This window comes from Phacochoerus africanus, chromosome 9 (genome assembly GCF_016906955.1).
Source record: "Phacochoerus africanus isolate WHEZ1 chromosome 9, ROS_Pafr_v1, whole genome shotgun sequence".
Taxonomy (NCBI): domain Eukaryota; kingdom Metazoa; phylum Chordata; class Mammalia; order Artiodactyla; family Suidae; genus Phacochoerus; species Phacochoerus africanus.
The window spans coordinates 114200650-114663920 of NC_062552.1; the positions used below are offsets into that span (position 1 = coordinate 114200650).

General features: G+C 44.6%; 3 protein-coding genes, 1 long non-coding RNA gene and 1 pseudogene across 13 annotated transcripts; 3 read left to right on the forward strand and 2 right to left on the reverse strand.

Annotated features, from left to right (window-relative positions):
* Positions 1-20037: 20037 nt before the first annotated feature.
* On the reverse strand, positions 20038-212946 carry EFCAB11 (EF-hand calcium binding domain 11). Of its 7 annotated transcripts, none has more exons than XM_047794929.1 (9): positions 212758-212946; positions 212119-212214; positions 207675-207720; positions 193339-193440; positions 191830-191920; positions 57517-57588; positions 30661-30714; positions 22071-22214; positions 20038-20422 (listed from the first exon to the last, which is right to left on the reverse strand). In XM_047794929.1, the coding sequence occupies exons 1-8, from the start codon at positions 212830-212832 to the stop codon at positions 22112-22114; spliced, it is 639 nt and encodes a 212-aa protein (XP_047650885.1). In that variant the 5' UTR covers positions 212833-212946; the 3' UTR covers positions 20038-20422; positions 22071-22111. The 7 variants fall into 7 exon arrangements, with proteins under 7 accessions (XP_047650885.1, XP_047650883.1, XP_047650884.1 ...); XM_047794927.1 differs by lacking the exon at positions 20038-20422 and adding an exon at positions 20876-21936; XM_047794928.1 differs by lacking the exon at positions 20038-20422 and adding an exon at positions 20876-21962.
* A 1200-nt stretch (positions 212947-214146) lies between these two features.
* Positions 214147-299550, forward strand: TDP1 (tyrosyl-DNA phosphodiesterase 1). 4 transcript variants are annotated; one of them, XM_047795430.1, is made up of 17 exons: positions 214147-214224; positions 216169-216273; positions 220216-220778; positions 225163-225206; positions 226791-226846; positions 232372-232468; positions 237208-237242; positions 242372-242464; positions 248025-248192; positions 248657-248735; positions 251235-251417; positions 252694-252742; positions 255336-255402; positions 257211-257318; positions 277412-277514; positions 292249-292357; positions 299171-299550. In XM_047795430.1, exons 3-17 carry the CDS (start codon positions 220223-220225, stop codon positions 299242-299244), a joined length of 1821 nt encoding a protein of 606 aa, XP_047651386.1. In that variant the 5' UTR covers positions 214147-214224; positions 216169-216273; positions 220216-220222; the 3' UTR covers positions 299245-299550. The 4 variants fall into 4 exon arrangements, 3 of the variants coding, with proteins under 3 accessions (XP_047651386.1, XP_047651389.1, XP_047651388.1); XM_047795432.1 differs by lacking the exon at positions 214147-214224 and adding an exon at positions 214235-214408; XR_007136949.1 differs by lacking the exon at positions 277412-277514.
* On the forward strand, positions 229314-230041 carry LOC125135581 (40S ribosomal protein S3a-like; annotated as a pseudogene).
* On the reverse strand, positions 264352-296702 carry LOC125135363 (uncharacterized). The gene is made up of 3 exons (XR_007136950.1): positions 296213-296702; positions 269646-270854; positions 264352-266735 (listed from the first exon to the last, which is right to left on the reverse strand). It is a non-coding gene; the product is annotated as an uncharacterized LOC125135363 (long non-coding RNA).
* Positions 299551-312382: 12832 nt separating the features above from the next.
* KCNK13 (potassium two pore domain channel subfamily K member 13) lies at positions 312383-425541 on the forward strand. Its single transcript, XM_047796823.1, has 3 exons — positions 312383-312546; positions 312969-314066; positions 423832-425541. Exons 2-3 carry the CDS (start codon positions 313727-313729, stop codon positions 424722-424724), a joined length of 1233 nt encoding a protein of 410 aa, XP_047652779.1. The 5' UTR covers positions 312383-312546; positions 312969-313726; the 3' UTR covers positions 424725-425541.
* The last annotated feature ends 37730 nt before the right edge of the window (positions 425542-463271 follow it).

Consider the following 463271-nt stretch of genomic DNA (forward strand, 5'->3'; position numbering starts at 1 on the left):
AGGCCAGGGATCAAATCTGCATCCTCACAGAGACAGCATCAGGCCCTTAACCTACTGAGCCACAAGGGGAACTCCGGAATTTCCTCATTTAAAAAAGTTTCTATGTCATGCATTTAAGGACCTTGATGTATGAAAACGTTTGGTCTGGGAAAGAGGAAACATTTGGGTCAAAAGGAGTCGTGGAACTTGTGCATATTAAAACAGTGATGGTTATTTATTTATTTATTTATTTATTTATTTTGGCTGCGCCCATGGCATATGAATCAAATCCACACCATAGCAGTGACAATGCCAGAACATTAACCCCCTGTGCCACAGCAGTGAGCTCCAGTGATGGTTACTTTTGATCCTGGGTAAAGGTTTCCTTTCATTTTTTACACGCCAAAGTTTGCAAAGATAGCCAATCACATGTCATCGTTCATCCTCCTAGAAAACAGTCCTACCTTCCCCCGTGCAACTTTGGATGCTGCCAAGGGCATTACTGATAGATTTCATTCTTCTTTCTGGATCCAACATTCTTGACCTTGTGACTCCCGGATGTTTGCCTCATTGACCCTGCCCTAAAGTCTCCCGATGAGCTACCAAGGAAGCAAAGGAAAAAATGACCTTTCTGTCCTCGGTCATGATCACTAAACTCTTCCACACTTTGTTAAAACCTATCCCTGAAACCCCACCAGCATGTTGTCCCCTTTGCTACAGGTGGGCAAGTTCACGTCCAAGACCAAGACCTCCAGTTCTTTGTTCCCTTCCTGGGCTTGGCACGGGTCCAGGGTCACAGCTGCCAAGTGCATCAATCACATGAGAAATCAAAGTCACACACTACTTCGAATCAAACCAGACAAAGGGGGTGTGTACAAGGTTCGACCAATTCATGGGTCCAGGCGACTTTGCACACTAGAGTCTCAACAGACAGCTGCAACATACTTTTCTGAGATGTAATTTCTCACACTCCTTAGTTAGACATTGCCCTTGGGTTTTCTTTCTAGTTCTCTTCTACAACTTGACCCCTTTGCCTGCCTCCCGGAGATACTCAAGTTCTCCTGAACTCAAGGACTTCAGCACTTCAGATTTCTAAGAAAGGCAGTTTATTAGGAAACCTGTGTTTACTCAAGTATGTGGCAAGTCCCATTTGGCCAGCAGGCTAAATGTGACTCCTCGGAATTCTCTTCCCAGTGTACACTCTGGGGAGCTCAGTGTAACATTTAGTCTTTAATCGGATAATTTACGTTCATTCTATCTACTTGCCTTCTCAAGAAGGGACTGGGGTTCACGCTGGTGTCCTCTAGAAAACAGAACTGCGTTCCTGCCCCGTAGAGGTGTGTTATTATTGAAAGAGCCACCAATTTCCTGCAGTGGCTTCCTCTATGCACAGTGTCTTTTCAGACGTGCTGACTCTTTATGGCTTCAGCAAGGTAACAGCACATAAATGCTGTTGACTGTTCACTGTTTGGGATTCAACTCCATGTCTGGATCTTGTTATGCCGGCATTTTCAGAGCATTACAGCTCAGCTGTGAAAGCGCTCTGGCTTAAAGTGAAAATGCAGTAGAACCTTGCTAATCTAACAACTTAATACCACTTGCTACCCCTTCACAGCAAGGACTTAATAGTAAGACTTGAAGTGGGGCTTCCTGTCCTCAGAATGCACAGGAACGCATTCTTCTGATGGCTGTGTTATCATAAATAACCTCTAACTTTGCTTATTGAAGCAAATGAGACAACATTACTTAGCCACCACGCTCTCCTTTTAATTCCGACTTCAAGGATAGCCTCAGAATATGGGAGAACTTGACCAAGGTATTCTAATGCTTTGCATTCTATCCTTTGCCACTAAGACTCCATGAAAAGGTGTTGTGATCCTGGGGCATATGCTGTCTTCAGGTGTCTGAAGACAATCTTTAGAGGAATATTCTAAACACAGAACATTTGGATATGGATGTGGAAAATCACACATATAGAATCCTAACTATTTGGCCAGAGCAGAACAGTCTATTTTCTCTCCCTTCAGGGGCGAAGAAAGCTTTCATATTCATTTGAAAGATATTTCCAGTTATCTCTAAATGATTTCTATCACGTTTACTAGTTAAATTTGGTTTCTATTTATCATTTTCCCCTTCATAAAACAATGTGTTTCCAGGAGATCCCTGATGGCTCAGCAGGTCAAGGATCTGGTGTTGTCGCTGCTGAGGCTCTGGTTCCTGCTGTGGTGTGGGTTGATCCCTGGCCCAGGAACTTCCACATGCCATGGGCACAACCAAAACAAACAAAAATAAACACCAAAGACAAAACAAACAAACAAACAAACAAAAAACAGTGCGTTTCCAAAAGAAGAGAGACTGAAAAAGTGACCTATTGTTATTTTTGAAATCTAACTGGTCTCACCTAAAATTCTACTGCCTTTAATCAGGACATTATAGTTGAAAGTTTCTCTATGAGTGTGTGTGTGTGTGTGAAATCATTATATTTTTTATATGAGGAAACTTTTTATAGATCCCAGAAGGCAGCCCTCAGTAACAAAGTTTAATGCTGATACAAGAGGGCAGATGGATGGCTTGTGTTTACAAGTTCCCAGGAAAATGACTACTGATCTATTTAGCAATATGTTTCCTATTGCGTATGGTGCTTGAATCTGAGTACAACATAAAATACTCTGTAAAAATAGATGTGGCCATTGTAAGTGACTTAAAATGGCTTGATGGAGGTGGTGTAATCCAATGTCTTGCAGGCTTCCTGTATGTGGGGCTTTAGAAGATTCAGTCTTTGGTTAATACAGAATAGGATCTAGGTATGATGGGTGTGGACTGCTTTGTGGAGACCCCTTATTTTTGGCAACAAGTTGCTCGAGTAATTGTTATTGTCTCTCGTTACTTCATCTGAATCTAGAGATGACATTTGTCAAAGATGGAAAAGACACCTCAGAGTTTGCCCTGACTTGAGTTGGTCCAAGCGCTGTCAATTTCACATCACTCCTGATAAATAAATTACTACAGACCCAATCATCATAACCAAAGTTTTTCCTTCAAGAAAAGGACATTTTTTCCATATATGTAAATGGAACCAGATATCGCTCCTGTCAAAAACTCAGCATCATTGAGTGTGGCAGGTGAAATCTCAGCAGTAATCCAGTATCCAAAGAATTCTTAGCTGATGCCTTAACCCTTGAGGGAAGGAATTCCTAGAACATCAGTGGAGAGTAATCTCTGAGGTCTGCATCTCAACTATTCCAAGAAACTTTTGGGGGTTTCATGATTAGTATGATCCTTCCAAGTGAATTCTCGGGAGTCTACAGAAAATCTGCTGTAAATTTTAAAACAAGACTTTAAAAGCATATGTGAAATTATATCCCTGCCTTGCTTAAAACACACCTCTGACTTGCCAGGACATTCAGAAGGAAATTCAGTTCCAGCCCTGCCTCCAAGTTCCCTCACAACTGGCCTCTGCCAGAACCTGTGGCTTTCTCGCCCTCCCTCACGGGCTCCTTGATAGTTCAGCCTCCAGCCTCGAAGTTGTGCCCTCACTGTGCCCCCTGCCAGAATTGCTCTTCCTCTCCACCGACGACTCACCCTCACCCATGACTTTTCCCTTATTCCGTCTCTGCCTGGATGTCTCCCCTCCTTGGACAGGTCTTCCCTGACCCCCCATTATGGGCTGAATTGTGTGCACCCTAAATTCATACGGAAGTCCTAGCCCTCAACATCTCAGAGGGGAGCTGTATTCATCGACAAGACCTTTAAAGAGGGGACTGAGTTAAAATGGTTTTGTGAGGGTGGCCCTCATTCAATATGACTGGTATCCTTTTGAGAATAAAAGATTACCATAGACGAAGAAAGACACACAGAGATACCTAAGTGAGCACGCAGTGAGATGGCCATCTGTACGCCAAGGAGACAGACCTCGGAAGAAACCCAAGGCTGCCGGCACCTTGATCTTGCACTTCTAGCCACTAGCACTGTCAAAAAATACACTCCTGTTGTTTAAGCCACCTGATCTGTGACATTTGCTATGGCAGCTAAGCTGACGAATATACCCCCTCCGTCTAGGGTCCCTTTCTTGACTGTTTATCCCGTACTGTGATTCACAGCTCTTCCTCGACCTTGGGCGTATGAACCTATTAATTTACATTTTTAATTGAGATTTAAGTAACCTGTAGTATTGTATTAGTGTCAGGTGTACCATGTAATATTCTGTATATAGTGTGAAACGGTCGCTACCAGTCTAGATAACATTCATCACTGCACTTAGTTGTGATTTTTTTTTTCTTGTGATGATAGCTTCTAAGGTCTACGCTCTTGGCAACTTTCAAATATGCACTAGAGCATTGTTAACTGTAGTCCTTGTGCTATACGTGACATCCCCAGGACTTATTTATTTTATAACGGGATATTTGTGCCTTTTGACCACCTTCACGCATGGTAGGTGTTCAGCAAATATTTGCTTAATGATTTAATAAATATATTAAATAGTGCACAGTAGCCCAGCTCTACAATAACTACACTGGGAGCTCTGAGCCACACAGAAATACATTTATTGAGGTCCTGTGTTTAAATCAAATGAACCAGCTTATTTCCTAAACGTATAGAAACTTGGGTTGAAATGATTATAATCCTGGCAGGCATCTTGAAAATGACATTGAAATGAACCTAATCATTAGAGAGGTACTAAGTGGAAGCTGTGAATGTGAAATCAAATTCAAGAACGTAAAATGGTTTTTCTTTCTGCTTTCATGGTCATTATACCATATTTGGAATAATTAGGAAAAACCGCACTGCAAAGAAGCTAATATTCAAAAAGGCAGAGACACTTGAAAGTCTTTGAACACCTCACCGGAAATAATTTAACCCAATACGATTAAAATTCCAGATCAAAGGCAGAAGAAATACAGAAGGGGAAGGAAGACAGTTGTGAGACCTCCCATTCCCACACACGTTTACCACCATGCAAGTGATGAGAGCAGACGTGGGGTTCCCATAGCAAATAACTTCCATTTCCACACCTACAAGGAATAGCAGCATTACGTCAGTGTTCTTGGAAGTATAGATGGTAGTTTCCATAACCTGTGATCGAATGGGTCGAGGAAAAGATAAATGGTAGAGAAAAAATAATAAAGCTACAGAAGGATGATTCTTTACCACCATATAATCAATCAGCAAACATGGTTTGACTACCTGAAACTGTTTGCTATTCTATCCGTGGTATCGTAGGTAAAGCCAACATTATATGCGAAAGCTTCATGTAATTTATATAGTCAGGCAAACCTACATTAAACGGCAAAAGACATTAAGGCTCTTGCTGAAGGGCCTTGATGCTGCTTCACCTCTGTTTTTCACCCAGTAAGGGCTGCATTAATATTTGTTGAATGGGAGTTCCTACTGTGGCTTAGCGGGTGAAGAGCCCAACTCATAACCATGAGGATGTGGCTTTGATCCCTGGCCTGGCTAAGTGGGTTAAGGATCTGGCATTACCATGAGCTGTGGTGTAGGTGGCAGATGTGGCTGGGATCCCACGTTGCTGTGGTTGTGGTGTAGGTGGGTCAGCAGCTACAGCTCTGATTCAACCCCTAGCCTGGGAAATTCCGTATGTCATGAGTGTGGCCCTAAAAAGACAAAAAAAAAATTGTTGAATGGATAAATGCATATCAAAATAGATGCAAAAATGGGCAATGGCTCAGTTTCTTGGGTGATGCATGAGTCATAAATTCAAAGCTGTTAGAATCTTTAAGGACTTTGAGGAGTTCTCTTGTGGCGGAGAGGCTTAAGGATCCAGTGTTGTCACTGCAGCGGCTTGTGTCGCTGCTGTGGCTTGGGGTTGATCCACGGCTGGGGAGCTTCCAAATGCTGCAGGCATGGTCAAAATATCAATAAATAAAATAAAAGGACTTTGGTTAGCAAGCTTTGTAGGGAACAAACAGGCTGCTGGACGTCCAATCCAATGACAGAGATGCCCTGTGCTCAAACTTGTGGCCAGACAGCATCCTGCATGAACCGTGGACTTGACCGCTTTCCTGGCAGTGGCAATGAACGTCTGCTATTTTTGCCTGCCCTGCATGTACTCTCTCCTCTGTATAATAACACCTCAATCTGCCTTTCCTCATTCTTTTTTTTTTTAAATGGCTGCATCTGTGCCATATGGAAGTTCCTGGGCCAGGGTTTGAATTTGACCCACACCAGATCCTTGAACTCACTGAACTGGATGAGGAAGGAACTCACGCCTCTGCAGAGACCCCAGGTGGATTCTTAACCCTCTGCACCACCGTAAGAACTCCCCCTTTCTCAATGAGTGTGTGTGTGTGTGTGTGTGTGTCTTTTTAGGGCTGAACCTGTGGCATATGGAGGTTCCCAGGCTAGGGGTGGACTCAGAGCTGTAGCCGCTGGCCTACACCACAGCCACAGCAACACCAGATCTGAGCCGCGTCTTCGACCTACGACACAGCTCACGGCAACACTGAATCTGTAACCCACTGAGCAAGGCCAGGAATCGAACCTGCATCCTCATGGATACTAGTCCGATTTGTTACTGCTGAGCCATGACGGGAACTCTGTACCTTTTTCACACTTGATTCACACAGTTTAGGTGGAACCAAACCCCTCCCCCGCAACAGACACAAAGATGGGAAGTTGGCTCAGGTCAGGCCAATCTGAGGTTTCCTTCCACTGGATCGCTGTGATTGGCTTAGGGATATTAGGTGACTCCAGACAGGCCCATAAGACTTAATGCCAAGACTCCTGCCCAGACTTCTCGGGGGAAAATCTCTGTCTTTCTACCAGATGTTAAAATTTCTGACATAGGCCTGATGCTAGTCAGTTTCACCATGTCAGCAGAGAGGTAAGCAATTCTGCAAGTGGTGAAAGTATGTGTGTGTGTGTGTGTGTGTGTGTGTGTGTGTGTGTATGTGTTTGACATATGCCTATGGTGGAGGGAGAGGGGGAGCAAGGGAGGGAGGGAGAGAGAGGGAGAGAGAGTAAGCCACCATTTGGTCACTTGGATACAGGTATGCCTGAAACTGGATACACACCACAGATAAATTTCCACGGTGCTTCAGCAAATTTGAGTTGTTTTCCTAGGCTTTCTAGCAAAATAACTTGAATAACACAGCAACAGAGGCAAGCTTCAAACTGGTCTTAGTGGAACATCCCATGGTGAGAATAGTCCTGAAGAAAAAGGAATACAGGAGTTCCACTGTGGCTCAGCAGATTAAGAACCCAACATGCATCCGTGAGGATACAGGTTCGATCCCTGGCCTTGCTCATTGGGTTAAGGATCCAGTGTTGCCACAAGCTGTAGTGTAGGCCACAGATGCTACTCAGATCTGGTGTTGCTGTGGCTGTGGTGTAGACCGGCATCTGCAGTTCTGATTGAACCCCTAGCCCAGGAACCTCCATGTGCCGCAGGTGCAGCTCTAAAAAGACAAAAGAAAAAGAAGAAACAGGAATACAAATTTGTGGACAAGCATGGAACTAGGAAAGTTACCTCTCTTCTCAGTGCCTGAGTTTCTGCATTTGTGAAGAGGGGATCATAATAAAACCTCGTGTATGACCTTATTGTGAGGATTAAATAAGTCAGTATGAAAAGTATCATATGAAAGTATCCCAAATGTGAGCCAGTATTGGTCCAGTTATTGTTAGTCCCATCCTAAAAAATAATCATATCAGAGTCTTGTTGCTTGACGTGAAGGTGCCACTTTGGGATCAGATTTGAATTGTCACCAGGTTGAATCGTTGGATAAACTGATCATGTATCCATCCATTTAGAAAGGAAAGCCACATCCATGTCTGGGACCTGGCCTGACCCCTGCATCCACAGGGAGCACCCATGGCCGGGTACAGGAGGCCCCTGGAGGACAGGGTCCTTATCTTTGCAAGAGCCTGTAAGGACCCAGGAAGCCTGCAACTCCATGTGCACCTGTGGAACCAGCCAGATTCCCTTCTCTGTGGCATCCAGTAGGGAAACGAGTATTTTTGAAAGGAACTGAGGGAAAAGGATAATGGTAGCTTTAGCTTGACTCTGAGGCTGCTGTAAGAGAAAATAACAGTGTTGGTAATTTCTCCTTCCTGTTTAAGCACTTTGGTGAAGTGCCTTCCCCGAAATTAAACTGGAAGTAAGAAAAAAAAAAAAAAAGAAAACTGGTTCTCATGCCAGCCTACAGACCCACAGGCCCACTTGGCCACAGATTTCTAGCACACAGGAGTTGTCTTAGAGGAGAACTGGGGAACAGGGCCAGACAGCAATATCACAATTTCCCTCTGCCGTGGAAAAAAAAGAAAAAGATATTCAGTCTTCTCAGTCTAAAATATATCCAGGGTTTTCTTCTCAAATCCTTTATCTTTCTCCTCCATCTTTTTTTCCTCCTTCTCTGCCTCCTCATCTCTTTGGGAAAAAAGTGGTAACTGGTACGTAATATAAAATTTACCGTATTAACAGTTTTTCAAAGTGCAGTTCAGTGGCATCGAAAGCATTCACATTGTTGTGCAACCATCATCGCTGTCCATTTCTAGAACTTTCTCATCATCCCATACTGAAACTCCCAGTAGATATCACCTTCCCATCTTCCCCTGCCCCAGCCTCCGTTAACCCCTCTTCCACTTTGCATTTCTCTGAAGGTGACGGCTCCGGGTCTCTCATATGCGTGGAATCACACAATAGTTGTCTTTTTGTGACTGGAGTGTTGCACTGAGCATGACGTCTTCATTGCTCACGTTGTAGCACGTGTCTTCGAATCCTTCCGTCTTTCTGAAGACTGGGTAGCATTCCACGGTTGTACGAACCCTTTGTTTATCCGTGTACCTGTTGATGGACCCTTAGGTTGTTTCTGCCTTTTGGCTCCCGTGAATTATGTTTCTATGAACGTGGGTATACAAATATCTGCTCAAGTCTAACAGAGTTGGACTCTCTTGGCTGTACGCCCAGAAGTGGAATTGCTAGATCATGGGGGTGATTTGATGTTTAATTATTTGAGGAAACATCACACTCTTTTCCTTAGCAATTATACCATTTCGTATTCCCACCCCCCATGCCCAATGGTTCCGTTTCTCCACATCTTCACCAGCATTTGTTGTTCTCTGTTTTTAAAAAATAATAGCCATGTTAAAGTAAGTGAAGTGGTATTTCCTTGTAGTTTTGATTTGCATTTTCCCAGTGGTTAGTAATGTTGAGCATCTTTTCATGGGTTTATTGACCATTTGCATATCTTCTTTGAACGAATGTCTGTATATCTGTTCAAATCCTTTGCTCAATTTTTAATCCCTTTGTTCATTTTTTTATTGTTGAGTTGTAAGAGTTATTTATATATTTTTAATATTAACCGCTTATCCGATATATGATTTACAGATATTTTCTCCTGTTTCATGGGTTCCCTTTTCACTCTGTTGATAGTGTCCTTTCATGCAAAGAAATTTTAAATTTTGATGTAGACCAGTTTATTTATTTTTTTCTTTGTTACCTATGCTTTAGGTGTCATAGCCACAAAATCATCTCCAAATCCAATGTCATGAAGTGTCTTTGTTTTCTTTGAAGAGTTTTATTGCTTTGATTCTTAAGTTTAGGTCTTTGATCTATTTTGAGTTAATTTTGGTATATGGTGTAAGGTGCAACTTCATTCTTTTGTATGTGAATATCCAGTTTTCCCGCCACCATTTGTTGGAAAGAAAAAACCCATAATATTTAGTTCTGAAATAATCATAAATGTGGTTTAAAATGTTTTCTCAATTCTTTCATTGTTTGCTTTGTGTATTTGAAGCTCTGTGAATAGGTGCACAACAGCTTTTGGACCGCTGTGTTTTCTTAGTGAATTGATCCTTTTATCGTTGTGAATTGTCCCTCTTTTTCTCTGGTTATATTCATTCTGAAGTTTACCTAGTCAGATATTAATATAGCCACTTCAGCTTTCTTATTATTGTTTCTATGGTGTATTTTTTCCCATTCCTTTATACCTAGATTAGATCTTTTGTAGGCAATATTCAATTGGGTCTTGCTTTCTTTTCCTTTTTCTTGGTGCGGGGGGGGGGGTGTCACACCATTGGCATCAGAAGTTTCTGGGCAAGGGACTGAACCCATGCCACAGCAGCAACCCAACCTATAGCAGTGACAATGCCAGATCCTTAACCTGATGATCTACCAGGGAACTTCAGGTTTTGCTTTCTTATCCAGTATAACATTTTTTTAAAAGCTTTTTAAGGCTGTACTGTGACAAATGGAAGTTCCCAGGCTAGAGGTCGAATCAGAGCTACAGCTGCCAGTCTACACCACAGTCACAGCGACTCCGGATCCAAGATGCCTCTGCGACCTACACCATAGTTCGTGGCAATGCCAGATTCCCCTACCTACTGAGCTTGGCCAGGGATTGAGCCTGCATCCTCATGGATACTAGTCAGATTCATTTCCACTGCACCGCAATGGGAACTCCCAGTTTAACTTTTAATGAAAGTGATTTTATTTAATGTGGTTACTGATGTGTTTGGATTTAAGTCTAATGTCTTACCATTTTGTTTTCTACTTGGCTGATTGTATTTTCTTTCCTCCTTTCGTGCTTTCTTTTGGATTGAGTATCTTTTTACTTTCTCTCTATCGGCTTATTATCAGTATCCACCTGCTTTATTTATTTATTTTTTTGATAGAGCTTAGAATTCACAATATGCAACGTTCACGTCACAGTCTACTCTCAAATCATAATATACCACATAATGTGTATCCTAAAAACCACACACTAACTATGCTTCCATTTCTTACTTGGAATCCTTTAAGCAACTGTTGCCAATCATTTTACTTCTACATATATAATAAACCCAGAATACATTGTTATTATTTTTGCCTTAAACATTCAGTTTTTTTAATCTTTATTTTTTCCATTATAGCTGGTTTACAGTGTTCTGTCAATTTTCTACTATACAGCAAAATCATCCAGTCACACGTACATGTGTACGTTCTTTTTCTCACATTGTCCTCCATCGTGCTCCTTCATAAGTGACTAGATATAGTTCCCAGTGCTGTACAGCAGGATCTCATTGCTTACCCAGTCCAAAGGCAATAGTTTGCATCTTTCAGCCCCAGATTCCCAGTTCATCCCACCCCTTCCCCCTCCCCCTGGGCAATCACAAGTCTCTTCTCCAAGTCCATGTATTTCTCTTCTGTGGAAAGATTAATTTCTGCTGTATATTAGATTCCAGATTAAACATTCAGTCTCTTAAAAACAAAATTTTGAAATGGGGAGACATATTTTTTTACACTTACACTTCACCACTTCAGCGTTTTTTCCTTTGTGGAAATCCAAAGCTTCAGCGGGCACCAGTTTCCTTCAGCCTGAAAAACTTCCTTAATAATATTTCTTAGAGTGTAAACATCAAGGTCCTGCTGTACAGCACAGGGAAAAACCCAGTCTCCTGGGATAGACCACGATGGAAAAGAATGTCAAAAAGAAGGTATGTATGTGTATAACTGAGTCCCTTTGCGGTGCAGCAGAAATTGGCACAACATGCTAAATCAACTATACTTTAATAAAAAAATTAATTAAAAAAGAAAAAGAATATATATACATACACACATATATAAATGTATAACTGAGTCACTTTGCTGTACAGTAGACATTAAACACAAGATTGTAAATTATACATAAATAAAATAATTTTAAAAACCCATTTCTTATAGTGTAGTTTTCCTGGATGAAAAGCCTTAATTTGCTTTCATTTTTGAAGTTATTTTTTCTAGATACAGAATTCTACTATGACAGTTTTTTTCCTTCCAGCGCTGTATGAATATATTTTCCTTGTCTTCTGGTTTGCATTGTTCCTGACAAGAAGTCCATGAGCCTTTTGGTCTGTTTCCTGTATGGAATGTGTCTTCTTTTCTCTGGCTCCTTTTAAGAACTTTAAAATCACTGGCTTTCAGGAGTTCCCATCCTGGCTCAGTGGTTAGCGAATCCCACTAGAATCCATGAGGACATGGGTTTGATCCCTGGCCTCACTCAGTGGGTTAAGGATCTGGCGTTGCCGTGAGCTGTGGTGTAGGTTGAAGACACAGCTCAGATCCAGCGTTGCTGTGGCTGTGGTGTAGACCAGCAGCTGCAGCTCTGACTGGACCCCTAGCCTGGGAATGTCCATATGCCGCGGGCCTGAAAAGACAAAAAGACCAAAAAGAAAAAAAGAGAAAAAAAATCACTGGCTTTCAGCAACTTACTGTGATGTGTTTTTAATCTGTATTTTTTTCTTCTTCTTGGGATTCAGTGAGCCTCTTGAATCTATACACTCAAAGTTTTCATTAAATTTGGGAAATTCGGTATTTATTTCTTCACATACCGTTTCTGTCCCCCCTTTTCTGGGACTCCCATTTTGTATACATTAGACCACTTGGTCTTATTCCACAGGTCACTAAAGCCCTTTTCATTTTTTTCAGACTTTTCCCCTCTAGGTTGCTTCCCTAGAGAGTTCCTTTTGCGATTTCCTCAAGTTCACCCAGCTTTTTTCTATAGTGTCCAATCTCCTTTTAAACTTGTCCGGTGAGTTTTTCATTTCATTTGTTTCCCTTGAAATTCCACTCATTTCCTTTTTTATAGTTTGCATTTTTCTCTTTATTATGATCATGTTATGTTTTCCTTTGATTTCTTAAACATATTAATATGAGGTATTTTAAAGTTTTTGATGATTCCATTGTTGCTGTCATTTCTCAGTCTGTTTCTATTGATTAATTTTTCTCCTCATTAGGGATTATATCTTCCTGCCTCTTTGAATGTCTAGTAACTTTTGATTGTGATGGGTTTGTTTTTGTTTGTTTTTTGTTTTTTACTTTTTTTGGGAAGGGGGGCTGTACTTGTAACATATGGAAATTGCCGGGTCAGGGATCAAACCTGCAACCACAGCAGTGACAACACCAGATCTGAGCCACCATGGAACTCCTTTTTTTTTTTTTTTTTGCCATTTTAGGGCCTCACCCACAGCATATGGAGGTTTCCAGGCTAGGGGTTGAATCAGAGCTATAGCCATTGGCCTACATCACGGCCACAGCAACGGCAGATCAGAGCTGCATCTGTGACCTACACCACAGCTCATGGCAACGCTGGATCCTTAAGCCACTGAGTGAGGCCATGGATCGAACCTGTGTCCTCATGGATCCTAGTCGGGTTCGTCAACCGCTGAGCCACAAAAGGAACTCCACCAGGGAACTCCTTGATTGTGATTTTTAACATCTCATTGTTTTGTGACTGGATTTTATTGTCTTTCTTTAAGGAGCATTGACATTTATTTTGGCAAGCTTTAATTTACTTGCGGATTAGTGTAATTCTTTTGAGTTTACTTTAAGTTTTGTTAGGTTGGATTTAAAACAGCCAATACTTTAGGGGTAATATATCTCTACTGCTCTGGTGTAACTATTCTGAGATCTCTAATACATGCTTTAGTGGTTGTAGTAAGCAGAATAATGGCCTCCCCAAATGTCCACATCCTAATTCCTGGGAACTGGGATTAGATTCAAGGCAAAAAGGAAATTAAGGCGTTAAGAATTAAGCTTTCTTATCAGATAGCTAACTTTAAAATAGGGAGATTATCCTGGATTATCCAGGTGGGCTCAAGGGTCTTTAAAAGCTGAAGCGGGAGGCAGAAGAGAGAACCACAGAGACAGAGCATGAGAAGGATTCAACTCATTGTTTTTTACATTGAAGATGGAGGAAAGGGGCCAGGAGTCAAGGAAATTGGGTGGTTTCTAGGAGGTGAAAAAAGCAAAGAAACAGATTCTTCCCCAAATTCTCCAGAAAGGAAGACATCATACCCACATTTGGATCTTATCCCATGAGATCTGTGTCAGATTTCTGATCTGTGGAACGATAAGAAAATACATTTGTGTTGTTTTGGAAGTTCCCACTGTGGCTCAGCAGTAACAAACCCAACTGGTATCCATGAGGATGCGGGTTTGAGCCCTGGCCTCACTCAGCAGGTCAAGGATCCGGTGTTGCCATGAGCCGTGGTGTAGGTCACAGACGTGGCTCCAATCTAGCATTGCCGTAGCTGTGGTATTGGCCAGCAACTATAGCTTCGATTTGATTCCTAGCCTGGGAACCTCTATGTGACATGGGCATGCCTCCCCCCAAAAAACCCCAAAAATTCATATTGTTTTAAACCACTATGTTTAGAGTGAATTGTTAGAGCCTCCATAGCCAACCAAGGCAGTTGGTCAGTGAGATTCCTTCACCTTGACTGAGTGGAGCTCTCTTGTCTCCCAGATAATTGTGACTGCGCGAATGTTTCCATTTATAGCTGCTTCACAGTTCTTACACCTTGTTTTATTTCTCTTCTCTTAGGGATTGTAGTTCTGGTGTCCAACGTCTGAAAATAATTGTATTGTATATTTTGTCCAGTTGTCTAGTTGTTTACAGCAGGAAGAAACAAATGGTACTGGTTATTCCAACATGACTAGAAGCAGAAATAATGTGTGCAGCTCTGCATATTGAGAAACACATTTATGTAGCATGACTTAAAAAAAAAAAAACTTAAGTATGGAACTGAAGACCCATCTTAGTCTTAGGCTGCCAAATTATAGCACTGCCTTCTTTTGGTTTGGGCAGCTGCTGCTGAGGATAAAGGGAATTCTAGGTCTTCTCTTTGTGTGTGTCTGTAATCTAATCTCTTCTTTTAAGAACATAAGTTATATTGGAGTGGGGTCCACCTTAGTGACCTTGTTTAACTCAATCTCCTCTTTAAAGACCTTCTCTCCAAATACAGGCACCTTTTGAGGTGCTAGGGGTTGGGGCCTCAACATGTGAATCTGGGAGGCTGTGGCCACAATTCAGTCCATGATAGTGCTTTTTCATACTTGAAGTTACTATTTCAAAAAAGATTAGAAATCTTTTCTCCCTCTGTTTTTACAGCCCATTGACTGTCTCCAGTTAATGGCAGTGGGAAATATATAATGAGGTCAAGTTGATTTGCTGAACAAAGCACCAGAATATGATCAGGATACAGTGCCTGCCCTCAAGGGGCTTTCTTCTTACAGCAGAATTAAATTTTTGAAATGTGAAAATGCTGCCTTTTTTTTTTTTTTTTTGGTCCTTAGTACCTTATTCTACAATTGACCCATAAACCAAATTCCATACACCTAATGCAAGCCTCTTTATCCTTATATACTTATAAGTGGCATGAAAATGCTGAGACTTGGACTAGTGGAGGAAAACCTTATAACCAAGAATGAGTGAAAACTCCCCAGTTAATGGATGGTGAAATCCCGAACAGGAATGAGAATGCCTGCATCCACTGATGACATTGAAAACCAGATGCCCATCCCACCACCAAGAACTTAGATGCAATTCCAGAAGAAATTAGGAAAACCCCCAAATAACTAGAATTCCTGTTCTGCTATGCCGGAAGCATGGAAACTCAAGAAAGGAATTAAATAAAATCACATTTCTTACACCCTGAAATCAACAACTATGATATTGTCCAAAGAAAGATACTTCCATAAACAGAGAAGCATTGGAACTGGCTAGTAGATAGAGAGTAATCGCGCTGTGTAGCAGACACTTTGTACAGAAGTTCATGGCCTTTGGCACCTGCAAAGGTGGAGAGGACATCATGACTGGTCGGTGACCATTTTGCAGTATTAACTGACCATATTGGTTAAGACGATGCACAGTGTCTAACAAACTGGCTGCTATGATAAACCTCAAATTTAAAAGGTTAGCCACAACAGTTTACTTCTTGTCCATGTAACAGTTTGACAGTGGTGATCCTGGTTCTGGATGACTTCCTCCACACAGTCATTCAGGGACCCAGGATGCTAGGTCTCCCCAGTGCAACGTGGACCATTTCAGTAACAATGCAGAGAATTCCTGATGAGAGGAATCATCCTAGTTTCCATTCATAAAGTCCTCCCTCAGTACCAGGTACTGTGTGGAGACTCCCTATTTCACCCTCATGACAACACTTGGTGAACAAGCCAGGGCTTGGAAAGGCTCAAGCCCAATTGCGTCCAGCCACAAGCCAGATTCTTAATCACACTACCATACACTTTATATCAGACCCTTGATTTAAGCTGATATTGCATTCCTGAGAAGTGACAGATAATCCAAAAACATGTAGAACAAAAATGAATCTTCTCACCAGGAATGAAGGGAAAGAAAAGCAAGAGAAATATTCTGGTAGACTGCAAAAGATTCCAGTCATGTAAATGTTTTTGCTATATTGCATTAATATGAACAGTAAATAAGCAGTTTATGGGGGAAATTGAATATATTAAAATTTATTCATGGAATAGCAAGAAAAAATAGCCACTGACTAATGGAGCACTGGCCAATAGAGCTTGCAAATATGAGCAGGCCAGGCTCCATTTTCTACATTATAAGAATTCTAATGTGTGAAGTCTCTCATTACATTAGCAGTGTTATGAGAGTAACTCCTGTTACTCTTGGTGGTGCTGCTTACAATTTTTCTTAGTCTTTTCATCAGAGAGAAGCGTATAGCCAAGGCCCATGGCAACACTAACTAATAATAATAATAGTCAAGAGCAAACATTTATGGAGCAGCACTATGTGCAGACACTGTACCAAACATACACATTGTTTTTCTTTTCTTTCTTTCCCTTTTATTTATTATTATTTTGTCTTTTTGTCTTTCTAGGGCCGCACCCGCGGCATATGGAGGTTCCCAGGCTAGGGGTCGAATTGGAGCTGTAGCCGCCGGCCTACGCCACAGCCACAGCAACGCCAGATCCAAGCCACATCTGCAACCTACACCACAGCTCATGGCAACACTGGATCCTTAACCCACTGATCAAGGCCAGGGATTGAACCCACAACCTCATGGTTCCTAGTCAGATTTGTTTCCACCGCACCACAATGGGAACTCCTTATTTTTCTTTTTTAAGGCTGCACCTGTGCATATGGAAGTTCCCGGGCTAGGGTCGAATCAGAGCTGCAGCTGCCAGCCTGTGTCACAGCCACAGCAATGCTTGAGCCAAGCCACATCTGCAACCTGCGACACAGCTTGTGGCAACTTTGAATCCTTAACCTCCTGAGCAAGGCCAGGGATCGAACTCACATCCTCACCGACACTACGTCGGATTCCTAATCTGCTGAGCCATAACCAGAACTCCCGGAATCCATACTCTTGATGGGAACTGTCCTCCTAGCCCTTATCAGTGCAGCCGGTGATCTCTGTTTTCATGCTCGTAGTGATAACTTTCCCCCCATTTCTTCATATTAACTGACCATACTGGTTAAGATAATGCAGATAGGCCTAAGAAGCTAGCACCATAATAAACAAACCCCCAGTTTCAGAGGCCAACCACAATAGACACTTTCTATATATGCAGCAGGCTGACAGGGGCCATCCTGGTTGCTAGGTAACCTTCCTTCACACACTCATTCAGGGACCCAGCTGCTAGAGGCTCTGCCATCTCCAACATGTAGCGTCCAAGTTCACCCCAGGGCTTGACTCCATTCCAGCCAGCCAGAAGGGGAAAGAAGCGTGGCAGATCACGCAGAATTTTTATAATCATTACATTCAAAACACTTGGCAAGCAGTTTAAGTTGTGTTATTCTGAAATTCTTTTATGTGCATGTGTGTGTGTTGCTCTTTTAGCACACATTTTAAAGAATGTTATTAAGATAACATTTCAAAGTACGTTTTAAAGTTGCTCACTTCTGGGAGTTCCCGTCTTGGCTCAGTGGTTAACAAACCCAACTAGGATCCATGAGGATGCAGGATCTGATCCCTGGCCTCGCTCAGTGGGTTAAGGATCTGGCATTGTGGTGAGTTGCGGTGTAGGTCGCAGATGTGGCTCGGAAGCCGAGTTGCTGTGGCTGTGCGGTAGGCCACTGGCTACAGGTCTAATGCCACCCCTAGCCTGGGAACCTCCATATACCGCAAGAGTGGCCCTAAAAAAAAAAAGCTGCTCACTTTTTCACACTATTTCAAACTCTTTTAATTAATAGGTTGTAAATTGAGTGGCAGGTGTATTTCTTAATGAAGCAACCAAACTGACTGGAAGGAAGGGCTCTTTTACATAGAGGATGTTAAGAGGGAAATTTAGAGGTAAATTTGGGGCAAGGTTATGGAAGGCCTTGAATGCCAGGCCAAGGGGCTTGGACTTTGTCCTTTGAGCAATCTCAAATTTTTACTCCTTCTCCTTCGATCTAAAAGTCCTATTCCTACACCTAGTGATCCCAGGCGATGCTCCTCACCATGAGTGAGTGTGAACATATTTAACTTGTCACTTCTTTGCTTCTCATTTCCCCTCCTCCCTCCTCACCCATCACTTGGATAAACTGTATGTGCCCCTCAAGGGCAAGACTATGACTTACGCTTTTCTTCACCTGCACAAGCCTAGCAGAACATCTCATATATGAAGGACCACATTCTGTTGAATTCAAGAGGTGACCCTACATCTTCAAATATCCCACAAATCGGTGAATATAACTATGCATATATTTTCCACCCACAATGCAATCTATTTTAACTGAAAAATATGAGTGATGGTTGGAGGCTTCTAATGACTTTATAAATGTCCACGTTCTGGTCGGTGATCTCACCAAAATGGCTCATCCAATTATGCTCCCTTGTTTGGGGACTGCATCCGTCAACTGTCTTCACATCATAAATCCAGACTGCCAGCACATTTGACATTCCATTTTCTTTGAAATTCCTATTATTAGGTGGGGAATCTCTTTTTTTCAGGCCTCTTAATTTTTCCTGCATTTCTATCGCTAAAGACTAGCAGTCAGCTGATATTTTTGGCTTTTTTTTTTACAAAGGAGCAAAGCATTTTTTAAAAATTACATCAAAGATTTATTGCATAAGGAATGACTAGTAGAGAACAAAATCCTGTTTGTGCTGGTGGCCAGCTAGGGTCACTCACTAGCTGAGAAACTTGCTCCCACCCACAAGCCTGGGACTCAGATTCATAGTTCAGCAAAATGACAAGTGACCATACATCATGGATGGGGGATTTGGAAATAATCAAAACCATGCATGCTGACTCTAGAGGCGGTAAGCATGTAGGACACGACAGTAAATGTGACAATGGCATTGCTACACTCATTACAAGCTGCACCACTATGTGTTTGTGTCACACTGGATACATACCTGTGTGAGTGTATCTGCATACAAATGTGAGGGCGTCCCCGTTGCTACTTAACAAGCTACCCCAAACGGTGGCTTGAAACAATAACAAACCATCATTTCTTCTCACTCAGTTCTGGAATTGACCAAGCTCAGCTGGGTGGTTCTTTCTTGGGACTGGTCCGTGGCTGCCGTCAGCTTGTGAGTGAAGCCAGAAATCATCTCAAAGACCTCTTCACACACATGTCTGGGGCTTAGACTGGGAAGACACAAAATAGCTGGAGCTAGGGCCAGAAGACAGGCGGCTTCTTGGGCATCTCTATTTCTATCTGGTCTCTCCAGGGTAGCTGGACTTTTTACATGGCAGCTCAGCATCCCAAAAAGCATAGGTCCAAGGAAAGAGAGACAGAAACTCTAGCAAGATAGGTGCTGCTCTCCTGCAAATCACATGTACAAAATCATGGGTATCCTATTACGTTTCCCACATTCCACTGATTAGGAGCTTGTCACGGGCCCCGCCCACACTTGTGGTTGGGGAATGACACAAAGGGGAGACTACCAGGAGGCAGGGATCATGGGGAGTCCCCTACAGTCTGTGTGCTATTTCATGTCATGAAATTAAGCAGTGGGTTCCAAACCACATAGCTCGGAAGAAGCACAAACAGGATTTGGCCCCAAGTGGTCTGATTCCAGAGTCCCCATTCTCAGTGATCACACTAGAGAGACATTTGGTGTGAGTGAGTATTCGTAATAGTTACAATCCTGTTTTTAAATGGGTACATTCTCCTGTGCCTTCTAAATCAGTAAGAAACTAGGAGTTCCGTGGCAGCTCATTGGGTGAAGGATCTGGCATTGTCACTGCTGTGGCTCTGGTTACATCTGTAGCTCAGGTTTGATCCCTGGCCCAGGATCTTCCATATGATATGCATGCAGCTGAAAGAGGAAGAAAGGAAGAAAGGAAGAAAGGAAGAAAGGAAGAAAGAAAGAAGGAAGGAAGGAAGGAAGGAAGGAAGGAAGGAAGGAAGGAAGGAAGGAAGGAAACGAAGTTGACAGAATGATACTTCTGAGTCTTCAAAGCTGAAGACCAGCCCCCAGGACACGATGACTTCATGCAGGTAACACCACTCCCATCAATGAGGCTTCCTTGGTAGCACCTGCTCCTTACTGTTACCTTCAGGTCACAATAACATACCTAACATATCTCTATAAACAGAGAAAGAGAGCTTGTCAAAAGACTATACATTTCCTTGGAACATCTTCGGGCCAGATGGCACACAGGCAGAAACAAATGGGTAGTATTGTGATGGAAGCGACTGGGGGAAAGTCCTGGAGATGCTGGGACTTCGCCTTGGGAAGGACTCCAGCAGCAGCTGATTCTCTACCATACAACGGGCTGAAAAAAAACACATCTCTGTAAAAATAAAGAAAAGCCTAACCAAGTGCATCTGCCATCCTCCCAATAATTAGATTCGGAGGATTATTGCTGAGATGAATGGAAGATATCATATGGTCACTGCTAGAAATATTTGCCATCTTTGTCTAACTGCACTAGCAGACACTAGACTTCTTCGTGGACCCACATATGTTTGTTTTTAATTAAAATGTGCTGAATGAACCGTTAGCTACACTGAAATAATGAAGAAAAGCAACACAAGACAAATCGGCTAATTGACAACTCCAAACACTCTATTTTATACCCTTCAGTTATGTTAATGGAGAGTTCCAATATGTTCTAGTTGAAATAATAATTACACAGCACAGTTACATAATAACCTAAGAGGTAGATAAAAATATGTTATAAATAACTGCAGCAGCAAAGCCCACAAATGGGTCAAAGGATTACAAATTCATTTGCTCCGTCTTTATTCCAACAAGTACGTATTGAGTGCTTATTGCTTATTATCTGCCAGGCTCTCGTAAGGCTAATGCTTATGATGAAATAGTCCTAGTGTTTTCAAATACACATTTTTTTTTTTGTTCAGGCACATTCAGTATCAAGGTGCTAGCAGGGTACCTCTCCAACTACATGATGAAACAAAACAGTAAGTAACTCTTTAAAGGAGAGACCATGATTGTGCGTCTTTTCCAAAGCGAGTTTAACTGAAGGCAGAGAATCTGGCCAAGATCTTGACAAATGACATTTTATTCAGTGTGCAAGAAACTCACACAGCTGCCTGAAGGAAAATGCGTCCTGGGCTTGTGTACACACAGCAAGGCCAAGGGGCAGTCACATCCCAAGTAGAGCGTAAACAGAAGGTTGATTGGAAGCCCTTCCAAAGACCGTGGCAGAATTTCAGCTGTGAGATAACAAGAATTCTGGCCAAAATGGAGAGTGATGGCAACTGTCACATATCTTTGGATACTTTGTGGAGATTAATCCCTTGGCTGGGTCGTCTCTGATGAATGAAGGAGAATAATTCAGTGAATCACTGAACACGCTTGCTCTTCACTGGAGGGGCAGGATATCAATGAGGTAAATTAACTCCAGTGCCTTTAGAGTTTATTTACAACGAAACTGCAAAGCCACCATCTCATCCATATTCAATCAGGGAAAATTGTGGCTTATCCAAGGCAAGACGTGAGCCAAATTTGGGGCGAGGCGAAGGGTGACATCATCTGAAAGGGCTGGAAATGAAGTGCAAATTTGAATATCATCTGTATATAAGTGATAATTAAAGCTGGGAGACTCAATGTGCGCCAAGAGAGAAAGTCAATAAAAATGAGGAACAACAGTGTCCCAAACCCTGTGATCCTTCTGAAATGGAGTTTTTTGGTTTTTTTTTTTTTTAATAAGATGGTGGGGACAAGGTTTTCCATTTTCTTTCCTCTTGAGTGATCTCAAGGCAAACGCAGGTCACTTTTCAGAAAGTCGCTCATCCTCTGGCAAAGAGTCACGGAGTCACTTGACTGTTAAACAAAACAGGGGCGTTTTCCTGTAAGATTTACATTCCGAGGAAATAAGCTATTTCATTTAGTTTGGAGCAAGACTTTTCTCTCTTCCCAAACAGATCGTTTGGGTAAATAATAACAATGAGACTCACCCATTTCAGCTGACATTTGATTGTCCCTTTCAAGTCTGGTGTTAAACTGGGGCAGAAAACCCAAGGTGCTTGATCTGGGTGTTCGGTGGTTGCATCCTTGCACTGAAGAGTTTTTTCCGCAGCTGTGTCTGAACACCAGCATAACTAAAGTAAAGACAATGTGAGTCAAATGAAATGGAGACTAGTTTGTAAGGAATTATTCATTACGTAAAGGGCAGCTTTTGTCCTAATCAAATGACTTACAACTTTTTTTTTTCCTCTCCTCCTCCCCCCTCCCTTCCCCCCTCCTCCCTCCCTCCCTTCCTTCCTTCTTTCCTCCCTCCCTCCCTTCCTTTTTGTTAGACTACTTGCTCTCTAGATCATGGAAGCTTCCAAACGACCTGTCCTCAGTAGCACAGGTTGAGCCCGGAGGGACACTCACCCTAGTGATGGGTGTTATGGGCTGAATTGTGTCCCCACCCAGATTCATGTATTGAAGCCTTAACCCTCAGTGCGTCAGAACATGACTGTATTTGAAGACAAGGTCTTTAAAGAGGTAATTAAGCCAAAATTAGGGTAGGGCTCTACTCCAATATCTGACTGGTGTCCTTCTAAGAAGAGGACATTTAGACATAGACACACATGGAGCGGCGACCATGTGAAGACACAGTGACAAGGCGGCTGTCTATAAGCCAAAGAAAGAGGTCTCAGAGGAAACCAGCCCTGACGACACCTTGACTTCGGACCTCCAGTCTCTAGAAGTGTGAGAAAATCGATCTCTGTTGTTTAAGGCCCCCCCCCGACTGTGGTACTTTGTTATGGCAGCTCTGGCAGACTCATAAAATGGGATAAGAATTAGGGCCACCATATGCATTTTCCATGGAAGATCCTTCCTTGGAACCTTTTCTCTCATTCTAGTAAGAGATTCATTTCATCTGTCATCTGGAGCAATGACAACAACAACATTTATTTTAGTTTTCTGAGTGTTTGTCTCCTCTTTGCAAAATTGGGATTAAAAAAAATTTAGAATCGTTGCACTGGGAGTAGATTTTCAACAAATTGACGCAAACTTGTCTGCTTTCCCTCTTCCATTCCCTGTATAATCATAAAATACAATAGCGTCCCAAATATTTTTTTTTCCTCAAAATGTCCTATTTTGGTTTAAAGTTAGCCTGGTTTAGTCACTCGCCATGTGACTTTGAATAAGTTACTGAAACTCACCTGCTTCACAAGGTTATGAAAATTAAAATTCAAGTGACAGTTATTTTAGGCTCCTAGCAGAATGCCTGGCACAGAGTAAGAATTCCACCAGCAGAGAAACGTTCATGGCATTTGATGCCGTACTCATTTTATTTATTTATTCTATTTATCCTCTTAATTCTAAAAGGATATTACAAGCCCAGAAAAATATTTCCAGGACAAATTAGTCTTCATAAGGGAAAAGTGGTGCGAGGTGACTATCTTCCTATAACAATCTCAAAATTTCAAAGGGCTGATCCCTAAAGCATCCCAGAATTGTGTCAGCACAAAGTGCATCGAGAAGGAGCAATGCTTTTCTAGGGAGGTAGAGGGGAAATGAAGTCCTACTAAGCAGCTCCCATATGGTTCGATGCCACCCTCAAATAAATGTAAAGCATCTTCAGGAATGAATGAGTTGGTCCTCCCATTTGCTTTTTCAATTCTTCCTCTCCTCCTCCCCTCCCCCCTCCTCCTCCTCTTATTTAATGGCACATGGATGTTCCCAGGCCAGGGACTGAATCCAAGCCAGAGCTGTGGCAATGCTGGATTCTTTAACCCACTGCGTTGGTCTGGGGATCGAACCCCCACCCGAGCAGCTGCAGTAGGATTCTTTATTCACTGTGCCACAGTGGGAACCCCATAACTTAAACATTTTAAATATACAAAAATTACAAAGAATATAATAACCAAACTCCCATATTCTCCTACTCAGAATTACAGACCATTCATATTTCACCATATTTGCTCCCAATATTTTTTAAAGAAATAAAGTGCTATAATTTAACCAGCCAACATAAAGGCAGCCTCCAATGCATTTGAATCGATCCCTCCAGAACACTGAAATGTTTACACATACAAAAGATATTCATGTAGGTTTGTGTGTGTGTGTGTGTTTCATGCCCACAGCGTTGAGGGGTAGCATATGGCGTGTGCCATTATGCATCCGACCCTTTCAGCTCAACATTGTTTTTCAAGTTAAAGCTGCATCGTTTCACATGTATCTCACCCTTTCCCGGAGGGGCTGCGTTATGGGAGGGATTGTGTGCCCCCAAAACTTGTGTGTTAAAGTCCTAACCCTCAGTGCCTCGGAATGTGACTATTTGGACATAAGTCTTTAAAGGGATAATTAGGTGAAAATGGGGCCACGCGTGTGGGCCCCAATCCTATGTGATTAGTGTCCTTATGGAAGAGCAGATTACGACACGGACATACACTGAAAGAAGACTACGTGAGGACACAGAGAGAACACAGCCCGAGAAAGCGGTCTCAGAAGAAATCGACCCTGTGGACCCCTTGATCTCAGACTTCCAGGCTCCAGAATTGTGAGAAAACAGACTTCCTTTGTTTAAATCACCTGATCTGTGGCAATTTGTCATGGCAGCTGAGCAGACCAATACAGGCAGCAAAGTCTTCCACAGCATACCCAGCCCGCAGGGTTTTTAGCCATTCCCCAAGTGGTGGACCTTTAGACGGAAACTAGGCACAAATATGCTTTCTCGAACACGGCGCCTTGTGCACACGTGTGCGGGAGACTCTAGGGTAACACCTAGAAATGGAATCACGGTGTTAAGCGGGCAGCATATTTCCAGATTTTTAAGATGCTGCCAAACTGCTCTCTGAAGCATCTGTGTCAGTTTCTACCCTCCGAGACAGTGAGTGAGAGGACCAGTTATTCCCCCATATCCCAGACATCTTAGCCAACATTTAACATCCTCAAGCTTAAAATGTGTGCCAATATGATTGACAAAACAGCTGATTGTCTTAATTGCACTTCCCTAATTATAGAGAAAGTTGACTGTCTTTTCATACATGCTTGTTTCTTCTTCTTCTATAAATTCTCAGTTCATATTTTTGCCTGTTTTTGCTTTGGGTTGTATGTTTTTTTTTTCCTGCCTGACTTGTGGGAATTATATCCACTTTAGCTAGTCCTCTGTCGGCTAGCTTTTTGTAAATACTTCTCCCAGGCTACCGCTTGTCTTTTAATCTCGTTCATGGTGTTATTTTGACAAAAGTTTTCTAGTAAGGTATACCTCTATTTATAGTTTGTCTTTTTTTGTCATTAAAAAAAAACAAAAAACAAAACAAAACACCATCACTTACACCTGAAATCTAATATACAGCACAAAGGAACCTGTCTGCAGAAAAGAAACAAACTCATGGACCTGGAAAACAGACTTGTGGTTGCCGAGGGGGAGGGGGAGGGAGTGGGATGGGGGGTTAATAGATGCAAACGATTGCATTCGGAGTGGATAAGCAGTGAGAGCCTGCTGTGTAGCATGGGGAACTATGTCTAGTCACTTGTGATGGAACGTGATGAAGGGTGATGTGAGCAAGAGAACATGTATATATGTATGGCTAGATCGCTTTGCTGTGCAGCAGAAATCGACAGAACATTGTAAATCAACTATAATAAAAAATTTTTTAAAAAAATAGGAGAAAATAATTTAGGCACACCTTAGTTTACCATAATTAATTAATTAATTAATTAATTAAAACCCTTTCCTCTCCAAAATTCATAATTCATGGTTTACTGTCTCACAATTCTGGTATATTCTTACATTTTCTTCAAATAGTTCTAGAGTACTTTCCCCATGTTTAGATCCTCAGTACAGTGTTTTTATTTCTCTGATGAGGATTGGTAGGACTTTCTTTTTTTTTTCATTTTTAAAAGTTTGATTGAAATGTAGTTGATTTACAACTCATTATTTCCTCTGTGAGAGTCAACTGTCCAACACCATTTATTGAAATATCAAATACTTACTCCCAAAAGAAAAAAAAAATCTCAGTACAGCACCCATAGAGTGTCTCATTTTAAGTTTGTGTAATTTCTCAATAACTCCTCCCGAATGTATTAGGAGGAAAATGTAGCCCTAAGTAAGCAGATAAGCTGACCTACATGGGCATTTGAATGTGGGCCAAGCAAATGCTAGAAGTCGTCTGCCAAAAAATGGTTTTGATGTTGGAAGGGTTGATGCTAAGCCCTTCTTCCTGACACTCACTGGATAGCAGGGCAGGTGGCTCTCGGAGGCCATTCTGAGAGCGTCATGACTAAACCATCAGTGGCGTTTACAAGGCTTGTCCTTCCACGGTCCCTGGCAAGGGGATGTGCCTGCTGCCCACCAGAGCAGGGACCCCTGCATGGAAATGTCTGGAAGGACACCCTAGAGCAGCGACAGTGTTGTCTCTGGGATGTGTGTTTGTGGGGAGATTGATTTTTCACTGAATTCCTTTTTTTTTTTTTGACCATATGCATATATTACCCATTCAGAATAAGTTTCTTTTTAAAGCCAAAAAAGAAAATAAGGCAATATGTCACTAAGACACTGTGTAAAACCAGGAGAAAATATCCCTGTACTATCGACCCTTCTTTAAAAAAGAAACATAGGTTGATGAGAACTTTGGTGGTGGCCCGGAGTTATTCCAATAGATTCACCTTAATTATTTGATTATTAGGCCGTTGGTTTTCAAATATTTCCTAGCCACAAAAAAACTTTGCTCAAACTAGACCTTTCTCAGAAGACCAACATATAAAATGGGTGAAGTGATGGCAATCTTGTTTGAAATGGGGATCCCCGATGAGAGTCTTTGGGGGGGTTCTAAAACCCCCAGGGCTCTTTAGAGTACACTGAAGAGCCTCCTTTTTTTTTTTTTTTTTTGCTTTTTTAGGGCCCCACCCACAGCACATGAAAGTTCCCAGCCTAGGGGTCAAATCGGAACTGTAGCTGCTGGCCTACACCACAGCCACAGCAATGTAGCCACATCTGCGACCTACACACCATAGTTCATGGCCACACCGGGTCCCCGACCCACTGAGGGAGGCCAGGGATCGAACCCACATCCTCATGGATACTAGTCGGATTTGCCTCTGCTGTGCCACGGTGGGAAGTCCCTGAAGATCCTCCTTTAAAATCAATGTATTGGAGAATCAGAGATAAGTTACAACTCTCTTTCTGCACTTTCTTCTTGTACTAATTCCATTTTCTTTCTGAAATTCACAGCCTCATGTGTTCATTCATTCTGCAGATATTTCTTGAGCAAACCTACTGTTTTCCAGGCCCTGGGCTAGACCCCCAGGAGGAGGAAGTGACGTGGAGATGGTGAGGCGTGAGCAAAATTTTGAAGTGTGAGGAGGAGACAGCTGAAAGATGGGGGTGGGGGGATGCATTCCAGTCCCAGGAGACTGAAGGGGAAAGCAGAGAGGAAGCAGGCTGGCAGATTAGAGGGATGGAGGCTGGGGGTGGGGGACTCAGCACACGGAGATGCACAGGGCATCTGTTGGCCGTGGCAGGTGCTGAAACTGGAGAGGCAGGGAGGAGTGAGTGATTCATGCCCGGTGGACCTTTCTAAGTTGGGACTTGGAGGGCCACGAGGAAGCAATTGAAGCGTTTTAAGCAGCGGATTGACACAGTCATATTTGTGCTCGGAATGATTGCTCTGGCCAAAGTGAGCATTGAAAGAGGCCATGATTAAGGCTGGGAGACTGATAAGAGATCACTGCAGACATCCAGCGAAGAGATGACATTGGACAGACCTGAAGCTGAGCCACAGAGATGAAGTAGAAGCTATTGACTAAGACTGAATGAATAGGATGTCAGTCAGAGGAGGAAAACAGAAGTGTCTTGGGGATTGCTGGAGTTTGGGTTTGTACAATCAAACAGGGTTGGGTAACTGGTGCCTTTGACCACAGCAAGAAACAGATGATGAGAGCCAATGGGAGCAGGTTGAGTTCGATGTACCTGAGAGACAGCAAAGTGGAGATGCCCAGAAGGCAATCGGAGGGTCCAGTCTTGGAGCTCGGGATGGAGGCCTGGGGAGGAGGGGACGTTTTGGGAGCCAGGCTCAGGGCCATGATAATGGCAGGTCAAGAAGGCAGTTAAAATCCTTGAGAGACTGGAAATAATACAGAGAGGAGTCCCCACAAAGGGACCCCACGAAGTAGACTGAGATGGCTCAGCAGAGAGGAGGAGGATCAGGGAGCCTGGGGTTCAAACACTGTGCTGAGGAGAAGAAAGGCAAGGATTGCTGGCAATGAGAGAAGTGCAAGCTACCCCGTGAACCTGCTTCATTATTCTGGGGAGCAACACGTGGGATGTCTGGGATTATCAACTCTAACTGCACAAAAGAAACACCTGAGGATTTTTTTTCAGTTAATAATAAATCCTGGAGTTCCTTGGTGGTGTAGGGGTTTAGGATTTTTTTGTCATTGTCACTGCTGTGGCTCGGGTCAGTGCTGTGGTTTGGGCTCAATTCCTGACCCAGTAACTTCAGCATGCTGTGGGCTTGGCCAAAATGAAATCAATCAGACAGTCCTGGGTCACAGATCTCATTGGTCTGACATGGAACCTGGGCCAGAAGATATTTTTAAAGCCCCACAAGAGAGCCTGAGGTGTAGCCACAGTTAGGAATCAGTTGTGCCCTATTTGGCCAACAAAGGACTAAAACAGGCTATTCTGGGTGAGGTCCAATCCATCTCACTTAGATCCACGTTGTTGGGATGCACAGGAGTGGTGAGTAGAGGAAATGGAGTCTAGCGTCTGCGTGGACCCGGTTCTTGTTGGTGGAGGCGGGTCTTGAAATTGGGGGAATACCAGTTGGGGGAATGTTCCAGTGCTGGGGAAGAGAATTTCACTGGGCTCTCCCAGAATGTAAGAGAGCTGTCCCCGAAATCAGGCCAAGTCTACACCCACCAAACCTCCTTCTGGTTAATGATTAAGCTTTACCTGGTAATTTAAAAATTACACCTATTTTTCAAAATTTGAAAGGAATACATAGGATTTTTTAAAATACTACAGAAATAACACTCTTCCCCCTCAAATCATCTCCACCCACAACCACATCCCAAAGCCAATCCCTGAACCATTTCTGTTTATGCATCTTCTGGTCGTTACCCCCAACTGTTAAATAACAGTCTCACCTTTCTCAAAATTTATCAGTACTATACATTATCTATCAATATCAATGAAAGTTCACTTACTCCACTTTTACTTCCCTTCCTCCCTTCCAATTTTTAGTAGTCTCAGTAGGCTTATTAAATTCTTCTTTGGGTTACCTTTTATAAAAGTATACTTTAATGTGCTTAAAATTCTGTTTCTCATCCCAAGGACTTGACACAATATTTCTTAACTCCTCACAGTGTGAGATGAAGATATTAGCTCCCCCGCTTTCCTCTTTCAAATTCTGTCAGTTTGATCTATGCGTTTCCATGGTTCTGATTGACAGCATTACATTCTGTTCTATAACCCTAAGTCCCTCTGCTTGGTCTGCAGGTTGATTCTGAGTTGCAAACCCAAACTGCATTTAAATTATTTTGAGTAGGTGGATATTGTTTCCTGGAGCATTGAGGACTATGTCAGCACCACATTTCCACCTTTTGGTCCAATGTCACGACTCTTGGGTGATTCAGGGAGAGGATTCCCAGTAACTAGGTCTGAGTCTCTTTTATTATATTCCATCAGTGACTTGAAATCATGGTTCATTTTAGTTTGCCTCTCTTGGGATCATGAGTTTCTTACACCTTTTTGAATTTTTCCTAGTTGTCTCTCTCTCTCTCTTTTTTTTCTCATCGAGAGAAGAAACACATTCTATCTTCACCATGTCAAACACTTCTATCATCTTATCCCATCTAATGCATTGAAGGCCTTCAATTTTTCTTTTTACAGAGAGATTTCTTGGAACCCAATTACTTCCTGTTCCAATTTGAACCTGGGAAAAGGGATGTTAGAGATAAAGAACACAAACATTTTGATCACCGTGGAAGGAGAGTCTCATTGTAAACGAATCAATTTGTTGAGTATTCATTAGTCTTGTCTGAATTTAATTAGTGTGACTTTGTCATGGAGACGCCAATTCTCTATGGACACATAAAGAAAATTTAAGTTTTGAATCTCGGGAATTAAGTATCAGACTCTGAAGGTAGTTACTCAGTCACTCCAAGAACCTCATCACAATCAGGCAAAATCCTTCAGTGTGCTGTGAGGTGTGGCCAAGACAGCCAAGGACTAAGGCACTCAGCCCCTGCCTCAGTTAGATACATCTCTGATAGAGTTCTTGCTGTGGTGCAATGGGATGGGCTGTGTCTCTGCAGCACCAGGACGCAGGTTCAATCCCCATCCTCACAGAGTGGGTCAAGGGATCAGGGATTGCCACGGTGCAGCTTGGATTTGATCCCTGGCCTGGGAACTCCATATGGTGCAGGGTGGCCAAAAAAAAAAAAAAAAAAAGATATCTCTGAAAGGCCATCCCACCCTCAGAACTCCCCATGGGATGGGCTAAGGCTTCTTTTGCAACTGTTTTGAATTTCAATTTCTTTTTCTGCCCAACCTTTCCTTCACTCTTCCAGGTGTTCTTCCCCAAAGCCCTTGGCAGGAAATACCTGTCTTGAAGTCTGTTTCCTGCAGGACTGTACCTACAGACCAAGTTTCCTCTCCTACAAAACAAACAAATAAGACAATACAAAGAATAATATAAACAGCAAATATAAACAAACCACCTAGAAGAATAAATTCTTATATGGGATATTGGATTGTTGTGGGAGAGGAACACAAAAACAAAAATTGTTGTTTTCCAGGCAGGAGATGGGATGAAGTGACAGGGATTGAGTTTCAGGGGAGGCAGGAGGGTCTGGGGTCCCGGACCTCAGGAATGGGGACAGGAACTAAGCTTAGTCAGAGACAGGAAGGAAGGACAGCGGGGTGCAGAAGATAATTACAGGGATTAGAAAGGGCAGGAAGTTGAGGAAGTGGTAAGGGTGGTTGCAACTCTGAATTTGCTTGAGGGGAAGAGCACTCTGTTTCGAACTTCAGCTTTTCCTTCTATTACACCTGCACGTAGAGACCCTGATGGGGGCAGGATGGGGATGGGGAGGTAGGGATGGGCATGAACCTGAACTGCTCTACTGTGATGGTGCCCTGTCTAGATACTGCCAATGCAGGAGTCTGGTCCCTCTCTTGGCCAGGCCCTCCTTCTCTCCACACACAAGGCAGGGCTCTCTTCTGACAAAAGAGATCCCATCCGATCCCATCCATGTCCTCTTCCAGTAGAAGAAACAACACCCGCATCCCAGCGCCAGGCCATGGGACTTTCAGTATCACTTCCTACCTGGAACCTTGCCTCATCTCCCCCCACCTCTCCATTAAGTTGCTCCAACTGCACTTGAACTTGACATGCTTATCAGCTTCCCACCAATGATGAGAGTGAGCGAAATCTTTTCCTCCCTACAAAGTCTGATTTGGTAAAAATGAAATTCTGGGGAAATTTTTTTTTCATTCAAAATGAGACCTTGAATCTCAAAGGAAAATGTGCAGCCTTTGTAGTTTAGATGACCAGCTTTGAGAAGGGTCAGCCCAAAGACCATGCACCCCAGTCTCAGTTCCACCTCTTGCCAGCTGGGTGACTTGGGCCAGTAACTTACTATCTCTTACCCTCAGTTTCCACATTTGTAAAGCTGTCATAGGGACAGTAGATACTGTGCAAAGATTATGGAAAATTAAATAAGACAACCCTGTAGACCTGCTGGGGAAAACAAGGTAAATGTTAACTATGGTTATGATTATGATTATTGATTTTTTTTTTAGGGCCACACCCACAGCATACGGAAATTCTCAGGCTTGGAGTCAGATCAGAGCTGCAGCTGCCAGCCAGAGCCACAGGAACGCCAGATCCCAGCCGCGTCTGCAACCTACACCACAGCTCATGGCAACACCAGGTCCTTAACCCACTGAGCGAGGCCAGGGATCAGACCTGTGTCCTGGATACTAGTTGGGTTCATTACCACTGAGCCACAACAGATACTCCTGAATATTGAATTTTAAATATCAGTGAATTAGCTTGTACGACGCTATTACTGAAGTCTTTGTGAGAAGTAGCTGTGCAGAGTCAGGTTTCTGTTTTATTCTGAAATGCTGTCTAACCCCCCGCTTTCTCCTTCCCCTGGGCGATTTCAGCTCTGGAGGTCTCAGTATGCCTTAAACCCCAGGAAGTGTCATGTGTGAATCAAAATCAAGTTTCCTTTGGTAAATACTTACCCTGCCCCATACAAATGCCTGTCCCCTCCATGTGGCAGATTCATCTTTGCAACCCATCAACTCAGAGACTGGTTTATCAGCCCAAGCCACGTCCATCGTGTGGATGATGCCACATCTCGGGTGGTCCTCGAGGGCCTGACCAAGTGGACTTGCCCTCCAGGAACGAGGTTGCCTTCTCCCCCACCCGGCCTTTCCTAAACGTGGATTTCTTTCTGTCATTTTTTATCTTTGTCATTTTTCGGTCTCTTTTCCTATACAGCTGTGGGTTGTTTTTTTTTTAACATATTAATTAAGTAACATATGCTCAATTTAGGAAACATAGAAAAGCAAAGAGATGAGGAGGGGGAAAGTAATCCCACTACCATTGGTATGTACCCGTCCAGAACCTCTACGCATGCACACAATTCTTTTTTAAATTATGTATTTATTTGTGTGTTTAAATGAGAGTTGCAACATTTACTTCAGGTTCTCTCTTGGTTTCCTTTATTTTTTTTTTTTCCTTCCCCTTTCTCACCACACTTGCGGCATTCCCAGGCCGGGGATCGAACCTGTACCACAGAGCAGCGACCAGAGCCACAGCTGTGAAAAAGCAGGAGCCTTAAGCTGCTAGGCCATCTGAAAACTCCCCAATTCTTTTTTTTTTTTTTTAAATGGCCTCTCCACAGTATGTGGAAGTTCCCAGGCCAGGGGTTCAATCCAAGCCGCAGTTGCATTGGTTGCAGCTGCTGGCTACGCCGGATCCTTTAACGCGATGCGCAGGACTGGGGATCAAACTGTGCCGCCACAGCGATCCAAGCTGCTGCTGTCAGATTCTTAACCCACTGTGCCACAGCAGGAACTCCCATGCCCATAATTTTTGTTTCCATGAAAATAAAACCATATAGACTAGATCAGTGGTTCTCCATTTGCCTTTGTCCCCCTCCCAGGGAACATCTGGCAACATCTGGGGACATTGGGATCGTCAAAACTGGGGCAGGCAGTGCTCCTGGCATCAAGGGGTAGAGATCAAGGATGCTGCTAGACATCCTGCAATGCCCAGGCCAGTGTCCACAGCCACTAACTGTCTAGCCCCAAACATCAAGAGGGCCAAGGTGAAGAAACTCTGGTCTGGACCAGGGTTCAGCCGATGACAGCCCCTGCTAGCCAGCTGCCTGCTTTGTTTTTCTGTTTTTTTCATGTTTTAAAGTTTTATTGAAGGCTAGTTGATTTACAAGGCTGAGATTATTTCTGCTGTACAACAAAGTGATTCAGTTACATGTATGGAGTTGCCTGTTTTTATCAATATAAATACACTTTTATTGGAACCCGGTGATGTCCACTCATTTACGTGTGGGCTCTGGCTGATTTTGCCCCACAGCGACAGCTGAGTAGTTGTAACAGACACTGTGTGGACCACAAAGCCTAAAATTAAGGTGAACCACAGATGACATTTTATGTTTTTCTGGTATCTAGTTCTTCAAAGGACAAGAACAACTCCATAGCAAAAGAAACAACTCGATTGAAAAAAATGAGCAAAGGACCCGAATAGACATTTTTCCGAAGAAGACACAGAAATGGCCAACAGGTACATGAAAATGTGCTCAACACTAAGCATCAAGGAAATGCAAATCACAATCACCATGAGATATCACCTCCTACCTGTTAGGATAGCTATAGTGACAAAGAAAAGGTAAGTGCTTGTGAGGCTATGGAGAAAGGGAACCCTCCTGCACTGTTGGTGGGCAGGAAGTTGGTGCAGCAGCTGCAGAAAACAGTATGAAGTTTCCTCAAAAAATTGAATATACAACTACCATATGATCCAGCAATCCCTCTGCTAGACATATATAAAAGGCAATGAAATCGTTGGTATTTCAAGGAGCTATCTGTACCCCTGTGTTCACTGCAGTGTTATTCACAATAGCCAAGATATGGAAACAACCCAAATGTCCATTGACAGGGGAGTGGATAAAGAAATTGTAGTATATTGGAGTTCCCGACGTGGCGCAGTGGTTAATGAATCCGACTAGGAACCATGAGGTTGCGGGTTCAGTCCCTGGCCTCGCTCAGTGGGTTAAGGATCCGGCGTTGCTGTGAGCGGTGGTGTAGGTTGCAGAAGCGACTCGGATCCCGCATTGCTGTGGCTCTGGTGTAGGCTGGCGGCTACAGCTCTGATTCGACCCCTCACCTGGGAACCTCCATATGCCGCGGGAGTGGCCCAAGAAATAGCAAAAAGACAAAAAAAAAAAGAAAAAGAAAAAAGAAACTGGACAACAGAATATTATCCAGCCATAAAAAACGAGATCTTGCCATTTGCAGCAACACGGATGACACTGGAGGACATTTTGCTAAGTGAAATAACCCAGACCTGAAAAGAAAAACATTGCATAATCTCATTTATATGTGGAACCTAAAAGAGTAAGATACATCGAAGCAGGAAGTAGAATGGTGGTTACCAGGATGGCAAGGTGGGGGAAACCGGGAGATGCTGGTGAGAGGGTGCGAAGTTGCAATTATGTTGGATGCGGGAAGTTAGAGATCCAAGCTGCAGCATGATGGCTATAGTTACTGATACTGCATAGTGTACTGGAAATTTGCGAACAGTAGATTTCAGGTACCCTGATCACTCAAAAAAAGACACTATGTGAAGAGATGGATGTGTTAATTTGCTGGACTGTAGGAATCATTTCACTATGTACATGTGTGGCTGGATATTATGTTGTCCACCTCGAACATATACAATTGCTACACCATGCTGTACAGTAGAAAAAAAAATAATAATGTATTGGGGAAATAAAATAAATAAATAAATAAACAAATAAATGTAAAGAAAAAATTAAAATGTACAAGGAGGCAGGTAAAATTAGTTTGAGTAGTATGTCCAAAATACCATCTTTTCAACATTGCAATTAATAGACAAATTCTTAGTAAGATATTTTGCATTCTTTTTTTTCCACACTAAGGCTTCACTTCCAGCACATTTTAATTCTGACTAGTCACATTTCAAGTGATTATGTGGCTGGCGTATGTGGCTAGGGGCTACAATACTGGACAAGGCAGGACCACTGTAAGCTGCAGTATTTAGTTAATATAACTAAAGGTCCTTTCAGGTCCACTGTACATTTTTTATATCATTTTTAAATGGCTCAATTTATTTAAAAGATCTCTGTTTTCTGAATATTTATATTGCTTCCTACTTTCATAAACCATGCTGTCATCAACCTTCTTGTATTAGAGTTTTATACCCCATCATTAATTAGTTCCTTAGGATAAATTTCCAGATGTAGGTAAAAGAACATACGTAAATTGTTAAGCTTTGAAACATAAATATATTGTTTAATAATAATACCTTCCTTACAATGTTGTTATGAGGATTAAGCGAGCTAGACCATGTAAACCAATTTTATTAGTTCAAGTAAAGTTAATAAGACTTCAAATAGTAGTGCCTGGCATAGAGAGGCACTCTGCAAATGTCATCTATTATTAGTAGTAGTATCACTTCTTAGTTCATCTCCAGCACTGTTACACTAACTTATACTCCAATTAACAACGTCTAAGAAGTCCCATTTGCAGCACATTCCCTCTAATACTATTATATTTAGAGCCCTTTCGAATTTCATGTGCAAAAGCAGCTTCTTGTTATTGTTGGTTTCATCTGACCATAGCTCATTTGTTCTCTTACATTCAGGATTAGTTTTCATTGGATAGATTTGTCGTAACTTCTGCCTATATCCACACGTAGAGAGAGAGTTGAGTCATTTTTCACTGAAATGTTTACAACAATCAAAGACCATTTGTATCAGTCACCTTTCCTTGGTTAGATTGTCACAACAATCCGAAAGTCTCAGTGGCTTCCAACAAATATCTATTCTCACTCACAGTCCATGTGAGAACCTGGGCTAAAAGAGCAGTGTCCATTGGTGACATGCCTTTCTCATGGATGACAGAAAAGGGCAAGTGATCAAGAATAAGAGTGAAGTCTCCAATAACTTCTACCCTCACCAATCTCTGTTCACATCTCATTTTGCTCACGACAAAGCAAGTCATGGCACAAGCCCAATATTAGTGGGGTGGAAAGTAGGTTTCCAACCATGAGGGACGCTGCATGTCACACAGCAATGGGTGGGGATTGAAAGGAGAGCAATGACTGAGAACAATAACACGATCTACTCCAGTAGTCAATCAATCCATTAAGTCAAACTGGTTATGTGGCTCCACCCGCCTGGAGTCAGGGATCTTTCTCTGGGACCCATTATAATTCTTACAGGAGTGTTATGACTCCTGCCCCCGAAGGGAGATGCTGGAGTGCTGACCTGCTTCCCAGTTGCCCTGAGGATAAATGGATCCAGAGAAACTCAGCTTAAAGTAAATACAGCTACATCTCCACTCCCTGCATGAAGGTACAAACTTGCCAATCAAAGAAAAGAACTTTGTATCTAAAGAAATCATCTCATCGTTGACCAACGAGGAAATGCTAAAGCCCTGGATGCTCTGGCAGCCACCAAACAGATGAAAGCTACCTTGATTCTCTAGGAAAGATGATGACAGTCCCCTTAGAACAGGGGAGAGAGGGTTTTATACCCTGGCTGCATCACCTGTATGATCAATAGCTGCTGCCATCATCCTCCCCATCGTGATCGTCATCACTGCTGCCACCAGCATCTTTAAGGTCAAGCCAGCTGCCATGCTCCGAACCCAGCCAACAGCACCCTGGATGGCCAAACAGACATCTCCACCCCAGAGGACTGACTCTTGTCCTAAAGAAATGAGCCACAGGCTCTGGTTGCCTGACCAACTGGAAAATCACGAAGCTATGTGAGATTGCCTAAAAATGTATTCCTACACTCCTAACACTAGAGAGTTTTTGAATTAATAAACGTGTATTAAAATCACAAGCCTATTCCACTCCGAGCCTCAAAGAAAGCATTCTAGGAACATGGAAAAACGAAAAGGAGAGATGCCTGTTTCCCACGGCAAGTCGCTTCCTATTGGCATTATTTATTTATATAACAAGTCTTTCTGGACTGGTTAAGGGAACTGCCAATTATACGCACCACCTTTCTCCAGGTTACAGAGAAGCATGACGTTTCTCCTTGTTCCACGTGGGAGCACCTGGGCTGGAAACCCTTGTCCTGACAACCGGACTCTTCCCCGGGTTTGTCTGCCTTTGGAAGGATTCAGTGCTCATTCCGAACCAACGGCAAAGGAAAGAAAAATAATATGATCCTTTTCCATCCCATGGGGCTACTGAATTTGCCTGAGCCTTTGAAATGGTCAGGAATGAAAGTACAGTATTTTCTTCTTTATCCATTTTCAGACTCTAAGAAGTCAAGGACCAGCTGAAATCCCGCCTCTGCTGTGAAACCTTTTGTCATCACGCATGATATTCCTTCCTCCGAAACCCAACGGGTATTTCCTGACTTTACTACCCCTTCGTCGGCTCTGCCTTCACTCCTGGTGATGTCAGTTAACTTCCAGAGTGGACTGCAGCAGGTAGGGATTATACAGGTTCAGGCCAACCTCCCTCTCTCAGGGTGCACAGCAATTGGTTCAGGGGTGAGCCTGCGATGCCAGCAGGACTATTCAGCATTTGCTCTGCATAATTAAAATTAAAGTTGGAAGAGAGACCCTCCCATCTTCTCTGGGTCATGAGGTATAAGGAGAGTTTAGGCCTGGAATTTCTTAAGACTCTCTTCCCTGGACTTGGGCAGAAAGCTCAGACTGAAAGATGGAGAGCCCTAATGACATGATTTGAACCCCTAGATCCAGCTATGCCTGAAGTTCTTATCCCAGACTTCCCAGTTACATGAGGGAAATATATTCCTTTTTCTGCTTCAGTGAATTTGAATTGGTTCTTGTTATCTACAACCCAAGTGACTAATGCGCTCACTCAGAATTCTTTAAGAAAAAGGATGCTTAAGGTAAGGAGGCTCTGGACCTCAAAGCCCCCAGAATCTTTGTGTCTTGCTGCTCTGCTCTTGTCATTGTGTGATTGAAGCTGACTGCCTCCCTCTTTGAATTCCAGCTGGGAACAGAGTGAGCACGTGGGGCAGTGCACGGCCAGTGTCTGAAGGCCCGGCCCTGGAGCTGGGCCAACTGCCTCCCTTGGGGTCATGTGGTCAGAAGTCAATGACGTGGCTACACCTGCAGGGGCAGCTGGGACATGTAGTCCATCCAGGCTGTTGTGTGTCCAGCCATGACTGTTCCTGAAAGAAAGATGTGGATGTACAACTGTCAGTGTCTGTAGAATAAAAACGCCAAATTCACATGAAGTGCTTGCAAAATTGGGAGTGAGGTGGGGAAAAGCTGGACCATAAGTAAAAAGAACTAGTTAGCAGTGCTCCACCTGGTCTGCTGTAGCAGTATGTTACCAGTCAACTTAGCTAAGCCGGAACGACATTCCGCAGAGCTCCTTTCCTCATGGGGCTCCACGCTGGGGTTGGCCATGAAGACTTTAACCTGAGATCGGGCAGCTGGCAGTGAAGCAGCAGCCTGAACACTTGGAGGGTCCGTGCAGGGCCCCATGCGTGGGGCAGTTTGTGGGCACTGCTGCTCTCCTGCCAGCTCACCTGCTGCATGGGGTGGCAGCCTGCAGCTTCGCCTCAAGTGCCCAGCCTCCTCTGAGATGCTCCAAGTCCTTGGCCCAGGGCAAGCCTGGCTACGTGGTAAAGGGCACCAGCAGCTTCCGTGGGTCCCCACGCATGGAGGTTGGAGGCTATGGGAGACAGACACGGGCTCCAGCTGGCCTCGCAGCTCTCAGCCTCTCTGTACCTTAACCTTGATGTCTCTCAACCTCAGGGAGTGTTGCTGTTTTAAAGCAGAAGACGTGTGGAGCTGTCCTGTGCCCTGGGGGGGTGTTGGGCGGCATGCCTGGCCTCTACATCCTGGATGCCAGTCGCAACCTTCGCCACAGTCGTGAGAACCCAAACTGTCTCCGGACATTGCTAAAGGTCTCCTGGGGAGCAGATCAGATCACTCCCGGTTGAGACCCAGTGTCTTCACATTTGAGGTTTTCTTCTCAGTTTCTGGCCTCGTGACCTATAGCAACTTCCGGCCCACCTTCGCACCAGAGGTCTGTGTCTCGGAGACTTGCTGAGACCTCGCCACCAGCTCCCACAGTCACAGAGAGCCTAAAACTCCACAATCCGTCCCTTATGTCGGGTTCCCCAGAGCTGTTCCGATCAGGGCTGTATCATGACTTCGATGGGCTCAAGTGTGCATTTGCCTTCAGGGGCCTCTTCCTCCACAAAAAATTTAAAAATGATATGTTAAAGCTATTTTGGTATAACAAATATTAATATTACATAGACTGGATTTATTATTAGACATTTGTTTATACTTTTTTTTTTTTTATGGCGGCACCCTGCAGCACATGGAAGTTCCCGGGCTAGGGACTGAATCCAAGCCTCAGCTGTGACCTACACTGCCGCTGTGGCAATGCCAGATCCTTTTAACCTGCTGCACCAAGCTGGGGATGGAATCCCTGCCTCCACCGTGACCAAAGCTACTGCAGTCAGGTTCTTAATCCACTGCACCACAGCAGGAACTATTATATGTTTTTTCATTAAAAGTAAAGCTTTTATGGCCCCCTGCAAGTAAGGTGTGCTCTAGGCATTACATATTTGAATGGAAGACTCAGCCTTCCGCCTGCTTCTTCCCCAAAGCTTGACTAAAGCTTGACTAACGGGTACCTTCAGTCGCACAATTCTCTTCTTTGTAATCAGAACAAAAACACGCCCTGCAGTGATTTGCTTCTTTCGAGACCAACCTGAGCCAGGGAAGGAACTCCAGGTACTTGAGGCTGCAGTCAGTGGAGCAGAACAAAATTGGGTGAGGGCCCTCCAGGAGTTTGCCTCTGAGCCTCCTAGCGGGCCAACAGAAATGATGGTTGCTGTTTAGGGAATTCAGGGCAAAAGATGAGCATGCAATACAACTCCCTTTTAAAAATGTCACAGAAAACAAGTGTGTCTCAAGGTGAAATTGCCGACATGTGTTTTCTATGTATTTACCATTAGATCGTTAATAATCGGATATAAATCATCCAGTGCAATCAGATGATCCAATCCCGGGGCCCCTTTCCCCACCTGGTGCCGGCTGCTTCTGATTAGCTTGGGGCCCCGCTGCCCTGACAAACAATGGGCTCCTCTCGGGTCCGTGGAGGACAGGAAATTAAGCCATCAGGCACCTTGCCTATTATTTCCATGCTATCCTCAAGCTGTAAATCCATCAACTATGAAAGGTAGAAGCATAAATGCAGGCCAAATAGGAGGAAGTTGGAGATGCAGTTTTATTTGTCACACCACCTCTCAGAAAGTTTGTCCACAAATGCTCAGTATTCACTCTGGCATTAAAATACCTGCTTCACAGCAGATGTGTTCTAGACGGACATACTGTAGATGATAAGACATCTGCAGCAAAGCACCAAATGTTTCTTTTAGCAAGAACTTTGCTTTTATCTCTGGAAGTATCAGGAAACCATTTTGAGTCGAGCCACCAAAATAAAGGCAGTGGAGTTTTGAGATAAATGTTAGGAAAATTGTGTAAAACATTATATCAAAACCCTTGGCACTGTCGAAAAGCAAGATTTCTGAATCCAATGAGTAGCTGCAGAAGAAAATTCAGTTCCATTTTTTCACTTTGTCTGCCAATTTTATAGCACTTCATTTAAAATGGAATCTCTAAAGAATCAATTCAAATTAGCTTTACAGTTTTCCCCAAAGAATCGGCTTTAAAATAAATTGAATTGGCGCATGTGACATAATAAGTGAGCATAAAATTCATGTTAACTAGTCCGAAGGAAAAACTTCTCATCATAAGGAAACAAATAATCTCACATGACTGAGCTAAAAATAGTCTTTAGATTGTCGGTTTCAAAATGGAACAAAAATAGGGAGAGTTGTTATAATAATGATATGGCACATTTCCTCCTAATGAAATGGCCTTGAATTTTTGTAATAAATTACAGAAAGAGAATCCTTTGGGCAAAAATAAGGGACCAGACATGAGTTGCTTCCATCAATAGAGTGACAGCAATGCAAATACCTTCCAGCTGGGAGTGAGCAGCCCTGGCTGGTGGCTTCATTACTGAAGACAGGGCAGAGCTGGGGGGAGCCGTGGTTAGAGTGACAACCAGCCTCCATCACCTGCTGCCCCTTGACTGCAAAACAGCTTCTGCTGCTGTGTTTGCTTTGTTTTGCTCAGCCACATTTAGCACAAACATTTATTTGAAATCTCTTTATTTGGGACTTCCCTGGTAGCTCAGGAGGTTAAAGATCCGGGGTCACCACCGCTGGGGCGAGGGTTTGACCACTAGCTCGGGAACTTCTGTATGCTGTGGGAATGGCCAAAAAAAAAAAAAAAGAGAGAAGAAGAAGAAAAAAGAAAAAAAAGAAAAACAAAAAAAAGAAAAGAAGTCTCTTGGGAGTTCCCATCTTGGCTCAGTGGTAACAAACCCAACAAGTATCCATGAGGACGCAGGTTCAATCCCTGGCCTTGCTCAGTGGGTTAAGGATCTCGTGTTGCCATGAGGTGTGGTTGCAGATTCGGCTTAGAGCCTGCGTTGCTGTGACTGTGGTGTAGGCTGGTAGCTGCAGCTCTGATTCGACCCCTAGCCTGGGAACTTCCATATGCCTCAGGTGTGGCCCTAAAAAGACAGAAAAAGAAAAAAGTTCACAGTTGTGAAATGTACAGTTATTTAATTAAGGAGGAGAGAGTTGGAGTTTATGATGATTTTCTTCCCGCTACTGAAATCAATAAACAAATACTTAGGTTTATTGCTGAAGAAGTTTCGATGGAGATTTTTAAATTTAATTTTTTTAATTTATTTTATCGAACTGTAGTTGATGTACGATGTTGTGTTAAGTTTCTGGTGTACAGCAGAGTGATTCAGTTATACATGCATAATAGGTTGCATCTGCTGATCCCAAACTCCCAGTCCATCCCTCCCTCCTGCTTCCCTACAACTACAAGTCTGTTCTCTATGTCTGTGAGTCTGTTTCATTTGAGTCATTCATAAGTTCATTTGAGTCATACATTAGATTCTGCATATCAGTGATATCCCATGGTATTTGTCCTTTGACTTATTTCATTTAGAATGATAATCTCTAGGTCCATCCATGTTGCTGCAAATTGCATATTTCATTCTTTTTTATGGCTGAGTAGTATTCTATTGGATATATATGCATATGTATATGTGTGTGTATCCATACATATCTCACATCTTTATCTAGTCATCAGTCCATGGACATTCAGGTTGTTTTCCATGTCTTGGCTATTTATGTATTGCTGCTATAAATAGCACCCACATCTGTCATCCAGTGCCACCATCTGTAACCCACTGCTCCCACTGATCTGTCAAATCTACTCATTGCTTTCTGTTCCCACCCACCGCCTGAATCCAAGCCTCTTTCATTTCTGGCTTGGATGTTGCAGCATTCTCCTGTAGCCAGCGCTCTTCCAGAATGCACTCCAGAACCACTCACGTCTGTCCTTCGCACTGCAGCCAGACTGATATTTATTTTCCAGAGGCAAATCTGGTCATGCCACCTCTGCCCTCACCGTAAAAAAGCCTTCAATGGCCTCTCATTGCTTTTGGGAAAAAGACGAAACTCCCTGCCCTGCATGGCCTGGATGCCCTCCATAATGTCAGCATCATCCTAGGCCTCATGCTCTGCCCCACAGCTCCTCAGCCACGGTGGATGGCCTCCCCTTGATCCCTGCTCCTTGCCATGCCCCTCCCACTGGGTGGCCTGGCAGCGCCCTTCCCTCTTCCGGGAATGCCCTTCTCACCACTTTGTTTAGTCATCCTTTAGATTGCAATTTAATCCTCAGCAAGCCCACCCTATGTCCCACCCTATGTCTTGGGTATCTGACTCGAGCCCATCCATACCTATCTAAACCAGCTACCTCTCTGTTATGGCTGAATTGTGTCCCTCTAAATTCATATGTTGAAGCTCTAACTTCTAGGACTCAGAACATGACTGTGGCGCTAGGCTTTGAAAGAGGTATTAAGCTACAATGAGGTTGTTGGGGGGATCCTAACCCAGGAATGACTAGTGTCCTTGTAAGAAGAGATTTGGACACAGACACGCACAGAGGAAAGACCCTGTGGGGACACCAAAAGAAGGCTGCCATCTGCAAGCCAAGGACAGAGGCCTCTAATGACACCAAATCTGCTTACACCTTGATCTTGGACTTAGAGTCTCCAGAATTGTGAGGCAATAAATTCTGCTGTTTAAGCCACCTCGTTTGCAGAATTTTGTTAGAGCAGCCCGAGCAGACTGATACGCTCTCTGTCATAGAAACAGTCATAAAAGTGTGTTGTCAACTTAGCTGCAACTTAACTTTCATTTCAGTGTTTGCTCGCTGTCTTCCTGATAAGAAGGCCAACTTTGAAAGGACAGGAACTGGGTGTGGTTTTGCTCCTCATGGTATCACCAGAGCCTGGCATGGTGCCTAGCAGGTAGTAGGCATTCTAGAAATACTTCGTGTGTGTAAACGAATGCATAGACCAGGAAAAACAGATGAGTGAAGGGATGAACACACAGGGAGAAGAAACAGTAATTACACAATGGTTTTTACCTTCGGGAAGAATCCCTTTGGGCCTGGGTTGCATCCAGGAGCAAGGGCACCTTGTATTGGCTAATATGAGCATTAACACGCATTTATGGAATTTCACTGGATACAGTGAATTCCTGGAATTTCAAGATTTTAGTCCCACAGAGAAACACTGTTCAGTGAAATTTAATCTCATGGATTTTATTGTGAAAGAGGCAAATATCTGACGAGAGAGTAAAAAAGAAAAAATAATTCTAAGAGGCATAAATCCAACATCCTTGCAAGTGGGAGAAAATATCTTGTTTGTATCAAACCCCATTGATTAATGGCACGCGCTTAATTTCCGCTTGGAAAAAGCCCTTGCTGGTTTCCACGGGGGCAACAACACAGTAAGAGCAGCATGGAGTTGCCATGAGGGAAGGAGGGTGGAACACGTGAGAATTTCTGTCGCAGTCTTAAGAGGAGTCCTCTTTTCGGAGAAACTCATTATTCACTTAATTATTCATTCTGTTTATTTACTGTATAGTTATTACACATAAATATGGTGCAAATCCCCAGAATCCTCAAACACCAGATGCCAGTTTCCCTCTGCAGTCCCAGAAGACATAGCCAAGCCATCACTGTGAGAATTAAAACAACAACAACTAAAACCCAATTAAAATTGTGCCAGCATGTTCATTTCCAAAATAAAAACCCTGCAAATGAATAAGCTTTTAGTCACTCCCCTGACTGCTTCTGCAAAAGAACAAACACAAAAAAACTTTAAACTAAAACTGGCATATAATTAGTATTTAAATCGCAGCTACAAGGAACTTCATATCCGCACAGAAAGGGCGTTGGCTAAGTCAACGTTGTATTGTTTCTCCCGTTTTCAAAATCAAATGATTGAAGAAAACGGCGTTTGGCTTTTTGGAATTTTGATGCTCCTGGCAAAGCCCAGGGATGGTACAGAAAGAAGCCAAGATGGCGACATGATGGTTGGGGTCTTCGAGTGCACAGGTTACACAGCCTCTTCTTCTTAATGATGTGTGTGTTTGGGGGAGGCGGGGGCTCATACCCAGGTGCCCCTCACCCACCTGAGCATATGACTGGGCATACCGAGGGGGTAAACGGGCAGCCCAGGCTCTTTGAACAAAGTCCAACAAAGCACAGGTGGTGCCAAGGGGGAAGGAGGCCATGTCCTTTGAGAAATTGTTGGTGCAGAGAGAACTGAGGGCAGCACAGGAACGTGCTGGGCTGGAGGACATGCGACTGTGTAGGGGGAGGGGAGGCTGGATGTGGATAAGTGTTTACATGCCATCAATCCTCTGGTCCTACTGGTTCCACCAAGAGCCAGGAGGACTTTTAGAGAAGCGTGTGACTGTGGGCGCCACCAGCAGGAGGGGTGTGATGGGAAGATCTGCCTGCCGACTACACCCAGAGAGTCTTCTCGTGGGTGGGGTCATTGTGAGAGCCGACGTGACCTTGGAGATGCAGGCAGATGAGTCCATGACTGGACCAGCCCGAGGCCTGTGGTGCCTCCTCTCAGCTGGGGCTCAGACCTGAAAGGCGCATGGTCTCTGTTCTCAGTGTCAAGGTTATGAGGACTGGATCGGGGGTCAGGCGGTCCAGATTCAAATCTCAGGCCTGCCACTGACCGTCACAGCTCTGTGCTTATTTTCCATTCTGAGAATAAGGGCAACGCCTCCGTCTTCAAGTTGCCACAAGACCTAACTGTGCTGGTGCATGTAAAGGGCTGAGAGCAGTGCCAGGCGCTGGCAGGTGGACACTCAACATGGGTTTTTCCCATCAGTGCTGGTAAGTTCCTATCTATGTGGCAACTTATCACAGGGATAAGCTTTGCAGTAACCCTGCTTTTTTCCAGGACACTTTATTTCCACAGCAGCTGATACAACTGTTTGTTTCACTCTTTTTTTTTTCTTTTTTTGCTTTTTAGGGCCACAACCATAGCATATGGATCTGAGCTGTGTCTGTGACCTACACCACAGCTCACAGCCATGCCAGATCCCCAACCCACTGAGTGAAGCCAGGGATCAAACCCTGGTCCTCATGGATACTGCATGTTGGATTAGTTTCCACTGCACCATAGCAGGAACTCCTGCCTGTTTCACCCTTGAACAACAATAATATTTTTATTCCTGGCACCTCCGATTCAAATAAGTTCATGGCCTCCTGTCCCATAATGCCTCATGGCCATTTCTGTTACCTGCTGCAAATAGTTTCTAGTCACAGAGCCCAATTTGGGGGCCTTTTTGCTGAGATGGCAAAAACATTTTCTAATCTCTTCGGCAACCACAGTGTAGCGTATCAGGTCCACCCAAACACAAAAGGTCTTCGTTCATAATAGATGGAATCGGAACGTTGTGTAATATTTCCTTATTGCTTTCTTATTAACGTAGCTTTCATAGTCTGTGGCTGCTTTAAGAATTCCTGGGCCTGAAAGCCTAATGCCTTCAGTTACGGCTCAAATTAGATCTATCAAACAGTTACACCCATGATTTCATGAAAGAAACATGATAGGACTGAGGATATCAATTTAAATGAAAATAAAATCATTCTTTGTCTTATGCTTGCATTTTCAAAGCAGCTGATCATTCAGACTCGATGTCACCTGCTCGAGGTCTGAAGGTGAGTGTGTGGCACCCCAGCCCCTTCCTTCCCGACAGGCACTTCAAGTCGAGTTGCTCCAGTGTCTTCTCCCGGGTGGAGTAGGAGGTGCAAGGGGAGGTGAGGAAGCAGGTGCAGAGGGAGTGGCAGGGCAAGGGTTTATGAGTTTGCAGTTACACCACTAGTCAAGTCAGGTAACAGGGATGGTAGAGATAACAGCGTGTTCATAAAAACATTGAACTGGGGAGTTCCCGTCGTGGCTCAGTGGTTAATGAACCATGAGGTTGAGGGTTCGATCCCTGGCCTTGCTCAGTGGGTTAAGGATCCAGCGTTGCCGAGAGCTGTGGTGTAGGTTGCAGACTCGGCTTGGATCCCCCATTGCTGTGGCTCTGGTGTAGGCTGGCGGCTGCAGCTCCAATTTGACCCCTAGCCTGGGAACCTTCATATGCTGCGGGAGCGGCCCTAGAAAAGGCAAAAAGACCAAAAAACAAAACAAAACAAACAAACAAAAAACCCATTGAACTGGGACATTCCCACTCTGGCTCAGCGGAAACAAACCCGACTAGGAACCACGAGGATGTGGGTTCGATCCCTGGCCTTGTTCAGTGGGTTAAGGAGCTGGGGTGAGCTGGGATGGAGGGTAAAGATGTGGCTTGGATCCTGCACTGCTGAGGCTGTGGTGTAAGTCAGCAGCTACAGCTCTGATTCGACCCCTAGCCTGGGAACCTCCATAGGCCACGGGTGTGGTCCTAAAAAGAAGGAAGGAAGGAGGGAAGAGAGAGGGAGGAAAGAAGGAAGAGACAGTGCCGTCCAGCAGAACTCTGTACAATGATGGAAACGTTCTCCTTGGCAGTGTGCAGCCTGGAGCCACCAACCACACGCAGCTTTTGAACACTTGAAATGCAGCTACTGGATATGGCTATTTAGGGAAGAACTGTTTTTAATTTTATTTAGTTTTGATGAGTGGAAATTAAATTTAAATAGCCACATGTGCTGGTGGCTTTAGACAGTATGGCTTTAGCCGTGATTCTGATGTAACATACAAGTTGGCTTAGACTTATGAGTTTAAGTTGAAATTTGAGTTTACAAATACTATTGAGACACTCAGGAGCATTAGGACATCTCATTACAGAATTTCATTAATTATACGTAAAACTTTAAATACGTGGGGAGATGTCCTTATTCCCTGGAGAATCGAAAGGCTTTAAAAGAGAATTGATATAAGCGTTTGAAAACATTCAAAATAAGTCCTCCGACCAACGGAATTAACTAAAAATCAATAATGAAAAGTAGAAAGCCCACAACTTTTGAAAATTTAACAAGTCATTTCTGACTAGCCCATGTGTCAAAGAAGAAATAACCACAGAAATTAGAGAATATTTTGAAAAACATATTAATGAAGACAAGACATATCAATACTAGTGAGATGCAGCCAAAGCAGGGCCTAGAGGACTTTTATAGTCTTAAATGTTAGGGTTAGAGAAGAAAAAAGGCTGAAAATCATTATACTATATGTCCTTCTGTCTGGTTTCTTTCAGTTAGCCTAATGCCCTCAAGATACATTATGTTGTCACAAATGGCAGGCTTTTCTTATCTTTTATGGCTGAATAATATTTCCTTGTATAGGTACAGATCTAGATATATATCATATTTGCTTTATCTATTCATCCATTGATGGACACATAGGTTGTTTCCATGTCTTGGATATATTAACATATGAACAGGCCCTTTAAGACTAACCACAGGGAGAATCCAGGAACCACACCTGTAGGTTTTCTCAGTGCTGTGAGGAATTATGAAGTTCAAAAGCAGTATAAAGGGGAGTTCCCACTGTGGTGCAGCAGGTTGGGGATCCAGCATTACTGCAGCTGTAGTGTGGGTAGAAGCTGCAGCTCAGATTTGATCCCTGACAGGAACTCCATAAGCTATGGGTATGGCCAAAAAAGGGGGAAAAAAAAGAAGAAGAAGAAGAAGAAGAGGTATAAAGGGCTTTCATTTCAATAGGTCCAAAGCTAAGGGATTACTTTACTTTCTTTGAAATGTATACTGCAAGCAATATAATAGGAAAGCTGAGTACTTTGTTTGTTTGTTTTTAGGGCTGCACCCACAGCATGTGGAGGTTCCCAGGTTATGGGTTGAATTGGAGCTATAGCTGTTGGCCTATGCCACAGCTCACAGCAACACCAGATCCTTAACCCACTGAGCAAGGCCAGGGATCGAACCTGCAACCTCATGGTTCCCAGTTGGATTCATTTCTGCTGAGTCACAACGGGAACTCTGAAAGCTGGGTACTTTCTGTTTGTGTGTTTTTCAAGGTTCTCCAAATGCAATTCAAATGCAGATATATGAAGTCTCTTCTTTGTCGGAAACCAACCCATATGACAGGCTGTGAACATACTTCCCTATGGCAAAAGCCTGACATTGTTGAGAGTTCAGAGTCCTATAAAGGTGCCATCGATTGGCAGTCTTTGATTTTTGGCTATTGTGCCCCATAATATGATTTTGAAAAGCTATGTACCCCCCTTTACATATTTTAATTGACATCTAGACTTTTATTATAAATTTAAATCACGTCAAGGGGTATAACTGCATATGGTAAGTGCTGAAAAAAAATTTTTTTTTTTTGTCTTTTTGCTATTTCTTTGGGCCGCTCCCACGGCATATGGAGGTTCCCAGGCTAGGGGTTGAATCGGAGCTGTAGCCACTGGCCTATGCCAGAGCCACAGCAACGCGGGATCCGAACCACGTCTGCAACCTACACCACAGCTCACGGCAACGCCGGATCCTTAACCCACTGAGCAAGGGCAGGGACCGAACCCGCAACCTCATGGTTCCTAGTCGGATTCGTTAACCACTGCGCCACGACGGGAACTCCTGAAAATTTTTTAAATAAACTTTTACTTTGGAACAGTTTTAGATTTACCAAAAAACTGAAGATAGCACAGATTCCCATACACCACACCCAGCTTCCTCTATTATTAACATCTTACGTATCATACATTTGTTATAATTAATGAAACAATATCGATACATTATTATAAGCCAAAGCTTTATTCAGTTTTCCGAGGTTTTTTGTTTGTTTGTTTGCTTTTTGTCTTTTGAGGGCCACACCCGCGGCATATGGAGGTTCCTAGGCCAGGGGTCTAATTGGAGCTGCAGCCGCCAGCCTACACCAGAGCCACAGCAACGTGGGATCCGGGCCGAGTCTGTGACCTACGCCACAACTCATGGCAACACTGGATCCTTAACCCACCGAGCAAGGCCAGGGATCGAACCCGCAACCCCATGGTTCCTAGTCGGATTCGTTAACCACTGAGTCACGACAGGAACTCCCCGAGGTTTTTAGCTAATGTCTTTTTCCTGTTCTAGGATCCCATCACCCCAGCTATCACAATACATTCAGCTGCCGTTTCCTTAGGCTCTGATTGGCGGTGGCATTTCTCAGGCATGCCTTGTTTTTGACCTTGACAGCTTTGAGAAATACTGATTGGGTCTTTTGTAAAATGTCTCTGAATTGGGATTTCTCTGCTGTTTTTCTCATGATTGGGCTGAGGTTGTGGGTTTGGGGGAAGAAAGCCAGAGAAGGTAGGTGTCATTTTCATCAGGTACAGAAGGGTACATAGTATCAACAAGATTTAACTGTTGACAGTGACCTTGATCTCCTGGTTGAGGTAGAGAGGGTCAGGGTTCTCTGCTGTTACTCCGTGGCCTCCCTTCCACACCGCACTCTTTGCAAGAACCTCACCATGTGCCGTCCACACTTGGACGGAATGGAGAGTCATGCTCTGTCTCTTTGAGGGCAGAGTACCTATATAAATTACTTGGAATTCTTCGGCAAAGCAGATGTGTCCCAACTCTTCCATTTATTTATTTATTCAATCATTTATTTGAATCAGTATACTCATGGATATTTTATACTTTGCGTTATAATCCAATACTACTTTATTTTGTTACTCAGATTGTTCCAGCATTGGCCACGGGAGCTCTTTCTGTTGTTTCTTGTGTCCCTTTGAAAAACGCCTACCAATGTACTTAGTTTTTGTTTGTTCGTTTGTTTTTTTAAAAAGTTTTGTTTTGTTTTGTTTTGTTTTGTTGTTGAGCACTTCCTCATCTTCTGGCACTATAAGATGGTCCAGGCTTCCCTGGTATATTTTGCCACACTAAAAAAAATTCCCTGTGCTTTACCTATTCAATCCTCCTTCATTAAAAACAAACAAACAGAAAACAAAAAGCAAAAACAAAAAAAATAAGATAAAAACAAAACCCTGAAAATCATTGCTTTTTTAGTCATCACTGTAATTTGGCCTTTTCTAGAAGGTCACATTAGTACCATACAGCATGTAACCTTTTCACACTGGCTTCGTGCACTTAGAAATATGCATTTAAGATGCACCCATGTCTTTTTGTGGCTTGATAGCTCATTTCTTTTTATCACTGGATCATAATTCCTTGTATGGTTGTACCACACTTTCTTTATCCTCTCATCTCCCGAAGGACATCTTGGTGGCTTCCAGTTTGGGGTGATGATGCATAAAGCTCCTCTAAACATTCTTATGCAAGTTTTTGTGTGCAGAGAAGTTTTCAATCCGTTGAATCAATGTGTAGGAGCATGATGGCTGGATCGCTTGGTAAGACTATGCTTACTTTGCTTTATAAGAAACTGTCAGACTGTCTTCTGAAGTGGCTGTGCCATTTGGCATTCCCACTAGCAATGAATGAGTAGAAATTACTGAACTGCAAGTTAAACTGAGGGAGGAGGAGAAGGAAGAGGAGAACAGAGAATGAGAGACATGTCAGATAATATCATCAGTATGACACATGTATAATTCAGTGCTTTTTAAGAATATGGTAGGAGAAGTGTTTGAGGAGATAATGGCCAAGAAGTTTCCATAGTTGATAAAATACATAAAGTATCCTGTAATTTTGGGTTCCATGTGTAGTAGGAGGGGTAATCTGTTGATACAAGTTTGGATATCCGTTAATAAGCAGGTCAGAGAGAACCTTGGGCTGCTCAATGGATATAATTCTCTTTATGGAGAAACAGGAAAGAGGGAAGGAAGGGAGGGAGGGAAAGGATAAAGGGAGAATAAAAGAAAGACAAATGCGTAAACCTCATCCTGCAAGCAGTCCCCTGTAAACAGTTAGGAGGGTAAGCTTGGTAAAGAAATTGCCTCAAGCTCTATTTCTGCCATGTTTAACCTTAAAAACATTGTTTAAAGTCAAAGCTGGCTTGTTCTTTAAAACAAAGATGACCAAACCTTGGCTTCTACTTCAGAGTGACTGCTATTATTTTATTTTTAAAATTGTTTTGCTTTTTGGGGCTGCACCTGCGGCATATGGAGGTTCCCAGGCTAGGGGTCCAATCAGAGCTGTAGCCACCAGCCTACACCAGAGCCACAGCAGTGCAGGATCCGAGCCGTGTTTGTGACCTACACCACAGCTCACCGCCATGCCAGATCCTTAACCCACTGATGGAGACCAGGGATCGAACCCACATCCTCATGGATCCTAGTAGGGTTCGTTAACCACTGAGCCATGAAGGGAACTCCCGACAATCACTGCTATTATGATAATACTTGTGATCTAGTTCTAGACCCTTGGTCAATTTTTTTTCTATAAATTCAATAATATTGAAATTGTTTCTCCTAATGCATCTACTACAGCAAACCTAACTTTTGTTTTCCTTTGAAGCCTCCCCTCCCCAAATCAGTAAACCATAAAATAGGGAATATATTTGGATTTCAGTTTATGATTTCATATAAATTACTGGTTTCTTTTTTTTAGGGCCGCACTCATGACATATGGAAGTTCCCAGGCCAGGGGTCGAATCGGAGCTGCAGCTGCCGGCCTACACCACAGCCACAGCAACGAGGGATCTGAGCCACATCTGCAACCTACACCACAGCTCACGGCAACACCGGATCCTTAACCCACTGAGCGAGGCCAGGGATCAAACCTGCAACCTCATAGTTCCTAGTTGGATTATTTTCCGCTGCGCCACGATGGGAACTCCTGATTTCATATAAATTAATCTGCACTTTCTGTAAAGTGGGAGTAATGTTCTTTTTGATTCACAATTCTGAGCATTTTGCTCATTTAGCAATCTAAGAGAAACTTGAACACTCCATGTCTTCCATGTTAAATTATTTTAAGCCACTTTTCAATCCAGGTGGCTAAGCCAATTTAAATTGTTTTGTAAGCAAGGTCACTTTGTGAGCTTCTTCTATCCCTTAATGTCATTAAATTTCCATTTGTGTGTGTTTTAACTGTCTAATTCTGCAGTTCTAAACAGAGTTCTCAAAAGTTACAAGTCAAGAAAAAAAGAAAGCAACCACCTTTTTTTATTAACCCTGAATTACAGTCTCGTAAGCGAAGGGTGAACATCGAGAAGTGTGATTGCTGAGAAGCACTGTTTAGAATTTACACGCCTAAGTGACTGATGCCCAAAGAGAGCGCAGAGCTGTTTCAAAAATGCTTCCATAGTTCAGAGCGTTTCTAGAAATCCTCTTTGAAAACTGCCTTTAGAAGTTTGCAGCACATTTTAAAAGATATTGTCTCAGGCGGCAAATCTTTGTCTTTCGGAAGTGGATTTGATTAGTAACCCAACGTAATTTGGGTTAAGCGTGGTGATGGGTAAGATGGGAATTAATATTTAATACCTAGCATGTGAGAGATGCTTGACCTAGGATGACCCCTGAATCTGGAACAACTCATTTTGGATCAAAAACAAAGTGTGACCAAAGCATGTGGACCAGTGTCTCAGATGATTTTCCCACGGGAGGTGATGCAACAGAATAGAAGTTATTGGTGTTTGGTCAGGCTGGTGGGTTTGCATCACCCATCCTCATCACTTTGCCTGAGCCAAGCTACTTCGACTCTTTGAGATGGTTTCCTCATTTACAAAAGAGGATGCTAATATCTGTCTCAGTCAATTTTCAAGCATAAAATCTTAAGAAAACACTGAGCATAATCAACCCCCCTTTCACCTTCTGAAGGTGGCAGCTGGGAAGGGAAAAATATTCATTAGGATGAAGGGGGTCCAATATAGTTTTTGAATGGAATCTTATGGTCATATTTTCCTATTATCTCATCAGATACGAATTTCAAGATTGTTTGTTACTTCTCTGTTTGAGGCAAAGATCTAGTTGTCACATTAGTGTTTTTAGGCTCTGGGACTATGTGTGTGTGAGTTACCCGTTTGTGGGATGGTATGGTAGAGGTACTTGTGAAAGATGAAGCTGAACAGACAAGAGGGGACCAGATTATAGAGCGCTTGTGTGGCCTATGAAGCATTCAGACAGACCCAACAGAAAAGGTGGCAACTAAAGCTTCTGAGCTGAGAAAATTCTCTCTGTGCTTTGAGACAATAACTGACAGGCTGGAGTAAGTTTCTTGACAGTGGGATCTGTTTCTTACTTATCAGCACATCCATTACTCATCTTTATACCAATGAATAGAAGAACATATGGCCTGATGGACGGATGGGAGTGGGAATAAGAACATGGGCCGAGAGATCATGATGGGATGGAAGAAAACGTCATGAAAGATTTTGCAGACACAGACTCAGAGGATGCAGTGATGGAGGTCAAAGTGAAGGATGATGGGGAGATTTGAAAGGAACTCCGAGGCAGCTGTTCCGCTCGGGATGGGGGATGGGGTGGATGCCAGTAACGGAAATAGAAAGCACGGAATGAGAAGCCAATTTTGGGAATTAGAGAAAACGGGGAGTCTGATTTTAGTTCAGTGAGCTTGTATTGAGGTGGAAGTGTCCAAAAGGCTAATGAAAACCCAGGTCTAGGTGAAGCGGAGAGCAAGATAAAGATTTGTTTGTGGAATCACACCCATCAAGCTGTGAGCCCACATCTTGGGAGCAGATGAAATCATCCTTGGAGAATGTGTTGATCAGGAAGATTGGCCAACTATAGGACCTTGGAGAAAACTAAGGCTTATGAGATGGCTTAGGAAAAAAAAAAAAAAACAGGAAAAGAAAGTAGGAAAAATATGGGTACAGAAATATCACAAGACAGTGGTGTCACAGAGGCTAAAGAGAGAAGGACGCAAGAGAAGGGACAAGCGTGATGAGGTCTGAGAGGAGCTGGTGGGTCTGGTCACTGGTCGATCACCGGTGATCCCCTTGAGAGATGTCACCACAGGGGAAGGCTGAGACGATCACATTGAGAGATCAGGTAGAGGCAGGGGCATCAGGGAGAGGAAATTGGCCACAGCTTCCTCTTCCATCTTCGACTACTGCTTAATCTTTTTAGGAGACTCTTGGGTTTTCGTGGTTGTTGTTGTCTTCTTAGGGCCACACCCATGGCATATGTAGGTTCCCAGGCTAGGGGTAGAATTGGAGCTGTAGCTGCAGTCTACACCACAGCCACAACCACTGGGGATCCAAGCCGTGTCTGCAACTTGAGCCACAGCTCATGGCAATGCAGGATCCTTAACCCACTGAGAAAAGCTAGGGATTGAACCCGAGTCCTCATGGATATGAGTCAGTTTCGTTACTAATGAGCCATGACGGGAACTCCCAATTTAGAAGACTCTTTTCTCTGCTGTCCCAGTAAATGTTGATGTTACCTAGGACTCTGTCCTTGGCTCTGAGCTCTTTAAGAGTTAGGATTCTCTTGGTTTCAAATAACAGTAAGCAACTCCAGCTGGCTTGAGTAGAAAGATTTATTGGAAGGATAGAGGATTACCTCATAGGACCCAAAGGGTTATGACTGGTTCTTGTGTACAAGCTTTAACCAGAAATCCAGCACTACAGGCTTTCTCTAGCTTCTTTCTTGTCCCCCTCTTGGTGTCTGTTTCATCTTCTGCTCTCATTGCAAACCAGCTGCCTTGGGTTTCCAGGCCAACAGGTGGCAAACAGGTTTGCTCTTCGCCCCACAGTCAGGCCCACTCACTCAACAGCGGAAGAGCGCTGTTACACTCCACTCACTGCTTCTTCTTTTGTCTTTTTAGAGCCGCACCTGCGGCATATGGAGGCTCCCAGGCTAGGGGTTGAATCCGAGCTGCACCTGCCTCTACTCCACAGCCACCGAAACTCGTGATCCAAGCCGCATCTTCAACTTACACCACAGCTCACGGCAACGTCAGATCCTTCACCCACTGGGCAAGGCCTGGGATCAAACCCATGTCCTCATGGATACCAGCCAGGTTCGTTCCCGCTGAGCCACAATGGGAACTCCATGCCCCACTCACTTCTGACGTCTCCCAGGAAAAAGACAGGGCACATCACCTTTCACAGATGCCCACGCTTGGACCATGCAATGGAAGGCAGACCAACAAGACCACACTGCAGGCAGCATCGTGTGGCTTGGGGATGAGGGTAGGGGTAGGGACTGAGTGAGAAGCTGCGTAAGGGATACACGATAAGGATTTGGACTGGGTTTAGGGGAAGGATAAGGAGAGGGGGTGACAGGAGCAGCTTCTCACCTCCCCTCTTTCCTGTGGTCTGGGCTCCACCCTGAGAGCTTGGGCCCTCCTACCTTTCAGCTCTTACAGAGCCTGGAGGAGCTTATGCGGCTAGTTTTCCTCCTGGAAACCAAGCTGCACCACTGCCCTCCCTGGGTTAGATTCCGTAAGCTAGCCCAGGCTATAAATACTGATGCTAGTATTTATTTAAATTCCTTTTCCATCTAAGCTAGTTCATGTAGGTTTCTGTCACTGAGACAGAAGAGAGCCTGGACCAATCCAGGGTGGAGGGAATTGACCGACAGCTGTTCCTACCCTGGCCTAACGGGAGGGAGGAAGTGACCTCTCCCTCCCTCTTGTCACATTTCCAGGGAGAAATGAGGTCCAGTGATTGCAATACAAGGTTTTGGTATTTTGGCAATTACTGAAATACAGGCATTTTGCAGGTGGCTTACTTTGATTTTTTATTTAAAAAATCTAAACTCAGTATCATTCATGTATTGAGATGAAGATCAATGACTCAATCATTCAATTAGTGATGAAAATACTTGCTGAATAAAACTCTACCCAAAGTCAGAAAGGGCTTTTCATCAGCTGGAACAATTTGTTCTAAAACACACATGATGCTCAATGATACCATTGATCCACTTTTTTCCTGAGATAATATTTCATTTGTATTTAATGATTTTCAAAGTTTCCTTCATTTTAGATAGTGTTTGGTATGCTAATTTTTGAGTAAGACTTTTTTTTTTAACACTTTTTTAAATTTTGGAATAGTTTTAGGTTTACAGAAAGATTGTGGGAGTTTCCGTTGTGACTCAGCATGTTAAGAACCTGACTAGTGGAGTTCCCGTTGTGGCACAGTGGAAACGAATCTGACTAGGAACCATGAGGTTAAGGATCTGGCGTTGCCGTGAGCTGTGGTATAGATGGCAGACGCGGCTCAGATCTGGTGTTGCTGTGGCTCTGGTGTGGGCCGGTGGCTACAGCTCGGATTAGACCCCTAGCCTGGGAACCTCCATATGCCATGGGTGCAGCCCTAAAAAAAAAAGAACCCAATTAGGATCTATGAGGTTGCAGGTTCGATCCCTGGCCTTGCTCAGTGGGTTAAGGATCCAGCATTGCCATGAGCTGTGGTGTCAGTGGAAGACGTGGCTCAGATCCCATGTTGCTGTGGCTGTGGTGTAGGCCTGCAGCCGAAGCTCCAATGTGACCCGTAGCCTGGGAACTTACATATGCTGCAAGTGCAGCCCTAAGGAAAGAAAAAAAAAAAACCCAAAAAACTGCTGAGGATCAGGACCCTGTGGGTAAGGTGGCGAGGATCAGCAAACGAGTGGACCATCGAAGCTTACAGTGTGGGGTGGAGTCAGGGGTTGAGAGTTAAGAGGAGGGGTTGGGACCACCTCCAGGGTAGTGTCAGCAGCAGCCTGACTCAGGACTGCTGGCCACATGGAGGGGACTCCCTGTTATAACCGCCTCGAGGATTCCGAGATGCAGGCAATTATCAGCACCTGAAAACCATGACGAAGTAAATGGAAGGTATGCAGCATTACATCATCGGTGGAGTGGAAGTTGATTTTTAAATACATCACAAGCCATTCTGGTCTCCCCTGAAACTGCCAAAAGTAGTGCACAATAGCTCAGCTTACTTTTGTCCATAGTTCATGGCATATTCGAAGTCTTTAAAGCTGACGTGGTCGTCTGAATCTTGATCTACTTCCCTGGAAAATGAAACAGACAGTTATTTACAGGCTAGTTTCATCTCACTTATGCATCAAGAGCACATCAGAATCTTCACTTCTTTTTGTGTCTTTGTGAGAGGCACCTATTCTATCAACTTGAAGGCTGAGGTCAATGCCTATCTTTTTTCTTACAGTGATAATACCTAAGGTGGAAAAGAAAGGAAAAGGTATTTCTTAAAACCTACAGAAATAATACAGTTAATACATTTAAAGAATGTCGCCAAATGCACAGGTTATATATATATAAAAAGGGAGCAGTGATGGTTTTTCTCGACTCCTGCAAATTCTTTCTGTGATATATCAGTAAATATACATGCATTTGTCAACCAAAAAAAAAAAGCAAGGCAAGAGGCTGAAGGCAAGAAAAGGATTTATTTGGGGTTTGAAGAACTGCAATTTGGGAGACACTGATTCAGGTAACCCCGAAAGAGTGTGCCGAGGAAGAGACAAAAAGCCACAGGGTTATTAAAAGTTGCTTGGTGAGAATTGTGTTTGATTCTGATTTGTGTCAGAAAATACTTGTCCTTGAGGAACCACAAGGGTGCTTTGGGGTAGGGGTCCAATAAGTAGACGGATTATTACAAGTTATTTATGGAAAGGGTCCAGTCAGTATCTTGAGTTTCTAGCAGGTGTCCTAGATTCATCTGGACAAAAGATTTTGACAGGAAGTCACACCTCCCGGCTTCATTTTAGAGAGCCCTCTTAGCAATACCAACGCCATTTTGATTTTCTTTTCATGCGATACACAGCAGAAGTGTAGAGTAAAGCATTAAGAGACAAGGAAAACATTTTGGGAGTTAGTTATAATGATGGGGACAGGGACTGACATCCCACCTCACACTGTCTTTCTATTGCCTGTCTCACTGACTCTGTGCACAGATGCTAGGATGGGTCTATTTGACAGACATTGAGCCTAAAGAGGTCCAGCAGTTTCCACAAGATCATGCTGCTGGTAAGTCACAGTCTTGAAACTCAAATCAGGATGGTTCGATTCCCAAACCAGGGCTCTACACTCCATTCCACGTCTCCCTGCGTAAACGGGATGTTCCAGAGAGAAGTGGTGGTGCTGCAATTCCCATGCAGCTAACTCTAGCTCTGAACGTTTTCGCTGGCTTCATTTATGGCCTCGGAAGCTTGGTTAAATCCTCACAAACACCTGATAAGCTTTTCTGACTCCTGTGAAGAGAGGTGAAGATGTGAGCCTCTGGCTGGTCCCCTGAGGGTCTGGGTGGCCTCAGCTGGCTTGTCCCTGTGTGTCCCTAGAGCCACCGAGACGGGGGCACTGCTCCTTGAACAGGGAGCAGAGAAATGGCACCCATTCCACTGGGTTAAGATAACATATGTCCGAAGGACCAAATCAAGGCATAAATAATACATTACCAGTGAAAGTGGGGTTTACTTTCAGAGTGTGTTTGAAGGATAACTGATGAGTGGTGGTTGGTCACAATTCCTCTTTGGGGGGTATTCTAAAATAATACATTACACGCCTTATATGGAGCTCCTGGATTGGTGCAAATTATATTGTGTCGAAACAACAAATGGTCTCAACCATGACATAGGGCTTTTTAAAGCAAGGACTGGTCCAATTCACAGAGCCACTAATCACTGTAATAGTTTTAAAGCAAGGCTTTTAAAATATTGAATTCTAAAATAAACCTTCTGAATATTTCATGCCAAAGTCTCTGAAGTCTATAATGGTACTGGATAGAGTGATAATAATTTTTCATTCTTTTGAAGTAGAGAAAAATCCCTACTTCTCTGCCCCAGGGCAAAACCATGTTTGCAGTATGTTAGTATAAAATGATTGCAGACTGTCGGAGCCATTATTCTTGTTATTCCTTTTGGTAAAATACACATGGTGATTTCATGCTATACAGGACCAAAAGCAGAATGTCAGATACCATCTAAGGGATTAGACATAATCAGTATCACATGTTCCTGACTACAGAGGAGAAAGCATCCCTTTTATTAAATTAGATAATTGAAGATTCTTACTATTGCCTAGGCATTTCTTCCCAAGGAATTGGACGAGATAAACGGCCTTTTTTTCTTTCCCCTCTGAACTGGTATGGTTCAACTATACATCTCATAGCATGAGTGAAGTGGACAACCCAGAAAAGTAATGTTTCAAATAAACTGTTTCTGATATATATTTGGGGGGATGTATTTATTCATTCATTGAGATGCTGGATGCTTGTAAAAAGGAAATGCCTTTGCCTGGTGTTCTCAGTAAATAAGCTTTATTGTGATTGCATTAATTTCTTATTTTTCTTGCTGTTTTTGCCAGAGCTTCCCATCATAAAATGGGCACCATATAACCAAGAGGTGTTAAAATGGAAAAGTTTATTCATAAGCCTTGGAGTGGCATTTCATTCACAGAGTGAATGAAGCAATGTCATGTTTATATTTAGAATGAGACATGGTAAAATCCTGTCTTCCAATTTTTCCTCCGCATCATCCAAGGTCGTCTCAAGGAGAATGAAGAGGAAATTCAAATTTCAGAGCTATAATTTTAAAAGAGAAAATACTGTTTTTCATTGCAGATGGAATTATTCTGAAGAAGGAAGTTTTCGCAGCGCCCACACTCAAATCACCGAGTGAGGGGAGAGCAGTTGCAGTTGGTGGGTAGAATTACTGGGGTGCCCAGGAGACAGAGAAAACGTCTTTAGGTAAAAAGTTTCATTGTTTCTCTTCGTATCTTTAACCCTAAAAGGAGTATACCCTCCTGTTGAAACTAGAGGGTGCTATTTGGGTGTCACTGACATGGCCTCAACACTAAAAGGCCCCAGCACGGCTCACTCCAATGAGAAATCAACTCTGGGAAGGCAAGAACTTTCTCTTGTGTGCGGCTGTGTGCCCACCTCTGAGTCCACGGCAGGCAGTGAATGTTTGCAGAGTGAATGAAAGTATGGAATCAATTAATCTGGGGAAACGGAAAACATTTTGAATTAGCGACTGCTTCCCAGGAGGTCTGGGGGGATGAAGGAAGAAGAGTACTAGCCAGAGAAATGATACGCGCTGAGGAAGGCACGTAGGGGCCATCACGCAGGGATCCATAAGTGAGAGTCAATTGTGGTCTCCACGCCCAACTGCATTGGGTAAACGCAGACCAGGGACAAGACAGACCAGACAAGAAATGGACTCTGAGAGAGGAGGTTGAAGAGTAGAGGGAGGGAGGGAAGGAACCCCTTGAGTGTCAGGCTGAACAATTTAGAAAGAGAAGGAGACTGGAAACCAAGGCAGAACACTGGACAGTTCTGAGTCTAACCTGCCCTGTAGCTGAAGCCCAAACGCTTGACTCCAGTTAAATAATTGCTCTTTTATCAGACATGAGCGCGCACGCGCGCACACACACACACACACACACACACACACACACACACACACACACACACAGGCTTGTATTTCAAAACTGGCTTTTCAAAGGAATGAACAAAGCTCATATAGATGGATAAGAGGGAAATAAATTGCTGTGAACAACAATAACTGCTTTCTAGACATGTAAATCCACTTAAAACGAGAGGCTTTGTGGTTTGCTTGTTTTCGAGGTGCAAAAGGGAGAGCTGGAATTGATTTGGGGAGTAGGCACTCAAGAGAGCAGAACTGCTCTGTGTCACTCAGTGTGAACAATTTAGGGCCATCTGGGTGGGAGGAGATGACAAGCAAGCTAAGGAGGATGCAGGACGAAGGGGCTAGAGAGGGCAGGGTGGAGGCTGCAAGGGGACATGGCCCCCCAAAAGTCCCAGTGGTCAAAAGTCCTTTATTATTCTTTTTTTTTTTGGTCTTTTTGCCATTTCTTGGGCCGCTCCCGCAGCATATGGAGGTTCCCAGGCTAGGGGTCCAGTCGGAGCTGTAGCTGCCAGCCTACGCCAGAGCCCCAGCAACGCGGGATCAGAGCCACGTCTGCAACCTACACCACAGCTCACGGCAACGCCGGATCCTTAACCCACTGAGCAAGGGCAGGGACCGAACCCGCAACCTCATGGTTCCTAGTCGGATTCATTAACCACTGTGCCACGATGGGAACTCCAAAAGTCCTTTAATTACCTGCTATGCTATGTGCTCTGAAGTCATTTGTGTTGTGTGTTAGAACCTCTTCCTTCTCTTCACCAAGGGGTGTGACAGGCACATGGAAAGGGGGGGATGGTGTGGCTGGGGTGTGCGTGCTGAGGTTTGGGGCTGCAGAGGCAGTTAGGAGAGGAGTTCGGTCTGAGGAGAGGGCCAGAAAAGTAAGTGGGGAATGGTGAGATGATCTGTCAACTAAATCAACGCAGAGAAATGAGAACTCAGAGCTACAGGCCTTCTAGAAATTTGTAAAAACCTTAGGAAGTGCTTTAAATTCCACAGGGTGCAGAATGGGAGTTTCAGGCAATGCTGGCTGGACTTTGAAAGGCAGAAGACCTCAGGTGACACTGGGGTACATTGAGAATTTCAGGTAAGACAAGACAGTCTGTTCAGCTGAATTCCAATAGTTTTCATGGCTATTAAAATGTTTTGACTCATCGGATAAGTGGTTATAATTACTTTTATCACCATGAGTTTTAGCATTTGTCTCTTTATATCCTGATTTTTTAAGCAAGATTCCACTCTCTCCTTTTTGTGATGCTGTGTGCATTCAGACGGCCCAGGCGAGATGTGCTCCTGTGACCCAGGGGCTAAGTGGTCCCCATCCTGAGGGAGCCAGGGTCTCATACTGTGAATTTTTTATCAAGCTAGGCTGTAGTGCCGCTCTAGTATTACATTCTGAAGAGAAATATAGGCTGTTCTTGCATTGTAAAAATATGTAAATAGCAAATGTTTCTCACAAGTAGTAAATGTTTCTTGTGCAAAAATAGTTACATCATACCAATTTCCTGTAATGTTTTGAAAATGATTTTTGTTGTATAATAATTTGAGAGTGCCCCATGGCCACCTCCAAAACCAGCTTTCAAATTGTCATTAAGAAGAAGAAAAAGAGGAGGAGGAAGAAGAAGAAGGAAAGAAACAAAGAAGGAATTGAGACAATGGAATATTTTCTATTAAAATGATAAAGGAGCTCCTGTCGTGACTCAGTGGAAACGAATCTGACTAGCGGGAGACAGGTTCGATCCCTGGCCTCGCTCAGTGCGTCGAGGATCTGGCATTGCCATGAGCTATGGTGAAAATTGCAAATGTAGCTCGGTTCTTGCATTGCTGTGGAAACCTCCATGTGCCACAGGTGCGTCCCTAAAAAAATAATAAATGATAAAGACGGATAAAAAGTGACTTTTTTTCTTTTCTTTTTTCTTTTTAGGGCCACACCTGCAGCATATGGAAGTTCCCAGGCTAGGGGTCAACTTGGAGCTATAGCTGCCAGCCTACACCACAACCGCAGCAACGCAGGATCCGAGCTGCATCTGCGACCTATGCTGCAGCTCACAGCAACACTGGATCCTTGAGCCACTGAGTGAGACCAGGGACTGAACCCTCATCATCATGGATATTAGTCTGGCTCTTAACCTGCTGAGCCACAAAGGGAGCTCCCAAAGTGACTTTTTAAATGGAAACAAGAACACGAAATGTTTATATTATAATTGCAACCTTAGAAAAACTATATATTCATGTTGGTATTAGCTGAAGATGATATGCTAAACACAGACTTGTCTTATGGGTTATTTTGGCTTAAGATATTCTTTAATATTGTTATCTTTTTCAAACGAAGGACTATTTTCTTTCTTTTTTGGTCTGAATTTTCTAAACAAGTGACCTTATTTCACAACGTATAAATCCTTGACAGCTAGAACAGGATTTCAATATCAGCACTACTGACATTTGGGGCTGGATCACCCTTGGCTGTGGGGACCGTCCCATCCACTGTCAGTTGTGAGCAGCAGCCCGGGTTTCTCTCCACGAGATGTCAATAGCTCTGCCCCCTCCCTCCCCAGCTGGGACAGCTCAAACTGTCTCCAGATATTGCCAAGGGTCCCCTGGAAGACAAAACTGTTCCCGGTTGAAAACCACTGAGCTAGAGGAGCGATTGTCTAGACTATTCCAGCTAAAGCTATACTTCCTAGAAAATTGCTTTCAAGAATCTTTTTTTTTTTTTTTTTTCCCCTAAACAAGTGATTTCGGGGCAGGCGAGACACACATGTTTCTGGGGATGGATTACGCAGATAATTGCCTCGACACCCTGCCTCGGCGACACTGAGGTTTTGAATGGAACCCAGAGAAGACCGCATTTGAGAGGCCAGCTCTCGGTGGTGATAACAGAGCCAGGGGCAGGCGTATCTGTGTTCGCAGCACATACACTGACAGGCGGCAATTATTTGGAGTTGCTGTGATAGTCACACAGGGTGTTGAAAGTTGATGATGCCACATTTGGTTCACCTGAAACATGAAGGAGGCATGCAATGGGGAGGCGATGACTGAAATGAGAAAAGTTTTCGGAGTGGAATTTGGGGGGTGGGAAAAAGACTCTCCTCGCTGCCTCTTTATGGAATAATTTAAAGGAAAGTCAAAACTGCCAGGACATTAGGGACAAAGCTGTCACACTGACTGAACAGTGGGAGGAAAACTTCCCCTCCGAGCAAGGAGCCCCCGCTGGGCTTGAGCGGACCCGCCAACTGAAGATGTGACGCTGACAGCTTCTCCGCAAGCAGCCTTCTCTGCGGGGACCCCGCTGCTTCTCCCCACGGCCGTGCTTGCCTCTCTGTTGATGAGAATCCTGCGGGGCTCAACAGCTATTCAGTTGGTAATATGTTGTTTTTAATTAATTAATTAATTTATTTATTTTGGTCTTTTTAGGGCTGCACCTGAGGCATATAGATGTTCCCAGGCCAGGGCTCGAACTGGAGCTGCAGCTGCCAGCCTACATCCACAGTCACAGCAACACCAGATCCGAGCCGCATCTGCAACCTACACCACAGCTCATGGCAATGCTGGATCCTTAATGAGGCCAGGGATCGAACCCTGGTCCTCATAGATGCCAGTTGGGTTCCTTACCACTGAGCCATGATGGGAATTCCCTATGTTTATTTTTTTTTCCATATTTATTTGTTCATTTAATTTTTCTTTTCAGGACCACACCTGTGGCATATAGAAGTTCCTAGGCCTGGGGATGAATTGGAGCTGCAGCTGCAGGCCTACACCACAGCCATAGCAATGCTGGAAATAAGCTGCATCTGAGACCTATGCTGCAGTTTGCTGCAACACCAGGTCCTTAACTCATTGAGTAAGGCTGGGGATTGAACCAGCATCCTCGCAGACCCTATGTTGAGCTCTGAACCCACTGAGCCATGACAGGAACTCCTGGTGTGTGCTTATTAATTTTACGTTTTTAAAGACATGTGTTAAGACAAGCCATTCAGATATACAGGAAAGTCAGAAGAGCCATGTAGATGGTTCCTGATCTTTGGTGGGTTCCCACATGGCTCTGACCACGTGTGTTGCCCTCCATTCATGCCCCACCTCACACATTCTCCACCCATCTTTGGCTCCAGCCACGCCTGGCCGCTTCCCACGAGGTGCACCACGTTCCTGCTACTGTTCACCTGGGACTGCACTAACACCCGGACACTCTGGAAGCACGAAAAAAAGGAGTTAATGCCCCATAGGTGACTCCTGACCCGTGAGGGACCAGGTGTCAATGGATAACCAGTTTCCTTCTGTCCCTCTGAGGTGGTTCTCTGGGCTTATGGAAGGTTCTGGTGGGATGGAGTAGCTCCGAGAAGTAACAGACGTGGCAAGAGGCCCTTATGCTGGGCTTGCCCTCATCCTCTGCCCTACTCTTGCTCACCCAGGTTGTGGCCCAAATGAGCAACCTGCAGGCAAGCCCTCCTCTAACGCTCTGCTTTCAGGAAGATTCCAGGCTGACACGGTGGAAAGTTTATTTTGAGAGATGAAGTTCTCACGGGACATTTAAATCAGCAGCAGCAATAGCATGTCACATCAGATTCTCATTCAGGTAAAATGAGAGCTCGCTATTGAAACAGATCAGACTTTCTTCTATTTGGAAAGTGATTTTTAGAGCAAATTAAATATTACCTTTAAGAAGAGCTCTGAAGTTTGAAGTTCTAGGCAATTGAAATGCCAAAGTCAACCAGAAAATGAGAGCAGCGGTCTGTTCTTCACTGTCTCATATGCATGTCTTATTTAATACTATTTAATCTGCCAACAAGAAATCGGGTTATTAGACTTTGGGCGAGGACAATATATTCCTCAATATAAGAGAGTTCTGGAGTTCCCGTTGTGGCTCAGGGGGTTAAGAACCCAACTAGTATCATGATGATGCAGGTTCGATCCCTGGCCTTGCTCAGTGGGTTAAAGATCCCGCATCGCCACGAACTGTGGGGTAGGTTGCAGATGCGGCCTGGATTTGGCATTGCTGTGGCTGTGGTGTAGGCCAGAGGCTACAGCTCTGATTAGACCCCCAGCCTGGGAATCTCCGTATGCTGCGGGTTCGGCCCTAGAAAAGGCAAAAAGACAAAAACAAAACAAACAAACAATAAAGGATGAACTGAAAAGGATCAAAGGATCACCAGGAAGAAGAAATGACCCAAGCCAGGCAAAATGCTGGCCTCATTAGGACTGGCTTAGCCTCCTAGATGGAAGGCTCAGTGGATGATGCAGGCTTCTTTCCCAGCATCCTTCCCCCCATCCTCTACGCTACTCAGTGACTGTGTGATTTGGATGGATGGATCCCCACCTCAAGCTCCAGAAGTGGGGTCGAACAGGCCTATATGAACCTTTTTCTTTTTTTCTAATCTTTTTAGGGCTGTATCTGTGGCATATTGAAGTTCCCAGGCTAGGGGTCGAATTGGAGCTGCAGCTGCTGGCCTATACCACAGACACAGAAACTCAGGATCCTAGCTATGTCTACAACCTATACCACAACTCACGGCCCCAATGGATCCTTAACCCAATGAGCAAGGCCAGGGATTGAACCTGTGTCTGCATGGACACCTGTCAGGTTCATTACTACTGAACCACTACAGGAACTCCTAAATCAACCAATTTAATCACACCCTCCTTATTAGAATGAGTAATCTAAGGAATCACTGGTTAATTAGTACATGGCATTCTTTCCCCACTGCTGATGGGTACAGAGTTGGGTCAAGCATAATGAGCCTGGGAATCTTGTTTGTGAGTTGAGAAAGGGGAAGCTTGTTTACTGGACAGCTGGGGTGCAGAGGTGAGACTTGATATGACAAATGTCCCTTTCCTAACACAAGGGCACGAACTCCACAACCTTTCTGAGCCAATGATGTTTGATCCCCAAATTTACGCCTAATTTTTTGGGTCTTTTTTTCAGGGCCGCACCCAGGGCATATGGAGGTTCCCAGGCTAGGGGTCTAATCGGAACTGCAGCTGCCGGCTGACGCCAGAGCCACAGCAACGAAGGATCCAAGTCGCATCTGCAAACTACACCACAGCTCATGGCAACGCTGGATCCTTAACCCACTGAGTGAGGCCAGGGATCGAATCTACGTCCTCTGGATCCTAGTCAGATTTGTTTCCGCTGAGACACGAGGGGAACTCCTATGCCTATGTTTTTAAATGTGAATTATCAGCCTGAAAAATGGAGCTCTACACAGTGAGGGGGAGAGTCAGAAGAATTAAAGAGTGTACTGGAGCCTAATCAACTAGGTCTGAAGCATGCCTGATTTCAACACTTGACCCAATCCATCCCCGGGATTGTTAAAGACCGTCTGAAATAGATTTCCTGGTATTTGCAAACAAAAGCATTCTTGCATACCAGCTATCCCATCTGAAGTCTTTCCTATAACTTGCAATATCTGCTTGGTAGATATAGAATGTATAAGTACACTGTCTTGGAAATAACTTCCATTTTATTTTATTTTTTTATTTTTTTATTTTTTTTGTCTTTTTCTAGGGCAGCACCTGCAGCACATGGAGATTCCCAGGCTAGGGGTCGAATCAGAGCCGTAGCTGCCGGCCTATGCCACAGCCACAGCAACTTGGGATCCGAGTCATGTCTGCGACCTACACCACAGCTCATGGCAACACCGGATCTTAACCCACTGAACAAGGCCAGGGATCGAACCCACAACCTCATGGTTCCTAGTTGGATTCGTTAACCACTGCGCCACGATGGGAACTCCATAACTCTTCCATTTTAAAGTGAACCCTAAAATAATTCGGATTTTCTCTCTAGGTGCTATCTCAAGATTATCCTCCACGGTTCTACATTCTAAAGAAGCAACGTTCTTGCTGTAATCCCACGAAAATCTTCGTGGACGGTGCCTTAGCTGTGATCATGTGTTGAAAGAGCCTATTGAGGGGACCAGTGTGGTATTTTCCCTAAAGAGTGACAGGGATGGGCTCTCTGGTCCAAGAAAATTAAAAAGAAAAGAAAAGAAAGAAAAATGGATGCGAAATGCAGTCACAGCTGGCAAAAGTGATTAACCATAAATAATGACTCATGTTTTTCCTATTTACTAGGTTTTAAAAATGAGAAGTCTTATTTAAAGCTAGAGATACTTTAAAAGGAGGAACGAATGTACTTTCGGTCTGTCTGATGATTGACTACTTGTGCACATGTGGATAAATGCAATCCGCATATAGCCCGACGTCGCATTTCTGGCAGCGTTTTCATGTTCTCTCTCTATCGAGTGTTTTAGCAGAACGGCTAATAAATAGTGACAGGATCTTTTTTTTCCCCCTCAATTTGAATCTCTGGAGGAGAGATTGTGGTGTGAAAAAATCAGCACGGAGCAGACAGCTTTAAGAAGAAAGAACAAAACCCAAAGTGAGCCTCTTTGAATTAATTGTAGAAAATCTGGTTCCTGTCCTTTTAGGTCACAAAGTCTGCCATCCTTTCCCCATGTTATAGCTGTGCAAGAGGCCCACTCTGAATATGGCAGGGAGGCAGTGGGGTCCTCCTGAAAAGGTCCAAGAAGGAGCTTTCTCTCTCTTTGGGGTGGGGTGCCCCTGGGCAGGCTTGAATTATGAGCTTCCCACTGGTCAAGCTGAATGGTTGGGCTATGATTGCTAAGATGTGATACACCTGTAAATTTTGATGACTCGATGCCGGATCTTAATGGACAACAAGTCCCCTTGCACAGAAAAGTCCAAAAAGGCAGCCCAACCCCCCGTAAGCAATTCTTAGCCTTTAAAATCTAGTTTGAGTCTTAAACCCTGTGGACAGTTGTCAGGAACCATAAACACATATAAATGTAAATGGGGAGAAAAATGATCCTGCTTCCACGGTGTGAAATACCAATGGCGGTAAAGCCATTTCTATTTCAAATATATAATCACTTCAGCGGAGCTATCTAGTATCATCTTGAACTTGATTATGAGATAAAAGAAATGGGACAGAGATGGCAATCATTTAATCTCTTAAGAACAGCTATTTTGAAGAGCTTTTCACTCTGCGTTCAATAGATTTCTAGCAGGTTATGATCTGGCTTGAAAGAAAGCATAATGATGAGGAAAATTATGTTTTCAATAACACATGCTTTTACAGTACAAGTCCTTCCACAAAGGAGGCAATAAAATGAACTCTGACCACTTTCACAGATGGCGTAATGGCTCAGTGCACAGATGTGGCCTCTCGGAAAGCAACAAGTTCATATCCCTGATTGGAGGTTTAGGAATGAGCTGAACTTTCAAGTGTAATGTAGGAAAGATGACATACTTCCCGACAAGAAAGCTGAGTATTAGTGGGTTTGGGGGGCTTGGAGAGATGGACTGAAAGAATAAAGCTTAATGAGCGTCATTGTGCTAATGCAACAAATAGAGCTGAAGTTGAAATATGAACTATAAACATCGAGCCACTTATAAATGCCCTGGTCATAACGCTGTCCGCCACTGTCAGAGGGGAAGCGTGCTTTTTAAAAAGCAGACTTCCTCAGAGTCATCAGTTGTCAGAGGAGTCTTATTTTCTCTAGTAGTAGGGTGTTTTCAAGTGGAATATAGGTTTTAATAATACATGATAGAGGGACTGCAGAGTTTTTGTTTACTTATTTGTGTTTTCCTTTTTCAGGAAATTCGATAAATAGAATCTAAAGTTTCTCTGGATACATACATATGCCAGAAGAATCTTTTTTAAAATGATGATACCAAAACAAAATGGAAAGCCTCCTTGTGATTACGGCCCAGGAATTAATGAATGAGAATGGCACACACACACACACACACACACACACACACACACACACACACACACACAGAGGAACTGAGCCACGGTCAGAAGAGGCATTTCAAGTTGGTGGGGGAGAAAGCAGATGGGTAGGAAAAGGAGCTGGGATCACTCATTATCCATGCTGGGGTGGCTTAGAGTCTGTTTCCATGGCGGAGCCTGCTGTACGTTCGACAACACTTATTTCTTTCTCTTCCTGAGCACACAGCTAAACCACATTTTCCAGCCTCCCATGCAATTAGATGCAACTGGGAGTACGGGCAACAGAATGATAATAATATAATAAAGAAACAAAGCATATCCATTGCTCCACCTAATTAAAAGCACTCACATTTCAAAGGCGTGTACAGGACCTGACAGTCACCCCAGGGACGGTGCCACGGCCAAATCCTGAAAGATACTCACACACGGTGTCAGCAGAAACCCACGAGGAATCCAAGGGATTAACTCTGTCTAGCTTGGTTATAGGAACAACATTACTTTAAAATCCTACCAAGGCAGAGTGGTGGTTGGTGTTTTATCATTAAAGGAGAATGCAGGAATGCACAAAAATGAAGATTTTTAACTGTTTCGCACAGTAGTTTTAAATAATCCAGTGGGAAAAATCAGATTTTACGTCTCAGGCCATTTCTCAATGACGCGTGCATCCCTGAGCCAATAGAAAATCTGGCCTCACTTCAGCATAATTGTAATAAATTATGTATGTTTTTGTTTATAACATGCTCCCAGCATTTAAAACCTCTGGGTCTGTGGACAACAATAAGCAACATAAAAAATGAGTAACATTTCATAATGAAACAATTCCCTCAGATTACTGGAAGTACCCTATTAATAAAGTCCAGCTATAATTCCAAAGTCACACCAAATGGAATGACCACGAGGGCTTTTTATGAGAATTTTAGTCAAAACAGATGAAGGTTCAGAGGGCATATGTCAAGTGTTTAGAAAATCATGAAGGGCAGAGACAATGAACACGGCCGAATTCATCAAATCCTGGGCTGGAAACCAAGGAACTCCAAGTGCAAGTGCAGAGAGGATACTTTAGGGCTGAGACCTGGAAGGGCTTCTTCATAGAACAGCTAGAAAATAGGCCTTTTTTTTTTTTTTTTTTTTTCCTTTGGCCACACCTGTGGCATGCGGAAGTTCCCAGGCCAGGGATCAAACCTGCAGCACAGCCGTAACCAGGGCCACAGCGCTCACGACACCAGATCCTTAACCTGCTGAGCCACCAGGGAACTCTGAAAACAGGACTTCTTTTCTATCCCTACAAGAATAATTCCCAAGGTAGGTATGGGGGTGGGGGAAGAAGAGGGGAGATACCCCGCCCTCAATGAGGCCTCACAAAGGGCATGATGCCCCCGGCCCAATCCTGACAGGCTTCTCCCCTCCCCTCCAGCACTGAGAATTACTCTCCGGGCGGGCGACACAGTGCTGGGGCTGGTGTGGCATTTGCCTTTGTGAGTGTGTGGCTGAGCTGAGGAGGGTCTTCAGAGGTTTCAGGCTGAGAACAGAAGCTGGCTCAATAGGGGGTTCACTGATGCAAAAATCACACAGGGACATTGGGGTGTGTGTATATGTGTGTGTGAGAGTGTGTGTGTGTGAGTGTGGTGGGAGGGCTCCTCCTAGCCTTGGGAAGAAACCAGGTTCTCCCATCAAGGGCCACAGTGATCCCAGTTTCAGAGATTCACCTTCCTGGCCGCATCTAGAGTGACATTTTCTGCCCGTTATCCAGTCTCCCTTGCCTCCAGGCAGGCCACATCATTGATTAAGGAGTATTTCAGCCACTAAAAGAGATTCCGATCATCATTAAAGACATTAAGTGTTGATCTGTGCTGGCTAAGTGAGTTATAAGGTTTGCGCCCTTCAAGGAACAACTCAACGAGGCCATTTCAGGATATTTATTAAATGAACTAAGTATTTACGTTATGCTCAAGCACAGAGGCACAGTGAGTGAGTGAGTGCTGAAGACGAGGAGATGAAACCAAGAGAATGTATGTTTGGGACAATGGCTTTTTAGGTTCCTAGAATCGGGTGATGAGGACCCACCGAATGTTTGGGAATGAGTTCCAGTTGGGCAGTGGGGCCCCACGTGCACACAGCTTTTTACTGGAGTTGAACGAAGGTAACCAGGGAGAGGTGATCAGACCCCAGACATTTTCCTTGTAGGGTGTGCAGTCTACGTCTTGAAAAGGGGCGATCAGGACTGGAGAGACAATTCAGGAGCCTAAACACTAAACGAAATGGGGACACGACTCCCACCATCTCCCCCCACAATTAAAATGTTCAGTGCCATAATAATGACCGCATCTAAAGATATTGTCTTTTCTTTTTCTTTCTTTTTTCTTTTGGTCTTTTTGCCTTTTGTAGGGCCGCTTCCCGCGGCATATGGAGGTTCCCAGGCCAGGGGTCTAATTGGAGCTGTAGCCACCGGCCTACGCCAGAGCCACAGCAACGCGGGATCCGAGCCGTGTCTGTGACCTACACCACAGCTCACGGCAACGCCGGATCCTTAACCACTGAGCAAGGCCAGGGATTGAACCTGCAACCTCATGGTTCCTAGTCAGATTTGTTAACCACTGAGCCACAATGGGAACTCCTAAAGATATTTTTCTTTAGCCTACGGTGCACATGATGGTAAAGGAATCCGTGTTTTCTCAATCCAGCAACAGACTGTGACTCGGACCATGTGTTGTTATACTATGATTCGTTTGCCTCCTCACTTGACTCTAAACTTTCCATAGGCAGAGACCACGTACGTGTGGTTCAGAGGGCTTCGACCTGACACAGTGCCCGGCACACTCAGGTTTGACAAACACGTGCTGTATGTGTGAGCATGTGAATAGGAAAGGTTGGAAATGGGAGGAAAGAACCACTGAACATCCCACGGGCTTAAACCAATCACTATGAGCATTGTGGCACTTTTCTTTCTTTCTGATTAATGTTCTGAAAGAGCATTCTGTATCCTGCAATTTTAAGTATACTATAAACATTTCCCGCTATTGCCCTTTTTTGTTTGTTTATTTTTATTTGTTTGCTTGTTTGCTTTTTAGGGCTGCACCCTCAGCCTATGGAGGTTCCCAGACTAGGGGTCTTATTGGAGCAACAGCCACTATGCCAGAGCCACAGCAACACCCAATCCAAGCCACGTCTTTGACTTATACCACAGCTCACAGCAACGCTGGATTCTTAACTCACTGAGCAAGGCCAGGGATCAAACCTGCAACCTCACGGTTCCTAGTCTGATTCATTTCTGCTGAGCCACGGCGGGAACTCCTCTTGCCCTTGTTATCGTCATTACTGTTTTCACTTTAATGGCTATATATGATTTTATCAAATGGATCTATAATAATTTACTTGTTTGGACTTTCAAAATGCCCTAACCTTTTTGCTTTTATAACTATGTCAATGAGCACATTCATTAAAAAATGCTTTTTCTTAGAAAGAGACTCGAGTTCATTTACTTATTTGTCAGACACACACCCAGAGCCCACTATGGACCAGGCACACTAGTTTCTGAAGATGTAGGGATGAGCAGAAAAGAAACAGAATCTGTCGAAGCTTTTAGTCCAGCCAAGGAGAGAAGGAAATAACTCTCCAAGAAAGTACGGTCACCAGTGTGCTAAGTGCCCTGGAGAAGAGACAGAAGGTGCAACAAGAGGGCAGGATAAAGGGACTGGGCGTGGAAGTCAGGGACTCGATTCCTGGGGAAGCAGGACGGGGCTGAGATCCAAGGGACAAGCCAGGAGCGCACGGGGAGGCACAGGACAGTGGAGATTTGTCCAGGCAGAGGGGACAGCATGTGCAAGGGCCGCTGGCAAGAGACAGCAAGGACATTCTGGGAGCTGGAGGAAGCTAAGTGGACAGAGTACAGAGTAGGGATGAGCATGGAGCCCACTGAGGCTGGAGGGTGAATGGAATGAAACTATTCTGGACCTGGCGGGGCGGGGGCGGGGGGGCACTTAAAGATTCTGGTTGTAATCCCAGGAGCTCTGGGAAGCCGCTAAAGTGCTTCAAGGAGAGGGCCAGCGTGCTTAGATATACATTTTGGAAGTTCGTCCTTACTGAGGGAGCAGAACACTAGCCCTCCAAAAATGTCCACATCTGAATCCCTGGAACCTACGGTTATGCTCCATGGGAAGGAAGTGAGGGTTAGGGTTGTCGGTGGAATGCAGGTCACTGAACTTAAACTGGGAGATTATCCTAGATTACCCAGCTGGGCCCCATGTAAACTCAAGGGTCTTTAAAGGCGGAGGAGGGAAGTAAAAGACTCAGTGAAAGTCAGAGAGAGATTGGAAGATGCTAAGCCGCTGGCTTTGAAAACGGAGGAAGGTGCCCTGAGCCAAGGAATGCAGGTGGCCTCCTGGAAAGGAGAGGAAACGGATTTTCCCCTGGAGCCTCCAGACGGAATGCAGCCCTGCTCACATCTTGATGTTGGCCCAGGGAGGCCCATTTTGGATTTCTGACCTCCAGAATGGAAAGCTAACAACTGTGTGTTGCTTAAGTCCCTAGGTCTGTGATAATTTGTTTTAGCAGCCATAAGAAATTAACACAAGTGGGCCCGGGGCGGGGAGAGAGCCTGATCATGAGTTCGGTTTTTACGACCTTGACACAAAGAGCATGGACATTTGGAAGGATTCATTTGGCTACTTCTAAAATAAGTCATATGACCTGTAAAGAAATTTGACTTTCCATGACCCCAGTTTTATCATACATCAAAACAAACGATATTTAAGGTCAGTTCTACTTCTAAATCTCAGATTTTATAAGCTTGAAAAGAAGCAAAGATCCTTTCCCCTTAGGATCCTGTCAGTACTTGGCAATCACTGGGGAAAAACTGATATTAAAAACAGTGAATCTAAACTAAAGGGGGAGAAGGTTCCGTTAAAAGAAGCATCCCCTATACAAAGTCATCTTGAAATACCTTAATGAGAAATGTGTTGAATTTATCAAAAGAAAACTACAAAATTCCATGGAGACGTACAAAGGGATATTTTTAAATGTGCAAGGACGTGCCATATGTGTATTCCTGGATGGGAAGACTGAACACTGTAAAGATGCCAAATTCTTCCCAATTAATTTATAGGTTGAATGCAATTTTCATCAAAACCCCAAAGGGAGGTTTTTGGAACGCCACGAAAATGATTCTACCATTCATCTGGAAAATAAACAGGCAGGACGAGCCCAGAACAGTTTGAAAACAAGAAATACCAGGTTTTAGAACATATTATAAGATCCAGGAGGAAAAGTATGTCCCTTGGTGCAAGAATGTGGCAAGAGAATAGCTCACGATCTGGAAAGAACTCCTACTATGTGAAAGAACTCAGTACAGAATTTGATCTTCAAGACAATATACAGAAGTAGGAATTATGTCGAACAAACAAGAAGCGGAAAACAGGCTAGCAATTTGGACACAAAAATGTTTAGATCACCCCCTCATGCTAAATACAAATAAATTCCAAAGCCCTGAGCAGTCTTAAAATTCAAATCAATCAAGAAAATGGAAGTGAAGGGAGGTCTCACGGTGGTGCAGTAGAAACGAGTCCGACTAGAATCCATGAGGATGGGGGTTGGATCCCTGGCCTGGTCAGTGGCTCAGGGATCTGGCATTGCCATGGACTGTGGTGAAGGTCATAGACACGGTTTGGAGCCCACGTTGCTGTGGCTGTGATGTAGGCCTGCAACTATAGCTCCGATTAGACCCCCAGCCTGGGAACTTCCATATGTCACAGGTATAGCCCTAAAAAGCAAGAAAAAAAAAAAAAGAAAAGAAAACAAACAAATGAAAAAAAAGAATAGAAAAATGTGCAAATGACATGGATAGATAATTCACAGAAGAGGGAATAAAAAGAGCTAATCAGGAGTTCCCACTGTGGTGCAGGGGGTTAAGGAGCTGGCATTGCTGCAGCTGTGGTTTTAGGTCACAACTCCGGCTTGGATTCCATCCCTGGTTTGGGAACTTTCATATGCCATGGGTGCTGCTGAATAAATAAATAAATAAATAATTAATAAAAAGAAAGAGCTCATCAACAAATGAAAATGTTCAATAGCACTAGCAATCAGTGACGGAAAAAAATCCAAAAATGAGATACTGTTTTTACCTATTAAGTTATCAAAGATTATAAATAAATAACATTCAGTCATCAGTGAGAGCACAGAGGGACAGATGCTGTAAGAGGCAAGTGTCATTTGTTAATTAAGCAGTTTGGTAAGAAGAATCAGTAGTCCTGAAAAAAAAAAAATAATAAGTTCACACTCCCTAGTATGGTCTTCCCACATCTAGGAACCTCCTCTAAAAAAGTAACTTAAAAGTGCAGAATGGGAGTTCCCGTTGTGGCTCAGCAGTTACGAACCCAACTAGTATCCCTGAGGATTGGGGTTCAATCCCTGGCCTCGCTCAGTGGGCTAAGGATCCCACGTTGCTGTGGCTGTGGTGTAGGCCAGCAGCTGCAGCTCCAATTTCACCCCAGCCTGGGAATGGAACTTCCACATGCCACGTGAGCAGCCCTAAAAACCAAAGGGGAAAAAAAAGTAACTTAAAAGTCCAGAAAAATATGTTGATTGTAGGGTTATTTATAAAGTGAAACTGGCAAAACGATAGAAAAGCGTGGGATCTAAAACTCATTTGACAACAGAAACATGGAGAGAAACAAGAAAGATGAAATAAAATATTAACAACGGATATCTCTGATGTTCTAGGCATGGGGTTGGTTGGGTTTTATTCTCTTTTCTTTAAACTTTCTCTATTTCCAAAATGTCGTACAAGGAGAATTTATTACTCTTGGAACCAGATCTCTGCCCAGCCACACACATGCACAAATGTACCTCCCCTCAACACACACACACACACACACACACACACACACACAAGCACAGAGAAAAATGTCCACCTTTTCAGCACACATACAACCACTTCTCTATTTTGTCAGCTTCCCACTGCATGCAGTTGAGAGCTAAGGAAAAATTCATGTTTGATAAAATCATCTTGCTGGTGATGGCCAACAAAGGAAAAACATTTAGCACTTCAAGGGCTTATATAATATGAGTTTATAAGAAAGGCATGAAAAGGAAGATGTAATGGATAGGACTGTTAAAGAAACAAGTCTGTTCAAATCCTCAGAGAGGAGAGCGGGTCTGGGGTACCGCTGTCTGGGCGCACATTCCTCTGTGGCAGTTTCTTTCTGTGACCGCATGGTCTGACTATTCTTCAGCAATAAATACACCTCCGTGTGGAGGTTTTTACTGAAACCCGGCTCCCAGCGGGGAGAGAAAACAAAACAGAACTCTTTTCTTCGTTTGAATCAAACCGCAGGGATCTAACGAGTCTGAACTTCCTGTTTGGTGTTCTAATCTCTGGAGCACCGATCAGAACAAACACCCCGAGATGCCAACGTTTCATGGCTTCATCTCTTCCCCGTGGCTTCTCTGCACCCCCACCCCCGCCCCCAGAAGTGGGCTGCTGTGCGGAGGACTTCAGACCCGCCAACTGCCAGTCCCATGTGCTCTGGTACCCGGCGAGGGGGCGGGGTCTAGCCTGCCCATTAGGCTTCTAAAGTGCCACCCTCTCCCCAGAGTAAGAGCCTGCAGGCTTTTTTTTTTTTTTTTTTTTTTCATTTTAGAGATTCTAGAAATCACCCAGCCTACTCTTTCCATCTTGCAGATGAGGAAAAGGAGGCCCAGAAGCATAAAGCAACTTTCCTAAAGTTACAGATTCAACTGCCAACGAAATTAGGACAAGAAAACCAGGTCTTTCGATGCATTAGCACAGTCCTGTGTGCAGCTGTTAATAATTCTGGGCTTTCTGAGCTCCTGAGTACCTTTGTCAGAAATCCACATTGGTCCCATTTTAGACAGAAAGAAAAGGCAAATTGCAAAACACCGACAGCTGAAAGCTGCACACACACACTGAACGTATCCTAAGAACAAGACTCCTGGATTCTTCATTTCCAACTGCTTGATCGTTCTCTTTATGAGGGGATATGGGATAAACTCTGGGACAGGAGTTCTGCAATAGCCAGCCTTTTCACAGCCATGCAGAATTATGGGCTGAATAAGACCTGGACCTGGAATGCCCTAGTCCATGAGACCCCATCAAGTGCCCTCCCCAGGGCTCCACAGAATAGGACAGAGAACATAAGCAGGGGCTGAGAAAAGAAAGGATAAAAACATTTCAAAATATTAGTGCTCCAAAAATAGGTAGTGATGGAGTTCCCATCGTGGCTCAGAGGAAACAAATCTGACTAGTATTCACGAGGACACAGGTTCAATCCTGGCCTGGCTCAGTGGGTTAAGGATCGGGTGTTGTGGTGACCTGCAGTGTAGGTCACAGACAGGGTTCAGATCTGGCATTGCTGTGGTGTAGGCTGGCGGCTATAGCTCCTATTCAGCCCCTAGCCTGGGAACCTCCATATGCCATGGGTGAGGCTCTAAAAAGACAAAAAAAAAAAGTAGTGGGTGTACATTTGAAGAACTTCCATTAAAGTTCTTAATTATGTTCTTCTCCCACAGATGCTGTATTTAAGAGCCCTTAGCAAAACTTGAGTTTAATAGATGAACTGGCATCAAAATGAGAGGAATTTCATTATAAAATACTTTTAAATTAATGCTGCATAGATAGCTGTAAACTTGAATTTTGAGAAATACTGAGGAATTAAACTATTAGTGGAGAGTGAGTGCTCCTGGAGGTTAGAGTTTTGACTGATTTGATAGAGTGGAAAAATAATGGAAAATGGAAAAATAAAAATCAATGAGAATCAAGGGGAAAGTTGAACCAGCAGATTAGAGATGGAGCTGAGAGCAGGGGAGAATGTGAAGTCTACAGCAGCCTAAAAAACAAGGTGAGTGAGGAGTTCCCGTCATGGCGCAGTGGTTAACGAATCCGACTAGGAACCATGAGGTTGCGGGTTCGATCCCTGCCCTTGCTCAGTGGGTTAAGGATCCAGCGTTGCCATGAGTGGTGGTGTAGGTTACAGACACGGCTCGGATCCCGCGTTGCTGTGGCCCTGGCGCAGGCTGGCAGCTACAGCTCTGATTTGATCCCTAGCCTGGGAACCTCCATAAGCCACGGGAGTGGCTCCAGAAATGGCAAAAAGACAAAAAAACAAGATGAGTGAGTGCTAAAATCTCCCAAAATTCAGAGCAAAAGATAAAAAATTTGTGAACCAAAGTGAAAGGTAGCCAAAAAAGAAATATGTTCTTTTTCTTGTGTACTTTGCTGGCACTCATAATTAGTGGTATACGAGAAAGCTCCAAAGGGAATTTTATAAAATATAGCATATACTCTTGATTTCGAATCAAGAAAGCTAAACAAAACAAATATCTTAATGATATTGTTCTTAGGGGATGTACAAGTATTAGTTTCCTAAAAGTAACATCAAAAAACAAAGATACTTTTCATCATACATGTTATTTAGTAAAGTATTAGAGGGATCTGGCCGTGGTGATAAGGCAGGAAAAACAAGTAAGAAAAATTAATAGGAAAGGAACATCACTAAACACTGAGGTCATGATGATATAACCAAGCAAACGCAAAGAAATCTAGTAAGAATTTTAGAAATAATTCAAGAATATTTACAATATAAAACACGGTCCAAAATAACAATAGCATTCCTTTTTAAGACTAACATTAATATTTTTGTTTCATAAATAGATTTCTCTTATAACAAGGACAAAATGTATCTGTGCACATTTATTGAGTACCTACTCTAAGGTGGGATATATCAATCCAACATAAAAGTACCAACTATTTTTTTTTTTGGCTGCACCTATGGTATGTGGAAGTTCCTGAGCCAGGGATTGATCCCGTACCATAGCAGCAGCCCAGGGCCACTGCAATGACAATACCAGATATTCAACCCACTGCCTCACCAGGGAATTCCCTGCAAACATTTTATAGGAGAAAAAATAAACAAAAGTATTGTACAAATGGCAATACTTCAAGCTAATTTATATATTTAATAAATTTTCAAATAACAATAGGATAATTTGTTACATAAAAATTCTAAAAACCATATCAGATCAATTTGGACAATAAAGGGGAATTTGTCTTAGGAAATAACAGATTATGTCATAAAGCAACCCACATTAAAAGTATGCAGCTGACTTCAGAAATCCATGGAACAAAGTAAAGAATTTGGGTAAAGGGCATGAGTTATATGGGAATTTAATATATGACAGTCTAAGTGCAACAGAAAAGAGAGCTGCTATGGTTATTTCTTAATAATATTAAGATATATAAACTTAGACTCTTACTGTATATTACAAACCGCAATAAAATCACGGTAAAGAAAATCTTACACAAGTTCCCAAATTTAGAAGAAAAGGGAATAATTTATTTATCCCTAGCAGCCATTTAGATTTACTATTTAGGACACAGAAGAGGAATTCTCTTGTGGTGCAGCAGCTTAATGGTCTGGTGTTGTCACTGCAGCAGCTTGGGTCACTGCTGTGGTGCAGGTTCAGTGCCTGGTCTGGGAGCTTCCACATGCTATGGACATAGCCAAAGGGGAAAAAAAAAAAAGAAAAGAAAAGAAAAGAAAGAAAGAAAAAAAAAAACAGGAAAAATTATAAATAAACGGCTGTTGGGTTGGGGGATAAAACTAAGAGGAATAATAAATATTGATGTGAAAATATTTGCAATCAATTTTGTGTGTAAGTTTTGACATCAAAATTGTAAGAGAAGCTCTTAGAAATCTGTAAGAATACCTCAAAATTTTCAGTTATACATGGCCAAAGTTACAAAAGAAAAAGTTGTGTTTTTTTTTTTTTTGGTCTTTTTGTATTTTTCTAGGGCCGCACCCGTGGCATATGGAGGTTCCCTGGATAGGGGGTCCAATTGGAGCTGTAGCCGCAGGCCTATGCCACAGCCACAGCAACATGGGATCTGAGCCAAGTCTTCGACCTACACACACCACAGCTCACAGCAAAGCCGGCTCCTTAACCCACTGAGTGAGGCCAGGGATCGAACCCTCAACCTCATGGTTCCTAGTCAGATTTGTTAACCACTGAGCCAAGACAGGAACTTCCTAAAAAGTTGTAAATATACAACTTGCCAAGTGTGTGGAGTGAAATAAAAGTGTGATGTAACACAGAATTCCCGTCGTGGTGCAGCGGAAAAGAATCCAACTAGGAACCATGAGGTTGCAGGTTCGATCCCTGGCCTTGCTCAGTGGGCTAGGGATCTGGCATTGCCATGAGCTGTGGTGTAGGTTGCAGACGTGGCTTGGAACTGATGTTGCTGTGGCTGTGGCATTGGCTGGCAGCTATAGCTCTGATTCAAACCCCTAGCCTGGGAACCTCCATATGCCATGGGTGTGGCCCTAAAAAGCAAACAACAACAACAACAACAAAAACAAACAAACAAACAAAAAAAGGGTGATGTAACACTTTATATTCACCAAAACAGCAAACAAGTACAAGCAATCATGACTGACCAGCGTTTGGCAAGCTCCCAGGAAACATACCATTATTCAACCACAATGTTTCAAGTTTTCCCAAAGCAGTCTGACAAGAGGTAACTAGAACCACACCCAGCTAAAAGATATTTTTGGCCCTTTAATCCTATTTCTGAAAATTTATCCAAAGAAAACACATTTTAAAAACTTCTGCTCTTCAAAAAGCACTGGTAGGAGACTAAAAGACAAGCCACAGACGAGAAGAAAATCATTGCAAAGCGTACACCTGATAAAGCCATGCATAAAATATTCTCAAAACTCAATAAAAAGAAAGTAAATAACATAATAAAAATGGGAAAAAGACTTGAACATACACTTCACTAAAGAGGATATACAGGTGGAAAATAAACACATGAAAAGATTTTCACCATGACTGCTCATGAGGAAAATATGACTGGAAACCACAATGCGAGAACCACTGCATCCCTTAAAGCATAGTTCAGTTGACAAAGTGCTGATAAAGATGAAGAGCAACTGGAATTCTACTCGCTGCTGGTGGGAATGAAATGTTTTGGAAAAGTCTGGCAGTTTCTTAAACAATTAAACATACACCTACCCAATAATCTAGCCATTCTACTCCTGGGTATTTACCCAAGGGAAAAAGCACATATCCATTCAAAGACTTGAAACTGAATGTGCACAGAGTTTTGTTTGCAACAGCCAAAGCCCCAAAACAACCCAAATGTCTATCAACATGTGAATGGATAAGCAAACTGTTGCACACCCATAAAATGAAATACTACACAGCACTTAAAAAGGGACGAACTATTGGTATACCCCGTGAATAGATAAACCTCAAAAGAATTAGGTTGAGTCAAAGAAGACAGACCAAAAAAAAAAAAAAAAGTACATATTGTGTGATTCCATTTATATAATATTCTAAAAGAGGGAATGAATTTGTACTGTTAGAAAACAGCTCCGGAGTTTCCTTCCTGGCTCAGTGGTTCGAACCCAACTAGGATCCATGAGGTTGTGGGTTTGATCCCCAGCCTCACTCAGTGGGTTAAGGACCTGGCATTGCCATGAGCTGTGGTGTAGACTGCAGATGCGGCTCGGATCTGGAGTTGCTGTGGCTGTGGTGTAGGCCGGCAACTGTAGCTGCAAATTGACCTGTAGCCTGGGAACTTCCATATGCCATGGGTTCAGCCCTAAAAAGCAAGAAAAAAAAGAAAAAGAAAAAAGAAAACAGCTCAGTGGCTTCCTGTAAAGAGGAAGCAGGAAGGTGGAGAAGGGTGGGAGTACAAGGCTGCAAAGGGACCCAGGGAAACTCTGGAAGGTGATGAGTATCTTCAGCATCTTGACTGCAGTGATATTTCATGAGCACATATATCTCAAACACTATTAAACTGTATCCTTTAAATAGGTGCAGTTTATTGCATGTCAATTATATTGCAATAAAAATGCTGAAAAATGCTCTAGCTAGGAAATCACGTATACCACCATCTTTTGTAATGGCAAAAACCCAGTAGGAAACCCAAGTGTCCCACAAAAGGAATATAGCTCAATAAGTTATGGCTCATCAATTTACCATAAAGCTTTTCTGTTATTAAATAATATATGTGATGCCATGTAGATATAAACTAACATTTTCTCACATTAAACTATGAAATGATATATACAACATTGCTACAACTATACAAAACTGCGATGACACATGGCTGAGGACTGAAAGAGGCCATAGAGAGACCTAACAATTGTTACCATAAAGTAAGAAATTACAGGTATAAATGTAAAGTTGTTGAAATACATTTCTTTATTTTATTTTGTTTTGTTTTGTTTTATTTTCTATTTTACTTTATTTTGGGGGGCTGCGCCTGTGGCATTCAGAATTCCTGGGCTAGGGATTGAACCTGCACCACAGCAGGAACCAGAGCCGCAGCAGTGACAGTGGAGGACCCTTAACCTTCTGTGCCAGGCCATGAGAGAACTAACTACCTCTTTCTCTTTTTGAAAAAGAATAGGATTACAGCACAAATTGACACAGCACTATAAATCAACCATACTTTAATTTAAAAAAAGCACAGTTAAAAAAAAAAAGAACATTATTATGTTTGTTTGGTTTTTAGAGTTTTGTTAACATCTTTCTAAAGCTCTCTCAAGGAGTTCCCTGGCAAAGCAGATTAAGGATCCAGGGTTGTTGCTCTAGTAGCTTGGGTTGCTGCTGTGGAATGAATTTGATCCCTGGCCTGGGAATTTCCACATGTCGTGGGCGTCATCAAAAAATCAGACAAACAAACAAAACAAACAAACAAAAAAAAACAACTCTCTAAAGTATTCAGGAAGTTCTGCAGTAAGGGGACAAAGAAATTAATTGACATTTCAGTGCTGATTTTCCAAGAAAATATTAATTGTTTGCCTCTTTCCTCTTTTTTTGCAGGCATTCTGCTCCATCTCCACTGGTCTCGTTACTGCTGTGATCTTTCTATCCCCTGGATACTGTTTTGCTTTTTTTTTTTTTAGGTCCTTGCTGGTCTTTGCCCAGCTACCATCACAATTCTGAACACCGAACTTTAGTCTCTAGATTGCCATCAAGACAGACCACAGCATCATCTATTTCCCTCATAAAGCTGTTAGAAGACCCCAGTCTGTCCTCATGGTGCAGTTCCCTCCTTAACATAAGTCTCTGCTGAGCCTTATTTCCTTATTCCCAAGCCCCAGCTTCTAATTTGTCAATGCTTAATTTCCATGCACTACCCTAGGTACTGGGGACAGAAAAATGAATAATGTTTGTGTGATGGTTAATTTTTGGTGTCACCTTGGCTAGGCGAGGGGACCTAGTTGTTTGGTCATACACTAGTCTAGATGTTGCTGGGAAGGTCAACTTTTAGATGTGATTAACCTTGAAATCAGTAGACTTTGAGTCTGGCAGATTACCCTCCATGTGGGTGGGCCTCATCCAATCAGTTGAAGGCCTTACAAGCAAAGAGTGGTTTCCCAAAGAAGTGATTCTGCCTCTGGAATGCAGTAAGTCTATAGCCTTCCCTGTGGACTTCAGACTTGCCAGCCCCGCAACCATGTGAGCCAATTCCCTAAAATAAAGCATGCTCTCTCCTTCTCTCTCTCTCCACACCACACCACACACACACACACACACACACACACGCACACACACCCTGGCTTTCTGCCTAGAGTTACCATCTGAATTGAGGTTCAGGGAAGAGAAACTCAAGCAGGGGTTGATGGTCTCACTGAACTGAGAAGACAGGGGTCAGAGTTTGGGGCACAGAGCACTGAACATACGTGACACCACGAACAAATTATTTTTTTAAACACCTTCCTCAGCATGACAAAATTACTTTCAGCAGTAATCATGTAATAATCAGCAATAATATGTATGTTCTTGATCTATTCTCTGGTTTTAAAACAAACCATTTGACAATGCAAAAAGGAGAATAAACATCATCTTGCAAAATTTTATTCAAGTTTGGTAAAATAGCTTAGGTGTACACTGAAATTTACGCTTAACAAACATAAATATGATGCCTCGCATTTCCCACTTGGTTTCACTATTTTACATTTTATTTTGCATTTTAAACACAAAACTCTTAGGTGGTCACATACAATGACAGACTTTAATAACTCACATTATTTCTCTCTCTTCCCAACCACCTCGCTAACTCTGTTAATCACAGGAGGTTCTTGTAGCATAAGAGATGGAAACACAAACTGTATTTGAAGCCAGCTCACATGATTCTGAGCTGCTAGAAATGTACTCTCAAAATAAGCACGTGCATCCGTTTAATAAAATGAGGATATAATAATATACAATTTAAATTTCACATACTACAAACATATTATTACAACTCAAAAGTAACCCCAGCAATTGTTAAGCATGTGGGCCAACAAAAAAATCCCATTCCCTACCCCTTCCCAAGTATTTTATCATTGATTTGTCAGAGTTGTAGAGACTTGATAATAAATAAAAGATAGGCTTTTAGTTATTTTCATAATTATTTTAACATTCTCTTTAGACTACATACCTCCAAATTTCCAGCACCTGGATTGGATTGTTTCCTTACTCTGAACTTGAGGGCAAGGCTGGCTTGGGCGGCTGAGGGTCTGAAATTTCTGGGGTAGAGCCATGCATGGAAAGAGCTCCAGAAATCTGCATGGGTTACCTTGAGGATATGCAGGAGGTGAGAATGCATGCAAAAACTCGGGGGAGGAATTGACAGGAATGAGCCAGCCGAACAATACTGATCTCACGCAGGGCTTGCACATGTTGAAGTGGTTCCCACTAGAAAGACTGGAGAGGCTGTGCAGAACACCTTGGCTATTGTGTAGACACCGGAAAGGCCATACGGCAGCAGTAGGGCTAAACTAACTGTAGAATAAAGGGTACTCTAAACTGTACAGTTCACCCTTAAACAATATGAGTTTGAACTGCACGGGTCTGCGTGTACACGGATTTCTTTTTTTCAATAACTATAGTACCTGCCTGTTCATTTTAAAGATCTTGAAGTGTGGGGAAAAGTTTGTGTTTGATTAGAGGTCACGATAGGTGGAATCAAAAGAACTAGGGTTGGGGGAGTTCCCTGGTGGCTTAGCAGTTAAAGATCTGGCATTGTTACTGCTGTAGTGTGGCCAAAAATAAATAAATAAATAAATAAAATCAAAAGAAATAGGGTTTGAGGCTATTTAAACTGTTTCAACTTCCTGACCTCGGGTGAGTCATCTTTCCATTCCTTGTTTTTTGAGGCACGGATAGCAGTATACACAGATTTTTCAACTGTGAGGGGGTTGTCGTCCCTGGCGTCTGCATTGTTCAAGGGTCAATTGTATAAACAAAGCTTATAAACAAGACTTAAAAATCAAGCAAGTAAATTTAAAACCTGCCAGAATAAATCTCAATACTTAAAAGAAGACATAAACATCTTGGCTTTCACCATCATTACACTCGTAATTGTGGTAGGTAGAATTTCCAGGAGTGGCCCCCAAGATGCCATACCTGCTAGTCCCCAGAACCTGTGAGTGCCATGAGAGACCATTCCCATGACTGTTATTTAATTCAGGTAAAATAATCCTAATGGTCCTTCTGGAATCACGTGAGTCCTTAAAAGCAGAAAACTTTCTCTAGCTGGAAGCAAAAAAGGAGATCAGAGAGACTCAAGTATAAGAAGAATGCGACACACCATTGCTGCTTTGAAGATGGAGAGCACTGCATGAGAAGGAACGCAGGCATCTTCAAAGAGCAGAGAGTAGACTGGCTGACAGCCAGCAGGAAAATGAGAACCTCTGACCCTCAGCCATAGGATGTAGGTTCTACCAACAACCCGGATGCACTCGGAAGCAGATTCTTCCTGTGAACTTCCAGATATGACCTCAGCCAGGCCAATACCTTGATTTTGGCCTCAGAGATCATAAGCAGAGAACTCAAGAGAGCACATCAGACTTAAAACCAACAGAACTGTGAGATGAAAACAGAGGGTGTTGTGAACTGCTAAGTTTCTGATAATGTGTCACATACAATATAAGACTACTACAGTCTAGGATCCAATAGCAACATTATTATACATGCTAAGAAGTAGGAAAATGTGATGTATAAACAGGAAGAAAATAAGTCAATAGAAGTAGAATCAGAAACAACAAAGATGACAGAATCAGTAGACGAGAACTTTTAATTATAAGTATGCTCCAGGATTAAAAACAAACGAACATGAACACAATGGAGAGAGAAATGGAAGATCAACAAAACCAAAGAACCTAATGGAATGTCTAGAAACTAAAAGTATAACAACTGAAGCAAATAATTCATGGGATGAGATGAAGACCATATTAGACATTATAGAAGAAGTGGTCTATGAAGTTGAAGAAATGGAAATAGAAACTTTCCAAACTGAATCTGAGAAAAAAAAAAAAAGGCTGAAAGAGAAAGGGAAAGAACATTCCAAAGACTTGTGGGGCAATAAAAGTGGTCTCATTAGATGTAATGGGAGTATCAGAATAGCAGAGAAGAAGAAAAAATATTTGAAAGAATGATAGCCAAACATTGTCCCAATTTGGTGACTGTTACAATGCCCTGATCACAACAAACCCTAAGCAGGATAAATAAAGAATACTATTAAAAGGAACATCTTAACCAAATTGCTGAAAACAAGTGAAACAAAATCTTAAATGCAGCCAGAGAAAAAGACACATGTGTTCAGAGAAAAAAATATATAAAAATTACCACTGATGTCTCATCAGAAACAATGGAAACCAATTAGAATGACAACTTTAAAATGATGAAAGAAAATATCCTTCAAAACTGAAAGTAAAAACATTTTCAGACAAACAGAAGCTGAGAAAATTGTCACTAGTAAACATGAATTTCTAGAAATTTAGGAAATTTTAAGAAAGTTCTTTAGATTTATGACAAATAATACAGAATGGAAAATTTGATCCATACAAAGGAAAGAAGAGCCCTAGAAATAAACATAAGAAAGGAATTTTAAAAAATGAAGGACAAAGAGAAGAAATAAAAAATAAATATGAAGATGGTAGGCTTAAACTCCACCATATTGATAATTATATTAAATGTCAATATGATAATTCTCTACTTTAAAAGCAAAGATTGTCAAAATAAATTTTAAAAAGTGACTCAACTATAAGTTATTCTTAGGAAATTCACTTAATCATAAAGAAATAGATAAATTAATAGTAAAAGAATAGAAAATAACAAGATAGAAATGGCTGTATCAATATCACTTCAGAGCAAAGAATACTGTCAAGGATAGGGATATTTCATAATGATAACAGCCTCGATCAATTAATTAACAACATAATAATCCTAAATGTATATGGGCCTAATAAGAGAACTTAAAAACACATAAAGTTGGACAGCTACACGTAAAAGAATAAAAGAAGAACATTCTCTAACACCATATACAAAAATAAACTCAAAATGGATTGAAGACCTAAATGTGAGACTGGATACTATAAAACTCCTAGAGGAAAATGTAGGCAGAGTGTTCTTTGACATAAATTGCAAAAATATTTTTTTGGGTCCATCTCCTAGAGTAATGGAAATAAAAACAAAAATAAACACAAAAGATATAAATAAACTTAAAAGGCTTTGTATAGCAAAGGAAACTGAAAAAACAAAACAAAAAGACAATCTACAGACTAGGAGAAAAATCTGTGCATATGATGCTACTGACAAGGGATTAATCTCCAAAATATATGAACAGCTCATACAACTTAATATCAAAAAAAAATCCAATCAAAAAAATAGGCAGAAGATCTAAACAGACATTTCTCCAAAGAAGACATACAGATGGCCAACAGGCATATGAAAAGATGCTCAGTATCACTAATTATTAGAGAAATGCAAATTAAAACTACAATGAGCTATCACTTCACCCCAGTCAGAGTGGCCATCATTAAAGTCTACAAATAATAAACGCTGGAGAGAATGTGGAGAAAAAGGAACCCTCCTACAGGGAGGAATGTAAATTGGTTCAGCCACTATGGCGAATGGTGGCTATATGCCACTCCTAGGCATATATCTGGAGAAAATTTGAATTTGAAAAGATACGTGCATCCCAATATTCATAGCAGCACTATTTACAACAGTCAAGACATGGAAGCAACCTAAACGTCCATTGACAGATGAATGAATAAAGAGGATGTGGTACATATATATATGGTGGAATATTACTCAGCCATAAAAAAGAATGAAATAATGCAATTTGCGGGAACATGGATGGACAAAGAGATTATCATATTCAGTGAAATAAGACAGATAAGGACAAATATCATATGATATCACTTATATGTGGAATACAAAATAATGGTACAAATAAATTTACTTAGAAAACAGAAATAGACTCACAGATGCAGAAAACAAACTTGTGGTTACCAAAGGGGGTAGTGGGCAGGGGGGGTGGAAATAAATTATGGGTATGGGATTAACGTATACGCATTACTATATATAAAACAGATAAACAACAAGAACCTACTGTATAGACCAGGAAACTATATTCAATTTCTCGTGGTAACCTATAATGGAAAAGAATCTGAAAACACACACACATACACACAAAACCTAATCTTTGCTGTACATCTGAAATTAACACAATATTGTAAATTCACTATATTTCAATTTTTTAAAAAAATGGTTTAAAAACATATGAAGCAAAAAACTGAGGGAACTCAAAGGAAAAACAGACAAATCTATTATTATAGCTGATTATTTTAATCTTCCTCTCATAGTAAGTGACAGAACACAAAGATAGAAAATCAGTAAGAATAATATGACTAAATAACACTATCAACCAACTTGACCTAATTGACATTTAGAGAGCCCCATTTCTCATGGAATATTCACCAACACAGATGCTGAGACATAAAAAAACTTAACAATAAATTTAAAAGGATCGAAATTTAAAGAATTAAATTAAAAATCAGTAGCCAAAAATTTTGGAAAATATCTAAATATTTATAAATTAATCAACATATTTCTTAATAACTTATGGTTCACAGAAGAAAATACAAGAAGAATTAGAAACTATTTGGAACTGGATGATAATGAAAACAAAATTTGTGGCATGCAGTTAAAGCAGTGCTTAGTTGAAAACATAAAATTTTTAAATGCTTACATTAGAAAAGAAGACGAAAATCAATGATGGAAGCATCTACCTGAAGAAGCCATAAAAAATCACATAAACCAAAACAATAAATATAATAGCAAAAAATCAATGAACTAGAAAATGGAAGAGTAATCAGAAAATCAATGAAACCAATGATGGTTCTTTAAAAAGATCAATAAAATTAATAAACCTCTAGCTAGACTAAGAAAGGAAAAAACCCCCACAAATTACCTATATCTGGATTGAAAGTGAGGCATATCTTACAAGCATTAAAAATATTATATGAGAATATCACGCATAATTTGTGCTAATAATTCTGAACTTAGATGAAATGGATACATTTCTTTTAAAAATGAGGATGAGAGGAAAGAAGGTACAATCAGAAACAAATACGACAAAATGTCAAAATCCGTTAAATTGGGTTGGTAGGTATCTGGGTATAATGATATTTTTTTTGCATGCTTGAAATGCCTCCTAACCAAAGTTATAAATTAATTGAGGAAAGATTATTTCTCAGGCTCATTCAATCAACAAATGTCTACTTATCATCGACTATGTGGTAGGCAAAGGAACGGGGTCCAGGGGCTACAGTAACCAATCAGACAGGCAGGTCTCTGTCCTAATGGAGAGCAGTTTGGTTTGGGGGGGGAGAACAAGGAAAGAAACAAGATATATATAGATAAGCCAGGGGAAGTGAATTCCAAAGGGAGAGCTGTAAAGGCGGGAACCCCAAAGCCGGAAAGAGCTAGAAAGGCTAGAACACTGTGAAGAAGAAAGCCGTCTGAGATGAGGTGGAAGAGGTTAGCTTTACTTTAAATGCAATAGGATGTCTTTGGAAGTTTTAAGCAGAGGAGCTGGTTTTAAGGCACTTTGGCCACTGTAGAGAAAATGGATCATCAGAAGGGAAGGCGGGAAGCTCGCCCTTCGGGGAGAAATGAGGGTGGCTGGTGTTCGGTAGGGTGGCGGCAGTGGGGACAGAGAGAGGTGAGATCATTTACCATCTGTCATCTACGGCTTGAGCTGTGTGTTTAAAGACTTGAGTTTGTCTTTTTTTCCTACCAACAAGCATCCAGGCAGAAAGAGCCACCCTGTATCCCACTCTCAGTCGCCACCATGGGTAAGAGCAGTGGCTTCAAGTTTCTTGCTCAGGTAGGTCCTCTGTCACAGTCATCCTCAGGGGGTGGTCTAATTAATCTTGATGCCACTGCATGGATAACGACGACTACTCCTTCATGCTGGCAAGCTGCTTGGCACTGCATTCAGGGCCAGACACAAGCCAACCATTGCTAGACCAGCTCGGGCCACGCCTGGTAACAGGTATTTTATTAGCCGGGATCCAGTTGGGAAATCAGAAACACGACAGTGATTTTAGAAACAATTTAATATAAGAAAGAATCAGACGGGCATGGGAGGACTAAAAAGGCAAAAGAGAAACACTGAAGTTTTTATTTTTTTTAAAAAAAGGTAGTAACTAAGACATTATCTATCGCTGTCAGAGCTGAAGAAACAGCGAAGAGGCTGAAATGATGAGGACCTAGCAGGCTGCTGGGGGGTCCTGGGAAGCCGGAGCCCAGACTCTGGAATCTGTGGCTGATGTCTGAGGTGTCCGGGGTGAGAAACATGGGAAAAGAGATGGGTGGGTTTGAGTCTGAGACACAAGAGTTTAATGACCAACACATGCTGCTTTGACTACGGTCACATCATGAAACAACTTCATTCATTCATTCATTCTTTTTTTTTTTTTGGCCACCTTGCAGCATATGGAATTCCTGGGCCAGGGATCAGATTCAAGCCACAGTTTCAACCTACACCACAGCTGCAGCAACTCTGGATCCTTAATCCACTCTGTCAGGCTGGATCTCAAACCTGTGTCTAAGCGCTGCAGAGACATTGCTGATTCCAGGGCACCACAGAGGAAACTCCAATTTCATTTATTCTTGACATGCATTTTCATATAAATGCTTTCCTTGTCACCAGAGCCACCTTTAGAGACATTAACTCTAATTTCCAGTGCGTGTCATTTTCACATCCATTAAAGTTGTCTGGAAAACTGGACTTTGTAAATTCCAGGCTTGGTACTGACACTAGAAATTTTTACCTAAAGCCACTTGGTAGCTACTTGTCTAACATTATACAACGTGAGTTTTGGGTTTTTTCCATTCAATCCGAGATATAGATTTGTAATCTCTAATGTAACCACTTATTGGATTGCTTTTAAAATGATTTTTAAAGGCTTGCTTACAGTAACAGCCAATATTTGCAACTATGAGTTTATAACATCAGGCAGACGAAGGGCATCTACGTAAAATTTCCTTCCTCATTTTTTGCCAATTTCATCAGATGACCTCTGTGAGCATCAAAATCTCACACTGACTGAGGCTGCTTCAGGCTCAACACTTTTTTTTTTTGTCTTTTTGTCTTTTTTGTTGTTGTTGTTGTTGTTGCCATTTCTTGGGCCGCTCCCGCGGCATATGGAGGTTCCCAGGCTAGGGGTTGAATCGGAGCTGTAGCCACCCGCCTATGCCAGAGCCACAGCAACGCGGGATCCGAGCCACGTCTGAGAACTACACCATAGCTCATGGCAACACCAGATCCATAACCCACTGAGCAAGGCCAGGGATCGAACCCACAACCTCATGGTTCCAAGTCGGATTCGTTAACCACTGCGCCACGACGGGAACTCCTCAGCACTCTTTTTGTGTTCAAAATAAAGTAACTGAGAACATGTTTGAGAGACTTTATTAGAGAACTAATTCTTGAAGGAAAGCCTCATTTTTTATTAAGTCTCCTAAGGCAGTGTTGCTTAAATTGTCTTTGGTAAGGGACCACTTAACATTTTTTTTTCCAATCTGTTGCAAACTGATACTTTGTAAAACAGTAAAAATGAATTACTAGAAAAATGAAATGAAAAAAAAAAGGGCATTCAAGATAAAAGCTGCAATTTTGTGTTACTAGTTCAACCAACAGGAAACTACACTGCAATAAATATTACCAAAGTAAACATAAGGAAAAAGAAAAGTATGAATATTGTACGTGTTGTTTGTTCAATGAAAGTATGCATGTAGGCAACTAATATACTCACTGTAGGCTCACTATTACGCTTGTAACTTTTTTTCATTATAAGGAAAAAAGTGAATCTCCATATTAAATATACATAGGCACCCTTTGAACGAACACAGTGTATATAAATGCTTAACCTTTTTTTTTTTTTTTTTTTGCTTTTTAGGGCCACACCCGCGGCACATGGAGGTTCCCAGGCTAGGGGTCAAAATGGAACTCTAGCTGCCAGCCTACACCACAGCCACAGCAACGCAGGATCCGAGCGTGTCTGCGACCTACACCACAGCTCACAGCAGCGCCTGATCCTGAACCCACTGAGCGAGGACAGGGATCAAACCCGCGTCCTCATGGATACTAGTAGGGTTTGTTACCGCTGAGCCAAGATGGAAACACCTTTTTATGTTTTATTTTAATAACAATAGGAAGGAAACAAGTCTCCCAGAAGGGAATGGAAGAAGAGATTTTTAGAGGAATTTCCACAAGCTCAGTTTGTTCATTTAAAAATTATATCTTGGAGTTCCCGTCATGGCGCAGTGGTTAACAAATCCGACTAGGAACCATGAGGTTGCGGGTTCGGTCCCTGCGCTTGCTCAGTGGGTTAACGATCCGGCGTTGCCGTGAGCTGTGGTGTAGGTTGCAGACGCGGCTCGGATCCCGCGTTGCTGTGGCTCTGGCGTAGGCCAGTGGCCACAGCTCAGATTCGACCCCTAGCCTGGGAACCTCCATATGCCGTGGGAGCGGCCCAAGAAATAGCAAAAAGCCAAAAAAATAAATAAATAAATAAAATAAAATAAAATAATAAAAATTATATCTACACCACAGCTCGTGGCAATGCCGGATCCTTAACCCACTGAGCAAGGCCAGGGATCGAACCTGCAACCTCATTGTTCCTAGTTGGATTCGTTTCCACTGTGCTACAATGGGAACCTGAGCTGTGGTGTAGGTTGCAGATGTGGCTCGGACCTGGCGTTGCTGTGGCTGTGGTGCAGGCCGGCAGCTACAGCTCCGATTAGAACCCCTAGCCTGGGAACCTCCATATGCTGTGGGTGTGGCCCTAAAAAGACAATAAATAAATAAATAAATCAAAATAAAATGGAGAAAGTGCTACTCTACTTTCAGAGTCCTTCAACAGAAGTCAGTTCCAACAATGCATCCTGTAAGTTATGGCTAAATTTAAGTTATGTTTTGATGAAAGAAATGGAGTCTAGATCCATGAATTTTTTAGGCACTGATCGTCTTTTGATTGAAAATAAAATTTAAAATGCCTTATCAAACTTTAAGGTGTTTTGTAACAGCTCTTCACAGATGTGCAGAGTCGAGTTCATCACCTGCATCACTGATAATTGTTAAATTATGGAACATGTGTCATGATAATCTGTAGAAACCCTGCTCTCCCAAGCTCCTAGTTTAGTTTTTGCCCTTTGATCTTATCTGCTGTTGAAAAAACACGTTGCATTTCTTCTTTGTATGGAAGTACTCAAATCATCAAAAACAGTGCAGAGAGTAGATACCTAAGCAATCCTGCTTGTCCAATTCATATCTTCAATAAGCCGGGACCAAAGTGCCTTCTGATTTTACAGAAACATTTAGGGTTGTTCTGTAAATCAAACATTCTGGAACACTTGTCCTCTTGACTATCATCACACCTCAGCGTGTAGTCACAGCTGTTCATGATCTGCTTCCAGAGTATCACGTAACAAAAGAGAATAATCCAGAAGTCAACACACCAGCCTCTACCTAACTCATGATTCTCCGTACGGCACTAAGCCCCCGGTTTAGTTCCACCCACGTTTCTTCTCGTGGCAGGACTTTCTCGTGGGAGAGACAGTCCCTCGATGTGCATTTTGGTGCAGCCCCTTAATCAGGGTGACCTCCTCGGGATGTTTTCTGCACCATCGGAACTCACTTCTACACAAAGTGAAGGCTCCAGTCCACACGTGCGGGCGATCTCATCCTTCTGATGTACAGTTCTGACTCAGCTGTTGGTCAGCAACGAAATGGAAAAAAAAAAATTCTTCCTTTCTATCACCATCGTGTGCAAATATGAGGAATACCAGTGAAAGTATTGTGCTACAATGAAAAAATATGTCGCTGGAGTTCCTCTTGTGGGGCAGCAGAAACGAATCCGACTAGTATCCATGAGGATTTGGGATGGATCCCTGGCCTCGATCAGTGGGTCAGGGATCCCGAGTTGCTGTGGCTGTGGTGTAGGCTGGCAGCTGTAGCTCCAATTCAACCCCTAGCCTGGGAACTTCCATATGCCACAGTTTTTTTTTTTTTTTTTCTGGCTTCAGTTGCTTTATGAGTTTGTCTTTTGTTCCATGAGCTGGTTCCTGAATATGCTGAACTGTGGGGGCCCTGGAATTAGTGCTTGAGCTAGGAGTCACCTAACACTTCTAAGCAAATACCTTTGAAACGATCTTTTGCTGTGGACTCACCAACTGTATATGGATTTTAGTCTTGGCAAGCTGAAATGCTACTTAGGAAGAAGGCTGTAAAGCCCTAATGTTTCTATGTGAAATACTGAACATCCATTTCAAGCAGCCTTTTAATCCAATGGTCTTTCTTTCAAAATACTCTCGTGGTTTTGAACTTAAATTTTTTTTTTGGGGGGGGGGTAGGTAATGCCATTAAAGAAACACTTTATTTTTGTGTCATTGTGGATACTGCTACCCTTTACGTTCTGGGAGTGCCATTGCTTCACAGCCAGTACATCTCTACAAATCACTAAGCATTATGCTTTCAGGAGGCCAACAGCAACGGCAGCTGTAAACTGAACCCAGTATGTGAGAGATCACGGTTTCAAGGAAAACCAATATGTACTCTTAGGTCTTTGTTTTTTCAGAATCACCTCTACTTTCACCATTTAGTTTATACTGCTGCCACATTCAGAAAAGACAAGAATTTTGGGAGTTCCCACTGTGGTGCAATGGGTTAAGAACCTGACTGAGGTGGCTTGGTTTGCTGCAGAAGGGCAGGTTTTATTCCTGGCCCAGCACAGCGGGTCAAAGGATCCAGTGTTCTGTAGGTTGCAGCTGTGGCTTGGATTCAGTCCCTGGCTTGGGAACTTCCATATGCCACAAGTGCAGCCTTTCAAAAAAGAAGAGAAAAGAAATGCGTTTTCTCACAAACAAACAAAGAAACTCCCATGAGGCTTGTTTCACCTTCTTGTAACTTGAGGGTGAAAATAACTCCCATAAACTTTATTTCCTAATGAACTGAGGATGTTAAAAAACAAAATGAAAATGTTTGATTAAAAATGAAAACTGGAGTTCCCATCGTGGCGCAGCGCAAACAAATCCGACTGGGAACCAAGAGGTTGCGGGTATCCCTGGATTTGCTCAGTGGGTTAAGGATCCAGCGTTGCCGTGAGCTGTGGCGTAGGTCGCAGATGCAGCTCGCCTCTGGCATTGCTGTGGCCATGGTGTAGGCCGGCAGCCGTAGCTCCAATTCAACACTTAGCCCAGGAACTTCCATATGCCTTGGGTGCGGCCCTAAAAAGCAAAAACAAAAACAAAAATAAAAGAAAGAAGGGAAAAAGAAAGAAAGAAGGAAAACTCATATATAAGTTATAGAAATAAATGCTTACATTGTCACAGATTTTTATACCCTTTCAGAGTATAGCTGACAAACAATCATAACCTGTCACCTACAGGTATATCACGTGGTCTTACTGCACACGATCATTACACAACTTGTATCACACATGACTCTTGCCAGGACTGAAGCGGTCTATACCCCGTTCAGTAAGATGAGTCTGCCGTTGTGAAAATGGCCACCACACAATTTCAAGCTGCTGCAAAAGCTTCTAATGCTGACTCTCAATGTCTACACCTAACTCGTCATGGACCAGCAACAACCTGCCAACCACGTTTTGACTAGCACTGTCACAGGTATTCTGGATGCCAAACCAATGGTATTGGCTGATGAATTGCATAAGGGGAGGCAAGCAAAGGGAAGGTATGGTTCAAGGAAGATCCTTGAACCATTTCTGCTTGAGTCAGTGGGTGGAGGGTGATGCCACTTGCTGACACACAAGTGGGAAACACCTGCATCCTCATGGCTGCTAGTCTGGTTTGTTACCACTGAGCCACAGCGGAACTCTCCCGATGCTTACTTATGAGGTGCATCTCTATGCAATGCTCTGTGTAGAACTGCGAACCACAGATGAGGATGTAGTCCTGGCTTATGCTCACTGTGCAATATTTAAAGTGACTCCACACTTATGATGGAGCATGACAATGTGAGAAAAAAGAATGTGTATTTGTATGTGTAACTGGGTCACCATGCTGTACAGTAGAAAAAAAATTGTATTGGGGAAATAACAATAAAAAAAATTTTAATAAAGTGACCCCAAGCCAGCGATGCACATCAGAAACACCTACCCAAAGCATTTCCCTCCTTTACTCAACTCCTCTCCTCTGCCCACCTCTGCATGTTGGAGAGCTCTGGCTTTGCTCCTGGCTTTCTTCTCCATGCATGTTTTCTCCCTATGTGATCATGTGCAGAGTTGGAACTTCTAAATGCTGGCGATTTCCAGAGTTACACCTTCAGACCAGATGGCTTCCTAAGACCCAGCCCCATCCGTACTTACCACCTCTACCTGGGTGACTCATATGCCAAACTTCACATCTGGCATTGCTGTGGCTGTGGTGTAGGCCGGCGGCTGTAGCTCCCATTGGACCCCTAGCCTGGGAACCTCCATATGCTGCAGGTGCAGCCCTAAAAAGACCAAAAATAAATAAATAAATAAATAAGCATTGGATGAATGAATGAATGAAAGACACAAGAGCCATGAATATTAGCGCATCTATTATCCTGGCACTGAAATTTTGTGGCACTTTTCATTTTATAAAAGGCCTAATGATTATCTACATGAGGAACTTCTTCAAATAAACAGCAGTACCTTCGATGAACAGAGCTCTTAACTGTCTTTGCACCGTGGACCCTTGTGGCAGTTTGATAAAGACTCTAATTTCAAATGCATAAAATGAAACCAATTACATTGAAATAGATACAAGAGCATTAAAAAACAAATTAGCAATAAGGTATTATAGGTGCGTCTTTATTAACACATTAAATAACAAGGTCTGGTAGCAGGACGAATAACTAGTGGTGGGGAAAGGAAAGGAGGGTTCGAGGGAAAGAACATCCAGTGTGATTCCAAAGCAGGGAAGATGGTGAACAAATGCAAGACAGCCACAATCACTTATTTTTTTGTTTTGTTTTGTTTTTAGGGCTGCACCCACAGCGTGTGGAGGTTCCCAGGCCAGGGGTCCAGTCGGAGCTACAGCCGCCGGCCTGCATCACAGCCACAGCAACGCAGGATCCGAGCCAAGTCTGGACCTACACGACAGCTCACAGCAACAGCAGGCAGATCCTTAACCCACTGATTGAGGCCAGGGATCGAACCCACAACCTCATGTTTCCTCGTCGGATTCGTTTCTGCTGCGCCACAAAGGGAACTCTCACTTATATTCTGACACAAAAATATCTATGACTTATGTTGGTGACCGAGTCACAGATATTGCTAAAATGATTGTGCTTTGTTGGCAACATTTCTAGTTTAAAAAAGATGCTCAATATCCACCAGAGGTCTACGTTCAGAAATCCCAGAAGAAGAATCTCTGGATGAAAAGGTCCCCTTTCCCTTGTACCCTCACTCCTACATCCAGGTTAGATTCTATTTTAAAAATACATCTTTTTTTTTTTTTTTACAAGAACAATTATATAGTTGACCAAATAGTACAACCTTTTTGGAAAGCCATTTGCAGTATCCACTACATTTAAAATATGCAAGCCCTTTGGCTCAGCAATTCCACTTCTAATAATGCACCTAGAAGGAGAGCCCCACACATGAACAGATAAATATGTACATGGATGATCAGAGCTGACACATTCACAGCATCTGTTCATTCAACAACTAACTATTGTGAGCCTACTGAGCGCCAGGCACACTTCCTGCTCTCATCGAGTTGTAGGGACAGATAATAAAATAAAAAGTAACCTCTATTGTAAAGTACATTAGTTGGTGATAAGTACTACAGAGGAGGATGGAGAAATCTGAGAAGTGTGTTCTTTATAAATACCATGGGCAGGGAGTTCCTGGCACAGCGGAAACAAATCTGACTAGGAACCATGAGGTTTCAGGTTTGATCCCTGGCCTCACTCAGTGGGTTAAGGATCTGGTGTTGCTGTGACCTGTGGTGTAGGTTGTAGACACAGCTCAGATCCCATGTTGCTGTGGCGGTGGTATAGGCTCGCAGCTGTAGCTCCGATTGGACCCCTAGCCTGGGAACCTCCATATGCCACGGGTATGGTCCTAAAAAGACAAAAAATAAATAAATAAATACCATGGGCAGGGATGACTTCCCAGCAAAGGGGACAGCTGAATACTTGAATGTGTTAGGAAGCAGGTTCACATGTATCTAGGGGAAGAGCATTGCTGACAGAAGGCAAAGCATGTGCAAAGGCCCTGAGACAGGGATGCCTGTTATAGTTGAAAAAGAGTGAGGAGGCAAGCGTGGCTAGGGCAGTACAAGCAAAGGGGAGAGTTAGGGTGAGTTTGGGTAGGGAAGACAGTGGATCATTGAAGGCCTTGATGACCAGTGTAAGGATCTTGGTTTTCATGCAAGTGAGACAAGAATCCATGGGGGACTGGGAGCAAACAAGTGGCCTGCCCTGCCGCACATGTGAAATGGATCTTTCGCATTAAGAACACACTTGAGATCAGACTGTTGGGCAAAGGCAGAAGCGTGGAGCTAGGCCGGGAGGCTGAGTTGATGGTGGGGGCTTGGACGGGGTGCAGGAGTGGAGTTGCTGAGAGGTGCTGACACAGTGGAGGTCAAGCAGAGGTAAAAAGAAAGGGGCTTGGGATGCCTGCAGGGGGTTTCGGCATCTGCAACACTAAGGGTGGGGCTACTGGGGCTTAAGGTGGGAAAAGCACCACAAACGGTGGTGTAGGTGGCAGATGGGGCTCAGATCTGGCGTTGCCATGACTGTGGTACAGGCCGGCAGCTACAGCTCCAATTTGACCCCTGGCCTGGGAACTTCCATATGCTGCAGCTGTGGCCTTAAAAATCAAAATTAAAAAAAGAAAAAATGGGCAAACTTTATGAGAAGCAGGTTTGAGGGAAGAAGATCAGTTTGGTTTTGAATGTGGAGATGGCTCGCACACACCCAGAGAGAGAGTTAGATACAGAAAAATAGCAGACAAGCTAGAAGCAATTGAAATGTCACTAATAGGGGCTAAGTAAATTATAGCAGTTACAAAGAAAGTGATATAATCATATTATTATGAAAATTCATATGTAACATATGAAAAAGCAAGATGCAGAATAGTATGTAGCATTTTAATAATATTATATTTATATACAATCCATGTTTGTAAGCATGTGTATGCATATGTTATATACTTAGAACAAATCTAGATAAATACATACCATACAGCTAATAATATTTACCTGGGGAATGGGGTTGGCAGAGGGGAGAATGAGGGAAACACATTTTACTTTATTTCTGTATTATTAGAACTTTCAAATGAAGAATATGTATTATATATGTATATGTATGTGTGTGTATGTCTGTGTGTGTATGTATATGTGTGTGTGTGTGTGTGTGTGTTTATATATATACATATTAACTAACAAGGATTGCAAAGTTTTAAAAAGTGTTTTAAATGATGCTTGGTTCATATGTAAGCAAACACTCTCAAACCCAGGTACCTCTTGTTATTCTTTGAAATGAGGTAGGAACTATGATTGTAGCTCTTGGCTGGGGCAGCAAGAATCTGAGATATGGGGTGGATGGTGGTGGGAGGTAAAAGAGTGAGGAAAGGGGAAGAGAGGAAATAAGGCGAGGGACAAGAACCCTCAAGCTGAGACAATACTGAATCTCTAGACATGTTTTTGTTTGGCTGGCACAGTGTTTTTCAATTTTCTTTTTTTGGCCACTCCTGCGGCATGCAGAAGAAGTTCCCTGGCCAGGGATCGCACCCACACCACAGTTGTAAACCAAGACACAGCAGTGTCAATGCCGGATCCTTAACCTGCTGAGCCACCAGGAAACGCCTCCATTTTTTAAACATGGTTGCCTTTAGGCAACTTGGGAGCTCTCCAGTTTGCCACAAGCCCCACCACTCCCTATGATATCCCACCCAGCCTGAGGCATACATTTGTAACTTTTACATTCCTGTACCAACATGCATTAGTTCTTACTCTGGGTTAGGCACCATATTCAGTTCTGCCTTGTGCTCTTTGGGGCACGTATGTAGGGTCAGAAGATTAAGAGCATTCAAAATGTTCCCCACGAAATCTGCATATGTCTCATCTATCTCCATCTTAGCCATATTCATTTTCTTGGACATGTCAATAAGAATTAAAGTGCTCGGAGTTCCCGTCATGGTGCAGTGGTTAACGAATCCGACTAGGAACCGTGAGGTTGCAGGTTCGGTCCCTGCCCTTGCTCATTGGGTTAATGATCTGGCGTTGCTGTGAGCTGCGGTGTAGGTCGCAGACGCAACTTGGATCCCGCGTTGCTGTGGCTCTGGCGTAGGCTGGTGGCTACAGCTCCGACTGGACCCCTAGCCTGGGAACCTCCATATGCCGCGGGAGCGGCCCAAGAAATAGCAAAAAAAAAGACAAAAAAAAGAATTAAAGTGCTCATAATATCACTGCTTTCAGTTCATACTTATGTTGTTAAAACCCCAAACTGTACAAATCAGCAGGCAATGGACCTCTATGTTCTGAGTTAATTTTGACGATTTCTTCTTTTCCTGGACTAGTAAGAGTTTTTTTCTGCTTAAGTATAGAGCAGCACAAAGATACCATAACCCAAGTCATTATTGAAATGACTGCAACAGGAACAGAGGGAATCATAACAATATGAAAACATGACTATGCAAAGTAGGTAAACACATTCTGAAGGTGGGAAAAAGAAACCATGGCAGGGAAAGGCCAAATAAAGAAAAAAATAAACGCAGCACCTCTCACATTAAATGATATCCATTCTAAGATGACTTTAAGTGGCTATTAACATAATTATTTGTGCAATGAATGATACAGGAATAAATAAATAAATGCTCTACATGTAGCTTCCTTTATCTCAATGAAAAGACAGCCCTAAATAGTTCTCTGTGGAATTCTTTTTTCAAGGTAGGTTTCAAGATCTAATCATGGCCCCTAGGCTGATGTCTGGCCCTGGAGTTCTAAGGATGGCGCTCAGACAAACTTTACGATGAGATCTGGAAGGGAAAAAGCCGTAATATTTCATCACATGTCTCTAGTGGGGAAAAATTTTTTTGAAAATGTTCTATTTCAAATAATCATGAAACATACACTGCCTTTTAGGATGTGTTTCACAGAATAGCAGAAATCATTTAGTCTCAGAGAACACAGTGTGGCTTAATTATTTACTTTTTTCTTTTCTAGATTCTCTGCCAAGAACTACAGAGTGAAATGAAATGACAATGTGAGAGACAGCTGCCAAGTAATCTCTTTGTTGTACTTCTAATAAGATAGAGACATCCTTTCTGTTGCTAACGTATAGCCATATTCTGAAATAAGCTATTATAGCTTTTTCCCCTCCGTGGACCCCCCCCTTGCAATAAATAATACATCATTTATAATTGGAAACTCCAAAAAAAGTTTACTCCTTCTTGCTTTTAAACTTTTAAAGACTTGAGTACCTTGCTTGAATTTGAACCTGCCACTTGATTTGCATACATAATTTGACATTGATGGAATACACCTTCACAGGGCAGTGCTGAGATCTTAATGAATACGAAGGCAACCAGCCCAGGGCAGAAATCCGAGGAAGACAATGCTGAAGGGAGGGCGACTCAGAGAGTTGGCCAGAGAAGCAGCAAGAGCCCGGATGTCAAGGGCATAGACCACGCCCAGAAGGCAAGCTCACTAGTGTCCAGTGCTGCAGAGAAGGACTAAAGCACCCACTGGCTTTAGCCAATAAGGTGATTGTTGAACCTGGTCAGAGAGGTTTCAGTGGAGTTACTGGGGCAGAAATAAGACCTCAGTGGACTGGAGGGGATGTGGATATGAGAGGCCGAGGGGGGACGGCAGCCTAAATGCAGAACATTAGACAGAGGAGATAACTGATGCCATTAGGTCCCCAGGAAGGAGAGAGGCAGAATCCAAACTGATGGAGGAACAATCTGCCAGAGCCTGGAGGGGGCTGTGGAAATAGCCCCTTCCCCTCTGTGACCGGGGGAGGAGGCGTGGCGCAGGTTAGGGTTAGGGGTGGAAAATGTTAGCCATTACCCTCATCCTCACTGTCATCAGTGTACAGTAAAACTGCAGAGGGGCGCAGGGAGGAAAAGACAATGTGGCTTTGCTGACTTCTGTTTTCTTAGAGAAATGGGACGTGAGGCTCTATACTGAGAATGACAGAGAGGAGGTAGGTCAGGAGCCTAAGAAAAGTGGTGAAGATTTGAAAATGCTCCCGGGGGAACTGTGAAAGAGTGGTCTGGGAGAAGACGGATGGATCTGCTGGTCCAGAGATCCAGCTGGGGTGTGTATAGTGCTTATTCTTCACACTGCAGGCACTCAGCGAGCTGAGTGGAAAGCAGGAGGATGGAGAGTCGGGTTCCCCGATGGGGGTGATGGAAGGACAAAGGGGCTAGGAAGCTGAGGGCCTTGCCAAGGGTATGATGGACCAGAGGGCCAGATCACACAGGGACGGGGAGTCTCCCAAGAGGTCCACAGTCTGAGAAAAACATAGAGAAGAGAAGGGACCAATGGTCTTGATGGAGATGAAGATCAGGTGTAATGGGACCAGCATCAGATCCAGGCCAGAGGGTCCCTGCCCTGGGCCCTGCACTTTAGAGGGCTCTGCTCTGACCTTTCTCCAGCTGCACCCCTCCCTGCAGGAGTCTGCAGGAGCAACAAGATATGTCCACCCCTCCACCCTCCATCTTTTATTTTATTTTTAATTTAAACAAAAAATTTTTTTTGTCTTTTTAGGGCGGCACCCATGGCACATGGAGGTTCCCAGGCTAGGGGTCTAATTGGAGCTATAGCTGCCGGCTTATGCCACAGCCACTGCAACTCAGGGTCTGAGCCCAGTCTGCGACCTACACCACAGCTCACGGCAACGACGGATCATTTAACCCACTGAGCAAGGCCAGGGATCAAACCTGCAACCTCACGATGCCAGTCAGATTCATTTCTGCTGAGCTGCCATGGGAACTCTCCATCTTCCACCTTTGAGAATGCATTTCAGGTTCCTGGGAGCCTACAGTCCCTACCCAAACTGCCCCAAGCCCACTTTCAGTGCCTGTGCAGGCCTCTTCCTGAGAGTCCACCCATGGGTGGCTATTTGTAGGACACGTGGATTAATAAGGTGGATGTGAAGGCTGGGTGTCCACACAAGTGCGTGAGAGGCTCCTTGTCAGGCAGAGCAGAGCCAGAAACAGGCCAGCTCTCCCCTGTGCCGGGGGTGTCCCATGAGGGTCTCTCAGGAACTGATGAGTTCTAATTCACAGCTCTGTCTTTCAGGTGTGATTAAAGTGCAGCTCCGATTCGACCACTACTCTGGGAACTTCCATATGCTGAGGGTGTGGCCCTAAAAAAAAAAAAAGAAAGAAAAAGAAAAAAAGGCAAATAAAGTATATTTGTCAAAGTAGAAAGATTGAACATATTGTGTATAACAGTTGACCTTGATCTATAATTTTCATATATACACACACACACACACACACACACACACACACACACACACACACACACACAGAGAGAGAGGGAGAGAGAGGGAGGTATACAGAACATGGGCTTCCACATGCCCTGCAAACGTTCAGGGTGTGCCCTAAGGAGAGATTCAGCTGGGTAAGAGGTTGGAGTAGGGATTGCTAGACTTCTGAGTCAACATGGCAAGGTAATTATGTGCTGACAATTCTCAGTCCACTGCAACATATAGAATTAACAGAGAAAAAAAAATTTTTTTAAATCACATAAGCATCTACTTGCATACCCCCCTAATCCATTCCATGCTTTGCTCTGTGCCCCTCTGGACCACATTACCTAGGCTCCCTTGCTGGTGCCTTCCAGCTGGATTTGGCCAACAGAATTTACCAGCAAGAAATGGGAAAGAGGAGGAGAGAGCATGGGGCATTTCTTTCCTGCTCCCTCTCTGCCTCCGTTCTTCCTTCTGGTAGTGGCTCCTGCCCTCCAAACTCAGATTCTACCCTCCTCCATTGCTCCAGCTCTCCCTGGGCTCCAATAATAACCTCCCGTTCCTTGCCCCTTCAGGACTGGCGGTGGTGACAACTGCCTAGCCTCTGGAACCTCAGATGACCTTGTTAGATTCCTTATTCCTGCCCATACTTCTGGAAAGAGTTCCTTCATTACAATCTCTTGAATTTCAGTATCTGAGTGATACTCTATTTTCTGCTGGGGCTTCTACTGATTGAAACCATTTTCAAAGACAAAATAGGGAAGGCTCTGACTCGAAAAGGATCATAAGCTCACAGGGGTTAAGTGATGACTAAGACTCTGTGACCATTGTTGAGAATGGGGTGGGGGCAGGTACCAAGAAGACTGGAGGGGCCTGAGGTTTCTCTATCTGCAAAGAGAAAGGGGCCGAATGTGCCCCCATAAATGGGGAGAGAGAGGTGAGATCAGTTCCATTTTTCTAGGCAGGGTCAAGACCCCAAATCACTTGTGGCTAGAAATGAAGATAAGACCCCTAGCCTTGACTAGCATCTGGGTCTGCATTGCTTGTGGGCACAGAATTTTTTACTTCCCTGCAGTAGGATTCCCAAGCCATGCTTCTTCTTCTTCTTTTTTTTTTTTTTTGTCTTTTTGTCCTTTTTAGGGCCGCACCCACAGCATATGGAGGTTTCCAGGCTAGGGGTCTAATCGGAGCTACAGCTGCTGGCCTACACCATAGCCACAGCAATGCCAGATCTGAGCCACATCTGCGACCTACACCACAGCTCATGGCAATGCCAGATCCTTAACCCACTGAGCAAGGCCAGGGATTGAACCTGCAACCTCATGGTTCCTAGTCAGATTCATTTCCGCTGCGCCATGAAGGGAACTCCCCAAGTCACGCTTAATTGATGACTTGTTTCAGAGCTAAGGTACTCATGGGTCTGGGATTAAGAAAACCTCAGAACTGCACCTCACAGAGAATCCCTGCAGAGCAAATCCATTGGGGAAATAAGCTCTCAAGAAAAGAAAATTGCAAAATATGCAAGGATATGAAGCATGATTAAATGCAATCTAATAAATGAGACAATTCACATCTGAGGAAACAGTTAAAATAGAACACTCTGAGAAAGATTTTAAAAATCCTCAAAGTCATCTTAGTGGCAGGATTAAGAGCCATCAAACAAGACTGTCAAATCAGAAGGGTGTAAAATAAGAAAAGGTAAACATGAAAAGAAACCAACTGAAAATCTTGGAATAAAAAATTTTAAATTAGTGAGTTTGATACAGCTTAAGAGAGAGTTCATGAACTGGAAGGCAAAACTAAGAAAATTTCCCAGGATGCAACAGAGAGAGATAAAAAAAGGTAGGAGGAAAAAATTGAAAGAGAAATTAGGGAAACAGATGGAAGGGGGAAAAATTAAGGAGAAGCTGTAAGGGAAAGCACTGACACTAAAAGAAGTTTCAGAAGGAGAGGAAAAATAGAAGAGAAAAAATATTTAATGCTCCAAATACCAGATTAAGGGAGAAAAACATGATCACTTCACACATGTGGGGAAAAAAAAAATTCAAGGAAGTCCAACATCTATTTACAATGAAAAAATTGAGCAGATATCAAATATAAAAGTTTTTTTTTTTCCCTTTCACCAAAACCCTATAGCAGTATCACAGTAAATGGTGAGACTTAGGGGCATTTTTTTTTTTTTTTTAAGGGCTGCTCCCTCACCATATGGAAGTTCCCAGGCTGGGGGTTGACTCAGAGCTGTAGCTTCTGGCCTACGCCACAGCCAGAGCAACTCGGGATCCAAGTTGTATATGTCACCTACACCACAGCTCACAGCAACACTAGGTCCTTAACTCACCGGGCAAAGTCAGGGATTGAACCTGCGTCCTCATGGATACTGGTCGGGTTCACTTCTGCTGAGCCACGAACTCTGTGGAGCATTTCCATAAAAAGCTAGAAATACCACATGGATGCCCACTACCAGCCCTATCACCCAATATTGTATCAGGGTTCCTGACTTAGGGGAACCAGATTTGAATGCAAGATCTTAGCGAAGGTGCATTTCCTGGTAATGGTCCAGACGTTACCAGGACCCAAACAGTGGTCCTACTAAGTGAGCAGTCAGCTAGAGTAATGCAGATAAAGGTCACTGAAACTAAAAAAGGGTAGGAACTGAAACTCTAAAGTTCTAGGTAGCACCTGGGATGATGTCAGGGCCTTGAGTTTGGGAAGAGGCTCCATGTGATGCAGTGACCTGGAGCTCGGTGCATGACAGGACTATGGACATAGAGGGAAAATCAGTCGGTCCACCAGTCGATCGAAAGAGATGGTCTACCTCAGGCAGGAAAGGTTGGTCTCCTAAGGGCGTTGTGCTTCGGAAGCAGTGTTCCTTTAGGAGACCAGCTGGGCAGATCTCTTGAGGAAGAGCTGAATGTCAGCTAAAGCAGGAAGGCAGGAGTTCCCATCCTGGCTCAGCAGAAACAAATCTGACTAGTATCCATAAGGACGGAGGTTTGATCCCTGGCCTCGCTCAGTGGGTTAAGGATCTGGTGTTGCCATAAACTGTGGTGTAGGTGGCAGATGCGGCTCAGATCTGGCATTGCTGTGGCTGTGGTGTAGGCCAGCGGCTAGAGCTCCAACTCAACCCCTAGTCTGGAAACCTCCATATGCCGTGGGTATAGCCCTAAAAAGACAAAAAAAAAAAATGGCAGGAAGGCAGATGCAATGTTCCACCACTAAGTTAAGGATGTAGGAAAGTTCCTTTACAAAGGAAATAAAGTTCCAGGGATGTCCTTGAAAAGTCTGAGTGAGAGGAAGAGTGGAGGCTAAGTCAGGAAAAAAAAAAAAAAAAAGAAGATTCAAGAATAGGCATGAGGGGTTCCCCTTGTGGCTCAGTGCTAACAAACTCAACTGGTATCCATGAGGACACAGGTTCAATCCCTGGTCTGGCTCAGTGGGTTGGGGATCCCACATTGCTGTGGCTGTGGTGTAGGCTGGGAGCTACAGCTCCAATTCAACCTTTAGTCCGGGAACTTCCATATGCCTCGGGTGCGGCCATAAAAAGAAGAAGAAGAAAAAGAAAGAATAGGCATGAGACAAGAAAGAGCAGTGGGGCTGGGAGCCCGACTGGAGTAGGTGACAAGGAAGACAAAGCTCTTGCCATTCGTCTGACCCAGCCTGGATACTGACAGGAGACACTACTATATGTGCGAAGAAACAGAACACACATTAAAAAAAAAAGAAAAGAAAAGCAACAACAGAACACACTTGCCTCTTGGGGGTTACAGTGGGGAGAAATAAGAAAATAAACGCTGCCCTCCAGATCAGATCCCCTAAGTATGAACCGTGGATTGCTCACTTGACAGTGCCCTTGGGCTACACTGAAGTCCACACGTACACATAGTCAACACAGGGATATTCACATTTACCAAGGTTGGAAATCTAGAGAAATTAGGATATGTCATTAAAGTATGAACTCCACAGTCTTAAACACAATATTTATTTATGAGAGGGCTACAGACTTGGAATCTACAAGTATTTTTTTAATATTCATATTTTTTCTTTTGATAGTCACACCTAGGGCATATAGAAGTTTGCAGGCTAGGGGGTCAAAACGGAGCTGTGGCTGCTGGCCAACACCAGATCCAAGCCACACATGCAACCTAGGCTGCAGCTTGGGCCAATGCCAGATCCTTAATCCACTGAGCAAGGCTTGGGATAGAACCCTTATCCTCCCAGACAATATGTCGGGTTTTCCACCTGCTGAGACACCATGGGAACTCCCAGAATCTCTAAGTATTTCGTATAAGTATTGGGGGGCTTAAACTCTATTGAAACCATTGAGATATTTTGTTTTACAGTGTCAATGAAGAAACTATTTCAGAATTAACCTCAAGAGAAATAGATTTTGGAGACCACCATCTCTGTAGATCACGTAGCTTAGCTGTCCCCCAAAAGCAACTGTCTCCATTACATCTGCCTCATCATTTCCCCCGATGCAGAACATGGCACATGCAAATCTTAGGTTGCATCCCTTTCAATAAGGAACAAGGATCAAAACAAGCGAGGATTGGCATCTGTTAGCCGATGAATCTGGACTGTTAATTATGTAAGACAAATCCACGGAATTCAAGAAAATAGTACTCAATCATCCATTTTTCTTTTTCAGAATGGTAAAGTACTACATTTAATTTGTGGTCCTCTGCATTTTAAACAGGCAACTCAATGAAGCAATAAATGTGTTCATAATGAATAGATTTGTCTACATAGGGAACTCTTAATGGCAAGAGCATAACTGAAGATTTAACCTGGTGAACATAAAAGTACACAGCAGAACACATGGGAATAACTTGAATTGGCCAGAAAATGATGTTTCGGTTAAAAAAAAAAAATCACTCTTGTTGAGGGTAATGTTTAGGTTGTGATATAAATGCACGATTGCGTCAAAAGATAAGACTGGTGTAATTAAACAGCCAATATCGACAATAAGATACAGCTGTCTATCCCGCCTGTGTGCTCATGTAACTGTTAGGCCTGGTCACTCTGGTGACCCCTCTGGCCGTCCAGTCTCCCCCATCTTCTTCCTCACTCTGCTCTGTGTTGTTGTTTTCCTTGCCTTTAATCCGAACTCCCACTGCTCTCCTCCTCTTTTTTTTTTTTTTTTTGCCATTTCTAGGGCTGCTCCTGTGGCATATGGAGGGTCCCAGGCTAGGGGTCTAATCGGAGCTACAGCTGCTGGCCTACGCCAGAGCCACAGCAATGCCAGATCCGAGCCACATCTGCAACTCGCACCACAGCTCACTGCAACGTCGGATTGTTAACCCACTGAGCAAGGGCAGGGATCGAACCGGCAACCTCATTGTTCCTAGTCAGGTTCGTTAACCACTGAGCCACAATGGGAATTCCTGCTCTCCTCCTCTTAAACCTTTCCACTGAGCCCCGAGGAACTTCCATTTCTAATTAAACTATCTTGCATCCTAACTTCTTCAGCTAATGCTCCCTCTACCCAATGCCTTAATTGAAACTTGGTTCTCTACTGGCGACACAGCTTCCCTCCAACTGTACTCTAAATCCTCTTCCCTCCTGACTCTTCTGGAAGCTCACCCTGGATTTTCCCCTTCGCTCATGTATCCTCAACCTTCTCTCTCTCCAGGCGTCGTCCCACAGAGTTACAATGATCTCAAATCTCAACATCTTTCCTTCTCTCTCTTTCTCTCCATCTGCCCCACCCCTCACCTTTTTCTATCTGCCCCCAACCCTCTCCCCTCTTTTCTTTCTCATTCTGAAAGTTATTGGTGTCTACGGCTCCAATGACATTGTTCTGGATTCAGTCAATGACTCAACAGCCACCTCCTGTTGCTAAATCTAGAAGACTCTCTTTCTCATTTCACCGACTTCTTGGTAACATGGGTCATCACTGACCCCCTCCTTCTTCCTCTGTCCCCTTGGTCTCAATGATTCTGTTCATTCTCTAGGCACTTTCCCCAGCATCTTTGCAACACTGTCCTTTCTTTGTAAATGTTGCACTAAATGTTGGAACGTCCCATGGTTTTCTCTTGGATAGGCTGCCCTTCTTTGTTTAAAAATCGCCTCTGCAAGATCTCCCTCGTCTTGTGGCATCAGTTACCGCTCATAAGCTACTAACCCTTAAATCTGTTCCTAGTCCAGATCGTCATCCTCAGCCTCAGACCCCCATACCCAGATGCTGGCTGTCTTCTCTTGGATAGCTCCGGGCTGGCTCAAATGGATTGCATCCTCCTCCTTTGTATAACCTGTACCTCCTGTGTCCTCTGTCAGGGAACGTTCTCGTTACTCCCAGGTGAAACCTAAATTCAGTCTTTTCAAAAATATTATTTTTTATTGAAATATAGTTGATGTACAATGTTGTGGTACTTTCAGGTGTACGACAAAGTGATTCCCTCTCTCACGGAGAGAGAGAGAGAGAGAGAGAGAGAGAGGGAGTTATTTCTCTTTCAGATTCTTTTCTGTTAGAGGTTATAATAAGATATCGAATATAGTTCTCTCTGCTATACAGCAGGACTTGCTGTTTCTCTATTGTATATATAATGTGTGTGTGTCTGTGTATCTGTTTATCCCAAACTCCTTATTCCCGCCCCCCACCCTTTCCCCTTTGGTAACCATAAGTTTCTCTTCTGTGTCACAGTGAGTCTATTTCTGTTTTGCGTAAATAGGTTCATTTGTCTATCACTTATACGTAGAATCTAAGAAAATGACACAAATAAACTAAACTGAGTCTTGGTCCGTATCCTTCCCTCTTTAGCCACACCCGGTCTATTGACCTAGGTCTGCCAATGTCTCCACCCCGAGCTCTTAAATAGGTCCATGTCTCTCCAAGGCCTCGGCTGTATCCCATCGTCTCTCTATTTGATTGGCATGGTGACTCCAACCAGACTGCCTGTCTCTAGACGTCCATTCTCTACAGATCTCTACAGAGGTCAGTCTAAGACGAAATCTGACATCGCTCTCCCGACCCAAACCCCTGGGATCCTCCATTTCCCGTAGGAGGAGGTCCTCATGCCTGGACTCACGAAGCCCTTCGGGACCTGGCTACCTACCGTCTTCCAGTCCAGCTTCACGTCTCACCACCCCTCCACTTTGTGCTCCCTTGTACGTGACTTCTCTTATTTCTGCAGCAAAGTCATGGTCTCTTGTATGGGGGACCTCTCTGCATGCTTTTCCGTACACCCAAAGCAATCAAGCACTCGTTGCCTGGCTAAATCTTATTCATCCTTCGAGCATCGCCTGAGACATTAATTCCTCATGCAGGTGTTCCCTACACAGGGCCAGGTGCTACCATAGCACCTTGTGCTCCTCCTATCACTGCATTTACCACTCTCTATGGGAATTTTCTATTTAACTGTAGGTGACTATGGGCTCTGCAAGGCCCGCGTCTGTCCAGTGCCCCATACTATCCCTGTACCAGCCCAGGCCCAGCACCTGGCAAGAAGGTATTCCATTTGCCCTAGACCAGTGGTTCTCAAACTTTCTGGCATCAGGATTCCTTTAAACTCTTAAAAATTGAGAATGCCAAAGGCTTCTGTTTATGTGGGTTATATCTATCAATAGTTCCCATACTGGAAGTTAAAACAAAAAAAATTAAAATACTAATCCATTTTTAAACGATTTCATTACCTTGTAATATAGTTTTTTATGAACGCTCAGTGAAACTTCCAAAACAAACAAACAAACAAATCAAATACTGATAAGAGATTTTACATTTTTCTGGTCTTTTACATTTTTTTTTTAATAGGGCCACATCGGCAGCATATGGAAGTTCCCCGGCAAGGGGTCCAATCAGAGCTACAGCTGCCAGCCTACACCACAGCCACAACAATGCAGGATACGAACCGTGTCTGTGACCTACACCACAGCTCACGGCAACGCCAGATCCTTAACCCACTGAGCGAGGCCAGGGATCGAACCTGCATCCTCATGGATACTAATCAGATTCGTTTCTGCTGCACCACAAGGGGAACTCCTGGTCTTTTACATTCTTAATAAACCATAGTTGGATCTTCATATCTGCCTCAGAATTCCCTTTGTGGCATTATGAGTGTGGCTTATAAAGAAAAAAATACAGCTTTAGTCAGATACACAGGTGAAAGGGAGGAGTATTTTAATAGTCTTTTCATATAATTGTAGATATTCTTTTTTGATATTACACTACAACTCAGTTAAGTGGTAGCTTCTTAAAGGCTAGCTGCAATGTATAATTTGAAATCATATCAATTAACTTTTCATGTTTTGCTACATTAAAATCCTTTGGTGTACTCTGTACTTTCAATGAATCTTTTACCCAACCATGATTTTGTAACATCTTGCACTGGTTATCTGAAACATATTAATTCACCGAGTTACACAGATCTTCTAAATGTTAACACATTTCATTATACAACATTTAAAAAGGCTACATTTGTTAATATCACCACTGAATTCATCAGAAAAGTCTTTAAGCACTGAGAAACTCTCAAGCTGACAGTGGTGGATACAAGTTTCCCAAATTCTAATCTTCACTTGAAAGCTCAAATGTTAACATTGGCAACAAATATTGTCACAGTTTTTTTCCTTGAAATGACAGGCCCACTCTGTTCATTTTTAAGAAAATGTCCACCAAATACAAAAGCCTGAACAACCACAGTTTGTCAGTCATTTTTTCAAATAAAAATAGTGTTCCATTAAAACTGGCCAATCTGGGAGTTCCCGTTGTGGCGCAGTGGTTGGCGAATCCGACTAGGAACCATGAGGTGGCGGGTTCGGTCCCTGCCCTTGCTCAGTGGGTTAACGATCCGGCGTTGCCGTGAGCTGTGGTGTAGGTTGCAGACGCGGCTCGGATCCCGCATTGCTGTGGCTCTGGCGTAGGCCGGTGGCTACAGCTCCGATTCGACCCCTAGCCTGGGAACCTCCATATGCCGTGGGAGCGGCCCAAGAAATAGCAACAACAACAACAAAAGACAAAACAAAAAACAAAAAAAAAAACTGGCCAATCTGGATCCCAACTTAATCTTGCAAATGCTTTTTCTGGACATAGCATCGTGCTTTGTCCTGTAACAGAAATAACAGTATGGATACCTCCCAGAATGTTAAAAAAAAAAAAAAATGTGTGTACGTGATGCTTAAGCTTTAAGAAAATAAATTTTATTGCCACTTTAAGGATTTTCCTAAGTGACACTGACTTTTCTTTTTTAACTATGAGGGTAAAGTGGTGGAGAATACAGTGGTTACCAGTACAAACAGATGAAACGATTGATGCAGTTTGACCTACCACAGATTTTGCATCATCAAGGCAAACAGTGCCTTAGCATCATGAAAACAGTTTTGACCTCACAGACCCTTTGGGGCCGGGACCACATGTACAGAACTGCTGGGCTAGATGAAGGAATACGAGGAAGGAGACTGCAAGCCAGTTTGAGCGCTGGTGACTCCGCTGCCCAGCCACTGGCCCTGCCAGTCGGAAATCCACCCTGAGCACCTCCAGCATGGCCAACTCCTCTTCTCTTTACTCTCAGACTTCTAGTTGCTTCTTTGCCCCCAACACCTGGTTTGGGTTCAACCCCTGGGTGTTGACACCTGGGCCTTCATCAAGCCCTTGTTGGAACCTGATTTCCTGGTTTCATTTTTGTTATTATTTCTGGGACCTGGCTGTGGGTATCAGCCCTCTGGCCTCAGGCTCCATGGTCAGGAGTAAGGTAAACCCTCTGTGATATTTTTCTGGACCATTCTTGGGGGGACTGTCTAGGTTCACCTTTTGCTTGCTCTATGTCTTGCACTGCACGTGTGTTGGAGGAGGCAGTGGGGCAGGGGGAGTTTAGGGTTAGGGATTTGGTACAAACTGATACTGTTGAGGAATGCTTCTAATTTTGAAAGTAAAACAAAACTGTCTTGCTGTTTTACTGCTTGCAAGATAAGGTGAACTAGTCTTATAATCTTCCAGATAGAGGTCAAATAAAAACTTTTGTCTGGTTAGTGAACATAAGCTGAAAGGAATGCCCACCCTATGGTTGTTTTAAGGAATTATGCTCATCCATTTCTCTTCCTTCAGTACCTTCTGAATATGCATCAGGAACTCATTCAAGCAAGAGACCTGGGTAAGTGCATCTTTTAAATATGAACATTGGTGTCAGGCCTGCACAGGACAAGGTATCATTTCTCGAGAATAGCTTTCAGCAAATAGAAAATTAGTTTAGAAACAAATGAGTATGATTTTAGAAACATATGAGTATGTCCTTCCTATTGAGTAACTCATTTTTATCATTACCCAAGAACTGCTTTCTTCTTCCTTGCACACCTGTTATATGACTTTTCCGAGCATTACCAAACTAAAGTTTCCACATCAGCACAACCATCTCCTTGCACTGTGAACAGCTGAGCTCTATCATGGTAATGTGCCGGTACAGAACAACCCTTTAATTATCAGAGAAATGCAAATCAAAACTCCAATGAGGTACCACCTCATACCGGTCAGATTGGCCATTATTAACAAGCCAACAAATACATGCTGGAGAGGGCGTGGAAAGAAGGGAACCCTCCTTCACTGTTGGTCGGAATATAAATTGGTACCTATGGAAAACAGCATGGAGGTACCTCAGAAAACTAAATATAGAGCTAGCATATCATCTAGCAATCCTACTCCTGGGCATACATCTGGACAAAACATTCGTTCAAAAAGATACATGCATTCCCTATGTTCAGCACTATTCACAATAGTCAAGACATGGAAACAACCTAAATGTCCATTGACAGATGAATGGATTAAGAAGATGTGGTGTATAAACACACACACACACACGAATACTACTCAGCCATAAAAAAGGACACAGTAATTCCATATGCAGCAGCATGGATGCAACTAGAGGTTCTCATACTAAGTGAAGTAAGTCAGAAAGACAGATACCAAATGGTACCACTTACATGTGGGATCTAAAAGATGGCAAAAATGATCCTATCTATGCAACAGAGACAGGTCACAGCCATGGACAGCAGACTTGTGGTTGCCAGGGCGGAGGGGGGCGGGAGTGGGACGGATGGGGAGTTTGGGATTGGTGGATGCAAACTGCTACATGAGGTCAGTGTAGGGCAATGAGGTCCTACTGTACAGCACAGGAAGCTCTATGACTGGCTCACTTTGCTGTACCACAGAAATGGGAGAAACATTGTAAATCAACTATGTTTTTAAAAAAAGCAAAACCCAAAAAACAACCCTTTAATATTTCCAAGAGTTGGTAGGAGAATGAAATGCCCTTCCTGCCATTCCTCAGTGCTGTGTGGGCTGATGGATGCTCAAAGGGAGCCTGTGCTCCAGGGAGAAGCAGATTGAAGATTCTTGGAACTGGGGCGCTGGGGAGATGTGGGCCAATCAGGAGCCTAGTCCCAATGGTGCATCTCTGGGACCCAGGGTCTTGAGGGTAGCTCCCTTCTCCTTCCATCACAAACGGGAATCACAGGCCTTGAATATGAGGCTGGCTTGGGTCTCCCCAGCCAGCGAGAAGCTGTTTTTCATCATTAAACCTTGAGTTCTGAAGGCAGATGGCCTGGGTTTGAATGTTGGCTCTGTCACTTACAAGCTGAGTGACTTGGACAAGGGCTCTCATCTTCAGATCCCTCATCTATGAAACAGAGGGAAAGTGTACCCACCTCCTGGAGGTGTTATAAGGCCGTAAAGAATTACCTACATGAAGGGATGCCAGCATGTAGCAAGTGCTTAATAAACAAGAGCTATTATTATTCTTACTATTACTATTATTATTTTGAACAACAACTCTACTCTTCTGAAAGCAAAAGCTGTGCATCCCTAAAAGGAGAAGAAGTGAATCTAGGACTTTTATATCCTTCTTCTACCAATTCCAAGAAGAAGTTCTTGAGAAAAAAGTTAACGATTTCGATCAATTTTCTCAGGCACCGATTAAAGAATATGACACCTCCCAAGAGGAGTGTTTATAACCCAACTGGGCTCTACGTGCAAGAGAGCTAGGGAATGGCAGGAAGGGCATTTCATTCTCCTACCAACTCTTGGAAATATTAAAGGGTTGTTTTTTGGGTTTTGCTTTTTTTAAAAACATAGTTGATTTACAATGTTTCTCCCATTTCTGTGGTACAGCAAAGTGAGCCAGTCATAGAGCTTCCTGTGCTGTACAGTAGGACCTCATTGCCCTACACTGACCTCATGTAGCAGTTTGCATCCACCAATCCCAAACTCCCCATCCGTCCCACTCCCGCCCCCCTCCGCCCTGGCAACCACAAGTCTGCTGTCCATGGCTGTGACCTGTCTCTGTTGCATAGATAGGATCATTTTTGCCATCTTTTAGATCCCACATGTAAGTGGTACCATTTGGTATCTGTCTTTCTGACTTACTTCACTTAGTATGAGAACCTCTAGTTGCATCCATATGGCAATGGGGAGGGACCTCTTTATTTTTTATTCATTGTATTGAAGTACAGTTGATTTACAATGTCGTGTTCATCTCTCCTGTACAGCAAAGTGACTCAGTCATGCGTATTCATTCTTTTTCAAATTCCTGCCATTATGGCTTGTCACCGCATATGGAACATAGTTCCCTGTGCTAGACAGTAGGACCTTATTGTTGATCCATCCTGTGTAGAATAGTTTGCATCTGCTAATCCCAAAGGGAGAGACCTCTTTAGACATAAACCTCTGGATTAATAACAATTATAAGAAGACATATTCTTGTTAGCTGAAGACGCAGAAGAATACTAGTGTGAGGTCTCAACCACAATTCCAGACCTAGAGTCCCTTGAGCTCATCAGTTCTGATGCTCTTCACCTCTACTCTGCTTCAAAAGCTAAACCTAATGGCAAGACCAGGGGCCTTGTCAACTCCCCGGGACTCCTCTGAAGGAACTGTTCATGGTCGAGATCCCATTCACCATGCATAGCTCACCACTCATACAGCGCTATTGCTCGTGCAGTCCCAACTTCCTTTCAACATCTTTTGAGACACCTAGGCCCCAGTCCCTGAAGGCCTGCCTGGTTTCCCTTATTCTCTACCCAGCCTAAAGTTCATGGTGCCATGTCTGGAGTTATACCGACCATTATCCTCCACTCTCTGGCTCCTTGTTCCTCTTATCACACAAAACCCAAACCCAAGATCAATCTGGTCATAATTCTCTGGCCAGGTTTGGATCCCATTCCTCCCGCCTCCACGACTGGCTTCTTCAAAGTTCCTATACCTTCACTTCTGCTCACTATTTCTTCCCGACACACATATGTTGTTAAATATTTCCCTGGACTCCAGGTTACTTCTTTAGCATTTATTCTTCAAACATCCGTTATACCAGTTCATTCTACTTGCTCATCACCAATTCACTCCTCAAGCCAAGCAACCTGGCCTTTGTCTCCATTATCTTATCCAGACCGCATCCGTCGAGATGATCAGTGTGGCTCATGCGGTCAAATCCAAGGAGTCCTTCTTAAGTCCTCTTACCTTTTGTGAATGCCCCATGCCAACTGAAACTTGTGATCATTCCTTCCTTTTCTAAACTCTGTCTCGCTTTTTACATACCAGGGTTGCCCAGGGCTTCATCCTTGTCCTCTCCTCTTCTCACTCTATAGACCCTTCTGGCGGGACCTCATTCCAACCTAGGATGGCAACCACTCGTAGGATTCATGAACGGATACCATCTGGCTTAGCTGCCTCTGCTGAGTGAAGACCCCATATGCACAGTTTAAAAATGTAGATTCTGCATTCAAACAAACTTACATCCAAGTCCTGTCTCTGCATTTACCAGCTCTTTGGCCATGAGAAAGTTACTCGTTTAAACCTCAGTCTCCTCAGATACAATGGGGTAATCATATCTCTGGTGTCTACACTTATTTTTTAAAAAATCAACGTTAATGCCCTCATTGACAGCAATTTGCCAAAAGCAGCTCAGTCAAGATCAAGTTGGCGAAAACAACAAAATGTTAAAAATAATCTGGTTGGACAGAATACCCAGCGAGAAGCTGCAGAACTTTTCTGTTTTATTTGCTAATCTCTCCTGCCTCCACTCCCCTCCGCCCTCCTCCTCCACGCTCCAGCCTGACGGTGGCTTCCCGCTCCTCACCAACAGTGCCCTTGACCTGGAACGTCCATCCTTCCAGCCATCGTCTTTCTCTAGCTGATTCTATTCTTCTTCAACTTTCACTTTAGGCATCAGCCACAGGGGATTACTCAGAAGAGAAGAGACGTCAAAGAGTGGGAGTTAAGTTGGAATAGTGCAAATGTGCAACGATTGGCAGATTGCTTAAACAAATTATACAAGTTTTCAAAACATACATGGCATGACCCTACTTCAGTAGGGAAAAAAATGCACAGAGACATAGAAAAGGATCTGAGAAGCTAGTCTCCAGGGATTTTAGCAGTCATTTTCTAAATAATGGGAGGGATTATATGCATTTTTTGGTCTGCAGTTTCTATAATAAGCATGCATTGTTTTTGCAATAATAAAAACTACTTTTGTAAGATACTTTTATTGTTAATGTCTTTGTATTCCAATTGTTCACAATTGCAGATCATTTTGGACAACTCTTCATTTGATAGAAAAAGAACCTGGACAATAATGGAAAATGGGTAATTTTTATTTTCGTTTTTATTTTTTTGTGGCCACACTTGGTGGCACGTGTTAGTTCCAGGGCCAGGGATCAAACCCAAGCCACAGCAGTGATAATGCCGAATCCTTAACCGCTAGGCCACCAGGGAACTCTGAAAACAGGTCATTTTTAATCCCATGTAATTCGTCTTATGGTACACAAAAATTATCAGAACTGAAGAAATCAGACACCAGAGAGATCCACTTTCAACTCAAGTGTGATTCTAGCAAGATGTGTTAGGTTGACAATCATATTTGACCAAATTCTACGCTATCCTAAACTCTCCCTGAGACCGCTTGTGAATCTTCACATTTTCTCTTTCCCATTCCCTTGGTTCCCAGGTTGGAAAAACAATCACATTCCCTAGGGCACCCAAAACCCACTAGGACCAGAGCTCCACCTAGTTCCTCATTTCTCCTGCCACACCCTTCCCCCTGCAAAAACACCCCCCCCCCACTGGCCAGCCATGTGACCTTGGCTCCAGTACCACAAACCCCACGTCCTTGAACCTGCCACATGGCTTCAGTTCTCTCTGTCTTTGCAGTGCTATGTGCCCTGCAAAGCCTTTAAAAGACAAATGTGTGCACACACAGCGATAGAGTATTCGTATGAATCTGCCCTGTGGATGTGACTGTGCCTTCTTCACCTTGGCATTCTGAGGGTCTCTAGAATTCGGGTACCCAAAGTGTGGTCTGTACACCAGCAGGATCAGTATTACTTGGGATTGCACGTTTCAGGCCTTTCCACAGTATCCACTGAATGGGAAATGCTGAGGATGGGGCCGGGGTTGGGGAGGGGGTTAAAAAAAAAGCCCTGAAAAGGCTGATAAACGCTGATCTAGGTTCTTGTTAACGTTGGCTGAATGAGCTGATAAGCAGTTAAAAACTAGGGATGCTCCATTACATTTAAAACAATTTTTTTCTTTTTGAGGCCTGCACCTGTGCCATATGGAACTTCCCAGGCTAGAGGTCAAACTGGAGCTACAGCTGTAGGCCTATGCCTATACACAGCAACACTGGATCCAAGCCACATCTGTGACCTACACCACAGCTCATGGCAACAATGGATCCTTAATCCACTGAGTGAGGTCAGGGATCGAACCCGCATCCTCATGGATACCAGTCGGGTTTGTTATTGCTGAGCCGTAACAGGAACTCCTAAAAAGATTTTTTTTTTTAATTTTTAAAATTTATTTATTTATTGTTCCCACAGCATGCGGAAGTTCCCAGGCCAGGGACGGAACCCACGCCACAGCAGTGACAATAAGCCACTACAATGACAACACCAAATCCATATCCACGAGGCCACCAGAGCATGCCTACATTTTTGAAAAAACCATACCTCCATTCCAAGCTTCTGCTTTTATATGTGTCAATCCAGACCTATGTATATGTATATACATAAATAAAGATAGCCAATCTTTTCGAAATGTCCAGTGAAATTTTATTGAATTATTTGATCGCTGTAGGACATTAAACTTTCTCCTTTAAAAAGAGGCAGTTAACAGAAGGCTTTTTTTTTTTTTTTTTTTTGTCATTTCTTGGGCTACTCCTGCTTCATGTGGAGGTTCCCAGGCTAGGGGTCCAATCAGAGCCATAGCTGCTGGCCTATGCCACAGCCACAGCAACACGGGATCCGAGCCGCATCTGCAACCTACACCACAGCTCATGGCAACGCTGGATCTTGACCCACTGAGCGAGGCCAGGGATCGAACCCACAACCTCATGGTTCCTAGTCGGCTTCGTTAACCACTGCGCCACGACAGGAACTCCCAGAAGGCTTCATTTATTATGAGTTGTTCAGTAGCTACCCTTACATTACACTTCGGAATTCTTTTTGGAGGACCAGAAGCCCAGGAAGTTAAACTCACAGCATCTTGCCTTGGACCACAGAGCAATTTAGCGGGAGGCCAGGTTCAGATGGAGCAGCCTCAGAATTTCCCTTTATCTCTGAATCCACTGAGTCACAACCTTGCTCTCCCTACTGCCTATCACAGTAATTAACTTGGTGTAGAGACCTTGGAAGGTTATAGCACAGACTTTGTTTTGTGGTCAGGCAATTAAATGTGTAAAGGTCCCTACCCTCTATCTGATCATTACCTAAAGGAACATTCCGGTGGGGCCCGAAGTGATTTGTTGGAGTTGTAATATAGGCAGCCTTTTTACATCTCCCTCTGTAGCTGCTGCAATCTTGGCTCGCACCCAAATGCCCCACTTGGGTTTTGTTCAGGAAAGATTTCTTCCAGCTGCTTTATTTGTTCCACGATTACATGTATGAGCTTCCAGAATGTACAAGATCACAAGTCAAATGAAAGGCTTCAGTTCCCAGTTCGCATAAAGAGATAAAATTTGAAACCAAGGAAACAACAAAACACGGCTAAACGAAGGGCTAAGCAGAAAAGGGACTGAATAGTATTCTGGCTAGAAGGTCGGCGTGTGCCAAAAGGCGAAAGGAAAATGAGACGCCGTGGGGTAATTGCGGGGTCCTCGTGCTATTTTTAGGGTCACAATCGCAAAGGGACTCAGACTCCCTCTTCTGCATTTAAACTGGGGGCAAAGCAAGTGGACAGAAACAACCACCAAAATCTGTATTGAAAATCAAAACTTGCACACTCACATTCCTAGCGGCATAATTTACAATAACCGAAAGGTGGAAACAACCTGAATGTCCGCTGACAGATGAATGGAGTAGACAAAGTGTGGTACACACGTACGATGGAATACTACTGAGCCCTTAAAGGAAAGGAGATTTGTTTTAAATGTGGATGGACCTTAGGCCATGATGCTAAATGAAATATGCCAGTCAAAAAAAAGAGAATTATTGGGGTTCCCACTGTGGTGCAGTGTGTTAAGAAATCTGAATGTGGCGGCTTGGGTCACTACGGAGGTGCCAGTTCAATCCCTGGCCTGGTGCAGGGGGTTAAAGGATCCAGGGTGGAGTTCCCGTCATGGCTCAGTGGTTAACAAATCTGACTAGGTACCACAGGGTTGCGGGTTCGATCCCTGGCCTCACTCAATGGGTTAAGGATCCAGCCTTGCCGTGAGCTGTGGTGTAGGTTGCCGACGAGGCTCGGATTCCGAGTTGCCTGTGGTGGAGGCCGGCAGCTGTAGGTCCGATTGGACCCCTAGCCTGGGAACCTCCATATGCCACGGGTGAAGCCCTAGAAAAGACAAAAAAAAAAAAAAAAAAAATCCAGGGTTGCTGCAGCTATGGCGTAGTTTGCAGCTGTGGCTCGGATCTGACCCCTCGGAAGTCCGGGAACTTCTATATGCCTAGGGTGCAGCCATTAAAAAGGGGGGGTGGCAGAATTATTAAGCTTTTACTGGTATGAATTGCCTTGACTAGTCTAATTCATAGAGAAAGAAGGGAGAATGGTGGTTGCCAGGGACTGGGGGGAGGGGAAATGGGAGATACAGTTGTGCAAGATTCGAAAGTTCTAGAGACTGGCTGCACAACGATGTGAATGTAGTTAATGCTACAGCACTGTACACTTAAAAATGGTCAAGATGGTAAAAAAAAAAAAAAACCTAACAACCACATAGACAGGACATCTGTTTTCAGAATCGGAAGAGTGTATCTACAAATGAACTTAGGCATCCTGGAGACTGGCCGTCATTCCTGTCAAGAGCTTGGGGCTCAGGATACACAGACACAGGTCTAAATGGAAAATGTAAAGCAAGGGGAACAGGAGTGCACGGCTCCTTGGGGCAGATGGACGAGTAACCGAAGAAGAACATGCAGATAAGGACCTACAGGTCATAGGGCATGAGAGGAAGATGACCTTTGGCCCCCAGTTGAGAGTCTGACCAAAAAGAAAAAAAAATCATCAGGTGCCACACAAAAAAAAAGGTCTGGAAATGTAAGAAGCAAAAATCTGAGGTTTCATGAATCTCAAAATATATACTGGAACGCACATGTCTTGCCAGGGATGGGGGGAAAGTATTTAGACGTCCATGGAGTCCCTCACATCCTGTTCACACACACCACACACATTCATGTGTTGTGATTAAGCCTCACAGTCTTGCTGTATCATAAATGGGACAACTGGTGTTTGCACAGACGATCAAGCACAGTGAGACCTTCAGAAGATTGTGTATAAACAGGAAAGACACTTTTCTCGGAAGCCATCTGGACCAGCTAATTTCTTTTTTTCTTTTTTTCTTTTTTGGCCGCCCTGAGCCATATGGAGTTCCTGGGCCAGGGATCAGATCCAAGCTGCAGGTGTGACCTACACTGCAGCTGCAGTGGCAGCTATGCTGGATCCTTAACCCACTGTGCTGTCTGGGATTGAACCTGCATTCCAGCACTCTAGAAACGCCTCAGATCCCTTTGTGCTACAGCGGGAACTCCTTAATCAGCTAATTTTAAAAAGTGTGATGAAAAGGGGAAAAGGTGCAAAAAAATGGCTACACCCAGTTGAAGCTGCTGTGGTGAACCATCAGATCCCCCACCTGGAAGTGTTACCGGCTGAGAATTGGCAGGTGAGAATCTCTTGGGCTTCACCTCCAGCCAAAGGAAGTCACCTGGCTCAAGGCGAAGTCCCCCTCCCCTGGGGGGCAGCCCACACCCCCGGTCTGGGCAATGTAAGAGGACAGTACCTCTCTTTGCCACGCCTCTCTTTGCCACGCCTCTGGAGGGGGGCGGCACCAGCATCCCCACCCTGGTGCCTAAGGCCTGAGTTTTTACTCTCCCTCTGTTGGTTCTGCTTCCCTCCTGCCCATCCAGCCTGGTTCTAAAAGCACCTCCCCAGCAAGCCTCCTGCATGCAAATCTCTGTCTTAGAGTCTGTTTCCCCGGGAGCCCAATCTACAACACAGACTTAACGTAATTATTTTAAATATATTCGTGCATTCATTCCCTGATATTTTGATCTATGCCAAAGCCTTCATCTTGGAGAACAGATCCATGGATCAGCATGCTTTGTTCTCTTTCTCGCATAAACTGTACCTAAAATGAATCACCTATGGTTTCCTATTTTGGCTTGCTGAAAGTAGGAAAACTTAAAGACCTCTGGGAATAACCTTGATGTGGAATTCCTCTGGCTCTTCAAATTCCCTGCCCACCAATCTTTAACAGTTATCTCACCCATAGTTAATGTGGTACAGTAAAAAAAAAAAAAAAAATTCATTGTAATAAAACACACATAACATAAAATTTACCATCTTAGTCCAGTCGTATTAAGTGGTAAATTCATGATGTTTCACAGCCATCACCACCATCCATCTCCAGAATGCATTTCATCTTGCAAAACTGAAACTCTGTACCATTAAATAATAACTCTCCACTCCCTCTTTCCCTTCAGCTCCTGGCAACCACTATTCTCCTTTCTGCCTCTGTGAAAATAACTACTCTAGATATCTTGGAACTTTTTTCTTTCATGTACTGAGTTACCTTTATTTTATTTGGTCTTTTTGCCATTTCTTGGGCAGCTCTCGCGGCATATGGAGGTTCCCAGGCTAGAGGTCTAATCAGAGCTGTAGCCGCCAGCCTACACCATAGCCACAGCCACAGCAACGTGGGATCCGAGCCGCATCTGCAACCTACACCTCACGGCAACGCCAGATCCTAAACCCACTGAGCAAGGCCAGGAATCGAACTCACAACCTCATGGTTCCTAGTCGGATTCATTAACCACTGCGCCACGACGGGAACTCCCTGAGTTACCTTTATTAAGTCTTTCCAAAATTTATTTCTTAAATATAAAAAGTATCTTTTTGTACTTAGATCCTATTTACTCAATATTTAACTAAATTCCCAAATTACATGTTCAACGGGCATGAACAGGTTTGAGAACAAACAACATAAAACAGGTTTGAGGACAAATACAACCCAGATGGTTGCAGTAGGAGTACATGAGGGCGCTAGAGAGAAGCCTCCACTTATAAGTGTTCACAGGAGGCGGGCATTCATCAGATGGTTGTGCACAGGGACGGGAAGCTTCTGTACGCTGCTGAGCTGGTTAAGAGAGGGTCTTCTACTGTATAAAAATAGACAGCAACAGCATTCGTTGAGCACCTATTATGTGCCAGGCACAACGCTAAGCTTGTAACTTGTATCACTGAAGGTCCACAATCTGTGAGGCACGTATTATCTTTATTTTACCTACAGGGAGTTTCTGTTGTGGTGCAGCGGAAACAAATCTGACTAGTAGCCATGAGGATGCAGCTTCGATCTCTGGCCCCGCTTAGAGGGTTAAGGATCTGGCGTTGCCATGAAATGTGGTGTAGATCGCAGACACGGCTCGGATCTGGCATCGCTATGGCTATGGTATAGGCTGGCAGCTGCAGCTCTGATTTGACCCCTAGCCTAGGAACCTCCATGTGTCACAGGGGTGGCCATAAAAAGACCAAAAAAAAAAAAAAGAAGCTTATTTTACCTATAGGAATGCACTCAAGCAATCCAAAGTTGTACCACTAAGAAGTGGCAGAGCTGAGATTTTCAATTTGGTGTGAATCCAAAGCCCATCCCCACTCTACCTGCCACACTGGCTCTTCAAATGAATAATAAATAAAAGGTGTAATGGGAATAAAAACACAGAGGTGATCCTTTGTTCTCTACTGGCATCCTACAAAATGACAAAATATGTCACATTTTTTTCTAAGACTATAATTTAACAAACAAGGGATGCACTTAAATCTTCACCAGAAAGGAGTGTATGTAGTACAATATGCAATTGTTATTTGTTTACATAGCATTGATTTCAGTTAATTAAAGAAGAAGAGTTAGGCAGTATTTATAAGGAAAGAAGTCAGACATTTTAATTATGCTATCAGATTAGCACAAAAAAAAAAAACAAGAGGAAAAGCTGGAAAGGTTATAGAATAGAATAAAAGCTAAATATGTTATGTCTCAAGATAACTCGTTGGATCGAGAAGAGAGAGAGAGCGAGCCAGCACATCTAAAATAATTCACAGAATCAGATAGTAAATGACTAATCAAAGAGGTCTCATTACAACCATCTGTATCAACATCCACATGGAAATACCAAGCTACAGTTTTATTAGAAGCATTTTCCCAAGATAAGAAAGCATGAATTTGTGGTTGTCTTTTAAAAAGAAAAATGATAACATTTCAAAACAGACGCAGACAATATTGAAAACCAACCAAAAAAAGGATGGGGGGGTAGGCATTGAATATTGCCAAATCATGAGTAGAAGCAAGCTCCATTTTGTTTGTTTGTTTTTGTTCTTTGCCTTTTTAGGGCCGCACCGAGGCATATGGAGGTTCCCAGGCTAGGGTCTGAACTGGAGCTGTAGAGGCTGGCCTATACCACAGCCACAGCAACGCTGGATCCTTAACCCACCGGTGAGGCCAGGGACCGAACCTGTGTCTTTATGGATCCTTGTCAGATTTCTTTCCGCCGAGCCACGACAGGAACTCTGCAAGCTCCATTTACCAGCCTACCAGAGACCTGAGAGAGAAGGCCCTCATTCTCCAGGACAATCTGGTAGCTCCCTGCTACATCCATGAGCAAGAGGTCCCTCGTCACTCCCCCGTTCATCCAGGATGTTAAAATATAGCAATAGCAGCAAAGACTCCCAACAGAACAGCACAGCCAACAAAGGCTGCTGGTGCTATTGGGCTCTTTCCTACAACCACCATCCATGACCCACCGACAGACACACAAGCAAGACCCAGGCTCTCCCCCAGATGCCCTGACAACTTCTCTTTCTGACCTCGACGCCAACTTCTAGATGGAACACCCTCCCCAGCTGTCCCATAGACACACCCCCAACTGACATCCCATCAACTCCACACCTGCTCCTCCTCCTGTGTTCTGGCTCACTGAAAGGAGCCACCGTTCACTCGGAGTCCCAGGCCAGGGGCCATCCTCAACTCCTCCACCCCCCTCCCCCGCACATCCTGTCACCAAGGTCCTGTGGATTTACCTATAAAACATATTTGACTGCATCTGTTCTACTCCCACTCCCTTAGTTTAGGACCTCGACTCTTGCAAGAAGCCTTCTTGGCAGTAAGCAGTTTGACCAGGGAGTCTGATACATGATCTTCCTACATACTGAGCTCCAACTTCATGTCTAAGTACCATGTTCAATTTCTTGGTATCAACCAGGATAGAATCCCTGGCAAAAATGGAAAAGAGAAAGGGGACTTCCCCTTAGCACATTAGGCCCGAGAAAATATTCGCATCCCACTCAGAGGTGGAAGAACATCAGGTAACACCAAAGATGGGTTTGTAGCCCAAATATAATAGGCCAGTTTACTGTCAATATCCTGTTATCCTATCAACAAACTGTCTCCTTCTACCAATCTCAAACCACAGTGATTCATTCTGGGTAAACACAGAGACGCCGCCTAAGGAATTCCTCCCAGGTGAGATCTATAAGGATGCCAAGTGCGTCTCCCAACACAGGTGCCTCCCAGAGTCTTCCCAAGAGCATCTGTGCTGATGAACAAAATACAGACCTGGCTTTGAATCCCTAACTCTGCCACTTACTAACAGGCTGGCCTTCAATCCAGTTACATAAAGAAAAAGAAGACAAGGGTATTTACTTGTAAATAAGGCTTGTTAAGTTCAACAACAAACAATAAAGGTCAGCCCAGGGCCAGGCATTGCCCTGAGCACCTGAGATTCAAAGATGAAGGTCACAGCTCTGCCCCTGGCACTGCCAGTCTAGTGGGACAGGCAGATAAGGACCAAGGAAGGTGATAAGAGCTAGAATCAAGATGTGAGCAAATATCATGAAGAGGGAAGACAGGGGATGATGGAGAAGAATTGAAAGAGAACTTATTTGAAATGGGATAATTATGTACACACCCGATGCCTGGCTCACTTATTAGATGCCTTTTGGTTGGCTTTTTTTAAACCGCATTTAGGTTTACAATTGTTACTGACCTAGCCTTTTTCTTGTCTTCCTGAAAATTCATATAGAAAATCACCAACACAACCCCAGATGGTCACTCTATCGCAAAGACACTCAAACAGCCTCGTGTAAACAATAGGTGCTAAATTGCCAGGTGTCTGAGGGAGTCATCTGGGCCCCCTCTGGCCCCAGTCAAGCCTTAAGATGACTGTGGTCCTGGCCAACGTCTTTTTGGGGGATCGCACCCATTGCATGTGGAAGTTCTGGAGCCAGGGATCAAACCTGAGCCACAGCAGTCACAATGCTGGATCCTTAACCTCTAGCCACCAGGTAACTCCACTAGCCAACATCTCGAGTATAACATCAAGAGAGGACAGGAGGAGCCAGAACCACTGGCTAAGCCATTCCCAGATTCCTGCCCCACAGGTATCATGTGAGATACTAAATGTCATTGCTTTAATCTGCTAGAGTCAGGGTAATGCGTTACTCAAAAATAGATAACTAAGACACAGGTCAATAGGGTATTAGTGATAAGGTTTTTGTATTCAGGATAGCATACTTTTCTTTGTTAAAAATCAATTCCTTCCATTTCTTTCCTCTGGAGCATAGAAATATGATACACATGATAGTGGGTTGTGAGACAACATGGTAGTAGATAGTGACAAGTTGTGACTTCTTAAAAAAAAACAAATTAAAACAAGGTATATGTCAAGGCAAGCAATGATGAAAGCAAATGACCTATCACAAAATTAGAAGACTTAAACCAATACAGAAAAATAGTTCTAGCTATAATTATTAGGTAACAAACCTTGAGCTCCGAATTTGTCAGAACCGGTGATATGGGCGCTCGAATAATTTATTTCATTTTTTTAAAAATAATTTTTATGGGTAGTGTAAAATCAGTATTTAAAGTTTCAAGGTGTTATATCTGCAACCAATCAAAAAAGGGATTATTTTATTCTTATTATTGATCTCAATATTTAGACACACTCATCCATCCAAAAATATTTACTGTATACCCAATTTCTACCAGGAATTACCTTAGGTTTTGGGAATGAACTGATAGAGACAAAAATCTGTGACCTCCAGGAACTCACAGAGGGTAGACCAGTGCTTCTCGCATGAACATGACCTATAGGGATGTTTTAAAACATGGACGCAAAGGCCATTTTCCAGAAACTCAAATATCGAAGTCTGGGGAGTGGGACCTGGAGTTCTCCATGGTTTGAAACTCATGTGATTGCTTCTGATGCTGAGTCTTTTGGTTCTCCCAGCAGCCCAATAATACAACACAGCCCATTTACTTGATCACCTAGTATTTACAGAGCACCTGATCTGTACCACAGATACTGGTTGCTGGGGGTGGGGAGGGGCTACTGTATACCAGAAAATAGGCAAGATGAAGTTGGAAGGATAAGAGAGTCAGCCCAATGAAGGGGTGGTGGTGTTCCACCATAATCAGAGCATCTCCAAATAGGGAATCAGACCATATGGTAGGCTTGAGGATGAAGTTACATGATAAAGTTGTATATTCATGGATTCTGAGACTTTTATTTTTTCAAAGAGATTTAATTGACTCTCTACTTACAATCCCCAGTCTCATGCAACAGAGGGAATTGAATCCAGGTCCTGTGACTCCAGTTCCACCTACTTTTTTCTTTTCTTCTCGTAATTTTTTTTAAAGTATAGTTGATTTACATGTTGTACCAACTTCTGCAGTACAGCAAAGGGACCCAGCCATATATATATATATATATATATATATATATATATATATGAATGAATATATAGATCATTCCCTTTCTTATACTGTCTTCCATCATGGTCTATCCCAAGAGATTGGATATAGTTTCCTGTGCTACACAGTAGGACTTTTTTCTTGATCGATTCCTCTTAGGAATAAAGGACATCTTCAAGAACCAGAACAAGAATAAAGTATATTTCTCAATTCTAAAAAGCCTATGTTATTACTATAGGCATATCTCAGGAGCCATCAATCTGGGGCATTTTTGAAAAGATACAATCAGTGAAGGGAAAAACAAAGTGGATGTGAAAAATGCCTTTGAAGCTATTTCAGTTGCTACTGTTGGAAAATGTTTGAATTTCAACTCTAGTAGGCATAAAATAAGCTTATAGAAAACACTGGCTTTGGAACCTGAATCAATGACCTAGAAATAAATCTCAGAGAGAGATAAGCGAAATGCTGAAAAGAGTAGAACCAAAGAAAATAAAAATGTTATTTCCAAATGGTTTGTAAAAATAATGTTTGGGGGGTTATGGTGTGGAAATAGGTACATTTTGGAGCTACAGGTATTAATGATATCCTGGCATTTTGTTACATAACAATAGTCGGGTGAGGCGTGTATTTCCTTCCAAGGGATTTATCACTGGAAACAACTGAAGGATCTTGTCTTTCGGGCTCACCCGTAATACAAACTCTTCTCCCTTTTCAGGGTCTTTGCCATCTATTCCAGTAACTTCCTGAGGTTACTCAAAAGTCAACTTTTTAAAAAAAAATTATTGAAGTATAGTTGATTTACAATGTTGTGTTAATTTCTGCTGTACGACAGATTCAGTTACACACACACAGCCATTCCCATGCAGGTTATCACAGAATACTGAGTAGACATCCCTGTGCTCTACAGTAGGTCCCCATGGATCACAGGTCAACATTTTGTCCTTCTTCGGTACAAAATCAAACTCAGACCTCTCCTTTTCTTTGATTTCTCTGTTCCCCTTGCCTTCCTGAAACACTGCCTTCCCTTTGGTCCCATGAAGCTGTAGGTTCCTGGCTCTCCTCTGACCCCTCCTTGTCTCACTTCCCTCCTAATCATGGGCTTCCTGTCGGGGCTTTGCCGGGTCTGCTTCTCTTTCTAATTCTCCGTGTATGCAGGCATGGCACTGTGACACTCCCACTCGCCCAGGTTCCCCAGCCTCCCGAGAGCTACTGTTCTTATTGCACTGCTTCCCAATATCCAATCAGCTTTTGAGGCCATCAGATTCTTTCCGTGCAACCTTCCTAAGATCTGACTTTCCTTCCACACGTCCATCTCCTCTTCTCTAGAAAAAGGACCTTATCAATTAAGTCAGTTACAATGGCTTCATTCTCTGGAACACCCTGCAGTCTGCAGACTGAGAGAAGATCCTTTTCGTCCAGTCCCTTCCTTGTCCACGAATCAGTACCTGTCCAACACCAGTGCTCCTTACCTGGAATGACTTTACCCTCTGGAAGCCAAATCTGCTACTTTCTCCAAGATCCAACATGAAATTCCTTCTCTGGTGATGCCTTCCCCACCTGATCCTCTTCTTCAGTGAATTTTAATTTCCTCAGCAATGATATCTGGATCACTCTCTCTCATGCTGGCTTGTTGCAACGAAAGGGTAAAGACCATGGTAATAGGGAACCAGCAAGGGTCTCCATGTTTGCTAAATTGAACTAAATTTACTGCAAATTTCATTAAAGCTTAATTTTTTTTAAATTTACAAATAAACTTTTCTTTTTTTTTCTTCTTTGGCTGCCCTGTGGTATATGGAGTTTCCGAGCCAGGGATCATATCTGAGCCACAGTTGCCTCCTATGCCACAGCTTAGGGCAACACCGGATCCTTAACCCACTGCGTCAGGCTGGGGATCGAACCTGTGTCCCAGGGCTCCTACGACGCTGCTAATCCCTTTGTGCCACAGCGGGAACTCCTAAACATTTTAATTGTTACTTATTATTTAGACATTCTCTTAACACTTAAATTTGTGAAATTGGGAGTTCCCGTCGTGGCCCAGTGGTTAACAAATCTGACTAGGAACCATGAGGTTGCATGTTCGATCCCTGGCCTTGCTCAGGGGGTTAAGGATCCAGCATTGCCCATGAGCTGTGGTGTAGGTCGCAGCCGCTGCTCAGATCCTGTGTTGCTGTGGCTCTGGTGAAGGCCAGTGGCTACAGTTCCGATTAGACCCCTAGCCTGGGAACTTCCATATGCCGCAGGAGCGGCCCTAGAAAAGGCAAAAAGACAAAAAGACAAAAAAAAAAAAACTTGTGAAATTAAGACCATTTAAGCGTATGTTTTTAGAGAAGTGGAAGTTTGAGTAACCCACAGAACATCTGTGATCTTTCTACAGAAGCTTCGGTTTTGTGCCAACATTCCATGTATTTGAATATGAGTTAAAACAATCCTAATTAAACCAGAGCAGATTTAAAGTAGCTGTTTGTATGCCTTCATGTTTATTTTGATAAATATTTTACCTTTTTTTGTTGTTGTTTGTTTGTTTTAGGGCTGCACCTGCAGCATATAGAGGTTCCCAGGCTAGGGGTTGAATCAGAGCTGCAGCTGCCAGCCTACGCCAGAGCCACAGCAACACCAGATCCGAGCTACAACTGCAAACTATGCCACAGCCATGGCAACTGGATCCTTAATCCCTTGAGTGGGGCCAGGGATCGAACCTGCGTGCAGACTATGTAGGGTTCTGAACCCGCTGAGCTACAATGGGAAATCCTAATTTTCATTATATAAAGACTGAACAAATATAGAAAGCATATCTTGCTTCATCTATAACAGTTATTACTTTAATTTCTTCTTTTTTTGGCCACACCCGGAGCGTGCAGAAGTTCCCGTGCTGGGATCATACCAGCACCAGCGCCACCACAGTGACCCAAACCACTGCAGCATCCATGCCAGCTCCTTAACCTAATGTGCTACAAGGGCACTCCATATTTTAATTTCTTAAACTATAATAACAGAAATAGAAACACACTACAAACATATTTTTTTCATGAGTAAAATAAATGGAAAAAAGCCCCCAAACCCTTACATATTCCTCTTAGTTATCTCTCCCCTGACATCTTGGGTGATCCTATCTTTCTGATTACGAAAGGGTCTTTTGGCATCTGAGGAGCTAAGGATTGATGACAGTGGGTAGACTCGGATATGTGAAGGATGAATTGTGTCCAAAAAACTGTGGGTCAGAGAGAGATTTTCCAAATGGGAAATGAATTCTGACAGGAAGCTGCCTGCTGGGAAATGAAGGAAGGCCTTGAAAAGCTAGTCATCATGATGAAGCTTCGGTTGTGTTGACGAGTCTGAAGTGCACAAGCGGAATCTACAGTACAGAGGCTGTTCTGAAACAAACCTAATTATGCAGAATTGGAAGCCAAAGAGCACCCCCATCGCCAAACATATTAATATGTCACAAGATAACAGGTCTGTCTTACAAAACAACTGATGATCCAGAGTTCTTCGCTAGGCTCCTAAATCTTTTTTTTTTTTTTTTTTGTCTTTTTGCCATTTCTAGGGCCGCTCCCGTGGCATATGGAGGTTCCCAGGCTAGGGGTCCAATCGGAGCTGTAGCTGCCAGCCTACGCCAGAGCCACAGCAACGCGGGATCCGAGCCGCATCTGCAACCTACACCACAACTCACGGCAACGCCAGATCCTTAACCCACTGAGCGAGGCCAGGGATCAAACCCACCACCTCATGGTTCCTAGTCGGATTCGTTAACCACTGAGCCACGACAGGAACTCCTAGGCTCCTAAATTTTATCTCCTTCATATCAAGATTAGCTCCTGGCTGGACAAAACTAGTGGGAAGTTGCTTTAATAAGACAGAGAAATGGTTTAAAAAAAAAACGTGAAAATTAAAACCATACATATGTATTTGTACCTAATCTCTGTACTATTTCTTTCTAATCACTTGTGAAATGTTTTCATTCATTCACGAAGCATTTATTGAGCACTGTCCAAAGCGCCAGGGGCTCAATGATTTCTATCCAAAGGGAACTCACGAGGCAAAGAGGGGTGCTCCCAGGCTTGGTGCACAGAAGTGGAGAGTAAAGGACAGGAAATAACTAAAAGGGAAGAAATAACACGAACTGGAAAATGTTATGTTTATTCCTAACTTATTCATTGAAGAATAATCCAGCAAATCAATGTCAAATAAAGCCAGCAAAGAAGGCTGCCAACTTGATCATAGTCAGATTCAGTTTTCTGAAATTCTCATGCCAGCAGTGGGTAACAGTCTGGAACATTTTAAGACGCTGAAAAATAGTGACCGTGTGGGTTGAACAGTCTTTAGCACCTGCAGATAAGAAACGGTCCCGACACAGGTACATACGGCACAAGGTGAGCCTATCTACAAACCAGAAACAGACACACAGACACAGAGAACAGATGTGTGGTTGCCAAGGGGGAGGGAGTGGGATGGACAGGGAGTTTGGGGTTGGTAGATGCAGACTAGTACATTTGGAATGGATGGGTGATGAGGTCCTGCTGTACAGCACAGGGGACTATATCCAGTCCCTTGAAATAGACCATGATAGAAGATATTATAAGACGGGGAGTGTGTAACAACTATGTGTGACTGGGTCACTTTGCCATGCAGTGGAAACTGGCACAATACTGTGAAGCGACTATAATTTAATGGGGGGAGGGGGAACAAAAGAAATGGTCCCTACATTTATTTCATGAGAAATATAACAGTTGATATTTTATCTTCTAGTTTGCTTGTGGCAATAGTTTCCTCATCACTATAAAAGAAACTGAGAAGTACATTGTTATATCATGATAAAACAATTCTAAAAGAATAACAGGGAATCATTACAGAAAGTTTGGAAAATACACACATGATCAGAAGTGATCCGTATGACCAAATCCCGACAATGCTACAGGAATCTGTAATACAGTAAAGAAACGCCTGGAATTAAGCGATGTGCTCCAGTAATAATTTTAGGGAACATGGAATAAAATGTAGCTGCAAAAGCAAATGTACGTGGCGGCCTGGGAGGCTCCCCTTCCGAGGAAGAGCTGCGCCTCTTCCATCCTCGGCAGGACCACCCCTCACCCCAGTCATTGCTCCCTTTTCTGAACTGCTTATTTCATCTCACTTGGTGGAACTAGCCATTGAATAACCCGATGCTATTTATTTGCCATGTTTTCACTTTATTTTTCCCAAATAGATCATCTGCTCTTTCCTGAGGACAGGAAGAGTGCCTTCAATTCTCTGCATCCCCAGCAACTAGGAAGCACCTGCACAGGATATATGTTTGTTAAGGGCACATACACTCACTTTTACTTATGTGAATATTAACAAAACAGAGTTGGTTAATATTTTGAAGAAAGGACCTGGGGTTAATTATTATTATTATTATTATTTGTCTTTTTAGGGCCACACCTGCGGCATATAGAAGTTCCCAGGCTAGGGTTCCAGAGCTGTAGCTGCTGGCCAACGCCACAGCCACAGCAACGTGTGATCCAAGCCACATCTGCCACCTACACCACAGTTCAGGGCAGAGCTGGATCCTTAACCCACTGAGCGAGGCCAGGGATAGAACCCACATCCTCATGGATAAAGGTCGGATTTGTTACAGTTAAGCCACGACAGGAACTCCAAAAAAAATTTTTAATGTTCTATATTTTGCCTTATTTGGCAGATTTCTGAAGAATTCAATATAGCCTTGTATTATTTACACAAGTAAAAAACTGTAAGAAATGAAACCACTCCCATTAAAAAAAAAAAGAAAACTCATCTATTCTGAGTTTTTTAAGTCTCTAAATTTTGATGAAATACACAGAGGACAAAAGACTGTCAAGCTTTTCACTAACTCTCTTGGCCCTTTCCCTCTGCCAAACTCCTGTTTATCAAGTCATTCTGGTACATCCAACAAGCAACATTGTTTTTTAAAAGTTTAACAGCAAATAGTTTTAAACAGTGCATGACTGTCCTACACAAACAGGACTTACACCTTTTTGAATTCCGTCTACTATGCGTACACACCAAGCCTAGTGAAAGGTCACGGACTCCCAGGATACCAATGGCTCGGGAGTGTCACAGACAAAGATCCCTGGGTAATCTGCGCTATGCTAGCAGATTAATGACTGAATCGGAACGTGTCAGATGAAGACTGCTGTGAGAACCACAAGTCTCAGGGACTCTTAGGTGGCCCCACCATCCATTCTAAAAATAATTCCTTTCCCATTTCACACTGATGCCCACATCTCTGTAACATTCTGTCAGGAGATCAAGGGCTTGAAGTATAAACATCCCTATACTGTCAGCAATGTTTGGTGCTTTCCTGGAAGTGCTTCGACCTGGCTCCCAGTGCTGGCATCCAGGATCCCGGTGATTTAGGACAAAAGGATCCCACACACTCCCACGGCTCCGGGGAGCTCAGCTGATCATCAGGGTGCCAGGCAGAACCACGGTGACTACCTCTTGGATTAGCAGACACTCCCAGCCAGCATGACACGTTCAGAGGTGTCCCAAGACCTTAGAGAGAAGCCCGGGACCTCTCGAAGTCCTTCCTCCCCGCCCTATTTTTTATTTTTATTTTTTGTCTTTTGTCATTGTTGTTGTTGTTGTTGCTATTTCTTGGGCCACTCCTGCGGCATATGGAGGTTCCCAGGCTAGGGGTTGAATCGGAGCTGTAGCCACCGGCCTACGCCAGAGCCACAGCAACGCGGGATCCGAGCCGCGTCTGCAACCTACACCACAGCTCACGGCAACGCCGGATCGTTAACCCACTGAGCAAGGGCAGGGACCGAACCCGCAACCTCATGGTTCCTAGTCGGATTCGTTAACCACTGCGCCACGACGGGAACTCCCCCGCCCTATTTTTTAAAGTTTTACTGATGTATGGTAGATTAACAATGGTGTGATAATTTCTGCCGTACAATAAAGTGATTCAGTTATACATGAACACACATTTATACTCTTTCACATGCTTTTCCCGCATAGACAGATCATCACAGATATTGGGTAGAGTTCCAGGGGCTATACAGGAGGCCCCCACTGGCCAGTCACTCCGTATACCACAGTGTGCATTATGCCAATCCCAAACCCCTAGTCCATCCCCCCTCTCCCCCCATTCACCTGTCCCCTTTGGTAGCTATAAGTTTGTTTTCAAAGTCTGGAGTCTGTTTCTGTTCTGCAAATAAGTCCATTTGTATCCTTTTCTTAGATTCCCCGCATCAGTGGTATCATACCATGTTTGTCTTTCACTGTCTGACTGGTAGAGCGGCTCTCTCAGCAGGGGCTGGGGAGGCTGTGGGCCTGAGGGCTGGAGCTACTGCAGTGGGTGTTACAACTATTAAGGACGTCAGGACAAGGTCACAGTGGCACAGGGTGAGGGCGAAGCTGCAAGAATACCAGAGATGCAGCACCAGAGCCCCAGCTTTGACTGAATTACCCCTGAGTCACCACCACCTCTCCTGGGTTCAGTTGTGAGAGCCAACACATTTTCTTTATCACTCAAAGCAATTTGAGTTACAATCAGTCACACATTTACGTCCTAGGAGAAGGCAACAGACTGATTTGAAATTGCATCGTAAAGTTCCCTGAAGTCATATCAGACAGATCCTGTCTCGAAGGCAGGTGTTGATTTAGAGACCGCCGCACAAGCCCTGGGCATCTAAGGAGCGTGGAGAGATGTCACAGAGACCCGGAAAAGGCACCCAGAAGAGGATGACTGGGGTCCGAACAACTTAAAAATGTCAACTTCTGCCCCAATTTTGCCTAAGCCTTGGTTGTTGGGGGAGCCTGAGGGTTTTATTTGTTTGTTTTTGCTGCACCTGAGTCATGTTCCTGGGCCAGGGATCAAACCTACGCTGTAGCTGTAACCAGAGCAGTGACAATGCTGGATCCTTAACCCACTGAGCCATGAGGGGACTCCAAGTCTGAGTTTTAAAAGAGATGAATTCTTCAATTACGGGGTTTGAGCCTCTGTCAGGGGTGAGTGGAGAGATATTTTGGAGTGGGGGCCTTGCTGGGCACCCCTCAAATGACAAGTTCCACAGAGGAGGCAACAGCGTGCTCCCTCGATTCTCGATTCTCTGTTCGGACCTGAAGGGCCTCGCTGATAGGTTTCCTCCCCCTAAACCTCAACCACACATACAGTCAGGGCCGCACAGGATAACCTGTTGCTCTTTCACTTCAATTCTTAAAGTCAGACCTTTGAGGTTCCAAGGCTGGCAACACCCAGGGGCAGAGCTGGCCTCTCTCTCAAGTCTCCCCGGCAATTCCTCAAAGGCACCAAGAAGCTTCCCTGTCGGGTTTCACACACCCTGTGTGGTCTGCCTGAGATGCGCTCAGAGAGGCCTAGCCCTTCCCTCCCTCCTCACTGGCCAGACCCGACGAGATCCCCATGCCCTCAGAGAAGCCACCTGACCCCCATGTGACGCGTGGCCTCGGTTAGAATTTGTCATGCCTCACCTAGCATTCCTGAGTATCTGCACACGTGCATTCTTCAAAGCAATACTATTCATGTGTTCCGGATCCATTATCCATGGTGTCCTTTGTTTTTCTAATGTAGCAGGTAGATTTGTGCTGATTGCGTTTTAGTGCAACTGTTTATCTTAGGGTCTGCTTTCCTGATGAGACGGTGCCAGGAACAAGGCTACTAGTTCATCACTGGTTTATATATAGGGCTTGAATTCGCTGAATGGTTTCTTTTCTTCCTTTTTTTCTTTTCTTTTTTTTTTTGCTTTTTAGGGCCACACCCACGTCATATGGAAGTTCCCAGGATAGGGGTTGAATCACAGCTGCAGCTGCTGGCCTGCACCACAGCCACAGCAACACAGGATCCGAGTCGCTTCTGCCACCTACACCACAGTTCACGACAACATCAGATCCTTAACTCATTAATCGAGGCCAGGGATCGAACCTGTGTCCTCATGGATATTAGTTCGGTTTGTTACCACTGAGCCATGTCGGAAACTCCTTTTACTTTTTTTTTTTTATGACTGATTTCTCAATTTCTGCTCTCTGTTTAGTGGGATTTCCCTGTCTCTGTCCTTAGGCCAGTGTTTCAGGCCTTACACCAGCTGATGCTTGAGGCTGTCAATGTCCTCGGCCAATACCTCAGCCCTCCTCAAGCCTCACCGCCACCAGTGGAACTTCTGCTGCCACCTCACTGTGTTAGCACTTTTCTAGAAGTTACAAGTTCAGAAGCATCAAGAGGAAAAATGTGCTGAAAAGGAGGCCTGGCTTAGGGGAGCCAGCCTGGGGGAACCAACTCCGTGCAGGGAAGTTCTGCCTCCGCGGTGACGCTCACCTCCCCCCCACAACTCCTCCTACTCTGCCTTAATCTCTTATGTCACTGGATTGTGTGTCCTGAATAATCTATATTTGTTTGATTGAATAAGCATTTAATAGGCATTTTCTTTTAATAATGCAAATGCCTCTGGGAGGATTAAGGAACTATCAGTTAAGGACACGTTAGTATGAATTAGTTTCATCAAAATCCTTGCCTGCTGAGATCAGCTACACCGAGGAAAGGAGCGTTTGGATGGGGGTGGGGGAGGGGAGGAAGCAGCCGTGTGATTCTGGAGCAGCGGGATACCAGGGCACTGGGGACCCCTGAGGCAGGACTGGAAGAAAGGGCGAGCCTAGAGCCCAGATAGGCAGAGGAAAGGCTCCGCCTCCTTCTCTCTCTGTATTTTAACACTAATGGGACCATGGGCATGAGGATGCAGTCACCCTCCCCAGGGATTAAAGACGCTGGTGGGTTACGCTGGGAAACCAGGCACCTTTTTTTTTTTTTTTTTGGTCTTTTTAGGGCCACACCTGAGGCATATGGAAGTTCCCAGGCTAGGGGTTGAATCAGAGTTGCAGCTGCCAGCCTACACCACAGCCACGGCAACACAGGATCCGAGCCGTGTCTGCAAACTACACCACAGCTAATGGCAATGCTGGATCCTTAATCCACTGAGCGAGGCCAGGGATTGAACTTGTGTCCTCATACATACTAGTCAGATTCATTTCCGCTGAGCCACGAAGGAACTCGCCAAGCACCATTTTATTACCCTGCTGGGACATCACATTCCAGGTTCTGCTTTATTTTTTTATTTTATTTTATTTTTGTCTTTTCTAGGGCTGCACCCTCGGCATATGGAGGTTCCCAGGCTAGGGGCCTAATCGGAGCTGTAGCCACTGGCCTATGCCACTGCCACAGCCACAGCAATGCAGGATCCAAGCCGCGTCTGCGACCTACACCACAGCTCACGGCAATGCCGGATTGTTAACCCACTAAGCAAGGCTGGGGACCGAACCCGCAACCTGGTGGTTCCTAGTCAGATTCACTAACCACTGCACCACAACAGGAACTCCATATTCCAGGTTCTAGATTCCACTTTCCCAAACTTTAGAAGCCAGTCCGTTCTTAGCTGAGGACTAGACCCTGTCACTTCCAGAGGGGAAAACTCTGTACTAAGCCCAAGTAAGTGTGCAAGGAGCCCCTGGGAACTGATGAATCAACACTGTACAATCTGATCACTGCCTCAGAGAACCTGATCCCCAAGGAGAAACTCAGAAGAACTAAAGAAAAGGAAAAGGTTCCTTTTGACCGTCTTCTAAGACCGTGATGCATGCAGTCTGTGAGAGTGGCCTGTGTTTCAAATCTTGCATTATATTTCAACTATTACTGCCTATGAGAGCGTGTGGTCCTCAGAAAGTTTATGATATGAGCTATTCCTACCACAAGGAAAGAGATTTTGGTTTGGGATCAAGCTCCACCAAAAGAAAGCACGGATAAGTACCTAACGAGATAAAAGTACCCCCCTGAGCTGAGGAATGAGTGGTCTGCTGTAAAAGGCACTCCTGGAAACCCTACAACTGGGGGTTCTCCTCCTGGGTGTCAAGCACCCAGCTCTCGCCGTCAAGATGCTGCCAGCCTGAGGCACCCCCTGCGGGGGTCCCTCCTGCTATCTTCCTCCTGCAGCTCCTTGTAGTAAGTGCTTTGTAAGTCCGATTCAAGTATTTGTTTGTTTATTTTTTCAGTAGCCAACTAAAGACAAATCTGCAAGCTCAGGATAAAGACACTTCAAACTTTGCCTTTGAAGCCCCTTTCACGTCAAGTAATTGCCTTCCCTCCAAGGGACCAATTATAGATCAGGAGGAAAATGACATTCGCAGCTTCCCCGAGAATACCAGAAACCCGATTCGCACCCTGCTTGCCTCCTCTTAGAAAAAAGGTGGGCCCGCTCATCTCCTTCCCAACGTGAAAGAAACATCATCACGTTTAGCAACAGGAAAGTCCTCTCTCATGTGTCTGTCCCTCCCCCTCATGCTTGAGGAATGTTAACTCCAGCTTATCCAAAAACATCAGCCACCCAGATAGCGGGGACAGAGTTTCGATAAGAAGGAAAAGGAGAGAATTCACTAAAAAGAGGGGTAACAGGATCTCAGCGATGCAGCCTTCCTTCCTGCCCGGGGGCCCGCAGAGCTTGTCCCCTTTCCCCTACCACGTATCTTCCGATCGCCACCACCTGGGGACATTTCGATGTCCGTCAGGTAAAAAAGATCCCGTGTGCTCACACGACAGTGGTAGAATTAAGAGGTGAGATGATATGGCTGTCGCACTGCTAAATGCACGAGCTGTAGAATCTGCAGAACAGACTTTGTGTTCTGTCCAGAACATGAAGTTACTGCACTTCCAAGTCCTGCTTTGACAGAAAACAGGGGTGATGATAACAGCCATCCTGGGCTTGCTGGAAAGAGTAAGTGAAACAAAGCATGAAAACATTTCGTCTCCAGCAGGTGATAAAAAATATTTAGCGGTAGTATGATGACAACACTGGTCCTAGGGTGACCTCACAAAGAATCTAGTGTCAACTCTCAAGGTCACCTAGACCAAAAAGTGCTATCTTCCCATGCTGCTGAGGGTTGGAGAGCTCCCAGAGGCCTCGGGTTGGGGGGGAGGGAAGCTGTCAGCAAGGACCTGCAGGCATTCTCGGGGGACACAAGAAGGACAAAATTTACCTTGGAGTTTTGTCACTTGAGAAAGGCTTGAAGGGCCCTTTCTGTCTGTCTGTCTCTTGTCCTTGGACTAGATAGAAGATAAAATTAGGAAGGGAAGGAAGACTTTTCGCCATCCCTCTTGGCCAGAGAAGTTGGTACAGACCATGTAATATTTCCCCACATTTCCCAAATGCTTCCTCAGCACTATAAATATACGAAGTGTTTACAGTCTGGTTTTAGGAATAATGAAAAAGAACAGTATCTAGAATTAGACATCAAGGTAATACAAATCTTTTTTTTTTTTTCTTTTTATGGCTGCACCTGCAGCATATGGAAGTTCCCAGGCTAGGGTTCGAATCAGAGCTGCAGGTGCCGGCCTACACCACAACCACGGCAACTCGGGATCCATGTCCCATCTGCAACCTACACTAGAACTCGCAGCAATGCCAGATCCTTAACCCACTGAGTGAGGCCTGGGATAGAATCTGAATTCTCATGGATACTAGTCACTTTTGTTTCCACTGAGTCACAGTAGGAACTGTTGGCTAATGCAACTCCTAATTGAACTTGGCTTAGGCAAATATGAGACACTTAATTGGCAACAATTTTATGATGTAACCACTATCTAAGAAAGAAACACTAAACTTCTCCAGTATTTCTCACAGGAAGGTATGTACAGCTACCATTTTCCTGCTGGACACTGTAGGGCTCTCAAGGGAAGATATTATCCTCTAGCAAAATCCAGATAGGAATCCAACAGATGCCATGTCATCCACAGCAATCCAATAAATTTCATTATAAACTAACTTTCCCTAAGCTGGTTGTAAAAATTTACTATGTAATGATTGATACACATGAAAGAATAGACATATTTTAATAAAGAGCTACATTATGAAGCATGATAATGCAACCAAAACCTGTGAGTCCACCCCCAACTAAAGAATTAGAAAATTACCAATATTATTGTAGCCACCTGCATGCTCCTTCCTGCTCTGAGCCCTGTGCCTTGCCTTCAGAAGTAGCTCTCTTAAATTTTGCACTTATCATTCCCTTGCTTTTCAAAATAATCTTTTTTGCAAATATGAATCTTCAAGTGTATATTGTTTAGTTTGGCCGAACACTGCAAAAACTTGGAGATCTTTACCTCCAAAAGGGTTAAAGTTGGAACCAGGGTGCACAGGAGGGCTTAGCTGTTGCCAGTCTTCCTTAACAGGCATTATGTGACCTGCCCCTCATCTCCCAAGAGAATCAGCCAAAGTTCTAAGGATTCTCCTGGGTTCTTCTCACAGAAATCACAAAGTTTCTTTCATTCTCAATATAGGTGTCTATCTACACAGCTCTTGTCTGAAATGGGTAGAACTTTCTGTCCCCCACCCCATAGGAAACCATGGACTAGTCCTTGCTAGTCTGCAGAGAGTGGACTTGAGGTTGGCTGCCATATTGGTGGGGAAGTCCTCCTGCCTGGAGAAGAGGTAGCACAACCCAGACATCTCTGGACGTCTGCGTATCTACAGCAACCACCTCCCACTGCTCTTCATTAATAAGTAACAAAGAAGAGGACTATTACTGCCTGGTTGACCATATCATTTGGTCAACATATTCACTGCTAATTCCCCTGGACTTCCTTCAACTCCTGTTAAGAAGCATAATCTTCTCACCATTCTTCCAGAAAGCCATGTCACGGTCAGCATCCCATCCTTGTTGATAAAGCTGTTAAGAACTGTGAAGAGCCGGAAAATTCAGTCTCCTTGCAAGCTACCAAGGTAGACCGTCAGTTTCATGGATGCTGGCAGAAGACCCAGGTCTACTGGCTCAGAGCACAGTTGTGTCACTACTCATGGCACAGCAAGTGGCATGAGCGTCACACATTTGTGTCAGTTGCCCTTACCCCCAGATTCTCCAGGCTGATGTGGATAGACTCAGACAGATGCCTGCGCACACAGAGGGTTGCATCAAAGAAGAGGGACCTTGAGCTTAGGGAGTGGCTGGTAAGCACGCCCGCTTTTTGTTCTGGAGGGAGACACTAACTCCGTTTCCAAGGCTGTTCATTATACAAACTTCCTTGAAAAGAGACTGTGGAAGAAAAGACAGTCACAGTGCTGTACTCATGAGATGTGTAGAAACAAGAGGGGTCCGTGGAGTTCTTGCGGTCTACCGTTATCTATTACACTGCAATTAAAATTTGTATTCAAATAGCTTTTAATTGCATGATTCTTTTAAACTCTATCTTGAACCCAGAAGTGACAATCATATTGACAGAGCCTTGCGGAGGAATGTGTGTCTTTCTTTGTGCAGCAAAGGGTCCCCCCAAAGGTACATGATTATTAGAGCTGACAAATAATATGGTTTAGAGATTCAGGCATTCAGAGGTTTTTGAGGGATTCTTTCTGACTCCGTTTTTCACTCAACAAGCAAGAACAATAATTTTGCTCTGTAGCAACATTAGCTTAGAATTTAATGAATAATTCTACAAGACATAAAGATCTGCTGAGATAGAACTATAAAAATACTGAGAGTTCTAGTCGCTGTCTGTATGGCCAGCAAGCATCCTTGATGTAATGTAAGCTCGTCTTTACAGCAAAACCCCTACTTTACATTATCTTACAATTTGCACCTTTTCTGGCCAAATCTGCCAGTTTTCTTGTGTTACTAATGTACTGACCTCTTCTTCATATTACTTGGTAATTTATGCCTGTTCTTTAAGCCCATCCCATTCGCTGCCTTACTAACAGACTGACCTCCCCGGTATAGTATCCTGCAATTTACACCTTTCCCCCCCCCACCGACTCCATCAGATTTTCCCATGTCACCACTAATGTACCGACATCTCACAATCTGTACCGCATTTCTTGCAATTTGTACTTATTTTTCAGAAAAGCTGGGGGAAGGCTGCCTTTTTACTGTGTGTTCAGGGCTGAGGACCAGAGACTGCTGAGCATAAGTGCTTCACTCCAGCCCCGTGGACGTGGCTCCCGGCTTAGGAAGGCATTAGGAAGTGATTAAAGATGATGAGCTGGGTCCTGAGCCATCGGCTAAGTAAGTGATGAAAAGGAAGATGTAAATTTTATAATCTGTCCTTTACGAAAGTTTCGGGGGCTCTGCAGGATGAGGAACGTCTACAACGGCCAGCTTAACTTCCACTTAACACATTCTTTTTTAGTGCATTCAAATCAAAGAGAGGCTTTCCCGCGTATTAACAGTTCTCCCTCAGTTTGTGCGATTGCTATTGGCCATATTTCCTCCTGGTCACCCTGAAGTAAGACTTCCTGTGGGATGTGCTACCTACATTGAGTCAGAAATGAGTTAGAGCTGGTGAGGCAAAGGGAGGTAGGGTTGAGAGAAAGAAAATCCCGGATACAGGACACTGCATGTGCAAAGGCACAGATGCGCTGGTCCAAAACCTTTAGGGAACTTCGAATAGTTGAGTGGTGGGAGCACAGCCTGAGTAGGAAAGTGCCCGAAGAGGATTATGAAAGATGCCATTTGAAGGAATCCAGACAATCTATATAATTGGGAGCCATTAAGAGTTTTAAGTGGGGAAAGTTACACGTTCATATTTGAAATCAGAATAATCTCTCAGACGGTGGTATATGAAGTTGTTAGAATGTATACATTCTTTTTCTCACATTATCCTCCATCACGTTCCATCACAAGTGACTAGATATAGTTCCCTGTGCTATACAGCCTTGGATGTCCAGTAAAACAATAAAAGCCTACTGTTTGGGAAAAAAAAAAATAAGATGTTAGAGTGGAGATGATGCTGGAGATAGGGGAATGACTCAGGAGAGGATACAATTAGCTGGGAAAGAGAGGACAAGGGCACACGTTATGGGCTGAATTGCATCCTCCCAAATTCCCAAGTTGAGGCCCTAACTCCTAGTACTTCGGAATGTGACTGTCTTTGGAAACAGTGTCTTTAAAAAGTTAACTAAGATAAAATGAGGTCATTAGAGTGGGTCCTAGTCCAATATGACTGGTGTCCCCATAAGAAGAAGAAATTAGGGCACAGACAGAAAGAAGACCATGGGAAGACGGCCACTGGCCTCAGAAGAAACCAACCCTGCTAACACCTTGACCTCAGACATCTAGCCTCCAGAATTGTAAGAAAATAAATTTCTGCTGTCCAAGCCATTCCACCTGTGGCATTTGTTATGGCCAGTTAATACAGCTGGGGTCAAGGTTGGTGGGGAGGAAAAGCTGAGACAGACTTGGGTGGTGAAATAAACAAAATCTGGTGACCAGTTGGTTATAAATGGTCAAGAAAGGGGTAGATTTGAAGGATCCTTGTATGGGTAACTGGGTAGATGGAACTGTCGTGAACCAAGGAAAGTAATACAAGAAAAGAGAAAGATCAGTTCTGAGGCCAAAGACAATAAAAACCATTTAGAACATGTGGAGTCTGGGGGGTCCATGGAGACGCCCAGAGAGAGGTCTCCAGTAGGAGGTGAAGATGTGAGTCTGGGATTTAGAAAACAGGACTGAGATGAAGGCAGGGAACTGGGAGTCCTCCCCATGGAAGTAGAGGCTGAGAAGGAGCCCTCCCAGAGCTGGCATATGGGGATAAAGGAGAATTCTAGAAGGAGGATGCTTCCACTGAAGGAGAAAGAAAGGGATGCATAGGTAGGATGCATCTTACAATCACTGGTCTCTTAGCACTTTATTTTTATTTATTTATTTATTTATTTATTTATTTATTTATTTATTTATTTATTATTTTTGTCTTTTTAGGGCCACACCCGAGGCATATGGGAGTTCCCGGGCTAGGGGTCCAATTGGAGCTGTAGCTGCCGGCCTACAGCCGACCAGATCTGAGCAACACCAGATCCGAGCTGTGTCTGTGACCTACTCCACAGCTCCCAGCAACGCCCGATTCTTAACCCACTGAGCAAAGCCAGGGATCAAACCTGCATTCTCATGGATACTAGTTGGGTTCATTAACCACTGACCACAACGGGAACTCCAGCACTGTGTCATAGTTTAATGGGCAGAATTCTTCTTCATGAGCAGTGCATGATGTGAGGGTGCCCTGGAATCAGTGGTGTCTCAAACTTCATGATGTGCTCTGGTACTCTAGGAAAGGGCATGACAGTTGTTTTGATCTGCGGCTGTCAGGCAAAGTACCCAGCCTTAGCAACAGATAACTTCTAAATACTATCTCAAAAAAAGAGCATCTGCAAAGGCACCCTTTCATACATTAAGTCACCGAGTAACTATTTTGAGAGCCAACTGTGCGCCTTAGTGTCTCACTCCTAAAGCAGTGAGCAGGGAAAACTAATTGGCAGAAAGCGCTGTGCTGTTATATCATAAGTAATGACATGCAGGTCCCAAAACTCACTAATAAAAAGAGCCCAATTATTACCATTTTTTGTTCAACTGTTCCTACGTTTGTAATTAAGTCTGTGCCTTCTCTCCAGCACTGTGGAATGTTGATCACTTACTACCTGAGTGGGAGGAAGAAGTCTTGAGACTCTGCCATTTCAAAAGATGGACCAAAAATTAGCCTGCAGCTGGGACATACTCTGAAGACGATTTTCAGACAGTAATCTTTGACGAGATGAGCCCTGCGGTAACTGTGGTATTTGGGGTTTGTAATGCTTTCAGTGTTTACAAGGTCAAACCTAAATTCATCCATTGGAAATATGCTCTGTTTCCACTGCTGAGTATGGGCTGAATCGATTTATTTGCTTATTTTTAAATGCATCTACTGGCCTTTAGAAGCTATTATTTACAGAAAGGTACTTTTGAACTTTACGAACATGTTGGATGCTACCTACTGTCCACAAATTTTAAATAAGGTATTAAGATATGTACCAAGCAAAAATTTATATCCAAAATAAGAAAATGAAAGGTGGAAATCACTGCTGAACGCCCTCCTAAATCATATATATATATTTTTTTCCTTTTTTGGCCACGTCTGCAGCATATGGAAATTCCCGGGCCAGGGACTGAATCCAAGCTGCAGCTGTGACCTATGCCACAGTAGTGGCACCGCAGGATCCTTAACACACTGCATTGGGCCAGGGATTAAACCCGCTCTGCCACAGAGACAATGCTGGACCCTTAACCTGCTTTGCCACAGCAGGAGCTCCCTAAAGAGCTCCCTAAGTCATACTTTTAAAATAATCACTCTCACAGATTTGTTTTTATCATACTGAATTAAAATATACTTTCTTAAAATATTAAACCATATGAATATCTAAATCTATTTTCAATGTTTTATACAGAGTATGGAGTACATTTTTGATGGCAATCAATATGTCTACATTGGGCAGTTATCTTATTTAATGGTTATTACAATCCAGTGTCTGTTTTTTAAAACTGACCTAAGGGACCAACTGACAAATATGAATATTTATCTTAACCTTCTTTAAGGTCTGAATTCACTTTTCATCTTGGCTTTTCTCATTTTCACCTTGCACCTGATTACTTTACAAGGCATATGTCTCTTTCTTCTTTTAATTGCTTTTTGTAGTTCCGTTTTCATTCTTTTTTTTTTTTTTAAATTGCTTGTTGCTAAGCAATGTGCATAACATTAGGATATACATTCATTATCCCTGAACACTGTCTACTGGTATTATTTTTCTCTATTCCTTTACCTCACTTGAATTGACCTAAACTGTGCTTTCTGCTTTCTTTTGACCTTTCTTTTTTGCCAAAACATGTTCCCCCACCTTCCTGTCCTTTGATCACCCCTCAGTAGCTATTGTATTCAATATTTAGCCCCTTTTTTTCCCTGTTCTCCATTGTTTTTGTTAAGCTCTGGTGGACAGGCTCATGCATATGACTGATTTTCTTTTTCAGTCTACTCGTCTTGGTTCTTTCATTTGTATTTAAAGACATTAGAAAGACATCTTTTGTGAAATTAGGTCACTTCCTATTATTTTGCTTCGATCACTTTCGCTGTTCCAGATTTTTTTTTTTTTTCAGTATCATAGCACCTGTTCTGCTCTCTTCATCTTATTTACTTTAGCAATTATAATACTGACATGGTATAATCCTATGAAACCACTTCACTTACTCAACTTAAATTTGTTCTGTTTTTCAATGAGGTACAATGCATTTAATTTATTTAGCTATGGTAAGCTGCCCAAGCAAAAAAGACCTCCCAGAGAACCAAGCAACAAAATGAATAAAAAAAAACACCTCAACCACTTACGTATACGTCATTTTCTTCTTCTTCTTATTTATTTATTTATTTATTTGGCTGCCCCCCTGGCAGGTGGAAGTTCCTAGGCCAGGCGCTGAACCAACGCCACAGCTGACACCTGAGCCACTGCAGTGACAATGCTAGATCCTTAACCTGCTGTGCCACAGGGAACTCCCCAGAATTTTCTTTTTCATAAATGTTTGAATAAATATTTTTGAAGAACACAAAAAGCACATTTTACTGTTACCAAGCCAAGCTAACTTGCAAGATAACTTGTACTTCTGGGATCACGTAGATTCTCATTCCTATTATTATTCTTGGAGACAATGATTTCCTATCCTTTTTCTTGGAGACCCTCACTGTTGGTGAGTATGGATATGTTTACAATATAGGATTACATGATATTCAGCTTGACTTACTTGTGTCATAATCTTATAATATCTTGCTTTTTCTAATTATATTAAAAAGTTGATGATTTTTCCCTTATTACAACACAGAGATGTTACAGTTACGGAAGTAGTTTAAGTGAGACTCATTACGGATGAGCTCTCTGGAACAAAGCTGTTCTATTGGAAATAGCTATGTGTATGGGCGCGCATGTTAATACTGGAATATCCTCTTTCGCATTTCACCTCTTAACACTTTCCAAGTTCCATATAATCTAAACTTTGCAAGCATAACCTTCTTAATATTTATTTGTATGACTTCTTTCTCTTGAATGCTGGACTGCATAGTCAGATAAAAGGGCTCAAATTAACTGACATCATAACTAGATTCTTTTTTTTACCACAAGGGAACGTCCAAAGATTCTTACCATACTTCAAACGGATCCCAAACAGAAAATTTGCTTCCACTGTTATCTTTTTAAGGTGGTTTATAATAAGTTGAAAAATAATCTTGGATACTAAACAATAAAATGGAAAAAAGTGTTAATTACTGAAAAGAAAACAAATAAAAACATGCCAGATATGTCTGTTTATAAACTCTATGGCTTACTGAAAGGTAGTCAGTGTAGTTGCAAAGAGTGTAGGCTTTGGGGTCAATAGGCTTGGTTATCTTGGCTATTTCATTAAAATGAGAACTAACAATACTTATGGGACAGTAGAACACAGGGTTTAAGAATGGAAGCTTATTAAAGACTTAAATATAAGACATGACACAATAAAACTAGAAGAGAGCATAGGCAAAACATTTTCTGACATAAAGTGTATCAATGTTTTCTTAGGTCAGTCTCCCAAGCAACAGAAATAAAAACAAAAATAAACAAATGAGACCAAATCAAACTTACACGCTTTTGTACAGCAAAGAAAACCATTAAAAAAAAATGAAAAGACAACCTATAGAATGGGAGAAAATATCTGTAAACGATGCAACTAAGAAGGGCTTAATCTCCAAAACATAAGAACAGCTCATACAACTTAACAAAAAACCCACCGGAAAAATGGACATTAGACCTAAATAGATGTTTCTCCAAGGAAGATATACGGATGGCCAGGAGGCACATGAAAAGATGTTCAACATCACTAATTATTAGAAAAATGCAAATCAAAACTACAATGAGGTACCATCACACCCTGGTCAGACTGGCTGGCTAGCATTAACAAGCCTACAAATAACAAATGCTGGAGAGGGTGTGGTGAAAAGGGAATCCTCCTACACTGTTGGTGGGAATATTAGTGCAACTGCTATGGGAAACAGTATGGAGGTTCCTCAGAAAACTAAAAATAGAATTACCATATGATCCAGCAATCCCACTCCTGGGCATATATCCAGACAAAACAATGAGTCAAAGGGATACATGCACACATATGGTCACAGCAGCACTATTCACAACAGCCAAGATTGGAAACAACCTAAATGTCTATCAACAGATGAAAGGATTAAGAAGATGTATGTTTAGACAATGGAATATCACTCAGCCATAAAAAATAGTGAAATAATGCCATTTACGGCAATATGGATACAACTAGAGATTATCATACTAAGTGAACTAAGTCAGAATGAGAAAGATAAATATTATTATATCACTTATATGTGGAATATAAAATATGGAACAAATGAACAAAACAGAAACAGACTCACAGACATAAAGGACAGACTTGTGGTTACAAAGAAAGTGAGGCGGGAGGGAGAAGGAGAGACTGGGAGTTTGCGATTAGTAGACGCAAACTCTTACATTCAGAGTGGGCAGACCACAAGGTCCTACTCTATAGCACACGGATAAATCTCCTGGGATAAACCATAAGGGAAAGGAATATAAAAAATAATGTACATATGTGTATAATTGCTTTGCTATAGAGTAATTAATGCAAAACTATAAATCAACTATATTTTAATTAAAAATATATGAACATGAAGAAAAGACTGTGAGCTTAAAAATTTTAAGGAAATGCACTGAGTTAAGGACAGTCAGGATAATTCTGAAGGAATTACAAAGATCTAGGGCTTATAGTACTAGATACTAAGACTTATTATAAAGCCACATAATTCAGAGTGTGGTATTGGTACAAGGAGAGACAAATAATAGATGAATGCAAAAAGACTCTTATCAGAGAAAAGTTGATTGTCTCTCTAGTCTGAAGTCATTCTGGAGGCAGAATTCCTTCTTACTCAAGGAATCTCATTCTTTTCCTTATGGCCTTTAAGTGATTAGAGGAGGCCCACCTACATTAGGAAGAGCAATCTGCTTTATTCAAAATCTACCCATTTATTTATATTTATTTTTTGATTTTTGTTGTTGTTGTTGCTGTTTTGGGACTGCAAGTGCAGCACATGGAAGTTCCCAGGCTAGAGGTTGAATGGGAGCTGCAGCTGCGGGCCTAACACACAGCCACAGCAATGCTAGATCCGAGCCACTTCTGCGACCTACACCCCAGCTCACAGCCAACACCGGATCCTTAACCAGATGAGTGGGGCCAGGGATAGAACCCATGTCCTCATGGATACTAGTCGGGTTTGTTACCATTGAGCCACAAGGGGAACTCCAGAATCTACTCATTTAAATGTTAATCACATCTTAAAAACATCTTCACAGCAACAGCTAGACTGGTGTCTGATGAAAAACTGGATATCATAGCCTAGCCAGGTTCACACATAATATTAACCATCACATTTGCATTAGGTAAAGATTTCTAAGATAAGATGCCCCCAAAACACGAATCATTCAAAAAAAATTGGTAAATTGGACTTCATCAAAATAAAGAACTTCTGTCTTTAATAGAAAATGGAACAGAATAGAGAACCCAGAAATAAACCCAGGCACCTTTGGTCAATTAATCTTTGACAAAGGAGGCAAGAATATAAAATGAGAAAAAGACAGTCTTTTTAGCAAGTATTGCTGGGAAACCTGGATAGCTGCATCCAAATCAATGAAACTAGAACACACCCTTATACCATGCACCAAAATAAACTCAAAATGGCTGAAAAACTTAAATATAAGACAAGACACCATCAAAGTCCTGGAAGAGAACATAGGCAAAACATTCTCTGACATCGACCTTACAAATGTTTCCTCAGGATGGTCTCCCAGAGCAACAGAAACAAAAGCAAAAATAAACCAATGGGACCCAATCAAACTGACAAGCTTTTGCACAGCAAAGGAAACCAAAAAGAAAACAAAAAGATAACTCACAGAATGGGAGAAAATAGTTTCAAATGATGCAACTGACAAGGGCTTAATCTCTAAAATATATAAACAACTTATACAACTCAACAGCAAAAAAGCTAACAACCCAATGGAAAAATAGGCAAAAGACCTGAATAGACGTTTCTCCAAGGAAGATATACAGATGGCCAACAAGCACTTGAAACAATGCTCAACATCACTGATTATTAGAGAAATGCAAATCAAAACTACCATGAGATACCACCTCACAACAGCCAGAATGGCCATCATTAATAAATCCACAAATAACAAATGCTGGAGGGGGTGTGGAGAAAAGGGAACCCTCCTGCACTGTTGGTGAGAATGTAAGCTGGTACAACTACTATGGAGAACAGTATGGAGGTACCTTAGAAAACCATACACAGAACTACCATATGACCCAGCAACCCCACTCTTGGGCATATATCCAGATAAAACTCTCCTTAAAAAAGACACATGCACCTGAATGTTCAATAGCCAAGACATGGAAACAACCCAAATGTCCATCGACAGACGATTGGATTAGGAAGATGTGGTATATATACACAACGGAATACTACTCAGCCATAAAAAAGAACAAAATAATGCCATTTGCACAACATGGATGGAACTACAGACTCTCATCCTGAGTGAAGTAAGTCAGAAAGAGAAAGACAAATACCATATGATAAAACTTATATCTGGAATATAATATAGGGCACGAAGGAAGCTTTCCACAGAAAAGAAAATCATGGACTTGGAGAATAGACTTGTGGTTGCCAAGGGGTTGGGGAGGAAATGGGAGGGACCAGGAGCTTGGGGTAAATAGATGCAGAATGTTGCCTTCAGGATGGATTAGCAATGGGATCCTGCTGTGTAGCACTGAGAACTCTGTCTAGCCACTTATGATGGAACACGTAATATGAGAAAAAAGAATGTATACATGTAAGTGTAACTGGGTCACCATGCTCTACAGTAGAAAAAATATATATATAAATAAATGATGTTTAAAAAAAGAAAATGTTAAGAGAATGAAAATGAAAGCAACAGACTTGGACCTGTATCTGGAATATGCAGAAATTTCTTACAACTCTGTAGTTTCAAAAAAATAAAAAATGTGAGCAAAAGATTTGAACATACACTTCATCAGAAGAGACGTGGACAGCAAACAAGGACAAGAAACAATTGTTTTAGTCATTAGTCATTAGGGAAGTACAATTTAAAAGCATAATGAGATATCGCTACACACTTATGAGAAATGGCTAAAAACAAAACCAAAACTAACAATTAATAAAACCTAGTGGTAGTAACAACACACAGTGACTGGCTGTCTCATAGTCTACTAGTGGGAATGCAAAACAGTGCAGTCATTTCAGAAAAAGTTTGCCAGTCCCTTTATAAAATTTAAACATACACCTACCATGTGGCTCAGAAATCACACTCATTGACTCAAAAGAAATGAGGACAAAGATCCAACTAAAAACCTGAACACAGGAGTTCCTAGCCGACTAGCATCCATGAGGACATGGGTTCGATCCCTGGCCTTGCTCGGTAGGTTAAGGATCCGATGTTGCCATGAGCTGTGATGTAGGTCACAGACGTGGCTCAGACCCTGTGTTGCTATGGCTGTGGTGTAGGCCGGCAGCTGCAGCTCTAATTCAACTCCTGGTCTGGGAACTTCCTTGTGCCACGGGTGCAGCCCTAAAAAGACAAAAAAAAAAAACAAAAGACAAAACCCCCCCTAAACCTGAACACAGATTTTTATATAGCAACATTAGTCAAAATCACTCCCACTGGAAAAAAGTCAAGGTCCATGAACTGGTGAATAAACAAATCATGATACAGCCATACAACAGAATGTGACTCAGCATTTAAAAGGAGTCAACCCCTAACACATGCACCAGTGTGGGTGAATTTCAAGCGCATTATGAGAAGGGAAAGAAGTCCAATACAAAAGATTACAAACTGTACGATGCCACTTACACCACATTCTGGAAAAGACAATAATATGGGGCAAAAAAAAATCAGCGACGGGAATAGATGGAGGGAAGGGAAAGAGAAATATTTTATATGTTGATTGAGGTGCTGATTACACAACTGTATACATTTGTCAAAACCCATATCATAATATACACCTATTATCAGATAATTCTATGATCTGTAGATTATACTTTAATGAGTCTGATTTTACAATATTGGCAGTGGAAATCGAAAAGATGAAAAAAATTACATTAGGATAAAACTTTGTGGGGGGAGCACAACTAAAACATGAGTTCAAGAAGAAGGGATGTAAAATTTCCAAGGGGGAGGGAGTGGGATGAACTGGGAGTTTGGGGGGAGTAGATGCAAACTATTATATTTAGAGTGGATGAGCAATGAGGTCCTGCTGTTTAGCGTAGGGAACTATCTACAGTCTCTTGGAATAGAACATGATGGACGATAGTACGAGAAAAAAATGTATATATATTTATGGGAAAGGCACAGCTTTTAAGAGTCTTTTTAGGAGAGTTCCCGTCGTGGCTCAGTGGTTAATGAACCCGACTACTATTCTACTGGCCTCACTCGGTGGGTTAAGGATCTGGTGTTGCTGTGAGCTGTGGTGTAGGTCGCAGACACAGCTCAGATCCCATGTTGCTGTGGCTGTGGCTGCGGCCAGCAGCTACAGCTCTGATTCAGCCCCTAGCCTGGGAACCTCCGTATGCTGCAGGTACGGCCCTAAAAAGAAAAAAGGAAAAAAAGAAAAAAAAAAAAAAAAGAATCCTTTTAGAGAAATACAAAGGTTCCTGCCCTAGAAGACAGCTTCCCCAAAACCCATCACAGACAGGTTGCAGGTGTGCAGCATACCAAGCTCCACCATCTCTGGGGCAGGCAGGCGGTTTGCCTTCGGCCAAAAGCAACTTTTCTATTTACCTAAATGCGCTCTTATAAATACTCTCACTGCCTCTGAATGCAATACGGTGGAAAACACTGTAAGACCCTGCCCTGAGAAATTCTCACATGTGTGTATAGATGGAAAGATACAAGAAAACCTACCGCATGATTAACTGAAACAGTGAGTAACTGGCAACAACTTGAATGTTCATCCACAGCCAAATGGCTAAATAAAATGGAGAATTCTCTTTCAATGAGATTTTAGGTAGCAATGGCAATGGATGAACTAGAAGAACTCCATATATCATTATGGAGGAATCTCAAAAACGTAATTGTGAATGAAAAAAAATCAAAGTCATGATTATATACAATATGATACCACATATAAAACATCTGAAAACATGTAAAACAAGATAATGTATTATTTATGAATAAATTTCTATACAGTCATATTAAAATGTGCACAAGACTGATAAATACCAAAATAGAGATTATGAGATTCTCTCTAAAGAGAAAGGGTAAAGAATCAGGGAAGGGGGCATAGGGCTTTTCAACTCCTTGTGTAGTATTTTATTTCTTAACAAACTTCAAGTAAATATGGCAAATGTTAAGGCTGAAAAAAGTTTAAGTAGCTGAAATGCAAATGTTACATTATACGCCACCTATGCTGTTCTGTTTAAGATATTTCCAATGGACACAAAAGTATGAATTATGTATTGGGTATCCTAAAATTTGGCAGGAGAGTGATAAAGATTGACTATTATATCTAACATAAATAATTTACTTTTCTACAGTCTTTTTTTTTTTTTTTTTTGCCATGCCCATGGCACGTTAAATTTCATGGGCCAGGGATCAAACCCATGCCACAGCAGGTGACTCAAGCTGCAGCAGTGACAATGGGAAGGCCTTAATCCACTGAGCCACCAGGGAACTCCCTTTGTAGTCTTTAATAAATTAATTCATTGATTCACTCAACAAGGACTAAATGACCATGGACTTTGTGTTAACTTGAACATCCAGAGATAATCAAGACAGAACAGACACATCACGGCTCTCATGGAGATTTATTGTCAAGTGTGAGAAAGAGACAGTAGGTGAACAAGAAGAAAGACCATCTCAGAGATTGGGAAGTGCCATGAATGATATAAAACTGGGTAGTATAGATTTACTGTTGGGGGAGGAGATTTGGGGTAAAGCCACTTTGGATACAGAAGGCCAAACATGATGCAAAGTTTAAATAGGGAACTGCAGTGCAAAGACCCAGAATAGAAGGTAGCAAATGTCTTGAACAACTGGATACATGAGGCTGCATCAGCATGGCAAAATAGACATAAGCTTCCTTTCTAAGTCTATAGAAATAGAAGGACATTTATCATCATGTAGTAGTTTAAAAGCTTTACAATTCTTTTCAAACAGTTAAAACCGGAAATACCTTGTTTTCTATCCAGCAGCACTTAAAGTATCATGCCTCGGTCATCCAGCTTGAATTCTTATCTGATATTTCAGGGAAAATAGTACTTTGGTATTACACTGAAATAAAATAACACCGAAAATAAAATAACAAGGAATCCTCAAGGTACTCACTGAATGACACCAGTAAAAAATCAACCTTTCTCTAACACATGTACCAATCATTTAGGAAAGACAACAAAGTGTAAATTTATTCTTGGGAACAGGTGGTACGGAATAAAGCAAGCAAGCTTAGGCAGGGATCAAAAAAGCAGGTGACTAGGAACAGTAAAATAATATTACAGTAAGACATTAAACATCTGTATCATATTTCAGCACATGTGTTAACACTCAAACTTTTCTTAACGCTATAATATATTTTCTTGGAAATGGATATAGTGAATAGTGGATCTCTTCATTTTAATCAGAAAAAAATAATCTAAAGTAGACTTACTGAGAGGCAAGCTCAATCAGCTATATTAGTTATCAGCTAAATCCCAGATGGCCATCTAGGGGCATTTAAAGACTATTACCTACGTCATTGTCTAATATACTGAGGTAGAGTATATAGCTAACACAATGAGATTACAAGGAAGGAAATAAAACAGACAACGCTCTCTTGTCTTTGTTCATAAATCGTGGTACGGTGGTACCGTCCCTGTTTGCAGCTCTAATTAGTATCTCAGAAAATACCAAAAGGAAGTATAGAAAGAACAGGGGAACGAAAATTAGTGGCCAAGGACCGGACAAGTCTTCTGTAGGAAGACGGAAAACAAAATTCAGATCCTCTAATCCAGAAACATAAAGGCTGAGAAAAGCCTATGAGATCAGGAAAGGTTTGCATATGATAATTAGAATGATTTTCCAAATCTGAAAATCAAGAGCCATGAAAAAATACTGAAGATTAAAAGAGGTTATATGGAGACAATTTCTCTGAATCACAGCTACATAAAAATGTACGAAATATCTTATCCATGAGGTGAGATAAAATGAAAATAATTTTCAAAAAATCAACAAAGTGTTTGATAAATCATGGATTCTGAAGTCTGATTTTCTACTTAATGTCTGGGCAACCTTGTACAAGTCTCTTAACCTCTCTGTGTCCCAGTTCCCTGTCTGTGCAACGGTTGTTATGAAGATGAAATAAACAAAGAACAGCGCTGGAGTTCCCGTTGTGGCGCAGCAGAAATGAATCCGACTAGGAACCATGAGGTTGCAGGTTCGATCCCTGGCCTTACTCTGTGGGTTAAGGATCCGACGTTGCCGTGAGCTGTGGTGCAGGTCGAAGATGTAGCTCGGATCTGGCGTTGCTGTGGCTGTGGCATAAGCTGGCAGCTGTAGCTGTAATTGGACCCCTAGCCTGGGAACCTCCATATGCCATGGGTGCGACCCTAAAAAGCAAATAAACACAGAAAGAAAGAACAGTGCTTGCTACACAGTAAATGCGTTAAAAACTTTAGCCATAACTCCACTTGCAGAAAAGTTAACAAGGCAGTCTCGACTGTCATCCTTACAAGGATGGCCCTTGACTGGCATCCAGGAATTTGGATTTCTGGAAGTTTCCCACCAACATTAAATCATAAGAGTGGATCACTGTGCTGAAAACTGTTTGTGCAAGACTATGGATTTTCTGAAACCCAGATTTCCTTCTGGGAGTCTGGAATTTTTGTTTCATGCCAGGCAGAGAATGCCTACACGATCATCCCACAGTAAAATCCCTGGCTTCTGAGTCTCCAACAAGTGTCCCTGGTTGGCAACATTTCACACATGATGTCACAGCTCGTTGGGGAGAATTAAGCATATCACGTGCGACTTCACCGAGAGTGGACACTTGGAGGCTTTTGTGCCTGGTCTCTCCTGGACTGAGCCCCATGTGCCTTTCCCTTTGCTAATTTTGCTTCTATCTTTTCACCATAACAAATTGTAGCTGAAAGTACAGTTACATGCTGAGTCCTTCCAGTGAACCCATCAACACACTCAGACACAGATTATTATTAGCAATTATTTTATGCTAGGAAGAAGTATAGGAAAAAAATGCATGCTAATAAATCTGGAAGTCAAGTTCAAGAAAAGCGGCTTTTTAGATATAATGCCTTGATGAAAATACAGAACACTGCATTGTTTATTTTCATAAATAATGGATGAAATGAAAAAGTTGACATTCAATGGCATATTCATTAAATTATACAACTACTGCCTGATAATATGCTTTTATGCCACATGAAAATAAATACTTAGCTGTTACTTGGCTGGTATTCAAGACAAGAACGGTAAGTGGTCAGAAATACTTGGGATTATCCTTCAAATAGCAATAGAAGATACAGCACGACTAAAATGCCAGAATCACTAAACTGTAGGAATGCATCACTAATTTTATACATTTTCATCACCGCTTACAAATAAGTGTTAGTTTTTTCCCAAACTTAATAAACCCAATCTTCTGCCCAATAAATCTAATGTTTGGTCTAATAAATCAATATCTGGAAAAGAGAATTTAGAGAGAAAAGCTGCAGAGAAAAAGGACTTAATAATTCATGTGAGTTTCTGTTTTGGGATAGTCAGATCAATTCCCCCACTGGAAAAACAAAACAAAACAAAAGTGGTTTAAAAGATACTAAAACAAAGCTGCTTTAAAGGCACTGGGTTAAAAAGATAGTGGAGACAGGCCATATTCTTGAGGCAGCACAGACTCAAAGTCAGTATCCCCAGGCCACTTTTGCCCTGAGGGTGCTGGTCCATATCTGAACCTGAGCTTTGGCTTGGTGGCTTCAAACATTGAGGCAAAAAAGAAAAAAAAAATCATAATTTAAGTACTGAAATTTAAACACTAAGCATTAAATACTATAATGTAAGAGAATTTGAAAAGTAACATAAATCTTGCAGAAATAGTGCTCAATCTCCCTAACATAAAATAGGAAAGAAAGACTAGCAGTTCAAGGATAATGTAAACACTCCAAAAGGCAGAAAATCAAGAGACCCTATGGGCATGCTCAAGTGACACTACTCACATTCTCTATATAATTTTAGACGTTGGACATGTCAAAGTCTATAAAGAGAAAGTCCTTTGATATCCCAGGTTATATAAAAAATACGGTATTAAAAAAAGGGAGTTCCCAATGTGGCTCAGCAGAAACGAATCTGACCAGCATCCATGAGGACGCAGGTTCGATCCCTGGCCTTGCTCAGGGGATTAAAGATCCAGCATAGCTGTGAGCTGTGGTGTAGGGCGGCGGCTACAGCTCTGCTTCGACCCCTGGCCTGGGAACCTCCAGATGCCACGGATGCGGCCCTAAAAAAAAGACAAAAAGAAAAGAAAAGACAAGCCACGAACAGGTGAAGATATTTTTGACTCATAAATGAGAAAGGATTAGTACCAAGAATACATAAGGAACACCTATAGATTAATATAAAAAAAGACAACTCAATATTTATATGTGGGTCAACAATATAAACAGGCAATTGACAGGATAGGAAACCCAAACGCAAGCAGATACGATGCTGAACTTTACTAGTAAACAGAGAAATTAAAATTAGAGTAAAATGCCATTTCATACCCAGCAGCTTGGCCAAACTCAAGAGGTAGATAACGAGTGTTAATGAGGAAATGGATAAAAGGAATTCTGATGCACTGAGGAGAGTAAGTGAAAGACCACTTAGGAACAAGTCAGGCTGCAGACATGCATGGCTAGGACCCTGCCATTCCACTCCTACAGAATCGCTCCCACAGGTGCACAAGGAAACACTGGCAAGAATATTGGCTGGGGCACATCAGCAGTAATGACAAATGAGTCTACCAACAGAAGAATGAATATATAAATTAAGGGATGCATATAATAGGAAAAAAAATGGTCTGGGGAAGACTCCCTTTTCCTTACCTACTCCCATGCAGAGGGACCTTTTTTGGAGTAAAAGTCTCAGCCTCTCCACCTCCTCACTCATTCCTCCTAGAGAAATGACTTACCTAATTGGTGCCCTTTCTCTTTTCCTCTACAAGAGATACTTGACTCTGGAGGGCCATACACAGCGCTCTGCCCCCCAGTGCCCTGGGGTAGACCTCACCTGGGGAGTCCCAGGCTAACTACACAGCCGGTGATTAGAGGGGTGAAATGTTTAATTCCGGCCACATTCTAGCAAGCCCAACCCTCCAATAGAGCTATCTCACAAATAAAGCTGATATTTTTTATCTACTACCCTCTAACACTTGCATCTGTTTCTCACTGTATTCTAGATGGCAAAAGAGGGTGCTAGTTACCATGTCCCCTTAAGCTTCAAGAGAATACTATACAGCATGGAAAATTGATGAAAGGTACATATATCAAACATGGCTAGGTCTTTAAAATACCATGATAAGAAGCAATTTGCATTCATGTAAGCTTGAAAGATAAACAAAACAATACTGGGTATTATTTATGATACATAAGTCTGTACCATAAAATATAAAGACACACATGAATGATTAAAAAAAAAATTCAGTTTAGTGATTATCTCTGGGGCAGAGCACGGGAAATGCAACCAGGCAGGGTTACCCAGGGGCTTCTCAACGCTGCCTGGAACGGAATGTTTTGTTTCTCAATCTGGGAGGAACATATAAGGGTTGTTTTTCTGCCTCCAATATTTCATATGTACACACAGACACACACACACTTACTTTTGCCAGAATGAAACCTAAACTATTGCCTTAAAAAATCCTTTTTATTAATTATCTCTGAAGGAAGATTCAATAACTGCTCTAAGTAGTGCCTCTCAATGTCTTGTAAAATCACTAGAAAGTTTAATTCCGTGGAAGTTTTCAGTCAGTACAAGATGACGACATACGGCGTGGAGACGCACAGAAAGGAGATAATCTGTCCAATTTCCTGGTTCCTGAGGCTAAAGCAGACACTCTGAGCCATTACCATAATAATAGAACAGTCTGCAAATGTGCACTGCTTCCTTTAAAAGAATATACATTTTTTAAACTTTCATACATTTTACTAAATTGTTCATTTTGCACGACTTTCCTGCTCCGGACGAGACGTATTCCTAAGGATGAACTCTTTCGGCCTGATGCGCTCGCAGGCCTCCAAATCTTTTCTTTCTTGTCTTGTGTCTCCAGGGAAGAGGAACAAACGAAGACTAATGTTAACATCACAAATCTCTGACATCAAGGCCAGATATTCGGTCCTTAATACCTGTTAGATTTGTAGCCTAGGGATAAAGAAGAAGTTAGAGAAGGGAGCTGACCACTGAGTCAAATAACAGACACCATCTGGGCAGGTTGCTTTCCTGGGAGAGTCTAGCGCCTGTTCTGTGCGGCATCCGTCTCTATCTGCCCGGTAGACGCCTCACTTTCTCGGGTCCCGCGTGGATTCAGAAAATATCGATTGAACTGAATTTGACGGATAATTAGAAAGAAAGATGGGAAGACAGTGAGGATCCAAGACAGGATACTACAACCCACAAGTGTCACTTTGTACACTGGGAGTGGCCCTGAAAACCTAGGACACGAACAGCTTTCTTTAACCCTTCATGTCCCTGCTTACAAGGCACAGAAACACTCCGTATTTATACGATCTGCTCAGACATGGGATGGTATGATACACTAGAGAGATTAAAATAACACAGTATCGTGGGGGCAGCCTCCATGAATAATACACCCCGTTGCCCCTTCTCTACTTTCACATTTCACCGCAGATCTTCTGGCTTCTCATTCATGGCAATCCGGCCACTCCGGTTTTCTGTTAGTTTCTCAGTCCTGCCAAGCTTATCCCCACCACCTTAGAGCCTTCTGAACGGCCTTCCCTCTCTCTGGGTGGCTCTTCTCCCAGACGGCAATCAGCTTTTCATCACCGAGGTCTTAGTCCACTGTCACCCCTCCAAAAACACTTTCCCTAACCTACCCAGCGAAAAGCTACCCCCTCGCCAGTCATTCTTTCATTTATTCTGCTTCACTTGCCCCGTGGCAAGTTATCCCCACCTGAAGTTAGTTTGTTTATGCAGGTTTTGTCAGCTTTCTTGCAATTAACCTGTGAACCCCTTAAGAAGAGGGACCCTGTTTGCTTTGTTCATGGCTCTGGCCTCGGGACCCAGGAAGATACCAGGCACGCAGTAGGTATTCAGGAGCCATTTAGTGGATGGATTAATGGATATCTACCTGCTCAATGGAGGTTCCCAGGCTAGGGGTTGAAGCGGAGCTGTAGCCGCTGGCCTACACCACAGCCACAAGCAACAGCTGATCCGAGCTGCATCTGCGACCTACACCACAGCTCATGGCCACACTGGATCCTTAACCCACTGAGAGAGGCCAGGAATCAAACCTGCATTCTCATGGATACGAGTCAGATTCGTTCCGCTGAGCCACGAAGGGAACTCCTGCCTGATCAATTAAAAATTCCTCAATTTCAAGGTTTTTTTGAATGTAAAAAGGCATCCACTATATTACCAAATTCAAAACCTTAAATATTGGGTTTACTTAAACATGGGGGAGGGCAGAAGAAAATGCAATATTTGCGATGAATGTCATCAGGAGTGCTGACTCCACTGCAAACACCACTGGAATGACTGCTATTATTTCATTTACATATTTTAATCACACAGATCTGATCCATTAGAAACTAAAAATAAATCCTTCTACTATCTTTACAGTAAGCACTAATTTAATTATATTCTGTTACTACAGCTCTTAGATTAGTCTCTATCCAAATAACCTTGTCCTTTTCTAGCAATGATGTGAGCCATCTCAATTGTTGCAGGGGTTCATGTCGTCTGAGAAATAGTAAGAGGTGAAATGCAATACGAACATATTACTGACTAAAATGCTTATAAAATGTGATTTCTTCTCTCCGCCAGAAAAGGAGACAACACATTAGGTCAATCATTAGGAGCAGAAGTCCACGAACAATGCATCGGTGTTATGCATGAGTCCGGCTCTCCTACATGTCTGCTAGAATATGAATAACTGTGTTTTACTGAATACATATGTAAAGGAGAAAGCTACCCCTTACAAAATAAATTCGAGAATCATTCAAACACAGTTTTACTGGCACGGTTTCAGAATCTAACTATCATGAGGTAGTCCAAGTTTAAATTTAAAACTCCTCATTTTTCAAGCTGACCTGCTACAACTAATAGGTTTTAAAATGATGAACGGCCACAGAACCATAAAAAAAAAAAATTCCACTTTATAAAACCAAAGATCATTCTATCTGGAATGAAGTTTCATTTTTAAAACGCCATGCATTTGAAAAAAATCATATGCTCCTGGAAGCAATGGTCATTTTCCATGAAAGAAAACGTTACTGGGATATAGCAGTAGCACAGGAGTGAAATATACACTGTCAAAGAAAAGCTGTTTTGCTATTTAGCAAATACAGAGCTTGTTCCATAGAATGGGCAGGAGAGAGGAGGAGGGGAAACTTCAGGATTATGTTCAGGAAATGAGAAGAGACAAACAGAACTATAGTATCAGAGCATGTGAATAATCACAATTCATTATCTATTTTTGACTCTTTCTATTGAAGTGCAGAACTTTAAAATGCAACAAGACTGTAGTTAAAGAAGCATCTCAAACCACCTCTCCTATTTGCACACAGTAGGACAAAAACTCAGGGGCTAATGAAGTAAAAGGTACAGCTTCTGATGGGATTCTTTGTGGGGTGTGAGGGTTCCTGAGATCACCCTCCAGTTTGATGCTTTGCTACTTTTTGCTACTTTGGTCAAAGTCAGTCACAAAGTCAACTCAAATTTAGAGCGTGAGGGAGTTCCCGCCGTGGCGCAGTGGTTAACGAATCCGACTGGGAACCATGAGGTTGCGGGTTTGGTCCCTGCCCTTGCTCAGTGGGTTAACGATCCGGCGTTGCCGTGAGCTGTGGTGTAGGTTGCAGACGCGGCTCGGATCCGGCGTTGCTGTGGCTCTGGCGTAGGCCGGTGGCTGCAGCTCCGATTGGACCCCTAGCCTGGGAACCTCCATATGCCGCAGGAGCGGCCCAAAGAAATAGCAAAAAGACAAAAAAAAAAAAAAATTAGAGAGTGAGAAATAAACTCCACCTCTTGATGGCAAGAGATCAAAAGGCTAGGACCAACAGTTGGGGTGGAAGGGAGTGGGTTTGGCCATTTTTGCAAACAACCGACCACCACAATCTGTGAATGCGTGTGATCATTTTCCAACAAAGTGGGTCTCTGAATAATAGGGTTTTGGTGGGTTAGTAAGAGATCTCTTAACTCACTGCATTTGACGTGAGAGATTTGCTATGCTAACAATAAAAATTCCTATCCTCATGCAAGCACAGGGGACAGAAGGACTTGCGCTCTGGGGCGCAGAGCGATTTCCCACGTTCTAGGGGTCTAGTCTCCGCCCCTAAGCACCTTTAAGAGAGAGGTAACACACAGGAAGAGCAACACAAGGCAGGCCGCTTGGCTTAGGGCAAAATGAGAGGTGTGGAAGCTGAGAAGATGGGATACCACTGAGGAATGGCCTGATCGGAAGGTGGGACAGAGGAGGGGACCCAACCTCACCCTGAGGGAGGGACAGGGCTCAGAGCAGGGGGCACAGAAGGGGACCCCCCAGCACGGGGCTATCAGGCATAAAAGAGGCCATGAAACTAGCTCATCAGGAAGGAAGTGAGGAGAGAAGAATAGAACCAGAGGGCAACCAGCATTGACTACTGAGTTAAGAGTCTGGCCTTGCAAATGCTGGAGAGGGTGTGGAGAAAAGGGAACCCTCTTACACTGTTGGTGGGAATGTAAATTGGTGCAGCCACTATGGAATACCATATAGAGGTTCCTCAGAAAACCAAAAATAGAGCTACCATATGATCCAGCAATCCCACTCCTGGGCACATATTCAGGAAAAATGAAAAATACTACCGCAAAAGGATATCATGTATGCCAATGTTCACAGCAGCGCCGTTTACAATAGCCAAGACATGGAAGCAACCTAAGTGTCCATCCACAGATAAATGGATAAAGAATATATACGACAGAATACTACTCAGTCACAAAAGAAAAAATGAACCCATACCATTTGCAGCAACATAGATGGACCTACGTGAAATGTCAGACTTAGAAAGACAAATACTGTATGATATCACCTATCTGTGGAAACTAAAAAAGAATCCAAATGAATGTATACGCAAAACAGAAAACAGGCTCTCAGGCAGAGAAAACAAACTTGTGGTTACTATAGAGGGAGGGGAAGGGGAGGGGGCATGTAAGGGGTATGAGAGTAACGGCTACAAACACCTACATATAAAATAGGTAAGCAGCAAGGATATACTGTATAACACAGGGAGTTATTGCAATTGTCTCGTAATAACTTAAAATGGAGTATAATCTGCAAAAATACTGAATCCCCATGCTGTACACCTAAAACTAATAGAATGTTGGAAATCAACTACACTTCAATTAAAAAGAAAGTTTGGCCTTTAGCCTCTACATTTAGAGGTGAGGACTACACCCTTGGACTAGGGTGATGGGAAGAGGGGTGACCGCAGAAAGACACTGAACTAGCAAAGGGACTTGGCGACTGATCGGATTTAGAGCAAGGTCAGAAAAGGGAAAATCAATGACTGCAAGAATGAATCTGGGAAAACAGTGGCATCACTGACAGAGAGAAAAAAAAAAAAGCTGACTTGAGGACAAGGATAATGACTTTTCACTTTAAATATGATGAACCTGGGAGTTCCCGTCGTGGCGCAGTGGCTAACGAATCCGACTAGGAACCATGAGGTTGCGGGTTCGGTCCCTGCCCTTGCTCAGTGGGTTAACGATCCGGCGTTGCCGTGAGCTGTGGTGTAGTTTGCAGACGCGGCTCGGATCCCGCGTTGCTGTGGCTCTGGCGTAGGCCAGGGGCTGCAGCTCCGATTCAACCCCTAGCCTGGGAACCTCCATATGCCGCGGGAGCGGCCCAAAGAAATAGCAAAAAAAAAAGACTAAATAAATAAATAAATATGATGAACCGAAGGTGACAACAAGCAAATCGAAACCGTTTTAGCTATGTATTAGCTGTGTGACTTTGGGAACATTATTTAACCTTTCTGAGCTCAGTTTTCTCATCTGTAAAACAGGAATAATAATAGTGCGGGACTCATTAGGCTATCGTGAGGATTGAATGAAATAATGGCAACGCCCTTTAGTACTCACTGAAGCACTCAAAAAATGACAGAGATTTTGACCATCACCGCTATAGCCAAATGATCATTATAGCCAAACCATTATAGCCATTACCTTTGCTTTTTTTCTTTTTGGCCACGCCCACAGCATGTGGAAGTTTCCTGGGCCAGGGACTGAATCCACACCACAGCAGTGACCCAAGCCGCTGCAGTGATAACCCTAGATCCTTAACACGCTGTGCCCCAAAGGAATTCCCATCATTATTCATTTCATATTTGACAAATTGGCCAATTACTTTTTTGCACATGAACTTATAACTATCTGATACACCTCATCAGGGTTTTTTTTCGTTTTTGTTTTTTCCAATACAACCGAGATAAGCTGAAACATTCTTTTGTTGTTGTTGTTATTGTGTCTTTTTAGGGCCCCACCTGTGGCATAAGGAGGTTCTCAGGCTAGGGGGCGAATCAGAGCTATGGCTGCCAGCCTGTGACCTCCACCACAGCCACAGCAACGCCAGATCGGAGCCGCATCTGCGAGCTCCACCACAGCTCATGGCAATGCCCGATCCTTAACCTACTGAGCGGGGCCCGGGATTGAACCTGCATCTTTGTGGATACTAGCTGGGTTCATTAATTGCTGAGCCACAGTGGGAACTCCAAAACATTCTATTCTAATTGCACTCCTTGTTAATTTTCCATAGCATTTGGTGTCTGGGCAATTTACAACCTGGAACAGGCTCCAATTCTGTGACAAATTCATCACTGCAAAACATTAAACCTAGTATGTCAGCAGATCCAGTTGGATTAGATGTGAACATTTGATGACTATGGTTTTCCCTAAGAAGCAGTAGGTTTACATGGGCCTTCTTTATAGTAAAAGAAAAAACAAAAAAAAGAGAGAGAAATATTGAACATAAATTAATGATAATTTGCAATAAACTAAGAATCCCTTTGAGATGAAAGTTTTCTGCTTTGTTTGGGTATAAGAAAATAAGATTAAAGAATATAAGATTCTACAGTAATAATGTTGCCATGAAGGGAATATTAGCAATAGGGAAACAGAGAAGGTAAATTCCAAGCAAATCTGAAAATTGAACATTTAATTTATTTATTTATCTCTTTAGGGCATATGGAATTTCCCCAGCTAGGGCCCAAATTGGAGCTGTAGCTGCCGGCCTACCCCACAGCCATAGCAATCCCAGATCTGAGCCGTGTCTGTGACCTACACCATAGCTCACAGCAATGCTGGATCCTTAACTCACTGAGAGAGGCCAGGGATTGAACCTGCATCTTCATGGATACTAGTTGGGTTCATTACCACTGAGCCACCATGGGAACTCCTGAACATTTTCATTATTAGTAGTGCTGGGCAGTGACACAAAAACATGTTATCATGTATACAGTAAGTACTTAATAAACACTTGTTAAATAATGCCGAATGAAACCCATGATGGTGATCAATGAAACTGATGATGAAATTCATGATGACTGAGAAAACTGAGGACCAAACGACAGGCTTTTCCTTTTTTCATTTCTGGCCATTAGCTCACTGGGCTATTGATCATAACTTTCTTTAAAGATTAAGTAGTCAAAAGGTATGGAAACGGAGAATCAAGGTATTTAAAGCTAGAAGTCCTTTAGGAGAGGAAACTGAGGTCCAAGGAGGTGAACAGACTTGCCTAAGTCAGTTCTCACAATATGAGATCCAGGCCTAAATAACTAGCCGACAGCTCTGTGCACATCCCATTACCCCACGATGGAGAAGCAAGAGTTATGGAGAAACTCAGGCCAGTCAATTTTGTGATTTGTTTGAAGGTCTAACAAAAGGTTGAGATGAGTAGATGGATTGTGAGAAATGTGGACTTCAATTATTTCAGCCATAAATGTTTCCCATTATGATGTTTAAAACAGTTCACAACAGTCTAAAATACAGAATTTTTTTCTTTTTTTTGGCCATTAATGCAGTCACATCTTACAGTATTGCAGTATGAGGTTTTTGATATTTTCATCAAAAGATTTTATGACCAAATTGTCAGGAATCAGAGAATTTTATAAAAAGAATGTACAATTCAGCTAAAGTGTTTTCATATATTCACAGCCTTAGGTCCATGAAAAGGGTTATAGCCACAGATTATATAGGTCTATTTTCCACTGTAAAAATTTATATGCTGTCCAGATCTTTATTCTATTGAAATTGAACTGGAAAAGGCCTTTAAATAAAATGATTCCTTCAAAATCTATAAATTATAGTAGATCTGATTGATAAAAGAGACTCAAAATCCCTTTCAAGGGTACACCTGGGGCAAGAGGTACAAGGGAAAGCAGGTGAAGGTTCTCCCTCGCTTGATGGGCATGCTTGTTTGTGTTTCCAATCTGGAGTCGGCCTGGGTCAAAGCCAAATTCCATCCGTTAATGTCATCTTAGCCAAGTTACCTTGGCTGCTCTGTGCCTCAGTTTCTTCATCTGCAAAATGGAGGGGTCACAAGAGGAGGCACCTCATAGGGTTGGTGCGAGGACCAGGGTCAGGACAAGCAGAGCATTAGCACGGGGCTCGGCCTACAGCACGCACTTCACACGTGACAGCTCTGTGGCTCACTCCCTGCCCAGCTTCCTGCTCCATCTCCGACTCTCCTCCACCCACTCTGTGTCCATGCTGTTCTCTCTCTTGCAGGCCTTTCCTCCGAGGGAGTCTTTAAATCCTAACTCAGTTGCTAAATTCCAGGATGACCCTGGCTGGAATTAAACCCTCTTGGCCTCTTTGTTCTGCTACAGTAGGTACCATTTCCTAATTCATCTTACTGTCACTCCAGGAAAGACTGTCCCTGTCTGATTTATTCCTGGAGCCCTGAAAGTACCCTTCTCAGTGCCTTGCACAAGGCGCTTGGTAAATACTTATGGGATAAACCAATACCTAGGGAGAGTTGTCTTCTCCTGCTATATCAGCTAGTAGCTATTATTACCGCTATTAAGGAGGCCCAGACTGCAAAGCTGGGGCACACATCACCACTGTCTTTGGGAATGAAGCCTAACTTGGGAAATATGAAGCTAATTTAGTTTCATGAGAACTCCCAGAATTTCTGGAACGAAAATCACACAGAATAAAACCTCAGGTTTGAAATGAAGCCAGGTTGGTCACTACCCAGACAGCCCAGGGTCTAGTATTACCGTCATCTCTCGATTACTCACAGTGAAGAGGCGTGGCCCTTTTAAGATGACTACCCATTTGCCTGCAGCAAATTATCCCTGAAGTGAAAACCCTTTTATGTTCTCCTGCCTCTTTCTCTAGGTTAGCTGAGACACCTTCATAAAAATATTAGCAAAGAGTGAGTGCCTGCTATGGGGCAAGTACAGTGTTTTATATGCATCCACTCATTGAATCCTTCAAACAACTCTATGATGTCACTTCTCCTCTCTCTCTTTGGCCACGCCTGCTGCATGCAGAAGTTCCCAGGCCAGGGATCAAACCCATGCCCTAGCAGCAACAACTCTGGATCCTTAACCCACTAGGGCACCAGGGAACTCCCTGATGTTACTTCTCTTAACATCTGTTATTTACAGATAAGGGAACTGAGGCAAAAAGAAGTTAAATAACTTTCCCAAAGTTTTTCAGTTCGTTCAACTCATCTTATTTCAATCCATCTTCCCACATTTATTGTCCAACATGGGTTGGAAGAGGGATCAGTGCGGAATAGTGGGAATACTCAACTGCTGGTGGGAAAAGGGCTAGAAGAAATCTTTATGGGCAGGGCAGAGCAGGTCTGAGTCCAAGTGGCTGGGCAGGAAGGGCCAATCATGTGAACTGCAATAAATTTCAGGGGGTCAAAGGAACTCAATGAACTCAGGCTACATCCCCAAACCCTGGGGAAATGCAAGGTAGCAGGCAAAGCAATGGACTCTCCAGGCAACAGGAGTTTGGGGGATCCATGTTCCAGAGGACACACTCATTTTAGAGCAAGAATCAGCCAGGAGCTTGGGGGAAGGCAGAGTCCTGGTCTTCAAAAACAGAAAGCGAGAAAAGGGGAGTTCGAGTCTGGGACAAGCTTTCATGCTAATCAGGAAAATGCAAGAAGCTGGATGTGCTGAGCTGGACGCACTCTGTGGGGGTAAGCAGGTGAGTATGGGACAGAGGTCACTGGGATCAACCCAGACAGAGGTGACTCTGGCCACATTTTGATCCATTCTTCACACTGTAATAAGAGATACCAGGTAAACCACAAATCCGATCATGTTACTTCCCTACATTTCAATGGCTTTCTGTGGTCCTGAGGATCAAGTTCAAGCTTCTCAGCAATTTATCAGGCCCTTCGTGATCTGGGCTCTCCAGTCTCATCACTCTGCCTTCATCCTTCTGGCCCCACCCATCCAAGCAAACCAAAACAAGTGTATTCAAGGTAGACTGGCTAGAGCTAACAAATCCTGGTTATTCAAAGGACCAAGCTCTCCTACTGACCTCTGCAGGTGCACGCTCTGCCCAGAAGACACTCTTGAGTTTCCCAGCAGCCATCACTTCCGCTGAGGTCAGCCTGGGTGCCCCTTCCCCCAGCCTTCATTCAGCATCCTTCCTGTCTATTCCCATGGGGTTTAGGGGTCATCTTTCAGGACTCACCATCTCGGATTCTAAATTCCTAGCCTCTCTATAAGACTATGAGCTTCCAGAAGGCAGGGCGGTGTCTGTCTTGTCTGCTTTCATACACTCCCAGGGTCTGTAATGCAGTGGATGCTAACAAATATTTGTTTGCAAAACAAAGTAAGCTATAAGCCTGAGGACAGACCAAGCACAGGACAGAGACAGTAAGTGAGGAGCAAAAAGAAGACAAGAGCACACAGTGCTCAGGAAGTGCGAAGAGGGGGCCACCCACACCAGCTGGGGCCCAGGGAGGTTTCAGATACGTCACCAAATGTCCAGAGAGGGTCTAAATTTCAGCCACTGATTTGAAAGCTATACACGACGTGTCCAATGCAGTCACAGAAATATAAGGGTCTCCCGAGTGCCCGTGTTACCTGGGGTGTTGAGAGCTTCACACGGAAGACGAGATGGTTTCACGCCAGAGTTTTTAATCACATGAGAAGATAAAAGTAAGAAGAAGAGGAGAAGCAGGAAGGATGAACGAGAAGGGCGAGCGCAATATTCAGAAAAGTTAAACTGCTATGTCTTTGGAACTGAACCGAGCCTACTAAGTAGCCAGGGAAAAACACAGGTAACGCAACAGAGCTGTGGATGCGGTGGCATCATCTTTGAATTCGGCAAAGGGGAAATGATAAAGGCCATTTCGCTTTAACCATTAACAAAAGGGCCCCTGGTTCACAAGCGATGGATCAGGCTGGGGTGGGGGGGAAGACAAAGGAATCTAAGGCTATTCACTTCATGATAGCTTAAAGCAAACAACTTTTAGCAGCACTATGAAGCCAGCTAGTAAAATAAACAGCAAGGACGTCTAAGGGATTTAAACATGAAAATGGGGGGGGGGGAGGAAGAAGTGCACAAAGCAAAACAGACCAAATACAAGGCTAAGCAAACAAAAGCTAAATCAAATAAATAGGTGTTGCCGCATGCCCTGGACGACTGCCAAGGAGGGTGAATTTCCACAAAGAATGCTTCTGCTACCAGTTCGGGAAAACTTCAGTTCCAGAAAGATGGGGGTAAGGCTGCCACCACTGTGAGTGACATGGGGAACGGTGGGTGGGGAGGCAGCAGCAGATCAGACGTTATTTCAGGCTCTGTAGACAAACACTAGAACGTTCCCCTGGCAAGACACAAACAGGCAGCCCGCTCCCTCCCTGTGCCCGCCTCATGCCCTCCATACATAGCCAAGTTATAAGAAACAAGTCCGCAAGTCCGTCCTGTTGTGTTGTAGGGGAGAAATTTGGTAACACCTGCAGGAGCCTTCTCTTCCCCATTTGCAGGTAGAAAGACCACTGTAAATACCTCTAGGCTACCACTCTGTTATTCAAAGTGTTGAGATGAACCCAACCCCTGGAGCCCAAGTCTAACAAAGCATTGGCAATTATCTGTGAACTTGGATGCTGGGGGTGGAGCCCTGGGCTCGCTGCTGGAGTCGCTCCCTAAACTCCATTTTCACCATAATCCTAAACACAGGACTGTAATCCACGTAGTGATAACCTTCACCACCACCAAACAGTCCGCCTGCCTGATCATTAATCCCATGCCAGGCCCAGAAGTAGGCCCTTTGCATGAATTATCCGTGTCAAGCCCCCAACAACCCATTATTATCGCAAGGTCATAGCTTCCCAGTCTACAGATAAGGAAACCAGGGCAAGTTAAAATACTTTTCAAAGGTCTCATAGCAACATGCAACGGGGTGGGGATTTAGATGCAGAGCTGGTTCAGGACAAGCTCTCTTAACCAACAGACTGGGCCAGAAACCCAATCAAAGAAGGCGGATAATCAACCAGCACTTATTAATGGCCGCCATGGTATGTATTATGAACTCTGCTAGGTTAAAAGGGGTAAAATGGTTTAAAAAAAAAAAAATGAGGAAGACTGACTAGAATTTCTTTTGCTTATTTTGTAAAAAATTTTTGAACTTCATTAGCCTTTAAAGAAAAAAGGCTTCCTACTCTTTAATGTCTACTGTGTCTATCCAGCAAGTATTTAGGTTGTTTAAACCCCTAAGGAAACTAACAAAACAAACCAAAAGGAGAGTTGATAATATATAGCTCAGTGGCTTTTTTTTTTTTTTTTTTTTTGTGGCCTAACTCAAAATGCAGACTTGGCTCCAAACACTGTGAATATGAAGTTCCTTAAGATTTTCTTCGTGTGGCAATGCTTTTTCCTTAAATTTCTATATTGCTGTCTTTATTGAGGTTTCTGTACGTTAATACATTTTTTTTTTTTTCCCTTACATGACCTATTTTTCCAGTGGGACTGAGGGGGAAAATCACAAATGCATATTTAAAGCCACAAGAACATTTAAATTCTTCCAAATTTTGTCATACGTTTTTAGTACTTGAGATGAAAGATAAAAACGTGTGTGCATGATTAATTATAATGATGAAAGAAGGCGAGGCAGTTGCTTAAGAAACGAGAACAACAAAGGAATAAACTACTGCAGGCATCACCAGGGCCGGAATGACACTGCTCTGTGTACTTGATTTCCATGGCAACTAGCAATGGGAAGATGAATGTTTCATAGTCACTCCGCTCTGCAGTACGCGTCTATAAATCAAACTTACATAAAGAGCACGAGATTTCTGCTGTGGGCTGTACGCAGAGCTGGTTTATTTTCCTGTTACTGTATAATTATGGAAAAGAAGCACAAAACAATGAGGTCATTTTGAGTGGGGAACAAACTCAGAAATTACTAATACACCTGCGGCCTAGGACAGCATTCGTCTCTCGGGAAACGAGAAGCAGGCAAGGCAGCCGGCGAGTGGAAACCTGGCCTGCTTCTGCATGGAACCGGCCCAGGCACGCCTCTGCTCTGGCTGAGGTCTGCAGGTGATATGCATGGTGTGTGCACCCTCTCCAGCTCTGCTCTGGAAGGTACGGAGCAGCGCCTTAATCAACTGCCTCCCGTACGCTGCAAGTTTCCTGATAACTGGGCAGGAATGATATTCCATGTTGAGTACGAAAGTTTATTGAGGATGAACAAGCATACGCTTGCCCTTTTTTTCTTTTTAGGGCCACACCTGCAGCATGTGGAAGTTCCTGGGCCAGAGGTCAAATCAGAGCTGCAGCTGCAGCCTATGCCACAGCCACAGCCACACCGGATCTGAGCAGTATCTGCAAATGAACCCCACAGCTTGCAGCAATGCCAGATCCCTAAACCACTGAGCAAGGCCAGGGATTGAACCCGCATCCTCACAGAGACAATGTCAGATCCTTAACCCACAGATCCGCAGTGGGAACTCCCACTTATCCTTCTTTACACCCCAAAAGGCTCATCTTGCAGAACCGAGGATGGGAAAATAATGCCTCCGCATTGAATTGGGAGTTAGGAGATGTGAGTCTTGATCTGAGTCTGTGTAACCTTGGATAAGTCATGAAATTCACTTAGCCTCCATTTTTTGAGCTATATAATGAGAGAAGGTATATTGAATTTCTAAAATCTCTGCCACCACCTGCTTCCTTGATTGTGTATCTCAAAGAATCAAAGATCTGAACCAATCAGATCTAACCAAAGACATTAGTTGTGCTATTTCTAAAAAAACGTACCTTACACACTTACGCTTTTAAATTATATACTGGCTAAAGCATCTAAGTAAGAGTGTTTTATGATTACCATTGCATTGAACTTTCTTCTGACTTGTTTCAATCTTTCAAACACAGAATATTCTGTGGAAAATTCAATGAAACCATCAGAGTTTTAAATGCAAAAAAAAAAAATGTTGTTACAGACAATCCTAGAACTGAGTTTTATAATATTATTAAAAAGAATATTTAAATTTAAATAATCTTGCTGTGCCTGAAACAAGGGCTGCCCATCAATTCCTGCCAAACAGAAGCATCCGGCTGCTTGATGCCTGCAGCTCTCAGAGGTGGGCTGCGGCTCTTCTGGAGTTCATCTCTGGAAGAGTAATGCTCAGTGAAAGTCTGTGGGGCAAACAAATGGATGGATGAACAAACTCTTAGTAACGCCTTTGCTATCCTACCTTTTGGAAATCTCATACTTGCGTCTCCAGTCTTACACGTTTAGGCAGATTCACACCAACAAGTCAATATCCCCAAGGATAGACAGGCAAATAGCTGAAAACCAGATCTATCTGAGTAGCTCTTTGACGAGTCTGAGTCTGCAAAATCCTTGTGAAATGTTACAACCTAGAAATATCTCTTCATTTGTGGAGCACGAGGCATTACCGGACACAAAGAGGACTTCCTGCCCTAAAGCCCTGGCTAAATCCAGGGGTATCGTGGGGGCTCAAAAATAACTGAGTCACCGTCTCTGCCTCAAAGGAGGGAAGTGTCGGGAAAACACCACCTAACAAACCCTCGGGATCTCATCTTTCACCAACTCTGGGGAAAAGTGATTACTATTCCCATTTTACAAGCTGGGAAAACTGAGCTCTAAAGAACTGATACAGGGAGTTCCCTGGTGGCCTAACAGTTAAGGATCCAGTGTTGCCATCTGGTGACGTGTGGCTCAGATCACTGCCGTGGCGCAGATTCGATCCCTGGCCCGGAAATTTCCATGTGCCATGAGTGTGGCCAAAAAAAATAGATGTAAGTGACCAGGGGGCGGTTATGAAATATGTAGGGGAAATTCAAACCTGCTCTAGGGTTTTAAATTTCCTGACTTCCTGAATTGATAGGCAGTCTTTATCTAGGTGAAAGGAAGATTATTTAAATTTAAATAGTCTTTATAATATCATAAAAATCAGTTCTAGGATTATCTGTCAAAAACATTTTTTCAACTTTGTTTCTTTTTGACTTTTTAAAACTCTGGTAGCTTTCCATAGCATATTCTATGTTTGGAAGATTGAAACAAGTCAGAAGAAAACTTCAATGGGATGATAAAATCATAAGATGCTATTACTTAGGTGCTTTACCCAGTGTAAAATTTAAAAGTATAACTAAGTAAGGCCTTTTTTTTTTTTTTTAAGACTAGTACAAGTAACATCTTTGGTTAGATCTGACTGATGGGTCCAGACCTTTGACGTCTTAACTCCAAGTCCTCTGTTTTTCTGGCCGCATCTCCAGGACACATTCAGGCAACAGACTATTGCTCTACGGGACTTGTTAGGCACTAAAAAACAAAGGCTTAAACAAACCTAGTCCACAAAAAGCACATTAATAGTAAAAAAAAAAAAAGTAGTAATAATACAAAATAGTACTTCTTAGCTCTAAATTCCACACCTAAATAGACCCAGGAATATGGCACTAGCACACAGTATTGGCCTCCCTTCTGTTCCCCAGCCAGCAGGCTACAGGCGAGTTCCAGAATGGAGCCAGGAGTTACACAACTATGCCATCTCCAACAGGCAAATCCTATGGGAGCCAATGACATATGTACAGAAGTTTACTAGAAATGTACTCTGCCGTCCATCAGAGATACTCGGTTTAGTTCCTAAATTTAGAAGGTGCAATAATTTGGGCATGCGCTTTTGGTACTAATTTTTCAAAAACTAATAAGACAACATTTATTAAGAAAGGCTCTGGGCTAACTTCCTCTCCTTTCAGTTAATTTCTTATCAGAATTTTTAGCACCACCAACTGGCTAAAGAGACCAACTACAAATTTGCTTGGCTCTCAGTGGGCTTTGTTCATTAAAAGAAGATCATATAGATATTTCACGTTTAATTTATGGTAAAGCAATTTATTCCAATCACTAAATAAAATTAGAAATGCCTTTCCTTGTCAGTCAAATAAAAAATAATCCACTTTGGCTTTTTCACTTAAGAAGAAGGTATGTTTTGCTTAGTAAGTTATTAGAGAAAACTAAATCTACCCACTAAAGCTAATTTGATTTATTCTACCATAAGCTCACACTAAAAAGCAAAGACTAAGAACTAAATAAAAATTAGAAAGTAAGAGAGAGATAGCAACTAAATGGTATTGAATACTATGCTTGCCTACAGTGTCCACAAAAGACATTAATTTAATTGGAACTAAAAATGATTGAGGGGAGTTCCCGTCGTGGCGCAGTGGTTAACGAATCCGACTAGGAACCATGAGGTTGCGGGTTCGATCCCTGCCCTTGCTCAGTGGGTTAAGGATCCGGCATTGCCATGAGCTGTGGTGTAGGTCACAGATGTGGCTCGGATCCCACGTTGCTGTGGCTCTGGTGTAGGCTGGCAGCTACAGCTCTGATTAGACCCCTAGCCTAGGAACCTCCCATATGCCGCGGGAACGGCCCAAGAAAAGGCAAAAAGACAAAAAATAAATAAATTTTAAAAAAATGATTGAGGAGGTAATTTTACATTTAAAAATTTTTGTAAAACTAGTATCCATGAGGACGAGGGTTTGATCCCTGGCCCTGCTCAGTGGGTTAAGGATCCAGCATTGCCGTGAGCTGTAGTATTGGTCGCAGATGCAGCTCTGATCCAGCACTGCTGTGGCTGTGATGTAGGCTGGCAGCTGCAGCTCTGATTCGACCCCTAGCCTGGGAACTTCCATATGCCATGAGTGTGGCCCTAAAAAGAAAATAAATAAATAAATAAATTTTTATCTTTTTTTCATCAAGATTCCTGACTCAGAGATGGATGCTGATATATGGACATGTGAATATGTACTGCCATTTAGCTTTCCCTCCTATTTAACTGAGACCCATCTAGCAATGGATGCCAGTGTAGAGACAGCACAACTGAACCATAGGGGCTCATCTGATTTCTGTACATCAGCTTGTGGAAATAAGTATTCCTGAAGAACTAGGTCCAATTATTTTTCCCCCAAACAACCGATCTGTGAATTGAAGGTGTCTATGAAAAGGACATTCGGCCACTCGTCATGCCGAACAGGTAACCAGCAGAATGAATGGCACCACACTCTAACAAACTGGGTCACTAAAAGAAACTTCTCTAGTAGACAACTTGCAAGAGAGAAAGACAAAGAAAGTTTCATCCAATTGATTAAAGTTGACTCTGATAACAGAGTCCTGTTAAAAGCTTTCTGACAGAGTTTAAAACTACCGTAATAATTTTACGATGACAGCAGTTTAAATGTCTACACAAATGCGTGGTCAAGTTCATATGTTTTAAAGCCTCTGACTCTAAATCTGAAATGGAAAGCCCAGAAAAGAAGACAATTTGCAACAGGCTCAGATAAAATGCAGGGCCAGCAGCTGCTCTACCCAATTTAACACACAACTTCAACATGCAAATTTTGATCAACTTCATTCTACTCCTTTGCTCCTTTATTTACTCATCGATTCATTCACTCAGGTACTCATTGACTATTCTCTCTCTGGCAAACACAGTTAAATTACTGCTAAAGGGAAATAAGAATAAGACTCTTCTGCTGTCCCCTCCTCTCTTTGGACGGGTGCCTGGTCATGCCATCTCCAAGGCAGGGAAGATTTCCACCTGAAATCATGAATAAGTTACCAGGAACCTTAACAATAAGAAGACTTGGATTAAGAAAATCATTTTATAAGTTTTATTGTTATTTCTGAATATGTTCCTTTAGCGTGATTATTGAATGACACTTAAAGCTAAGTGCCTTTAGACATTTTAACTGTAAATTCTGTCTATTATTATTAGGCAACAGCATTCTTAAATCAAAAAATACAATTTTGAGGTGTAACAGAAACATCTGTCTGCTAACAAGTGCCAGCAATGTGACTGTCATCAAATAAAAATGTGTGATTATTTGTCAATTTCCGATGCCTTTTCTTCCTACCCAAAAGATAAAATAAGTGAGAAGTCAGTCTAGTTTGGCCTGAGATGAGTGATAAAGGCGCTCAGCTTCATCTGTAGAATGGGTATGAATAAAGCTGATTTGGAAGATGACCACACAGATTCAGTAAGATGATACTAGCAGCTGTTTAATGAATGGGGCCGCTGTCACTGTCACTGGACTGGGAGGTGCCACGAAAGCTGGAGACGAGCAAGCATCAAGGGCACGGTCCCAGGGAGAGTGCTTAATGTCCTGAGAAGCTGACAATTAAAAAAAAAAAAAAAACAACTTATAAAAAGGACAGGGGGACAACCTGGTAGGACTCAGGTGAGGGGAGCAGCTTTCTAGTCTGAGGAGACCACAGCATCTCTGCCAGTAGGGATGGAGGTTATAAACAAGAGAAGGAATGAGGCGTTCCTGTCATGGCTCAGCAGAAACAAATTGACTAGCATCCGTGAGGACACAGGTTCAATCCCTGGCCTTGCTCAGTGGGTTACGGATTCAGCATTGCCATGAGCTGTGGTGTAGGTCGCAGATGTGGCTTGGATCTGGCATTGCCATTGCTGTGGTATAGGCCAGTGGCTTCAGCTCCAATTCAACCCCTAGCCTGGGAACCTCCATATGCTGCAGTTGTGGTTCTAAAAAGACAAAAAAAAAAAAAAAAAAACAGGAGGAGGGATGACTGATGGGGAAAGCTCTTAGAAGAAGGGGAGGGGATGAGATAAGAAAAAAGGAAAGGAACTAGAAAAAAAGCCAAAAAGAAGAGACTTTTATTCCAAAGAAATCCAACTGAAGGAAAATAGAACTAACTCTGGAACTGACGAGAAGGCAGAAAAAGAAACCAGGCAGAAGCCATGACCCTGTCCATGAAGCAGAAGGCAAGGTCTCCTGGGATGCACAGCAGTGGGAAAGGTTGGGTACAGATGTGACAGAGAGCAAATCAATCTCATCTCATGGTGTGTGACATGCTGATGAACCGGCTCGAGGTATTACAACAAGAAGAAATCCAAGTCTCACGAGAGGGGCGCAGGCCATGGATACAGGAGGGGGTGGTATGCCAGGCAAGGAGTCTGGAGGTTATCTGGTAGGGGATGAAAACTTCCTGAGGTCAAGAAGTAACATGAAAAAGGAATACTCGGAGTTCCTGTCGTCGCTCAATGCTTAACGAACCCAACGAGTACCCATGAGGACACGGGGTTCAGTCCCTGGTCTTGCTAAATGGGTTAAGGATCCAGTGTTTCAGTGAGCTGTGGCGAAGGATCCAGCGTTGCAGTGAGCTGGGGTGAAGGTCACAGATGCAGCTTGGATCCTGTGTTGCTATGGCTGTGACGTAGGCCAGCAGCTATAGCTCCGATTCCACCCCTAGTCTGGGAACATCCATATGCCTTGAGTGCATCCCTAAAAAGACAAAAGACAAAAAAGAAAAAGTAATACTGGAAGTTCCCGTTGTGGCTCAGTGGTAATGAGCCCAACTAGTATCCATGAGGATGCGGGTTTGATCCCTGGCCTCACTCAGTGGGTTATGGATCCCGCATTGCTGTGAGCTGCGGTGTAGGTTGAAGACACAGATCAGATCTCACGTGCTGTGGCTGTGGTGTAGGCCGGCAGCTATATCTCTGATTCAACCCCTAGCCAGGGAACTTCCATATGCCGCAGGTTCAGCCCGAAAAAGCAAAAAAAAAAAAGAAAAAAGAAAAAAGTAATACTAATTCACTTTCATTATCCAAAATTTAATGAAGAGGGTGGACCACTGATTTTCAAACTTTAATGGGCATATGGATCACCCAGGGATCTTTTTTTTTTTTTTTTGTCTTTTTGCCTTTTTCTTGGGCCACTCCCGCAGCATATGGAGGTTCCCAGGCTAGGGGTCGAATTGGAGCTGCAGCCGCCAGCCTACACCAGAGCCACAGCAACGAGGGATCCGAGCCGCGTCTGCAACCTACACCACAGCTCACGCAATGCCAGATCCTTAACCCACTGAGCAAGGCCAGGGATCGAACCCCCAACCTCATGCTTCCTAGTTGGATTCGTTAACCACTGAGCCACGACGGGAACGCCGACCCAGGGATCCTGTTAAAGTAAAGACATTTGATTCAGGATGTTTGGAGTGAGGCCTGAGATTCGGCATCGCAAACAAGCTCCCTAGGTCTTTGGAGCTTTGAATGACGAGAAAGTATCTTTTCAAGGTGGCCGGAGGGAAGAGGATGCATGGGTAGGAGCTGGGTAGACCACACCGCTAAACCCGAGGTAGCGAACTCATAGGTCAGAATGCCATAGATCAAAACACAGCATTAGAAATCTTTGGTCCTGATGTTTTAGGCTGTGTCTAAGGGGAACAACTGCAATTTTGAAGCATAACTCTTAATTCTGAGCCTATTTTTGTGTGACGTCTTACAACAATGTAAATTTAAATGACTCCTATAAAACATACATTTATTTTATTAAATACAAGCTTTTCTTATTTTTTAAACACAAGATATTATAAAAATTTTTCACCCAGAAGGTAGCTAGCTACTATAAAAGAGAAACGGAAGCGACAGATTCCTCTTTCTATGAAGGAAAGCGGCATGAACAGACCCATGATGCTGTGCACCCATTAATAACCTCAAGGAGGACTGAAAGGGCCAGCAACATTCGGTCCCAGGAAAGAAACCATGGCAGCGGTTTCTTACGTGACAGCTGGATTAAGAGAGAAACAGCCCTTGTGCTATTCCAGCAAGCACAGCGTATTCAACCACACATGCAGACGAGGCACTGGATAGGCTATCCACAACGCCTGCGACGGTGACATCTCAAAAACTAAACCCAGGGTTGGAGAGCTGTCAACCCGAGTCATTTCCTCCAGAGAGCCGTCTGTCACACTGACAGACCACATCTGTATGCACGCCGTGGTGGAGTCTGAATAATATCTGGGATGCACAGAGAGAATCAAGGAGCCTGCCACGCCACCGACCATGATGGATCACCCCACCAGCGGGTCCTGGAAGGAGAAGAAGCCTGCCAGCCAGGCCACATAACGCAGCCCCTGCATTTCTGAGATGTGGACAGGGCAGGCCAGAGAGTTCTGGCGGTTTGTGGAAAAACGGGTGAGCGGCCGAGCTGGGACCAGAAACCAGAACTCAAGGCTCCTGATCCCTAGCCCAGGTCTTACTATACTGCACTATCTTAATGTGGCGCCAGGGCAGCACCTGGAGAGCAAAACACAAAATAAAGAAGAAAAAGGCTGTTCGTGGAGTTCCTGTTCTGGCTCAGTGGAAACAAACCCGACTCGTATCCATGAGGATGTGGGTTCGATCCCTGGCCCTGCTCAGGGGGTTAAGGATCTGATGTTGCCGTGAGCTATGGTATAGGCCGCAGGCATGGCTTGAATCTGGCACTGCTGTGGCTGTGCTGTAAGCCGGCGGCTGCAGCTCCCATTCAGCCCCTAGCCTGGGAAGTTCCATATGCTGCGGGTGTGGCCCTAAAAAGAAAAAAAGCTGTTCACTGAAGAAGCCATTCATTTACATAAAATTTAATTATTTCCTTGACAGGTACAAAACCGTGCTATGGGAGTGTGACGCTGGGTACTCCACTCATGTCTCTTCGCACTAAGCTCAGGTTGGAACATTGGAAAGCATCGATGTATACAAATACCTACATATTAGCATAAAGAAGAAAGACGCTGATGACAGATCAGGAGTTTCCAGCAGAAGGAGGAGACAATTTCCTTTTTGTAGTTGAGAGGCAGTGGGTAGGGGGTAGGGTAGCGCTGGGCAGGGGGTGGGGGGGTAGGGTAGGGCTGGGTAGGGGGTGGGGTAGGGCTGGGCGGGGGGTGGGGGAGGTAGGGGAGGGCTGGGTAGGGGGTGGGGTAGGGCTGGGTAGGGGGTAGGGTAGGGCTGGGTACGGGGTAGGGGAGGGCTGAGTAGGGGGTAGGGGAGGGCTAGCTTTCAAGAAGAGCACTATCTTCACAGCTGGGCCTTGAAGGAGAAATAGAATTTGCATCTGGACAGGAGAGAGGACTACAGAATCAGGACATCCTGAATGTGAAGGAGATTAAATATTACTTCCAGTCAAATAATACATCCTTGTTAACATGAACTGATTAGCCTCACTGAAGAAACCAAAAGAACACATTCTATTTGAACATCTCTGCAATGAACTCTTCTCTGCTTGTTTTCTTGTCTGGTTTCTGAGTTTCGATTTCTGCACCACCAATTCTAACATGTGTATTGGTAAAAGGACTACCCTCAAAGGCAAGGATATAAGTTTGTCCATGGAGCAAAATGATTAAGAACCCTTGGGAGTTCACACTGTGGCTCAGCAGGTTAAGAACCCAGACTAGTATCCGTGAGGACATGTGTTCAATCCCTGGCCTTGCTCGGGGGTTAAGGATCCGGCGTTGCTGTGAGCTACAGTACGGGTCACAGATGCAGCTCCGATTCAGCATTGCTGTGGCTGTGGTGTAGACTGGGGCCTGCAGTTCTGATTCAACCCCTAGCCTGGGAACTTCCAAATGCTGCGGGTGCAGCCCTAAAAAACAAAACAAAAGAACCCTCTGAAAAACCGGCATTTTAAAATGATTAACATATAATTATTGCTACGGCTGAATTTTTAAGGTGCAGTTGTATTTAATATATTACATGCAAAAGTCCCCAGACAAAAGAAATTCTGAGGTCAGCTTGAAAAGCTTACACAGGTTTGTAGTCTCCATTCAGTGACCCCATGCAAGAAAATAATCAGAAAAGGGAATCTCTGAAAATAAAATTTTGAAACAAAAAAATTGAAATAAAAACCAAGGCATCACCACTGCAGAGAAGATACAAAAATTCATGAACTAAAAAGTGGAAACTCCAGAAGTTTACTTATGTGCTCATTACACTCACATAGGCGGTATTGCTGCCAACAGGTATCGATGTCGTTATGAAGAATGAGATACAATCTCCAGGGTTTGTTTTTTTTTTTAACAGTTTTCTATATAGAGAGACATGTAGATACTTCCAGATCAACAATTATATTCACCAAAGTAGGTCTCACTATAATAACTGTGATCCACGGAGTTCCCGTCGTGGCGCAGTGGTTAACGAATCCGACTAGGAACCAGGAGGTTGTGGGTTCGGTCCCTGCCCTTGCTCAGTGGGTTAACGATCCGGCGTTGCCGTGAGCTGTGGTGTAGGTTGCAGACACGGCTCGGATCCTGCGTTGCTGTGGCTCTGGCGTAGGCCGGTGGCTACAGCTCTGATTGGACCCCTAGCCTGGGAACCTCCATATGCCATGGGAGCGGCCCAAAGAAATAGCGAAAAGACAAAAAATTAAAAAATAAAAAATAACTGTGATCTTGTAGAGGTCACCTCACTATATTTATAAGACATTCATTCTGATGCACAGGTTAATGACTGGGAAACTCTCTCCTGTTAGCGACTGTCCAAAAAAATGATATGCCACAAGTCAGTGGCCACCAGAAAGGAATTACAGGAAGCTAAAGAACATAAGACTTCAAGAGTTCTTGCTGTGGCACAGTGGGTTAAGAACCTGACTGCAGCAGGCCAGGTTGCTGCAGAGGTACAGGTTCAATCCCAGGGCTGGTGCAGTGGGTTAAAGGATCCCTCATTGCTGAAACTGTAACATAGGTCACAGCTGTGGCTCAGATTCAATCCCTAGCCTGAGAACTGCCACATGCCATTGGTACAGCCATAAGAAAGAGAGAGAGAGAGAGAGAGAGAGAGAGAGAGAGAGAGAGAAGGAAGGAAGGAAGGAAGGAAAGAAGGAAGGAAAGAAAGGAAAACCTGCTAATTTTGATTGCTGTGGCTGTGGTGTAAGCCAGAAGCTACAGTTCCAATTCGACCCCTAGGCTGGGGCACTTCCACATACAGCACATGTGGCCCTAAAAATACAAAAGAAAAAAAAAAGAAAACTTCAAAAGAGATGCAAATGATATGAAAAAATAAATGCTATCATATATCACTTTCCTTTGGGCTCCTTGGTTTTTGTTTTGTTTTGTTTTGTTTGCCACACCCTCGGCATGCAGAAGTTCCCAGGGCAGGGACTGACCCTGCGCCACAGCAGTAACCCAAGCCACTACAGTGACAATGCCAGATCCTTACCCTCTGAGCCACACAGAAACTCCTGGGCTCCTTGTTTCCAGAAGACTCTTCCAATCAGTGGAACAGAAGAATCTGTTCACTTTACCCAAGCTCAGGGGGTCCCTTCCCCCACAATGGTTGTGATATAAGGCACACGGGATCTTTCCATCAAGAGGGGGGTATACATCACCCCCTTTTAAAATTGCATCCTTAAGCCCCTACCCCACTGACACTCTGACACTGAAAATATATTATCCCACAATTCATGATGCTTTTATTCTCAACCAGTTTTTAATACTCCCCAAAGGAGAACTGGATATTCCATATTTTTGACCTTTCCCATGAAATACGAATGAGATTCTTAAACCAAAAATATCAGATATAACTTTAAATGTCTCCAGTTGTGACCAGAGAGCATTTTGGTGCCTTAATATCTCTGATCACATTACTACCTGGCAACCTGCCTACACTCAGAATCTTGGACACTGGTGGGCCTTTTGCTCATCCATGTTTCATTTCATGGCTGGAAAGCAGAAGCATCTTCCCAGAGCTTTTTGCCAACTGACAGGTGGTGGGAAAGTGCAAATCTCAGTGCTTACGATGAGAAAGAGAAGGCTCCCAGGCATGGGGAAGCAAACAGAGCCATGCCGAGAGAAACGCCAGCCAGAAATACCGCAGGGCACCGATGGCGGGCAAAGTCAAGAAAGAACATTAAGCTGGCTCCCTGATGACAGCTGGGTCTAAATCATGGCCTGAAAATGTCTCCAAAATAAAGCAGAGAGGCCATCAGAGATTAATTCATGAAAATCATATGTAGAACAAGAAAAATGGACGGTAAGGCCATATGTGGATATAAAGCTCCTGACTGCATTTGAAAAAGGACTCTTTCCTAGATTATAAGAAAGACATTGAACCATAAATAAAACAATAAGTGAAAATTTTACTGTTTCTTGGTACTTGGAGTAAGTGACAGTGGACTAACAGTTATTAAGTAGCTAGAAGGTATAAGGTAACATGCTGAGAAGGGTGGAAGTTAGACATAGGTAAACTCAAAGGCCTTGTGGTAGTTTATGGAGAGAAGCTTAGCACTGTATTTTTATTTAAGTGATTGAAAAAATGACACAACCATCTATCAAAATTCAGAGAAAGGAAACAACACGGTTCAATATAAAGGGGAAAAAGGCTTTTCGTGTGTATATTTATCGAGCAGGACCTTGAAAGATAGGTCTAATTTGGACAGGGAAGAAGGAGAGAAATGCACTGCCAGCAAGGGCAACACAATGAAGTATAAACACACATCACACGAAGGGAAGGTTATGCCCAAGGAGACAGGAATTTGGGATGATGAATGAAAGATGAGTTCGGAAAGGGGACCAGATGTTGGAGATAGGTTAAATAGTTTTCACTGCACTCTTTAGAATCACTGAAGATTTTAGAACTTTTTTTTTTTCTTTTAAATGGCCGCCCCTGTGGCATATGGAGGTTCCCAGGCTAGGAGTCAAATTGGAGTTGCAGCTGCCAGCCTACACTACAGCCATGGCAACACAGGATCCGAGTCGTGTCTATGACCTACGCCACAGCTTGCGGCCACATGGGATCCTGAACCCACTGAGTGAGGCGAGGGAACGAATCTGCATCCTCACAGAGACAAGGTCAGGTCCTTAACCCACTACTGAGCCACTTGGTGACCTCTTTGAACTTTTTTTTTAAAGGTACTACAAAGTTTTCATTAAGTTCTACTAGTGTGAAAGAAGAAAGATGTTTCTTGTTTTAAATTTTTAGTCCTAGAAACAGCCTGTTATCTCAGATTCATTCCATTGGACAAACAGCACTACTCAGTTCTCATACCCCTTAAACTTCTGGTATTTGTAGTGGGAAGAAAAAAAAAAGAAGGTTCTAGAGAACAGAGTTTCCTAAGAATTTCTTAATAATAGTGAACCATCATCTACAAATAAGCTTTGGTCGTTATGACAGATGCACAAGTCATGAGCATCAACACTAAGGGGAAAACAAAGTTGTAAGTTTCAAACACTGAAAGAAATCTAAAATTTTGAAACCTAAATATTAAATATTTTATGTTATCTTTAGAGATAATATAAACTAGTACCAAGTTTTGATTTTGTTTTTTACGTACGATGTCATCTCTTGGTTTAAGAATGTAACATTCCTCAAACGCCTTCCTTAGGTAGAAAATTTACATGAAATTTTTTTTTCGTAACTTATATGGAGAAAGCTATAGTTAGCAGACGCCAAGCAGCCACCTATTAAAAATAAAATCTCAAAAACTGCTCCTCATAGTAAAGCAAACACGTCCATAAAAACAAACAAACAAAAAACAAGAAAAAAAAAAAAAAAACAGTTGAAAATAGGACTTTCCATCATGGCTCAGTGGAAACGAATCTGCCTAGCATCCATGAGAACGCAGGTTCAATCCCTGGCCTTGTTCAGTGGGTCAAGGATCTGGCATTGCTGTGGCTGTGGTTGTGGCTGGCTGCTGCAGCTCCTATTCAACCTCTAGCCTAGGCACCTCCATATGCCATGGGTGCAGCTCTAAAAAGACAAAAAATAAGGGGGGGGGAGAGTTGCTAAGAGATACAGAAGGACTTAGGGTAGACGATATAAAACAAGATACAACAAAATAACAAAATGAAATGAAACATCAGCAGATACAGCTCAAGAAAGAAATGTATGAGGAAAATAAAACTATAACAGAAAAAAAAAAAAGCCACATTGGACACAGCGCAAAGGAGAAGAGACATTGCTGAAAATATACTGAGAGACATGGTGAACAATGCAAGCCAAAGAAATAGAAATTAGCAAAAAAGGAGTTCCCATTGTGGCTTAGTGGCAACAAACCCAACTAGTATCCATGAAGATGTAGGTTCGATCCCTAGCCTTGCTCAGTGGGTTAAGGATCCAGTGTTGCCATGAGCTGGATCTGGCATTGCTGTGGCTGTGATGTAGGCCCACAGCTGCAGCTACAATTCGACCCCTAGCCTTGGAACTTCTATATGCCTTGGGTGTGGCCTTTAAAAAAAGACGAAAGAAAGAAAGAGAAATCAACCAAAAAAAAAAATAAAACAAAATAAAAAGACTTCCTATATAAGCACAATCAGCATTTTTGAAGAAAAAGCATATGAATCAAAAATGTTAATATTCAATTCATTATGTATCTTTATTCAAGGACAGTCGCCCAGATGAACACTGTTGAACATGGAAGACCCCAGGGAATATAGTTCTTATGATCCCTACCTAGAGGATAGACTTCAGCTAAGCGCAAACTACAGCACAAAGACGGGACCTGAGCTTTGAATCTATCTAACGATAGAACTAAGATTGAAACAAAAGAGACTGCGATTGCGAAACACAATGTGAATGTTATGAATCCTGACTCTCTACATATATATCTATAATATGATATACATATTACTTATTATTTTTTAAACCATGTTTCTTTTACTCATGATAAAATTGCTAGAGTAACCACCACCAGACTAGTTAGGCAGCAATTCACAAACTTTATGAACATGTCTCACTTAGTTCTTACAAAGCCCTCAGATTTAATGAATGATATACCATGGTTTCCATCAGGTTATAAAATGAAATAACTCTTTGATGCCCTATGCCCCAAGTCTGTCTTTTTGGACAGTTTGTTTTGGTTGCTTTTATTGTTGTGGTTGGTTGGTTGTAAAGTGAAGGTGTGACATGGGCAAGTCCTTCCGACAGAGACTACCCTTGGTCTTCAGAGGTTTCTTTGGGGAGGATCTAAGAATCAAAGATTATGAAAACGTCTTTCCCCCTTCACACCACAGATGCTGGTCTCATTGGAGTCTCCCTCTCTGGCTGCCTTTTGAAGGGTCCTGGAATATCAGCTTTCTTCTTGGTAACTGGGCCTGGGAATGGACTCCATTTGCCCTGGTTGACTAAGGCCAAGCTATCCAAGTGCCTCCCATGCTGAGTGTCTAATCTTAGAGACGCTACGTAATTTGCATCACTGACAGCCTCCGCAGCTGCTTTTCTTTTCCTTGTTTTTGAAAAGTAAACTGAAACAGAGACCTGTGGAAGGCGGACATCTCTTTTTCTCTGGCCTACTTCGATTTACACTCAGAGGAAATATTTCTCTCTCTTTTGGGGTCAGAGCTCCATTTGATTCTTCTCATGCATCAGTTATTCTGGTTTAGGGAGAGTGGGGCTATAAATAATAATACAAGTGAGACTTGAGGCAGGTCATGTGCAATTAACTCAAATGCCTTGTTTGGCTGTAGACGGCAGTGGTCTCTATGAACTCTTTTGATCACAGTCCTAGGAAGTACAAGATTTATGGCCATTCGAATACATTTATGTATAGATTATGGATGGGTGCTACAACATGAACATGTTATGTTCATTATAAAATATAATATAGAAATTTCTTAAGAACTAAAGATAAAAGTATTTTACTTATTAATGGTAAATGGCTTTTGGCCATCACCAGATATTGTTAATAATATTTAACAAGGACGATGTGATTTCACATATTTTATTATTTCTGAACGTCTTGGTTTAATCCTTTGTGACTGAGCAATTTCAAGTTCAGTTTGTTTTAATACTTCGTCTTAAGGGCTGTCAGAGATACCAAAAGAGCTCTTCGATTTCAAATTCCATCTTCTAATAATGAAAAGACTTAAGGGTTTTTTGTTTTAATTATTTTGTTGGTATGGCTAATTGAAATTCAGCTAATAAATATCTGTCTCTCTTGCTATCAATTAGTTACTCTTGAAAACTTACTGAAGTGATTACATTTTTGTACTTTTAAAAATTCTGCCCTGAAACCACTGAAACTTTGTACAATGGTTTTTCCACTAGCTTAAGACATTCCACTTTTAACTTATGGGACATGCAGATATAAAGGGTCTTAATAGGTGACACACATCATTTTCTAAAATAGAGTCATATTTCCAAACAACCATTTTCAAAAATGCTCTCCCTATAGCAAAGGTTCCTTTTGAGAAGCGGTGACTTTTTCATTCATTGTTAAAACACCACTTCTACCTTGAAGGGCTATATTTAAGTGTATTTTTCAAAATGACACCTGCAGTATAAGGGGGCATCTCCTAAAACCATTTAACACATAAAGGTCAGCAAATTTGGACACTTGTCTTTTTGTAAAAGGAAAATGAAATAATTCTTTGTTCTTTTGTCAAAAAGCACTGCCATGCGGTGGAAATACATTGACTTTCATTACTCATCTCATCACAAAGTGTACACAAAGATGCTACTATATTTTAAAGGACTTGCTGTTCTGGAATCAATTAAGTAGCACTGTCCTGGGGCACTGTGTCTGGCCTCTGGCTTGAGCTCCTTTTCTCTTCAATGACTTGCTCGAGAACCTGCTTACAACTGACGCAGCAAAAGAATTTCATATACGTCTCTGTTAGTGACAGCCAGTGCAGATCCTGATTTCAAATACCCCGCTTGATAATTTCTACTGAGCAGGGCTGGCTTCTGGTCAGATTTCATGAAATTACATTTATCCAAATGGGAACACTTGCTAGATGTCTCCCAATATCTGTTCTCTCCTTCTTCCTCAGTATCAGAAACTCCAGTTGAGTGCACATGACTGCCCAGAGCACGGACTACATTTTCCAGACCTACCTCCCCGCTTTGCAGCTATTCATGGCCTTGGAACTAAGCTTTCATCACTGAGATGTAAGAAGAAATAATGGGTAGACTTAAAAAGAGGGCTATATCTTCTGCTTCCTTTCTGCCTACCTAGCTAGAATTCAGGTGTGATGGCCGGAACCTCAGCAGCCATCTTGAAGCAAGGGGGAAAAGCCAGGTGCTGAGTCAGCCAGAACAACAAGAAGGGGAGAAATCCAGGTCCTTCACATCTGTGTTGCCATCGAATCAGCCCTGGACTCCTTATGTTTATGTGAAAGAGGACATTGTTTCCTTTTTTTGAGCTTTGTTGTTTGGGGGTTTCTGGCTCTCACTGCTGTACTGAACCCTAATTAATACACCTGGTAACAGTAGCTGAGGAGTTCACATTAGCAGTCAAAGAAGAGACAGCTCTTTCACTTTCTCATGGTAGCTTGTGATTGCACGGTTCACATTCCTCCAGTCTGCAGTTTTTAAGACACTTTCCCATTTTGTTGGGATTAGTTTATAAAGGTACCATAATATAATCTTTAAATCTACTTTGTCAGGTGTATGTGAACTGCAACATGGGTCAACAGCTTTGAAAGCCAACGAAGGAGGGGCCGCCATTGATCCACCCAACTCTCCTTTCCAGACAACCCAAGAACCATGTGTAACCTGTGTCTGATGAAATACAGACCAAGGGTGAATACCAGCATCCATGGCAAGTATTAATAAAGCTTCGGGGCGGGGGGGGGGGGGGGGCTCATTCCATACATACATATACAAAGAAGTTCTACTTTCTGCTTCTCTCTAGTGCTACAAACAAGTATGTTTTGCACCTCCCGGGTGTGCAAGCACCCCACCCACTTGAGTCTCCTCAAGGGTGTGGACAGACAAACAGCTAATTATAAAATTCTCTTCTGGATCACAACAATATGCTGTGAGATGAAAATGCTCACTAGTGAAAAATACACATAAACGAGTGTTCTCCATAAAACTGAAAACTCGTCAAAGCAAATGGTAAATCATGGAGTGGGCATACATAAAGATTTTGGTGCCTTACCTAAAGACCTCGAGAATAATCCTTTCCGGTAACTTGGGTGCCACTTGCCTAAATGCTTTTTTGAAGTCTTCCAGAGTTAAATAGCCACGATCTATTTGAAAACAGAACATAAACCATTCACTTACTTCTATAAACCCTATGCCCTGCTATTTCAGCCATAATATTTGCATCAAGATGTTAATATAGTAGTAGGAGAAAAGCAGTCATTTGTAGTCAGTTTTACAAGTAAGGTAATCTGAGATGATCTCATTTGAAGAATTAGTGATCTAGTATGTTCTCTCTCGGTACAGCCCCAGATGTTCCCAGAGGTCTCTTCCAGCCCTACCATTTGCCGATTCTGGCGCTTCAGGGACAGGACTAAGGGACAGACACAGCAACAATGATATTAGGCTTTGAGTCTTTGTGAACTGCCACAACAATTCGTTCTTCAGAATTCCTCTTTTTTTCTTGCTTGGTATTAAAATTATAGCATATTAATATTTAGAGGGAACCATTGCAGCAGCCAAAATACTGAACCTGGGCTCCACTAGTCTTTTGATCCTGCATGTGATGTGTGGGGAGGGGGTCGGAAGCTACCTCTCTCGGCTGCCTGGGGGTGGGTGGGTGGGAACACTTCCTCCAATCATGTGTGGGTCAAAGGAGGAGTCAGAGAAAAAGGCCCTGGTAGCCTCCCACAGTTCTGTATAAGTGGTCATCACCTATATTTCTCCATGGCCAGCCCTTCTGCTGTCCCCATGACAATGCAGGCAAACCATAAGTACGATGACATAAATGCAGATACTCTTTCATCCATCATAAATGTGAAGAATTTAAGATCATGATGGAGAAAAAAAAAATTCACCATCTAAGGTAACAGCTAACGAATACAGTAAAATAATATTCCCAATATATTGATTATTTTATTAACTAAGTATATGTTCCTATTCGTGGTTCCTTAATAGCGATTTTGTTTTGTTTTGTTTTTATGGCTGCACCTGCAGCATATGGAAGTTCCCAGGCTAGGGGGTGAATCCGAGCTGCAGCTGCTGACCTGCACCACAGCCACAGCAACACAGGATCCAAGCTGCCATCTGTGACCTACACCACAGCTCATGGCAATGCCAAATCCTTAACCCAATGAACGAGGTCGGGGATGGAACCTGCATCTTCATGGATACTAGTCGGGTTCTTAACCTGCTGAGCCACAACAGGAACTCCAATAGTGATTTTTTTTTTATATCAAAGCACTTTAGAGAGGAGTTCCTGTTGTGGCTCAGTGGTTAACGAACCTGACTAGTACCCATGAGGATGCAGGTTCCATCCCTGGCCTCACTCAGTGAGTTAAGGATCCGGTGTTGCCATGAGCTATGGTGTAGTTTGCAGATGTGGCTTGGATCCCATGTTGTCGTGGCTGTAGTGTAGGCCAACAACTACAGCTCTGATTCGACCCCGAGCCTGGGAACTTCCATATGCTGCGGGTGCAGCCCTAAAAAGACAAAAAAAAAAAAAAAGTGCTTTATAGATACTTACAGTGCCTGTCAAAAGCTGTGAAGATGTGTCTTATTTCATTCCAATATACTTGAGCTTCCTTCTTTTTCCTTACGATGCTTAAAAACTCCTTAAGTACTATCCCTAAAAGTTGGGGGAAGGGGAAGAAAAAAAAACAATTTGCCAAAGATTTAAAGTCTTCCTCTTTAAAAAGAAAACAACAACAAGAAAAAAATGGAAAGTGATCTTTATCACAAACAAGTGTATCTTAATTTTGGTGAACAGTATTTACTCCTAAAGAGTTCTAAAGTTGAAAAGATATTTTGTTAAAAGCTAAGTAGACGCTGCATGAGCCACTGCCATAGCAAAAACATAGACGCTGTTGAAGTAAACTGAACTTTCCCAGATAAAGAAAAGGTGACCTCGAACAAGTGGGACACTCTTCCTTCTAACAGGTCTAACAGACTGGCCCGAAATTACTTACGAAACAAGGTCTTATAATTTTTCTATCCTTATGTGCTTCTTTGATCCCTTTTTTTTCTCTAGCCAGATGTCATTATGGAAGGTTTTTCTCCAGCTGGGAGATCAGGGCAAAGAAGCAGTTTCTCAAAAGTCAATACCAATTGCACACTGCAGATAAAGGGGGAGAGAATATTTCGTAAACAATAGAGCTGGCACCGTCCCCAGCCTTAGGTACACCCCATGACTGTTCTGCAGCCTTGGGCTCTGTTTCCTGTGATTCTCATAATAAAAGAGCCCAGCGTGATCATATGAGATTGGATACTGTGCGTACAATGTCTATTAAAATGAATTCTAATGTGATCTTTGTAGTAGGTTTAAAGAGCGAAGCCAAGAATTTAAACATTTTAGTGAACTGAGCCCTAAATATATAAAAAGAGCAGTTCATTTTTGTAAGCCAGGATTTCTGTTTAGAAAATGTATCACTGTTTTAAAAATGGCCCCAAATCACACCATAACCACGTGCTAATTTTTAAAAACTTGCACCCTTTGCCTTTTGGTGAGGTATATTGAGCTGTATACCTTTCTGAAAATAGCTCCAATGGGTTTTTTTTCTTATTTTATTTTAAGGTTTATTGAAATATAGTTAATTTACAAGGTTGTGATAACTTTTGCTGTAGAACAAAGTGACCCAAGTTTTACATACACACATATCCGTCCTCTCTCAGATTCTTTTTCCACATAGACTATCACAGAAAACTGGGTAGAGTTCTCTGTGCCACACAGCAGGACCCGTTGGCCAATCATTCCATATACCTTGGTGTGCATATGCCAATTCCAAACCCCCAGCCCATCCCTCCCACCCCCCTGCCTGTCCCCTTTGGTAACCATAGGTTTTCTAAAGTCTGTGAGTCTGTTTCTATTCTGCAAAAAAGTTCACTTGTATCTTTTTTTTTTTTTTAGATTCCACATATAGGTGATACTGCAGGATGTTTGTCTTTCACTGTCTAACGTCACTCAGTATGACAGTTTCTAGGTCCATCCGTGTTGCTGCAAATGGCATCGTTTCACAATTTTTTTTTAATGTAGAAAATGGTTTAATGTTCCACATTTTTCTTACTTGTAGTTAAAGATTTAGAAACTAAAAAAGTCAATCTATCTCTATGTGTTTAAATGATTGTTTCTCAATGCTTTAGGCCCCACTGTGTGCCAGGCACTGCGCTAAGCTCTGGAAACAGAGGAGGGAGAGAGAACACACATAGGAATCCTTGCGTAGACTCTGGTGAAGGGGAGATCTCTCACAGGAGTAATATTTCGGCTAAGACCTGAGTGATAAGGACTAACTAAAGGGTGGGAAGAAGAGCCTTCCAGGCCGTGGAAAGGGCATGTGCCCAGGCCATGGGGTGGGAACTGGGAGAAATGAAGAGAGACCACTGCGGCTTGAATGCAGTGAATGACAACAGTGCAGGTCAGGGTTGGTAACGTAGGCTGGGGCTGGAAGACACTGGCCCTTGTGGGCCAGAGGAAGTAATTTTATTTTAGTTGCAATAGGAAGTCAATAAAAAAATTGCATTGAGAAGTGACGTGATCTGACTTAGATTTTTGTCAAGATCTCTCTGGGTATCGTCTTGAAAAAGCACTGGGGAGAAAGCAAAATATAAAAAAGGAGACTCGTGGGAATTGCCCAGTGGCTCAGTGGGTTAAGGATCCAGTGCTGTGACTGCAGTGGCTCAGGTTGCTGCTGTGGCACAGGTTGGGGCGGTGAGAACAGAGAGGAGAGGAAGGTTTTCAACATGTTGCAGGACAGATGAAGGGCTAGACATGGTGCATGAGAAAGAAGATGTCAAGAGCAAGTGTTCTGGCTTGAGCACCAGCTGGTCTAAGGAGTCATTTAAAGAGATGAGGAAGGACTTCTCGTCGTGGCTCAGCAGGTTATGAAACTAACTGGTATCCATGAGGATTCCGGTTCCACCCTGGCCTCACTCAGTGGGTCAGGGATCTGGTGTTGTCGTGAGCTGTGATGTAGGCAGCAGATGCAATTTGGATCTGGCGTTGCTGTGGCCGTGGTGTAGGCCGGTCGCTGTAGCTCAGATTCGACCCCTAGCCTGGAAACCTCCATATGCCACAGGTGTGGCCCCAAAAAGAAAAAAGAGAGAGATGAGAAAGACAGGGAAGCAGGCAGGGGTGATGGTGAGATGGAGTTGCGATTTGGGGAGCTTAGCTGTTGGATGCTCTGTTGACAACCAAGACCAAGAAAGCAGCAGGATAAACGGTAAGCAACGGGCGCATCTCGGAGCACCTGCCAGAGTGTCTGGCGCATGCTCAGTACAGCGCTCGGCATTGCACAGAATTAGCGTTATATGGAGCACTGACCCCCAGGGTAGGGAAGGGTGTGTTCTGGTACAGCTCCATTCTCATTGAATCGCCCTGGTGACCCGAGACCATACGGAAAACTGCTGGTTGAGGTTAAAATTCAAGTCTAGTCATGCCGTGTTCCCAAAGCATCAAATCTAAAACTTTCATTTCATGCGCACCAAAAGCTAACCAGTTAAACAACATCTAGAGTAGCTGAAATTCTTTTCTTTAATTGACTTCATTTTTTTTTTTAATTGAAGTATTGTGGAAGTGGTTGAAATTCTTGAATAAAGTATTCACCGATCAGGGCCCTTCACAGTCTCGCCCTTTCCGGCCCCCTAGCAAACGTCCCAGCGCCTCCCCAAGACCGCAGGCCCCTTCACACCTCCGCACTGGAGCACCTGCTGGGCTACGGGCTCACTGTCTGGTAAGTGCTTTCTCCTGTCTCCCAATGAGTGTTTACATCTCCTTCCAGACGCAACTAGGGCTTTACCTCTTCTTTGAAGACTTCCTTGATTTCTCCCAGCTAAGTCCCTTTCCTGGGGCCCAACAGCCTTCATAACACAATCACAGATCTGTCGGGTCCCTAGGCTAAGTATGTGGCCACATGTCTGCCTGAGGGATAGCGTTGCCTATTGCAAAAATTTATCCCTGGGACTTAGTAAGATACCCTGCTGGTAGGGGGCACTGCTTACACATTCACTGAATAAGTTAATACAATCATGGGAAGAGGTTCTTTCTAGTTTTCAGCAAAAGGCATTAAAATGTGTTTTAAATGTTCTTATAACTCTGTAAACCAATGCCAAAAAGTAGGTCACTTTGGAGTTCCCATCGTGGCGCAGTGGTTAACGAATCTGACTAGGAACCATGAGGTTTCGGGTTCGGACCCTGCCCTTGCTCAGTGGGTTAACTATCCGGCATTGCCGTGAGCTGTGGTGTAGGTTGCAGACGCGGCTTGGATCCCCCGTTGCTGTGGCTCTGGTGTAGGCCAGTGGCTACAGCTCCGATTCGACCCCTAGCCTGGGAACCTCCATGTGCTGCGGGAGCAGCCCAAAGAAATAGCAAAAAGACCAAAAAAAAAAAAAATAGGTCACTTTTTATTCACACAGCCAGCAAAAGCATCGTTTTAGAAACCCCAATTTCTTAATACATGTGATATAGTAAAAAACAAAATTCTGAACAAAAGGAAGTGTATGCATATTGCCCTTCAATTACTGCATCTGATTTAGAGAAACAATAAAGGGAGGGAAAAAGCACAGTTCCATGGTTCAGTGTGTGACTCGGATTTGCAAGGGGAAAAAAAGTACCTGAGTGGTGATATCTTCTAAATTATATGTTCAGAAAACTCATCAGTGTTTGGAGCTATAAAGCAGTCGGGTCTTTATGTCATAATCTTGGAGGATACAAAGCAAATGTTCTTTAGTGTTTCCTAGGAGAAAATGTACGTGGATTTCGACTGTATGTTTCTTTTTTAAAATTGTTTTATTTCAAAAAATTTTGTTAGTAGATACAGACTATTGCGTTGGGAGTGGACAAGCAATGAGATCCTGCTGTATAGCTCAAGGAACTAATATCTAGTCACTTGTGATGGAACACGAGGGAGGATAATGTGAGAAAAAGAATGTATATGTATGACGGGGTCACTTTGCTGTCCAGCAGAAACGGACAGAACACTGTAAATCAACTATAATAGAAAAAATAAAAATCTTAAAAAATGTTTCTAAATTTTCATGTTTTTGGCTGCACCCATGCCACAGCAGTGATCCAAGCCACTGCAGTGACAATGCCAGATCCTTAACCTGCTGAGCCACGTGGGAACTCCTGTTTCTTCTTTTTAAGTGGTAATAAACAATCCATAACACAAACCACTCTATATTTGTAATCAAGTTCATTCATACTATTTTCCCAAAGATCATATACCTTATTTATTTTTCTTTTCACGGCCCCGCCTGTGGCATATGGAAGTTCCTGGGCCAGGAGTTGAGTAGGAGCTGTAGCTGTGGCCTACGCCACAGCCAGAGCAACACCAGATCCCTAACCCACGGAGCTAGGCCAGGGATCAAACCTGCATCTTCACAGAGACGATGTTGGGTCCTTCACCCACTGAGCCACAATAGGAACTCCTCCTAAGTCACTATCTGTCCACATAAACATATGCCCTCTGCCCCATCCTGACTCCTGCTCTTAACGTGTCTTAATCTTCAGTGGTAACACATGCAGGTACATTTAACACCATGTGAGTCCCTTTCCTAAAAACAACAGAGAAGTGTCCATGTAGCTCGGCTCTCATTTGTAGGAGCATGACCACTTTCCAAAGCCAATGCATAAAGGTTTGCTATGCCTACAGCTCAATAATGCAAACACATTAATGTAAGTTTTATACATCTTGCTGCTCTTCAAATGGCCTAGAAAAGGTTCCTACTACTAGCTCCACCTGCTGTCACAATACTCAAACCTAAAATTCCTGCTTCACAAAGACTTTCCATAATTCTACGGCCACCAGATTTCATACCTAACGAGACATGCATTACCTGTGTCTGCCTCAGAGCCAAAGACCATGTTCAAAACATTCTCATTTCAAATACAAGGCTGGGTCTTCTCTATCGACTGTTTCAGTAATAAGAGTTACCTAGGAGTTCCCGTCGTGGCTCAGCAGTTAGCAAACGTGACTGGCATCCCTGAAGACACGGGTTTGATCCCTGGCCTTGCTCGGTGGGTTAGGATTCGGTGTTGCTGTGAGTGTGGTCACAGATGAGACTTGGATCCCGAGTTGCTGTGGCTGTGGCTTAGGCCAGAGGCCACAGCTCCGACTGGACCCCTAGCCTGGGAACCTCCATAGGCCATGGGTGCAGCCCTAAAAAGACAAAAGACAAAAAAAAAAAAATGAGTTACCTAAACACACATCGCTGTGGTTACACATGAGGACAACAACAGGAACCACAGAGACCAATGTGTTTATCCGCATTCATTATTAATCAACAGAAGGTGTTCAGAAATTGCCTAGATAATTAGATTCTATCAGTAGTTTTGGACTTTTTATTTTTTTAATTGTAGGAAAGGTTCTTCTTTATAAAACAGGAAAGCCTGATGTGTAGAGATGGAAGGCAAAGCTGTTCAGCTTGGAGTGGGGTGGGCTCCCCACCCTTCCCTCTCCAGCAGTGTCCCTGCAAGTGCCCCCACAGGCCCCAGGATGGCGGATCATGCCTTAAAGACCACTGGGACCAATGATCTGTACAAATCCTTCCAGACTCTGCAAGTCTGTGCATTTTTCATGCCATTGGAAGCATTTCCTTCCATTTTATAAACTACTCTTGGCAAAATGGACTCTCCACATCCTATAATGAATATATACATTTTCTTACTCTCCAAGCTACTTAATACCTGTGATATAGATAAATCACATAGAGAGAAAGACTGGAAATGTTCTCTTTTCTCCTTTTTGTTTTTGTTTTTGTTTTTTTGTTTTTCAGCAGTTTCCTAGGCGAGTGATCATCTTTCACCACAGGGGTGGATATATTCAAAAAGTCCAACAAAACTATATACATTTTTCCTTGAAAGTTTCCATTATGTGAAAAAATATATATATATTTGTGTATATAAATATATCTATATAATATATATATATACTATACATATCTATTTCTGTGGTGGCCAGTTCGAAGTGTCAGGGTCAGCACACAGAGAGAAATCCTCTTGAAAATGTAGTCATCTAGTTTCTGGCTATGACAGTGAGCTTAAATTAGAAACTGCAATAAACCAGGGAGAGCGAAGAAGAAAATAATAAAAATGCCAAGTTATTTAGACAGGAAGTCTAGCCCTGGATTTAGTGGAAAAGGGAGGGCTCGCATTCATTGTGCCATATATTAGTTTTTCCAGGGATTGAAAAATGCCTAAAAGTGAGGGCTTAAAAGGATTAAAGTGGTCTTTTAAAAGGTATGATGCAAGCCTTTTCTAGTTCGAGAAATAAAATTCAGATTATGACTTTTGGAGGCCATGCAAGGGGAAAAGAAAGGATAAAATGTGCTTGCATCAAAGGATTCCTAGGACAGGAGGGGAAAGTGGCATCAGCAGCAGTGAGCTGCCACAGAAAGATGGGTAAGCAAATTCAGAGGACTAATATTTTCTTCCAGCTACATGCAAAGAATAAGGGGGTAAAGGGAAAGGAATCAACCTTAATGGAAGAGATCAAGTTTTACTACATCATTGGGAGGAAAATGAAGAGGAAGAGTAAAAATGGGTTACAGTAGAATAGAGAAATCTCAACCAATAAAAACTTATTTCTATCAAACATGGACTAGAATCGTTATCTTTTTTTTATGTACATCGCCTGCTCATAAACCTGCAAAGCCTCCTCAGCGTTAACAGTGCAAAGTCCTGATACCTTATTCTGGAATGTAAAGCTTCATTATTCCTTCTAGGCAAACGGGTCCTGAAACCTCCCCAACCCCAGCTCTCATCTTCCACCAGGGCTGCTGACTCAGAGCACAATTTGTTTACAGGGAGGCACTGGACTCCCTGCTGGGGTGTGATGCTAACAGCATGACAGCTGATAGCTTTGGGTACCCAAATCTGAGGGGTGCTCGGGGAACAGGGCAGGGGGGGGTCCTATAAAATGAGGGGCAGGGATCTGAGAGAAGACACTTGGACACTTGGGGGAAGAGGGCCTGCGGCAGGAACGTGGGAAGAGCGCCCCCCAGAGGAGAAAGTGCTGACCTGGACAGAGTGATCAAGGCCCTTCTCCCAACCATTAACAAACACCTCCAGGTAAAGCCTCCAGGATGTGACAAGCAATGTTTGTGTGGGCGCAGACTGTGCAGGTAAGTCTAAATTCACACCAAGCTCTGCACCCACATTGGCACCAGCAGAGACCAGAGGGCCCTGGGAGCTGAAAGGCGAGTTTGCAGCTGGCATCTGCCTTCGCTCATTCACTGGGTTCTCTGCTTTGCTTCTTCACATTTTCAAACTTTTTTTTTTTTTCTTTTTGTGGCTGCCCCTGCGGCATATGGAAGTTCCCAGACTAGAGGTCAAATGGGAGCGACAGCTGCAGGCCTACGCCACAGCCATGGCAACACCAGGTCCTTAACCCACTGAGCGAGGCCAGGGATCAAACCTGCTTTCTCATGGAGACTCTGTTGGGTTCCTAACCCACTGAGCCACAGTGGGAACTCCCTGTTCACCTTTTCAGATCCCACCCTTCTACATCCAGCTCTGCTCACATCTCAGGCAGGCAGGGAGTGTCCCTCTGTTTCAATTTCTTAGAGGTCTTCTTGTTCAGTGTCACGTGACATCTGGCCAGAACAGAAGTGACAATACTTCGTCTTCCCTATCACACATGACACTTCTTTTTTTTTTTTTTTTTTTTTGTCTTTTGTCTTTTTTGTTGTTGTTGTTGTTGCTATTTCTTGGGCCGCTCCCGCGGCATATGGAGGTTCCCAGGCTAGGGGTCGAATCGGAGCTGTAGCCACCGGCCTACGCCAGAGCCACAGCAACACGGGATCCGAGCCGCATCTGCAACCTACACCACAGCTCACGGCAACGCCGGATCGGTAACCCACAGAGCAAGGGCAGGGACCGAACCCGCAACCTCATGGTTCCTAGTCGGATTCGTTAACCACTGCGCCACGACGGGAACTCCACATGATACTTTTTAAAAAATGACTTTATGTCAGTGTCTGTTCTCCGAATTCTTTTCTACCCCACAGTGAAACTTACTCAGCATCTGAAAATGGAGAATTATATAAATTAATTTAGGGGCGAATATCTGTAGGTGAGACCACAAAACGGTCCAATGATTTCAAGGTAAGTGTCACATGTACGCATTTCTTCATGACAGAAAAGAACTAAGAGGTCAAGCGAAACCTGAGGTCAAACGAAACCTTGTTACACCTGCTATATGGTGGCCTCAGTTCTTTAGATAGGAGGCCAAAACATACCCAAAACAAACACCAAAAAATGTCTTCACAAAAGAACTTAAAAGGCCAGAAAATGGACATTTATATTTAAATTTAGGAAAAGAATACTTTTAATAGTCAACTATCTGGCTCAAAACAACTCAGACAAGATAGCAATAAATAAAAGCATATAAGCGAACTGACCATTAACCTCATTATCAACAAATTATCTTTCAATTAAACTGACCCTGGATAGCATGACTGAGTCAAATAGTCCATAATTGCCGTTATGATTAATCAATTTAATATCCCCACTGTTTATTTATTTATTTATTTATTTTTGTCTTTTTAGGGCCACACCCACTGCATATGGAGGTTCCCAGGCTAGGGGTCAATCAGAGCTGTTGCTGCCAGCCTGCACCACAGCCATAGCAACTCAGGATCTGAGCCGTGTCTGCGACCTACACCACAGCTCATGGCAACGCCAGATCCTTAACCCACAGAGCAAGGCCAGGGACTGAACCCGCCACCTCATGGTTCCTAGTCAGATTCGTTTCTGCTGCGCCATGACAGGAACTCCTCCCCACTGTTTAAAGTTGAAGGTTAAAAGTAAGCTCCTGGAAAGGCTTTTTTAAATTATTATTATTATTATTTTTTTAGCATGAAAGTAAAATACCTTCTTTGTCTTAAAAGGGTTATAATACAGGGAAACAGAAAGAAAGGGGGGCTGGGGGGGGCATGATCTAATCATCCAGGGGAAACAGAGATCTGAGGTACTTTGTTCTGGTTTTGCCTTAGGCGTAGCTTCCATGGATCTGGGATAAGAACACGTAAGACAGCTGTGTGAGCGGTCAGTGGGGCAGCAGGCCCGCAGTGCTTCATGGCATTTGGCACATTAGGCAACGTCCCATAAATCTCTGCAGTTGTTATTCATCTAAAATGCTTTACAGTTCATCCCACAGTGAAGGCAAGTCATGGCGAGATCACGCATGGTCTGCCCTGCAGAGAACTGCCCAGACCTGTTTGGCATGAAACCACTGGGCTGTGCTGAGGAAAGGTCGAGACACAGCCTTACAGAACTCACTACCGTATCTATGGAACAGTTGGTATGGAACATCAGTGTCCACTCATCAGTCTCCTCCATGAGCCATCAGGAGCAATAGCCCAGATCAGGGCAAAACCATGTCTGTCTATCTAGAAAAAGCATTTCTCTGGTGGGGCTGCCAATCCTTGTACTTGGTTGTGCTTCTCTATCTGCTCCGGACACTCGGTAGCTCAGAACCAAATCTGACATTGACCTCTAGCGACTGCATGGAACCCTGTGATCTGCCTTTTGTGTACTGAGCCACTCCTGACTGCACCTCACCCATTACGTTCCAAGGACAATGACAACGGGCCTCAATGCTGTCACCATGACTAATATCACCCACGGCACCACTAAAACCAAGGGAAGGGTTTATCAAATGGTTGAGAGGGTAAGCTTGGAGATTAGACTATGTCCTAGCTGGCTGTGCCAGCCTGAGCAGATCACTTAACCTCTTTAAGCTTCAGGAAGAGTTGCTGTCATGGCTCAGTGGAAACAAATCTGACTAGCATCCACAGGACACAGGTTCGATCCCTGGCCTCACTCAGTGGGTTAAGGATCCGGCGTTACTGTGAGCTGTGGTAGGTAGCAGACGCACTTCGGATCTGGTGTGGCTGGGGCTGTGGCTGTGGCCAGTAGCTGTAGCTCGGATTGGACCTCTGGCCTGGAACTTCCAAGTGCCACAGGTGCGGCCCTAAACAGCAAAAAAACAAAAAGAGAAAAAAAAGAAAAAGAAAAATAACACGTAAATGTGAATGACATCATTATAAGGAAGAAAAGAAGGAGTTGATGGCCTGAAATTGGTTCCGTAATAACAGTTCTAATGAAAAAACAATCCATGTTAGCAGCATTCAGGGTTCAGCAGTGATTTCCTGCCAGGATGATGATTTTAATCTCTCCCCAGGAAGTCTGTGGTCTTGCGTCTCCCCTTTTAGGGGGACATGAACTGAAGCTAGTTGGAAAGTGAGTACCCTGGCTCCAAGACGACTCCTTTCATCACAAAGAAAGCAATGCTCCGAGAAGGCTCATTTGCCGTTGGTGTCGGGACCAGAAGAGGACGGGAGAAGCCTGGAAGCCAGTAGCCTGAGGAGGGCGCTTCTGCAGTGATTTTGGAGCAAAGGTGCCGAACACTTTTGATCTCGTTCCTCCAGTCCAATCTCCCCCTGCATTTCTCAGATGACTAATTTACTCTGTAACCTTTTGAAATGTACTGAAAAATTAATTGTCAGGAAAAGGTGCTGTGGCGGGAAGCATCCTAACGATGTGAGGGAGAAGGGGATGCGCGAGGAGCTGTAAGAGCCCCGAGAGTAAACGCGAGGGACAGCACGTGCGGCCACCAGGTCCGGGAGCACATCACCCACATCAGAAAGCCCTCACGGGCAAGACTGCATTCAGCAGCCAAATAAAAAAGTTCCAGTTTCGAAGCAATCCTAGGCCTTTAAGAATTGGAGAAAATGTCCCAGAATAAGGCAGGCGTCATTCCACCTAAGAGAACTCAGGTGTGAAAGAGGCCAGGTGAAGCTGGTGCAGGCAGAGGAACGCCTGTCCCAAACCTAAAGCTTTAATATACGGCAGAACTAATATCAAAAGGAAGTTCCATGACTGCAAAAATGTGCGAACTGTTTCTGCGGGAGGTCTGAATGCAAGAAGCAGAGGGCTCAGGAAGGAGAGGTGCTGCTCATGAAATTTGCAAAACATCTCCCGCCACAGGGCCACCCTCTCTTAATAGCAAAAAAGGAAGATACGGGGGAGGAACTGACAGTGACATACCTGGAAGAACCTTTTGCCACCAACCAGTTCTTACTCTATATGGGAGCCCCCACCCTCAAGAGGAGCCTTTAGAACATAATGAAAGTGGGAAAACCTTCCGCCAGATGTATTCTTTACTGGACATCAAGTGACCCACCTGGGGGAGCAGCCATAGGAATGGGACACAAGCGGGGAAAAGCATACGATATTGAGTGTGGGGAAGTTTTGTTGGAAGTGGAGCCCTTCTATGGCCAAATCTGTGACAAGGTGAGCTCGAAAATAATTAAGGCGTTTCTGCTGTGGCACAGCAGGTCAAGGATCCAGCTGCAATGCCTCGGGTAGCAGCTTTGGCTTGGATTCGATCCCTGGCCCGAGAACGTCCATAGGCTGTGGGAGCGGCCAAAAAAAGAAATTAAGTAATCAAGTAATGAATTGTAAATCATTAAAAACATACAAATTCATGCATCCACATTGATAAAAAAGAGATTGATCAATCAAGAAGAAAGGAAGTTACTGAAAAAAAAAAAAGACAAAGCAGGGAAGTTTCCTGCTTATAGTAAAAATGCCCAGAGCTAACCAGTAGATGCACTGGGATTACACAATCATTACTCTGCGACCACTATGGCACCACTTATGACCAGATAAGAATCAGGAATGGATACCAAATCTAGGGGGAAACTGTGATGAGAAGAAGAATATTCGCCACGTTTTCCACTTGTCTCTATTCTGTAGACTGTTGGCCAGTTGCAAGGGAAGAAAACATAAAGAGAAAGAAGACAGCAGAGAAGCTGGACAGCATCTTGGTCGGGGATGAAAATTAATATCTATGAGAGACAGACAGACACTGTGGCCTCCAGATGTGGCGCCCTGAGAGGGTCAGAGCATCCAAACAGGATCCTGGCGGAAAATGCTTAACCTCTCCCTGATCCCAGAGAAATGTCAAGCAAACACAAGAGGAGGGCTGCTCTGAGAAAACAAAACAGGAGTTCCCACTGTGGCTAAGCAGGCTAAGAACCCGACATAGCGCCCATGAGGTTGTGGGTTCGATCCCCAGCCTAGCTCAACGGGTTAAGGATCTGGTGATGCCACAAGCTGAGGTGTAGGTCGCAGAGGTGGCTCAGGTCTGGCATGGCTAAAGCTCCGATTCGACCCCTAGCCTGGGAACTTGCACGTGCTGAGGGTGTGGCCCTAAAAAGAAAACAAAAAACAAAAAACGAAACCCAAAAAAACTAAACAGTGAGGGGTGGGCTATTTCCTCAAAAATATCAATGCTGTAAAAAGGCAAAAAAAAAAAAAGTACACAGAAATGTCCTGGATGAAAGGAGGCTAAAGAGACATGACAGCGAGGACTAGGTCCGGTTTTAAATGAGGAGAGATGTTAGTAAGGACATAATTAGGTCAAGTGACAACATGGAATATAAACGGTAGAGAAGGTAAAGCAAGTATTGATATAAACTTCTCCTGGAGCTCTGGCTCTGGACAGCTCAGCGTGAGGAGGAGGAAGAGGCAAGAAGTTCGGATGAGAAGGCGAATGCAGCACAAGATGAACAGTAAGGGCATCTGGCTACCAGTGGTCCATGGCTATTCTCTGTACTTTTGTGATTTTTCATAAGCGTTACATTATTTCCCCCCCAAACAGTAATTTTTGAGAAGCCAATCTCTGGACCCCGTCTCCTCAAACAATAGGTATTCATCTCTCTTTCTCATCTCCCTTTTCCCGCCTCGCGAGGTCACTCTGCTAAGCTTGGAAACATCATCTTCGTGGTCCAAAAGAAAAAGAAAAAAGAAAAAAGCAAACAAAAGGACTCTTGATCCACAGCCACTCTGGACCTACTGAAAGACTGACTTACTCACATTGTCACTTTCTCACTTTCCGTTTATCTTCAAACCACTGCAGCCTGGCCTCTGCCCTCATCACGTGCTGACGCTGCTCTTGTTAAAATCACCCAACACTCTCAGGATGCCAGTGCCACAGGGATCCTCTCCAGTTCCCCTGCTACTTGAACTTTCAACAGCATTTGATGGTGTTGACCGCCCCTCTTCCTTGAAATATCCATTTCTCTTGGCTTTTGATCAAACACTCTTGACTCTCCTCCTGCCCTGGGGCCCCTCCTGAGTCCCCTCGGCCATCTGGTCATCCTCTACCTGACATCTTTCAGTCCACGCTCTTGCTCATGTTGTCTCATCCATTCCCACAGCTCCAAAACTATCCACAAGCTGCTGACTCCCAAACCTATTTCTGCAGCCCAGAGCATCCCTCCGAATTCCACAGTCATAAGCCCAACTGCCTTGACGTCATGAACCAAACTCTCAAACTTAAAACATAACATATTCAAAACTGAACTCTTGGGAGCCCCCTTGTGGCTCAGTGGGTTAAGGATCCAGCCTTGTCACTGCTGTGGCTCTGGTGAGAGCTGTGGCAAGGTTTCCATCTGGGGCATGAACATCTGCATGCCATGGGTGTGGTCAAAACAATCGAACTCTTGGTCTCCCCAAACCCAAAATCTTCTCCCCCAGTTCTCCCATTTCAGTAAGTGCCACTTCTGTACACTTAGCTGCTCAAGTCAGAAAACCCAGACAAATCCCTGGGATGTTGCAATTACAAGCAACATTGTGTCTTTACGCTTTTCAATGGTTTAAATTTTTCCTGCCATAAACACATACTTATGAATATGTTAACTAAGCAAAATTAAAAGAACCAAACCTCTTTCTTTGGGGTAATGCGAAACAAAACAAAAGATCTGCTTAAACACAAGGCTTTACGGTCTATTCAGTCTTAGTTTTAGTTTTAGTTTTATTAACGTCTATATAAAGGTACTAAAAATTAACCTGCACATTACCGGAAGTGTTTGGCTCTACTGATGACATCACAGAATCAGCTTCTATCTAGAAAAGAAAAAAGAATAGGATTATAGAAGTCCATCAAATGCATGTTTCCACAGTGCACGTTCTTAGTTCCTGGGGTTTGGGGAAGGAATGCATTTTATGAGAAACCAACTCTGTTGAGTCCAGCAGACAAATAATGTCACGGCACAGATCTAATAGTCGCTTTAGTCTTCTATCAATAAGATATAAGGCACTAATCTATTATAGACTCTAAAGATCCCCAAAACTTTACTCCAATGACCAAAACAGTTGAATCATATAAAATCAACTTGACTGTCACATATATAGCACAACCTAAGAGATAACTTTTCTGTTTTAGACAAATACCGGCAATTATTGCAGTGAGGGCTATCTATGGCTTTATGTAAATTTCTTCCTAACTGTAATAGTAACATAATGTAAGAAACATGAAAAATAATTTAAAATTATGAAGAAAATCATTTTAAAAGCCAGCCAGCCAATGGAAACCATTGTCAACACTGAAGCCTAGTATAGGTTTTTTTTTTTTTTTTCCTATGCATTTTTTATACTTCTTTGAGAACACGCTATATATTAAATTTGGGGACGTGCCGTCACTACATTTTTTATTTTCTTTTTACAGCCAAACCCGTGGCATATGGAAGTTCCTAGGCTGGGGGTCGAATCAGAGCTGCAGCTGCAGGTCTATGCCACAACCATGGCAACACCGGCTGCAACCGCACCTGGCAACCTACGAGGCAACCTGCAGCAATGCAGGAGCCTTAACCCACTGAGCGAGGCCAGGGATCTAACCTGCATCCTCCAGAGACAACATTGGGTTCTTAACCAGCTGAGTCACAACGGGAATGCCTACATCTAAAACATAAGCATTTCCCCACGTTGTTACAAGGGCCTGAGAAACATCATGGAATTAGAACCTTGGCAACATCTGAGAGTTTCTCCACCTTGGATTCCATGCCAGGCACGTTTCTGGCTCCTCTGCCCTGTCCAGATAAGCAGTTCCCAGTGCATCTCCATCCTGGAGCCCCTGCCTCCCCTCAGGATGCGGCCCCTCACACGCTTCGTACCCTTCTTTGGGGTTTCACCTGTGAGGAACCCCAAATCTATCTCCAGCCCTCACCTCTCCACCCAGTTTCAGATCCCTGCCTGTGGGGGGGGGGGGGGCAGCACCACCTGAGAGCATATCTTCACCACGGTGACCTGCTCACCCCGCGCAGAACCTAGACAGTGAGTGCACTAGAGGGCTCGTGGCTTCCTCAAACTCAACACGTCCCATCGGCTCTCAGGGCCTTTCCCCCCAGACCGACTCCTCCTCAATTCTCTTACTTGCTGGTATCACGACCCCTTCAGCTCTGTGGTCACATCACTCCGATACAGCCTGTGCACCCAATCAATTACCAAGGCATAACTTCTCCCATCACCACCAAGTGCTCCCAGGCACTTCAGGGAAGAGACATCTAGCTCCACTGGACTAAATGATGCCCAGGCTCCCAGGACCACTAGAAGCAGACCCTCCTCGTCTCCTTCACTCTGTCCTTAATCTCCTCTCTTAAGATTTATCTTAGTTTATAAGTCTTTCTACATTAAACTGTGAACTGCTTCAAAGTAGGGTCTGTGTTTTGTTTCGTTTTATAAACGACTTTTTATTTTTCTGTTTACTTTTTTTCTTGGCCGTGCCTGCAGCATGTGCAAGTTCCCCGGCCAGGGATCAAACCCATGCCACAGGTGCGGCAGCAGCTGGATCCTTTTAACCCACGTGCTGGGCTGGAGATTGAACGCGCACCTCTGCAGCAACCTAAGCCACTGCAGTTGGATTCCTAACCCACGGTGCCACAGCGAGAACTCCAGTCTATGTTTTATTCATCTTTATATCTCTAGCAAATAGCAAGTGCTCCCTTTATTAAATGGGAACACTTAATAAATTTCATTCTATAAGCATTTACACGAATGTAGAAGTGATTTATTACATTAGTGTCTTATTGCTTCATGACCTGCACTCAAGCATTCAGTAAATATTTCATTTGCTCACAAGCAACATTTAAGAGTAAAACCCCAGGAGTTCCCGCTATCGTTCAGTGGGTTAAGAACCCAACATAGTGTCTGTGAGGATGTGGGTTCAATCCCTGGCCTTGCTCAGTGGGTTAAGGATCTGGTGTTGCCACAAGCTGTGGTGTAGGTCACAGATGCAACGCAGCTTGGATCTGGCATTGCTGTGGCTGTGGCAAAAGTCTGCAGCTGCAGCTCCAATTCAATCCTTAGTCTGGGAACTTCCATGTGCCGCAGGTACAGCCATAGAAAGAGAAGGGGAAAAAAAAAAAAGCAGTAAAACCCCAAACCTCAACTTCATATAAAAGTAAAGATCTGTTAAACTGGAAGGCATGTATATATGTATATTACCATATCACTGCACTTGTCATTAAATTCCTCACTTAGGTTCTAAAATTAAAGCCAAGTAAATATGGGTTCCCATCGTGGCTTAGTGGTTAAAGAATCTGACTAAGAACCATGAGGTTGCGGGTTTGATTCCTGGCCTCGCTCAGTGGGTTAAGGATCCAGCAATGCTGTGGCTCTAACATAGGTGTAGGTTGCTGTGGTGTAGGTTGCAGACGCGGCTCGGATCCAGCATTGCTGTGGCTCTGAGTAGGCCAGGGGCTACAGCTCAGATTGGACCCCTAGCCTGGGAACCTCCACAAGCTGTGGGTGCAGCCCTAAAGGGACAAAAAGACAAGACAAAAAAAAAAAAAATCCAAGTAAATAGATGCAAGGGTGATAAAGGCAGAATGAGCCAAACCCAGGTTAAATTCAATGCTTCAGGAGTTCTCCTGTGGCACAGAAGGTTAAAGATCTGACATTGTCACTGCAGCGGCCTGGGTCACTGCTGTGGTGCAGGTTCAATCCCTGGCCCAGGAACTTCCACATGCCCTGGGTATGGCTAAAAAAAAAAAAAAGCCAATGCTTCAAAGGCTGAGTCAATTTAGCTGACCTGCTTTGGACTCCAGCTGAAATGACTGCAGGTGAACAGGAGAGCTGCAATATCTGAGAGCCACTCCTGACTGCTTCTCTGAGCTCCACAATCCACCTCTCAGTAACTGAGCATCCCCTAGCAGTTGAACTACTCTGAACCTACTGGGCTGTTGTTCATGGGACATATTTCTGTTTATAGAACATATTAACAATGAGGTTGTGATGCAAACATAATGAAGAATGGAGAAGTGGGACGTCGTATGGTCCCTGGCTTCGAGGGACTTGCCAGATGACAGAGCCAACCTGTGAAGAACAGCTGGGCCAAAGTGGTTGCCAACCCGTTTGGTCCAACGAGGGCAGAAGGGAGTATTCCAGATACCTCCTGGAGTGCTCCCTCTGTTTGATGCCTGCAGTTGAATTTCTTAAACCTGGACAAGATCTTGCCTCTCATTAATTCCAGTTCAGTGGCTTCATAAGAGGGATCCATTACTAGAATGGATGTAAGAGACAAGAAGAGCAGCACAAGGATGGGGGGGCGGGGGGAACCTGTCCTACTAAATGTACTATATGGGAAATTCACCAAAGTTCAGCTCAACTCTCCTTAATCAGTGCAACCTTTCCTGGAGAGCAATGCCCAACAAAGTTTGAAATGCACCCAGCACTTGTACTTCTAGGAATTTATTCCACAGATAGACAACCCCAAGCAGAGATATAGTTATAAAAGAATGCTTCTTGCAACAGTATTTGTAGAAATGAAAAATAATGGACAGTCAAAATGAACGAAATAAGGAAACTAGCTAAAGAGAATTCTAAGCAATTATTTTGTAAAATGTGGTGGGGAGTGCTTTTATGCTCTTCTGTGGTTAAGTTAAAAAAAGCTAAAATAAAATCGGCACACTCTGCACCCACTTATGCTCTCAATAGAATGCTAGGCATGCTTGTCATGCATGGGACACTTCAGAATGATACGCAAGAAACTGTCAATTATGGTAACTCCAGTGGAGTGGGACTCTTTGGTAGGGAGGGAGTGGCTTTTATACTTTTCTGGACTGTTCTAATTTTTTGACTATTAAATGCATTGTTTTTATAATTTAAACGGAGCATTTTTTTTAACTTAAGAAAACAAAAAACAAAAACCCTGCATGTCACGTCCTCTGAGAATTTCTCCTGTTACCAGCATCCCCCTCCTATGCTTCCCTCTTGAAACCACCAGAAGCATCTCATACTTATTATAATTAGCAGCTTGGTGGTGACTTAGTCTTAATGGATTCTAATTCATCCCTGAGTTGGGTTCCTAAGAAGAAAGAAAAATATAGCACTGGATACATCTCTGAAATTGTTCAGAAGGCAGCAGTTTGCTTTATAAACATCCCAAGCTGGCCCTGGGCACATTATTTAGAACCCACCCACTACTGCATTGTCTGCCCCAGCCCCAAATACAAAAGAAAGCTCTACCTTGGAGGGCTTGTAACCAAACAGCATTACAATAGCAACTTTAAAGTCCTCTCTGCTTAGGTAGCCTTTGTTATCTTCATCGCATGCTTTAAATACCTAAAGAACATTAAATATCTTTAGTTAATAAGGCAGAAACTATTTCTTCTATTATTTTTATTGCTTATATATTAAATTAGACCTCCCAAATCTAAAACTCAGCCGAGGAGTAGGGCTCAGAAATGGAATTTCATTACCTAATTTTAATTCTCAAGAAATCTTAAGGATGCGCTAAAATTTACCCGCCAAAAAGTGCAAACGACTTAATCGCTAGATTAATTCCTTTAAACCCCTGGCATAAATTCTAACCCGAAGTAAGTCCTGGATTAAGGAAGGTGAGGCCAAGCGACTGGCTTTGAAAGGCGGGAGGAGAGATGCAGATTACAGGTTTATCACAAATAGACGATGTCGCAAGGAAAACAAGGAACTTGGAAGTAGCCAGAACACTGGACCGGGATCCAGAAGGCTTGCAGCCCTAGGCTCAGCCATTAACCAAGACACAGTCATTATCTGTGCAACCCGGCCGAGATAGGGCCAGGCGGGGTGATGGAAGTGAGAAGCCCAGGTCCAGTTAGTCTGAGACTCAGCCCTCTGGACACCTACTTCCACCCATTTCTTGTGTTCCGAAGGGCTGGCTTCCCACATCCGTGGCTGGGCCCCAGGCTGGGATAAAAACATCGCGACTGCCACACTCAAGTCCAGAGAGGTGAATCCACGACCTCCGAGGCCAGAGGCCTCCTTATCGGAGATCGCTCGCCAAGCCCACTGCAGTTCAGGAAGCAGAACTTTTCAGGGCACCTCCAACCTCTTCTCCTATTGGACATCTTGTGAGCCACCGGCGTTGATCCCGCAGTTCTATTGGCCAGAGGTTTTGTTTAATAACGTTTCCTTGGAACAGCCTATGGCGGAGAGGCTCCAGGCCGGCTTCTAGCCTTGGCTCCGCCCCTCTTGTCCCCTTAACTCTTGGCGCGCTACTGGGGACCCAGCTCAGCTAGGTAGTGTTTCAGTGTATCCTGCATGATTATTTTCATCTTCTGCCTCCATACCTTGCAGTAAATTATTTTCTATAATTGTTCTCAATGACGCTATGCTAAACATTATAGGAGACACAAAAGGAAGGTAAAAGGAGCCAATCCAAACAAGTCAAGTCCAAGATTCACGTGTAGATCAGCAAGTCATTAGGGTCGAGCCCTTCGGGGTAGCTAGTTTGTCTGTTCTGTTCTTCTGGATGACCCTGGCGCTGGAGCATAGTGCCTGGCACAAAGCAGACATTCAGCAAACGAACCAAAGTTATTCAATTCAGTCCTCTAGGAGAGGCGCCTGGTTTGAAGAAAACTCCGAGAATAATTAATAAAAAACACCACTGAGCTCAAATGCCACAGCTAATATCCTTATCAAAGGCAAGGAATTTGGCGAGGGTTCCATTTTGCAAAGGAGTTAGTTCAGTCCCCTCTCCTGGTAAATCGGTTTAATCAGATTAACCCCCCCCACACACACACAACACACACACACACACAGAAGCAGACACGCCTGTGTCAGCGAAAAAACAGGCATTCGAGGTTGAGCCTGAGGGAACTCATTTAACCTTTTATTTTACAGCAGGTTTTACAGTCTGCGCCCCAGGAGAGCCCGCTCCTCCCTGGACGCCGGTCTCAGCCATTCTCTTCCTTGAACCTTGAGAGCCTCTCGCTGCCTTTAAAATAAACCTCTCTGCCTCGAGCTCCGGCAACCTGAGGCTACGAGAATTCCTGCAGAGGGGATGAGTTTTGCTAATTAACCAACGAAGAACTGGGGGAAACACTTCTTTCTCTGTCTCCCCCTTTTAGGAGACATGGCCGGGAAGTAAGAGGAGACCTAGGGGAGGACAGGTCTCTCCGCCCCTTCCTGGGGAAGCCCCCTGCAACCTCTCGGGATCCAGCGGGCTTTAGGACCCGGCGGTGGGCGGCCCGGAAGGGGAAGGGGCAGGGCCACGAGACCCGCGCCGCGGCCCGGAGGGTTTGAACTGCGCGCAGGCGCGAGCGGCTGCAAAGGGGCGGGGGCTCAGGCGGCTGCGCGCTCTGGGGGCTTCAGGTGCGTGTTTGGAGGCTGTGGGTTCCGCGGCCTCTGGTGGGTCCTGGGTGGCTGCGGGAACCGGGCTCGTGGTTCTGCTCCTTCTGGCCTGGTGCGCGGGCAGCCGGGTCTCGCGAATTCTTCAGTGCCTGGTGGGGCTGGAGGCGGATCCGGAGGGGAGCGGAGCATCTTGTAAAGACACTAGGTAGGGTCTCCTCTTGGGCCTCGGCTTTCTCCACTAATAGTGCCTCTTTGGCGCGAGCACCTGGTCCTGCCGAGACCGGGGTCCAGCCAGCGGGAGTCCCCCTCCGCCGATTGCAATTTCGGCTTCTCTACGTAGCTGGTGGATGGTCTCGGCAGCTAGCATGTTGGGCTCTTACTCTATGCCAGGCACTTAGATTTTCTGTGTCTAGTTTCATCATAAAGGGAAACAGTCGTGTTGCGAGCGTAAAATGAGTGTATACCCAGTAAAGCGCTTCAAGCTGTGCCTGGCCCGTAGTGAGCGTCCAGAAGAGTCAGTAGCTGTCCTTATTTCCTCGACGTACCCTCGAATTAGCCTACTTCACTATCCCCACCCACCGCCTTCAGCTACCCGAGTTCCAACAGGAGGCTCCTTCCTTCGACTTTTGTCTTCCTCCCAACGATTCTCGGTACAGAGTTGTACGGAATGTAATCTTAAAAGGCACATTGGACCACGGTACTCCCCTGCTTATTAAAGCCCTTCAGTGAGGTCCGGCTATTCTTAGAATAAAATGCAGGATCTTTAGCTTACCCCTCACTCCTGCCTACCCTCTTCATCCTGGACCACCTACCTGTCTTCCTTGCCCAAGTCGTTCTGTTTTTGGAATTACTGCAACCTTGATCTCACCGCCTAGCCTTCACAGGTTGGGTTCCCTCACTTGGAATGCTCTTCTTTCCCTCCCCTACTGTTATTTGGCTGGTTCATTTTCATTTTCCAGAGCTCACGTCAGTGTTAGAATGTTCCAAGCTAAGGGCATCTCTGTTACTCTCTCTTACCTATAAAATGTAGTGAATACCTGTAAAGATATCTTGTCTTTTGTTCATTTCTCTTTGTGTCGTCTCTTTCCCCCTGAAAAACAAGCTTTTCTATATTAACTTCTTATTCTCAGTGCTTGGCACATACTAGCTGCACAATAAATATTTGTTGAATGAACAGGAGGTAGGTATGATACCCATTTTACGGAGGAGGAAACTGAGGCGCAGCAGTTAAGTAACCTGCCAAAGTGTCCATTTGCCATCTAGTAATGACTGGATTTAAAACTGGGGTCCATATTTGCCCATTACTGGCCACACCTGGCCTCAGTTGACTCCCATGCCTTCCTAATAGTCAGCAAGCTCTGTAAGAAGGAGCAGCTGGAAGTGTAAGATAATGCCCTCCCTGGGTCTGGGATGGTAGAGGGAGAGGAGAAACTTGCAACTTTAAGGGGAGTATCCATTTGCATTCACGAATTTTTTTTCAGTCCCTAAACGCTCTTATGTTATGAGTTGGCATTTGGTGGGAGAATTTCTTTAGATTTTTATACTGCTTGGCATTATAGCTTAATGCAGTGTTTGTTAACGTTGCAGTAATGTGGTTGGTTGCCTCCTTCACTTTCACATAAGCACTGCCCTTAAGACCTGAACTTTAATTTTTTTTTTTCTTTTTATGGCTGCATCTGTGGCATATGGAAGTCCCCAGGCTAGGGGTCCAGTTGGAGCTGCACCTGTCGGCCTATACCACAGCGATGGCAACACTCGATCTGAGACCCATCTGTGACCTATACCACAGCTTGCAGCAACGCCAGATCCTTAACCCACTGAGCAAGGCTGGGATCAAACCCCCATTCCTCAAGGACACTATGTCAGGTTGCTAACCCACTGAGCCACAGCGGGAACTCCAAGACATAAATTTTAGTTATCCGTAAATGTAATGGAGTCATAAGATACCTTCTGTTCGTGTTACAGTGTTACTGGTGCCTGCAGAAGAGCCTAGAGTCTGTCATTTGTTCAAAAGCAAGCATAGAGGCGTTTCTGCAAGCAACTTTCGCCTTGATTAAACAGGAATTGGAGGTACTTTCAGAATGTGATAATTTACGTCAGGTCCCAGTCACCCCCACTTTGGGAAACACTGTACTTTGCTGTGCATCTGGGTTGTAATTCCAATTCTTAAATGTGATGTTAGACCTGTGCCGTGCCAGGCACTGCCCTGGGAAGGCAAACCAGAAACAAACAATTGGAGGAAAAGACTTGGGTTCTATCCTTGTAAAGCTATGCGACTTGACTACAGTAGCTCTCGGAGACGGTAGGGAACCTGGGCCTGTGTAAGAGAAAATTCTGATGCGGGACCAGGTCCAGTTCTCCAAAGTAAAAAGTCAGTTCCTGGTGAATCTTGGCACTCACCAGTAGCTAAACACCTTGACTGCATAAAGAGTTTGGTAATCTTCTAGGCGCAGTGATTTAGTACAGTTTTATTAGCATGTTACAAAGGTTTTTTTGCCTTTAATTACTAAACTCTCAGGCCTATTTTGGCTGTGAGCTGATCCAAAACTTAAACTGTGTGTAGAGCAGACAAAACCTTTTGTTCTTTAGGAAATGTCTTTTTCAAAACTTTTATTTTTTTACTCACTTTTGTTGGAAAATTCCTCTCTCCTTTGTTGGAGGGAATTCTCTGTCCTTCTCCCCACTCCCCCTGCACATGTGATTCTAGAAATGTGGATAAGGATAAAACCGAAAACTTAAGAAATCTTTTTTTAAAAAATTATTTTAGGGCCACACCTGCAGCATATAGAAGTTCCCAGGTTAGGGGTCGAGTTGGAGCTGTAGCTGCTGGCCTACACCACAGCCACAGCCAAGCCAAATTTGAGCCACGTCTGCAACCCATACAGCTCACAGCAGCGCTGGATCCTTAACCTACTGATTGAGGCCAGGGATCGAACCTGCGTCCTCATGGATGCTAGTCAGATTCATTTCCACTGAGCCATGACAGGAACTTCTTAGGAAATCTCTTAAATAGCTCAGAGTCCCTAAAGAGGAATAAATATCTCCCTTTTCCTGTTCTCGGGGTTTTTGAATTCCATTTTATTTATACATGATTCATCTGGAAAGAGCCATGTGGTAACTTCTAGATGGTCTGCCTATAGCTCCTTTTCTCAGGCTGGAAGCTGAACCCTTTTTTCACCTAAAAACCCTGAGACCCTCTGTTTGCATTGGAATGGGGCAGGAATTCTAAAAAGAACAGCCTGAGGACTCTCAATTGATTCTGTTACAAAGTGCCCAGCTTTGGAGCTGGTTGAGAACTGAGTGGATGCGAGAGAACTAGCAGGCCTCCGAGTGGTTTTTCCAAAGGTGGTTCTTCAGTAATTTTTCAGTTGCAAGACTCACCCACAGAATGGTTTCTTCACAGTGAATTGTGACTGCAGCCTCCATAGTCTCGAACTCAGGCTTTTAAAAAAGACCCAAACAAAAAACTGGAGTGCCCGCTGTGGCACAGTGGTTAACAAATCCGACTAGGAATCATGAGGTTGCAGGTTCGATCCCTGGCCTTGCTCGGTGGGTTAGGGATCCGGCATTGCCATGAGCTGTGGTGTAGGTGGCAAATGCGGCTCGGGTCCCGTGTGGCTGTGGCTGTGGCATAGGCTGGTGGCTACAGCTCCAATTCGACCCCTAGCCTGGGAACCTCCATAAGCAATGGCAAAAAGACCCAAAAAAAACCCCAAAAACAAACAAACAAAAAAAACTGAGCTGTTTAAGTAGGCGTTAACTAGTTTGTCTTCGTCTCTTTCGTGAGACAACCTGGCTCTTAGATCCTGTGACCTATAACAATACAGTTCCTACAAGCGTGGTTTTCTGGTTTCTTAACTGATAGTGGATCAGAAACAATTTGGGGAGGAGAAACCTGTCCTGAGACTTCTAACACCTCCTGGAAGTGGGGAAAGGACAGGAACCTTTTAGAAAACAAGACCTGAACAGGCCGAGGTCCCTGCTATGGGAGCGAGTGGTCTCATCCACCTCTGGTCCCTGAGGTTCCAGCAAAGTGTCCACGCAGGTAGAGTTAATTGGGACCCTGGGCCATGAGAAACTGTCACATTATTATCTAGATGCACTCTGCGTAAAAGCTCCTTGAGATATGTCATTTCCCAGAGAAACTTGAAAAAAGGTGAGAAGTTGTAAAAAGTGATAGATAACTGTAAAAAACTTTTTTGTTAGCTTGAAACTTGAAAGTATGCTCATTTGCAGATCTTTCAGTGTGGAGTCAAGCCTCTTTTTGTTTGTTTTAAAGCAATGGGAATCCTGAAACAGTGCTACAGTCTGTCTTATGTCCACACTGATAACGGGTCCTGCTCTGTGTGTGTGTGTGTGTGTGTCTGTCTCTCTCTTTCTCTTTTTTTTTTTTTTGCTTTTTTGAGCCACAGGTGTGGCATATGGAGGTTCCCAGGCTAGGGGTGGAATCGGAGCTGCAGCTGCCAGCCTACACCACAGGCACAGCAGCATAGAATCCAAGCTGCAGCTACAACCTGCGTAGACCACAGCTCATAGCAACTCTGGATCCTTAACCCACTGAGCGAGGCCAGGGATCAAACCCGCATCCTCATGGATGCTAGTCAGATTCCTTACCACTGAACCACAATGGGAACTCCTTGTCTTTAAAAGAGCAAAAATGGGAGTTCCCGTCGTGGCGCAGTGGTTAACGAATCCGACTAGGAACCATGAGGTTGCGGGTTCGACCCCTGCCCTTGCTCAGTGGGTTAAGGATCTGGCGTTGCCGTGAGCTGTGGTGTAGGTTGCAGACGCGGCTTGGATCCCGCATTGCTGTGGCTCTGGCGTAGGCCGGTGGCTACAGCTCCGATTCAACCCCTAGCCTGGGAACCTCCATGTGTCGCGGAAGCGGCCCAAGAAATAGCAACAACAACAAGACAAAAAAAATAAAAAATAAAATAAATAAAATAAAATAAAAAATAAAAGAACAAAAATGTAGACACTGCCCACCATCTCAGCACACTCTTGAGTCCTGTAATTTTCCTCTGGGTATTGTACTAATTTTTTTATTTTTCCTTAGTGTGAACTGTTCTCTAGTTATCTGGAGAGTCCACTTAGATAGCCCTTTACCAATTGGTAACATATCATAGGCAACAGAATCAAAAGTTTCATCTGTTTTCCTCTTCTGAGGAAAAAAGCAGAAATTAGACTGTGGTTTAGAAAACAACATCATGTTTTGTTTCAGTGCAAGTTCTTTCTCTGCAGACTTAGTAGTTTGATCTGGGATAATTAAGCTAGTTCGGTCCTCCTGGAAGCCCTTCTAGATGCCAGTACACATAGACACACACACAGAATTGATCACTTGACACTGTCCTAGACTTTGTTAAACCTTATGATGAGTAGCCTATCTTGGGGAAGTAAGAAGTGGTCAGTAAAGGCCTTGGGGCGCCCATGCTTGGCTGAGGGATGGATTGTATATTTCAATGTGACCTTAAAAATATGCACAGAGTAAGAATTGCTCTTGAAACTCCTTAAACAGGCCTTCATCCTACACACCTGTTGGATGGTTCAGGGTCAAGAATGGGAAGTTCCTATTGTGGCGCAGTGGAAACAAACCCGACTAGTATCCATGAGGATGTGGGTTTGGTCCCTGGCCCCATTCAGTGGGTTAAGGATCTGGAGTTGCTGTGAACTGTGGTGTAGGCCACAGATGCAGCTCAAATCTGGTTTTGCTGTAGCTGTGGTGTGGGTCGGCAGCTGTAGCTCCGGTTCCACCCCTGGCCTGGGCGCTTCCCTATGCCACACCTGCAGCCCTAAAAAGAAGGAAAAAGAAAAGACATTTGTTGCTTTGGACTTGGACTCATGTGCCCCGGAACCCCTACAAAGCAGCTGGTGTTAGGAACTGCTCAGCCTCTCGTGTCAGGTGTGCTGTATGTGTCATGGACACTCATGACACGGAATTTGAGAACCGTGGAGTGGGTCTGCCAGTGGCCTGGTGAATAGAAAATAACGAGATTTCCACCTTTTCATTTCCAGAAGTATAATGTCTCAGGAAGGCGATTACGGGAGGTGGACCATATCCAGTAGCGATGAAAGCGAGGAGGAGAAGCCAAAACCAGACAAGCCATCTACCTCTTTTCTCCCCCACGCTGGGCAGGGAGCAGCCCACGAGCCAAAGTACACCTGCTCCGAGGCGCGGCGAGCCGCCCACAGGAGAAAGATCAACCCCGTGAGGTTCAGCAATGCAGACCCGGTTTCAGAAGCATCCCCTCCCAAGAGGCAGAAGAGTGGCTCCCAGGAAGACCTGGGCTGGTGCCTCTCCAGCAGTGAGGATGAGCTGCCCCCAGAGAAGCAGCAGAAGCCAGCTAAGGAAGCGGGGATCAAAGAGGAGAAAGGCCCCCCTTCTCCCAGAGATGGATCTGGGCACCGCAGCCCTCCTGCCAGCCACAGGCTCAAAGAGGAGGAAGAGGAGCACGAGATGTCAGGGGGAGGCCAGGACATTTGGGACATGCTGGACAAAGGGAACCCCTTCCAATTTTACCTCACCAGAGTCTCTGGAATTAAGCCCAAGTACAACTCGGGAGCTCTCCACATCAGGGGTGAGTGAGGCGGGGAGTCTGAGATGTACTGGGCTGCTCTTGGGAGGGTCCCCCTTGGGAGAACAGGAGGGCAGCCTAGAAATGCTCTCCAAGGATCCTTCTCAATCACTCTCGGGGGCAAAATTAACCATGTTGACAAAGCAGTTGTGTTTGACAGCAGACTCTTTACTTAGGAAACCAGAACGTGTTTCCCATAGCCCTGCAGCTCACCTCACTCTGCTGGAACACAGCAGTGTCCAGAAATACTGAACTTTTCATTGAAAGATTAAATTTGATTGATAAGGCTTTAGTAAAGAAGTAGCAAATGCTTGACAGCAGTGGGTTTTTTTTGTTTTGTCTTTTTTTTTTTGTCTTTTTGCCTTTTCTAGGCCTGCACCCACAGCATATGGAGGTTCCCAGGCTAGGGGTCCAATCGGAGCTGTGGCCGCCGGCCTACACCAGAGCCACAGCAACCCAGGGTCCAAGCCAAGTCTGCGACCTACACCACAGCTCATGGCAATGCCGGATCCGTAACCCACTGAGGAAGGCCAGGGATCGAACCTGCAGCCTCATGGTTCTTAGTCGGATTCTTGAATCACTGATGGGAACTCCGTTGACAGCAGTAGTTCTTTTTGGTCCCTGGGCCAGCAGCATCTGTATCACTTGCTACTTGTTAAAAATTGCAAATTCAGGAGTTCCTGTATTGGTGCAGCAAAAACAAATCCAACTAGGAACTATGAGGTTACGTGTTTGATCCCTGGCCTTGCTCAGTGGATTAAGGATCCGGTGTTGCTATGAGCTGTGGTATAGGTCACAGACACAGCTCAGTCCTGGCCTTGCTATGGCTGTGGTGCAGGCCGGCACCTGTAGCTCTGATTCAACCCTTATCCTGGGAACCTCCATATGATATGCCGTGGGTGTGCCCTAAAAAGCAAAAAAAAAAAAAAAAATTTACAAATTCTTGGAGTTCCCTTCCTGGCTCAGCAGTTGTCAGTCAACCCGGCCAGGATCCATGAGAATGAGGGTTTGATCCCTGGCCTCGCTCAGTGGGTTAAGGATCCCACATTGCCCTGAACCGTGGTGTAGGTCGAAAACAGAGCTCGGATCTTGCGTAGCTGTGACTAGCATAGGCTGGAGGCTACAGCTCCGTTTTGACCCTTAGCCTGGGAACTTCCATATGCTGAGGGTGCAGCCCTAAAAAAAATAAAAATAAAAATAAAAATTGCAAATTCTCAGGCTCCACTCCAGAAGCTCTGCCTCAAACTCTGGGAGCCAGGCCCTGCAATCTGTATTTTAATAAGTGTTTCAGGAGATTCTATTGACCAATCAAGTTTCAGCACCTTTGCTTGAAAGATCGGTTTTGGGAAGCAAACTTAGTGCCGGGATCCTTAGTTGCTTCCTGGGGAGCAATGGTGTGACGTTATGAGGTACACAGACTTCGGGTCTTCACTCGTAATTGTTTCATTTCTTTGTCCCAGGCTCCAGAAATAACTCCAAAGTACTAAAAGGTGAAAAGAGCATCTTTTGTTGTTCCTAACAGCCCCTTTCAGCCTCACCTGAGTTTATGTTAATGAGACATCTTTTGGAAAGCCCCCAGGAAAAGGGGGCTGGTTGCCAGAGAAACCAACCTGGTGATTAAAGTTGGAACTCTCTGCCCCAGTCCCCATGGCTGGAGAGGGGACGGGGGGCTGGAGGTGGAGGTAGTCGCTAAAGGCAAATGGTTTAATGGGTCTTGCCTATGAAAGAAGCCTCCATTTAAAAAAAAACAAACAAAAACCTGGAGTTCTTGTGGCTCAATGGATTACAAACCCAACTAGTATCCAGGAGGATGCAGGTTCAACCCCTGGCCTCGCTTTGTGGGTTTAGGATCCACCATCGCCATGAGTTGAGGCTTGGATCTCCAGTTGCTGTGGTGTAGGCTGGCACCTGCAGCTCCAATTTGACCCCTAGCCTGGGAATGTCCATATGCCACACATGTCTAAAAAGCCAAAAAAAAAAAACCAAACCCCCCTAACTGAGGGGGTGTGGAGAGCTGGGTTGGTGAATCGTGGAGGTGCTGGGCAGGGCGCCCCACCCCCATACCTCATACCTGGCTTTAGGCATCTCTTCATCTGGCTGTTGGCTGATTTGTATCCTTTTGTAATGGACTGGTGGTCTAGTGAGTGAAGGGCTTTCCTGAGTTCAGAGAGGCATCACAGCAAATTATCAAACCCAAGGAAGGGGTCGTGGCAAAACTCCCACCCTGCATGTAGCCCGTTGGTCACAAGTACGGGGGTCTGGACTCGCCGTTGGCGTTTGAGACGGCGCAGGCTTGTGGGATCTGACGACACCTCCAAGTGGATGGTGTCAGAATTCAGTCAGTCGTAGGACACACAGCTGGGGTCGGTGGCGGACTGGTCTGGGTGGGAGCCCCCTCCCCCACTGCACTGGGTGTCAGAAGTATTGTTTATTGAGAGGAAACAGGTTTTCCTTTGAGAGCATCCCAGTCGCAAGACCCCAGCTCCAGCCTCAGGACTTGTGTGCCGTGTTGGGAATTAACAAAGGACCTGACATTCTTCAAAATTTCAGTCTACTCACCTTTAAACTGGGGAGTCAGAAAAATGGGAGAAAAACATGAAGTGACCAGCACAGCATGTGCACATGGCAGATACACAGAATAAGCATGATCACCCTCACCCCACATTACCTTTCTGGCCCACATTCAAGAATAGATTGGTAGGAGTTCCCTGTGGTGCAGCAGGTTAAGGACCTGACCATGCTGCAGCTGTGGCCCTGATTGCCGCTGCGGCTGGGATTTGATCCCTGGCCTGAGAACGTCTATATGCTGTGGGCACGCCCCCCCCCAAAATAAATAAATTGTGTTCACTGTTAATCGTGTTTAATTATATATCAAATGTGTGATTACCTCTTCTGTGATGTGTAAGAATTGGTGTGTTTAATTCCATGCTCTGAAGAGTGTGATTTGACTCATTTTTATTTTTCCTTTTTGTAAATGTCTAGGGGCTTTGAAGAAACATGAGACAGATCTCCGTGTTGTTTTGTTTTATTTGAGAAAGATTGATTTGGGAAATAGAGATCTCTGCAGGGTTTTGCTGTATATAATAAAATGGTAAAGACTGGCCACTGAGGAATGGAGGAAGGAAAGGCATCTTGATCGGGGCTTTTATGTTAGATTCCCTCTTTTTACCCTCATAGCAGCCCTACGAGTAGGTGTTAATGGTTGTCGCCCTTGGCTGGGTGACCCATCTGCAGAGAAGTTAAATTATAGGCCCGGGGTCACAGAGCTGGTAGTCAGTAGAGCTGGGGTTTGAACGCACTGCTCTTAACCCCTCTAATGAATTCCTAACTGTAGGTTGTTTAGACCCGCTCCTGGAAGAAGGGGGACTTGAGCCTTGAAAGATGGGTGCACTTGAGAAAGTTACAAAGAGGAACTGCCCTGGAGGCGCAGTGGGGGCATGAGATTGAGCTGTGGTTGTGCAGCTCTCCCTTTAAGGTAGGAACTTCCTCAAGAGGACGCTTGTGTTCTTTTAAAGACGTCTCTGGGCCCTGCCGTCTGTCTCTATAACGAGAAGACAGGTGTGCCGTAAAGATGGGGCAAAGAGATGCGTGAGCCCAGCCTGGAACCTCAGGGCCGATGGGGTGGGTAAGAGCAGAAGTACTGGAGCCAGGCTGTTTGAGTTCAGATCCAGACCCTGTGCCCTCCCAGCTGTGTGGCCCTGGGCAGCCCGCCAGGGGGAGAGGGCCCATCGACAACGTGGGAGTGACAACCCCCCCACCCACCCCCCGCCAGAAAACGGCTGTGAGGAGCGCTAACACTCGGAAAGTGCCAGGAACGGCGCTGGCACCTAATGGGTCGTGTACAAGTGAGGCTATTAGAATCGGGGTGTGGCTGTGAGGTCAGGCCTGAGTGGGCGCCGGGTGGGCCCTGCTTAGAGCCGACCCCACATTAGAGCTAAAATGTGACCTTGGAGCGGCAGGTGCCTCTGCCCACCCCTCACAGGAGGCAGGTGCTCTCAGGCTCCCGTCCCAGGCCGGGAAGGTTCCCTGGTGAGAGACTCGAAAGAGGTAAAAAAATCAAGAGATTGGGGAGGAGGAAGGACATGTATCATGAACGCCTTTATTGGCAGTTTCTAAACCTGCCCCGTCATCCGGTAGTGAAGCCGTCAATTTCGATGTTACATTATGTGTTGTTAAATAATGCATAATAAATATTACCAAAGGCTCCGGGACACTTTCTCTTGAATTTTAGGGTGGATTCTGGTCGAGCTTGGTAGTAACTTCTCAGTTCACCGTTTTCCGATCCAGCTTTTGCTTTCAGGGACTGTTGAATAAGTCAGTTGTGATTATTATTACGAGATAATTTTTATCAAAAATGCGAATCAGATGCCATGTCTTGTCTCCTCAGATATTTTATCTCCTCTGTTTGGGACACTTGTTTCTTCAGCTCAGGTGAGTTTACGGTTTCTTCTTTGGATGGAAGGGGACAACTAGATGAAGTCCCCAAGAAAATAAGCAGTGGGACCTGTGGGCCCGACCCGTGTGGGGTCCCTGAGATGCAGTCCTGTGTGGGGTCTCCCAGGTGGCAGTCACCTGGAGGCTGGCACCGAGCACCACAGCTGTGTGTGATCCATCAGCATAGAACATGGGTGCAGAACTAAGGCTTCTGGCTCTTGATTGGGCCCTAAGGACTGGCCAAGAAGTCACTTTGGAAAGTCCTAACCTGAGGGCCTTCTTTTTGGGGACACTGATAATCTCACGGGACTCTGGGGCCACTCCCTGGGAGGTGCGGGTAGAGAGGTGAAGGCCAGGTCAGGTTTGATTTGATCTAGGAGTTCCCTGATGGCCTCACGGTTAAGGATCTGGCCTCATCGCTGCTGTGCCTCAGGTTACTGCTGTGGTGTGGGTTCAATCCCTGGCCTGGGAACTTTGGCTTGTGACCGTGGCTAAAAAAGAGGGGGAAAAAAGTTTGGTTTGATTTAGAAAAATAAATGAAGAATTTCCTGCCCCCTCTAAAAAGGAGTAGAAGTTACCGATAGGGGTGCACCTGCCTGACCGAGCTGCTCACTTTGTGTTTGTAAGTCACCTTTAATGCGCCGAGCTGTCCCGTAAATAGAACAAGGCCTTGTCCCTGACGAAGGCAAAGCTTTTCATGTTCCCGTCGGCCTTGGGGATCCTGGTCTCCAGCGGGAACGTGCGGCGAATTTGTGGGTGTTCTCCTGACTGGACTGAGTCCGTTTGTCCAGCAGAAGGACCAAGGAGTACCCAGGCCCGGGGAGGACTCCCCTGGCTCAGTTCAGTCTAGAACTCGTGGTCAGGATGTAATTGTCATCAGCCTCGTGAGTGTGTAAGTCCCAGATGCCTGTTTACAAAGCTAGCTCCTAAGTTAGGAAGTATTCTTTTCTAAAAGTCCTTTTTAGAATCACCTAGGGGATACATTTATAAGCCTTTTTATTTAAATTAATCAGAGGACTCTTAGAAATACTGTCAAAAGACTCAGTTTATAAATAAAAATGCTGGAGTTCCCATTGTGGCGCAGTGGTTAACGAATCCGACTAGGAACCATGCGGTTGCGGGTTCGATCCCTGGCCTTGCTCAGTGGTTTAAGGATACGGTGTTGCTGTGAGCTGTGGTGTAGGTCGCAGACGAGGCTCGGATCCCGAGTTGCTGTGGTCCTGGTGTAGGCCGGCGGCTGCAGCTCCAATTGGACTCCTAGCCTGAGAAACTCCATACGCTGCGGGAGCGGCCCAAGAAATGGCAAAAAGACAAAATAAATAAATGAATAACAAATGCTGCCAAGGCACACAAAGATAATTTCCTCTTTTCTCAGGCACTCTCCCACCGATTCAGAAGCTTTAAACCTACATGGTTCCCTTCGAGATGTGTTTTAGTTTGTTGATGAGTGTTGTAGCATCCCTGTCCAGGTTTAGACACAATAATTCATGTAGTTGTTAGCATTTCTTTCAATGCACAGACTCCCTGCAGACTGCCTCTCTGAACTGCCTGTGACTTCTTTTCTTTTCTTCCCCCGTCTAGTTTAACTACTGCTTTGACGTGGACTGGCTCGTAAAACAGTATCCACCAGAGTTCAGGTAAGGTCCACAGAATCATAACTGTAACAGGCTTTAAAACTTGAGATTTGGGGAGTTCCTGTTGTGGTGCAGTGGAAATGAATCCGACTAGTAACCACGAGGTTGAAGGTTCGATCCCTGACCTCGCTCAGTGGGTTAAGGATCTGGCATTGCCGTGAGCTCTGAGGTCACAGACGTGGCTCGGATCTGGCGTTGCTGTGGCTGTGGTGTAGGCCGGCAGCTACAGCTCCAATTCAACCCCTAGCCTGAGAACCTCCACGTGCCCTGGGTTCGGCTCTAAAAAAGTAGAAAGAAAAAAAAAATTTTTTAAGACTTGGGAGTTCCCATTGAGGCTTGGTGGGTTAAGGACCTGATGTTGTCTCTGTGAGGATGTGGGTTAAGGATCTGGCGTTGCTGTAAGCTGTGGTGTAGGTGACATGTATGGTTCGGATGTGGCATTTCCATGGCTGTGGCATAGGCTACAGCTGCAGCTGAGAGTCGACCCCTGGCCCAGGAACTTCCATATGCTACAGGAGAGCCCGCAAAAAGAAGAAGAAAAAGAAAAACCCACGAGATTTGTGTTTCTCAGGCAGCTGCCCCTCATCTTTTTTGAATATTTCTTTTGAGACTACTGGAATCATACAAGCACTAAGTTATGTTGGGAAGACAGCATTTTTTGATCTAACTAATCACAAGCCTTCCAGGTACAGGTTTCAGCATGTCCTTCTGTTCTGTCCAGAAGTAGATTAGGACAGACTTCAACCCAAATGAAAGAATTTTATGTCTAATATTAATATGAAGGAAAAGGTCATTGCCACCTGCTTTCTTGCCCTGTAAGCTTGTCACATTTCACTTAGTGCATCAGTGCTGTTCTTGTTTCACGCGTGATTCTTCCTGTCACTTAGGCATTAACGCGGGGGTCAGAGGGCCTTCCCTTGGCCGGGTTACGGAGGTGCTTGCTTTTCGGTCTGTCTGCTGCAGTTCCTCTGCCTCGTGCACTGGGCTGTGCAGACCAAATAAGGATGGCATCACATGGTGACACGCACCTGCCCTGTTTCTGACATATTCACAGGGCTGAATTTCGTCACAGCAAGGAAGGTGGAGGAAGACACACACAGGAAGATGCTTGCCTGGGCCCTCCAAGTCCGTGGTGCATTTAGTTAGCAGATTGTGAGAACCTTAATTTTGTATTCTTTCGAAACAACTGATTTATTTCTCGCTCATGTCATCATACGCCCATCACAGGTTGGGTGCCTTGGAGGGAGGGCTCTGTGTTTTCGCCCAGGGAATCCCGGTGGAAGAAGATTATCAACACGGGACAACATTAAATATTGGGGTAGGGAGGGAGTGGGAAAGACTGGGAATTTGGAGTTAATAGATGCAACCTGTTGCCTTTGGAAGCGATAAGCAATGCGATCCTGCTGTGTAGCACTGGGAACTGTATCTAGTCACTTATGATGGAGCATGATCATGGGAGAAAAAAGAATGTATATATGTATGTGTGACTGGGTCACCTTGCTGTACAGTAGAAAATGGACAGAACACTGTAAACCAGCTATAATAGAAAAGAGTAAAAATCATTTAAAAATTTTTAGTAAAATAAGAGTAAACTCAAAAAACAAAAATATTGGGGTGGGGGTGGGGAGGGAAGCGCTCTGCACACAATCACCAGCTCCAAAGACCCCTCTGCCTGGAAGAGACCTGTGCCACTTCTGCTCGCCTTGTTTTGGTCAAAGCAGAGCTCATGGTCATTGCTGCATTTGAAGGGGACAGGAAGGTGTCATCCTGCCAGGCACCTGTGTTCAGTTCCTGCCTGTTTTGGACAATCAGCCTCTCTAGACCACACTTTCTTTCCCTGGTCTCAGGACTTAATGAAGTTCAGGCTCTTTATGTCTCAGTGCAGGTGGAGTTCAGCGAGAGGCAAAGTGATAGGTACAAAAGTAGATTTACTGTGGGAGAGAGCGTGTGGGCCATCTCAAAGACAAGGGATGGAGTTCCCATTGTGGCTCAGCGGAAACGAACCCAACTAGGACCATGAGGATGTGGGTTCGATCCCCGGCCTCACTTGGTGGGTTAAGGATCCATTGTTGCCGTGGCTGTGAGCTGTGGTGTAGGTCACAGCCACATCTCAGATCTGGCGTTGCCGTGGCTATGGTGTAGGCCGACAGCTGCAGCTCCGATTTTCAACCCTAGCCTGGGAACTTCCACATGCCTCGGATGTGGTCCTAAAAAAGGCCAAAAAAAAAAAAGCGAGGGAGCTTGCTTCATTAGTGATAATAGAGAAAATGCTGTTGAAATTTCCCAAGCAGCTTGGGCACCCAAGGGTCTGTATTTGACCTGGAACACACAGAATTCGTTTTAGCAGCATGTAACAGAAAAGCGAAAACAATGGTGCCTGGAATAAGAGAGAGAATCCCCTTTTGGCTCTCTGGACAGCACCGTGGTGATCAGCAAGAACAAGGGCCCCCCTTCCGGGGCAGAAAGGTAGCCAGAAGAACGTGGTTGATTCATTTTCTAAGAAAGATGAGTACGATGGGAGAGCACAGACTATGTTCAGTATGAGAAAAATGGGGAAAGCACTAGTCATGAGAACTCAGGGAACCCAGATCGAATCTGATGGCCCCAAGGGTCATGTGTGTGAATGCTGATCTGCAGAGTGATGAGGCTGCATTTAGAAAATTCAAGCTGATTACTGAGGACGTTATAGGGCAAACACTGCCTAATTTCCACGGCATGGCTCTTCCCCATGACAAGATGTGCTCCAAGGTCAAGAAATGGCAGACGTGAGTGACACTCACACGGATGTCAAGACTACTGATGGTTATTTGTTTTATCTGTTGTGTGTGGGTTTTGCTAAAAAGAACCACAACAGTCAGACTTGAAAGGCCCCTTATGCCCCGTACCCACAGGTCCACCATATCTGGAAGAAGATGGTGGAAATCAGGACCCGAGAGGTTCAGGCAAATGACTTGAAAGAGTACTTGTGCCGCGAGCCACACGGGAAGTCCCAAGTGACCTGCAAGAAATGGTCAATCAATTGATTCCAGATAGCATTGGAACAGGCATGAGACAGGCTTGCCAATCTATTTATCCGCTCTGTGGTGTCTTTGTTAGAAAAGTAAAAATGCAAAGAAGCCCATGGTTGAATTGGGAAAACTCACTAAGCTACATTGTGAGGGTTCTGGAAGAGCTTCTGGGGGTGAGACCAGGTGCTAAAGTAAACGAGCTGGAATTCCCCTTGTGGCCCAGGGGGTTAACAACCTGACTGCTGTCTATGAGGATGCAGGTTCAATACCTGACCTTTCTCAGTGGGTTAAAGGATTTGGCATTGCTGCAAGCTGTGGCGTACATCCTAGGTTGCAGATGCAGCTTGGCTATGGGCATTGCTGTGGCTCTGGCTCTGCTGGCTCTATGCCCGCAGCTGCAGCTCTAATTAGACCCCTGGCCTAGGAACTTCCAAATGCCATGGGTGCAGAGGCCCTAAAAACAAAAATAAACAAACAAAAAAAAACAGTCAAATGAGCTGATGGATGAGCCACCAGTCCAAGAATCTGATTAAATTTCAGGCTTTGAGGGTTCCCATTGTAGCTTAGTGGTAATGAACCCAACTAGTATCCATGAGGGCGTGGGTTCGATCCCTGGCCTTGCTCAGTGGGTTAAGGATCTCCTGTGGCTGTGGCGGGCAGCTACAGCTCCAATTTGATCCCTAGCCTGGGAACTTTCATATGCCACAGTGCAGCCCTAAAAAAAAAAAGAAAAAGAGAGAAATAAATAAATAAATAAAATTCAAGCTTTTAATGGTGAGAAATAAAATATCTTGTGATATTCCTGCTGTATAGCACAGGGAATTACATTGAGTCACTTGTGATGAAACACAATGGAGGACAATGTAAGAAAAAAGAATGTATTTATGTATGACTATGTCCCTTCGCTGTACAGCAGAAATTGACAGAACATTGTAAATCAACTATGATAGAAAAAATAAAAATCTTACCAAAAAAAAAAAAAAAGATCTTGTGATATTAAAAAAAATTTTCAAAAACAAGACAGAGAATAATTTCTCCAGCCTATTCAAAGGATTGGGTGGCACCCACCCATGTGCGGGAAGGGAGTCTGTTTTCACGGATTCAGCCGCTCACCTCCTGCAGAAGAAGCACCTCGCACACACTCGCAGCAGTTTTATCTGGACACCCTTGGCCAGTGACGTTGACACGCAGAATGAAGCATTGTTCTGCCTTTTGTGTTAGTTTTTAGAACGAATGAATTTGAAGTAATTCACCAGGACTTCAACTTCTGTCAATAACGTTTAATCTTTTGTTTTTCAAAAAGACCTGATGATCTGATAACACGGATTATTTCTAGGTGATGGATGGGTGATTGTCTTTTACATTATTCTCCGTAGTGTTTTTCTAGCTGTAAAACAGACATTTTTTTTCCAATTGGAAACAAATGGAGAAGGTGTGTTTTTTAGTTTTGTTTGACCTAACACATTAGAATCAAGCTCTAGGGCGTTAGGGGCTTAGACGTTCGTCCTGAAATGCATTTTCTGCGATGTTTCTTTTCGGGTGTTTTCCTTTCATGCATGGCAGAGAATCATTCTGCCTGTGACTGATCATTGTGGAAGTGGCCACAGTAGCTCATCTTGCTCGATTGCTTGTTGGGGAAAAATCCAATTTTTGTTTTGTCGGGAGAGCTCGTAAAGATGTATTGATTTCCAAGGATTATCTATCTCGCTTTGAATTAACCAGGGTAGATCGTAGTTCCCTTAAAAGCCTTTTTAATCTGTTCCTGCAGAACATGTTTTGCGATTGTCCTTTCAGATTTAAAAACATGGCATTTTCAATGTGCAGTGGGCCCTGTTTCGTTGAAATATAACCAGCCACCTTGGAAATTCCTCTGTGGCACAGTGGGTGAAGGATCGGCTGTGGCTGGGGTTCAATCCCTGGTCCGGGGAACTTCCACATGTCGCACACACACGCACACTTGCATAGATTTGGTAAAAGGCGGAGTTATATATAATATATACAGTATAGTGTAATATATAATTCCACCTCTTAGTGAATCTATGTGCTGTGGGCCTGGGCCCGCTCACCCCTTCCCCTGGAGATCCAGTGCAGGACCTCGCTCACAGTAGGGCTTTAGTGAAGGTGGGTCTCATGGGGAAGTGATGTATTGTTTGGGCCAGAAGAAGGAAAAGAAAAGAGAATTATTCTTGACCACAGTAATTGTGTGTCTTTTAACTTACCTGAATTTCAGCATAGCCACACACAGCTAGCCCTGCGCCCTTTTGGACCCAAGAAGATAATTACTCAAGGACTTTCTTGAGTCACAACCCCTCCAGGTCACTGCAGAGCTTCTGGATCAGGCCACGGGGCCCCCGTCACAAAGGTTCCCCGCTTGCTGCTCGCTGCCCTGGGCCAGCCCTGTGCTCAGTCACCAGACAGGCCGGAAACACACGTCGGTGGCCGGCAAGCTAACATTCCTTAACTAGGCCCCAGTCCCGCTTCGTGAGCAATGGATTTGAAAGACTTCTGATCTCTTCTCAGGAAGAAACCAATCCTGCTTGTGCATGGCGACAAGCGAGAGGCAAAGGCTCACTTACACGCCCAGGCGAAGCCTTATGAAAACATTTCGCTCTGCCAGGTAAGCTGCTTCTAGGCCTTTGAGATTACGCTTAGTCTGCAGTTGGAAGGAAAGTTGGACGTTCAGTCTGTCCACCCACCTGATGCAGCGGCCATCCCCCGCCAGCCTCACCAACACACCTTTGTCCAGCCATGGCTGAAACGCTTCCTGAGCTAGCCCAGCCTGTTTGTGGATAGCCCCCGGGATGTGAAGGATTCTTTTTTATGTTGACCCGAAATCTCCGTAACGAGTCAGGGTTCTCCAGAGAAACAGAACCAATACGGTGTATGAGTTTGTAGAGAGAAGTTTGTTTGAAAAGGACTGGCTTGGGGAGTTCCCTGGTGGTCTAGTGGCTAGGATTTAGTGCTTACACCACTGCGGCCTTGGTTCAGTTCCTGGTCTGGGAGCTGAGATCCCACATCAAGCTGCTGTACTTCATGGCCAAACAAAAAAGAGCTGGCTCATGCGATCTGATCTTGGGGGCTGGTAAGCCCGAAATCTGCAGGGCAGGTTAGAAACCCCCAGAAGCATTGCTACTGCAGTTTGAGTCCAAAGGCCGAGTGGAGGCTGCATTCCCTTTCCTTGAAGGAATCAGTCTATTTCCCCCCCTGCCCCCAACTTAAGGTCTTTAAATGACTTCTCTAGGCTCTCAGACATGGAGGGGGGTCTGCTTTACTCAGCGTCCCCTGATGTAAAGGTTATAAATCTCAAAAAATAACTTCCTGGCAACATCTGACCAAGTATCTGGGTGCCGTGGCCTCACCAGGCTGGCACAGTTAACCTCCTTTACCTTCTGTGTTGATCCAGATTTTCTCCTACTGGAACTACAGGGAGTAAATCTCCTGCCAGTGTCATTGATTCTCGTATTTGAAGTCATCTCTTCCGTCTCCATAGGCTTCTCGTTCAGGCTCAAGCATTCACTTTCTTCAGTTACACTTAGCATAGCGAGGGTTCCCCATCTCTCCCCAGCCTGCCGGCCCTCTGGTTGCATCTAGTTTTTCCGTGTTCCTCTGGAAACAGGGCCATCGGCCCTGAGCAGGTTCTCCGGATGCAGTGTCTTTCTGCGCGCGCAGCTTCAAACTGGTCGTTTTTCTTGTGTCTATATCTCCAAAGCCCTCAGTTCGTTTTTGCAAGAATCGCTCGATACTGGAGGGACCCACGCATCAAAAGCAGACCTGTGAGAAAGCCACCTCGTGCGTTGTACTCTGCACAGGATCCAGGTCCGAGGAGGGCGTTCAGGGTCTCATCACAAGGCTCCGTTTGCTGGGACCAAAGCGGAGAAGAGGCGAAGAGAAGGCTGTTGCCCAGGCTCTTTGTCTGTGCCCACGATTTTGCCCTCATACTTCCCAGTCAGTACAGGGAAGTAGGATGTGACCAATGAGTCTGGGACTTTCAACGGGACCCACTGTTTTAGACGCCACGTCTGAAAGGGTCTTTTACGTGTGGCATTTTGTGTAAGAAACAGGCAAACAAGGGGGCAGAGGGTACCAAGGAATTCCGAACATGTTTCCATTTGTAATTTCTTTGTTGGGGCGGCGGTGGTTCTGAAGTGGCTGGTGTGATGCTGACCCGTTGCTGTTTGAGCAAGTGGGTCAGTCTGTTCATGAGCAGCCTGAGGAGTGATTGTTTCGTGGCCCTTTTCTCTCCTGGCCAGGAGCTTAATGAAATTGGTTCAGGATTTCTGCTCTTGGAGTGAATTAGAGAGACAAGAGTGAATTACAAAGAACTGAGATTATTTTTCTTTCTTACTTTCCTTCTGGTATTTTTTCCCCTCATCCATACAAGGTATAAGAATTCTAACTCAAGGAGTTCCCGCTGTGGTGCCCCGGGATTGGCAGCATCTTGGGAGTGCTGTGATGCAGGTTCGATCCCCTGCCCCGCAGTGTGTTAAGGATCCGGCGTTGATGCAGCTGTGGCTTAGGTTGCAACTACAGCTCAGAACTGATCCCTGGCCAGGGAACTCTGTTTGCTGCAGGGCAGCCAAAAAAGAAAGAAAAAAAAAAGAATTCTGACTCATGTTTTATCATTCTTCAGTTCTAGAATATTATCTGTGTGTATAGTATCTTTTTTTTAAAGATTAAAACAGAAATCTCAACCTGGTCAATTTTAAACCTAGCTCAACTTTTTTTTTTTTTTCTCCCTTTTGGTCTTTTCTAGGGCCGACCGACAGCATGTGGAGGTTCCCAGGCTGGGGGTCTAATCAAAGCTATAGCTTCAGGACTATGCCAGAGCCACAGCAACGCGGGATCCAAACCACATCTTCGACCTACACCACAGCTCACCCACAGCTCACGGCAACGCCAGATCGTTAACCCACTGAGCAAGGGGCAGGGATCAAACCCGCAGCCTCATGGTTCCTAGTTGGATTCATTAACCACTGAGCCATAACGGGAACTCCTATCTCACAACATTTTTAACCCATTGTGCTTTATATAGTTGAAGGTATTTATTTACCCATCCTATTTGTGGCTCACTTTCTACACATATGCCTTTGCTTAGCCATTGCCTAAGAGCTGCAGTAGGATAGCACTCATGAAACTAATAGTGGGCAGAGTATAAAATCACACCGGAATCCTGAAAACCAGTGACAATCAATCTGGAAATAGAGAGTGTATTTCAAATATCCGGACTACGTCTGTACTGTAAACTTTAGAAGAGATGGTGGCATGTCTCAGGCTGGCCACCAGAGGGCGCGATGAGCCGCAGTCTTCCATGCCTTGTGTTAAGAGGTCCTCGAGCTCCTCCAGTCTGAAGGACTGGGTGGTTCCCCTGGCCCAGTCTATTGAAATGCTTTCATACCTTGTCCATAAAATTGTTTTTTTGAATTTTTTTTTAGCAATATAGTGTCAACTAAACTAGGTCACATTAGTCAAGAATAAGTAGACGCTGACACTTCTCTTATTTTGCACTGAAGGTGGAGGCCAGAGCTTGAAGCCTTGTGGAGGTCAAGGTTCAGACTTCCTGCATTCTGTCCCAGCTCCCGCCTCCTAGCTGTGTCATTCCTGGGCCCATCACTTAACTGCTTAAAGCCTCATTTCTTCATCTTTAAAATAGGTTACCAATAGTGTTCATCATAGGGTTGCCGGGCAAAGGATTTAGTGCTTTTGCCAAAAAAAGCAGCCATTAACTATTACCTGTTGAAATTATTATCATCCTTGTTTTTGTGCTTAGACTTGCCCCAAAGCACACAGCAAAACTAAACTCAAAACCAAGTCTCTTGACCATTACTTTTTCTGAGCTAAATATCAATTTACAGAGTGGCAGGCTTCATTCTAATTTTGTCATTTAGGTCAACGGTAACAAACCCAACTAGTAACCGTGAGGATGTGGGTTCCATCCCTGGCCCTCTGCTCAGTTGGTCGGGAATCTAGCCTTGCCGTGAGCTGCAGTGAAGGTTGCAAATGCAGCTTGGATCCCAAGTGGCTGTGGCTGTGGTGTAGGCCAGCAGCTAGAGCTCTGATTTGACCCCTAGCCTAGGAACTTCCATATGCCACAGGTTTGGCCCTAAAAAGCGGGAAAAAAAAAAAATAATTTTGTGATTTAAAGACATGCAGTACACTTGCCTGCTTACTCCTCTGTGTCCAGGCCCCAGGAATGCATGCTGGTCTCTGAGCACCCCAGATGCTGAGTTTACAGGGGTAGTGAGCTCAGCTGCCTGTCTGCAAGATGGGGGCCGTGTCATCCACACCCTGGGTTCCAGTTGCCCTATTACTGCCCCCTAGCAGACAGCCTCATCCATGTGCCACGTGGCAGGGGTGGGGACAGGGCACTTTGATTTTAATAGCACTCACTTCCGTTTGCAAGGTGTAGGTTCCTTTTCGTAAGGATTTTAAGCATACTTTTCTCATTTATTCCTAAAAACATCCTGAATCTCCTAACAGTACCTTCATTTTAAAGAGGAGAAGGATTCAGAAATTTTCCAAGGTCATACACAGTTAAGATAAGACTTGCATCCATGCACAGAATTCCTAACCACTAAGCTATTTTTGACATCTCTGTTTATTTCAGCTTTTTCATCTTAAGGCATAGTCTACTTAACCAAGGTCTTGCTTCACTGGAGGTTAGAAAAAACGCTCTACTTCCCCACCCCCGCTACTTGTTTGTAAAGGTATCATTTTGTAACACGAAAATAGATTTAATGTTACCTTTATTTTCAGCACTTTCTATGTTATAAATATAAGAAACCCTTTTGTTTTAACATCATAATGTCTCAATGCTGCCACCACGTCCAATGTTTCTTTTAAATATGCTTTGAAAACTTTTTGTGTGTATTTCTGTACCAACTAAATATCTAATTTTAAAACTTTGCAAAGAATCTTATTTGTTTTTACTAGTTTTCTGACAACTAAAGAAATTAGGCTTCTCACTTCTAATTACTGTAATTAAAATTGCAATATGTATTGAATCATTCTGGGTGACTTAAAAAAAAAGAGTTGTTTTTTTAAAAAAGGAGCCTCCCTGGATGCTATTCTAAAAGCTGTCTTGGTGACTAAGAGCTTGTCCACTAGGGGGCAGTAAAAAGTTTAAAAACAAAAATGTTGACCTGAATCTTTTATACTTTTAATTTTCAATAGCTGGGGAGTTCCCTGGTGGCTCAGCAGATTAAGGATCCAGCGTGGTCACTACTGTGGCATGGGACCGATCTCTGGCCCAGAAACTTCCACATGCTTTGAGTGTAGCCAAAACAACCAGTAGACAGGGATATTACTGATTTTTAAAAATAAGTGGTTTGACCTCTTTTTTTTTTTTTTTAATCCTAGGCAAAGTTGGATATTGCATTTGGAACACATCACACGTAAGCAATTTTTATGAAATGGGGGGAAATATGAGTTTAACAGAGCAAAGGATGCTTTTCAGAAAGTGCTCTTGGAGGGATTCACATGTGGTGATTTTCCTGGGAAAAAAGCTATCAGTGGAGGAAATGGAGAAAACGGAGGTATTTCCTAACAGCCTTAAGGCCAAGCACTGGGATTCTGGCTCTAAACATGAAGTCTCAGGCTGTGATGTGGTTTCTGCTTTCTGTTCGGGCCATTCGTTTTACCAGCTCGGGGGTTGGGTCAGGGGGAGGGATTGAGGTACGTAATTACACGTGACTGTACCTGCTCTGGTCACTTGCCTATGGATTCCACTGCTTTAAAGAAAGTCTCGTGGTCTTGTGATTGTTCTAAGATTCTGAGTTGCATCAAATAGAATATTGATCAGCCAGCTCCACACTGTGGTTGAAACTTCTCTTTTAGGAGAAACGTGTTTTAGGAGAAGTTGTCCCCTTGAGAGCCTAGGGCCTGTCCCTGCTTCAGGACATCTGAGAAAATCCTCTTAGGATGGTTTCTGAGACATTGCAAACCACGGGCAGGAGAAGCGTCTCTGTTACTTTCTGCTCGACACACATCAGCTTGGCTCCTGTTTGGCTCGAGTCTTACATCTATTTTATGGGGCCCGTGGACATCACTGGTTCTCAGAAAAGACTAAGATAACGGTTGCCTCTATTTCAGGATTTTTGTAAATCCTACTTTTCTAGAAAGGACTTGTCCAAAGAATGTGACAAAACCTCCCGTTTCTTCTAGCCCAGCACTGGAAATGGGTGGCCTGCTACTGCAGGCATGTCCCTTGGGGTGTCCGTCCCTAAGCCAAGAAGGAATCCCCTGGAAGAGCGTTTGCCCCATGTCTTGCAGTGACCGCGGTTTTCCTGATATTATGCCCAAACGAGGGCATCTGTTCATCTTTGTGCACTTAAAACTATGTTTTTTGGCCAGTGTATTTTCAAAAAGGAGCCAGAGCTGAAAGCATTGAGCCACTCTGGGAAAGGATACCCATCAGCCATGCAGTGTTGGGGTTTGGACCCCCTGGGATAAACACTACCGCATCTACCAACCACCCCGATTGGTCGCTGTGGTCTAATGGAAAACAGGGTTTGAGGGCTGCTGAGAGTGACCGCAGGCACCCACCCAGCTCACAGGACGCTTCTCTCAGCGAAGGGAGCAGAATAGCACTGAACAGCTGCGCCTCCAGAGGCACGGGGGGGGCAGCAGTGCCGCCTGTCCCGGGTGGACATTCTGCCAGGACAGGGTCTCACCAAGTGGATCCTTGTCCCCACTCTTGGCTGGAACCCTGGCCTGAGTACCTCACTGGTTCTAACATTCAGCAAGCCCTGTCACCCGTTTGGGTTCTAGACCCTGCAGGGCTGGCTTCCTGTGCTGCCACACATCCCATGCCAGCAGTCAGCGTTTCTGGGGCATACTTGCACTGCAGTTAATGTGCCGGTGAGTCCTAGGAGAGCCTGGGTCCCCAGAGTGCCCGAGAGCTGGGCTGGCCCGGATCTGACACAGTGACCTTTGAGGGCGGCAGGCTATCTTTTTTTACTTATTGCTATGCAAAAACTTTGGTCTTTCCTCTTCATTTTATAGATTCGAGGCCCCAGGTAGGTAGGCAGGTTTCCTCCAGCCAGTGTTGGAGACAGGATTAGAACACCTTTATTTTTACTTCTTAATTTATTTTTCCTGTTTCTTCATTGCCAAAATTAACTCTTGGTTGCCTTTGGTCCATGCCTCCGCCCCCAAACATACACACGCACTTTGCAAGTCCATCTGTCCTGTCCCCTCCAGCACAGGCATTTTCAAGTTCAGCCCATCGAGTTCCTCATTCAGTGCTAAAAAGTACTTGGGGAAGAAATGACAGGAGACCCTTTCCCATCTCCCCAGTATGTCTAGTTTACATTTTGTTAAAATGCCCGTGTCTTATAGGAGATTGAACTCGTGTCCTGACATTACTTTCAGTTGCCTGTTTTATTTTATTTTATTTTATTTTTTATGTTTTTTTAGGACCACACTAGCGGCATATGGAAGTTCCCAGGCTAGGAGTCCAATTGGAGCTGTAGCTGCTGGCCTGCATCACAGCCACAGCAACGCCAGATCGGAGCCCCATCTGTGACCTATAGGACAGCTTACGGCAACGCCGAATCCTTAACCCACTGAGCGAGGCCAGGGATTGAACCCGCGTCCTCATGGATACTAGTTGGGTTTGTTTCCGCTGAGCCACAGCAGGACCTCCGCAGTTGCCTATTTTAAAATGTTTTAAGAATTATTCATTAAATGTGCATTATATTCTTGAAGCACAGCTCTTGGGGATAGAAAGTGTCCCTAGAGGTTTTTGTCCTTGCAGCTTTTAGTCTCTGGGTGAGAGAGGCAAGACAGACATGAGCTAGGAAAGGAAGAAAGCCTTCCAGCCCAGGCCGACGGGTGTGAGTGGCCTCCCCACCCGGCCAGAGGAGAGCGATTGCAGTCGATCTGAAGGCATCTCTGGGGTCGCACTCGCATCAGCCGGCGTGTGTGGCCCATGTGCCGTGTGCAGAGTGCCTGGAGGTGACCAGAGGCAGCCCCATCCTCCAGGAGCTCACAGTCCGCTCAGAGCCAGGACACGCGTTTTCCGGGCTTCTGTGGGCTACGGTGCCATCTGGGGGCTCATCTGGTGCTTCAGGATGCTGAAGCTTTTCTGTGATCCCAGAGCTAGGAGCAGAAGCCCCTCCCGCAGCCCTCGCCAGAGCAGCTGAGCTCCAGCAGCCGCAGGGCGGCCCCTTCCCCTTCTGGCTGCCCCAGGGCCTCCCAGCTCGCAGCATGCTGTCCTCTGTCACCTGGACCACACCGTCCCCCTCTTGGCTCCTCACCACCCATAGGTGGCCACGGCCAAGCTGCAGGAGCTGCACACAGGAGAGAAGACCCAGTAAGTGCTGCTTTGGGTTTGCGTGGGGACCCAGAAAGCCCCCGCCACCGCCCCCAGCCACGGACTCCGCGCTGCGAGATGGGGGGATAGCGCCTTCCCTGGTTGAGTGGGGCCTGGCGTGCTAGCATGCCATGCAGCTTCTAGAACCGTGCCTGGCACGTAAGTGCTCCACAGACCTACGCTTGCTTTCCTCCGTGTGGGAACATCACCAAAAACGGGAAATGCCCCTCACGCGGCCCCCACGGCTGCACAGATAGCATACAGGTCAGCGTTCTTCAAGGGAGACCGTGTTTCTCTCTGTGTTTTTATCCATTTTTAACTCTGACCATATTGGGATAGGCCATCTTGCCTGAAAAGATTAATATGACTTCACTTCGATTAATTCTTAGTTCTCTTTGCGCCAATTCACTGACAGTGAGTGATGCATGATTTTCCTGGTAATTGATGCCTTGACTAGTGGAAATATTTGTAAAACTTACATGGTGAATTCATAGCTGGCTTATTCTTAATCACAGTCAGCTACTCATTTGGCAACTGTGTGTGTACATTTGCCCAGATTTCAGGGAGCACGTGTCATAACTGGAAGGAAGATGGGCCCAGCAGCTGTCACTCCTCCAGCTTTGCATCGGTGTACTCTTTGCCAGCCTTGAGTGAAGTTCTCACTTCAGCAAGAGCTAAATCTCCCTCTTTTCCATATTTTTTAACCCTAACCCCATCGTGTCCAGATAGTATTCCTGTTGTAGTTTACTGGAGAGAACGGGTGGTTTATTTTCTTCCCCACATGGAAACTGACCGCAGTAAATACTAAGTAGCATCTTGTCTCCGTGGGAAAGGACTTCGATTCCTGAAATAATCAGAAAACCACAGGGTGGCTGAGAATCACCCACTAGCAGGTGACAGTAAAGCAAGGCCCTGAAGGAATACAGAGAGTGTTCTGTGTGGAGCAGTTTATGTTGAACAGAATGTGTGTTGCATTTCATTCTCACACCAGCCCTAGGAAGTGAACATGGGGTCGATGCTTTCGTGGCACAAGTGGAAAACCGAGGCTCAGGGACACGGAATGACTTAAGGACATTAAACAAGCCACGTAGGATCGCATGGATTCTAATTGATGAGCACTGGTGCTTAAGTCTGCTTCAGATGACAAGCTCGTATCTGTATTCTGTCCCTTCCCTCTCCCTAGAATTCAGCGAAGAGGGACAGTCTGATGACTGGGGAAGCCCCCTAATAAAGAAAAGAAGCTTCTAAAGGATGATTTGCATAAATGGGGAAGAAAAGGGAAGGCTTAGCTTAAGTCCAGGTACCCGCTGGTGACGAGTCTGGTGTCCATGAAGCATGAGAAAATATCAGGCTCTTGAAACCGAAGCATCTTTCAAACTTTTCTTAAACCGAAGCCCACAGTGTGAAGTGCAGTTGTCATTTCAGTCTTCTGCGTGCGTCACACCAGTTTGTGCTGAAACTGGAGTTTCATGAACCAGTACTGAAATATATGCGACATGCTCTTGAGTTTCTGTTTTACTCTGTTGTATTTTTTTAAATGCTAGATAGCCACAGGGTAGCAGGAGGTTATGACCATGCTTTGAAAACACCAGACCCACTGTTCCTGATAGTAGCGGATGGTGCTGAGCAGATAATAAGGAGCCAGACTGGAGCGGGGAGGGGACTAAAGTGCCAGGACTGGCCTTGTGGAGCAAAAGTTCATTTAAAAGCTCACCAAATACACAGAGCATTTTACATAAGAGTTTATTTTTATTTATTTATTTATTTATTTTTGTCTTCTGTAGGGCTGCACCCATGGCATATGGAGGTTCCCAGGCTAAATAAAAGACTTTAGAAGTTCCCGTCGTGGCGCAGTGGTTAACGAATCCGACTAGGAACCATGAGGTTGTGGGTTCGATCCCTGGCCTTGCTCAGTGGGTTGACGATCCGGCATTGCCGTGAGCTGTGGTGTAGGTTGCAGACGCGGCTCGGATCCTGCGCTGCTGTGGCTCTGGCGTTGGCCGGTGGCTACAGCTCCGATTCGACCCCTAGCCTGGGAACCTCCATATGCCGCGGGAGCGGCCCAAGAAAATGGCAAAAGACAAAATAAGTAAATAAATAAATAAAAGACTTTAAAGAATCCCTTCCGCTCTTGCATTTGCATTAGGAAGTTACTGTGGATTTTGAGTGAACTGTTCATGCTTTTTGACCCTTCTTTTGTTTTTAAAGGAAAATGATGCTCCTGCTGTACGAGGAAGGCCTCCGTGTCGTCATACACACCTCCAACCTCATCCACGCCGACTGGCACCAGAAAACACAAGGGTTTGTAGGATTCCCTTCATGTCACGGTGGCTGCTCTGTGTGCTGAGAAAGGTCAAAAGCGAGGACATTGTTGTGTTCTTTTTTTTTTTTTTTTTAATTGTAAAAAATCCCTCAGAAGTTTGGAAAAGAGATACATGCAGAGAAAGCAACAGTAAGAGTTCCCATTGTGGCTCCACAGGTTAAGAATCTGGCTAGCATCCACAAGGTTGCAGGTTCAGTCCTTGGCCTCGCTCAGCGGGTTAGGGATCTGGCATGGCCGTGAGCGGTGGTGCAGGTCGCAGACACGGCCCAGATCCTGTGTGGCTGTGGCTGTGGCATTGGCCAGCAGCTGTAGCTCTCATTCGACCCCTAGCCTGGGAACTTCCATATATGCTGTGGGTGTGGCCCTCAAAAGAAGAGAGTGATGGTTTTCTTTTACCTCCTTCCCCTCATTCCTCTCTTGAGGTGACAGGTGCTAACCATTTAGCACCTAATGTCCACAGCTGCCTGTGTGACACCTGCAAACATCTGTGAATGCTTATGCGCTGTAGTTTTGAGTTTTTACAGGATGGCGTTGTGCATACTCTGCAGCCAAGTAGATCCAAGGAGCTGAGACAGGATAAGAGGATAAGCCATGAAATGAACCCACTGTTTTTCCAGTAAGAGCCACCCGATGGCTTTCTTGGTCCTTACTCACCTGTGCTTGCCGTTCCCTAACAGGTATCAGGGGAAAACTTGGGGTTGATTGTGTGCAGGCATATCGACTCACCCCGGTCAGTTCAGTTTCCCATAAAACAAATGTAACTGCTGTCTTTTTAGAGCCTCTGTTGTAGTTGGGAATCTCCACAAGCAATATGAAGGTTTTTCATACTTGTCTTTTATTATTACTAATCCTTTGTCCTTGGTACACATAGGCTAGATCCAGCTTTTTTTCTCCCTCTTTTTTTGGGGGAGGGGGGAGGAAGCACCATTGCTGTGCCTGTGACTTGTGGAAGGGATCAAACCCACACCACAGCAGTGACAACACTCAGTCCTTAACCTTTGGAGCCACTGGGCAACTCTGTGATCTCTTTTAAAAAGTTTGTGTTTATTTATTTATTTTTTATTATTTTTTTTTAATAGTTATTTCCCCAATACAATTTTTTTTTCTACTGTACAGCATGGTGACCCAGTTACACGTACATGTACACATTCTATTTTTGCATATGATCTTGCTCCATCATAAGGGACCAGACACAGTTCTGAGTGCTTTAGAGCAGGATCTCCTTGCGAATCCATTCCTAAGGCAATAGTTTGTATCTCTTAACCCCAAGCTCCCCACCCACCCCACTCCCTCCCCCTCCCCCTTGGCAACTACAAGTCTATTCTGTAAGTGCATGAATTTCTTTTTATTTCTAAGGATGTGTTCGAATGGGTTTCACCTGTTGTTTTCCCTCCTGGTAGGCCCTAACTTTAATTTCCCTTTTTGGTCCCCCCTCCTCATTTAAGCCACTCTGCACGTCTCTGGCTTCCTGCGTAGGAAGAAGCTCGGCCTTTCAGGGTTCAACAGTCTCCGCTGCCTCCCCTTTTCCACGTCATTGCCCAGCTTGGGCTGGAACCTGTAATTCAGGCCTTTGAGCTCAGGCGGTGCTGAGACAGCCTCCCAGCCCCCATCCTCGGGCCCTGCTTGGACTGAGTGGGCCTTGCCGCCCGAGGGTTCGCTCTCCCTTCACACAGCCCTTCTGAGTCTGAGGACAGAGCCTTTGCTGAGCCACACGGCGCTCGTCCCCTCTCCGTCCCCCTTCCTCTGTAACAGGTGACTCCAGCCCCGGTCCTCACAGCCTCACGGTTTTCCTACACGCATGTTCTCATGTCCAGGTGTCCCACTGAAGAAACACTTCCCGGAATGCAGGGTCCTTCTGACGTGTCCAGGGTCATGGGGTCACCATCTCCACAAGCCTCAGCCACAGGGCTCTTGGGCCACCACACTTCCAGCGAAGGAGGCCTTTGCCGCCCCTGCAGCTTCTAAGCTGCTGACTGGGTTTGGGGACTCGTGACTCATAGGCATCCCCATCTAAAAAGGAACTGAGATTACTAGAGCTTGTTGTGGGGGGATGAGTAATTGGCGCAGCTGCAGGGACTGGGTTGGCTCTTTGCAGAGCTGCGTTTACAGGCAGCTTTGCTTCCTTAGGCTTCTCCACTGGCGGCTCTGAGGAAGGGATTAAGGGTAAAGGGCTGGGGTGTTCATTTTTCCCTTTATTTAGACTTTTTTTTTTTTAATTTAAATCTTTAAAAAACATATTGACTAGGTAGTAGCTTCAGAACTCCCAAGTACCAAGAGGTGAAACTCCCTCTGGCATCCCTCCACCTGCCACCCGGTGTCAGGGGTACTGTTATCTCACCGTTAGCCCAGATTCGCCTCTCTCTGATAATTCGCAGGTTCCTGTTGTGGGTTGTAATTTTTGAGAAACATTTAAAAGCAGTTCTTTTGTGTCATCTTATTTCATAGTCGGCCTGTTATGGCTCTGCTGATAGGACTTCTGCTCTGCAAGTGTTCCAGCCATACTTTTCACTGCTTCTGAGCTACCTATTAATTTCTCACTTTTTTTTTTTTTTTTTTGCTTTTTAGGGCCACACTTGCAGCACATGGAAGTTCCCAGGCCAGGGGTCGAATCGGAGCTGCAGCTGCCGGCCTACACCACAGCCACAGCAATGCCAGATCTGAGCCGCATCTGTAACCTACCCCATGGTTCGCAGCAACACCAGACCTTTAACCCACTGATCAGGGCAAGAGATCAAACCTCCATCCTCACGGATGCTAATCAGGTTCCGTTACCACTGAGCCACGACAGGAACTCCCTTTTCTCACTTTTCAAACTATTTGGCCTAAGATAATTTTTCATCTTATTTTTGTTTGGTTAGTTTTTGGTTTTCGGCTTTTTTTGGCTGTGCCCGTGGCATGCGGAAGTTCCTAGGCCGGGGATCAAACTCAAGCCACAGCAGTGACCATGCCAGATCCTTAACCCATTCGACCACTAGGGAGCTCTCTTCTTTTGTGAAGTGTTAAAAAAGCCCCACATCTCAGGATCCTGGTTTAGAAAGGTGTTGTCTTTCATGTTTCTCATCCCGAACCCCTCTTATCCAGTGGGAGCCCCACTCACCTTGGGTTCCAAGTCACTATTGGTAGAGAGACCTTACCCGTCTCTCTGGCCCGATGCAGTCATGTTACACACACGGCGGCAGAGGGAGACCCAGAGAGGTCATGGAGCTGGCCCCAAATGACACAGCCAGGTAGCCACAGACCCAGGTCCCACGTGTTCCCCTTCCTGCAGGGGGTCTCCTCGAGGTGAGAGGGAAAGGTGTGACCTGCCGCCCTTCTAGAAGCAGAGCTTGAAGACGCACAGCCAGGATCCACATGGTTCCGGGCGCTTGCTGCTTTGAGGGCCTGCCTCTCGCCAGTTTCCTTTGAGGGCCGCCGGGAGAAAGAGGAAGGGGCAGTTTCTTTCTTGGCTTGCTGAGTAGGACAGTGGCGGACTTAGCCACAAAGGGGAAAAGGCGGCACAGCTCAGACTTGCTGAGCGCAGCTGGATGCTGGCCCCTGTTCCTCACCTCGTGGGCACGCAGCAGGGCTGTTAACCTGGTTTTGCAATTGAAGGATCAGCACAAGGGGTTTGAAGCCACACTTTTTTAGAAAAATCTACCACAGAGCAGTTCATAGATGGACTGGGTTTGGATATGGTTGTTTGCCATTTGCGACTATGATATAGAAATATTGGCAAAGTATATTGACAGAATCGATGAAATGAATGATGTCTTTAAAGTTTTTTTACTGAATTATTTTGAAAGTCTGCGGTTAGTGTTAGTATGGTCTGTACCACTAAATGTGGTCTCTACTCATTCCAGACACAAGATATGGAGTGTGTGTGTGTGTGTGTGTGTGTGTGTGTGTGTACTCACATATATATACATATATATAAAATATGAAAGTATCTCAAGTTGCTATACATGTACCTCATGAGAACGAGTTTTTTTCTCTTTTCTTTTTCTTTTCTTTCTTTCTTTTTTTTTTTGTCTTTTTGCCATTTCTAGGGCCACTCCCACGGCATATGGAGGTTCCCAGGCTAGGGGTCAAATTGGAGCCATAGCTGCCGGCCTACACCACAGCCACAGCAATGCCAGATCCAAGCCACATCTGCAACCTATACCATAGCTCATGGCAACGCCAGATCCTTAACCCACTGAGCAAGGCCAGGGATTGAACCCACAACCTCATGGTTCCTAGTCGGATTCGTTAACCACTGAGCCACGATGGGAACTCCTGTTTTTGTTTTTTTAATACCACTCCTGCAGCATATGGAAGTCCCCAGGTTAGGAGTCGAATCAGAGCTGCAGCTGCCAGCCTACACCACAGTCACAGCAACGCAGGATTTGAGCTGCATCTGTGACCTGTGCCACTCACAGCAACATCGGGTCCTTAACCCATGGGTGGGGCCAGGAATCAGACCCACATCCTCATGGATACTAGTCAGGTTCTTAACCCACGAGCCACAGCGGGCACTCTAAGATGAGTTTCTTTATTGAAAACATTTTCACATACTTTTTTTTAGTACAGGTAACTTTTATTTTCCATTTGGCTAAAGAGCTACATTGATGCAGGCATTGGCAAAATCTTGCAGAGGTTACTGCTAGTGGTGTGGGTATACTGTAGCAATTAGGAGTGGAACTTTTTTTTTTTTTTTTTTACCAGGGTGGCACCTGCTGCCTATGGAAGTCCCCAGGCCAGGGGTCCAACCTGAGCTGCAGCCACCGGCCTATGCCACAGCTACAACTATACCACAGCTCACAGCAACTGGATCCCCAACCCACTAAGCAAGGCCAGAGATCAAACCCGCATCCTTATGGATCCTAGCTGGAATTGTTAACCACTGAACCACGAAGGGAACTCCAGGGGTGGAACTCTTAACTGTTGCCATCAAGTCTTTAAAAGCAATGCAGAGGTAAGGAGGTAAGAGGGGGAATAGGGCATGTGGGTGAGGGAATGTGGGGGAACTGAGGCCGCAGAGGCCAGGTCTTTCTTGGTCTTAAATTCTCTGTGAGGTTCTTCTTTTTATTTATTTATTTATTTATTTTTTGTCATCTGTCCTTTTAGGGCCACACCCTCGGCACATGGAGGTTCCCAGGCTAGGGGTCGAATCGGAGCGGTAGCTGCTGTCCTACGCCAGAGCCACAGCAATGCAGGATCCAAGCCATGTCTGCAACCTACACCACAGCTCACAGCAACACCAGATCCTTAACCCAGTGAGTGAGGCCAGGGATCAAACCTGCAACTTCATGGTTCCTGATCAGATTTGTTCCCGCTGAGCCACGGCGGGGACTCCTCCTTGAGGTTTTTAAAAATAAATTATGAATGTGAAGAGAGCCATTGGAGTGGTGTGATGGGAATTGTTTCGTGTTTTATAGGGCTGACCTCATACCCTGTGGAGAGGGGCTGTGAGAATTCACCTCCTCCTTAGGGTGACGGCCAAATCAGTAGGGGTAGCATTATGATCAGCTTGTTCTTGACCATTAAAGGTTTTGTTTTTGGTTTTTGTTTCCATTCCAGAATATGGTTGAGCCCCTTGTACCGACGAATCGTGCCTGGGAGCCACAGATCTGGAGAATCAGCCACACATTTTAAAGCTGACCTCATCAGCTATTTATCGGCTTATAACGCCACTGCCCTCAAGGAATGGATAGACGCCATCCAGGAGCACGACCTCTCGGAAACAAAGTACGTGGCGCCTTAGCAATTAGGGGCGCTTGGGGTAGGTTACCACCTGGTGGGCCATGGGACGTTTAGAACACGGGGGCCTGGAAAGAGATGGGGTGACATCCGGCTGTCCTTTGTGACATGATGAGAGTGGCTCCCGTCACTGTCTACACCCCGTGGTCCTCCAGCACCCGGGTGGAAGCCAGGCGGAGGCCAGGAGATCCTCCCGGGCACCGTGAACCCCCGCTGGAGTGCTCTTAAAATTCCCGAGCTCTTGGCCTGCTGCCTTGCACCTTGTGGGTGTCCCACCATCTCTGGAGGTGCTCCAGAGCGAGTTCAGGGGTCAGTGCCCACTCCCAGGAGGCATCTCGAGAAAGCGGGTTGGCTCCTAGAACAGTTCCTGCTTATCTTAGTGTTTATGCGTGTTTTGTGATGTGGGTCCACAAACCACTCTGTTGTATAACTCGTGTTTTTTGTCGTTTTAGTGTTTACCTTATTGGCTCAACCCCGGGACGCTTTCAAGGAGATGAAAAAGATAATTGGGGACATTTTAGGCTTAGGAAGGTAACAGAATTTTTATGATTTTAGCATTTAAGAAAATTTTAATGTATGATCTCTCCTTTTTCATTTATGATTTGGTGTATTTTGAAGATAGCTTCACAATATCTCTAACACAATTCCGGGCAAATAGTAGTTAGGCACTTGATAATTGATTAATAAGTTTTAGGTTTTTTATTCCTTATGGTAAAGGTAATTGGGACTTTTTATTCATACAAGTATTGTAGCTTTTGATCAGCATGTCAAGGATTTTTTTTTTTCTCTTCTCTTTTTAGGGCCCCGCCCTCGGCATATGGAAGTTTCCAGGCTAAGGGTTCAATTGGAGCAACAGCTGCCGGCCTCCACCACAGCCACAGCAATGTGGGATCTGAGTTGCATCTGTGACCTATACCACAGCTCACGGCAACGCCGGATCGTTAACCCACTGAACGAGGCCAGGGATCAAACCTGCATCCTCGTGGAGACTAGTCAGGTTTGTGACCTCTGAGCCAGAGGGAACTCAGCATGTCAAGGATTTTTAACATACATTCAACAAAGAACAGAGGATAGTGCTGGATAAAGACTACAACTGATCCTTGATGTGTTGTGTTTACTGACTGTGCCCTGAGGGGAATTATAATCATGAGAATAACATTTGCTGCAGGTATGAAATAAGTCAAGAGAGATCTTTAACAAAATAAAACAAGCAAGTTAAAGCTTAAACTTTTCTTCATCCTTCTTTAAGAATTCCTTTACCGGAGTTCCCGTTGTGGCGCAGTGGTTAACGAATCCGACTAGGAACCATGAGATTGCGGGTTCGATCCCTGACCTTGCTCAGTGGGTTAACGATCCGGCGTTGCCGTGAGCTGTGGTATAGGTTGCAGACTCAGCTCAGATCCCACATTGCTGTTGTTCTGGTGTAGGCCGGCGGCTACAGCTCCAATTCGACCCCTGGCCTGGGAACCTCCATATGCCGCAGGAGCAGCCCTAGAAAAGACAAAAAAAAAGAATTCCTTTACCAACCTTATTACATTCCCTAACATGGCTTTCTTAAAAGCACCTCTTCTGTAAGTTATTTATGTTGCGTGGGGATTCCCCATGGCTTAAAAAAGTTTTTATTTTAATTTCCTTTTTTAAGTGAGACCACAGCTGAAAGCAGGCGAGATCTCAAAGCCACTGTCTTTCTGTCTTGACCTTGACAGGAAGGAGTGGTGCACACTGGCTCAGGGCACAGTTTTGGGGGTAGATTCCCACACCTGGGTCCAAATCCTGACCTAGTTACAAACCGTGTGACCTTGGTTTGCTCCTTCACTGCTTCTGTTGACATCCATAAAATGGGTATAAGGACAGTACTTCCCTCAGAATTTTGTGAGAGTCAGTGAGAAAATGAATCCGAGGCACATGCTGAGGGTTCCCTCTGCACTGGCACTTACTGCTTAGCGGACTGGTGGTTCAGAAAGCCCGGGCGATCACACACATCGTAGGATCACAATCCTGTTGCCAGTCGAGTCGCATCTTAAGAGTTTGCAACCACTTTGCACAGTCAGTAGCTTGTATTTCATCACAAGCATTCCAGGTGATCAGATGTCTGTTTCACCGATGTGTAAATAGAAGCACAGGGACTTGTCCAGGGTCACGCAGCCCATCAAGGGCTGAGCCCAGAATAGAAACCCGGTCTTGCGGTTATCAGCTCAGCGCTGTTTCCTACACCAAGCTGCAGCCAGGGTGGAAGTTGAGAACTATTTGGGCTCTTTGGGGAAGTGTGCTTATAAATATTAATGCCTGCTCTGCGGTAAGGAAAAGAACACATATTAAACTAAACAATACAGCCTTCAGAATATGAGCTCCCCCCGGGGTGAGAACTGGGGCTTATTTTTGTTGCTATCTCCAGCCTCTAGGAAGATACCCGGTCCACATTTAAATGGATCGAGTCCCCCAGTATTTTTTGAGTTATTTCTGCAGCTTTGCATAAGTACCAAACAAAGCAGGAAATGCAGGTCACTCTTCTGTAGGGCTTAAGGTAATATGTGTCTATATGTAAATATATTCTTTTCTTTGTAGAGCATTGCAGCTGCCTGGAGCCCAAGTGTTAAACCTCTTTCACATGCTGGAGTCAAACTGTTCAAACAATAGTTTGACCTTCTGGGTATTATCTAGGCCTGTTAAACAATTGCAATTTCAAGGCAAAAATCTAAATTCGTATGGCAGGTTGTGTGGTTTAATCTGACATGGCTGCTAAAATGGATCCTTTATTTTTATTTTTTTTTTCATCTGTTTTTGCTTTTAGTTCAAATCCAAGAATTCTGGGAGAGGAATACTTGTCTTCACTCATTCCATTAACATAAAATATTTTCAGTATTTAAAATATGTCCCAAAGAAGAAAAATAAAGGTATACATCGGTGTGGATTCTCAGCATCTCCTTGTTAGTTAGACACTCCAAGGGCAGAAACCACATTCTGAGTTGTCACAGTGTTTCTGTTCTCGAGATTGGGGTGACTGTCGCATTCCTTTTTGTTCTTCCACAGCTCCTGAAAGAGAATGGCTCCTCCATCCCTAAAGCAGAGTCTTGGCCGGTTGTAGGTCAGTTCTCGAGCATCGGCTCCATGGGGGCCGACGAATCAAAATGGTTGTGTTCTGAGTTTAAAGAGAGCTTGGTGACCCTGGGGAAGGAAAGCAGGACCCCAGGAGGCGCCGTCCCTCTTCATCTGGTGAGTGGCCTTCCTCCCGAGTTCACTGCCCTTCGTCTCTCCTCCAGGAGAGGAATCCAGTCGGTCTGCCTCATCGTGGAGAGGGGTTCATTCAGTGGCTTGGAGATGGCAATAGCAGCACTTTGTCGTTTATAATCAAGAGCCCCTACTAGTGAAACTGTCAGCACTTAGGGCTTAGCACTGAAACTGTCAGAACCCAGGGTGGGACTATGAACCCAAGTGCCGGGACTTTAACCCAGCCTAAGCCCAGCCTAGGACTTGAACCCACGGCTTTTCACTCACCCGGTGTCTGGACTTATTGAGGTTCAGCTTCTTTGTGCCTCAGCGCAGAAAGAATTTGGCGAGAGACAAAGTGATAGGCAAGGAATAGATTTATTAAGATAGGAGGCTTGTGAGAGATGCAAGCGGGCAGGCAAGGAAGCTCTGCCCCGAGGATCCGGAGGGCTACAGTTTTATAATCAAAGGGGAGTGGGGGTGGGAAAAGGCCACCTCTTCCTCCTTCTTGGAGTCGTAGCTCCTCCTTGGTGTCTGATAAGGGTATTTGACCCTATAAGGTCAGACTAGGGCTGTCGTGAAGCCTATTCAAATCAGCAGAAGGGTGGTCCTCAAACTCCTGCCCTTGGTCTGAACCCGAATGCAGGCCTCAGCCCATCTCCCACCCAATGACCTGAGGCGTGTCTCGAGCCTCCACTCACCCAGCAAGCCTGCCTTGTTCCGATGGTCATCTGGAGCAGTCATTAACTTACAAGGATCGCCCAGAGTTTCCCTCTCAATCTATGGTCCACTATTGGGACTTCCGCAACTACCTGTGTAACTATCCTGCTCCATCCCTATCAATGGCATGTGGTGCTGCAAACGGGCTGATTTGTTCAGACTCATCTCAGCCATTGACTAGCCTGCGAATTCTCCATGCCTTCCTTCAGGTTGTCAAACCAAGGAAAAAATACTCGAGAAAGCGTTGCCAGCAGAATTACGAGCATCATTCATTATTTAGAGACCTTTGAATTAATAATCAATTTTGCGTTCAATTCAGTGTTGATGCGGCATTTCAGAGGAAAAAAAAACCCTCCAATCGAAGTGTAATTTTCTTTCATCGACTCGAATTACTTTCTGTAGTTTAGTTACTGGAAGTTCAAAACTTTTTAAAATTTAAAACACGTTCTTTAGGTATTTCTGACTGAGATTTTCATTTTCTTCAAAACTAATCGTCATTCCTTTTAACAAATAGTTCCCTCAACATGGTGCATTCTGAGTGGTGGTGTTGTTTTATTTGTAGATCTATCCTTCCGTGGAGAACGTGAGGACCAGCTTAGAAGGATATCCGGGTAATTGTTGGGAAGACGGTCCTGATTGCCTTTTTTGTGCATATTTTACAAAAGCCCCGGTAAATGCTTTAGAACAAGTCAAAAACGCCTTCCTGGAGTTCCTTCTGTGGTGCATGGGGATTGGGGGCCTCTCTAGAGCGCTGGGATGCAGGTTCAATTCCCGCCCGGCACAGTGGGCTACCAGTCAGAGTTGCCACAACTGCGGTGTAGGTCGCAACTGCAGCCCGGATCTGATCCTTGGCCCCCCCCCCCCCAATTCCATGTGCCTCAGGGCAGCCAAAAGAGAAAAAAAAAAAAAGAACACCTTCCTCCTCGAGACACCAAAAGTATTGGTTAGACGATTGGAGATGATTCTCTCTCAACTGGGTAGGGACTGTAAAAGTTGGAACACTAAGCATTGCCACGTTCCAAAGATGATGCCACGCAGGTGGACCTTTTGGCTGTTGTTTAAGCCTCACAACAAGCCTCTTCCTGACAGTATTTTACCAATACGATCGTCTCACCCCCGCCACCAGCAGGTTGGTGGTCCAGATAAAACCAGTTTCCCCCCTGAGGCTCCTGCCACACCTTCCTCTAACCCCCCCCCCCCCCTCCCCGCCACATCCTCCCTGCCTGAAGCACTATCTTCCAGACCTGAATCCCAGATACAGATAATATTTAAGGTCCGGGACCTACACTTACTGTTGAGATGTGACCTTTGATATCACCCAGTTGGTGTATCTAGTCTCTTAAGGGCTTCATCTGGAAATCCTAGGATTACTCCATAGACACCTCTGACTTCTATTTCTTTTATACCAGTGCTGGGCACTGAACTTACTTGGAATTCAACAGGCCCCCTGATAGTGCACTCAGGAGGTATCAAAAACCCAAGCAGGATACCGGAGTTCCCGTCGGGGCTCAGCAGAAACAAATCTGACTAGTACCTGTGAGGACACATGTTCGGTCCCTGGCCTCTCTCAGTGGGTTGCCGTGACCTGTGAGGTAGGTCGCAGAGGCGGCTTGAATCCCAAGTGGCTATGGCTGTGGTGTAGGCTGGCACCTGTAGCTCTGATTCAGCCTCTAGTCAGGGAACTTCCATATGCCTTGTGTGTGGCCCTAAAAAGAAACACAAACACACACACAAAAAACCAAGCAGGGTGATACCTTGGGCAAAGGAAGGTCTGGCTGGCGTTTCCCTATGTCTGGAAGCAGAGGGCTCCGATTTAGACCAACAGTCTGTTTGTTGCATTACATGTGACCCTGCCAGGAAAATCTCAGGAGGGTTTTCAGTGTATTAGCCCATTTGTTGCTTTTTAATGGTAAAGCTAAAATTGTTTCCCTGGGACTCAGGGACTTGGAGATTTTTTTGTTGTTGTTTGACTTCTTTTTTGTTCTCCTTTCTTTACTTCTAGGCTAGATGCATTCAAAGCATGCTTTTTAAAGGGGAAGAGCATGGTATTTCAATAAGGCTATTTTGTAACTGGTCCTGAAACCTTGAATATGTCCTTAGTTATTTGTAGCGGGAGGTACAGCATGCCTCACTCGCTATGTCAGAGAGATTGAAAGCCCTCTTTGGAGATAGAATTCTATGGAGAAGTTCCAACATGTGTTTAGAAAGTGAATCTAGAGTGAACTTCCTTCCTTTCAGAGATGAACAAAAATTGGACTCTAATTGTGTTTCCACTTGGAACCGTATCCTTATTCTCTTTGTAGGACTATGGCTTTTAGAATTCCTTTTGAAAAACGTAACTGTGTCCTTTTATTTCATTCATAAGGATCTGAGTAGCTGGTGCACAGTCTGTTGGAAGTACCAGTGTCAGAGGTGAAGCAGGCAGGAGAGCCCAGTTCTCATCCTAGTCTGCTGCCACCCCCATGCTCACCCCAGGGTCCTGGTCTCGGGCAAAAACGGGGCACCAGTCTCATCTTGCAAATTGTGGCCGAGAGTGTCTCACCGACCTGGGGGCTGCAGGATGAGCTGGGATTCAGCCTCTGGTTGTGCCTAACATTTCAGATCTGTGCTACTCTAAATGTTAAAGTCCCATTTCCCCCCCCGCCCCCCCCCCCCGCCCAGTGATGAAATACCTTTTTCTGTCCCCATAGTAAACATTTCCTATTTAACGTGCATCCCTAAGAAAGGAAACCGCATTAAGAGAACAAACCTCAAGCAAGTATAGCCATTTTCTTTCTGAGAGCTACTCATAAGATGAAATAAGTCATGGTTTTCTTTTATCTTCCAACTGTTTACCAGAGGTTTTCATCTTAATGTGGGATTCTCAAATTAGAGTCAATAATTTGTATTTAGGAGTTCCTGTTGTGGCTCAGTGGGTAACGAATCCGACTAGGAACCATGAGGTTGTGGGTTCAATCCCTGGCCTCACTCAGTGGGTTGGGGATCCAGCATTGCCGTGAGCTGTGGGGTAGGTTGCAGACGTGGCTCGGATCCGTTGTTGCTGTGACTCTGGTATAGGCCAGTGGCTACAGCTCCAATTAGACCCCTGGCCTGGGAACCTCCATATGCCTCGGGAGTGGCCCTAGAGAGGACAAAAAGACCAAAAAAATAAAATTAAAATTAAAAAATAATGATAATTTGTATTTATTTCTCTTCTTTCAAAAGCTGGGGGCTCTCTTCCCTATAGCATCCAGACGGCAGAGAAGCAGACCTGGCTCCATTCCTATTTTCAGTAAGTAATCGGTTTAGAATGCTGCTGTTGCTGCTTTAGGAATAAGAATGTTATTTGTCAGTCTGATTTAAAAAAAAACAAAAAACCTTTATGTAATATAGCTATATTTTTTATCTACTTGTGTTAGTGATAGAAATCATTTAAAACAAGGTTTCTTGGAATTGGTTTTTTGTTGTTGTTGTTGTTGTTGTTGTTGCTATTTTTTGGGCCGCTCCCGCGGCAGGAATTGGTTTTTAATACCAAAGAGTCAAGTTTACCTCTGCGAGGTTTCTGTTTAAATACTGGCATCCAGAGAAAAAGATACATAAAAGAACACGTCAGGAAGTTGAGCATTTACATAAGCAGCACATTAGGGCATATTTCCAAAAAGATGCCATCTTTCTGTCCGTCTGTTCCTATGCTGTGTCTGCAAGCTTGCGGAGGGAAGAATCCACACCACTTTCTCTGGGGTACGTGGTCTCTGGCTTGTGAGAGTTTAGTAAACGGCCGGATGCTCCAGTGACAGGGACATCCTGCACCCTCCTGGCTGGGGTGGCTCCCTCCCTCCCTGGTCTAGGCCAACTCTAGTTTCCTACTCGCTTCAGCAGGACTCCAGAAACGAAGGCAAATGACATCCTAGAAGCTTTCAGTCCAATTCAGCATGTCATCCTGAAGCCTTTTCTTTTTTCTTTTTTTTTTTTAAGGCCACACCAGTGGCACATGGAAGTTCCCAGGCTAGGGGTCAAATTGGAACTGCAGCTGCCAGCCTACACCACAGCCACAGCAACACCAGATCCAAACCACGTCTGCGAGCGACGCCACAGCTCACGGCAATGCTGGATCTTTAACCCACTGAGTGAGGCCAGGGATTGAACCTGCGTCCTCATGGATACTAGTCGGGTTCATTACCCTTGAGCCGCAACAGGAGCCCCAGTGGACTCTTCTTCAGATTGAGCTCCTTTCAGTATTGTCTCCATACAAGACAACGTAATGACCTAAGAATGAATCTCCCTCATCCTGACTCACTCTGTGGGCAGTCTCCTCTCCCGAGGGGCCACCCTCTTGTATTCCTAAGTAAGGACTGTTGCCTCGTTAATACAGGTCATTTTTTTCTCTTGGAACCTTAGTCCTACAGTGTTGGAAACTTCGAAACCAAACTCAGCTATATGCATGTCAGCATTTGACTGAGATATTTCTGAACTGCTTTTCAGTATTCCCTTCGGATATTCATATTGTTGGCATTTTTCCCATTTTGTATTTTGTTCATTCAACAAGCATTGAGGGAGCCTCTTCTATTCAGTCATGTGCCATGGGAGCAGAGTTCCTGCTTGTAAAGAGACAAGATACCCACACATGCCATTAAAAGCACAAGAGAAATAGTATGTATGCAAATGCATTGTGTTCATAGCAAGATGGGAAGGCTGTGTGCCAAAGGTTACAGTGATTTTTGTAGGTGGTGGTGAATTTTTCCTCGACGTATCTATGTTCTAAAATGAACCTGTGCTATATTAAAGATGCAGCAAGAAAACATAAAATACCCAACATCCAACCCAATTTTTGTCACTAAATTTTATTTCTTCCATGGACTAATTGAAGACTTTTCAAAAATTAAATATGGTTTAAGGGTTAAAAAAAGATAAAAAATAAAATGAACCTATGCTCTTCTGCCATGTGAACAATGTCTAAGAAATATCACAGGTCGTATCACAGAGAACTGTGTATGCACTGTTTTTAGATCGCAGGACTTTGCTGTCCAAACAGATTTCTCATAATAGACTGTGACCAATCTGTATTTTCTAATTAGTGCTTTGTGCCTTTTCTGTCACTAGCAAATGGTCAGCTGCCACGTCGGGCCGCAGCAATGCCATGCCACATATTAAGACGTATATGAGACCCTCTCCAGACTTCAGTCAAATTGCTTGGTTCCTTGTCACAAGGTACTTAGCTTTTATTATTCCTGATGGGAGGAATTTTTGTAACTCCTGCTCAGAGTATTGCATGAGGTTCTGAAAAGTGAGTTTGTGAATTGTCACTTGTTTTCTTTGTGGTTGTGTTGGGGGGAGACTTACATGAGCCTTATTTAAAGGAGGCCTCTGACTAATCCCTTTGAGGAGTGTGTAATCATTGCCTGACGTTACTTATCAACCTAAAGGTTTATAGGTTTGCCTAAAGTTTGTGTTTACTTCTATATTTAATACTTCAGTAATAGCAGTTAAACAAATTGACATTGGGAGTAAATACAGAAGACTAACACGGTAAAATTAATATTTCTTAATTTTCTTCTTAGGTAAGTGAAACTTGAACAATCAAAGCTCCTTTGTGTTTTTTTAATTAACAAGCTATAAAATTCACCCATTTAAAGTCTACAATTTAGTGTATTTACAGAATTATGAAACCATCACCATAATACAATTTTAGATTAGTTTTGCCCCCCCCCCCCATAAGAAAGTCCCTACCTATTATCATTTTTGTGTCTTTTTTTTTTTTTTCCTTGGGCCGTTCCCACAGCATATGGAGGTTCCCAGGCTAGGGGTCGAATCGGAGCTGTAGCCGCCAGCCTACGCCAGAGCCACAGCAACGTGGGATCCGAGACGCGTCTGCAACCTACACCACAGCTCACGGCAACGCCGGATCGTTAACCCACTGAGCAAGGGCAGGGACCGAACCCACAACCTCATGGTTTCTAGTCGGATTCGTTAACCACTGTGCCACGACGGGAACTCCTATTTTTAGACATTTAGTTTGTGGCTTCTAGTCTGAACAAAGACTATTAGACATCTCTTCCTGATTTAGTAACAGTTGATGCCAGTAGCCACTAATTAAGGTATCACAGAGTAGAATTATTTCTTTAATGATAAACTTTTAAATAAAAGTTTAAAAACATTCATGAACAAGCTTTTCAACAAAAGAGCCACTTTGAAACAAAATCAGGGGAGTTCTTTTGTGGCACAGCAGGTTTAGGATCTAGCATTGTCATTGCTGTGGCATAGGTTTGATTCTGGACCCAGAAAATGCCACATGCCAAAAAAAATTTTTTTAAAGAAACAAAGGAAGGAAAAAACAAAACCAGGCCAAAAAAATTTTTTTTAAAGAAACAAAGGAAGAAAAAAGCAAAACCAGGTCACTTTCCCGGTTAATGGAAATTAGCGGTTTTACTTTTCACCCTGGCTCAGGATCAGGATCACCATTCACAGTGTTGGTGGGGATCAGACGGGAGAGAGGGTTTCCTAGAAGTTTTTGAGGCACCGCTGCATAATGCGAAGATACACTCTTGAGTCCTAAAGATAGGATTCAAGGTATTCTTCTGTCCTTCATTAGATCTGTGAACTTGGGAAATTTATTTAATCTGCAGCTGTTTCCCTTTCTATAAAATGGGGAAAGTGGGAAGTGATGGCTGCCTTTTGGGGGTCATTGTGAGAGTTAAATGATCGCGCCCCGTGCAGCCCAGGACTTGAGAGCTGTCATATGCTTGTTCAAGCTCTGCCCTCACCGCTGTGAAGGATGCCCAAGGGCATTCAGGCAAGTTTCTCTGCTGAGTGCTTCTACAAAGACAAATTTCCGGGGAGTTCCTGCCATGGTGCAGTGGTTAAATATCCAAGTGCAGCCAATCCTGTTGCTGCAGAGGTGTGGGTTCGATCCCTGGTCTGGCACCGTGGGTTAAAGGATCTGGCGTTGCCATAGCTGCAGTGTGGATTCAGTTCCTGGCCAGGGAACTTCCACATGCCACGGGTGTGACCATAAAAAGTAAAAAATAAAAAGAGAAACGTATGCCCCTGAAGAGTAGGTTGCCAGGGTACAAGACCTGAACTAGAGATTCCCTGGATGGAGGCATCCTTGCCTGAGACAAACAGAAAGCGCCAGGAAGAGCAGAGACGGGGAGGGCGCCTGGCCCCCCTTGGGGTGAGGAGTCCACGCCGTGGCTGCCTCTGTGAATGTAAGACTGTGACCCCCTCCCCCAGTTTTACTTTAAATAAGAGCATACATGAGAAAGCTAAATTATTGCCACTATCCTGAATTAAAGTGATGAGACATCAGGGTCTAATTCTACCCCATCTTCTATGCAGTTAACCCTCAAGAATGTGAATTCAGACACAATGTGGCCTCTTGAACATTCTCCAAAGGGACCCGATGTTCAGAGACCACATTTCAGTGTCAGCTCACCTGTGTGTCCAGCAACTGCCTTTGAAACCAAGTCACTGAGTTGCGAGGAGAAAACCTTGGCTTTTCATACTGGTTCTGTCACATGCTGATCGTGTGTGACCTTCGCTTCCTGTATCCTCTGATGCTGAGTCAGTCGGGCTAGAGGAAAGCACCTGCCTGCTTCCCATTCTGAAATGCCATTGCAAGCACTGCCGAGCGGTAGGGCGGCCTTACCATGAAGCCGGTTACGATTTTGCTTTGTGCTTAGTGCCTTAAAGGATGTGACAGTTCCATCAATCAGACCTGACAGAAGGCTCTTATCAGTTGGCTCACAGGACTTTACCCATTGTATTCCTTTTTTATGCCCGACAAGGCTCTTACTGAAATCATGCCACTTTGCATGAATGTCGGATTGAATTTGAAGTCTCTTCTCCACCTTGAGTCAAAATCCTCTTAACTAAGCAAACTGCTTTTTCTCAAAATAAAATAGAGTCAGAGCAATATAGCGAAACATCAATCATTGGGTAAAAGTGGTCTCATCTGCCTAGCATGATGTGGTATTTGTTTGTATGCACCCACGGCACACAGAAGTTCCTAGGCCAGGGATGGAATCCTTGCCACATCAGCAACCCGAGCCACAGCAATGACAGTGCCGGATCCTTAACCCACTGAGCCACCAGGAAATTCCAGGTCATGGGTTTCTTTGCTGGGAAAACTGTTGCCCAGAGAAATTAAGCATCAGAAGCATATAGCTCACCTTTTATCCACAGGGAGTGACCAGAAGTGAGCTCTCTTATTCCCCTCCTGCCATTGGCTAAACTTTTCCTCCAAGATGTACATACTGAAGTCTCTTGTGTAAGACGTCTCACTGTGAGTCCCTGAAGGTTACTTGATGGAAATCCCAGTGCTGGGGCTCCAGGGCTAAAGGAGAAGAGAGCCTGTTTGGAGGGCTGGCCTGCAGGAAGGAAATGGAAAGATGGGCTCCTGGGAAAGCAGGGCCAGTTCCTCTTGCACTGCTGTGTTAGTCCGGGTTCTCCAGAGAAACGGAACCAATAGATGAGATACACAGATTTATTTTCATTTTAAGGAATTGACTTGCAGCCTTGGGAAGCTCGGAAGTCCAGCATCCTTGGGACCAGCCGCAGCCTGGAGCCTTGAGTCTCCAGTCTTGGGTTGCATTCATAAGTCTCTTTTTATTTTCACTGCAACAGTCGTGTTTGCTGTCTATTCAGCGACTGTTCTTTCCACAAAGTGGAACGAGAAGGTTGATAGACGCACTTCACAGAAGTTGCATGACATTTATTGATTCTCTTTTAAGGGCATTAATGGAAGTTGAGATTAAAGTAGCACCTCGAGTACCCTTTTGTCCAGGCGAAAGGTTTTATTATGGATCGGCCGTGTGGTGTTGGAGGCGGGGAAGCCCTCTGTGCGGAACACCTCCCAGATGCCCTGTTGAGGAAGAGCAGTTGGGATGATGGGAAGCGTGTGAGTGTGGAATTCAATGGACCCAAGGTCAAATCCCAACCCACCGCTTACCGTCAGGGGCTCAGTAAACCTCGCCAGGCACCAGCTTCTTGAAACAGTTGTCCCGTGGTGTCCCGGGGAAGGGAGTGTGGTCCTAGAACCCCCTGCAGATACCAAAGTCTGCCGATACTCAAGTCCCTTATATAAAATGGCACAGTACTTCCATATAACCTATGCATGTACCCTCCCATATACTTTATTTTGTTTTATTTTTTTGTAATTTTTTTCCCTTGTCTTTTTAGGGCCCCACACGCTGCATATGAAAGTTCCCAGGCTAGGGGTCAGATCAGAGCTATAGCCGCCAGCCTACACCACAGCCACGGAACACCAGATCCGAGCTACCTCTGCAACAGCACATGGCAACTCCAAATCCTTAACCCACTGAGCGGGGCCAGGGATGGAACCTGCATGCTCGTGGATAACTAGTCAGGTTCATTCCCACTGAACCACAAGGGTACTCTCCTTCCATATACTTTAAATTATTTCTGGGTATACTTAACTCTATGTAAAGAGTTCACCATTGCAGTGTATATGTTCGTCCACCCCCAGGCACCAACCTCCTGCCCGACTCTCCCCTGACGGTTCGCAGGCAGCGAGTGCCTGGGTCGGGGTGGGAGGCTGCTCAGTAAACAGGGTGGTCAGGGGAAGGCCTCAGTGATGCAGTGACATTGAAGCAGAGACCTGAAAGAAAGGAGGGGAGAGCTGGGCAAGCCTTCTGGGCAGAGAGGCAGAGCTGGAAATACGCTGGTTGTGTGTAAGAAACAAAGTGGCTGCTGCTGGAGTGAGTCAGGTGGGAGGGCGAGGAGAAGGTCAGAGCAGTAGTGGCGTTCTGGCTGAGATAATCCTTTGCTGTGCACGGCTGACCTTCACATCACCGTGTGTTCCGTAACCCGGCCCTCACGTCCTAGCTGCCAGGTCATTGTGAAAGCCATCCAGGGGCCCCACCCTCTCCTAAGCATCCCCCAGATTCTCTCCTGGGGGTGATACTGTCGTCTCAGAGAAGAAATCCAGAACTTTGTGAACAGCTGGTTTATGAGGGCTGCTCTTCTTTCATTTAATGCCTCGCCCTGCTTACAGAGCGAAGAGGTCGGGTTATAAAGAGACCCGTGGATTCTAGTCCAAATGAAGTGATAATGCCAGCAAATCTAACAGTCTAGCCGCAAAGTGGCAGATGTATTAGGAATTCGACTTTAGGAAGTTCCTGCATGGCACAGTGAGTTAAGGGTCAGTGTTGCTGCAGCTGTGGCACAGGCTGCAACTGCAGTACGCGTTCAGCCCCTGGCCCAGGAACTTCCACGTGACACAGGTGTGGCCAGAAAAATAAAATAAAATTGGATTTCAGTGAAAGATAAATAGAAAAGCTTGCATGCATAACGGTGGTAAGCTAGGTGGATGATACACAGTGTGAATTTTGACTGTAACATAATGACACTAAAACAAACGGATTTGCACATCCAGAGAAGTGGTGCGCCTCAAGGTAGTCGCCTTTTGAAACTACGTATTTTATGGAAAATACTACCATCGCTCAAATCCTCTTGCCACTCTTTGGAATTTCCTTCAAAGTGAGTTTACATGGCACATTAATATGTATGTATTGTTTCTTAATAGACCTGCTTCTCTTCTGGGCCCTGTATGAGTTTTCTGTTGCTGTGTAATAAGTTCTCGTAAACCAAGTGGGTGAGAGCAGTGCACATTTACTACGCTGCAGTTCCTTTGGGTCAGAAGTCTGGACATGGGTCTGCTGGTCCTCAGCACAGGATCAGTGTTGACCAGGGCTGTGATCGCCTCTAAGGCTCGGGTCATCTTCCAGGCTCACTGGTTGTTGGCAGAGTTCAGTTGCTTGTGGCTGTAGGACTGTGGTTCCTGCTCTCCTGGGGCTGTCAGCTCTGAAGTGCTCCCTCGGATGCCTCCCTTGTGGTCTTCTTCATGGACAGTGCCGAGCAGAGCTGTTTGCTTCTTCATACTCCACCAGAGAATCTCCCCCAGAAGGACCCAGTCCCTCCTTCTAGGCTTCACCTAATCAGATCAGGCCCCCCCTGGAGGACCCCAGACCATTTTCTTTTTTTTCTTTCTTTCTTTCTTTTTTTTTTTTTTTTTTTTGGTCTTCTTAGGGTACCCGCGGCACGTGGAGTTTCCTAGGCTAGGGGTCCAATCAGAGCTGTACCACCAGCCACAGCCATAGCAACGTGGGATTCGAGCCTCATCTATAACTTACACCACAGCTCACTGCAATGCCAAATCCTTAACCCACTGAGCCAGGTCAGGGATCGAACCTGAGTCCTCATGGATATTAGGCTCCTTACCACTGAGCCACAATGGGAACTCCATCCCAGACCTTTGGATTAAAGTCAAGAGACTGGTGGCCTAATCATGAGAATGAAATCCCATGATATTCACAATTTTTGCTCACGCTCCAGGGGAGGGAGTGATACTGGCTGTGAACACCAGGGGCAGGATCTTGGGGACATCTAATTCTGCCCTCTACCAGCCTGAGTGGTAGTCATTGCCCAGCTTGATTCAGCCACCTGACTCTCCAACCTTGACCTAAAATAATATCGTTTCTAAAATTAAAGTTTATTTTCCATAGTTAAAAAGAACTCCCCTTGAACATTTTCAGAAGACCAAACCATAGGTTCCAGAGGCTATTTAGGAAGTGAAGTTCTAGGAGTTCCCTTCATGGCTCAGCGGTTAACAAACCCCACTAGGATCCATGAGGATGCAGGTTCGATCCCTGGCCTCACTCAGTAGGTTAAGGATCCAGTGTTGCCATGAGCTGTGGTGTAGGTCGCAGACGTGACTTAGATCCCAAGTTGCTATGGCCGTGGTGTAGGCTGGCAGCTGCAGCTCTGATTCAACCCCTAGTCTGGGAACTTCCATATGCCAAGGGTACAGCCTTAAAATAGCAAAAAAAAAAAAAGTGAAGTTCTAGCGTTATTTGGAGCCGAAGGAGGCAGCTTTATTGGAGTAAGGTAATAACCCCACAGTGCGATTGGAGAACTGTGTTCACTCAGGTGTGTAGATGTTAAAAATGATGATGAGGGAGTTCCCATCATGGCTCAGCAGTAACAAATCCAACCAGTATCCATGAGGATGTGGGTTCGATCCCTGACTTCGCTCAGTGGGTTAAGGATTCAGTATTCCCATGAGTTGCGGCGTAGGTCACAGACATGGCTTGGATCTGGTGTTGCTGTGGCTGTGGTGCAGGCTGGCAGCTGCAGCTCCGATTCGACGCCTGTCGTGGGAACCTCCATATGCTGCAGGTGCAGCCCTAAAAAGTCAAAAATAAATAAATAATGATGACGAGTCTGATAAAAAATAAGTAGGATCCTAAACGATCTAATTTCAAAAACAGAACAAAATAAAACCTCATGACTTCAGAAGTATACTTGGCATCTTTCCCATAGCATGAGCATGATGGTCACTGGTCATTTCTCTACCCAGGACCCATGCCGGCTTCCTAGCCCTAGGGACTTGGTTTTACCCACCTGACATTTCACAAACGTGGCAACTGGCTTGAAGATTAGGGACTGAAATTTAGAAAAATACTAGCCTTAATATAGCTGTCATCTTCTGTTTTATGGATCCTTTTAACGACACAAAATCACATCGTTTTTATTTCCTCTCTTTCGTAATGTGCTGTGATTGAGGGTCTAACTGAAAACATCTTTCATAGACCCTGAGTTATGTCTTAGTAGAGAGTTGCCACATCACCAAAATCTGCACTCAATCTCCACTGAAACCATTTTTAATCAAGTTTCTTATCTACACTGGAAGGTTTTGTTCTAAGAGAAAATGAGTTCGTAATTCCCACACTTTTTTTTTTTCCAACCAAAGTGCTCTTCCTAACACTTAGAAATTTTGTGTAGCATCTTTTTCAGACAATACACAAAGTGCCTAGTGCAGTACCTGATCTGCAGTGGCTCGGGAAATTTTGCATGAGTGGGTGGTACCCTCTCCCTCTAACCACTGTTCATCTTTGGACTGCTGCTCCCGTTTAAAGTCTCCTTTCTGTACTGTCCAGACCCCTTAAGCTTATTCTTAAGGTTAATCTCAAATCTTCCTATTTAAAACTTTCTCTAGCTCAGCAGACATGATTCATTGTTTTTCCTTTGTGTTTTCATAGCCCGTTTACCTGGCCCTTTCACAGCATCCTTGTCGGTTCTTGGGGCCCCACTTTTGCCTTAATATATCACGAGCTGCTTGAAAGCAGATGCCAGGTCTTCCTCCTCTTGATCCTCAGCATCCCACCCTGTTCACAGCTTATGGTTAGGGACCCATGAGTATTTGATTCAGAGCCCTTCACTCTTTGGCATGTCATCATGTCCACGCATCATGGGACAAGGGTACCAGAGCAGGTCAGTCTTTCTACTTCCGTTCCCCAGCCTTCCTGCTCCTCAACGTCAAAACACTTGTTTTAGTTTCTTGGGTTGAATAGCTTTAACCCCAGAACACTTTCCAGCTCGGGTACCTCAGATGATGGTGTTAGCCTATCAGCCAGCATCCTGTGGAGGAAGTAGCCCCGAGGTGGGGCCCAAAGATCCGTGTCCCCATTCAGGATTGCTGCTCACTAGCCTTGCCACTCATGTGTTGGAGAAGTCATTTCCAATCTGGGCCTTTATCGCACTTAGGGAATGCTCAGAGGAGAAAGATAGGAAATAAATGTGGAAGTTACCTCTTCAACTGTATGACAGATTAAGTGTTAGGTAGTGGCTTGATTTTTATTGGCTGCGAACCGCCACGTGTCGTTATCAAGCTCACATTCGTTAGGCCTCTTGGGACTTGAGACAGCTTATTGAGACTTTCCCTGTTTTGCTTCTATAACATGTGGCGGTGTATGTGACCTAAAGACTTTCCATAGAGAGAGTAGGGTTAAGTTAACACTTGGTTGTCATCATTCTATATAATCAAGACAAGTATATTCAGCCAGAAGACTGTGTTCAAAGAGACTTAAAACCAGCACTTTAGCTTGAACTTCTGAGAATGTTCCATCAGCTGGCTTTTATCTGGTTGCTTGTATGGAAAGCTATTTGTAGTTCTTGAGCCTACTGTGAAATCATCCTGTGTCTGATGGGCAGCCTGTTACAGAAATTACTGAAACATAATGACAAATACAGTGTTTAAATTTTACCAAGGGACCAGGCAAGCAAGAAGAAGAGCTTGAAGAGGCAGCCTTGGCTGAGAAGACAGTGCCTAGGAGGAATTGGCAGACCCAGTGAGAACAATTATGAAAGCTGTGCATTGTGGGTGGGCAGAAAGCTATCGCTGTTACCGTTGCCTAGCAACCGACAGCCATCACAGGATAGTTGGATGAGTGGATATGTTGGTGCTGCCACTTTGGGCGAAAACAAGACAAGTGCTTGACTACAAAACCACTGTGGCTTTTTGAGGAAGCATAAAGGCCATTTCTGCCCTCCTCTGCTTTTCCACAGAGCTCTGCAGTACTTATGTCTGTTCTTTTGATTCTGAAACAAATAGTCCTTTTCCTCCTTTCTCTGAGCTTTTTGGTAAAAATTAAATTGGATCACACGAAGAACTATTTGTAGCTGTCGTTGGTGTAGACTTGGTTGCCTGGGACTCTGGCTTCGGGATACTGGGATTAGCTGGTTCGCTTCAGGTACTTGGTTGCACATGACGGCTATCAGTATTAAAGTCTGCGAATGACTTCCTTTCTATGTTAGAGACTCCCCAGGCTAAAAAGAAAAAGAAAAATTTGTATTACAGTAGATAATCTCCCCGAGTCTAGTCTAACAAAATTTCAGATGTCTGTTAAAAAGTACTAATACTCTCCAGGGAGTTCCCATCGTGGCGCAGTGGTTAACGAATCCGACTAGGAACCATGAGGTTGCGGGTTCGGTCCCTGCCCTTGCTCAGTGGGTTAACGATCCGGCGTTGCCGTGAGCTGTGGTGTAGGTTGCAGACGCGTCTCGGATCCCACGTTGCTGTGGCTCTGGCGTAGGCCGGTGGCTACAGCTCCGATTCAACCCCTAGCCTGGGAACCTCCATATGCTGCGAGAGCGGCCCAAGAAAAATGGCAAAAAGACAAAAAAAAAAAAAGTACTAATACTCTCCAAATGTCACCTTTGCGTTGTGCTTTACAATTTCCTAAGCACTTTCACCTCGATTATATTACTCATTCTTCTTTATAAGCCAGTATAGTGACCAGAAGGTGTTAAATCCGTATTATAAATGAAGAAATTGGTGCTCAAAGGATGTCACCCCAGAGTGACAGCTGACCAAAACCAAAGCTGAAATCTTATGAATCTGTTGTTCAAGTTCTTGCTTTGCCTCTCCACCATAGATGGACCAAAATAATGGAACGTTTCAGTAGAAAACGAAATAAACAGTTGCTATTAAATACATACTGAAGTTCTTTGATAGGGTGTTCTGAATACAAATTTTGACCTGAAATTCAAAAAGCAACTTTTGATCCGCTTGATGGTATTTTGTGTCATTTTGGATTCCGGATGCTGATGTGATGGCTTCGAAAGCCCGTGTAACTCTATTTGTGGGATCAGAGATAGATGGATTCTTTTAAAGGCTAGGTTGACCTCTGGGCTGGGCTATGCCATGGAATGAAAGCTAGCCTTCCAAGTCCAGAGTAGAAAGGGGGTCATAATATGCCTGTGAACACGGAGCAAAGTGAGGTTGCAGGTGGATTCTCAGCCTATTTAGTGATCTGTCAGAATTGTTACTTGCTAAAGCCCACACCCAGGTATCTTAGCTCTTATCATGCTGTCTCTGCCCTTGCCCCTCTGTGGGAAAACATGGGTCATAATCATTTTCCTTTTCGTTTTCCTGCTGATGTGTCTTTGTTCATACATTGTATCTATAAATCAGATACCAGCCCCCCCAAACACAGCTGATGGTGATGTGTCCTTTTGGTACTTAATCTCACAAGATTGTTGGATGTCTGCAGAATTGGTTTAGTTTTAAGCATGCTTTCAAGTTCCTGGCCCTTTAGGGCTCATACCTATATTGAAAATTAGGGGACATATATCTGTATCGAGGAGACTGACATCCTTTACAAGATAAAACTCACTGTATCTCTGCCTCGGGGTCTTGGGGTAAGATTATTAAATCAGTGAAGCAATCTGGTGAGTAATTTTTAGACCCATCTAACACCATAACCTTCTAGGATTAAGAGGCCTGAATGGACCTGCCTTCTGGAGAATTCCATCGCTTGGTGCTTCACACCCGACAGAAAGACCAGAGTCACCCTCCCATAAACTTAGACAGGTATTGATGATGGTCATGGATGGAATCTATTGATTATCGCACATGTGCCTGGGACTTTACACACCTGACCTGCTGTAATCTGCACGTGGCTTTTATGAAGCAGGTGGTTACCATCTTTACAGACAGTGTTAGCCCTAATCGTGTCTGTTTTTTTGTTTTGTTTTGTTTTTATGCTTTTTAGGGCTGCACTTGCAGCATATGGAGGTTCCCAGGCTCGGGGGTTGGATCAGGGCTATAACTGCCTTCCTACACCACAGCCACAGCAACTCAGATCCGAGCCACGTCTGCGACCTACCCTGCAACTCACAGCCAGGGGTCAAACCCACAACCTCATGATTCCTGGTCAGATTCGTTTCCGCTGCGCCACAAGGGGAACTCCAAGCCCTAATTGTGTTTGAAGTTGTACGAGCTCAGATTCTGCTTTTACGACCCTACTGTGCCTCTCCTCCTTAATAGTCAACAATTAGACTTTTCCCGGAGATTTGGAAGGTTTTAATTCTCTATCCACAATGAACAAAGTAGTCTTGATAAATTGTATCTTTTAAGCCTTTGTGTATTGGTCTCTTTTCTTGAATTAATTAGAAGTCTCTTACCTGCCTAACATCTGCAGGATTCAGGGCTGGGAGACATCTGTGGGCTGGAATAACCATAAACTGCTTCTTGAAAGAGCTGGAGTTTTGGGGGGAAAGGGTTCGGTTCTCTGCAGGAGTGGGTCGAGTGGAAGGCATCATAGACACAGAAATGAGGTTTGCCATGATGGGAGGCAGTCAGTCAGCTGAGTTAAGGGTAGAGGAATCATGAAAAGGCATGCTGTGAAATAAGATTGAATAGCAAAACTTGGGTCAGACTCTGGAGGTCCCTATGTACCAGGCTGTACCTTCATTTAATGTGCTTAAGGAGAAAGGGTATGTCATTACCTAGAGAGCTACTGGAGGAAGGCGTAGCATGAGAAACCAGAGGCAGGACAGTCCTTTTAGATCTAAAGTCTAGGGTGGGAAGGACTGGACTAGAGAGATCTTACTGGTAATAGAAAGAGGATGATGGTTCCTATTGTGGTTCAGCGGGTTAAGAACCCAACTAGTACCCATGAGGATGTGGGTTCGATCCCTGGCCTCACTCAGTGGGTTAAGAATCCGGTGTTGCCACAAGCTGCAGCATAGGTCACAGGTGCGGCTCGAATCCGTGTGGCTGTGACTGTGGTGTAGAGTGGCAGCTGCCGCTCTGATTCAGCCCTTGGCCTGGGAACTTCCATGTGCCACAGGTGTGGCCATAAAGACAAAAGGGAGGGAGGGAGGGAACAGGAAAAAGAAAAAAAAAAAAAAAAAAAAGGATGGTACAAGGGGTGAAAATGCTTGATAACTAACGTAGTTGCCTGTAGAGCCGATGAGTCCCAAATGTCTGCAGTCGCTGGGACTGGACAGAAGAGGCTTGTGAAGAAAGCAGGTTTTCGGAGGGAAGGCATGCTGATGGTTTCCAGTTTGGGGAGTGCTGGGCTCAGGGTGACAGTGTGACATCCCAGTGGAGAAATCCAGCTTGTGGTTGACATGCCTGTCTGGAGATGTGATGAGCCAGCAAAGCTGGCCGCGTCGGAGTCAGGGTGTTGAGGTGGTGGTTGCAGTGGGCAGGTGGAACAGCCCCGGGGGAAGAGAAGCAGCAGGTGGCCAAGGGCAGAGCATCAGGGTGGACAGAGCAGTGGATGTGAGAGAAGCAGGGTCGGAGAGCTGAGAGAGAACCAGAAGAGTCGAGTGGAGAGAAAGCCGAGGAAGACAGAGCCAGAGGCGGCGGCGGAAACCAAGGCGGCACAGCGGAGAGGTCTGGACAGCTGCTCGGCCACGGCACCCGGGACAGCGGGGACCAGGTCCTTCTGCGTTCCAGAGGCCCTCTTGCGTATTGCTGGGTGTTTACAGCATCCCTGGCCTCTAGAAAAGTGTCCCCAGGTATTGCCAAATGTCCCCCAGGGGTACATTCGCCTCCAGTTGAGAACCACTGATCTAGAAGAATAAGGAATAGAAAAATCCCACAGGGCTTGGCACTTAAGAATATTGCTGAAGTGGAAGTCAGACAGCAGAGGGTTCGAGAGGGAGGGAAGCTGCTGGTCCCTTGGCTTTAGTGTGGCAAGAGCCAGTGTAGACTCTGATCCTCAGAAGTGTAAGACCAAAGATTTCTATTGATAGTGGTCGTGTTTTTTTTTTAACTGGGGAGACAACACACTACAATACACAAATAAGACAGTTTAAGTCTAAATTAGGAAAATAAAACAAGGCAGGGTGACAGGATGACCGAGGGCATGGCTGGGTAGGATGTAGGGTGTAGGGGGCAGGAAGTACCCATGACGTGGTGACGTTTGATCCCAGACCTGAAGCAGGAGACAGTCAACGTGGCTGGAACACTTGCAGAAGCCTTAAGGTGGCCAAAAGCATGGTGCGTGCAAGCAGCCAGGGCAGCCTGGGAGGGAGTGAGAGGAGCCAACGAGAGGAAGAGGCAGAGGAGTGGGAGGACGGGAAGGGAGCTCAGAGAGGTGGCAGGGCTTTGTTGAGTTAGGTAGAGGGTACTGTAGAGTTTGGACTTTTATCCTGAGGGCAAAGAGAAATCACCAGTGTCAGAAAATTGCCAGACCAGGGTTCCCATCGTGGCTCAGTGGTTAACGAATCCAACTAGAAATGATGGGGTTGTGGGTTCGATTCCTGGCCTTGCTCAGTGGGTTGAGGATCTGGCATTGCCATGAGCTGTGGTGTAGGTCGCAGATGCAGCTCAGATCCCACATTGCTGTGGTGTGGGCTGGCAGCCGCAGCTCCAATTGGACCCCTGGCCTGGGAACCTCCATATGCTGCAGGTGCAGCCCTAGAAAAGACAAATAAATAAATAAGAAAATTACCAGGAGTTCCCTTTGTGGCGCAGTGGTTAACGAATCCAACTAGGAACCATGAGATTGCGGGTTCGATCCCTGCCCTTGCTCAGTGGGTTAATGATCCGGCGTTGCCATGAGCTGTGGTGTAGGTCGCAGATGCGGCTCGGATCCTGTGTTGCTGTGGCTCTGGCGCAGGCTGGCGGCTGCAGCTCCGATTCGACCCCTAGCCTGGGAACCTCCATATGCCACGGGATCGGCCCAAGAAATAGCAAAAAAAAAAAGAAAGAAAGAAAGAAAGAAAAAAGAAAATTACCAAACCTTGTTCAAAAATCATTTTGTTTTGGCTGCACCCACAGCATGTAGAGATACCCAGGCCAAGGACTGAACCTGTGCCACATCAGCAACCCTAGCCGCTTCAGTCACACCTTGGATCCGTAACCTGCTGCGCCATAAGAGAACTCCAGATATGTGTTGCTTTAAGCCATTTCATTTGTTAGAGGAGCAGCAGGAAACTCATGCATAACACTGTGTATCGGTTAAAAAGACAACATCATTTTTAAATGGATGCTTCACAGGATTAAGAAACATAGATGTCTGGGAAATGTGGTTAAACATACTGAACACTGCTGGTCATCAAAGAAAGAAAATTTTAACGAGATATATTTTGCTGACGAGATTGGCAAACATTTTCATAGACTGTATCCACTCAGTGTTCTTGAGGAACCAAGAAAGAAAAAAAAAAACCTCTTACAGTGTTGGTGATAGTCTCCATAGGAGAGCTGTTTTAAAGGGAAATTTGACAGAATCCCTCAAACTTAAAGATTGTACCCTTGTGTATACTTGTATACAACACTCATCCTTTGCAGTGAGAATACCTTTCCATGATTCTTGCAAAAGTATTTTTCAGTACATAAAAAGAAGCAGGGCCCAAGCACAATACAGGAAAACCTACAGCAGATGCAGAATGGAAGGTGATTCAGTGTGTGTGTGTGTGTGAGAGAGAGAGAATGTATGCACGCACACTTGTGTATGTGACAAGCAGGCGATTGTGGAGTTTGAGGACGGGGTGACAGCAGCTTGAGCTCAAGTTGGTCATTTTCCCTCCTCCTCACCCAGCTGCGCAGTCTCCATCCTCTCTCGCAACCACTGTCAGCATTCTGTTTATCACATCTGTCTATGAAAGCACCTGCTCCCCCACCCCCGCCCTCCAGGGTGTGTGGCTAAAAGCTCCGTCTCTTAGTCTGGGTAGCCACTGCCAGTATCAGATAATGAAGAAGAAAGAAATGTCGAATCAGTGGATGCCTTTCCCAAAGCAGCAGTCACCCTCAGCAGCTCCCGTGCTCAGGCCAGGGCTGGAGGTGGCAGGTGATGCTGCTGTCACCAGATGTGAGGCTTTTAGATGTTCGTAGCAGAGTTGGTCTGAGAGCTCTTTTGTGGCACCCCTCTTTCTTGCACAGCTGTTTCCTCAGTGCATCCTCGTGGATTTTATCTTCGAGGTTGGAGCATGTAGGTGGAGGGATTGTTCTAGTTAGATGTGAGTGTGGGCGTCCCTAGTCATTGTGGATTATTGTCTGGAAAGCAGTTTGGCCTCCTTTTAGAGACAAGAAGCTACAGCCTGGGAGGAAGAGCGTGTGCCTTCTGGTGTCTCTGGGGCAGAATCCTCTCTCCTGATGCGGGGTCCAGGGATCTGTTCTCAACAGTGGCCTTCCTTCCTTCTCCATGTCCCTTCCATGGCATTTCTGTGCTTTGCTGAGCCTTCTTTTAGGAATTCTGTTATGTGTTACTGGTTTAAATTTACTTTTTTTTTTTTTTTTTGCTTTTAGGGCCACACCCACTGCATATGGAAGTTCCCAGGCTAGGGGTTGAATGGAAGCTGCAGCTGCCAGCCTACACCACAGCCACAGCAATGTGAGCTGCGTCTGTGACCTATACCTACACCACAGCTCATGGCAACACCAGATCCCTAACCCACTGAGCCAAGGCCAGAGATGGAACCCACATCCTCATGGTTACTAGTCAGGTCCGTTATTGCTGAGACACAACGGGAACTCCCTAAATTTACTCTTAAAGCTTTACACTGTGGGACCAAACTCCCATGGTGTGTGCTGAGATGAGGTCTCTAATCCAGCCATGCTCTGCAAGCTGAGGCAGAGAATTGAGCAGAGCTGAGCTCCTGATCATTAAGGGACCCACAGACTGCTCAGTTGAATAACTGATCATTGGCCAGCTTAGCTGGTGGCTCGGGGACCAAGCATCCCATCCTGTGGTGGCTTCGTGATATGCCAGTTTGCCTAGGCTGAACCACGTTTTGCAGAATCCTTTCTCTTGTGTGTTTCTGGCTAGGATGGGCCCCAAAGGATTTGGAGGGTGGATATGAAGCTGCAGTCATTGCTATATCACCTTGGGCCGCTCACCTTGTCGGCCTGAGGCAGCAGCTGGCCCTGCATCTGCTGCATCCTCCCCTGGGTCCTGCTGCAGCTTCTCTAACTCTGGGCCCCGCCAGGTGCATTCATTTAGCTCTGCGGTGAAGGTGAAAGGTGAGGGGAACAGCTCAGGCCAGCAGGAGACAAGAGACGTGAAAGATCGGGGCAGAGGGGCAACACAGTGGACCTGGGCTCGAGCGGCAGCAGCGGCCACAGTGAGAAGCCAGGTCAGGCAGTGGACATAGGTCCTGAATGGAGAAGACGAGAAGCTAGAACTCCTCTGGCATTTCAGGAGCAGAAGAGCTTGTCGTAAGCAGCGCTGGGGTATTGCTGTGCCTCCAGAAGAACACCTGTGTCTCTGCCAGACACTGGCCGGTGCCCATTCATACACTCAGCAGGCGGATGAGAGTCTGGAATTATATACCCTGTGTCCCAGCTGCCCCAGGTACCAGTGGTCCAAAGTGTATGCAGAGTGTAAAGAATTCATTATTATTATTATTATTATTATTATTATTATTATTGTCTTTTTAGGACCGCACCTGAGGCATGGAGGTTCCCAGGCTAGGGGTCGAATTGGAGCTGTAGCCACTGGCCTATGCCAGAGGCACAGCAATGCCGGATCCAAGCGGCATCTGCGACCTACCCCACAGCTCACGGCAATGCTGGATCCTCAACCCACTGAGCCAGGCCAGGGATCGAACCCACAACCTCATAATTCCTAGTTGGCTTCTTTTCCACTGCACCGCGACGGGAACTCCAGAGTATAAAGAATTATTAAAGATGCTATTTCAAGGAATAGGGATTTATCACCTAGACAGCCTGGAAGACACTTGTAGTCTCTCATTAGTCACCACTGAGTTTAAGACTCCCGGTGCTTAGAGTACTGGGAGAAGCCGAATACAGAAGAGGGGTTGCAGGAAACCATCTGAAGAGGCGTCCTCAGGGCTCCGTGGATCTTTATCTCAGAAAGGGGAAGAAAGACTAGTGAGGAAAGAGGGAGCATAAGCCTTCCAGAAGGTGCCTCTGGCCTGTGACGTTATGCCAAGGAGTTGAGGGTGTTACCAGGAGGCGATAATCTAGAAAGCTGGAAAACAATTCACAGGAAGTTGGCTTCTGCCTCACACCCACCTGTTGGCTTTGCCGTTAAACCCATCTCTGCCAAGGAGGTGGCTTTATGTTCTCACAGGTGAATCAAAGCAGGCTGGCATCTTGGACTTTTAAGAAGACTGTTTGCTAGAGTCACAATATCCCTTTGTTATCAGCTTCCCACTTCCTCTGCATTTTATGTCTTTGTGACACGTCACAGACGGTGATGCTCATGATTTTGGCCCCGGGGCATCAAAGGCCCCCCCCGTCCTCCGCGTGGCCCATGGAGGAAGGAGGGAGGTCTGTAAATACAGTGATTTTCTGAAGTTACCGCCTAATGGCTTTCGGAGTTTCCTTAGCTCTGGTTTCTCTGTCCTCCTGTCTGTCCCCATAGACCCCTGGGCAGAGGTTGTTTTCGTCGCCTCATTGATGTCTGTTCCTCCTTGACCCCAGTTCCTGCAACAGCAGTTCCAGCCCCCGGTTCAGGGGAGTACTTGATGCCCCAGCAAGTGAATCTTGAACCTGTCATCCAGGAAGTCAGGCTTTACGGGTCTGAATAGCTAAAGTTTTACTCTGCATTCTTAAAGTAAAATGGGCATTAGGTGAGCCTAACTGGAAAAAAAATGTTTCCAGTGTGTTTGCATTAATTAATGGATGAGAGCTCTTGGCCTGATTGCTGCTGAAAGAGTTTCTAACGATGCCTCAGAGCTTTTTCATCCCTGCTCCCAAGTGCCCTGCTGGCGTCCTTGGCACCTCCCATCTGGTCCAGTCTGGGCCTCCTTCCTCCCCCGTCTCCTGTGAGGTTTCACCACATCCACAACTCTGTGTCCGCATAGAACATAATTCTAAAGGCACGCTTTCTTTCTGAATACACATCCCAATCTAGTGCCCTTGGAGCTGTCCTTCTTTTTTTTTTTTTTTGCTTTCTAGGGCCACACCCATGGCACATAGAAGTTCCCAGGCTAGAGGTTGAAACAGAACTGTAGCCACCGGTTTAAGCCACAGCCACAGCAACACAGATTTGAGCCACATCTGCGACCTACACCACAGCTAATGGCATCACAGGATCCCCGACCTCCTGAGCAAGGCCAGGGATCAAACCCGCATCCTCATGGCTACTAGTCGGATTCATGTGCCACGAAGGGAACTCCCGAAGGAGCTGTCCTTTTTTGATTGAGAGTAGAAATTAGCACTCCCTGGCCAAAAACAAAGGCAGAAAAGGCAATTGAAGCTTAAGATATTACTCTGTAAGATTGTATTGGCATAGTTTTTATTTTATTTATCTTTATGGCCAGGGACTGAAAGTTCCTGGGCCAGGGACTGAATCCAGGCCACAACTGTGACCTGCGCTGCAGCTGTGGCAACACTGGATCCTTTAACCCACTACGCTGGGCGGGGGATTGATCTCGTACCCAAGCTGCTGCAGTCAGAGTCTTAACTCACCATGCCACAGTGAGAACGCCAACATTTTTTTTTAATTAAAGCATAATTGGTATATCATGTTATTAATTTCAGGTGCACAACATAGTAATTTAATATTTTTATAGGTTATACTCCATTTATAGTCATTATACAGTATTGGCCATATTCCCTGTGCCGTGCCAAATATCCTTGTAGCCTGTTTATTTCATATGTAATAGTTTGTACCTCTCAATGCCCTGCTCCTGTCTGGCCCCTCCCCCTCCCCACTGTAACTACTAGTTTGTTCTCTGTTTCTGTTTCTGTTTTGTTCTATTTAGGCATTTATTTTTTAGATTACATGTATAAGTGATAACATAACAATGTTTTTCTGTCTGACTTCATAAGCATAGTATCTTCCAGGTCCATCCAAGTTGTTGCAAATAAAAAAATTTTGTTTTTATGGCTCAGCAGTATTCCACTGTATATATATGTACACAATGCCTTCTTTATCCATTCATTTGTGATGGACAGAGGTTGCTTCCATATCTCAGCTATTGTAAGTAATACTGCTAGGAACATGGAGGTACATGGATCTTTTCAAATTAGTGTTTTCATTTTCTTTGGATATATACCCAGGAGTGGGATTACTGGATCATATGGTAGTTCTGTTTCTAGGGGTTTGGGTTGGGTTGGGTTGGGTTTGGGGTTTTTTGGCTGTGCCCATGGCATGCGGAAGTTCCTGGGCCAGGGGTTGAACCCTCGCCGCAGCAGTGACAACACCGGATCCTTAACCTACAGAACCACAGGGGAGCTATTTCCAGTTTTTTGAGGAGCTTCCGTACTGTTGTCCGTAACGGCTACCTCACTTTGCATTCCCATCCGCGGTGTACCAGGATTCCCTGTTCGCCACGTCTCAGCCAACACGTCATCTGTGGTCTTTCTGACATAGCCATTGCCAGGGGTGGGGCGCGATCTCACTGTGGTTTCAATGTGCCTTTCCTTGACGTAGTTTTTTCTTCAGTGTTCACTATATACACAACAAAAACAAATGTCCTGACTGTGGCTGCAGGATTGTGAAAAAGGTTTGGGGGGTGGTGATACCTTTCAAAGGAAGGATTAATGCCTTTAATAGCTGCCCTCGGGAAGATGTGGCTGAGGGTGATGCTGTCTCTAATTGGAACGGGACACATCCTGAGGACGGCCGCACAGCAGGGTTTACGCTCCATTTCCAAAAACTGCATAACTCGGCCAGAAGCTGAATGAATGTGATCACGGCCCTCCAGTGTGGACCAGCCCTCTTGCAGCTGTGGATGTTTGCCCCGTGCTGAGACGCCTCACTGAGTCGACCCTGTCCTTGTCCTTGTCCCCACAGTGCCAATCTGTCCAAGGCCGCCTGGGGAGCGTTAGAGAAAAACGGCAGCCAGCTGATGATCCGCTCCTACGAGCTCGGCGTCCTTTTCCTCCCAGTGGCCTTTGTAAGTGCGCGCTTGAAAATGACTGGTTGGTCACGAGTGAAACGAATGGGGGGGGGGGGCGTTGTCCTCTTCCTTTAGTCTCAATGACCCAGCCGAGGCTGGGAGGTCCCAGAGCTTGCATGGTCCCTGGAGCACGTGCTCCCACCCACAGGCTCCAGCCAGTGAGTTTATTCATTGCTCACTCTTCTGGGTGCGGTGCTCTTGGAGCTGTGTCCCTGATTAGAGATCGAAGATATTGCTTTGGGTAAAGCTCCCAAGTCTTTCAATAAAGGGTGTGAACCAGCCAGGGTTTCCTTCAAGGTGGTAAGTGGCGAGTCAGCCCAGCGCAAGACTTGTTCTGGGTTGGGGTGACCGGCGAACGCCTTCAGAAGCAGGAGGGCTCGCCTTCGGAAGCAGGAGGGCTCGGGGGCGTCAGAGGATGCTGATGGTTCTCCGTCAGGGGAAGGAGCCAGAAGGAGCCCTGGTTGGGGGAAGGGCCTGAGCACAAGCTGGGAGGCAGGGACACTCACGGCACTGCTAGAGGCGGAGTCCAGGGGGTCGCAGAGGACATGTTCTCAGACTCACTGGTGAGCCCCCCGGAAGGGCACCATGATAGAAGCTGTGCGTTTGTCCCTCAGTGTCCATCTGAGCCCCCGGCTTTGGAACAGCACTTAGTTTCTGCAGCTGAGCCCCCAACAAAGTGGCTGGTATTTGTGTAGGGACTGGGTGGTACCAGCCATGTATTTCTCTCTTGGCCCAGAGAGGGATTCAGTCTGTAAGGGGGACCCAGGCCCCTCGACCCTCCCCCTTCACCCCCGGTCTGAGCTCATGCTCGTTGGTGAATGCAGTCAGGACTCCCACACGATGTGACGCCTCATGCTTTGTTTTTTTCTTCCTTTGCCACGTGCTATAGTTGAGTTTGTGGCAAGCACACATGATGCAGCCCCATAGCAAACCACTTTGACTGGACCAGAAGACTCAGCCAGGGGAGTGCTGTCTGCTTGTCCTGAGGCTTAAATCCGGGCCGGGCGACACGGGGCCTTAGTCTCACAGCGAGCTCAGAGCAGCCTCCCACTTAACCCGAGAGGGCCTCCTCACGTGCCCCTTCGAAGAGCTGCCTCCTCCCTGTCCCCTCCCCTCGCCACTCTCTCTATCCTTTTCTCCATCTCAGAGGGTTTCACTCCCAAACTGTCCCGCAGGCCTCCCCCGAGGGCAGTTCCTAAGAGTCTAGCACTTTCCTTCCTCTCCTAGAGCTGAGCAGCAGATCCTAACGCTGCTGACAGGTGAAGCTTTCCAGCTCCACGGTGCTGCCAGCAGGTGGTTTCCATAGACAGATGTGACCTCCCTAAGGCGTCACCACTGAGTGGGGTCCAGCCCTCAAACCTGTCTCTAAAGGATCCTCCCTGGATCTTTCAGCTGGATCACAGGGAAGCAGTAAGTTCACAGCACTAGAGTCATAACACTGGGTCATTTGGTGGGATTTAGTGGCTGTAGCTTTGAACTGAGGCTGGAATTACCTCCCAATAATAACTTCAGTAATGGAATAGATTCCATGTCACTCTTGTTTGGCTTTTGGTGTCAGCATTTACAAGCTTGTAGTCAGTTCACACTGTTCTGACCTGAGCCCTCATCGTGAGGATGATAGGAAAGAAGTAAACTGCCCTCCAGGCCCTCCCACCTCTTCTAAGCTATGAATTTTTCCCTCTGATATTGTTTCTAAGTGTACTTTAGAACTCAGGAACCCCAGATTGACTCTAGACTCGATGCTGATGTTTATACTTTTTTTAAAATGATTTTTATTTTTTCTATTTTACTTGGTTTATAGTGTTCTGTCAGTTTTCCACTGTACAGCAAAGCGACCTAGTCTCTCTCTCCCTCTCTCTCCCTCTCTCTCACACACACACACACACATATCCTTTTTCACACATTATCCTCCATCATGTTCCATCACAAGCGACTAGATATAGTTCCCTGTGCTATACAGCAGGATCTCATTGCTTAGCCCCTCCAAATGCAATAGTTTGCGTCTATTAACTGGAGACACCCAGTCCATCCCACTCCCACTCCCTCCCCCTCCCCCTTGGCAACCACAAGTCTGTTCTCCAAGTCCATGCGTTTCTTTTCTGTAACAGGTTCATTCGTGCTGTATATTAGATTCCAGATATAAGCGATATCATATAGTATTTGTCTTTGTCTGACTTACCTCACTTAGTATGAGAGGCTCTAGTTCCATCCATGTTGCTGCAAGTGGCATTATTTTGTTCTTTTTTATGGCTGAGTAGTATTCCATATCTTCTTAATCCATTCATCTGTCGATGGACATTTAGGTTATTTCCATGTCTTGGCTATTGTGAATAGTGCTGCTGTGAACATATGGGCGCCTGTGTCTTTTTCAAGGAAAGTTTTGTCCGGATATGTGCCCAAGAGTGGGATTGCTGGGTCACATGGTAGTTCTGTATTTAGTTTTCTGAGGCACCTCCATACTGTTTCTCATAGTGGTTGTACTAATTGACATTCCCACCAACAGTGTGGGAGGATTGATGTTTATACTTTTGGAATAAGAAAAATATTCTAGGTAAAATAGAGATTTAGTGGTTTATAAAGACCATCAGGTAAGAATATAAAAATATGGACTCCCCCCATCCTGTGCTGTACGGGTAGATTCAAGAGCGAGGCCCCCGGCAGGGTGACCACGTGATTGACATACTAAGGCGGCGGCTGCTCCAGCAGTCCTTTCCTTGATGGGTCTCAACAGACGGAGCCCGGAACACTGCTCCACAGCCGGCTTCCCCCATAGACTAACAAGGACCCACGCGCTGCCACTGCCTTGTCATCAGACTTTTCCCATGTGGACGGATTGTCGTGTCCTTCAACAAATCACACATGACTTGGGCAAAGGGCTGCAATGAAGCCTGTGGACCGTACACACATCTTCATCTTGCCTCACAAGGGGCGGAGTCACGTTGAGCAAGAAGGTCCCAGACGGGCAGTCGTCACCTTGCTTGAGAGACGTCCCAGGTGCCGCCTGGGCACTCAGATGTATGAAGGAAGCCCCTGGCCTGAGTGAGCAGGACCCAGAGCCCTCAGGGCGGGTATCCAGGTTCTTTTAGGTGTATTTTTACAGAAGCCACCTTGAGCTGACATAGGCCCACAGAAGGGGGGGGTCATGACATCGAAAGAAGGGAGAAGGGTGGGATGGGGCTGCCTACTCCGGGGCCTGGGCAGCCAACGGCCTCCCCGGGCTGTGATTCCACCCCTGGGCTGTGACGCGCCGTCCTCGCTGCTGCCGTTCTGCATTTACAGTGACTGCAGGCTTGGGTCTGCCCTCTGTGCTGCTCCATCCCTCAGCAGGGATTGGGTCTGCCCTCCCTCACCTCCCACCCCCAGCCCCTTCCGTGGCGAGGGTGGGAGGTGGCAACTTACTGCCAGAGGGTTTTACCCTCTGACGCGTGTTTTATCCGCAGCAAGCCGTTAAAGGGGATTTTGCAACATAGGACTTTGTCCTTAACTACGGTAGCTTATCTGCATCATTTACTTTTCTGTGGAGCTTCTGGAAAAGCCGTAGACCTTTGTTGGGCCCTCACAGAATTAACGTTCATGGCCATGACTTGGAGAGCAGCCCAGAGCTCTGTGCCGGGAGGTCATCTGCCATCTTGCCAAGGTTATGGGAGCATAGAGTGAGACCCTTAACTCGTGAAGGAGAGGCTGCCCCTCCGGAGGGCACCCCAGGCTCGTAGCTGGACATGCTGGTGCCTGCGAAGGACGACCTCTTGCACGGTCGGCCCCACTGGTCCCTCGCGCCTCCTCTCTGTGGGCACTGGAGGGGGAGGACATGGGGTCTTTCTTCTCAGGAAGCTCACGGGTATTTATTAAGCTCACACAAGTTACACAGTCCTTGCTGAGAGCTGCGGGCCCCTCAAAACAGATGGATTCTGAGGAGAGGGCATGTGCTGTCTCCCTGCGGGGCAGCTTCTTTACTGAGATGACGTGTGACCAGTCTTGAAAAACGAGTATGCGCTCAGGCCACTTTTGGGGGCGATGAGGCTTCCAGCTAGAGGGAGCAGTGCCCGTTCTAGTCGAGAAACCGCGCACAGGTCCAGTGCCTGGAAGGCGCTGGGAGCTAGGCCTGAGCCAGGCGGCAGCCCTTTTCTGAAGGAAGTTAGCGAGCAGGACACGCTGGGGTTGGACTTGGTCCCATGCAGATAGTAAAAAGCCATCAGGTTTTAGTGGTTAGTGGTCTCATCGGGCCAATTTTCAGAAAATTTGAATCTGATAAAACATTTATCTCCAGTGATGATTGTAATGTCATTTCCATTAATGAAGGGTCCTTGAGGATGATGGTCTTACAGATGTCATCAAAACCACTGTCGTCATCACTTACACCATGCAGTCCCAGCCCTCTCATCATTAATGAATTCCTCTCAGCAGCACCCCGCTGCCCCCCCGCCCCTGGCCGTGGGTCTGGGAGTTCCTCCCCCTCCCCCACCTCTGGTCAGTCCCCGGCCTTGTCATCCCCAACTCCTTACTGCTGCTTGGTGAGCTGTCACTTCTGGCCATCCCTGCTGCAGCCACTACTGCGGCCAGGGCATGTCACGTCCTGCTGCAGTGGCCTCCCGGCCCACTTCCTAGACTGCCTGGCTCCATTCCTAGCCTCTTGGCACCCTCCTGCTGCAGCATCTGTAGACTGAGAATCCAGTGGTCGCCCACCCACTTCAAATCCTGTGAGATAGGAACCAGGCTTCTTGGCATGGCCTGCTCTTCCCTTCGTGTCCTGACTCCTGGCTCCTCAGGCCGGACTGCTTCCCTCTCACTCCTGGCCCTCCGTGTTCCAGCCACACAGTGAAGAGCCAGAACCAGCAGGACACTTGGATGCCCAGAGAAGAGACTGACTCCAAGGGATTGGCTCACACTGTTTTGGAGCAAGCTGGAGACCAGGGCTGGAGACCCAGGAGGGCCGGACACCCAGGAGAACTGGAGACCCAGGAGGGCCGGACATCCAGGAGAACTGGAGACCCAGGAGGACCAGAGACCCAGGAGAACTGGAGACCCAGGAGGGCTGGACACCCAGGAGGACCGGAGACCCAGGAGAACTGGAGACCCAGGGCCGGAGACCCAGGAGGACGAGAGACCCAGGAGGGCTGGAAACCTACAAGGGCTGGAGATCAGGGCCAGAGACCCAGGAGGGCTGGAGACCCAGGAGGGCTGGAGACCCAGGAGGACGAGAGACCCAGGAGGACGAGAGACCCAGGAGGGCCGGACCCCCAGGAGAGCCAGAGATACAGGAGGGCCAGTGGTGTAGGTCCAGCCGAGTCTGAAAGCGTGAGGACCAGGAGGTGATGCTTCTGTTCCGGGTCTGAGTTTAGCAGTGGACGGATGTCCCAGCCAAGCAGCCCTTCCTCCACTCCTTTCTAGTACTCAGAGCCCCCACTGACTGGATGGTGCCACTCACATGGGGGAGGGGTCATCTTTACTCAGTCCCCTGATTCAGATATTAATCTCAGGCCAAAACTCCTTCAGAGTTTAACTGGTTACCTGGGTGTCCCATAGCCCAGTCAAGTTGACACAAAATGAACCACCGCACCCCACTTCTCACCAGTCTTTTTTCATTTTTTAATTAAAGTATAGTTGATTGAGGAGTTGGTGCTGTGGTGCAGTGGGTTAATGATCTGACTGCAGTGGCTTGGGTCGCTGTGGAGGTACAGGTTCGATCCCCTGCCCATTGCAGTGGGTTAAGGATTTGCCGTTGCCACAGCTGTGTTGCAGGTTGCAGCTGTGGCTTGAATTTGATCCCTGGCCTGAGAACTAACATATGCCACAGATGTGGCCAAAAACAAAACAGAACAAAAAAAAAATAGTCATTTTACAATGTTGTGCTAATTTCTGCTATACAGCAAAGCAGCGTAATTATACACACATATACATTCCTTACACACACACACACACACGTCTTCCTTTCCATCATGGTTTATCCCAGGAGATTGGATATAGTTCCCTGTGCTGTACAGTAGGACCTTGTTATCTATCCATTCTAAGTGTAACAGTTTGCATGTACCTTTCTTTTTATTTTATTTTTTTTCTTTTTACAACTGCACCTGTGGTTTATGGAAGTTCCTGGACCAGGGGTCGAATTGGAGCTGCTGCTGCAGGCCTACGCCACAGCCACAGCAACGCCAGATCTGAGCTGCATCTTCAACCTACACTGCAGCTTGCGGCAAGACCGAATCCTTACCCACTGAGCAAGGCCAGGGATCGAACCCACATCCTCCCAGAGACAACGTTGGGTCCTTAACCAGCTGAGCTACAGCAGAACTCCCATGCCTCTACCTTTCTCTCCAGTCTTAACATGTATTAGGAATGACCCTCGAGGCCCCCAAGCCACCTGCCTGTGAGTCCCCACTCCCAGTACTCCTCCTCTGCACCCCATAGCCTTCGAGTACCAGGGCCGTTCATGTGTCCGCTGTACTGGGGTCGTTGACGCGTGTGTCTCCTTGGCTGGGCTAGGAGCTGTTCTTGCGGATGGCCTGGCACTCGGGAGGCTCGTGGTGAAGCCCCCTGGTTGCCATCAGCCCCTTGAGGCTCCTGGTGTACCCCGCCCTTTCTGTGAGGAGGACACATGTGGGGGACAGTGGCTGCCGAGACAATGTGGATTCGGTCCAAGGGCGTGTTGGGTGTAGCGGGTACTTAAATGTGCTCACAGATCTCCTCATCCGCAGTTTGCAGTGTGGACGGGTTCCCTGGCGCCGTTTTGTTGACACTAACACACACTCACTCACTCTCTTCCTCTCTCTCTTCCACGGGGTGCTGCTGCATGACATGCAAATGCCAATCCCTGCATATTCATTTACTGTCTTTTTTTCTTTGTTGTTGTTGTTGTTTGTTTGTTTTTTGTTTTTGTCTTTTTGCCTTTTCTAGGGCCACACCTGTGGCATACGGAGGTTCCCAGGCTAGGGGTCTAATCAGAGTTGCAGCCACCGGCCTACACCACAGCCACAGCAACTCGGGATCTGAGCTGCATCTGTGACCTACATCACAGCCCACAGCAACACCGGATCCTCAACCCACTGAGCAAGGCCAGGGATCGAACCCACAACCTCATGGTTCCTAGTTGGATTCGTTAACGTTACACTGCGCCCCAACGAGAATTCCTCATTTAATGTCTTAAAATTTTCTATACTGGTCGTAGTCTTACAGTGGTTACCGAGGGGAACACAGTTTGTTGTAAAAGGCCCAGTGTGATCTCCTCCTTTGGGTTTCTGTCTTCAACACCGTCAAGATGTGCCTTTTTAAAAAATAAGTTTGCCTATACATTTGCCAAAGACTTTTTGCCTCACTTTTGTAGTCATGCTTCTAACTGGACAGCAGGCAGAATCCCATTTCTTGAGATCAGCCCACCCTTGTGGCTCTGGGCAGAATTCCATGTCCGAACCGGCCACGTGTCTGAGTTATCATCAACCAGAATTGCCACTTTGGTCCTTCACCAGTGGGCCATCCCGATCTTTGCATTCCTGACTGCTGGCTAGAAGCCAGCATTGCAGACGGTCGAATTTGGGGCCCAGGGCAGCCATCTCCAGCGCGGTAGAGGTGGTCACAGGGGAAGCCCCACTGCCCCCATAAGGGCCAGTCACTCAGGGCCTAGTGGCCACGGGAAGTGACACTCTGGCCTCCTAACTGTAGTGGGCAGAGAGCTAGCACTTGCCCGATTGCTAGTAATGATGCCATTTGAAACTTCTGGGACTGATCTGGAGGCCACTAAGTCCTTGGGAACTAGATATTTATTTGTTCCATTATTCCTGCTGCTGTTAAAATGAATGAGTCAGTATACACATCACGTTGAGGTCAAATTAAGTTACCATAGAGCGTAGTGTCAGTAGCTTTCCCTCTGACTAGGAACACTTTCAGGAGCTTTGGGAATTAACATCGAGGTGCATTTGACTGTGTGCCCAGCACTTAGCTGTTGTCAATTACACAGTAGGTGCTTATTACATTTTTGTTAATTTTAATCAAAAAGTTTATTCTTTTTTTTTTTTTTTAATATCCACCGGTAAAGCATATGGAAGTTCCCAGGCTAGGGGTTGAATCAGAGCTGTAGCCGCCAGCCTACACCACAGCCATAGCAATGCAGGACCTGAGCTGCATCTGTGACCTACATCACAGCTCATGGCCACACTGGATCCTTAACCCACTAATCGAGGCCAGGGATTGAACCCACATGCTCATGGATACTAGTCAGGTTCATTACCGCTGAGCCACAATGGGAACTCCAAAGACCTTATTTTTTTGTTTATTTTTTGGTATTTTTGTCTTTTGAGGGCTATGTCTCCATGGCATATGGAGGTTCCCAGGCTAAGGGTGGAATCAGAGTTGTAGCTGCCAGCCTACTGCCCGGCCACAGCAACACAGATCTGAGCCTCATCTGCAACCTACACCACCCCTCACAGTACCTTCGGATCCTTAACCCACTGAGCAAGGCCAGGGATCGAACCTGCGACCTCATGGTTCCTAGTCAGATTCGTTTCCACTGCACCTCAAGGGGAGCTCCCAAAGACCTCTTTTTTTTTAATGTCTAACATCCACGTATCAACTTTATGCTTTTTGAGTTGTCCCTCTAATTTAGGTATATTTAACTTTTAGATTAGACTAATTCATTTAGGCTCAAAAAGATCTCAATTTAGGAAAGATCATCTCATGATCTCCAAGACAAGTGGCTGTATTCCAAACACTTGGGCATCTACGAGCATTTCAGGGAAATGCAAGTGTTCTTTCTTAGAGCCTCATGCATTTGGGTGTTTATTGAGCACATACCTCGTCAGGCCCTGACGAGGCTGCCTGATTCTTTGCGTCTGGATTCCTTCTTCCTCTGGGCATGGTGCACACACCATCTTAGCATCAGGGTTTGGTGTCCGGATGAGGGTCCTCCCTCCCTCCCTGAATGTCCTTGCGCTTGTCCCAGGACTGAGAGCTGGCTCAGCCCCTGATGAGCCCCAGGGTCACCTGCTCTTGAGATGCCAGTTCTCTTTCCTGTGATTGGAATCAAAGATGCTGGCGCCAAATCCCTGAGAACTTTCGGTCTTCAAGGCTCTCTGTCTTTTTTCTGTTCGGGTTAAACTATTTTATAGTCCTTTTGTTGCCAAAAATGGCAGCATTCCAACAGTGGCTCTGGCTGGAAGAACCCATAAAATTTACAAGAGCAGAGTGCCCATTGTGGTTCAGTGGATTAAGGATCTGGCATTGCTCTGGCATAGGCCAGCAGCTGCAGCTCCGGTTCAGCCCCTGGCCCGGGAACTTCCACATGCTGCAGGTGCGGCCCTGAAAAGAAAAAAAGTTTTAAATAAAAAATAACATTCACAACAGCCACCAACCTAACCCCCCTCATCCGCCCGGCGCCCCCTCTGACCATCTGCGTTGGGCCCCACCCATGGGCTGGGGACACTTAGGGTTTCCTGGAAGCCACAGCTGGGCCACACTGTTTCAAATAGTGTTTCTATAATTTCTCATGTTCTCCCGCTCAGCTAATAGAGCCACGTCCTTCCACGCCACTGCTGCCACCACCCGTCCACACTCCACTGACACGTCTTATCCCATCCCCCTCCTTCTGAAGCTGTGTCTCTGCCCAGCCATCAGGGTCTGTATCTCTCTGCCTTTAAACCTCCCGTGGCTCCCTTTCCCCCACAGGACGACATCCAGTGTCCTCTGTGTGGCAGCACGGTCTGCTGTGAACTGGCACAGTGAGCCTCCAGCTCCTCTGCCCCCACTGGCTGCACCAGTCCTGGAGCCCTGTCACCCACAAGGGTTGGTTGGTGTAGGGGTGAGGTTGGTGTGGTAGCAAAAGCCATTTACTAATCGTGTGATCCTCTGCTCCTGCTTTCTGCCCAGTTAGAAACTCAGAAGTAACTCGGAAAGAGAAGGGACAGGCTATAGAGCAAAGTGGAGAGACCCCAGGGACCAAGAAAGGGAACTCGGCGTTCCCGCTGTGGCATCATGGGATCAGCAGCATCTCTGGAGCGCTGGGACACGGGTTCAATCCCCTGCCCTGCACAGTGGGTTAAGGATCCAGCGTTGCTGCATCTGCAGTGTGGGTTGCAATTGTGGCTCGGATCTGATCCCTGGCTTGGGAAGTCCATATGCCGCAGGGTGGCCAAAAAAGATTTTTGAAAAGGGGATGCTCCTGGATCATGGAGTTTGAAGATTTGGGGACCTCAGATCCATAGGAACCAAAGTGACAGCAAGGATAGTGTTGGTTGTGATCCAGCTCACAGACAGTTAGACCCAACCTGTTCCTTTACTTCTGTGCCTGCCTTTTTCCATCTGGGACTTGGGGACAAAATAGGATCATTTGAGAGTGAAGAGTAAGTGTTGACATCAGCGCCTGATACTTAGCAAGTGCTGAGCGCAGGTTACAGGGCCCACTACCAGGAGCAGCTGCAGGACGTAAACCAAGCTGTTCAGCAGAAGGGGAGGCTGAGACCGAGTCTGGAGTGAACTGAAATCTTGATGTCACAGCCGTGGCATCACGCTGTTACTTCTTCTCCCAGAGTGCACTGCTCCTTGCTCACACTCTCAGCCCCTTGCTGCTCAAAAACCCATCCTTCTCGGCCCCTGGGGTTTACCCTCCTCCGAGAAGCTCTTCCAAAGCCCCGACCTGGAGACAAACACAGTTGATCATAAACTTGAAGGGGGACCAGAGAGCCCCCCCTTCCAGTAACTCACTTCCTCATCAATCAGTCCATCTTTGGTTAAACATGCTCCTTCTGGAAGGTTCATTGGTTTTACCCAGGAAAATTTGATAGCTTGGCCAGGATTTTACTACTGGAGGATGCTTCTCGGTTAGAGGCAACTAAAAAAATAAATTGTATCTCTAACTGAAATATGACCCTGTTCCTGGTTCTCTGTGATTGAGCTAAGCTGCCAGACCTAATCTGTCAACAGTGAGAACCAGCTCTCTGCCTCCCAGAGCTGATGACGGGAAAAGCCAGTAATTTCTCATGTGTGATTCATGTCCACCCTCTCACCTGGTGTTTTCTAAATGCATTGTCTTAACTGTCTTTTAAGTGTCGGTGCCTGGGAGGGTGCCTGCCTCTGTTTTGTAAAAATGCCACATGGTACCACTGTGATATATAAATAATGATAATTAGAAGACAGCCTCAAATTATTTGACATCCAGATTGAAAGGGAAAGTGGTACTTTTTAAAATACATACATAATACCCTAGAATTTGAATCAGAAATGGCGTTCAAGAATAAAAAAGCATGTTGCTTCCTGTCAGACATAGATGGCTCCAAACTTCTCGTATGCGAAGTCGGCCACCACAGCATGGCACCGCGGAGCCTCATAAAGACTCATATTCCTCGCTAGGTGCCTTTAAAAATGACCCTAGTAAGCCAGGAGTTAAAGAAGAGGGAAGGCATTTTTGCCTGAAACTCTATAAAGTATTTGGTAATCGTTACATCGGCATCATTTCCCAACCCCTGGCCTCTTTCCCTTTGAGAATGTCGAGAGCCAAGATTGCCGGAATTTGGCTCCTCCTGTCGTGGCGCCTCTTAAATGTGCAGGAAATTCTTCCCTTGTCTTGGCTCCTGGTGGATGAACGTGAGACCGTTCGCTTGCTTAGTGGAAGGAACATAGGACCAAAAATCAGAAAGGCAGGGTTAGTTTCTGGCCTTGCTGCATCATAGCCGTGGGGCCTCGGGCAAATAGCCTGCAAATTTCTTCCCTCCTCTGCACAGTAGGAGTGATTGCATCACCTAGAACACCCTGAGAATGCGTCTGTTATATGGATTTACTGTCACTCGCAGTCATTGCTCTAAATAACTTAACCTCACCATAGCCGTGTATGTACATAGATAAGGAAACCCAGGCCCAGAAAGGTTAAGGAACTTGCCTAGAGTCACACAGTAATTAAGCGAGATACAAAAGTTAAAAGATGACCAGGATTGTCCCCAGATCCGGAATGTGTTGAAGGTAAGACCCAAGGAGGGACACCAGTGCTGACTGTGCAGAAGGTGGTCCAGCAGCCCACTAGGGACGGAGGAGGGGTGGGGCAGGGCCGGCCGCAAAGCCCTTGCCTTCAGGTCCCTGGTCTCTGTGTTCCCTCCCTGCCCTGCCCTGCCCTCAGATGTCCCTGCCTTTTATCACCTTTTCCTTCCATCTCTTTCAGACCTGATTCTTTCTTTCCGTTGCTCATCCACATCCCCTCGCTTACATCTCATCGTTCGTCGTGATACTTATGCTCGCATCCCCTTTCCTGTCTCCTCCATCGCGCGTTCCTGTCTCGGCAGCTCTCAGCCTTCTGGCTCCGACGCCCCCGGGTCCGATCCCCGCGCCAGTCTGCCTTTACAGAGGCGCTTTTCTGTTCAGAATCCTCCTGCAGCTCCTCACTGTGTGTCCGAGTAAAGACCACGCTCTAACCAGGGTCCCGTGACACCCCGGGTTGTGAGGGGAGGATAACCAGCTCAAACCTGCTTCAGGCAGGGCTGAATCCAGGGGTGGAGGCGGTTCAGTTCTGAGGCCCACTTCTGTGGAAGGACATGAGGCCCCACCCCCAGCCCCCGCAGCTTAGGGCTCACACCTCAGCAGCTCCCCAGAGAAGGATGGTCTCGTCTTTGACCCCTGACTCGGGCCACATGCCCATCCCAAGTCACTGTGGCCGGGAGATGGGCCTGATTGTACAGGTAGAGCTGCAGGCGGCCACACGCTTCCACACAGAACCCACTCCAGTCTGGCTGACTTTCTGCCCAGTGTCCCCAGCCCTCTCCTCGCCACCCCTGTGGGAGGCCGGCACTATGCTTTCCCAGCCCTGCCTTTGGTAAGGCCAGTCTCTCCATATTTGTTTCCTGCCAGCTCTCTGTTTATCAAAATGGTAGCCATTTTCAAGGCCTAGCAAAAATATTTACCACAGAGCCTTTTCTTAACCAGCCTCTGCTAAGAGGTCATTTCGGCCTTTTCTGCCCAGAGTTTGCGCCAGGCATCTGTCCCATGTCGCCTTTTGCCATGCCTCTAGCCACTGCCTTGCAAGGTGCTGTCACCCATACCTTCCTGTGGGTCTCACCCGCACAAAGCACTTCACTGCATCTGCTTCTGTGCAGCCTTCTGTCAAGTAAGCAGGGGAGGTGCTTTAATCCCAGCTCGGACCCCAGCCATGCACCAGGACTGGTGCTGGGTGCTGAAGTGAGAAACGGTAATATGATAACGTCCAGAAGCTTATTACTCCAGTTTTACAAATGAGGAACTTGAGGCCTAATGAGTAAGTGGTCAAGTGTCTCACGAACCGTCTTTTTTTAGTTTCCACAACACGCAAGATGTGCCCCGTCTCGGCCTTTGCAGATGCTGTCCCCTCCCCCTGGAATGTCATGATTTCTCCTCATCTGACCAAACCCTACTCATTTTTCAGAGTTTAATTAAATGTCACTTTTTTGAGCTCCCTGGTGGTCTAGCAAGTTAAGGACCTGGCATTGTCACTGCTGTGGCTTGGGTTCTATCCCTGGCCCAGAAACTTCACCATGCCGTGGGTGTAACCCCTACCCCCCAAAAATCACTTTTTTAGGGAGCCTTCTGAGTGTCCCCTGCCCCCAAGTCTAAAACAGGCCTTCTCTTCCCTCCTAGTCTTCCTCTGCTTTTCTTCATAGCATTTATCACAAATGGAAGCTCTTTATCTCCCTTTCCTACATTCATTTGTTTAACGTCTCCCCACCAGACTGGACATCCCACGAGGACAGGGCTCGTGACTGTTGTCGTGGCTCCTGTACACTCAGTGTCTGGCACCTGTTCTGGACGCAGAAGAGGGACTCAAGAAATAATGTGTGGCATGAACAAGCCTTTCACAGAGCCCGTAGCTGCCAGCGCAGAGGCTCGGCTCAGACTGACCGAAGCCCAGGTCCACACAGCCCTGACTCTCCCCGCAGTCTCCACCGCGCCCGTGAGCAGCTCCCCTACCAAGTTCAAGTTATATGATCCCCAAGTTGAGCCCTGTGTTCCTAGCTCTTGGTGTGGGTTCCTAAGGCATCAGCACCATTTGACATGGGGGTATTCAGGAAAGAAGGACGGATACGCATGTGGAAGGTGGCCAGAGGCCCGGGGGACAGCCTTGCAAAAACAGTGCCAGGATTATACGAGAGGAAGGCCAGGAGGTCACATCGGACACCCGTGCTGCTGTCCAGGTCCTATGTGAGGAGGCGGTGGCACTTTATACATCAGCCTGGGTGTGGCACCTTAAATTTGCACCCTCATGAAGTTAATACTAGCTGACTCTGGAGTTCTTGGGATGAACCTTCCATTTTGGTGGGTCTTGAAGAGTTCCCCCTTCTGCATTTCTATCACGTTACACTGAAACACTTTGGTTTTACATGAAAGCAACCCTTATTCCTCACCAGAGGGAGCAGCCTGTTACTATAGCAATAGTGAAAGTATTTCGAGGTATTTTTATTCAGTGTCTTCTACACACTCCCTGCAAACTGTCCATAGAGGTTAGTAGAAATGGGCTGTAACATCCGAAATTGCTTTCCTCTTTTATCTCTATATCCTTTATTAAACTTCTGCAAACTTTGCTGTGTAATTTGTTTCCTGAAATTTGGACCTCTTATTTTTAGGAAAGAACAATTTGGGGAGGGTTGTAAATATGTTTGACTTAGCAAATGTCAAAAAATAGCTCTGAAATAATAACCCGAATAGCTCTGGATTTTGTTGTACCATAAAAAATAATTGCTTCTTGAGATCTTTTTCCAGAGGATGGGATGCAATTAGAGATTCTGTGTGTCTGCAGGGCCTGGACAGCTTCAGAGTGAAGCAGAAATTCTTCTCAGGGAGCCAGGAGCCAACAGCCTCCTTTCCTGTGCCGTATGATTTGCCTCCAGAACTGTATGGAAGTAAAGGTGAGACACGGGCGAAAGAAAACCACAAGTGTATGTACCAAAGCAGGGGAAGCTACTGGGCTCTCAGGGGGAGCCTGGCTCATGGAATGCCCTGGAAGTGCAGGTTTGCAAATCCCCTTCACTGGCCCGCGTGTGGCCACTGGAGCCACAGTTCTCAAACTGGTCCTCGAAAAGCTTCTTTGATTTACATGGGGTTTTGTAGTCATTGATATTTATCATGTCAAATTAAAACCAATGCATGTTTAAACATTAATTTATTTTAAAATAATAATGAACCCATCTATGTATTTAAAAATATAGTAACATGACTGTTCCCAAAAGTAATTAGTGAGGCAGATGGCATTGTTTACATGTTTGCAGACCCCTTTATTCTCTGGATTCTCAGAGCTGCTCTGTTGTGGTATCACACCTGTCGTGTAGCCTCTGTACACTCGTGTGAAGGTGACAAATAGTGGTTTAATGTTAGGATGCCAGTAATTTGGACTTTACAGGCACCCTCCCCCCACCAACCCCTTTAAAAGAGAGTCCCCAGGGAGTTCCCATCATGGCTCAGCGGTAATGAAGCTGACGAATATCCGTGAGGATGAGGGTTTGATGCCTGGCCTTGCTCAGTGGATTAAGGATCCTGCGTTGCCATCAGCTGTAATGTAGGTTGAGGCGCAGCTCAGATCTGGCATTGCTATGGCTGTGGTGTAGGCCAGCAGCTACAGCTCCAATTGCACTCCTAGCCTGGGAACTTCCATATGCCGCAGGTGCGGCCCTAAAAAGACAATAGATGGATGGATGGACGGACGGACGGACGGACGGACGGACGGGTGGGCAGGCAGGCAGATAGGAGGCCTCCAGGCCACACTCTGCAAACTGCCACCTGAGGCTGGGACTTGAAGGGCAGTGACCAAAAACACAAGAGAAAGCCAGTGGCCACCGGGCTCAGGTCACCAGAGTGGTGGAGGAAGGCTGCCTGGGGCAGGTGGCATCACCTCCATCCTGTGGTCTGCCAGCTGCAGTGCTGCTCTTCCCAGCCCCAGAAAGTCTGTCTTTGAGGCGAGTTCTTATTTGGCCAGATTCCCACAGGAGGAGTTGTGTATTCGGACAAACTTACTACTTTTAAGTGGTGGATTCTCACAGCACCACAGCCAGCAGATCTTCCCCAGAGGGTGGAGCCTCTGCAGATAGCCAAATTATAATCTGTGAATCTTGAGTGAAGGCTGAATGTGAACAGAGCAAATCTGGTTTTTGATTGGAAAGTTTGAATGACATCACGCCATTAAATATTCCAAAACCTCAGACTCCTTCCCAGAGCCTGCCTGGCCCAGCGGCTCCCTTCTTTCCCTGGACAGTGCTCCTTGGACTCTAGCTGCTTCCCTGCCTTGATTGCCCTCTTGGCTTTCACTGGGACCAAACCCGCCCTTCTAATGGACCCTTTTCTCTGATTGTATTGGCCTGTCTGACTAAGTGCATCCTGCCCCCTGCAGGTGACTTCATCTCTCTGATAGTCGGGTGGGCACTAAGTTTCAGAAGGCATTCTTGTTCCCTTCTTTCCAAGCCCTGTGCATTGTTCTGAGTCTAAGTGTATCGTAAATTCACACACCTTCATTTTTCACTAGCACATAGAGGTTTTACCAGAATTTCAAGGCATCCGCGACCACTCCTCCCCAGCCCCAACACACAGGTGGAAAACACTGCACTAAAGCCAAGCCCTGTTTATGCGCCAACCTGACAACTTACTAAGTGACCTCAGGCAGTGGTTTGCTTTCTTTAGGCCTTGGTGTCTCTCTTTGCAAAAGGAGAAAATACGAGTGCCTAGCCCCCTGTCAGAGGGTGACTGAGAGGAGGACTAGACCTAGCACCCAACCACGTCCCGCTCAAATACTGTCAGCCATAGTTTCTGTTATTTGAAACGTCCAGTTTGGAGTTCCCGTTGGGGCTCAGCGGTAACAATCCCAGCTAATATCCATGAGGATGTGGGTTCATTGCCTGGCCTTGCTCGGTGGGTCCACTCGGGTGTTGCCGTGAGCTGTGGTGTAGGTGGCAGACACTGCTCTGACCTGGCATGGCTGTGGCTGTGGTGTAGGCCGGCAGCGGCAGCTCCAATTTGACCCCTAGCCCGGGGACCGCCGTGTGCCGCAGGTGCAGCCCTGTGGATTGCCATTCGTTCCTGCCCCTCCCCTTAGTGAACTGATGATGGGAGAGCCTGAGGCTTATGCGGGACAGTCCCCAACCCTGGACTGACTTGACCCCGTCACCTTCCCTCTTCCAGCTTGTGCTGCACCTTTGTCTTTTCTCCCTTTTTTTTTTTTTTTTTTCCAACCTGAGTTCTCCTAAATCAACACACTGGAGGCAGGAGCTAACTGCGATGGCCTCAGGCTTAACCTCTGGGGTCTGGCCTTGGGCCTACTGCCCCCAGCCTAGAACCTTGATTGGAAGTCTCCCCAGTTGCTTTAATGCTAATCTCCAAAGGACTTTAAAAGCAAGAAAGGAAGAGATAGAGGAACTTTTAAAATATCCTGAGGTCTAGAGTTCCTGTTTTGGCGCATGGGTAAGAAGCCAACTGCGTGACCTCAAAGGCGCAGTGAGTTTAAGGATCCGGCACTGCCACACCTGTGGCATAGGTCACAGCTGCAGCTTGGATTCAGTATCTGGCCGGAAATGCCATAGCCGCAGGTACGGGCAGAAAATAAAATATCCTTAGGTCCCCTCAGTTCCAACAGAAAAGGGATTTCCAAGAACTTAAAAGTTAACAACTAGGTAGAGTCTTGGACCTGTAATGAAAATGGTAAGCCTTTTATCTGGACAACAAGCAGAATTTTTCTTGTTTAGCTGAGTTTTCTATTTTTTACACACTTCCTTTGAGATATATTTGAGGGAAGAGTTCCCACTGAGGCAGAGCAGGTTAAGATCTGGCGTTGTCTCTATGGCAGGGCAGGTGCTGTGCCCAGCCGCGTTAAGGATCTGGCATTGCGGCAGCTGTGGCTCAGATTCGGTCCCTGGCCTGGGGAATATTCACATGCCATGGGTGTGGCCATTTAAAAAAAAAAAAAAGCCATCTACAAGAGATTGGAGCATTTTAATTTTTTAGCGGTACTGTTTTAACTTCCACATTGCTTTAGTAGCATGTAGAATAATGACAGGAATTCAGATACCACCATTTCCTGTAAAGGCATCATTCAGGGGAGTCATGTGCACTATAAAAAGGCATTTTGCCAAGATTTGGAAAAGTTGAGTGGTTAAGAACCTTTTAGAAGCACTTTGTTTGCAGAAGTAATTTTCAAGTCACTCTAATATGTGTAAGATCTTGTTCAGTATTTTTTGTGTAAGTCAGCAGACTATATGAAAAGCTTAGCAAAGAAATACACTGCTCGGAACAAATCACACAGTTCAATACAAGAGATACCAAGAAATTGATCAACTAAAGCAAAGACTCAACAACAGGTGTACCTGCTTCGTGTAGTGCTCACCTCTTAGTCTCTCAGCACAGGTGTATCTTGGAGAACCTCCTGTGCGCAGGCACTGGTTAGCATTCAGAATGGATCAGTGAACCACACACACAAAGCCTTGCCCAGCTCGAATTTATATCACTCCTCTCATGAAAAGTTACTTAACCAAACACATTTTTCTGATAGGAACTGCATTTTTCAAAGAAAGCTCTTACAAAGCAAAGTCACCATTTTAAATCGCGCTCTATACCACTAGCCTGTGCGCTGTAGCCTGGAGGGCCGAGTTCTGGGATGACAGAGGTGTAAGATGCACGCAGTCCCTGACCTCAGAGACCTGCAGAGACCCTCTCCTGCCCTCCCCGCCTGCCCCAGGCTGGCCCCTTCCCCGCCCCTGCCACGGCCCGCACGTAGGTCTCACCTGGGCTGTGCTGCCGTTTCCTGGTTCCGCGCTTCTCCCCCTCCCCTTGGATGCCGAGTTCCATGTGGCCTGCCGCCAGGCTCATCTGCTGATTCCCTCTCATTTAAATCCTTCCATCATATTCCAGAAAAAAAGACCAGTTTCTCATCCCCTTTAGCCTCAGGTCCCAAGCAGATTGGGTCAAGATCACGTTTAGAACTTGACGAAGGTGCCCACCTTGACGAAGCAAGGTCACTGGGTCGCGGGGGGGGGGGGGGGGGGCGTGTTCCTGGGAAAATGCGCCAGCAGTTCCCACCTGAGGCTGGTCAGGGGCCTGCTGGCGGACTTGGTGGGGTTCAGCAGTCCAGTAGCCAGCCCCACCCGCGGGTCTGCCTGCCCTGCTGCACCTGAGCTTGAGAGGCCCTCAGCTTCAGCTAACAGTCCCTGGCATCTGACCAGCACTAAGCCGTTTCTCCGAATCCACGTGTGATTGGACCATGAGGCAGGCCGTTCTCACGGGACCGTTTAAGAGGATTGCCTAAAATGGGCTTCCATCCAGGCCGATAAGTGGTAATGCTGATGCCCGGTAGTACGGGGTGAAAAGCCACACCAGAACCACAGCCCCCCTCTTTTCCCCTCCCTGTTGGCCTTTTCTGTGGCTTTCCCCGAGGTAGCGGAGGGCCTTCCAGCAGCCTGTGAGATGCAGCCATTTGCTCATTTGTAAAGCAGAGCATCAGGGGGATATGCGGGAGGGTGGGTCCCAGGTCCTCTCTTGGTTGTTGCTGGCTATTTTTGAAGGAAAGGAGTACGGGCACCCCTCAGGATCCAAGGGGCATTGGACCCAGGACCAGCCTTGGGTACCACATCGGCAGATGCTCAGTTCCCATGGTCGGCCCTCTGTATCCACGGCGCCGCATCCCCAGATTCAGCCAACCACTCTCCCATGTACGTGTTTATTGAAAACAGTCTGCATGCAGGTGGACCCTCACAGTTCAAGGTGTTCGAGGGTCCCTGTAAATGCAGTGGTGGTCTCTGAGTTATGGGTTCTCACTGTGTGTGTCACAGGTCCTGCACTGCTGAAGAATCTAATAGCCATTCATGTAGCAAGGATGGGGCTGTCCCCTGCCTTGGAGCTGAAGCAGAGCAAATTGCAGGAAAAAGGGGAAATACAGGGACGTCCAGTCACAGAAGATGGTGTTTGCAGTGGAAGAGAGCAGGGGCTTTCTTAAGGCCAGTGAGTAGCCAGGGACTCGAGCCGTCAGCCCTGCCAGTCCCTCACCTCTTAAGAAACAAGCATGTATGGAGTTCCCATCGTGGCTCAGCGGAAGTGAATCCAACAAGGAACAATGAGGTGGCGGGTTCGGTCCCTGGCTTCGCTCAGTGGGTTAAGGATCCAGCGTTGCTGTGAGCAGTGGTGTAGGTCAAAGATGCGCCTCAGATCCCACTTTGCTGTGGCTCTGGCGTAGGCCAGCAGCAGCAGCAGCAGCTCTGATTGGACTCCTAGCCTGGGAACCTCCATATGCCACAGATGCGGCCCTACAAGGACAAAAGACAAAAAAAAAAAAAAAGAAACAAGCATGTAACACAGGCCCAGGTTTACGGCTGTCCAACAAGCTTGTTATTTAACAAGAAGTGCAGTCGCATGCTTTCCAACCATCCCAAGGCCAAAGGCAGAGGACCGGGTTCTGATAACTTGTTGCCATCTCTGGCGTGCTTTTCCTGCCCGCGCTGCTGTGTGCGTGCTCATGCAGTGATTATTCAACACAAACAGCAGGGCTACGCGGAAAGAGGGCAGATACCATTGTTTGCCAGGCCAGCCTCCAAGCTACCATGTGCCTCTGTTCAGGAAAAGGAGAAAGCCTCCCCCAGGGGCGGTTGGCAGAGCTGAGCAGCGGCTGCAGGGGGACGACCCATCTCCGCTGACCCCGCTCAGCGCTCCATTTACATTAAGCACGCAGCCCTTCAGAGCTGTTCCAGCTCAGCTCTCATATTTATCAGGGCAATAATATAGGGGAGGGGGTATTTGTAATCCTAGCAATATATTCACACTCACCCCCATCATTAGGATTCTTTTGCCATAGTTCAGTTCTGGCAGTAACAATGCATGATAAAAGCAGTTCTGATTTTTTCAATTTTTGAAACATCCCCTAAAAGGAAGGAAAGTTCGCATTTACTGAGCACTTACAACATGTCGGGGACTTTCACAGATATGCTCTCATTATGCTTCACAATAAACCTGGGCGATTGCTAATGTAATTAGTTCCCATTTCACAGATGGGGAACCTGAGGCCCAAATCCACATGCCTCCCCCAGGGTGCAGAGCAGGATGAAGGCAGGATTTGAACCTAGGTCTTCTTTGCATGCTATTCCAAGGGTTGTTGCTTCCCTCGACGTCAGTCTGTAGTCATTATACAGAGACCTCCAGACCTCATCAATCATTAGTCTTCAGTTACAGAAGAAAACCATTTCAGGGATGTGACGCTGGCCTCTGGCTTCTGTGCAGCGATGACCAGCTGAGCGCAGAAACGTGGCCCTTGACTGTAATTGTCGTGACCGTTGGTCTCTCCAGCTTAGAACAAGGGCTGCGCTGCGTTAGATTCTCTCCGTGCCGGACGCTGGGTCTTGCCTACTACGTGGACTCAGCTCATTTAATCCTCGGGACGGCTCCATGAATTAGGCACGGGTGAGGAAACCGAGGCCCAGAGAGGAGAAGGGACGTGTCAACCTAAGTGGCAAGCGGGCACTCACCCCCAGCTTCAGCCTGCTCCCACATCCACTCACCGTCTCAGTGAACCTTTCCTCCGAGCCGTTGTCCGAAAGGACCCGCTTCGGGCCAAGTTCGGAAGAGGCTCTTTATGATTTGCAGACTCTGGCCCAGGAGTCATTTTATCCCATCAGGTGACTGCATTTTCTATAATCCTATTCCAATTCAATCCTATTACTCATGTAACCTGTTTCTCCCCACCCCCACCTCCCCAGATCGGCCATGGATTTGGAACATTCCTTATGTGAAAGCACCCGATACACACGGGAACATGTGGGTCCCCTCCTGAGAGCCGTAAAGCACAGTGAAATTGAAGTGTGAAGCTGAAGCGTGAGCCATCGAGCCCCTCCCCCCGGCGTTGGATGTTCTGTTCGTACTGGATGTTCACGTCCCTTGATGAACAATGTCCCTTATCTGCCGCCGCCCCCGTCCCTCCCATAAAACCCTTTGCAGAGGTCAATTTCAAACGTAGATGTTGGTTATCCTTTGAATGGTCCCTCTTAACATTCTCACTTAAAAAAATTACATATATTTTCCTAATTCCCTTTTTTATGCTTTGGAATGCAAGCTATTAAACTTGACAATGTTAAAAGAATAGAGAGATTCAGTGATCCACTCAGTGACGCGGACTCTGAAGGTGGGGTCGGCGCCTCCAAGGTGAAGGTTGACTGTGAGTTGTGCTCTTTGTTCAGCTGAAACTGTCCAGAGCAGGAATGTGACGTCTCGGCTTTCTGAGCATGTCTCGCGTGGCTGGACAGGAGTCTGGCGTGTGTCACGGAGGCTGGCGTGGCTCCCCCCCAGTGAGCCGTCCTGACTGTCGTCACGGTGCAGCTTCACAGGACATTTCTCCACTCCTGCCCCCACCGCCCCCCCAGCCCCGTGCTGACTGCTCCCCACTTACAGGCAGACCTCCAGCCCTCTCCTCACCCATTCCCCACAACACACCGGGGTCTCCTCCAGCCCCACAAATTTCCAGAAAGCACAGCTCACAGAACTATACAAAAGCACACAAGCATTTCCCTCAGAAAATTGCCAACCTGGCTGGTGACTTAAAAGAAGTCACGTGCCATCTTGTCCCCCTCGCTCCCAAATGGTCTGCCATCAGCTTCTTTCCTGGGGTAGGGCGGGGGTGGAGAAGGGATTTTTCAAATACTTTTTATCCTCATGCTCCTGGGAGAAGGTGCCTGGTTTTTAACTGTAGTTGATAGAAATCAGCCTCAAGAGTTCACTGATTTGGGCGGCTGTGTTTTTTCTGCATAGTAATGGCAATCACTGATGTTTTCTGAGCTCTTCCTATGTTTCCACATGTATACGTAAGTGCTTATTTAACCTGTGCCTCAGCCTTCTCTGAAATAACATCCGTAAGTTCCCCCCAGTAAGCAATGGAGACAAGCTCCACTTTCCTGGGTTCTTGTGTCGAAGTTACATGGTTGCCCTTAATAGACGTTATTAATCCCATAGGACTTTTCAAATGAATGCGGTTTCTGCTTCCATATGCTTAAAATAAGGATCTTTGATTTTGTCACAACCTTTTTTCCCCCCATGAAAGTAAAAATTCACTTTCTAGGAAACAACATTGAATTTTATTTGATGCAGTGTGAAACCAGTTTTGGATGATCTGATTCAAATCTTAAGACATTTGACTTCCTCCCTCCTTACTGTAGAGTTAGAACTGTTAACTCACCCCATCATCCCCAAGATTTCCTTGAGAATTCTTGCTTTTGACTGATGAACACCTCAAAAAAAAAAAAAAAGGTTAAGTAGGCATTCTTTATTATATTCATAAAACATGCCAATTATATTGATCATGAATGATATGAATTGTAACACCAGGGTATAATGACAGAAGCCTGTGCAGGAACTCAGTGACTGGCAGAAATAAATTAGTTCGACTACTGTATATGATTAAATCCAAAACTCTATTGACGCTGTCATGCATAGGTCAGATCCCATTAGGATAAAATCTTTGAAAAGTATCCCAAGTTTAGTAGCCCATTAATTTCAAGCAACACCCAAAGCAAACCCACTACGAACAAAACTAATTTCTTGTTTTGTTTCCATCAACTAGTAATAAAGTGGCCCTTGCTTACGTAGTAAGAGTCACACTCAAAAACAAAAGATGGGAGTTCCCATCATGGCTCAGCAGAAATGGATCTGATTAGTATCCATGAGGATGCAGGTTCGATCCCTGGCCACGCTCAGTAGGTTAAGGATCTGGCATTGCCAGGAACTGTGGTTTAGGTTGAAGATGTGGCTTGGGTCTGGCGTTGCTGTGGCTCTGGCATAGGCTGGCAGCAACAGCTCCGATTAGACCCTTAACCTAAGAATTTACATGTGCCTCGGGTTCAGCCCTAAAAAGACAAAAAAAAAAAAAAAAACAGCTGAGACAGAAGCCAGGAAAGGGGCTCCTAGGAGATACCAGCAGCCCAGTGTGAAGGCAGAGACCACCTCCAAGCCTGGTCTCTGCCCACTGGTCCCTGGGGAGTAACACTGAGCCACAAGTACTGAGTACTTGATATGTCCTGGGTACTGTTCTGTGTTTTAAACATATTAACCTACCTGAATCTTCGTAATAACCTGATCAAGGAGATATTATTATTATTACCCCCATTTTATGGATGGGGGAACTTAGAAAATTATCTCTCCAGAGCATCACACAGCTGGCAGGGGCAGAGCTGGAATTTGAATGTGGGCCGTACGGCTGTGAGGCAGCAGGTGTGACAGGTGTTCCAGCCTCAGGCACGTGATTTGTAGCTACAAAACCAGGTGTACTTTCATCCACTGGAACAGTGTGTGGCTGGCATGACAGAACCAGCTAGCAGTACATGAAATCAACCATGAAATGCCACCTTAGCAGGTGGGGCTGAGCTACTGAGTTACTTAAGCCAGAACCTGACAGTAGAGCCAGTTCCTTTTAAGTGAGAACTTTGAGGGCTGAAAACTGCCTTGTTTAGTCTGTTCTATTAAGTGCTCTGAAACCTGGCATTTCCATTGACTCACTAGACCTAAACAAAGGAAAGGGGGTGCAGAGGATGCTTGAGAGGGGACGGTGAACGGCAGCCCAGGAAATCGGGAGCCTGGGATATGTTGAAAAGAGGGCACCTCACATTTAAAGGCAGATGGTGAGCAATCCCAGAGCCAAAGCATCACAAGTCTAGGCACCACTTTATTCTAGTTTTCAGAGTTCCAAGCAAGTCTGTTTCAGTGCAGAATCCAGTTGCTGTGTATGAATGACCCCTTATTCTTTTTAGGTCTACCAGAAGCTTTCCTGAAACTACAATCTGATGTTAATTGGTCGAAGGCATTTGGTTCAATTTCTCCTGTTCCCTTTGTAGGAAGGTTTTCGGAGAGCCCAGCTGCAATGGCAGTTTTCTCAATACGCACAAATAAAGCGAAGCTCAGAAGGGAAAGACAAAGGAGAAATTGCGTCCGTAGGGAATTTATTATGGGTTGTGATTGTCGTTAACTTTATATACATCATTACACCATGGGGTAGCTTATACCATTTTATGAGAGAAAAAATAAGGTTCAGGGTCACAGAACTAGCATGTGTCCTTTTGTGGCCCTGAAGACACAGATGAAGCCACCCTGTATGTGATCTGGGTGGCTCTATGTTTATAGGTTCTTTAGAAATTAGCATTATGAGAGCTGAAGGCTGATTTTGTTTTCAGATCAGTGACATAGTAAAACTTAAAAGCCTCTGACAATGTGTTATTTAATAATACTTTATCAATATTTTTATGAAAGAATAGTCAGGATGCCTTTACAATTACAGAAACCAGATTAATGAAGCTTGAGCATACGAAAGAGACTAACATGAGTTCAGCAAATGCCAGACAGTCATAATGTAACTGTGTCTGTCTCCAAGTCTCTCAGCTCTGCTTTCCAAAACATGGACATCTTTCCCAGGTCAGCTCTGTCCACCGGGAGGCTGAAATTCTGATTCCACCACCCCCCCTAAGCTCCAGGATCCCATATTACATCCAGCCAGTCATTCTAGAGGAAATAAATACTTCTTTCCCAGTAGTGCCAACCGAAGCCCTCTGATACATCTGATTAGCTAGGTTGGGTCCTATGTCCATCCTTGATGCAAGCCTCCCAGACCATGGACTGCCTCTGCTGAGGAGGGATCAGTGCAGAGGTCTCCAAAGACAGGTGGAAAATGCTGAGGTCCACTCCAGGGCAAGAAGTATCTAGGGGGGAGTTCCTATCGTGACTCAGCGGTAACGAACCTGACCAGTATCCTTGAGGATGCGGGTTCAATCCCTGGCCTCAATCAGTGGGTTAAGGATCCAGTGTTGTGGTGAGCTGTGGTGTCGGTCGCAAATGTGGCTGGGATCAGGCATTGCCGTGGCTGTGGCAAAGGCTGGCAGCTACAACTCCAAATCAACCCCTATTCTGGGAACTTCCATATGCTGCAGGGGCAGACCTAGAAAGACAAAAAAAAAAAAATCTAGTTGAAGTATTGATATTGTGCCAGAGGAACCTTTTTATGTCTCATTCTTTTTTTTTTTTTGTCTTTTGTCTTTTGTCTTTGTGAGGGCCTCACCGCGGCATATGGAGGTTCCCAGGCTAGGGGTCCAATCAGAGCTGTAGCCGCCAGCCTACACCACAGCCACAGCAACACCAGATCCAAGCCGAGTCTGCGACCTACACCACAGCTCACGGCAACGCCGATCCTTAACCCACTGACCAAACCCACAACCTCATGGTTCCTAGTCTGTTTTGTTTCCACTGCGCCACAATGGGAACTCCTTATGCCTCATTCTTAAATAATGAGAGCAAGCATGCAGGTTCTATTCAAAAGCAAAAGGACACCAAGAAGGAAATTCTGAAAGCCGAGTTTCTCCAAAAAGCTGCATATATAAGGGAACCCTTGTAATGTGATTTGGAGCAATGATTTTTCAAACTTTGGGTCACAAGCCTTTAGTGACTCATGAATCAGTTTAGGGTGTCATGACCAGCACTTTTAAATGAAATATCATAGAAAATATCTGCGTGTAGCACCGAGGGAGGTTATTTTTGTTTCAGTGGGTTCAGGGTGACAATCTCAGATGCATTCCTAGGAGTTTCTATTGTGGTGCATCATTAACAAATCCAACTTGTATCCATGAGGATATGGTTTGATCCCTGGCCTCACTCAATGGGTTAAGAATTCGGTGTTGCTGTGAGCTGTGATGTAGGTGATAGACACGGCTCAGATCCTGCGTGGCTGTGGTGTAGGCTGGCAGCTGCAGCTCCAATTCGACCCTTAGCCTGGGAATTTCCATATGCCACAGGTGCAGCACTAAAAACCAAACTGATAAATGAATGGATAATTTTAAAAATGCATTCCTTCACTAGGCTTGGCTAGTTCAGCCGCTCTGAATGAAGGCAGGTGGTCACCCGGGCTTGAGATTTGACCAAAGTCTGAGAGGTGATTCGGGATTCATTAGAATTGTCTAGAAAGGCAAAGAAATACATAAAAATAAAACCATCTTTTTAAAAAGAATCATCTAGTCCCAGCTCCGCTTCCTCCATCCTATGAGACCTTAGGCAAGTCACATGATGCCTCTGAGTCTTCCTTTTCTCATCTGTTAAATCAAGCTAATCTCGCACGCAATTATTGTTAACAGTCAAGTGAAACGGCGCTCTTGAGCACTGGCAAGAACTCCCTAAATATAAATCATAATGATTCTTGGTAAGTACGGATGCTGCAGTCTCCCCCTGGGGCACTTAGAGAAGGTAATTCAAGTGTAAAAAATAAAACCCATGCCTTCTGAAAAAGTAGCTGCTTCCCACAAATCCTGCCTCCACACAGTACTAAAGACGGGTTGTTTCCGGAAGATGGGGGTAGATTGAATAGTCCTGGCTGTGTCAGGATGACTCGGAGGCTTCTAGATACCACAGGAAGGGGCTCTGTTTACAGGCAGGTCCTTGTCCCAGGCCCAGGCTCTCAAACAGGCCCTGAACAGCTCTGCAGAGCAGACCCATGTACTTGCTGCCCTGAAAGCAGGGATCCACGTTGCCTGCTGCCTCCGGAAAAGCCGGGTCCTCAAGGTGGGGTCGGGGAGTCCGTGTCCATGTGAACCCCACGAATGAGCTGACACTTCACCCCTGAAAGGAAGTCTGTTTTACAGATGAGGAAACTGAGGCTGAAGGAGATCTGGACACTGCCAGAGATTGCCTTCTTGCGGATGCCTGAGTTCCCACTGCCCGAGCTGCTCTGACACCGAAAGTTGGGCTCGAGAGATGGGCATCTTTAATTGTTTCTGGATTGGTGGCATCTGCCTTTGGAGAGAGGAATAAACCCTGCGATCTCAGTGAGCCACTTATCACCTCTCTAGAAACAACCTGTAAACACTTCTGAAGAGCCCAGTTTTCCCATCCGTTCCCCCTGGCATTCGAGAACACACCTGGCCTCTTCCCCTGCTCTCCAGTTCCTCTTCTTGAAGGGACACCCTGGCCCCTGCCCACTGCGCAGGGGGGCGCAGGTGTGGGGAGAGGGGATTGGCTGCGGGAGGGAACTTTAGGGGGTGCTGGAGATGTTCCTGTCATGATGGTGGCATTGGTTACCCTTTGCAAAACCCCTCAAATTATATACCAAATTGGTCATTTTTATGGTATGCAAATCATAGCTCCATAAAAACTGATTTTTAAAAACTCATTGTGGGAGTTCCTGTCGTGGCTCAGTGATAATGAACCCAACTAGTATCCATGAGGACTCCAGGTTTGATCCCTGGCCTCGCTCAGAGGATCTGACAAGGATCTGATGTTGCCATGACCTATGGTGTAGGTCGCAGATGAGGCTTGGATCCCGTGTTGCTGTGGCTGTGGCGTAGGCCAGCGACTACAGCTCTGATTCGACCCCTAGCCTGGGAACCTCCATATGCCGCAGGTGCAGCCCTAGAAAATACAAAAAAAAAGAAAGAAAAAACAAACGTGGCGGTTCAACAGGTTAAAGATCCTGCGTTGTCACTGCTGTGGCTCAGGTCACTGCTGTAGTGTGAGTTTAATTCCTAGCCTGGGAACTTCTGCCTGTGTGGTGTGGCAAAAAGAAAAAAGATAGTAGATATATGATAAAATATAGGAAATTTAATTGTACAATCTAAGTTAGAACTATAAAAATTCATTCAGCTTTGGTATATGTTTGAAATTTTCATTATTAAATGTTGTGGGGGAAACCAAATAACTTCAGGTTTCTGGCAGGGCCAAATAGCAACTATTGAATCAATTCTTTCACAAAGAAAAAGTATAAGCTCTGGGGCGGAGCTTCTGCCACTTACTGAGAGTGACCAAAAGCAGGCAGAAACTGGAGGGGAGTCAATAACTGAAAGAGGAGTTCCCATCGTGGCACAGCAGAAGCAAATCCAACTAGGAACCATGAGGTTGCGGGTTCGATCCCTGGCCTCGCTCAGTGGGTTAAAGATCCAGCATTGCCATGAGCTGGGGTGTAGCTCACAGACGGGGCTCGGATCTGGCGTTGCTGTGGCTCTGGCATAGGCTGGCAGCTACAGCTCTGATTCCACCCCTAGCCTGGGAACCTCCATATGCCCCGGGTGTGGCCCTAAAAATACAAAAAGACAACAAACAAACGAACAAAATGGAAAGACAGGCACTCCAGTGCTGATTTTCCTAACTTTGCACCCCTTTCGGCCTGAGGTCGGGTCTTTGTCCTGCACCACACAAGGCAGGTAAACCTCCAGTGGAAAAATCTGCTGTCTTCTTGGCTTAGAGATCAGCGTACAGGGTTTGGAGCAACCACAGCCTCTGAGAGTAAAGAGGGAAATAGCAGAAGAGAGCCAGACAGAAGATGCCCACATTGCATGTGTAAACTCTGCTCACATCTCCGGCTGACCCCTGAACTGTGCGTGCACAGCTAAGGATAAAAAGAACTGGACCAAAATTTGAGCGATTTTCCATTGTAGGGGAGACAGTTTTACAGTTGAGTTTAGCCAAGTTAACTGCTTGTTTAAAAAATGATTTTTGGAGGAACATAGCAGATTCCTACATCATAAATTATGTAGCAGCCATGAGTCACATGCAATATTAAGTTTGTTATCATTAAATAAAGCTGAGAATTCAGTTCCTCACTTGCATGAGCCACTTTTCAAGTGCTCAGTAGTCACCACAATAGACTACTTTATAGAGCAGCACAGATAGAGAATATTTCTTTTTTTTTTTTTTTCATTTTCTAGGGCTGCTCCCAAGGCATATGGAGGTTCCCAGACTAGGGGTCTAATCAGAGCTGTAGCTGCTGACCTACACCAGAGCCACAGCAACCTGGGATCCAAGCCCCATCTGCGACTTGCACCACAGCTCACTGCAGGCAACGCCAGATCCTTAACCTACTGAGCAAGGCCGGGGAGCGAACCTGCAACTTCATGGTTCCTAGTCAGATTCATTAAGCACTAAGCCACAACGGGAACTCTGGAAATAGAGTATATTTCATCATCACTGAAGTGACAGTTTACTTGATTCATCCAGTTAAAATGTGGAGATTGTCAGAGCTGGCCAGAAAAAGAAAAAAGACCGAAGTCCTCCATGCTGTCCACAACAAATCCATTTTAAATCCATAAAGACACAGACGGGTTAACAGTAAATGGAAAAGGTACCATGCAAATGTTAAGTAATGAAGCCTGTGGTTACTAGATCAATAGCAGATAAAATAAACTTCAAGGCAAAGGGTATTATCAGAGACCAAAAGAGACATCTCATAAAACTAAAAGGGTCACTACATCAGGAAGATATAATAATTGTCAATGCTTATATTAAATAATAGCTTTAAAGTACATGAAACAAAAATTGACGTAATTGGAGAATGAGACGACTCCACAGTCATAGTTGGTAATTTTAATACTCTTCTTTCAATAATTGTTAGAAGAACTAGAACAGATATCGGTAAACACAGAAGACCTGAAAAACACCATCAGCAACCTCGACCTAATTGACATGTATCGAGCACTACATCCGCCAACTGCAGAATACGTATTCTTTTCAACTGCATGTGGTCCCTTCCCTAAGACTATATTCTATCCCACAAACAAGTCTCAATACCTTTGGGAAGATTAAAACATATCAAATACAGTCCTTTGACCTGTGAATGAAAAATGTTGGCTGCCTTATCATCGGCAAAGGATGTTGCAGCCATCAAGCCACTACAGCCATCCCCAGCTGTGCCCCCTGAGGAGACTCCAGATGGAAAAGAACAGGATGCTGGCCTTGGATGGCTAAGGTGCGTACCAAAGGAATGATGTCAGTAAGCCCAGAGCCTTGCATCTTCCCATACACAGAGAAGTACGGAGTTCCTATTGTGGCTCAGGGGTAACAAACCCAACTAGTATCCATGAGGATGCAGGTTCCATCCCAGGCCTTGCTCAGTGGGTTAAAGAATCTGGCGTCACCGTGAGCTGTGGGGTAGATCACAGGCATGGCTAGCATCCTGCACCACTGTGGCTGTGGCGTAGGCCAGTGGCTGCAGCTCTAAAAAAGCAAAAACAAGGAAAGAAAGAAAAGTGCTAAATTCATTAACCCGAGATATCAGGTTTTCTTTAATTAGTGGGTTTTGTTTTGTTTTGTTTTGTTTTTTTCCCCAGGGCAGGGGGGGAGGTTGTTTTTTTTGTTTGTTTGTTTGTTTTTAAGCCACAAGCAAGAGCACATTGAAGTTCCAAGCTAGGTAGCAAACCTGGGACACAGCAATGACAACACCAGATCTTTAACCCACTAGGCCACCAGGGAACCCCCAACAGTAATTTTTTGATGTTCTGAATACCTGTTTTGTTGCAAAAGTTCTATATATCCTGGTTCCTCTGCTCCCTCTTCAAACAGTCCCACAGAGCTATCTGAGAAACTGTCTCCCAGACCTGAAGTCCTCAGAAAGTCTGCCAAATAAAACATAATTCTCAACCTTTGGGTTGTCCACTTTTTTCAGCCAACAGACCACACTGAAAATGTTAGAAATAATGTGTCTTAAATAACATTTTTTTTTAATTAACAAGACATGGCTAAATAACTTATGGGTAAAAGAAAAAAAACTAGAAAATATTTTCAACAATTGATGTGAAAATAAAACATACCAAAAATTTAAGGATGCAGCTACCCAGCACCAGCAGCATTTTACAGCTATAAAATACTAACATCAGGAAAGAAGAAAAGTCTAAAATTTGTGATCTAAGCATCTACAAAAAGAAGTTGGAAAAAAAAAGAAGCAAAGAAAACCCAAAAGGAAGTAGAAGAATGAAACCAAGAATAGAAATCCCAAGTGGAATTTATCCCAGAAATGCAAGGATGGCTTAATATTAGAAAAGTAATCAATGAAATTCAAGATATTAACAGATAAAGGAGAAAATTGTATGATCATTGCACTAGCTGCAGAAAAAAAAATTGAAAATCAGTTGGAAAGTAGAGTCTTGATATTTCATTTACAATTGATCAAAAAACCAAAATACTTTAAATGAATTTGCAGAAGATGTGCAAGCTCTCTACATGAAAATTTGCTAAGAAGTCTGAAATAAATTGAGGGCTATGCCTCATTCATGAATTAAGATGTCAATTTGCCGCAAAATAAATCTAACACAATCCTAATCAAGATCTCACAAGGCTTTTCTACAAGCTGATTCTACAATTTTCACAGAAAAGGTAAGTTCCCATATATTCAAAGAAAATCTTGACAAGGAAAAGCAAAGTTGGAGTTCCCCTTGTGATGCAGCAGAAACGAATCCGACTAGAAACCATAAGGTTGTGGGTTTGATCCGTAGCCTCACTCATTGGGTTAAGGATCTAGTGTTGCCATGAGCTGTGGTGTAGGTCGCAGATGTGGCTCAGATCTGGTATTGCTGTGGCTGTGGTGTAGGCCAGCAGCTCCAATTAGACCCCTAGCCTAGGAACCCCCATATGCCTCGGGTGCAGCCCTAAAAAGACAAAAAGACAAAAAGAAAAACAAAGTTGGAAGACATACTTCTGACTCCAAGACCTATTATAAAGCTGCAAGTAATCTGCATACTCTGGTATTAACATAAGGATGGACAAATAATAAGACAGATTCCTAAAATAAATTCATTTTTGTCTTTTCAGCAAGTAAAACTCAAATAACTGGATATCCATATGGACAAAATATTTGTCAACTCCTACTTCACACCACACAGAAACAAACTTAAGACAGATCATAAACCCTATATAAAAGCTAAAAGTATAAAATTTCAAGGACAAAACCCCAAAACTTATGCAACCTTAAAGTAGATAATGATTTCTTAATATGCAAAGAGAACCAAACATAAAATAAACGATTGATACATTGGGGTCACCAAAATTAAAAACATATCCGTTATCCATCAGAAAAGATCTTTAAGAAAATAAATAAGTCGGTGACTTGTCCAAAATATTTACAAGATACACTCTGAGAAAGGACTAATATCCTGGATCAATATAAAGAATCCCTACAACTCAGTAGTAAAAAAGAGACACCAATTTTTAATGGAAATTCAAGAGAAATTTTACAATATTTCAACAAATAATTTTAAAAGGTATATGAATGGCCAACAAGCACATTAATCATCAGGGAAATGCAAATTAAACTATAATGAGATACCACTACCCATCCACCAGTATGTTTAAAGTTAAAATGACTGATACTGCCAAACGTAGGACATCCAAAGCCTGCACTTTGTACGTTAGTACAGCTACTTTGGAAAAATGTTAGGCAGTTGCTTATAAAATTAAATACACACCACCCCTATGACCCAACAATTCCACTCCTAGGTATTTTCACCCAAGAAGCATGAAAACATATATCCACAAACACTTGTGCAAGAATGTTCCTAACAGTTGTATTTGTGATAGTCAAAAATTTCTAACAGCCCTGGTTTCTATCAATAAGAGAATGAATATTCAAACAAAAAAACTAGCAGTAAAAAGGAACAAATTACTGAGACATACAACATGGAGATATCTCAGAAACAGTGCTTTACACAAAAGAATACATAACTGTATAATGATTCCATTTATACGAAGATCTAGAACAAGCAAAACTAAGTTTTATAAAGGGAAAACTAGCCAGTGGTAGAAAAATTCAGAAGAGTGACTTCCTCTGGAGGAGAGTGGTTGGGGATTTGCTGGGAAGGGACATGTGGATATGCACTTGTTGATATTTGGTTGATAGGTTGGATAGGTAGGTGTTTAATTTGCAAAAGTGTATGTATGCATTTACCAGAACTCTTCTAATAGTACACTTAAGATCTGTGCATTTCGCTCTATGTAAATTTTACCCCCAAAGAAAAGAAAATGTAAGTAAATAGGGCTGTACTGAACCCTAGTTAATTATATGCAGGAAGAACAGGGGTGTGGGAAGGGATAGTACTGATGTCTGCAACTGTTTTTTGTTTGTTTGTTTGTTTGTTTTGTCTTTGTAGGGCCACTCCTGCTGCATATGGAGGGTCCCCGGCTAGGGGTCCAAAAGGAGTTGTAGCTGCCGGCCTACACCACAGCCACAGCAACTCGGGATCCGAGCGGTGTCTTCAACCTACACCACAGCTCACGGCAACGCCAGATCCTTAACCAATGAGCGAGGCCAGGGATCGAACCTGCATCCTCATGGATGCTAGTCAGATCCGTTTCTGCTGAGCCACAAGGGGAACTCCTGCAACTTACTTTGAAATGCACCCAAACAAGATGGGTTGAGGGATAGAAAGAGGGATGAATAGATATGTAATAAAACAGGTATAGTAAAATGTTGAGTATATGGGTATTCACTGTAAAATTCTTTCAACTTTATGCTTGAAATTTTTCATGGTAAAATGAGGTGGAGTAATTGCAGGGCTCACCTTGAGTGTATACACAAGCTCCTCCTGTAAGCGCAACCCTCTAAAGCTCTTGCCCTCGATAGGCTAGATAAAAGAGGGGCATTTCGGGGGTGGATAACGGGAGAGGAGTGGGAGAGGAATACTAGCAGCAACAAGGCTTCTGATGGCAGATGTATTGGAATCCGGAAGTGTGTGTTTCTTTATTCTCTGCTCCTGGGGAGTATTAGGTGGGTGGGCTCTGAGGCTGGGATTTCTCTCTCGGGAAGGGGGGAGGGAATTCTACTTAGTTCCAAGATGCCCCCGCATCTATTCTTCCTGCATTCATATTCACTCCCACATGCCAGGGGCTGGAATTCCGGAGGGGCAGTGTGTGGCCGGGTGCGCAGGTGGGGTAGAAACGTGTCTGAAGGGGACAGAGCGCCCTCTTCTGGCCCTGGAGGGGCCCACACAGGCCCGCTAAGCACCTGACCCTCCACTTCAGCACCCACTCCCGGAATCTGCCGGTCCAGCGCTGAGATAGGAGCGCCGCAGCCCCCGGTGGCCCAGCCGAGAGCCGGCATCAGTAGGCGGAGACTAATGCTGGGAGCCGCCCCGCGCGGCGGGGAGGCGGGAGGCGGGAGGCGGGGTGGAGTCGCCACCGCCGCTGCCAGCGCCTCGGCGCCACCTGTTGCAGTGCCGGAGCGCGCGGGCCAGGCGAGGCGGAGCCCGGCGAGGACCTCTGCTCCCCGCCTCGCTCTGCAGGGGAGAACTGCTGCGAGGAGGGGACCCGGAGCGCAGTCCTGACAGAGCGGCGCCGAGGGGGCACTCCTCGGGAGGTGAGACCCGAGCGCAGCACCAGCGCCCCCTGAAAGGCTCGGTCTCTTGCAGGCGCCCCCGGCAGTTTGCTAGGGAGCCGGTGGCTGGTCTGCATGGGGTGGGGGAAAGCACCCTGCGCTGAACCCTGCCGGCGCAAGATCTCTGGAGACCACTGAGGCAGCCAAGCCTGGGTGCGAGAGATGGACCCCCCCGGGGTCATGATCTCCCGGCCGCTACCTCCTCCGGCCCCCGGTCCTTGGCCTCTCGGGAACTAGGGCTGGCTAGCAGCTGGCGCTTCGAGTCAGCAGAGGCGACACGTGGGGGCGGAAGACGCCCTCGCCCAGACTCTGAGGCCAAGGGGTGCTGGTCCGGGCAAGGCCAGGGAGGCTACCCGGGGGAGAGGCCCCTCATTCCAATCTCCTTTTCTGGTCTCCTCCTCCAGTGCATCAGCCTGCCGGATGCGGCGCAGCGTGGGGGCCGGGCGGGAGGTCGGAACCGGTGAAAGGCGCTCGGCACCATCCTTCTGTCCGTGCGCCCACCGGGGACCGGCTCCGGCAGCCAGGACGGGGACCCAGGAGTCCTGAGGCTCCGCGCGACGCCGAGACTGGGACACGGCACTGCGGATCCATCTAGAGAGGGGCCTCCAACACCAGCCGACTGAGACCCGGCGTCCTAGCCGTCGGCGGCTTGAAAAGCAATGGTCAAGGAGACAGAGACCGTGGCTGTCCGCTTACCCCTCAGCCTCCGAGGGCCCCACACCTTGGTAGCGGGGAAAGGTCAAGTCCGCCGGAGTTTGCTCTGAAGATGCGCCACGCCCCCTCCCCATTCTGAGCCGGGCACTGCCGCAGCGGGAAACAGGGGCCGCCTCCTCGTGCCAAGCAGAAGCGGAGTCTTCGCCGGGTCCCTCAGCCTTTCAGCATTTAGAATTCCTAGGGGGCGGGGACGGCGGCGAAAAAGCGGATTTGAAACCAGGAGTCAAAGCGGACGTGGGGAGCTGGCGCTGCGGGAGCGGTCAACGCGGCGGCCTCGGGAGCCGCGTGGCCTGGAGAAGCGCCCAGCGGTCATGGACGAGCCGGCCGTCGGGCGGCCAGAGGCGGGCTGAGCGCCGGCCGAGCCCCCGCCACCCGGGGAGGGGGCCTGGGCGACCGTCAGCCCGAGGCCACGGCCGCCCGGCACGGGGCTGCCCCCGGGGGTCCGGCCATGGCCGGCCGGAGTTGCGGTTGCAGCTGCGGCCTGGGCCACCTGAACGAGGACAACGCGCGCTTCCTGCTGCTCGCCGCGCTCATCGTGCTCTACCTGCTGGGTGGCGCCGCCGTCTTCTCGGCGCTGGAGCTGGCGCACGAACGCCAGGCCAAGCAGCGCTGGGAGGAGCGCCTGGCCAACTTCAGCCGCCGCCACAACCTGAGCCGCGACGAGCTGCGCGGCTTCCTTCGCCACTACGAGGAAGCCACCGAGGCCGGCATCCGCGTGGACAACGTTCGACAGCGTTGGGACTTCACCGGCGCCTTCTACTTCGTGGGCACCGTCGTGTCCACCATAGGTAAGTGGCCTCCGGGGGAGGATGGAGGGGCGGCCGGACTCGTTAGCGTTTTCCTAGCTGGGCGTTTCGAAGGGCAGAACCGCGCTTCCCAACCCTGCATTCCCCCACATCCACGCTCAGCCAGGCGGCATACATGTGAGCTGTTGCCTGATCAACAGGTGTGATGGCCTCCTTGCTTTGCTAAGTGAGGTCCAAGGACCAGCTATATTAGCATCACTTGGGAGCTTGTTATAAATGCAGAGTCTCAGCCCCTCCCCAGACCACCTGGGTTGGCGGCTCAATCTGACCATTAACAAAATCCCCAGGGGCTGTGAATGATCCTTAAATTGGAGACACTCTGCTCTGGGAGATTTTCCATCTAGTTAAGGAGACAGTTTGAGTTCAAGGAACATCAGGGAGAAAGCTTTAATTGAGACGGAAACCAGGCGTAAGGCACTGGTCTGAAGAGGAGATACAGATTTTTTAAAGACTTCAAACTATGAGAAAATCAGATGAACATGAGATTGGAAGTGAGGAGGCAAAAGCTGTAACAAGGATGAAAACTTTGCTACCAGGAAGAGGAGACCTGTGGGCTGAACCAGTTAGTGTTGGTCTGATTGGGGTCTGGAGATGAAGAGTGCTTAACCCTGGGGGGTGGGGGGTGGGGGGTGGGGGGGGGTGGGGATGGATGGATTTCAGGGCTCATTGAGCTCCCTGATCTGAATGGAGTAGTGTGAGGAAAGCTAGAGAAGTCATCTGGCTAATGGGATGGATGGGGGGACCTTTACCGACAGACTAAGGAGCTAGAAATTATCTAGAGGCAGTTGGGAGCCATTGAGAGTTTTTGAGCAAGAATGGGGCATGGCTACTGTCAGTCATGCCTTCATTCACAGCAGAAGGAAAAAGGTTGGGAGTCTTTGCGCCGACTCCAAAGATTGTTCACCCTTTCGGTGTAATCAAGATGATAAGGGGGTTGGAGAAGATGCTGCAGAAATTCAGAGAAAGAAAGCAGAGAGCTGGAGCCAGAGTCGCAGCCAGGCTGGGGGGTGCTGTGCAGGTGCTCTGCAACAGTGGCCCCTGTGCTGCCAGGAGAGCTTGTCAGTGAGGCGGGTGACAAGGCAAACTTCCTTGAAGCTCCCACACAAGGTCGTCTTAGGTAGACCTTCTGCCAGGAGAAGGAGCAACAGAGTATAACAGAGATCAGCCTCGGGCCTGATTAGTCAAAGACTTCCCAGGGGTAGTGTAGAAGCGGTGGCTTCAGCTGGTGAGGAGGAGGCAAGGACGCGGGCATTGGCATGATTATGGACGCACGGACTGTATCTGAAGTGCTTTGTGCTAAACCACCCAGCTTGCTACCCCCACCACATCTCATCCCACGTGGCCCTGCCCATCTGCTGGCCACTATGACACCTCGGTAACTGGGTATCTGGTAAGAAAAACTCATAGCGTTCCCCATGACGACCAGAATATTGGGTCCCTGCTGGGGGTGGAGATGGAGTCATACCCCCTTCCATGGTTTTCTTCCCCAGCCCACATTCTCCGCTGGACTCTCTTAGCGCAGTCACTTAACGTCCTCCCAAGACAGTGCCTCCTGTGAAAGGAGGACTTGGGGTGAACGAACTGATTGAGAAGAGTTGCTGTCGAACTTCCCTTGAATCTGCTATGTTTGCATAGCTAGTAAGGGTTTTGATTTAGATTATTCATTTCGGAGTGACTTCGGTGGGAGATGGGGGAACTAAGTCCTCCCCACTGCCACCAAAGCCACCTCTTTGTACTTCCCATGGACATGGAGGTAGGAAGGAGCAGAGTGTGTGTATAGACTGCTGAACGTCAGTGCCCGAGGAACTGCAGATGTCATGAATGGCTGGGCATGTGAGCTCACAGGCATCCGGGGGCACAGATGGAATAATGCAGCCTAGTCATCATCGGGATGGAAGGAAACCTGGACTGAGAGTCTGGAATTGGAGCTACTGACCCTGCATATAACCTGGGCCAGTTTCTTAACGTTCTGAGCCCCGTCCTTCTCTTCTGAGATGTGTAATCTGCAAGTGCCCACCTTGGTATATGGCACATCACAGCTGTAGAGTAAATATTGATCCTGTCTCCTTCCCACTTCTGCTGTTCTTGCAGGTTCTTATGAGGGATATGGAGCTCATATGAGTGAATGTTCTTTAAAAAGTACAAAGCACATGGGCTTCTTTTTGCATGGGCTTATTTTTTTATCTCGTTTCTCACATTTCCTTAAGTTGTTTCATTAATTGCTGATGTAGTGGTGGCACTTGCAACCCTTTATTGGGGGTACTGTGATTATTATGTGAATATGTGATGCAGCTAATTGCATAAATTGATCACTTAATTTCAGTCAACACGATTCATATGGTAGGTGTGATCCCTATTTTCTAGGTGAGAAATGAAGCTTCGTGTTCTTTGTAAAATAAAGAAGAGAAAAAGTTAAGCCATCTGTAATACCATCACCTGAAGTTAACCATTGTTGACATTTTGTTGCATTTTTCTTTTTATTGCAGCATAGTTAATTTACAGTGATGTCTTGGTTTTCAGGTGTCTAGCAAAGTGATTCAGTTATACATACTTTTTTTTCAGATTCTTTTCCCTTATAGGTTATTATAAAATACTGAGTATATTTCCCTGTGTAGGTCTTTGTTGGTACATTTCCTTCTATTCTTTTTTCCCTATGCCGCACATACGTACATATGTATTTTTCTAAAATTTTTTTTTGTCTTTTTAGGGCTGCAGCATATGGAGGTTCCCAGACTAGGGATCAAATAGGCCCAGCAGCTGCTGGCCTACACCACAGCCACAGCAATTTGGGATCTGAGCCTGACCTTCGACCTATGCCAATGCTAGATCCTTAATCCACTGAGTGAGGCCAGCGATTGAACCTGCGTCCTCATGGATACTAGTCAGATTCAATTTCCGCTGAGCCATGATGGAAACTCCTATTTTTCTAAATTTGGATCCTATTCTATAAACTGTTTGTTTACATCTTATATTTTATCATAATATTACATGATGGTGTTTTACTTCTAAAAATTATTTGCACTATGCTTTATTCTGCAAAGATGTCGAGGTAACAGACAATAAGAAAACATACATAGGAGTTCCCGTGGTGGTGCAGTGGTTAACGGATCCGACTAGGAACCATGAGGTGGCGGGTTCGGTCCCTGCCCTTGCTCAGTGGGTTGACGATCCAGCGTTGCCGTGAGCTGTGGTGTGGGTCGCAGACGTGGCTCGGATCCCGCGTTGCTGTGGCTCTGGCGTAGGCTGGTGGCTACAGCTCTGATTGGACCCCTAGCCTGGGAACCTCCATATGCCGCGGGAGCGGCCCAAGAAATAGCAAAAAAAAAAAAAAAGAGAGACAAAAAAAACTTACATAAAAAAAATCACAAAATGTAAATAAAACATTAGAACCAGGGAAAAGAAGAACAGGAATATGGAAAGCAACTGGATCTAGGAACTTGCTAGAGATCAGCTTTGTCTTAGCTTGGGTTCCCTCCGAAGCAGACCCGAAGCCAAGAATTTGAGTGCAAGCAGTTTACTGGCAGATGCAAGGGGTTCAGGGAGGTGAAGGAGGAAGTGATACAAGTAAGAGAAGTCAGTCAATATAGGGGATCCTATTAGGCAGAAACCATAGTGGGCAACTGATCCTTCATCCCGAGTGGAAGCTTGGGAACCATGCAAAACTCATGACCCGGACTCACCATAGACAAGGGATCTGGGGTATTTATACACCCATGCCTGTCAGAAATTGGTTAAAAGCAGCTTGGGGGGTAGGGGAAGCGCAAAAATATAATTCCCGGGAACTTCCGGCCCGATTTTTCATGGACAGCCCAAGAGTAGTCTTCTGATAAGATATAGACACTGGCCATTTGAAGTGAGGCCAGTGTGCCCAGAAATGGTTAAGAAGACCCCAAGGGGTGTGGACTGAACATCAGCAGTGACTATCCAAGCTTCAAATCTGGCTCCAGCGCAGAGTCATGACCCATACTGGAATTATATAGGAAATATTGCATAGCACAGTGGATGATGCTCAAAACAGCATTTTCCTGGAAAATGCAGTTGTGGATTTCATGCACCTCTTGTCTCATTGAGACCTTTGATTTAAAAGTCAGACAGAGTGAAACACAATTGGGCAGTTTCTCAAAAGTTTAGACATAGAACTACATGTGACCCTGAAACGCCACGCGTAGGGAATATAGCCAAAGGAATGGAAAGCAGAGACTCAGGCAGCTAGAGGAACACCTCAGAAATGTTGTGAGTCCAGTTCCAGACCACTGCCATAAAGCAAATAGCACAATAAAGCAAGTCACACAAATGTTTTGTTTCCCTAGTGCATATAAAAGTTATGTTTACCCCACGCTGTAGTCTTTTAAGGGTGCAATAGCATTATATCTAAAAAACGTATATGCCTTAATTTAAAAATGCTTTATAGCTAAAAAACGTGAATCATCATCTGAGCCTTCAGCGAGTTGTGGTCGTAAGATCAAAGATCATTGCTCATGGATCATCATAATACGACAATAAGGAAAAAGTTTGAAATAGTGCAACAGTTACCAAAATGTGACAGAGAAACATGAAGGGGGCAAATTGGAAAAATGGTGCTGATAGACTGACTTGTCACAGGGTTGCCAGAAACCTTCAATTTGTAAAAAAAAAAAAAAAAACACAGTATTGGTAAAGCAGAATAAAGCAGAATGCGATAAAAAGAGGTGTGCATTTGTGCACTAGTGTTCACAGCAGATTGTTTACAGGGGCCTAAAGGTAGAAACAACACAAATGTCTATCAACACATGAATGAATGGATAAACAAAATGTGGATGCATACAAGGGAATACTATTCAGCCATAAAAAAGGAATGAAATTGTGATGTATGCTACAACGTGGATGGACCTTGAAAACATGCTTAATGAAACAAGCCAGACAAATACAGTTCCACTTATATGAAGTACCTAGAATAGGCAGATTTCATAGGGATGGGAAGTAGTAGAAGCTACTAGGGGCTGAGGGAAGAAGGGAATTCCCGTCGCAGCTCAGCAGAAACAAATCTGACTAACATCCATGAGGACGCCAGGTTTGATCCCTGACCTCGCTCAGTGGGTTAAGGATCCGGCCTTGCCATGAGCTGTGGTGTAGGTCGAAGACGCGGCTCAGATCTGGCGTTGCTGTGGCTGTGGTGTAGGCCAGTGGCTACAGCTCCGATTTGACCCCTAGCCCAGGAACCTCCATATGCCACGGTTGTGGCCCTGAAAACATATACACACGCACAAAGGGAAGGGTTATTTAATGGCATTTTTGTAGAGGAATGATTTTTTTTTAAGTTTTGGGTGTAGACAGTGGTGACAGTTCTACAATAATGTAAATTTACTTAATGCTATTGACTTGTACGCTTATGAATGGTTAAAATGACAACAATTGTGTATATTTTACCGCAGTGTAGAAAGAGCAGAATATTAAGACAGAGCTCAGGGATGCTGGTGCTGTAAGAGGCTGGTGAGTAGGCTTGAAGCAAGAATGAATTTGAAGGACTCAGAGAAGTAGATTGACGGTGTATCTTGTAAGTGACCTTCTGTAAACATCTTTCCTCTCAAATAGGCGTTTGTTGTTTGTTTCTGTGTTTGCCTGCATATTATAACTCAGCTTCTGTTCACAAAGGATTTGCTATCATGTGCATATTGATCATGTGCATTACTTCTTACCCCAAAGCCCATGGCAGGCCCGGTGCCTCCCCAGGACAGGTGTTTCTTGGGTTAGCCCAGTGTTTCAGGCTTCTTTTATCTTCTGGCTGTTCTTGATCAGCCTGTACTTCCACGACTGCCCCAGAAGGAACAGAAAGGGCTGAAGAGTGGAGCACCAACAGTTAAACAGCTACCACCCGGAGGTGACAGCAAGTCACCTACACACACACACACACACACACACACACACACACACGTACGTTCCTTTTTCTTTTTTTTCTTTTTTTCCTTTTTTGGCTGTCCCTGAGGCATGTGGAATTCCTGGGCCAGGGATCAGATCTGAGCCACAGGTGCAACCTATTGCACCTGCGGCAGCAATGCCAGATCCTTTTACTCACTATGCCTGAGTCCTGCTGTTGCAGAGGCGCCGCTGATTGCATTGTGCCACAGTGGGAACTCCACACAGTTTCATTGACCAAATCAAGTCACGTGGCCACACCCACCTTCAAGGATGTAGAGAACCACACTCCTCCCATGAGTCCAGAAGTGGAGGAGACTTGCTTGATCTCAGTGAACAGCACAGATGCCTATCCCACATGTGTACAGTGCACTAGAAAGGGACCCCGATGGTTTAAAATATTGGGGAGGTGAGAACACTTGAGTAGGATAGGGCAGTTCAGCCAGAAATTGTTAATACACAGAGATTTATGTCAAAAGGACCTACGTGATTGCCAAAAATAAGCCCCAGATGTGGCTTGGAGTTTTCCAGTTGTCAAAAAGAAAGAAGCAAAGATAGCCGTTAAATGGTTCCCCTTATTCAGGCTGGCTGCTTCGAAGACACCAGCTTTTTCAGATGTGAATAAAAGTTTCTCCTATAGATTGTCACGAAAAGGACGAGACAATGAGGAGAGTGAGCTTCTCCACCGCATCTCAGCCATGAATGTGACAGAGAAGCGTGTGCTTCTGCATGGCCTGGCATCCCGGAGTGCAAGGTGCAGTTCAGTGAAGGCCCCTTGGCCAGAGTCCAAGGCCATGCAGGGCAGCATCCAGCTCTCGGTGGTGTGGTCCAGTCAGAACATGCGTGATGCGCTACAGACCGTTCCCAAGCTTTGCTGTCCGTGAGAACTCACCCGAGGGGAGTGTGGTGCTTGTTGACATGCGGGTGTCTGGGTTCCCCTGTCATGGCTCCTGGTGCCTTCTGAGCCCCAGATGGTTCTGATGTTGGCAGAACAGGGAGCACACTTGAGGCACGTGTGATGGGACTAGCTAGGGTTGAACATTAAGACCACCCCCGAGGATTCTCGCTCGTCAAAGAGTGGTCCACGAATCAGCAGAATCAGCACCACCTGGGACCTTGTTAGAAATGCAGAGTCTCAGGCCAGCCCCAGACCCGCTGCATTAGGATCTGTTCTTTAATAAACCCCCAGGGGAGGAGTTCCTGTTGTGGTTCACTGGTAATGAACCCGACTAGTATTCATGAGGATGTGGGTTCGATCCCTGGCCCCGCTTAGTGGGTTAAGGATCTGGTGTTGCCATGAACCGTGGTGTAGGTCGTGACACGGCTCATATCTGGCATCGCTATGGCTATAGTGTAGGCCGGCAGCTGCAGCTCCGATTCGACCCCTAGCCTGGGAACCTCTATATGCTGGTGCAGCCCTTAAAAAAAACCAACCAAACAAACAAAAACCCAGGTGAGTCGTAGCCACGTTAAAGTTTGAGCTCTCTGGAGTCCAGAAGGTTGTTGTCTGTAGTGTTACTGATGAGGGCAAGCCCTCCTTGAGCCTTTATGACATAGGCAGCCAGCAGCTGGGCCCAAATGGAGAGGAGGTGAGATGTGCCCGTCTGTGGCCTCGGTGGACCTCCTCACCAGCTGGTAGTTAAGGAAGCGGAGAGCCAGTTAATCGAGAACAACACTCTCCAGATGTGTTAGGCTCAGGCTGAGAAAGTCATGCTGGCTCATGTGGGTCTGAGAAGCTCAGAGGGAAAGATGCCCTGCCTCACGTTGGTGGTGTACCACTCAAAGTAGGTACCAGATTTTCAGCAACACATTTTACTCATTGTAACGAAACATAATTATCCTGGTGCCCTTTTGGGGTCCTGGCTGTGGTTGGTGATGAGCACTTGTGTAGCAGTATTCTGCAAGGCTCCCCTGGGGTTCAGGAGCAGGGCAGACAGGTGCATGATTTGGCCTGGCCAGTGTGCATATCTATGGGATGCTGAACTGGTCATTGTTTCCAGAATCGGTTTTTTCCTCTATGGGAAAAAAGCTGAGGAAAGGGCTATTGAAACCAAATTATATTAGATTCAAAATATAAAATTTTGAGAATCACCATCTCATAATCTAAAGCTAGAACCTAACATCAAAAATGATGAATAGGCATTCCGAAAGAATAAAAACAGGAGCTCCCTAGTGGCTAGTGGGTTAAGGATCTGGCATTGTCACAGCGGTGGCTCGTGTTGGATCCCTGGCCCAAGGATTTCCTTATGCCTTAGGCGTGGCCAAAAAAAAGAATAAAAAATCCCACAAATATATTCATTAATGTCACACGTTAGTGGATGTCATACGTGTATCGAGATTTAAATTACACATTGAATTGGCACTTTATGCTTTACAAAGCATTTGCACACAAACCCAAGACGTAGACAGAGAAGCTGAGTTCATTCCATTTTGCAGAGAAGAAAACTAAAGTAGAGAGAGCATAAATACCATATGACTCTACAGCTATAAAGCCACAAAGTCAAGGCTACAACCAGATATTGCTTTTTTTGTCTTGATAAAAGAAATACGTATTCATTTTAGAAAACTGGAAATATGTGGGAAAGCATAATGAAGAAACAAAAAACCACCCAAAATTCTACCATCCAACAAGAACCACTGTTTTGGAATAGCATGTTATGTTGAACCTGCAGTGCTGAAGATTTTATTGAATTTAATATGCATCCTTATTTTATATACCACTAAGAAAGAAAATAATGCTGCCAGTTGAATTTTGACCTGGTAGCAATTGAGAGGTTATCCTGATTTCAGAGATATTAAAATGTTGGGAAAAAATGCATCTTCAAATCACCAAAATATATTTTGTATACGAGTGTTTTCCATCTAACCATTATAACTGGGCATGTTGTTGTAATTAGGTAAAAATGAATCTCATTATGATTTATATTAAAGTCAATTAAAATATTTATTAAAAATACTGTTCATCTCTGAATCAACTAGATAATCCTTCCCCAGCTTTTCTTTTGGGAGCAGGGAGAGGTTGTGTTATCATATGTTCGTGCTTTATATTTTGAAGGATTTTAGTCATGTATCATGTTTATACCTCACTTTCCACCCAATATTGTTTTCTGTTCAGCATTTACTTAGATATAGAAATATTTTTAATATCTGTGCAGTTTCATATATCAGTCTTTCCTTCTGATTTCTTCCATTGTTTTTGGGCTTAGAAAATCTTTTCCCATCTGTAAGAGTGCTTATTGTGGTTTTTTTTCCTAAATTGAGGTGGTATTGGTTTATAACATTGTATAGGTTTCATTTGTACAAGATTAAATTGCTCAGAGTTCCCGTCGTGACTCAGCAGTTAATAAACCCAACAAGCATCCATGAGGTTGCAGGTTCAATCACTGGCCTTGCTCAGTTGGTTAAGGATCCGGCATTGCCGTGAGCTGTGGTGTAGATCTCAGATCTGGCATTGCCGTGGCTGTGGCACAGGCCAGCAGCTAGGGCTCCAATTAGACCCCTAGCCTGGAAACCTCCATATACTGTGGGTGTGGCCCTGAAAAGACAAAAAGACAATTAATCAATCAATTTCTGCTTCTATATAGACTCCAGTGTGCTCACCACCAGAAACATAGTGTCTATCTGTCACCATATAGTTGATCCCCTTTACCTGTTTTGTCCCCAATGGACCCTTCCCTTCTGATAACAACTACTCTGTTCTCTGTATTAATGTGTTTGTTTTTGTTTGATTTAGCTTGTTCATTTATTTTTCGTTTATTTTTTATATTCCACATGTGAGTGAAATCATCCTGTGTTTTTCTCTCTCCTTCTGATTCATCTCACTTAACATAATACCCTCCAGGTCCATCCGTGTTGTCACAGATGGTAGGATTTACCCTTTCTATGGCTGAGGAGTATTCCATTGTGCGTATATGTATATATAAATGTGTGTGTATGTATATATTCTTTATTTTTTATTCATTCATCTCTTTTCATCCATTTTCTTTATCCCATTCATCCACTGATGGGCAGTTAGGTTGTTTCTGTATCTTGGCTGTTGATTTTTTTTTTCTTTTTTGGCTGCACCCATGGCACATGGAATCCAAGCTGCAGCTGTGACCTGTGCCACAGCTGAGGCATCACCAGGTCCATTACTGCTGTGGCACAGTGGGAACTCCTGTATCTTGGCTTTTGTAAGTAGGGCTGTGATGAACATAGGGATGCATATATATGTTTGAATTCGTGTTTTCATATTCTTGGGATAAATACCCACAAGTGGGATAGCTGGATCATTTGGTAGATCTAGTCTTAACTTTTTTTGAGGGATCTGCATACTGTTCTTCATGGCGGCTGCACCAGTACCATTCCCACCAAGAGTGTGTGAGGGTTCCCTTTTCTCCATATCCTTGCCAACACTTGTTATTTCTTGCCTTTTTGATAGTAGCCAGGATGTCAGTTTTTGTTCAGTATGTTTTCAACTACACTATACTTCCAGTCCTAGCAGTAGTTGTTAAAGCACTTTAACCCATTGTTCATGTGAGCAGGGATAGGTGCATTTTAAGACAGTAGCCAAGGAGCAGTGCTGGGCATGGGGAACATGCAGCAGGAAAAGGGGCTCATAGGAATTTCCACGCACTCACTCGAGGCACGGTGACTGGCCATCTCTCTTGGGATCTGTCTACCAAATATTCATGGGGAAGCTCTCAGACTATCCATTCCGAGAACCCTGGATTTGTTCAGTTATTTGCTTCCTACTTAAGAAATGTCAGTACTTGAAATTAGACATGTTGCAGGCCATAGATAGCTCTTACTCTCCGCTGCCCAGCAGTCTCAGACACATACATGTTAATCTCAGCTTGTTTCACTTGAAATTCTCATTTAGGTGATGAAACATAGTGATTGCCTCTTCTTTTATCCTAAATTCCATCCTGTGCTCTCTTCCCCCGATACCTTTCTCTACAAAGGAGAGATGGATTCAGTATGAATGTAACCCAAATAATTCTTGGGTTCCTTGGGGTTCTTAGTGCATAGCGTTCTCCATTCAAAAAAGCTGGATCTATTAGCCTAAAGTAATGAAAAAACAAATTCAATATGTGCTTGTCTATCTCTAAAGCATCTTAGAGTCTCTAATTTATAACACAAAGGAAAGCTTCTTCTCTCCTCCTCTCCCAGTCTCTCATTTCAAAGGAGTTCAAGGGCCTCTTATCCCTAAAGCCCTCCCCAAGTCCTCCTGAACCAGAAGCGCTTTTGGTCTTTCTGTCCCTCTTGGTCCCCTCTCCCCCATCTCTCTGTTGTCACAATTGACTTAGCCTCTCCATCTTCTTTTAGATTCCCCCTACTCAGCCCAGTCTCCATAGTAAAGGATCTCCCTGGGACTGACCCTACAAACATCAATGCTTTCCCTTGAAGAGGAAAGAGAGAAGGGCAGGGGATGGTTATGGGCACCAGTACATTAGTGACATTAGAAGTGGGAACACTCTCAGCCTGGGGGGAGACATTACTGTGTTTGGACCCAGACCTACATCGTCCTGCTGAGGACAGCGAGGACACACACGTCACCAGGCAACTTCTCCATCGTTACCCTGCTCTCTCTTCACCCGCCAGCCTCAGCTTCCTTCTCTTCAGTTTATCGGAATTGCTGGGCATTTTCCCACCTTTCCAAAATGCTGCACCCTTAGCAGACCCACTACATCTTCCTTCAGCCCGAGAGCCATGGTAGAAGCCTCACGAGGTGTTCAGGATTGATTGTTCCTCTTCTCTGATCAACCCCCAGCATCTCTGCTCCTGACCACTTCTCTTTAGAAGCGAGACCCAGGGGTCAGTGAACCCAGGGGTCAGACTGGGAATGCACACGAGTGTGACATGGGAATGTGGGGCAATAGGGAGAAGTGGGGCCAGTGTCCTGGAAAGAGCAGCCCCACCACAGGCTTTCAGATTCTTGCTGTACAACAACATTGTCCTGGCCATTCAGGTCTGATGACAGCTTGACTCAGCACATGGGTCTCCCAGTTAAAGCTTTGATGCTCTGGGTGCTCCAGGCTGCTCTCCCTTTTGGAGTTGAGAACAACGAGGTCTTAACGCTTCTTGATCAGTAGCAGCATCTTGATTTTTGCAGTTCACGTAAGGACCTGTTTGTGCAGGACACTTCATCACCACAGAGGTGAGCCTGGCACAATCGCTGTCTCATTGTGCACCCACTCATCTCTTATGTTCTCTTAATTCTTCCGATTTCAAGCTGACGCATAGGTGCTCTAAGCCATGGTACCAACTATTCTGATTTCCTTCCCTTTCCTTTTACATGGTTTCCTGTACATTTTCTCAAGAACCTCATGGCTTCATATTACTGTAGAATAGTTTATTCAACCATCCTTAAATTGTTGGATTTGGGGGTTATTTGTGATTTTTTTTTTACTCTTGTGTTTAATAACAATTTTGAAATGTATTAAGCGCTTACCATGCATTAAACCCAGTACACATCTTTACATATATTTCATTCTTGTAACAACCCCACAAAGGAAACACTATGAATATTCTCACATTACAGATCAGGATCCTAAGGCTCAGAGAGCTTCCAGGCAGCGTAGGACCCAGTGGAAGTGCGTAGAGCTTCCCTTCAAAGCATTCACTTTGAACCACTGCTTTTTTGCCATTTCTTCCTTTGGGGTCCTTTTGGGAAGAACTGCCAGGTAAAGAGATCAGGACCCTTTTTCTCCGATGGTGAGAGTTCTTAGGAGACTTAGGGTAATAGAGGAAGACAGAGATGGTCTGGTTAGCAGAATTCCACATGGTAAAAGATTTGGATAGTGTTCTGCCAACCTCGAAGAAGTCCATGTAAGCAAAGCCTGTACCTCCCATTAGAATATTTGACGGCACTCTCAAAGTTGCAGCCCTCCTTCCATCACCATGACAACTAATGTACCTGAAATGTGCTTGCCCCCTGAATTTTACTCTCCAGTTTGGACTGTTGTTTTTTTTTTAGGGTCACACCCACGGCATATGGAAGTTCCAGGCTAGGGGTCCAATCAGAGCTGCAGCTGCCGGCCTAGACCACAGCCACAGCAACTTGGAATCCAAGCTGCATCTGCGACCTACACCGCAGCTCACATCAATGCCAGATCCTTAATCCACTGAAAAAGGGCAGGGATGGTTACTAGTCTTCATGGTTACTAGTAGGGTTCATTACCACTGAGCAAGGGCAGCCTCATGGTTCCTGGTCTGGTTCGTTACCCCTGAGCCACTCCCAGTTTGGACACATTTGATCCCAGAAGTCAGTTCCTGACTCTGCTCGTGAGTTCTTGGAATATTGGCACCAAAGCTCTCTGTGTCTTACTTCTTGCCTTGATTTAAGCATCTGATGAAGACCACCATGGCTTTGATCTTAGAGACCAACTGGGCAAGTGGTTTTCAAATTATACTCCAAGGATCCTGGGTTTCCTCGTGGTATCTTTTTTTTTCTTTTTTCTTTGCCACCTTGCAGTATATGGCGTTCCCAGGCCAGGGATCAGATCTGAGCCTCAGTGGTGATCTCGGCTGCAGCTATGGCAACACTGGATCCTTTAACCCACTGTGTTGGGCCAGGGATTGAACCTGCATCCTGGCACTGCAGAGATGCTGCCAATCCTGTTGTGCCATAGTGGGAACCCCTCTTTGTGGTATCTTAAGGGCTGTCTTGAGGACCAAGGGGATCCCTCAAGTTCTTATCTCTGTTATGTATGTATTTATGTGTATCCACAATATTAATCCTAGTTACTTAATATTTATTTAAGATTTATTGACTATTAAATTTTTTAGAATGTAGAAAAGATTCTTATTTTTGTGTCTTTTTCATCTATTTAGGACCACACCCACAGTATATGGAGGTTCCCAGGCTAGGGGTCTAATCGGAGCTGTAGTTGCCGGCCTACACCACAGCTCATGGCAACGCCAGATCTTTAAACCACTGAGCAAGGTCAGGGATCGAACCCGGCTCCTCATGGATACTAGTTGGGTTCGTTAACTACTGAGCCAAAACAGGAATCCCCAAATATGCTCGTTTTAACTGGCAATTTTTTTAAATGGTTTTTCATAAATTAAGTCTTCTCTGTGGTTGAGATAACTATTTTCTGTTTAGTTCTAACTCGTCTCAATGTTACTCAAAAAGATTGTTTTTTAAATGGTTTTGTATGGTTGGCTATATAATTATGCTTTGATTTATTTCTAAAATTATCACATAATGATTTGAGAGGGCGCATTTTCCAGAATTCTCTTTTTTACGTTTCTTTATATCCTGGTATCTCTATGTATTTCAGCTGGGTTTTTTCTTATGTTACAGAATTTTGAAATAGGAGGGAGCATAATACCTAACCATCCTCTAAGCCTAGTAAACACACCCAAAATAACATTTGTGTGTTTGGGGGGCATATAAATTCAGCATTATTGATTTCATCACTTGTGCAACTTTTTAATTTTAGTAATAATACTTTTGTTTACCTCTTAATGCTTTATATGCTGACATCTATTTTTAAACTTAGGTATGATTAAATTCCTCATTATATTAGCAAAGACTTGCTGGTTTTTTGATTATCTCTCTAGTCGTCATTTTTAGTAATTTTTATTTTAATTAATTTATTTATTTATGTCTTTTGTCTCTTTAGGGCTGCACCTGCTGCTTATGGAGGTTCCCAAGCTAAGGGTCAAATCAGAGCTACAGCAGCTGGCCTGTGCCACACAGCCCCAGAAACTCAAGATCCGAGCCCCATCTGTGACCTACACACAGCTCATGGCAAGACCGGATCCTTAACCCACTGAGTGGGCCAGGGATTGAACCCGTGTCCTCATGGTTCACTAGTAGGATTTGTTAACCATTGAGCCACGACGGGAACGCTCTTGCAACCACTTTTATTAGCCCTTCAGTCTCGAGGTTGGATCCCGCCTTTCTGTTGCCTGTAGTACTGTTTCTTTGTCTCAGAAATTAGAAGGGAGAGGAAGAGGACAGATAGAGGATTTGCTACAGGTTGCATTGGCGGTTATAGCAGAAAACTCCAGTAGCAATGGCTCACCACATAGAAGTTTACTTTTCTCACATAGTAAGACATTCAGAGGCCTACAGTTCAGCGCTGGTATAATAGTCCCTCAAGGCCACCGGGGTCCCAGCGCTGTCTGCCTTTCTGCTCTGGCAGGCTTAGATGGTGGCTGCCTCCCTTGTGCTCACAAAATAGCTCTTGCCTTTCTAGGCGTCGTGACTGCCACCAAGGCAGGAAGAAAGAGGGAAGAGAAAAGGCAAAAACTGCGCCAGCTGAGTTAGTCCCCAGAGGAGAACTTTCGTGGAAGCTGAAGCTTCCATTCGCAGTTCACTGGCCAGAAAGCTGTCAGATTGCCCTACCCGCCATAAGCATGGAAGCTGATCCCAAACATGAACACAAGTATTGTATTCTGTATTGAGGCAGAAGAGGACAAGGTCGTGTGACATTCCTACAGAATCGTGTAAGAAACTAATGCTATATCCTCTGAAAAAATATTGTCTGGGAGGCTTCTGAGATTATTTTGGTAGTTTGCCTATGAACAGTTACTGTCATGATTAAGGTTTTTTTCAATCCTTGGGATTTTTCTTCAAGTGCTTTCTTAATGTTTGTTTAAGCAATCCCTGCTTTTTTGTTTATCTTGGTGCCTTTATTATTCTTTAGTTGAATAGTCCTTTTTTTTTTTTTTTTAAGTCTACAAGCTACTTTTACTTTGTTTTTATCTGTTTGCTTAATTCCATATTTGGATTTGATTTGTCATTTAATTTCCATCTCACTAATTCTTGTCTCCATTTTCTCATAGCTGTCTGCTGACTTTAATGATGTTTTCAGAGGATTATTTATTAAGGACCTACTGTCTCTCAAGCACTGGTCTAAATACTAGCAGTTCCTCTTTACTATTCTTTTTTTGTTGTTTGGTTTTTTTTGTGTTTTTAGGGCCACACCTATGGCATATGGAGGTTCCTGGGCTAGGGGTCGAACTGGAGCTGTGTAGCTGCTGGCCTACACCACAGCCACAGCCATACCAGATCCGAGCCATGTCTGCGAGCCACACCACAGCTCATGGCAACCCGGATCCTTAACCCATTGAGCGAGGTCAGGGATCAAACCTGCATCCTCATGGATGCTAGTCAGATTCATTTCCTTTGAGCCATGACGGGAACTCCTATTATTCTTGATTTACGTATCTTTTTTTTTCATCTGCAGGACTCATTTATTTTATAATTGGAAGTTTGTACCTTTTGCCCCCCTTCACCCATTTAGCCCACCCCTACCCCCTGCCTTTGGCAATCACCAGTCTCTTCCCTGTATTTATGAATTCAGTGGGGGTTTTAAAGATTCCACCTATGTATGATATCATATAGCATTTGTTTTTCACTGTCTGACTTATTTCACTTAGCATAACACCCTCAAGATCCATCCCCATGATCACCCTGGAAGGATTTCCTTCTTTTTTATAAAAGAGTAATATCTCATTGTGTATCCCATGACTTCTTAATCCATTCATGCATTGATGGGCACTTGGGTTGTTTCTGTGTCTTGGCTATTGTACGTAAGGCTGCAGTGAACGTAGGAATGCAGATGTCCTTTCAACTTGGTGTTTTCATTTCCTCTGGAGAAAAAACCAGAAGTGGAATTGCTGCATTACATGGTGTATTCCATGCTTAATTTTTCAAGGAGCCTCCATACTGCTTTCCATAGCGGCTACACCAATTCACATTCCCACCAACAGTGCACAAGGGTTTCCTTCTCTCCCCCATCCTCGCCAGCACTAGTTATCACTTGTCTTTTTGATGATAGCCATTCTAACAGGTGTGAGGTGACAGCTCACTGCGGGCGTGATTTGCATTTCCCTGATGATTAGTTGGCCTCCTGTATGTCTTCTTTGGAAAACTGTCTGTTCAGATCTTCTATCCACTTTTAATTGGATTATTGGGGGTTTGCTATTGAGTTATCTGAGTTCTCTACATATTTGGGCTATTTACGTATTAGATATATGATTTGCAAATATTTTCTCCCATTTAGTAGGTTATCTTTTCATTATGTTAATGCTTTCCTTTGCGATACAAATCCTTTTTAGTTTGATGTAGTTCCACTTGTTTTTTGTTCTGCTTTTGTTGCCTATGGTTTTTTGGTGGTTTGTAGTTTTTATCTCTATTTTCTCTCTTACAGTAGATTTTTATTCATTCTTGCTTATTTGTGGGGTTCCTCCCTTCTTAGTTTCCCTGTTATTTTCCATAAGCCACTCCCATTCCCAGCAGAATCATGAGACCTTCCTTTGAGGCTTAAAATTTGCAAACTCAATTTATGTTACAGTTAGCATTTTTTCTAAGGCCTTTTTTTAGAATTAATTCTGGGAGTTCCCATCGTGGCTCTGCAGAAACAAATCTGACTAGCATCCATGAGGACGTAGGTTCAATCCCTCCTCAGTGGGTTAAGCATCCAATGTTGCCATGAGCTATGGTATAGGTCACAGACGCAGGTCGAACCTGTTGCTGTGGCTGTGGTATAAGCCAGTGGCTACAGCTCCAATTCAACCCCTAGCCTGGGAACCTCCATATGCCGCAGGGACGGCCCTAAAAAGCAAAAAATAAAATAAAATGATAATTCTGACTGTTGATATTTTCTGCCCCAGATGTTATATTTTTAATATTTGATGTGGAGGCATGCTGTATATACTCTTTACCTATACTTGTGGTATTTTTAGACTTAGTTTTGTCTCTTTAGAAACCTGTGATTCAGGACCAATATCTGTAAAAAGAAATGTAGGGAAGGCATACTTTGACCTCATAGGAATATACTGGTGTTCCATTTCATGGAATGTTGGCTGAAGACTGAATTCTGGGAGTTGATAACTCAAAACAACAACCATTCCTCCTTCTTCAGATAATTAAGGCAAAATTCCTGGAGGATAGGGAGTCTGAGGGCTGTTTGGGAAGAGCTGGTGACCTGCTTCTTCTTTCAACCATCCTTTGAGTTGGGGAAGTAAGGCTCAGACAGTGTTAGTAACTTTCCCAAGTACACACAGCTGGTAAGTAAGGAGGTATATCCATTAGGAATTTTGTTTAGCTTCAAGTTATAAGACCCAAAGATCAGTGGAGAAAGCACACAAGGTTTTACTCTCTTCCAGAAAAGAGGTCTGCCCTGCTGGTAGACAGTTCAGGCCTAGTGTGCTGTCAACAGGGAATCAGGCCTTATTGGTTCTACTATCCCTCAGGTGTTGCCCTGCTCCTCAGGGCTCAGTATGGTTGCTGGAGCTCTGGCCATCACATCCACACCATAAGTAGTAGTAGTAGTAATAATAGTGGTAGTAGTAGCAGTAGTAAAGGGAGAGGAAGGATATGTCCTATCCCTTTCAAGGAGGTGTCTTAGATCATTTTCTCTAAGAAGCACGCTCTGGGCTAAGGGTTTGGGTGGGAGTGATTTATCAAGGAAGCGCTCCCAGAAGAGACTCGGAGGAGAGTGAGGGATGTGAGGCTGGGAAGAGGGAAGAAGCCAAGCAAGGGGTTATTTTGTAGAGCTCTGGAGCATATAAAATTTATCCCACCTTGAGGCAAAGGAACTGGGCTTTTAGATGCTCATACCAGTCACTCGTTGTCTGTGGCTGGAGTGGGAGGGTCTCAGGCACTTTGCTGTCTATGGGGGACAAAAAATCACATTAAAAGGGGCCAGATGATAAAAAGAAAGGGGGGGGGGGCAGATGATCCTTGTTGTGGGGTTGTCCTGTATGCTGTAGGATGTTTAGCAGTGTCCCTGGCTTCTGCCAGTAGGGCCCCTCGTTGTGACAACCACAACTGTCTCCAGACCTGGCCCAGTGCCCCTTCCCTACCCCCAGGAGAGGGGACAGCAAAATGAACCTCACTTGAGAACAACCGCCCTAAAAGAAACAGCAGGACAGTGAATCTGCAAGGGAGAGCTTCTGTTAGAGCTTCAACAAGGCTTCTTTCCGCAAGGCTTGTGGAATGTGGGCACCTTAAAGGGCACCATGCTGGGTGCTTGGACCCCAGAGGTGAGCAAGCAGGTTCCAGCTTCCAGAAAGCAAAAATATAGGAGGATTTCCATCAGTCGAGGAGTTCTGGACCAAAGGCAAAATTTTGAAGCATAGGGTTTGGAGTGCTTGCCCCTTTTCATGCCCTACTCATACCCCTCACCTCACCTTTAAGTTAATTAACTGTACGGTGGCTTTGTTCTTTTCTTAATTTTTTTTTTCCATTTAAAAAATTTCTTAAATAGGGAATTCCCATCGTGGTGCAGTGATTAACGAATCCGACTAGGAACCATGAGGTTGCAGGTTTGATTCCTGGCCTTGCTCAGCCGGTTAAGGATCCGGCGTTGCCGTGAGCTGTGGTGTAGGTTGCAGACGTGGCTCGGATCCAGCATTGCTGTGGCTCTGGTGTAGGCCGGTGGCTACAGCTCTCATTAGACCCCTAGCCTGGAACCTCCGTATGCTGCAGAAGCAGCCCAAGAAATGGCAAAAAGACCAAAAAAAAAAAATCTTAAATAATAATATGTACATTCAAACAGATTTCCAAATCATTCCAAAGCTTTTAAACTGAAAAATCAGCCTCCCTTTACTTCCCATCCTACTCCCTAGAGGTAACTATTGCTTTTTTATACTTACTGGTGGTTCTTTTTTTCTTTTTCTGCTGATAGTTTTATTGAGCTATAATTCATATACCATAAGGTTCACATATTTAAAGTGTACAATTCAATGGTTTTTAGTGTATTCACAGTTTTGCAACCATCACCACAGTCAATCTTAGAACATTTCATCATCCCCAAAGAAACCCCAAACCCTTCAGTAAGCAGCCCCCATCCCCTCCCGCTCTAGCCCTAAACAACCTGATCTACTTTTTCTTTCTGTAGGTTGGCTAATTCTGGAAATTTCATATAGATGGAATATGTGACCTTTTATGCCTGGCTTCTTTCACTTAGCACAATGTTTTCAAGTTATCAGTATTATAATACATACCAGTACTTCACTCCGTTTTACTATGGACGTTTGGGTTGTTTTCACTTTTTAGCTCTTATGAATAACACTGTAAAATGATGACTCAGTGTTCCAGTTTTTGTATGGACATATGCTTTTGTTTATCTTGAGTGTACAGTGTAGGTTTGGAATTGCTAGGTCATATAGAAACTCTCTTCTTAATCTTTGAAAGAATTGCTAGATTCTTTTTCCATGTGCTGTACCATTTTACATTCCCACCAACAGTGTATGAAGATTCTAGTTTCTTCACATCGTTGCCAAGACTTTTAAAACCTGTCTCTTTGAGTATATCCATACTGTAGATGTGAGGTAGTAGCTTTCTGTGATTTTGATTTGCATTTCTCTGATGACAAATGATGTTGAGCATATTTTCATGTGTTTTTTGGTCATTTGTATACTTTCTTGAAAGAAGTATCTGCTCAAATCCCTTGCCCATTTTTAAATTGGGTTGTCTTTTTATTATTGAGCTGTAAGTGTTCTTTATATATTCAAGATCCCTATCAGATAGGTAATTTGCAAATATTTTCTCCCCTTTTGTGGGTTGTCATTTCACTTTCTTCAGGGTGTCCTTTAAAGCACAAACACTTTTAATTTTAATGAAGTCTAATTTATCTGTATTTGTTGTAAATTTCTTATGCTTTCATTGTCATATCTAAGAAACCATTATGTAATCCAAGGCCACAAAGATTTGTATCTTCTGAGAGTTTTATAGCTTTGCTCTAAATTTAGGCTGTTCATCCATTTTGAGCCAGTTTTTGTGTATGGCAATGAGACATGGGTCTGGCTTGGTTCTTTTCCATGAAGTATTCAGCTCTAGCACCATTCGAGGAAAAGACTACTCTTTTCCCATTGAATAGTCTTGATACCCTTATCAAAAATCAGTTGACCATAAATGTAAGGGTTGATTTCTGAACTCTCAATCCTATTCCATTAATCTATATATCTATGCTTATACTAGTACTGCACTCCCTCGATTACTGTAGCTTTGTAGTAAATTGTGAAACCAGGAAGTGTGAATCCTCCAACATTGTTCTTCTTTTTCAAGACTGTTTTGGCTATTATGGGTCCCTTGAACTTCCATGTGAATTTTAAGGTAAGCTTGTCAGTTTCTGCAAAGAAATCATGTGTTGAATCTGTAGATCAACTTAGGGAATGTGGTGATCTTAAAAATGTTAAGTGTTCTAATCCATGAACATGGGATGCCTTTTCATTTATTTGGATCCTTTATTTTTGTTCAACAATGTTTTGTAGTTTTCAAAGAAAGAGTTTTGCAATTTTGTTAAATTTATTCCTTAGTATTCTTTTTAGTTTTATTGTGTTTTTTTGTTTGTTTTTTTTTTTGGGGGGGGGGGGGGTTTTGGTCTTTTTGCCATTTCTTGGGCCATTCCTGCGGCATGTGGAGGTTCCCAGGCTAGGGGTCTAATCAGAGCTGTAGCTGCCAGCCTACAACAGAGCCACAGCAACACTGGATCCGAGCGGCGTCTGAGACCTACACCACAGCTCATGGCAATACTGGATCCTTAACCCACAGAGCAAGGCCAGGGATCGAACCTGCAACCTCATGGTTCCTAGTCGGATTTGTTAACCACTGAGCCATGACGGAACTCCTTAGTTTTATTGTAAATGAAATTGTTTTCTTTATTTTGACTCATTTATTGCGTGTTCAGAATACAATTGATTTTTATATATTGAGTTTGTATCCGGTGATCTTGCTGCACTATATGACAGTTTTAATAGTTTTTTTAGACGGTTCCTTAGGATTTTCTATATACAAGATTATGTGATCATGTAATTTATGAATAGAGGGAGTTCCTGTCATGGCACAGCAAAAACAAATTTGACTAGTATCCATGACGCAGGTTCGATCCCTGGCTTCTTTCAGTGGATTAGGGATCTGGCATTGCCATGAGCTGTGGTATAGGTTGCAGAGGCAGCTCGGATCCCATGTTGCTGTGGCTGTAGCATAGGCCAGCAGCTGTAGCTCCAGTTCGACCCCTAACCTGGTAACTTCCATACACTGAGTTTGAATAGTCTTGTCTCACTTCTTATATTAGAACCACACTCAGTGCTGATCTCACATCAAACATAAAATTCAGTTTGGTTTAATTAGAATTCATTGAGTCCCTACTGTGTGCCCCAACCTGACAACATGGTCCGTGGATAGAATTCAGGGAGTCTGTACATTTGGATGGGAAAATAATTCCATCTTTGTGTTTGCTCACCTCTAGCCAAGCAATCTGTAGCCTTTCCTTCAGTAAAGAGTGTAGGAACAACTCAGAGGTAGAATGGGCAGCACCTGTAGTGGTGTCACCAGAAGAAAATGGTCCTCTCATTTTCCAGTGTGGCAGATGCTACCATGATCATCATACTTCAAAGTTATGGTCGTTATTAGGCCTCGTTCATCACGTTCTTGTCATTTTGTGACGTAATAAAGATGCATGTATACTGTATCACAATTTGTTCCATGGTTTAATAACTTTGTGTTACTATGGTTGCTTTTGTAATCCTATGCATTTTATTTCATTCACTTAAAAATAAAAATTCTGAGATGGGGCCCTTAGGCTCCCCCAGGCTACCAAAAGCTCCATGTCCCAGAAAACAGGAATTGAGAACCAGACTGGGGTTAGGCTGATTTTGAATGAAGAGAAAAAGGGAAATTGTAACTGTTGTTATTGCTGCTTCTTGTGCGGCTGGCAAAGAGCTTTAATCCACTTGTAGTTATTTGAAAATTGACTTGAAATGCTCTTATTGCTCAATCGCTGTGCATAATCTCATCTTTCCTGATGATTCAGAAGACATTTCAGGATGTTGCAGTGTCTTGAGGGTCATTGTCAGAGCATAAAATATCACACTCCCTCAGCAGTGGGGAAGAAGTGAGCATTAGAAATGTCATATTTATAGAGTGTGCTTTTTATAGGGTCATAGGCTCAGTTCAGAGCTGCCTTCCTGTGTCTTTACCCTGTGTTCTCAGCTAATAATGAAGTTCTCTGACTCTCAGCCCCCAGCTTCCCCTGCGGTCAAGTGCCACATGTATTCTTTGTTGCAAATGCAGGTTTGGAATACACACACACACACACACACACAACCTATTCATGGTTGTTTTAACACTACTTCTAGTTTGATATTTAAGTTAGAATTTGCAACTTGGGCCAAAGGCAACGCATTTTATTTGACCCATAGATGGAGATGTGCTGGTAAGTGTTTAGTAATCAGCTTAAAAAACAAAACTCTTATAGCATTTGCCTATTTCTGTGATGTAAATATTCCCCATATGGCTAATTTCAAGCTATAAACATGAAGTCACTGAAGGCAGGAGGAGAGAAAATAGACTCTCGTGAGCCTTACAGCAGCCAGCTCCAGGCTACCACTGTGGACACAGGGGGTTTGAGAAACTTTAAATCAGCTGTCAACTTTTAAAAATGAGATTTCCAGGAGTTCCTCTTGTGGCTCAGTGGATTAAAAACCCAACTACTATCCATGAGGATGCAGGTTTAATCCCTGGCCTTGCTTAGTGGGTTAAGAATCCAGCGTTACCGTGAGCTGTGGTGTAGGTTACAGATGTGGCTTGGATCTGGCACTGCTGTGGCTATGGCATAGGACAGCAGCTGCAGCTCTGATTTGGCATCTAGTTTGGGAACTTCCGTATGTCGCAGGTGTGGCCGTAAAAAGGGGGAAACGTGAGATTTCTGGTCAAAGACTAGATTTTGATTTCTCTTGGAAAATGGAAAATCTGGCTCTGCCAGGTCCCCATTCCTACATGTCAACCACTCACTGAAGAAGAGACATGGATGCTCCCTTTGGGGAGCCCCCTGGTCCCACCCCATCTATGCCAAGTGTCACCTGCCATTGATTACCATGTTTGGCTTCTTCCCTGTACCCTGGCCTAAGTGCTGAGGTTTCTCCTGTCTCTTTGAGATATAAGAACCAACTGATCTTGTCACCTGTCTCTTTATCAAAGAATCAAGGAAGAGTTACAGAGTTGGATCCTCTGTGATAATACTTTCTAGGCATTGTTTCCAGATTGATCATGGGGCAGTTCAGTTTTTCCCGAGGGGGTGCATGGAGATTTTTATCCCATTCTTGTTGCTTTCTCGCCGGTCATCCCAAATCAGTAGGCAAAAGCGCTTTTCCTCATAGACTGTGGAACCAGAAGAGCATGAACTTTGTGACAGGTTAAAAGTTTTCCTGTGGGAAGTGAAGACCCACTAACTGGAAGTGGTGGAAAGTGACAAGTTCAAATGAAACTTAGTGGAGTAATGAAAAAGGTATCAAGCCCTCTTCAGTGGGCAGTTGACACAGCACAGTGAGAGGAAAAGAACGCCTCTGGGGTCTCGGTGGACACCGTCCATGTTGATTTTGGATAACGCCCAGTTCTGGGAGAAAGATCCTTCTTGAACCTGGGATGTTGATCCTGTGGCACGCTGGTGCCATAAACACCTCATTATTTATGAGTAGGAAGGGGCCCATACAGAGCACTGGACCCTTGAGTACTCTTTTCTTGGGTGGGGTGAGTGCTTCTGCAGATGCTTTAGGACTCTGAGGTTTACAAAAGGGCGAAGAAAGAGCCTTGGAGTTTCCAGTGCTGGGAGATGAGGAAAAGTCCATCAGAAAAGCAGTGGTGTTTGGAATCGCATTGTGTATGTACTCACACATAGGCAAGACTGTCGGAGGACATCGAACTTAACGTTAGGAACAGGAGCTCCACTTTCAAAGGCACTTTTTGTCGACATTAACCCAGTGGGACATTTTTAATGACTCCTTTGTAAAAACCCTTCGTCTTCTCATAGTCTCGTGCTCGTTTGGGAAGAGATGGGAATCAGTGCTAACATCCATCCGTATATTAAATGAAGAGAGGTGGAGGTTTTTAGCTGATGAGTGGAGTTTATTAAACACAGCGGCAGTAAAACCACCGTTAAAAAGGGAAGAACACTAACATTCTCAGGCCGAGGATAAGGAAACGTGGAGGATGGATGTCAAAGGGAGCCTTTTGTAAGAGCAGGAAAACCTGCCGGTGAGGCAAGAAGACAGGTAGGATGCAAGACAGAGGACAAGCTTTTCACACTCGAGCCTCTTCATTTCTTTGTCTTTATAAAAGCACCATGGACTCCCCTTGTGGCTCAACATAACTACACGGCGTTGCTATGGCTCGACCCCTGGCTCGGGAGCGTCCGTATGCTGCAGGTATGGCCACTTGTTTAAAAGAAAACGAGAGAGAAAAAAAATAATAAAGAAGTCACCGTGATGCTCTGAAAGGGCAGGGAGACCAAACAACCACCACTGGTACCCATTTTGCACCAGATGCTAAATCTCCTCTGGGCACTGGGCAGACCCTCCCAGTAGGTGCCCTGATTATAATAAATAATATAATTGAGCCCTTTAGTGCACCAGGCACTGGACTAAGAGACGGTTTATGTAATAATCATCTTGTTTGGCCCTCAGAACAACACTCTGGGGTAGATGATGACACCCCCATGTCACAGATGAGCAAACTGAGACTTAGGAAATTTGTTCCTCATCCCACAGCCAGCAAAAGAAGGAGCGGGTCCATCTGGCTTCAAAGACCACACTTTTTCTAGACTGCTATGTCACCTTCACAAGCATCAAAATGTACTGTGAACTAATTAATTAATTGAGCATAATGCTCCCCCAAAACATGATGTAGAATTGCTGTTGTCCTCCCAGCGCTGATGAAGAAAAATGAATTTAAAATAACATCAGTGAAGGTATCCGCTCCATTTCCGCTTGATTTTATTCTTCCTTATTAGCGCCTTTTTTTTTTTTTTTTTTAATCTGTTACCATTGCCCTGGTCTCTCTTTACCACTTCTGCATGTTCTACATTTGGGGTTAGACAGGGAAATGGTGGATGCTTTTGATGCTATAATCCAAGGAATCCCTGATGTCGTGGGTGTGCCCAGCCTAAATTAGATGTGGTGGGAGTGCTGCTACAGGGTCCCATGGAGAGCAGACAGTTCCGGGACTGTTGGAGGATTCCTGTTTCCCCTTTGCTTGCAGAGAACACCACGAGCTGTCTAGATCTCTAGGATGAACTCCCGTCCCTCCTCCCAGAAGACTCCGAAGTCTCCTTGATCACACGTGGGTGAAGGCTTATATCAAATTTTCATTAATGGAACGCTGGAGTGCAGCACTAAACCTTGCCATACCTTGAATGTGCTTATTCCGTAACTGAATTAGTGTCTGGCATTTGGCAATGCCAATTTATCACACAGTTGTCTTGGCTGTATTGGGATTTGTTTGAATGGAGTTTGGCAGGTGCCACTTCCCCCCTCTGGCTCCTTTCTCTCATTTCATCACATCTCACTTCCGCTTCAGCGTCCACTCCAGGGAGAAGGGTGGGGAGTCTCCCAGGTACCTCTCAGGTCTTACTGTCCACTTGGAACCATGAGCCCCAGGTCCATCTCACTTCTCTGTGTTGGCACCTAGCATAGTGCCTGGCGCCTTGCAGGCCCTCAGTAAATGTTTGTTGAGTAGATGAGTAAATGGAAACTACTTTCCATGCCTTTTGACTGTGATGTCCTTGTGTTGCCACTGGATGAGAACCAGGCATTCACATGACTCCTCCAATGACCGTTTGCTCTGACAGCCAGAGAGGACAGTGATTCAGATCATGGCGCTGAACAGGTTGTTCAAATGAATTACCAGAGGTGAGACAATTATGAAGCGACTTACCTTAATGTTTAATAAGACTGATTCTCTTTCTCCTAATCTGAGGGGATAAACAGCAGAGTGTGGAGTTCTTGTTTTACTTGCTTCCTTTCCTGTGTCTTAATGACATCAGGTCCCAGCCCAGGTCAACGCGAAGGACGAGGACTCAGTTCCCATTGCCTGTGCACCACAGTGTCACGGGGTTTATTTGGGACCTGGGGGATGGTGTGTTTCACTATCAAAGATTTTTCTCTAGAATTAAAGTTTTCTCTAGAAATTCATTTGTCCTAAACTTGTTTTCTAAGTCAATCATTTTGGTAGGAGCATTTTCATTAATATCTGCATATACTGATATATATCATGTATGTAGACTTAGTATAGTATCATGGTGAGAATTTAGCTTTCTATGCCTAGAAATCACAAAAGATAAGACTGAGATTTGACTGATGAAAACATAAAACTTTTATGTATTTAACATCTAAAACAAAAGATACAACAGTCAACTATACACAAAAAAATGTTTCTATCTAATGAAAAGAGTTAATGTCTATTATGTATATAATGAAATAAAACATAAATGCCCCACCGCTGGGAACAACCTAATATTCCAGCAATAGGGAAGTAATTAGGCACATTATGGTAACAGTAGTAACTACTACTATTTATTGAGTCCCTCACATACGTTGTCTCATTAAACCCTCACGAATCCATCCCTAACTGTAATACTGTAAAGCTACAAGAATATATACAATTTATTTACTTATTTATTAAAGTGTAGTTGAGGTACAATGTCGTGTTAGTTTCAGGTGTGCAGCACAGGGACTCCGTTTTATATCTCTACATCTTTTTCAGATTCTTTCCCTAATAGGTTATTGAGTATAGTTCCCTGTGCTACACAGTATGTCCTTGTGGGTTATCTATTTTATATATAGGGTGTGTATGTTAATCCCAACCTAATTTATCCCTCCTTCCCTTTCCCCTCTGTCTTCTATGTCTGTGAGTCCCTTTCTGTTTTGTTCATTTGTGTCTTTTTTAGGTTCCAGGTATAAAGACACTTGTCTTTCTTCTGGCTTACTTCACTTAGTATGATAATCTCCAGGTCCATCCATGTGGCTGCAAAGGGCATTATGTACACAATGGAATAGTCCTCAGCCACAAGAATTCTTTTTTTGTGGCTGAGGAATATTCCTTTGTGTATATATACTACATCTTTTTTATCCATTCACCTGTCAGTAGACACGTAGGTTCTTTCCATGTCTTGGCTATTGTAAATAGTGCTGCAGTGAATACTGGGGTGCATGTATCTTTCCAAATTATAGTTTTCTCCAGATACATGCCCAGGAGTGGGATTACAGGATCATATATAATATACGAAATGGTAAATATGTTATAAAACAGTATGGTCCTGTTTCTCTAAGGAGAAATATATACACAACCTGATGAGATAAAGAAAAATATAAATCTAGCAGTATGATATAAATCATGAAACAGTGGGTGAGGTGACTATAGGATGTAATTTGTTCTTTATGCTTACCTTTATTTTCCAATTTCTACAATGAAGAAGTTGCTTTAAAATTTTATGCATATTGCAAACTCAACCCCTGTGTTTTTTGCTTGTTTTTTTTTTAATGGATTGCATGTCATCTTACCACTTCAAGAAGTCTATATGGAACATAATTTAAGCCATTTTGGATGTTTGAAGCTCACCATTATGGGCAAGAAAATCACTGTTTCTGATTTAGACAGGGATTCATCATTGCCATCAAGGAACCACTGTGGCTAGCATTGTCTTTACATTAATCTGTGATCTCTAGAGTCCTTCCTTTTCTCGGATGTCCCTTTGTCCTGGGATCAAATGACTCTTCCTAACAGGTATGCATATAAGACTCTCCTAGGAAACTTTTCGAAAAAATGTATAGCTGCTTTGACCACCTCACTGGAGGTTTTTTTGTTTGTTTTTATTTTGCTTTTTAGGGCCACACCCACGGCACAAGGAAGTTCCCAGGCTAGGAGTTGAATCGGAGCTACAGCTACCGGCTTACACCACAGCCACAGCAATGGGGGATCTGAGCCGCGTCTGCAACCTACACCACAGCTCACGGCAATGCCAGATAGCTGACCCACTGAGCAAGGCCAGAGATCGAACCCGAATCCTCATGGATACTAGTTGGATTCCTTTCCACTGTACCACAGTGGGAACTCCCTGGAGTTTTGTTTTTTAATGTTATTTTTTTGGTGTGTGGGGGGGCACACCTATGTGTGTGAAAGTTCCCAGGCCAGGGGTGAACCCAAGCCACAGCAGCAACTTGAGCTGCTGCAGTGACAACACTGGATCTTTACCTCACTGAGCCATAAGAGAATACCTTGACTGGAGTTTTCGATGCAATAAGTCTAAGGCGGGACCCTGACAGCTCTATTTAAGACAAATCCCAAAGCTTCCTTAAGTGGTTGTGATTTTTGCTCTTTCTTGAGAGCCCGTGTTATAGTCAGCATATCTTCTGCTGCTGTTATCAGCTGCTTTATTTTTCTCAATTGTATTGGTGTGAGGACCCTAGAAAGGCTTCTTCCTTCTGCCAACATATTAGAACTGTCATTCTTAAACTTGTTCAGATGATGCAGTACTTGAATTCTTGGTCCTCTTTGCAGACTAGAGTGAAACATCTTGACATTTAATTTGTATATAAAAACTAGGAATAATTTTACTAGCAGTAAGTATGACTGTGTTCTCTGCACTTGGCCAGGGTTCTCTTACTTGCAAGTGTTAGAACTCACTTGGATTAGCTCAACACAAAATGCAGAATGTACTATAAGGGTACAGGGGTAGTTCCAGGAACTGTGGGGAAGGAAGCTCAGCAGGGCCTTACAACAGCCCTCAATCAGGAGGTGGAAGGCCAGCAGGAATCTGCAGCCATTTTCTCAGTCTCTTGCTTTTGCTTTTCTCATCACATCTGCTTTATCCTTTCCTCTTGCTTTTGACTTCTGCTTTCTGCTTCTCTTGGAGGCTGATGGCCACTCCTTATCCCCAGAGTTTATATCCTTTGAGTTGAAACAACAGCACAATGACTGCCTGCTGTTTCTAGGTCCCGCCTCTACAGCCTTAGAGAATCTGATTGGCCCTATCTGGGTCACATGTTTATCGCTTGTCCAATCAGTTTTAATCTTGTTGGGGGTGGAGTCTGGATCAGGCAGGATAAACATGGCTGCCAATTCTTCTCAGGGAAGAATTTGGGAGATTGAAATCCTAAATCTTACCTTCTTTTTTTTATTTTACTTCTTAGCATAAACTCCTCTTCCTGTACACCCAGAGACATGTACAGCCACAAATTATGTTCCCCATCCCTGATGGGAAAATATTCCAAGTTCTGTGAGCTGCTCTCGGTCCCCAGGTGTGACCGCCTACCAGCTGCCATTTGTGGACTCAGCCATCAGGTTACACCAACCACAGCACACTCAGTACACAATTCTGGAAGGAAAACGACAAAATGGCAACATAAATTCCTCTTTAGGAAAAGGAGTGGAGGACAGGAACCAGCATGGCATCACATCCAGTCATCACCCACTTGTGTAGAGTCTATACAGCATCCTGAGGGCCAAGGAGAGGAGGGTGAACCCGGGCTCTTTAAACACAGGTGGCAAAATATACACTAACTTACACAAACAAAGACCATCTATCATGAGGATCCTGCTCGCTCTCAACATCCCAGGGCCGACTTGGGTTAACCCTGACCAGAGGCGACTCTCAGTATCTCCCTGGGCCTCCTGCCTCTGCTTCACAATTCTCTCTCTCTCTCTCTCTCTCTCTCTGTGCCAGGTCTTAATCTGGGGATCCTTCATAGGCTCTACCATGTGAATTCAGAGGAACTAGACATTCCTTCTGCAGGATTCTTCAAGTACCGCTGGGGCTGCACATAATTTCAGGTGGTACATGGGAAGCATTGGATTTTTTATTTTATTTTATTTTTTTGTCTTTTTAGGGCTGCACCCATGGCACAGCAAGGTTCTCAGGCCAGGGGTTCAGTCGGAACTGTAGCTGCGGGCTATGCCACAGCCGCAGCAACACTGGATCTTAGATGCGTCTGAGACCTACAGCACAGTTCATGGCAACGCTAGATCCTTAACCCACTGAGCAAGGCCAGGGGTCAAACCTGTGTCCTCATGGATGCTAGTTGGGTTCGTTAACTGCAGAACCATGGTGGGAATTCCAAACACTGGATTTTTAAATGGGTATTTTATTGGCATTTATTGATTCTGATTTTTGTTTATTTAAATGGCACACACACAAAACACCCTCTGTGATTCTTGCTCCATTGCTTAGGAGGAAGTTAGAGTTTAAGTGCTACAACTTGTATAACATTTTAAGGTCCATGACCACCCATGCTAAAAGTCACTATGGTCACATCATGGAGAGAGCCCTTCTGGAGAGCCTAAAAGCCTTACCCAGTTTGCTTTGGGATGGAATTGCTCCCATTAATTGGCTTCTCTTGTCATCAAGTAGTACTAGGATCCTATTACATATCTTTTTTTTTTTTTTTTTGGTCTTTTTGCCATTTCTTGGGCTGCTCCCACGGTATATGGAGGGTCCCAGGCTAGGGGTCGAATCAGAGCTGTAGCCACTGGCCTACGCCAGAGCCACAGCAACTCGGGGTCCAAGCCACATCTGCAACCTACACCACAGCTCACGGCAACACCAGATGCTCAAGCCACTGAGCAAGGCCAAGGGTAGAACCTGCAACCTCATTTTTGTATCCATCTTTGGAATCAAAGAATAAAAATCACCTCTTAGCTCACTAACCAAGTATGGCTTCCATTTTTATGTGCTCCCTTCCAAACACTGTATGTATGGTTTTCATACAGTTGAGACAAAATATTTCTACAGTAGGTTAGCCCATATCCTGTCTCAGTGAGCAGAGTTTTTATTTGGGACTCTTCATTGCCTCCAATAGTTATGAACAGCTGCAAGTATAGAAAGTATCAGGAATGGACCATCTTTCCACCCTTATTCAAGTTACCCCTTGGTAATTTTGTACGTGTCCTCAATAAATCTTGTTTTTTTGTTGATGGCTTTCCTCTGAAAGTTGTATATGTGAGGGATCCCAAGAAAAATAAATGTCCATGTGTTGGGTTTTCAGAAGTTGAGCATTGATTTATCTGTATGAGTTATTAGAAAGATTGTCTCTGACTCAGCCATTGCCTTGTTTGTAGCATGAAGTTTTCTGTTGGAGACACAGCTTGGGGAGAAGGTGCTGATTGTTGGCGTTTTGAAGGGAGGGGTGTAGATGAAAGGCGCCGCTGTCGCAGAGCAAAGTAAAAACCCTGTGGATCAGAGCAGGAAGTCAACATTTGTGAGAACCTGACCATGTAATGGAAGAGTCGAAATCAGAGTGGGCATGATGTTTGTAGAATTATTCAAAAGGGTTTGGAATATCTGCTTACAGGAGAAGAATCCCAGAACCAGATATTTTCTCCTGCCAAACAAATAGAATTTTTCATACCAGGGGAGGCAAGCAGTGCCAACAGTTCCCAAATTGTGTGTACTTGACTTTGACATACAGAATGGTTTCTTCCCCCCACAAATTTCCTTCTCTGATAGATACCTACACCTGACTGATGGTGCAGCCCTGGAATTTGCGTGAGCTGTTGTTCCATCAGCCCATTACCTAAGGCTTGGTTTTCTCCTGTCCTTTCCTTTGCAGCCCAACATTAAAATTAATTTGCTTTTTCTGTGTTAGGAAGTACCAAAGGGCTTGGATAAAGTTTCTTTGGCATCAATGCCATGTTGGTGTACACAGGGTAGGTGGACCTATACCTGGATAAATTGGGTAAATAGGGACTGGCCCCAGCTGAAAAAAAAAAAAAAAGAACAAAACTAAAAAAAGTTTCATAGGAATCCTGATGCAAAGACATGAGTTCACTTTGCATTCTCAAAACTCCACAGCAGGTGCAGTGGCTGCATTTCTGTGGCTTAATTTTTTGTCATTGGCCCATTCTCAAACCTCAGTGAGGTCTGCCCCTAATGAAATCTGAACTGAAAGTAGATTCTACATAATGAAATTATACTTACTAACCTGCTTTCTAGCTGATACCTGTGACCTCCAGGACATAAGGCTTTTCTATTTCCTGGAGAGAAAATTACCTGCCTCATAGAAAATGAAGCCTAATCAGCCCCAAGGTTATTAGGCAGGCCTCTAAATGTGAAGCAGTGGATTGAAAAAAGGAAAACAATAATTTTGTCCAACTAGTAGTAGTAGTTTTTTTTTTTTCTTTTCTCCTCGCACAGGCATATTTGTCTCAGTTGCTGTTGTGGAGACAGAATATGTTGAGTATTTCTGTATTTTTTTTTAATCAAGGTCTAGTTGATTTACAGTGTTTCTTCAATCTCTGTTATACAACAAACAACACAGTTGTTTTTATAGCTTTGATTTGTACGTGTGAAACAGTGGAATGATTTTGAAAAATATTCTGAAGAACTGCCACTTATATAATTGTAGTTGTGCCATTCCTTGGTGGCCCAGTGGGTTAAGGATTCCGGCATTATCACTGCTGTGGCTCAGGTCATTGCCATGGTGCAGGTTTGATCCCTGGCCGGGGAACTTCCACATGCGGTGGGAAAAAATAATAAAACTATCTTTGCATCTCGGAGTAGCTGTTTGACTCATTCTACCTGCTCTACAACCAAGTGGGCTACAGCTTATTGATGGAGTTACACCTTTCACTGCTCTGTACCTCAGGCTCTCCATCTGTAGTCGGAGTGTGACAAGAGTAACAGCTCTCAGCTGGGCTGAGGAATAAAGGAGTGTCATGGGCAAGGCATTTAGAACCATGCCTATGGTACAGGGGGCACTCAGTCCCTCATAGGTCCAATTATCCAATTATCCCTTTTCACCGAAGTCACTTCTGGGACAGAATAGGCAGGATTCTGGAAGATTCTTCCTGGAATCTTTATCAGAAATGCCAGCCTGTCTCCACTCTGATAGCTTGTCCTGGGTCAGGGATCCCAACGAGGGTGTCTTATAGGGCAAAACCAGGGCCGGAACAAGGGGGAGGAGTCTCCTAATCAGGGATGGCCCATGGCAGAGGACTCTTCTGCAAATATGTGGGCACTCCATTAATTCTGGTTGCAGGTGGCGATGTGCACCTGTGTGTGGTACAGATCACGTTTAGCCAATGAAGAGAGAGCACTTTGGATGCTAAACTCAGCATGCAGCTCTTCCATGTCCTAGAGTCTCTTCATTACAGATGAGAGAAAACTGGGGCTTAGAGAGAAGGAGTCCAACTCCACGTGCTCAGGTGCCTGGTGGCCGAGCAAGATGCAGTCTTGGGTGATTTGATTTCAGAATCCATCAGCTCAACCCTGACCTCATATAGACACACTCAGAATGTTGTCTTCTCTCCTGCCCTGGTCCTGCTTATTGGAATCAGTTACATGAACAGTATTTTCTCTTCTGGGTCCCCCCATGAAATTCCTCTGCTCGTCTATATGTAGCCCTTGGGAACTGGAACCCTTCTCGGAGCTTCTAAATCGGTCTGGTGTGTTATCTCAGATGTTCACATGAAGGTGCCATCTCTCCATTGATTGTGTTTTCCAGATTCCCCGTCAAGTTGGAAAACTTTAGAGAGTTCCCATTCTGGCTCAGCAGGTTAAGGGCCTGGAGTTGTCTTTGAGGATGGGGTTCAATCCCTGGTCTTGCTGAGGGGGTTAAGGACCTGGCATTGCCAAAAGCTGTGGTGTAGGTCACAGCTGAGGCTCCAGTTGGACCCCTGGCGTAGGTGCGGCTGTAAAAAAAAAAAAAAAAAGTAAAGAAAAAAGAAAGCTTTAGTCTACAGTGTTAGACATTAGAGTTTGGAGAATTTTGTGTTTAACACTTTGGGAATTTTAATGGCAACTTGGGTTATTTTATCCAAGAACTTTTCCCATGAAAAATAATGCAAGTATTTTTGGAAATTGAAAAATACGTGGAAAACTTGGGCACCATCTCCATTCCAAGGAGAGAAAGATGTCCTTCTTCCTTCCTTGGGCAGCGAGATCTGTAAATGCCTCTCTTGTCTCTGAAGACATCTCCTCCCAGTCTCCCCAGCTTGGATGGAGCAGGATCTTCTCCAGATGTTTATGATCAGCCTCTCAGCTTCCTTCACAGCTACCCCGGCTTTGTCTCTGCACGTTTCCGGCGGGAAGGAGTCAGCTCTTCTGTCCACTTTTCTCTCCTTGTTTCCCCCATTTCTGACAACGCGTGCATTTCGCTCCTCTGCCCAGTTTTCCCTTGACTTCGGTTTTCCTCTTCTTAGCAGGACCTCCTAGTCTTGTTTCTCCTCCAGGACACAGGAATGAGAGCCTGGCTCCACCCCGAGTGCCTTCTCCTTTTTGTCCTCTTTGGCCCCTCCCTGTGTTCTTTCTGGGTGTCAGGAACTGAGTCATTTTGGGTTTTTTCTCTCTGGGCTCTTTCCTCCCTTAAAGCAGGCATATTATTTTTTTACAGGCACTTTCACATCCACCATTCTACAAGCCATTCTTGGATGAATTTCTGGAAGCCTCTTTGAACACACAAGTCATCTGAAGCCTGTCTGCTCTCTTGGCACAGCAAGCACCTAGCTGGCAGCAAGACCATGTTGCCCTTGTCACAACATGTATTCCCATGCTTAGGGACTCTGTGACTTGCTTGATAATTTTATCTTTTAAAAAATGATTTTGAAGCCATTGTGTGGTCATCTGAATTCTGCCAGAACTGACTCATGAGGGTGCTATGCACTCCCTGTTTCAGTCCTAGGCGGTGTATCCTCATGGGATGACCAGGTTAAGCCCCCAGAGAGATGCCACCCTCCTCAGGTTTGGCAAGGAAGGTGGGAGAGTCCTGGGGACGCCCTTCTCTTATGCGGCATTGTCGTCTTAAACTTGGGGATTGCCTCCTTTCCAACTCCGTATTGTGTGTGACAACCAGCAATGCGGTGGTGTTGAGTCCATTCTTACTCCTAAAACATTCGGTAATACGTCTCCCACTGCCCTGATCGCCTTTCTGTTTTTCCAAGCTTCTTCCTACTTCAGGCCCCTTTGGACTTCCTTTCCTCCTCTCAGCTCTAGATGAAACTAGGTCACCTTCAGCCTCATCTGAAGACACTGTACCTTCTAGTACTGCCTCTAGAGAAGTAGCCTCCTCTTCATCTATCTCCTCTCTAGCCCTTACCTGAAAGGATGGGCATTAGAGGCAAAAGGTATCACTTGATTTTCACATGCAAGATAAAGCAGGAGGCAGAGCCACCAATGTTTGAGCAACACAAGTCCCTATACATTGTGGGGACACCGTGAGTACACAGATTGGGTGTCACCTACCCTGTGGTCCTGGATTGTTGTCATTGAGGATGATAGAGTATTAGTGGGCTGAGCATCTCAGTCTTTGAGTCTTTTTTTTTTTTTTTTTAATGGCAGCACTTGCACCACATGGACGCTCCTGGGCTAGGGGTTGAATCGGAGCTGCAGCTGAGACCTGCACCACGGTCAGCGCAATGCAGGATCTGAGCCATAGCTTGTGGCAATGCTGGATCCTTAACCCACATCCGCACAGAGACTGTGTCAGGTTCTTAACCCACTGAGCCACAATGGGAACTCCAGGCTTTGAGTCTTTAGATATAAAATCCATTGCCTTCCACCGTCAAGGAAGTTGTTTTTTATCTTTTGTCATTTTTCTTGAAGTCCCTTGAGATGTAATTTCAAACAGACAAGGACAGGCAGCAATTTGTGTTCAAAGAGAGCCAGGAACAAGGGCTCCATTTATTTTGTAATTTGTAATTTCTTTGTCTCTAAGGAAAAGAACCTGGGTTAAAAAAAACCAAAATCATAATTGAGAGTCCAGCAAAGGTTTGTGCTTCCTTGTGAGGCTGCAAGATGTTACAAATCATTACCCGAGGCCTTGGCAAGAACAGGGACAGAGAAGGAGGCTTTCAGTGGGGATGAAATCTCCAGACGACTGGGCGGGCCAAGTGCACAGTTCTGGGGGGGCAGAAGTCCAGTCCTGGTGGGGGCTGGATTCTTGGGTGTCTGGTTTTACTGATGCAAGTCACCCCATGACCTTGGCCCCACTCTACTCCCTAGGTTTCAATCCTTCAAGAGTTCATGGTGGCTCAGTGGGTTAAAGATCAACGTTAGCACTGCTGTGGCATGGGTTCAGTCCCTGGCCCAGGAACTTCTGCATGCCACAGGCACAGCCTAAACAAGTAAATAAATAAATAAATAAAATAAATCAATAAAAACGGAGGCAATTCAACCAAGACATCCCTTTTTACCTCTATCATAGCCAAAAACTTCCTTTTTATGCCAAAACTATTCTTATGGTACTCAAATGAAACTTTAAGAAAGCAAATATTCTTTTACTATCTTGAAATGAAATTTTATAGATAAAACAAGCTGTCAATACACATATTTTTTTAAAAAAAAGATGGCATACTGACTTTAACATGAAGAAAAAAAGGAACATTTTATAGTAAAATAATATGTATATTAATAATTTCGAGGGTCTGGCTCTGATGAAGCAGTCTGGGGCTGTACTGACAGATAAACGGACTGAAGTATGCTGTATCTCGCACAACTGCTCTGCTGTTTGCCATGGGATCATCTGAGATGGTGTATCGGGGTCCTCCAGGGACATGAAACCGATGCGAGAGAGAGACAGAAATAAGAGGAGACTTATTATAGGAGCTGGCTCATGTGGTTATGAGACTGGGAAGCCCCATATTCTGCTGTCTACAAGCTAGAGAACCAGGAGAGCTGGTGGTATAACTCAGTCAGCGTCCAAAGACCTGGGGGAACGGATGGTGCAAATCCAAAGCTTGGTCCAGAGCCTGAGAACCAGGAGCGCTGATGGCCAAGGGCAGGAGAAGGTGGATGTCTGAGTTCACGTAGAAGGAACAGTTCCCTTTTGTCACCTTTTTGTTCTGTTGAGGCCCTCAGTTGATGAGATGGTGCACAGCCACCTTGGTGAGGGAGATCTTTACCCAGTCTACCAGTTCAAGCGTTAATCTCTCTCTCTCTCTCTTTTTTTTTTTTTTTTTGCCTTTTCTGGGGCCGCTCCCGTGGCACATGAAGGTTCCCAGGCTAGGGGTCTAATCGGAGCTGTAGACACCAGCCTACGCCACAGGCACAGCAACTTGGGATCCCAGCTGCATCTGCGACCTACACCACAGCTCACGGCAATGCTGGATCGTTAACCCACTGAGCAAGGGCAGGGATCGAACCCACAACCTCATGGTTCCTAGTCGGATTCGTTAACCACTGAGCCACAATGGGAACTCCCCAAGTGCTAATCTCTTTCAGAGACATGCTTATAGTCACACCTAAAAATAATGTTGTACCAGATCTCTGGGCAACCCTTAGCCCCATCAAGTAGGCACGTAAAATGAACCATCACTTACAGTGAACAACTCCTGGTAATACTTAAAATAAATATTGAGTCCTCCTGCAATTTATACAGCAGTTGCATTCCTGGAAATTTCAGTGTCTATAAAAATGGTGCTTCGCCCCCAAGAGTGAATTTACTTGTTAAAAACAAACAAACAGGAGTTCACTGTGGTTCAGTAGGTTGAGAACCTGACATAGTGTCCGAGAGGATGCGAATTCGATCCTTGGCCTTGCTCAGTGGGTTAAGGATCTGGAGTTGCTGCAAACTTCAGAGACATACGTCACAGATGCGGCCCCGATCTGGCATTCCTGTGGCTGTGGTGTCGGCTGGCAGCTGCAGCTCCGATTCAACCCCTAGCCTGGGAATTTCCATATGCAGCAGGTGTGGCCCTAAAAGGGGAAAAAAAAAAAAAGAGTTAGGTTTTAGGTTCAGAAAAATCCAGACAGGTTTTCTGTATCATGAATATCCAGCATGACATTTGAAATTCTGCAGGATGCAGAGGGCTTCTTTAATGTGTTGACTGTCGTATAGGTTTCAGGATATCTTCTAGTGTTTCTTTCCACAGCCAAACCACCTATTCCCTAAATGCCCTGTGGGGGCAGCACTGCCCTGCTGAGAACTCTGTCGTCAGTGAACCCAGTATGTGCTGCTCAAACTTTGATGCGCACACATTACCCAGAGGATGGTATTTACTGCATCTGACTCAGTGCTCTGGCTTGGGCCCAGGAATCTGCATTCTCATCAGGCTTCCAGGTGCCAGCGCTGCTGCTGGGCTGGGACCACACTTTGAGCACCAAGGACCTGCAGGACTCACATCGCATCTTCTTGCACCAAGCTTCTGTGGCTCTTCAAAGAGGGGTGTCTTTGAGACCCACTTGCTTTCAGATCTCCTGGGGTGCTTGTCAAAAATGTATATCCCAGAGCCCCACCGAGATGTCATGAATCGGGAACTTCTTGCCTTGCATCTTAATGGTTAATTCCCTGAGTGTGGCCTTAAAACCACTGACATTGACAACCCCCAAGTACATATCTAGATGTCTTTGGGTCTTGGGAATCTCTGTGGAACAAAGCCCTATTTCTCCATCCAAATCTCAGATTGGGTGCAAGTCAAAAAACTGTTCTGGAACATGAGATAGAAGTTGAAAAGTCAGCCGCTCGTCTGAGGTTCTGGAGCTCGTCTGTCTCTTGATTGCATGGTGGTTACGTAGATGCTCAAGCCATTTACACACTTATTTCCTTTTTTTCTGAATGTTTCACAAACTGGTAAGACCTTTCTTGTGGCTTTGTTTTTTTTTTTTTTTTTTTGAGTAGTGCATTTTATTGAGTAAGAGGCTTAGTACATTGTACATAATAGCTCTATACTTCTAGTCACAGCTTGCTAAGATGGACATTATTATTATACCCATTTTATTTATTTATTTAAAAATTTTTATGGCTGCACCTGTGGCGTCTGGAAGTTCCCCAGCCAGGGATTGAATCTGAGCCATAGCATCGACCTGAGCCACCGCGGTTGGATTCTTAACCCCCTGCACCACTGTAGGAACTCCTATTATCCCCATTTTATAGATGAGGATCTCGTGGCTTTAATAGATGTAGTCGATTCACCCGGGGAAAGCAGGAGGGGAATTGCTATTTACTGCTCAAACGCAATTATCCTGTATGTCCCAGCTATGCTCTTTTTCTGCTGGTTTCATATTCCAACCTGCTGGTGGGAGAGGGCCACGTGGAAGACAGTGAAATGTTTGCTTTTGTTGCCCTGGCACCCAGCAGAGAGCCATTGACCAGTTCTACTTTCAGAAAGGCTGTCCTGGGGCGTCAGGAGAAGGGCTCAATCTTTCTCTGGATACAGAACCTCCCTCCTGTCCCTCTGGGCACGTCGCCACCCCAGGTGGCTCAGCCACAGTAAAGCCACTTTCCCTCTGTATTGGCAGGTGGTTACCACGAGGGTATGACAGTTCAACTTCCTGAGAACATTTCCCCCTGAGTAAGGCCTCTGACTTGCCTCAGATGAATCCCTTTCTCTGGCGATTCCCTGGCTCTTCCCCTCACTATGCAGCCCTCAAAGGTGGCTCACTGCGCATGTTCCAGATGCTAAAATAGACTCCATTCCTCCTGGGGTAGTCAAGAAAGGGGAGGCCTGAAATTCAGCAGCACCCTTGGGGCTGGCCCCACCCTGACCTTGTACTCTGGTTCCAAGAGCCACGATTTCTTTCCTTTGGCCAAATCTTGGCCTCAGCCCATTTCTCTGCCCAATACCCCATTCTGCTGCTTCTGCTTTGCCCTTGTGCCTGGTCTGTGTGTGATCTTCTACAGGCAGCTGCACAGCAGGTTGCCATCCCACACAACACAGTGCTCCGTGGGCAAGACAGAGCTGCTGGTGCACAGGTATCGGAAAATCAAAGCTTTTTCTTCAGTGAAGCTGGTCATTCGACTCATTTGACCCACCACTTGTTCTTGCTCTGCCAGGCCATGTGTGTGCAGTGAACTCCAGCATCCAGACGAACTGGATGAGCAGTAAGGCGTTCCTGGAATATCTGAGGAGAATACCTCAATTCTTCCATGGCTTACCTAAAAAAAATACAGATTATCTGTGGATATCCAAGTTATCAGTAAATGTTATTCGTAGGAATATCCAGTGCAGATGAAACTGGCAGCAGTTAGCACTGAACATAATTAACTGTCCAACCCAGCAGTTAACACCAAACATAATAAACTGTCACAAATGAGAAACTCATGAATGTGAACTTGTTGGTAAGTTTGAAAAGTGCAACAGTGGAGCTGGGAAAAATTAAATGTGATAGAAAAGCAAAACCCACAAAATAAAACTGGCAGAAGGAAACGTGCATATTTAAAATTGATTTTTTTAGGACTTCCCTGATGGCTCAGTGGGTTAAGGATTTGGTGTTGTCACTGCTGTGGCTTGCATTGATGCTGTGGCACAAGTTCAATCCTTGGTCCCAGAACTTTCATGTGCCACGGGCAGGGCCAAAAAATAAACAAATAAAATTGATCTTTCAGCAGTGGCATTTTTCACAAAAATAGAACAAATAATCCTAAATTTGTATAGAACTACAAAAGACCCTAACTAGCCAAAGCAATCTTGAGAAAGATTATATATTATATTATACAAATACTGAACCGTTATATTGTATACCTGAAAGTAATACAATGTGGCATGTCAACTCCACCTCAATTTTAAAAATAAAAATAAAATTGATTTTTTTTTTCTTTTTATGGCCACATCTGCAGCATATGGAAGCTCCCAAGCCTGGGGTTGAATCAGAGCTACGCCACAGCCACAGCAACACTGGATCCAAGCTGCATCTGAGACCTATGCCCCAGCTTGTGGCAACGCCAAATCCTTAAATCACTGAGCCAGGCTGGGGATCAAACCTGCATCCTCACAGAACTTATGGACCTCACGTTGGGTCCTTAACCCACTGAGCCACAGTAAGAACTCCAGAATCGATTTTTTTTTTTTTTAATCAAAAGAAGAATCAAATAACCTTGGCACAACTGGATATGCAAACTTTGACTTAGGAAATTGCTGTAGGTGGAAATGTAATCAACAGAGAAAACTCACACTGTCAGAAGCTGTGATAGACAGCATTCATACAGACAAAAGTAATTCAAGAACTATATATTTTTGGTAATGTTTTTAGGAGAAAAAATCCTTTGGAAAAGAAAATTGTAAATGGGAAAAACATGCTAATAGTTTGGCTGCACCGAAGAAATTTTGTTGAGGCATTAAAGTAGTTAATGACGCCATTCACAGAGGAAAATACTTTCTCAATGAAATTTCTTCAGTGTTGGTAAAATTCAGATTAAAATCTGCTTATTCCCAAAGACAGGAGAAAACAATGTGTTTAAGGACAAAGCACAGACAATTGGCTTAAATAGAGTCTTCGAGAATGGTGGGGACCATTGAGACGTGATGACCAGATGACTAAATGCTGTTTAGATTGGTCCTGGGACAGGGGGAAAAAAAAAAAAAAGGATGTTAGTGGAAAATTTGGTGAATTCCAAATGAAGTCTGGAGTTCAGCGAATCACAATGTATCAGTGCTGGTTTTTTAGTTTTGACATGACGTTAACTTTAGGGAAAACTGGGTGGGGGGCATTCAGGAAACTTTCTGTATTATCTTTGCAACTTTGCTGTCTCAATGATTTCCCAGATGTGGTGGGGTCAGAATGGCCTTGCAGCAATTCCGTGAGTACCGAGGCTCACTCCCCAGCAGAGCCTGTGCTTGTGCCACATTGGGATTTATTTCTAGGGATGCATACCTGAAGCCACACCAGCCCCCACAGCCCGTGAGTGCACAACCAGCCTCTCCCCACACCTCTCTCCTCCCCTTCTAGGCACTTTCTACAGCTCCCGGTGTGTAGATTCCCAACTCCCCTGCAGAGTGGAATCACCTGAGCGGCTTTAACAATTCTGGTGCCTGACTGCCCCCTGCAGAGATTCTGATTCCAGTGTCTGGGACATGGCCTGGGCCTCTGGAGCTCAAAAAACCTCTTCGGCAGGCAAATTTGAACCCCTGGTGTCACGTCCCTAAATCCTGATGTTTGAAAAGCTCGGTGGAGCTCTGCCTTAATGGCAGTAGCCCTTCCCTGTCCTTGGGACCGTGGGAGTCCGCATGCTCCTTCCAACACAGATGTCTGAATATGCATAGCACACCCACTCTGCCTTCATGTATGTTAATCAGCTCCGTGGGCTGGGGGGTGGGGAGTGTTACATGTTTCTTTGCATCTCCACCACCAGGAGGTACACACTCCTGATACTCAGAATATTCTTGTAAGCCATCCTGAGAATGAGGAATACATGGCTGGTTGCTCTTCTGGAAGCAGATGTCAAAGGGAGATCATTGTTAGGAGAGCACTGGCCTCACCGAATAGCAGCCCCACAGTGCCCGCTTCCTCTTCTGCCAGGTGGCCCTTATCTCAGATGCCATTGCTGGTCCTCCTCCCATCCCTTCCTGTTCAGAGCAGAGACTTTCCAGGGCCCTCAGAGGGGCCTGCGTGGAACCCGCTCTCTCGTTTGCCTTACGTTTTACATTTGTTTGCACTTACACTTGCATTTTGCACTTACACTTATATTTCGTAAGTGTAACTTGTAAGTTTGCACTTACATTTGTTTGCACTGACATTTAAATTTCCAACTCAGATCAAAATCACTTGACTCCCACTCATCCAGTGCACTCTCCGGTGTCCAAGTGGAATTGTGCCCTTGAAATATTGGATCTGGGCTGGGATCTGGTCTTGTTTCAGCCCCTAAATGTCAATATTCCCTCACACAGGAAGGATTTGTTTGCATGTTAATTTTTTTTAGTAATAGCAATTGCTGGACTCTCCACTAGACCTTCTGACTTGGGATCTCTAAAGGGTGACAGCTAGCAATCTGAGTCTTACGAAGTTCCTCAGATGATGCTGGAGAAGTCAGCCCACTGCTGCTGGTTCTTGGGCTCTGTTGGGAACTGCATGATCTCAAAGCATCAAGGGACTGCTTCAGAACGCAGGGTTCCTCATGAAAAGTCTCCCAGAACTGACCAAGGCACCATGCCTGAGCCCCATGCCTGAAGAGTTGGCTTCAGGAGGTTCCAGGCGGCGGTGAACATTTTGAGTGGTTTGTAAACTCCCAGGTGATTAGAATGTGCAGACTTTTGCTAGGATCAGCAGACTTTTTTTTGCTAGGATCAGCAGACTTTTTCTGTAAAAGGCCAGTGAAGAAATATTTCAGGCTTGCAGTCTGTATGGTCTCTGGTACAACTGCTCAACTTGGCCGTTGTGGTATGAAAGCAGCCAGGGACGTTATGTAAAGGAAAATGCCAGTTCATTTCTGTGTTCTAGTAACACTCCATGTGCAAAAACAGGCAACAGGCTCACAGGCCATAGTTTGTCCACCCCTGATAGAACCAACCAGGGAGCTAAAAATGATTTTTTTCCCCCGGGGTCAATTAAATCAGATTCTTCATGGTTGGTGCCCAGGCATTGGTATTTATGGAAACCTCTTCAGATGAGTTTTCAATGTAGATTAAGAGCCACAGCTGTAATGCACTGTCATTGCTCATATCATTCTGAAAGTCTTGCTCTGATATGATGTTTGGTCTGCTCCAGAAGATTTTTTTGTTTCTTTGTATGTGTCCTTGCTTTCTAAAATTTGTTTAAATGGAAGAATTCCAAGTACATTGTTCTGTGCCTGCCTCTCCCCCCACCAAGGTTTTTTTTTTTAATGAGATATGACATATATGCAGTCAGGTATACAAATCCTAAGTGAATTTGATAAATTTTTGCATTTATTGACTGGGCATATTGATTGGACATAATTATGGCCATGTAACCACCACTCAGATCAAAGTATATAAGACACTCAGAAAAGCCCTGTTTTCTCTCCCAGTCAGTAGCCCCCTGATGTTTTTATTTTTGTTTTATTTTTAATGAATTTGTCTACTCTTTATTTCAATTCTGTCAATTTTTGCTTTATGTAGTTTGAAGCTCTATTGTTAGGCATGTATGTATTTCAGATCATTATATCTTTTTAGAGAATTGATCTCTTTATCCTTATGTGATGATGCTTTCTTCCTTTATAGCCTCCTGATGCTACTTTTAAATCTGTATTCTCTCTAAATAGATATCACTAAGTCACCAAGTATTTGGCACTTGCTTTGCCCACAGATCTTCGTGGCATTATGAAGATGAAAGCCAGCATAGATGTGCCTGGCATTTTCTACTGCACATGCATTGCTATGGGACACTGTACCCTTGGAAGGCAAGCTCCATGGCCCCATTGGCCCATGATCATCAGGGAACAGGGAGAACTTACAAGCAGGCTCTTTGCAGCCGGCCTGGGCTAAGTCTGTTCACCACACTTCTGTGGATTCTCCTGGGACAGTAACAACGAGCCCAAGTGGATGTAGAAGCTAGTTCACAGCAGGCAGGAGGAGCTTCATATTCTTGGGGTCCCCTTGCCCCTCAAGTCCCAGGGAAGCCGTGCACAGCAGACCCAGGAGAATGCTACTCACCCCACGGGCCTGTATTACAGCTGGGGACCCTGAGCACAGAAAATTCTTTGTCTCATAAGGCACTGTGAGTACTTAGCCTTTCTCCCATAGGGAAACATTAGCTTTATTTTCTTTTAATTGCGACGAAATCCACATAGCATAAAATTAACCTTTCTATTTTAAAAAATTGTTTTCCTTTTTTAGGGCCACACCTGTGGCTTATGGAAGTTCCCAGGCTTGGGGTTGAATCAGAGCTGCAGCTGCCAGCCTTCGCCACAGCCACAGCAGTGCAGGATCTGAGCTGCATCTGTGACCTACACCACAGCTCAGAGCAATGCTGGATGTTCAACCCACTGAGCAAAGCCAGGGATCGAACCCACATCCTCATGGATACTAGTTGGGTTTGTTACCACTGAGCCACAATGGGAACTCCAAAATTAGCCTTTTTTAAAGCATACAGCTCAGTAGCCCTTAGTACATTCACGATGTCGTGCCACCACCACCTGTATCTAGTTCTGAAACATTTTCGTCCCCCTAAAAAAAATCTAGGAGTTCCCTGGTGGCGTAGCAGTTAAGGACCTGGCATTGTCCCTGCAGCAGCTTGGGTTGCTGCTGTGGCGTAGGTTTGATCCCTGGCCTGGGAATTTCCACATGCCACAGGCATGGCCAAAAAAAAAAAAAAAAGGAAAAAACCCCTCCATACCCATTAACTCCCCCCCGCCGCCATCTACCCCACCCCTCAGCCCAGGGCAACCACCAGTATGCTCTATGCATTTATCTATCCCGGACATTTGACATACATGCAGTCATGCAATATGGTGACCTTTGGGGTCAGGCTTCCTTCAGTTAACGTGATGCTGCCGAGGTTCATCCACACTGTGGCATCTGTCACTGCTTCAGAGCGGATGGACATTTGAATTGCTCCCCCGCTTGGCTATTTGACATAGTGCTGCTGTGAACGCGTGTATATAAGGGTTAGAGTACTTGGTTTCAATGTTTTAGTATAAATCTTGGACTGGAATTGCCGGGCCATAAAGATAATTCTATGTTTAACTTTTGGTGGAACCTCCATGCTCTTATCCACAGCGACTGTAACCTTTTATTTATTATTTTTTATTTTTTGTCTTCTTGCCTTTTCTAGGGCCGCTCCTGCGGCATGTGGAGGTTCCCAGGCTAGGGGTTGAATCGGAGCTGTAGCCTCTGGCCTACGCCAGAGCCACAGCAACGCGGGATCCAAGCCACGTCTGCGCCCTACACCACAGCTCACGGCAACGCCGGATCCTCAACCCACTGAGCGAGGCCAGGGATCGAACCCGCCACCTCATGGTTCTTAGTCGGATTCGTTAACCACTGCGCTATGACGGGAACTCCGTCTGTGACATTTTATATTCCACTGGAAATGGACAGCGTTTTCAGTTTCTCCATATCCTCACCAACAACTATTTTCCCTTTTATTACAGTCCTAGTGACTGTGAACTGGTACCTCAGTGCAGTTTTAATTTGTATTTCCCTAGTAACTAATGATGACAAACATCTTTTGATGTGCTTATTGGCAACTCGTATATCTTCTGTGTAAAAACATCTATTCAGGTCCCTTACCTCTTTTTAAATTGTGTTGTTTGTCTTTTTGTTGTGGAGTTGTGAGCATTTTTTATGTATTCTGGATACAAGACTGTAATCACTAGACCCTTATCATATATATTATTTGCAAATATTTTCTTCCACTTTGTAGATTGTCCTTTGATAATGTCCCCTGATGCACCAAAGTTTTACATTCTGATGCAGTTCAATATACCTATTTTTTTCCATATCATTTTGGTGTCATACCCAAGACACCATTGCCAGATCCTAGAATACAGAGACATCTGCCCCATGCCTCAGAGCCGTTTTGGAAACATCCCTGAGCATAGCTGCTAATACCCTTTTCTCAGAAGATTTGCAGAAACCCTAGAATTGTCTCCCAGTAGGTCATCACATTAAGGCTGAGGTGAGAGACAGAGCCGAAAAAAGAGTCTTTATACAGGTTTAGAGACTGGGTCCAGCTGTCCCAGAGTGAAAGACTGCTTTCTCTCGTCTGGTCATAGGATGTCAGTCTCCCTTTTCAGCTTAAACTGTCTTGAACCGGGAGTTCCTTTCTTGCAAGTGATTGAATCCTGAGCAGTGGGGCGAGGTACAGTGCTGGTCTTCTGTTCTCCTCAGTTTTCTTAAACTTTGTAATAGCAACTGCCTCATAACTGGTGTCAGAAAGAGCAAAAACAAGCCCCCAACAGACTCCCCTCACCCATTCAATGCCAGACGTGCACTCCTGTCTTTGAGTAAGATGCTTTTGAGGGTATCTGAACTGCCTATTCCAGATGCCCTTTTTAGCTGGCCAGGTGGGTTTGGTTCCCCCAAGACACCCTTGATGAGCATCCTCTGTGTTCCTCTGCAGCAGGGCCATGCCCCTGGCTGCGCTTCCATGCTGGGATATCTGAGGATTCCCTAGGAAAGCCATTTGGAACATACCCATCTGCTCTGGGTGGGCAGCCTTGAACTAGGGATGTGGCTACAGTCCTTTGTTTCTCTATCCTCAGGGCTAGACATTGATGAGAATATAGTGTTCAATAAATGTTTGTTTTTAAGAAGACTAGCTAATAATAATCCTAAGTATTGACTTCAGTGCTAGTTTATTCTGTCCTCACAATAGCCTTATAAGATGCGTTTCTGTTTTATGTTTAGAGAAACTGAGGCATGCGTATATTGGGTTTCATGTCCAAGGTCACAGAGGCTGTAAATGATGGGGCTGAGATATAGGCCCGAACAGGGTGGCTTACCACCCCGTGCCGTTTTCACAGCCACCCAAATGGGTGATGACGTCTGCCCTTGCTTGACCATGTCCCATCATCTTCCGTTATTCCATTTTATTCCTTCTGGTTTTCTTTAATTAAATGTGGGTATATGTTTTCTGAGTTAATCAAGTATGTGTTGTGTTCCCACTATGTGCTCAGAGCCCCCACGTGGGGACACTTGGAGATTCTTGGTTTCCATTCTGCTCGTTCTTCAAAGAGATGTGTGTGTGATGTGGTATCGTGCTGCCTGCATGCTGTGTGTGTGCGTGATCGTGCCATTCCAATGAAGATAGCCAGCTAAGAGATTACTTTGAATTTTATTTACTTCCCATTTACCCAGAGTAATCACTATATATACATTAAAAATAGTCATAAAAATAGTCCCAAAACAAGCTGTGAATATGGTCCCTGGCGTCTTGCTTTGTTTTTCTGAAAGTTGAGTTGGCAGTATCTGTACTTAGCCTTGTGGCAACTTCTGGTCAGAACCACATTTGGATCCATGAAGAGGCTTCTTCTTACCACCAAACACCCCATGTTGGCCACCAGAGTATGATGTTCTTGGGCCTGATTAACTGCAGAGAGATGTCTCTGGCTGGGCCATGGAGGAAGGGAATGAGTGAGCTGGGGAATAGAGGAGTTTGGGTATTTTTCCTTGCCATGTTGATGGAGGTGGGAATAGCCATTGAGATACTTTCTTAGTCTAAGAGCCCGAGGAGACATCTCATCACTGTGGTTCAAGCAAAATCCCCTGACCAGGGACTGGGGGTGGGGGCGTGCCATTCTCCTGACCTGACAAGCAGGTCCCTAAGTAGTTGTCTTCAAACATTTTGTTCACATACCTCCTAAAAGAATTTTGGAAAACGTACATTTTTAGAATTTCATCTCTAGTCAAGGTGGCTTTTAAGATACACTATAAATATTGACATTTAAAACAAAACTATCATATCTTTCTTCTCAGTGTACCCAGTGGAATCTAAGTACCGTAGCAATTTGATACCCATCAACCACCACCCATTTTAAAAAAGATATAAACACAATTTTCTTTACCTGTCAAAAAGTTCATATTGTTTCATTTTCTTTTGGAGTCTTTGTATCCATTCCACTTTCCTCACAGAAATTTATACTAATACATTTTATACATAGGTCTTCCCTTTTTTTTTTTTTAATGGCTACACCTGCAGCATATGGATGTTCCCAGGCCAGGGATGAATCTGAGCTGCAGCTGCACCCTACACCTCAGCTGTGGTAATGCTGGATCCTTAACCCACTGCACTGGGCCAGGAATCAAATCCATGCCTCTGCAGAGACCCAGGCTGCGGCAATTGGATTCTTAATGCACTGCACCACAGTGGGAACTCCCATAAACCTTTCTTTGCTCACCCTTCTCCTACAACAATAAATATATATATATTTTTAATTTCTTATGATCATAAGGCTTAAATTTTTTTTACAGTTCCTCCTGATCGAGTTATTCTTCAGTGATTAGAAGTACATAATTGAGCAACAAATGTGGATAAACAAGAAACACAGAGTGAAATTTTATTGAAAATACATTGCTAAGTGAGATGAATGGAACATGATAATTTTTCCAATTAATTTACCATCAAATGAATTTACTTATTGCTAGAAAGAATTTGGCTTAGAGTGAATTCTATTCCTGTTTTTCCTTTGAATGTAAGCATGCAAGCAGCTTTATTTATATGAACAGGCAAATGAGAACAGAAGGAAATGCTGTTTAGCAATGCCACTCAATTTTCTGAATATCCTGTGAATTATATGCCCAAATTCACACGTGCATTTTCATCCAAAATTATATTTAATGACTGTGATAAGCTAAATAATGCCTCCCCTCCATCTGCACATCTAATCCCTGGAACCTGAGAATATTACCTTGTTTGGCAAATGAGACCGTGCAGATGTGATCAAGTTGAGGATCTTGAAATAAGGGGAGCAGCCTGGATTATCCAAGTGGGACTGAGTAATGACAAGGATCCATAAAAGAGGGACACAGGCAGAGTCCTGTTGATACTGACCTGGGTTCTTGGCCTTCCTTAATCAATAGAAATTGATGAGACCAGACAAGAAATTCAGGCAAGGCTTTATGGGGGTATCTAGTGCAGCAGGGGGAGCAAAAACAAGCTACAAGTTCCCTTTCTGGCCTGCTTCCTGAGGTGGGGGAGGAGAGCGAGCGGGTTCTTTCTAGGGGGTAAGGGTAGAAGCAGGTCCAGGGGTTGGGCCAGAGGGGGCACTTAGGTGGTTTACCCACCCCTTTGGTGGTGTTGTATGCAGGGGGCATTGCTTTTGACACCCTGGTTTAGTTCTCAGCTCTTCAGAAGTGGCAGTTGGTTTGTTTAGGGGTTTTTGTATCTTGTTGCCTGTAACTGCCCCAGCTGCTTGTGTTATGCATTTATCGTTAGTCTCTTATAGTTTCTTTGTATTTTCTTGCTCGAGGAGATGTTTGTCCAGGAGCAAGCACTGCGGCCATTACAGCAAAGGGTCCCAGGTCCCAGTCTGTCTCACTGTGAGGAAGGGGGTGATGTGGAGACAAAAGCAGAAAGAGCTGTGAGATGCTGTGCTGAAAAATCCAAAAAGCACAAGTTTTCTCCCCTCAGATCCTCTAGAAGGAAGCAGCCCTGCCCATACCTTCACTTTAGCTCAATGAAACTGTTTTCAGACTTCAGACCGCCAGAACTACAGGAGAATAAATTTGCATTGTCCTAAGCCACTAAGTTTGTGCTGGTTTGTTACAGCAGCTGCAGTTTTCTAATACACTCTCAGCCAACAGTTCAGTTTCATCCTCCTAACAAGTAAAGAACTGGAAACCAGGACCCCTGGGTCCTCATTCCAGCCCATGAGAAGGGGACAGGGGAAGAAGAGGATGCACATAATCCAAAAGTTGCCACATCAGTCACATTGCAAAGTGAAAAAAAAAAGTGTAGTTTTTTCCCAAGTCACTGTATACCAGCTCTTTCAGGAGGTTCCATTACTGTAGAAGAAGGGGAGGGAGAATTTAGAAGGGAAGCAGGGTCTGGCTTGGAGTTGTTGAGGGCAAGGTGGTAGTGACATTAGCCACATGGCAAAGAGGACTGCTGGAGAAATTTGGAGCCCTTCAGCCACAGGGCTTGAAGGGTTGGTTTGGCGTGAGGGGAGGCGAGGCAGTGAGTCAGCACCTGGATTTCTGGCTCACAGAAATGAGTGGGTGGCTGTGTCGCTCACTGCCGAGGTAGGGACCCCTCTGCTGCAAAGTGTAAGATGAGTTTTCATGCCTTATCAGAATCGCAGGTTTATGTAAATATTGACAGGTTTCTGTTAAATTAATTAAGGGGGATGTTTTGTTAAAGGGATAGAAGTTGCTGAAGCAGCACTTGGCAGCTTCCTCTTTTCACCTCTCTTTAAGCACCGTGACTTCCTTAGGATGTGTTTTACACCCACACCAGGAAAACATTCTGGCAGGGACATCGTCATGCCAGAGCCATGTCATTAGCTAAATGGCATTCAATCATTTGTATGCATTATAATGAAACTGCTGAATCCCCAACGAAGTGGATCGCCTGAGTCCTGTTTCTGTTGGTTGTTGTTGGTTGTTTTATACTAACACTATTTTCATTTCCCGCTCCCCCATGATAAATATAGTATATTCTCATTATAGAAAAAAGGCAGGAGTTCTCTGGTGGCTCAGTGGGTTAAGGATCTGGCGTTGTCCCTGCAGTGGCTCAGGTCACAAGTGTGGCATGGGGTTGCTCCCTGGCCCAGGAACTTCTGCGTGCTGTGGGTGCAGCCAGAAAGAGAGAGAGAGAGAATGAACGAATGAAAGAGAAAGAAAGGGAGAAAAAGAAAAAGAAAGAAAGAAAAGTCAGAAACTCTAGAGAAAGAGCAGGAAGGAAGATCACACATAATCCCACCAGCTGAGGTCTCTTTCTCTATTAGCACCCTGTTGAATTTCCTTTCAATCGTATCTCCACGCATTTTTAACTTATGTATTCGGCATCTTTTTCTTAAGTAAGTACCATAATGTAAGTATTTTCCACAATTTTGATAGCTTTACAATAGTCTGTGTTGAGCATGTACTGTCTTGTATTTTATTTTCTCTCTCTTACTGGGCATTTAGATTGTTGCTGATTTTTCACTGCAAGTGCTAATAAATAGTTATTTCTGTATTCAGCATCTATACCTCAGAAGTAAGAGAGGGAAAATTTCTAGATTATAGGATTTGAATATTTTAATGACTTTTTACCCATAATTTGATATTACTTTCCCAAAGGGCTGTATCTATTTATATTTTAAGGATCCTATGCGAACATGTTGGCTCTTCTTTTTAAAAAATGTATTTTATTGAAGTATAGTTGATTTACAATGTTGTGTTAGTTTGTGGTGTCCAGCAAAGTGACTTAGTCGTACATATATGTAATAGTTTGCATCTGCTAATCCCAAACTCCCACCTCCTTTGGCAACCACAAGTCTGTCCTCTGTGTTTGTAAATCTGTTTCTGTTTCATAAGCCAATTCATTTGTGTCATATTTTAGATTCCACATCTAGGTAATATCATATGGTCTTTATCTTTCTTTTTCTGACTTACTTCACTTAGTATGATAATCTCTAGATCCATTCATGTTGCTGCAAATGGCATTATTTTGTTATTTTCTATGGCTGAGTAGAATCCCACTGTCTGTAGAGTTTTAGTCTTTTTTTTTTTTTTTTTTTTAGGGCCACACCTGCAGCATATGGAAGTTCCTGGGCTAGGGGTTGAATCAGAGCTGCAGCGGCCAGCCTACACCACAGCTCATGGCAATGTCAGATCCTGAACCCACTGAGTCCTCATAGTCTGGTTCGTTATTGCTGATCCACAATGGGAACTCCCTGACTTTTCGTTTTTTGCTTTTTTTAGCAAACAGCAGTGACCCCACAGAGTCTCACCTGACTGGTCGATGGAGCATCCGGCAAAGGTGTTTTCTAAAATCTCTTTGGTGAGGAGTTCCTCTCATGGAGCGGTGGAAACGAATCTGACTAGGAACCATGAGGTTGTGGGTTCGATCCCTGGCCTTGCTTGGTAGGTTAAAGATCCGGCGTTACCGTGAGCTGCAGTGTAGGTCACAGACGCAGCTCAGATGCCGTGTTGCTATGGCTGTGGCGTAGGCTGGCACAGTAGCTTCGATTAGACTCCTAGCCTGGGAACCTCCACAGGTGCGGCCCAAAAAATAGATAGATAGATAAAATCTCTTTGGTGATTTGAATGTGCACCCAGGACTGGGAGCCTTGTGGAACTGAAATACCAAAGAGACATCTGAGCTGTTCTATCTCCAGCCGTCTTGCTTTCTGTCCAGCCAATGCCTATCATTAAGTGTGGAATACCTCCTAATGGGCAAAACATCAGAGCAGCAGCTCAGTTTCAAAACAGTTTCAAGTCTCCACTTAGGCACACCCAGCTTTCTCTTTCATTCATTGAAGGAGACACTTGTTCACTGAAGGCCTGAGATACGCCAGACACTGCTGATGTGAGAAGCCGAATAATGGTCCCCAAAGATGTTCATGTCCTAATCTCTAGAACCTTGACTAAGGAAATTATTTGGCAATATCTGCATGGGCTCAGTTTGATCCTATGAGCTCTAAGAAGCAGAGAGCCTATCCTACAAACATCAGAGAAATACACCGTAAGAAGAGCCGAAGAGATTCGAGGTGTAAAGGGGACTCCATCCACCACTGCTGCCTGTAAGGATGGAGATGGGGGGACACCAGTCAGGGGACGCGGACAGCCTCAGCAACCTGGGAAACCAGGCAGCTGGGAAGGGCCTTCAGCTCTCAACCAGCAAGAACACGGCCGCCAGTTGCACAGCCTCAGTCCTTGAATTCTGTCAACAACTGGCATGAGTGAGGGGGTCATTTTCCCCTGGCAGCTCTGGAAGGGGACATGAGGAATGCAGACCTGCAGAAACCTTGGCTTCAGCTTGGTGAGACCTAAGTCGGACTTCTGATTTCCGAAACCATGAGATAATAGATTTGCATTGTCCTAGGCCACTAAATTTGTGGTAGCTTGTTACAGCAGCAGTGGAAAACTAATACAGCTTTTAAGTGAAAAAGAAAAGAATTAGTTAAAAAGTTTTATTGAAGTATAGTTGATTTACAGGGTTGCAATCATTTCTGCTCTACAGCAAAGAGAGTCAGTGATACATATACCCGTATCCACTTTTCTCAGATTCTTTTCCCATGTAGGTTATGACAGAATATTTGGTAGATACACAGCAGGTACCCATAGACCATCCATTCCACATACAATAGTGTGCATACACCCATCCCAAACCCCCAGTCCATCCCTCCCTACCACCTGTCCCCTTTGGTAACCGTAACTTCATTTTTGAAGTCTGTGAGTCTGTTTCTCTTTTGTAAATAAGTTCTTTTGTATCTTTTTTTTTTTTTAAGATTCCACATGTGAGTGAAATCATATGATATTTGTCTTTCTGTTTCTGACTTACCTTACTTAGTATGATAATTTCTAGTTCCATCCAAGTTGCTGCGAATGGCATTATTTCTTTTTTATGGCTGAGTAATATTCCATTGCCTATATGTACCATATCTTCTTCGTCATTCCTCTGTCAGTGGACATTTAGGTTGCTTCCATGTCTTGTCTATTGTAAATAGTGCTGCAGTGAGCATTGTGGTGCATGTATCCTTATGGTTTTCTCCAGATATATGCCCAGGGGTGGGACTGCTGGATCACATGGTAGTTCTATTTTTAGTTCTTTGAGGAACCTCCATACTTTTTTCCATAGAGGTTATACCAATTTACATTCCCATCAACAGTGTAGGAAGGATTTCTTTTCTGCACACCCTCTCCAGCATGTATTGTTTGTAGTCTTTTTGATGAAGGTCATTCTGACCGGTGTGAGGTGATACCTCATTGTGATTTTGATTTGCACTTCTCTAATAATTAGTGATGTTGAGCATCTTTTCGTGTGGTTTTTGGCCATCTGTATGTCTTTGAAGAAATGTCTGTTTAGATCTTCTGCCCATTTTTTGGATTGGGTTGTTTGGTTTTTTTGATATTGAGCTGCATGAGTTTTTGTATATTTTGGAGATTTGTCACTCATCAGCTCCTTCATCTGCAAAGATTTTCTCCCATTCTGTGGGTTAATTTGTTTTTGGTTTCCTTGGCTGTGCAAAAGCTTTTAATTTTAATTAGGTCCCATTTATTTATTTTTGTTTGTATTTTCATTACTCTAGGAGGTGGATCTGAAAAGATATTGCTGCTGTTTATGTCACAGAGTGTTCTGCCTATGTTTTCCTCTAAGAGTTTTATAGCATCTGGTCTTACATTTAGGTCTTTAATCCATTTTGAGATTATTTTTGTGCATGGTGTTGGAAAGTGTTCTAACTTCATTCTTTTATGCGTAGGTGTCTAGTTTTCCCAGCACCAGTTATTGAAGAGAGTGTGGGTCCAACAGCACACTCGCCTCTGTTCGCCAGAGCTATATGCTCTAGGGGTGCCTGCTCTCTGGGCTGTGTGGGCCCTTCTGTTGTGCTTTGCTTGACTATTGTGGTATGGTAGGTGGGGTTGGCCCCTGGTCTGCTTGGTTGCCAAGCACTGCCTAGTGCAGACACTTTGAGCTGCTGGTAAGTGGGGCTGTGTCCTGTCACGACTGGTTGCAAGGTTGGGGAATCCCAGAGTTAGTGTTGGCCTGCTGGTGGGGCCCAGAAGGTCTTGGGGCTAGTGTCAGCCCACTGCAGGTGAAGCTGTGTCCTGGGCCCTCCGTTTTGTGGGGCCAGATCCTAGGGTGGCTAGAGGCTCAGGGCACTGCAACAACTAGCCTGCTGGTGAGTGGGGCTGTGTCCCCACTGAGATAGCTGCTTGGCCTGGGGCATCCCAGGACCAGTACCAACCAGCATGGTGGGCATAGCAGGTCTTACCACCAGTGCTGGAGGTCCTACCTCTAGCACTAGTAAGCTAGAGGAAGGATTACAAAATGACCTTGCCAGTGCCACTGTCCTCATGAGCTCCTAAAAATGACTGCTGTCATCATCTAGGTCCCGAGGATAAATCCCATTTGCCTGCTGCCTCTCCAGGAGGCTCTCCAAGATCAGCCAGTGAGTCTGACTCAGGCTCCTGTCAAATTCCTGCTTCTGGGCCTGAGTCTCGTAGCATGTAAGGTTTTCTCTGTGCCCTTTAAGAGGAGTCTCTGTTTCCTACAGCCTATGGGCTCTCCCGGAAGTAAGCCACACTGGCCTTCAAAACCAAATGTTCTGCAGGCTCATCTTCCTGGAACAGGACCCCAGGTTGGGGAACCTGAGGTAGGTTGTGGATCCCGTGCTCCCTAAGGAGAACCTCTTCCATTGCAATTATCCTCCTGTGGGTGGGTCGCATACCCGGGGATGTGGGTCTTGACCAGCATCTCCACCTCTCCTGTCTCACTGTGGTTCCTCCTTTTATCTGTGGTTTAGGAAGATCTTTAAGTCTTCATGTCATTGTCATTGACAGTTGCCCTGTAAACAGTTGTAATTTTGGTATGCCCATGGGAAAGAGTAAATGCAGAGTCTTCTTTCTCTGCCAGTTTGGGCACTCCCCCAAATTCTGCATTTTTTGACGGACAATTTCTAGTTAAAAGAAAATGAGGACCCCGTTACTACAGATTGAAGGAAAAGGATTTTTCTAGCTAAAATATAGAAAGGACCGATCATTTAGAAAAGGTAGGCTTTATATTTTTAAAAAAATAATGTAATAGGGAGTTCCTGTCGTGGCATAGTGGAAAAGAATCCAACTAGGAACCATGAGGTTGAAGGCTCGATCCCTGGCCTCGCTCAGTGGGTTAGGTAGGGATCTGGTGTTGCCGTGAGCTGTGGTGTAGGTTGCAGATGTGGCTTGGATCCTGCGTTGCTGTGGCTGTGGTGTAGGCTGGCAGCTGTAGCTTCTTTTCAACCCCTAGCCTGGGAACCTCCATATGCCACAGGTGCGGCCCTTAAAAAAAAAAAAAATAATAGCTCTTCAGACTTCAAAGGAATACCTATCCTCTCCCACCCCCAGCCCCCAAATCTTAATTTTAGGGTGAAGACTTATAGTAAAATCATGTGCACCAAATAAGGAAATGCTCAAAATTTTTTTAAAGAAAAAGAAAAAAGTCCTACCCTGATAGGGATAAGTCAAAGGGACACAGGAGCCAACTGAAAGAGCTCCCACTGGCCAAAGCTGGAACAATTTGAGCAATAAAATAAAGTAGCATTGGATAACAACCCAAATATAAAGTAAATATCCATGAATCCGTATTAATATAAGCAAATGATTCAATAAATAAAGGAACCGAGACAAATCTCCCATGAGGGAGAATTCCACATCATTTATGTAGATGCTCCGCCCTCAAGGAGGTGAATGGAGCACAACTCCCCACTCCTTACGTGTGGGCTCAGTAACCTCTTCCAAGAGCGCGGGATGGAGAGGGTTGGGTGGGGCTGGGGGTGGGGGCAATTTTGTAGTGGAGAAACCTGGCAAACCCTCCCTCTGCCAGGCGATGAAGGTTTTAGCATCATCTGTGATAAGTCGTGAGGACAGTGAATGCATCTCCTTGACATGATGTGATGAGAAGTGCACTTCTGCCTGAGGTCTTCCTCCCCAAGGATGAGATATTAGACGTATCACCCCAGTCTAATGACAGGACAACATCAGACAAGTCCCAACTGAGGGACATTCTGCAAAATACCTGGCCAGTACTCCAAACTCTCAAGGTCACCCAAAACATGGAACGTCTGAGAAAATGTCACAGACTAGTGGTACCTATGGTAACATAAGAACCAAATGGAACATGGTGTCCTGGATGGAATCCCACAACAGTAAAAAGCCATTAGATAGAAAAAACAAAGGAAATCTGAATAAAGAATGGACTTTAATGATAAGGCATCAATGTTGGCTCATTAATGGTAACAAATAGACCCTTCTCAGAGAAGCTACTAATAATACGGGAAACTGGAGTTCCCATTGTGGCTCAGTGGGTTAAGGACCCAAAAATGTCTCTGTGAGGATGCATGTTCGATTCCTGGCCTTGCTCAGTGGGTTAAGGATCCCGCATTGCTGTAGGCTGCTGCGTAGGTCACAAATGTGGCCTGGATCCAGAGTTGCTGTGGCTGTGGTGTAGGCTGGCAGCCGCAGCTCTGATTTGACCCCTAGCCTGGAAACTTCCACATGCTGCAGATGTGACTGTAAAAATAAAAAAATAAAATAATAATAATAGGGGAAACTGGGTGTGGTGTATATGGGAACCCTTTGTACTCTCTTGACAATTTTTCTGTGACTCTAAAATTATTCTAAAATAAAACTTAAATTTTTTTAAGTGAAAAAAAAAAATCATATGCACCTTACAAATGTTTCTTCCATGGTACCACATATGTTCCATAGACAAAAAAGTACCTTTCTACATTTTCTGAAGGGGAAAGGAAGTCCTGTGTGTATAGAGCTGGGCACAGCCCCCAGAGCTGTTAGGGGTGAGGGGTGTTTATTCTTCGGGTGGTTTAAAGGTGAAAGCACTCCTCCTACTTTATCATTTTTTTGTACACTGCTTTCTCTGCTTCCCATACAGCTCACTCATCCTAGTATATTAAAGCCATTTGATGTTCCAAGAGTATGTCTCATTTAACAGAGTACATTCTGTGACTATTTGGAGTATACTTTGGGGAAATAAGGAAAAAATATGTATCATAGAAAACAGATGGAGCTTGGGTACTTGCCCGAGTTGAAGGCAAACCTGGCTTGACCCTGGGCCTCTGGGAACCCAGCGCTGGCCCGTGTGATTTACAAGAACTTGCCACATTAGGATAGGGAGGGTGTTGTAAGTCCATCTGCACGTGGAAATAAACCAAGTGCTTTACCCTCTAGTCAGTCCATCAGGAGGAGGACAGGAGTTGGGTATCTCATCTGAAACTATGGACTCGATGGCACACATATTAAAATACATTGAGAGGTGGTTCATTCTCTCTCTTCAAATGAAACCTATTTATTTATGTATTTGCTTTTGAGGGCCGCACGTGTGCGGCATATGGAAGTTTCTAGGCTAGGGGTCGAATCAGAGCTGCAGCTGCCAGCCTACACCACAGCCACAGCAAGCCGGGATCCAAGCTGCATCTGCAGCCTATACCGCAGCCCAAGGCAACACCAGATCCTTAACCCACTGAGCGAGGCCAGGGATCGAATCTGCACCCTCATGGTTACTAGTTGGGCTCATTACCACTGAGCCACAATGGGAACTCCTGAAACTTATTTATTCATTCAGGGAAAAATTGACAATTTTCCCAGCAGCAACTTATTCCCAGTCCCAGGGAAGATTCAATTGGTTGTTAACATTTTGTTTTTGTTTTTTAAATGGTAAAAGCACCTACCTGTATGTATTTAGTAGTGAACATTTCAGGCCTCCTAGGCTGGCTTCTTCTCTGGATTTCTCTCCTCACTGCCTTTCAGCTCATCCCTTGCCACTGCCTTCTCACAGCCTGGCACATTTGGAGCACAGGTGTTCAGTGAATGAAGAACCCAGGCAAGGCTGGTGGCAAAAAAAATGAGCCAACACAGTACACTGCTGTCCTGGAAATGGAGGTTGACAAGGAGAAGGGATGTGTGTTCCTGTTCTGTCAACAGATTCATTCGTATTGTTTTTTAGATTCCACAGATAAGTGATATCATATATTTGTCTTTGACTTCGTATGATAATCTCTAGGTCCATCCGTGTTGCTGCGAATGGCATTATTTTATTCTTTTTATGGTTGAGCAATATTCCACTGTATATGTGAGTATACACACACACACACCCCATATATATATGCTATATATAGCATATATACATTTTATATATATCTTCATACACACACCCCACATTCTCTTTATCCATTCATCTGTCAGTGGACACTTAGGTTGCTTCCATGTATGCCTGTTGCATTTTATACTTTTTAAAAAGAAGACATTTTTTCCCACTGTTTGCATGTGTTTCACTGGGCTCAACAAGCAAAAGTCCGAAGCGTAGCAGGTTTGCCAAGGGGCGTAAACAGTGAACAATTCATATAACTTTAACAGAACATCTTTCACCAGAGTCAGGGGGAGCTGGAGGGTTTAGTCATTTAGCTTCTTTGCAAGTAGCTATAACAAAACCAGAGAAGGCCCTCATACACTGGCTGAAACAATCAGAGTCATTTTTGTCTGTTCTCCCATCAGAGTACAGTGTTGTTGTTGGATCAAAAGCCTCCTTTCTTTGAGGAGATGAAGACTCAGGAGGAGTGTGCTGGAAATTTTATGGCACTGTAAGATAAGATGCTCATGGAGAGGTATCACAGGCCAAAAATGGAAGAAGAGAGAAAAGGACATTTGAAATAAATAGGAGAGAGGAGATTGCCCTGTGCGGGACATTGAACGATTAACTCACTGACAAAGTGGCAAAACAGAACACAGTAGAAAGAGTACCAGCTTTCCCCCACCAGACTTGAGTTTGAATCGTCGCCCCTCTTGCTGAGCTCCAGTATGAGAACTGGTCCAGAGGTATGGGTCAGTCCTGAGCCTCAGTTTCCTCCTCTATGAATTAGAATCAGCCCTGTAGAAGGTTCCATGGGATATCACAGGTCAAGTCCCCGGCGCATGGTAGGGCGATGGACAAGCGTCCCACGTCCTCTTTTCATTTCGAATAGGTATTAGAAGAATAGGAACTCCTGCCATTTTTACCTTAGTTCCCTGTTTGCAAAGCCTTTTCCCCTGTCTAATTCTCACGGGAACGAGCGGATGCTATTTCCATCATCCTCATTCTGTGCGGGTCCCGCTTTTCTGCCGCATCCTTGAGGCATTCACGTCTGTAATTCACCTCTGCCCCGCCTCGATCGCCGCGCACCGTTTTGAAGGGCAGACAGCTGTGTGCATGCGCCCTGGTTCCTCACGCGCTCATCGGAGTGTGTGGCTGACCGGGTCGCTACAGACACGACAGGTGCTTAACCCGATCCCCTCCCTGACTCTGCAACAGAACATCAGCCTGAGGGCAGCTAACAGCGAGTCCTTTCTCTGCGCCAGACACTTGTCTGGCTGCTTCTCTCCTGAACCTCGTAAAACATCTACAATCTGCGGTAGCGTCGGTTGTTACTCTCATGTCAAGCGTGAAAAATGGCCGCAGACCTCAAAACACTGTGGTGAGTGAAAGGAGCCAGTCGCAGGAGGCCATAGACAGTGTGATTTCGTTTACCTGAAATGTCCAGAAAAGGCAGCTCTGTCAGGACAGAAGGTAGATGAGTGGTTGCCAAGGGCGGAGGGGATTGGAGGGAAATGGGGAATGATTGACTGTGGGGGGGTTCTTTATAGGATGATGAAAATGTTCCAGAATTGATGTGGAGGTGGCCTTGCAACTGTGACTATCCAGCCATTTTTTTTTCTTTTTGTTTTTTTGTTTTTTTTTTTTTTCTTTTTAGGGTCGAACCTGCGGCACATGGAAGTTCCCAGGCTAGGGATTGAATTGGAGCTGCAGCTGCTGGCCTACACTACAGCCACAGCAACACCAGATCCAAGCCACATCTGTGACTACACCACAGTTCTCAGCAACACCCACTGAGCGATGGAATCTTTATCCTCACGGAGGCAGTGTCAGGTTCTTAACCCACTGAACCACAGCAGGAATTTCCATATCCTACATTTTTAAGTGAATTTTACACTTTGAAAGGGGGGAATTGTATGGTGTATGAAGTATACCTCAATAAAACTGATTTTTTTTTTTTGAAGTCTTATTTAAAACAAAACCCAAATAGGCCCAGAGCAGTTAGAGAACTTGATTAAGATTACAAGCACTAGCAAGTAACAGAGCAGGATTTAAACCTGGCAGGGGGAATTCGGAGTCCACACCTGAGGCTCCTGGGTTCCCCACTCCTCAGCTGTCTGCCTGACAAACTCCAGTTGCTTCTTCAAGACTTAGCTCAACTCTTTCTCTTCTGCAAGTTTCTTGCATCCCCAGGCAGCCGCTCCCGGGCCCCCACTGACCCGAAGCTCCTCTAGAGAGCTTTTCACGGTGTCCAGAGAGGCGGGCTTCCTGTTTGCCTCCTCAGGATAAACATATATGCTTCTAGAAAGGAGAGCTTAGGTCCTTTCTGCCATATAAACCCAGGGCCTACCTCGTGTCTGGCACCAACTACGTGTGTCTAGGCCTGACGCCATGGCTGAAACCAAGGGCCAAGGGTCGTCCCTTCCACAAAGTGTCCTTTGGCACCAGCATCAAAGAAGACTCCTGAGCAAAATAACCCCATGTGGGGCACGTCCATGCACACGTTGGGTGTGGCAAGCTTGCCTGATGCTTCTTCACACTAATGAGGCCCAGGCAGCCAAGTCTGATCTCTGAGCAATGCTTTCTTTTCTGTGATTACAAGTTGAACCCTCACCTCGACAGCCTTCCTGGAAAGCCCGTGCGGTTGATAAGAAAGGAGACTAGATAAGACGATGTATGATTGGGGAAAACACATTATGGCCTCTGGAAAAATATCTGCGTGTTCATGTCCAAGTGGTGGGAATGGACACTCTTCCTTATTCACAGAGCTGACACCTCTGAGTTTTTGGCCCTCCATCTTTCCTCCCATGATGGTTTTAAAACATAGCCTTGGAACGTTCATCAGAACCCCGCTGAAATGGGAGGGAATTTTAAGAAAAATTAAATTTCTCCATAAGATCCAAAGTCTGTGAAATGATGTTTGTAGACACACACACACACAAGATTGAAAGGCGGTGCATCAAGATGTTATCAGCAAAGCCGTTCACATGAATTAGCTTTCAAGTTATGCTGAGTTCTTTACGCTGTCAACTCATCTAATCCTCTTTCTCTTGTACTCTTGTTTGCCTCCTATTTGTAGATGGGAAATCTGAACTGCGGAGGGTTGTGTTAACACCATTTTCTGGATGGCAGAGTATGAGGGGTTTTTAATAGCTCAATTCTGTTTTTAATTGCTCAATTCTGCATGTTCTAAATGTCTGCAATGGATGTGTGTTGTTAGGAATAACACATGTGAAATGTCATTATAAACAAAATGTTGTTAAAAACAAACCAAAGCCAGGCAGTATTCACAAGATCCAAGACATGGAAACAACCTAGGTGTCCTTCGACAGATGAATGGATTAGAAGACATGGTACGTATACACAGTGGAATACTACTAAGCCATGAAAAAGAACAAAAGAATGGCATTTGCAGCAACATGGATACAACTAGAGACTCTCATGCTGAGTGAAATAAGTCAGAAAGAGAAAGACAAATACCATATGATATCACTTATACATGGAATCTAAAATATGGCACAAGTGAACCTATCTACAAAGCAGAAAGTCACAGACATAGAAAACAGACTTGTGGTTCCCAGCAGGAAGCAGAAGGGAGTGGGATGGATGGGGAGTTTGAGGTTAGTGGATGCAAACTATTACATTTAGAATGGATAAGCAATGAGATCCTACTGTATAGCCTAGGGAACTATATCCCATCTCTTGTGATAGAACATGGTGGAAGATAGTATGAGATAAAGAATGTATATAAACATGACTGGGTCACTATGCTGTACAGCAGAAATTGGCACAACATTGTAAATCAACTGTATTTTAATTTTATTAATGCAATACTACATTTTAAAAAGAAAGAAAAGAATGCAGCAACCTTCAAGGAGAAAACCGCTTTCCCAGTTGATGGGCTGTCCCATGGTGGAGTTTGCAGGGCTCAAAATGTCCTGTTAATCATGCATGGGACTGACTTGAGAGTTTCTGCCCTGGCTGCGGAGCTCACTAAAGCATTCTAGCTTACTTTTAAAGTCATCTGTGAAAGGCTGACACTTCACAGGGTGAGACTGCAGAGGAACTGGGCCCCGTGGCTCATTTGAAGGACTTCACCTCCACGTCGCTGACCCAGGGCTTCTAAGAAAAACACACATACATCTGTGCCTAATCCTTCAACTGGGACTCATTCAAAAAGAAAACAAAGATAAGGATAAAGTGGATTTCATGAGAGAAAACCCTCCATGCACTTGATCACTTTTTGGCAAAAGACAGACAGGAAGTGCGCTGCCGGCCAGCATCTCCTTGGCCGCCCCAGGTCTGTCTCGCCTGCCACAGGCGTGTGGTCAGGGTTTATCTCACCGAGTATGAACCAAGGGAAGGGAGGTGCTGAGGTTCACCGATGGCTCACACTGTTTCAAGACTGATAAACGATGCTCCGTCCGTGATTTTTCAATTGTTCAAAACATAAAGATGGGGAGGTCCCATTGTTTTCCATTTGATGACCGCTGCCCTGTGTCACGTCTAGGAAGACCTTTCCCACCTCCATCGACACATGCAGATTTCCAGCAACTCACAGAGGGCTCGGAGAGAAGACAGCCTTCGATGTCGTGGGTAGGATGTGGCTCCCGCGTCACGGGTGAGCATGAAATGTTGGGAAGGTTGCAGGGCCCTTGGCTTATCTCTCCGCTCTCAATGGTCCAGATGGCCTCTTCTAGAAAAGGAAGCTTTTTCATTCTGTGTTGAAGTTTTTACTTCTTATTGAGTTTAGGGGCATGGCATTGCTCACAGAGTGTTAAAGATGTTTCCCACAGTGCCTCAAAGGATTTATCAAAGGGAAGGGTCCACGTTCATTGGGACAGTGGAGGATGCGGATAAGCCACTTTCTATCCCCAGCAGAAATAAGGACAGGCCTCCAGCGGTCATCACTCACCTGGCCTGAAGGGAACCACCCCATGGGTGCCACAGGCGCTGTGCAGTCACACACACCACCTGCAGGACACGCACACCTGGCCTGAGTAAGCCAAGGCCAGGGCAGCAGTGGCGTGGGCAGACAAGCCAAATGGTGGCGAGAAATTGAAACATATTACCCAAGAGAGAGGCTGGTCTGAGGGTCATGAACGTGGGTGAGAGCTGATGGGTGGGCTGGGGCAGAAGGCTGAAGGTCAAGGAAGTTGGTGCCCCCTGGGTGTGTCCTCTTCATATCTCTGGCCTGAAGAGCTCCTCCTTTCCTGCAAAACAGAGTAGATGGAGCAGATGGTCCCTGATCTATTTTGCAGGTCTCCCGTTTGCCCATCACAGAGCTTTGCTTCTGTTCTTGTGGTTCTCATGCAATGGGGCACTTGGAAGTGGGAACAGGAAGCTGGAAAGAGGTGGCTGCTGATGGAAGTGGGGTGTCTGGGGACTGGGAACCCAGAGACTCCTTACCAAGTCAGTCCTGAACCCAGACGGAAGCGTCCTTGAACAAGCACCCCATAGAAAACATAACAAAAGCCTCTCCCTTAGTGTAGGCACACAAGCTTACGGGATGATTATGGCATGGGGGGGGGGGGTTGTTTTTTCATTAGTAAAACTTGAATTGTCTGAGGTTTTACTGAAGATAAAATAGTTGATACCAGTGGTCATTGTTATAATAAAAACAGCACAGAGTACCTTGTACTGAAATGATCCCTTGCTCTGCTGTCTCTCCAACTAAGTTTTCTAAGCTATTTGACATGGGAGTCTTTCACCTCCATCCTTGGAGTCTAGTCGGAATAGATGTAGAATGAAGGCTCCAGAATGGACCGGGAGGGGGGAGGCGGAGAGACTAGAGAGAAAGAGAGGGTCTTCTAGTCTCCCCTCCCCTCATTCCAGGCTGAACTGAGGGTGACTCCAGACTGGGTTGGCTTTTACATACCCCTTGGGATGGTGAAAGGCTACCACTAGGTAGATTTTTAAAGTCCTAAGGCTACTTTCGTTAGAATCCTTGTGTGTGTTTCTCTGGCTAAGAGAGACAATAAAAGAGGAGAGAAGAACAAAGCAAGAGTCACAGAAGAGTGAACCAGGCAGGGAAAGTAGTTCCTAGGACCAATTAATTAGCCACAGGTTACAGGGCAGTTCAGGGAGGTTTTCTGATTCCTGTTTCTTCTTTTTATGTTTGTGCTCATTTTAAAAAGAGCCAAAATAAACACACAAAAATGTGGCCAACCTTCTTCTGCCTTCTTGGCCTTTGGTTTCCTTTCTCCTTGCAGCACTGGGGTCACTGGTTACTTCATTCCACTTGCATTTTCCTGCCAGAAACAAGGTAGACTCGACGATGTGACTTTTTCCCACCCATTTTGCTGTACCGTGGCCGCTGATCCTATTCTTATTTTAAAATGACACGTCGGGAGCAAATGAAAGAGAGCTATTAATTGTGAAGTTATGCCTGAAAATGGATGAAATAAGTGAACTGTAAAAATGTGAACCATGTAATTGACTCTCAGCTGCCTGTTTACCACATTGGGACCGTGAGTGCCAGAATTCATTTTCCCACCCAGTGGTTTGACACAATGGTAATGAGCTGCTTACACACACAACTGTGCATTGCAAAAGCCTGTAGTTTCTTATAATTAGAGATTGATTTCACTGTTAGTCTGGCAAGCGGTTTAATTGTTAGTGGGAAGCCAGGATCGTCCTGCCTCTGAGGAGTTGCTGTCATCGTGTGGAGTGGGGCGATGGTCCCAGCCTGATTATTCAGCCCTTGGCAAAAATCTCCTCCTCTGACCTGAGTCATCTGGGGTCATTTCCTGCTTACCAGCACCCATGTCAGGAAGTAAAATAAAATGTTTTAGAATTGAAGTGTAGTTGATTTACAAAATTGGGTTCTTTTCAGATATATAGCAAAGTAATTCAGTTATATATGTACATGTATATGTGTAAATATATATATACACACAAATACACATATATAATTGCATATTATTTTCCATTATAGGTTATCACAAGATACTGAATATGGTTCCCTGTGCTATACAGTAGGTCCATGTTGCTTGTCTACTTTATGAATAGTAGTTTGTATATCTTAATCCCATACTCCTAACTTATCCTTCCCCCCCTCCTGCTTCCCTTTGGTGACCCATAAGTTTGATTTCTGTGTCTGAGTCTATTTCTGTCTTGTATGTAGATTCATTTGTATTATTTTTCAGATTCCACATGTAAGTCATGTAAATTTGTCTTTCTCTGACTGATCGACTTCACTGAGTATAAAATTCTTTAGGTCTGTCTGTGTTGCTGCAAATTATATTATTTCATTCTTTTTTATGGCTGAGTAATGTTCCATTCCCCCCACACACACACACACACCACATCTTCTAAGCCATTCACCTGTTGACTGTCATTTGGGTTGTTTCCGTGTCTTGGCAATTATAAGTAGTACTGCTGTGAACACTGGGGTGCATGTAACTTTTTGAAAATTTTTATATTTCATTTATGTATACCTATTTTATTTATAAAAGGACCTGAAATTGAAAGCAATTAATTTGACTTTTTATTTATAGTTTTTTAGTCCATGCTGTTTTTTCCAAAATAGAGATATTATCATTATTTTCTATTTATAAAAGTAATCATAAGCTCATTTTAAAAAATCAGATAGGAGTTCCCATTGTGGCACAGTGGAAACAAATCCAACTGGTATCCATGAGGATGCATGCTGGTTCGATCCCTGGCCTCGCTCAGTGGGTCGGGAATCTGGTATTGCTGTGAGCTGTGGTGTAGGTTGCAGACCCAGCTTGGATCTGGTATTGCTGTGGCTGTGGTGTAGGCCAGCAGCTGTAGCTCCAATTTGACCTCTATCCTGGGAACTTCCATATGCCATGGGTGTGGCCCTAAAAAGCAAAAATAAAAATAAAATAAAATAAAAATTAGACAATTCAGGGAGTTCCTGCTGTGGCACAATAGGATCAGCTATGTCTCTGCAGTGCCAGGAAGCAAGTTCGATCCCCACCCTGGGGCACTGGGTTAAAGGATCAAGCATTGCCACAGCTGTGGCATAGGTCACAACCACAGCTTGGATCTGAACCCTGGCCCAGGAACTGCATATGCTGCAGGGTGGGCATAAAAGAAAAAAGGCAATTCAAAAATATATCAACTATAAAGTCCCGTTGTAAATCATACTCTCCCCAATAACTACTATTATGTACAGTTCTATCTATCCATACATAGATAATGCATTTTCATTTTCTAATGGGACCATGTATCTATTGAATTTCATAACTTATTTTCTTTTCACAAAGTGCTAATATCATAGCTGGTATAATGTGACAATGAGCTCCAGGTGTCTAGCCTAGCACCTGGTACATGGTTAGAACCTGGAAGGAAAGAGATGGACCAAAGTAAGGTTCGGGGGTTGTCTTTGGCTTTCAGATCTTCATTCTCTGCTTACCCGTGGATAAGTGGGAGTTCATGTGAAATACCAGAGAACAAGGCTTACAGAGAGGAAGCTAAGAATCTAGCTATGAGGTTTGACCTGCTGTCTCTGAGATGACCACTCAAAGGGGCTATGTACAGCTGTGTGATGTGTGCACTGCACAAGAGGAGTTGAGTGGAAAGCTAAAACCTAGCCTGCATGCACTCCACACCCTGCACCTGGGGCGCTGTATCTGCCCAGAGAGAAACCTCTTTCTGATTTTCACACCAATTCCCACACCAGCTAAGTGGCAACCCTTTGACTACTAGTAAGAGATTGCTTCTCGTGCAGTAATTTCCTCTCATATCATTGGACATAGCACAGCATCCTGCTGAGGAAGTTGGTTTGGAACATTGAGATCTTCTAAGTGGGATGCTGCTAACTCCAGCCAGCCTCCCCGAGTGTACTGGGTAACATCTGCAAGATAAACTCACCTGGGCACCCAGGTATTATGCTTGAAGGATTGGATTCAAGACATGCCCTGGAAGCCTGGGATGGGGAGAGCCAAAATGAAGCACGTCCAGGCAGGCAGTGTTTATAAGTCAGCAGTGGGGCTCCAGACAAGGTTCAGGAAGGCATAAAGGATTCGTCCCACTTATCACATAGAGTGTGGCTCAGAGGACTCTGGAAGGATAAAACCACATGGGGGCCAGTATGGTCCAGGCACCTGCCTGGCCTCAGAGAGACAGCAGAGTAAGATGATGAGGTCCACCAGGTCCACCTCATCATAGGTCCACCGTCTCATAGAGCTTTAATTCTAACAAGTACCTAAGGAGGTGATTTGAGATGGGGGCAAGTGCTGTAAAAAAAATGTCAATAAAGCAGACTGAGATGGTGGCATGGAGCTGGGCAGTGGGCCAGGCTGTTCTTCAGGTGGCTGGGGGTTGGGGAGGGGGTACTGAAGCTGAAACTTGAAGTCTGCAGCATGAACAAAAAGCTAAGGAAGAACATTCCAGGAGAGCGGAGAAGGTCCCAAGGCCCTGTGGCAGATCGGCGTGGCCAAAGCAGAGTGAGCTGTGGGGACAGAACAAAAAACTGGGGTTGTAGACAAGGCAAGGTTTAGAACACACAGGGCCCTGGAAGCCACGGTGAGGAGCTGGCGCAGGGTCCTTCAGTGCCGTGGGAGACCACTGAAGGCTTTGAACAAGAGAGTGACAAGATCACACAAAAAAAGAAACAAAACAGAATTTCCCATTGTGGGGCAACTGCGTCAGCGGTGACTCTGGAGCGTTGGGACACAGGTTTGATCCCTGGCCCCACACAGTGGGTTAAAGATCTGGCGTTGCCACAGCTGTGGCATAGGTCACAACTGTGGCTTGGATCTGATCCCTGGCCTGGGAACTCCACATGGCACGGGTTGGCCAAAAAAAGAAAACCAAAAACAAAGAGAGTGACAAGATCAGGGTTACATTTTTAAAGATCACTCACACAACGAAAAATTAACTCAGTGATGAACTCCAGGTGCTGGGAGGAACTGGCGTCGTAAGTGAGCAGGAGCAGAAGCAGAAACAGCCTTTGGGAGTGTCTGCAGTGGTTCGGGGAGCAGCAAGGCCTTCACTTATGGGTGGGGGGGGGGGGAGTAGTCAGATTTTCAGTGTCAGGGATGCAGGACACAGGGTCTCGTTGGAGTCAGGGAAGCTATTGTGAGAGCCACTGGGGCAGCAAAGGTCAAGACAGATCTCCTGACTTGGTGGCTCGAGATTAGAGGGTGATTATAATAACAAGCAGGAAACCACATCCCAGAGCCTCAGCATCATGGAGGGCTCCTAAGAAAGGATTAGATTCACCCAGGGCCTGGTCTCACCTCCAGAATAAAAGATTTGAGAAATTTGTTATTTCTTCTGGTTCTTTTCTGTTTGTTTTTGGGGGGGTTGTTTTGTTTGTGGGGCGGGGGGGTTGTGTGCTTTGATTTTTGTTTATTTTTTTGGCCCTGCCTGTAGCATGCAGACGTGCCTGGGTTGGGAACTGAACTCATGTCACAGCAGTGACCTGAGCTGCTGCAGTGACAACACTGGATCCTTAATCCATTGAGCCAGACGAGAACTCCCATTTCTTCTGATTCTTAATGTCGCATTAAGAACATTATGGGGAGTTCCCATTGTGGCTCAGCGGAAAGGAATCTGACTAGTATCCATGAGGATAGGGGTTCGATCCGTGGCCTCGCTCAGTGGGTTAAGGATCCAGCATTGCTGTGAGCTGTGGTGTAGGTCACAGAGGTAGCTTGGATCCCACATTGCTATGTCTGTGGTGTAGGCCAACAGCTATAGCTCTGATTGGACCCCTAGCCTGGAAACTTCCATATGCCTCTGTGTGGCCCTAAAAAAGCAAAAAAAAAAAAAAAAAAGGAACATTCTGGTTCTTCAAGGCCCGTTAAGAAGCAATGAACTTAAACATTTTAAACATCCTATACAGCACAGCAGCCATTTAGATCTGGGGAAACAGAGCCAAGGACTGGTGAAGGGCTGGGGTCGTGAGTCATCGTCCCCTTCACCCCACACCCCTCTCTCCAAAGACTAAACCTGGAGAAGCATGGACATGAATTGCAACCTGTTTCATTTTCATGTTGCTCCTTTGAAAACCCCATGGATCCCCCGTAAAATCCCGATGGCCCCTCCGAATTATCTGAGGAGGGTGACTTATGTCCAATAGAGATTGAGGGTTGAGGATCTTGGAAAAGAGCTGGAGAAAAATGTGCCTGTGACTTTTGTAGGTTTTAGGTTCTGCGGTAAGAAATAAATCAGCAAAGGTTCGTTCTTCCCCCAGGGATCACTCCTCCAGCCGCTTTCGGCAGACCTCTGGCATATCCTGGGCAATAAGGAAGTAAGTAATAGCAACTTAAAAGCAGCGTGTGGTGGAGGGGGCTTTAGCCTCCCACACTCTCAGCCGAGGACCTCATATATTAGGGGAAGATAGATTTTTCTCAACAGACCAATTTACACTCCTACCAAGGGTGAATGAGAGGAAAGACTTCATTCCACCACCCACCACCCTCTCCCCCCAGAGATGGGGGGTGGAGCTTCTCCAGGTCAACATCAAGAGAGCTGGCCCTGGCTGGCAGCCCACCCAGGACCCTCCCTCTCAGTTCTTGCCTCTTCTTCCGGTAGAGACTCTAAAATTGACCACGTTCCTACTCATACACAATGGAATACTACTCAGCCATAAAAAAGAATGAAATAATGCCATTTGCAGCAATATGGATGCAGCTAGAGGTTTTCATACCGAGTGAAGTCAGAAAGAGAAAGACAAATACCATATGATATCACTTAAATGTGAAATCTAAAATATGGCACAAGTGAGCAGAAAAAGACTCGCAGACATAGAGAACAGACTTGTGGTTGCCAAGAGGAAGGGAGATGGAGTGGGATGGACTAGGAGTTTGGGGTTAGTAGATGCGAACTATTACACTCAGAATGTATAAGCGAGGAGGTCCTACTGTGTAGCAAGGGAAATATATCCAGTCTCTTATAGAACGTGACAGAAGATAATGTGAGAAAAATATGTATGTGTATGACTGGACCACTTGACAGTATAGCAGATATTGGCACATTGTAAATCAACTACACTTTAATAAAAACTCTTAAAAATATGAAAAATAAAATTTTCTACATTCTTAGCGTTTTCCCTGGTGCACACACCTGCAAGGATGTGGCATCACTTCAAGGCTAAATAGCATAGCCAGAGGGCTGTTTGCTTTTTTTTTTAATCTTTTTGCCATTTCTTGGACTCTTCTCATGGCATATGGAGGTTCCCAGGCTAGGGGTCCAATTGGAGCCATAGCCGCCCGCCTACACCAGAGCCACAGCAACGTGCGGATCCGAGCCGCGTCTGCAACCTACACCACAGGTCATGGTAACACTGGATCCTTAACCCACGGATCGAGGCCAGGGATTGAACTGCAACCTCATGGTTCCTAGTCGGATTCATTAACCACTGAGCCACGACGGGAGCTCCCGAGTGCTGTTTGCTTTAATCCATAGCTTTTGTCTTTTGCAACTTTGTTTAAATATAATTGACATGCAATAATCTGCAGGTGTTAAAGGTGTACCATTTGATGAGTTTTGACATAGGTGTGCATCCAGGAAAGCAGCTGATCAATTAAGGTAACGATCATACCCATCATTCCCAGTTTCCTGATGTCCCTTGGTTATCCATCCCTCCCTTTTCCATCCCCACGTAACCACCTGCTGCTCTCTGTCACTATGAATTAGTTTGCATCTTCCACAGTTATATATAATTGGGATTATATAGTACACGCCCTTTTTTTCATTGGCTTCTTCCACTCAGCATAATCATTTTCGGATTTGTCTATATTGTCACATGTATCAATAATCTGTTCCTTGTTATTGATGTCCAGTGTTTCTAGATTCATTGTCTTTGATGTTAAAAAACATTTTTAATTCTCAACTGAATTGTGCAAGCACCTTTGTAAAAAATGTATTGACTGTGTACGTGGTGTGGGTCTCTTTCTAGACTCTCTTGAGTTTCATTGATCTGTATGTCTTTGCATTAATACCATGTTGTCAGGATTATCGTAAGTATATAATAAGTCTTGATATCAGACAGTAAAAGTCTCTAGCATTGTTCTTTTTTAAGTTGCTCTGGCTATTCCAGGTCCTTTGCATTTCTATATAAATTCGAATTTATTTTTTATTTCATTAACTTGTCAGTTGCCACCCCAACCCCAAAAAAACACTGCTAGGATTTTGATTAGGATTTCCTTGAATCTATGGACCAATTTGAGAAGAACTGACATCTTAACAATATCAAGTCTTCTGATCCATAAACTTGTCCTCTCTCTCTATTTAGATCGTCTTTGATCTTTCTCAGTAATGTTTTGTGGTTTTCGGTGTACAGGCCTTGATGTCTTTTGTCAAAATTTTGTCTTAAGTATTTTATATTTTTGATGCTATTGCAAATGGTATTTTAGTTCAATTTTTATTGTTCTAGCATGTAAAAAGGCAGTTGTTGAATTTGTACCGTGTAATTTTGCTAAACATATATTAGTTCTTAATCATTTTTTAAAGACATGGTTAGATTTTTTTTTATATAGATGATCTTGTCCTCTGTGAATGAAGATTTCTTTCTTTCCTTCTGAGAACTGTTTTAAATGCATCCATGACCTTTAGTTTTTCATATTTTGATTTTCCTTCTATTCGAAATACTTTCCGGTTTCTATTTCTTTGATCCATGGGTTATTTTAAAATATATTGTTTAATTTTCAAATAATTGGGAATTTTTGTGCTGATCTTTCTCTTACTATTTTCTTATTGAAGCTCTTTGTAGTCCTCAGCATAGGTTTTTGTTGTTTTGTTTTTTGGTTTGGGGATTTTTTTTTTTTTTTTTTTTTTTTTGCTTTTTTAGGACTGCACCCGAGACATACGGAAGTTCCCAGGCTAGGGGTGGAATCAGAGCTACGGCTGCTGGCTTACACCACAGCCCCAGTAACTTGGGGTCCAAGCCACGTCTGTAACCTACACCACAGCTCACGGCAATGCCAGATCCCTAACCCACTAAGCCAGGCCAGGGATCAAACCCTCAACTTCATGGTTCCTAATCGGGTTGTTAACCCCTGAGCCACGAAAAGAACTCCCTCAGCATAGTTTTTATGATTTCAGTGCTTTTAGATTTACTGAGTTTTGTTTTATGGCCAAGAGTATCATCTAACTTGGTAAAGGTTCCAATGCACTAGAAAAGAATGTGTGTTTCACTCTTGTTGGATGGGGTTTTCTATGAATGTTAATTAGATCTAGTTGGTCAACAGTGTGGTCTGAGTCTTCCATATCCTTAGGGATTTTCTGTCTACTTATTCTGTCCTTTATTGTGAGATGTGTTGAAATCTTCAGTAGTAATCATGGGTTTCTTTTACTTGCAATTCTAGCAGTTTTTGTTTCGTGAATTTTGAAGCTCTGTTATTAGTTACTTAAATAAGGGGTTTTATGTCCTCTTGATGAATTGGTCCCTTTATCCATGGTAGAAGATCCCCTTAGAAATGATTCTCTCTCCTCTGGTAGTATTCCTTGCTCTAGCCTATGCTTTCTCTCTCTCTCTTTTTATTTTGCCACACCTGAGGCATGCAGAAGTTCCTGGGCCAGAAATTGAACCTGCACTGCAGCTATAACCAAAGCCACAGCAGTGACAATGCCAGATCCTTAACCTGCTGATCCACAAGGGAACTCCCTATACTTTAAAGAAAATAAACAGTGCACCTTTCTTTTGTCCAGTGTTAATGTGGAATATCTTTGCCATCTTTCTACTTCTAACCTCTCCATGTCTTTATATAATAAATATGTCTCTTGTAGACAGTATTTAGTTGGATTTTGTTGTTTTTTTTTTCTTTCCCTCAATCTGAAAACCAGTACTATCTGATTAGGTGTTTGATCATTTACATACATTTGTTCGTTTGTTTGTTTGTTTATTGCTTTTTAGGGCCACACCCAAGGCATATGAAAGATTTCAGAACTAGGGGTCGAATCATATCTACAGATGCCAGCCTACACCACAGCCATGGCAACACAGGATCTGAGCCAAGTCTGCAGCCTACACCACAGCTCATGGCACCACTGGATCTCTAGCCCACTGAGCCAAGGCCAGGGATCGAACCTGCATCCTCATAGATACTAGTTCGATTTGTTTCCACTACACCACATGGGAACTCCTGAACATTTACATTTAATTTGATTATTAGTATTGGATTTAAATCTACTATTTTACTATTTTTTTGATTTGTTCCATCTATTTTTGTTCTTTTCTCATCTTCTGCCTTCTTTTGGAGTACTTGAGTATTTTTTTTATTATTATTTAATCCTTATCTTCCCTGCTGGCTTATTAGCTAAAACTCTGATGTGTTATTATAATGGTTGTTCATAATATCCTAATAATATTAACCTATCAACAGTTTATTTCCAAGTATTTCCAGTCCATTATGCCTCTTTATATATAGTGCAAATACCTTAAAATAGTGTATTTCCATTTTTCCCCCTCAGCCTTTGTTTCATTATGACAACAATGAATGCTGCCTGCTGTTCAGTGTCTGAAAACTTTTATTTCATGTAATTTGTCTGTTATTTTTAGGCATTTAAGGCAGGAAGGTGGATTTAGCCCCTTTTATTCTGTCATATTCAGATGAGAAGTTCTAAGAGTTTTTTTAGCCACATCTTTTTAATTCTTAAGCAAAAGTTTTTCATCTCTGTTCACTATAGAAATTTTAGAAAATGTCAGGACTAAGAAGGAAATATTACCCAGAAGATCATCACCCAGAAATAACCTCTACAAATGTTTTACCATATTTCCCTTACATGATTTTTTACATTTTCACATAATCGAGCCTGCATAGAGTCTTGTGATTAAGGGAAGAGGGGTGTTTTCTTAAATCATTAAAAACTGTTCACCAACATCATGTTATTAGTTGTCTCCTAGTTCATCCTCTGCTGGCTGTTTACTAAGATATTTTACTATTCTCCCAATCTGGGACACTTAGGTTGATACTCTCATTTTCTATTACAAATACTGCTGCATTAGACATTTTAAAAATCACTATTTGAGCATTCTTGCTGTGGCACAGTGGGTTAAGAATCTGCAGCAGCACGGGTCTCTATGGAGGTGCAAGTTCAGTCTCTGGCCTGTTATGTTGGTAGGTTAAAGGCAGCATAGGTCACAGCTGTGGCTCGGATTCCACCCCTGGCCTGGGAATGTCCATATGCCACGGTGTGGCCATTAAAAACAAAACAGGGGAGTTCCCGTCGTGGCGCAGTGGTTAACGAATCCGACTAGGAACCATGAGGTTGCGGGTTCGGTCCCTGCCCTTGCTCAGTGGGTGGACGATCCGGCGTTGCCGTGAGCTGTGGTGGAGGTTGCAGACGCAGCTCGGATCCCGTGTTGCTGTGACTCTGGCGTAGGCCGGTGGCTACAGCTCCGATTGGACCCCTAGCCTGGGACCCTCCATATGCCACGGGAGTGGCCCAAGAAATAGCAACAACAACAACAACAACAAAAGACAAAAGACAGAAAAAAAAAAAACACAACCAAAACAGAAACCAAACCAAACCAAAAAACCCTCTATATGATTTTCTCAATTCCCTTGAACTGATTCTGAAGGTCCAAGGGAATGCCTGTTTTTGAGGCTCCGAATACATGTTGCTTAATATTTCTCTAGAAATGTGGTACTCATTAGCACACATTAGCACTCAGCAATGGGTAAAGGGGACTGAGTCTTGGCTTTTAAGAAATTCGCTAATGTGGTAGACAAAAATGATGTCTTGCTTCAATTTGCATGTCTTTGTTGTCTAAGAGGAAGTTAATTATTTCATAACTTTCTTAACATTTATCTTTCCTTTTTAAAGAAATATCTGTCACATCCTTTGCTATATTCTAGAGCAGGAATGTTTTTCACATCACTGTGTATATACTTAATATTCAAAAGATTAACACTTTGTAACATTTGTGGCAGACAGCTTTTTCTTGGATTATTGGTTGCCTTTGATTTTTTAATGTATAAGATATTTTAAAATTGATGTGTAGTCAGGGCTATTACCATATTTTCTTCTGAGGTTTCTTCTGTTGTTTTGTGTTTTAGAAAATTTCTCCATCCGTATGTCGATGATATTTATGTTTATTTATTTCTAGTGTTTTTAGTGTTTGATATTTTTACATTTAACTACTACTTGATATTCCCGTGACTTAATTAGCTAGGAGGTCAAGTTATAACTTGATTCTTTTTCTCAAATGTCTAATTTTCCTAGCCTCACTGACTAAATAAGTCTTCCTTTCTCCTCTGGTTTGTAATGCCACCTTGACCCCCCCATAAATCTTAGATTTCTAGGGGTCTCTTTGGAGCCCTTATTTTTTCAAGGATATGTCTGCCCATTTCAGTCCTAGCACCAAGCTATTAATCCATAAAACATGTCATTTGAGGACACCTTCCTAGGGCACCCGACCCATTGTAGGTGCTACTCAGGCCCTAAGGCTGTGAATGAAGTCCTCTCCCAGCATCCTTAAGGCCCATCATGTCCAGGGAGGGAGGAATAACCTGTAAACAGATCATTTCACATGGATAACAAATTCTGCCAGAGACAGGAAGGGAGAAGTATCTCCGTCAGGGGCACTGAGCAAGGCTTCACAGAGAAGGTGGCCTTTGAACTAAGTCTTGCATGGCAAGAAGAAGGGCACAGCAGGCTGAGGATGGACACAGGCAGCATTCCAGAGGAGCGGGGGGACATGGTGACTTTGGAGAAGGCACAAGGTCTGCTGTGTGATGGGGAGGAGCAGGAAGTGGTGGGAAAGCTCGGGGCCAGATTCCAGGCTCCTGCCAGGGAATTTCTGTTTTATCCTATGAGCAACAGGGAGCTCATAGAGGTTTTTCCCAAAGGGGGAAGTCCATCAACCCTACTTGCTTTAGTAGCCATCACCCAACATGCAATGCTGGAGTTGCACCAATGAAGGAGTAACAACACACAGTCAGTGCTCTCCAGGAGAAGACCACATTTTGCATTTCATTGCAAATACACTGTGAGAACTGGAATAGTGATGTGTTGCAGCTGTGCCCCACTGAGAGACAAGGTCAGAAAAGACTTTGCAGGGTTTAACTGTTGCTCAGCAGAAAGATAAGCAATAAGAAGATCAGAGCAGGCCTGCTGAAACTGCAGGAAGGCCTGAACTAAGGCCATGAGGGCCATGGTGATGAAAAGAATTCAGGAGGTAATTTGGAGAAAGAACTTAGATACACGCTGGATTCAGCGAGATGGGAGAGGACAAAGAATGACTGAGGTTTCTAACTTTATTCACAGATGTATATGGAGCAGCCATTGTGTGCCAGCCTTGGGCTAGGCACTGGTGACATATTAACAATGAAGTAACTCCCAGCCCTCCAACTGCTTGGAGTCTAGGAGATGAAACAGACAAGTAGACCAGCAATTACAATGCTGAGTTATAGCTACCGTAGGGACATGTCACGTTGCTCATAGGAGCACACAGAAAGGGACATATAACCCAGTCCTCAGAGATTTGGTGGAATCATGATGTCTAAACCAAAACTTCAAATACATTGTAGAAATTACCCAGCCAAAGAGGTGAGTGGATAATAAAAGAGAGTTCTAGGCTTAGGTCTGCAAGTTGGGGAAAATACGGCGGAGGTGTAGTAAGAAAGAGGTGTAGTAGGCGATGAGATTGGAGAGGCAGAGAGGGGCCAGGTCATCTGAGGAATTTGAATTTTATTCCAAGAGGAACTACTGTAGGTTTGAAGCAGGAGCTCCTGTAGGATTTGAAGCAGGAATAGGAGATGGTAAATTTTGCATTTTAGAAAGCTCATGGAGGTTCTGATTGCAGCATGAAGAATGGGCAGGAGTAGAGTGAGACTGGTGGTACCCAGACAAGAGAGATGATGGCCCAGACCAAGGATGTGACAGTGATGCATCAGAGAAATATTCCAGGGCTAGAAACAATGAGACAATATGAGGTTTGACTTCATATCGATGAGGGATGGCGGGCAGTCAAGCTATCCCTGAGTTCTGTGTTGGGGTAACGGTGATGCTCTCACCCAAAGGGAAGGGACAGATTTGGGGGTTAAGGATAATGACTTCAGTATGGAGCAGGTTGAGTTTGAGTTGTCTGTGGGACATCTAAATGCAAATTCTTGGCTTACTGGAGAAATCTGGGTTGAGATATAGCTTTAATGTTATCAGGATATAGATGGTGGTGAAAGCTTAGAGAATGTTGGCTCTGTCAGGGTGTGGAAATGGGGAAAGGACAGAACGCAGAGAGTCCTGAGGAAACACGGCATTGAAGGGAGGCACAAGAGGAGACCATTGAGGAACACAAAATGGACCTATTGAGGCCTGTGGAAAAGCCAAGGAGTGTGGTATCGTGGAAACTAAGGGTACAGAGAGTTTCAACAAGAGAGAGATTGGTTGCAAAAAAATGCTGCCTGTAGGTCACAGAAGATGAGAATTGAACTGGATCCACTGGCCTTCCTGACAAGAAGTTTGGGTGACTTGTCTGAGAACAGTTTTCTGGAGGTGGGAAACTAAGACCATATTCCAGGAGTCCCAGAGGCGTGAACCAGAGAAGTGAAATGGAAACAGCTGGTCCTTTGAATACATTAGGCAGGGAAGCAGAAGAAGAGAGGAGTGATCACAGGAGGGAATAGGGGAGACCTTAAAAGGGTAAATGCTGATAGGATGGGTCTAGAGAAGAAGAATTGAAGATTTAGGAGAAAGAGGAGATAATTAGTGGAGAAGGACCAGGTCAGGGATAGGCACAGGTGGCACGATTAACCCTGGATGAGGGAGGGCTATCTCAACTGTGGTGCAGAAGAGAAGGCTGGAAGGGTCTAGAAGCAGGCACGTGTAGGTTTCTTGAGAAGTTCTGGCTGATGGTTTCTACTTTCTCTAGGAGGTGGCAAGGTAGTTGAATTCATGCAAAGAGGAGACATGATCCAGAAAGAGCAAAAGACAAAGAACAAAGTGTTGGGATTCCTTGGGGAGCGCAATTCTATGGGGTGGATCGAGAAGAAGAAATGGGAAAAACCACATGGTTCACCTAAAAGCCAAGGAGATAGTTTCAAAAAGGAGGAAGTGGGTCAACATAGCAACATAGCTGCTGCAGAACAGGTGAGAGCTGAAAATGAGCTGCTAGATGAGGCTGATCCAGGAGCCATGAGGCAGAAGTCACATTGACATTGAGTCAAGGAACTATTGGGAAAGTCATCGGGAGTCAGCAAGTGTAGCCAACCAAACTTTCGAAAGGTTGGGTAGTGAATAGGAAGTAAAAGAAGTCCATCCCAGGGCAGTTTAGGGTAAGGTGTTGTTCCTCTGTGGGCCTGCCCTTCTCTCTCCCAGGGGTGGTGTGGCTCCCTGGAGCAGGTGTTCATCAGGGTGATTTGGAGAAAGCTCAGGCATAAGGTCCATGAGGCTGAAGACAGAGCTTGCCAGGGGCGGGGCTTTCTGAGTTGGCTCTGCGTGCTTCACCTGCTGCTCTGGGTTCAGTAGGCAGGTTGATGAGTGGAGCTTTTATGGAACTTCCATGGGAACACTGAGGAACAGAGGTTAAGTGGCTTGCCCAAGTTTCCACAGCTAACAAGTAGTAGAACCAGGTTGTGCATGCAGCTCTAGAGCCCATGCACTTAACCACTGTGTTATCCTGTTAAAGATGAGATTTCCAACCCAGCCTTCAAAAGCATTCATAGGTGAGACACGCCAACCCACAAAGTCCAGAAAAACATTTGGAGCCAGCCTCATGTACAGGGAGATAGTTTATCACTTTCAAGTGTACATGCTAAGGGAAGCTTTTTGAAGGAAACCTATGGCTAACAGAGCCTCATAAGTCACCCGTTTTAACGGACACAGAGACTCCTGAGGGAGGGGGCTTCATTCTGGAGGTTTTTAAGGCGTGAGAGATCTGTAGCACCTGACCATGCTGGACTACACCATAGTAAGAGCCTGATCTGGACCCTGACATTCTGTCCTAGCTCCCCCTCTATCCCCACACTACTGGCACTTTCCTGGGCACACCATGCTCTGGTTTTTGGGTTTTTTTTTAATTAATTTATTTTTTTTCCCACTGTACAGCATGGGGACCAAGTTACACATACATGTATACATACTTTTTCCTCCCATTGTTGTGTTGCAATGTAAGTATCTAGACATAGTTCTCAATGCTACACAGCAAGATCTCATTGTAAATCCATTCCAAGAGCAGTAGTTTGCATCTGTTAACCCCAGGCCCACGATCTCTCCCACTCCCTTCCTCTCCCCTCGGGCAGCCACAAGTCTGTTCTCCAAGTCTATGATTTTCTTTTCTGTGGAAACGTTCATCTGTGCTGGAATCTAATATATTAGATTCCACTTATAAGTGATGTCATATGGTATTTGTCCTTCTCTTTCTTACTTGTTTCACTCATTATGAGCCCCTTCCTGTGCACTGGGAGTTCCCAGGCCTGGAACATTGCTCCCATCACTCTTTACCTAGACAGCTCAGCTCAGGCCTCCTCCATCCACCTCCCAGAGGGGAAGCCTTCTCCCATGTCCCTGACCCTCCTCCTCTGGTCTTCCCTAAACCCAGATTCTGGTCTCTACCTGGCCCTTAATCTCTGATATGTATCTCTCCGCTGTACCCTTTAGCATCCCAGGATCCGCAGGGTTTAGTGATGAGGACCCTGGCTTTGGAATTGAAAAGACTGCATTTCTCTTACTTGCTCTGCCTCTTAACAGCAGAGTGACTCTTAGCAATTTCTTTTACCCCCATAAGTCTCATGTGCAAAATGGGAATAATAATACCAGTACTACCTACCTCATGGACTCCTAAAGTGAAATAATCCATGTAAAGCTCAGAGCACAGAGTCCAGCATCTAGTGTTTGACAAATGCTAACTGTGGCTATTATTATTATTATCTTTGACTTATACTTTCTATGTTTGTCTTCACTGTGGCACTGGCAGGCAGGGGCTGGATTTACTACTTCTTCGTGAGCTCAGTGGGCAGCGCACAGCCTGACAGGCAGTGGGAACTCTGTGACTGTTGTGGTATGAATAAAGTTCCTGTTTGCTTAGGGTCCTCCACCTAATGTCATCAGAACTGAAAGGGGAAATGTGGGAGGAAGCATGGGCTGCAGCCTGCAGGCCTCTGAGCCGTGAAGAAGATTGAGAAACAGGGAGGTCTCTTCAGGGGCGGCAGCTGCAGCCACTGCCCTGTGCTCCCAGCCTTTCTCCCAAGAGTAGTGAAACCTGGCAGCCTTGATCTGCCCCTCAAGACAGGTGCCTAGAATGAGAGCAAACAGGCTGTGTCCTGGGATCTCTAGGTGATGGTGGGCAGGTCCTGGCACAGACCTGTCTCCTGATACGGTTAATTCCACTTGGATTCTGGTCTTTACCTGGCCCTTCATCTCTGATATGTCCTTATGCCTTGATCTCTGTTAAGATTCTGTACTTTGCTTCTACCTGGATATAAGTAGGTAGCACATGTGCTCTTTGGTTTGGGCTGAAACCATTGGAATTTGCTGCCCTTGCCAACAATGTTGAGTGATTTCTACCAAGCCTGCAATGGGCTTTCCTACCACAGTGCCATGTTCTCCTACCCACAGTACTGGGTTCTCCTACCCATAATGCCTGTTCCCCTACCCACAATGCCAGGTACCTCCTACCCACAGTACTAGGTTCTCCTACCCACAATGCCATGTTCTCCTACTCACAGCACTGAGTTCTCCAACCCACAATGCCTGCTCCCATACCTAGCTGAACAAAGACCTGAAAAGAGGTGAAGGGGTGAGCTTATAGCTGTCCAGGGGGAAAGCAGAGAGAGCAAAATGTACATGAGTGGTCTGGAATGTAGAAGAGGCAAGGAGACCATTGTGGCTGGAGCAGAAGGAATGAACAGTGTGGAGGGATCGAAGAAGCTGCAGGTGGAACTGGGGAAGGGGAAGGTGAGTCCACTTTGTAAGTTCTTAAAAGGACTTTGGTACATGGGGACCACTGGAAGTTTGGGGCCAAGGAGTGTGTACTCTGATATATTTCAGAAGGGCACCCTGGCTGATGTAGGATGTTCAAGAACAGCGGTAGGGAGACCTGTCAGGAGCCACTGTAAGAATCCAGGAAAGACATAAGAATATGTTGGGCCTGGGTGGTGGCCAGAAGGTGGTGAGAAGTAGTTGAGTTCTAACTGTGTTTTAGAAGGCAGAGTCAACAGGATTTCTTGACAGATTGCATGGAAAGTGTCAGAGAAATAGAGGTGTCTAGGAGGACTGTTTGGGGCTTGAGTAACTAGAAGGATAGAGTTACTGTTTATTGCTGGTGAGCAAGTGACATCTCCCGATGTCCCAAAAAGTCTCAATCCAGTTTTTCCAAAATGCACAATGAAAATTTAAGAACACGTCACTTAGCAAACACCATGCAAGGCACAGTGCTTGGCACCACATGTCAGTAACTGCTGCCCCTTTAAAGGTCTACATTCAAGCTCTAGCATTTTGCCTGCACTAACTAGGTCATTTGTTCCTCACAAAAATCCTATGAGGAAGGTATTATTATCTGGTTTTGCGGATGAAGAAATCAAGGCATGGTTTAAGGATCTTATGCTCTACCTAGTGAGCTAGCCAGGTGCATAGTTTAAATAATTTGCTCAAGGTTGAGATCATGATCAAACCCTCCCTGCATCCCTCTCTAGCTGAGTGTCCTTGGGAAAGGAATGGGGCTCAGATCTAAACCCAGACAAACACCAGCCTTGGTTTTCTTAACCATTGTGGGTGAGTAAGGGGAGTGGCAGGAAGGAGCCTGAAAGATAAGACTCTACTTTGAAGGAGTTTAAAGCCTAACAAAGAACAAAGAAATGCTGATGAGGAACTCAATCCAGACCTTCAAAATAAGAACACCCAGATTAGGGATTTCCCTGGTGGCCTAGTGGCTAAGGATATGGTGTTGTCACTGCTGTGGCATGGGTTCAATCCGTGGCCCAGGAACTTACACATACCACAGGTGTAGCCAAAAACAAAAACAATTAAAAAAAAAAAAAAAAACCCACCCAGGTTAGAAAGAGAAAAGATTGGTGAGGAGAGCAGAAGAGAAGTATATTCCAAGGGAGTTATCAGGCCTCCCACAGATACCTGGACATTGATGGAACAATTTGCCTGTTCAGAGAAATTCTCCTGCCTTTTGGATCTCAAGTCATTAGGGCCAGGCTGCAGGAGTCTTTCTGTTCTACCTACTCCAATTACTCCCTTTTGCCTTTGCAAAGAAACTCACCCAGAAAATTTGAAAACACAAAGACAGCTGATCTTTTTAAATTAACAATTAAACTTTAAAGTTTTGAGTATCTGGTATGTGCTGAGCTCACAGTCTAGGAATGGGCACAAGTTCATCAATAACTAACACAGTGAGGTCAGGGCCTGAGAGAGGAGCAGGAAGGGCATTTGGCAAGGAACTTGAAGGATGAGGACAAATGTTTTGATTTTGTTTTGGGGATTTTCTTGGGGATGGAAGAGAGATGTTAATAGAATAAGTTAATTCCGTAAAGTTTAATATACAGGATACAAGGTTAATATACAAGTGTCTGTTGCTTTTCCATATATTAATATTACTGAATGCAAGTTCACGTGCCCAACACACAGTGAGGTCCAACAGTACCAAAACATCAGAGTTTGGAGCAGGGAAAGTTTTATTTGCAGGACCATGCAAAGAGATAGGTGGCTCATGCCTTAAAGACCCTAATCCCTCAAAGGCTTTTGACAGAGCCTTTTTATAGAAAAAGTAAGGGAGGTGGGTTGTTAGTCGTTGCAGACTTCATAGCAACGGATCTTTGGATCTTTTATTCTCACAGCTGTCCATATAGATCAGGTCACAGTCAGGTCACAATGTTCCTGTAAACCTCCATCAAAACAAAATGTTACTTTGTGTTCTGCAACTTTTTATCTAGGGGTGTAATATATAAGAAGGGGAAGGGAGGGTATTAAATTCTTTCTCTATGCGTCCTTGTGGTTTTTAACACTTAACAAATCCCATAAGCAAATTGACATCATTACCCTTCATCTTACATGTTCAAAGTCCCAAGAATCAACTTTTGCCATCTGAGGTCTAGCCCCAGGATAAGAGGAGGGGTGTCAGAATGCAGACTGGTCATCCTGTCCAGGAGTGTTCATCCAGTGTTGCCGCAACTATAGCATAGGTTGCAACTGTGGCTTGGATCTGATCCCAGTCCATGTCTTCCCACGAGTGCCCAGGCATGGCTGAAGAGGCAGATCTCAGATAGCAGCACCCTCTAGGCTAGGTCCCCAGATGCTGCCCAACTGTCTCTGAGGGAGCAAGGAGCCTGGGACCAGTCAGCCCTCAGGCTTCTTAGGCTGATCAAACCTTGGCTGGTCCCAAAGACTGCAACCCAGAAAGACTGCTACTGCCATTAGATCTCGGAAGCAGGGCCTGGGCCTGGCCAGTGGGCAGCTGCAGCAAGAGCTCTGGAGCTCTGTAGGACACAGCCCACAGCCTCTCCCTGCCACTGCCCCAGCTCACTCACTGGCCCTAAGGCCAGAGGGCCTAGAGGGCACCCAGGGAGAGGGCCACAGTCGACTCCTCACTGTACTCTTCTCTATGGACTCCTGTTGTTAACAGGACTTATAATAGTCCTGTGCTAATGTACACTAATGGCAGCCCCACTCCTATTACACTATTAAGGAACTATCAGAAAGAGAAAGCAAGAAAACAATCCTGTTCAAAATTGCATCAGGGAGTTCCCGCTGTGATGCAATGGGATCACGCAGCATCTCTGCAGCACTGTGATGCAGGTTTGATCCCGGCCAGCATAGTGGGTTAAAGGATCCAGGGTTGCTGCAGCTACAGTGGTTGCAACTGTGGCTTGGAACTGATCCCTGGCCAGGGAACTCCATAGGCCATGGAGTGGACAAAAATGGAAAAAAGTTGTACCAAAAAGAATAAAATACCTAAGAATAAACTTAACCAAGAACATGAAAGACCTATACTCTGAAAACTATACAATACTGGTGAAGGAGATTGAAGATGATACAAAGAAATGGAAAGATATCTTGTGCTCATGGATTAAAAGAATTAATATTGTTAAAATGTCCATACAACACAAAGCAATCTACAAATTTAAAGCAGTCCCTATCAAAATACCCATGACATTTTTCAAAGAACTAGAATAATCCTGACTTTTATATGGAACACAAAATACCCCAAATAGCCAAAGCAATCTTGAGGGAAAAAAAAAAAAAAGAACAAAACTGGAAGTATCTTGTTCTCTGACTTCAGACTATACTACAAAGCTACAGTAATCAGAAGAGTATGGTACTGGCACATAAACAGACACATAGATTAATGGAAGAGAATAGAGAGCCTAGAAATAAACCCACACACTTATGGTCAATTAATCTATGACAAAGGAGGAAATAATATACAATGGCAAAAAGACAAACTTTTCAATAACTATTTCTGGGATAACTGGGACAGCTACATGTAAAAGAATAAAATGAATTAAATTAGAACATTTTCTTGTACCATATAAAAAGTAAACTCAAATGGATTAAATACCTAAATGTAAGGCTGGAAACTATAAAAATCCTAGAAGAAAAAATAGCTGAGACACTCTTTGACATAAATTTTAGCAATATATATATATTTTGATCTGCCTCCTAAGGCAAAGGAAACAAATGTAAAAATAAAGAAATGGAACCTAATTAAACTTAAAAGCTTTTGCACAGCAGAGGAAACCACTGACAAAACAAAAAGCCTACTGAATGGGAGAAAACATTTGCAAATGCTATGACTAATAAGGGGTTAATATCTATAGTATATAAACAGCTCATAGTACTCAACATCAAAAAACAACATAATAAAAAAATGGGCAGAAGATCTAAATAGACATTTTTCCAAAGAAGGCATACAGATAGCTAACAGACACATGGAAAGAAGCTTTACATCACTTATCATCAGAGAAATGCAAATCAGACTCCTGTGAGGAGTTCCTATTGTGGCACAGAACCATGAGGTTGCAGGTTCGATCCCTGGCCTTGCTCAGTGGGTTAAGGATCCAGTGTTGCCATGAGCTGTGGTGTAGGTTGCAGATGCGGCTCGGATGCTGTGTTGACCAGCATCTGGCATAGACCAGTGGCCACAGCTCCAATTACACCCCTAGCCTGGGAATCTCCATATGCCTCAGGAGTGGCTCTAGACAAGGCAAAAAGACAAAAAAAAAAAGTGAAATATCACTTCATGCTTTTTGGCTATCATCAAAAAGTCTACAAATAATAAATCCTAGCAAGGATGTAGAAAAAAGGGAACCTGCATACACTGTTGGGGCAATGTAAATTGATGCAGCCACTATGGAAAACAGTATAGAAGTTTCTCAAAAAACTAGAAATAGAACTACCATATGATCTATCCATTCCTGGGTATATATCCAAAGAAAATTAAAACACTGATTTGAAAAGATATGTGTACCCCTGCCTCTGATTATAGCAGCATTATTTGCAATATCCAAGATAACAGAAGCAATGGAAGTGTCCATCAGCATCAACAGATGAATTGATAAAGAAGATGTGATGTGGTATATGTACACAATGGAATATTACTCAGCCTTAAAAAAGAATGAAAGTTTCCATTTGCAGCAATATGGATGGATCTGGAGGTTATTATGCTTTGTGAAATAAGTCAGACAGAAAAAGACAAATACTGTATGATATCACTTATGTGAAGCCTAAAAAATAAAGCAAACTAGTGAATATAACAAAAAAGAAATGGACTCACAGATAGAATAACCTAGTGGTTGCCAGTGGGAAGAGGGAATAGGGAGGGGCAAGATAATAGTAGGGGATTAAGAGGTACTAACTACTATGTGTAAAATAAATAAGCTACAAGGATATATATTGTACACCACAGGGAATATAGCCAATATTTTATAACTTTAAATGGAATATAATCTGTATAAATACTGAACACAGTGTTGTACACCTGAGATTAATATAATATTGCAAATCAACTATGCTTCAAAAAAACAATCACTAAGAACCAAAAATACATATATGGTAGAAGGAAAGCCTCTATTCTTGTCATTTACAAAAGCTATGAAACAGGATTCAGTGTAACAAGATTTGTGATGAATTCATATGAGGAAACTACAAAAGCCTACTAAGGCTTCGTTTTTAAAGATTTAAATTCATAGAGAGTTCCCGTTGTGGCTCAGTGGTTAACGAATACGACTAGGAACCATGAGGTTGCAGGTTCGATCCCTGGCCTTGCTCAGTGGGTTAAGGATCCAGCGTTGCCATGAGCTGTGGTGTAGGTTGCAGACTCGGCTCGGATCTGGCATTGCTGTGGCTGTGGCGTGGGCCAGTGGCTACAGCTCCGATTAGACCCCTAGCCTGGAAACCTCCATATGCCTCGGGAGCGGCCCTAGAAAAGGCAAAAAGACAAAAAAAAAAAAAGATTTAAATGCATAGAGATGCACTGTGCTCCTGGTGGAAAAATTCAATTCAGTAAGGATGTCATTTCTCTGCAAATGAATCTCTAAACATAAGGCAATTCCAACCAAAATCCAAATATCTTTTCTGGAACTTAGCAAATGATTCTAAAGCTTATCAGAAAAATTGAACATGAAGTAAGCTGGGCATTTTTTAAAAGAAAATGGGGAAAGGAGGAAGAGAACAGGGGAGGAAAAAGAGGAGAGAGTCTTCACAGATATTAAAAAAAAATTGTATGGGGGACTTCCCGTTGTGGCACAGCGGAAACAAATCCAACTAGTATCCATGAGGATGCGGGTTCAATCCCTGGCCTCGCTCAGTGGGTTAAGGATCTGGCGTTGCCATGAGCTGTGGTGTAGGTTTCAGACACAGCTCAGATCTGGTGTTGCTTTGGCTGTGGCATAGGCCAGCAGGTGTACCTCTGATTCGACTCCTAGCCTGGGAACCTCCATATGCCCGCAGGTATGGCCCTAAAAAGCAAAAAAAGGAAAAAAAAAGTAATTGTTTCACCTATCAGTCTCAGCATAGACAGCCCAATGAAACAAACTACATAATCCAGAAACAAACGTAAGTTGTCTCTAATTAAACTGACATTTCAAGAGAGTGGATAAAGAATAGACAAAATAGATGCTGAAAAGCCTACACGTGACAAAATTGTGTATAACTAGATACACACATGAGTACAAGAAAATCTGGTGACACGTAAATATAAGACAGTAGATTGTATCAATGTCAATATCCTGGTCCTGATATTATACTGTAGTCACAAATATTAGCCTTGGGGAAAACTAGCTAAAATATAAACACCGTCTGTATTCTTATGATTGCTTATTAGTTCGCAATTATCTCAATAAAAATTTCTATTAAAAATGGTGCTGAGAGAAACAAACTAGTGCTTTTAAAATGTTAGATCCCTACAATTAAAGAGGAGCACATTATCAAATTGTTTTAAAATTCAAACTATGGGAGTTCCCGTCGTGGCTCAGTGGGTAACAAATCCAACTAGGAACCATGAGGTTGCAGGTTCCATCCCTGGCCTCGCTCAGTGGATTAAGGATCTGGCATTGCTGTGAGCTGTGGTGTAGGTTGCAGATGCAGCTCGGTTCCCGCGTTGCTATGACTCTGGCCTAGGCTGGCAGCTACAGCTCCGATTCGACCCCCAGCCTGGGAACCTCCATATGCTGTGGGAGCAGACCTAGAAAAGGCAAAAAGACAAAACAAAAACAAAAACAAAAAATCAAACTACAAGTGAAGAACAGTATATTCTTGGGTAAGGAAGGACCTTTCTCTCTGTGACTCATAAAGCCAAAAGCCACAAAAAAGATTGATGGAAATTGATGGATTTTCCTATATAGAAATTAAAGTTTGGCATAACAACAAAACTATGTTTAAAAACAATGTAAAATTTTGTTGTTGTTGTTGTTGTGGTTGTTGCTATTTCTTGGGCCGCTCCCGCGGCATATGGAGGTTCCCAGGCTAGGGGTTGAATCGGAGCTGTAGCCACCGGCCTACGCCAGAGCCACAGCAACGCGGGATCCGAGCTGCGTCTGCAACCTACACCACAGCTCACGGCAACGCCGGATTGTTAACCCACTGAGCAAGGGCAGGGACCGAACCCGCAACCTCATGGTTCCTAGTCGGATTCGTTAACCACTGCGCCACGACGGGAACTCCAATTTTAAATATGTTTTTATGTGAAAATAAAAGACAGGCATAAATTGAGAAAATATTTCAGCATGTAAAAGATGAGTTAATTTCTTAAAAATCTATAAAGAGCTCTCACAAATCAATAAAAAAATAAGTACCTTAATTGGAAAATGGACTAACATGAATAGGAATTCACAAAAGAAGAGAAACAAATAGCCAATAAACATGTGGACAATGTAGGCAATGGAGCAGAAACTGGTAGGGAAATATATATATATATTCTGAAAGAAACATAGTTGAAGGGAGTTGAGAGGCGATGTCTTATTTACTAATAACAATTAGCTCTGGCACATAGTACCCACTCAATAAATGTCTGTTGGAGTTCCCTTCGTGGCACAGCAGAAACAAATCCAACTAGGAGCCATGAGGTTGCAAGTTCAATCCCTGGCTTTGATCCATGGGTTAAGGATCTGGTGTTGCCTTGAGCTGTGGTGTAGGTCGAAGATGGGGCTCGGATCCTGTGTTGCAGTGGCTGTGGTGTAGGCCGGCAGCTTCAACTCCGATTAGACCCCTAGCCCGGGAACCTCCATATGCCACGAGTAAGGCCCTAAAAAGCAAAAATAAATGAATAAATAAATGTTTGTTGAATGGATGAGTAAATAAAGAACCCAGGTAACCTGTCCACGAAGAAGAAATACTTCAGGTGCACGTGGGACAGAAGAGAAAGTTAGAGGTGGAGAATAATTTTGAGGGGAAAATGGGCAGATGAGGTGGACTTTGACCATAGAGGCTATTTTGCCAGTAAAACCAGAAAGGATGTCATCAGAAGGAAATCCCTTTGTGTCCACTTCCAGAAGTCTCCATTGAGAGTGCACTTAGGCGCATCCCTGAGAGAGAGTTTAGAGTTGAAACCACTCTCTTCAAGGCCTCGTGTCTGAATGTACAGCTGCTCTTCCCATCCCCCACTGGGTAGCAACGGCTTTGCCCTTTTCTAGTCCCATGATTTTGCCATCAAATAGGACCCTGCCCAGCATAAACGGAGTGATTGACAAGATGCACATCAGACTCAAGGTGCATCCGAAGTCTGGTTTATGCTGGGCACGGCAGGTGTGTTCTCCGACTCTCCAGTTCACAGTTCCGTCTTTGAAGGTTAACTCCCCAGAGACCCCACATTTGGGTCAATAGCCTGAGATCCCAGGAAGCGCTGGTCTTCATTGTTCATTCCCTCAGTGGAAAAATCAATCCTAATGAACCAGCCCGTTCTTTCCCCATGACTAGCTAAAATGCCATTTTGTTACAGTATTTTCAAATAGTTCCTCTGGCAGTTTAAGTTATTATACTGATTCCATTTGTGCCACAAGCATCACGGGGCTCTCTGAAATGAGTCCTCCACTGGCTTTGGGCAAAAGAAAGTTATAATTGCTTTCTGGAACTAATAATACCAAAATTAAATGTTTTTAAGAAAAGGCCCCCACAGATCCCTTCAAAAAATAGTTTATTACAGAGCAGTGATTCATTTAGATACAGCCTGGAAGGTGTCTCTACAAAGAATGAGATTTGAGTCTCTAAAGACTCTTTTAAAGAAACAGAAGGAAGGGAGGGAGAGAGGGAAGAAGGTGAAAGGGGACTAGAAGAAAAGGAAAGGGAAAAAAAGGAAAGAAAAACTTGATTTTCTATAGGGAGCTTTGATTCCCTAGAACTACGTTTCTAGGAAATTCTAGGTAATGCAGGGTAGGTAACAGACTGTCTCAGCTCAGGCTGCTGCAACAAGTACCATAGACTAGGTGATTAATGAACAACAGAAATTTCTTTCTCTCAGTTCTATAGGCTGGAATTCCAAGATCAGGGTGCCAGCTTGGCTGGGTTCTGGGTGACAGCTCTCTTCCAGCTTCGGGCTGCCCTTTTCTCCCCGTATCCTCACGTAGTTTGCTCCCTCCAGTGAAACTCAGAAGAGCACTAATCCCATTGTGGGGCCCCAGCCTTACAACCACATCTAATCCTCTCTACCTCCCAAAGGTCCCTCCTCTTAATACATCACATTGAGGGGTAGGCTTTCAACATATGAATTTCAGAAGGACACAAACATCCAGTCCATGACATGTTAGAAATTTCATCAGTTTATAGAGAAGTGGTACAGACTGGGGAAGAACATATATTATAAATAACACATGGGAGTTGCCATCATGGTGCAGCAGAAACGAATCCGACAAGGAACCCTGAGATTGTGGGTTTGATCCTTAGCCTCGCTCAGTGGGTTGAGGTTCCAGTGTTGCTGTGAGCTGTGGTGTGGGTTGTAGACATGGCTCGGATCTGGTGTTGCTGTGGCTGTGGTGTCAGCCGGCAGCTGTAGCTCCAATTCGACCTCTAGCCTAGGAAACTCCATATGCCACGGGCGTGGCCCTAAAAGGACAAAAGACAAAAAATAAATAAATAAAAAAGTTAAAAATGAGAGAGGAGTCATTCCTAAAAAGAGCACATTTGAAAAATATCCTTGACTTTAGGGAAGGGCTTATATGAATCCGTAAGAGTCACTGTCGCCGAAGAGTAGCTCAGGTGTATGGTGACAATACCTTTTGGCCTCCTTGGTGCCTTGTGGAATGCTTTAAATCAGCTGTGACATCTTTGTAGTTGGGAAATATGTCTGATAGAGATTTTCTTCAGGGAGGCTGTAGATTTACCCAGCCGGCCCACAGAAGGAGGGCCGTGGGTACCCAAGGTGAGCTCTCCGCAGGATCCTGGGGTGATAGAATATACAGAATGAGCGAGATTCACGCCCTGCCTAGAATCTACAATCACAGGATATTAGAATTTGAAGGTCCTAGAGTCCATCAGGGCCATCCTACACTCTTTTTTTTACCAAAAGGGCCACTAGAATGATTTATGGCCATCACACACTCAGGCTGGAATAGTCTGGACCAGAACCCAGACCCCAACCTAGTGTGCTAAGTGTTTTTGAGCAAGTTTCTTCACCTCTGAGGACTTCAGAATTTTCCTGTGTGTGCGGAAAAAAATGATATTCCTACTTCACGAGGATGGCATGAGGATTGAAGAAGGGATTTTGGGTAAAGCCCTTAGCACGTGCCTGGCTCACAGTGAGTGCTTCATCCATGTAAACTGCCAATGTCAAGATCATTCTCATTGTGACACTATTCTTCCTGCCTCAAGGAGCTGGAATAAACAGTCAAATGGCCTTGTGCTTAAGGACCCAGAGAGGTTTAACACTCCTGACAGGACTCATGAACCAGTAGGTCATAGAGTGGAGGAGGAAGTTCCTAAAATCAATCTATTTCCATTGTTTTTCTCACCACTAGATAACACAGTTATCAACTGCATCATGCAAATAATGCAGTTATCAACTTTTTAAAAGCAGAACGTTATGGCCAGTCCTCTTTCGTTATGGCCAGTGGTCTATTATATCACTGAGCAATCCTGTCTTCAATAGAAATCTCTAGAACAGCGATCCCCCAGCTCTAGGGTGATTATTGATCTCCAGGCAGGAAACTGGGTCCAGCCCAGAGATGCCAATCAGTAGGTAAGGCTCAGGCGTCTGCATATAACAGGCTCCCCAGGTCATTCTGGTACCAGCAGTCCAGGTACCACAGCTGAGAAGCACTGCCTAGAACACAGACCTATTCCTTCACGATGGTGAACCTGCATGCCCACAGGTGTTCAGCAGATGCCTGTGCAGAAAGCTGATAGAGAACCAGTGCCTACTCCAGCCCTTATTCACACTCCCGTACCTCCCTCCTCCCACAGCCCCCCAATAATCCAGAACCTCATTTTACAAAGAATAAACTGTGAAGAGCATCCACCAGAAGATGGATTGATAGAGAGTACCACTTCTTTCTCTTCATTTTCTTAGTCACTACAGATGATGCAGAAAGGAGAAAGTCCTTGAATACATTGGAAGTCATTTCCATCCAAAGGAAGGGGAGCAGAGCCATCATGTCTGCAGCCATCATGGCCCCACAGCTATCTCAGGACTTTGGAAGATAGCTTGTTTTGATATCTGTACCACCTGGAGTGTTTTCTGCATCACGTATTACTATACAACAGAAATAGTGTTGCCTTTGCCTCTAGGACCCTGAAGGTATCCATCCTTAACCAGGCTTGGGTGGGGGAGTTGGGGGTCCCTATTTTAGAACCTTCCCAGGCAGACCTGACTCTTGTTGCTAACCCTCCTGCCCTCTGTACTCTGACCTCAGCTAGCGGTGTTTTCCTGAGTGGAGTCTGCCGCCCTTCTACCAGAATCACTGTGGGAGCCTGTTTAAATGAAAATTTCTGGCTCTATTCAACCTCCTGAATCATAATCTTGAGGGTGAAGTCTGGAAGCCCCTAGTTTAGTTTAGTTTTGTGTTTTAGTTTTTTTTAAAAGAAGTATTTTATTGAGGTATAATTGATTTACAATGTTATATTAGTTTCTGAAGTATTGCAAAGTGATTCAGTTTATATATTACATATGTATACATACATATATACATATCAGTTTACAGGCATACTTATGTATATACGTGTATATATAAACTGAATATATATCTATTCTTATTCATGCTTTTCCATTATGGTTTATCACAGGATATTGACTACAGTTCCCTCTGCTATACAGTAGGACCTTGTTCTTGTTCCATCCTGTATATTATAGTTTGCCTCTGCTAATCCCAAACTCCCAGTCCTTCTCTCTTTGACCCCGTTGGCAACCACAAGTCTGTTCTCTATGCCTGTGAGTCTGTTTAAGTTCAGCTGTGTCATATTTTAGATTCCACATATGGGTGATATCATATGGTATTTGTCTTTCTCCTTCTGACTCACTCCATTAAGTATGATGATCTGTAGGTCCACCCATGTTGCTACAAATGGCATCATTTCATTCTTTCTTTATGGCTCCATTGTGCATATGCACCACATCTTTATTCATCCACCTGTTGATGGACATTTAGGTTGTTTCCATGTCTTGGCTATTGTAAATAGTGCTGCTATGAACATTGGGGTGCGTGTATCTTTTTGAATTATAGTTTTCTAGGGATAAATGTCCAGGAATAGGTGGAAATTCCTAGGGTTTTTTTTCTTTCTTTCTTTCTTTTCTTCCTTCCTTCCTTCCTTTCTTTCTTTTTATCTTTCGCTTTTTAGGGCCGTGCTCACGGCATATGGAGGTTCCCAGACTAGGGGTCAAATTGGAGCTACAGCTGCTGGCCTACACCACAGCCACAGGAACACAGGATCCAAGCCACATCTGCGACCTACACCACAGCTCACGCAACGCCGGATCCTTGACCGAATGAGCAAGGGATCGAACCTGCAAACTCATGGTTCCTACTTGGATTTGTTTCTGCTATGCCATGACGGGAACTCCTGAAAATCCCTAGTTTTTAACAAACTCCTCAGGCAATTTTCATATGTACTCAAGTTCAAGACTTCTGTCCCAGGTGACCATAGATTCCATCTATCTTATTTGCTTCTCAGTTAATTTTCATACTGTAAATAAAGGTGTGATTAGCCCTTCCATCCTTCCTAAAGCTTGACAGAACTTTTCCATCCAACTCTTAGGTCATCTGCAGGTGGCTCAGGTAAGGAGTCTGCCTGATTTGATAAATGACCTGGTACAGGTTTCCTTCCTCTGAGTTTGTTTCTAGTACTTGATCTCCGGGACCCGCTCTGATGCTCCTGGAGAGCAGAAACTAGCTTAGAATTACCCCCCACCCCGCCCTTGCTCTTAGCACAGTGTTTGGAACCTTAAAAAAATGAAATACTGCCTTACTTGACTATCACAGCAACCCTTGCATTCCAGTGGCTCTCTCCTCAACCTCAGAGCTCAACATCTTACCCCAAGAGGAGGTAAAGTTTGACTATGAACACTTGACCGCTGTATTTTAAACTCCTGTCTTTAAGCATTTTCTTTAGAAGAAGCCTAAAACTCGACTCATGCCTCTAAGAGCCTGGGAAGCACAGTTGGCCTCTCCACCCCTTCACCCGCCATGCCGCCCCACCCCCTCCTCTCCTGTACACGTGTCCTAAGGTCCTAACTTATCCCAGTTTCTCATTACCCCAAGTTTCTCTTAAGGGACCCCCTCATCACCATTCTGGCACTCCCAAAAGTGTGGGGTTTTTTTTCAAATTACAAACATGCTGTACTTTCTCTCTGAAGGGACAGTGTCCAATCTTCTAAACTTCTTTAATGTAAGTTGCTAAGATGAGGTTTTACCCATCCAGTAAAGAGCAGTTCACTCACCTAGACTTGTCATCTATCTGTCCAGCTCACTTCCAAACATATGAGGGAAGAGGCAGGGCTTGGATGGCAGGATCTAGATGGAATCGGAGATCCTACTGGGACTGAGGCTCTGCTGGGCAGCTGTGACTTGTTACACACACAGGCATCAAGGGCACAATGCTGGACCAGGAAGGGAAACTCGTAGAGGCCGGAGGAAGCCAGCTTCATGCCCCATTGTTCCTTCTTGGTAATTTTCCAGGGGTTGGTTGTAAAGAAAGAACCATACCAAAGGAGAGACATAACTTAGCTTGATTTTACTTTTTTTTTTTTTGTCTTTTTGCTATTTCTTGGGCCGCTCCCACGGCATATGGAGGTTCCCAGGCTAGGGGTCTAATCGGAGCTGTAGCCACCAGCCTACGCCAGAGCCACAGCAACGCTGGATCCGAGCCGCGTCTGCAACCTACACTACGCCGGATCCTTAACCCACTGAGCAAGGGCAGGGACTGAACCTGCAACCTCATGGTTGCTAGTTGGATTCGTTAACCACTGCACCACGACGGGAACTCCATAACTTAGTTTGATTTTAGAAATTCACAAGGCCTGCTTTAATTCATAGCAGTAGTGTTTCCCGTTATAATACATATATGACATCTGACATTTTCTTTTGCAAGTGAAGTCCTTGAAGTACTTTGGCCAACTTCGTTAAGAAACTATATAGTAACTGGAAGTTCCCAATAGCATCCATGAGGACATGGATTTGATCCCTGGCCTCACTCAGTGGGTTAAAGATCTGGCGTTGCCGTGAGCTACGGTGTAGGTTGCAAACTCAGCTCAGATACCCATTGCTGTGGCTGTGGCGTAGGCCAGCAGCTACAGCTCCAATTTGACTCCTAGCCTGGGAACCTCCATGTACCTCCACTGCGGCCCTAAAAGACAAAAAGACAAAAAAAAAAAAGTAGACAGTAACCATTTTGGTATCATCCTACATAACTGAACAAATTTATCTAACAATCACCTTTATATCTTTATTGAATTTTAAAATCATGTGCTGCTGTTAACAACATAATTTATTTTCCAGGGAAAACAGAAAAGCTAAGCACTAAATTTTAGTGACGTGTCCTGTCAAAATGTTGGGTCCTTTATTTACTATTTTACAACTAGTTGGCATGTTTTCCATGTTAGAAAAATTTAAAAACATGCTGAAAATAAAAATTTAAAGGACTGCCTTTTTTAGCTTGCATGAGAGAAATTAGGGTCACCACCATTATGGTACCATGTGACATCTCAAGCCAAAGCCACGTCCCGCTTATTGTCAGAATTCTTTCTTACACAAGCCAACAAATTGTGTTTGGGAAGGGAAAGGTATGACTTTTAAAGTTACAGAACGTCTTGGAGTTCCCCTTGTGGTGCAGCAGAAATGAACCCAATGAACCATGAGGATGCGGATTTGATCCCTGGCCTCACTCAGTGGGTTAAGGAACCATCGCTGCTATGACCTGCTGTGTAGGTCACAGATGCAGCTTGGATCTAGCCAGCAGCTGCAGCTCTGATTTGACCCCTAGCCTGGGAACTTTCATATGCCACGGGTGCAGCCCTAAAAAGCAATAATAATAATAATAATAATAATATAAAAGTTATAGAAGATCTTAAAAAAGGATTTGGAGTCACCCGCTTGTCTCTTGGCCTTAGAGTGACTGGTATCCACGGGGTTACGCCAGTGTGAGGTGAAGGAAGTTGTTATTCTCCTACAGAGCCCATCGGCATTTGGTACACAACCACAGCTTCTCACAAGAGGGTTCAAACCCTCACATGTCACACAACTCACCTGGCAGGGTGTTAACGGGAGCACTTCTGTTGCTGAAATATCGGCTGCCTCTGTACACCGATGTCGAGTGCAAACGAGGAAACAGAGTTGGAGCAAACAGAAAATGTATCTTTAATTGCCAGGCAAAGAGGGGCACACAGCAGGCTAGGGCCTCATGAACTGCGCTTCCCTTGGAGGGGGTGGTGAGAGTCTTAGCATGTTGGAGGAGCGGGGGTGTGATCAGCTCATGGACATCTTCCTGATTGGTGGGTGGTGGGGTAACTGGGAGTCGGCATCATCAACCTTCTCTTTCCAGCCAGTCTGGGGTCTCTGTGCTTGTGGGCAGCATCCAGCTGACTTCTTCCACCCGGTGGGGGCTTCGGCACCTGCAAAACAGCTTCAAGGACATGGCTCAGAACATCCTCTATAGTCCTTGAGGAAGAACTACAGGTCTTTGACTTTGCTGAATGGCTGAATTATTATTAGCGTTTTCTTTTTTTTTTTTCTCTATTTTTTTCACTTCTCTGATTAAATGGGTTCTTTGACTCAAGTTTTTCTATAGATAAAAAAGGCAGGTGGAGGACATGAGGGGTGGGGGGTGGGGGGTCCACTCTGGGAAGGCCTCCCAGGGTCCTGCTCCGTTACACTTCCAGTATTATTATCTTGTCTGAGTGCTCATTTACATGAAACACTTCACTCTTCCGTATACACCCTAGAGGCTGTTAGCCATCAGTGGAAGTGTCTCTTCTGGAATCCATTCTCAAGAGCTGGCTGCTAAGCACTGTGAATATTGTTTGCAAAATCCACACCTTAGGGAATATTGGCTACCATGAGAAATAATTCCGCATTGGAGAAATGAGTGCCGGGCAAGATAAAAGGCGGGCCAAACATTCTGTGAAACCCAACGTCCTTGTGTGAATGAGCCAGTAAATGCACCAAGCGAACCTGGAATCCTAAAGGCAGCACTCCAGGCTTAGAGCCTCGTTATTTCAGTGTCACCTAGGAGTCAACAAAAAGACAGGAAAAAAGGGCAGAATTATGGAACAGGTGCTAACGAGGATGCCCAGATGACGCAGAATGTATGCAAAGATGCTTAACCTGATAGACTTCAAGGAACTACTAACTAAAACCAGCGTGTACCCACCAGGATGGTTAAAATGAATATTGACAAGAACGTGAAGGAACTGGAACTCTCAAACATTGACAAGGGCGGGATAAATCAGTACATCCACTTTGCTGAACATACATATCCAATGAGTCATCAGTTTCATTCCTAAGTATATGTATCCGAAAAAAATGTGTACATGTGTTCACCAAAAGACAGGTACCAGAATTGTTTTGTTTTGTTTTGTTGGTTTTTGGCCACACCCATGGCATTTGGATGTTCCTGGGCCAGGGATCGAAACTAAGCTGCAGCTGCCACCTATGCCACACCTGCGGCAACACTGGCTCCTTAACTCACCACACCAGGCCAGGGATTGAACTTGCACTGCCTCAGAGACACTGCCAGCTCCTTAACCCACAGTGGAAACTCCTATACCAGAATGTTTGTAGAATCACTGTTCATAAGAGCCTAAAACTGGAAACAACCCAAATGTGTAGCAACATAGAATGCCCTCCTGGTCCCAGCCCTCCACCGCTGTCATCTGGTGTCTGGTCCTGAATGTTAAACAAGTTCAACAACTTATTTGATTTGTAAGTGGAATTTCCATTAAGTTCCAGATCCCTTGCAGGCCTCCTCTTGAAGCTCCTGAGTCCTTTATAATCAATTATCAATGAAGAATGGAGGGAGGAGCTGGAAGGGCAGGGAAATAGAAGATGCCTGTTGAACAACTGCAAATCCCAGAGAGAAGGCACTTCATTACCCATTGCTGTGTAGCAAACTGCCCTAAAGTAGGGGCTTAAACACCAACCACAGACATTTCTCCCAAGTCTGTGGATTTGCTGGGCTCAGCTGGTGTTTTGGGGAGCTCCATGAGGTATCAGCTGGTATGACTCATACAGCTGCATTCAGCTGGGAACTTGACTGGGGCTGGAATGTCAAGATGTCTTTCCTCGCCATCTGGGGAGGCTGGAATGGCGGGGGGCAGACGGGCCTCTTTCCCCAGCTGAGGGGTCCAGAGAGAAAGACCAGTTCCAAGCTTACATGGGCTTCTTACCATTTAAGCCTGGAACTGGTATAGCCTCACTTCTACCATGTTTTGTTGATCAAAGCAAGCCTCAAAATCACCCAAGATTCAAGGGGAAAGGAAGTAGGCTTCCGCTCTTGATGAGCGGAATAGCACGTGCTTATAAGGGTGGGAGCAGTTTGCTTGAAATCATCTTCGGAAACCATTGACCACGGGCAACCAGAGGAAAGGAGGCCAGTCTGGGTGGGGAACCTGGGTTCAGGCACTTCATGAAGGTAACACCAAAAGCTTGGCCAAGGTTGACATTGTAAATCAACCTTAATGGAAAAAATAAAAATCTTAAAAAAAAAAAAATAGCTTGGCCTGTAGGCTGTGAGGTCCTTCTCAGCTTAACAGCGGTGCCTCCATAATCCACACTGCGTAGACAGTGTGCCTGGCAAGACCCTTGAGTCTTCCATCACTGGAACTCCCTTCCCATTCCTCACCCCCCTCCCCCAAGAATAATCCATGGGATTTGCTCTTGCCTCCTTTTTCCACCCCAATTGAACTTGGAGCGTCCTTTGAAAAAAAATACCCACAAAACCCTATGAAACCCCTTTCATCTCACACAAAGAGGCTTGACATTTCTGCATCGAAAGCTTATGAAAATGTTTATTCAAATCAAAGTTTGAGGAGTTCCCGTCGTGACTCAGGGGTAACAAACCCTACTAGTACCCATGAGGACGCAGGCTTGATCCCTGGCCTTGCTCAGTGGGTTAAGGATCCGGTGTTTCTGTGAGCTGTGGTGTAGGTTTTAGATGAGGCTCGGATCTGGCATTGCTGTGGCTGTGGTGTAGGCCCACAGCTACAGCTCCAATTCAACCCCCAAAGAAATCAAACTTTGATTTCTTGATGTATTGATTTCTTTGATTTCTTGGTGAATTGAGGAAATGAATCAAGGACTTCTTCTTCTGGGTGGGTTTTACCTGCAATTTGAAGAAAGCTTACAGACTATTTTAACATGTTTGTCTTAGTTTAAAAGTAATGAAAGATATCAGTAGAGGAAATGGAAGGAAGAGAATATTCTCTTACTTTGGATCAAAACAAATAGATCAACTAGAGATAGTAAATATTTCAGGCTTTGCAGGCCAAAAAAAAAAAAAGTAATGAAAGATATAAAATATTATGGAAAGAATTACATCACCCATGTTATCATGATCCTGAAATAACCTGATTAATATGTTTGTCTCTTTCCCTTCATTTGGTTTTTTTCTCTGTATGTTTATTGGCTCAGGGGTCTTCTCCCTTTCTCAGAGGGCGCTGGTAAACCCTGACCCGTCTGAGGAGAAATCCACTCCTCTGGTAGGTAACCCATCTGAGAAGCAGGTGTGTGACTTGGTGCTGTTTAATGATCTACATGGGAGTTTTACCGGCGTCGGGGGGTGGGTCCTGAAAAGGATGCTGCTGTGATGACAGTGTCAGCAAGACAGGGACACAGCAGGTTCTGATCCTGGACACAGATGTGTGAGGACGTGACTCCTGCAGCTCTTGGTGTGGGGGCACTAGCCGACATGTGGGTGGGGCCAGAGCCAGAAAGGTGAAATGGTCTGGGTTCATAGATCGTGTTCCCCAGGCCCCTAATTAACCATCCCTGGAGTTATCCCATCTCAGACTGTAAGTTCTATGAGGGCATATATCCCCTTCATGTTTAAGCCACCCCGAAGCACGATCTGCTGTTACTGGCCACCAAAAGCATCGTAACTGCTACAATACTATAGAGCTGCAGAAGTGTATTTTTAAAGTTTCTTCCATCATCCAACACTTGTTTAATGAGGGTGCCTGGGGACCAGTCTCCAGTCGTTCCGCAGACACACTTTGGCTCTGCTATTCTCCATTTGCCATTTTTTCTAGTCATTAACAATTCTTTGCATATGTAAATTTTTTTTTGGGTCTTTTTGCCTTTTCTTGGGCCACTCCCATGGCATATGGCGGTTCCCAGGCTAGGGGTCTAATCGGAGCTGTAGCTGCCAGCCTACACCAGAGCCACAGCAACGCAGGATCTGAGCCACATCTGCAACCTACACCACAGCTCACGGCAACACCAGATCCTTAACCCACTGAGCAAGGCCAGGGATTGAACCTGCAACCTCATGGTTCCTAGTCGGATTCGTTAACCAATGAGCCACAGGAACTCCTGCATATGTAATTTTTAATTGAAATATAGTATTGATGTACAGAATTATATAAGTTCCAGGTGTACAATATAGTGATTCACAGTTTTGAAAGGTTATACTCCATGTGTAGTGATTATAGCATATTGGCTATATTCCCTGTATATGTACCCTTGTAGCTTATTTTACACATAATAGGTTGTACTTCTTATGTATATGTAATTTTTAAAAATTTATTTTATTGAAGTATAGCTAATTTACCATGTTCTGCTGTACGGCAAAGTGACTCTGTTATATATACATATTATTTTTCATTTTCTTTGCTATGATGGCTTATCACAGGGTATTGGATATAATTCCCTGGGCTGTGCAGTAGGACCTTGTTGTTTGTCCATTCCATATGTAATAGTTTGCATCTGCGAATCCCAAATTTCCATCCCATCCGTCCCCCATACCCATCCCCCTTGGGAACCACAAGTCCGTTCTCTATATCTGTGAGTCTGTTTCTGTTTCATAAATAAATTTGTTTGAGTGATATTTTAGATTCCACATATAGGTGATATCATATGGCATTTATCTTTCTCTGACTGACTTTGCTTAGTATGATAATCTCTAGGTTTATCTATGTTGCTGCAAATGGCATTATTTCATTTGTTTTTATGGCTGAGTAGTATTCCATTGTGTATGTGCACCACCACATCTTCTTTATCCAGTCCTCTGTTGACGGTTGTTTCCATGTCTTGGCTGTCGTAAATAGTGCTGTTATGAAGATTGGGGTACATGTATCTTTTCAGACTACAGTTTTGTCTGGATATATGCCCAGGAGTGGGATTGCTGGATCATATGGCAACTCTATTTTTGGTTTATTGAGGAATTCCATACTGCTTTCCTTAGTGGCTGCATCAATTTACATTCCCACCAACAGTGTAGGAGGGTTCCCTTTGCTCCACACCCTCTCCAGCATTTGTCACAGACTTTTTAATGACAGCCATTCTGACCAATGAAGGTGGTACCTTACTGTAGTTTTGATTTTCATTTCTCTGATAATTAGTGATGTTGAGCATTTTTCATGTGCATGCTGGCCATCTGTATGTCTTTGGAGAAATGTCTATTTATTTCTCTTGCCCATTTTTGAATTGGGTCGTTTTTCTGTTATTGGGTGTTTGAGCTATTTTTGTATATTTTAGAAATGAAGCCCTTGTCAGTCCTGTCACTTGCAAATATTTTCTTTAAGGGCATAAGTTGTCTTTTCATTTTGTTTATGGTTTCCTTAGCTGTGTAAAAGCTTAGATCAGGTCCCATTTGTTTATTTTTTACTTTTATGTCTATTGCCTTGGTAGACTGACCTAAGAAAACACCGATACGATTTATGTCAGAGAATGTTTTGCCTATGTTCTCTCAGGAGTTTTATGGTGTCATGTCTTATTATATTTAAGCCTTTAAGCCATTTGGAGTTTACTTTTGTGTGTGGTGTGAGAGGGTGTTCTAATTTCATCGATTTACACGTGGCTGTCCAGCTTTCCCAACACCATTTGCTGAAGAGACTGTCTTTTCCCCGTTGTATATTCTTGCCTCCTTTGTTGAAGATTAATTGAGGTGTGGGGGTTTATTTCTAGCCTTTTATCCTGTTCCATTGATCCATATGTCTGTTTTTGTGCCAATACCATGCTGTTTTGATTACTGTAGCTTTGTAGTATTGTCAGAAGTCTGTGAGGGTTATGCCTCCTGCTTTGCCCTTTTTCCTCAGGATTGCTTTGGCAATTCCAGGTCTTTTATGGTTCCGTATAAATTTTAGGATTATTTGTTTTAGTTCTGTTATGTGTAGGTAATTTTAATGGTTACTTTATTTATTTACCTACTTTTTTGGCTTTTTAGGGCTGCACCCGAGGCATATGGAGGTTCCGGGCTAGGGGTCGAATCAGAGCTACAGCTGCCGATCTATGCCATAGCCACAGCGACATGGGATCCAAGCAGTACTGGTGACCTATACCACAGCTCATGGCAATGCCAGAGCCTTAACCCACTGAGCGAGGCCAGGGATCAAACCTGAATCCTCATGGATACTAGTCAGGTTCATTAACTGCTGAGCCCTGAAGGTAACTCCTTAATGATTACTTTTATTTAGGCATGGCCCTATTATCTGACATTTAGGTTGCTGAAGATTTTCTTTATTAAAAGTAATGACAGGGAGTTCCCATTGTAGCTCAGCAGTAATGAACATGACTAGTATCCATGAGGATGAGGGTTCAATCCCTGGCCTTATTCAGTGGGTTAAGGATCCAGCAGTGCCGTGAGCAGTGGTATAGGTCACAGATGTGGCTCAGATCCCACATTGCGGTGGCTGTGGTGTAAGCTGGCAGCTGCAGCTCTGAGTTGACCCCTCGCCTGGGAACTTCCATATGCTGCAGGTGTGGCCCTAAAAAAAAAGTAACAATAGGGTGAACATCAGTGTACATAATTATCCACATTTCTGATACTTTGGGGGGTATATTCCTAGAAATTAAAAAAAAGTGTCTCTAAGATGTCTGATGCATATCCCCAAATTCTTTTCTAGACAGTTGATGCCAATTTATATGTCTCCATTGCAGTGTTTGAGATTTGCTGCTGCATCTGAAGGTACTCTCATAACACATGGGTTTTTTTTGCCAAATGTTTCTGGAAAAAAATGATGATTGCAGTCTACAAGACACATATGCCTAACAAATCGGCATAAAAATTGGGACGAGAAACTTAAAAGATACACTGCATGGACCTTGTTAGGATTCAGCTTCATACAGATGATCTGTAAAAATATATTTTTGAGGCGTTCCAGTCGTGGCTCAGTGGAAACCAATCTGACTGGCATCCATGAGGATGCAGGTTCAATCCCTGGCCTCGCTCAGTGGGTTAAGGATCTGGTGTTGCCGTGAGCTGTGGTGTAGGTCACAGACACAGCTCGGATCCCGTGTGGCCATGGCTGCGGTGTAGGCCAGCAGCTGTATCTCCAATTCAACCCCTAGCCTGGGAACCTCCATGTGCCATGGGTGCAGCCCTAAAAAGACAAATACACACACACACACACACACACACACACATGCACACGTACATATATATATATACACACACACACATATTTTTATATATATTTATATATTTGAGAGACTCGAGTATGGAGTGGGTATTATTTGACGTTGAGGGCTTAGTGTTAATTCAGTTAGGTATAATAATGGCATGGTGGTTGTATTGGGGAAATCAAGTCCTCGTCAGTTACAGATGCATCATTATTAATGGATGAAATGACGTGCTATCTGAGATTTGCTTTTAAAAACCTCCAGCAAATAAAGGGGGTGGGATAAGAGGAACATGATTGGCAAGATGTTGACAATTGCTGAAACTGGGAATTGAGGCTTTATTGTAGTATTCTCTCTACCTTTGTGGATGTTTGAAAAATATAACACAAAGCTTTTCAGTTTTTCACCTTAATTTTTTAAGAATATGTAGTTGACAGCATATGCATAAAAACTGGGAGACAGCAGACCTGTTCACCTGTCTTCGTGGTCTAAGTGAAGGGCCCTCTTGGGGTTTCCCAGGACCCTGGCAGTGCCTGGCTGCTTCATGTCTGGTCCCAAGGACACCAGGGAGCCCAATTTGGTCCCAGGAGCTGCCTTAGAGGTTACAGTCACCTTCAAACAGATCTGAAATGGTCAATGGAGCTAGACCGAAGTAGCCTGCCCGGCGAGCTCCCTTGGCCTCCAAAACAAACTCGCACACCCTTGATCTCCAATCAGGTAGCTCACCTACTCCCAGGCTCGAGGGTTGGACACAAATCAGATGACTGTGAGCTTGAAGCACAGGGAAGAAACTGTATTTTGAAAAGCACCCCTGTTTCAGTTTCACCTGTATGCCTATAAAATACAAGGAAGCCGAATGCACGGCGTGCCACAGGTTTTTAAACTGATTTAATAACGTCACTTGTTGAAAGAGGCACACATACACTCAGGAACATGTGTTTTTAAGTGAAGATTGCAGGGTTTCAGCTTCTGGTGTCAGCCAGTCCACTGATGCAGGGACCAGGTTTGGCAGCCACTGCAGCCTGGGTGTCTGTGTAAGCATGGAACTTAGACGCTTGGTTAAGTCCCCTCCCTCAATTCTGTTTACAGTGTGTACACCTGACAGTGGCTTTCTCACAGTGTAGGCAGGTAGAAAGTTCCCAGGCCTGGGAGACAGGACAAATCTAGGTTCCGATTCTGCTTTAACACCTTTGGGCAAATGACCGGGCTTCCAGATTCTTCTTTTCCTCATCTGTGAAATGGGACTACAGACCAGTAATTAATACCCCCTCCCCAGCATGAGCATGAGGAGTTGTTGGTACCTGGCAGAGGGCCGGCCTTTGATAACGCCTGTGTCCTTTTCCTCCGCCAAGGAGAACACGGAAGTTTATTCTTTCTAATCCACAGCATCCACGATGCTTAATATTATGGGGCTCAAAAAACTGGAGATTTCCTATGAAAACACCTGCATTATTAGCTGACACACTTTTAAGGTCGCAACGTAGTAAAAGCTATGGAAACTCCTCGAACTGCCAACATGAGAAAACTGTCTCCTGTTGCTTCTCGGAACATCACCACATGTGTCACCTTCTGTTATTTTTGTTGATTGAAAAGATGGCAGTGGAGTTCCCTTCGCGGCTCAGCAGTTAAACGCGACTAGGATGCATGAGGATGCGGGTTCAATCCCTGGCCTTGCTCAGTGGATTTAAGGATCCAGCGTTGCCGTGAGCTGTGGTGTAGGTTGCAGACACGGCTCGGATGCAATGTTGCTGTGGTGTAGGCTGGCAACTGCAGCTCCAGTTCAACCCCTAGCCTGGGAACATCCATATGCTCCAGGTATGGCCCTAAAAAGCAAAAAAAAAAAAAAAAAAAGTCAGTCATCAGGCAGATATAATGGATCATCAGAAGTCATGGGTCCTCCTTTTCTTTCATAAAATTGAATGCTTTCAAGCCAAACAAGAAAGAATCTAGAGATTTTCAAGTCCCTGGAACATGTTGCAGAATCACCAGAAGTCTCATTTATTGGAAGAAATCGGTTATCACGCTTATAGGCTGTGACGATTGTCACCACGCATCTGTGTTTGCCCCTGGCCTTCATCCCCAGCGAGCCTGCCCTCGGGACCCTGAAGCCAGCATACCTCCATCCTTGACTCTGGCCCTTGACTCACTATGCCTTGCTCTGTAGACAGCAGGTTATCTGTCCCAGCCTGGATGCTGGGCTCCCGGAAGCTGAAGACCTTCTCCAGGTCATCACTGTGTGGCCCAGACACCTATAGTGCTGACCCCTCGACTTAACAGATGCTCAACAAATGATTGCTCTTACCTTCGGCTGAGAGCCCCTCAAAACTCCTGCTTCTCTGCTCTCCAGCAGGAAAATCATTAAGTCCCCTTGGAGTTCCGAAAGGAAGCTCCCATGAAGGAAAACCTTTGCCCACTTGAATATTGTGTTACACGAGAATGTTCCCTGTTGGCAAATGCCTCCCCTCACCCTCCACATATACACCTGCTATTATTTCTGGGTCTTCTCCATTTTCAATGACTTTCTCCACTTTCTGGAATGTCGTCAGCCCCAGATAAACATTTCTCCTTTTTCCTGCATGTTGGCTCAGTTCTCTATCAGTGAAAAGCATGCAGTGCTCCACTGGCCTTTCAGCTGTGGGGCAAGGGCTCCAGCTCTCCTTTTTCTGGCTTCTTAGTGCAGAAACATTCACAGCCATTGCTGGTTTCAGGAATTCACTGAGCCAGAGTAGGTCCCCCCCATGTCCTTAGATAATCAGGAACTAATCACTGGACACCTTTTTCACCCCTCAGTGTTCTTTGGACTGGATTAAAAAAGACACTGCTGGGAGTTCCCATCATGGCTCAGCAGTAACAAACCCGACTAGTATCCATGAGGATGCAGGTTCAATCCATGGCCTTGCTCAGTAGGTCAAGAATATGGTATTGCCGCAAACTGTGGTGTAGGTTGCAGATGTGGCTTGGATCCTGCATTGTGTTGGCGTAGGCCAGAGGCCATAACTCCAATTCAACCCATAGCTCCGGGAACTTCCATATGCTGCAGGTGCCACTGTAAAAAGGAAAAAACAGGGGAAAAACATGGGAACATGGAGGTTTGACTTGAATAAAAAAACTGAAACCAGGGAGGCATGCCTATTACTTATTTTTTGTCTGGAAATTTTTTTTGTTTTGATTCTGCTTTGGGCTGCACCCATGGCATGAGGAAGTTCCTGTGCCAGGGATTAAAACCACACCACAGTTGCACCCTGAGCCAGAGCTGCAGCAACACCAGATCTTTAACCCTCCACACCACAAGGGAACTTCCAAGTACTTATTTTTTGAATGGTGTTTATTTTCAGAGGGACTTTGATGCCCTCCCCTCAAACAAATCAGACTTATCATGTTTACTGCAGCATTTGCTTGGAAGGAATCAGGTCCCTCAGGCTGGGCTGAAGCTCAGGGCCCCTTAGTGAGAAACACGGAGGATATCACTGCTTTTTTCCGTTTCTCTTAGTGACGTCCGTCGTCCTACAGCTGGTATTCTTAGCAACACTAGGGGTAGAAAGGTCAAGAAAGTCAAAATTGTGAACAGCAAGAGACAAAGGTGAGAAAGACATTTTATATGTTCTCCAACTGTAATAACTGATACCTCAGTTTTTACTCCCAAAGCCTGAGAATTTTGTTTAAAAGAGGGGAAAATCTTGAGCAAATTGTTCATTTCCACGCATACTGGCATCTGCTGTTTCTCTGCCTGAAACATCACACAGAGACACATGTATGCACATATACGCACAGATGCATGCACACACACAGGCACACAGGCACACCACACACACAGAGATGCGTGCGCGCACACACAGATGCATGAAACAAGGATGCATGCATGCGCACACAGGTACACAGGCACACTCACACAGAGATGCATGCACACACACACAGGTGCATGCATGCACACACAGGTACACAGGCACACTCACACAGAGATGCATGCACACACACACAGGTACACAGGCTCACACACACACAGATGCATGCATGCATACACAGGCACACCACACACACAGATGCATGCATGCACACACAGGTACACAGACACATGCACACACAGAGATGCATACACACACAGGTACACAGGCACACACACACAGATGCATGCATGCATACACAGGTACACAGACACACACGCACACAGATGCAGGCACACACACACACAGGTACACAGACACATGCACACACAGATGCATGCATGCACAGGTACACACCCTCCTTGCCTTGCCTGCCCTAACTCCCCTTTAGCTTTCAGGTCTGCCTGGTTAGTCTTCCTAGACCCCAAGTCGGAGGTGAGTTCCCCTCCGAGAAGCTCCCATAGGACCCTGTACTTCCTTCAGCACAATACTTGTCACGAAATAGAAACCACCTTACTACATTAGAGCTCCGTGAAGTCAGGGACCAGATCTGTCTTTTTCCCCAGTCCTATCCTCTATTCCTGCCGTGGCAGCCAATAAGTGTTTATAGAATAAAGGAATTCTGAGGAGTCTCCGTAAGACGTCTCTCTGAGAAGCCCTCTGAGCAATGTCTGTTGAGTATGGTTGTTCAGGTGGTCTGCTGTGTAAGGACGTCTGGCAGAATCGAGAAGGGGAGCTAAAATCCAGCCCACACTCTCAGCACCAAGCCATTGTCACTGGCCATATCCATTGTCCATCTGGAGGAAGAGGTGCCTTTTTCTGACTTGCACGGTGACATCATACGGACTTTGAGCAGCCCAACTCTGAGCAACACTTAGCGTCTTCGAGAGGATTCTCCCTCCCAGTCCTAGAGAGGCTAGGATGGGGGGCTTTATGGAGGGCTTTTATGAAACACATTCTTTAGGTCTCTCGCCAGCCGTCAAAGCCAAGACCCTGACCCCATTCATGGCAGAGGCCTCCCTCACTCTCCTCTGATTTTTGTCTCCTGCAGGCTTTGGGATGACAACTCCGGTGACGGTAGGAGGAAAAATCTTTCTGATCTTTTACGGCCTCCTTGGGTGCTCCAGCACTATCTTGTTCTTCAACCTCTTCCTGGAGCGCCTGATCACCATCATCGCCTTCATCATGAGGTCCTGCCACCATCGGCAGCTCCAGCGCCGGGGGGCCCTGCCCCCGGAGAGCCGGAAGAACCTGGCGAAGGGGGAGGTGGACAGCCTGGCTGGCTGGAAGCCCTCTGTGTACTACGTCATGCTGATCCTGTGCGTGGCCTCCCTCCTCATCTCCTGCTGCGCGTCTGCCATGTACACTGCCATGGAAGGGTGGAGCTACTTCGACGCGCTCTACTTCTGCTTCGTGGCTTTCAGCACCATTGGGTTTGGGGACCTCGTCAGCAGCCAGAACACCCAGTATGGTAGCCAGGGCCTCTACCGCTTCGCCAACTTCGTCTTCATCCTCATGGGCGTCTGCTGCATCTACTCCCTGTTCAATGTTATCTCCATCCTCATCAAACAGTCCATGAACTGGATCCTGAGGAAGATGGATGGCGGGTGCTGCCAACAGTGCCGAAGAAGACTCTGGCAGTCCCGGAGGAACGTGGTGATGCCGGGCAATGTGCATAACCGGTGCAACATCTCCATAGACACGGATGGAGTCGTAGAGAGCGACGCGGATGGGCGGCGGCTCTCGGGTGAGATGATCTCCATGAAGGACTTCCTGGCGACCAACAAGGTCTCGCTAGCCATCCTCCAAAAGCAGCTGTCCGAGACGGCCAATGGCTGCCCCCACCAGACCAGCACGCTGTCCCTGGACAATGAATTCTCCGGGGGGGTAGGGGCCTTTGCCATCATGAACAACAGGCTGGCAGAGACCAGTGGGGACAGGTAGGAGGAAGGAGAGAGCGGAGATGAAGGGGACTGTCACCCAGCTCAGCCCTGCGCCCTGCCTGGGGTCGCTCTGGAGCTGTCTTTTCAAGCCTCCCGCCCGGCTTGAGAAATCTCATCTTCTCATCTCCAGCCAACAGCCACTTTCCAGGGCTGCGAGACCCTGCAGCCTTGATGCCTTTCTCCTCGTCTGTATTCTTTAAGTCTAAATTCAGTCTTTTAAAAAATGAACCACAAAAGCAGTCATGAGACATGACAGCGTTTCTTTCCTCATCTTGCTCTGGGGTCTTAACTGCCTCAGAGAGGGAGGCTTACTTAAGCCTTGATTTCCTGCTGCTCTGTTCTTCACTTGGAAGTAAAAATCCAGAAGATGCTAATTTTCCGCAGGGAACTCTGAAAGGCTGACAGCACTGCCTCTCTTAGTCCCTTCCAAAAAGGGAGGGTGAGAAATGAATGAGAATGTGGCTGGGCTTTCTTTTTGCTGGGCTTCCTTCCGAGCAGATTTGTTCATGCTGCCTGGACTAGGAAACCAGCTGTTCCCCTTTGTACCTGCTTCTCTGTTTTTGGTTTATCCTTTCTCTTATGTTTAAGATCTTAATGCTTGACTAAGGTGTCTGTGGGACCTCAGTGTGGTAAGAAAAAAAAAAATTAGCTTCAGGCCTTTAAACTATACCAAGGTGGTGGGAAGGGACGTAGCTTAACGTGTTCCCTTTGAGTGAGCAAAGGGACCACTTCATTTTTACTGGGGCTTGGGGCCATGGCAAAGATAATGACTATTTATTAGAATTGAAAATTTAATAAAGCCACATTTTATTAACAAAGATTACACGAGTGCTCATTCAGGACGTTGAGGGGGATGCCTAATTAAACTGGCATTTGTTGTGCTCAGAAAAAAAGGAAATGAGACATGAACCTTTAAGGATGTGAACGTCATCTTGGATTCTTGGCTGGAGAAACATTCTAGACCAGATAATGAAATTTGACTTCTCAGAGTTCCCGTTGTGGCTCGGTGGTTAAGGAACTCGACTAGCATCCATGAGGACATGGGTTCAATCCCTGGCCTCGCTCAATGGGTTAAGGATCCAGCGTTGCCATGAGCTGCGGTGTAGGTTGCAGACGCGGCTCGGATCCCACATTGCAGTGGCTGTGGTGTAGTCCAGGGGTTACAGTTCTGATTTGACCCCTAGCCTGGGAACTTCCATATGCCATGGGTGTGACCCAAAAAAGACAAAAAAAAAAAAGAGAGAGGGGAAAATCTTGGCTTCTTTTGTCTAATCCATTCTGCTTCTGCCTTGTGGGATTGTAACAAATCTAATTACATAACCTCCCGTGTAGTTAAAATGGTCCATGCGGAGTTCCCCTCATGGCGCAGCGGAAATGAATCCAACTGGGAACCATGAGGTTACAGGTTCAATCCCTGGCCTTGCTCAGTGGGTTAAGGATCCGGCGTTGCCGTGAGCTACGGTGAAGGTCAAAGATGTGGCTCCGATCTGCGAGGCTGTGGCTGTGGCGTAGACCGGCAGCTGTAGCTCTGATTCAACCCCTGGCCTGGGAACCTCCATGTGCCACAGATGCAGCCCTAAAAAGCAATAAAATAAAATAAAATAAAATGGTCCGTGCTAGGGATAAGGGCTATTGATCGTCTTCATCTATACAGGAGAGAAGATTTGGGAGGGGGATGAGAGCGGAGTTAAAAAGAGGTAGCTGTTTTTCTAAGCTAAGAATGGCGTACACAAAACACATTCTGAAATGACCAGGAAAGATGAGCACTGTGGAGACGATAAAGCAAAAGATCCTTCCTGATGATGCTGAACTGCTGAGCTGAAAGGACCAGGCTGAAAACTTTAGAAACCATCCCATGCAGTCCCCTTATTTTTGGCACAAGGACATGGGGGCATGAAGAGATTTCTCTTTGAGCACTCAGGGCTTGGGGCAGGAGGCACGGGTACTGCTGGGAGAAGCACTCAGGTGCTCTTCACCCAGGACCACAGCCTCCAAACCCTGCTCAGCAGCTCCCTCTCCAGGCTGAGTTGATTCTTCTTTCAGCTGGCAAAACCAAATATTGTCTGTAGGATACTAAGAGTGCCCTACAGTTGAAGTGCAATAAACAGGGCTGGGATTTGAACTCCAAAGTCAGAGGTCTTCAGCCATTACCTAGTATCACTTTTAAAGGGCTGCAGTCTGGAGCTACTGCAGGATCCCTGTTAGGACACTCTGATCATAAATAGAGCTCCCCAGGGGCTCTGCCCTGCACGAGGCACCATGGGGATGAGAGAGGAGCTGGGTCCCCATCCCTGGGAGATTTCTTGATCTCCATGTTCCTGGTACAGGGAGTGGCACGAAACAAGTGCTTGCTTCTCTAACCTGCGTCCCTAGAGATCTTGGAGCTATGCCAGGAGACCAAGGAACGTCCATATAAGCAAGAATAATCTTCCTCGAGGGTCAGTTTTACTAAATGATTTTTGCAGACAGGTGTTATGTCAAAACGCCTGGCTCTATTTAAGCAGGACCCCAAATTGGTTTTAAGCTAAACATGAAAAAAAAAAGCTTATGATGAGCTTTTGGAGTCCTCTCAGGATCTCAGAGAATGAGTTTGTTCTCCTCTGGCTTAGAGGTTCCCTGGCAGAAACATTTGAGAACCAGTGTAAGGAGAAAAGCATAATGCATTTCGGATGGATGGATAGATGGGAGTAATATGCCAGAAAATCACACAACTAGGAATCTTTATTTAGGTCAGTCTCCTTATAGTTACCTTTAGGCATGAGTTGGTCAGTAAGAGAATTTCTGGACAGTGATATCCAAGCTGGAGTTCAAAAGCTGGGCCCATAGATCCCCTTTTATTGGTAGGTGTATACACACAAGTGTGAGAAGAAACACACACGTACATCTGTGTGCATTCTCCTGGGTAATGAGCTCCATGGCTTCCATATTTCCAAAGGGATCCTCACATTTTCACAAGAGTAAGAATGCTTGCTGCTATTTTCTCTTGTTATCTGGGTCCCCACTCAGCATGTCTCCAGCCCTCCTGACCAGTTCTCTCTTTTGCATTCTCTCTGAACTGTCACTGGTGGCTTTGAGGTTGGCCCAAATTCCTGGATGAGGAGCCCAGAGACTCCCTGAAGTGATAAAGGACCTACAGACTCAGCATCATGAGGTGTTCAGGCTCCATCCATCGTTGGGCTTGCAGCTGGCTCTCTTGAGTTCTCTGCGATGCTATAAATGTAAACTAGCTCTTGACGCAGGGGCCTCAAAGGCAAGACAAAGTGACCATCAAGTTTCTCAAGTGAACATCAACTCACACACTTGGACAAGTTTTGTTATATCTCCATTCTAGCTGAAATAGTATCTCCTTACTATTCTAATCAACTCAGTTTTAATTAGTTTTGTTTTAAAAAGAAACTTTACCTTTCTCTTTTTAAAATGGAAGAGTAGTATCACTTGCCATAAATTGAAAATACAGTCATTGCAAAAATCAATAACATGGAGATAAAACCATGTTATAAATTTCTAGCAAGATCCTGTATCCTAGTAAAGGCTCTCATCCTAAGATCTTTTCTTTCGGTTAAAAACGGAGTTTGCAAGCATGGGGGAGGTGTTAAAGACCCACTAGCACCAGACAGAAACTTTCCTTTTTTTTTTTTTTTTCCTTTTTAGGGCCACACCCACTGCATATGGAAGTTCCCAGGCTAGGGGTTGAATCAGAGCTGCAGCTGCCAGCCTGTGCCACAGGCACAGCAGTGCTGGATCCAAGCCGCATCTACAACATACACCACAGCTCACAATAATGCCGGATCCTTCACCCACTGATTGAGGACTGAGCCCAGGGATGGAACCTGCACCCTCATGGATACTAGTCGGGTTTGTTACCGCTGAGCCATGACAGGAACTCCAGAAACTTTCTTCATGATGGAACCAAAAGGACTGGAAGAGAAATGGAAAGGGAATAACTTTCTCATGGTGTGATTCAGTGTTAATTCCTTCCAAGCCTGAGGGCCCCTGAGATCATCTCCTGTCCCACCCAAATCACTGGTGCACATTCCTCATTGGAGTCTGTGTGAAAGGAACAAAGTCCAACGCAGTTTCTGAGGCCTTGCCTACCACATGGTGAAGAACGGCTCCTGGATTCAAACGCCAGCCCCAGGAGTTCCCAGGTGGGAGAACACAGACAAGTCTCTCAACCTCACTGTGCCCCAGTCCTTCTGCGCCTATGATGTGGAAAAGGTCACCACATGTCAAGTCAAATGAGGTGATGTTCAGGGCAGGGCTCTGTGGCCCGAGTTGCTGCACAGGCAGTGGGCCCTGGTGGTCCCAGGCTCTGGGGGTGAGGAGGGGTGGGACATCACATCCAGCAGTGAAGGATTTGTTGTGTTCCTGCACCTGACTCCCAGGACTTGCCACACTGGCCTTTGCTAACTGTTCTCAATTAAATGGTATCATTCTTGGTGATGGTTTTATACTAAACCAAAAGAAGACAATACCTTTATTTCTGTTCCACTGAGTCAACTGAATGATCTGACACAGTAAAATATTTTGGAAGAGCTGTAGTAATATCTCGTACTATGTTAGATTTTTATAGCCTTTAAGACTTACCCACTCACAGTTGTAATATTTTGACCTTCATACCCATATCGTGAAGTTGGCAGAGCACTTCAAACTGCCTTTAATCTTTTCTGAAATAAGAGAGATGATCACATTTTACATAAAAGTGAACTGAGGTTCAGATCGAAGTAGGTTAGAGAAAAGCTTTAAAATTATACTGAATAGGTTTGAATTTTGGCTTTGTCACTGGCTATATGAACATCGGAAAGTTACATAATGTTTCAAAGCCTAGTTTCCTCATTGGTAATGTGGGAAGAGTTGTATCTGCCTTGACGCATCCCTATACCAGGTAAATTAGGTGATCTGGGTCTAGGCTCCCATCATGACACCGTGGTACCTAAGCCCTTGGAGGTGAAAATGATATGTTACAGCATTTCAGAAGCCAAAGCATAAACTTCTAGAAGAGCCCATTTTATTCCAAGATTTGGAAAGAAATGTAGTTACCTCCTCACTACTTGACATAATGTTATACATTCTTTCATGACAATTTTTATGATTTATACCTGAGATGTAAAGATAGTTCAACATTTACAAACCAATAAATGTGATACACCACCAATAGACTGAAGATAAATATCATAGAATCATCTCAGATAGAGAAAAAACATTTGACAAAACACAACATCCTTTCATGATTAAAAAAAAAAACTCTCAATAAATTGAGAATAGAAAGAATATACCACAACATAATAAAGGCCATAGAAGACAAGCCTACAGCCTACAATCTACTCAACAGTGAAGGGTTGAAAGCTTTTCCTTTAACATCAGGAACAAAACAAGTGTGTCCACTCTCATCATTCCTATTCAACATAGAACTAGAAATCCTAACCAGAGCAATTAGGCAAGAAAAATAAATAAAAGGCATCTAAATCAGAAAGGAAAAAGTAAAAATTGTCTCTGCAGATGATATTACCTTATTTATGGAAAACCCAAAAAAAAGCCACAAAAAATTGTTAGAATTAATCAGAATTAATCAAGGAATTCAGTAAATTTACAGAATATAAAATCAACAAACAGAATCGGGTATGTTCTATATACTAACAATGAAATATATGAAAAAGGAATAAAATAATCCCCTTTAGATTAGCATCAAAAGCAATGAAACATTTAGGAGTAAATTTAACCAAGAAGTTGAAAGATCTATACACTGAAGACTATAAGACTTTGGTAAAAGAAGTTAAAGACACAAAAGAAAAGATAGCCCATGTTAATGAATCAGAAAAATTAATGTGGTTTAAAATGTTCATGCTAACCAAACACATGTATAAAATTCAATGTAAACTCTATCAAAATTTCCAATGGCGATTTTTACAGAAATAGAAAAAACAACCCTGCAATTTGTATGAAACCACAAAATATCCCAAATAACCGAAGCAATCCTGAGAAAGAAAAACAAAGCTGGAGGCCTCACATGTTCTGACTTCAAACTATATTACAAAGCTATAGTAATTAAAACAGTATGGTACTGGCATAAAATCAAACACATAGACAAATGGGACAGAATTAAGGGCCCATGCAGTCAACTAACATTTGATAAGGGAGCCAAGAATACTAAGTAGAGAAAAGGCAGTCTCTTCACTAAGTGATGCTGGAAAAATTGGACATTCACATGTATAATGGTGAAACTACTTCTCTTACACCACTCACAAAAATTAAACACAAAAATTAACTCAAAATGGATTAAATACTTAAATGTAAGACCTGAGACCATAAAACTCATAGAAGAAAACATAGGGGGAAAGTGCCTTAACATTGTCTTGGCAATGATTTTTTTTTTTTTTGATAATGACAACACCAAAAGGACAAGCAACAAAGGCACAAATAAACTGGAAGGACTACAGCAAACTAAAAATTCTGCACAGCAAAAGAAACAGTCAACAGAATAAAAAGGCAACCTACAGAATGGGAAAAAGTACTTGCAAGCCATCTATCTGATAAGAGGTTACTATCTAAACTATATAAAGAATTCGGAGTTCCCGTCGTGGCGCAGTGGTTAATGAATCCGACTAGGAACCATGAGGTTGCGGGTTTGGTCCCTGCCCTTGCTCAGTGGGTTAACGATCCTGCGTTGCCGTGAGCTGTGGTGTAGGTTGCAGACGCGGCTGGGATCCCACGTTGCTATGGCTCTGGCGTAGGCCGGTGGCTACAGTTCCGATTCAACCCCTAGCCTGGGAACCTCCATATGCCGCAGGAGCGGCCCAAGAAATAGCAACAACAACAACAACAACAACAACAACAACAACAACAACAACAATTCATGCTACTCAATAGCCAAAAAAAAAAAAAATCCATCTTATTAAAAAATGGGCAGAGAGGAGTTCCCATTGTGGCACAATGGAAATGAATCTGACTGGTGTCCACGAAGATAGGGGTTCAATCCCTGGCCTCTCTCAGTGGGTCAGCAATCTGACGTTGCCATGAGCTGTGGTATGGGTCACAGATGCGGCCCGGATCCCGCGCTGCTGTGGCTGTGGCACAGGCCAGCAGCTACAGCTCCGATTGGACCCCTAGCCTGGGAACTTCCATGTGCCATGGGTACAGCCCTAAAAAGACCAAAAAAAAAAAAAAAAAAAAAGGCAGAGAACTTGGATAAACATTTTTCCAAAGAAGACATGCAAATGGCCAACAAGTACACGAAAAGATTCTCAACATCAGTAATCATCAGGGAAATGCATACCCATATCACAAGACTTCACACTTGTTAGGCTATTACCAAAAAGACGAGAGATCACCAAGGCCAGAAAGGATGTGGAGAAAAGAGGACCCTTGTACACTGTTGGTGAGAATGGAAATTGGCGCAGCCACTATGGAAAACAGTATGAAAGTTCCTCAGAAAATTGAAAATAGATCTACTTTATGATCCAGCGATTCCACTTCTGGATATATATGTCCAAAAGAAACAAAGTCATTTACTTGAAGAGACATCTGCCTTTCCATGTTCCTTGCAGCATTATTCACGGTAACAACAACATGGAAACAACTTAAGTCTATCTATGGATGATAGGATAAAGATGTGAGATAGAGGAGTTCCCGTCGTGGCTCAGCAGTTAACAAATCTGACTAGCATCCAGGAAGATGCAGGTTCGATCCCTGGCTTTGCTCAGTGGGTTAAGGATCCAGCGTTGCCGTGAGCTGTGGTGTAAGTCGAAGATGCAGCTCACATCCTGTGTGGCTGTGGCTGTGGCGTAGGCCAGCAGCTACAGCTCCGGTTGGACCCCTAGCCTGGGAACCTCCATATGCTGCAAGTGCAGCCCTAAAAAAAAAAGGAAAATTAATTAAACACAAACTAATAAAAAAAAAGACAGATGGATTGATAGACAGGTAGATAGATAGACAGACAGATAATGCAATATTGTTTAGCCATGAGAAAGAAGGAAATCCTGCCATTTACAAAAACATGGACGCACCCCGAGGGCATTAAGCTTAGTGAAGTAAGTCAGAGACAAATTCTGTATTATCTCACATGTGGAATCTAAAAAAATCCAAACCCATAGAAACAGAGAGTAAATTGGTGGGTGCCAGGAGCTGGGGAAATGAGAGGATATTAGTCAAAGGATACAAACTTCCAGGTATGAGATGAATAAGTTCTGAGGAATCAAATGTTCAGCACAGTGACTATAATTTACAGTGTGGTATTATACTTGAAAGTTGCTTTTTAAAAAAAAAAAGTCATAAATGTTTTCCCACACCAAAAAAAAGTACTTATGTGAGGTGACAGAGGTGTTAATGAACCCCATGATGCTAATCACCCCACGATATACACACCTGTCAATCATCACGTTGTACCTTAAACTCACATCATGTTATAGACACCAATTATATCTCAATAAAACCGAGAAATTTTTTTAGTAAAACGTGTGTTTTAAAAGTATACAACAATGAGTTCCCATCATGATTCAGTGGAAACAAATCTGATTCATATCCATGAGGGCACAGGTTCGATCCCTGGCCTTGTTCAGTGGACTAAGGATCCAGCGTTGCTGTGGCTGTGGTGTAGGCCAGTGTTACGGCTCCGATTCGACCCCTAGCTTGGGAACTTCCATATGCCGCGGGAGTGGCCCTAAAAAAAAAAAAAGACAAAAGTACAGAACAAAATGTGTCATGCCTATCAATTGTTAAGATAAGGCAAAGACCTCCCAAAAATTTCAAAGCTGCACTAAGCCAAACTGCCAAGCTCCTGGAAGTTAATTCACTGTTCTCCCATCTTAGGGGACTTGGATGGAAATGTATGAGACGCACTCTTACAGTTAAAGAGCTTAAGATTCTCCTTGGGATGTAGTAAATGGCTCCATAAGGGTAGTTTTGGGTTTTGTTAAGTGACCTCAAAATCACACCAGAATGCAGTGGAACAAGGATATCAACTTAACCCCTCTGCATCCCAGCCTCTTAATCTTAGACTGGAAGAGAGACTATCCAGTGGGTTTTGTTTGTTTGTCTGTTTTGAGTATTTGATTTTTAATTGACTGCAGTAGCAGAGTTCAGCTGGAGTAGCTCAGGGTAGATGCTGGTTTGCTCTTGATAGTATTTCCTATCCCATTCATTTCTCAATTTCTGCTTCCTGCTTAAGAAGTTTGAGGAGGGAGTTCCTGTCGTAGCTCAGTGGTTAACGACTATGACTAGGAACCATGAGGTTGCAGGTTCGATCCCTGCCCTTGCTCAGTGGGTTAACGATCCGGCGTTGCCGTGAGCTGTGGTGTAGGTGGCAGACGCGGCTCGGATCCCGCCTTGCTGTGGCTCTGGCATTGGCTGGTGGCTACGATCTGATTAGACCCCTAGCCTGGGAACCTCCATATGCCGCGGGAGTGGCCCTAGAAAGGGCAAAAAGACAAAAAAAAAAGTTTGAGGAGGAGGATGATAAAAAGAACAACAATAATAAGACATTTATGCAGTACTTATATGTCAAAAACTTAGCTCAAAGTCTTTTGATCACATTTACCCCTCAGAACAATGCTATGAAATTGATCTGATTTTTATTCCCATTTTACAGAAGATGGATCTGAGACATAAAGTATTAGATGGCTTAAATATCCAGTGTTAAACCTCCATTCATTTCTAGGTGAATTTTGATAGTTAACAAGGAGGCAGAACAGGGCCCTTAGTGCCACATCATTTCTGACGATTAATGGTCCTGGGTCCTCTCTCAGGGACCAATGGGTTCATTCTTGGGGATCACCCCTGAGGTCTCGGCGGCTTGCCACACCAGTCTCTTCATTCCTGGGCCAGCATGGCTGGACGTGAAACTTACTCTGGAAAGGCTTAGCACAGGAAGTGGGCTTTTATTTTATTTCTTCTTTCAGAGTCCCCACTGTAACTGAAGATCCGGCCTCTTGGTGTTTCAACCGTACTGTCTGTGACCACACAGGAGTAGGGTTATCCACAGCCCTACACCACGTGGGGAGCAACAAGGAAATTCCCCCACTTTGTTTAAACAAAGAGTGTGGTGGAAGAGCCCATCTTCTGATAGGAAAAAAGGTGGCCTAGTGGTTTGATAGATTGCCTTGTCATCTTCTTTGAAAATGTGGCTACTGCTTCCTGGACATACAGTGGTGTGCTAATGAAGTGAGATGTAAAGAACCAGATGGGATGGGAATTCTCACCCCAGCTGTGCTTCTTTTTTTTTTTTTTTTTTTTTTTGTCTTTTTGCTATTTCTTTGGGCAGCTCCCGTGACATATGGAGGTTCCCAGGCTAGGGGTCCAATCGGAGCTGTAGCCACCCGCCTACGCCAGAGCCATAGCAACGAGGGATCCGAGCCGCGTCTGCAACCTACACCACAGCTCACGGCAACGCCGGATCATCAACCCGCTGAGCAAGGGCAGGGACCGAACCCGCAACCTCATGGTTCCTAGTCGGATTCGTTAACCACTGCGCCACGACGGGAACTCCCCCAGCTGTGCTTCAACATCATCTACAGACCTTGGTTAACATGACAGCGTTCCTGGTCCCATCCCAGACCTACTGAAAAAATACTCTCTGATGCTGGAACCTCGGAAATAGAGATTTTGCACCGTTTTCATGGGTGCTTTTGATGTGCAGCTGGGTGGAGAAGTGCTGTTGAGGAGGCCCTTGCTACCTTGGGTTCCAGACCTTATTGTGGATTCCTAGTGATGATGATTGAATGAGACCAAGGCCTGGCACTGCCTTTTAAACTTTTCAAAGAGCTTCCATGTGTTCCATGTGTCATTCAGTCCAGACCACAGGCCCACGAAGAAGGCATCCCCATTCCCACATTGCCAGTGAGGAAACTGAGCCTCAGAAAAATCTAAGGCCTTGATGAAACTTCTGGCCTCTGCGCCTAGACGTGGTGGAAGAGCAGCAGGCCAGCCGAGCAGTGAAAAAGAACCTGATTAGCTGCAAGTTCTCCACTTTGTGGCAGAGCTCTGGAGACCTGAGGTTGCAGGGCAATGGACTGGCCCAAATAGGAGGAGGAACCGGGATCTGCGGAGGGAGACGAATCGCAAGTGCTCACCTACCGGGCACAAGAGAGGTCAGCCGGATAATGGATGACTTGGTGGATGATGAGTGTAGCCTGGAGAGACGTGTGGAGCCCCTCAGGGCCACAGAAACGGGGGGAGCCCATGCCCTTTTACAGGCCTTTTCTCCAGGAACCCCACTGAGCCCTCACAGAAGAGACAGGAAAGCGCCCCAAGAAAGTGTCCATCACAGGGCAAACCTGGGGGAGGGGAACGGCAGCCAGGTGGGAGAGAAACTCCACCAGGACCCTCTCTCCTGTCTTCCCTATGGGACAAAAGCCTTAATGGGGTCGGGGGGAGACAACAAATTCTGCTTTCCTTAAGGCAGAGTGAAAACTCCCTGCAGCTGGGGAAAGGGAATGGCAAACACAACAAAACCTTCTGGGAGAGAGGCAGGAATACGCGCTGCATCCAACGACACAGCCAAGGGGGCAGACAGGAGGAATGAGAAGAGCCTGACGCCCTGAAACTAAGCCTGAATCCAACAGCAGAAGGGCTCCCAACATCCTCCCAACCAAGCTCATGAGCTTCAGGTGACAAGTATCAGCAGCACACTGCAAAGAGGATAAGCATGTTCAAAGAGACCCCCTCTCAGACAGGGGCAGGGAGAAAACCTGAAGTTCAAGATCAAATAACACCCGCCTCTGGCAAATCAAGTTACATCCTAAACAGGAGGCATTGCTCCAGGAATGGGAGGCCTGAGGTGCCCTGAGGGTAACCATAGCAACAACCAACCTCCTCCAATCCAGCCCAGCTCCTAACTAGATCCTTTCAAACATCCACACTTAGTGTTTATCAGTAGGAAAGGTACGTCCGTGTCTAAGCATAAAAACTCTGCCTCAGTCTCTTCTGACATACACAAGATGTCCAGCTTTCAGCAACAACAACAACAATTATGAGGCAGGCAAAAAAAAAAAAAATCAGAAGAGAAAACATTGTCTCCCCCAGGGACAAAGCAATCATCAGAACCAGACTCAGATTTGAAACAGATGTTTGAAATATCAGGCAGGGACTCTAAAATAACTATCATTAGTAGGCTAAAGGCTCAAGAGGGGAAACTGGACATCAGGCAACATCAGATGGGTAATTTCGGTAGGGAGATGGAAACTCTAAGACAGAATCAACTAGAAATGCTAGAAATAAAAAACAGAGCCACAGAGATGAATAGTGCTTCACATGGACTCAGCAGTGGATTGACACAGCCAAGAAGAAAATCCATGAACTTGAAGACAGGTCAACAGAAATTGCTCACACTAAAACACAAAGAGATTAAAGAGTGAAACAAAAAACCATGACATCCAAGAGCTTTGGAACAAGAGCAAATGGGCGAGCATAAGAATAATTGGAATCCCAGGAGAAAAGAATGAGAACAGAGCAGAAGAAATATTTGAAGAAATAGTAGAGGAGAATTTTCCAAAATTAATGACAGAAACCAAAATCTAAGCTCTTAGAACACCTAGCAAGTTTTATACACACACACACACACACACACACACACACACACACACACACACATACACTATATCCACCTAGGCATATCATATTCAAATTGCATAAACAAAAGGCAAAAAAAGTCTTAAAAGCAGCTTGAAAAAAAGAACATTACATTCATCAAAACAAGATAAGAATTATAACCAATATCTCATCAGAAAGCCATTCATGTAATAGGTCAGTAATATGACATCTTTAAAAAGAATCCACATCAATTCAAAATTCTATATCCAACAAAAGTCTTTGAAAAGGGAAGGAGAAATACTTTCTCAGACAAAAACTTACAGAATTCATTGCCAGCCAACCTACCCTTCAAGAATTTTTTTTTCAAAGTTCTTTAACATTTTAAAACAACAGGAGAGCAGGAACAACTCTTCCAGTAAGAAGAATTCTAATTTTAAAATGTAGAAGAAATTAGGGAAATGGTGAATTACCATTAGAATATCAAAGAAATCATTGCTGCAGTCGAGTCCCACTGACGAGTGCTAAAATCAGCAAGGTAAAAGTTTAAGCCAAATCGGGATATTTGCAGTCTCAAAGGATTTCCACCTACTAGCAAACTATTTAGTCATTACAAAAAGAAAAATAGTAACTTTACAGGGGAGAATTTTGGCAGACACCATGTTAATCAAGTGAGCGGAGTTCATGTCACCAGCAACATCATGATGTCACCAACATCAGGAGCCACCTGAATGGATGCATCATGAGCAGAGTTCATGTCACCAGCAACATCATGATGTCATCAACATCAGGAGCCACCTGAATGGATGCATTAAGGTGGGCGAGGCATCTGAGGCATCCCTCCCCATGACTTCAATCTCATCACGAGGAATCATCCAACAGACCCAAATTGAGGGAACTTCTACAAAATAACCAACAGGTATTCTTCAAAAATCCCACACCCATGAAAGATGGGACTGGTAACTATCACATATTAGAGGAGACTAAAGAGACAGGACAACTCAGTGCCATGTGGGACCTTGCATTGAATCCTGGAATATAAAACAGACATGAGTGAACAAACCGGCGTGACATTCGATGCATTCTATAGTCTAATTAATAGTAGTATACCAAGGTTATGTTCTTAGGTGGGTGGGTTGTTTTGTTTTTTGTTTTGTTTTGTTTTTGGCTGCACCCATGGCTTCTGGAAGTTCCTACACCACAGCAGTGATAACACCAGATCATTAACCTGCTGAGCCACCAGGGAACTCCTACCTTTCTTAGGTTTGATGATGGGTCTGTGCTTATGAAGATATTAAACAAGTTGGATCACAGGTATATGGGAACTCTCTGCACTATTTTTACAGCTTGACTGTAAATGTAAAATGATCTCAAAGTAAAACGTTACAAACATAAGCCTTTCTCACATCCTAGGCAGGTTTTGGCCATTGATTTAAAGCGATAGTTCTGAGTGTGGTCCTCAGATCGGCAGCAGCACCAGGGAACTTGTTAGAAAGGTAAACTATCAGGCCCCAAATCTGACTTAAAGAATCACAAACTCTGAGGGTAGGACCCAGCAATCTGTATTTTAGCAAGTTTTCCGGGCAATTTTTTTTTTCCAATAAAAAATGCTTTCCAGGAGTTCCCGTCGTGGCTCAGTGGTTAATGAATCCAACTAGGAACCATAAGGTTGCAGGTTCGATCCCTGGCCTTGCTCAGTGGGTTAAGGATCCAGCGTTGCCATGAGCTGTGGTGTAGGTCAAAGAGTGGCCCGGATCCCAAGTTGCGGTGGCTGTGGCGCAGGCCGGCGGCTACAGCTCTGATTAGATCCCTAGCCTGGGAACCTCCATGTGCCACAGGAGCGGCCCTAGAAAAGACAAAAAGACCAAAAAAAAAATGCTTTCCAGAGCGTGAGCTGTAAAAGACTGGAAAGAGACCCTCCCCTCAGGTCCAGCCTGCATCCCCATCAGGCTGTGCCGCTATTGCCAGATCCCAGTGCCTCCCAGAAATGAATTTCGTCCTCATGTTGGAGACATTTCTAATCACCTTGAATTTTCCAGATACCAAAGTAACTACCCTGGAAACTATATTCCTTGTAAGTTATTAGATGAAGGTAATGCTTTAGCGTTCTGGATTTATGCCAGATGTGCTTTTTTGTTTTCAAGGGATTTAAAAAAAAAAAAAGAATACCATGGAGTTCTCGTTGTGGCTCAGCAGTAGCAATCCTAACTAGTATCCATGAGGACATGGGTTTGATCCCTGGCCTCACTCAGTGGGTTAAGGATCCGGTATGGCCGTGAGCTGTGGTGTAGGTCACAGACACAGCTTGGATCCCGCGTTGATATGGCTCAGGCGTTGGCTGGCAGCTGCAGCTCCAATTTGACCCCTAGCCTGGGAACTTCCATATGCCTCAGGTGTGGCTTTAACTAACTTAATAAAAAATACCACCCCATGGTTGTCCTTGGGTAGAAGATTTCTGTGTATTCCCAGGTCATTTGATGATTGAATGTTGTTTCGTCTTCCTAGCTGCTGGCCTTGGAATTTAAGTCATTACAGAATTCCCTGCCTGTGGGAGCCATGCGTCCAGTATGTACCACCTTCCTCAAAGATCACCATAATCCAGAGTTCCCGTCATGGCTCAGCAGAAGTGAATCTGACTAGTATCCATGAGAATGCAGGTTCGATCCCTGGCCTCGCGCAGTGGATTAAGGATCAGGCGTTGCTGTGAGCTGTGGCGTAGGCTGGCAGTTGTAGCTCCGATTAGAACCCCTTGCCTGGGAACCTCCATATGCCCTGGCCCTAAAAAGAAAAATAAATAAAAAATCACCATAATTGGGAGACTTTTTTTTTTCCCTACAGCAAATTTTCTGGCCCTTCCTTAGACCTTCTCAATCAGAATCTCTATGGGCGGGACCAAGGAATCTGCATTGTTTTTCTTTTTACAGCCACACTTGAAGCATATGGAAGTTCCCAGGCTAGGGGTAGAATTGGAGTTGCAGCTGCCAGCTTACACCACAGCCACAGCAATGCTGGATCTTTAACCCACTGAGCGAAGCCAGGGATCAAGCCTACATCCTCATGGACACTATGTCAGGTTCTCAACCCAGTGAGCCACAATGAAACTCCAAATATGCCTTTTTTAAGATGCATCCACCATCCCCATAAAAATCAGTCCTTTGGCATATTAGCCTTTGAGAACCACTGCTTTGTGGGATGAGATGGGGGGAAGAAAGGGCATAGCCTCAAAGAAGATTCAGGACCTGCCTCTGATTTGGAGAGGATTCATGGACACTTGAGATTGAAAATTACAGCTCAGCTTGTGCATTCAGCTTGATTGGGCTGATGGCCACTGAGAGGATGAGAAACCTGAGCAGTGCACCTGTCCCCATTCTTTATTCCTGACTTTCTCGGAGCCGTGTATGAACGTGGGCACCACCCCATGTGCTTCTCCATAGAAGCATTCACTTCTGTTTCTCACAGGCTCTTGTAAATCAGTTCAATATTTAGTAAGTATCAAGACCTGTCCTGTGTGAGCTGCTTTAAAGATACAGAGACTCTTGGGCAGTTCCTGATGTCGGGAACATGCTTAACGCCACGTTACCTAACTATGGACTGAAACAAAGTTGCCGAAAAATTGCCAGGGTGACCAGGAAGAGGTGAGAGTCCATGTGGACTGAGAAATTCAGGGAATAGGGAACCGTAGACAGAGAGGGAAACCTAGGGAACTTTGGGAGACGATCATAAGTTAATAATCGATCAAGGAACCATCAGAACAAAGCAAGCTTGCTTAACTATAAAAGCACAAGCTATATCTCAAGTCATTAAATGAAAGCTCAAAGGAGGCCTGCATTCAAGTTCAGCAAGATAATGATCCTTAGGCCCAAGGACAGGAATTTCAGGGAAAGATGATATTCCAAAGAAGAAGACCTTCATTATATGGAAATCTGAGATGATTCGACATATTTTAGCATGTCACTGTCCTTCTGCTGATTTGAAGAAGCACCGTGACAGTCCTAGTTTGACCTCGTAGGATCAAATACTCTCTTACTGGATACGAAGGAGGAACGAATCATGTGAGCCTGAATAAGAAAGAGGAAGAAGGCAGTCTTTTCCCGCTTCCCCACTTTCCTTGGATTCTAAAAATGTAGCCCACCCAATCCTGGGGCAGAGCTTCTCTGCCTGCGGGCTTGTATCTCTCACAAGCGTCCTGTCTTAATAAATCTATTTCTTGCCTATTGTGTTGTCTCTCGCTGGATTCCTTCTGCGCTGAGACATAGAGAACCTGAACTTCAGTAAGTCTACACACCAGTTGAGTGATTCTAATTAAAAAACAAAACAAACACATGGATTCAAGACTCAGTCTGGCTTTAGGCTGGGTTTGAGACCCGGCACATGAGTTCAAGTCCAGGTCTGGGTTCTGGCTGGGTTTAAGTCAGAGGTGCTGTCGGTTTCACCTGCGGTTGGTGTGATACCCCAGAGGACCCAGGGTGACCAAGAAGGAAAGAGATTCTAGTAAAGGAAGAAGAGTCGGGCAGATTCTCCTTAGAGGAGAGAGAAAAAGAAGAGCAAGCAGTTTCCTCCAGCTCTAGACTTGCTTCTCACCCTGACTTCCCTTGCAGATGGAGGTGCTCCTAAATACTCAGTGTTTCATGGAAGACACGGTCTCTGTCCTTGGGATCATGACCTTCCTTCTCCCTTTCTCACCTACCTATGCTTTCAGCAGAGAGCTTTTTTCTTCTCGTGTCCGTTGTCCTTGTTCGAGCTCCCAGGCAACTTCTTCCATGCAAACCTCTTCAACTGATTGGATGTGACCCACCCCTCCCCGGGATGGGGGTGGGGGAATCTGGTTTACTCAGTGTCTACCAATTTAAATGTTCATCTCATTTTAAAATACCTTCACAGGAGTTCCCGTCATGGCGCAGTGGTTAACGAATCCGACTAGGAACCATGAGGTTGCGGGTTCGGTCCCTGCCCTTGCTCAGTGGGTTAAGGATCCGGCGTTGCCGTGAGCTGTGGTGTAGGTTGCAGACGCGGCTCGGATCCTGCGTTGCTGTGGCTCTGGCGTACGCCGGTGGTCACAGCTCCGATTAGACCCCTAGCCTGGGAACCTCCACATGCCGCGGAAGCGGCCCAGGGAAATAGCAAAAAGACAAAAAAATAAAAAAATAAAAAATAAAATAAAATACCTTCACAGCCACATCCAGATTGGTGTTTGACCAAATATTTGGGTATCTTGGCCAAGCCAGGTTGACAATAAAATTAACCATCACGTCCCTTAAACCCCTCCGAGCATGAAGCAGAAAAAAATCAGGAACCATCCAAAGCCTTGATATCACCGCCAGGCAGGGCTCAGGGGGAGGGTACAAAATGGCCCACTCTCACCCCAGTGGTCTGGGTCTCAGCTTGAGGGAGGGGTGAGAGCTCCTCTAAGTGTCCGAAGTCCCCCCCTCAGCCACCCTCTCTCTGCTCTAGGGGTGGAAGGGTGGGTGGTAGCTGTTTTCTGTGGTCACTACCTCTGCACCCCTAGAATCCTCATTTCTCCTTTGAGTAGTTAACACCTTTCATCGGATACCATTCTCCCCCTTTTTTAATCGCTAAACCTGTGGCAGATGGATATGTACGTTCCCAAGCCAGGGATTGAATCTGTTGCTGAAACTCTGCCTCTATCCATTGGTACCGAATAGAAACTCAGAGACAGAGTTTGGGATGCAGGAGAAAAAGAGTGCTTTTATTGCTTTGCCCAGCAAAAGAAGCCACAGCAGGCTAATGACTTAAAAACTGTGTGCTCTTCCACTGGGAAGAATTTCGGGGAGTTTTTTAGTAAAAAGGAGAAAGACGGGTTTCTGGGTAAGAATCAGGGGTGAGGGCAAAGCCTTCTTTCATTGGTGGACTCTTTAGTCGTCAAGGTTGGGGATGGAAAATAGAGCCAGAGATAAGGATGAGGATAGGGGCAAGCTTGCATTCTTCTTCAAAGCAGGGGTTTAGCGGCCCCAGGACTGGTTCTGGTGGTCCTCCTCCTTTCGGGAATGAAGAATGCTTCATCAAGAACTTAACATCTTTCCTTTGTTGAGGGTTTTAGTTCTGCAGAAGAGCTCAAAGAGATTGTTAAGTGTTAGCTCTTGAGCCGGAACCAGGATCCCGCCCCAAGTCTGCACTATTGTTTCTTGACTGTTCCTCCCTAGACTTTGCATCTCCTTCTTTCTGTGATTAGCAAATGTCTGAACCGGCCCCTTGAAACTCAGAGAAGGCTGTGGAGGCTGATTGAAGCCCGTTTCCTAAAAATAAGAAATGCGGGGCGCAGAAAGGGTTTTGTGCCCAGGAACCCCATAGGACCCTGCTCAGTTACCAATCACAGCTGCAACCTAGGCAATGCCTGATCCTTTAACCCACTGTCTCAGGCCGGGGGTTGAACCTGCACCTCTGCAACAACTGAGCCACTGCTGTCAGATTTTTAACCCACTGTGCCACAGCGGGAACTCCACCAGATAACCATACTTTCCGTTAAATGCTTCTTGTTCAAATTGCTGGTGTGGTTTGCATCTCCAAATGGACTGATGAAATCGGAGGGCGCGCCCTGGGGAGGGTGCCTTTGATTCTTCCCTTCCCTAATTCAGCTGGGAGACTGAGAAAGGGAGAGAAGAGAGAACATTCTATCCATTTCTGAAAGTGGAAGCTGCTGTCTGCAGTTCCTATTCCAGCCTTTCTCCTTCCATGGGGCATCCTCTCCTCTCGTTGTACATCCAAGTCATTTGAAAGCTTTTAAAAATATATGATCCCCATTCCTGTCTCCAGAGATTCTGGCTCAATTGGTCTAAGATGATGTTCAATCGTGAGAATTATTTGGTAACTTCCACAGTTGTTACAAGAGAGGTTTACAGAGTTCGTGGCTCAGCAGGCTACAAACCCAGCTAGTCTCCATGAGGATTCGGGTTCCATCCCTGGCCTCTGTCAGTGGGTTAAGGATCCAGCAGTGCCTTGAGCTGTGGTGTAGGTCAAAGACCAAGTTGCTGTGGCTGTGGTGTAGGCCGGCAGCTGTAGCTCCAATTCAGCCCCTAGCCTGGGAACTTCCATATGCTGCAGGTGCGGCCCTAAAAAACCAAAAGAAAAGAAAAGAAAAGAGAAAAGAAAAGAAAAGAAAAATAGAAACGATATATGGTAAGTTATACACCATAAATTTAGTACTTCATGCAAACCTCTCTCTCTCCTTTATTTATTTTTTATCTTATTTATTTATTTATTTTTGGCCTTTTAGGGGCACACCTGTGGCATATGGAGGTTCCCAGGCTAGGGGTTGAATTGGAGCTACAGCTGCTGGCCTACCCCACAGACACAGCAACACCAGATCTGAGCCACGTCTACAACCTAGACAGCTCACAGCAACGCCGGATCCTTACCCCATCCAGCGAGGCCAGGGATGGACCCCACGGATGCTAGTCAGGTTTGTCACCCCTGAGCCAGGACGGGAACGTCTACGGTTGGTATTTCTATGTGGTTTTTTTGTTTTTTTCCCTGAGCTATACTTTGTAAGATTTGTTTTGAAGTTTTTAGCCCTGCTCAGGAAAGAGTCTGGTTTTTGTCCTTACTCGGCCTCGAGAGAAGACTGTGAGCAGGAGATTCCGACTAGACACCCATGCCTGGCCTCTTACCGGGGAGGTGGCAAACGTGCTCTTCTTTGTTGGATGCATGTGTCAAAACACAATTTTATTCGCCCCCCAACATTTCCCCTTTGGTAACTAAGTTTGTTTTCAATTTTTTTTTTCTTCTTTTTAGGGCCGCACCTGTGGCATGTGGAGGTTCCCAGGCTAGGGGTCGAATCGGAGCTGTAGCTGCCAGCCTACACCACAGCTACAGCAACTCGGGACCCGAGCCACAGCTCACAGCAATGCTAGGATCCTTAACCCACTGAGTGAGGCCAGGGATCGAACCCACAACCTCATGGTTACTAGTCGGGTTCATTAACCACTGAGCCGCGATGGGAACCCCTTTCAAAATTTTTGAGTCTGTTTCTGTTTTGTGAATAAGGTCTTTTTGTATCATTTTTTATTAGAGTACGCATATTACTGATCTCATAAGGTATTTGTCTTTCTCTGCCTGACTTAGTGTGATAATTTCTAGGTCCATCCATGTTGCTACAAATGGCATCATTTCATTCTTTTATAGCTGAGTAATATTCCACTGTATGTATGGACCGTATCTTCCTTATCCATTCCTCGTTGATGGACATTGAAGTTGCTTCCCTATCTTGGCTATTGTAAACAGTGCTGCAAGGAACATTGAGGTGCACGTATCTTTTCAAATTATGTTTTTTCTCCAGATGTACACCCATGATTGGGATTGCTGGATAATATGGTAGTCCTATAGTTAGTTTTTTAAGGATGTTTCCAGACGTTTCTACATTTCCCCCAAGGTTATCCAATTTGTTGGTATATAAGTTGGTAGATAAGTGCTCATAGCAGTTTCTTATAATCCTTTTATTTCTCTTAAATCTGTAGTAATGTCCACAATTTTATTTTTTAATTCTAGTTTATTTGTTTTCTCTCAATTTTTCTTTGTCAATCTAGCTAAACATTTACCAATTTTGTTGATCTTTCTGAAGAAGCAATTCTCGGTTTGGCTTATTTTTTCGATTGTATTATCTATTTTATATCTCTCTATTATTTCATTCCTTCTGCTAGCTTTGGGTTTACTTTGTTCTTTTTCTGGTTCTTTAAGGTATAAAGTTAGGTTGTGGATTTAAGATCTTTTTTTCTTTACAATGTAATCATTTGTAGCTACAAATTTTCCTCCTAATACTGCATTTTTTTTTTTTTTTTTTTTGGCTGCCCTATGGCATGTGGGAGTTCCCAGCCAGGGATCTTGGGATTGATATACACTCACACTAAATATGGAAAGATGAGTAACAAGGACCTGCTGTATAGCACAGGGAAATCTACTCAGTACTCTGTAGTGACCTATATGGGAAAAGAATCTAAGAAGGAATGGATACACGTATACGTAGAACTGATATACTATACGTATGACTGAAACTAACACAATGTAAGTAAACTATACTCCAATAGAATGTGTTTAAAAAAGAAATGTCTAGAAACATAAATCTACTAAGACTGAATCACAAAGAAACAGAAAATCCAAATAGACCCTTAAAGAGATCAAACAAATTCAAAAACCTCTCAACTGCCTCTCCTGTTAGTGCTCTAAAACAGACACCTAAATGAATTTTAAAGTATTGATTAAATATGCATTAAATAAAGCTGAAAGACAGTCTCAGTGAGAACAACTGGCTGTGCTGTAGGGTTTATGCCATTTGGGAGCCAAATCTGTATGCTGCTATGTTCACTCAATCGTTCATTCATTCAGCAAACATAGACTATCTCCCATCCACCAGGTGCTGCCCTGGGCACTAGAGGTGAAAAGATGAATAAGGCCCAGTCCAGTCTTATGACATCCGCAGACTTCAGACCTTATTTCACAGTAGGGAACTTGTCAAAAATTGGCATCTGATGGGTGCTAAGGTGAATTTTTCTGCCCCTGAAGTTCTGGACAAGATCAGTTCAAAGCCCCCTCCCCCTACTCCTAAAACTGCTGTGAATTCTAAGGGAGCCATTGCTTTTGTGGTCATCTCTGGCTCTGAGCTTCTCAGTCTAACCAGTGTTTTTCTAAATAGATCCTTCAATGCCTTCCTGTTGTGTGTGCCCCCCGACCCCCACCAAACACACAGACACCATTATTCTGGCTTCTCTCTCTCTTTTCTCTTTCGTGATGGTTAATTTTATGTGTCAGCCTATCTGGGCCACCGGATGCTCAGGTATCTGGTCAAACGTTGTTTCTCGGTGTGTCTGTGAGGGTATAGAAACTTTGACGTGAAGAGACTGGCACTGGAATTCATACACTGAGGACAGCACTTGGCCCTCCCCAACGTTGATGGGCACCATCTTATCCCTCAAGTGCCCCAATAAAGCAAAAAGGTTGAAGTCGGTGGGATTTGCTGTCTGTGTAACTGCTTGAGCTGGGGCATGCCCTCCAAGCCCCTGGTTATCAGCATTCAAGCTATGCCTCCAGCCTTCCTGGGGCACCAGCTTGCAGATGGCAAGTCATGGGACATCTCAGCCTCCATAATCGCCTGAGCCAGTTCCTTGTAATAAAGCTCTTTATCTACATCCGCACCTGTATCTCTCGCCGTTCACATCTCTGTCTATTGGTCCTGTTTCTCTGGAGCATCCCTACTAGGACACCTTCCCGCCTCACCTTCTCCTTCTCTCCTGGATTATTCTGGGGAACTACCAGTTCTTCTCACCACTTATGAAGGATTAGAAAATTGCCTTTTGGAGTTCCTGTTGTGGCGTAGCAGAAACGAATCCGACGAGGAACCATGGGATTTCGGGTTCCATCTCTGGCCTTGCTCAGTGGGTTAAGGATCCGGCGTTGCTGTGGCTGTGGTGTAGGCCGGTGGCTACAGCTCTGATTGGACCCCTAGCCTGGAACCTCCATGTGCCTCAGGTGCAGCCCTAAAAAGCAAAAAAAAAAAAAAAAAAAGGGAAGAAATTTACCTGTTCTTCACTGTCCTCCCCTTTTGAACGCAGCCTCTTCAATGTGAAAAGGGCCTACTGTGGAATCTAATAAACTTCTCTAATCAGCTTCACAAAGGAGAAGAATGCTTTTAAATTATTACTGAGAAGGATTCCGTTATATGGTGTAGTCAAGGGTCTTTCTCAAATCTGACGTTGCGGGACAGGAATAAGCAGTTACAGCCATTCATGTGTTTTTGATCCAAAACATTTCCTATTTCATTTGTTTTACTTTTTTCTCAGATTAGTGATGAGGGTTGGAGGGTTGAATCGTAACATGGCTTGAAACCCTACGTATGAGGCAGACAGACAGTTTCTTTTCATTGTTTCAAGGATCTATTCTCCATGCTGAGACAATTGTTCTTAATCTACAGAAATTGCCTCGTACTCAGAGACTGTCAGAAAAATGTAACATTTCCCCAATCAGTTCCATTTTCAAAGCCTTACTTAAAGGGACCCTTGATTAGGCCCCTCAGTGGTTCCATGAATAGACAGTAGAATGGATCAGCCGAGGGGGGTGGGAGCCCCTCGCCAGACAGTCATAATTAAGTTACTTGATAAAGGAGTTCCCATTGGGGCTCAGCAGCAACAAACCCGACTAGTATCCATGAGGATGTGGGTTCGATCCCTGGCCCCACTCGGTGGGTTAAGGATCCAGTGTTGCCTTGAGCTGTGGTGTGGGTGGTAGATGCAGCTCGAAACCTGAGTTGCTGTAGCTGTGGCTCCGATTCCACCCCTAGCCTGGAAACTTCTGTATGCTACAGAAGCAGCCCTAAAAAGACCAAAAAAAAAAAAAAAAGTTACTTGACAAGTTTCTAAGTCGTAGTGAGAGGCTCTTTGCAGGGCAGTCCCCAGTGGTCACTTGTCACTTGGTTGCATTTCAGCCACTGAGCCATCTTTGGCTGCCGCTTCTAAGTAGAAGAGGTTGACTGGCAGACGTTACAACCTTCCCAGCCCGGACTCTCCATTATCTCACTCAGTTTAGCCCCTGCCATCCGCCCCCCCCCCCCATTCTCTTAATTTCCTGGTCCTCATTTCAAAAGCCCATTTCTGGTGCCTCCTGTGACTTGACCTGAGCTATTTTGGTCCCTTACTATTCTTAGGTACTCTGTGCTAGCTGATGGAGTCCACCGAAAACTGAGAGGAAAAAGAAGTGACCGCTCCCACAAAACATTGCTGCCAGGAAATAATGAAAGCAAGTCTTAGACTAAATTCCACCTGCATAGAGACATTTAGTAAGTGACCCTTTATCAACACGCAGCTCGCAAACCAGTTCCTACAGCCTGTCTCCTGAGCTTGATGACGTCCCAGCCCCTGTCCTCGTACATTCTCTCACCACCCTCCCCCTAAAACATTCATCAGGGCAGAGGGACCAATCGTCGGCATCAGAATCAGATCTCTAGGTTCTGCGTGAGACATGGACACTTGGACATGCGGCTGAGAGGCTGGGCTCAGTCATCACCCCGTCCCCTTCTGCAACTGGATCTCTTCTGTTGGCTCCCTCCGCGAGGACAGCTAACACTCACTGAGTTCCTGCTGTGTGCCGGGTACTGTGCTAAGTCCCTGGAATAACCATATGACCTAGGAAGAATGAGGATTCCTGTTTTACAGCTAAGAAAGTGGAGCTCAGCAAAGTGGCTTGTCCAAGGTTACAAGAATTAAAAGTGGGAGTTCCCGTCGTGACGCAGTGGTTAATGAATCCGACTAGGAACCATGAGGTTGCAGGTTCGATCCCTGGCCTTGCTCAGTGGGTTAAGGATCCGGCGTTGCCATGAGCTGTGGTGTAGGCTGCAGACATGGCTCGGATCCCAAGTTGCAGTGGCTGTGGTGTAGGCTGGCGACTACAGCTCTGATTCAACCCCTAGCCTGGGAACCTCCTTATGCCGCAGGAAGCAGCCCTAGAAAAGGCAAAAAGACCAAAAAAAAAAAAAAAGAACTAAATGTGCCCAGAGTTAGAGGACTAAAGACACAGAGGCCTGGCTGATGCCAAAGCTCTCACCCCTTAAGCATGTACTGCATTTAACCACCACGCTAGCCATCACTCCTAGGGAAACGAAAGAAACAAGAAACAAAAAATTTCCTTTGACTTGCCACCTGGTCTCTCTCCTTCCCTTCAGAGCCACGCCATGCTTCCCCACGCAAGAGTCAAAGGTACCATTTCCTCTTCCCCATCCCTCTCCCTCGGGCTGCAGCAGTAAGGCTATGCGTCTCCACAGTGCCATGAGATGTGGTCACCAGCAGCCTCCACATCGCCAGGCCCAGTGGATGCTTTGGCACAGACCTTACATGGTCTCAGGTGAATTGGTCTCTGTGGTCCATGGTCTCCATGAAACTGTGTCTTCACCAGCCTGGCCACTGGTTTGGTTCCTGGTTTTTCTGCGCACCCCTCCTCCAGGGCTCCTCTTCCTTGTCCAACATCCTGGAAACATCCTCCAGGGTTTGCAAGCGCTCACCCACCCGCGTGGCTTTTATTCCACCCTGTGGAACACGGCCGTGAGCTCCCCTGATGTCACTCCCTTGTCCTGCAGGTGGTAGAGAAAAGGGCAAAGCAGGCTTCAGCCTGTCTCAGGGCTGCTTCCTTTGCAGACATTTGTCTCCCTGTTATATGTGTACATACTTCAGTCTGAGAGTGCGGGGGCGGGGGGGGGGCACCCACAAGATGATCCAAGCCTGTAACACCGCTGCAGGGTTGCCCAATGACAGAGCAATGACAGAGCAGTCTTTGGTTCATGGAATTGCAGGTGAAGTACTGGCATGGCCACGTGATTAGGTGTGAATATGATGGGCCCTTATGATAAGGAAACCTCTGCAACGCTAGCTGGACCACAGCCCTTGCCTGTGGGCTGTGTCATTGCTCAAAGCTTTCAGGCATGGGGTGGATGTGAGTCCCTGAGAAGGAGAGAGACACCTTTTCTGAAATTCCAACCTCTTTCAAGACTATCCAGGTGGTTTACTAAAATGAACGTCTGTGGGATTGACAGAATCTGGAGCGGGGCTTGCTTTTTCACATCAGACCTCCTGGTTTGGGGGGTGGGGGTGCAGGCACAGAGCTCCTTTCTGCCTCCAAACACTAGAAGCTGCCCAGAGTTGTCAAACGATCATGACGTTCAATGGATTACAAGATGAGCTTGTGGTTCACAACACTCCCTTTGGAAAGGACAGAATCTAAGGTCATAAAAGATGTCCTGCTAACGGATTTTTTTATTTAAAAGTTTATTTTTCAAATAAACTTCCTATCTTGACATAATTTAAGATATGCAGAAAAGTTGCAAAGATAGTACAAAGTTCTCACACTCCTCACCCGGAATGTTAACAGCTTTACGTAACCTTAGGACACTTGTCAAAGCTAGGAGACTGGCATTCCCTTCCTGGCTCAGCGGTTAATGAACCCAACCAGGATCCATGAGGATTCATGTTCGATCCCTGGCCTCGATCAGTGAGTTAAGGATCCGGTGTTGCCTTGAGCTGTGGTGTAGGTCACAGATGAGGCCCAGATCTGGCATGGCTGTGACTGATGTAGGCTGGCAGCTGTAGCTCTGATTCGACTTCTAGCCTGGGAACTTCCATATAACTTGAGTGCAGCCCTAAAAAGCAAACAAAACAAAACAAAAAAACTAGGAGACTAACATTGATACGTTATTACTAACTAGTAACTATTAACCAGTCTTCCTACTGATACTTTTTCTATCCCAGAATGCCACCTGGGGTTCCCATGGCAAGCAGTCGTCGTGTCTCCTGTCTTCTCTGGTCTGTGATCGCTTCTCGGTCTTTCCTTGCTTTGCTTTTCATGACCTCCCCTGTTTTGAGAAGTACTAATTGGGTATTTTGCAGAATGTCCCCCAGTTTCGGTTTGTTTGGTGCTTTCTCACTAGTAAACAGAAGTTATGGGTTTGTGGAGTGAATCAAGGTCCAAGTTGCCCCCACAATGCCCAGTGAGGCCCCCTCCACTGAGCAGGAACCCCTAGTGCTCTATAGGCTTCTGGAGACTGGGGAGGAAGCCTGAGAGATTAGGAGATAGCACCTCAGATTTCACCATGGGACATGGCCCTGAAGGCTTGTGTCAGGTTTGTGGCCAATGGAAGGTCCAGGGCCAGAGAAAGGAAATGATTGTTGATGAAGGGAGGGAGGGCAGGCTAGTGGGACAGAGAAAGGAAGTAATAGCGGGGAGGCGGAGGGGGGAGAAGGAGGGAGGGAAGAAGGAAGAAAGAAAGAGAAACTGAATATAATCCACCCTGGATTATGTTTGTCTTTGAACAAACGCCATCATCAAATATAATTTGAATAGGGGTTTTTTTTAGAGGAAAGGGACCACAAAAGTCATGTGACAGCCTTGCTCCAAGGGCAAAGGAAATACCACTTTTCGTTATGTCTGGACTGAATGCAGGTCCCTGAGGAACAGGGTTCCAGGGACATTACCTTGGGGTGAAGGTTTGTCAGCCAGCATTCCCAATAAAAGGGGAAAGAATAGCCAGAGAGCCCTCGGGTCCCACAAGGGAGGGGATGTCTAGGATGAAGAGACCGTGGGCTGGCCAATGGATGTTTGTGACCAGAGGCGCTGTCCTCAACCCTCCCCTCTGTCATTGTCATGACGTCTAAGCCTCCCATCCCTGCGCTAGAAGGCAGGTATCACGGTGTGCACGTCACAGGTGGGGGCCCAGAGGCCCAGAGAGCTCAACTGTCTCAGTTACATTTAGCGCCCTGGTGCAGCGGAGTCTCAAATCCAGCCCCCGTCTCCAGCATCTAACTGGTCTTCAACCTCTTTGTATCGCACAGAATAAAACTTGTACCGTGAAGAGTGGGCAAGATGAAGGACCCCGGACTCGTCAAGGACTTGAGGGGAAGGTCATCCGGGTTCGTAGCCTTCCTTGGAGCCCCAAGCCCTCGTGTTGGAGACATCTCGCGGGTGGACAGAAAGACACAACTCTACACCCGCACACTGAAGTCTAACTGGTGCAAGGCCTTCAACCATTCGATTTGCTAAGGAAGTCACCCTTACTGAGACTTTGTGCCAAGCACTATGCTAGAACCTTACTTTTTTTTTTTCTTTTTCGGCCGCCCCACATCATATGGAGGTCCTGGGCCAGGGATCAGATCCCAGCTGCAGCTGGTACCTTAAGCCACAGCTGCCAGATCCTTAACCCACCATACCGAGCCAGGGATCGAACCTGTGTCCCAGCGCTCCCAAGACACTGCCGATCCCATTATACCACAGTGGGAACTCCAATCCTTACTTGTTTTTAAATTAAAATATATTTAATTTACAATGTTATATTAGTTTCAGGTTACAGCATGTTGATCAGTATCTTTGCAGATTATACACCGTTATCAGTTATTATGACAGCTCTAATTCCCTGTGCTGTACAAGGTATCCTTGTTGCTTATCTATTTTGGATCAGTAGTGTACATCTGTTAATCCCCTACCCCTCATTAGTCGACCCTCCCTCCCCTCTCCCCTTCCATAACCGCAAGTTTGTTTTCTACATCTGTACGTCTGTTTCTGTTTTGCATATACCTTCATTTGTATTATTTTTTAGATTTCACATGTGATCTCATACAATGTTTTTCTCTGTCTCGTTTATTTCACTAAGCATAATATTCTACATATGTTTTATTTCACTCAATGCTCAAAGCAGTCCTAAGAGGAACATATTTTTATTCCCATTTTACAGAGGAAAATGAGACTGTTTCAGGAAGCTGAGGTCATGTGACTAAATTCTCAGTCCCCAAACACCTGTGGAGGCTCAAGGAATGGCTCACATTCCTATTTGGATCTCACTGTGTGTCATGGCTCCAGGTGACACCGTAGCAGACACCATAGCATCATTTGCAGACCTGGATTTGGAATGGAGGAAGCCCTTAAAGGTTTGTATCTGTTTGCTTTTGCTACAGTAACACAGTCACAAACAACCCCAGACTTGAACTTCGAACAGCAAGAACAACAATAAGGATGGCTTTCACGGTAGTTTCTGCACGGGGACTGGCTGCTCCAGGTGGGGCTCTGCTCCAGGCATCTCCGATCCTCCTCCTGGAATCAGCAAGCTGCCTTGGAACATCTTTCTCCTGGTGATGGCAGACCTGCAAGACGGCAGGTAGAAATGCAAGAGATTAAGCATCCATCATCTCCATCTCCTTCTCCTGATGAGTGTAAGTCATGTGGCCAAAGTCAAAGGCAGGAAAATATGGGCCACCCATGGAAGTGAGGAGAGCCACAAAGCTTTTGCAAATCTAGCAAAAGGTGTGGGTGCAGGAGGCTGTTCTCTCTCCTTCTTCCCTTGTATCTGATGGCATTTGGTCACATAAATGAAGCAGCAGGAACATCTCAAGTTCGCTCCAGAAGACAACAGAGTCACTGATTCCCCACCTTTCATTAGAATGGACTAGTGTTGCTTGGACTAAACCCACTTCCATGGGTTGTGAAAAATATCAGCTATATTTTTTCTTTACCTCATTATCTCTGATTATATGAATGATAATATAATTTCCAGTTGTCTGGGTCTTGAAAGATTATAAAGGACTCATTATCTTCCTGACTCTCACATCAACCCCATGAAGTGCGCAGAGGAGGGGAGCCCATGATAATATAGAATTAATAACATGGCAATAATAATAGCAGCAAGCAATTTTTCAGCTCTTGCTATGTCCCAGACACTGATTTATACAACTCATTCATTTGAAAAAGAGTCATTGGGAGTTCCTGTTGTGGCTCAGTGGAAATGAATCTGACTAGTATTCATGAGAATTTGGGTTCAGTTCCTGACCTCACTCAGTGGATTAAGGATATGGCGTTGCCATGAGCTGTGGTGTAGGTCACAGACGTGGCTCAGATCCTGCATTGCCATGGCTGTGGCATAGGCCGGCAGCTGCAGCTCTGATTCGACCCCTAGCCTGGGAACTTCCATATGCCATGGGTGTGGCCCTAAACAGCAAAAAATAAAAATAGAAAAGAGTAATTGCTCATCACTAGGACTCTGGAATCAGAATCTGCTTTGAACTCCCAGGGGTTCTGCTTCCCAGCTGTGTGGTTTTGGGCAACTTACTTAACCTCTCTGTGTTAAGTGTCCTAAAGCTGCTGTAACAAATTACCACAAATAGTGTGGCTTAAAACAAAAGAAATATATTCTCTTGTGGTTCTGGAAACTAGAAGTCATCTTTCTATAAGGACACCTGGAGCAAGGGCCCGCGCTGCTCCAATATTTACTTCAGTATTAATCCACTGGACTTAACTAATTACATCTATAATGATCCTAGCTCCAAATAACCAAATAAGATCACTTTCTGAGGTTCCTGGAAGGACAGAAATTGGGGTGGGGGGGTACTTTACAGCCCAGTACACACCTCAAGCTTCGTCTTTCCTTTTCCTTCCATAAAATGGTGCTGTTAGCAGGTTCAACATTATAGGCTTGTTATGAGGATCAGAAAATCTATGGCTGGAAAGCTCTTAACATGGAGCTTGGCACCTTGAAAGTTCTCATCCAGTTCTCCTTATCCATTCCTGTCAATGAATGAATATCCATTCTTATTAACAAGAATGGATGAATATCCATTGACAGGAAATGGATAAAGAAGAGGTGGTACACATAGGCAATGGAATATTACTCGGTCATAAAAAAGGAATGAAATAATGCCATTTGCAGCCACATGGGTGGACCTAGAGTTATCAAACTAAGTGAAGTTAGTGATGGACAAACATCATATAATATTGTTTATATGTGGAATCTTTTATAAAGGGTACAAATGAACTTATTTGCAGAACAGAACAGACTCACAGACTTTGAAAATAAACTTATGGTTACCAAGGGACCAGGTAGTGGGGAGGGATGGACTAGGGGGTTGGGATTGACATCTGCACACTGAAGTATAGGGCATGGCCAGCCAACAGGGACCTGCTGTAGAGCACAGGGAATTCTACCCAAGATTCTGTGATGATCTATATGGGAAAAGAATCTGAAAAAGAATGTATATGGGTATATGTATAACTGAATCACTTCGTTGTACAGCAGAAATTATCCCAACCTTACAAATCAACTATACTTCAATAAAATTTTAAAAAATAAAAAAAGAAAGTACTTCTTAAATAGATGCTTTCATCATCACTGTCCCCATCACTGTCCCCACTTTACAGCTGAGGAAGCGAGGTCCCAACAGGCAAGAGTGGTTGTCATCCTACAAATAGCAGAGCCAGGTTCTCTAATCCCTGAGCCAGTGTGCTGGGCATACAGTAGATGCTCCATAAACACTCCATGATGACAACCTGAAATCCAGTGGGCATATCCCCAGCCATGGAACCCCGATATCACACTGGGCTGGAAGGAAAGGAATCTGAGGGCCTGGAATCCGAGCCCTCCGACCGGCAGGGCTTTCTTCTCCTTCACCCCACAAGCTGGCTCCCAGCTCTCATCTCTCTTCAAAATCAGCTCTCAGTTCTACTACCCTCTGCCTAGAGGGTGGGGCCAACACACCTGGGCAAAGGTGTTTCCCAGTAACACTGCATGTCGGATTCCACAAATGAGACAGTCCGCTGCTGGCAGCGCTTGGCTGCAATCCTTCTGGCAGCTGGCTTTCAGCTGTTCACATGCCACAGGGACCTGCTTGCTGCATCTCCCTGGGGACATGGCTCTGTCAGGAAGGCTTTGTTGAGACAGAGAAAGCCAAGTTTTGACATTTGGTGAGCATTCTTGTTAACAAAATTACACCTCATCTTACCTCCACAAGGGCTTCCCCAGGGCACAGCTGATTTCTCTGGGGAGCTGGGGGAAGCTGATGGGAATGAAAGGGCATTCACTGCTGAGCGACTCAGCTGGCAGGATGCTCAGGCAGAACCAGGCCAGGCAAGCTGTGATGGAGGCAGAGGTCAGTTTGGACACTGGGCTGCTGGGCTTCTGCCTCAGGATCCACTCGTACACTCCATGGTCTCAGTCTCACTTTCTGGAAAGTCCCTTGCATTTCCCTCCCCCGCCCACACACACAGGCCACTGAGTCAGGCACAGGTCCCAGGACACAGAAACAAAATAGATATGGTCCCTACCCTAGAAGCATCCAGGCTCAGAAAGGGGATGAAACCTCACCTCCCTAATGAAGGCAATGAATTAAAAGGAGCACCACTTTTTGGGGGATCAGAAAAATCTTTGTGGACGGGTGGCATTTGAGTGGGTCTTGAAGGTTGAGTAGGAGTTCAACAGCTAGTGGCAGTTAGACGTATGCATAAAGGCAGGAGGTGGGACTGTATGAGAAACAAGAACGGGTTCAGTTTGACTGAAAAGCAGGAAATTATAGGAGAAGCATCATCGGAGTCAATCAAATCTACAGGTACTAGGAAGTGTCTGCGAGCTCATCAGAATCCTGGTTTTGCACTGTGATGAAAGATCCAGAAGGCACAGCCGTTGCTTTGCCATGGTTCTGCCAACGCTATGGCTAGAACACCCATGGGGTGGAGCACCCAGCAGCCCAGTTCCTGGAACGGGCTTTCCGCCTATCTCGTTCCATTCCATCCACACAACACCTGAGAATGTGGGGATTATCAGCCTGCTTCACAGATGGGCAAAGTGAGGCCCAGGATTTGGAGGAGCCGAACTATGTGCTTATGATCTCGCTGTGTGACATGCTGAAAAAATGGCAAGTAAAGAGGGACAGAAAAATGAACAGAGCCTCTGAGAGCCAGGACGAGATCAAGTGTAACAACACAGAAGTAACTGCAGCCCCAGAAGGAAAGGGGACAAATGAGGCGAAACAAAGTTTGAGAAATAAATTGCTGGTAAATGTTGGTTAAAAAAAAAAATGGTAAAAAAAAAAAAATCAACTTTCAGGAGTTCCCACTGTGGTGTAGTGCGGGTAAGAATCTGACTACAGTGCGTTAGGTCGCTGAAGAGACTCAGGTTCAATCCCCAGCCCAGCAAAATGGATTAAGGATCTGGGGTTGCCTCAGCTGCAGCGTATGTCACAGCCGAGGCTCTCATTCTATCCCTGGCCCGGGAACTTCCGCATGCCTCGGGTGCGGCCATAAAAATAGCAATGGGAGTTCCCATTGAGGCTTAGCAGGTTAAGAACCCCACTAGCATCCATGAGGACGCAGGTTTGATCCCTGGCCTCGCTCAGTGCATTAAGGATCCGGTGTTGCCGTGAGCCATGGTGTAGGTCACAGACGTGGTTTGGATCCTACATGGCTGTGGCTGTGGCGTAGGCTGGCAGCTGCAGCTCCGATTCGACCCCTAGCCTGGGAACCTCCATATGCCTCAGGTGTGGCCCTAAAAAGAAAAAGAAAACAACGCCACCACCACATCAACTTGCAGATCCAAGAAGCTGCACCAACTCCAGGTGAGAGGAACCTGAGGTGGGAGAGAAGGTGGAAGCTGGGGGCGGTCCCCACAGAGCCCCGGGCTCTCCTGGGGAGGATGTGATGGCGAGGCAGCTACCCACGGGCCAGGGCGACTCTAGGGCGCGGCAGTTACTAGAGGGGGACTCGAGGAGGGATCGTCGGAGGGCAAGAGGCCAGTCCACACAGCGTCTGCATCAGGAAAGTGAGGGGGACAGACTTCCCAAGGAGGCCCATGGTGTCATGTGCATGAGCAGCGCAGGATTAAGGACAAGAGAGCTGAAAGCCCCTGGATGTGGTCCTTACATCTCCAGGGCACCTTCCACCAATGCCCTCATCCCCTGCTACTGGGAGGGCAGCTTAGCGGGGCCTTCCTCCAGGGCAGTTTGGTCAAATGCCAAACATTTAAAGATGCTAACTTTGGAGTTCCCGTTGTGGTTCAGTTGTAAACAAACCCAGCTAGTATCCATGAGAACCGGGGTTCAATCCCTGGCCTAGCTCAGTGGGCGAAGGATCTGGCTTTGCTGTGAGGTGCGGTGTAGGTCGCAGATGTGGCTTGGATCCTGTGTTGCTGTGGCTGTGGTGTGGGCTGGCAGCTGCAGCTCTGAGTTGACCCCTAGCCTGGGAACTTCCACTTCCATATGCCACAGTGCAGCCCTAAAAAGACCAAAAAAAAAAAAAAAGCTAACTTTGACCCATTCATTCTACTTGTAGGAATGTATCCTATAGAAATTACTAAGCATGGGCACACAGATTTCTGCACATTCATTGCGATGATAATGACAGCTGACCTGTGGTAAGTGATTACCAGGTGCTGAGTGCTTTGCGTGCATTATTTACTTCAATGAGGCAAGTGCTGTTTTATACCCATTTTACAGATGAAGAAACTGAGGCATAAACAAGTTGAGTATTTTAACAAAGGCACATAATATGGGGGAAATCTCAGGTCCTTCTACGCAGAGCTCCTGCTTTCAAATATTGAAAGCAGCATAAACGTTGAAAAATACAGGCTTAGTATAAATGATGCCCTCCAACAACAGAAGTATCATTTTATTGTAAATGTCTTTTTCACGAGAAGTTCAGCTCCATGACTTGTGCCTCAGTGCCTACGACGATGCCTGGCACCCAGAAGCTGTTCAGTAAATATGAGTTTATTTCATATGTGTTCATAAGATAAATTCATAAAATGAGGGAAGGAATAATAAGCCTATGTAATGGAATAAAGTTTATTAAAAATTGAGTAGTTAAAAACATGAGGGAAATATTCTTGATAAACAACTGTGATACTATTTTAAGTAAAAAAGACAGATGTAGGAGTTCCCGTTGTGGCTCAGTGGGTTAAGACCCAGCTAGTATCCACATGGAGGCAGGTTTGATCCCTGGCCTTGCTCAGTGGATTAAGGATCCTGTGTTGCCACAAGCTGTGGCATAGGTTGCAGATGTGGCTCGGACCTGGTGTTGTGGCCGTGGCACAGGCCTGCAGCTGTAGCTCTGATTCACCCCCAGCCCAGGAACTTCCATATGCCACAGGTGCAGCTGTAAAATAAATAAATAAATAAATAAATAAATAAATAAATAAATAAAGGTAATGCAATGCTAAATATATAGTCTGGTCCCAATTTTTCTTGTTTATTATATGTAGAAAAAAACAGCTTAAGGAAATACACCAGAATGTTAACTCAGATTTCATCTGGGTGGTAGAACAGTGGCTGGCCTTGTATTTCTTCAGTTATACTTTTTTTTTTCTTCTATTTTTAAATTTCCTGTAATGAACATGTCACCTCCAGAGTTAGAAAAAAAAAACGTTATGAGCAGGGTCAGGAGAATGAAGTTTATCCACGTGGCAGGACGGAAGATTCAGGAGAAATCTCCCCCCCCCGCCCCCCCCCGCCCCGGGCAAGAAGCAGTGGTCCCGGCAACACTGATGCAAAAAGGAGAGAGATGGTACAGGAAGAGGAAGGGCAGCCACATCAGCTGAGGCTTTTTCTAGGTGATGAGGTTCCTGAACCTGTCTGAAGGCAGGAGGGAAAGAAGCCTGAGGAGCTAAGTTTGAAAACTCTGGAGGAAAGTAGACGTGGTTTCCATTTAAATGTTTCTGTGTTTAGCCAGACCCAGTGCAGAACAGCAGAATTACTCCCAGCTGAGCAGGACATCCATTCTTTCAACCAGTAAATGGTTAAGGAGGCCCCATCAAGGGCCTGGGGCAGGGGTACAGCGATACAGGGATGAGCAGTAGATATGGCACCTGGAAGGCAGTGTCTGAGAATTGCAAACCTTTCCAATAATAAGTGTTGAACTCTCGTAGGATACGTGCTCACAAAAGAGAAAAATGAGGAGATATGGCCAGGGTGGGGATCAGATTCGAGAGCCAGGGAGAAGGATGGCATAGGGGGAGAAAAGCTTTTCCTCTACCCTCTTAGGTTTTGTGAATGCGCACATGCAAATTAAACTGACAACTTATCTACAGGAGAAAAAGGTTTATTCATATGCATACAGGGGCTAACAAAAGAAACTGGTAGCTCAAGAAATAGTTTTAAAAGAGAGGGTTATATACCTAATTTAGCAGAGGCAAGGGAGAAAGGAGAAAAGATTTCTATGCAAGAACAAATAGGTTTCTTTAGGAAAGACGAGTGTATTTTAGGAGAACAAATGGATAAGAAAGTTTGGGATATTTGTCTATTCAGTAGGCTTCCATCTTTTTCTCTTTCTTTCTTTTTACAGCCACATCTGAGGCCTATGGAAGTTCCTAGGTTAGGGGTAGAATAGAGCTGCAGCTGCCCCCTACACCACAGCCATGGCAACACCGGATCCTTAACCCAGTGAGTGAGGCCAGGGATCAAACTCACAGTTTCTCCAGTTCTTAACCTGCTGAGCCACAACAGGAAATCCTCCATCTTCTTTAGGATCATAAAACGCCCCCAGGGGGAGGATTTATGGCAAGTTTACTCTTGATCTCCCTCCTGGTGGTAGACGCGCCCAAAGAGGAAGTTCATGGAAACCTCATTTCCCAGAGTTGCTGCTTTTAGTCAAACGAGGGAAGCTCCAAGGCTTCTTTCTGCATCTGTTGAATCCGAAATGTTTTCAGTTTATAATAATCTTTGTGCCAACTCTGGGGTTCTCGAATGGGTCCCCAAAGCATCTAAGCCAAGACCTGCAAGTTAAGTCGGAGGAAGTCAGGCAGAGATGTCCCCAAGCAGTGGTCACAGGGCCCCCCACCCAGGGCTGGCTGAGGCATGGAACCACCAGCTGGGAAGTGTACAGTGTGTACTTGAGGTTGCATCCCAGTCCTGAAGCCCTGTGGATTTTCAAGAGACAAAAAGGCAATGAAAGTAAAGGCTGGGAACCAGAATGTCAGATTAGATTTGACTGCCCGTCAGCTGTGCAGTCTCAAGCAGGGCATTTAATGTCCCTGAGCCTAACTTCTCATCTGCAAATTGGGGGAAATGGATCAGACTCAAGGCATTGCTGCAGGGTCATCAGATCCCAGTTCTAAGACGGTAGCCAGTGGGCACTGGGTAAGAGTAAGTGGAATCCAGAGTCTTTAGTTTTAATTCAGTTCTTGGGATCAAGTGCCCAAGGGGAGCCAAAATGTGGACGAGTGGAGGAGCATGGAGAGTCCGCACGGGCGTTAGGGGCGCCTTGGAGAGAGAGTTCTGCTCCAAAAGGAGCAGCTAAGCCAACCACGGCGCAGGATTTGGTTGTGCGGCGGCCTCTACTGGTGAGTATGTGAACTGCATGCACCCATCCGCCACCGTATGCGTCCTTCAGCCGCTGAGTTGAGGAAGCAGAAACAAGCAGGGAGGGCCCTAACACTGAGGTTCGTTTTTATTGGCAGCTTGTCAAACTTCAAGTCATTTTACCTAAACCCTTCATTGAAAAATAATTTAAGAGGAGTTCCCTTCGTGGCTCAGGAGGTTACAAACCTGACTAGTATCCATGAGGATGAGGGTTCGAGCCCTGGCCTCACTCAGTGGGTTGAGGATCCGGCATTGCCGTGAGCTGTGGTGTAAATCGAAGACGAGGCTTGGATCTGGCGTTGCTGTGGCTGTGGTGTAGGCCGGCTGCTATAGCTCCAGTTAGACCCCTAACCTGGGAATGTCCATATGCTGTAGGTGTGACCCTAAAAAGAAAAAAAAAATTAACAGAAACATCATTTCACAAACCTATATAATTCTTACTATATGCTGGGCACTGTTCTAAGTGCTTTGCAAATGTCACCTAGTTTGTTAGGCCAAGCAGTTCTGGGAGGAGGGTCTATTTGAGCACCTGTTTTACAGACAGGGAAACTGATGCCTGGGGTCACACCGTGACATGCCTGAGTGTGTAGCAAGCTGGTCAAACCCAGTCAGCCTGGCTTCAGAGGCTGTGCTCTTAACCATTACGCCACACCAGCCCCTCTTTTCAAAAGTATAGCAGATATAATTCACAACCAGACAACTTATCGGCTTCAAGTGTACAATTCAGTGGTCTTTATGTATATTCACAGATGTGTATGGCCATCACCACAATACATTTGAAACGTTTTCACTACCCTAAAAAGAAACCCCCTACCCATTATCAGCCACTCCTCCCCCATCCCCCGTAAACCACCAATCGACTTTCTGTCTCTATTGCTTTATCTATGCTGGACACTCTATGAATGGACGCATATGTGGTCTTTTGTGACTAGCTTCTTTCGCTTATGATTTTTTCAAGGTTCAGTCATGTACCTATCAGGGCTTCAATTCTTTTATGTCCGAATAATAAAGAGTCCATCACGTGGATCATGCTCTCTCATTCATCGATGGACGTTTGGGCTCTTTCCACTTTTTTGCTGATTATGAAGGTTGATGAAAAAATTAATGAACAGTCAGGGAGTTCTTGTCGTGGCTCAGTGGTTGATGAAGCCGACTAGGAACCATGAGGTTGCGGGTTCGATCCCTGGCTTTGCTCAGTGGGTTAAGGATCCAGCATTGCCATGAGCTGTGGTGTAGGTCGCAGATGCGGCTCAGATCCCATGTTGCTGTGGCTCTGGTGTAGGCCGGTGGCTACAGCTCCGATTCAACCCCTAGCCTGGGAACCTCCATATGCCGCGGGAGCGGCCCAAGAAATGGCAAAAAGACAAAAAAAAAAAAAAATGAACAGTCAATCTCAGAAAGACAGAATTTTGTTTGAGCCAACTTGAGGATTATAACCC

Excerpts from the sequence above, each read along its gene's own strand:
- TDP1 (XM_047795430.1), top strand. The coding sequence starts at position 220,223 with ATGTCTCAGGAAGGCGATTACGGGAGGTGGACCATATCCAGTAGCGAT. Across the intron at positions 232,469-237,207 it reads AAAACATTTCGCTCTGCCAG|GCAAAGTTGGATATTGCATT; the intron begins GTAAGCTGCTTC and ends TTTTAATCCTAG. Across the intron at positions 257,319-277,411 it reads GCTTGGTTCCTTGTCACAAG|TGCCAATCTGTCCAAGGCCG; the intron begins GTACTTAGCTTT and ends TTGTCCCCACAG.
- KCNK13 (XM_047796823.1), top strand. The coding sequence starts at position 313,727 with ATGGCCGGCCGGAGTTGCGGTTGCAGCTGCGGCCTGGGCCACCTGAAC. Across the intron at positions 314,067-423,831 it reads CACCGTCGTGTCCACCATAG|GCTTTGGGATGACAACTCCG; the intron begins GTAAGTGGCCTC and ends TGTCTCCTGCAG.
- EFCAB11 (XM_047794929.1), bottom strand. The coding sequence starts at position 212,832 with ATGTTTTTATCCCAGCCTGGGGCCCAGCCACGGATGTGGGAAGCCAGC. Across the intron at positions 193,441-207,674 it reads AGTAGAGCCAAACACTTCCG|GGATAGTACTTAAGGAGTTT; the intron begins GTAATGTGCAGG and ends CCCAACTTTTAG. Across the intron at positions 30,715-57,516 it reads GCCATGAACTATGGACAAAA|GAGAGGAAACTTGGTCTGTA; the intron begins GTAAGCTGAGCT and ends TTTGTTTTGTAG.